The sequence below is a fragment of the Mirounga angustirostris genome, unplaced genomic scaffold (genome assembly GCF_029215605.1).
Source record: "Mirounga angustirostris isolate CCGP_5_RB_7025 unplaced genomic scaffold, mMirAng1.0.hap1 SCAF_10, whole genome shotgun sequence".
NCBI lineage: Eukaryota > Metazoa > Chordata > Mammalia > Carnivora > Phocidae > Mirounga > Mirounga angustirostris.
The window spans coordinates 122,692,801-123,122,080 of record NW_026991718.1 but is presented as its reverse complement, the minus strand read 5'-3'; the positions used below and the strand labels follow the sequence as shown (position 1 = coordinate 123,122,080).

General features: G+C 48.1%; 8 protein-coding genes and 3 long non-coding RNA genes across 44 annotated transcripts; 4 read left to right on the top strand and 7 right to left on the bottom strand.

The window, feature by feature from the left end:
* The first annotated feature begins 44,793 nt into the window (after positions 1-44,793).
* Positions 44,794-105,752, top strand: RIMS4 (regulating synaptic membrane exocytosis 4). 5 transcript variants are annotated; one of them, XM_064573221.1, is made up of 6 exons: positions 44,794-45,102; positions 84,025-84,166; positions 97,534-97,646; positions 97,932-98,033; positions 98,641-98,780; positions 101,819-105,752. In XM_064573221.1, exons 1-6 carry the CDS (start codon positions 45,006-45,008, stop codon positions 102,194-102,196), a joined length of 972 nt encoding a protein of 323 aa, XP_064429291.1. In that variant the 5' UTR covers positions 44,794-45,005; the 3' UTR covers positions 102,197-105,752. The 5 variants fall into 5 exon arrangements, with proteins under 5 accessions (XP_064429291.1, XP_054366098.2, XP_064429292.1 ...); XM_054510123.2 differs by having other exon boundaries at positions 44,795-45,102; positions 84,028-84,166; XM_064573222.1 differs by having other exon boundaries at positions 44,797-45,102; positions 101,251-101,959.
* Positions 105,753-106,528: 776 nt separating this feature from the next.
* On the bottom strand, positions 106,529-111,788 carry KCNK15 (potassium two pore domain channel subfamily K member 15). The gene is made up of 2 exons (XM_045885820.3): positions 111,404-111,788; positions 106,529-107,419 (listed from the first exon to the last, which is right to left on the bottom strand). The coding sequence occupies exons 1-2, from the start codon at positions 111,684-111,686 to the stop codon at positions 106,707-106,709; spliced, it is 996 nt and encodes a 331-aa protein (XP_045741776.1). The 5' UTR covers positions 111,687-111,788; the 3' UTR covers positions 106,529-106,706.
* Positions 111,494-187,641, top strand: LOC123851811 (uncharacterized). Of its 5 annotated transcripts, XR_010405862.1 has the most exons (11): positions 111,494-111,632; positions 149,504-149,696; positions 150,560-150,656; positions 150,770-151,043; positions 155,914-156,051; positions 157,538-157,742; positions 159,328-161,155; positions 161,535-161,608; positions 161,962-164,487; positions 171,937-172,187; positions 186,868-187,641. It is a non-coding gene; the product is annotated as an uncharacterized LOC123851811 (long non-coding RNA). The 5 variants fall into 5 exon arrangements; XR_010405861.1 differs by lacking the exon at positions 149,504-149,696 and having other exon boundaries at positions 111,504-111,632; positions 150,834-151,043; positions 159,328-164,487; XR_010405858.1 differs by lacking the exon at positions 149,504-149,696 and having other exon boundaries at positions 111,504-111,632; positions 159,328-164,487.
* On the bottom strand, positions 117,497-121,334 carry LOC135361813 (uncharacterized). Of its 2 annotated transcripts, none has more exons than XR_010405865.1 (3): positions 120,898-121,334; positions 118,197-118,307; positions 117,497-117,974 (listed from the first exon to the last, which is right to left on the bottom strand). It is a non-coding gene; the product is annotated as an uncharacterized LOC135361813 (long non-coding RNA). The 2 variants fall into 2 exon arrangements; XR_010405864.1 differs by lacking the exon at positions 120,898-121,334 and adding an exon at positions 119,327-119,443.
* CCN5 (cellular communication network factor 5) lies at positions 129,358-145,470 on the bottom strand. 7 transcript variants are annotated; one of them, XM_054510118.2, is made up of 6 exons: positions 145,195-145,470; positions 143,560-144,045; positions 141,824-141,930; positions 137,982-138,198; positions 132,367-132,621; positions 129,358-130,387 (listed from the first exon to the last, which is right to left on the bottom strand). In XM_054510118.2, exons 3-6 carry the CDS (start codon positions 141,881-141,883, stop codon positions 130,167-130,169), a joined length of 753 nt encoding a protein of 250 aa, XP_054366093.1. In that variant the 5' UTR covers positions 141,884-141,930; positions 143,560-144,045; positions 145,195-145,470; the 3' UTR covers positions 129,358-130,166. The 7 variants fall into 7 exon arrangements, with proteins under 7 accessions (XP_054366093.1, XP_054366092.1, XP_064429294.1 ...); XM_054510117.2 differs by having other exon boundaries at positions 143,663-144,045; XM_064573224.1 differs by having other exon boundaries at positions 145,204-145,470.
* A 149-nt stretch (positions 187,642-187,790) lies between the features above and the next one.
* On the bottom strand, positions 187,791-191,317 carry LOC135361812 (uncharacterized). The gene is made up of 2 exons (XR_010405863.1): positions 191,094-191,317; positions 187,791-189,525 (listed from the first exon to the last, which is right to left on the bottom strand). It is a non-coding gene; the product is annotated as an uncharacterized LOC135361812 (long non-coding RNA).
* Positions 191,318-191,406: 89 nt separating this feature from the next.
* Positions 191,407-218,387, top strand: ADA (adenosine deaminase). 4 transcript variants are annotated; one of them, XM_045885809.3, is made up of 12 exons: positions 191,407-191,544; positions 201,709-201,770; positions 207,289-207,411; positions 212,001-212,144; positions 212,879-212,994; positions 214,261-214,388; positions 215,104-215,175; positions 215,257-215,358; positions 215,512-215,576; positions 216,797-216,926; positions 217,563-217,665; positions 218,086-218,387. In XM_045885809.3, exons 1-12 carry the CDS (start codon positions 191,512-191,514, stop codon positions 218,097-218,099), a joined length of 1,092 nt encoding a protein of 363 aa, XP_045741765.1. In that variant the 5' UTR covers positions 191,407-191,511; the 3' UTR covers positions 218,100-218,387. The 4 variants fall into 4 exon arrangements, with proteins under 4 accessions (XP_045741765.1, XP_064429282.1, XP_064429283.1 ...); XM_064573212.1 differs by having other exon boundaries at positions 218,083-218,387; XM_064573214.1 differs by lacking the exon at positions 191,407-191,544 and adding an exon at positions 204,412-204,560 and having other exon boundaries at positions 218,083-218,387.
* Positions 218,388-218,863: 476 nt separating this feature from the next.
* PKIG (cAMP-dependent protein kinase inhibitor gamma) lies at positions 218,864-320,996 on the bottom strand. 14 transcript variants are annotated; one of them, XM_064573218.1, is made up of 10 exons: positions 315,948-316,161; positions 302,173-302,333; positions 253,314-253,414; positions 251,725-251,891; positions 241,063-241,132; positions 237,616-237,723; positions 237,298-237,379; positions 235,102-235,158; positions 223,404-223,577; positions 218,864-219,611 (listed from the first exon to the last, which is right to left on the bottom strand). In XM_064573218.1, exons 7-10 carry the CDS (start codon positions 237,353-237,355, stop codon positions 219,535-219,537), a joined length of 366 nt encoding a protein of 121 aa, XP_064429288.1. In that variant the 5' UTR covers positions 237,356-237,379; positions 237,616-237,723; positions 241,063-241,132; positions 251,725-251,891; positions 253,314-253,414; positions 302,173-302,333; positions 315,948-316,161; the 3' UTR covers positions 218,864-219,534. The 14 variants fall into 14 exon arrangements, with proteins under 14 accessions (XP_064429288.1, XP_064429286.1, XP_064429285.1 ...); XM_064573216.1 differs by lacking the exons at positions 251,725-251,891; positions 253,314-253,414; positions 302,173-302,333; positions 315,948-316,161 and adding an exon at positions 320,979-320,996 and having other exon boundaries at positions 218,864-219,614; XM_064573215.1 differs by lacking the exons at positions 251,725-251,891; positions 253,314-253,414; positions 302,173-302,333; positions 315,948-316,161 and adding an exon at positions 320,510-320,527 and having other exon boundaries at positions 218,864-219,614.
* A 301-nt stretch (positions 320,997-321,297) lies between these two features.
* SERINC3 (serine incorporator 3) lies at positions 321,298-341,296 on the top strand. The gene is made up of 10 exons (XM_045885805.3): positions 321,298-321,472; positions 326,418-326,579; positions 327,199-327,392; positions 328,498-328,577; positions 329,239-329,376; positions 331,852-332,021; positions 333,008-333,098; positions 333,947-334,127; positions 337,728-337,955; positions 338,600-341,296. The coding sequence occupies exons 1-10, from the start codon at positions 321,434-321,436 to the stop codon at positions 338,736-338,738; spliced, it is 1,422 nt and encodes a 473-aa protein (XP_045741761.1). The 5' UTR covers positions 321,298-321,433; the 3' UTR covers positions 338,739-341,296.
* Positions 341,297-343,963: 2,667 nt separating this feature from the next.
* Positions 343,964-359,346, bottom strand: TTPAL (alpha tocopherol transfer protein like). 2 transcript variants are annotated; one of them, XM_045885801.3, is made up of 6 exons: positions 359,215-359,338; positions 358,656-358,714; positions 355,369-355,828; positions 352,693-352,886; positions 350,489-350,599; positions 343,964-348,270 (listed from the first exon to the last, which is right to left on the bottom strand). In XM_045885801.3, the coding sequence occupies exons 3-6, from the start codon at positions 355,811-355,813 to the stop codon at positions 347,992-347,994; spliced, it is 1,029 nt and encodes a 342-aa protein (XP_045741757.2). In that variant the 5' UTR covers positions 355,814-355,828; positions 358,656-358,714; positions 359,215-359,338; the 3' UTR covers positions 343,964-347,991. The 2 variants fall into 2 exon arrangements, with proteins under 2 accessions (XP_045741757.2, XP_045741758.2); XM_045885802.3 differs by lacking the exon at positions 358,656-358,714 and having other exon boundaries at positions 359,215-359,346.
* A 33,250-nt stretch (positions 359,347-392,596) lies between these two features.
* HNF4A (hepatocyte nuclear factor 4 alpha) lies at positions 392,597-418,099 on the bottom strand. 2 transcript variants are annotated; one of them, XM_045883873.3, is made up of 10 exons: positions 417,985-418,099; positions 413,928-414,102; positions 412,708-412,802; positions 407,588-407,694; positions 406,720-406,875; positions 403,243-403,330; positions 402,197-402,352; positions 399,660-399,896; positions 396,738-396,890; positions 392,597-395,692 (listed from the first exon to the last, which is right to left on the bottom strand). In XM_045883873.3, exons 1-10 carry the CDS (start codon positions 418,097-418,099, stop codon positions 395,550-395,552), a joined length of 1,425 nt encoding a protein of 474 aa, XP_045739829.1. In that variant the 3' UTR covers positions 392,597-395,549. The 2 variants fall into 2 exon arrangements, with proteins under 2 accessions (XP_045739829.1, XP_045739830.1); XM_045883874.3 differs by having other exon boundaries at positions 396,768-396,890.
* Between the last annotated feature and the right edge of the window lie 11,181 nt (positions 418,100-429,280).

The following is a 429,280-nucleotide window of genomic DNA, read 5'->3' as shown; positions in this document are numbered from 1 at the left end:
AGTAAGAACCTAGTTTGTTTCTCTAAAAGTTTCTTTTTGTTCCTATTACTCTGAAATTTCATGGTTAATAGGCTTGAGACACCCAGTGGTCCTCCTTCCTTCCTTCTTTCCTTCCTCCCGCTTCACTTCCCCTCCCTTCCTTTTCTTTCCTTATTTCCTCCATCCCTTCCTTTTTCCTTTCTTTCACTTTTTATTATGACAACAATTTTCAAACACAAAAGTAGAACAGTAAAGTCCACGTACCCATCACCCAGCTTTATTTTAATATTTGATCTATCCTTCATACCATTTTTTTTTTTTTTGAGAGAGAGAGAGAGAGCACGTGCATAGGGAGAGAATTTAAAGCAGGCTCTATGCCCAGTGTGGGGCTTGATCTCATGACCTTGAGATCATGACCTGGGCGGAAATCAAGAGTCAGATTTTTTTTTTTTTTTTAAGATTTTATTTATTTATTTGGGAGAGAGAATGAGAGAGAGCACATGAGAGGGGGGAGGGTCAGAGGGAGAAGCAGACTTCCTGAGGAGCAGGGAGCCCGATGCAGGACTCGATCCTGAGACTCCAGGATCATGACCTGAGCCAAAGGCAGTTGCTTAACCAACTGAGCCACCCAGGCACCCAAGAGTCAGATTCTTAACCGACTGAGCCACCTAGGCGCCCCTATCCTTCATACCATTTTTGCAAGAGGATTTTACAGCAAATCCCAGATATTTTATCATTGTATTTGTAAATACCTTAGTATGTAGCTCTAACAGATCTCTCTATCAGATGAGAATTTAAAAACTAATAGTGACATAACTGCCATTCTGTGATCTCACTTAAGGAAATTAACATACTGTCTATGTTTGATTTTCCCTATTTGTCTCAAAAATGACTCTTTTAATATTGGCTTACTTAAGTCAGGATTCAAGGTCTACCAACTGTATTTAGTTGCTAATTCTCATTTAATCTGTAACAATTACTCCTCCTCTTTTCTTTTTTTTTTAATACAATTGATTTGGTTGGAAAACCTGGGTAAATTATCCCATAGAATTTCTCACAGTTTGAATTTGGCTGATTGGGCCCTTGCGGTGTTTTTTAAAATGTGACACCATGACTTGAATATCCTGTAGTAGATTCCAGTTCAGTTTTTGGCAAGAATATTTTACAGGTGAGATTGTGTATTTCCTATTGCATCATATCAGGAGGCACATAATGTCTAATTGTTTCTCGATGATCTCTTTCCATTTGAAAAACTTCAGCTCTGGGATATTTTTGGGAATTCTTTCTTTGAAGATGTCTTTCTTCCATCTCCTATTTTCTATGTCTTTACTTTCTGGAACTCCCAATTATTCACATATCTGAGCTCTTGGAATGATTTTCTAATCTTGTTTTTTCTCCTTTTCTTATGTTTCGTGTGTGTGTGTGTGTGTGTGTGTGTGTGTGTTTGGGTCTCCTTTCTTAATATCATCTTCCAACCTGTATTTAGTCAGAGTTCTGTGTAGGAGACAGAAGCAGAAACCACTCAAGATATTTTTTTTTTTTAAAGATTTTATTTATTTATTTGAGAGAGAGAATGAGAGACAGCACAAGAGGGAAGAGGGTCAGAGGGAGAAGCAGGCTCCCCGCCGAGCAGGGAGCCCGATGCGGGACTCGATCCCGGGACTCCAGGATCATGACCTGAGCCGAAGGCAGTCGCTTAACCAACTGAGCCACCCAGGCGCCCAAGATATTTTAAGCAGAAAGGAATTTAATATAGGAAATTAGGTGCTTGCAGACTCATTGAGAGAGTTGGCATTGCCAACTTGGGGAGGGCGGGAAGGGGGAGGGCAGGGAAGGGACAACTCTCGTTTTAAAGTCACCACAGCTGTGATTGAGAGGTAAGGGTTGTTAGGGCTACTCCTGCTGCCCGTGAAGCTGGGGACTGGGCACGTCTGGCCACTGACATTTGGGTCAAAAGTAGAGTTCAAAGACCAGAGAGTTGTTGTCTGGCTTGAATAAGAAGTTGAAATTGTGGGGTAGTCTACGACAGGTCAACTCAGTGAGGTCTTTGATATCCATCCAACCCATTTTGGCTTTTTGTTTTAATGGAACAAAGGCTGAAATCCTGATTTAGATCAATCTGTATGATCAGAAACAGAGCTCCCATGGCTCTCACTAACTTTGCCACAGAAGAGTAGACTGTGTCAGGAGACCAGAATTCTCCAAGATCGCTGAATTGAATTTTGGTCACATAATCACCTTTGCTCTCATATAAATGAGGTCATTGAGGAGGCAGGCATCATTAACCTAAAAAAAAAAAAAAGATTATGAGTCTGCATTTCAATTTCATGATAAATGAACCAGAGAGAAGTTTCACAGTGTGTCTAGGTTTTGCCTATTTCTACCTGCAGAGAAAGTGGCAAGGCCTTATCATGCTCCAGTACTTCCTCTAGCCCTGGAAAGTTCTCAGAGCTATCCGCCTCCAGTCTGTTTCTTCAGAGTACCAGCTGGGCAAAAAGAACCATTAATTTGTTGAGTGTTTGTGTGTGTATTTTAAGAATGATATTTTTTAGCATTTAATTTTAAGTAAGAAAATACCTGCTGTATTCATTTTTAAAAATGTATTTTTGTTACATGGTGATGCAAGGGTATACTTTCATTGTAAGAAAACTAAAATATTAAAGATTAAAAATTAAAGTCCCCTGTGATCCCTGCTCCCCAATGCCATCCCCCGTCCCCCCCCAAAGTAACGAAGTAGCAATTATAGAGCAGAGCTCATTAGTCATGGTAGGTCAGGTTATGCTGCAATAACAAACATCGTCAAAATCTCAGTGCCTTACAACAACAAAGATTTCTTTCTTTCTTTCTTTCTTTTTTTTTTTTAAGATTTTATTTATTTATTTGACAGAGAGAGACAGCCAGAGAGAGAACACAAGCAGGGTAAGTGGGAGAGAGAGAAGCAGGCTTCCCTCTGAGCAGGGAGCTCGATGCGGGGCTCAATCCCAGGACTCTGGGATCATGACCTGAGCCGAAGGCAGACGCTTAATCTTTGAGGCGCCCCTCAAAGATTTATTTCTTGATCCTTACATGTTTGTCATGGGTTGGCTGCAGCTGTTTCTCTGGACATAGGTTGAAGGAGCAGCCAGGATGTGCTAATCTCATGGCAGAGGGAAAAGAAAGAATGATGGAAGCTTTTAAAGCTTCTGCTTATGGGGCGCCTGGGTGGCTCAGTCATTAAGCAACTGCCTCCAACTTAGGTCATGATCCCAGGGTCCTGGGATGGAGCCCCGCATCGGGCTCCCTGCTCAGCGGGAGGCCTGCTTCTCCCTCTCCCACTCCCCCTACTTATGTTCCCTCTCTCGCTATCTCTCTCTGTCAAATAAATAAATAAAATCTTAAAAGAAAAAAAAAAGCTTCTGCTTAGAAGTATCACGTCATTTTCACTCACATTTCCTTGGTCAAAGCAAATCATATGGCCAAGCCCCACTTCAGTGGGGGCAGAGATGTATAATCCTTCCACAGGGAGGGGCAGTGAAAATTTCCCCATAGTTCTATAGAATTCATAAAACTATAGAAATAGGTATCATTTTAATATAATTTATGATGGTACTGAATCTTTCTTTTTTTTTTAAGATTTTATTTATTTATTTGAGACAGAGAGAGAGAGCAAGAGAGTGAGAGAGCACAAGCAGGGAGAAGGGCAGAGGGAGAGGGAGAAGCAGACTCTCTGCTGAGCAAGGAGCCCGATGCGGGACTCAACCCCAAGACCCTGAGACCATGATCCAAGCTGAAGGCAGACGCTCAACTGACTGAGCCACCCAGGCACTCCTGAATCTTACTTTCTGCATGCAAAAATATATCTTAGAAGTCTAAGTCTTTCCATGTTATGCAAATAGATCCATCTCCTTTTCAAACAGCTGCATAATATTCCATAATAGGGATGTACTATAGCTTATTTAGCTATTTCCCTATTTGAAGACGTTTAAATTGTTTCTAATTTTTTCTTATTGCAAACAAGGGTGTAGCACATACCCTTGCACTTGCCCCATGGGCATATGTGTAAGTGTTTCTCTAGGGTGGGTGAGGAGAAGTGGAATGACTGATGAATATCTCTGAATCTTAATATGGCACACTCACAAGAGAATTCCAAAGAGAGTTTAATAAAGACTGCTTACAAAGAATAGTGCAGCGCTCCAGGGCTGGTAACCGCGGAGCTATCACCAGCCCTGGGCCGAAGGAGCAAGATGAGAGAGCAGGGAGTAGAACAGGGAGGAGAGTCATGTGGAATGGGATGGGTGAAGCCAGCCCAATATGGTCCCACAAGGAAGGAGCCGAGGGAATAAATGGCTCAAATCACTCTTTTCCATCTGGTCTACTACTGGGAACTGAACCAGATGACTGAGGACCAGGGAATCTGTTGCTATAGCCCACACAGTCCTGCCCCCTACCCTAGGACACGGAGGAGGAGGCAGAATAAAGAGCCAATGTGGAGAACCAAATAGAAGATATCCCCCCAAGTCTCCTACCCACAGGACAAGAAATGACTTAACTGTTTGCCAATATCATAAGCAAAAAACCAATACTTAAAAGTGCATTTTGGGGGCACCTGGCTGGCTCAGTTGGTATAGCACGTGACTATTGATCTCAGGGTTATGAGTTCAAGCCCCACACTGAGTGTGGAGCCTACTTAATTAAAAAAAAAAAAAGTGCTCTAATTATTAGCAAGGACTTCTGTTGATAATTCAGGGACACAGGTTGTCTCTTCTTCCCTGGATACTGCTTCAGGAATTGTGTAATCATATTTGGGCCAGTGGGCAGGAAGAGCTGAGAAATGGGTCTGGTAGCATCTTTTGAGTCCTGGATCAAGCCTTACCCAAGGCTGCACATGACTATTTGGTAACATGAGCCAATGAATTCCCTTTTCTTTCAGAAAATTTTGTTGTGGGTGTGATATGTATGTGTGTTGGTCACTCATAACTGAAAGACCTCCAACTGATCTGGGATTTGAACCCCATTCTTTGTATACTGTATCATGTTTTATGTATGTTTTGTGCATATAAATTTAGGGCTGAATGAGACCTTAGATCATTCTATTCCAATTCTTTCATTTTCATGTATATATGCAAAGGTTTAAACATACAAAATCATAAGGCAGTAATGAGACAAATCTCTTGTCAATTTTGCTTCTAATTTTAAATAGTAAAAATACAGAACATTGTAAATAAAGTTAAAATCACTTTCATATCCTTCCTCAGTTCATCTCCCCAGGGGAAACCACTATCTGGAATTGGTTATATATTTTTTCCCACCGTATTTTAATAGTTTTACCACATACATATATATCTATGAACAATACGTAGAATTACTTTCTGGGCTTAAAGTTTTTTATATGAATGCCATCTTGTTAAATGTAACATTGTGTACTTTGCTTTTACCATTGAGCATTAGGGTTTCAAGACCTAAACATGCTCATACACACAGATATGGTTAATTTTCACTGTTATGGGGGCGCCAGGGTAGGTTAGATCGGTTAAGCATTTACCTCTGGCTCAGGTTATGATCCCAGCATCTTGGGATCAAACCCCACATCGGGCTCTTTGCTCAGTGGGGAGCCTACTTCTCCCTCCCCCTCTCCCTTTGCCTGCCACTCTGCCTGCTTCTGCTCTCTCTGTCAAATAAATAAAATCTTTAAAAAAATTAAAAAAATTTTTTTCACTGTGGTGACAGTCCTCCATTGCCTGAATATATCACAATGTATTTATCTAATCTATTTCCAACATTGAGATTATAGGTTGTTTCCACAAAGCTGCAATGAACATACTAGAACATCTCATGGGACACACTCGCAAGAATGTCTCTAGGGTATGTATTTAAAAGTTGAGCTGCTACATCATAATATATGCACATTCTCCAGCCTTACTACAAATCGTTAATTTACATTGATTGTACCAAGTTACAGTTCCACCAGCATTGTATGAAAATCCCTGTTTTCTCCATATCTACATCAACACCTGGAATTATTAGGCTTTTTGATTTTGCCAATTTGATTGGCCTGAAATTGTATCTGCTTGTCTTAATTTGCATTTCTCTTATTCCTAGTGAAGGTAAGCACCTTTTCCTATGTTTATTGATGATTCTGCTTCCTCTTCCAACCTTCTCACTGTACCAGTGGAAAAAATATGACAAAGATCACACAGTTTGGGGCGTCTGGGTGGCTCAGTTGGTTAAGCATCTGCCTTCGGCTCAGGTCATGATCCCAGGGTCCTGAGATCAAGCCCTGCGTTGGGCTCCCTGCTCATTGGGGAGCCTGCTTCTCCCTCTCTTTCTGTACCCCGCTCCCTGCTCATGCTCTCTCTCTCTCTCAAATAAATAAATAAAATCTTAAAAAAAAAAATCACACAGTTCATCAGCAATCGTGCTGGGTTTAAAACTTGGGTTTTCTAACTCCAATCGAGTCTTTTTTTCCAGCACATTGAACCGCTTCCAGATATAAATTTTTAAAATGCTATTGTTTCTACTAACAGTTACAACAAAGAAAAGATCTTTTTCCTTCTAGTTAGATGTTAGGACTATGAATTGTCAATAGTTGGATGCTGTATCAGTAAGGGTTAGGTTTGTCTGTGAATAAAAGAGATGACAAATATCAGTGACTTTAACAAGTTAGAAGTTGTTTTATTTCCCCTCTCTTGTAAAAGTGGGAGACAAGAAGTTTGGCATTGATATGTGCCATGAAGTCTTCTGGGACTTAGGTGCCTTTAATCTTGTTGCTTCATTCCACATAGCTGCTAGTTCCAAGTTCGCCTCAGGTTCCAAAAGAGCTGCTCCAACTCCTGCCATTACATCTGCATCCAAACCAGACAGAAAAGAGGAAGAGGCCAGGGGAAATGGTGGAGGTATTGGATGCAACACAGCTGTCTCTTAATGAAGGTTCTACAATCTGCTATGTGATTATCTGATTTACATCCTATTGGGCAAAACTCAGCTACATGGCCATACTTGACTATAAGGGTAGTTGGGAAGATGAGCATTCATTTGGGGCACCATGTACTTAGGCACAAGGGAGATGATCTCTACACACTATTCAGATTCCAGGAATTGTACACTCATCTTTCTATGGCAGGTGAGTTGGTCCTGCTTTCTAGGAGGAGTGTCCCTGTCCTCTGACCTCCATGACCCCTGGCTCTTCCCTCAGGGAAACTCTGCCTTGTCCAGAATCCTCATGGCCGTATCTAATAGACACCAGTGTCACATTTTGGGGGCCTGCACAGATTTTCATAGTCCTGTTTCCCAATGGTTTGGGAACCCTGGAACTGCTCATTGCCTTGTAGAAGAGAGGGAGACACTTACTGGTCTCTGCCACAGATGCTAAGAAAAATGTCTGGCCCATTTTTTTCCATGTTTGAGTGCACGAGTCTCATCCTACATGGAGATTAAGGTCTAAAGACAGTTCTTAAGGAAAGATCATACAGAGTTGAAATTATTCTTGACATATGCATGTGTAGTATCCTCTACGACTCTGGACATGTACCAATCAGTTACTGCTGCATTATGAGCCACCCCCAAACTCAGTGGTATAACACAACCATCATTTATTTTCATGTCTACTTCTGCAGGTTGACTGATCTAGGCTGGGTTCAGTGGGGCTTGCCTGGGCTTGGCCCCAAGCTGTAGACGAGGTCAAAATCGTTCTACGTGTCTCTCATCTTCTTTAGATTAGCAGGCCAGCTAGGCCATGTTCTCTGGGATTACAGAAGCTCAAGAGGGCAAGGTGAACCATGCAAACACATTGCGAGCCTCTGCTTGTGACAAAACTGCTATCATCCCGTTGGGAAAAGCAAGTCACACCGCCATGCCTAGTGTCAGTGGGTGCAGAAACAAGGAGTACAGGGCTTTGCCCCAAGCTAAAGCAGGAGCATAACCAAGCCCACCAGCCTCCAGCATCAAAAGTTCTCTCCTTCTATGGAGGTGGTGTAGGGGAAAGACAGAAATATTTTTAAACAATTTGTTTTACCACAAAGTGATTTTTTTTTATTTATTTATTTATTTATTTATTTATTTATTTATTTATTTATTTTTAAAGATTTTATGGATTTGAGAGAGAGCAGGAGCGGGGGGGGGGGGGGGGGCGCAGAGGGAGAGGGAGAAGCAAGCTCTCCACTGAGCAGGGAGCCTGATATGGGGCTGGATCCCAGGACTCCAGGATCGTGACCTGAGCTGAAGGCAGACGCTTAACCGCTTAACCAACTGAGCCACCCTGGCTCCCCAAAACAAAGTGAATTTTTAAAAATCAGTTACTCCAGGGGTGCCTGGGTGGCTCAGTTGTTAAGCATCTGCCTTCGGCTCAGGTCCCAGGGTCCTGGGATCGAGCCCCACATCGGGCTCCCTGCTCCATGGGAAGCCTGCTTCTCCCTCCCTCACTCCCCCTGCTTGTGTTTCCTCTCTCGGTCTGTCTCTCTCTCTCAAATAAATAACGAAAATCTTCAAAAAAAAATAAAAAAATAAAAATAAAAATCAGTTACTCCAATGCATTAGTCAAGTCTGTGGCCCTCAATCCCTCTGTTCCTTATTTGAGGATGTGAAGAATCACAATCACTTGCCCAGCTAGCCGAACATTGTATTTTACTTCTTTGTTAATGGCTTGGAACCCATGAAATAATCTATATATTATTTCTGTATGAATTGGTCAAAACACACTGATTTTTGCAGCTGGATGGCAGGCCTGGCCTGAGCCACAGGTTCATTGCGCCAATGGTGGGCAGAACCACTTTCGCGATTTCAGTCCCCCTCCCACTATGCATGCCACTGACATTGTCTACCTACCAACTGTTCCCCTTATTTGAGCGGCACTGCAGATAAGATACGTGACTGGCTTCATAGTGGAAACTGTGGCATGCTGCCCAGAAGCCCCACTCCCGGACCGAGGCACCTAATCCCCCAGCTGCCGGGAGCATTGGCGGCTGACGGTGCTCAACTGAGTCCCTCTTGGGGACTTGCCCTTGGCTGAAGAGCACAATCTAGCCCAAGTACTGCATCTAATGACTATGAAGTGGGAGTCGCAAGGTCCAGCCTCCTTGCCATCCCCGCTCCATACTCCTCCTCCCTCCCCCCAGGGTGGGCATCAGCTGAGGCCTCCCATAAGGCGGCATTGCAGTTTGACTTGTCCCTTGCATCTGTGCTCCTGAGAGCACTCTGCAGTAAGCTTTCTGCGTGCACACCTCCATGTTAGAGTCTGATTCCTGGGGAACCTCACCCTCAATAGGCTCTGAAGTCACACAGAGCTGGGTTTGAGTCTTATCTCAAATACCCACTATGAATCCACTGTAAGCCTCTGTAAGTCTCAGATTTTTAATCTCTAAAGACACAATAATAGTAGTATCTGCCTCTTCTAGTGACAGAAGAGGATGAAGAGAAATAATGCATGTAAAGCACTTAGCATGGTAGCCGGCGCATGTTAGATTTTGCTGAAATGTCCCCCCCACCCCACCCCCCACCGTTGACTCAGCTCCTTGCAGGCATTTCCAGAAGCCTGCGTCCCCACGCGCTACTAAAGCAGAAACAGACCTGTTGTGCTACCTTGTGTCCAGCAGATGGCGCCAGCGAACAAGACTGCAGTGCTGTCCCTCGCGGTTACAATTTCCACTACTCACAGATTATGCATCAGTTTCCCATGCATTAGCTCATTTGATTCTCCTTCATCAACCATTTACCAAGTGCTGACTATTCTATTGTTTATTCTTTCATCCCTTCCCCAACAAATGCTACTGAGCACTTCCTCCCGCCGACGGGCCGCTTTAAATCTCTTCCAAAACGTCATAGTGACTAAGAAACAACAACAACAAGAAATAAAATTCCCAGCCCCTCCTAGAAAGTTGGATTGTGAGATGAAAAGACAAGTTGTAGGCCCTGGTATTGCGCCGGTGCCAGATCGTTCAGGAAGGAGGCTGCTTTAATAAAGTTGTAAAGCTTAATTGAGGAAATGTATGTCAAGTGGTTACGCGGGAAGCTCTCACTAAATGATAAATATTTATTACTAGTAATACTACTACTACTACCAATCAATGGTTCTTATGATCTTCTCTGATGTAATTGCTAAGGGCAAGGTTTTATTAAAGGCAATCTACAGAGACATTTGATTAGTTGGGGGTTACAAGAGGATCCAGGACTCTGAAAGTAAAGAGAACACCAAGTCAGGGAAAGGGACACACAGATGAACTCAGTCAAATTTGTTGAATGGATGGCTGAGGGGGATTCTCTTCTAACAGCAAGAATTACATTCATGATTCCAGCAAGCATTTATGGAGACCAACTCTGAGTGCGGCACTGTGCTTGCTGTTCGAGCCACAGAGCTGAATAAGCATCCTGTGTGTTTTCAAGGCGCTCCTAGTGCAAGGGTGGAAAGCCAAGGTGCCTAAGGGTCTAGCCTGGTCATGGAAATGAGGGAAGGGGATGAAGTATGAAGAGGGAACATGGGTAAAATAAATATTTTACTTTCTTCCTTAATCCACTATAAAAAAAACCCCCCAGTATTGCAAGAGTTATGACAAATAGCTCTGATATGAGGCTTTAATGCAGAGACCATAGGGCATGGTGGGGACTGCAGAGAAATAGAGGAACCATGCTCAGTCCAAAGGGGCCTGCTATCTCAAGGGTGAAGGACTGTACCCATCTTACTGGATTTCCAATTTGTCAAGAGAAGCCAGAAGTTGGAATTTTTATGTGCAATCTCTTAATTTTTAATTTTTGGCAATGAATGCAAAAAAAAAAAAAAAGTAAAAACTCCATGTGGGCCCAAATAGTGCAGGCCAAATAAAATATAATTCTGTCTGAATGCCAGATCTAAGCCTTAGGGTCCAGTGTATGATCTCCAGTCCAATTGGAAAGACAGATGGGTGTATGGGCAATTTTGACACAGCTTGATAAGTTTAAAAATGGCAAGACGGGATGTGGTGGGTGCACAGAAGAGCTGGGCGCAGTGGGGGTGGGGGTGGGGCATTGTGATCTCTGAGGAGGAGAAGACACCTGATCTGAGTCCTAGAGGAAGGGCCCAACTGGCCCAGGAACTGAGGTCTGGCAATCCATTCAGAGGGAATGGCATAGGGGAGTTTAGGAGCCCCTGGACCGGCAAGGCTCAGGTGTCAGATGGGGCAGGGAGCAGGGGGAGATGAAGCTGGGGAGGTGGGCAGGACCAGATGGAGGGTGGCCTTAACCGCATCATCTGTGTTCAACGATTTCTTAGTTTCCCCTCCTTGTTATTTCTGCTGATTTTGATAGAAAACCAGAGGTTGCGTCTGTGCCCCCAAAACAGCCATTTCCTGTGATAAGAAGAAGCTCTTTCAGCTCTCAAAGTTGGCAACACCCCTCTTTCTCCTTTCCCCGCTTTGGCTCACCCTCATCTATGCCTCACTCTGATCCCCACAGTATTACAGAAAATAAATACTTTTGACCTTTGTCAGAACACCTTGGACTTGCCAGCACAAAAAGAAACAAATTTACACAGGAGGAAATGATTCCGTCCCTCCCAAATGAATGCTTCTCTATGTCCAGAGCCAAATTCGGTTCTGATTCAGAGACCGTAGGGCTGGCCAGCAGGGCCCTGGGCGGGAAGACAGGAGCCCATTCTAGTCCTGGTCCTGTGGATTGACTCCTTGTGTGGCTGTGGATAAGAGTTGGCCACTCGTGCCTAAGCAGGTGGGTTGGACGGTCTCCCAGAACCTTCTCTGTCGGGACCTGGGGCCCAGATCTCTGTGCACAGAGCCTCTCTGGACCTGAGGTGTGTGATGGGTCGCCAATCTAACCCGTGCATGCTGCATGTCAGGCGCTGTGCCAGGCTCTTGCCATACACGAAGATTTCACGTAATCCTCATAATAGTCTTGCCCCACTTTATAAAAAAAGAAGCCGAAGTCTGGGAAAGTGGCCCAACGTGGTGAATCTTGTATGTGCGACCTCAAAGACTATGTTACTTGAAACAAAATGGAGTTCATTGTGATGGTGAGTTCTCTGTGTCAACCTGACTGGGCTGAGGGATGGCCAGAGAGCTGGTAAAATGTTCTTCTTGGGTGTGTCTGCGAGAGTGTCTCTGGAAGTGATTAGCATTTGAATCCGGAGACTAAATAAAGAAGATCAACCTTGCCAATGGTGTTGGGGGGGGGGGGGGGATCACTCAATCTGTTGAGGGCCTAAATAGAATAAAAAGGCAGAGGGAGGGTGCATTTGCTCTCTCTTCCTGAGCTAGGCCATCTTTCTTCTCCCGCCCTTGGACACTGGCACTCCTGGTTCTTAGCTCTTTAGACTCAGACCAGGACTTACACCGTCTGCTCCCTGGGGTCCCAGGCCTTTGGTCTGTTACACCACTGGCTTTCCTGGTTTCCAGCCTGCAGACATCAGACTGTGTGTGTGTGAGCCAATTCCTGCAGTAAGTCTCTCTCTTGCTCTCTCATACACACGCAAGTACAGACACATGCATATCCCTATCTGTTCTCTGGAGAGCCCTGCGAAGACGTCCATACATGTGGTGATACATCAAACAGCACGGGACCGTTTACCATGAAAAGCAAACTCTCGTGCCCATATCCCAACTCCCTTGGGGCAACCTCTGGTAATCATTTTGATTTTCTAGTGATAATCTCCCTAAATATGAACAATAGCTAGGCAATATTTACTGTCTGTAAAGTTTACTTATACTCCCTGCTTTCTTCTACTGTTGATATTTATATACTTACTTGTAGTTCTTGTTTCTCCCCATAAGTTCAATAAACATAACCTCTATTTTCTTCTTCCCTCACGTGGACAATCCCTTTTGACGCCCTTTCCAAAGGGGAAGGCATGAGCAGTATTTTTTCTCTGTCTTTCCTCCCTGCTTCTATTTTCCACCTTTTGTCCTCTTTGCTGATTTCAGAAGCTCCCCACCCCCTTTTAGTTGTGTGTAACCATGTGACTAGTGCTGGCTGAGGGGTTGTGGGAGGGAGTGACCTTTGTCACCCTCGGCTGGAGCGTCTAATGGCTGTGGGAGTTCCATGCCCTGCACGAAGACACTCATGCTCTCCTGCCTTTTGCTACACCTAGCAACATTCCACATGGAAGAGTCTCCATTCGTCTGGGTCCCAGGAGAGCAGAGCACCCCCACCCGTAGACCGTCAACGTGTAGTCTGAGGGAGATGTAAATCTTTGTTGTCCTAAGCCTCTGAGATTTGGGGGGTTATTTGTTACTGCAGCATAACCAAGCATATCCTAACTGATGCAGTGAACATTATTATATTCTGTCCTGCAAACACAACCAAGACATCCATGTTTTGTCCATACCTTAAAAAAACAAGATTACAGGGGCGCCTGGGTGGCTCAGTCGTTAAGCGTCTGCCTTCGGCTCAGGTCATGGTCCCAGGGTCCTGGGATCAAGCCCTGCATCGGGCTCCCTGCTGAGCAGGGACCCTGCTTCTCCTTCTCCCTCTGTCTACCACTCTGCCTACTTGTGCTCTCTCTCTGTCAAATAAATAAATAAAATCTTTAAAAAAAAAAAACAACAAGATTACAAAAAAAGACAAACTTTTTCTTGTCCTGGCAAGTCTGAAAATGTCTTAAATTTACCCTCCTACTTGATTACATTTGGCCAGGAATAAAGTTCTAGGTTAAAACTCTCAGAACTTTTAATATACTACATTATGGGCATTTGGCTTTTCACTTCTGATGAGAAATCTTTCTTCTTCTTCTTTTTTTTTAAGTAGGCTCCATGCCCAGTGTGGAGTCCAACATGGGGCTCAAACTCATGACCCTGAGATCAAGACCTGAGCTGAGATCAAGAGTCAGCCACTTAACCAACTAGCCACCCAGGTGCCCCATTCTGATGGGAAATCTAATACCGGTCTGAGTCTTTTTTCTTCATAGATGAATATATATATATATATTTTTTTTTTTTAAAAGATTTTATTTATTTATTTGACAGAGAGAGAGAGAACAAGTAGGCAGAGAGGCAGGCAGAGGGAGAGGGAGAAGCAGGCTTCCCGCTGAGCAGGGAGCCCAATGCGGGACTTGATCCCAGGACTCCGAGATCACGACCCGAGCTGAAGGCAGCCGCTTAACCGACTGAGCTACCCAGGCGCCCCCATAGATGAATATATTTTTAATCCATGAAAAACTTTTAGAATCTTTAAAATGTGTTGTGTCTGACACAGTCTTTTAACCGAGCCACCCAGGTGCCTCTCTCTGTCTTTTCCATCTCCGTCTTTTTGTTCTATGTTGGGAGGACTTTCTTCAATTTCGATTTCAACCATCTATCAGTTTTCATTTTAGCAGTAATATATGAGACATTTTAATACATATTTATGTAAGTATATCAAACAAAAAAAGCATGAATCATAAGTGTACAAATGGATGAATTGTCACAGCCAGAGAACAAGACTGAGTCAAGAAATAGCTTCTTACCAGCAAGCAGTTGGCCCCCTGTGCTTTTCCCAGTCACTACCTATCCCTTTTCCCCAGAGATCACCCATTCTTCTATTCTAACAGTGTCAACTAATTCCTTTTGTTTTTGGAACTTTATATAAATGGAGCGAGTCATTCATCCTCTTGAGGGATAAATGTTTCCTCAGCTGTAAACTGGGAGTGAAGATACAACTGAAAGAATGTGCTAGATTACAGGTGCCTAGTATGTGTTAGTTAAATCTGTAAGACCCATTGTGCCACAAATCGTTCTCACATATTTATCTTACCTCTCGTGGACTTGGCATAAAAACAGATAATGTAGTCAATTAACCAGACAACTTATGGGTCTGGGATCTGATGTCAGGCAGACTGGGAGGTGGAAGGCCACTCAGTAGGAAGGGGGACATTTCTCCAGACACTGTACAATGAATTAGAATTGCTGTCATTCCACATCCTCACCAGCATCTAGTGTCGTCGATACTCTGTGGAGTTTGGCCCGCCTCATGGTCGTGTGGTAGTGTCTCATGGCATTGATTTTGCATTTCCCTAATGATGTACGATGTGGAACATATCTGCGTATGTTTATTTGCCATGTATGTATCATCTTTGGTGAGGTGGCTGGTAGGGTCTTTGACTTATTTTTTAATTGGATTGTTTGTTTTCTTATTGTTCCGTTTTAAGTGTTCTTTGCATATTTTGGATTGCAGTCCTTTATCGGATGTGTCTTTTGCAAGTATTTTCTCCCAACCTGTTGCTTGTCTTTGCGTTCTCTTCCGATTATCTTTTGCATAGCAAATGTGTTAAATTTTAATGAAGTCCAACTAATAATCAATGATTTCTTTTGTGGATCGTGGCTTTGGTGTTATATCTAAAAAAGCATCACCAGACTTAAGTTTTTCTGTTATCTTCTAGGAGCCTGGGATATGTATAATTTTATCTAACCTGTGGCTGTTGCCCCATCCAGTTGGTTTCCAACAATGTCCTGGGCATATAGTCCTCTTACGGCCTTGGCCGTGTTAACATTCTGCAACCTTCTCTCCCTTACCTTGTTGAGAAGGCATTTTCAGCCCTGCATTTAAAACCTACCAGTACTTATGTCTGCCAGATTACTTCCCCTCTCTTTACAAGTCTTCTTATCAAATTCAATTGAGACTTACACTTCTGTAACCAAGATTTGTTTGATTCTACATGGGCTTAGAAGCTGATGTCTTCTCTCCCAGGTGGGATTACATTTACCAAGCTCACGGGACTGATGTGGAAAATCAGAATGTCAGTGTATTCACTGATAACAGGAAATATAATTGCAGAGCAGACTGGAATATTCTCATCAGCATGACCAGCACATTCCTTTGTGAAGGCAGTGAAAAGCCAAATTATACAAATTATACAAAGAAGGTGGTTTGGTGAGCATTTGATCATTCAGCTCTACTGATGAAGAGCCCACCGCATGTCCAACATTATGCTGGACACTAGGTGGAGAATAGTAAATGAGATGAGACCAAACAGACAGGTGAACATCAGAATGAGAGAACTAGGGTTCTGTGCCCGTAGGTCCTAAGATGCTGGGAGAAGACAGGCCCTGAACAGAAATGAGATTTCTAGGTAAAAAAGACTATACACCTTAGCTACTGCTTTCTCCTTGAACCTACTAAAATAACTAAAATAACAGTTACAGGGATTTTTTTTTTTTTAAGGCAATACACAGAGAGGTCAGCGAGCTATGGTCCATTAACCAAATCTAGCCTGCTGCCCGGTGAGGTACAGCCCGAACTAAGAATAGTTTTATCTTTGCAAATGGTTAGGAAAAAAAGTCAAAACAAGAATAACATTTGGTGACACGTGGAAACGCTATGAAAGTCAGATTTCAGTGCTCATAAATAAAGTTTGGTGGGAACGTGGCCATGCGTTCCAATGTGTGTTCCATGTATTGTCTACAGCAGATCTCAGGCTACAATGACATAGTTAAGTAGGTGCGAAGGAGACCATATGGCGTGCAAAGCCAAAAATATTTACTATCTGGCCCTTAACAGGGGGAAAAAAAAATGCCCACCCCTGCTCTAGAGCAGTACCGTTCAATGGAACTTTCTGCAACGACAGAGATGTCAAGCACTGTTCAATACAGTAGCTGGCCACTGGCTCCGTGGGGCTACTGAGCCCGTGAAAGGTGGCTACTGCAACTAAGGACCTGAACGTTTCTTTCATTTATTTTAATGAATTTAGATCTAACTACCGGCACGTGGCAGAAGCGGCTGTCTTGGACGGCAGTGGGCTGTGACAGGGGGGCATCTGGGTCGGGAAACGCCACGTGTGGTGGAGGATGGGGCATCATCCTGAAAGCAGAGGGATTAAGCGACAGTTCACCTATGGAAGGTTGACGTGCCCCACCCAATCTTCTCCTTACAGGCTTCTTTCCTGACCTAGATTCCAGAACTCTGGCAGGGAGAATTATGGGCTCCGAAAAAGAAACTAGAAGAACCGTCTCTGGGGAATTTGACCAGCTCAGGAGGAAGAACCGAAAGATACGTTGGGGGCTTCCTAATAGTCTCAGGGAAGCTGGCAGTGAATAAGACCTCCTGCCAATCACATGGTGTCCAATAAATTTTGTGTGGGTCCCATGCTCCCATATGAGCAGACAGCCAAGGACCCTCGTACATTTGAGGAATAATGTAAATGAGAAAGAGATCAAACAGACAGATGAACAGATCTAAGCAAAGATCTCTGGGAACACATATTCTATTAAATTTGGAGGTCTATGATGCTGGAGGAGAAACACGGTCTTTATTTTCACAAAGCTCAATTTCAATGCAGCATTTGTTTCACTTACGTACATAAGGAACAAACGGGTAGTATCAGCACTTCCGGTGACTTCATCACCCATAGAAACCAGATATTTTTCTATCATAATGCTATTGTTGAAGTCATTTCAAAATACCGCTTATGCTCGTCACGACTTTGAAATGATTGCGGTTATTAGACACACTGCTAAATCTTCTAATACAGAAGCACATATGTTACTATATGACAGATTTGTTTTTTAAATATTTTGATAACTGCCTTTTGATATAAATGATTTCCTTTGTAATCTTATGCAGGGACGCTTATTCATTTAAAGATATGATGCTGAGAAAAGGTCCACAGGCTTCACCAGACTGCAGGGGGTCCAGGGCATAAGAAGGGTTAAGAATCCCCTCCTATTAATGTTCTCTTTAGGGCTGTAAGTGGATGGGGGATGGAGATGATAATCATCAAGCACTATGGGCCAGATTTTAAACCTCATAATTCTAAGAGTGATTATTACTATTATTTTGATAGCTTTCATTAGTCCTTTAATGCTCATTTTGTCATTTCAATGGGATATTTGGAGGGAGGAGAGATGAATAGAAGGACTTAATCAGCTCTCTTGACCCAAAAGCTCAGTTTTCTTTTGTAAGAATAGGTACACGCACATCATAAGCAAGTTAGGAAAGCACAAAAAGGAGAACAAAAATCACCTCCAATCCCACTACTTATTCGGTGAACATTGTTCTAGATGGCACTGTGTGCATACACATGTAAATATACATATACACGCACACAAACATATAAAGATCAAAATATATATAAAGAGACATACATAATTTTTTAACAAAAACAGGGTCAAAGTACACATTTATCATTATTTTATTCTTTACTACACATTTATTATGACCGTGTTTCTTCCCCTGCCTTTATCTTCTACAGCAATAACAAGATGTGAGATAGGTAATTATTTTCACCATCCACACAAGGAAACGGAGACTCAGATCATGGAAGCCTTGTCCGTGATCACACATGGTGAGAGAGGAGGGAATCTCTTGGTCATCCCGGAATGACTTACTACTCTTCAAGGACCTCATGTCTGTGAGGGGGCACACCCTGGAGTTCAGCTGGACTGAGAGATCTTTGTCCTCTTGGCTGCATTGAAAGCTTGAAAGCCTGAAAGCTTGTGACCTGAAATCTTAGTGATTTCCGGGGGATTTTAGCTCAGGTGGAGGTGACCCATATGCCAAGTCCCAACAGAGATCTGCTGACAAGCTTCAGTTGAACTGTCACACTTGGAGGCAGGAATCTGGCACATCCTGGGTTCCTTTCTTTATTTCCCTTCTGATTCCTTTGGGAAGCAAATGGGAACAAATCTTCGCACTAACCCCAAATGCAACAACTCACTCCGGGATATCTGCATGGGCACCCCGTGCTGCAGTGGGCAGATGGAAGGCCATGCACACAAAGGCCCACCTCTTCATCCTGTCTGGCTCCCAGGAACTAGAGGAAGGAGAGAGAAAATGAACTTCCTGAGGTCAGTCCCAGAGTTTATTTAATCTTCAGGATCCCAAAGCTTGGATGGGCTACATCAGGATCAGCTGAGGAACTTGTTGAAAGTAGTGATGCCAAGGATCCCAGAGTAGTGGATGTCAACCTTGGCGACACATTAGAGTCAGCAGGGAAGCCTTTAAAAAACAAAATGGTGGGGCACCTGGGTGGCTCAGTCGGTTAAGCATCTGCCTTCAGCTCAGGTCATGATCTCAGGGTCCTGGGATCAAGCCCCATGTTGGGCTCCCTGCTCAGTGGGGAGTCTGCTTGTTCCTTTTCCCCCCCGGCCCGTGCTCTCTCTCTCTCTTGCTCTCTCTCAAATAAAGAAATCAAATCTTTAAAAAAGAAATGGCAGAGTAGGCATGTTATGAACTGAATGTTCATGTCTTCCCAAAACTTGAGTGTTGAAACCTTACCCATCCCCTACCAGTGATGGTATTAGGAGGTGTAGCCTTTGGGAGGATGAGATGAGGTCATGAGGGTGGAGCCCTTTAATGGGATTAGTGACCGTGCGGGCACCTTGACCTTGGACTTCCAGCCCCCAGGACTGTAAGAAAGAAAGTCCTGTTGTTTAGAAGTCACCCAGTCTATGATGTTTCTGTGGGAGCAGTCCAAGCCACTGCTAAGACAAGGCGCTCTGAGCGCCTCCAGAAAAACATTGAAAGAACAAGCAGAAAACCGTCAGAACTAACTTTGTCAGAAAACTCTGGAAAACCGTCAAGGTTTAGAGCAACCAGGTGAATGCTGAATGAAGAAAAAAGCAACTTAAAAACGGCTTAGTGCAAACAGGGGTGCCGTCTGGGGCAGAGTTGTGAACGAGGAGCACCCCAGCACAGAGCCAGTCTGTACATACTGAGCGGGGTGTGTGCATGTGTGTGTGTGTATGTAATTGAAGTATAGTGGACACACAATGTGATATTAGCTTCAGGAGTACAACATAGAGATTCAGCCTGTGCTCACAAGGGTAGCCACCATCTGTCCCCATACACTATGACATTACCCTTGACTCTATTCCCTCTGCTGTGCCTTTCATCCCTGTGACTTATTCATTCCGTAACTGGAAGACTGTACCTCCAACCCCCCTTCACCCATTGTGCCCATCCCCCACCCCCCTCCTCTCTGGCAACCACCAGTTCTGAGAAGTGTGTCTTGTTTGTTCTGTTTTTAGTTCCTGGTGTTCGAGGAAATCTGTCAAAACACAGTGGGACGGGAGCAGCAGGAACAGAGACTTCAGCGATTAACTACGTGTGGGTTTGTGTTCATTTGTTACAGCAGTGATAGAAAGCTAACACACTGCCCGGTCAGTGTTAGCTCTGGCCGTTGGGGATGGACTTCGGCTTTGTGTCACACGTGGTTAGTGTGCTCAGTGCATATGAATCAAGATAAAAATAATGAAGACTAGGGCGCCTGGGTGGCTCAGTTGGTTAAGCGACTGCCTTCAGCTCAGGTCATGATCCCAGGGTCCTGGGATTGAGCCCCACATCAGGCTCCCTGCTCTGCAGGGAGCCTGCTTCTCCCTCTCCCACTCCCCCTGCTTGTGTTCCCTCTCTCGCTGTGTCTCTGTCTGTCAAATAAATAAATAAAAATCTTAAAAAAAAAATAAATAATGAAGACTAGAATTCACCAGAAGCTGTATATCAGGATGTCTTTTCCTTTTCTGCTTGACTTTTGGCATCTGAAGCGTCTGAAAGCACTTTGTTCAGTTTAAAAAAAAAAAAATAGAATTCTGAACCTGCTACTTTGTTCCACTACTCGGGCCTAATCCCAAACTTTGGTGAAAGTTAATAGTTTTCTTTAACAGGGAGAGTGGTGGTGAAATGGAACACAGCCCAGGCCGGAAGTCGGAAAGCTGGCCCTGGTCTCAGGTCTTCCTCTGTCTGGCTGTGTGACCTAGGTCATCTTGCTTCCCCTCTCTAGGGTTCATTTTCACCATTTAGAAAATGAGGGAGTTAGACCAATAATAACTCCCATTTGTCAGATGCCTACAATGTACAATTTATACATGGGGTCTTGCTTGGGCCACACAAAAACTGCAAGTTATCCCCCCCATTTTATAGTTGAGAAAATTGAGAGGCCCAGAAAGGTTAAGTGACTTGCCCAAGGTCACAGAGTTGGTATCCAGCAGGGCTGAGATTTAAAACCAGGACGTTTGGCTCTTTTTGATAAGCCCCTCTACCTTTCCCATGTTTTGGAACATGTCTTTACAGAACATATTTATGTGGTGCCTGGTTTTCTCTGTATGTCACAGTGAGGATGATGGCTCTCTATCTTGCCACTCAGAGGCTCCAGAACCTGGTCCATCTCTTGTGTTTCTGACTCAGCCCCTCAGAGACTTCCCTCACAAACATCCATTCTCCATCTCGCTTTCTGTGACAGACATTCCTAGTTGCTTAACCAATGTCTGGTCTCCCCTTTTTACTTAGTAACAGAATCCTAATTTTGTTTGAATAAAATGCACCCAGTTAAAAAAAAAAAAAAACCTGCCTGTACTCCCTTGCAGCTAAGGGTGGTCCCCTAACCCAGTTCTGACCAATGAGATGTAAGTGGACCTTTGGATGGGTCTTCTTGGGAATCTATCATCTTCTTCATACTAAGGGGTAGGGGAAGTCAGCAGGGACAAGCTTTTTCCTCATTGCCTTTGTTTTCATTCCTGCCTGGAATGTAGGTGAGGTTTCTGGAAGTATAGCAGCCATCTTGTGACTATGAGGGCGAGAGCCACCTGCTAAGGATACAGAGCAGGAAGACAGAAGAAGCTTCAGTCCTTAGTGATTTCTTTGTAATAAGTCCTCCGTACCAGCCTGGATTGCCTACCTCCAGGCTCCTTGTTACGAGAAAAATAAAGCTTTATTTGGTCAGATTTCTGTTCTGTCAACTTCATGCAATCCTAACTGACAGGTTCTCCAAGAAAAGTCTCTCCTCTGCCCTGTAGTCTTGACATGTGGCCTTCATAAGCACCTGTGGTGACTCAAAAATAGACTTGGGGGAGGAGAAATTGGCCATGGCTGTGATTCTGAACTTGCTGAGCCATCACCTGTTCAGTCCATGCTCTGAAGAAGAGTCTGTTAATTACACTCTCCTTGGCCAGCCAGAGAACAGGAGGCTGTGTCTGTGTATTCTCAGGGAAGCTCAAATATAGCTCAGGCTCCTTCACTGCTTCTGCTGAGTATGCAGCATCTGCATGTCTGGCAGCCCCAGCGAAGAATGGGGAAGCTTTTCCCAGGAGGTTAGAGTCTGAAGAAGGTGCTAGAAAACAGGGATGTTGACAAGAGCTTTCCTTCTGCTTCCTGCAAGGTGGATATTATGCCTCCTAGTTAGCAGATCACAAAACTTGCCTGAGGTCCAAACTGAGGCTCAGAGGGTGAAGTGGCCACATGTCAGTCTGATTATTTGATTGCATGCAACAGAAAAGGATTCTGTTGAGCTGGAGAAAAAAATAGTTTGGGGGAAGAATATCCGATGGCTCACAGAATTTCAGGCGAAGCTGGAGAACCAACTTGAACACAAAGGGAACCATAGTTCCAGGCCATCTGGATAGCAGAAACCAGCACTGGGATGATATAGCTTGAGTCATGAGCCCACTCCACAGTTAAGGAGGGCAGGGTGTCTTGACTGACCTTCTTTCTAGATGGTGTTGGAAAGAGTGGTTTTCTGGAAGCAATCTGAGGTTTCAAGTACCAGAAGAATGGCAAGAAGATGTTGGGTGCAAAACCAAAAAAAAAAAAAAAAAAAAAAAATAGTTCACTGCAGGTTAATATAGAATTGGTCAAGGGGGATGGGTTTTGAGAGCTGGCTGACCTTAGTTCAAATCTGAGCTCTGAACTTTGGTCAAACAAAAGCCTCAATTTCCTCCTCTGTGTGTGATAAGAACGGGACATATTTAATCTACTAGAACATAAGCTCTGTTGGGCGAGGACTTTTGTCCCCCATCCCCTTCCAAATGCTTGATCCCCAGCACCTAGCTGAGTGTCTGGCTTGTAGCTGAGGCTAAAAACATATTTATTGAATGAGTGAATGAATTCTACATTTGTCCCAGAATACCTCTCATGTAGGGAGCTACTTTGTTGAAGCTATAACGTGATAGGTGCTTGGAGTGGAATGCGAGCACCCCCTCCTGCCTCACTGCCTCCCTCCAGGGAGGGAGGAGAAGGAAGAGAAATCCAGGCAGACACTGAGGTAGATAAAAGGACGTCCACTCTGCAGACTCTTCCCCTGACACACTCCCCACCAGCACGCTGACCTGCTTACTCACATCAGTCACTCTGCCCTCGTCCTTACAAGCGAGGCTCTTTGGCTGAAAACACCCATCCCACGTTGAGTGCAGGATGGATTCATTCTAGCAATCTCCAGGACGTCCTGGTATAATGTTGGCGTGTTAAACTCTGCTGATAGGTTTGATGGGTTAGGAAGTCTGCAGTCACCACGCCCCTACATTTCACAGTGAACCAAGACATAGAGTGGCAAATGGAATAAATCACAGCCCTGGAGAATGTGTGCATTGTCAAAAAACAAAACAAAACAAAACAAAACACACACACGGCAGGACATCGCTGGTGAAATGAATGCATTTCAACTTTCTCGGTCATGTTTTCATTCACCGGTCTCGACAAGATGAAATCCTGAGTAGTTTTGTTCCCCAGGGCTGCTGTAGAAATACGAAGCATAGAAGAAAGAGACAGCCTTTGAAGAAATAGGGATTTTGGTATCCTTGGTCCCTCCCAGTAACCACCACCTTTGCCGTATTCATCATCACCCACAGGAGCTCGGCCATCAGCATGCCTCCAGTTACTGCCACCACCACCACCGCTATTCCCATCAAGCCACCAATTACCATCAACACCACCGTTTACCATTACTGGTTTTTTTTTTAAAGATTTTATTTATTTATTCATGAGAGAGAGAGAGAGAGGCAGAGGGAGGAGCAGGCTCCCAAGGAGCAGGGAGCCCGATGCGGGACTCGATCCCAGGACCCTGAGCCGAAGGCAGACGCTTAACCATCTGAGCCACCCAGGTGCCCACCATTACTGTTTTTTAAAAAATATTTATTTATTTATTTGAGAGAGAGAGAAAGAACAAGAGCGAGCAGGGGGCGGGGAGGGGCAGAGAGAGAGAGAGAGAGAGAGAGAGAAGCAGGGCTTGATCTCATGGCCCCGAGATCACGACCTGAGCCAAACCCAAGAGCCGGACGCCCAACCGACTAAGCACCCAGGCGCTCCTGTCATTACTGTTACACGACCATCATTACCGCCGTCACCGCCGTGCCACCAAGTGCTATCAATGCCACCAGCACCAACCCAACCAAGCCTAGTGTTGCCAGCAGGAGCAGCCTGCCGACCGCAGCTGCCACTTCTGATATTTCCATCTCCATCATCTTCATGGTAAAAATTATCAGCACGCTTATCACTACCTAGTAGATGACACCATGGTAGATGACACCCCACCCCGATGCCCTTTACCAGGCCGGCGCACTCATCTCCCAGCTGCTGTGAGGGTTGGTTGCTCACAGGTCATGGCTACTCCCCTCTGAGATGACCCCTCAGCCAATGAACTCCCTTGCCAGCAAAGGCCTGGAAAGTTGTGCCCCTGAAGGTAGCTGCCAGCCAACGACTTGACTAACTGGACGTGTGGGTCTCCCGCCCCCTTGCCGCAGGCTGGGATAACTCCCTGGCAGTGCTCACGCTCCTCTTCGAAATTAGACAGAGGCAAGGCTCCAGCTGAACCCACATTTTTTGGCTTATCTTTCTCCCCTGTCCTATTCTGCTTCCCTTAGCCCTTCAAAGGCTTCACCTGAGCGATCCCTCAATGAATCACTCGAACAAGAGTCCCATTTCAGACCTTGCTTCCAGAGAACCCAGGCTAAGACACACTACCACCGCTTTAATCACTATGCTAGGAGACAGCTTTTGGAATGCTTTCCCTGCCCATACCCCCTTCTGGGGAGAAATTCCACCTAGCATGGACACCGATGTGCAGGAGCTAGCCAGTTCTAGCTCGTGAGGGTCAGCTGCACACATTCTTCCCAACTCTGTGTTGAACGACATCGCGCTGATAGCTTGGAATCAGACATGGAAGGAGTATTTACACTATGGAAATCAGCAAAAGCATTTTTTGTTAACGTTTATTTTGGAGCACTAGTTGTGAAATATTTACTGACATAGCACCGGACATAGGTTGGCCATACAATTCCAAACCTTTGTTGGAATGCTGGCTCTGAGTTGTAACTTAAGGGGCAGAGGTAGACTCCTACCCCTGGGCGGACTTCTCCATAGGCTTCCAGTGGCATATGAATTATGTGGTGAGAAAAAATGGCTTAGGTCTGCAGGTGTCTCAGGGAATTGGGAAATCAACAAGTTGTGACCAGTTGGCAAGGAGAATTGAATAATGCTAATAATCATTAACTGCCATTTATTGAATGCTAAGCTCAATTTGTGTTGTGCTAAGCACTTTGCATACATTATCTTGTGTAAGTCTTATAATATCCCTTGCAGGAATACCATCACCCCATTTTATCAGATTGAACAAGCTCAGGGAGGTAATGTCCTTGTCTAAGGCCATATAGCTTTTTGGTGCAAGAACTGGGATTTGACCCCCAGTCTCTCTGACTCCAGAGCCTGTAGCCATAGCCACTCATGTAACAGATCTGGGGGCCCAGATAGGCAAAAGCCACACAGGTACAGTGATATTAAGAGTGAACAGAAACCAGAGTAAGGCAAATGTACTCGTCAGGACACTTTGGTTTCAAGTTGCAAAAAGTAAACTTGAATCAGCTTCAAAAAAAAAGGATTCTTCCTTGGCTCAAATCTATCCTTAGGAGGGACAAAACTAGGGCTGGTTTTGAGGCAGACTAGAAGAAGAGTCTGGAATCCCAAACCAAGCAATCAATTAATTCTCTCTCTCTCTCCCCTCTACCAACCCCCCCCCACCCGCCCTGCCCCTTTCTTTCCCTTTTCCCCTCTCCCCTTTGTTTCTCTTTGCATCCTGGCTGATGCATCCTAGGGAAAGGCTGTCCCAGTTACCCTGGGCCTTTGGTCCCATCTGATTGCAGAGGGTAGCTGTCCAAGGCATCCAAAGGGTAGGGGGGTCCTGAACCCAGAATTCATGTGAGGTGACTCTCTGATCAGTAAGGAGACAGAGAGATTATGAAGAAGATGAAAAATCTCATGGATAGTAGATAGTCTCCATAGCTCACCATCTTTCCCCATGATTGGAATTCCTGGACTTGATTACAGCTCTTCCCTGGCAGCAGGTGGTGCGAAGTGGAAGAGAGTGAGTGAAGTTTTGGTGTCCGGGAGATCTCGATTCAAACAGCAGCTTTCCCATACCCACCCAATACATTGCCTGGGAGATATTTAATGGTTAACTGGCAGTGTGGCTTTGGGCAAGTCGCTTCACTTCTCTGAATCTGAATTTGCCCATCTATGATGTGGAGATGATCATCATGCTTAGCATTGTGAGGATGAAATGAATAAGGTGAAGCACCTGGACCAGAGATGGGGCTTAGTCAGTGTGAGTTACCACATCCACTGTCTTTCCTAGCAGAATCAGCTCTCCTCTCTTAGGTCATTTCTGACTAGGCTAGTGGAGTGGTCTTCACTCTTACCCAGGGATACAAGGGAAAGGGAAGTATATTATATTAAAAATATCTGGATGAGGCCCTAATAATCTGTTCTGCTAGCAGTTACATAAATCCCAAAGTCATCTCTATCTTTCCCTGCCATCCTGGCTAGCCTCCAGACCAATTAAACATTGATGATGTAGCTATACTTATCTCCAATTCCCTCTTCCCACCAAGGCTTGGACATCAATTCTCTCTTTCAAATAAAAAATTTAACCCTCACATTTTTGGAGTTCTTCAGTTTATGAAGTACTTCCAGACTCACTGGTTTCACATCCTTATTATAGCAGGTAAAGCAATATGGAAAAGTACAAAAAAAAAAAGTAAGAAAGTCAAGTGATCAAGGTCAACATCATGAATGGTAAGTCATGTTGATATTATGTGCCCCTACTGTGATGTGGTAAGAAGAGTACATCACTCCCCCCCAAACCTACAACCTCAGTCTAATCATGAGAAAACATGAGGCTCGCCAAAATTGAGGATATTCTACAAAATATCTGACCACTCCTCTTTGAAAGTGTCAAGACTATGAAAGACAAAGAAAGATGGAGAAACTGTCAGAGGCCAGAGGAGCCTGAGGAGACATGACATCTGAATGCAAATGGTATCCTGGTTCAGAAACTGGAACAGAAAAAGGACATCAGTGGAAAAATTGGACAATCCTAATGAAGTCTGTAGTGTAGTTAATCACATCATACCTATCACCAAGTTAATTTCATTTTGATAAATGCACCATGCTTCTGTAAGGATGTTAATGTTAGAGCAAGTTGAGTGAAGAATAAATGAGATTGGACTTTCTGCACTGTCTTTGCAACTCTTTTGCAAATCTACAATCATTTCAAATTTAAAAGTCTAAAAATAAAAACAACCTAAAAAGCCTGAAATTTGCATAATTCAAATGAAATGAACGTCATGCCAAGCATCTTTCGATGCATGTACACAGATAATCAGAAATAATTTTATCAAAATTGTTTCATATTATAATACTCTTCTTCAATTTTGAAATACATTTCAAATATCTTTTATCATTTGCATCATTTATTTGACTGGGATTTAATAGAATTTTTGTAAATGAAAGTAAAGATGAAAGACTATCTGAACTTTAGATAGCTCTTTTTCCATCAAAAGCAGTATTAGCTCATCAAAGATCCCTCCGGAAAACATCAGGAGGTTGCAGTCATCATTGTTTTTAGCTAAATATTTCAATTTCAGGTGGTGACTACCTGTGAAACATTAGCATTGTTATGCTTTTTCCCATCTCTTCTCCCCAAACTTCCCATTTTGTATTAGCTATATTATTATGTTTACATTGTTGGGTGAAACAGTTAAAGATCACTTTTAGTCATGGGTTACAGAAAACCAAACAGTAGCTTAAACAAACAAGTAGTGAAGAGTTACACAGTTGCTGCCTCTGGTTCAGGGCCTCAAGGATGTCAGGACTGGGGTCTCTGCAAGTCTCCTGGGGTTTTCCTCATGATTACAAAACAGCTGCTGCAGCTCCAGCACCATGTCCTTATTTCACTAGAAGAAGGAGAAAATGATTCTATCAAGAAAACTTTTAGGGCACCTGGGTGGCTCAGATGGTTAAGTGTCTACCTTCGGCTCAGGTCATGATCCCAGGGTCCTGGGATCGAGCCCCACATCAGGCTCCTGGCTCAGCGGGGAGCCTGCTTCTCCCTCTCCCTCTGCCTCTCTCCCTGCTCATGCTCTCTCTCTCTCTGTGTGTGTCTCAAATGAATAAATAAAATCTTTTTTTTAAAAAAAGAAAACTTTCCACAAATTCCTAGTCTATATCTCATTGGCCATAACTGCATTATATGTCACCCCTGGCTGCATAAGAGGCTAGGAAATGTGGGGGTTTGTTTGTTTGTTTCTTTTGTTTTGTTTTCACTAAACACATTTGATGGACCTAATAAAATTGGTATTTCTTAGCAAGGAAGGGAGAACTGCTAATTCGCCCAGTTATTTTCTTCTTGTTCTATATTTAAGCATATTTAATATTTACAGGTAATCTTATATACCAAAGCTTCTTTATACCTAAATTTTATATTCTGATCCACTTCTTGGTTGGCAGGATTTCATTGTCAGGGATGAGCTGAGGCTTAGGAAGCAGCCATGAGAACCTGCCTTGCACCCCGTCTCATTTCTCCACTGCCCTGGAAATCAGACTCTAAATGGAAAGAGAGAGGCAAGGGGGCCCAAAGCCAGCTCCCTTATCCAGGCAGAAGCTGTCCTTTTAAGAGAGGAGGCAGAGACAGCTTCCTGCTGCCAGGAAAGGCTTCTGATTGACAGCCAGCGTGCTCCCCGGAGGTCTGATGTCATTGCCAGGGAGCAACACGGGTGTCTGACTGACAACAGAACGAGGAGCCGAGGAGCCAGGAGCCGTTGCCGTGAGTGGGACGGCTCTGTGTAGCACCCGCCCCGGCAGGCTTTTAAAGTTGCAGTAATTTGTCTTCAGGACGTTACTTCAAGTCCATCCCAGGCTCTTCAGAGCCTCTCTCTCAGCTTTACCTATCAAGCAGGGCCAGGCACCGGGCTTCTCTCCTTCATTCTCTCTATCCTTGGAACCGTGGTGTCCTGCCTGCAAGACCAGACTCCAGTTCACCCCCAGAGTGCCAGGTCTGGACCATAACTGGCTCTCAAGTGCGTGCTCTCCTTCCCACATCCCCTCCGATGACGAACTTGACATTATTTTTTTTTCTAACTACAAAACTAATACAGACATTGTAAAAAAAAAAAAAAAAGAAAGGAAAGGGGGCGCCTGAGTGGCTCAGTTGGCTGGGTGTCCAACTCTTGATTTCGGTTCAGGTCATGATCTCAGGGTCATGAGACGGAGCCTTGCCTTGAGCTCTGCACTCATCATGGAGTCTGCTAGAATTATCTCTCTCCCTCTGTCTCTGCCTCCTCTCCTGCTCGCGTGCTCTCTCTTGATCTCTCAAAATAAATAAATAAAATTTAAAAAAAAAGAAAGGAAAGAAAGTACCCATTGCTCTTGGACATTGATGACCCCTGAGCAGTTGAAAATCATATATAACTTTGGACTCCCCCAAAACTTAACTATGAAGAGCCTACTGTTGACCAGAAGCCTTATTGATAACATAAATGGTTAATTAACACGTATTTTGCATGTTATATGTATTATATACTGTATTCTTACAATAAAATGAGCTAGAGAAAAGAAAGTGTTAAGAAAATCATAAAAAAGAGAAAATATATTTACAGTACTAGACTATATTTATTGAAAAAAAAACTGTATAAGTGGACCCGTGCAGTTCAAACCCGTGTTGTTCAAGGGTCAACTGTAGAGAATAGTATAAAGAATAAAAAGAAAATTACATTTAGCAGCAATCACTATTAACATTCTTCTGTTCCTTTGCTTTAGGACTTTTTCTATTCATTTACGTATTTTTTTTCTTTTTTAGTGGAACATGGCTTATATAAACTTATATAAAGCACACAGATTTTTTTTAAAAGATTTTATTTATTTATTTGACAGAGAGAGACACAGCGAGAGAGGGAACACAAGCAGTGGGGAGTGGGAGAGGGAGAAGCAGACTCCCTGCTGAACAGGGACCCCGTTGCGGGACTGGATCCCAGGACCCCAGGATTATGACCTGAGCCGAAGGCAGCCGCTTAACGACTGAGCCACCCAGGCGCCCCTAAAGCACACAGATTTTAATTATACAACGGGATTGCTTTTTATGTGTGCACAGACCAATGTGACCCCAACCCAAATCAAGATCTAGAACATTTCCAGCACCCTAGCAGGCCTCCCAATTGACAACCCCCCAATCTTGATCACCACACTCTAGTCTTTCCTACTTTTGAACTTCATAAAAATGGCATATATGCATTTTAAAAGTTAAAATAGGACCTAGCTGTTTTACATATTTTTGGTTAGTATATCATGAATATTTCCGTCATAATTTTTTCAAAACTTCTTAATGTCTATGTATTTTATCATGATTCTACATGATTTATTTAATTATCCTTCAGTTTTTGCACAATTAAGTTTATTTCTGAATTTTTGCTATTCTAAACAGTACTATGTGGAACATGCACTCATCATGGAGGGTAGGATAGTGAGGTGGTTCAGAGCATGGGTTTGGGAGTTAGAGATCGGGGTTTGAGCCCCAGCCTATCACTTGCTTGACAGGCTTGAATTTGTGCAATTTACAACCCCTTGTTGAGCCTCAGTTTCCCCACCCGCAAATGGACATGGCAATACCCATCCCATTGGATGTGGCTGTGAGGCCTAATTGAGGTAAGCATAAAGAGCTTAGCATATTGCCTGGCACAGAGTGGACACTCAGTAAATGTTAAGCTGCTATTATTCATCTTTGTGTTCACTTCTAATTATTTCCTTAGGAAAAATTCCTAGAAGTAGAATTGCTGGATCAAAGAGTGCTTGTCTTTAGGGTTTTTAATACAGTCTGCCAAATTGCCCTCCAGATAAGCTGTGCCAATTCACAGAACTATCAGCTGTGTGTGAGCGCCCTTCCACCATTGTCTCTCAACAATCAGTATTGTCATAAAGAAGAGAGGGAGCGAGCAAGCAAGAACAAAGAGAAGGAAAAAGAAAAAAAAACCTTGCCAATCAGATGGGGCAGGGGGGAATCCCTTATTATTGTTTTGCTTTCTGGTGAGATTGACCATTTTCTTTTCTTATATTGGCCCTTTTTTTTTTTTTTTATTTGGAGATTTGCCCGGTCAGGTCTTTAGCTACTTTTTTTCTCTTGGGACATGTGCTGGTGTTTCAATAACTGGACTATTACTCGGTTCAAGAAGTCCTGTTCCACCCCTGTATGGGCTGCAGTTCCTGTGATGGGACTTTGGCCTTGGTCCTCATTCCCAAGTTCCTACCTTGGTGGTCTACTTGATTTCCTGGTCTCTTTAGGTTCGGGCTTCTGCTTCATTCTTGTCAGGACCCCCTTGCTCTCTCACCATCCCATACTTTGCCAGCCTGAGATGCATAGTGCCCAGAGCAGCTAATAATCCAGTGTCTCTTTTTCCCTTTAAATGCCTGTTCTAAGCATTTGCTTAGAAGGGAGGTTGGGAGGGCGCCTGGGTGGCTCAGTCGGTTAAACGACTGCCTTCGGCTCAGGTCATGATCCTGGAGTCCCGGGATCGAGTCCCGCATCGGGCTCCCTGCTCAGCGGGGAGTCTGCTTCTCCCTCTGACCCTCCTCCCTCTCGTGCTCTCTGTCTCTCATTCTCTCTCTCGCAAATAAATAAAAAAAAAAAAAGAAGAAGAAGAAGGGAGGTTGGGTGAGGCATAAGAAAAGAGCTGGGATGGGTGCCTGGGTGGCTCAGTTGGTTAATCGGCTGCCTTCGGCTCAGGTCATGATCCTGGGGTCCTGGGATCGAGTCCCGCATCGGGCTCCCTGCTCCGCGGGGAGCCTGCTTCTCCCTCTCCCTCTGCCTGCCTCTCTGTCTACTTGTGCTCTCTATCTCTCTATCAAATAAATAAATAAAATCTTAAAAAAAAAAAAAAGAAAGAAAAGAGCTGGGAAGGAAGAACCCTTGTGGCAACAAGCAATTCAGCTCTGGCCCCAAACTTGCGTAACTGGCTTAATGAGACTAGGGCCCTGCAGTTGAGCATAGCTGTCTTCCTTAGAAGGCAGTTCAACAGTGCAAATCATCTTTTCCCTCCCCCAATACCCAAGCAGTTTAAGTATCCCCTTCAAATGAGCCTAGTGGTACCCTCGAAAGGAATCCAGGTCAGCGTAATTCTTTCCATCTCATTTCATATGCAAAGTTGTTTTAGAGCCTCAGAGATGCACAGCACCTTTGACAGATTAGAACTCTTGACAACTTCCCATCTGATGATTGCTTTCCTGGATCTGCCTGGTCTTGGTAGGGGCCTGGGTTTCTGAGATCTTTGGGGTCATTCCTTGCCAAAGAGGTGATCCAGGAGACAGGGTCATGAAGGGAAGTTGTCTAAAAAACTTGGCTGTCCTGAAAGAAGATACCATTCCCATCGATTAAATTGGAGAATATTAAAAAAGAGAGCAAAAGAAGGAGAGAAAATGAATTATGTAGAAATTAACTTAACCAAGCATGTCAGAGAAAGCTCACAGAAGGAGAGGTTTAGTTCTTAGATAAATGGAGATATGTTTGTGAAAGGTAAGGCACAGCATTGTCATGGTGTCAGTTCATATAATTCTAACTAATATTTGGGGGAGAGAAATTGGATAAACTAATTCTAAAATTTGCATGGAAGAGTAAGTTTCCATGAGTAGCTAAGACAAGTAGTCTCAAAAAAAAAAAAAAAAAAAAAGCAAAGGTGGGGATCTCACCCTACCCGATATTATGACATACTATAAAGTCTAATTTTTTGAAGTGTAAGCACTACAGATCAATGGAACAGAAGAGAAGTATCCAGAAAGAGACCCATGCATGTGGATATTTGATATGTGATAGAGGGGGCAACACAGATTGGTGGGGAAAGGATGGATTATTTTAATGGTGTTGGGAAAGTGACTCCACTGTATGGAAAGAATAAAATAACATCTTATCTCATACCATGTAAAGACAAATTTCAGATGGACTAAGAAGCTATAAAAAATTGAAAGGCAAATCTTTATGATATTGAGTTAGGTAAGCATTTTTTAAATAAGATACAAAACCATAAAGGAAATAATTGATGGATTTCCGTTCAATAAATGACATCACAGACAAAGTAACAGTCCAGGAAAAGGTATTTGCAGCATATTGTACAAAAACAGATGATAAAGAATTAAAATCTCAATTATATAAGAAACTTAGTAGTAAATCAGCAAGAAAAAAATCTGGCAACCCAAGAGAAAAATAGGCAAACTCACTTTCTGAGGAACTCAAGTAGTGAATAAACATATGAAGAGAAACAACTTATTAGAAATCAGAGAAAGAAAAATAAAAACAGTGACATTCTGCTTTAGATTTATCAGACTGGCAAAAAAAAAAAAATCAAGTGCTGGCTAGGACATAGGGAGATGAGAACCTAATACCTTGTAAATTAGTGTAGCCATTCTGACGTGTAATTTCAAAGTATTTCATGAAACTGAATACATTTTAATCCATTATTTTTCAAATTGTGAGTCATGGGCCATTAACAGGTTATAAAATTAGACTAATAAGTTGTGATCAATGTTTAAAAAAGGAAATTGAGTTAAATGGAATAAAACGCACCAGAATGTTTTTCTTATGATAAGCATAAGCACTATTTCACAAAACTTTTGTTTCACTTGTGTTCGTGGAGGGAGCCTTACCAGATTCTGATATAAAAAATGTATTTCTAATGATGTGTCATAGTCAAAAGAGTTGGAAAGATACTGTTAACCCTGCCACCCAGCAATCCCACTTCTGCTTAGAAACTCTAGCAGAGATAGAGACAGGTATGAAGATGTTCATTGCTGCGTTGTTTATAACAGCAACATGATGGCAACAAGTTCCATTAGTCTGAAAATGAATCTCAAAAATGAAGACAAAAATTAGACAGTCGTTAAAACAAATGAATTTGAGTTACATAAGTTAGCACAGATCTCAGTAAAAAACAAAAACAAAAAACCAAAACACCCGTATTGATTGAACAAAAAGGGACAATAGAATGTAATACATAGCACAATAGCATTTACATGAGGTTTTATAAATGCCCTCCCAAAGCAGTATTATATATTGTTTGGGGATACACATGCAGATATATAAACAAAGGTTTCAGGGGTCGATTGTCGATGCTTACACATCTGACATGTGAGAGTGGGTGCCCGGTGGTGGTGGGGAGTGGGAGCTATGCAGTCATGGGATTGTGATGACAAACAACAAAATGAATCATAAAGAGAATAGCTAGTTCAAGAGAATGGGGAATAATGTCATATGCTTCTGGAGAGTGAGGAGTGGGCCAATATTGTTTGGGGAGATTTGTCAATACTTATTACAAGCTTCCAAAACATGCATCTTTTTGACCAGTGGTTCCACGTCCAGAGAGGCCATTAAATGTGTGTCCAACAACTGAACTGCAAAGAATATTTCTTTGAATTTTAACACGAAAGCAAAAACATTAAATCATGAGAAATGTTATTCAGTAATTTAAAAGAGTGACATAGAAGTATATTTATTGCTGTGGGAAAATGTTCATGATAGGAAGCTAAGTGGAAAAAAACAGATCATAGGCCATGAAACTGCTTACAGTATGAGACCATTAAAAAAGCACTTATATGAAACACGGTCAAGGGCGGAAAAGGGAGAAAGCACATCAGGTTAAAATGAATCTCAAGGGGCGCCTGGGTGGCTCAGTTGGTTAAGCGACTGCCTTCCGCCTAGGTCATGATCCTGGAGTCCCGGGATCAAGTCCTGCGTCGGGCTCCCTGCTCGGCAGGGAGTCTGCTTCTCCCTCTGACCCTCCTCCCTCTCATGCTCTGTGTCTCTCATTCTCTCTCTCTCAAATAAATAAATAAAATCTTTAAATAAAATAAAATAAAATAAAATGAATCTCAAAAATGAAGACAAAAATTAGTCTGTCTCTGGGTAGCATGATGGAGATGATTTTCAATTGTGCCTTTGTGCTTATTTTCTTCCCACAATTTCCTAAAATGTGCAAAAATTATTTTTGTAATAAAATTCATTTATTTTGATTTGCAAATTGAGCAGGCTACCCAGATGATTTGTCAAATGGAAGGAACTAGGTTGAGAAGAGAGAACGAGGCACGAAACTATCAGGATGGGACACTAGGAGATGGGCAAGAAGCTCAGAAGCAGGGAGGGCAAGGAGAAAGTCTAGAGAATAGAGGGTCTGGCGGTGTCTTACAGGGACTCTTCAGCCTAGGGGCTTGGCCAGGACAGAGTGTCAAGGTGCAGAGTCTCAGCCCTGACCCAGCCCTACCTCCTGCAGGCAGCTTGCCAGTCTTCAGATGCCCAGTGGCCTGGACTCCACCCCCTCCCAGCCTTGATCTTTTGTCACTGTCCTGTTTGTCAGGCTGGGAGTGAAGATCCCCCAAGTATGGAGCTCTGTTCACCACAGGGAACCTCAAGCCACGATCAGCCTCAGCTGGATGCAGCCAGAATGAGACAGGGAAGGGTTCCTTGAGGATCAGATATAATAGCATCAAGTCTAAAGGGTACATAAATGAGCCATCGAGATGGGCAGGACCTGGAGAAGCACTGGGACAGAAAGAATGTCTTAGTCATGTATTGCTGAGTATCAAATTACCATGTATGTACATAAGGGCTTAAACACACACACACATACACACACGTTTATTAGCTCACAGTTTCTGTGGGTCAGGAGTCTGGGCAAGGGTCTGCTGGGTTTTCTACTTCAGGGTCTCTTGGGAAGATGCAGTCTAGGTGTTGGCCTGGGCTGTTGTCTCATCTGCAGGCTCAACAAGAGAAGAATCTGCCTTCAAGCTCACATGGTTGTTGGCAACATTCGGTTCCTCTGAACTCTTGGATTGAGGGTGTTCATTCCTAGTGGGCTGTTGGCCAGAGGTTGCCCTTGGGCCTGCCTGATGTGACCTCTTGCTTCATCAAGCATGCAGAGAAGGGCAAGAGAGAGAGTATGTCAGCAATACAGATGTCACCATCGAATGTGATCTAATCATGGGCGTGGCATCCCATCACTTTGGTCTCCTATTACAGGTTAGAAGCAAGTCACAGGTTGCATCCACACTCAAGGGTATTCTTGGGTACCCGGTGCATGGGCATAGATCCAGGGGGTGAGGATCATCTTGGAGTCAGCCCATGAAAAGGGCAACCCAGAAAACAACAAGCTGAAACAAGAGGTTGTGAGACTAAGGAATGGGATAGGGACCCCTGGGGATAGGATGTCCAGAACCATCTCAGTTATAGCCCTGAGAGAACATCCTGGGCAACCCCTCAGTCCCAGGGAAACCAGAACAGTTGGAACACAGATGATGTGTCACACTACCCAAATAAGAGAGTCTCCGTTTCATGGACAAAGTCTTCACTGGGGACTGCTGTGTCTTACGGCTTCTCTAAGACTGTCAACCAGCTTGTTATCAAAGAGATCGCTGGCTTCAGACCCAAGCCTTCTGCAGGCTACAGTATCTCCCTATAACTCAGTGTTGTTTCAGTTTTGTCCTATTTACTTATCTGTTTACTTTTATTTATGGCAAGTAATACAGGGGTCTTCATTTAAAGTAGGGTTATAAAATTTTCATTTCAAATAAATGCATCTAAACAAAAAGTAAGTAATTTTAAAGAAGAGCAGCAAAATAATAATATTTGTGGCTGATGCTCATTGCACAAATCCAGAAGGCCCGGACCACCGGCCACTCCTGCCCGTTAGCACCTTTGTGACCGCATATTGTTCTACCTTCCTCTTCATTCATCCACACCGGCCACACTGGCCTCCTTGCCTCTTCCCAGCACAGCAGGCACACTCCCCACCTCAGAGCTTTTGCTCTGCCTAGAACATTCTTTCTCTAGTTGTCTGCATGAGTCACCCCTTCAGGCCTTTCCTCAAATGTCACCTTCCCATGCTGCCTTCCCTGGCCATCCTGCATGACATTATCAGTCCCACTCTGGACACTCCCGATTATCTTTCTCTATTTCATATACTTTTTTTCAACAGCACTTACTACCATCCAAACACTATAGTTTTTTTTTTTCTTGCTTATTTCTCTTCTCTATTCTCTGTTTCTCCCCATTAGCATATCAGTTTCACAAGGACAGAAAGTTTTGTCTGTTTGAGTATTGTTTTTTGCATTCCCCAGGACCTAGAATGGTGTCTGGCTCAAAGGAAGTGCTCAGTAAATACTTACTCTCCAACGGCTCTGTGATGTGTGCATGAGTCAGCAGGGTTCACAGGTACAAGGCTGGGGGAGATGGCTATCATTGCCTTACTCCTCTCCCACATGTTTCTCCCATGGTCCAGGACTGGCACTCACATTCCTCCTTCCTGTCTGCTCTCTTTACCCCCAAATCAGAAACAAAGACACTTGCCACGAAAATCAACATTTAGATGTGACTTGGAGAAGCTCTGGCTGAGTCTGGGCTTACTTGGTATCCAATAAAACATATCGAAGAGATGCCAGGGGAATGTCAAAGAGTCACTGATAGGAAATAGAGTCAGATAAGTATATCCATGGGATGCTTTTGGTGACAAAAAATAAAACACCCCAAAAAACAAAAAAACAAAAAAACAAAAACAAAAACCAAGAAGCCCAGAGCAAAATGTATTAAACAATAATGAGATGTATATGCTAACAATTACACCAACCCACAAAGTAGGACAGCTCCAAGGTTGGTTAATTCCGTGGCTCAATGACATCATTAAGGATCTGGGTTCTTTTTACCTGTTCTGCCATCCACTGTTGCAGTTTTGTCCTAATTTAGCTTCCCTCTTGGTTGCAATAAGAATATGTCCAGCCATGGAAAAAGTGATGTTTCTCTCTTGTGTCTGTTTTTCAAGAGTGAGGGCACATTTCCAAGTAGCTGCTGGCTCCCCAAATTTCACTCACTTCACCATGGTCAGAACTGGGTCCTATGCATACACCAAACACTGGCCAAGAGGAATGTGGGGCTTGTAGTGGAGGGTGAATTACTCAAATAAAAACAGAGGAAGGGGCAGGAAGAGGGATTTGGGTAGGCAACCTACCATGCAGGTTTCAGGTGACCTCATGAAGGAATGGAACTGGGAACTGAAGTATCAGGCATCAATCGAGGTCGCCTGCTCCCTATTCCCACGGCTTGATTTGCTCTGTTCATTTCCACAGACTTCTTTTTCGCTCTTCTGCTTCTCTGGGCAACCTGGCTTTCTTCACTCCCATGGCCCATGGCCCAGACAAAGCTCCATTACCCCAACTTCAATCTCCTCCCTGTTGAAGTACAAATACCCAGTAGTGAAGGCGTTAGCTAGGGAAGGTGAACCGCTGTAACAAACACCTTTGAAATCTCAACGACTTCAGACGATACAATTTTATTTCTTGCTTACATCCCAGCCCAATTTGGGTCAGTGTGTGTGTGTGTGTGTGTGCACGTGCTGATCAAGGATGATGCAAGAAAAGTAGCAGCATCTTGATCCTGGGGCTGCTACAGGTGAAGCCTTGCTTGGGGGCAGCCCAACCGGGTCTCATGATGATGCTGATGATGTTACTATAGTTCATATAATAAGCACCTACTATGTGCTCTGCAGTGTGCTAAGTGTTTTATATGCAATATGTCACTTAATTCACCCCACCCACCCCCAGCTCTTTCAGGTAGATATTTGTATCATCCCCATTTTATAGGTGAGAAAACAGAGATACACAGAAATTTAGAATTTGCCTCCGAGGAAAAACCCCATAACTAGTAAATGTCAGTGCAATTGAGATGAATAGGTGGGTGGTTGGATGGAGGGGTGGATGGATGGATGGAAGAATAAAATAATGGTTAGGTAGTTGGTTAGGGATTTGGAGTTAACAAAAGATTTGGACTTGGAGTTAACAAAAGATTTTAATACCTCTATCCCCCTCAGCTTAGTCATGTATTAGCCACTTAAGGCAAGGAGTAAGCCAAGGAAATACAAGAGTCCTCTCTCAAGCTACCAGTCTACATGGACAAGCTGCATTCAAGCTCAGTCAAGGATAAATTCATACCAACCAGGATGCAGAGAGGCAGATACACATGCACAAGGACAGAATCTTACAGTGATATACAAATATAACTCACACAACCCAGTTACACACATACACCAGGATGAATGTTGCATTTAAGGCCAGACTGGACTCATTTCACTCAAGAACACACACCTTGCAAGGACATGTTTAGAGACAAGGTCATTCACAGACAAGGACGCAGATATGCAGAAATGCCCATCTCTTCCAAGACAGGCACACATAAACAGAGATGTTTCACACATGCATACACACACACACGCACACACACACACACGCACACCCCTACTCTGGTAGGCAGAACACAGACAGGATGAGTCTCTCTCTGACAAAGCTGCAAACAGGGCCCTGTTGGATTTAGCTATATTCTAGCCTCTTCTCCCTTTCTGGAGAAAGGCACTCACCAGGGTCTTGCTAAATATGCAAAATTTAGGGGCCACTTCCCTCAATGCTTTGTCTTAGAGGAGAACTATTGAACAGGAGGTGCTCCATCCAAATACGGTGTTTTCTCTTGATGCTCTAAAGCTGGGCAGTACCTCTGTCTTTCCTTTTCCTTCCTGGTCTTTCTAGTCCAGTCCATCTCTGAATCTGGCTCAGGTCATCTCTGGAACTTCCTCAGGGTCAGCCCTTCTGGCTCCTCCTCAGCCTTGTCCTTTGTTGCATCCGGCCAAGGCCCAGAGACTTAGGACCCAGGGTCCCCCTCCCGCCTCTGCTTCACCTTTCCACAGGGCACTCCTGCTCAGCCTCCCCGGCCTTTCCCAGGGAGGAAACAGTCAGTGGTCTTTTGGTTCAAATTAGAATTTATCTGAAGAGAAGGAGGAAGGCAACCCTCTGAATTGACTCCAATCTATTCCTTCCAGAGAAGCCCCAGGGATTATTTAACATGCAAATGTAAGGGCAGTGACTTTATTTTATTTACTGTTGTACATATCCATCCTCAGGGCCAAGAACAGTGCCAGGCACATAATAGGTGCCATTTTCAGCTTAAACGCCACTCCCCAGGGAAGTCTTCCTAGATTCCCGCAGGCTGGATTAGATCCGCCCTACCCCCCCCCCCCCAACTTGCAGGTGCAGACAAGCACACACGTGCACTCTAAAGCACGTAAATATATATCTTGTATGACACTCATCACAATTGTAGTTAAAATTATTATAATAAATGATTACATCATGTTATAATTAAATAATTATTGGCATAATTATCTGTTTAATGTTGCCAGACTGTAAACTCCATGAATTTGGGGACCAGGTCTGTCTTACTCCTCTCTGTGTGTTTGGGGCTGAGTACAATGACTAGACTGGGTGGGCACTCCAAATTACTCAATGAATGTGTCTATTAAGTACCTACGATCTGCCAGGCATTATATTTACATCCCATCTTCACCATGACTTGGCAAAGTGAATGTGAATTATACTCATTTTTTGATGGGAACCCTGAGGGGACTTGCCCAAGGTCACACAGTTAAACTAAGGATAGGCAGTTCCTATCTCAAGGCAGGCAGTTCTTCCTCAATTCCAATCTACTGAGCTGTCTGGCCCTTGGCATCCTCCCTCTCCCCGGGCTGTGAAGCCCACGCCTCGAGTCTGTTCCTGATTCCCCACTGTCCCCTGTTCCAGACTCACCACTTCCCCCATCCACCATCTCGAGCATCTCCCACCATCAAACTTGTTCTTAGAACACATTATTCATACTCAGGTGCAAGTAGTGGACAACTTCGATTTCCCATGGGAAAATGATATATTTACAAGGGATCAAAGATTTAAGTATACAGGCCGAAACCCTACTGGGGGAATTTTAGGCATGAGCTAACCAAGAAAGGAGAAATCACACCAGGAGTCTGCTGCCTATATGGCTGGCCAGAGGCCAAGTCTGTTTCCGTTGGCTGCCTCTCTTCCTTAACACCACCAGCTTTGTCTGCATTCACCCCAGGGACCCCCTGCCTCTCTTGCCAGGTGAGCAGGCAACCTGGAGCACAGCAGGAAAAGCACTGGCCTAGGTCAGGAGGCTTCTGTCGTTGAAAACAGCTCTGCCCCCATGGCTATGCAGCTTTAGGCAGTCCCTTGCACTTTCTGGACCTCAGTTTCCCTCTCCCACAGCGGAGGGAGGCGTTGGATGACCTTTCCAATTCCTCCCAGCTCTGGACGTCTACCTCTGACAGATGTGGCTGTCCGGTCCTCCTGAGTCGTAGGAGCTCACACTTGCAGAGCACGTACTGTGTTTGGGCACTGTTCTAAGAACTCCACATTTATAACTCACTCCATGATGACACTCACACTGGGAGGCATTGTCCCCATTTTACAACTGAAGAAACAGGCCCGGAAGAAGTTCATTTGCTTGCTCAAGGTCACGATTCCATTGTGGCATACAATATTATCCCCAAACTTAGTGGTGTCAAACAACCACCATTTATTCTGTGGGCCAGGCATTTGGGAAGGGCTTCCCCTGAGCAGTTCTTGCTTGTGTGTCCCTCATGCAGCTGCCATCAGATGTCAGTTGGGGCTGCATCAAAGTTAGACACCTGAGATCACGCACTCACATGCCTGGTACTTGATGCTGGCTGTTGGCTGGGGGCTCCGCTGGGCCCGCTGTGGCCTCTCCAGCAAGCGTGGCTCAGGGTAGTCAGGGTCCTTATGTGGAGGCTGGCATCGCCCAGAGTGTGCAACCCAAGTGAGCCAGGAGGAAGCTGCCGGAAACTTTCTGACCGAGCTTCGGAAGTGACGCATGTCACTTCTGCATTCTACTGGCTACAAGCCAGTCACTAAGGTTGACCCAGACTTAAGGGGAGGGGACGTAGACCCTACTGCTCAATGGGAGGGCAGTCAGAATGTGCACACATGCTTTAAAACCGCCATCGTGGGGCGCCTGGGTGGCTCAGTTGGTTAAGTGACTGCCTTCGGCTCAGGTCATGATCCTGGAGTCCCGGGATCGAGTCCCGCATCCGGCTCCCTGCTCGGCAGGGAGTCTGCTTCTCCCTCTGACCCTCCCCCCTCTCATGTGCTCTCTCTCTCCTCTCATCCTCTCTCTCAAATAAATAAATAAAAAATCTTAAAAAAAAAAAAAAAAAAACCGCCATCGTGACTCAGATGGTAAGTGGAAAAGCTAGAATGCGGGCCTCCAAGCAGGGTCTGCATGCTGAACCGGCACACATGTCTACTTTTAACATTCAGGCGTGGTTCCTGGGAGCCTCACTGCTGGTCAATCAGACATGCCTCATGGGTCCCTGAGACTCCTTCCCCAGCTCTAGGCCAGCCTTCCCTGGCCTCCCTGTTGTCCTGTCCCTTTTCTAGGCCTCTGAGTGCTGATCTCCCTCTGGCCTGTCTTCCTTCTGCCATGGTCTTAGGCAGGCAGCAGGGCAGTGGACAGCGCACTGGCCTTCTCCACTCCCTGTGACCTTGAGTGTGTCATTTCCCCTGTGAAAGCCTCTGTTCTTCATCTGTCAGACTGGTGGGGAGGTATTTATCCAATCAAGTATCTACTGAGCACCTGCTTTTTGCTAGGCACTCTTCTAGACTCTGGGAAGGGGGAGAGAGAGACAAGAAGCAAATAAATAAGAAAAAATATGTATGGTGTCATATATATATGATATGTCAGATAGTGATAAGGGCTAGAGAGAAAAAATAAAGCAGAGTAAGGAGGATGTGGCATTTCAGGGAGGGGTGCTGCCACTTTACAAAGGGTGGTGAGGGAATACTTTACGAAGAAAGTGATGTTTGAGCACAGTGCTGTGAGAGTGAGCCACACAGCTATCTGGAGGGAAAAGTGTTTCAGTCAGAGGGAACAGCAAGGTCAGGACAGTGGATCTGGAGCGGAGTGAGCCAGTGGTGTGGTAAGAGGTAGGACAAAGAGGGAGCAGAGCCAAAGGACTTAGGACTGCGTCCAACTTGTAAAATGAGTCCAACAAGTGAGATGAGACCCCGGGAGGGTTTTTGGTAGAGGAGCGGCAACCTCTGACTTCTGTTTTTGACATCCTGATACTGACCTTGAAGATGGAGGAGGCCATGAGAAGAACCAGAGAGCCATTTCTAGGAGTTAAGAGCAACTCAAGAGCAACTCCCCAGCAAAAGGTCTGTGAGGAAACAGGGGCCTTGTCCCATAGCCACAAGAAACAGCAAACTGCTAACAGCCTGAAGGAGCTTACAAGCGGATTCTTCTGCAGAGCCTCCAGATAAGAGCCCCGTCTGGCTGATACGTTATGAGGCCCCAAGCAAAGAACACTGTTAAAACTGCTTAGATTTCTCACCTATGTGACTGTCCACTAATATGTGGATGTTGTCAAGCCTCTTAGTATGTTTTGCAGCAACAGAAAACTAATGTACACCCTATCTTAACTCTCACAGCCACCCAAGATAGAGGGCCTCCCCATTGTACAGACAAGGGAACAGGTCAGTGAGGTGACCCGCTTTGCCCTAGGCCACACAGAAGGGTAATGCCACGGCTGGGATCAAAACTCTGGGATCTTGCCCTCGCCCCAGGCTGCTCTGTAAAGAGTGTGACAGCAGTTGGCTGAGGTTAGACATCCGGGGCTTGGCTGGATGGGGACCTCAGGCCCTGGGTTAGAGAATGGAGTTCGGGTTTCTGGCTGTGATTGTGTTCATCCTGGGGGCTCCGAGTGTCTGAACCCACATGTGCATGAGTCTGAAGACTGTGGGTCCCTGGAGGCGTATATGTGCGTGTGTCTGTGTGAGCGTGTGATCCTGGTGGAGTGTGTCTCATTGTCTGTGCGCGCGTGTGAGGGAATGGATCCACCACCCGGAGTGACTGAGACTATAAGTCTGTGTCTGGGTGTGAGCACGTGTGTGCGCACTGAAGTGTGTTTGAGTGACTCTCTGGGTCGGGGTCTGAAGGTTACCGTGTATGAGTCGGCCAGTGTTTGCTAGCATCTGTGTGTATGAGTGAATCAGTGCTCAGGGAGTCAATGGTGGGGGGCGCTGCCTCTGTGTGCATATCTGAGAGTGTGCATCATCAGAATGTATGAGTGTCTCTGTGTGTGAATTTTAGGATGTCTGTGAGTAGTGTGGGTGCATGAGAGTGTGTGTGCCTGTCTGAACTTCTCTGTGGGTTTGTGTGGGATCCTAGGGTCTCCCTGTGTGGGCGGCGGGGGGGCGGGTGTCCCTGCTTTTCACTCTGAGTGCGTCTGCAGGTCTCCTTCTGAGTCAGGGTGTGTCTGTGGGTGTATCTACCTCTGTGGATCTTGTGTGAGAGTCTGAGGGTGTCCACAGGTGTATCTACCTGTGTGGGTCTCTGGAGACTGTCAGAAGGTGTCTGTGGATTGGATTCAGCAAGTGTCTCTATGAGTGAGTTTGTGGGTGCATCTCTCCGTGTGTGTGTGTGAGTCTGAGGGTGTCTTGCAGAGAGAATGCTAACGTGTGGGAGCCTGTTTGAGCTCCTCTGCGGGTTCATGTGTGAATCTGAGGGTCTCTGTGTGGGAGGCTGAGTGCGGTGCGCCGGTCGCTCTGAGCGTGTCCCTTCTGAGCTTGCCTTCGTCCCCGGGTGAGGCCTGCCTAGGTGGGTGACTGGACGCCTGCGTCCGGGGCGAATCTGAGGGCTGAGCGTGGGGTCGGGACAGAGCCGGGGGTGGGGGGGCAGAGCGAGGGGCACGGCCCCGGAACCAGGGCGCGACCGGCTCGGCCCGCTCCTCCCACGGGGCGCACACACCTGCCGGGCTGGGGGCGGCGAGGAGGGGCCCCGCCCGCGCCCTCCCGGCTCCCACGCCCCCGCGCGCGGCGCCCTCTCCCCCGGGCGGCGCCGATTGGCTGCGGCGGCTGCTCCGAGCCCGCCCCGCGCGGCCGGCTGGGGGCGCCGCGGGCCAGAGCGCTGCGCCGCCACCTCCGCCGCCGCCGCCGCCACCGCCACCGCCACCGCCGCCGCCGCCGCCGGGAGCACAGCGCGCCTGGGGCTCCGCGCGCCGCCAGCTCCCGGCCAGCCCGCCGGCCGTCGGCCCCGCCGCGCCCGCCAGCCCCGCCGCGGAGCCCCGGCCTAGCCCCGGGCCGCCGCCACCACGCCGCGCGCCGTACTCCGCGTCAAGAATGGGGCGGCCAAGCTGCCCAAGCCGCCCGCCGCCGCCGCGGCGGCCGAGGCGCCCGGGGCCGGCGCGGGCATGGAGCGCTCGCAGAGCCGCCTCAGCCTGTCCGCCTCCTTCGAGGCGCTCGCCATCTACTTCCCGTGCATGAACTCCTTCGACGACGAGGACGCGGGTAAGCGCGCGGCCCGCCCCCATCCCCGGGGTGGGGTCCCGTGAGTCAGGGCCGGAGGCCCCCTGCCCAACCCGGTGCGCCCTGAGAGGGGGCCACTCTCTCCTCCCTACCGCCAGCCCTGCTTGGGATACGCCCCCACCCACGGGGCCCCAAGGTCTAGAGCATGCGGCGCCTTGTAGCCTCCAGCCGCCCCCAGGGACCCGTGGCTCCTCTGCATTCACCCCTTTCCCGCAGGTGGGCCCTTAGGGTTGTCTGGACCAGCTCTGTTTACTCACCTGAGCCTATTGGATGCCCTCTGTCTTGTCCCTGGATCCGACCTGCCACCCTCCCTGAGCCTCCCTCCTGTTGTGCCCACACCTCGAGCCCCGGGGCTTTGGCTGCCTCACCCCTGGGGCTCCGACGCGCCCCCGGCCGTTGGAGGTGGAGCGCAGACCTTACCTCTCCATCTTTGTCTTGCCTGCATCCAGAGGCTCCCTGCCCAAGACCCCCGCCCTGCGCCCAAGGCCTTGAGCGTCCTCATTTGGCTCTCCTCCCCTTCCCCCCAGAGGCTGGGGCTCCAGACTCCTGGTTCCTATCAGACTGGGGCGGACCGCGGGGAAACTGGCCGGGTGCGGCCTTTCCTCCCCTCTCCTCTCCGCTGGTCCGGGAGGGAGGCGTGGGGCGGCGCCGCTCCCCCCTCCCCCCCCCGAAATGTGCCCGGACCTTGGGTGCTCTTGTCCCTGGAGTAGCCCTTCTGGGTGGGCTGAACCCGCCCACCATCTAGCGGCCCGAACCTCGCGCTCCCGGGCCTGCGCGCAGCCTCAGCCAGAGCCCGAGGGGCGGGGAAATGTAGGGAAACCTGCCCTTTGGGGCCCCGGGACCAGGCAGAGGGAACATGAGGGCTCCAGATATGTTTCTGCGGTGAGGAAGCCAATCCACCAACAGGTGGGGTAGCTAGAGGGTTTGGGTGAGAGTTCCCCAGAGAGTGCCAAATTGGGAGTCAGAATCAGGTTCCAGTCTTGCTTCTCTACTTATTAGCGGTGACCTTGGGCAAGTCATGTCACCGGTAGCCTCGAATCCTCATCTGTAAAATGGGATGACAGTGCCTCAGACACAGGATGCAGTTAAAAGTGTTTTCTGAAAATCTGATGTAACAGAAGGTGAACATCTGAGAGTATTTGAGTTCAGTGAGAGGACAAAAAGGAGAGGGGTGTTTGTGGTGGGGAGGAGCAAAATGGCTTCATGGACACTTTTGAGAACCCGATGAAAATATGGACTGTCTCTTAAAAAAATACACATATGAGCCATCCTCAAAATTTTGTCTGCAGTTTTAGGGAGTGTATGGGTCCTGCTTAAGACTCCCTGCCTGCAGGGACCCTCGTCTGGTCTCCAAGTTATCTGGTGAGACATGGGATGGAGCAGTGGGTAATGGGTGCTCACGTCTTGCAGGCAGGTGGGGAAAAGGTTCTCCAGAAGAATTTGTTAGCTAAGTGAATGAATGAGGGGGTGCATGAGGCAGACTCCTGACAGATCTAGAGTTGGGGGTGGGGTAAAGATGGTTATTGCAGAGCCATTTTACAGAATCACCATTTTATGGAAAAAGTAAGTGAGGCTCAGAGCATCAAGAGCTTCCCCCTTGATGTAGCTGAGGGAGGTCGTTATGCTGGACAGGGCAAGATGAGGAGGAATGGAGAGGCTGTCTAACACAGTGGCCTCCACTGGAGAAAATCAGGTTAGCAATGAGGGCTGGGAGAGGGACCCCCACCAGTGTAGGTGAGCTGACTCTTCCACTCTTCGCCTAATGGTCAGGGACTCCCTTGAAATTCAGCAGGCCACTTGGGTCTCAAGAGGTGGGTGGGGCAGGAGCATGGGTTTGTAGGAGCAGGGGCAGTTAGGTTTTTTTCTCCTAAGTCATGCTCCATGTCCTGGATCCGATGCCTTGGTTATCATTGCTGGTTGCAGGCAACTTGCTCTGATTTCACTGAAGTCAGAATAGAGAACTTCATGTAATAGTAGAGATTTTTTAAAAAGATCCACCTGATGTTTTTTCCAGCAAGTTTCTTCAAATTCTTGTTTTGCACTTGGGAGAGACCTAGAAATCATCCTGTCCAACCCCTTTTTGCCCTCAAATGGATGAGTGTGTGTGCATGTGTGTGTGTGTGTGTGTGTGTAACCCAAGGTCACCCAATGAGGTAGGCACAGAGCTGAGACTAAAATCAGTTTTCTGGTTCGTTTTCCAGTAAACTACTAGCCTTCTGTCTAAAAGAGGATTTTTTGGAAAGCCAAATCTGACTGTGTGGAAAATAGTTCCCAGGTGAGGGGGCCCCAGGGAACGGCTGACAGCCAAGAGTTTGGTTTGGGCATCTTGTGCTCATTGTCTGCTCATCTTAAGGGATGCTTCGAGTTTGGGAGGGGGAGGGAGATGGTCAAGTTTCATTTCCGGGAGACTAATGAGTGTCTGGTAAAAATCGGAAGTAGGAAACACTGTCTTGGTGCTTACTTTCTCTTGTTCTTCTCAAAGTCATTAATTTTCTCCTAAAAAAAAAAAAGCCTTTCGGATTTATTCTTTTAGAACAGCACCACAGCACCGTGCTGAACTAATTTCTAAAAGCAGTTTGAATGATCTGTCACATACTGGACAGAGACTGCATCTGTAGGAGGGCTGCTAGACCTGGCTTCGCTCCACCTTCCTCTTCCCTGATCCCTCCCCTGGCCCGTTAATGCCAGGCTGTCTGATGGCTCAGAGGTGTGTCCCCGACAGCTTCTGGCTCATCTAGGTGCCTCCTCTTTGATGCTGCTTCCAAAGCCTGTGGAATGCATCTTGTCCATCACCTGCCCTTTGGGGCCCCGGGAGAGAGCCAGAGCCCTGTGTGGGCTTTACCTGCCCCTTCAGCTGGTTTCCTGAGAAACTGTGTGAGGAGAAGCCTATCTCATTAGTTTTAACTGGGCCAGAGTACTTTCCTGTATCGGGCTTGGGAGCCTTGGACGTTTTGTGGGCATAAGAAGCTGCTCCATCCTCCCACCCTGTTCTAGCCACCCTGAGGCTCAGGATGCTGGTCATTGTAGGATCCTAGAATTCCTCCCAAGGAGCATCTTCCTTCTCTTTGCACTCTGGACTCATTTGTTATGCTGCTTTTGTCCCTTTTCCGAAGATGCTGGGGCTTTAGAGAGACAGGACCTGGGGGCATTATTGTGTAGGTGTCATCATTGCTCACTCTTGCTGGCACTGGGTTTGTAACTGGGGAGTTAGGTACATGACCTCAGCTTTTTCATGTGGATGAGGAAGAAAATAATAGCATGGACCGCATAGGGTCAACATTTTAAAAGTGATCACCTTTCGAAAGGCATCCTCCTAGGTACTTTAAATATTTTATTTTAATTCTTTCCTCATAGCAACCCTATAAAATTAGCATTTAACATCCCCATTTTCAGATAAGAAAATTGAGGCACAGAGAGTATTTGTTCAAGGTCACTCAGCCAGGAAGTGAGGGAATTAGGATTTGAACTTGAGCAATCTGACTGAAACGTACATGCTTTTGATTATTATATTGTTTGTGATCTGCAAAGGGCTTAGTACTGTATCTGGCACCAGGTAGGCTCTCAATACCTGTTAGCTATTATCTAATTATCAAATAAGACTTGTTTTTGAGCATGACTGTGAAAAAGAATCTGAGGGATTCTCAAAGTGTTAGCTTTTATAATTTTTATAAGCTAATTTTGTTGCATTGTTGTAGCTATTAAGGCACCGTTGGGCGCTCTTTTTTGGTGGTGGTTTAAAGATGGGGATTTGGGGGGCTTGCATGTGGAACAAGAGGGTGGAGAGCAGTCCAACTCTCTGTTTCCCTATTCTTCCTGAACAGTTAATTTTCATCACATCTATAGTCCTAGCCCTGCTACTGTGCACTGGGGCACGGATGGGGAGCAAGGGTGTCTCCACTTTCCAACAAATGCCAAAGGGGGTTGTTAGCATCAGGGTCTGGAATTGAGGATGGTGTCCCTGGTCTGACCAAGTGGTTTCAGCATCCAATTCTCCCTGGTCTGGGAGAAGGGCGGAAAGCTGGAGCAGCCAGCTCTGATTTGCCCATAGGATGCTTCGATCCCGCACAGGAGGAAGTTGCCATGGCAACACCAGGCTGGCTACCCGTCCCTCTCTTAGCGGTTAGGGCCACATCTCTGGGCTGCAGAGCCCTCGCTGCACCGCCCTCTTCTGCTCAGGCCAAATCTGGTGGGTGGGGCGGCATGGTGGATGGATCCCACAGACTAGTATCAAAGCCCACTCCCTCTGTTTTTGGACAGAGGGAAATGGAAGGGGTTGTCTGAGTTTCTTCTCCTGGATTGTGGGGTGGAGGTGCCTGTATCTTGCCAGACAGATCCCGGCAGGGGGAATTAGAGCTCTAATTCTTGCCCGCACCCGAGGCACCTGGAACGAGAGCACTGGACCTCCCTCCCCACCCCCAATTTACTCCATTTGGCAGAGTTTTCTTTCCCAGACCAAGTGCTAACTTTTGTCCTTGAAATTTGACCTGAGCTTTTTCTGAGAAACAAAATGTCATGCTGTCCCACCCCTTCCCGCTAAGAGGGTGGGTGGGAACGGAATACTTCAGCCCCAGAGGGGGGGCTAGGGCTGAGTGGATAAGGAGGAATGGTGAGGGAGAGGCCTTAAAGTATCCTTTGGGATCAGGTCCACTTGAAGTGTGTGGCTGAGGTTTTCCCATTCCCACCCTCTTTTCTAGGGCAGGCCACTTCCTGCGCCCCCCCCCCCCCCCCCCGGTCCGCTCCCCCAATTTACCGCCAAGTGCTGTCATCTCCTTTAGTTTTGGGAGTTAGGCAGAACTCTTCCAAATTTGGGTAGCTGAGGCATGGTAAAGAATTGCACCAGTGTTCCCCTGGTTCATGTTGCGGGGTGGGGTGAGAGTATGGACCCAAACTACTTTATCTGAATCAAATTATCCTGAAAGAAGCATCTCAGAAGAATCGGGTGCATGGGGATTCAGCCCTTCCTTCACTACCCAGAGCATTGCCCTGCAGATCTGCCTCGATGCCTTTAGAGTGCTTTCCTGAAATCCCTCTCCCTCTGGCACCCCCTCTTCCCTGTCCCCAGGCAGCCAGACTCCTGGCTCCAGCTTCCTGGAGTTTGCAGTGGCAGGAAGGCCGTCTGGTTCCGTTGGGTGGGAGGCGGGAAGGAGGGCTCCCTCGGAGGATGGTGCTCTGGCTCCCTCCCCACCCACCTGGGCCCCAAGGCTGAGCCAGTTCTCCAGGCAGGCTGAGTGAGGGCGGGGTGGAGGTGTGGAGGAGAGCTGGAGTGTGAGCGCGCCTCCGAGTCAGCTGACCTGCTCTCCAGGCTCTGGGCCTTTTACTTTGCCTCCTCTAACGTCTTTTCATTACGGCCTTAACAACCATTGTTCCAGCATTTCTTTTAAGAATTGTTGGAAAGGTGCCAGTTTTGGAGAATGTGTTCGCAAGGGTGCACACACGTCCTGCACTGTAATCTGTGCCCCCCATCCCCTCCAGGCCTACTCACAATCCCACCGTCTTACTGTCAGTGCTCCAGGTCCCCCCAGCTCCAGTCACCTGGAGTGACCGCATTGCATTCGCCTCTCTCCCCCACCAGTTTACTCCGTGGGGCTGGGATTGGACTCCACTGTGGCTCTGGGGCCTCAGGCAGGGCCTTTACCCTTCCCCGGCCTCAGTTTCCTCTTCTGGAAAAAAGGGTTAATTATCCTTGTCTGAGCATCTCTCAGGATGGTAAAAATAAAATGATTGAAAGTTTTGCTTGGCTGTGCTCTGTGCTTTCCATGATCTTACTGAATCCTGTAGCAACCAGAAGGGATAGCTACTGTTGCAGATGTACCCATTTTGCTGACGAGGAAGAGCCAGGCAGCTTGGAGTCATTTAGTGACTTGCTTGGGTTGCACAGTGGTGATTCAGACTGAGGTGTGTTTGGCTCCAGAGGCCACCCTCTGCCTCTTGGCATGAGACGAGATTGCAGGTGGGAGAGGGCTGTGTACGCCCTGGGGGCTGTGCTTGTGCTAACAAAACAGCAAGTGACAGAGGCTGGGGTGTGGAGTCCTGTTCAGATCCACACGTGCCCCTCCAGGGCCCACCATCCCACTACAGTCCTCCCCAGCCCGCTGGATTGCCTATCTGTCCATCATTTCCTGGATGATCCCCATCACGGGGCTGCCTGGCCTCCTTGAAGAATCCACTTGTCTGCCCTGGCCCTGGGGGCTGAGCCATCACCTGCCTCTCCAGACCGATGTAGGCCAGTGCTGGATTATATTTAACGCTGTGCTATTTCCACTTGACAGCTTCAGAGCGCCATCCCCCCTCCCATTTTCTCCTTCCTCCCTCCTCCCTTTCTGATTCACTCGGAAACTGACGTGGCTGATGTCAGCGCCTTATTCTTAGCCCCCGTAATTGTAACTGCATTTAGCAGTGCGCACTTCATTAACAGTTTCTGCCATGGGGGAGTGAGATGACTGCGTGCCTGGGCAGGGACACGGGTGGGGGTGAGGAGGGGGCAGCTGCAGCGGGGACCCTAGCCAGCCGCCTCTTCTGGACGGACTGACTGGGCGGGTTCCAGCCCTGGCTTCCCAAGACTGGCAGTCTTTGAAGGACCCTTGGAGAAGATCTAGTCCATTCCCCTCACTAGGCAAGGAGGGAAACTGAGGCTCAGAGAGGCAGAGTGGTTTGCCAAGGTCACATGTTAAGGATCCAGGGCTCTGGCCTCTGAGTCCAGGTTTTCTTCTTTGCTATTTACTTGCTCAACTAATATTTAATTGGCTGCTCAGGGCCAAACAGTATTCTAGGTGCTGAGGATGTATTGGGGAACAAGGCAGACATGGTCTCTGCGCTCATGGAGTTATGTTCTGTGGTGGGAGAGGCAGACAATAAACAGGGAAGCAATTAAAAAATAAATAATTTTCAGTAATTTCAGATGGTGTTAAGTGAAATGGAAATAAAACTGATGGGATAGCAGATAACAATAGGTAAAGTAGTCAGGGAAGGCTCACTGAGGAGGTGACATTTGAGTTGAGGCCTAAATGACAAAGAGCCAGCAGTGGGAATATGAGGGGTTAGAGTGATCTGGGCAGAGGCAACTGTTGGTGCAAAAGCCCTGAGGTCAGTGTGAGTTTGGGTGTTTATGGAACAGAATGCAGACCAGTGTGTTTAGAGAGAATGGGTGAGGGGAGACAAGGTCAGAGACGTAGGCAGGAGACAGATCACTCAACCTTGCAGACAATAAGGAGCATGAGATGGGGAAACCAAGGTCCAAACTGGGAAGAGAAAAGGCCCCCCCACCTGTGTGAAGTCAGAGAGAGGCTGAGAACTCATGCTTCCTGAAACCCTGTCTTTTTTGTTCCTTAGATATAGATGGTTGTGCCTTGTAAATGCATCATGTGGCTTCCTTTCACGTTGTAGCCTGGGCAGGGCTCTTTCTGCCCCGCCCCTCTGCCTGCCCACCTCCCCTCCTTTTTTTTTTTTTTTTTTAAGATTTTATTTATTTATTTGACAGAGAGATAGGGAGAGCAGGAACACAAGCAGGGGGAGTGGGAGAAGGAGAAGCAGGCTTCCCGCTGAGCAGGGAGCCTGATGTGGGGCTCGATCCCAGGATCATGACTTGAGTCAGAGGCAGCTGCTTAATGACTGAGCCACCCAGGCGCCCGCACCTCCCCTCCTTGAATCTCACCTGACCCAGCTTTATAGTTCCCTAGGCTGATGTAGCTGTGAAAGACCTCAGGGAGCTTCTGTTGTGGGACAGAAGAATCCGACAGACCTGAATTCTCATCCTGCTTCTGCCACTTCTGAGTTGTGTGACTTCGGGCAAGTGGCTTCAGCTCTCTGGGGCTCAGTTTCCTCATCTCTAAAATGGGGGAGGCACTCTTCAAAGGGTTATTTTGAGGAATACATGACGTGATGCACAGAACTCACTTAGTCCAGAGCAGGGCACGCGGGATGGAGATTTCCTTGGTTACGGGGATGAATGAGATTGTGTGTTCCATGCTGAGCACATAGTAGTTGCTCAGTTAGGGGTAGTTGCTGCTGTTGTGTTTGTTCCCGTCAGTTTCAGTGCGTCAGAATCACCTAAGGGGCTTGTGAAAAACATGGATTGCTGGGTGCCACCCCAGTGTGTCTCATTCAGTTTGGAGTAGAAGCTGAGCATCTTATTTCTAACAAGTCCCAGGTGGGGCTGATACCAATGCCGCTGGTCCAGCGACCCTACCTTGAGAACTGCTGGGTTAGAGAAGAAAGCTGGAGAGAAATGAAGGGTTCTTCTTGACTTAGGATGTCTCCTGGCTACCTGTGTCTTAGATGCTGGGACATTGGGTACCAAATTCAGGAGCTAGGAATAGTCTTCCGGTGTTCCTGTCTCCAGCACATGGTCTTAGATCAAATGAGCCTCCGATGCTTGCCCTGCTTTGTACTGGGTTTAATGTGTGGGACCCCATAAATCCTTTTGGAAGTCATCTATATAAATGATAAATGAGTCGACATGAATAACACATCAGGCCTTAATATCCTTTTGTGGGATAACAGACTCAGACAGTTCTGGGGAGTCTGAGGGGTTCAAGTCTAGCACCTTTACCAGAGGGAACAGGACACAGTCCCTTTCCTGAATTGGAGAAAGGCAGGGCTATGTCTTAAAACCAGGAGGTTCATTTGAGGACAAGCCTCTGCTGGGAAGAAGTAAATCAAAGGAATCATCGATGTAAAGGGGCAAAATGCTGGGAAATGCTACCAAGGGAATTTACTGAGTCAGTTAATTTAGATGTTTCTAAGAAAAGGGTCGCTGGTAATTTTCTAGGGAAGGTTTGAAATTTAGCTCAGGTTGGAGGCCGGTGGGGGACGGGGGGGGGGGGCAAACTTTATGATATGATAAGATTCCCACCCAGTCCCATGAAACTCTGAGTCTGAAGACAAAGGCATTTACAAATAGTTTCCAGGTGGGACTTGTCTTAAACTGATGGGAGACACTCCAAGAGGGGTGGCTCAGGGTCATAAAAGAACACAGGTTTTGGGTTTGAGTCTCTGCCATGTACTGGCTGAGGCTCTCTCTGTTTTTTTTTTTTTTTTTTAAGATTTTATTTATTTGACAGAGAGAAAGAGAGAGCAGGAGTGGGGGGAGGGAAAGGGCAGAGGGAGAGGGAGACTCCCTGCTGAGCAGGAAGCCCACCACGGAGCTCGATTCCAGGACCCTGAGATCATGACCTGAGCCGAAGGCAGACACTTAACCGCTTAACCGACTGAGCCACCCAGGCGCCCCTCCCCCGGCTGAGTCTCTTGACTGTGATATGTAACTGTTCTGCTCAGCCTCATCCTTTGCAAAATGGAGTGAGTAACTCCCACCTTGTGAGAATTAGAGATAATGTGTCTACTACCCATAGGGCATCCAGGAAAGGGAAGCTGCTAGAGTCAACTGCCCAGGTGCAGGACAGGCAGGATGGTGGGAATGCACACATGGGCTCGGGACTCGTGGCTCTGGTCTGGTTGGCTGTGTGCCGAGTGGAGGCCGAGAGGCTGCATGAGGAGTCAGAAGGGGTCTCCGTTCAGCCGCTGAATTTCAGGGTCTCCTCTGGCCACTTCCCTTTGTCCTTTGGGCCTCAGAATTCCCACCTGCAGAGAGAAGGTCTAGGGGGCTTGTTTATTACACACAACCAGAGTCTCCCAGAAAACAGAGGACACTTGTCCAGGTCCCCCATCTCTTCCTTTGGATACCTCCCCCACTCAGATACAGCTCTTCTCTGGTCATTTTTACCCCCAGAGCATCCCCTCCTGGTGCAGTTTCTCTCTGGCTGGTCCTTGGCTGACTGGCCATTGAATACTTCTGAAAAGATTAAGTGCTATTTGGAGTAGGTAATAAATGCAGATGGTGTAGCATTTTAAAAAAAGCATGAAAAATATCTAGTGAAAAGTGTCCCAGGCACCTCCGTCTTCTGACACCCCTGTCTGCTCCCCGGGACACACGCTGTTTCCACCTCTTCCTGTTGTTACTGATGAAATGTTACAGTAAACAGGCCAGATGGCACCTGTGGACACCCAAGGAAGCATCCGTCTCCCCCCACCTCAGTCACCCAGGCCCACTCCCAGCACCTTCGTGGTCTTTTAGGCTGCCAGCTTTCTCTTTACCACATTCTTATTAGACACTTACGGTGGTGTTTAGCTCTGTGCCAGGCACTGTGAAGGTTTGAGAGTAGTCAGATTAGACTAGGCAGTATAGCTTGGTGATGCTTATGGTACAGACTCTGCAGCCAGATGGCCTGCGTTTGAATACTGGCTTTGCTGCTTATTGGCTGTGTGTCCTTGAGCAAGTCAGTTAACCTCTCTGAGCCTCAGTTTCCATGATTATAAAAACGGGTTAATAATAACCCCTCCCTGCCCTGAAGGTATCATGAGGATTAAATGAGTAAATACTTGTAAAGTGCTTTATAGAGAGCCCACACACAGTGAAAGTCTGTCAAGAGTGTTAGCTGTCTTAGAGCCTCCAAGCTGGGAGTCTCTCCGAGGTCATCTGCTCATCTTCATTCGAGGCCCAGGGAGGGATCTCATGGCTTGCCCAAAGGCCCACAGCAGGTCTGTGGCAAAGCCAGGAATAGAACTGATGTTTCTGTATTTCCCAGCCAGGGCCTTTTCCTCTCCCATAAGGTATGCCAAGTGACCACCTTGGACCCTATCTGTGCCTGAAGCTTTAAGTCCTCACCCTGCATCTCTAGCACTTGGTGTCCCTGGGAAATGCTACCTGGAGTCACCTGGGGAGTGGGTGGGAGGATGTGTCACTAATTGGGGCCTGTAATGGAAATGAATTAGTTCCTTAGCAAATGTCTCAAGAAACATCTTTTCATCTGCCCGGGCCCAACACCAAGACTGGACCAGGTACCTCTGGGGCCCACCCAGGCCCAGGCCATCCCCAAGCCATCTTGTCGCTGCTGTCTTAGCCTGAGACATGGACTCTTGTGCAGGTGAGGTGCTATGCGGCGCTCTCGGCAGGGGCTATGAGAGGGATGCACGGCAGGCGGGAAAAGCAGCAGCTAAAGCTGGGTCCTCAGCCACAGGTTGGCCTCAGCCTGATTTGGGGGAAGCTCTGGGAAGCAGATGGCATTGCAGAGTTCACTGGCTGCCTGTATTCCCATATCCGTCATTGGCTGTGGGTGGTCCTGAAGGTCAGGACATAACTTTTTGGGCAAGTCAGCTCCCATCTAAGAGCAGTTCTCCCCAGAAGGGGCTGCTGTGAGCCAGGACCTGCAGCTACTCCCAGCAGCTATGGGATGGGTGTCCTGCTTGGCAAAGGGGATCTGGCTGGGCTGGAGACTCCCACCTCTAATTCAGGTCACCCTCTCCACAGTCCCACAGGGTGTGTGTGATCATTGTAGTAGGTGGGCTGGAAGAATCAAGTATCTGGATGGGCCCTTGACTTGGCCACAGTCACACAGCTAGTGATGGGTAACACAGGGCTTCACATATGGGTCTGCCTCCAACACTTGTGGTCTTTTCCAACGTTCTGTACTGCATTTCATTTCTTTCTTTTTTTTTTTTTTGTGAATGTGTTTGTGTATTTCATGTTTCTTAGTGGGCTTCTAAGTACCTCTTTGAAGGGTGTCTTTCTTGATGTTCAAGCCCTTTGGGTTTGACAGAACATTTTTGCCTGTTTGATCTCACCTGATCCTCATGGAAAATTGGCAAGGGCCCTCACAGCTTCCTGAAGGCAAAGTTTAAGGGGTAGCTGATTTGTCGTGGAATGAGCCCTGGCTTTGTCGTAGAAAACCTGGATTTGAGACTCCATATCTTCCAGGTTGCCAGTTGAGTGACCCTGGGTAAGTCGTTCTCCTCTTTGAGCCTTGCTTTCCTCTTTGGACGAACAAGTCCATGGCTGTAAGCCACAGGTAGCCCTGCAGGTGTTCTAATAATACTGCAAGGATTTGGCAAGGCTTTGACTGGGTTGGGGGTGGGGAGTCCAAAACCAGGGCTGACCTCTGCCATGTGTATACAGGGCCTGTCAAATGGGCACAGTGACACTTACCCTGCTGTCCAGTTTTGGGTTCCCCCAGAAGCAGGTCCCAAAACAAGGCTTTGAGTACAAGTATTAGGAGGGGCCACATGAAATTGCCATTTTTAAGGGTCAAAACAGTCACAGCAATTGTACATGGTTTGTGTTGTTCACAAAGGTGATGGATGAAACTGCAGGAGAGGCATTAGAGAAAGTGAGTCAGGGAATGGTGTGAGGAAACAGTGTGTTATCCTCCCAGTTGCCCCTAACTGAGGACAAGTGGAGTTGAGTCTTGCTGGGGGCTTCTGGGAAATTGTGTAAAGGGCCAGACAGTGGATATTTTAGTCTTTGTGGACCATAAGGTCTCTCTTACCACTGCTCAGTTACACAGTTGAAGCTCGAAAGCAGCCACAGAGAATATGTAAGTGGATGGGTGAGGCTGTGTTCTAATAAAACTTTATTTACAACAGTAAGCAGTGAGCTTATTTAATTCGTGGGTGGTAGTTTGCAGAACCCTGGAGTAGAACATGTACCTCGGTTGTCCCATCTAGGGGTGAGGGAGCTGGGGTATTTATACAGCAATTCCTATCAGTCATTGGTCGAGAGCCATGGGGGCTGGGCTGGGGAGTATTTATTGCAGTTGTTTGCAGCCTGCTACCAGGTGGTAGCCCTCAGGCCAGGAAGCACCAGGAGTTCGGACCAGTGGTCACTGACAGTAGTAAAGATGAGGGATACAGGACAGGGGACCACCAGCATCGCTCATGCCAGTTCAGGGGCATGGCTGTGTTTGGAGAGTGTACTGGAAAGAAGGTGGCAGGATGAACACATTTTTGGCTAGGGCCAGATTATTTCATTTCATATTTCCAGGCTTTCCAGCCATTTGTTACTTTCAGGCAAAAATTGGCTCCTCCATTCTTGGCAGTTTTGTTTGCATTGTCTACCTTCATGCCTCTACTTCAGGTCCCTTTTCTGGGATGCCTGCCCTCCCCCCCCCCCCCGCCCCCAGCCCTAGGAAGCACACCTGTCTTCTCTCACATGGAGAGTGAGAGAACATACAATGTGCGGCTTCTGTCATGTTTCCACTGCCACCCTGAGAGGCCCTCCAGGTCAAGGACTGTGTGATTCCCTGTCTGCATCCCACCTGGGGAGCATTGACTTGGGAAAGGTGGAGCTGAATCCCAAACCCCTCCCTCCCTCCTATTCTCCCTACCCCTCCACTTCTCCCTTTCTTCCACTAGTACTCGCTGAGGGCCAGGCCCTGTCCTAGGTGGTGATGACCCGGGAAATGCCCAGTCTTCACTAGTCTCATGGAGTTTACAGTCTGGTAGGGGGAGGAGTTAGGCATTAGATTACCCAAAGGAACAACTAATAATTCGATCACTACTGTGGTGAGTGCTACACAATTGGAGGGTGCCAGGAAAGGCTGGAGCTGGGAGAACTGACCTGTCCTGGTTGGGAGGAGAAGAGGGCAGGGACAGCTAAGCTGAGACCTAAGGGATGAATAGATGAGTTCGCCAAGCACAGGTGGGAGTGAGACAGGATGCCAAATGCTGAGAGGACAGATCTGGGAGTCAGTTGTGAGTCAGTTGTGAGGTCAAATCCTGGATTCTCTCAGTCTGTGTGTTTGTTTTCTACTTCGTGCTTTTTTTTTTTTTGTATTTTCCAAATTTTCTACAACGGATGTGCCATGGTGACAATTGAGAGCTTCAGAGTGTGGAGATCACACTCCCACTGGTAGTTATGTGACCTTGACCATGTGATTTAAGCACGTTCTGCTTCTCCTTCTCTCTCTGCAAAATGGGGATAATCTAGTGATGATTAACACACGCTACCCATCACGTTCTGACATTCACCTTCATTAACTTATTCAAGCCTCACAACCACTCTGTGAGGTAGGTACTATCACTGTGCCTGTTTTATAGATGAGGAAACAGGCACAGAGAGATTAAGTATGTTGCCCAAGATCACACAGCTGGTAAGAGTCAGAGGCAGGACTCAAACCCAGATGTGTGATTTCAGAATCTGAGCTTAGCCACTTGACTATACCACCTACTTCACAGGGTAGGAATGAAAATTAAAGAGAGGACACCTGTCAAGCCCTTAGCCTAGTGCCTGACACATAATTAGTGCTCTATAAATATTAGCTCATATTATTACTGGTAGCTTTGCAAAGGCCCTGTGGTGGGAAGGGGCACATGGTGTTTTGAAAGCCCAGGGAAGGGAGCATGTAGTTGGCAAAGTATCAGGACTGGATCATACTAGATCTTTAAGTCAAGAATCCTAGACTTGAGCTTATGGACAGTTGAGCCCCTGTTGGATTATTAACAGGGAAGCCACAGACTCAAAATCTGCAGTTTGCAAAGACTTCTCTGGCTGTAGGTGGGAAGAATGGAGCTAAGAGGCCCAGGGATGGCTCCTTTTGGTTATAGCAGCTCTCCCCAAATGGGTCTGACCATTCCAGCATTGAATCCTCAGACCGTGGCGATGATGATCTTCTGGTGTCTGGGCTGGCTGCGTGGGCTAGAGCGCAAGACACGAAAAAGTCAGGAGTGTGTCACCAGGCTGGTCTGGTGATGCTGGGGGGCTGGGAAGTGCCGGTTTGAAGGCAGGAACAAATTACTCTCCTGGAGGTGAGGCTGGGCCAATTCCTGCCGTGTTGCATTATTAAATTTGTAATTTCATTCTGATACTTCCCAGCAGTGAATAAGAACCAAATTTAAAATGCCGGCTTTACATTTCTGGAATGAAGCTCTTTGTCAAGAACTCTTGAAACCCATAATTTCTCTCCAGAGGTGAATGTCTATGTCTTAAAAAAAAATTAAATTAAAAAATAAAGGAAAGCCACTGTTTCAGGTAAAGGTTGGACTTGAAAGGTTGTCTGAAACCCCAGCCCCGACCAGGAATTGGGAGTAGGGTCTGTATGTCTCCAGGCCCAGAAAGGGTTCAGAGTAGGACTGGGCCTACAGATACCCGGGGCTGCCCCAGAAATTTAAGCCCCTAAATCTGGGCTTTGCCAGGGAAAAAAGGTGAGAAAAGCCTCATGTTCTCCTCACCCCCAAGTAGTTGGCAAATCTGCTGATTTTTGAAAGAGTTTGGTAAAAATCAGGCCACAGTCCCGGAAAGAATGGAGCCACGTCAGGCGTGGTAAGTTTTCTTGTACCTGTGTGGTGCGTGGTAGCCCTGGCTGCTGGTGGAGCTGTGGGCCATGTTACTGCCCTTACACCTGGCTGGAAGGGCCCTGATTTGGGGCCTGCAGCATTCCTGGGCGGCTCTCTGGCCCTCCTCACTGGGTGAGGAATCCATGGATGAAGGGGATATACCCACCTGGACCCCTCTCATCTTCGGGGTATGTGGGACCCTGGAGTTTTCTGTCCAGATGGCCCTGAGTCGTCTTCTTGGGTCTGTCCAGACCCCTTCCCTAGGTCCATCCTCCCGAGTAGAGTGCACTGTGCCCATCACTGGTGTCCCGATAAATGACTCCAAAGTGGCTGCTGTGGAAGTGAGGACAGAACACAGATGTGCGAAGTGGGCCCCTTTATATGAGGGGGTGGGAATGAAGGGGAGGGGCAGGCTGCAGCCAAGGACTGGCTCCCTTTTCACTCCATATTCAGCCATGGAACACTGTGGATTCTAAATTTGAACCTGTGCTGGCCTTCAAGGTCATTATGTAGGCCTATTTGTCAGAATAGAAGGATAGATCATATTTTATTCAGTAGCCTAATTTGTAACTTTTAAATATTTAGAATAAGTATGAGGGCCTCCATTGGACTCTTGCCCTGGGCCCCACAATATTAGGGGCAGGGTGGGGGGCAGCCTTTGTGTCCTTCTCTGAACTGAGAGTGAGAACAGCCCAGGAATGGCCCTTCTCATGGTCCCATTGGTGGTACACATGGCTTGCACGGACCTTTGTGCAGATGAGAGAACACTTCTCACACCCAGCCTGGGTGACTGAATAAAGAGATGGCACCTCCTGTAGAGGGATGAATCGGAGGAAGCCCCCCCCCCTTCTCCAGTGCCAGCTTGGGAAGACAGGCTGTATTTCTGCTCCGGGCCCACCTTCCGTCGGGTGCCTTTGTGCAGGTAGCAGCTTGCCCAGTAGTCCGCAGGGCCCCCTGAACCTGAACCAGAGAGGAGCCATGGGCAAGACCAGAGGGAAAGTGCTGACACTCTGGGATCCCAAGATAATCATTAAGTCATCTTAGTTTTTAATAATCATCCTCATGATAGCAAACGTTTATTCTTGTTTCATACATGCTAGGTACTCTGAGCACTTTTCCTGGACTATCCTATTGAAACATCAGCATATGAAGGTGGCAAAATTGTCCTATCCATTGTACTGATGAGGAAACTGAGGCTCAGAGAGGCTAGGCTCATCTTTGGCCCAAGGTCATTCAGCAGGAAGGTCAAACAGGCCTGCCTGGCATGTGAGTCTCAGCCTAACCACTGCTGTGCACAGCCCTTTATCATTTTTTAAAAGCATTGTTTATGCAGTCAACATACTTACTGACCCTGCTCCAGTGTGCTGGGTACTTGAAGGTAGGGTGGGGGCCTCCCTCAGCTGAGGAGGAAAGATGAGCAGAGCAGGTAACTGGGTGACCCCATCGAGCCGGGGGTGCTGAAAGTGTCCCCGAAGTGTGAGTAGCTGTTTATCAGGCTGTGTAGTCAGGGAGGAGCCCCCTATGGTTTATCGATGTCTTGTGAGGGCAAGGTAGGTGCATCAGGAGGAGGTAGGGCTAGGAAAGAGGTGGGTGGTGGGGAAAGGCTCTCGTGCCCCCACCCTTCTTGGACACTAGAACTCTCTTGTCCTCTTCAGGCTTCCTGGGCCGTGGCCTGGTCCCTTCACTGGGCTCTTGCTACGCTGGGAGTGGTCGAGTTCCTGCTTGTCGCTGTAACTTCTTAAAACAATATCGTGCTTTCCCTAGTCACAAACACTTGCACAGTTATACCAGCTGACGTTTCCCGAGCACACACCATGTGTCAGATGCTGTGCAAAGATTTCACGCAGGTTACCTTGTACAGTCCTCAGTCCTGTCCAGCCCTGTTGCTATTCCCGAATTCCCAAGGTCCCAACCCAGCAGACAGCAGAGCTGATTTCCTTGGGCCCAACGTTCTCAGTCTGTGCCATGTGTACCCATGGTGGAGATTTTGAGAAAATGCAGCGAAGGCACACAAAAAGAAAATAAAAAGGACTCGGATTCTATCATCCAAAAGCAGAATGTTTAACCACTAGGGCGGTTCTCTCCAGTTGTGCGTGTGTGTGTGTGTGTGTGTGCAGGAATGTGTGTTTAAACCAAGACATGGTCATGCTGTGATACTGTTTTGTAAACTGAAGCCACTACTTAAAAATCACCTTAAAAGGACCTTCACAGGCTGATCTCCACGGGGACACTCTGATTTCTAGGATTGGGTCTAGAACTGTGCGTGATCCGTCTGTAGACCACAGCCCGGCCGAGGCAGGCCCAGGGACAGGACAAGGCTGCTCACCCTAAGAGCCGTGGCTCGTTTTTTCTGCTTTTCACTCTTGTTCTTGTAAAAGATAAATAAATAATAAATTGAAAACTGACAGACTTACCCAGGATTTTATTCCATGCCCGGCCCCGCATTTAAATGCGAGAAGCAGAAGGCTTGTGAGCTATAAATAGCGCAGGCCGATTCTGAACAGTGGCAGAGAGAATTTGTAGGTTCTGTTTCCTCCCAACCTGGTGACCTGGATTACTTCCTTCCTGCAGCGATGGCTCTCCTCCCTGCCCCGTCTGCCCATCCTTCACGGAGCAGCACAAGTCCCTCTTGGCAGGTGTTCAGTGAGCGCCTACCCGGGGCCAGGCCCTGAGTGCTGGCCACACGGATCTGAGCGAGCCACCAGCCCCCTCACAGCCTGGGGTGGCAGGGCTAGATGTAGACACAGTTGTCCACAAATGGAAACCTTGTCATTGTGGAAGCCCAAAGAGGGGTCCCTAGCTCTGGGAGTGGGAAAAGGCATCCCCATCCTGAAGGACGGGATGCTGGAGGTGAAAGAGGGCAGGAGGAGACAGGAGCCCCAGAGAGGAGGGGTCTCTGGGGTGACGACGGGTGTGCTGCTTGGCACCGAGCAAGGTTTTGTTATTACTCAGCAATTGCATACTTCTTGAGGGCACATCCTAGCTTCCTTTGGTGGCTCCTATGGCTTCTGGAATCCCATCATCTTGGGTAAGGAGGGTGCACAACATTTCACTAGTCCAGTGATTCCCAGCCTGCTGTGCACATGCTTTTCTACCTGACACCAGGATCCTGAGCTCCAACCCAGATTATTCAACTAAAACTCTCAGGTGGGACCTGGGGATCTATTTCTTCACAAGCTCCCCAGGTGATTCTACTGTTTGACCACACTTAGAATTTGCCATACCAATCTAGTCTCCATCTGGGGACCTGCCTTGATCCCCTGTCCAGTCTCCCTTGGATGACAGTGAGGGACAGTCTTAACCGCTCAGGGCTGTTCCTTCCATTGACAGCTCGACTGCAGAAAGTCCTTCCTTTGTGCCCAGAGTCACCTTCACCATTAATCCTAATATAATAATGATGCTGAAAATCAAATTTGCACAGCCCTTTGTTGTCTACACAATTACTTATTTAATTTGAGAGGCAAAAACCACATAGATTTTAAATTCGGAGGAACCTGCATTAAAACCTTCCCTCTTTTCTTGTCGTACTCTATTGACTGCGTCCTTAAACCAGTGAACCTCTCTGTGTCTCAGTGTCCTCATCCCTTAAATGGACATAATAATAGTATCGGGGTCATTGGAAGGACTGAGTAGTAGGTGATATGGGCTCAGGATGGGAGTAAGGCACCGATTTCATAATCATAATAATATATTATTGCTACTACTATTACATGAGACATTTACATTCAGTATTTAGAGGTTTTTATTGAGCGCTTGATGTGTGCCCAGCACTACTCTAGGTGGTGAAAAAGCTCTCACTCACTGGCAGTCGTCATCAGTATTGTTAATATTATTTGAACCTTCAAAGTTGCTGGAGCAGGTGATAAAATCACGCACCTTTTACAGATAAGAAGATGAAGCTCAGAGGGTTGGGGGAGTTCCTCAGTTGATAAGAGATGGGAAGGGAATTGAATTGGTGTCTTCTGCTAATTCTCGTCTTTTCTCCCACCTTCAGCAGGCTTTTGCTTCAGTGCCTCTGGGAAGGAAGGAGGGAGGAGAGACCGTTATGCACAAGGTTAAGCTCCCCATCCCCGACACACACTTTAGCCCCCCTGATTTCCTCGGTGCTGGGCAGTTTAGGGACAGCTGTGTGGTCCTTTATTCTCTTCCTCCACGGCATTCCACTGGAAAAATCTAGTTCTGGTGCCTTTGAGCATCTTGCAGGCATAAAGGAGTCCTAGGGGAGAGGTGTAGGATCTGGCTGCTAGCTGGCTCTGCTGGGTTGGGTTTGCAGCCTGAGTGTGGTTAGGGTCTTCAGATCTGCTCTGGCAGCTGTGGGTGCAGCCCCCACTCCACCCTGAGTCACTACCCAGTGCCCACAGCATGACTTCCCTGAGTCCAGGTCTGACCGGATTGGTTGGGTCCAAGGCTGGCCCTGGCTTGCTGCAGAACCCCGCCTGCTCTCGGCCTCCTCGCTGTCCCTGGAAGGTGAGCAGGAGTTTCGGGCACTGAGTTCTCTCTCCCAGGGGGTTGCCATTCAGCCTGATCTCTCTCCACTGGGTGAAAGACCCCATCTCCTGGTAAGGAACCACAAACATCAACAAGGAAAGGAGAAGCCTTGTAGTTAGAAGAGGGTCCCTGTAATCAGACATACAGGTGTGTTTGCTGGCGAGGTGGGTTCCAAGCCAGTGACTCACGTGTCTTTTATCCTATGTTAGAGGTCGATCTTAGCTTCCCTCCTATGAGCTTTTGTCTGAGCTCACTTGCTTTCTTGTACAATTTCAGCTGCCCTGTTCCTACCTCCCCTTCTATCCACTTCATCAGGCAAATCTCATTTCTAGTAGCCTCTGACCGTCGGAAAGCCCTGGGTCAGGAGTCAAGAGACTGAGTCGTAGACCAGTGCTGTCTAACAGAAATTTCTGTGATGATGGAAATGTTCTGTATCTGTACTACCCCAAATGGGTAGGCACTAGCCACATACGGCTGTTTCAGCACTTGATGTGTGGTTAGTATAACTGAGGAGCCACATCCTTCATTATTAAAGATTGTGATTTAAGTGGTCACGTGTCGGTAGTGGTTACTATATTGGGAAGCACCGCCCTAGACCCAGTTCTGTATGTGCTGAGCTGTGAGACCTTGAGCAAGTTTCTTGCCTGCTCTGGGATTAGGAAGGGGTGCAGTTGGAGAAATCAGAAGGAGACTGGCATAGAGACTGAGGTCTGAGTCAGCTAGATCTGGGGTAGATTCCAGCTCTGTCAAAAACCAGCTGTGTGGTCTTGGGCAAGTCACTTAACCTCTCTGTGCTACAGTTTCCTCATTTGTAAAGGGCGCATAACAATCATCTCACAGGGTTTAAATGAGGTTTAAATGAGATAAAACAAATCTACAGTGACTCACTCCCAGTAGGCTCTTGACAAATAGTAGAAGTAGTTTTAGCTGATCTTATAGGAGCCCATGTTCTCCTCTTGCCTCTTTGGACAACTTTGACAATTCTTGCTTTTGCTACAGATGTGTAAAAAGTGCTTACTTTGAGAGCCAGAGGTTTATCACCTTGAACCTCTTGAAATTATGTGTAGGTTGTGTCATTGTGCATTTGTATTTTTTTTTCTGGAGAAAACCAGAATTTTTTAATAGAGATAAACAGCTTTCAGAAGATTTGCAAAGGAGACAAGAAATTTAAGAACTCTGGGAGGGAAAGAAGCACGGTACATGAGGGTTCTGGCCCAAGACTGCCAGCATTTTTGACCTAGCCTTGCCACCTCCAAGCTACATAAATCTTGTTGAACCTCAGCTTCCCCATCTGTAAAATGGGGATAAGATAGGGGCTCTTTCATGGGTTGTTGTAGGGATTAAATAAATGAATCCATGTTCATTGTGTAGCCCAGCACCTGGCATATGATCATTGTCCAGTGAATGCTGGCTGCTTCTAACATCCTCATTATCACCACCTCCACCACCACCACCACCACCCATTGTTTCTATCCACTGCATGCCTGGCCTGATGCAAGCTGTGTCTGTCTGCCAAAGTCTGCCCTTCTTCACCTGCTGCATCATCTCAGACTTCACCTTGTACCGCTCTCCCGTGCTCATTCCGCTCCAGCCGCTCTGGCCTCCTTGTTTGTCGGACGGATCTGACATATGTCTGCCTCAGGGTCTGTGTGCTTGGAGCTCTGTGCCTCCAGGTATCCATCTGGCTTGTTCCTTTCCCTCCTTCAGGTCTTTACCTGCATATTATAATGAGGTCTCCCTGACCACCCCTCCCTCCACTCATCACCTTCTAGCACCCTTTGGGTGGTTCAATGTTTCCTTCCCTCTCCCGGATTAGAGCTTCAGGAGGGCTATTTGTCCCTTATTTTATTCCCTGCGCTGTCTAGCTCCAGTGCCTAGGACAGACCCTGACATAGAGAAGGTGCTCAGAAAAATACTTGGTGAGTCAGCAAATGAATGATTGGATTTCATTCAGTCTGAGGTAGGCTCCTGTAGGATCCTCAAGCTCCAGAAAATATCTCCTATGTAATACTTTCAATCAACAAATATTCTCTGAACCCTCCTCTGTGCCAGGTTAGGTGTTCGGTTCCGGGGATAGAAAGATGAAAAACATCCCAGCTTTTGAGGAGCTCACAGATGTGGAGGTGACTGCAGTGTAGTCCCCTCAGTTGTAACTGCGGAATTGTGCTACGACACTGGGGTCTGTCTTCCACCCTGTCCTGGAAGGGCCTGGTGGACCAGGGCCCCCATCTGCCTTGCTCCATGCTGTGTCCTCAGCACTGGCCGAGGCTGGCTCACATATGTGTACAGGATGCATCAGTGAGCACATACAGGGTGTGGTGGGATAGGGACTGGCAGAGGGTCTGTGGCTGCGCTGAGGAGGAGCACAGCCTCACTCACACGGGAGGGGAGGAACGTTCTCCTGTCCCGTGGCAGACTGCTTTGACTCTCGCTTGGCCAACGATGCAGCAATTTGGGAACCATGGGAGGATGGTGGCTTCCCCTCCGTCAGGAGGCTGGGTAGCCCGCCGCAGCCCTTCTGTATTTCAGCTTCTGCCTGGGCCTCTGTCCTTGGAGTTAAAAATAGTCAAGGATGGGAGTGCAAGGACGTGCTGTCCTTCTCTGCCATGGAACGGGGATTCTGCTACTGTGTCTCAAAGGGGGCAGCAGGGCGGCAGGTTTGAGAAGCCAGAGGCTTAAGGAATTATCCCTTCCTGCCCCCTCGAGGACAAGCACGGACTTCTCTTTCCCCAGTCTGGGATGACTCTAAATGAGCTATGGAATGTCACAGCTGGAGGCACTCTAGGGAGTAGGCTGTTATGGGCATGAAGCCCATCTCCTCCAGGCATGAAGCCCATTGCCTCCAGGCCTGGGACCTTGGCAGACATCACCAATCAATTAAGGCCCCTTTTTCTTGGGCACATGGCAGGCATCACCAATCAATCTCAGCACCCTTTTCTGCCAAGTCCAGACACAGTCTAAGAATTTTTAACACAAGAGTATTTTAGGCAATAGCTATCAGAGTTGGCAAAAAAGAGAAAACCAATTTATCATTGTAATCTAGTCCAGCCCCCTCCTGGTGGGAAAACTGAGCTCAGAGAGGGGTAGAAACTTGTCTGATGTCACGCAGAAAGTCTGTAGTAGAGCTAGGACCAGACCCCAGGAGTCCTGACTCTGCTGGGGCTTTTTTTGTTCTCTGTCCCCTACTGCATCTGCTTTTTTATGAGAACTAAAGTGTGTCTGTCCAAAAGAAAGGCTTTTCACTGGACTGCAAACCTCAAAATTTTATGCACCGTACTGTGTATATGTGCTGACAGGTACTTTTTTCTAAGGAAAAGAGAATAGCTCTTGTCAGCTTCTCAAGAGGCTCCTTGCACAATCAAGAAAGGTGAAGAAATCCAAGAAGAGTGAGTAGAATGGGCCAAAGTGCTACTCAAAGTGTGGACCACATACCAGCAGCAGGGACCTCGCCTGGGAGATAGAAATGCAGACCCCACCCAGGAGCTACTGAATCCAATCTGCATTTTAACCAGATCCCTGGATGATTCATGTGCACATTAAAGTTTGGGAAGCTCAGGGCTAGAATTTAGAAGCTCCGCCTTTGGTTTCCTGAAGTGTATGGAGTGCCTGCTGAGGGCCAGGCACCTCTGTAGGGCAGACATGGTCCTTGCCCTCATTTGAAGGAGTGGAAGGAAACTGAGGCTCCTTGGCCAGGATGGGGCCCAGCTATGCTCAGTAGCTCTGCTAAGACCAAATCAAGGGAGGCGTTTGTTTAAACTGTTGGAAGATAAAGGGTAGCACTTCTATCTGAGGAGTCTGAGACGTGGTGTGGGGGGACGTTCTTGCCTGGAAAGCCCTAGTGGGCTCCTGGTTAGCTTCCCTTCTGCAGAGCAGTGCGGAGGGGGCCTGGATGCTAAGCAGCCATGATATTTGGATGAGCTGAGCCAGAGCTTGAGGCCAGGTTTACCAGCGGCCTCTGGTGCCGAGAACAGCTCATCGAAGGTGGGGTTTGTGGGGCTGGTGGTTCCAGATGGTTCTAACTGGTCTCAGCTGATCCTAGTTAATTCTTCTGAGTCCTTCTGAGGCTCTAAAGCAAGCTGACCATGTGTAGACTGAGGAAGGTGCCAGTGGGGAGGTGGAGGCACAAACAGGCTTGCCCTGGTAGGGCTGGGATTAGGAGATTCCTTCTCCTCTCTCCCATGTGCCCACTGCATGTCATCATCCGTGTGCCTTTGTAGGGTTATGAATGTATGGGTGTGCTTTGAAGATGGCACAGCTAGGGTCCAGAGGGCGCAGCCCAGGCCTCCCCTGGCCTTTGCAACAGGCTTCCCATGCTGTCCTCTTGCTCAGCTGAGGCCTTTGCTGCCCCTGTTGGAGGCCAGCGCTGACCTGAAGAAGCCTTACCCACCCCCATGCTACTGGCTCCGTGTGGGGGGGTCAGTGTAGAATAGGGGATAAGAGCAGGGCCTGGGAAAGGAAATGGGTACATATAGAAAGAGAAAGAGAGCTATAACTACAGACCATACAATTCACTGTGTAATGTGGACAGCTCAGTGGTTGTTAGCACACTCACCGTTGTACGGTCATCACCACAGCCGATTGTAGGACATTTCCATCACCCTGAAAGAAATCCCTGTACCCAGTAGTACTCACTTTCCTGTCTCCCCTTACCCCTAGAAACAACTAATCTTTCCATCTGTGGATTTGCCTATTCTGGACATTTCATATAAATAGTCATAGACTATGTGGTGTTTCATGTTTCATGTGGCTTCTTTGATTTTGCATGTTTTCAAGGTTCATCTGTGTTGTAGCATTCATCAGATCTCCATTCCTTGTTGTGGCAGAATAATATAACATTCTTCTAAATACATATATACATACACACACATATATATACACATATATATAAAATACATTTTGTTTAACTGTTCATCAGTTGATGGACATTTGGGCTGTTTCCACTTTTTTTTTTTTTTAAAGATTTTATTTATTTATTTGAGACAGAGAGAATGAGAGAGACAGCACATGAGAGGGGAGAGGGTCAGAGGGAGAAGCAGGCTCCCTGCCGAGCAGGGAGCCCGATGTGGGACTCGATCCTGGGACTCCAGGATCATGACCTGAGCCGAAGGCAGTCGTTTAACCAACTGAGCCACCCAGGCGCCCCTGGCTGTTTCCACTTTTTGACTATTATGAATAATGCTGCTGTGAACACTTGTGCTCAGCTCTTCGTGTGGTTGGGGCAGGTTTGTTTTGCATTCTGCCCCTTTACTAACTTGCTGTGGGACCTTGGGCAAACTGCTTCAGTTCTCAGAGTCTTGGTTTTCTGAGAGTTTCTGGGAATTGGGGACACTGGTATCCATCTCAGAATATTGTTGAGAATAGTGCCTATAATTTACCAAGTGCCTTTAACTTACCATGGCAGTCACTTTACATATGTTCTGTCATCGAGGTCAGCCCCGCACGGGGCATGAGAGGATTTATTTCACAATTAATGTGAATCAGTGCTAAAATAGGCTAACACACTGCCTTGTTATAACAAATCACTTGGTGGCTTGATGGGTTCTCTTTGCAGTGTGCATTCAGGGGGGAGAGTTCCCGCACCTCCTCTGTACCCTCCCCTTTTCACATTTTTTAGGGGATATATTTCTTATCTATCCTTTTATATATTCTTTTTTTTTTTTTTTTTAAGATTTTATATCTTTATTTGACAGAGAGACAGCACAAGTAGGCAGAGTGGCAGGAAGAGGGAAAGGGAGAAACAGGCTCTCCATTGAGCAGGGAGCCCGATGCAGGGCTCGATCCCAGGACCCTGAGATCATACCTGGGCCAAAGGCAGACGCTTCACCGACTGAGCCACCCAGGCGCCCCTCCTTTTGTATATTCTTAAAAATGCTTAAATATACATAGAGAAAAGCTTCTGGAAGAGCTGCCTCGTGGTTTCATCATTTCTGTTTTCTCTCTGCCATGAGATTAGCATGTCCCAGATAGGGTTTGCTCCTTCCTCCTGGATTCCAGAAGAATTCATGGGATAGAGCCCCAAGTAACTCAGAAGGGATGTTTCATGTGAGCAAACACTAAACCTTTAATCTGTGAGCCACTGAGATTTGGGCGTCGTTTGTTACTGTACCATAACCCAATGAGAGCTGATCAATATTACAACAGTGAGAAGTGGATTCTATTATTTCCATTTTCTGAAGGGACCGAGGCCCAGAGAGGTTCAGTAACTTTCTTTCGTTTCTTCAGAAAGTGGCAGGAGGATGCTGCAAGTCCTCCACCCAGTCATTCTGGCTCTCAAGCCTGTGCTCTTAAGAAGATGGCAGTACGAGGGCTGTGTTTGGTGAATGATGAGTAATCCAGTGTGGACAGAACACCTGGTGTGTTCATGATGTAAGACTAGTAGTGTAGGTTTGGGGCAGATTCTGGAAGCCTTGAATGCTGTGAGTTGTGAGGATTCCTAGTGCCAGATGGGATTGTAATCTCTACCTTTTTGCCCACAACCCAGCTTCTTCCAGAGCTTGCTCGGCTTGTCCCAAGAGCTATAGGGAACGGCTTCCTGGGGAAAGGCAGTCACTTGTGGGGACTGTAAATTGTCTTCCTTCCAATGATTGCTGAAATGCCTCTCCTCTAGAAAGTCTTCCACCTCTGGCAGGAGTAGAGTGAATGACTTTTCCCTGACCACCCTGATAAGTGTAGGAACCCCTCCTTCCCCAAATGCATTTACTCTGCATTCAGAGTTCTTTGTCCTCAGTTGACATTTTGGTTCTGCCTTTTTGCCTTCTCCCTGCGTATTTGTCAATATGGCTTTCGGTTATAAACTCCCGGAAGGTAGCACTTGCATCTATGATAAAATCTTGCTATGATTTTATTTGCAACCAAGTATAATTCAGTATTGAAATCGTTCTTCTTAAAACCCAAGCACTGCCTCTACTTCCAGTGCTGTATTAATTACTCCTCAGTTCCCATAGTACTGTGTGTATATCTCTGTCCTTGAACTATTGTATGTTGTAATTATAACAGCTTGTGTTATAATTGCCCATTTACTTGTCTGTCTCCCCATAGACTGGGAGTTTCAACAATGTCTGGGTTTAATTCATCTGTATTATGAGTCTCCTGCATAGGCCCTGGCACTGAATAGGCACTTGGTAAGAGTTTGTTGAATGAATGACAGTTACTTATCTGTTATCTCTCCCCTCCCCCTCCACCAACTGTAAGCTCCTTAAGGACAAGTCTTCTACTTTCCAAGGCCAGGAAAAGCATGGGATAGGAAATGAGCTCAGTAAATGCATATTTCATCGGACAAATGAGAATAGTATTTCCTTCCAGGGGCAGAACTCTTTAGAGTTAGAAAGCACATTCAGATACTTTACTCTCAATTCTCTCAAAATCTTTAGACTCTTCCTCTCCAGTGTTCTCAGATTGTTATCACGTGCCCTTTGCCTTCCTTGCTCCCATCAATTTCACTCTGTGTCTTTATGACCTCTCCCTCTTCACCCTTCGTATCCTCTTGGAAAAAGTTCTGAGGAATTCACACACAGCTCTCTCCTCTCATCCCTCCAATGTAAAGCAGCCTAAAGGGTAAATTCCACTCTGGTCTGCATTGAACTAAGATCATTCTCCCACTTAACAGCTTTGCTGTCTTGGGCAGGTTCATTAACCTCCCTGAGTCAACATCCATTTCTGAAAATCGAGACAATAGTGGTTGTGAGGATTAAATGAGGTAACGTAGGTTGAGCTCTGGGAGCTCAGTAAGTAGGAGTTCCTGTCTTTATGTGGAAGGGTGGAATTTGAGACATCATTAAGCCCGTGGAAAGGAATTGTGGCTTAAAAACAAACATGGGGTGGGGGTTACTTTGTTCTGAGATCTCCCTTCCCTGTGAGCTGCTACCTCTGCCCCAGGCAAGCCAAGGCCTCAGCACTTGGGTCAGCACCACGGACAGTTCCCAGCATGTAGGGCTATTCAGTTCCTGTTCTGTAATAGGTCTAAGAGCCTTTCAATTCCAAGTCACAACTTCATTTTATATACCATCAAGAGAGATAAAATATGTCAGAATTTAACTGACTTGCCATTGGTTGTTATTCGTATCTTAATTTCAGAGGTCTTGAAAATGTGTGTCTTAGAATCAAAGAAATAATGACAATATATGAAAGGTGGTATTAGTGAGCCATTGGCCAATGACCCTTGAGGAGGTTAATTTTAATAGCCAGCATTTATTGAATGCTTACTGAGTTCCAGGCCTTTTTCACCTCTCCCTCTTCTGTCTTGGGTGCTGTCTGCCCTTCATACATTTACTTAGCAAATGTTACATTTGGGGAATATAAATGTGAGCCAGATAGACAGTTAATCAGCAGTTTTCCCACCATCCTTCTTCCCAAAATATTTTAGTTCTGAGCCTCATTTTTTCAGGACGTTGCTTCCTGCTGAAGGATAATCTATGTTAACCTTTCCAGTCTACATCATTTTTAATCCATTTAAAAAGCATTTTAGGGGCACCTGGGTGGCTCAGTCGTTAAGCGTCTGCCTTCGACTCAGGTCATGATCCCAGCATCCTGGGATCGAGCCCTGCTTCGGGCTCCCCGCTCAGTGGGAAGCCTGCTTTTCCCTCTCCCACTCCCCCTGCTTGTGTTCCCTCTCTCGCTGTGTCTCTGTCAAATAAATAAATAAAATCTTAAAAAAAAAAAAGGACTTTAAATACATACCCTTAATGACCCAGCAATTTCACCCCCAGGTTTGTGCCCAGAAAAAAGTGCACAATGGTCAACAAAAGACACATACAAGAATGTCTTTGGCAGAGCTTTTTATAATATCCCCAAACTGGAAACTACCCAAATGCTCATCAGCAGTATAGTTTTGATATGTAAGACAATAAAGCTTTGAGAATGAATGAACTTCATTAAAACAATCAGTGTGAATGAGACTCAAAAACAGAATGTTGAGTTAAAGAAGTCGACATTGGAGAATATATAGTAGATGATTCTATGTATACAAAAGTGTGAAAGAGCCAAAACCAACCTGTGGTATTAGAAGTCAGGATGATGCTGGGGCACCTGGGTGGCTCAGTCGTTGAGGGGCTGCCTTCAGCTCAGATCATGATCCCAGGGTCCTGGGATCGAGCCCCGCATCAGGCTCCCTGCTTGGCGGGAAGCCTGCTTCTCCCTCTCCCGCTCCCTCTGCTTGTGTTCCCTCTCTTGCTGTGTCTCTCTCTGTCAAATAAATAAATAAAATCTTAAAAAAAAGGATGATGCTGCTCTTGGAGAAGTAACCATGGCTCGTGAGGGGCTTCTGGGGCATTGGCAATGTTCTGTTTCTTGATCTGGGTGCTGGTTCCATAGATGAGTGCACTTTGTAATATTTATCAAGTTATACACTTAAAATTGTACATCATGTAATTATACACTTTCCTGTATATATATATATATCACACTTCAGCAAACAGGTTTTTTTTAAGATTTATTTATTTACTTATTTAATGGGAAGGTCAGAGGGAGAGGGAGAGAGAGTCTTAAGCAGACTGTGTGCTGAGTGCAGAGCCCAATGTAGGGCTCAGTCTCATGACCCTGAGATCATGACCTGAGCCGAAACCAGGAGCTGGACGCTTAAGTGACTGCACCACCCAGGCGGCCCAAACAGTTGTTTTAAAAAGCATCTTTCTCCAGAAGAGAAGGGGATGGTGAGAATTTTATATGCAGGATGATTGGCAAGACATTTGGGGGTAGTTGGTCACATGGGATGTTTGGAATTACCTGAATTATTCAGTGTGAATGGAATGGAGAGCACATTGGAGAAAAGGGAAAAAATAGGCTGAGAATGTAGATTGGGACCAGATCCGAAAGGCAGTGTGTGTTAAGGTCTTTGGAATTTATTCTGCAAGCATTGAAGTATGATTGGAGGTTTTTAATCAAAGAGATGACATATTCAGGATTGAGTTTTAGAAAGTTCATGCAGGCTACAGAGTGGGGAACTGACAGAAGAGAATGCTCTGGTGCTGGGACACAGTAGGGCTGACCACCTGACCAAGCATTCGAGGCTCCTGGGGATCTTCTGAAATTACAGATTCACAGACCCCCACCCTAGGCCTACTGAACCAGAATCTCCAGGAGAGGGGACAGAGAAATCTGGGTTTTAGCCAAGTTCCCAGTGTATTCCAAACTGTCGGACCAGCACTGACCTCCAGGAGGGTGTTTGGGAGCCTCTAAGTTAGTTGACTCTTGCAGCAGTCCAGGCAAGAGAAGGCCTAGGGGGTGAGCTAAGGCTGTGACCCTGATGATGCAGAGTAGGACTGAATTTGAGTCCCCATAAGGAGGCATGGTGACACAGTTTACTTAATTAACAAATACTTATATGTCATTTATTAAATAGCACTTACTATGTGCCAGAGCCTGTTCTAAGTGTTTTTTTTTAATACCAAATATTAACTCATTTAATCCTTATAAAAATGTTACGAGGCACTTACTGTATTTTCTCCATTTCTTTGAAGAGGAGGCAACAGAGAGACAGAGAGGTTAAGTACCTTGCCCAAGATTCACATTACTAATAAAGTGACCAGGGTCAGCTCTACAGCTTAGACCATCAGGCGCCATTGTCCATGGTTTTAGTCACTAGGCTTTGCTGCTTCTTGAACATGCTCCAGAAATAGTGGCAAATGGCTGTTTAAGGTGAAAGGGGCTGAGAGGTTGGCAGTGAAGAGACCTGAATTCCAATTTCAACATAGTCGTTGACTCATGTCCCTCTGTAGACCTCAGTTGCCCCTTTACACAGGAAGGCATTAGTTTGGATGACCCCTAAGTTCCCTCCAAATGGAATCTTCTCTGATTTTAATGGAAGGCAGATTTTGACAGCTCTGGAGAGAAGAGGGGGAGGTAAAGGGCCCTCAATCAGGGTTTATGCTTCCTCGGCCTGTTTTTGGAGACCAGCCAGAGGCAACATCAGGGCTCAGGAGGTCTGAGTTCCTGCATGTCATCTCAGCCTTGATTTTCAGATGAGTCTTAAGACTTGGGCAAGGGAGACATGTGAGGCTGAAGTCACTTGGAATAGCTAGGCCAGGGAGAAGTTGACCATAGAGGAAGAAGAGGCAGCAGCTTCCAGGGTATTCATCTTGGAGGAACAAGAAGGGCGGTGCTAGTGGGCAGGGGAAGCAGTGAGTCCCAGGGACCGTGGTACTTCTCTGATCCTGGTTTAAAATAACAGACTGACCCAGAGCTCTTGTGTCCAGGGGACTTCACAGCCTGTGATGTGGATCTGTAGTGGGCCTTTCACAGAGACAAGATTACACTCTCGTCAGGGATGTGGTGAGGGGTTTTAGAGCCTGGGGACTTGGAGTAAGTCGTATGACCTCTATCAGCTTTGGGCTCCTCATCTGGAAAACAAAGCTGTGAAGACCCATCTTCGATAAAATGTCAAAGTGGAGAATAGTTGTATTCTCTCCTTCCTCTACCTCCCACCACCACATTCTTGGAATCTCTAGTGGTTAAGAGTATAGGATTTGTTTTCACACAAATCTGGGTTTAAAACCTAGCTCTGTCTTGTCTGGTGTAAACTTGGACAGGTTGCTGAACTGTTCTGAGCCTGGTTCCTTTTTGTAAAATGAGGATAACCAACACTTGACTCTCAGAGTTATGGTTAAATTATATCTATCTATCTAGAGCCTAGCACAGGGTAAGTGCTAAGAATAATGGTACTCTAATTTTAAATTTATCATTATGGTTATTTTATTATCCTGTTCCTTATGAATGCTTGTTTTTGGGAGAAGGTACATTAAACACATTCATATTAAGGTATAAACAACTGAGTGAAACTTATGTTTTCTTTATTGGAAAATCTGCCTTTTTACTGGGGGCCTATCCTAAATATAAAGCCAATTCAATTAAACACTATTCATGGGGCTGGGCAATGTTGGGCGCTGTCCTTGGTGCTGAAGGGGAGTAAGGGAGGAATGAACTTACACTGTAGACATAGGTACCGACTAGGTTGACTGCGGACTGTGTTTCAAGGTGCAGTGGAGGAGATACTTCAGGAGAGGTGAAGATGAAGTGCCCCTGGGACTCAGGGAGTCTGATCAGGGAAGTCTTTGTGGAAGAGATGGCATTTGAGTTCTGTGGTAGAGCTTAGTGAGTTTAGTGTAGTGGTTCATTAAAAACATGGTTATTGGAGTTAGAAAGACGGTTTGGGTTCCAGCTCTGCCATTAGTAGGTATGTGTCCTTAGGAAAGTTCCTTAACCTTCCGAATTCTTATTTTCTCCTCCTGTAAAAGGGGGCAGTAACTATTTTGCTCACAGTTTATTGTGACAATTAAATGATACGCTGCCTCTTAAAACACTGGGCACAACATCTGACACAGTGGTGATAATAATAATAATAATAGCCGTCTTTATCAAGTGCTCATGGTATGCCACCACTCACTTAGGACATCCTGAAGATTAAATGTTTGTATCATTATATTACCATATTGTTAGAGTTAATCTTCATAACAGCCCTAAGAGTTTGGTGAGTGCTGAATAAATTATAGGTGTTATTTAAAGCTTAGCTCTGGAGGACAGTTAGAATTTTGATAGAGAAGGTGAGGAAGGGAGGAAAGTCAAGGAGAGAAAACCATGATGAGGAGTTACTGAGGATGTACCCAGAGCGAGGTGCCTGGGGCTGGGGTGTGAAGACTATGGGGGAGACCAGTAGCAGATGGGCTGGGAATCAGATAATGGAGTCTTGCGTGCCTGGATGCAAAGGTTGAACCTAATTTGGCAGGCAACGGGGAGCCATTCTAAGGTTTTAAATAAGATCATGGCATGATTGAAGTGATTTACTTATAAATTTATATTTCACCTTCATTTACATTATAGAATTAATACACTTAACTATAAAAAATTCAGAAGTCATAGAAGCATACAAAAGAGAAATAAAACTTTCCTAATGTGCTGGTTGGAGTATAAATTGGTACAACTACTTTGGCAAGTCATTTTGCAGCTGAACAAATGCTTGCCCTATAACCCAGAAGTTCTGTTTCTAGGTATATTTCTGAGACATGCGTGTGAATCTTCCCTAAAGGCCAAGCATCGAAGTAATCATAGCAATATTATTCCTAATAGCCCCATACTGGGGGGGAAAAAAAAAACAACCCTAAGCAGTACAATGGATAAATAGGTTGTGGTATATTCACATAGTAGAATACTATATAGCAGTGATAATAAGCATCTACAACTACACACAACAACGTGAGTGGATCTTATACATTCAGCATAACACTTAGCAGAAGAAGCCAGCTCCCCCCTCCCCAAAGGGCCATTCTCTGTTTATAAAGTTCAAAAACAGGCAAAACTAGTATTTGGCATTAGAGATCAGGATAGTGGCTACCCTTGTGGAGTGAGAGAGACCCAGAGATGGGGCACAGTGGGCTTCAGGGGTCCTGGCAATGCTCTGTTTCTTCATTTGGGTGCTGGTTATACAGGTATGTCTGCTTTGTGAAAATTCATCAAGCTGTACGCTTTGGGTTTGTGCACTTTTCTGTATAGATCTTGTAGTACTTAGATTTGAAAGTTACAGAAACACATCTTTCATCCCCCTCTTCTGACAGTCTTTCTCCCTACAGCTATTCCCCATTAACAGTTTGGTTCATATCCTCCCAGATTTCCTCCCAAATATATATAAGCTATCTATAGCTTTACAAAAATGGTATTATGATTTACATAGTGTCCTGCAGTGTACTTTGTTAACAATATGTTGAGGCAGTCTTTCTGTGTCACTGTATGTGTGGATCTAGATGATTCTTTTTTTAAAAAAAGATTTTATTTTAAAATAATCTCTGCATCCATCGTGGGGCTCAAACTCACAACTCCGTGATCAAGAGCTGCATGCTCCACTGACTGAGCCAGCCTGGCCCCCCCAGATGATTCTTTTTAACTGTTGCACAGTATTTTATTGTGGGGATGTGTCATTTAGTAAACTGGTTCCCTGTTGATGGACAGTTAATTCCAGCATTTCATTGGTGTAAATGATACATGGGGAACCTCTTCATGCATATCTTTGTGTACTTTTGTGACTGTTTGTGTAGAATAAATTAGTAGGAGTGGAGTATCTTTGTCTCAAGTGATAATTTAAGATGGTTAGTCTCTTAATGACTTGTTGGGTGGGTGGGTTGGATCAGGGAGACCAGTTAGGAGTCTGTTGACATAGTTTAGACTTGAGGTGTAGGTGGTTGGCTGTGAAAATGGACAAGAAAGGGGAGAGATAAGAGCTATTACAGGCAAAGACCTTATAAGACCTGCCGTTTGATGAGAAAGGGGAAAAGTCAGAGAGGTCCTGAGGGGGTTCTCAGTCTGGGTGGCTGAGTTGATTGGGGGAAGTAGGGCCAGGGATGGGTTTAGTTTTGGCCAGGTTGCATTCAAGGATTCTGCTCATCATCCAGGTAGTGATGCTCAGAATGCAATTGGAAGTATTGCTCTGGCCAGAGTTAAGGGCTCCATGTTGGGGGTGAGATTCATTTGCATAGGGTGGTCCTTCGGTTGTGGGAGGGGAATGAAGTCACCAGGGGGTGAGGTCTAGAGAGAGGGAGAACCCAAGGACTGAATGGTGAGGCCCTCATGTATAGGGATGGAGGCAATGGTCAGAGGGACCAGAGGAGATTCATAAAATTTACTATCAAGGAAGCCAAAGGGGACATCTGAAATGACTGTTGTTCAAAGGATGAAGTAATCCGTAGCCTACGTTAGTCGCCCTCCCACTGGCCCCCCAATGGTGCTGTCATTACATTTTGTACTTGGTCTTCAAAGCACTTACCACACTTGTGATTAATCAATGTGATCATCTGTTCAGGGTCCACCTCCCCCTCTGAACTGTGAGCTCTGTGGAGGCAGGGACCATGCCACTCTCATACTCTTCTATCTCCAGCATCAGGCATGGTGTTTAGCACATAATGGTGTTGGTACCCCAAGTTGTTGTTGCTGTTTCCTGGCAGGATTCCAGCTGTTCACACTCTGCGCCCCGCCCCCGTGCAAATTGGGAGAAGAGGGACTTAGGACCCCGCGGGAGAGAATTCAAGCTGCTCAGTTCAAGTTTTGGGTGCAGCAAGTGTGAGTGGGTGGCCAAAAGTGGGTCATCCAAACTCCCATTTATTTGTACATTACAGTAGCCAGCTACAGTTGGTGCCCAAAGCTTATAGGACTCAGACTCCAAGCCTCTCCAATGGGGCATTGGTAGCTTCTCATTTGCTCCCCTTAACCATCCCTTTGGAGAGCATGCCCTTCCTCTTACCTGCACTCATTGTGCAGCAGCTCTTCTTATCACCACATTCATGAAGGGAATGGTGTTCCCATCATGATGCTGAAATCCACCTGTGCAAAGATTTTTGAACTTCGACTTCCTTAGGATGCCGGTCAAGGCAGTTGTCTTAAGTCACATTTCCCCAAAAAGTACCCTGAGATGAGATTCGTGTGCAGGTGACGGAAGTGCCCCCACAGGAGAGCGGGGAAGCAGGAAACATGCAGGGATGTGGGATCGAGGGCAGCTCCAGCCCCCCCACCTCAGAGGGTTCCTCTGGAGCGCATGTTATGCCTCAGAGTTGTTCTGACCTGAGGTAAAGGACCTGAGTTGAGGGTTCATTCTCCTGTTCCATTTAGGCTTTGATTAAGGGGATCATGGATCATAAACCCCTAGGCACTTCTGCCTCTCGCTGTGTGGGGGCAACGTGGGCTCAGTAGCCAAAGGAAGACTGAGAAACAAACAAAAAGTGGCGGTGGGGCTCACAGGAGTGGGAAGAAGGGAGATCTGTGAGGTGTGGGTGGAGTGTCAGCAATGTCTGCTACAGCAGGTCACGCCCGGGTCTTTTTCTGGGACCCGAAGGACCCAAAGCAGAGGCTGAAGCTCTCCTCTGTCTTCCATCCATGTGCGCTTTATCAGTGGAGACCAGCCCTTAGAAGCACATTTCACATCCTCAGGAAGGCTTCCCACTGGACCAGAAGGCACTCAGTAGATGTTCACTGAGTGAGTTGGAAGCACCACAGTTCAGGAGCTGGGGGCTGAGATGAGGCCGTTGTACTTGGTCACGAGCAGCCGTTGGAGACTGGTTTAGGAAGCTGTGCGAATGCAGTGGAAGCCAGACTGCGAGAAACGACAGCGTGTGGTTGTCTCTGTGCTCGGAAGGAGTTTGTTGGTTGAAGGCGGTGGGGGAAGAAGCGAGGCCTTGAGCAGACTTGCAGGAGGAGTGGAAAGAAGCAGAAGATGGAGAGGTGGCAGATTCAAGGCCCAGAGAGGACAAATGGGAGGAGGAGTTCCTGGTGCAAGTGGGAGGAGGTGGGATGAGGAGAACAGGTGGCAGATCAGCCTTGGCCAAGAGAAGGGTTACCCTCTTACTCTGAGAGAGCAGGAGAGGGTTGAGAGGCTTGTTGAAAGGTCTGAGGATGGTGCAAGTTGGAAGTAAGAAGGAGCAAGTCAAAGAGACACATCTTTTCAGCCAAGTGGGGGAAAGGTCATTGGTTGGGGTGACTGGGTGACGGGGTAGGGAGTGTGAAAGCGTTGGTACAGTCACTTTGGGGACCTTGACTGAGTCAGCAAGAGATGGCCAGTGGAGGATCGGATGGCCAAGGGGAGATGGTGGACCTTGTTGGTGTGGTTGGGCACCACACTGGGGACTCCCGTGGTGGGGAAGGTGGCATGTTGGGGAATATTTTGCAAGGTGGTTGGTGTGAGCAAATTTGGGGAGTGTTGAAAGGTCTTACTCTGCAGTCACTGTGGCTACTTCTGTTTGCATCTACTATGTGCCGGGCTCTGTGGCAGATGTCCAACAGCTCCATGGGGTCGTGCTACCCGACTTGCCCAAGGTCGGGCCGCCAGTGGTTGCAGAGCTGGAACTCTGTGCCTGCCCCGACTGATTGTGACACCAGCCTCACCTGAGGCCCATATAGGGATTTGGATGTGAAATGCTTTGGTGCTGCAGAATGCCACGCAGATGTGAAGCACACCTTTCCAAGCCTCCTCCTTAGCCCCCGTGGGGACTGAGTTGCGTCATGCTTTGGTTCTCCCTCTCCCAGGAGAAATGTGTCAGACCCTGGTGGGCGGGGACAAACCAGTGTGAGTCTCTAGAACAGGGCTCTGTGGGGAGGTAGAAAGCCCAGGCAGGTGTCTGCAGCCTGCCCGCAGGGTGCCAGGTTCTGGGTTTGTATCCCCAGTGTGGGGGAGTGGGGTTTGTCCCTGGACCTGTGTCTGCACTGTGTGTGTGGGAGTTGAGGGACATCTCTCTGTGCTTGTGAGTCTGTGCTTCTCAGTGAGCATGTGCATGGTTTTGAATCTTACTCTGTCTTAACACCTGCTACACACAGAGGCACATAGAAGTGGTTGGGTGGGTTGCAGATACAGCTTAGGGAAAGAACAAATGGTGGGATGAAGGGAAGCAGAGAGACGGGGACACACGTGTTCCCCCACGTGTTCAGAAACACCCAGGTGACACACACAGAGAAATGCACAGGGTCCGTTTCTCTGTGTGCTTTCTTGAGTGGGTTGGCATATACTTCTTATGGATGTGCATCTGTGTGTATGACTGGCACATAACCAGTTAGCCTCCGAAACACAGAATGATAGGTATATGGAGACTCGTGGAAACACACAAAAACGCTCAGACATACATTAGCGTACTCTGTGTCTTTGCATGTTTATTCCTGCGTGTTTCTGTGTTACCGTGTGTTTTTCTGAGTGTGAACATCTGTGTGCCTGAATAATGCAGATACACGTGGGAGACAAACGTGGGCACACACTCTGAGAAACACACACACAGTGTGCGTGTGTGTGTGTTTGTGTTTGTGTGTGTTTCAGAGTCAGGCAGGGAAGGAGGAGGGAGGCCAGGAGAAGGCCAGTGGGAGGGTCCTGGTCTTGCTCTGCTTCCTGGCATGCAGACCCAGGTCCCCTTACCTCTTGGGGAGCAGGATGATGGGGTTTGGGTGACACTGCTTTGCTCTGGTGGGTTGGCCAGCCAGCACTGAGGAAGCCCCTGAGGTATACGAGTTCATTCCAGACTTCGTAGAGAGAAGTAGATCTTCATGGGGAAGATCCCCCTAAAGATCTACCTCACCTCCAGTACACCCGCAGTCTGTGCAGGGGGGCAGGAGATGTAAAACTCACCCTGGTCACCAGACTGTGGAGCAAGGAGCAAAGAGACCCTCCTGGGGTCAATTCCTGGTGCCATCATTCCCCCCCCCCTTTCTGGCTCTGTGGGTGTGGACAAGTGGCTTAATCTCTGTGTCTTGTGACCACTCTCAGGGCAGACATCCGTTCATCCAGCAGTTATTAATTGAGTACCTACTGTGGCTGGACCCTCTTCTTGGCCCTGGGGCTTCAACAGTCAACAAAGCAAAGTACCGTGTGCTGAGTTCACCTGCTATGCGGAGGAAGCTGGTCAATAAACCAGTAATGCCACAAACATGTCTAGGGTGGTGTTGGGAAGAAAGCCAGAGCAGGGTGATAGGACAGAGAGGGGCAGGGGGCGGTGGGGGCCAGAGAATGGTCAAGGAAGGCCTTGGCTAAGATGACGTTTGATCACAGAGTGGAAGCAAAGGAGTGAGCTACTGGCAGAGGAGAGGGTGTTTGAGGGGAGGGAATAGCAAGGGCAGAGGGACATTTGTGATAAGTCTGTTGTTCTCCCCATTTTAGGGGAGGAAATGGAAGCACAGAGAGGCTGAGTGATTTGCCCAAAGTCTCACAGCCAGTGAGAAAGAGATCCACATTTGAACGTGGGCAGTCTGGTTTCAGAGCCACTGGTCGAATTGGTGGTCCTCAATCGGGGGTGACTTGCTCCCCCCACCCCAGGGGATATTTGGCAATGTCTGGAGACATTCTTGATTGCCCCACTGGACCGGAGGGTACTACTAGCATCGAATCGATGGAGGCCAGGGATACTGAGAGAACTTTCACGATGCACAGGGCGCCCTGACAACTCGGCGGGATCCCGTCTAAACCGCCAGTAGTTGCTAAGGTGGGGAAAACCTGGTCCGGATCCATGCAAAGCACTCAGCAGAGTATGACACATAGTAGGTGCTCAGTAAAGAGTAGCTGAAGAGGAGAAGTGATCTGTAGAGATTTGCAGGGGAGTGTTGAATTCAACGGGGAGAAAAGGGACCTGTAAGTGAATCGGTCCATTTATAGGACTCCAGTGATGCTTCTTGGTGGGTGGGTATGAAGGGCAGGGCCGCCCCAGGGAGGGGGTACAAGTGAGGCAGGTGGTAGGAGGAGTTTGGTGGACTGGAGGGGGTGGGGCGACACTGGGCAGCCACCAGCCACTGTACCACTAACCAGACGACTTGTCTCTCTGTCCCTTCCCGCCCTATGTCTCTCTCCCCATCTCTCTTGGCCTCTCTGCCCAGAAGGGGACAGCCGGAGGCTGAAGGGGGCCATCCAGAGGAGCACGGAGACCGGCCTGGCAGTGGAGATGCCCAGCCGGACCCTGCGCCAGGCCAGCCACGAGTCCATTGAGGACAGCATGAATAGCTACGGCTCAGAGGGCAAGTGAGTGTGGGGCCCAGCCCGCTGCCAGCCCTCCTGGCTCTCGCAGCCCCTGTGGTGTGGGGTGGGAGGGGCTGAGCAGCGCCAGCCAGGAGGCCTGGCTCAGCCTCAGGCCAGGCGGGGCATTGGCTCAGCACTGCGGTCATGCAGAAGGGAGGTGGTAGGGCAAGCAAGCTCCAAGGGTGCTGCAGAGCTGTGTGGGGCAGACTCCAGTGCCTGACGGCCCACGGGCTGCACCATCCTGGGCCCATCCCTTCTCAGCACCTCAGTTTTCCCATCTGTAAAACCGGGTAATAGGGGCAGCCTCAGAGGGGCGTTGTGAGGATTCGGTGGGTTTCTATTTACAGAAAGCAGAGGACAGTGTTGGCACGTGAGTGCCGTACGTCAGTGTTGGCAAAAATAAAGAAGGGGGTCGAGATGGGTTTGTTTTTTTTTTTAAAGATTTTATTTATTTGAGAGAGAGAATGAGAGAGAGAGAGAGAGCATGAGAGGGGGGAGGGTCAGAGGGAGAAGCAGACTCCCTGCCGAGCAGGGAGCCCGATGCGGGACTCCAGGATCATGACCTGGGCCGAAGGCAGTCGCTTAACCAACTGAGCCCCCCAGGCGCCCGAGATGGGTTTTATCATGATGTTACTCTTTCCTCTTTACTTTCTTAGTTTCTTAAATCATGATTGGTTTTTAAAAATACATAATTAATACTGCTTGATAAGGAGTTTCACACATGTCAAACCATAAAATATTAGGTCTGACCGCCTCCTCACCAGCGTTCTCTCTCCCTGACTATATGTCAGCACCACTGGGTTCTTGTTCCCGCTCCAGATTGCAGGCCCTGTGCCCTGAATCAGAGTGTCTGGGAGTGGAGCTCGGAACTCCATTTTTTAAAGGTTCCCTGAGGGAAGACTACTCCAGACTGGGGGGATCTCATCTTTGTAGCAATTATGGACCTCTTTGAGAATTTTGGGCAAGTTTTGGGCCTGCTTTCCCCTGAGAAATATGTGCACATACACCCTAACACACACACAGTCCCACACATTCTCACACACATACACAGTCGTACAAACATACTCTTTTCATAATTAGAGCGGGTTCCCAGATTCCCCTAGAGCCCATCCATGGATCCCTAGCAAAGAAACTTTGCTCCCAAGTGACTTTCTTATTGTACAGATGACCAGGGCACTCAGAGAGGTTGGGGAGCTTGTCCTGGATCACAGAGCATGTTAACGGGTCTGGAACTCAGGAGTCCTGACTCCCACTGGGGGCTCATTCCATGGCAACGCGTCGCTCCCTTGTCTTGGCCATCCTCAGCCAGGGGTATGGGGGTTCTTGTCACCCTCATGAGGACACTGGGGCTTGGGGAGGTTAAAGCAGTGCTGTCCAGTATGGTGGATGCTAGGCACATGGCTATTTAAATTAATTTAAGTGGAATAAAATGAAATATTCTGTTTTTCTGTCGCGCTGGCCATATTCCATGTGTCCAGTGACAACTCTTTGGGACAGTGCAGGTATAGAGCATCTCTGCCCTCGCAGACAGTTCTGTTGGGCAGCACTGGCTAAGTGGCTTGTCTGGGGGCAGACACCGGGGCGCGGCTGGGGCTCAGCCACCACCTTCTGCTCTTCTCCCGTTTCTGGCACTGCCTCCCAGCTGGGGGTTCCTGCTGGCTGGAAGCCTTCCCACCCCCAGCCCCTCCTAAACTGGGCATCTCCGGCCTCTGTGAATGGTCTTGCCTTGGCAGATGCTGCTGTCCCACCCACTGCCTCGGGAGGCTTTCCGGAGGGCGAGAAGAGGAGGAGGACAGGCAGAAGGGAGAGGAAGAGGAGGAGGAGGAAGGGAACAACTGTTTTCTTTAACCTGAGAAACTTGGCAAGGCAACAACACTTGGAGGAAGATATTGTAGGCATCGGGGTAGCAGTGGGTCTCTGCCGAGTTCCAGAGGGTCAGGAGGTTTGGGGCCTAGTCCTGGCTCTGCCACTGACCCCCGGATGGCCTTGGGCACATCCCTTGGCTTCTTAAGCTCCAGGAGGCTGGCCGACATCTTGTCTGTTGGTCTCGCAGGCAGCTCAGGGGGAGGGCAGCGTGGTGCAGGGAGCAAGAGCGGGGAGTCAAACCCAGAGCCCCATTTTACAGAAGGCTCAGAGACGCCACGTGACTTGTCCAGGGAGAGCAGCACAGGAGGGTGTCGTGCAGGAGAGATGAGCTGATGCCTGCATGTGACAGGTGCTTGGGAGGTGGCTCTTGTCATTTCTTGTAATGTGCTTTAAGGGACCAGAGAGTCTGAGATTCCAGGCCAGGACCCTGGAGTCAGACAGGCCTGGTTTGTGCCTCATTTCTGCTTCTTAGTAGCTGTGTGACTTTGGGGAACTTACTTTACCTCTGTAAGCCCAGTTTCCTCATCTATGGAAAGGGGACAGTAATAGCACACCAAGACTACTCTTAGAGTTGTATGGATAACATGAATTAATATATGTACGAGCGCTTAGGACTGTGGCTGGCACGTAGCATGCCCTATTATTCTGTTATTACTGGCTTTGATTATTGTTGTTTGTTGTTGATTCAGTCCATTAGTTGGGTATTTTGCTCCTTGTGGCCAGTTGCATCTTACTGGACACAGGGAGCCACCCCCAATGCAATTGTGTCTGTAAAGTACTTAGCACAGAGCAAGCACGGGATTGATGTTGGCAGTGACATTTGTGATCATCAAAAGGTTTGGGGTGCATATCTTGAGCCCAACTGAGGAAGGATCAGGTGGGTTGGAGGGTGCTGGTTCCAGCAGAGGGGAGAGTCTTGCCCTCCAGAGAGGATCTGAGTCTTGATGGAGCCCAGCCAGGTTCCTCCACTCCACATAACACCTGGGCAAGGAAGGGGCATAGAAAGGACGGGGCGGGGGGGGGGGGGGGGACGTGGAGCTGTGGTTGGCCTCCTCCTTGTTCTGGAGGTATTTTGGGCACTGGTAGGACCCAGATGCCAGGCTCTGAAATAGGAGGGGGTGTGACTGTCCTCCCCTTGGGCTCCTGCCAGCCCAGCTGAGCCTTACGAGGAGCCAGCATGCTCGAGCAGCCCCTGCGAGCCCACAGCCCCTGGCGCTGCTGGATCTGTATCTGTCTGCCAGTGCCCTGGATCACTGGCGTGTGTATTCCTGCAAGTGGGCACAGGGGTTTTTCTTTCAGCAAACATGATCGAGTACCTACAGTGTGCTAGACAATTGGGCTGGGCACCTGGGAGCCCCAGCCTTGCACTGACCGAGCAGCTCGCAGTGAGGTGAGAGCTGCCAAGGACAGGCGTAGAGAACTTTGGAAATACTGCATCCTCACCAGGTCTCTGGGCTGGGGAAGGGATGCGTATGGGCGGGGCCATTCTGTTAGTGAAGATCCTTGGGCTCCAGACTGCCTCATATTAGCTGACAGTGACATCAGCCCTTGCTGTTCCAAGTGTGGCCCCCAGTCCAGCAGCATCGGCATCCCCTGGGGGCTGGTTAGAAATGCAGTGTCGGCATCCCCTGGGGGCTTGTTAGAAATGCAGTGTCAGCATCCCCTGGGGGCTTGTTAGAAATGCAATGGCTCCACCCCAGACCTATTGCATCCGAATCTGAAGCTTTACAAGCTCTCCGGGTGGTCCGTGTGCACATGGAGGTTGAGAGGCCCTGGCCCAGTGGGAATAATGTTCTACAGCTAAGCCTCATAGAGCACTTGCTATGGGCAGGCACCGTGCAAAGCGCTTTTATATATATTGGCCCATTTAATCCTCACAGCAACCCGATGACGCTGAGCCTGTGAATGTCCCCATTTTACGGACGAGGACACAGAAGCCAAAAGAGGTTAATTAACTTGCCCAAGGTCACTCAGCCAGTAAGTAACTTCAAATGCCAGGCTTCAAATTTGGGCCTTGGAATCTGCCCTTCACCTTTACACTTGATTCTTTCCCTCATTTAATGGTTGTGTCCATCAAGATTTCGGGAGGTAGACGCTTCCAGCGTGGTGTGGTGGCTCAGTGAGTCCTTTCAGCTTTTCCCTCCCTAGATTTCAGCAGGTGGGACTGGTCCTGGTGTGTCTCCTGGGGCTGGGGAAGGGCTTTCCTTCCCTGAGCCCCTTTCTGCCTGGTTGAAAATTGGAGTTCTCTGTGTTAAGGATGGAAGGAAACAGCTGTGGGTTTGGCAGAGCCGAGCCACTCCTCACTCTTGCCTGGATGCACGCAAGCCTCCCTTTTGGTCGAAACTCCAGTCTGTCACTCAGCACGCACTTCCGCTGACCCCTGCCAACCTGCGCCAGGCCCTGGCCATGTGCCCCCAGCTCCAGCGCCCTGAGCCTCTCACGCTCCCCTCCGTCTCCCCTGCAGGTCTTCGCTTCCTCTACCTGGCACTGCCCTTCCCACCTCTCCTCCCTCTGACTCATTCCTCTTCCAGATCTCAGCTCAGAACTGGCACATAGGCTTCATCTCCTGTGCCAACTCCAGTTAATTGATAGTAGCTCCCTGGGCTGCTGTGTGGAAAAGGATTCTGGAGCCTCATCCAGCCTTGGCAGGGGTGTGGAGGTTGATTAGCAATGTCTGCCTGGGTGTGGGCAGACGAGGGGGAACGGTAAGGGCTGCGAATCCTCTGGCTGCATCAGCAGCTTCCGCGGCCTGTTCTGCCCTCCACAGCACCCACCCCTCGGTCGTGATGGTCACGGGTGTGTTTGTCTGTCCCACTAGGCACCGAGTTCATTGCCTGCCCAGCCTAGGACCTGGCCTACAGGTGACATTTTGCAAATTTTGGTGGATAATGGGTAGGTGCTATGAGCAGAAGCACCCCCACATCCACTCCTTCCAGCCCTTTCTCAGCCTCCATCACGCAGAATCAGGGCCCCAGCATCCTCTCTGGGTGCCAGAAGCTCTTGAAGTTGGCTCCCACAGCCCCTCCTGCTCCTTCCCTCTGTCCCTCATTGTCCTGAGGTGTCTGGGTCACCGACATCCAGTTCCCTGGGCGTCTGGGTCACTGTGCCCACAGCCCTGGAAAGCAGGGTGTGGGAGCTGGTGCGTGACCACCGTACCTGGGCTCGGGGTCACGTTTTTGCCAAGGCTGTTTCCCTAATCACCAAAGGCCCCAGAGGCCCGGTGGGTGGCTGGGACCCCCTTTCTCTTGCCCACCTCTGCTCTGTAATGGTCCATACCTGAAGGACAGCCTGTGACTACATGTGGCTCTGGGCTAGGAGACCCGGGGTGGGGGGGTGGGGGCGGTCCGTTTTGTAAGCACTCGTATTTATGGTACATTTGACTGTGCCAGAGTGAGTTCTCAGAAGTTCATCTCATTTAGTACTAACAACGGCACTGAGGGGTATCCTGTTTATTCCTGCCCCACCCAAATGGAAACCCAGATTCCAAGAGGTGAAGAATGTACCTCCACAGCTCCAAGCCGGGGGTGGGGCGGAGTGTGGTCAGGATTCAAATCTAGCCCCCAGAGCCCGGACAGTAACCCCTCCCCCGCCCCCGCCCCGTGCTGCTCTGGGCAAGGCGAAGTTCCCCCCAGGGCGCGTAGACACAGCAGAGCAGAGTGGTTAAGCAGATGCTCTCTGGAGCCAGACTGCCAGTTTCCAGCAGAGTGATCTTGGGGTTGTGTAACATTTCTGTGCCTTGGTTTCCCTTTCTGTTATTTATTGGATGGATAAAAAAGTAAATCAAATCCCCGGCATCATGCCCATGAGCCACACTCATGTGCTTGGGGGCAGGTTTGGAAACGTCTGGATGCTTGAGAAGCGGGAGTCGGGCTTGTGGATTCTGTGTCTCCTGGCATACAGTCAATTCTGCGACACCGCTTGTTTTGAAAATGTGAATTTGTTCCAACACAGTTGAAGTATTAGGGCATAGCTTGAGCACAATACAGATTTCGCCTTTGCTCAGGTGCGTTTCGTCCATGAGAAACACGAGGGGAACGCAGAAAACTGCACCCACATGGGAGTAAACCAGACTCCCGCAGCTCCTGCCCTGTGTCCCGTCCACACCGGGCCTTGCAACTTCCTACCCCGTTCCAGACAGCCCTCCTCCTCCACTTTGCAGCAACTCCTGGGCCGAAATCCTTCCAACACACATTTTCCACAAGCAAACTTTAGGACGTCGCCTACGTAAAGCACCGTATTTATTGTAGTCTGTCTTAACCGTTTAATGTGTATAAAGACTGTGCTCCCATTTTTACTACGTTCCTGTCTTTCTTGTGTGTCTGTGTATATGTGATACTGACAGAGTGTTTGGGTGTTGGGTCCCTAACCCTGTTTTCCCCGGAAGGTCTGTGATTTCTTCTGGAAGGATTTTGCCCTGCAGAGTGATTTTTAGGAATGTCTGTTTTGCATGATAGCAAACTATAGTGTAGTGGAGGCTCCGTAGGTCTGTGGGAGGGCAGATGGATGGGAGGAAACATGGGGGCAGACAGTGAATGGAAGAACAGAGAACCCATAAACTACTAAAACCTATCAGAGCCACATAACCTATAATCACCATGAGGGCTGTACAGCCTTTTAATTTCGGATGCAGTTGAGACAGGTGATCCATCCGGAAAAGAGAAGAGTCAACCCCCAAGTAACCCAGTTACTTCTTTTTTTTTTTTTCCCAGTTACTTCTTTAACTGTCGAGAGCACAGAAAATCCAGGGGCCAAACGGAGCACAAAGGTTAATACTAAAAGACAAATGAGTTTCAGCTCCACAAACAAAACTAACAAGATTTGAAATGCAGGAAATCTTATTTCACCATTAACACAAAATAAAAGGCCAGCGGCCCACGGGTTGTAATCCTGTTTCAGGCCGGTGCCTCTACCCGTGTGGCTGGCGTGTGTCCTCAAGAGGAACCACCTGCTGCAACCCTCCCCCTATGCTCCCCCATCCCACCTACCCCCCCATGGCCTGGGCTTGGTCTCAGGCATCCAGATGCTGCACTTCCAAACAGGTCTGGAGTCAGAAGTGCCATGAAAGTACCGTGGAGAGAGAGAAGAGGCTCTCCCAGGCCAGACAGCAGGCGCCAGCATCTATTCCTCAGCATATAATGTGTGCTGGGTCCCGTGCTGAGCACCCTGCCCACGCGATCTCACTGACTCTCCCCAGCAACTCAGTAAGGTGATTACAGTTTATCCCCATTTCATCCATGAGGAAACAGCAGCTCAGAGAGGTTACAAAACTTACCCCAGGTTGCACAGCACTGGAATCCAAGGTCTGTCTTAGGCCAAAGTCCAGTCTCAGCCACTGTATTTTCCCAGTTTGGGACCAGCGGAAGGGTTTGGCAGTGAACATTTATTGAGTTCCTACTGCATACAGGGCATGGTCTAAGTAGTAGTATGTGCACGGTATTTAATTCAGCAGGCTCTTTCCCACCCCTTTGCGAATGGACCCTGTGAGCAGAGATTTTTGAAACCTTTAAAGCTGGTAGAGGCTTTAAAGGCACCCACGGAACGAATGGCACACACTGTCCAAGAGGGAGGTAGGCGTGGTCTTGTGTGCAAATGAGAAGATTTAAGTGCAGAGACACCAGCAGCTTGCCAGAGATCACACAGCAAGCAGGTGACCAGTGACTAGAACCAGCTCGGACTTTGTGTCCTCTGCCTTTTGTGCTACTCCCAGGAAGACCCCGAGGTGGAGTGAGATCTCTGGTACAGTTGGTCCTCAGGCCGGCAGGAATCTGCCACCACTTTCTTCCTTCCTCCAGCCCCATGGAGGTTGTGATAACCCGTTCAGGGTTTCTGGGGCATCTGCCTGGTTCCTTGGCAGCTGGCGAGGCACCCTGGGATGGGAAATCAGGCAGCCTCCCAGATATTATAAACAATTACCGCTAATTACCAGGCCTGCCAGTTCCCCATTGTCTGCTCACAATCCCACCAGGAACTGAGGCGCAGACAATGATGATGTTGGAGGGAACTTTCAATTTCAGGCTGCAGAAGCCTCGCTCTGCCTGGGAAGCTGGACCCTTTAGTGACTTGGACCCCAAGAGGCACCACCGTTTCTTGGGCTTTTGGAGCCCAGACTCTCCTTACAAAGTGGAGCCTGGACCCCACAGATGGCCAGGAGCATAGGGTGGAAGAGAGACAGGGCCGAGGAGGAAGGCCCATGTCACCAGTCATGAGTCTAGGTCTTAGCCTTGGTGCTGTTAATTAAGGATTTTTGCAAGAATACACATTTCTGTCCCTAGATATTTAAGTTATTTCCCCCATACTTTCTCTGTGAGACTGTTGCATAATTGTTGAGATAATAGATTCAGAAGCCGGACTGCTTGGATTCAGTACTCCTCTGCCTGTCTTGGTTTGGCCCTCTCTCGGGTGCAGCAGGAACATATGCTTCTCTGGGGCTTGGAGGGACACACACAGCCTCAGAGATACAGGGTCACTTGCAAGATACCAGGCAGCCATTTCTGCAAAGCATCATGCCCTTTTCTTAGCTCCACCCAATAGGAAGGATGGGCACAGGTCCCCTCTGTTTTCAGATTCCCCAGGCCTGTGTGGGGGTTCCCCTTGGGTCTCAGCACCACCAACCCCATCCAGGGACCCAGACCTTCCCCGAGGACCCTCCAGCATCCCCGCTCTCCCCTCCTCCCTGACTTCCACTGCTCCCTCAGGCTGGGGAGTCGTCGTTGGTTTATTTGGGGACAGGACAGCCTGGTTTTTGCACATATCCCTCTAAGTCTGTTTCTTCTTGGATTTGCAACCCGAAGGCCAAGAATCTGACCGCCTTGTTTACTGCCTTCTACTGGGTTATTACTTGTCTGAGGCAGTGGAAGAGGGTGGCAGGGATGGTAGGAGATCGTGAAAAGGAAAAGCACTCAGGCTCCAGTGTCAAATTATCATTCTGCCATCAAGCCTGCCAGTAACTTAAGTAGAAACCGAATTTACTGGACACCGCTCAGGCACCTCACATGGGTGAGGGAAGAACTTGAGCAGCCAGGACTGGAGGACTAGTTCGGGGCTCTTGGTGAGGCCCACGCACAGGGCTCAGTCCTCATGACTTTCGGTCTCTGGGATTCTCCTTTTTTGTTTCCCAGAGAGAATTTTTGTTTGACCGAGCTTGGGCAGGTGTCTAAGCCATGGATCCATCAGCTCTGGCCAGGGGACAGGGGCACTGTATTTAAGTAAAGCCAGTTGCCATAACCGGCCTCTTTAATCAATGACTGAATGAAAACGTTCGTTTCTTGTTTATGCCAATTTCAGTGCAGGTGTTTCTGGTCGTTGGGCCCAGGCTCCCTTTTTCTTGTGGCTTCACCATCATTAGGGTCCCTGATGGGGGAAGAGAAGATCATATGTGAAGTTTTTTTATTTTCCCCTAATTGTGGTAAAATACACAGGATACCAGCTCACCATTGTAATAGTTTTTTGTTTTTTTTTTTTAAGATTTTATTTATTTGACAGAGAGAGACACAGAGAGGGAGCACAAGCAGGGGGAGTAGGAGAGGGAGAAGCAGGCTTCCCGCCGAGCAGGGAGCCCGATGTGGGGCTCAATCCCAGGACTCTGAGATCATGACCCGAGCTGAAGGCAGATGCCCAACGACTGAGCCACCCAGGCGCCCCCATCGTAACAGTTTTTTTAATTGAAGTAGAGTTGACACAGTGGTACATTGGTTTCAGGTGTACAGCATAGTGATGGGACAACGCTGTACATTATGCTGTGCTCGCCGCAGCTTCGGTACCATCTGTCCCCATACAGCCTATTACAGTGTCACTGATTATCTTCCCTATGCTGGGCCGTTCATCCCTGTGACTTATCATTGCATGCAATTTTTTCTTTTTTTTTTAAATAGAGGAGGTGGGGTTGGGGAGGGGCAGAGGGAGAGGATCTTAAGCAGGCTGCATGCCCAGCGCGGGGCTCACGGCCCTGAGATCATGACCTGAGCCGAAATCAAGAGTCAGATGCTTCACCGGCCGAGCCCCCTGGGTGCCGTCATAATTTTTAGGTGTGTCGGTTGGGTGGCATTAAGTACAGTCCCATCGTGCAACCATCACCACCATCCACCTCCAGAACTCTTCATCTTGTTAAAGTGAACTCTGTCCCCATAAAACATGAACTCTTCATTCTCCCTTCCCCCCCGGGCCCCGGGCAACCATCCTTCTGTCTGAATTTGACTGCTCGAATACCTCATGTCAGTGGAATCACCTAGTATTTATCCTTTTGTGACTGGCTTATTTTGTTTAGCATGACATCTTCAAGACTCATCCCCGTTTGTAAAATGTGTCACAACTTCTTTTCCTTGTTCAGGCTGAATAATACTCCATTTTATGTATAGACTGTTCATCCACTGGTGGGCACTTGGGGTTGTCTCCACCTCCTGGCTATTGCAAATGATACTTCTGTGAACATGGGTGTACAAATGTGTCTCAGACACCCTGCCTTCAATTTCCTTGGCATACTCCCAGAAGTGGAATTGCTGGATCATATGGTAATTCTATTTTTAATTTTTTGAGGAACTGCCATCCTGTTTTACATAGAGGCTGTACCATTTTACATTCCCACCAACAGTGCAAAGGATTCCAATTTCTCCACATCCTTGCCAACACTTGTTATTTTGTTTTCTTAATTTTATTTTGTTTTTGGTAGTAGCCATTTCAATGGGTATGAGGTGGTGTCTTGTGAGCCCTGGCAGGTTTTTTTTCTTTTCTTTTTCTGTAATGCCAGCGCCTGACTTCAACTTTGATTGCTTGAGGCATTCATTTCAAAGAGGCAAACAAATTTGTCAGCGACACAAAGAGCGGGGCCACCTCCTCCACAGTTGAGGCTCTTTTGTTTTAGAGATCTTGATTGATTTTCCGTAGCTGACCGTTTGGGCCACTTGTCTTTTCTCTTCCCGTGCTTTAAATTTCCGCTCTTATGTTTTAAATTCACCAATAAAGAGTGAGCCCTGAACCCCTAGGCCTCCACCCTTGACCCCAATAAAAGCAGAACCCCTGGTCTGTGCTCTCTCTCGTGCCCCCCTTCCCACGACCTCGCTGTGTAGCCCCAGGTGTGCTGTGCAATTTCCCAGGTCTTGTAGGTAATAAGCCTTTATTTCTTTAAAGTTTCCTGATGATTGTTGCTGAAGGGCATCTTGCAATCATAGTAAGAACCACAAGGGTTGGTCCAGTCCTGACATTGGTTTGGAGTGGGCAGATGTCTGTGGCAAGCGCACGGTGGCCCAGGTGAGTGCCCCAGGCATTTCTAGCCTTTGGCATTACTATCATTGGCTGAGGCTGGCACAAAACGGATGGCGTGGGGGTTAGGCCTGGAAGGGGCCTGTATCCCTTCAGCTCACGTCGGCCACACTTGCTTACAAGGCTAGGAGACAGATTAAGCTGTCTCTCCAGGAGGAAGAGATGAGCAGAGCATTCCCCACACTCAGAAAAGCATACCGGACTTCCAGGAGCCCACCTGCGTACTGGGACCAGTCCTGGACAAGGGGAGGGTGTTGTATGCCATGGCAGCCGCCTGAAAGGTGTCTTCCACAGGCAGACCTGGGTTCAAATCCTGCCTCTCCACCCGATCACTGTGTGACCATAGGCAAGTGGCTTTCCCCCGCTGAACCCCAGTGTCCTTGATGTTAGCTAAACAAAATCATGCCCATTTCCCTAGAGCTACTGCAGGAGTCACACCAGAGGGTATGGCTCATGAGGACAGCACTTGAATAAGCCCTGGAGCCCCGAGGGTGCTGGCACATTGTAAGCCCTTGGGACTGAGGTACCCAACCTGAAGTAGGTGGGCCGGGGACTGCGTGTGTCTTGTTATATTGTCCTCTTTGGTCATTTCTTCAGGAGCAACACGTTTCCCCAGCAAAATGGTCGGTTCTTGTGTACAGGGTTTTGTCCCTTGGGAAAGGCAGACCAGTGGTTCAGAGCAGGAGGGGACACACGTGTGGAGTGGATCCCCACACCCCACCTTCCTTGGAAGCTCTTCCTGCTCCTTCAAGGCTGAGATCCTAGCAGGTTTCCAAAGAGGGGGGCTTTGGTGGGGGGGATGCTCTCAGGCAGCAAACCAAGCATACTGTGCCCTCGAGGCCCCAAGGCGGTTTCCTCCTCCTGCTCAGAGACCTCCTTGGCTGCTGCCGGGCAACCTGGCACACAGTAGGCACTTGTTAAAACTCCAGTAGTGTTCTTGGGACCTGCCCAGGTGGAAAGTCACCAGGGATTGGCATTGGGAGTGTTGTATTCAAGTGCTGACTGCCCTGGTTGCTCTGTGGCTTTAGGTGGAGCAGGACCTGGGCCTCCTCATCTGAACGGTGGTGATAAATGTGAAGAACCAACCTCCTGGGATTGGAGCGAGGGTCAGATGAGGAAGTGGGCTGACGGTGCTTTGCTCCTAAAGATAACAGTACTCATCTCATTTAATACAACAGACCTAGGAAATGGGAACATTATTATTCCCATTTCAGAGATGAGAGACAAAAACTAACTCAAAATTGGCTGAAGCAAAATAATAATAATTTGTAATAATAATGGTTGTTATTGACTTATGGAACCAAAAAAAGAGATGATGTATCTTGGCTTCAGGTAGAACTTGATCCAGGATCTTATGCAAGGCCACCTGTCTGATGGCTTCCGGATGGCAGCGAGATGGCTCCAGTCTTCTGTCTGAGGTTCAAGTCTGGTGGGAAAAGAGAGCTTCTCATTCCCCACAGTTCACACGAAGCTTCTAACCAGATTCCTGTGGGCTGAATTGGGCCATGCGCAGATCTCTGAGCCAGCACTGGCCAAGGGGAGGAATGTGCTGATCGGCCAGGCTGAGCTCATACCCAGACCCTGGAGCCTGCTGTGCTCTGCTCCATGGGAATCAGTGCCTTGGGGAGGGGGCTCTTCAAAGCAGATTTGAGCTCTCATCCCAACGGAAAGGGCAGTGACCTTTGGGCAGCCCTGTAGCAGCAACAAATGCAGGCCTCTGAGGTCGAGCCACTGGTCCTATGCATCTCAAACGGTCAGGTGCAAACAAATCTGCGGGGGCTCTTGTTAAAAGGCAGACTCTGATTCAGCAGGTAGGGGTGGAGTGCGGTGCAGTTTTGTTCCTAATTAGCTCCTGGGAGATGCTGCTGGTCTCTGGACCACACAACCAGTGTCATGGCACTAAGCCACGGGAACCAGGCACTGACAAGCATCACCTCCCAGGCTTCTTACCACCACCCCAAGAGGCAGGTACCATCAGACCCATTTAGAGGTGGAACCTGAGGCTAGGTGAGGAGAGGCGAGGGGATGGTACAGGACACAAAAGCTAAGCCCTAGAATTTTAGAGTCGAAGTGGAGATGTTAGGGCCATGAACATAGAAGGAAGGAGGGAGAGACAGGACAGAGGTCTGCCTGAGGCTGGGTGATGGATGTGGACAGAATCCCCAGGGACTGAGGGGAGCTCTGCCTGAGTCATCAGAGTTCTCAGTCAGCGCCAGGGAACATTTGGTTTTGTCTCCTCTTTCTTGCAGCCTTAACTACGGGGGAGTTTGCCTGGCGTCAGATGCGCAGTTCAGCGACTTCCTCGGCAGCATGGGGCCAGCGCAGTTTGTGGGCCGCCAGACCCTGGCCACCACGCCGATGGGTGAGTGCCCCAAGACTTGTTCCGGGGGTGGGGTGCCACATGCCCTGTGTCTTTCTCCTTGCCCCTTCTACCTTGGCTGCATCCACTGAGCACCCAGCTTAGAGCCCTGTCCGCACCCGCCAAGCCCTCAGCAGAGCCCGGGCACTCATGGTGGAATTATTTCTGGTCTTGTGTTGGGCTGGGAGCAGGGGAAGGGGGTGTCATCTCTAAGTAGAGAGGAGGGGCTGAGCCCTTGGGCGAGCTTATGAGCCACTTCCCAGTCCCTTTGCTTGGGGTCTCTTGCAGGGGATGTGGAGATCGGCTTGCAGGAGCGGAATGGCCAGCTCGAAGTGGACATCATCCAGGCTCGGGGACTGACAGCCAAGCCAGGCTCCAAGACACTGCCAGGTGTGGGGACTGCCCTTCCTTCTGCAAGGCAAGGGTGGACGTCGGGGAGGAGGTCCTGAAGGGTATCTGGGTCTAGAAGAGAGAAAATCGGGCCCAACTACAGGGGGACCCCTTTGTCCCAACTCTAGTGACTCACATGGGACTAGTGGTTTAGGGTTTGTTCTGGGGACGCTCTTGAGATTGTCAGTTGACTTTATTGGTCTTCCCAACTGGTTTGAGCTTCTGGAGGACAGAAGCTTTCCTGTGTATGGCTATACCCCCATACGTGGGTGCTTGGCACACCCAGGCTGACCGAATGTGTCCGTGATGACTGTGGGAGCCGGGGAAGGGGTGAGCAAATCAGGGACTGAGAGAGGAAAGAGGTAAGAGCAGAGTGAGCAAAGGCAGGGAGGAGGCAGGCGGGCCCCCCCGAGGGGATGGAGTAGGCCCCACCCAATGCTGGCTGCACCCCATCATCCGTATCTACCACCCCTGCGGCTGCCCCCCCAAAACCCCAGAGGGGGGCAGTCTGACCCTCAGCAGGGGGTGGGCAACCTCGCTCTGCTGTGCCATGTGCCCACCATTTGAGGGCCCAGTTGGAAGTCACTCTGGTGGCCTCTGTCCTCAGCGGCCTACATCAAGGCCTACTTGCTGGAGAACGGCGTCTGCATTGCCAAGAAGAAGACCAAAGTCGCTCGCAAGTCGCTGGACCCACTGTATAACCAGGTGCTGCTGTTTCCTGAGAGTCCCCAGGGCAAAGTCCTGCAGGTGAGGGGCCCTGGCGGGGTGGGGTGTGTGTGTGTGTGCAGTTCCTGAGGGAGAGGGGAGCGCTCCTGGGAAGAGGGGAGGTCTCCGGAGGGCCTCCGCTGGAGGAAGTAGAGCACCGTGGTTGATCTGAGCTCTGCAGTACAACTTGGAACAGGTTCCTTTCTGAGCCTCAGCGGCTTCATCTGTAGGAAGGGGTTGCTCGTGTTACCTCCAGAGAAGGTCTGCAGTAGCTGCTGCCATTGTTCTTGTTGTTATCCACCGTCGACACAGCCATTCTGGAAGCCCGGGGCTTGGCCTGGAGCACAGAGATCATCGACTGGGAGGCGTTGAGGATCCAGAGAGGCGTGTGGTCCCCTGGCCCTTAGGAGGGTCCTCAGGGTGACTCAGACGTGGAGCTGGGAGTAGCCGCCCATTGTGGGCATCGGCAGGGCCAGGTCGGATGCCTGCAGGAGCTGCGTGCCCACCGTCTGAGAGCCGCCACTCGGGCACTCTAGCTGGTGCCTCCGGGTCTTGCTTCTAACCAGGGCAGGCAAAGCGAGTGAGCGCAGGCCCTGAGCATTGCAAGAGGTCAGCACAGTGGGACTTTCTCTAAACAGGGAAGCCCAGGCCTGTCCAGGGCAGACTTTTTCAACCTGAGGGTTAAGACCCATCCGTGTGCTGTGAAATCAGTTTAGCGATTCTCAACAAGTTGTTTGCTTGTTTAATGGAATGGAAAGAAAACATTTGTCATTCTTAGGCAAGTCGTAGTTGGTGAGGCACTTGCTTCAACTGGGAATCCCACGTACTCGCTGTGTAAGGCTGTAAAGGTCTTACTGTACATCCCTGTCCAAAAGCTTGGAAAAAGCCTTCCAGCCTAGAGGCATGCAGATACAGTGTAAAACCCCAGAAGGCCATCTAGGGGCCACATCTGGTCCACCAGAGGAAGGTTGTGCCTTCTGGCCTGAGCATCTTCGGAGAAGCTCCAGAGAACGGCCCTGTCTGGGATCTGGCGGGGGGGGCGACAGACATCTGAATGGGGTCCTGGCCGCTGAGCTCTCTGACGTCTGAGTGGGACAGACCCACCAGCACCATGCGTGAGACCCGAACACCAGCTGGAGTGTGTGTGACGGCTGCCGTACCCAAGCACCACCGATTGGGTAGCTTCCACAATAGAAATTTATTTCTCATGGTTGTGGAGCTAGAAGCCCAAGATCACGGTATTTAGTTTCTTTGAAGACCTCTCTCTTTGGCCTGCAAACGGCTACCTTCTCACTGTGGGTCCTCGCATGGTCTTTTTGTTCTGCCCACATGCATCCCTGTGGTCTCTCCGTGTGTCCTAATCTCTTACAACTCCAGTGGGATTAGATTAGGGTCACCCTAATGGCCTCATTTGAATCTAAGGCCCTGTCTCCAAATTACAGTCACATTCTGAGGGCTAGGGCTTCAACATGAGTTTTGGGGGAACACAGGTGAGCCCATAACCCCGGTTTAAAATGAATCCATCCATGCACTAGAGATGGACTTTGATCAGCTGCCCAGGGAGCCCTGAAGACTGGTCAGGTGAGCCACCTCGGGCGAATGATTTAACTTCTCCCAGACTCCGTTGAAACAACAGAAACGGGAGCATTTTGTAGCGTCGTTGGGAAGATCGACTCTAAGGCCAGCGTCGCCTTGGGGCAGTTTCTGACACACTTTGTGGTAGCGTGGGCTCACGCTATTCTCTCCCCCGTGTACTGGGGGAGCCCCGAGAGTTTACAGGGAGCTTTCACATCCACTCCTTTGATCCTTACCCGCGAGGTAAACTGGGGATAACTTCATTTAGAAACAAGAACTTGGAGACCCCAGGAGGTTAGATGCCTTGCCCACCCCACCAAGCCAGGACTGGGACTGGAACCCACGTGTGTCTGACCCCAGAAGCTGTGTGTGCACACCGACAGGCTCTACAGAATGACTGAGCCAGCCCACCTGCATAGAGGGGACGGAGTTAGAACCTGAGCCACAGGAGAGCACACGAGGGTCCTGCAGCTACGGGAACCCCCCAACTGGCCGCCCCAAGAGAGAGTGTTGGCCACACACCAGGGAAGGCACTGCAGAAAGGAGTCTATTGGAAACAGGGAAGGGCGTCTATCAGCCACTTTTAAAGCTTTGTTTCACGTGAGGGGTTTCCAAGGATCTGGAAGCAGAGGGCCTGGTGGGGGTGGGGCTGGGGGGACCAGGCAGGGGACTCACCATGGAGGGCCAGCCCGCAAGGCTTGGCGTCGGAGACAGAGGAGGGTGTGGAGGGAGGAACGGAGAGGGCTGGATGGGAGGCAGGAAGCCAGCGGGCTCGGCGAGCAAGAGCCAGGAAAATCGGGTCAGGCTGGAGCCATTCTAAGGCGGTGGCCGCCCCAGGACTCAGAAATGCAGCGGGAATGGGGGTGACTTGGGGTCTGGTTCTGGGCCTGTGAGCAGCACTGGCAGGCTCTGACCCGCAGTGTCTCTTGCCCCGCAGGTGATCGTGTGGGGGAACTATGGGCGGATGGAGCGGAAGCAGTTCATGGGTGTGGCCCGTGTGCTGCTGGAGGAGTTGGACTTGACCACCCTAGCCGTGGGCTGGTACAAGCTCTTCCCCACCTCCTCCATGGTGGACCCAGCTGCGGGCCCCCTGCTCCGGCAGGCGTCCCAGTTGTCCCTTGAGAGCACCGTGGGGCCCTGTGGTGAGCGATCTTAGGGCCGGGGTTGAGGGGGGCTCCCCGACAAGGCCTGGAGAACGCCCAGCCCCAACCTGGGACCCCAGGCCCAGGGGCACATTGAATACAGGAGGACGGGGTTCTCCCCCACAGCGGGGAAGCAGAACGGGGAAACCTGCCCCCCAGGGCCCCTCCTCACCCTCTCTTTGCCTCCTACCCCCTGAGACCTTCCCTCTCCCAACGGGATTGGCTGCACTTTTGACTTGGCCGGTTCTTGACCTGGTGGATGTGGCTGCAATCCGGAGAAAGGAAAGACTGAGGTGGCAGAGCAAACCATCCTCCTGTCCCAGACACTGTCCAACTGCTCCCCCTTTTTTGCCTCCTCGGAAGCTCGCTGCCCGGAGCCAAGTCCAGAACCCAGCGGCCATCTCCATGGTGCCAATTACCAGCAAGTGTCTTTCCTGCGGCACCGGGTTCAGGCAGCTACTCCTGCCCCAAAGCCGATGGGGCAGCTTTGCAAGGATCCGGAGCCAGCTCCGGGGGGCCCAGAGTCTCCCACTTGAAGAGGAGCTCGGCCTCCCTCCGCCTGCCCGTGGAAGGAGCTTTGCCGCAGCCTGTCTGAGTCCATCTGTCTGTCCCTTCCTGCCTGCCCCTCTTCCAGTGGCTCTAGGAATTGGGGTCCAGCAGGGACCAAAGGAAAGGAGGTGGTGCCCTGGGCCTGGCACAGACCCCCAGGGTGCCCTGCTCCGTAGGATTGCAACAAGCTAGTTTGGAAATGGTGGACTGGAAAGAACTGGGTCATCTGCGTTTTGGTGGAGGAGCTGCGGGACCCTGATTTTTGAGAACCCCAAGTCCAGAGAGCTCACCATCTCTGAATTTTGGGGACGCTGGATTAGAGAGGGAGTCTGAGTAAAGTTGGGATTGGGACTGGTGGTGCCAAGGCAAGGGTTTCTCAAATAGGAGAATCCCTCCTCGTTGGATGAGGTCAGAGGTCTTCTTGTCCACCCCTCTGCCTCCAGGCTAGGGGTCTGGGGAGGTAACAGAGCTTCCCTATTTTAGTCTTTTTAAACAAACCATCCTGTACTAAGGGCAGAACCCACTGCCCCGGCTTCAACTACCTTGGCTCATGAGTGTAAGAATCGGGAGATTCCTTCTCAAGCAGGCCTGGGTAGCTGCCTTCCTGGCCCGGCCCTCCCCGAGGCCTACGGAAGCCCTTTTGCATGCTGGGAGGACACAGGCTGGCCCCTCTTTGTAGAAGCACATTTCTGCCACCTCCCCCTGGGAGGCACCCAGCAGCCCACCACCCCTCATTACCCAGTCCCTGCTGTGTAGGGCGTAGTCCAGGTTAGCTGGGTAGAGTTAGTGTTCCAGGCCCTGGGGCCTGTTCTTAGCTTGCATATAGTCCTTACAGAGCTCCAGGACGGGGTGGAGAGGAGACAGCCGTCTCCCCACTGGTCTGGGTCTGGGCCTGGAGCCTGGGTCATGGGAGGCCAGCCCTTCTTCCTCTTCCCTCCCCCCACCCCCAGGGTTGGAGCTGGAGCTGCCCCTTATACTCAGATGTTCTGATGTATTATCCTTGGTTCCGGATTTATTTGTGAAGCACTCCTGAGGGTTGTGGGCCTCGGTGGAGAGGCCTGGGCTCCATCAGACGACGTCTTCCACCATGGGATGCCCAGCTGTGTTTAGTCCCGCCTCGTCCTTGGCCTCACTCTAGGCTGTTGACCAGGTGATTTCTTCCACCTGGAACCCCTTCCCTCCCCTCCCCTCTACCTGTTTAAGCCCTGGGGAGCCTTTAATGTTCTGGATGAGTTATATCGCCTCCAAGGAGCTTCCCATGCTGCACTGGGAAGGGGAGACCGAGATGCCCCTTTCTTTTATCGATGAGCTCTCCTGAGCTTCCTGGGATTGTGCTGGGTGGAATCCCAAGGCTGGGGCAGGAGGCAGCAGGGCTCTGGATGGCCTCCAATCTGAGGCCCAGAATCAGCCCCTCCCCTGTTTGTTTTTTTTAACCAGTGTGATTTCTCTGCTGTTTGTTTATTACTCACCATTTGGAATATTTTGAGCCAGGAGAGCGCCTTCTCTCTCCAGCCGTCACTGCTCCGGTTGTTCAGGGGTAGCTTTTCAAAGACGGGGCAGAGCCTGGCTGTCCCAAACGGAGGGAGAGAGGGCTCGGTGCAACCCCCCACACCTGGCCCGAGCCTACCCTCTGGCGTCTGCACAGCCTTTATAAAGAGAGAGAGCGCGCTCCAAAGCAATAACAACATCCTGGGGGTGGTCACCGAGGGCCCCCCTCAATGACTTTCTTGTTTGTTCTGTGAAATCTCAGTTCACCTCCTGGTGGGGTGGGGTGGGGGCTGGAGCCCTGTTTCTTTGTATAATTGTTGTGAGCACGTGCCCTGCTTCCAAGGGGCTCTGACCATTTGGTGCGGGAACCACTATCTGGCCTCACCAAGAGATGGGGGTTTGGGGAGGGGGTGACTGTTCTCAGTATTAGCTTTGGGGAACCTTCAAGCCCAGCCTGTCCCTACTGCTGCCTGATTGATCCTTTGCCCACTCACACTCCATCTGGAGAGGAGCAGAGACAGGGAATTGTAGAGATTTGGGAGCCGGGAGCTGGGGTCTATAGGGGCTGATTCTTTTTTCAATCACTGGGCCAAAAGTCACATGCAAGGGTACTGTGGGAGGAAGTCTCCATTTCCCTTCACCAGAATCCTCTTTTCATACAGATGGGAAAGGGCCTTTGGGACCATTAGTGAAGTCCATTTTACAGATGAGGACCGAGGCCTGGCAAGGCCTGCCTCTGGGATCACCTGTGAATTCAATGGCACCCCCAGCCTGGGCCTCCTCCCACCCAAGGCTGAGCTGGAGCCAGAGCAGGACCAGATGGGGCCACCATTTCCCACAATACTTCCTCCTCCGTTCTCTCTATAGAGCCTCCCAGTGGCCCAGAAAAGATGGGCAAATTGTAGCCCATCTGAGAGGTGAGGCAATTAAAGCCCATAATCAGGAAGTGACTTGCCCAAGACCCCTCAGCAAATGATCAATGAGGACAGAACAGGGGCTCTGTCCTGCTTCCCTCCTTCCTGGGACCGGAAGCCACTGCCCAGGCATGTCTGCCATGATAAATGTTTGTGGCCTCTAAGCCCTGAGCCACCCAGCCCTGCTTGGTTCCATCTCCGAGGGCCCGGGTTTGGGGGAGAGAATTGCCATAGAGACTAAGCTCTCCTGGGGTCTGGCCCAGCTGACTGAGGGTGCACAGGATTTGGTCTAGGCCTCAATGTCTGTTTGGGTAGGGGCTCCCGCTGAGGGAGAGGTCATAACCCCCTAGGACCAACTTGAGGGAGGTGAGAAGCACCACTTCCTGCCTGGGGCTGTGTGAGAGTGAGGTGGCCGTGGTACACCTCATCCTAAGCCTCACAAAACCTTCACATGTAACCACATCTGACCTTCCTGTAGTGCTTTTCAGACTTCTGCTTTCGAAGTGCTTTTACATCAAGTACACCCTCCCAAGAGCCCCTGGGCAGTAGAAGGGGCCAGCATTATCAGCCCCGCTTTAACGAGGAGGGAGCTGAGGCCCCGGGAGGGAAGGCACCTGCTAACGTCCCACTGTGGGGTCATGGCTGAGGCGGGACTAGAACTCAGTTCTCCAGCAGTTGAGAGCTGTATGAGGAGGTGAGGCAGATCGTTTAGGGGGTGGCTACACACTTTGCAAGCTGATTCACCATCTGGTTCCTTAAACCAGGAGCTCCTGGGCGCCTTCAGTGTTCAGAGGAGGCGCTGAGCCCCCCGCCCTTTGGAACACAGCTGTCGCGTCAGGCAAGGCCACCTGCATTTATTTATTGAGCAGCAGCTCTGTGCCAGGCCCAGGGGACCGAGCCCCCTCCCGTTCCCCGTAACGATCCCCTCGGCTCTCTGGGAGGGCCCCTTGTCTGCATAGCAGCACCTTAGAGTGGACGGAAAGCGGCCATGTCCACGAGCTCATCTGACTCACACCCTGGGTGGGGGGAGGCCGACTGTGCCCATCGTACCCCTAGCTTCTGTGAGGGCGAAGTGGAGACTCGAACCCGGGGCCTCAGGCATCACATCTGGACCCTTTCACTCTATGGCTGCCTCCTGAGGGGGTAGCAGGGAGGCCGGACCCCGGGTCCTCGGGCTGGGGGCCTTTCCATCCACCCACTTTTCCCTCACTCCCTCTCCGGGAGCAGGAGCTGCTCGGGACTTTGGGGAGGGAGGGTTTCCGGGGCCCCTGGGTTGGCGTGGGTCACGTTGCATTGTGTTCATGACCATGTAGCTCATGTTGAAAATTAAAGTTTTTGGCTTTTCTAACCTGGCTCGCTCTGCTTTGTGCTGAGAGTTCTGTCTGGGAAGCCAAGGGTAGGTGGGGTCTGAAGGAGCTGAGTGCTGCGTGATGCCAGTATGCCCACCACGGGCACCTTAGGGGGCAGGGCATGTAACCCTTCTAAAGATGCACGGGGGTGGGGGCGTGGGGGGCGTGATTCCAGGTGAACCCAGTCATATTACAGAGGTGGAAACTGAAGCCCAGGTAGGGATGACATTCCCCAAGGTCACATGATGGGCAGTTCCCAGACGAGGGCTCTTCCCACAGCACGCTCCTGCGTCCAGGTGCCCCAGTGACTCGGTGGCTGTCAGCAAGGCCCCCTCATCCTGCGGTGGCATGGCCAAGGACGAAGAGCTGCAGATTGGTGGGGGGGGAGGGTGTGCTTCATTCACACATGGGCCAATTTCACTCTACACCCAATTGAGCAAGAGAATGAATGATCATTTAAATAGTGCAGATTTGCCCACCCCGCCCCACTGCACAGGTGTTTCCCTGCCGTCCGTCAGTCCCACCGTGCTACTGCTGTGCGGGGCTGGCTTCACTGCTAGGATCCCAGTGTTGACAGCCGCCCATCTCCCCTGCAACACGGAAAGCCTGCCTCTTCTCGCGGCAGAAAGACGACCACCCGTTTCCACTCCAGGGGGCCAGCTGGTGACGCGGGCCTGGGAGAGCCTCTCCTGGGAGGCCGAGGTGGCCACGCCTTCCTGAAACAATTTGGACCACAAGGGATTTGCACCTACAGGGTGACTTGGGAGTCGCGCTTGTGCTTTGGTGCGGCTTTAATGTATTTTGGGAGAGGAGCGAGGGGCTGGCCACAGAGGGGAAGGACAGACTGCCCGTGGCTGAAGACGGCCTTGAGGCCACGGCCGCCCAGCCCTCTCCAGGCTCTGGGGAGGGTGCACTGACAGGTGACCCCGGGCCCCGCCCAGAGCTGGGCTGTCAGATGGACTTGCGCCGGGCCGGGGGCCTGCCCGCCCCGCAGCCGTCGGCCACAGCCCGAGGGCTCGAGGGGGGCGAGAAGCCCAGGTTGTCGCGGGCCCCCGTCTGCAGCTGGTGCACGCGGGAGGAGACGGAGGTGGAGCCCCGGGCGCGGGCCGGCCGGCGGGGCGGGGAGCGGCCGCGGCCCTCGGGCGCCCCCGGGCGGAGCGGGCTGGGACGGCGGGCGGCGCGCTCGGGCGCGTCGGTGCTGGCCGCCAGGAAGCGCAGGACCACGAGGTTGAGGAAGGCGCCGATGACCGTGAGCCCCAGGAGGATGTAGAGGAAGCTGAAGGCCACGTAGGGCGGCTTCCTCTGCAGTGCCTCGTCGCTCTGCAGCGCCACGAAGTCGCCGAAGCCGATGGTGGTGAGCGTGATGAAGCAGTAGTAATAGGCGTGGAAGAAGGTCCAGCCCTCGAAGTGCGCGAAGGCGGCGGCCCCGAGGGCCAGGGTGGCGGCGCACGCCAGCAGCCCGGCCACCACCATGTTCTCGGTGGACACGCGCGGCCGCCGCAGCCCCAGGCAGCGCTTGGCCGCCAGCAGGAGGCGCCGCACCAGCGCGTTCAGGCGCTCGCCCAGGCTCTGGAAGGTGACCAGCGTCAGGGGGATGCCCAGGAGCGCATAGAACATGCAGAAGACCTTGCCCGAGTCCGTGCCCGGCGCGGCGTGGCCGTACCCTGGAGGGAGAGTGGAGGGGAGGGGGTTGGTGAGCGCCGGCCGCGGCCGCCCTGCCCGGCCTCCCTCCCCAGCCCCGGAGCCAGCGCAGCATCTTGAAATGCTGCTTCTAACTAGGTCATCCCCTGCCTTTGAAACACGGCGTGGGTATCCCTAATCGCCCCAAATGGTAGACAGCCCACCGTCCCTCAGCCGGGGAAGGATAAACAACCGGCGGTACATCCGTACAATGCAGTTCTGTGCAGAACAGAAAGGCATGAACTAGGGTTACCTGCCGCCACAAAGGGTGGATCTAAGCTGCCTTATGCCGAGTGAAAGAAGCCAAGCTCAAAAGACTACATACTGCATGGTTCCATTGAAATGGCATTCTGCAAGCATTCTGGCAAAACTGTGGGGACAGAGAGCAGATCTGTGGTTGCCAGCCGTGGTGGCTGGAGGAGGGGGTAGGTAACCAGAAAGAGGCAAGACAAATTTGGGGGTGACGGAAGCCTACTCTGTCTTGGTGGCGGCTGCAGTTGCCTGACAGGCCTTCATTTGTCAAAGCTCCCAGAAGGCTGCTGCACTGGAAAATGGTGCATTTCACTGTGTGTAAATTATGCCTTGATTTAAAAATAAAGCAAAATCTTCCATGGTGCCCCAGTACCAGTTCTCACGTAGCATCCGAGCTCCTTGGTGATCTGACTCCGCTCCCCCGTCCAGCCTCGCCCCATGTTGCTTCCCCAACCCGCATGTCCCACCTCCCCATACCTCTTCTCAAGGTTTTTCCTCCCCTGGATCGCTCTCTCCCCCCATCCCGCTGGTCCACTTCTCCTTCCCACATCCTGCTCCAAGCCAGCCCCCACTCAGCACTTCTTCAGTCTGGTGTAGCAATTCTTTCCTGTTGTAGGGGACCTACACGTGAGTGGGCGTCCTTGAATCCTGGACCACTGTGCCATCGCCGGGGAATGAGCATTCCTGGAGAGAGGAGCGAAAACTTTCTTGGTATTCTTAAAGGGGCGCATAACCCAGGAAAAGTCAGGTGGACCTTCCCCCAAAAGAACACACCTCCTCTAGCAAATGGGCACCATCTGCCAAAATGTAAACACACAAACCCTTGAGCCGTGCAGTTCCACGGTGAGCAAGTTAGTCCTACAAAGCACACATGTGTGTGCAAAGTGAGGTATGCACGTGGGGCGTCCCCGAAGCATCGCTGCTCACGGAGAAAACTGGACAACGTACGTGTCCATCGAGAGGGGTCTGGTGAAATAAATCGTGGTGCCAACCAAATGACAGAACCCTACACAGCAGTGGCTCCAACCGGGGGTAATTTTGTCCCCAAGGGGAACATCTGCCAATGTCTAGAGACACTTCTGGTTGTCACATCTGGGAGGCGGTGGCTGTGCGCTACCAGCAACTACCGGCTGGAGGCCACGGCTGCTGCTAAACCGCCCGCCATGCTCAGGACAGCCCCTCAACGGAGTCATCCAGTCCAGCATGTCAATAGGGCCAAGGTCAAGAAACCCCACTCTACAGCCATGGAAAAGAATGACATGGCTTTTTTTTTTTTTTTTTCCCCAAGTAGCCCAACGCAGGGCTCAAACTCATGACCCTGAGATCAAGACCTGAGCTGAGATCAAGAGTCTGACACTTGACTGACTGAGCCACCCAGGTGCCCCAAGCTTTTTAGGGATTTTTTTTTTTAATCACCAAAAAATATGAGGTGAAAAAAAGCAAGAGACCAAATAGTGTATACAAGCTAAGGTCTCTATAATGGGTGTGTTTTAAAGGAACACATAGGCAGAGAATGTATCTGGAAGGATGCACAAAGAACTGGTAACTGTATTTAATCCAGGGAAAGGAATTTATGGGTTGAGAGACAGGGTAAGAGGGAGACTTCCTTTTCATTCTATACTCTTTTGTACCGTGAGGTGCGTGTGCTGTGCGCACATATAATTCATTCAGAATATCAACACAATACATGTTGTTAAAGCCCTATGGCTCCACGTCCACATTTCTGTTGGATGGCCCTATCACTTTGCCTCCATCTGCTATTGGGGGAGCTCCTTGCGGCCAGAGACCATGCCAATCACTTCTCTGTGTCCCTAGTCACCAGCGCCCTGCACAGAGCCTGACACAGACTAAGGGCTCAATGGATGTTTAATAATGATCATCATCAGTAATCAAATCAAATTGAAGGGGGTGCTGAGCGTGAGACAGAGGAGCCTCTTTGGCAGTAAGGGGCCCGGCAGTGCTGTGTCCAGCTGTTCGGGGGTATATCGGGCTTTGACAGAGTGAAGCGAACAATGATAATAACTAAGCATGCTAGGTACTCTGCATAGATTATTTTACCGTCCCAATAATTGTATGGGATGATACTATTACCCCCATTTTGCAAAGAAGGAAACTGAGGCTCAGAGAGAGGAAGCTGCCCAAAGGTCACAGGGCCTGAGCCATTAACCACTCTCCTCCGGCTTCTCAGTGCCTCTCCCATCCATACAGAGCTCTAACTCCTGGGTTCTGGCGCCAGGCCCTCTGCAAGGCTGGCTTATGCAGCTCGGATCACACGGCTCAAGCTGGCGCCCCCAGGTGGCCAGAAAAGGCAAAACTCTGGCTATTTCCACTTAGTAGGTCCCTTTCCCCAGGCTCCCAGATGCCAGCGAGGAACCACCGGCAGAGAAGACCAAACTGAGCTCCAGCTGTCTCCAGATAGCGTGAGGGTGGGCAGAAGAGGTGGATGGGGTCCCACCCACTGGGCACGGCAACAGGAAGTGTCTTGGGCTGAGCCCAGGTAGGGAAGCAGGGGTGCCCATGTTGACAGGAGAGGGCATAAAGGGCTGAATGGGAGCTGGGCCCACAGCTGGCAAACAGTGAATTGTTATTATTACTAATGAATAGTGCCCATTTAGCCTCAGGCACCGTGCCAAGCATTTTACACACTTGACCTCATTTAAACCTGGCAACCACCCAGTGAGGTAGCAAGAACTGCATTTGCAGTCGAGAAAACTAGGGCTCAGAGAGGTACATCCAATTGCCAGAGAAGACAGGAGGCAACAGAGATGAGAATGGAACTCTGGGCTAGGTAATTGCAGAACTCAGGCTTTTAACCCACAGCTCACATCCACTTGCAAGGGCATTATGAAAAAAACTTTCTCCAATGTTCAGACTTCCAGAGTGGTGATCCAAGCCGGGGGGAGGGGGGGAATGCCTAGACATCCACAGCTGGGACCTGGGAAGCAGCTGACACCCAGCCTGGAGCCCTGCAGAGCCAGCTTCTCTCCTTTCCTGCTTCTCTCCTTTCCTGCTTCTCTAGGCTTCTGCTCAGCAGGTACCAGCCAGACGGTAGCCATGGCAACGGCTCACGGTCCAGATGCTGCAGAGAAACTGCTCTGGATCCCTGAGGGTGAGGTCCAAAGCTTGTGGTAATCAGTCATTCCTTCAACAAATATTTATTGAGTGTCTACTATGCGCTAGGCTGGGTACACTGCAGTGACCAAGACAGACTAGATCCCGTTTCATGGAGTAACAGAATAATTATAATACAAAAATCAATCTTTCTTAGTGCTTTGTATGTGTCAGACCCTGCGCTAAAACTTTCTGCATACATTATCTCCTTGACAATAATTATCTCAGCCCAGCCCTGAGATAAGGCCTATTAGCAGCCCTACTTCACAGAGGGGAAAATCGAGGCTCAGAGAGGTTAAGCAACTTGTCTGAGGTCACACAGCTAGGGTGATGCAGCCAGGCAAGGAAGCCTCGGTCTCCAGACACTGGCGCTTCGCCCCGCTCCATCTGTCTCCCTGCCCCCGGAGGTTTCCTGAGCACTCCCGCGTGCCACCTCTGGGCGAACTTGAGCTCCCGACTCCTCCCAGCCCCGCCCGCGTGGGACGCCGGGCCCTTGGGCGGAGGGCGGCTGAAATGACTGGTCCGAAGCCACCCAGACGGGCAGGGGCAGAGGAGGGGTTCGAGCCCGGGGGGGGCGGGGGGCGAGGGCGTCGCGGGGCGCTCACCGATGGTGGTGATGACGGTGATGGCGAAGTAGAAGGAGCCGGCGAACTTCCACCGGCGGCCGGCGCGGTGCGGCTCGGCCTGCAGCGCCAGGCGCTCCAGCTCGCGGTAGTCCTCGGCCGAGAAGCCGTACTTCCTCCGGAACTCGCCGCGCTTCTGGGCCAGCAGCCGCTGGCGGCCGCGCTCCGCCTCGGACTCGAGCGCGTCGAAGACGGCGGCGCCCACCAGCAGGTAGGACAGGATGCACAGGACGAGCGCGGCCGTGCGCACGCTCTGCTTCCTCATGGCGGCGCCGCGGGCCCCGCGCCCCGGGCCCGTCCATGCGCCCCGACGGCCGCCCCGCGCTCCGCCCTCCGCCCCGCGCGGCGGGAGCGGGCTGCGGGCGGCCGGACGCGGGGCGGAGGGGAGTGTTGGGGCGGAGGCGGGGCCTCGGGGGGGGGCGTGGAGGGCCGAGAGGGCGCCTCCTGCCTCCCCGCCCCCTCGCAACACCTGCCTTTGTTTACCCGCCGGCGCCCCGGGCCGCAGGTGTCTCTAAACAGTGACAGCTGGAGCAGAGCGCCCAAAGGCCGGGTCTGCAGATGTCCGGTCTCCACCACCACGGTCCTGTGACCTTGGGCCAGTCATCCAACAAAACTGTACTGAGCACCTACTGGGACAGACAAGCGTCCTGGGGTACATAGAGCTGACATCCCAGAAAGGAGGGTTGGCTAACCGACAGACACACAAAGATCATTGAAGACAAGTGTGAGAAGGGAAACAGTTCGTGGGGGGAGGGGGGCACCGCCGGCTGAGGTGGTGGGAAAGGCCTCGCTGAGGCGTCACTGGGAGGGAGCGTCCAGGCAGCAAGTGCAAATCCTTTAGTCGGAGAACCGGCGTGGCTGGAAGCAGGGGAATGGAGGTGCTGGGGGTGGAGGAGCAGGGAGCAGAAGGAAGACAGAGAAGGGACTTCACACAGGGTCTTACAGGCCCTTAGCCGGGAAAGGCAGTAAGCAGGAAAACAAACACACACCAGTGATTTAATTGACATTTGTTCAAAAAGAGCATCCTGGCTGTCCCGTGGAAAAGGGGTGCTGGCTAAGAGTGAGGCCACTTAGGAAACTCTAGTCCCCGTGCGTGGTGGGCGGTGGCGCGGATCAGGGGCATGGCACAGGAGGTGCGGAGAAGCCCGGGGTCCGAGATAGGGTGGGGAGCTGGAGCTGGAGCTGGGCACACATAGCTAGCCACATTTCCCAGCCTCCTCTGCACTTAGAACTGTCGCCAATGCTCCCAGCCTGGCTGGTAAACCCCTCCCCATGCCGTGCTCCACCTCTCGTCCCCCACCCGCAGGCTGAATGCAGAGAGGTAAAGTCTTTAGGAGAAGGCACAGCCACAGGGTGGAAGGAGCCTGGGTGCCCAAATGACACCGCAAGGCCGCCCCCACGCCAGGTGCACCGATTCCGAACTTCTGTTGTGTTGAGCCCCTGAGCTATGGGCTCAGTCTGTTACCCCAGCTGGTGTAACCCTGATGTGCAGAGCAGGAACACCTGCTGATGGGCTGGATCTGGAGGGCAAAGGGGGACTCCAGATGACCCCGGGGTCTTTGGCCTGAACAGCTGGGTGCTTGGGGAGCCTTCCATTGACCTCACTCCCCAAGGAATCCAGTCCTGCCACCCAGCACCAGAGTCCGGGGTGGGTCTTTGGGGAGATTCTGGGCAAGCACCTGGCAGCCTCACCTGCAGGTGTCCAGAGCATCTGCGTGGCCTGGTCTCTGCGGCAGCCTTGGCACACATCCCCTGTCCCCCCATCTCTACTCCAACCTCTCGCCCCGCTGCCCTTTTGTGATTTTTGTTTGTTTGTTTCAGCCACACCGAACTATCAGCTCCTTGCCCAAACTCTTGCTTTGCTTAGAACAGTCCCCTTCCCATCACACTCCACAGCCCACATTCATCGAATGCCTGCCAGGGGCCAGACACCGGGTGAAGCACTTTGCCAGTATCATGCATTTTATCACGACAGTCTCCTTACGCCATAGCCATGGCTGGCTGATGCCCCGTTCATCCTTCAGCTCCCAGTTTACTGGACGTGGCCCTCCCCGGCCCCTCTGCAGATGGCCTCCCTCTGTGCTGCCAAAGGCCTCTGAGCTCCTGCCCTCTTGCCTTCGTCCCATGGCACTGTGATCCTCCCATTCCATATCTGTGTTCCTCCTGAGGACAGGGATCCTGTCTGGGTCACCTCTCTGTCCCCGGCACCCGGATCTGGCACAGCATACGCCCAGTGACTGGACAGAGGAGCAGCTGCAGCCTGTAGAAGTTAAGGGCATGGACTCTGCACCACGACTGCCTGGGTTCGTATCCCAGTCTGCTGCTTACCAGTGTGCAAACGTGGGATGACTCAGTGCCCCCCGCCCCGTAAAACAGGATAGAGAATTTCCTATCTCATAAGGTGCTGTGCCCCCCGCAAAGATGCCCACATTCTTTTCCTGGAACCTGTAAGTAGGTTAGGATGCACAGCAGAGAGGAGGGAGGGTTGCAGGTGGAAAGAAGGTTCGCTGACCTGGAGACGGGAGGTTATCCTGGACTCTCTGGGTGGGCCCGGTGTCATCACAAGGGTCCTTATACATGGACAGGGCAGGCAGAAGAGGGACAACCAAGGAGATACGAGAAGGAATTGGTCCGATGTTGCTGGCTTTGGAGATGGAGAAAGGGGCCACAAGCCAGGGAGAGCCGGTGACTTCTAGAATCTGGAAAAGGCAAGGAAATGCCTCCCTAGAGCCTCCAGAAGGGAATGCAGTCCTGCCAATCCGTCAGTTTCAGGCCAGCGGGACCTGTGTAGGCCTCCATGCTATGGAAGTGGGACATGGTGCATTGGTGTTGTTCAAGCCGCTACATTGGGATCATTTCTTTGAGCAGCAGGGGGGAATGACTTCAGTGATTGTGAGGAGGGAGGAGCGCAGAGGCAGGGAGCAGTAAGAGCAGCATCTGGCCCTGAGGACTCCTCTAGAAGTGTTAGCCACTGTTTCAGATATCACAAGTGAGCCAACGCCCGGGCCTGCAGGGACATTATAGCATGTGCTCTACTCGGTTCTGGGCCTGAATCGGGGGCCTTGCACCCCTGCTCCCCTGGGAAGCCAGACCGCAGCTCCGTGGCCCAGAAGCCTCATTTGCAGTAATGGCATCAGCTAGTTTGCTTTTCTGATTCCTGCCCAGCCTTCAGGGGAGCCGGAGGCCAGGTCACAGTCTTAGCGGCAGGGGTTGGAGCGCTGTGGATTTACTGCCCCAGAGGGGTCTGAAAAGAGCTTTCCGAAGACAGTTAATGAGTCCTGGTCACTGACACAGCTCCTCCACTTTCTGGGTGGGCGAATGTGGCTAGAACACTTCTCTGGCCTTGGTTTTCCCACCCGAGAAACGCAGGTGATCATGGCCACCTCATGGGACCATGCCGAGGATCATAACAGATCTTGTGCGTCGCTTTCCAGGAGCCCGGCCGCAGTAGCCGCGTTTCCTCCCTGTGTACAATTGACTGCCTGCAGATGTCAAGAATTCTTTTTCTGGAAGCGCGTGTCTGTGCTAGGCATATCACAGACCTTACTAAGGCAGCCCTCACTTCCCAGTGCGGGAAACCAAGGCACAGAGGGGAAGATGCCCCGCTTGCCAGGTCCTCCCGGCCAAGCGGGGGCTGAGCCAGGACTTGAGCTCAGGGCCGTGTGGTCCCCAAGGTCATGATCCTTCCAATACACCACATTGCTTTCTCAGGCCTCATGCCCCCGGCTTTATCCTCCTCCCATTGCCTCTCTGGCCTCCACCTTCCTCGTCTCTAAGCTGGAGCTGAGGAACCCTGGCTGGCTGCCCCCAGCACCGTGAGGCCCCCGTGACACACTGCTGAGCAGCGTCTTGTCGGGTGTGCCCGCTGGGGGTGGGTATTATTGGGGCCATGGGGGAGCTGTCGGGCCCTGCCAGGCAGGTGACTCTGCCCTGTGCTTGGCATTTTGGGTTCAGCAGCTCTATTTTAAGCCAGAAGAGGTTAGAGTTTGTGGATGTGTATTTCTCAGCTTGCAAAACTGTCAGCTGAGCAGTCATCAAGACCGGCAGCACTCCAAGGCACCCCCCTTCAGCTGCCCCTCCCACTGCCTCCCCCCCTCCTTCCTCCTCCGGGAACCTGAGGGGACCCAGTGATTTTTGTCTGTCCCTTTATGCCAGAGTCACATGCGTGGCCCCTCAGCGAGGCCTTGGATCTTCTTCCAGGGCCCCAGGTTGCCAGCTTTGAGGACAACGAGGAAGGTAATCCCAGTCCCCGGCTGGACCCTGGGCGCCTTCCAAAGCACTCTGCATCCCTTATGAGTCTAGAGCCTTCTGAAAGCATTGTGAGCCAGGCAGGCCTTGCTTTTCCCATGTCAGAGAGAAGACACAGACTCACAGAGCAGAAGTGGCTGCCACGTAGGGTGGATCAGGGCAGGACAGAAGAAAGAACAGGAGTTTCTGAGTGAGCCAGGCCTCAATTCCCTCTTGGACAAATGACTTCACCTTCGAGCCTCAGTTTCCTCATCTGTGGCATGGGTGTAAAGATATAGGCCTCCCAGTATTTCTGTGAGGATTAAATGAAAGCATGAAGGAGCGCTCAGCGCAGAGTAGGTGCCCAGCAAATGTTAGAACCCCTTATACCCAATTAATTTTTTCTTGTCCTTTTTCACACTGCTTATTCCACAGGCCTCCTGGGATCTTAAAGGATTGATTTTTATAGTTAGAATATAGTTCAGTAATTTTCCAGAAGCCCAGAGGGCCCAGGTGTTTTCCTTGATAAGATCTCTCTCTTGTCTCTGTCCTAAAAGAATGGATTGTTTTGGCCTCAGGTATCAGCTCCTTTGAGATGGCAGCAGGAACCTTTCTGCAGCCTGAGTATCACTTAGGGATCCAGGCTGCAAGAAATCAAAAGCTGCCCTTGCTAATTTAAAGAACATTGTAGGCAGGATCTGGGGTTCTTGCAGAATCTTCCAGGCACTAGAAGACAAACCATATGGTTTGAGGGAACCAGAGAGATAGAACCTACCACCAGGGAAACCCATAGCCATACCCAGTGTGGGGGGCACCATTGTTCCCAGGCTGATGCAGATACTACTGGGGGGACAAGTGGCAACTGTCTGAGCGTGACAGAGACCCTGTCTCTGAATGTTGGGACCCGCCAGAGCTGCTCAAAGGATTCCCAACATGAGTTTGTGGCCATTCAGTTGGAGCTTTTGGGATTTCTTCACTTTCCTGAGGATGGGTATCTTTAGGTTAATGGAGAAATTAAAACCTTTACCCTGATTAATAATTTTAAAAACGAACGATAGGAGTGTGGGGATTTATTAAACCATTCTGTGTCCTTTCATGTCCAATGGAGAATTTTCACAATAAGATTGTTTTTTAAAAGAACCTTTTCTCTCTCTCTCTCCATCCCCACCCCCTTTTGTTTCCGTTCTTCCTTTGGTCTGAGCTGGAGGGTTACTCTGCAGGTTGGAGTGAACTGGAAGGACATTTACTGAGCAGTTACTAGGATCCGGGCGGGGAGCTAGGCTCTCAGCAGGTGTCTCTTCATGTCATCCTCACATGCGGCACTTTTCATCCCACCTCCCAGGGGAGGAAGCCACTGTCAAGGCGGGGAAGGAGCCGTCCTGTCCTACTGGCAAGCTCTCGCTCCAAAGGGTGACACTTCCCCGCCCTGAGGAGCATAGCGGAATGCCAGCACAAGATGGCGGTCATGGCCACATGGCAGTTGGGGTTCAGATGTTGCTAACAGGCCTGTCCCTTCTCCTCCTGCTAATGCCCACCCCTTCCATTCCCCAATCAGCATAATGGATTGGAATCAAGGGACATGGGAATCAAAGGGGGCAGAGTTGGATTTCAGAAGGCATCATTGTCTGGAAAGGGTCAAGGCAAAGACATAAAAGATGCTCAGCAAGGCACGTGTTAAAGTTAGTGTAGCCCAGATCTGCTCTGTCCCCTGTGGTAGCCACTAGCCCTAGGTGGCCATGGATCTTTAAATTAACTAAAATTCAATTCAGCTTTGGAATTCAGTTCTTCAATCACACCAGACACATTTCATGTGCTCATTAGCCGCAAGTGCCAGTGGCTACGACGTTGGACAGAGCAGGTCAGAACATCTCCATCATCATGGAAACTTCCACTGCACATCACTAGTATAGGGAGTCAGCACAGACTTTGCAACCACACCGGCTGCTTTTGAATCTTGGCTCCACCATTTAGGTGTTGTTATCCTGGGCCTCAGTTTGTTCACCTGTAAAATGAGGCTAATAATCCTAGAGAAGCCTACATATCCAGCTCAGCTGGGACCAGGGTTAGTTCATGAAAGCATGGGATTATTTTAAATGATATGCACCTTGAACACTTGCCATTCTTCTCTTTCAGTGTGGAGCTGTTAATTGGCTTTTCACATTGCTCTCCTTACATAAGCTACAGAATCTATCTTCTGATTTCCGATTTGGGTTTATTTCAAGCGGAATAAGCATTTGAAGACGTTGTGCAGCAGTTTGAGCGCAGAATCCCTCTAGATTCTCGTGGCAACCTTTTCCTGGCTCTCTTGTCATTGTTTCTTCCGTGCCTAAATTGACAGTATTTTTTAGCAACTCGTCTCTACCGAATTTTCATAAAAACAAATCTCTTCCTTTTTGCACTCATATTTCATCCGCCTGTGGAATATCGTTACAATAACAAGTGTGGCCAGTGCAAACTGATTTGGGAACGAACCCAACAGATTCTTGGCAAACGTGCCATTTGTCTTAGCAGGCTGCTGTAACAGAATACCCTAGACTATGTGGCTTACTTCTTCATGGTGATGGAGGCTGGAAGTCGGAGATCAGGGTGCCAGCATGCCGGGTTCTTGGTGAAATCCCTCTTCGTGGTTTACAGACAGTGGTCTTCTCATTTTTGCTTCCTATGGCAGAGAACAGAGAGAGAAAGCAAGCCCTCGCATACCTCTTCCTATAAGGGCACTGATCCCATTCAGAATGGCTCCACCCTCTTGACCTTACCTCCTGATACTGTCATTGAGGATTAGGATTTCAACATATGAATTTGGGGGTGGGGAGTATACAAACTTGTGATCCATAACATCATTTGGGGGGGCGCACAGAAGGGGGCAAGAGTACCAGAGTGGCCCACCAGCCGTGAGCATTCATTATGCCTGGGGCAGGAGTGTTGTGTTCAGAAGGAACGAAGAGCTCAGGTTAGCCTGGTGAGCTGATTAAACAGACATTGGTAAAGAAAGCTTCTTTGTCACACTTACTAGTGTGACACACAAAGACTAGTGTGTTGTCTCTGGAAGACACCTGCCCAGACAGAGACTACACTTCCCAGCCTCCTTTGCGTCTTAGCACGATCACGTGACTAGTCCCCACCAATGGAATGGGAGTGGGAGTGGTGAGTGTCATCTCCAGGCTGGGCGCTTAGGGAGCAGGTGAGCTTCTCCATCCCTGCCTGCAAGGTAGCTGCAGAACATCCCCAGGCCCAGGAGTTTGGGGGAGCCACAACCTGTAAGCCACCTGACTCCTCACACGAAGGAACTCCAACCAGAAACTACCTGCCTTGGAATATCATGTGAGTAAGAAATAAACTTCTGTTGAGTGAAGCAGCTGAATTTTGGGGTTTGCTTGTTATAGCAACTACCATTACTCTAATTAATAAACTTACCGTATAGGGCTGTTGTGAGGATGAAATTTGATGACATACACATCACAATCTCTTAAATGGGACTTTTCCTGTTGCCTCATATTTCCAGTTAAAACCACAAGGTGCTAAATGCCCCCATATTCCAGAAAGCCACAAGACACATGTCTGTAGGGCCTTCTGAGGGATGTCATACCAGCTTTTCTCCTACCCTATCCCTGCCCCCTCAGCATAAGCAGAAGATTTGAATTTGAGAATGAATTTCTAGAGTAGGGAGAAACGACATACCTTTTCTGTTTCTAATTTCTTGGGGAAAGAAGAGAGAGGTACTCCCCTTGTCCTGACAGATTCTGCTGGGAGAGATTTGGGGTTCCTGCCAGAAGTGGTGAGTGGTATCTGATTCTCTGACTGCTTATCAGGCAGGCCTGCACATCTGCCTGTCGTATCTGTTGATCTGGGAGAAAGTGGTTCAAGAGAGATGTCAGGGTGGGGGGTGGGGCATCCTGCACACCCAACCATTTGGCCATGCAAGGATGGGCGAGCTTCCCATGAGTTGAGTAGGTGCTGGGCCATCTGCTCAGTATCCTGCCCAAAAGGGAGGATGGTTTTGCTTTCCAGGAAAGAGGACTCTGGCAGAAAGAGGCTGTGAAGTGTACTTCTGGGGACAGAATTTGAGAGAGGTCAGGGGGTCCTAGGTCTCCCCCAACAAACAGGAGACCACCACAGGGGCCCTGGATAAGCTCCTCACATGGCCCAGGGATACCAGCCTTTGGACACTTGCCACGCAGAAGGAATCCATCCCCCTGAGAGGACGTGAAGCAACACCAGCTAATTTTTGTCCCCTTTCCTCCACTGCAGGTCTCATAAACAGGAGAAGCTAGAACTTAGACGGGGTGGGGGTGAGAAAGGTGTGAAAGGGACTCTCACCCTGCTCTCGGGGCTGCAGAGAACTATAAGGCAGAGATTCAGGGCAAGATTCTGGAGCCAGACAGCCAGACAGGGTTTGAATCCTGTGTCTATAACTTACTAGCTGTGTGACCTGGGGCAAGTTACCTCACCTTTCTGGGCCTTAGTATCTGTAAAATGCCATTAATAATAGTACCTACCACATAGTGTTGCAAGGTGCACCTAGTTAGGCTACTTAACAGTTTAAGTTAAATAACAATGTGTTCTTGAGGTGAAGGGTCAGTCCTGATTTAGCAGAAGCGTTCAATAGGATATGATGAGATGTTCAAGCTAGATTGAAAGGCGCAGGCAAGGAGAGGTTTGACTGAATGTGTTCGAAGACAGTGGTTGAAGAAAAACTAAACCCATTTCTGTGTGTCCTTCACTAAGTTCAGATTACTCGAGAAACCAAGGACACAGGTCAAGTATTTAGATCAGTTTGGGACACATTGAAACACATGTTAAATATTATTGTCATTCAAACTTCTGCCAGGTCGGGGATCAAATCCTCCCTAAGCTTGATTAGTTTGGGGTGATAATATGAATGGCTATTTTTGTGGTCTCCTACTTTTTGGACTTCATAAACCACCAAATTTCATAAAATACGGGTGAATTCAAGTAAGACTCCCCACTCCATTTGCAAAGTAAGAACAATGGGGGAAAATCCACAAGTATTATTTAGAATCATCCTCAGCTTATACAAGAATGAATTTCATAACCCCTCTAATTAGGAAGGTCATCAGTTCATGGTAAAAGACTGCCCTGCAGATGGCGTCCATTTAACTTAATGAGATTTCACCGTGTTGTCCTTATTTTTAGTCCCAGCTCACGGGCTGGTGTCTGAAGACCTCAGATATCAATTACATAGAGTTTGCAAGCATCTAGAACTGATGTCTCCCATCCTCATGGCTGACCTATAAGACTGGGATCATGGTCTACGTTTTCTTTTGAGGATATTGAGGTTCAGAGAGGTTGGAACACTTGTTGAGGTTCACCCAGCTGGCCCCAGGGTCTTGATGTTCCTGGAAAACACTCATCTTTTCCTCTGGGTTGAATACGTGTTGCAGGGGCCTCTGCTCCATGTGGTCACCCAGGGACCCAGGCTCCTTCTTTCTTGTGGTTCCATCATGCCCTAATGCAGGGACTCTTAGCCCGGAGATGAGGGGCCTGTGGATGGAATTTAAAGTAATATTAGCTGTACCTACTTGTTGCCAGGAGAAATCACAGGTACTTTCATATCGCATTGCTGTTACTGCAGATGTCGCAAAGTACTCCTATCCTCCTTATCCGTCACGCTGAAATTACAGTAACTAGACTCAATCTTGTTTACTGTGTTAAAAAAGAAGCACATATGTAATTGTCTTGCATACTTTTTTGTTTTAGTGACCGTATTTCGATCCTTTGTTTCGCTTGTAACCATATATTTTATTTTATGCATTTAATATTACTAGTCTGAGAAGGAAATCATAGATTTTACCCGAGTAAGCTCACAACCCTCTCGGGAGCTTCCCCGGTGTAGACTGAAGCCGGCCCCCATATGCAGAGGGCAGGGAGAGACCGGAGGAAGAGGCGGGACACTCCAGGGTGGTAGGTGGCAGTTTTAATCATAGCCAAGGGAACTCACATACGAGGCTTGTCTTGGGCCGAAGCAAGACCAGTGGCTCCCTGCACCTGCCTGCCAAATCTTAAAAGCTTATAAAGAAGACCTACCTGGGCTCAGTCACATACACCCTGCCGTTGTTTTCAACGCCACATTACCATCTCAAGGCTATGTCCTTGGAATGGTCTCTGGGAGCAGGGAAAGCAAGTGGAACCCACATTCCAAGGACAAGGGAGGGGGTGGGGAGCCTCTGAGGGCCAGGTCCAGCTCAGGGGTCAATCTGCGGTCACGTCTTTTTGATCATGTTCCCCAACAACCTGTCTGAGGAGACCTAGGCTCATAAAGAACAGTTAAGAACTGTGTTCTAGAGCCTTGAAGTCCTCCACTGGGTCCCCTGCATGGGACCAGCGGACAAGGGGAGAGAGGAAGTGTGGTGGATTGTATGGGGGCGGGGGGCTTATGGTTCAGATCTGGAATCATAGCCCATGGCCAGACCTCAGTCACCTGGCCAGAAGATGTGGTCTCTCTCTGGGTGCCTGGGAGAAAAAGAGAAACAGTTTGGAGAACAAGCAACCAGGCTGTGCCCCATTACCATGTCACTTACAAGGACTTAAATTTAAGGAGACACTGGGACCCCTTGTCTCAGTGATTTCTGTGGGAGGCAGGTGCTGGGCACCAGGGGCCTGTCTTGCTGGTCTCATCTGCAGGTGCATCACGTCTGATGTTGCAGGGAGGTGGTGCTGGGGGCAGCTGAGGCTGCTCTTCTCAGATCTTCCTTCTGTTCTTCTAACATGCTGTCTGACTTGTCCCAAGAACCCACAGTCTGTTGGGGGCTGGTGAAATTAGGACAAAATGTACATCCTTGAAAATATAATTATGGCTCCCGTGTATGTAGAGCTTTAGTTTGCCAAGCCCTTTCATAAGCCTGGACTTATCTGGTCCTCACCACAGCCCTCGAGCAAGGCAGGGCAGAGATGACCATCTCTGCTGCAGTTGGAAACGGGGCTTGGAAAGGAGAATCAGGTGTTCAAGGTCAAACCAGAGGCAGAATTGGGACTGGAACCCAAGTGTCTGTCACCATTCAGCAGGCATGTGGTAAATACCTACCATGTGCCAGGTCCTGTGCTGGCTTCAGGGACACAAGGATGAATCAGAAATCTACTTGGCTTCTAGGGAGCAAAACCCAACAGAAAAGCCAAGAATAGACCGGTAATTACACTGCCATATACAATTATATTTGTCAAGACTCTTTTAGCTCAAGTGATAGAAACCCAACTCAGCCTCGTTTAAATATAAATGGAATTTACTGGTTCACATAACAGAAACCTTTAGGGATGTATAACGTCAGGCATGGCTGGATCCAGCAGCTCAAACCTATTGCCTGGCATCTGTTTCTCTTAATTACTTGGCTCTGTGTGATTTTATTTTTCAGGCAGTCTCTTCTCGGGGTGGCAGACATAGCCTCTGGCAATTGGAGGCTTATCCTATAACAGTTTGGCTACTTGAGTCAAAATGATGGTAACCGTATCCCAGTTGTTCCAGAAACAGTCTTAAGGCTTTGCATGGAATGGCCAAACCGCCTACCTGACCTGTTCATCCCATTCTGGATGCAGGTAAGGTGGGGATGGGGTGGGGCCATAAGATCGAAGGAGTCTGAGTCTCTCAATCATTTTGTGGAGGAGACTGCCTACCGGAAACACCTGCTAGGAATGCTATGTAACTGAGAAATAGACTTTGTGGTTTAGCTAGTAAGCCGAGGGGGGTCATGGTGATGGAGTGGTCTGCCCCCAGATGCAGGTGACAGTAGGGGGCCTTGTCTTTAAAGACTTTTAAAACTATAATAAAACTGGCTAAATTCGATCTGCTTTTTATTATCACCACATACCAGTAAATCTAAACATTGCCAGTGTTAAAATATTCCTTCCCCAGGAAGAACGCTCCCAATTTGGGGCCTGCTTACAACTGGAAACTGGTTTACCCTAGTTAATAAAGACCTGCATCAGGGTCTAAGCAGCAATATGATGAAGAGCCGTATGTACACCACAGCGATTAAGGAAACATTACAAATAGGACTGTTGACAAAATAAATGTAGGTTTCTTTTGGAGATCAAATTCAGATAGCTGAGAAATCTGCTGAGCGAAAGGCCCCAGGGAGACTCCCATCAGGGCCCTGGACTGGGCATCTGGAGAAAGCAGTGAGATGGTGCATTTGGTTCCAAAACCTTGGGCTTTGATGGGGGTGAAGGTGGGGCACAGAGCAGGGACCAGGAGAGGACAGGAGGGCCACGGGATGTGAGGGGGATGTCTCCGAGACTGGGGGATGCAGGAGGGTTATCAGGACATGGAGGTCCAGTCCTTGAGGGGAGAAGAGGGTGAAAGTCAAAGTCAGTCACCTGTGCTTGGCTCTGGCTGGCTTCAGGGCTGGGGAGCAGCAGCTCCTGTTAGTGTTGCCCATCCCACCCAGAGTGGATGAAAAGACCTAGCCCAGCAGTGTGATCCAGAATACTTTCATGAAAGCCAGTAGGGAGGGGCCAGGAGGCAGTGAATGGGCCGCCGAGAAGAACCAGATCAGTGTGATGGGGCCACTTACAACTGTGCTCATTGGCCAACCTCAGGGTGTCCAAGAGGACACCCTGCCCTTGGGTTCCCACCTGAAGTTGTAACTAATCATAGCAGAAGAGGAGAAAGTTCTTGAGAATCGGCTAAATCACGACCCTGTTGCTGAGAATGTGGCTGAGACCCTAGACCCCATTTTAGCCATCGAGAGGCAGGTGGATATTTTTATAGCACCTGACACCCCCAGTGAGGCTGCTGGAATTGCCCCTTGAAGAGGGCACCCTACCTCTTGTTAGCCGAGTAGCCAACATATGTGTGTGTTGATGGGAATGATCTGGAAGAGAGGGAGAAATGGAAGGCATGGGAGGGAAAGGGGGGCCTGGCAGGGCTGCATCACCTGGGAAGGCAAGAGGGGTGGGAGCCTGTGCACAAGGGGAGGGTTGGCCTCAGGTAGACATGGTAACTGGGACTAACGGAGAATAATGGGGGGGGGCGGTCATCCAGGCTAGACGTGGGGAAAAGAGTGCCCCCGGGGCTGGAGTGGGGAGCCCCAACCATCCAGTGTGCTGGGGGGCACAGAGGAGGCCGGTGGGTCATGGAAGGAGCCTGGACCCATCCCAGAAGGCAGCTCTGAGCCTCGGAGGGATTTGAGCAGAGTGACATAACCATGCTGCAGAGTCTGGCTGCGGGAGGAGGGAGCTGGGCTGTGCGTAGAGGGACGGGGCTGGGGGGGGTCATCTGGGGACAGATGAAGGGGCTCTGGCTCAGGGCAGTGCAGGAGTCCTCACAGGCATCTCTGTAGTATTTGAAGTGAAGGAAGCTGCGGCCCTGGCGCAAATAGGGAGGACTCCCAGGCCGAGTTCTGTCCCTGCCTCCCTCCACCGCCCTCGCTGGCTGAGACTCCCGGGGGCGGGCGCAGTGGGAGGGCTCCTCCCCGCTCGGGCAGCTGGTCCGTTCGGGCCCCGCAGTACCCCCGCAGTGCCACGAGGGGGCAGAAGCACACCGCCGTCTTCGCCCATTCTCCCCAGCCACACTCTAGAAATCTCAGACTTTAATGAGGTGGAGGACTTATTAAAACACAGACTTCCGGTCCCATCCCACGAGTTCCTGTGAGTCTGGAGTGGGACACAAGATACTTGCGTTTCTAACCAGTTCCCAGGTGATGCGGATGCTTCTGGTCTGGGGACCCCACTTTGAGACACACTGAGGTTGAATGTTGGGTGGGGATGGGGGGAGCTCTGACCCACCCAGACGTGGCCCCTGGGAAATCACTGTCAACTGGGCAGCCACTCCCATTTGACAACGACGTATTTACTTTTCTAAGCCCCATTAAATCCCTTTTCAAAAAGAAGCTATATTATTTCATTCATTCAATAAGGACCAAGCCTGGTTCTGTCCTGGGTACTGTTGTAGGTCCTGGGAACCCATCAGGGAACAAAGCAGAAAAAAGAAGTCCCAACCAGCGCTTGTGGCTCAGGCAACAAATAATAGATGTTGCAAACAAGTCAGGTGGTGTGTTAAAACATGATATGTGCTACATGCATTGGGGGGATGGAAGAGGGAGGCTGAGGTGGATGCTCCGGGAAGTGTCAACTTGTGAGTCCAACCTGAAAGAGAGCAAGGGGATTATCCATGGGGGTATCTGGTGAAGACAATGCCACGCAGAGGGAACAGCCAGTGCAAAGGTCCTGAGGTGGGAGCGTGCCGAGCATGTTCAAGAAACAGCCAGGAGGACCATGAGGCCAGAAAAGCATGAGCAAGGGGGTGAGGGCAGAGAGGTGACTGGGGCACAGAGCAGGGCCCTGTGGGTTGTGTGGCCTGGGCTGGCTTGGTGTTCACGGGATCCCTTTGGCACACACTGTAAGAAGCAGGGAGGAAGCCGGGAGAGCAAGAGGAGCCTGCAGGGGTCATCAGGGCAGAGATGGTGGCGGCCCCGGCTGGGGGACCAGTGGGAGGACAGGGGTGATAAGAGGTTATACACACCAGCATACACATGTACTTGTCTGTGTTTCCGTAACTCAATGGCCAGGGCCATCGGATGATCTACTCCTCTCTGTGCGAGCAACTCTAATTCCTGACCTGAACTCTTGTCTCTATGTCTGTCCATGTCTACCTGACCTATCTTTGATGTCCAGCGGCCTCCTGCCACACTGTCCTGGGTGACTACTTCCTCCTCAAACTCAAAACATTGAGGAAACCCCCCCCATCTGCCACCTGTAAGGGCTCCTCCACTCTCCCCGGTTTCTGCCGGTGTGGCCCCTCCATTCTGCCATATTCCAGCACAAAGCCCAGGGCTGTGTTGGGTATCTTAGCTTCCCTGTTGCTCACATCAATGTCAGGCCACAGTGATTCTCCCATCCGTTTCCTCTTTCCCACCCCCACCACCTGTCCAGGCTGGCGTGCCTTACCCATGAATGCTACAGTGACTCCCACAAGGGGAGCCTCGTGGCCAAGGGCATGGGCCCTCGAGCAGGACTCTCTGGGTTTAAATCCTGGTTCTGCCAACTGTGAACTCTGTGAACTTGGGCTATTTCCTTAATTTGCCATATCTCAGTTTCTCCATCTGTGAAATGGACATAATTATATTTCAGGTGGTTATTATGAGGGTCAAGTGGGTGATTGGAACAGAGTCTTGTATGTGGTTAGAACTCAATGAATGTTAACTTTTATTATTTATGCAATAAGTCCTTATTGAGCACTTATTTTAGAGAGACCTGCATTGTACTGAGAGATAGTCTGACCCAGGATAAAGAGCGCAGACCCTAGCAATTCCACTCCTGGATGTTTATCCAACAGAAATGTTCACCAATGTCCAGCAGAAGATGTGGGCTTGAATGTTCACAATACCCTCTTCATAATAGCCCTAGACTGGAAACTACCCATCAAGTATAGAATGGATAAATGAAATGTAGTAAATATTCATACAATAGAATACCATACAGTGTAGAGAACATGCAACAACATGGATATTACAAATACAAATATAACGGGGGGGAGGGGCAGTGCCTGGCTGGCTTAGTCGGTGGAGTGTGCGACTCTTGATCTTGGGGTTGTGAGTTCGAACCCCACATTGGGTGTAGAGATTACTTAAGAATAAAATCTTTAAAACATATATATAAAAAACAGGGAAAGGCTGGGCCCGGTACCTCTGGGCTATGAATTTCAGTGGGGTTTAGTCTGATTTTCACCTGTGACCTTTGCCCCCAACACCACCTCCTCTTCTTTTTTTTTTAAAGATTTTATTTATTTGACAGAGAGAGACAGAGCATGAGAGGGAACACAAGCAGGGGGAGTGGGAGAGAGAGAAGCAGACTTCCCGTGGAGCAGGGAGCCTGATGTGGGGCTCCATCCCAGGACTCTGGGATCATGACCTGAGCCGAAGCAGACACTTAACGACTGAGCCACCCAGGCGCCCGCCCACCTCCTCTTCTTTACAAACAAGAAAATTCCCAGCCTTTGCCTCATATCACTCTCTGACTTGCAAAGAATCCTGGAGGCAGGATAATAATAATAATAGATTATATTTCAAGTAAACACAGAGGAATTATTGACCTAATACTCACAACACCCCTATGTGTTGGGAACTCACTCGACACAGTGATCCTATAGGGTGGGCACTGCTATTTATGCCCATTTTACAGATGAAAAGACTTAAGCACTAAAAGGTCAAGAGTATGATAGCTAAAATTGTTATTTAAACCACATAATACTCAGCAACGCTCTGTGTAGAGTACTGGCATTATCCCCATTTTAGAGGAAAGGACACTGAGGCACAAAGAAGTTAGGTACCCTGCCTAAGATCACACTAGGAAACAGCAGAGCAAAGACGGGGCAGGTGGCTGAGCCCACTCTGTGTAGCTCTGTTCACAGCTGCTCGGTAGTGAAGTTGAGGGCCTTGCAGCCAGCTGGCCCGGGGTCCAGCACCACAATCCCAGGACAACTCATTCATTGCTCCAAGTCTCAGTTTACCCATCTCTAAAATGGGAATATCAGTAGCACTTTCCTTTAGGGGTGTCGCAAGAGCAACATGCAATTGTGGATAAAGCCCCTGGCAGCAAAGGCCCCACATGCAGGAATCATTCAATGCAGGTCTGTTGTCTTCATCCTGGCTGTTACTGTTTCTAGAGATATTACGTGAATTTTTCCCAGCAGTGTGTTCAGCGTTTACCCTTGCAGAGCCTGACCCACTGAAACTCTCAGCCTGTGAGAGACCATCAACCCAGGCTTGAGTCAGGTCACCTTGGCGTGGGCTAAATTCACTCCCCAGTTGCAGACCAGCTTTTGGACAGGTCACTTTCCCAAGCAGTCTCCTCCTCTGTGAACTGGTGTTAATTCTATTTTGTGAAGATTAGGTGGCTCGATGCTGCCTGTGATTCACAATCTGGGGTTTGGGGAGGAGGTGGTACCTGAGCAAAGGCAGCTGTTTCGAGGGGCGGGTCATGCCCATCCTGGGAGCTGGGGTCATCCTTTCCCTGCTCTGCTTTAGACCACACTCCCAGGCTCTCCTTTAGACCACACTCCCAGGCTCCCCTGCCTCTCCCCTTCCCAGTGGGGTTGACCAATGGGAGGCACTACCAGAACCTGGGGGTGGGAGAGAGCAGAAGCCAGGTCTGCCTCCCCAGCTCTATGGGCTTTTTGTTAGGTCTGTAAGGCTGCATCTGCTCCTGCTGGAGGGACCTGCTGTGATTCCATCTTCCGCTGGCTGGTCCCAGCTTCTGGGCTCTCCTTCAAACCCTCCATCCCAACAGCTGGTACCAAGTGAAAGAAGCCATTCATAGAAGAATACCTACTGCATGAGTCTATTGATGTGAGGTTCGAGAACTGGCTATCCATCCTCTTTGGTGGTAAAACTCAGAACAGGGGTTGCCTTCAGGGGCGGAGGGGGCGTCCGGGAAGGGGCCAATGGAAACTTCCTGAGATTCTGGAAATGTTTTGTATCTTGATGGATTACACAGGTGTTCACGTTTGCAGAGACTTGGTAAACCGTATGTTAAGACCTGTGTGCTTCACTGTGTGTAAACCGTGCCTCAATCAAATTAGTTTAATAAGAAGAAATCCCTGTTTAAATACTGAGAGTGTTCTCCAATTTCCTGGTTGGAGTCTGATGAAAACACAATTTTTATTTTTAAACATAACATGTAGATCACAGAGGAGGATGGAAAGTTTTTATGTGGGTTTAAAAAAAACAAAACAATAAGACATGAGACTCCAGACGGAATTTCACGCTTGGGTTGATTTATTTCAGGCCATGTTCCCCAGTCCCCAGGGGCTATCCTTCATTCTCCCCTACTTTTCTCTGGTCTTAAATGTTGCAAAGCACCAACCTATATATAAAGAGTCTAGCTCAGCGCCTGGCACATTGCAGGTGCCTGAGAAAGGTTCATTCTTAATAATACAAGTTAGGTTTAAGGGATCACTCTCAGGCCTGCTTTCTGACTTTCTTCAAGACAGTGTGATTTCACCTTGTGATTTTCACAAAGCACACAGCCTCTGAATTCTGCCCTGGATGGGGCAGGCTTTCTCAGACAGCATAAGCCGGACCTACAAGCTCTTGCACAGGCATGTATTTGGGGACGTTTTTATGTCACTCCAGGAAAGGAAGCAGGAAATTCAGAATATCTGCGTGCCCCTTTTCACCACACCCCTGGAAAAATAGCCAGTCCAGCCCAGCACCTGCCTCGACCTAATGATTAAGGGACAGCTGGTTGCCCTATCTGCTGGAAAGCTTGCCTATGCACATGTTTGATAAAGGCTGTGTGGAGGCTGGGAATGGACCAGAAGACTCTGGAAACCTTGGCCAGCCTAGGCTGTGAGGTAGAGGAAGGGGGACTGGGGCAGACATCCCGGCTCTATCTCAGGGTCCAGGTGGACCAGATGACTTGTGAACATTCTTGTCCTCCGGGGCCTGGATGTCGTTGCCCCAGCCAAGGGGGCGGGGAGGGGCCATCTGCCTTCTGCTCAGGGCCCAAGCACTGGCTTGCCTGCTGGGGAGGGCGGGCACGGAACCTCCAGATTCCCAGGCCTGCTCTAAAAGGCACTGTTCCATGGGCCGCGGCCCCTGGCAGGTGGACAGGGCCCAGGCAGGCACAGGCGGCGCTGGGTCTCCAGTCGGCAGAGGCGGTTCTGGTTGGACACCCGAGTGGCCACGCCCAGCCCACAGGTGGTTGAGCAGGGGCCCCAGGCCGTGCTCCACTCTGGGCAAGGGGCACCAGGGGGTGGGGGAGCGACAAGGCCAGAAAACCGGGGTCCTGGGGGGGGAGAAAGAGAGGTCAGCACTGTGAGATCAGGGCTTGGCAGCCAAGTCAACCCAGCTGCTGGCAGTGCCATCTTGGTCATGTTGCGTAACCTCTCTGGACCTCAGTTTCTTCCTATGTAAGCTTTCTAATGGGCGATTGTTAGGGCTGAATAAAATAATAGAGGGGGCATGCTTAGCACTGTGCTGTAAGCACCTCGTTTGTGTCGGTTACTAGGCAACTAGGATGGTGCTGGCCGTGATGGTCCCCCAGTAGGTGGCGGCTTTCTCATTGCTGCACCCCATGGCATCTTCCAGGAAGGAGGCTGTGGCCTGTGTATAGAGGTGCTGGCACCCGGTGGCAAAGCTGCCAGAGTTTCTGAGGCTGTACCTGGAACAAGATGGGGGGTTCAGCACCAGCTAGCTTCTCCTCCTCCTGACATCTCATTCTGCTCTGTTACTATTGTGGTGTCTTTTCTTCTGGTCCTTATTAACCAAATGGTTCTCAACTGGGGGCGACTTTGCCCTCCCGCAGGGACATTTGGTAATATCCAGAGACATCTTGGTGGTCACGACGGGGAGTGGGGCTACTGGAGTCCAGCAGGGATACTGCTCAACACCCTACAGTGCACAGGGCAGCTCCCATACGAGAGCATCACCCAGCCCGAGTGTCACTGGTGCCGAGGTTGAGAAAGCCTGCGTGATATGCTCCTGTGTGCAGGCTGTCTGCACACACACACGGACACACATGATGGAGATCAGACTCGCATCTACAGTGTCCTATCCCGCTTTTTTATACGTAAGATGAACTCACTGGCATTCTCCTATGTATTTAAGTGGATGTGTCCCATTCCATCGTAGGGATAATGACAGCCACCATGGATAGAGTGCTGAGTGCGAGGCACTGCCGTAACCGCTTTCCTTGGATTTACTCATCCAGTCCTCACAACAACTCTGCAAGGTGGACGCCCTTACTCTCATCTCACAGTTGGAGGAACTGAGGCACAGAGAAGTTAAGCAACTTTCTCAGAGTCACACAGCTAGGAAATAGCAAAGCTGGGCTTAGAACCCTGGGCAGACTCCATGCTGAACCCACCATGCTCTACTCTCAGGTGGCACTGTCATCCATGGCCCAATGCCTTCTTTTCAGATGCCTTTCTTTAAAAAGACCATGTTCCTATAATTATAATAACCAAGTGATATAACCATAACAAATTCTCTAAAACTAAAGAATTTATAGCAAGAGGTAACTATCTTTCCTCCACCTCTGCCCACCCCTAAACCCACATCTCAGAGGCAACCCCCTCGCCTGGTTCTTCTTTGGATAAGCCCAAATAACTACATATTAATAATATTATGTAATATTAAATGATATAAATGTATTACTAATACATATCAATATATTATAAATACAATAATAGTATATGTCATAATAGTATACCTCTGCTATGAAATGTGAGCATTTGATTCAAGTATCCTAGCCCTCCTTTCCCTTCCCCGCTCTGCTACCAATTTTTATTTTTATTTTTTTATTATTATTTTTTTAAAGATTTTATTTATTTGAGAGAGAGAGAGAATGAGAGACAGAGAGCATGAGAGGCAGGAGGGTCAGAGGGAGAAGCAGACTCCCGGCCGAGCAGGGAGCCCGATGCGGGACTCGATCCTGGGACTCCAGGATCATGACCTGGGCCGAAGGCAGTCGCTTAACCGACTGAGCCACCCAGGCGTCCCTCTGCTACCAATTTTTAGTTTCTATTTTTTATGATTTAAAAATATTTACTTGTTTTGTCAGTTTTAAAGAGGTCTTGTGACGCCCCACTCGGCTTTCCTAGTCTCCTCAGCCACCAGCCCCTCCCAGCTGCGGTCAGGGAAACCTGTGCTTTGACAGGTCCCCGGCTCCGGAGAAGCCCCGCCCCCGCCCCGCCCCCGCCCCAGGGGCTTTGACAGGTCCCGGCTCCTGAGAAGCCCCGCCCCTGCCCCGCCCCCTGCACGCACCTTGGGCTGGGAGGGGCTGGACCCCCAGCTCCCCTCGCTGGTCGCACAGCCACTCAGGGCAGCACTTGCCAGGGACCTCAACCCTCCTGGGGTGCGGGCAGTCCCAGCTGGGCAGCCGAACGTCCTCAGTGCACAGGGGCACACAGGTGAAGCCGCCGTCCTGACAGTGGCAGAGAATCCTGCAGTGGGGCTGGAAGGTCTCCCCATCCCGGTACAGGCGGCCGTTCACCTTGCAGCTCCCATCATCCTCTCCCCCTGCAGAGGAGAAACCGGACCCCCATCCTTGACCCCCAACTTTTCCCTGGGCAAGACCGTGTCAGCCACATCCTCCACCCGGTCTCCCTGCAGAGCTGGCCCTGATCCCGCTGGGGACTAGGGCCCCTAAGCGTCTGCGCACTGCCGGGGGGCTCCGGCCGGTCCCCACTGCCGACCTGCCTGGGCGCCCGCGGGAAGACAGCGTGGCATACCGCATCCTGGCACAGGGGCTGTGGGGACACGGGCCTACATGGAGCCCCCGCTCTGCTCTTTATTAGCTATGCAGTTTGGTCAAGCGACTTTACTTCTTCTTGCCTCAGTTTCCTTATCTGCAAAATAGGTTTTATAACGGGCACTTATTTCACAGGATTGTGGTAGAGACTAGATGAAATGATGTATGTAATGAATCCAACATAAAAGAGACCTTCAATAGATCCCAGCTGCTCTGTTGTTACTATTAATATAATTAATTACTATATATTAATTAACTTCTATACACACCGAAAGTTCATGCAACACACTTTCATTGTGCATCTGCTATGTTGTGGTCATCACTGTCAGGCCCGGGCTTAACTTGCTGGCTTTGTGACTTTGGATAAGTTGCTTAACTTCTCTGAGTTGCCTTAACAATAGCGTTGATGAGAACAGCTGGGTACCTTCAGGTACAGTTGATAAGTCCGTAACATTTAGCCCCGTGCTAGGCATAGAGTAGGTGCTCAAGAAACACTCTTCAAACGAAGCCCTTAAGATACGGGTGTTATTCCCACTTCCTCCACTGGACAAGCACTCCTTGAGGGCTGGGGCTGAGAGTGTTCAGGCTGGCACCCTCCCCCACTACGCTTCCCCTCCCCCTGTGCTGGCCCAGAGCATGGATGGACACACAGACCCTCAGGAAATACCCTTTGAAAGAATGCCTCGTGCAAGGCCCAGCACAGAAGAGACATTGATGAAAGAGGTTCTGATTTCTTATAGTTCCAGAGATACGTAGTGTGCCCCTCCAGGGTGCCGACCGCTCAGCTCCTAGACAGGACTAAGACACAGTCCTTGTCTTGAGAGACAGAGGGCCAGGCAGGGGACAGATGTGGAAGTCACCGTCTGCAACACAGAAATGAAAAGCCGTGGAGAGGCCCGGGTGAGTCGCCCGGGGAAGGGCAGAGCAAGGAGGACCTCTTTCGGAGGTCCTGGAGACGGGGAGGGGTGGGGGGCGGGCAGTTCAGTTGGGTCTGGAAAGATTTGCCTGAAGGCAGGTTTTCCCAGGTCTTCAGAGAAAAACCTCCAACAGGCCCATACCCGTGCAGAAATTTGGGACCCGCACAGATGTGGGCGCCAGCCCCTGTTCCCACTTGCTAACTGTGGGGCCTGGGGGCAGGTCACTGCACCTCTCTGAGCCACCGGACCTGGCTCCCAGGGCCACTGGGGGATTAAAGGAACTAGTGTTAAAGCATTTCTCTGCAAGCCTGGAGCACAGCAGATGCTCTGTGAGCTGGAGTGGGGGATGCTTGTTCCTCGGGGGAGGACAGAACCAGAGCCAGCCCTCTCCCTGCTCCTTCCAGGCCACAGCCCTCTGATGCCAAATCCCTGACCTTTGGCCTGGATCATGTGGCCCCTGGTTTCCTGGAAACTAGGGGCAGCTGCACCTTAATCCTGAGGGGTCTCCCAGCAGACTCCTGGGGCCACAGCCCTGGGGCTTCCTGGTCTCCGGGAGGGCCTGGTAAACAGAGGGATTGTTTCAGAGGAAAGTCCGCTGGAGGGGTGATAATTTTAGCAAGGTTTCCTGGCTCCTCTCCTGGTCCTCTAGCTCAGGGCTGGCTAGGGGTGGGGCTGATGATCCCTGGGCGGCCATCCCCACTCCTGCCCTGGGGTCTGTGTGCACCTTTGTGCTTGGTCCCAAACACCAGGAGGCGCCTCCAAACATACTCACTCTTCAATCCGCCACCCCCTCTCCCCCGCCAACCATATACACATATAGTTGCCAAAATCCTACTTCCTCTTCCATGTCCTTCCAATGCCCCCTTTCCAGCAACCTCCCTCAAATAACTTCAGAGCCCAGTCTAGTCATCTGGTGATCTCTGCGTCCCTCTTTCCCTCCGAGAGTCCCTTGTAGAAGGAACAACAGAGGATTTTTTTTTCCACCTTTAGCCACTTGCACACTGTGTGAACTTAGGCAGGTGATTTCACCCCTCTGAACCCCTGTTCCTGCATCTGCAAATCAGTTTAATAATAGGATCTACCTCATTATTAAGGGTAAAAAGAAATCACGTGTGTAAAGGGCGTGCCCACAGGACACGCTCCCTGAATGGTACCTGTTACTGCTAGGCTCTCCAGAGCTCTTACTATCATTCATTCAGTCAGTCTTTATTTATTGGGGGCCTACTATGTGCCAGGCACTGTTCTAGGGACTCATGATAGATACAGCAATGACTAAAACAGGCAAAAATCCTGCCCTCATTGGAACTTTCGCTCTAGTGGAAATAAACACTATAAACAAGTAAAATCTATGATGTCCGATGGTGATTAGAGCTAGAAAAATAATGGAGGGCAGGGCAGGGTTCAAGAGAGGGATGTTGAATATGGTGATCAGAGAAGGCCGCCCCGAGAAGGTGATTTTTGAGAAAGATGAGAAGGAGATGCAGAGCTTGCCATGCAGATATCTGGCGGGAAAGAACACTGGTAGAGCAAACAGCCAGAGCAAAGGCCCTGAGATGGGAGCCCCCTTGGGTATTTAAGGCACAAAATAGGCCAGCATGGCTGAAGCAGAGAGCAGGAGGGAGAGAGGGAGTTAAGCAGGGTCAGAGAGAAAACAGGAGCAGGACCCTGCAGGGCCTTGTAGCCATTGAGAGGACTGGCTTTTACTCGGAGGCGGTGGGAAGCTGCTGGAGGCCTTGAGGAGGAGGAGGGATGTGATCTGATGTATGTATTGAAAGGGCCCCTGTCGCTGCTGTGTTGGGAACAGAGCAGGGGGCAAAGGACAGAAGTGGGAAGACTGTTATGGGGCTGCTGCAACATCTAGTGTGTGATGAGAAGGCTCAGACCAGGCTGGTAGCAGCGGATGGACTGAGGAGGGACGAGAATTTCAGGTTCTAGAATATTGTGAAGACTTCGCTGGTGGGCAGTATTGGGCTATGCAAAACAAGAGATGTCAAGAATGACTGTGGTTTTGAACTCAAGCCACAGGGAGGGTGGAGATGCGCTTGGCTGAGCTGGGGAGGCTGCACGCTCGGGGTGTGGGGGTTCAGGAGCTTATGGAGGACACACACACAGCTTGGAGTGCACTTTCAGAGGTCCACCCAATTAGGAATTGAGAGGAGAGTTTTGGGCAGCATATTCCCTCCAGAGCTAAGACCTAGACTCCGCCTCTGTGAGGTCTCACCTGTGGGGTTCACCAGCCTCCAGATCTGGCTCGTGAGCACCCACCATGTTGCATGACCTGGGCTGGGAGTTGTAGGAAAAAGCAAAGACCAGGTACATTTTTGACCTCCAGCTGTCTGAAGTCTGAATCAAGATGGAATAAGAAAAGCCCCCTAATAAACTTAGTGACAGTAACAGCCAATATGAACTCATCATATGCTGAGTGTCAGGCAGTAGAGTGATGGAAATGAAGATTGTGGAGCCAGCTCCCTCAGTTCAAATCCCAGCTCAGCCACTTATGAGCTGTGTGACCTTGGGCAAATTGCCTAACCTCTCTGTGCCTCCTTTTTTTTTTTCCATTTATAAAATACGGATGACATTAGTACCAACCTCATATGGTTGTTGTGAGATTAAATGAGGTGATATTTGTGAGTGCCTGGCACATGGTTAAGTGCTATGCAAGTGTTCAATAAATAAAGTTCAGCCAAATGCTTTGTCTGTGTCCTGGCTCGTTGAAACAACAGCCTGGGAAGATAAGAGTTACTTATCTCATTTTTTCCCTAGATACTTTTTTTTTTTTTTTAGATTTTTATTTATTTATTTGACAGAGATAGAGAGCACAAGTAGGCAGAGAGGCAGGCAGAGGGAGAGGGAGAAGCAGACTCCACTGAGCAGGGAGCCTGACGCGGGGCTCGATCCCAGGACCCCGGGATCATGACCTGAGCCGAAGGCAGACGCTTAACCCACTGAGCCACCCAGGCGCCCCTCCCTAGATACATTTTTATTAGCAATCATCTATGAGTTTATAAAACAAATCACTATTTTCTCATGATTACACTCCCCTGATTTAAAAAAAAAAGCATTTAACAAGGATTTAGTATTGATAACTTTATGTCTATTAGTTTTGTTGGGTTTTTTTTAACCTTGTTTTTTGCTATAAGTGGACTCATTATCAGTGATTCATGAGCCCTTATCTCTCTTGTTCTTTTTTTAAAGTGATACATGCAAATAGATGAAAGACGTAGATTGCTCTACAAGACTTATTAAAAAAAAAAAAAAAAAAGAACACCCTCGCGTTTTTGTGTTTCTCTAAAGTAGTGGTTCTCTGTTGGAGATGATTTTGTTTCCCAGGGGACATTCGTCTAAGACAGATTGTCACGACTCGTGGGTGAGGGACATGCTAGTGCCATCCAGTGAGTAGAGGCCAGGGATGCTGCTGAAGGTCCTACCAAGTACAGGACAGTCCGCCCTCCCCAGTAAAGAATGATACCAAAGAATTATCTGGCCCAAAAAGCAGAGTTGAGAAACTCTGATCTAAAGCATCAGAGGGCACCAAGGCTTGGAATGGGGGGAGATGTAACACGATCAAGGTCACTAGTAAATGACAAACTCAGGATCCAAACTCTGGTCCAAGGGCTCCCAATCCAGGAGGAAGACAGAACGAAATGTTGCTTCAGAACCTGTGTGGCCTGGTCCCAAGCTGTGTAACAGTAATCATGCCAGTTAATATTACCGAGCCTCAGTTGGCTCATCTCTGAGTCTGAAAGGACTTAGAGGATCCTTGTGAGGATTATGTGATTTATGCAAGGATCATGTGGTAAGTTTCAGCATACTGCCTGAGACCGATTACTCTATGCCCTCCCTAAATAAACGGTTGCACTTCTATTTTCTCCGAAGTGTTGTGAAGGTCCTGAGAAAGGATAGTGATTCCTGGTTTGAGGAATCTGGGAGGTCTTCTCAGGGGAGAAGTGTTTGAGCTTGGCTTTGATAGTTGGTTGTAATTTGGAGTAGGAGTGGGGCGGTGCCGTTCAGGTGGGGGGCATAGTCGGAGCAAAGACAAGAGGGGAGGAGCAGAGGGAGGGCCTCGGGAAACGTGCGTCACCAGATTTGGCTGGAATGGATGGTGTACCTACAGTGAGGAGGTAGAGAGAGAAGAGCTTCTCTTTGACTCAGGACCCCTCAGCCTTGACCCTCGCAAACACACCCACCATCGGTCCCGCAAACCTGCTTACAGAGGCACACGGCCCCTCGGCCACCAGGGCCCGCCCTGGGCTGGCAGACCAGGCCCTGGCTGGGGTCGCAGACGTGGAGATGGTCGCAGGGCTCCCCCAGCTGCCGTGCGCACACCTGACAGCAGCTGCAGCCGTCCAACACCAGGGGCACCCCCAGTGGGCATCGGGGTGGTGGCCAGGGGCAGGCACACGGCGTCGGGCACAGCTGGGCACACACCTGCAGAGACAGAGCATGTCACTCGGTCATTCCAGGTGGGCAGTGAGGGGTCCATGCTTCGGCCCCCGGGTCACACAGATCTGGCCTTGGACCCTTGTGGTCATGAGCAAGGACTTTGGCCTACAGGTGCAGTCCTGACTCTGCTCCTTATTAGCTGAGTGACCTTGGGCAAGTTACTTAAGCTCTCCAAGCCTCAGTTTCTTCATCTGTGAAAAGGGGGCATTAGTAATATTTAACTCGGAGGATTGTTTTCAGGAGTACGTAAAATGATGCATGTTAAACCCTGAGCACACAGCCCGGCATGCAGTAGATGCTCTGTGCATTTAGCTGTGATGATCGCCATCGGGAATTACAAGGAATGACTTAGATCCTGCCCTCTAGAAGCTTACAGAAAGGCAAAAGCAACAAAACAAAGGATTACAATGGCAGGGTACTGTACATTTTCTAGAATGTAGACTGCGAATATTTATCTTGACAGCTGAATAAATCAAACAATATCATAGATGCTTTTGATCTTTGGAACAATACAGAATATGTTTCTGGATACGTATCAAATCAGCCTGGAAACTTGGTAAAATACTAATTCCCAGGCCTCCCCTGGGACTTACCAAATAGAACTTCCAGAGACAGGGCCCTGGAATCTTTTTTTTTATTGGGCTATCCAGGGGCTTCTGATGCATAGCTAGGATTTTGGCACCTCTGCTCCAGTTCTAACCCCCATGCCCCTGCCAGGGAGAGATGGGGGAAACTGAGCTCCAGAGAGAGAACGGGTCTTGCCAAAAGTCACAGCGTGTTAGCTGCAGAGCTGGGAGCCCGCTTCCTCCTCAAGGATCCTGTAATAGGGAAAAGCCTGAGCCAGGGACCCACCCCCCCAGCGACAGGGTCAAGGTATTGACCCAAGTGTCCTGGTTGTTCCTCCGCACTCAGGACAGAGAAACAAGCAAACCAGAAACCAGATGCCATGGTCTCCCCATATGTCCATCTGAAGGTGGGGACCCGGAGGCAGGCATAATTCAAGATAGCCCGGTAGCTTCCGGTAGGCCCCTTGGTGAGGGACCAATCTTCAGTTCAGTAGGGTCCTTGGAGGACCAGAGGGTTTTAGCTGGAGGATGGAAGACTTACAGTTTACAAAAATGGAATGAATCACCTCCTAACTTCTGTGTGGCCCCAAAGCAGGCAATGACCCCTTTGCCCTAGTGCCTACTTTGTCCCGCCCCGAGGACCCCCCAGTCCTGCAAATCTGCGTTCAGTGGCCTGCAGCTTGCACCCTGGCCACCAGAGGCCACCCCACACTGGTCAACCAGCCCTGGTTGGGGGGGAAGGGGGGCTCCAGGCTGGGAGGTAGTGAGGCAGGTGGGCAGCTCTGTGCCCAGGGCCTCACAGGGGAGCGAGTCGCCATCTCTGCAGGAATTCCAAGCCGGGGACTGGGTGATACCAAAGAGATTCTAGAGATAATGGCCTAGCCTTGCCCCTCAAAGCCTGGTCCAGACAGCAGCATCAGCCTCACCTGGAAGTCTGAAGCAGCATCCAGGGCCCCTCTTTATGAATCCAATGCTGCAGTGTGATACGTCTGGAAATGATTCTCATGGAATCGGCCTGAGGAGTAATCAGCTGGACTTTGGGGTTCCCTTGCAAATCAGAGGTTGGGCTCCCTTGGTTGGTGAGAAGTGGGGACCCTGACCAGAATTGGCTCTCGGGTCCCTTCCACCCGAAAGTAGGGGTGCCGGGCCACAGGCCTTCTGCTTTGTACCAGGTTTCCCACCCTGGGCTCTCTACGGGGTGAGCTCAGCTGGGGCCGGATGTGTGCATCCTGACACCTGGGAGGGGCCACTAATAATATCAATGATTGCAGCTAGCATTGGCCACGGGCCAGCCGTGAGCTGTAATGTGCTAATTCAACTCTGCAAGATGAGGTACCAGCTTTGTGCCCACTGGAAAGACCAGGAAACAGAAGCTCAAAACAGTGTGGGGACAAGGCTGGACTCCCTGGATCTCCAGGCCCTTCCTAACCCGCCCCGCCTCCCCGACACATGCGGTTTCCCCAGACCCTTGCTGCAGTCACCAGGGGGTCGAGTCCTGGATGTGGAATATTCTAGAGAAGAGTTGAAATCCAAGTTGTACCACTGATGGGCTGTGTGACCTTCAACATGCCATTCAACTACTTCATGGGGAGGGAGCTGTTTCCTTCTCAGTAAGAGGGGGTGGAGAGCACCTATCTTGAAATGGTGACAGGGATTAAATGAGGTCATGGCTAGCTCTTAGTCACAGTGACTTTTCTGTTTCCAGGTCTCTGCCACCTGGCCCTGTTCACAGGCCTGAGCCCAGGAGCCCACAGGCTGCTGGAAGACTTAGAATTCTCTCCCTGAGGATGGTTGTGGCTTTCCATGTTGGTGATGACTAAGTCCTTGACTCTGCATAGGATGCTGCCTGGCTCCCGGGGACAGGGAAGAAGGGAGGGGTGGACAGTGAGTCCCGGACGGCTTCCTTTTGGTCTTTCATTTAAGCCTGGGCCCAGAACCCCAAGTCCCCCATTCCAACTACCCAAGCCACCCACCCGGGCATCATGTTTTGCACAGCCCCTTCGGGAGAAGAAACAGTGGGATTGGGATGCCAGCAGGGTTCGCAGCCTTGCCCCCACTCCTGCTCAGGACCCAGGAGAGAAAGGCTCCTGCCGTGCTCCTCAAAGAAGCATGAACGTACAGTGAGATCATGGCTTGTGGTGGGGCTGATCTCCATGGCATCGGGAACTCAGCATTTGCTGACGGGGCTCAGCAGCTGTGGCCTTGGTCCAGGTAGGGGAAGAGGCACAGGGAGCAGGAGAAGCACAAATGGAAGTGCGCCTTCCCCACCCCACACACACCCAAGCCTATCCCTGGCTCCACCGCCTCTATTAGTCTGATGTTTCTTTGCTGTTTCTTTGCTGTGTGATTTTAGGCAAGTTGCTTGCCCTCTCTGAGCCTTGCTTGCCCGAAAACAGGGGATAATTCCTTATGAGGTTTTTGGATATGTTAGGCAAGGTAGGTATTTCACAAACCTTTTGAAAAATGTTCCATAAGAGGAGATCATTATTCCATGAGGTGTCTCCCCGTCCCCCTTCAGCCCGGGTCTGCAGGTCACTCACGGCCACCAGCATTAATGCCCTTGTGGTGAGAACTTTCCCATCAGTTAGACGCCAACATCCATTCAAATCCTGGCTCACAGTTAGGCAAAGCAGGTTTTATGTTGCGTCTCCCCCTTTATAATGAGGACACCCCCTTCAGCTCTGTAGAAGGGCTCTGGGGACCGCGAATAGTCACGGCCCTCTTCTTTGGAACACCTGCCACGTTCCAGGTCCTGTGCGGAGCACTTCTGATGAATTGCCATCAGTGATCTTCACCAAGGCCTCATGATCATTATGGTCGTTTAGCTGGGGAAGCAGCTGAGGCTCAGAGAGAAGGGACTCGCCTGAGGTAACACAGCCGAGCTGGCCAGAGGCGAATGTCTGGGCACCGGGGAGGGAAGCTGGGCTGTGCCCAACACCGGGGACCTGCAGGAGTTCTTCCAGGGGATCCTTGCAGTGATTTCACACCTCCCCCACCACACCGAGGAAGTCGGCCAGGCGTTTTGGGGCCCGGGGCCCCCTTACCTTTGAGAGGAGGCAGAGGAGGGAGAAGGCCAGAAGGTGGGTCTGTGGCACGTCTCTCATGTCCCTGTGTCCTCCACGGAGCCAGCTTTGAGCCTGGGAGGCAGGACCTGTAAGTGTTTATGTTCCGGCAGCTGTGAGGTCACTCTCAGGCACGCGCATGCACACACACACACACACACTCTGGTCTCTGCATTCCCCCTCGTCTCCCCATCCTCATGCTCCCACTGATGAGCCCATTTACCTGAAGATGAGACCGTGGAGGCCACCAAGGGGGGACCTGCCAGTGTGAGTGTGAGTTTGTGCGTGTGTGTGCGCGTGTGAAAGCCAGAGCCAGAGCCAGTGCCAAGAGCCTGTGACAGGCTGGCGGGGGCCTCTCTTGCTCCTCCCAGCTCCAGGGGGCCTTCCAAGCTGCGCCTGTGGCCGTTGCAGCCCTGCCCCAGACCCCCGCCCAAGGCCCGGGGCGCTGTGCCGCCAGCAAGAGCTCCGCAGGCACCCCCTTTGCAGCGCTGACCCAAGTCCTCCGAAGCCCCGTGGCCCGGACTCTGGGCAGTTTCGGCTGGGCCTGTGGTTTCTGGCAGCAAGATTGGCAGCCACCCAGAGGCGGGTGTGACCCACAGCAGAATTTCCCCGGGGCGGCCTGTTTGCTTTTGGCACCAAGGGGCCTCCCTCCGGCCTGCTTCCCTGGGCTCTGGAAGGTGGCCCACGGTGGATGAGCCCATGCAGGTTGGACCTACTATGTGCTGGCACTTGCCGGGCCCAGCCAGATGATCTGGAAGAACCAAATCCATTTCGTTTAATTTGGCCATCTCTGAGGCCCCCTCTGTAAGAGCTGGAGATACAACAGTGACCTTGGGACAAAGCCCAGAGTGGGAGATGGCAGTGGGGAAACAGGTGGAATTCCTGGGCATACTGGGGTGGGGTCCTTGTTCAGACGGAAGGTGAGGGACAGCTTTCTGGAGGAGGTGTCTTTACAGAGAGCCACAGACGGAGGGGGTAAGAGAAGGCAGGATGTTGCAGGCAGAGGGAACAGCACGTACGGTACGAAGGCAGAAGTGAGCATGATAACGTGCCTATTCTGGGAGCCAAGGTGTGACTGGAGCTGAGGGAGGTGGGGAGTGGTGTTGTACGTGGGGGAGCAGGACACCCAAATCCAAATCCCCCAGTTTCTGGGGGCATCTCCAATGCTCCAGCTGCTTTGGGTAAGGGGTGTGAGGACAAGGGCTTGGACTATAGAATTTGGTAAAGAAAATAACAGGGGTTGCCAAGCAGGGGCTGGGGAAGGCTTTGGCCCCCATAATCTCCACCAGTACCCCAAACCTCAAAGCGAGGGCATTGGGTTCCAGAATGGGCGGTGGGTGAGGAAGAAGAGTGACCTGATATAGGGTCAGACTGAGTGACTTGCTGAGGGGGGAGCCTCCCTCCCAGCTGCAGTCCTGGGGAAGGAGTCGATGATGGAGGATGAAGATGGAAATGCATGCTAGGTCTCAGTGGTTCTGGCTGGAGGAGGAGGGCAGGGCAGGGGAGGCAGTGTCCCCAGGCCTAGAGGGAAGCAGATACATTTGTTTGTCTATCCATGCTTATGCTTATGTTTTAGTCCGAGCCACGCCTAGGGCGCTCTACACCCAGAGTGGATCGTTGCTGAGCACCCCGCTCTTTTGCACAACAGGATTATTTTACAGTAATAATCATGAGATGAGACAAATAGTTTTCACGTATGAACTAAAGTTTGCACTTACCAAATAAAAACAGCCGCCCCCTTCATGGTCACACTGACTGTTTTCAATTTTAAGCACAAGCCCAAACTCCAAGGACTCACATAGAACGAGAGAATTGAAATACCTATATCTTCGTCTTCACCATCACTCTGTGACCTTGTTGCTTTGAATCTACTGTCGGGGTGCAGAACTGCACCCCCAGGATTGGAGACAGGGCTGAGCAAGATTCTGAACTGTCAGGAGCTTCTGCTCCCAGTGAATGCGTGCTCCTGAGTCTGTGTGCGCTGGGCAGCTGTCTTCCTAGAGATCTCCAAGTTCTCTTTCACGTAGGACAGGTTTCCTAAAGGGTAAGAAATTAGGGGGCACCTGGGTGGCTCAGTCGGTTAGGCGTCTGACTCTTGATTTCAGCTCACATCATGATCTCGGGGTTGTGAGATCGGGCCCCGCACGGAGTCTGCTCGAGCTTCTCTCTCCTCTGCCCCTCCCCTGTGCGCTCTCTCTCTCTCTCTAAAAGAAAAAAAAAGGATAAGAAGCTAAAATGTGCTAAATTTGAAGCTTAATTAAAATTCAACAGTTACTGCATCAATTGTTTAGAACTTGGACCAAGACAAGATGTTTTCAGGACAAAGTACTTTATGATTGACAGGAGTTACATTTCTATCCTGACATGGTTTATATTTATATACTGACTTCTCATCAGTTGCATTTTATCTTTAAATTCTCTACGGACCACGTGCCCCTCTTATTGCCTGTGCTCAGGGAAGACCACTCCCGGGCCCCGTCCTTGCTAGGACCACTGGTCTTAAGAACAACGAAAGTGATTACATAGGGCGCCTGGGTGGCTCAGTTGGTTAAGCGACTGCCTTCGGCTCGGGTCATGATCCTGGAGTCCCGGGATCGAGTCCCACATCGGGCTCCCTGCTCAGCGAGGAGTCTGCTTCTCCCTCTGACCCTCCCCCCCTCATGCTCTCTCTCTCTCTCTCTCTCAAATAAATAAATAAAATCTTTAAAAAAAAAAAAGAAAAGAAAAGAAAGTGATTACATAAAGGGCACGCAGAGGAAGCCAGCCCTGTGCTAAGTATTTTTTATAAAAAGTGGTGTTTCTAATCTTCACAGTCTATGCCTCAATAAGAAAGGGGAGGTTCAGAGAGGTTAAGTAACTCGCCTAAGGTTGCACAGCTAGAAAATAGAGCCAGGGGCGCCTGGGTGGCTCAGTTGGTTAAGCAACTGCCTTCGGCTCAGGTCATGATCCTGGAGTCCCGGGATCGAGTCCCATGTCGGGCTCCCTGCTCGGCGGGGGGTCTGCTTCTCCCTCTGGCCCTCCTCCCTCTCATGCTCTCTGTCTCTCATTCTCTCTCTCTCAAATAAATAAATAAATTTAAAAAAAAAAAAAAAAAAAAAAAAAAAGAAAATAGAGCCAGGTTTTCAGTGCAGGTCCACTGGGCTCCACAACCTTATGTTGTGGTTTTGATTGTTATTTCTTGTGACGACTGCTTGCAGAGCTCTCGGTGGCACATATTTTTTTAGATCGAGGGGAATGTGTTAGTGTGAAGTGTTCATCTCGGTAACTCTTCACATACGTGCACACCCATGTCACCACCACCCAGAGCAAGATACATTTCCAGAAGTTTCCTCATGCCCCTTCCAGGTACTCACTCTTCTGACCTCTATCACCATTGATCAGTTTCTCTTGGAACCGCTCCTCCGTCTGAGGCAAGAAGGAAGACAGGAGCATTTCGGGAGGGGGGGAACTGGCCAGAGACACACTGCCCAGGGCAGCCTCGGAGGGGACAGCCTCCACCGACAGCCGGGAGGTGAGGCTGCCGTGGGCTCCCGGGGGGGTGGTGAAGAAGTCACGGGCCAGCGCGGGCCAGGGAGGCGACAAGAGATGAGTGGAAGTGTTGCCGCCGCCACCCTTCCCCCCACCCCTGCCCCCAGGGGCCTCTCTGAGTCACAGTGTGGCTGTGTGCTCGGAACTGGTCCTTTCTCATAACTGAGGAGGGCAGTGAGCGGACAGTGGGAGGCCCTGGGGCCTGGCCAGCTCCGGGGGTGGGAGTGTCAGAGACGGGCCGGGCATACACAGTTCCCAGTGCTGAAAGACTGCGGCGGGAACCGCCCCTTTGCCGACTGCTTACACGTGGGGCAGGCCCCCCAAACCTGCCCAGTTCGGTGCTAGAGGGATGTGACAGTCCAGGGAACCCATGAGTCTCTTGGGGGCTGCTGTAGCTCCCCCAAATAGGACCCCAGAATGAGCCTGGCTGCTCTTTGTGTTACTGGAAGGAAACGCGGGCTCATAAGTCCAAAGATCCTCGCTTCAAATCCCGGCGCCACCATGACTGACAGTGCTGGGATTAGGAGGTGCTCCTAGATGCCCCGAGGGAGCAGCGTTGAAGGGGCTGTCCCTCTCTGGTGCCCCCCTCCTCGTGCACTGCACCACCCGAAGAGTGAGTGCCTCCTGAGGAGGCAGGTGCCTGGGGCACAAATGAGTTCATGGCAGCAACATAGAGCCACTGAGATTGGGGACTTGGGACACAAATGGGGATTTGCGACCTCAGCATGGCCTAATGTACCTCGATTAACAACTCGGGGAATATTGGTTGCCTGGCTAAATATGTTAATCGGGGCACATTAGGCTATGCTGAGGTCACAAATCCCCAAATCTCGTGGCTTGACCCAACGGAAGGTTAATCTTTGCTCCCGGAGAGTCCAGTGGAGTCAGGCAGGTCTCCCCCGTCTTGGAGCTGAGCCTCTGGCTCTTCCTCCCCACGTGTGCTGGGGTGTCGGCATCCTCCAGGGGCTCGAGTGAAATGTGGAATCCCAGGCCCCCCCCCCCCAGAAGCAGAATCTGCATTTTAATGAGGCCCACCGGTGTTCTGTATGCGTTTTTCAGTTTGGGAATCACCCAAGGTCACCTTGGAGAAGAGGGGTGGAGAAGGCACACTGGGCCTTCACGGCCTTGGACCAGAGGCGATGCTCCTGCTTCATGGGCCTAGTCTGTGTCATATTAATTTTATCCTAGGAGCAGCTTTGCGTTCTGTTGTTCTTCCACATTCTTCTTTGGTTCTCTAGTGCATTGATCTGTTCCCACAAGTTTTTCTGTTCTGTACAGCTGGACCTTAGTTGGGCCCTCAGATACCGAGCTGTTCCATGTCCTCGGCGGGGTCACCTCCATCAGGAAGGTCCACACGATGGGCCCAGCAGATGACCACGGCTTGCCCAGGTCTGGGCTCCTGCCCCGGAACATGAAGCTGCATCTCTCCAAGACTGGCTGCCCCCACACTGTCCTTGCTCACGGCCATGTTGGGAGAAGCTCATAGAGTTCCTGCGGGCTGCCTGTGGCCGCGGTCTGCAAATACCCAGCCCCCTGGCGCCTCTCCCTGGCCCCTTCTCCCACACGTTCCCCAGTCTGGGCAGGAGTTTAGAGGTCTGCTCCTGACCCTGAGATCCCAGGTGCCACGCTGAGTTCCTTCTCCCACCCCTAGGACAGCTGTGGAGCTTGGACAGTTTTAACACTTGGCTTCAGTCTGTGCTGGCCAGGTTCTGCGTGCAGGGACCAATGCGGTCCTCCCCCAAAGGGGGGCTGGAATGTGGAGCTCTCAGCACACGCATGTGATCACCTCTGCACATGGCTTCACATGGCACTGTGACCCGGGGGGCCTGGTAACAAACTGGTCCTCACTGGCTGAGTGAGGGGGTTGGCCCAGGGGCTGCGCCAAGGGTGCAGCTGGTGATGCATCGATAAGCCTGCTGGGGAGCTGGGGAGCTGGGAGGAAGCCATGCTGGGACATGGGGAGGGCTTTGGAAATTGGCACAAGGCTTTATTTACAGACTTAGTATGGCAAGGAGATGGCGCCGAACCTCGCACACATTAGGTGCCAGATATGTCTTTGGTGCATGCATGCATGAATGAATGAATGAACTGGGGGACCAAAGCTCTAAGCCGAGCTCTATAGCTGTACATTCCTGGGACAGTTCCTTGGCCTTGCTCGGCCTCAGCTTCCTCATCTGTTAAATGGGAGAGGGGCAAACTCCACATTTTTTAGGGCCTCTTGGCTCTAGGAATCTGTTTCTATGCCCAAAAGCATGGAGTGACAGCTCTGATCCAGAGGGAAGCATGGAGGGAGGGCCCTCAGGATTACAGAGTTCCAGAATGTCAGGAGGCCCAGGTGGTTCCTATAAACTCATTGATGCCGACTAATTACCAGAGTTCAGGAGACCCCATTGAGTTGGAACCAGTTGTTGCTCATGAGGGACTGGGTGTCAGGGCAGAGCTAGCTCTGCTCTTGGCCTGACATCTCTTGGAGGAGGCAGATAATGGGTTAGGTTATTCCCTCCCCATCAAAGAGCCCTTCCATCAGCGGGGATATCTAGTCTTCGGGGACTTACCTCTCACTGTCTGAGTCCCAGTGGTGCCATTACCTGTCCATATCCATACCTAATCCGTCCATCCATCTGTCCATCAATCCAACTATCTGTTCATCCATTGATCCATTTGTTTGTTTATTCATTCCTTCAGCCATTGATCCATCCATCCATCCATCCATCCATCCACCCATCCATCCATCCATCCATCCTTCTATCCATCCATCTGTATATCCATCTACCCATGCATTCATTCAACAAACACTGAATTCTTTATGCCCTACTAGTACATAAAGAATTAAAATAAGGTCTCTGCCCAATGAGCTCTCGGGTTAGAGGGGAGGAGAGAGACAAGTGGGGGTGATTACAGCACAGTCAGTGGGAAAGCAATGAGAGAAGAGGACCTAACCCGGTCTGGGAGGCAGGAGAGGTGGTTTTCGAAGTCTTACTTGAGGAGGTGACATCTGAGCTGAGTCTTGAAGCAAGAGTAGGAGTTGTCCAGGCAAAAGGCAATTAAAACAGAGGATAGTAGCATGAGAGCAAGAGCCATTTGGGGAGCTGTGAGCAACGGAGCCCATAGAGCCAAGCAGGAGGCAGACTGAGATGAAGCTGGAGAGGCCTGGTCACAGGGAGGGCCCTGTGTCAGCTGGGGAGGACAGTTGTGGCTGGGGGTAGGAATAGGGACAGAGGCCTTGGACATCCAGGGACAACCAGAGATGTAGAAAAGCTCTGGGTCAGGTATCAGAATGCCACCTTCCTTCCTCCTCTCTACCCCTGAGTGGCCTTAGGGAAGTCACCTGCCCTCTCAGGGCCTCAGTTCCCCCACTGTGACATGACAGCGTGGCCCTCTGTGGCCTCTTGGGAGCCTTCCAGCTCTGAGGGAGCCCTTGAGTCACATGTGGTTAGCAAAACCAATGCCCACATGAACATCTGGCCTGGCCTGAGGCACGAGTGAATTGCTCTCAGTTCCTGTGTGTGTTGGGGGCGGGGAGGGCATTGGTTAGGAGGACCCTGGTTAGGGGCCGCCCCTATAGGGCTCTCAGTCATGGGACAGAAGGATGTGCTAAGAAGGGAGTGAGTCACCAGCCAGTCATCAGTTTGGGCCCCAGGGTCCTCAGGTAGAGGAAGGGGAACCCCAATCCTAGCTCCTGGTCACCCCCGAGTCCCCTCCTCAAGACAGCAGACCCCTGTTCAGAACAAACTCCCATACAAAACTCTAATATTTAAAACAGGCCCAAGGAAAATGGTTTAAATGGTTTGGTAGGAAGCAAAGGGTAGGGGTTTTCAGCTGGGGCTTTGGGTCCTCTCGACCCCCCAGCAGCTCCTGGGGCCCTACCACTGTGCCACATTGCCTCTTAAAAGATGGCCTGAAGCACCTCGCAGTTCCTACTGTTTGCGATTCAGACAAAAAGACAGAAGTGATTCAGAAGGAAGGGAGAGACCCAGTCACATCCTGGCTCTGTCACTCGCTGTGTGACTTTGGGCGAGTCACTCCACCTCTCTGGGCCTCAGTTTCCAAGCCGAGTTGTCATGCGACTTAAAGGGCTGGGGCATAGCTGCACTCAGCGGATGGTAGCTCATCCCGACGGGTCCTTCCCCCCAGTTTGCAGCCCCTGGCTTTGGGTGGGGAGGAGGCTGGAGCCGCAGCTGAGACTCGTCCTTCCATCTCCAAGTTGCTTGGATCTGTCTCCAGGAGAAGCTGTTTCTCTAACCCACAACCCCTCAGAAACGACCAGCCACAGCCTCCCTCTGGCACAGCCCCTGCTCTAAGGATCCCAAGACCTGCCCCCTCAGAGGTAATGTCACCCTGGGACACCAGATGGGCCTACGGGCTGCCCAGGGCTGCAGTGAGGGGCATCCGGACCAGCTTCCAGGAGCCCAGTGCAGGAAGTGGGACAGGGAGGCTCCCCATGCCCCATCCCTCCAGCTCCACCAGCCCCACCAGCCCCACCAGCCCCAGAGAAAACACTTCATTACTGGAAACCCAGCCAGGCAGAGGGGGTGGAAGTGGCCGTGTGAGAGGAAACCTCACAGGGTCAGCCAAACCTCGGCCCCCGAGGCCAGCAGCCCACGGACTGGCCACGTGGGGCTGGCTCACTGAGCTGTTTACGGAAATACTGGCCCCGAGGCCTGCCCAGCTGCTGGGCTGGGTTCCCATGAGGTACCCCCAGGCCTCAAAGTGCCAGCCTGGCAGGGGACATCAAAGGCTGCAGCTGAGGCCTCGTTTTCCTCACTGCCCACCTGGGGAGTGGAAAACTGAGGAGCCTCCCACGGAACAGGGGGTGGTAGACACGGGTGAGGTCTTCAGGCTGGCCCTGGGTCCTCCTGGCCCAGCTTCCTGAGCTGGGTCAGGGGACCAGGCCCTTTCTGGATACCCCTGGAAAATGGCATCAACTTAAGAGAAGCTCATGGCCAGTGGACTCTGGAGCCAGGCTGCCTGGGTTCAAATCCTGATCTTGGCCCTCACTGGCTGTATCGCTCTGGAGAGTTTGGGCAACTTTTTTGTGCCTCAGTTTCCCCATCTGTAAAATGGGGGTGACGGTAATAGTACACACTTCATGGAGATGTTGATAGAATGAAATAATCTCATATGTGCCAAGTATGGCAGGCAGCCCCAATCACTCCCCAAGTGCCGTGTTTGTCATGGAAATCTTTTCAGCTTAAATATCTGCTGAGCGTCCACACCATGATTGAGGAGCTGAGGTTACAGAGATAAATCTGATTTAGTTCCTGCCCCAGGGAGCTTCAAGGTCAAGGTGAGCGTTTGGGGGATTAGGAGGTCGGGGGGGTGGGGTGGGGGGTGGGGGGTTTATATACCTAATTACCGTAGTCACAATGGAAATGAAGGGGTGAATATCTGCCTCTCCAGTGTCTCTGTTTGTGGGAGCAGGGGCCACATGAGCCCAGTCACACCGCTCTATCCCCGCACCCAGCACGGAGGCCGGCACCCACTCGGCTGCGGAACCAGTAGACAAACACCTGATCCTTCGAGCCTGGAAGGCGGCAGGCCCTGAGCCCAGAGCTCTGCGTGCATGACACCCTTCCAGCTCCTCAGCACCCGGATGGAGTCGGTCGTGTCAGTCTTTCTGCATTCGGAGAAGCAAACAGAGGCTCAGCGAGGCCAGCCCAAGGTCCCACAGCTGGTAAGTGGCAAAGCCAGGCCTGAACCCACACCGAAGTTCAGAGCCTGCATTTTTAACCACTAAGCTCCCCATCGTCAGTGTGGTATTAAATTGCACAGCAACCCTCAGGCCTGGGAGTTCTGAGCTGTGCCCAGCCCGGCCTGAGAAGATCCAGAAGGATCTTAGGGGAGGGAGGACACTCTAGGCAGAGAGACTCGCCTGTGGAGAAGCAAAGAGGCAGGCCCAGACCACTGTCATACTAGTCTCTGCAGCACAAGCTGCTTGTGGACTAGCGAAGACTGGGGCACAGGGCTGGGGTGTGGGAGTGATGTGAGCAACAGGGAAAGGACTGAGGGATGTCTGCAGACAGCCCAGAATGCCAGGAAAAGGTTCCGACTGACCCGTGGGGTGTGACTGGCCAGTCCGGAGCAGAGTTTGCATGTGACCAGATGGATGCCCACTCTGGTGGCCAGGACCGAAGATGAATTACCAAGGAAGGAGTTAGGACGCAGCAGGGGAAACCAATTGGTACAAAGGACAAAGCTCAGCATTGTTACTGGCGATGAGCTGTCTCCCCCAGATCAACCCTTACCTGCCCCGTGTTCTACTTCATCCAAAGCAATGTGTGTGTGCCTTTGGGGCCCAGGGCCTGGGCATGGAGTGGCCAGATTTGGAGTCCTTGCAGCCCAGAAACGTGCCTTCTTCCCCAGCCCAGCCTCAGTCCTAGCCCCAGCGATGACCTACTCTAGGGCTTAACACCACTTTGCCCACAGTGGCTGCCAGCAGTAGGAGGAGGCCCAGAAGGTGTGACCAGGGGCAGGTGCCCGCAAGGCTCTCAGCAGCCAAGCCTTCACCACCCAGCCCACCTGGCATTCAGCCACATGGGAGTTCAGCTCTCGGACCTGGCCAGGTGCCCGGAGGTCTCCCTCATTCATAACATAGACAGTCATGAATGAGAGGGATGTTGTGAGGATTGATCGGGGTCTTGGATGTGGGGCATGGAGCACAGCGCTGGCTCAGGGCCGATGCTCTGTAACTATGAGCTCAGTGTCATCACCACTGCAGCCTGAAAGCAGAAGCCACCGTCTGGTCTGGGAAGAACTCGGAAACTGCCCGCTGTGGCCTGGAAAAGCTCAGAGGGCATCTGGGCCATCCCCCTGTCCCCAGGTGCCTGGCGCCTGACTTAGCTCGGGGAGGTCGGTCTCCCCCAACGGGCATGGGGGCCCCAGCTTGAGTCATGCATCTGCACCTCGTAGGGCACAGGCTGGTGAAAAGTGAAAGGAGCCATGTCCGGGCTGCATCGTGCAGGCCGTGTGGTTAGACCACGCTGGCCTACCCCGAGCTCTGGCCCTCCGTCACAGTCCATCCCAGGACAAGTTACTTCGCATCCCAGTGCCTTGGCTCCTTCGTTTGCAAAATGGGCGTATTGTAGTTCCTGCCTCACTCACTGGGTCCCAGTAAAGATTAGGAGAGAGGAGCCGTATACACGCTTAGCACGGGGCCCAGCACGTGCGAAGCACATGGTACATATTAGCAGTCACCGTGGAGCAGGGCTGTAAGTCAGGAAATTCGCAGAGATTCAATACCGAGAGAAAGGGGGGTAAATGGGTAAATCATGAAAACGGTGCCGTACGCACAGGTGGATGAAGGTGCAGGCCGCCGAGAGAGCCGGGACACAGGGCGGTGGCTGGAAAGGGCCCAGCCTCCTTCTGGGGAACGGTCAGTAAGAATAACACACAAGCAGCAGCTTTTCCCAGAGTGAGCCCGAGGCATGTGCTAGGTACGGTGCTCATGTGCTCTGCACAGAAGAGCTCATTGCTGTCCCATGACAACCCTGGGAGGAAGGGCTGGGCCTAGGGTTGGCAGCGAGATGACAAGGGCACATAATTTAAGGGACATGGAGTCTCTCCTGCCTCAAGCCTGCACCTCCTTAAATGTCGTGTCCTAGGCACCCAGCTTGCCTCATCCTAGTCCCAGACCTGCTGTGAGTTGGGATAATAATTAGCCCCATTTGATAGATGTGAAAACCGAGGCTTTGCCAGGCTGGGCACCTGTCCAGTGTCACATGACTAAGAAGAGGCCAACTCCAGGATTCTTAGATTTTGAAGCCTGGACCTCTTTTTACCCTGAGGAGCGGCCTCCCAGCCTAGGAATACAGGGTCCCAATCCACCTCCCCAGAAGGCTGGGAGAACTGCCTGGAACCGCCCTCCTCTGGCTGGCCCAAGGCGGCCCAGAGAGCTGGCCTGTAGGGCAGAGGCCTGGAGATTCCACCCCACATTCCTGTGGGTTAAGTCTGGGGACCCAGGCTCCCAGGATCAGCCATCACGTTCCCCAGAAAGAATCTCTACTCATAACAAACCCCAAAGGTCACTCATCTGGGAAGGAGCATTCTGTCTCCACCCCTGGGCAAGAGAGAGGGCCCCAGCTTTTATGGAGACCACCCAGGTGCCTGGATGGGGGTGACCTGCTTCTGGCTGGTCTGTGCACCCCTCTCCCTCCTCTGGGTCTCCTCTGTGGAAGGTGGTTGGATGGGACAGGTGGACAGAGAGGACGAAGGAACATCCCAGTAGAGGAAGCCCCCTCAAGAGCTCTAGTGCAGGAAATGCCTGGGCTCTGGACTCAGCCTGCCTGAGCTCAAGTCCCCCTCTCACCGTCTCCTAGCTCTGTGGCCTTGGACGCGTTACTTTACCTCTCTGTGCCTGTTTCCTCTTCCAGAAATGGGGATGATAATAATATCTACTTGCATGAGGATTAATTAAATGAGATCCATTCATTCAACAGCTATTTACTGAAGGCCTACCAACTTCCAGGCAGTGAATAATAAAGCAATGAATAGAAGAGACAAAACTCTCTGCCTTTAAGATTTTTTTTTTTTTAAGATTTTATTTATTTATTTGACAGAGAGAGAGATAGCGAGAGCAGGAACACAAGCAGGGGGAGTGGGAGAGCGAGAAGCAGGCCGGCTTCCTGCCGAGTAGGGAGCCCGATGTGGGACTCGATCCCAGGACCCTGGGATCATGACCTGAGCCGAAGGCAGACGCTCAACGACTGAGCCACCCAGGTGCCCTGTCTCCAAGATTTTAAAGAGGAAATATCATGATGAATATTATTTACTTCAGAAAATGCTGGTACCAAAAATATATATATATGAAGCAAATATAGTAAAATGTTAACAGTAGTTAAATCTAGGGGATGGGCAAAGAGCAAATGGGTATTTTCTTTCTTTTTTTTTTTAAAGATTTTATTTTTATTTATTTGACAGAGAGAGAATGAGAGAGCACATGAGAGGGGGGAGGGTCAGAGGGAGAAGCAGACTCCCTGCCGAGCAGGGAGTCCGATGCGGGACTCGATCCAGGGACTCCAGGATCATGACCTGAGCCGAAGGCAGTCGCTTAACCAACTGAGCCACCCAGGCGCCCCGCAAATGGGTATTTTCTATGCTTTTCTGTATGTTTGAAATATTTTATAAATACAAAGTGAGAAAGAAAAAGAAGTGAGATAGAGAAAGGACAGAAGGAAGGGAGGAAGGGAGGAAAGGAGGAAAGGAGGAAGGAGGAGGGGAGGAAGGGAAGGGGGAAGGAGGAAGGAGGAAGGGAGGAAGGGGGAAGGAGGAAGGGAGGAAGGGAGAAAGGAGGAAAGGAGGAAGGGAAGGGGGAAGGAGGAAGGAGGAAGGGAGGAAGGGGGAAGGAGGAAGTGAGGAAGGGAGGAAGGGAGGAAGGGAGAAAGGAGGAAGGAGGAAGGGAGGAAAGGAAGGGAGAAGGGGAAAGGAGGAAAGGAGGAAGGGAGGAAGGGAAGGGGGGAAGGAGGAAGGGAGGAAGGGAAGGGGGAAGGAGGAAAGGAAAAAGGAGGAAGGGAAGAAGGGAAGGGGGAAGGAGGAAAGGAAGAGGAGGAAGGGAGGAAGGGAAGGGGGAAGGAGGAAAGGAGGAAGGAGGAAGGGAGGAAGGGAAGGGGGGAGGAGGAAAGGAGGAAGGAGGAAGGGTGGAAGGGAGGAAAGGAGGAAGGGAGGAAGGGAAGGGGGAAGGAGGAAAGGAGGAAGGGAGGAAGGGAAGGGGGGAAGGAGGAAAGGAGGAAGGAGGAAGGGAGGAAGGGAAGGGGGAAGGAGGAAAGGAGGAAGGAGGAAGGGAGGAAGGGAGGAAGGGAAGGGGGAAGGAGGAAAGGAGGAAGGGAGGAAGGGAAGGGGGAAGGAGGAAAGGAGGAAGGGAAGGGGAAGGAGGAAAGGAGGAAGGGAGGAAGGGAGGAAGGGAGGAAGGGAAGGTGTGCATTTTCCCTATGGCTGTGTCTCCATGCAAGGTGGCTTGGTCCCCCGTGGCTTAGACACACCGCATGACCATTTCATCTTTCGATGCCTTCCTCACTCTACTTGTGGATTCCTCAGAGCCGTCTGGGGTCATGTTGACCCACAAAATTCAAAAAATATTCACTCGTACCTTCTTCTCTGGCTCCCTGCCCAGCTTTCTTGTTTGGGAGGAGGAGAAGCGGGGTTGGGGGTGGGGGGGGGAGATGTGCACCCATCAGGTCGGCTAGGTCCCAGTACAGTGACAACCACCCCCAAAGCTTGTTTCTTAGTTATTCATACTGCGTGTCCGCTCAGGCCTCTGTGGCCCGGCTTCACGGCCCCTCACCCCAGGACCCAGGCCGATGGAACAGCCATCTTCCCAAAGGCTTTTGAAACCTAAAAAGTGATGCTCTGCTTTCAGTGAAAGATCCCTTCCCCGAGTCAGTAGGTGCCCCACAGTCCAATCATCTGATGGTGGAACAGAAAACACAGAGGGGGAAATGCATACAATCCTAGACTCCTATGTTTTGAGTATTGTGCAACTCTAAATCGGAGTCCAATCATAGTTTTTCAAAACTGAACGTTCTTTGAATCCAGTATCATTTTTCAAGCAGGAGTTACCTCTACAACCTTCTTCAAAGAAGACTGGCCACCAGTCTTTGCTTGTACTTTCCCAGGACCGGGGAACTCATCACCTCCCAGGACAGCCTACTCCGTTATGGATCAGTGCAAAAAAGTTTTGCTTTTATAAAGTGAGTCAAACTTTCCCTCTCGCGGGCTCTTCCACTCCAGATCCTGGTTACTTTCCTGGCAGAACAGAGGGGCAGCCATCACTAGGACAACCTTGGAGACAGGCTGAACTGACAGCCAGCTTTGGGGAATGAGTTCAGGAGACCCTGAACAGCCCTGGGGGCCAATTGTAATATTCCTCCGATGCCCGAGGCTCCACCTTCAGAGTCTGGGGTCCCCGTGAGGGAGGCTTATAAATAGCAGAAAGCATAAAGGCTTGGACTCAGGCCTAGGATCAAATGCTGACATCTTGACCCTGCTTGTAGGCAAGTTGCCCCACCTCCCGGAGCCATGGTTTCCCCCTGTATTCGGTAGGAATAGTCATAGGAACAAGAGCACCGTCTCCTACGCAGGACGGCCATGCACATCCAGTGGGCTAACGAAACTAAACACTTGCCGAAATGCCGGGTACATAGTAGGCGCTTAACTCAACCTGGGTTCAGATCCAGCTTCTGCCTCTTCCTATTTGTATGCCTTTGGGCTTCATCTCCTTGAACTTCAGATTCCCCATCTCTCCAATGGGGTTAATATTCCTCACGCCTCCCAGGGTCTGTCTGGTCAGGACTTTTTTTAGCTCATGTTCACTGATAACGTGCTAAACTCTTGACCGGAATTGGACATTTAATCCTCTACTGAGTAGGTGGAGGATTTATAAGCACCCCAATGTTAGTAATGGAGAAACTGTGGCACAGAGAGGTTGGGTTGAGTGACTTGTCCAAGGTCATGGGCTGGTGAGGTGATGGAGGCAGGATTGGAATCCAGGCAGTTTGGCCCCACACAGACACTGTGTATGTCAAGGGCCTGGCACATAGTAGTTGTTCATTTTGTGTTTGAACTGCTGTACCTTCTCCATCCCTTCCCCCAGATAAGCACAATACCATATGCAATGGCTTAGGTGTTTTCAGCATTCACTCCTGAGTATCGGTCAGTTAGGAGATTTTAGGCTGCAAGTGATAGAATACCCACCCTGATACCCCTGACTTCAACAGTAAGGACCTTTGGGGTCAAGACACCCGCAGGTTGGGTAGTTCCGGGATTGGTTAGTTCAGAGGCTCAGTGACGGCATGCAGGATGCATACCGCAGCTCCAGCATCCTCAGTGTGTTGGCTTTAGCGCTCAGACTTGGCGCCTCATGGTCTCAACACGGCTGCCAAAGTTTCAGACATCATATCCTCACACAACCACCTAAAGGGGAAGAATGGAGAGACTCCTCCCTACGCCGCCTCTTAAACTCAAAGCGAGCCCTCCTCAGAAGCCCCCAGCAGACTTTGTGTCTCCTTGGTAAGAACTGGGTCATTTCTGTGGAAGCCTGCTAGTGCTCACCAACAGCCATTTTCTCTCTGGGCGCACAGTGAGGCTATAGTTCCCAGTCTCCTTTGCAGTTAGGTGTGGCCATGTGATTGAGTCTGGCCAATGGGATATGAGCAAAAATAAATGCATCGTTTTCAGGTCTGGCGTACGATCCTTGCACTCTTGCCCCATCTGCCTGCTGAATGGAGAAGACTCCGGGGCTGAGGAAGGCAGAGTCACAAGACAGGAAGAGTCTCAATCCCTAAATGGCTGCAGAGAGCACAGTCCTCCTGCCAAGACTTCTCATACTGGCATGGGAGGAAAAATCAGACATTTGTGGTGGAAAGCTACTGAAATCTTGGAGGTATTTGTCACAGTGGCTAATAAGACTTAACCCAGCCAATACGCATGCCCATCCCTGAAAAGCAGCCAAGGGGACTGGAGAACCTTGAATGGCTTAGCCCCTGGGCTGGGGAAGAGATTTCTTGAACACCATGCCCATCCCATACTAGAAGAGAGGCAAGGCTCTAGAGAGAAGGTTGGAGGCAGGAGAGAAAGTGGGCAATGGATTCTGGACTGGAGCTGGATCAAAGGCCCCAGAAGGATGGGGCCTAGGAGACGCTGCCTTCCTCCCAGGCTGTTGCTAAGAGGAGCATGTACAGGGAGGGGGAGGCTTCTGTAGATAGCCACATTTGTCTGGGCTGACCTGCTGTCAGTGGGGTCACCGTCCCCTCTGTTGCCTCAGCCCTCTGGCCCACACCCTGTGGATCATCCTGTGGGCGGCAGAGAACCAGGGAGGCTGTTGAATCACAGCCCATGGGGCTCCACTTGAGGAATGTGGGTTTCTGAGAACCGTGTATTTGGGGACCCTTGGCAAATGGACTCTCCAGAGCCTTGGGCTAAGCGGGCTGAGTGGGGTTTGCTCAGGCTGCTTCTGTGGCCTCAGCATGGGGAGGGGCACTTGCAGGGTGGATGAAGAGGCCGGACGTTAGCATCTCGATTCCACAACTTTCTAGCCCGGTCCGCTGGACAAGTGAGCTCCCCTCCCTGAACCTAAATGCAGGGGAGGAAAGTGGATTCCTTCAACCTGGGTGAAGATGGAATAAAATAATCAAGGTGAGGTGTCCAGCCGAAGACCGTGAGCCCAGTTAGCACTCCGTATGTGCTGGCCGCCGTGGTAAGGCTGCTTGCTCCAAGCCTCCGTGTTCCCACTTGAACAATGGGCACAGTCAGGCCCCCCTGCCTCCACCTCACAGCTGTAACCGGCTTCAGCTGAAGTAGTCAATCATTGTGCTTCAGTGCACAGAGTCCACAGGCATCCTGCCCTGGGTTCAAAGCCAGCTCTGGCCTCTTCACATTTTATAACCTTGAGAATGCCGTTGAATTAAGGTTTGGGGGCATTCGAATCGTATAACGCTGGCTCCTAGCTCCTGGGGGGAGGGGTGCAAGGGGACCAGGTAGGTGACGTGCTCAGCTCTAAGCCTGGGACTTAGGAAGGGCTCAGATAATATTATATCACTAGTGGTCTCAGGATTTTGCAAAGTACAGAGAGGGCTGGCTGTAAGTTGAAAGGTTCTTAGGTCAATCTCCATGAGATACGAAAGAAGAAAGTTCCACCTTCCCCTTGAGGCCCTTTGGGTCCCCCTTCTTCCCCTGCCTCAACTGCTCTTCCAGAGCTCAGTTCCTATACCCTCTTCCTAGAACTGGAACCACATGGGAGGCAGTGTGGCCCAGGGCTGGGAGTCGGGATCTTCCAGTTCTAGTCCAGCTTCCACTGCTCTCTGGCTGTGTGGCCCTGGGCAAGTATATCACCCTTTCTGAGCCTCCTTAACAATCGTGTGAGGCAATGGGACCATGGGCTCTACCCAAAGGACCATATGATACGACATTCACGGCCGCCATGGTAAGGCTGCTCCTCACCTTGATTATTTTATTCCATCTTCACCCAGGTTGAAGGAATCCACTTTCCTCCCCCGCATTTAGGTTCAGGGAGGGGAGCTCACTTGTCCAGCGGACCGGGCTAGAAAGTTGTGGAATCGAGATGCTAACGTCGGGCCTCTTCATCCACCCTGCAAGTGCCCCTCCCCATGCTGAGGCCACAGAAGCAGCCTGAGCAAACCCCACTCAGCTCCTTCCTCACAACAGCCAGTGGCCAAGGAGCGAGGGTGTGGCTCCCTCGCAGGCTCGGGATCAGGGTCACTGCTCTGTGCGGAATCTGGTCTCTGCTGCCCAGAACTGCATCTCCTGATGCCTGGAATTCCACCATGAGTGACTCATGCCTTTGGGAAATCATTGCCCGCACCCCACTGAGTAACAGCAATAACAGCCCCTCGTGGCTTCCCTTCACAGAGAGCGTTCTCACTACACCGTCTCACTGGGTCTCAGCATGCTACTGTGAGGAAAGTTTGAATCAGATGCAGAAAGCAATGTGTCCAAAGCGACACAGCAAGTTAATGGTGGAGCCCGGGGTCCTCGAGTCTCCTGGCTTCTTGGTCAGTGCATGTATCCCCCCAACAACTTTGCTTAAAAATGCTGCTCTGGATATCCGTGCACCCATATTTATAGCATTACTCCCAACGGCCAAAAGGTGGAAGCAGCCCAAGTGTCCGTGGATGGATGAATGGAGAAGCAGAATGTGGTCTCTACGTGCAATGGAATAGTATTCAGCCTTAAAAAGGGAGGACATTCTGAGCCAGGCTACGACATGGACGAACCATGAGGACGTTCTGCTGAGTGAAGGACGCCAGCCACAAGAGGACCAATACTGTGTGATTCCACTTATGTGAGGTACTTAGAGCAGGCAGGTTCATAGAGACAGAAAGTAGAAGGGCGGTGGCCCGGGGCTGGGGGAGGGGAATGAGAAGTCCGTGTTTAATGGGAACAGAGTCTGAGCTTCTCAGGATGAAGAGAGCTCTTGGGATGGATGGTGGCAATGGTAGCATAACCTGGCAATGTGCTTAATGCCATGGGACTGGACATTTTAAAATGTTAAGGTGGAGGGTGCCTGGGTGGCTCAGACGGTTAAGCATCTGCCTTCGGCTCAGGTCATGATCCCAGGGTCCTGGGATCAAGTCCCACATCGGGCTCCCTGCTCCTTGGAAGCCTGCTTCTCCCTCTGCTTCTTTCTCTCTCTCTCTGTCCCTCATGAATAAATAAATATATAAAATCTTTAAAAAAATAAAATAAAATAAAATAAAATAATAAAATGTTAAGGTGGAAAATTTTATGTTTATGTATTTTGGCAAAATTTAAAAGTTACAGTTTTTAGGGGTGCCTGGGTGGCTCAGTCAGTTGAGTGTCTGACTCTTGATTTCAGCTCAGGTCATGATCTTGGGGTCATAGGATCGAGCCCCACGTCAGGCTCTGTGGTCTGTGGGGAGTCTGCTTGTCTTCCTCTGCCCCTGCCCCAACTCTCTCTCTCTCTCAAATGAATAAACAAATCTTTTTTTTAAATTTAAAAATCATAGTTTTTTAAAGAAGTGCTGCTTCTGAGAGGAATATGGGGAGGTCTTAACCTTTTTAGGACATGTAACTTAGTTTATCATGACTTATATCAGTCAAGATAGGCTAAGTCATGCTGCTGTAACAAACAGCCCCCAAATCTGACTTTTGAGTCAAACACTCACTGCACATTACTGCCTTACACACTATACCCTGTGCCTCCTGGAACACTCTTCCTCACTATTCTAAACATCTCCCTGTTCTGTCTGCAGCCCAGGCCCAAGATAAGGCAATGGAATCGGTCAGATTCACCCTTGGCTGGCTATGTGGCTGTGGGTAAGCCAGTTAACCTCTCAAAGCCTCAGTTTACTCATCTGGGAAATGGGGACAATAACAGAAGGTATCTTGAGGAGCATTTCACATGGCTTAAGGCATGTTGTCAGGCTGTGGGTATATTTAAGCCTTGTGCAGAGTTTGGCACCCAGGCACGAATGGGGTAGGCTTTAGTCTCCTGCCAGCCAGGCCCTCAGCTTGACCAATCCCAGGAGAAATACCTTCTTCCAGCCAGCCTTGCGTCAGGGCTGGGGAATGGGTGGGACGGGAGCCAGAGGCTGCAGAGACAGTTGTCTCGAGCCTGAAATACTTTTCTCCCCAATAATCTGTTTTCAATCTCTCATTCTTCTTCTGCCCTCTTTTTCAAACCCATCCTGCCAAGGAACAAGCATGTAAGTGTGCGTCAGTCCCGGGCCTGGCCAACATCCCACCCTTTGGGAATTTCTGCTTTAAAAGGTAGGGCATGGGACCGTTTAATACACCATGTGTGTTCCAGCCTCCACACCTTTGCATGTGTTGTTCCTCCGCCCTGCCGTGCCTTTCCCTGTCTCCTGGGTCTATTCCGACTCTGCTCATCAGCTGTCCTGCCACAGCTCCTTTGATGGCTCCCGCAGCCCCTGTTAACACATCTCCCCAGGTCTGCCCGCATGTGTTGATTTCTTGTAGCCTCTAGTTACCTAGTGCTTTTGAGGGCACAGAGAGTGTCGTCCAGTTCTTTGCAAAATCTGAGGCTTTCTTGGACGAAGAGTGCTTTCATCACCACCATGTCAAGGGGAGGCAATTATGATTGTCATATCTCCGTTTTACAGATGAGGAAATGGAGTTCCTGGGAGCAAAAGTGAGTGGTCGCGGGCGCCTGGGTGGCTCAGACGGTTAAGCGTCTGCCTTCGGCTCAGGTCATGATCCCAGGGTCCTGGGATCGAGGCCCGCCTCGGGCTCCCTGCTCCGCGGGGAGCCTGCTTCTCCCTCTCCCCCTGCCTGCTGCTTCCCCCGCTTGTACACTGTCTCTCTCTGTCAAAAATAAATAAAATCTTAAAAAAAAAAAGTGAGTGGTCGCACAGAGGGGGAGTCAGGACCTCTAACCCTGAGAAGAGAGGCTCTCGCTAAGCCCCCCCACTGGGCTGAGCGCACAGGAGGCGTGTGTCTCCATGTGCATCAGCAAGGAGGGGAGCAGGTGTGGCTGAGACAGGTAACCCTGCCTTACGCAGTGTTCTTTCTGGACACGCAGCTGGCCTACATTTCCCAGCCTCCCTTGCAAGGGAAGCAAGGCCTTTTTGGTAGACTGGTTATGGAAGTGGATCCAATTCTCCATTCCTGTTGTTCCCATGCCCCTTTGCAATGTGACTTTGACCTAGCTCCCCTATTCCCCTTTTTCCTTCAAATATGGGTTGGCCTTGGATCTCTCTTTGGTCAATAGAATGTGACAGAAGCAACCTTGTACTAGTTCTGAACGTGGCCTTAAGAGATTTTTCACCTTCTCTCTCTCTCTCTCTCTCTCTCTCTGCTTCCTCTGCTTCCTTCCTGGACAATAGGAGAACACATGGAATGGACCCGTGTTATCTTGACAGCTTTTAGGTAACGACAGTTCTACCATTTTCAGTCACAAACATCGTCTCCACTCAAATTTTCAATGTCCAGTCAAGATATTCAGGGGAACTGCCAATCTGATTTGGGTTTAGACCTTCTCCCCCTGCTTCTTCCCTGTAGTGGGGAAGGCAGAAGGTGGGAAGGGGGGCTCCTTCTCCATTCCTCCTCCCTGCCCCTGCACGTGGGGCCGAGGGGGCTAGGCGGAGGCTGTCAGGGGAGAAGAAAGATGTTACCAGAGCGACTGCCATCCTGGCTGGCTTCCAGTGCTCTAGCGGCAGATATTTCAAGCTGCCCCTTTTCCATCACGGGATGGTGTTGTGGGCTCCATGAATTTGGCCATTGCTGCAGGCTCCTCTCACCCTTGGTGGATGCACCTCTCCTCCTGGGGGTCACTTGCCACTCCTTGCTCAGCCCTAGGAATCCCACTTCCATCTCCAACTTCTTGGGGTAGGACCCAAGATGACCCCCTGCCAGGTCTCCCCACCCCAGCCCCATCTGTTCCAGAAACCCTCCCAGGTCCCCAGCCGAGCATCTGGATGTGCAGTCTCTGTTTGGCCTTCTCAGGTTGGGGGGTGGGGTCCCTCAAGCCTCTCTTTCTATGCAGTACCTCACCCTTTCTCTAAGTGATGAGGTGAATACTGGGGAGACGTGTCCCGTCCGCGTCCTTTGTGACTCCTTTGTACATGGTGACCTGGTCTAGAATGTCACTTCTGTCCTATCTCCACATCTTCTGTTTAACATGTTGATATATTTAAGCAAATGGAAACGCTCCTTACACTCTGTTCTCCCCTTGACTTTTATTACCCACTGTATCTCAAATACTTTTCTTACCTTTCCTTATAGACACCTCCCTTTTTAGAAGTTTTAATTGTGTGGCGCCTGGGTGGCTCAGTCGTTAAGCGTCTGCCTTCGGCTCAGGTCATGATCCCAGGGTCCTGGGATCGAGCCCCGCATCGGGCTCCCTGCTCTGCGGGGAGCCTGCTTCTCCCTCTCCCTCTGCCTGCCGCTCTGCCTACTTGTGCTCTCTCTCTCTTTAATTAAATAAATAAAATCTTTTTTAAAAAAGGAGTTTTAATTGTGGTAAAATATGCATGCATAATATAAAATTTGCCATTTTAACCATTTTTCAGTGTACGGTCAGTGGTACTAAGTACATTCACATTGCTGTGCCACCATCACCATCATCCGTCCCCAGAAGTCTTCTCATCTTGTAAAACTGAGACTGTAGGCTTTGAACAACTCGCCCTGTGCCTCCCCACCCCGGCCCTGGTGCCCACCCTTCTGCTTCCTGTGTCCGTGACATTCCTCGCCCTGGGTGTCCTATGACTGGCTTGTCTCACTGAGCACAATGAGCTCAAGCTTCATCCATGCTGTAGTCTGGGTCAGAATTGTCTTCCCTTGTACGGCCGAATAGTGTTGGGTGATTATATAAACATGCTGCTCGTTTATCCACGACCGGACACCTCAGGTTATGGCTCCTAGAATCACGCTGTTAAGAACATGGCTGTACAAATATCCGCTCTAGACCCCACTTCGGATTCTTTCAGGTATTCACCTCGAAGTGGAATTGTTGAATGATACAGGTGATTCTATTTTTAATTTTTTGAGGAGCTGCCATGCTGTTTTCCATAGCAGCGACTCCATTTTCTGTCCCACCAGCAGGGCACAAACGTTCCATTTCTCCCCATCCTCGCCAGCACTTGGTATTTTCCCTGTTTTGACTGGAGCCAGCCTCGTGGTGTGAGTCGGTATGTTTCTAAGGTTTTGGTATGATAAGAAACGGCAGTGGGTCATCTTGTACACGCTTTATTTCCCGCATGTGAAACTGTATCTGTAGTTTGATTCCCAAAACTAGAATCGCCGGATCAAAGGACTTGGGCACGTTTTGCAGGACTTCTTACGAAAGCCTAACCTATACACCAAACGGAGCAACAATCCTGAGTGTTTAGCTTGGTGAATTCTCACAAAGTGGTGGGGCTCCTGCAGCCAGGGCCTGATCAACAGAACCCTGTCAGTCCTGCAGAAGCCCCCTCGTGGCGCACAGAGAGGAGCTGACTTCTGACATCATGGGTTAGCTTTGCCTCGTTTGAACTTTGTGTACGTGGACACACACCATACGTCCGGTGTTGTGTGTCAGCTTCATCCACACGGCAGCAGGCACGTGGTCACACATTCTTACAGCACTGTTCTATGCAAATACACCAAAATTTGTTTATCCCTTCTACCGTTGATGGGCATTTGGGCAGTTCCAAGTTTGGGGACATTTCAAACAGTGCTGCTATGGAAATCACTAGTAAAGTGCTGTTCGGTAACATCTACTCCAGTATGTACTCGAGAACTGGAAGCAGGGACTCGAATAGGTACTCGTGCATAAACATTCATCTCAGCATTTTTGACAAGAGCCAAAAGGTGGAAAGCAACCCAAAGGTCCACCAGCTGATGAGTAGATAAAAGGTGGTACGTAAATATGGCGGAATATCTCGCAGCCTTCAAAAGGAAGGAAATTCTGACACGTGCTGTACTGTGAACCTTGAAGACATTATGCTGGGTGAAATGAGCCAGACTCAAAAGGGCGAATGTTGTATGACTGGCTTACCTAGAGCAGTCGGCTTTAAAGAGGCGGGGGCTGGAATGGTGGCTTCCAGGGCCTGGGAGGAGGGAGGAATGGGGAGCAGAGCTGCCGTGGAGGATGGTGGAAAAGCTCTGGACGTGGATGGTGGGGATGGTTGCACAACAGTGTGAATGTACTTGATGCCGCTCAGCTGACCGTTAGAAATGGTGAAAATGAGGGGCGCCTGGGGGGCTCAGTCGGTTAAGCGACTGCCTTCTTGGCTCAGGTCGTGATCCTCAAGTCCCGCGATCGAGTCCCGCGATCGAGTCCCGCGATCGAGTCCCGCGATCGAGTCCCGCGATCGAGTCCCGCATCGGGCTCCCTGCTCGGCGGGGAGTCTGCTTCTCCCTCTCCCACTCCCCCTGCAGTCCCTCTCCTGCAGTCTCTGTCAAATCAATAAATAAAATCTTAAAAAAAAAAATAAATAAAATCTTAAAAAAAAAAAAAAGAGGGCGCCTGGGTGGCTCAGTCGGTTAAGCGACTGCCTTCGGCTCAGGTCATGATCCTGGAGTCCCGGGATCGAGTCCCGCATCGGGCTCCCTGCTTGGCGGGGAGTCTGCTTCTCCCTCTGACCCTCCTCCCTCTCATGCTCTCTGTCTCTCATTCTCTCTGTCTCAAATAAATAAATAAAATCTTTAAAAAAAAAAAAGAAATGGTGAAAATGATACATCTGATGTTATGTGTATTTTACTACAAAAAAAATCGAAGCCACAAATTCAAAGCACCGACGTAACTTAAAATTTTCTAGCGGACACGTTTTAAGGGTAAACAGAAGCAAGTATAATTAACTTGGAAAGTTATTTAACCCGATCAAAAACATCATTTCAACACAGCATCGATATAAAAAAAAAAAAGCTATTACAGAGTTATTTCACGTTCTGTTTTCCACACTCACAAAATCTGGTGTGTATTTTGTACTTCCGGCGTGTCTCAACCCGGACGAGCCAGCTCTGAGTGCCCCAGAGCCACCCCGGACTGGCGGCCACCGTATTGAAGAACGCAGGCCTAGTGCAAGTTTTTATACTCATGTATTATGCATTCCTGTTGGATGCACGTGAACCTGCCGTTTTTTTTTTTTTTTTTTTTAAGATTTTATTTATTTACTTTGAGAGAGAGAGGGCACAAGCAGAATGAGCTGCAGGCAGAGGGAGAAGCAGGCTTCCTGCCGAGCAGGGAGCCCGATGCGGGGCTTGATCCCAGGACCCCGGGGATCACGACCCGAGCCGAAGGCAGACGCTTAACGACTGAGCCACCCAGGCGCCCTGAACTTGCAATTCTACCAGGTTGCCTTCTGCACGTGTTAAACCAAGTTTAATCCCCCCGCAATGTATGCGGGCGTGTTTCCCTGGCCTGCACAACTGCCAATCGGATAGATGCGCAAGGGCTTGCTTGTTGTGGCTTTAACTCAGGTTTCTCTGATCAGGAGCGAGCTAAACATCTTTTTATGTGTTAAAAGCCATTGTGTTTCCTTTTCTGTGAACCACGGGCTCGCCTCCTTTGAGGGCTGTTTTGTATTCCTCTGCACTCAGCTCTGGGCTCCCCAGGCCCCACCTGAACCTGGGACGCAGGGGGCGCCCGCGGCCAGGTGTTTCAGAAGCCCCAGAGCAGCTGCCGCGGGGCTGTTCCTGCAATTCCGGCCGGGAGTCTGGGAAGCAGGTCTTATCTTTGAGGGCACGTCTCCCTCTGCTGGCAACACTGAGTTTCGCCTCCTCTGGGCCGGGCCGCTGGAGCCTGGCTTGCTCGTCTGTCTACCGTTTAGGGCCCTGTGACCTGGGTAAGCAACCTCAGCTCTCTGCGAGCGCCACCTCCTACGTGTAAAATGGAAATCGTCAGCCATCCCTCTGATCTCAGGTTTGCTGGAGGAATACTCAAGCGATGGGACTGGAAGGAGCTTCCCAGGGGGTGTGGCACGCAAGTGCTAAATAAAAGGTAGCTGCGGGGGGGGGGGGGTTGGTTGTTTTTTACTCCTGGAGGAGTGAGGAAGGGTGGCGTGGAGCCTAGTAAAGCTGGATGTTCACGGGTCCACCGCTGCCCAGCCAGCTTCTATTTCCTGCTCTTCACAGCAAGGGGCTGGGACGAGTGCCTGGGACCGTCACACCCGTACTACCCCATGCCTCACCTGGACCCCCACCTTTCCCCACACAGGGCTGGGTGTTGAACAAATCCAGGCTGAACACCCACCGAGGCATTTGGACTCTCCTAGCCTGGACTCTCCCTCCCAGGGACCCTGGAGACAGGAGCACCCGAATGGAGGGGACTCCTATGATCCTATCACTTGAGCACCAGCTGTTTGGTGGTGCTGGGTGAGGGCGGTTTCACCTGAGCCAGTCGGGGCCCTGCCACCTCTCCCTAGGTCTCTGTCGTCCTACGTGACATTCAACTCTTGCTTAATTGACGATTACACTCAAATCCTCCCTCTGCTCTAAAACCATAGCGCCCCCACTGCCTAAGAAATCCAGATTGAATGTCACTCCGACATTCAAGGCCACCATGGCCTAAATTGGCTCTCTCTGTGCAGGAAGGCTTCCTTGACGATGCTCTCTCCTATGAGCGCCAAGGGTTTACCTCCCAGCTATGCCCCCGGCCAGTGATGTGCCCTTGGTAAGTCATTTTCCTAAGTCTCTGATTATTTTTATCAAGTGGTAATAATGATTCCCACCTTGAGGGAGTGACTGCAGGAATGATACGAGATTAGCTGTCAAAGTGCCTGCACATGGCAAGCACTGGCTTGGCGAGCACCATTAGTAGCAGCAGGAGCAGCTGACCTCCCCACGCAGTCTCCCCGGGGCCCTGGGGGACCCAGAGGTTTGTGCTCTTCGCCCACCATAGGGCACCAGAAATCACGAACTTGTCCAGTGTTCTGACCCTGGCTAAGCAGGCCCCCAAGCTCCCAAGGAGGTAAGAGTGAGGGGTTTCTGGGCTCAGAAGAGACCCCTAAGACCGTCTAAGAGCCTGGCAATTATCCTGTGCTCCTAGGCCTGGCGCACAAAGACTCCCCAAACCCCGAGCTTCACTAAATGAAAGGCAGGCCGGTCACCGTGCCCAAAGCCCTACCATCCATCCCTGGCTGCATCCCACAGCCCGAGACAGTGTGGGCAGAAGAACACTGGCTTCTGAAGCTGGCTCTTCACATTTCTGCTGTGTGACCTTTGGCAAGTGACTTGACCTCTCTGAGCCTCAGCTTTGTTTTCTACAAAATGGAAATGTTACAGCTCCCTAGAAGGGAAAGGCCTCTGTGTGCAGAGGGCTGGTCATGATTGCTTCTGTTTCTTTCCATCAGGTATGCTACAGGGTAATCAGCTGTTTTCTGCTGATTACAAATGCAATGCGTTGATTACTCCAAATGCTTTTTTTTTTTTTCAAAGATTTTATTTATTTATTTGGCAGAGAGAGACACAGCAAGAGAGGGAACACAAGCAGGGGGAGTGGGAGAGGGAGAAGCAGGCTTCCCGCCGAGCAGAGAGCCCGTTATGGGGCTCGATCCCAGGACCCTGGGATCATGACCCGAGCCGAAGGCAGATACTTAATGACTGAGCCACCCAGGCGCCCCACTCCAAATGCTTTTTAGAGCATCTCACCATGAGGCAAGCCCTGTACTGGCTTGATTAGCAAAAATGAAATGAGTAGTTTTGTTAGGGGTGGTGAGATTCTAGGTGATAGGTCTCCCCCACCTCAGCCCCTCTGTGTTCTCCAGACTCTTTTATACTGTTGATGCGCAATGGTAGACGAGGGAGAAAAGAAGGAACAATGGGCATCTACTATGCACCGGATGTTTTTACTTTATCCTCCCTCCAACTCCGTAGGCTCCATGCAGGCAGGGACTGTCTGCTTTGCTCACTGCTGTATTCTCTGTTCCTAGCACTGTGCGTGGCACATAGTAGGTCCTCAATAAATATTTGTTTAGTGACCAAGAATGATTTGTGCAAAGTTTACAAATGAGAAGCTAAGGTTCAGAGAGGTTGCGTGACTTGTCTGTGGTTACCCAGCTAGTGGGATGCAGGGCCCATATCCTCAGGAATTTCTTTCTACTCAGTGCCTGGCCTTCATCCCCAAACCCCCTTTGCCCGAAGCAGCTTATTTTGCAAATACGTACTCATGTAGTACTTGTTAAGCAATAATCCTAAGGGGTAGGTGTTAGAATTTTCCCCATTCTATAGATGGGAAAATCGAGGCACCCATCGGTTAACTAACTTGCTCAGATCACACAGCCAGTAAATGGTAGAACCAAGATTTTAAGCCAGGCAGTCTGTCACTAAAATGCTTGCCAGTGACCACTATGTGAAACCACCTCTAGGTGTGAATCTTGTCTTCCTGATCCCTTGGGGACCCCTGGAGGACCTGGATTGTGCCTTCTTTGGTGCGGCCCCTGGAGCTCCTGGCACAGGGTCAGACATGTTGTCTGTAGGCCCTCAGTTCAGGGCCTCCAGCCCCCAGCAGAGGAGGCCCTCTAGTTGCTGTAATTCCGTCTAGAAGTTAATGGGTGGCCCTTGGTTCCAAGTGCCAGGTCATCGCTGTCCTTTGAGCCTATAGACACACCTGTCTTCGCCTCAGCCAGGCCTGCACACATCTGCTAGCAGCAGCTGGTGCTTTGAGGGTGCAGGGAGGAGGCAAGAGTTGGACTTTGGCCCCTTTATCTGCACCCCTTTTCCTATTCTTAGATGTGAGTCCAAAAGTGAACGGACTCAGTGCACATGGATATGTACGCTTGGAGCTCACGTGGACATGCCTGCAGATATGAGCAGTCCTGCATGCGAGTGCACATGTGAATCTAGGTGTGGCACATATGCTCCCAGGTGTGTCCAAGGGTGCACACGTGGATCTGAGTGTGAACATGACTTTCTGTGCAGCTCTGCACACATGTGGGTAATGTAGAAAGACAGACCTCCAAAGCGGAAGGCTTCGTGTCTCGTGGCCCTGCCTCGGCTTCCTCCCGTGTAACCTGGGGACAATAGTGGCACCTCGCTGGTGGGACAGCCCCAGGCACCCAGTGAGTGTCATAGTAGTAGCTACGGTATTATCAACCTCCCACGTTGCGTGGAGATTCCATAAAATAATAGCTTTGAAGGATCTGGCTCAAGAAATATGACGCCCATCATCCTTAGATCAATCATTTTTTCTCCTTTCCCTCAGTCTTATTGCCAAGGGCACCATAACAACGGTCAAGAGAGTTTGGAAATAGAGGTGGGGAAGGCTGGGGCATCTATCACTCAGGGCCCCACCACCCCCACACCAGCGGTATCTGCATCGTTGCTTTTCCTTTCCAGACCTTGTCCATCCGTCAGCTAGCTCGGGGTTGGAGCCCAGCATGGTGGTCAAAACACATTTGGATGAATTAACAAACATACATTGTTCTCAGAGAGGATGACTAAACTGAGTATTGTTTTTAATCCTTTTGTTTACTTATTGTGAGCATTTCCCATGTGACAACTGGTCTTTATAATTATTGGTGATAATAGAAGAAAATTAGAAACTACCCAATGTCCCCAAACAGGGAAATATACAAATATGGAAGAGCCAGCTTAAGGAGTGTTATGAAGTAGTAATGTTCATCTTTTTCCGTGTTGGATTTTTTTCCTTTTTGAGGGACAGGTTAGTGTTTCCATATTGGGAAAGGGATGTTCCAGGTTTATCTGACCCTGGAAATGAAGCAGATTCTGTTGAAAAAGATGGAGACATTAACCATCAGGGAAATGCACACCAAAACCCCAATGAGATCCCACGACACACCCACTAGGAATAATCAAAAAGACAGACCATGGCAAGTGTTGGTAAGGATGTGGAGAAATTAGAACCAATTAGAACCTTCATACACTGCCGGTGGGGTTGTAAGGTGATACAGCTGCTTTGGGAAACAGTCTGGCAGTTCTTCAAAAGGTTAAACATAGAGTTACCTTATGACCCAGCAATTCCTCTCCTAGGTCTATGCCCAAGAGAAATGAAAACACGTTCATACATAAATGTTCATAACAGCATTATTCATAAGAGCCAAAAGGTGGAAACAATCCAAGTGTCCTTCAACTGATGAATGGATATATGAACCGTGGTCTAGCCACACAATGGAATATTGTCCAACAACACCAAGGAATGAAGTATGGATTCATGCTACAACAGGGATGAGCCATGAAAACATGATGTTAAGCATTATATTAAGTGAAAGGAGCCAGTCACAAAAGACTCTGTAAGATTTCCAATGTGTACGATTCCATTTATTTGAAATGTCTGGAATAGGCAAATACATAGAGACAGAAAGTAAACTGGGGTTGCCTAGGGCTGGAGGGGGAGGGAGATCAGCAGGGGATGACTACCAACAGTTACAGAGTTTCTCGGGGGGGGGATGATGAAAAGGTTCCAAAAGTGATTGTGATAAATATACTAAAAACCACTGAATTGCGCACAATAATGTCTACACCGTAAGCGTGTGAATTTTCTCTCTATAAAGCTGTTATAGGTTTTCCAAAAAGGCTGGAGACCTAAGACAACAATGGAAATCTACATCGTCATTTATGGCAAGTCTGGACTGTGGGCCAGGTACTTGTTAATGTCACTTCCACGATAACCCCACTAGGTTATTTTTCCTATTATACAGATGAGGACACGAGGTTCAGAGAGTTGGAGTAATTGGCCTAAGGTCACTCAGCTCTTTAGTGGTACGGCTGTGATGTGAACCCAGATCCATGCTCATGTGAAGCACTTTTGTCGTCGTTCTGGTTCAAGATGGCGACGTAGAAGGATTCTGAACTCTCATCCTCCCACGGACACAGGATCTACAGCTACATACAGAACAATTCGCTGAAGGACTCCTACACGTGGGGCAAAGGAGAACCCACATTGGAGCAGGTAGGAGAGGCTAAGACATAATTTCACCACAAACCTCACCCCTAGTGGGTAGACCCACAAATGAGAGGGATCTCAAGACCTCCGAGCTTTTTCTGAGGAGTGAAAGGGTGAACCCCACATCTGGTACCCCAACTTTTAAGACCTGCACCCATACCTCCTTGGGAGAGGCCGGGAGCTGGTACACCAGGCCAGCTGGACAGATAAACCTACATCAACAGGACATGTGGGGCCCAGGATTGGGGGCTCCTCCCTGCCCTTTATCTGGCCTGGGCAGCCAGAGGTCATTCATGGTCTGGGCTCTTTATTATTCCCTCAAGCCTTCTCGCAGCATCAACCTGTCCAGGGCCCCACAAGTGGACACCCATCACACCCATCAAAGTGCTGCCCGAGAGGCCCCGGGACTCGTTCGGCAAACAGATCCAGCTCAAACTGTCCACTGGGCAGCCCCCAAGGCTTCCCATCTTTACGGTATGGAGATGCTCATACATGTGCACAGAGATGTGTGGACAAGATGTTCGTCCCAGCATTTTTTTTTAAAGATTTATTTATTTGAGAGAGGGAGAGAGCACGCGTGCATGCATGCGAGCAGGGGGAGGAACAGAGTGGGGGAGAGAGAGAATCCTCAATACAGACTCTCCACTGAGCGTGGAGCCCGAAGCAGGGCTCCATCCCAGGACCCTGAGATCATGAGCCAAAACCAAGAGTTGGCCACCTAACCAACTGAGCCACCCAGGCGCCCCATCACAGCCTTGTTTGTAATAGGGAAAAACTAGAAAGAACCTACGTGCCCAGCACTGAGGGACTGGTCACTGTGCAATGGGACAGTAGAAAAACTGGAGGCAGCCCATAGAGCTCCTGCAGTAGGAGGCTTATGGACATAGAGAACGGCTCACAGTACATAGAGTGAGAGCTGCACACCCCCGCTAGCCGCCCCCACCGTCCCCTCTGCCCCCCAGACAGCCCCTGATTGCATCTTACCGCCCAGCCACACTTAACTCCTTAAGGTCCCAAATGCACCCCCAGCCCCCACCGCTTTCCCTCTTCTCAGGCACCATTGGCACTTCCTGTCCCTCCCTTTAATTCTCTTTCCAGCTGGCTCACTCTGGTTCAGTCCTGGGTCTCAGCAGAAACTCTCTTCTTCTTCTCCCCCCAACCCCCCCCCACCACCACCCCGAAGTACTCTCTGGCTCCCGGGCTGGGGCAGGGCCCCCTCTGTGCTCCCGCAGCCCCAGTGAGGCCCACATCAGAGTGGGGTCACACTCTCTGGGCCTGTCTGCCTCCAACACTGGAGGCCAGACACGAGACTATTGTCTTCTTAGTATCTACTCTCAGAGCAGGCACTTTCCAGTGAATTCTTCGGCAACTGGAATAAAAGCCAGACTTGTTTTCATGGTCTGCAAGGCCTCATGTGATCCGGTTAGGGCCCACTTTTTCAACTCGCCTGTAATTCTCACTACTCTGCTCACTGACCGAGAAGATTCTCCGGCATGCCAGGTGCGTTCCTGCCTCAGGACCTTGGCATCTGCTGTTTCCTCTGCCTGGGATGAATGACCTGATGATGGAGACCTAGTCCTTCACCTCAAATTGCTCTTGGGTGGCTGGAGGAGGCAGATACATGCACTGACTCCGCTCTGGGCCCCGTTCTCCTCAGACTGTAAAATGAAGGTGGCCATGCGCCAGTCTCTCTCCCCTCCACCTCCTCCCTTGTAGGGCATTAGAAGGTCCCATGGGGCCAGGGGTGGCACCTGTTTGGGGAAAGCATGTGGGCAGAGCAGGTGTGAATGGTTGTTGTTGTAATGGGCTGCGGGGCAGGGGCTCAGCTCCCCGAGGGATCAGGAGGGGTAGGGGCAGGGAGGAAGGAACACAAAGGCAGGCTGTTTCCCACTGCAGGCTGGCTAGGTTCAGCAGACCCTGCTCTGAGCTCATTGCCACCAGGTGCAGCCTGGCCTTTCGCAGGGCCTAGCTGAGGCTGGGAGGGGTGTCCATGGGGTCAGGTGTCTGGTGAATGGATCTTCCTCCCCTTCCTGAGCCAGGAGGCCCTGGGGAAGGCAGCAGGGCACCACCAGCCCTGGCACCTTTCCTATTGTGGGTCTCTTTGCCACAAACTTCTCTCCTCCCAGAAGGGACCCCGGGGAATAATAGGATGCCAGAGGCCCCAAATAATCAGATCTCAGGGGCTCCCCTCTGCTCTCTTGGCTCATTCCTGCACCCCTAACCCCCCACCTAGTGCTTAAGGGAATGGAGTGTATGTCCTTCAGCTAGACTCACTGGCTGCCCTACAGAAGAATCCTTTCATTCCCGTTTTCCTAGTGGAAAAGATGATTGTGAACCTTTGTCTTGCAGATAACTTTCAGTAAATTAAAGCAGTATGTGAAGTTACTAGGACTGTCCCCGGTAGGGTTCCTTATTCCCATTTGATATATGAAGACGTTGGAGCTTTGAAAGATTGTGACCACATGGATTCAGGGAGAAAGGACGCCTAGAAACTCTTCAGGTAGCTAAGATGTGATAGGCACTTTATAATCAGGATCTAATTTAATCCTCAGTCCTTCGAGGTAGGGACACTGGTCTTCGTTTAGCAGATGAGGACACAGGCTAAGAGAGGCGAAGTGAATTGCTCAAGGTGTCCTCACAGCCAAGGGCTGGTGGATCTCAGACTCAAAGTCTGGCCACCTGCTAGAGTCAGTGCCCTTAATCATGGTCTTTACCGCCTCTGGGCTGCATTTTAGCTGCACAGCAGGCTAAGAGGTAGGTCACCGGCTAGATCTCTCAAGGAGGAAAACCTGAGAGAAATTGACAGGCTGTCAGTATCCCACAGTGGCAAGACAGAGGCTCTGGGCCTGCGCACTGGTTGAGGATTAGAAGGAATAACAGGGTCTTTGAAGGTCACCTAACCCCACCCTCTCATTTTACGGAGGAGAAAACGGAGGCCGAGGAAAGGAAAGCGACTTACACAATATCACACGGTTAGTGGAATAATACTCCCATACCAGAGTAGTTTTGATGTGGGAAACAAAGGCCAAAGAAAAATTAAATTTCCTTACTATTTACAGCCCACCGACAAGTCCTTGAAACAGGCAGGATGACATTCCTCTAGGAACTCAGCTGCCTCGACGTTAATACTTTGTTAAGGCCAAAGGGCAATCTTAGCCCGACCCCCCAGGATTCTGGCAAGTCTACTTTAGCATATAAAAATTCCTTTGGAAACTTCCTTTATCTCTATCTCCAGGATGCATGTTGGCAGTCATCCCACAAGCATATGGTCACTGATATACATGTGAAGGGTCTCATGACTAAGGTTTTATTAGACAGTAATAAATGACCTTTTCCCAACAATAGCTAGCCCCCTCAAAGTCCTGGAAACCTTGTTTCCAAAATTCCTTAGAGACTTATGCTATCCCTAAGCCCTTCCCAACTTGAAAGTGTAATCGGCCCCTCCTCATGACCCCGGTGCAGCTCCTTCTGCCCACGGGTCCTGTCCCCATGCTGTAATAAAACCACCTTCTCACACAGAAGATGGCTCAAGGATTCTTTCTTGGCCATCAGCTCTGAACCCCAACATTTTTCCAAATCAGTTTGACATCACTGGCCGGGACAGCAGCTCACGCCTGCCTTCAGCAGGTCAGTCCTCCAGCTCCGCACGACCATCTCGCCACCCCACAAGGATCACATTGGTCCGGTTTATTGATGATATTATGCTGACAGGACTTGGTGATCTTAGATACCTCATTAAGACACCTGCAGGCGGGAGGTAGGGAGACAGGACCCTTGTCAGTCAGGGTTCTTCAGAAAAACAGAACCAATAGAAGATATGTGTGTATATATGTGGGTGCGTATATATAGAGTGGAGAGGAAAGTGGAGGAGAGAGATGGATTTTAAGGGTTGGCTCACGCAATTATAGGGCAAGTCCATCTACAATCCACTGGACAGGTCACCAGACTGGAAACTCAGGATGTCCATGTTATAGTCTTTTTAAAAAATATTTTGTTTATCTGAGGGGGGCTCACATGGGGGGAAGGGCAAAGGGAGAGGGAAAGAGGCAGACTCCCCATTGAGCACGGAGCCTGATGCCGGGCTCTGCTAGATCCCAGGACCCTGAGATCATGACCTGAGCTGAAGACAGATGCATAACCAACTGAGTCACCGAGGCGCCCCATGTTACAGTCTTGAAGCAGAATTATTCTCATCGGCACAGACTGGAGCCCCTAATTCTAGCCATTTAATGTGATTCACAGCATGAACTCTGAAGTCAAAGAGTCCGATTATACCACATGCGTGCTCTGTAACCTAAGCTGTTTAGTCTCTTTGCACCTTGGTTTCCTCGTATGTGGGATGCGCTTCATAACTGCACCTATTTTGTAGGACCGCCTTAATGATGAAGCATAAACAACATCCAGCACAGAGCTGGGTACATAGCTAGGCACTCAACTCGTGTTAGCTATCATCATCGTGTATGTATGACTGGTTAAGAAATCACTGAGCTAGGGGCGCCTGGGTGGCTCAGTCGTTAAGCGTCTGCCTTCGGCTCAGGTCATGATCCCAGGGTCCTGGGATCGAGCCCCGCATCGGGCTCCCTGCTCCGCGGGAGGCCTGCTTCTCCCTCTCTCACTCCCCCTGCTTGTGTTCCCTCTCTTGCTGTCTCTCTCTGTCACATAAATAAATAAAATCTTTAAAAAAAAAAATCACTGAGCTAATGTATAAGGAAGACTTTGGAAGTCAAGTTATAAGAGAAATCTTTGAAGGAAGCCAGGTTATTCTGGGCAAGAACAGAACTGCCCTCAAGTATCTGCAGAGCTGTAATGAAATGAGCAGAAGTAAGTAGCAACCAATTATTTCTGGGCCCAAGGGAAGATGAAGACCCAAGGGGGAACTGAAGACAGTTAGTGGTCAGCTTGACAGAAGAACTTCCCACAGTCAGGGTTTTGACTTATGATAGCATAGGATAGCTTGCTCCTCCCCGTCACTTGTGTGCTCTTGCTCTCTCTCAAATAAATCAGCAAAATATATTTTTTAAAGATTTTATTTATTTACTTATTTGACAGAGAGAGACACAGCTAGAGAGGGAACACAAACAGGGGGAGAGGGAGAGGGAGAAGCAGGCTTCCCGCAGAGCAGGGAGCCCGATGTGGGGCTTGATCCCAGGACCCTGGGATCATGACCTGAGCCGAAGGCAGACGCCCAACGACTGAGCCACCCAGGCGCCCCAAATCAATAAAATCTTAAAAAAAAAAAAAAAAAAAGAAAAGAAAAACACAAAACCAGGTAAAATGTCAATATTTTGAATGAGAAACAAAACCACAACATTTAAAAAGCTGACAAACACCATACAGTGTCCAGAAAAAAGCATATGATATGCTTCCATAATACTTTTATTCCTACCTTTTGGTTGTGTACTTTTGGGATAACCTCTTCACTTGACATTGATTTAGTACTGTCGTTTTCTTTAGCGAGAAGAAGAAGGTATCTTAATTTTCTCTAGCACAGTTGACCAAAAGCATCCCCCCCGCCGCCCATTGTTAATGGTTTCAAAAGGTTTCTTTCAACTTCACAACTCATTCTTGGTAGTCAAAAGTTTTAGGATTGTTGTCAAATTTAGAAAAACTTCGATCAAAATCAAGGATCTTACATAGAGGATCTCAGGACTTTTTTCACGTTTCCTTGATTACTAAACTTAAAAAGTATTTGAATGGATGCCATCTACCAACCAGCTTGTTGCCAACATCCTATTTGCATTCCGTCTTTTGAGTTTTGTTTTTGATTTTCATCAGTGTCCGTGTTTTGTGGACAACTTCCTCTTCGCTAGATGCCCCCCACCCCCAATACCACAGCAGTTCCAGCAACATCCTAAGGGAGGGGAAGTGTGACAGGAAGTCGGAGCGGGAGAGGCAGTAAAAACAGCTTACTTTGGCCAACTCTACCATAGCACGTGATCCCGAGTGTGTGCGGCTGGGGCCTCTCCCAGGTCACAGGAAGACACCCAGCAAGTGAGGGGCTCTAGAGCTTAAGCTTTGTGAGCGTCACAGCAAGCCTGGGAAATCCAGCGCCATCCCTCCCTGGCACGAAATGCCCACCCCGATGGACAAGTGCAGCTCGGCTTGTCCGCCTCCACTCAGGCATCCCTTCTCCTAGGAGGCTTCCAGGGCCAGTTGGCTGTCCCAGGAGGCTGGAGGCCAAGTCTGTCTAACTCACTTGGTGCCCTTAGTCTACTTTGAGCAGTGCCTGGTACACAGGAGAATCACAGGCTCAGAAGGCTGAAGTGTCCTGCCCGGGTCACACAGATAGTGACTGCCAGAGCTGGGAATCAGCCTGGAAGGAAGGGAGGGAGGGAGGGAGGGAAGGGAGGGAAAGGAGGGAGGAACCCCAGCTTCCCAGATGAACTGCAGGCCTCAGACAGAGAAATACACTTCTTGCCCGGATGGCTTCAGAGCCCCAGCGGGCCTGCTTCCCTTCCTCTTTCCTGCATAGCTGATCAGGAACCCAGAGAGGAGGTCCTCTGAGCCCCTCAACAGAAATCTCCCAGGCACTGTTGTGAGGCACAGATAAGTGTGTGGACCTGGGTTTGAACCTCCAGGCCACTCCTTAGCTGCCGTGTAGCCGGTCTGCACCTTGATGTCCTCATCTGTAAAATGGGTTTATGGCCGCACCTCCTCCCACAGGTTAGCAGAAGTGCTCTGGCCCTGGAGCAGCCATAGCAAGTGACAGCGTTAGCTTTGTGAGGTGGGGCCTAGGCAGGAGCCTGTTCCTCCTCCCTCCTGTCTTCCTCCCCCCCACCCCATCCCCAGCCCAGGGGTCCTCCCTAGGCTTCTGCTGAGGCTGCCTAGCTGAGGTCAACCAGGATGCCAACCTGCTTGTTACAGCCAAGTGACTCTGGTCCAGCGTGCATTCCTCCACTACCTCTTGCTCGGAAGTCCAGGGCGGGCTCACTTCCGTCAGGGGTCAGGGCAGGGCCAGGCTCCCACCCACGGAAGTCGGAGTGCCTCTCAGCGGGGCCAGATCTTCCTCACCGCATGTCCCCAGCACCCAGCCCAGGGCCTGGCCCAGGGTCACACCCCGTAAATGCTGGCTGGGAATTAAGTGCATGCTGACACACCGCCTGCCCCGAAGCAGTCACCCCTGACTCACCACAGTGGCCACTGGGGACCACAGAGCGTGCATCTACAGTGTTCCCTGTGCCTTGCTCAGCGGTTCGAAGGGCTTCTCTTGTTTCCCCATAGCCTTGTAAGACAGGTGCCATTACCCCCATTTCCCAGAAGTGAAGACTGAGGCTCAGCCAGGACAAAGCACCTGCCGGAGCATGCCCACAAACCTGGAGGGGACTCTCCCCACTGCTCTTCCGAGCGGTCCTCAGGCCCAGCACTTCCCCCGCAGGGAATCATTCTTCTCCATTAAGGAATGCTCCTCAGCCAAAATGTAACACTATGGCAAATCACTCTAACGTTTCGCTTTAAAAATCGAATGCTACTTTCTACCTGGAGATAAAAACAGCTGTGAGCTCCTCGAGGGAAGGCATGGTTTCTTCTGTCATTCTCGAGTCCTCCCTGCCTGTCGTGGGGCCCAGCGTGAGGCAGGAGCGCAGTGGACGCACAGCCAGACGGAGGCCGCTGTGTAGGATCACGGCCCAGGCTCGTAGGAGGCCGCCTCCGCCACAGGACACAGGCCCACGGCGGGCGGGCCCTCCGGCTCATACGCAGGGTTTCTTTATTCCACACAATACCTTTCTAAAGTTTGGGTGGTTCGCCAATATGTAAAGTTTAGAAGGTTTTACATAGGATCCGGGTTTCCAGCTTCTGGCAGAGACTGGCTAGCTTTCACCAAACCCATGTCCTTTTTTTCCAGGCGCATGGCCTCCCTTCCAGTTAGTTGGGGCCGTATGACAAGAGTCCGGCCAATGTAGGGTGGGTGTAAGTAATACGCACCACTTTCTGCCTGGTCCCCCAAACTTCCCTCCCAGTCCTGCACCCTCTCTTCCCTGTCTGCTGACCAGATACAGAAGGTCCGGGGGGAGGACGTGGGGAGGACTCCCAGGCCCGGGGAGGGGGCGGAGTGGGGCTCCTCTGGGCCTGGCCCACACTGGACTATGGTGGGAGCAGGATAAAAACCTTTGCGGTAGTAAAGCCCTGAGCTTTGGGGCTGCTTGTTACAGCAGCTTCTTCTGACTAATGCAGCTTCTTCTGGAAAGTCAGACATGGGGTAGCACTGGGCTCACTTTTCCTTTGGCAGTGATGAGCTGGAATTTTGTAGCTGTTGCCCCCTTCAGCCTGGCTGGAGTTTTTAGCTCCCCTAATCCCTGACCTCAATGTGCCCAACTCAGTATCCAAGGAAATTGAGGCACACGGGAAGACAAGGGACCAGCTCAAGGTCATGGTGTATTGGGGGGCAGAGCTGAACTTGGACTGAAGTCTCTTAGCTCTTACTCCAAGGTTCTTTCTTAAGATCTTTCTCACTTTTGAGCAGAGAGGAGGCTTGATTAGGAAGTGAGAAAAAGAGGGAGAGGTTCAGAGTCTAGGGCCCTTTTGGGGTGAAGGGAGAGCTAAATGGCCAAGAGTGGAAGGGACACTCCAGATGGTGGAGAGGGTGAAAAGATGGGGGGACCATGACTGCTCTATGATTCCAGTTTGCAGAAGGCTTGGAAATGCTCAGCAGGCAAAATCAGGCCCCCTCCCCAAGGGGCTACACCTGTGTCTGGTGGGGAAGCCTGACCCCAAGCCTTTCTTTCTCTCTCCCTCTTGGGAAAGGGCCCATGTCCTTGGTTGCCAAAGCTCCACTGGAAAGAAGCAGAAGCCAGTTTTCCTTTCCAGACAACCAAATCCAGAAAGAAATGATTTGCAAAACAATCCCGTGTCAAGGTAGTTGTGCCGGGAATGTGAATGTCAGGAGGGTGGGGGGGCGCTCTGTGAAGTGTGGAGAGATGGTCCAGGTGAGCCCTCTCCCAGCGGCTATGCAGGGGGGTTGGGGGGGTTCGCCTGCCCCCTGCAGCCACTGTAACTCCCTAGTACCTTGAGCATCTGCCAAGAATGCATTTCCTGGACTGCCCAAAATGTAGACCAACTGGGGAGCTCCCCGGAGTCCCCTCTGACTCTTGTCTGCCGTGAGGTGTTTGTGGATGCCCAGTGGCTGTTGAGGAGCCATGAATCCTTTGGCTTTACTATCTCACCTGCCCAGACCAGACCACTGCCTGGAACCCAGCTCTGCCTGAAGCTCAGCTTGCTCATCACTTCTCCACAGCTTATGACCGCCCCCACCCCCGCCCCCCCGTCGCCGGCCACTGGGGCTGAGAAAGGCACTTGGAGACTTGAATTTGCATCCTAACACCCCAACCGCCACCACCCACCACCAAACACCCCACCGCCAACCACCACCAACCACCGCCAATTGCCAAACACCCCACCGCCAATCACCACCCACCATCAGCATATTGACAGGAACAAAAAGAAATTACTATGTTGAGGGTCTGGGTAGAGAAAGAAGGAAAGAGAGTGTCCCCTCTCTGCTCGTGCAAAGGCTCTACTAGGAAGCTTCACGAACCCATGGAGACCTTAGGCACAAAAGCCTGAGTTATCCTTAAGAAGAGATTACGTGGCACTTACACCAGATGTGCATTAAACAATGACCCAGCCAACCCGTGCCCATGTCTACAATCCCTTCCCCGCACTTCTGAATCCAAGAAATTCTGAACAAAATAATTTAAGGTTGGTACCAAAACTGATTTGGTGAAAAAAAATCTAACCTGAACAGATATATAAATATTCATACATTATTTTCTGCAGGAATATCAATGTGTTTAAGTATGCGGTGTTAACAGAGACCCCACTGTTGTGTTATATGACATACGGTGTCTTTCTTTCTTTCTTTCTTTCTTTCTTTCTTTCTTTCTTTCTTTCTTTCTTTCTTTCTTTCTTTCTTTCTTTCTTTCTTTCTTTCTTCTTTCTTTCTTTTTTTTTTTTTTAAGATTTTATTGTTAATAATCTCTACCCCCAACATGGGGTTTGAACTTATAACACTGAGATCAAAGTTGAAGTCAGACGCTCCACTGACTGAGCCAGCCAGGCACCCCTGGTGTGTGCTTTCTAAAACTCCAAAATTCCAAAATCCCAAAGTGCATGAGGGGCTTAAGACATCAGGGGTTGAGATAAGAGACTGTGGCCTATGTATATTCTAAGTGCTTTATATCTATTAACTCAATCCTCACAATAACCCTATGGAGGAGAACTTGTTATTACTATTATTCCCATTTTAGAGATGAGGAATCCGAGGCAGGGGGAGGTGAAGTGCCTTGCTTCAAAGCTGGTGAGTGTTGGAGCTGGGGTTTGGACCCCAGCATCCTGGTTCCAGAGCCTACTCTCTGAACGGATCCACCCTCTGCCTGGGGTAGGGTGGTAAACAGCAGGGCATAAGCATTTTCAGCTCCATGTGCAACAAGTATACACCCAGGAGGCTGTGTGAGGAGAGAATCTCTATTATAGGTGTTCTCGAGGGGTGGCCAACCATCCAGTTTGCCCTGGAACCATCCTGTGTCCCAGGAAACCCTTCAGTCCCACCAAACTGGGATGGTTGTTCACCCTAGTTCTTGGGAACCAAGTGTCTTCTCTCTTATAAGTGTCCCAAGCATCCCAATCCACTGAGGGGGATCCGAGGGTCTGAAGATGCATATTGTTCACATAACATGGCTTCTCAACCCAAACCAGGACCTTAACCAAGACCCTGGGAGAAAACTCTGGAAGGGATGCGGGCTGTGTCAGATTCACCGAGAGGCAGGGTGTCTGTGTGCATGGCTGGCACCTGCCTCAGGGTTTATAAGGACAAGCGTGACTCTATCCGGCCTTCCCCTTGAGCATTGACTTTGGACTCCATTGTAAACACAGTAGGAATATTCCTTTGCAGGGAGATTTACTCTGATATTCCAATTCAGAAATGACTAGCTCTCATGCCTACCTTCTTTTTTTTTTTTTTTTTAAGATTTTATTTATTTATTTGAGAGAGAGAATGAGAGAGAGAGCATGAGAGGGGTGAGGGTCAGAGGGAGAAGCAGACTCCCTGCTGAGCAGGGAGCCCGATGCGGGACTCGATCCCGGGACTCCAGGATCATGACCTGAGCCGAAGGCAGTCGCTTAACCAACTGAGCCACCCAGGCGCCCTCATGCCTACCTTCTAATTTTAACTTGTTAAAGCCCACACCTGATTTCTTTTTTTTTTTTTTTTAAGATTTTATTTATTTATTTGAGACAGAATGAGAGAGAGAGAGCACATAAGAGGGGGGAGGGTCAGAGGGAGAAGCAGGCTCCCTGCTGAGCAGGGAGCCCGATGCGGGACTCGATCCCGGGACTCCAGGATCATGACCTGAGCCGAAGGCAGTCGCTTAACCAACTGAACCACCCAGGCGCCCCACACCTGACTTCTTAGGAATGAGCCACATCCAGGACTTTTATTCACCTGCCATAGGCCTGCCCAGTCCTGTCTAAGTGCAAAGTAGAGGGAGGCAAGCCGCCTGCCCTTGACAAGCAGGTCTGGTCTATGGAGGTGGGAGAGAAACATGCCTGGGCTGAGAGAGAGAGAGAGAGGGAGGAAGAGAGAGAGAGAGGGAGAGGGAGAGAGAGGGAGGGGGAGAGAGAGAGGGAGAGGGAGGGAGAGGGAGGGAGAGGGAGGGAGGGAGAGAAAGATCACCCCATGTGCTGAGGGTGCCCCTGGTTGAGAATGAAGGCTGGAGGCTGCTGCGGGCTAAACATGGCAGACTGAACACATGTATTTACCTCCCCTGTTCTCTGAAATTCTAACAAAATGGCATAAAAGCATTTTTTAAAATGCACACCTATCCATGAGGAATAAGAGACCATGTGAGGAGCTAACAGCAGATGAGAGGAGTCAACCAAATTCTAGAAGCTGGAACAGATGGTGAGTGGGGGCTGACTTAAGAAACACAGAAAGTTGAAACTTGACTGCTCAGGGAGCCATCAGGACACAAGACAATTGAAGATCGTCAGGGAGGCTCAGGGATGAGAGAGACCAGAACCTCCACAGATGGAGGGGAGGGGCAGAAAGGCGGGTGGTTGTCTGTCGGGCAGACAGCGGATTTCTAGGTCTCCCTGCCCTGCTGGCACAGACAGGACCCCCACAGCAGGAGGCTCGCCCACCAGAGAGCCCGAAGATGCTAATCTGAGGTAACGTTTGCATGGGGCCCCGCACAAGGCCTGGACTATAGCCGGTCCTTGGTGAGTTGTTGCTCTCATTGTTATATTCAGCTGGGCTCTTTTGTCTTGTTCTCTTATTTTCTTCTCTTGGTCAGACAGAGCCTCAAAGACGTAGGAGGCCGGAGAGGTGAAGTGGACAGCAGAGTCTGGCCGCCTGGCGACACCCCATCCACACGCCCTCCTCACACATCAGGCTCTTTGATGGGCCACAAATGGCTCGTTGCCTCCCAATATCTACTATCTTCTTCTTGAGTACCTAAACCTCGCTTTTTAGCTAGCTACCTTGCCTCCCAGCTACGGGCATTTCTCAGTCTCCTTTTCAATTAGATGTGACCATTTGACTAGAGGAGTGGAAGTGTTGTAAGGAAATCAGGAATTATCTTTAAAAGAGGAGAGCTCTGGGACGCCTGGGTGGCTCAGATGGTTAAGCATCTGCCTTCAGCTCAGGTCATGATCCCAGGGTCCTGGGATCGAGCCCCACATCGGGCTCTGTGCTCAGCGGGGAGCCTGCTTCTCCCTCTCCCTCTGCCTGCCTGTCTGCCTACTTGTGATCTCTCTCTCTGTCAAATAAATAAATAAAATCTTTAAAAAAAAATAAAGGAGGAGAACTCTTCCTCCACTCTGCTCTCTGGGTTGCAGATGTGATGGCCAGTGCTCCAGCAGCCATGCTGGGCAATGAGGATAAAGACCACCATGCTAGGGATGGCAGAGCAGAGAGATGAAAGCCATCATCTTCCCAGTTGCCACACCAGCCTGCATTGCCCACCTTTGGATTTCTTTTATATGACAGGGAAATAAACTTCTTTCTTGTATTGGCTACTGTTATTTTAGAACTTTCTGTTGTGTGCAACTGATCCTCATTCTGTCTGGTTAAATTTGAGTTGGAGACAGCACCTCCCTTGTCCTCTTTCCTATTCAGAGATCAGAATCAGCAGAGACTTTGGCTGTTATGAAGCCCACAGGGTCAGGGGCAAAATCTGGCCCACCGATGTTTTTCTTAGCTTGTACAAAGTTTTTAAAATTAGGAGGTATTTGAAGACATTTTTGGTTTTACCAGTGTTACTTTTTAAATTTTTGTTATTAATATTTTTAGAGCTATACCTCTTGGTTTTAATTCATTAATTAATTAGTTTTAAAATTTATTATTGGAGCATAATTATCACATAATGTTATATTGGTTTTAGGGATACAACATATTGATTTGACAATTCTATAAATCACTCAGTGCTCACCATGATAAGTATAATCACCATCTGTTTGAACACATTTTAAACATTAAAATTGTGGTTTCTGGATTTTCTTGAATAATTGGGGGATCTGGTACCACCGGATCCACATTCCAGCATGGCAGCCTTTATATGGGGGCATCTCCTATCTCGTTTCATGGTCCTTCCATTGCTCTCCCATGAGCTAGGTCTGTGTGTGTGTGTGTGTGTGTGTTAGCTCATGATAGATATATGTTAGCTCGTGAGCTAGGTATATATATATATAGGTTGTCCTATGAGCTACATTTGTATATGGCTTACCCTACAAGCTAGGTATTATATGGATTGTCCTAGGTGGTAGGTGTATATGTGGGTTATCCTATGAATTAGGGATGTCTATGTGTTATCCTCTGAGCTCAGAATGAATTATGTGCTCTCTCCACTCATCAGATGAGGAATTTGAGGTCGCAGAGCTGGAAGTGATAGAGTCAAGACTCCAGTCTGTCTGCATTCCACGCTTGCTCTGTCAGTTTTTGAGTTTGCAACCTTTGACTGTCCAACTTCTTGCTTGCCATCTCCCAGGAGACAGTAGAATCAAGTAGAACCATATCAAATGGATGGTGCTGGTTTGTCTGCTGCCCTGGGAGCAAACCACCTAGAGAATGGAGGTTTCCTGCATCGCCTCAGTGCCTGGCGCAGAGCCAGCTGAGGGAACTTGGCACTAAACAAAGGAGGTGACCCACCCTCAGTCACACAGAGCCGGGTGAGCACCCGGGCTCCCGCCTGTCTGCCCTGGGCTCTTGCTTGACTGCTGTCCAACCTACCCTGTTTCTCTTGGATATTGACAGAGGTCAGAGGTCAAGAGCACAGGCTCTGAGTCTAGCATATTCACACCCAAATTCCAGCTTCACCTCTTGCCACTTTGAGTCTTGATTTCTCCACCAGCGAATGGGGCTAATTATGGAACCTACATCATAGGGCCGCTGGGGGGTAGGGGTCTCCGGATGAAATCATCTGCATGTGAGTAAGTGATGGAGCACAAAATAAGTACTCAGTAAACATAGCTATTATTGTGACATGAGTTTTGTATGAGTGTGTGGGGGTAGGGAGGGACTCGTCTTGAAATTCTTTCCTTAGGCATCATCTTGCCCTGTCTTAGTCCAAGGCAGCCGGAGCCCTGCACCGGGCTGGACACAAGGTCATGCTCTGGCAAGGGCTTCCCATACATCTCAGAAGCTTGAGAACAATGACCTCGATTGCCCACTTACATTCTATCATTCCACCAACAGGTAGCGAGTTCCTACTTTCCACCAGGCCCTACATTAGGGCTGGGGATCCGGGATAAGTTGGCCCTGTCCTGCCTTTGTAGACTATCCACCTGGTTACGGGACTTCTCTGACACACAGCTGATGACAAGTCTTATGGGAGAGGAGCAGAAGGGCTGCCTCGAGGAAGATGCATTCCCGCTCCAGCAGAGACGGCTAATGCTCACCCATATCTGGAGCTCCTTGTCTTCCCAAGTGTGCTGCTGGACTACATTTCCCAGGCTCCCCCGCAGTTCAGCGTGGCACGTGACCCAGCTTGGTGACTGGATGTGGGCTGCAGTGATGGGTCCCACTTTGGAGCCCCCCAAACACTCCTTCATACTCTCTTTACCCTGTGAACGGCTAGAATAGAGATGACCCCCAGGGCCACCTTGAGACCCACATATTGAAGATTCCGCCTAGGTCCCAGAAGGACCAGGTAGAGTCGACACCCACTCAGAACTGTTACAGAAGTAAGAACTCTTTTTCTAGCATATTTGCTGGGTATTTGTAACATTCTATGTGTAACAGTAGCTAGGGTGACCCTAACTGATAATCTGCCCTGAAAGACTGATTTTCTTTATTATGTAACTTTTCCTCCTCACGACTCTAACAATTTCCTTTGGCTCTAAAGTACTAAGTTACTAATGCTATTGTCCCAGTTTAATTCTTTGTGTAACTGGAGATGATACTCCTGACCAGTGTTATTTCCAATTGAGGAATTCTTATTAATTCAGTCTCTGCTTTCATGCATTTGTTGTTGTCATTGTTGGCTGGAACTAGATCTTGAGCTAGATTTTTCTCTCTCCACCCCTGTTCCAAGTCTGTAGACATTGGCCCACCCTGGATTAATGTGGAGAAGTTCAAGACCCATCTGTCTGGCAGGAACCAGGCAAATACTCAGACTGAATAATTGAGGGGAGTTTAATAAAGGAATTATATTCATTCAGTTATAAGATGAATAAGGTCTGAGGATCTAATGTATAACAGGATGGTTATGGTTGATAACACTATTGCATAACTGAGATGTTGAAATGTGCTAAGAGAGTAAAACAAAAATGTCCTCACAAAAAAAAAAAAAAGAGGTAAATATGTGATGAGTGTGTAAATTAACTTGATGGGGGGAAATCATTTCACACGTATACGTCCATCAAATCATCACATTGTACACTTTCAGTATCTTACAATTTGTCAGTCATACCTCAATAAAGCTGACCAAAAAACCAAATGATTTATGAAGCCGCGGGTCGGTGAAGCCTTCAGTGCCCAGCCCACATGCCCTCAGCCTCACCTCTGCATGGTGCTTTCCTGCTAATACCGGAGTCAGGCTCCCGCTCTCTGCTGTAGGGGAGCAAGTCTGGCCAGGGTGTTGAGCCAGCCCAGAGTGCCAGGAAGTTGATGTCCTGGAAACAGCCCTCCAACAAAGTCAAAGGGCAGTTGGTAGATAAACCTCCCAGCTTCCTCACTCCTCAGCTGGGTTAACTCTGAGAGACATTCTACGCTGTCTCACAGAGCTCTGCTGAAGGACTGAGCTCTAGGTAGCCTGCTGGCATTGGCTCACTTCCTGTCTGACTCGGCACTGCCCTTCCAGTGTTTCCCGGGATCTCTTCCCAAATGAACTACTTGTACTCGAATCTTTGCCTCAGGCTCTACTTCTGGGAGAACCCTAATCCAGAGCAGAGTTTATGGAGAGCAATAAGGGGTGGTACAGTAGCCTGAGGCTAGTAACAAAAGGAATCCTTGCTTTTGAAGATGGGCAGGAGGGACTGGTAGGATATGGACAAGACCACCTGCCAGGAGCTGGGGCCTTGGTGGAGAGACACAGCTCACCTGGTGGCTGACTGTACAAGGCGGAAGGGGGAGAGGAGTAAACATCCTGACTTCCCCCTCCTCCCACTTTCTGATCTCCTGCTGGTGCCTCCTATTGGCCAAACCCAACCAGAAGCCAGAGGGCAAGAGAGCCTGCTGGTGTTTCCATAGTGGTCAGGCTGCCTGGCACACAGCAATGTGGAGAAGGGTAGGGGGTGCATTTGGAGGGGCAAACAGAAGATATGCAGCACACAGCCTGATTGTTTCTCTTTGTCTTTGAGTTGCTTGGAAGGCAGCATTTTGATAGTCCAGGATCTGGGAAAAGGCTTTTCCAGGTGTCAGGATGGAGTAAACTTAGGTGCAGAGACTGAGGGGTCTGGGGTGGGTAGGCACCAGCATTCCTGCTGCATTCTGCATAACGATCTGCTCCCAAGACCTAGTGGCTCCAGGTAACAATTTTATTAAATAACCCAATTCTGTAGGTCAGGAACTTGGGTTGGGGTCAGGTGGGTAGTTCTTCTGTTCCACATGGCATGACTGAAGTCCCATATTCAGTCGGCAACTGTTCTGATCTCGAGGGTCCAACATGGCTTCACAAATGTGTGGAATTTCTTGGTGGGAGGGGTGGAAAGGCTGGGCTCAGCAAGACTGGAGTGACTTTAAGAACTATGGGTTCTCAGGGCGCCTGGGTGGCTCAGTCAGTTGAGTGTCTGCCTTAAGCTTGGGTTGTGAACCCAGGGTCCTGGGATCGAGCCCCACACCAGGTTCTCTGCTGGGCAGGGAGCCTGCTTCTTCCTCTCCCTCTGCCTGTCACTCCCCCTGCTTGTGCTCTCTCTGTCAAATAAATAAATAAAATCATAAAAAAAAAAAAAAAGAACTATGGGTTCTCCAGCATGATGGTCTCATGGTAGTTGGACTTCCTACACAGCGACACAGGGTTCCCAGGGAGAATGTTCAAGAGGCCCCAGTGGACACTGCAAGGCTTTTTATGACCTAGGCTCAAAGTCCAGGAATATCATTTCCACTGCATTCTATCAAACAAGTCCTGCCAACCAGCCCAGATACAAAAGGAGGAAAATCTTGCAATGGGAAGAATAGCAAAGAACTTGTGGTCACCTTTATTGGACCAGCAAGTCATCCAGGTTGACTAGTGTTTGGGGAATGTGTTGGGAAGTCAAGGGCCACATGTTGGAGAGGGACTTGAAAGTCATGACAAGGGATAGGGAGACAGTAATAAGGCGGAGCGTTGAAGGTTCTAGAGTTGGATTTCAAATCCCATCTCTGCCCCTTACAACACGTGCTAAGCAGGCTCTTCCTTTGTCTGAGCCTCGGTGTCCTTATCTGTAAGGATGGGCTGGGATGTGGTCTGAGTCTGCAGTTGTAATCAGCCCCAGGTGATATCGATGCCAATGATTCCTGGACCATACTTTGAATAGCTGGAGACTTTTTTTTTTTTCCCCAAAAAAAGTTTGATCCCGTTTTGCCTCCATTGATACCCTCCACTGATTTTCCAGTGTCCTCAGGGGGAAAGACCAATCAATCCCTCACCGTGTCCCACACGCACCCCCTGAGTCCGTGACTATCTAGCCCCACACCCCCATCCTCTTTTCCCCTTATTTATTAATTTATTTATAATATTATGAAATGAAATAAAACCACTATGCTACCCAAGTACTGGAACATTACCAACACCCAGGATGTACCTGTAAGCTTCTCTTCTCCCCCTCCTCCCCCATTCCCCTGAGATAACCATTCTTCTCAAATACGTGTTTATCTTTCCCTTTAAAAGTGTTTTCTACCCATGCACGTATCTAAACATGCATATTTTTGTTTTGCTTTTATTATACATTCTAAAAATTGCACCATAGTCTATACAGTTTTCTGCAACTTATTTTTTCATTCAAAATTGTTGCCGAGATCTAGCCTCTCTGCCCGCGAAGTTCATTCAATTTCACGGTTGTGTAACAGTCTATGGTGTGGATATTCCAGCTCATTTGCTCACTCCCTGTGAATGGGCATTTGGGAGGTGTTTCCAATGTTTTTGTTGTAACGAACAGTGCTGGTGTGAACATCCTCGAAAATGTTCTCTGACGGCACCCAAGCAGGTTTCTCGAGGGTAAATGCCTAGGAGGATATTTGCTATGCCCCCCTCCTCGCCTTTCATTCCCCAGCTCCCTGGGGTCTAACAGAGAACGTCCTCTCCCCCTGGGCTGCCCTCTTCCATCCCACTCCCACCCACCCCAACCCCCTCACCTAGGAAACTCAGAGAACCCCTCCCGACCTGCAAACCACGGCTGGGCCGCATTAAAGCCCCCTAACCATACATTTATGTTGTGCGATTATGTGATGAACATGTGTCTCGCCCAGTAGAGTGAAAGCCCCACGAGGTCTGTGACGCTCACCGTTCCCGGCTTCCAGCTCGGCCCGGCACGCTGCAGGCGCCCAGGCGGTAGCTTGAATGCTGCTCGAGGGGCCAGGCGGGAGGCAGAGCCGGCCAGGCGGCTGGAGCCTGAGCCCACAGGTGGCTCCAGCCCTGCGTCCCCGGGCCGGCGATTTCGGGCAGGCCACGGCCCGGGGAAGTCGGGCTTGTCCCCAGGGCGGGCCAGGAATTCCAGGAAATGCACATCCCGGGTCTGCGGGGCGGGGCGGGGGCTTCGGCGAGGGGGCGGGGGCTTCGGCGAGGGGGCGGCCCCCGTGCGGGGCGGGGCTGGGGCGGGGCCGGGCCCCTTAAGAGGATCGTGGCGCGCAGCGGTCCCGGCAGGTCCCCGGGGTGAGCACCGGCCGGCGGAGGGAACCACGCAGGGGCGCACGCTTGGCACCATGACCCAGACGCCCGCCTTCGACAAGCCCAAAGTGAGCGCGGGCGGGACTCGGGGTCCGGGGGGGTCCGGCTCCTGGTCGGGCTGGAGGGCTTAGGGGCGTCCACAGCCCGGGAGAGAACCGGGGCCCCAGCAGCCGCTTCCTTCCCTCAGCTCAGGCCCTCGCTGCCTCCAGGCAGTTTAATGAGAGACAATGAAGCTGGGAGGGTCCTGAATCCCCAGGCGCTCCGGCTGGCTTCCGCGCTCTGCTTCTGCCGGTGATTTGGCCTCTCGGAGTCTCAGTTTCACTACCTGTGAAATGGGCCTCGGGGCACCGCCAGCGGCTGGGTAGCTGTGTGAGGCTAGGCAGGGGGCTTGACCCCTCGAACCTCGCCTGTAAAATGGGGCCCGGTGTCTACATCCATAGGCCCCTAAAGTGCTGTGGAAACAGCTTTATACTCCAGCACTGCGATGATTTTGTGAGCCAAGGAGCTCAGGTTGTGAATGTGCCAGTCAGGAGGACCAGGCCATAGAGCGGAGGGAGGGGGTCAGGGCGCCCCTCTCTCCCTGCTAGGGGCTGAGTGGGCCTTAGGCCTTGGGTTCATTTGGGGCGAGCCACAGCTACTGGCCTCAAGGGATAACTCTGTGGTCCCTCCTCCCACCAGCTGTGGCCTTTTGGGAAAGTCTGGGTCAGGGAGGGTCTGGGCCCACTTGACAGGCTTTGGAGCCCTGAGATTCAGTCCACGGAGGGAAGGGGTCCAGGGGGTCTGTCCAGCAGAGCGAGTCAGCTAGCAGGGTTTGAGACTGCTGGGGGATCACAGGAAGGAGTGAGCTGTAATCAGACTCAACTTACCTCTCGGAGAAATAGGTGTAAGTGATGATGGCAGATATCACAAAAGCGTTGGTGAGAATCCCATGTGTGTATGGGAATGTGGGGGGTGGGTGGGCGGGCAGCACTGGAGGAGGGAAGGCCTAGCCCCCACTGCTGCTGCCCCCACCCTAGGCTCAGCTACCCCCTGCCAGATGTTGTGAGCTGGGGAGCCCTCCTGCCGGACCCCACCCCATGCCTCTACAACTTGTCTGGATGCCGCATCACTGGTGCTTCTTTCCTTGTGAAGTCTCTTTTGTTTTCTTCTTCTTTTTTAAGTGCTTTTGGATTCCCTCTGTCCTTGGGAAGGTGGTTCCCCTGATATGAATCCTGAGGCAGTAGAAAAAGTCCCTAGACTGAGAGTGAACTTGGAGTTATGGAGATAAATGAGAGGCAACGCTTCTGTAGAATTTACTATATGCACCAAATCCACCCTTGCGATACTTGTAACAGCCCTGTGAGGGAGGGACTATTTTACTATTTTGGGGCCTCAGCCAGTCCTGTCTACTTAAGGCTGGCAGGTTATTTCCCCTCTGTGGGCCTCAGTTTCCACACCTGGTAAATGGGCCCCACCTGCTTGGCGGTGGGATGTCCAGAAGTTAGAAGGGGATGCTTGAGAGGGGAGGTAGAGTGTTCTCCACTGTGTAGATGAGATGTGATTAAATTTTATATTGCAAGGAGGGGACGTGGCTCAGCTGGCAGGAGAAGCAAAGAGGAGCGTGTCTCAGCCACTGCAATCAAAGCCAGCTCCCTGCCTTCCTGTGGGTGGGACAGATCCTAATGAGAACTAGTATTAGTAGCTGGAGCTAATTGTTATTGCTCTGTGCTGGGTGCTGTTCTGAACACGTTATTTTCATTAATTCATTTGATTCTAGCAATGACTCTGAGGTCGTTGGTATCATCCCATTATACAGATGAATAGAGGCACAGAGAGATTAATGAGGCCTGAGATCACACAATGAGGACGTAGCCAAGCTGGGGCTGAGCCCAGGCGGGCTGGCTTCAAACATCCCATAGCCAGTGTTCCTGAAACTGCCTTTGCAGAAGCCTTTGGGGTAGGGGTGCTGGGCCTCTCTGGGACAGGAGCCTCTGCTGGGCTGTTTGGCGTCTTATGCCAACCACTAGGTGAGGCCCAGCACCTGGCCAGCTTTAAGAAGGCAGAGCAAGGCTATGCTTTCTAAACTTTAATGTGTACTCAAGTCACCTTGTTAACACTGAGACACTGAACTGGGAGGCTGGGGGTGGGACTTGAGATGTTCCCTTCTAACAGGCTCACAGGTGACTCTGATACTCCTGGCCCACGGACCGCACTTTGAGTAGCAAGGCCCTAGGCGGCTGCCTCCCTGGGTTGATTGTGTTATTCCAACAAATGCTTTCTGAGCACCTGTTGGGCATTGGAGGAGGTACGGGGGAGGTGGAAGGGTGGCCCTTATCAGTCTATTTCTACACGAGGCAAGGCTGGAAATCCCGTGGTACTCAGAAGTTCTTTGTCATGGAGGACAATGCTGATCACATGCCTGTTTTTGTAATGACAGTGGGTACCAGGCACCTTCCGTGATTTACATCACAGTTCTCTGGACAACTGGACAAGGTAGATCGCTTCCTCCCCCTTTAACAGACTAGGAAAGAGACGTGAAGTGACTTCGTCCAAGGTCACACAAAATGAGCATCTCAAAGCTGTAGACCAGCAAGTGAGCTGGCCCAGGTTGGAAGAGCACAGTTTCTACACCGTCCCTCCCTGATGCAGAGAACTGGGGCTAAATCTCCCACTTAAATTTAAGTAGGCTCTGTGCTCAGCGTTTGGCTTGAACTCACAACTGAGATCAAGAGTTGGATGCTCTACCCACTGCACCAGCCAGGCGCCCCGCCCACATCATATTTACTTTCTCCTTTTTGAATGTTTACTCTGTACCAGGCACTGTTCTAACTGCTTTGCATATATTCATTTAATGCTCAGTATCGCTTTAAGATAGGTCCTCTTCATTTCTGTAGGAGGAAATGACTCAGGGAGGGGAGGGAACTTTCCAAAGGCACACAGCCAGAAAGCAGAGCTAGACTTGAACCCAGTTCTACCTAAAACTGAAAGAGATACTGTCAACTGCCTTGCCAATTTGCCCTTCCCACTTTTTGGGGAGGGAGTGGACTCAGTCATTTCGGGCCTCGGATAGACTGAGGGTGGGTCCCTGCCTCGCTGTTTGTCAGCCACAAGAGCTCAGGTGGACATTTCTCTGACTCTGTTTCCTTCTCTGTAAAATGGGTTGATTAAAACCAAGATCATGGGTTCTTGGGGAAATTGTGCTGAGTGGCACTTGTGAAGTCCCTGGCTGGCTGGCAGCAGGCCCTTAAGTGCTTTTCCTCCCCACTGGGGCTGTAATGCCAACTCCCAACCCCCCCACCGCCGCAGTGTCTTTCTTACCTCTTGACTTCCTGCCACAAAGCCACCGGAAAGCCCACTGGAAAAGCCTACTGTTAGCACGGTTTTGGGCTTTCCGTGCTTTTTGGTTATCAGAGAGCCAGCTGTTTTTGTTTTTATTTTTTATTTAAAGATTTTATTTTAGAGCAAGCGAGGGTGCATGAGTTGGGAGGGGCAGAGGGAGAAGCAGACTCCCCGCTGAGCAGGGAGCCCGTTGTAGGACTCCATCCCAGGACCCTGAGATCATGACCTGAGCCGAAGGCAGACACTTAACCAACTGAGCCACCCAGGCGCCCTGAGCCACCTGTTTTTTAAAAAGCCTCCTAAGGAGCTTGCCTTACCCATTAGAACTCATGGGCGTTTTGGAGGGAAGGGAATGAATGAGATTGGGTTTCAAGGAAGCCTTTTGTTTGACAGAGGAAGCAAGGACAAGAGAGGGGAGATGTGGTCACCCAGCGAGGTAGGGGAGGCTGACCACGTTCCTGATTCGGCATCCGACCTTGGGGTTGGCCTGGCCTAGATGGCGAGGGGCCCTGTGAGCTGGGAGGAATGTGTCTCCCTATCCAGTTGTCCTGGGGGGGTTCCCCCCCTGGGGCAGGGAAGGGAGCACTGTGTCTGGCTTTGGACAGGGGAGAAGAGTAGGCCGGGGGTGGGGGGGGGGCACAGTGAGTTCAAGCCTATATGTACTCAGTTTTGGGGGCAGGCTCCCTCTTACCCCTTAGGGTTCTGAGGCCCCAGAGCAGCAAGGTGAGGGAAGAAACAAGCTCTGGGGTCCTTGTGACCATGGGGGCAGAACAGTGAGTTTTCCTATCTGTACAATGGGAATCTGATTCATCCCCAGGCGTCAGTGGGGGGGGAGGGGGGGCACGCCCATGCTAGCTGCTGTGGATCCTTATCCTTGTCATGGTTCTCAATCCTGTTGAGATTTTACCAGCATTGACTCAGCTCTGATGCACGATGAAGGGAGTGGATTGTGGCAGTTACAACCTCTGGCTTTCACTCAGACAGCTTCCGGCTGTGGTACTTACTAGTCCAGACTGAGGCTGGTTCCTTAATCTCTCTGTGTCTCAGGCTCCTCACCTAGGAAATGGGGGAAGGACTGTGTTGCGTTCCTAGGCTGTTGCTCCACAGGATGTGTCCCTGGCTGAAGATCTGACTTCCCTTCTCTGAAACCTCTGGGGAAGCTCCCGCAGCAATTGAGAGCTCAGTCAGGCCCCAAGACAGCAGGAGGCACCATTACTGTACCTCTGAGCTGTAGGAGCTCAGATGGGGCTGAGCGCGGAGGACTTCCTGGAGGAGGTGTGACTGAAATAATATGTCAGCCCAGGGCTGCCCTGTCTCCTGGCTTTACCCCAAAAGTCCGCTGAGAGGCCATGGTGGGCACTGACCCCTGGCACTACGCAGCTCATTGCCAAGAGCCGGGCTAGGAAGTGAGAGGCTGGCTGGCAGGGGGCACCTGCCGCTCATCCGGGTTCTGGGGGCCGGTCAAGCAACGCTGGCTACTCTGCCCTGTCTGGGTTCTCTTCCAGGCCCGGGCTGAGCATCTCTCTGTGTCCCAGAGAGCGGACACAGCCCTGCTGACCTAGGACAGGGAGAGGAGAAAACCATCACTTGGTCATTTGATGTGTACTGAGCACTTTTTGCTGTGCTGGGCACGGTCCTAAACCCCGAAGACATGACATAATGACCGCACTTTGAGGGAACTAATAGGGAGACAGCTGTGGTAAGTGAATTTAAAAAGTCAGCAGTTTGAAAACCAAACCAGATGGTGTGTTTGGGGGCGCCTGGGGAGAAGTAGTTTGACTCTCAGGTGTGTCTCGAAGGCGCATGGCCTGCCAGTTAGGAGCGGGAGTTCGATCTGGGAGCGTCTGGCCCAGGAGTCCATGACCCGTGTCCTTGCTGGTTCTGCCACTGACCCCTCGGGTGAGTGAATTGTACCTCCCTGGGCCTCGGCTGGCTGGCTGGCCTCTCCTGAGAACAAGACGTAACATGTTCGCCCGTGCCCCGTGCCCCCACTGTGCCCAGCACCTAGTGGGGGCTTAGTAAATATTTGGCCACGGGGGATGCTTCCTACTCCTCTCTGGGATTTCCTGCAGCTCTGTCAGAGGCTTGCTGAGTCAGCCTCCTGGAGAGCAAGTGCGGGGGAGTAGGGGTGAGACTCCCCTCCAGAGAGGTCATGCGGCTAGGCACAGGGCAGGGGTGTGGGACCTGGGCTTAGAGGTAGAGAGACTGGGGTTCTAACCCAGCTCTGCGGCTATCGGCCTGGGCAGCATAGGGCCCGTGGCCGGGTTCCTGCGAGTTTACCATTTCCCCTGTCTGCCGCCCAGGGCTAATGTGCACCTTGCCTGGGGGTCAAGATTAATTGAGATAAAGGACCTGATAATAGGAGGTAGCTGCTGTTATTGCTGAATTGCTTACGACAGCCTCTCTGAGGCTAGGCCTGCAGGGAAAGGGTAGTAAAAGCTCTAGACTCAGACCCTGGTTCAAATCCTGACTCCATCCCTGCCTGCCTTTGTGTCCCTGGATGCTTCTTTGACCTTTCAGGTTTCTCCTCTGCAGAATGGTAGTGAAGTTCTTGCCTTACTGGTTGTGCAGATGAACTCAGTTCATGTGTGTACACGGGCCAGCCCATAGTAGGTACTCAGTAGTCCGAGGACGCTGCTATTCCTTTTCCCTGAATGGGGACAGCGGAGCAGGGTCCCCACCCAGTCTCTGAGCTTACACCCCATTGTCACCTGGGGTATGCGGACAGACGTCTTCATGGGTAGTGGCTATTTTCCAGAATGTTCCGTGGGAGGCCTGCCTGAGCTTGGGCTGCCTGAGGAGGTGGTTGCTGCCTCTGCTCCTCCCCTGAAAAGTGTCTAGGCAGCTTCCCAGGAAGCCCCGGCGTGGTGGAGCAGCAGGCTTTCGCTGTCCCTAGGGGTGCTCTTGCCTCCTGCGTCCTGGCTGGCTCTCTGAGCCCCTCTTCCCCTGCTCTGCTGCACTGGGGAGCACTTCCTGCGCTTGGAGCTGCGGGCAGGTACTCCCCGTGGGTGCTTACCTCTTATCCTGACTGCCAGGCGGCTCTGGCTTCCCTCTCCCCTGCTTTGCATATGGCAGCCGGAAAGAGCTTTTACACGGTGCCTCCTGATCCAGAACACGTCAGTGGATCCCCCCTCCGGCACCCCCTGACCTTCTGTGGTCTCCCCTCTCCCCCACAAACCTCATTCTCCATATCAAGCCAGTTCCCTCCCTGCTGCCTGACTCCGATTACTCTGCCCCGGCCCTTCTCTGTCCTTCCTCCTTTCCCCTGGACAGCTCTTCCTCCCGGCCCCTCCTCCATCATTGTCTCCAGCAACCCCTTTTCTCGGGCAGCCTTGCAACCTGCCCCCGTCACTCCCACCGCCCAGAGAAGCCATTGTCCTCACCCCCTCCAGCCCTTTCTTCCCCTTCAGGGGTGAAATTCTGGAAAGGCGAATCTACACTTCCTCCATTTTGTTGCCTTTACTTATTTCTTACCCCATTCCAGCATGGATTCGGGCCTCTGGAACATTTCCTGTAGGACAGTGGTTCTCAACCTTGGCTTCAGGTATTGAAAACCAGCAACAACCCCATGCTCAGGCCCAGGCCAAAGGACTGTGACTTTGCAGACCAGGGTGGGCCCAGGTGTAAGTGACTTTCCAAAGCTTCCCAGGTGCTCCTAACGGGCAGCCCGGGCTGAGCATCTCTCCTCCGGCCCCCGAGCCCCGTGGCCTTAGCGTGTTTCTGCTCTCCTCTTGCTTGACCCCTGGCGGGACCCGACCATATTCCTTTTGTGTAGCAGCTCTAACAAGTTACCACCACACCGGGTAGCTTAGAACAACAGGAATCTTCTCCCCATTCTGGAGGTCAGAAGTCCAGCGTCAAGGTGTCGTTGTTAGGGCCACACCCTCTGAGAGATCTGTTTGTTGCCTCCTCCAGCTTCAGGTGGCTCCGGGCCATGCTTGGCTCGCAACCACACAGCTCCCGTCTGCCTCAGTGGTCCCGTTGCTCCCGCCTCTTAGAAGAGTTTCGCTCAAAACTCTGCCTCCCTCATAAGGAGATAATCCAGGACAAACTCCTCAAGACTTTAAACCACCTTTTTTTTTTTTTTTTGCACCATGGGAAGTAATACAGGTTCTGGGGATTCAGATGTAGACCTATTTGGGGGGCTACCGTCCACTGACCCAGTGGGCCGCCACTCCTTGCAATCTGACCGTCCCTTGCCTTCTGCACCCTCCCCTTCCTGGCTTCCTTTCTGCCCCTCTGGCAACTCTTCTTCGGGGTCCCCCTCTCCTGCAGAGCCACTGGGTGCTGGTGCTTCCGGAGGCTTCCTCCCCTGCACCTTCCTTGACCCCACTCTCCCTGGGTGAGCTCGTTCAAGACCTCGGTTTCAGCTGTCCATATTCCTACTTGCACTGCCAGTCGGGGTCTCTGAGCGCGCTAGAACTTCCTATGCATTGGCTCTGTCCATTTACATTGGGATGGTTCAGAGGCATCCCAGCCGAGCATCCCTAAGATCAAACTGACCGTGTCCCTCTCCCCGCACCGCTGCCCCTCCTTCTCCCTTAACACTTGCGCTTCTTCCTGGATGGCGTCCAGAGTGTGGGAATCACGACCGACACCCACCCAGCCCTACACTGAGGCATCCTCCTTGACCCCTCTTTCTGCCCCCCCCCATCTGTCTTGCTTCCCTGGTCCAAAGCACCATCCTCTCTCATAAACTGGACCTCAGTAGCCTCCACCAGCCTTGCCTTCTAGCCGGCTTCAAACCCAGTCCTGGCTTCTCTGTGCTCTCCGTTAAAACGACTCCTTGTGGCCTGGGTGGCCCCGCAGCCTGTCCAGCCCCACGACCCCTCCCTTCTCAGAGCTGGGTTTCCGGCCCTCTCCTGCACCACCGGCTCGCCTACCACATGGCCTTTGCACGTGCTGTTGCCGATGCCTGGAGTGCTCTTCCTACCTTCCTCCTCAGCCTGCCTTTGCCTAGTTGGTCCCTCTTCATCTTTTGGATCTTGGCTCAAGCTCTGTTTTCTGCGGAAGCCGTGGCTGGCCCTTGAGCTGGGTCAGGTCTTTTGTTTGTCATTGCCTTTGTAGGATGGTGCCTCTCAAGGAGTTGACTTGGCTTGTGATTGTACATTTGTCACTGACCTTACTCACTGCCTCTTCCCTGGCTGGACCACAAGCATCACAGGAGCGGGACTCAATGCGTGGAGCTTTACCCTCCATCCCTAGCACCCGGCAGGGCCCCGACAGTTTGGTGAATGCAGGGCTCTTCACTGATGCCGTTTTAGCATTTGCTCCGTGCTAAGTGTGGGGCGAGCCCACTACACGCATGAACATGGTCAAGCCTCACATAAGCCCTAGGAGGAAGGCATCTTCTCCCTCTTGGACCGATGAGGATGCCAAGGCCCTGAAAGTGAAGTCGCTTTCTCCAGGCCTCCAGGGGGTGAGTGGAGGAGCCAGGATTCCAGATTGAACCACAGAGTATCCTCCCTCTCTGGCCAGATCCTCTGTCGCGTGCGGGTTAAGGATAAACAAACCCTGCAGGCTCAGAGAGGGGAGGGCCCCTGCCCAAGGTCTCACAACTCCTTGGCGGTTCCCTGGGCTGGAAGCTTCAGTGTTCCCGATGCTGAACATTTTTTGAGAATGGGATGAACATTTAGCTAAGTGGGCATTGAACTTGTTTTGTCAGGGAATCCAACAACTCCCTTGCCTCTGAGCCTGTGCGTGAGTGCCGCTGGGTCCTTTGCAGGCTGGGTGACTTCCAGAGAGGTCTGGTTGCTCGGACTTCCTGCTGGGAGGCAGGCTTGGTAGCTCTGGGCCTGCTGGCCTCCTTGGGCCTGTAGCTCCCTCCCTCGCCAGGGCAGATACTTTCTCGTCCAGGTCCCCAAATTCCAGGGAAGGCCCCAACCTGGCAGACATCAGTGGAGTTTTCTAGATCTCCCCCAGACCCAGGGAAAGTCCCTTTCCCCCTGTCTCCCAACACCTGTTGTGCTTAACAGCTCCTGGGAGATGCCCTGGCGGAGACGCTGGGCTGCTTCATATAAACCCACTTGTCCACCTACACTGTGGGTTGTTTGTTTGTTTGTTTAATCCTTACAGTTGTTCTCCGACAAGGAAGCAGAAATACGCTGTTTTGCAGTTGAGGAAACAGAGGGCCTGAGAGATCAAGTGTCTTGGCCGAGACCACACAGCCAGTGAAGCGGCGGAGCTGGGAATCCGGCTGATGGGCTGTCTCCAAAGCCCATGTCCTTAATCTCCTGGCTTTGAGTGCCAAGCGATGTTCGTGGGGCCGCGCGTGTGTAGGAGATGATCACCCAGATGACCGAGTACCCAGTACCCTTTCTGAAGTACTGGAAAGCTCTTGTGTCCCCTCCTATTGATTCCCGAGAACTGGGCTTAACTAACACCTGCTTTTGAAAATGGAGCCTGGGTTTTTGAAACCCAATGTGGCATAGTCACGGGCCCAGGAAGTCTGTAGTCAACACTTCTTGTTGGGTTTTGTTTAGTGAGTTGGCAGAGCGTGGGCTCTGCCAGCATGGTGGCGCCGTGGCTGGCCTGCGTTTAAGGCCACTGGCTTTGGGCTTGGGCTAGAATTCTCGTTCTGCCATTTACCAGCTGTGGTTCAGAGCCGAGGTACTGCGTTGGGTTCCTGCCTCTACGGCTTGCTGTGCGAACTCGGGCAACTTCTTTAACCTCCCTGAAACTCAAGTGTGGTTGAACCTCTGTGGTCTTAGCCGTGAAAGAGCTAGAGATGACTGTTAAATCCACCCCCCTCCCAGATGAGGAGGAAACAAGATGGTGTGCATAAAGAGCTTAGTGGAGCGTCTGTGGCAGGTGTCCAGTCAGTGGGACTAATGGTTATCACGGTCCTTCCAACATTCATGGGTGTTTGCTCTCTACCCCCCACCCCCCTGTTTCCTCTCTCTGCCCCCTTGCAGGTGGAATTGCACGTCCATCTAGATGGGGCCATCAAGCCTGAAACCATCTTATACTATGGCAGGTAAGTCCACAGAGAAGAGACCTTCCTCCCCAGCATTTGGGGACATGTGGGGGGTCCATGGCTCAACCCAGAGGCCTCTGGAGAATTCCAGGGTGGTTGTTCCTTCCTATATGCCCATGGAAGGAAGCCGGCCCCCTGGCCAGAAGAAGGTGGTCTGTGGAGAAATGGCAGCCCCTGCTTTCTGTGCTTCTGACTCTTGTCCTCCTGCTGCCAGGTGAGCCAGGAGGAACTTGCCCCACCTTATATGCAGGTGCATGAGCGCGCACACGCACACACACACACACACACGGGAGGAGGCAGTTCCCAGGGTGGAACCAGTCATCGTTTTGACTCCGCAGAGAGCCCTGTGGCAGAGGTGATGTCCCTGCATGGGATGCCGGCACCTTTTGCTGAGCATCTCTGGTGCTGGGCTGAGCCCTCTCCTGGAGTCAGCAAATCTAACCCCTGCGCAGAGGAGGAGGGCACGGCTAACCCCACCTCACTGAGGAGAGCCGGGGGGCGGGCGGGCTCAGGAAAACAAAGGCCGTTGCCTGAGGCCACACGACAATAAACAGGAGGTCTAGAGTTGACCGAGGGCCATCTCTCCAAGGCTTTCCCTGTGTCCCCAGGGCAATTGCCTACTGGGGAATGTGGACAGGGGGCCCCTCCTCTGGGGGCCCATCTTCATCTCCCAAGTAAGAATATGCCTCCTGCCTCGGCTCACGTGCATGCGGCTGGGTCCAAGGGTCCCAGTGAGGGATGCCTGCCCCTCCCTCCCCACCTCAGGGGCTCATGGTGGCCCCTCCCTTGGGTCCAGTGCTTAAGAGCAGGGACTTTAGAGGTCAGTGGGTCTGGATTCAAATATGGGCACACCGTTTCCTCGCTGCGACCTTGGCCTCTAGCTTGCGGGGGGAGAGCACGGCCTCCCTCCAGAGCTGACCTAGGAGATGGGGGCCCCTGCTGCCACCCACCTCTCCTTCCACAGACTGTGCTCGTCACGTGTTTGCTGGACACTCCTGTCATTCGGAGCTGGAAGGAGTCCGCCTCGCTCGTTGCCGGGAGCACTTCCGCTCCAGGCCCAAACGTGCGCACTCTGCTCCGTGAGCCCCAGTCCCCCGAGTTCTCCAGACGCTGCTGCTTCGGAGAACTGGTGAGGCTGGGGAGTCTGTCCCCAGTTCTCAGGAGCATCTCTTCCAGGAGAGCCAGAGCTCTGGCAAGAACACTTTTCTCCACTTTGTCCTACTTCCACGGACCTCCCTCTGCCCTAGGAAGTTGCCACTGATCTAATTCTCGACTCTCTGACGTCATTTGTTAGCATTTACTGGGCACCACGAGGCCCTGCATGGGGGCTGACGTACTGAATCCTCAGGACAACTTAAGGGGTGGTACTGTTGTGGCCGCATTTTATGGAGGAGGACACTGAGTCGTGATGGGTGAGGGGACTTAGGTAGTAAGCATGGCTGTGACCCCGAGTCCACACCCCTGACCATTACCTCTGCCAGCGAGGGGCTTGGACGGAGCCGTGCACGGAAACCACTTAGCTCAGGGCTAAGCACATTGTCCTCAAGGGCACTTAATGATGGTATTAATGATAAGCTCTGGCTGGGCGGGGTGAAGCTGCTTGGCTTATCTCTGCCTGTCCTTTGCCCGTGCTGAGTGCCAGTCATTGCCCCAGAGTCCCGAATGAGGCTGTTAGGCGGGTTATCGGGCACCATGACGGGATCTCCTCTTGGGTACTCGTTAAGGGGTCAGAGAGCACTTAGTAGTGGAGCAAGAAGGCGGGAGTCCAGGGCAGGGTGGAGAGAGGAGGGAGGGGAACCGCCTCTGGGGGGAGGCTGGTCGGATCTTCTGTTTCCCCATCACCTTGGCATCTCGGGAGCAGTTGAGGTGCCTCGGTGGGCCCATTGGGCAGGGGTGTTATGGGTGCCAGCTGAAGTCTGAGCTCGAGGTCAGCAGGCAGGGGACCTGGTCAGACTTGGCTATGGATGCCCATAAACACACTGGAGGACTTCCTGGTGGTGGTGGGCTGAGAGAAGGAAGGAAGCCCCTCTCTCCCTCTGGCCAAATCCAGTGGCCCCTCTTCTGCCTCTGTGATTTGGGCCTCCGCTGTGTTCTTACCCACTTCTTCCCTAAGCCTTTCCGGGGCTTCTCCTACCCCTCTCTCCATTTCCTTCATGAGCCTGTCTGCTTTTTTGCCACAGCACGTTCTGAACCTAACCCCGCTCTCCTCCCTTCACCAGCCTGTCCTGAGTCACCAGCATCCCTCATCTGGACTATGGCAATGGCTTCCTGACTGGTCTCCGGGTGGCCACTCTGGCCTCCCCCGTCTCCTGTCCCCACAGTACTGTAGTCAGAACACTGGTCTTTTTTTTAAAGATTTTATTTATTTATTAGAGATAGAGAGAGCATGAGTGGGGAGAAGAGGGAGAAGCAGGCTCCTGAGCAGGACCCTGGGATCACGACCCAGGCTGAAGGCAGTGGCTTAACCAACTGAGCCACCCAGGCGCCCCCAGAACACCGGTCTTAAAACCTAGTCTGACCAGTCCCTCCCCGGCTCAAATCCTCCCACACTCCCAGCTTGCTCAGTGTCAAAGCCAAAGTCCATTCATGGCCCTTAAGGACCTGCAAAGCCTGTGTTTCCTCTCTGACCTCTCCTCCTTAGTCCACGCTGGAGATTTCTCACACCTGCCAGACCTGGTAAACACAGAGAGGTTGAACAACTCTCCCAAGGTCACACAGCCTTTAAGGAACACAGCTGGGATTCAGAACCAGTCCATCAGGCTTTGGAGTTTGCTGTCTGACCCTGGACAGGTAAACCACCTCATTTCTTCTCTGTACCCAGCCACGAAAGTGCTATCTGTGTTACTGACAAGGGTGTGGAGGTCCTCAGATGGGACAGCTCCTCCCCTGAGTGTTCTGGCATGTACCGCAGGGGGATGGACTTTGAACTCCAGAGCCTGAGCTTTTCCTCCTCACTGGGCTCTCTGTGGCCAGGCTCCTTGTAGGCACGTCTCCCACCCTGGCAGGAAGAGGACTGGCCAAGGCCTGGCTGACAGGGGTGTTTAGGGAGCGTCTGAGGACCAAGCTCAGTCCCAGGGGGAGCCTCCTGTGTGGCAGGAGGACCCAGGGCCCTAGAAATAACTCCTCCTTGCCTCAGCTTGGTCGGAGCAGCTTCTGGAGGCCCAGTCCTATGTGAGATACCGAAGAGTGTCTCATGCTGTTTGTTTCCTGCTGGGACCCCTGCAGTAGCTCTCAGATCTGATAGCCAGGAGCTCTTAAATCTCTTCACGCCACTCCCCTGCTTGAAATCCTTCAGTGGTTTCCTGGAGCTTTGGGGATAAGGCCCCAACTTCTACGAAGCTTCCACTGGGCTCTGCCTGCCCTCTAGCTTATCACCTACCACTGACCCCACTCTGAACTCCAGCTGCCCTGCCCTCACCTTCTCTCCCGGCTTCTGCCTGAAGCCCCCTCTGTTCCTTCCTTCTCTCTCTTAATTCTAAGTGTCCCCTCTGACCAGCCTTCCCAGAGCACTCTGTGTGGCCAAGGATCTTTTGGTGGCTGACGAGGAGAGAGGCTGGAGAGGGTGGATCTAATGGGACAGACCGTTAGGAAGTAAAATAAGTGAGACTTGACTGGCTGGTGGGCAAGGCAGATGGAGCCCTGGGGAGGCCCCTGCACGGGTTGGGCAGCTGGGGGGCGGGGGCGTGGAGCTATATTTGGAAACATGGGGCATGGGGCAAGGAGGGGAGAGGTGGCAAGAGGTGGGGGGTCAGACGCCTGGGTCTGTCTTGGTCACTGCCATCTGTCCAGTGCCCGGGACATCGTAAGCCCTCAAGCAGTGGTGTGAGAGGTAGAGACCTCTGGATCTTGGGCTGAAAACCACGAGAGGGGAGGAGTTCATGTGGGCAGGGGTGTAAAAGGGAGGGTCTGCAAGAATGGTCAGGAGGAAGCGGTGGTCGAGGGAGCTGGAGGAAGACCGTCGGGAGCCTTGCACATAGCGGGTCCAGCAGGCCCAAGCACGCGTGGCCGCTGCGTCTGACCATGTGAGCACCAGAGCCTTCCTCTGCTTCCCCCACCGGCTCCCAGAAAGTTCTCCAAGACCCAGCACTTCACCGGTATGGGCTCTGCAGGGCCATGGTCACGGGGGACGTGGCCTCCTGAGGGGAAGGCTCCCGGGGCATGGAGCACTGCCCTCCGAGCAAGGACCACAGCAGGGGTGCCCTCTTCCCCACCATGTCCTGCAGGGATGGGGGCGCTGACTGCAGGCTAGGGGGGCACTGCGAGGGACTGGGGCCACCAGCAGGGAAGGAGGGCCTGTGTTGGGGGCTCCGGGGACAGGTGTTATGTTGGGAAACATCGTAGTATTTTAGGGACTGAGGTCCTTGACTTAACCACTGTTCAGTCAAACTTCCGTGTCTCTGGCAACCCCCCCGCTTCCATCTTCTGTTCTTGCTTTGCAGATAACCCAGTGCTTGAACCTAATTGCATCACCTCATTTCTGTCATCATTTGCTCCTTTTTTTTTTTTTTAATCTTCTTTTCTTCTACTTGCTGGAGTTGTTTCTCTGCTGTATTTTCCATTCACTTTATTACATCCTGATGATTGGCCCCGTATTCGTTTAGATTTGCAGGAGCCCTTTCTTACTCTCAGGGGCCCCTTTCTGAACGGGATATTCTGTTTCTTCTCCCGTCCTGGAGGCGCTCCACCGTAGGGATTTTGTTTTCTTCTGTTCTCTGCCTTATTTCCTCGGAGTCCCCTTTGTCTCCTGCTTTGTCCCTTCATGGTGGAAGCATTTCTTGGATGTCTGGTGCTTTTTGCCTGCCCCTTTTCTCTTCAGAGTGGGGAAACTGAGGCCGGGGTGACCTGGGGGTTTTGGCAGGGAGGAGGCGGCTCCAGCGGGGGGGGGGGGGGGTTCTGGGTCAGCCTCGCATGGGGGGGGTGGTGCTGTGGGGGACAGGGGAGATGGCCGGTGGCCGGCGCACGCCCTGCCCGCGAGGCCCCCCCCCCCCCCCCCCCCCCCCCCCCCGGCCTGACCCTCTCCCCGCGCGCGGGGCCCGCAGTCCTCTCTGCTGCGCCGGCCACATGGAGGGCGGAGGCCAGAAGTCCGGTGCCTGCCCCCGGCCATTGTGGTGCTGCCGTTAGGGCGCTGATAACCCCTGACCTGGCGGACGACCAGCTGGCTCTACCCGCTCCGGGGCTGAGGAGGAAACTGGGGGCTTGCCCCGGCACCTTCCCTGTCCCCCGGCGCTGGGGTGTGTGTGCGTGCATGGGTGTGTGTGCGTGTCCGTGTGTGTACAGACTCGAGCCCCACTTATCCGCCTTGAGGTCCCCTGGCAGGTCACGGCCTCGGGGACGGGGCGGGGGGGGTTGCTGGAAGGATTCCAGCCCGGGTTCTCTATGCCCCAGGCCTCCGTTTTCCCGTCTGTTCAGTGGGAGGAGTTGGAGGAAGAGGTCCCCGGGGTTCCCGCCCCGGCGCCTGGGAGGAGCTCCTTGGCGCCCGCGGGGAAGTAGCCCACCGGCCTCCCTGTTTGGTTCCCAGGAAGCGGGGGATTGCCCTCCCGGCTGAGACCCCAGGCGAGCTGCAGGACATCATCGGCATGGACAAGCCGCTCGGCCTCTCCGGCTTCCTGGCCAAGTTTGACTACTACATGCCCGCCATCGCGTGAGTCAGCCTCCCGGGCGGCCCCGTACCTGTGCCCGCCACCTGCCCTTCTGCGGCTCATATTGTGTGTACTTGTGTGACTCTCTCCACACCTCTTGGGCCTTGATTTTCCTGTCTGGAAAGTGGGTATAATGTCTAGAAATTTCTTCAACTTCTACAGGACAGTGAGAGTGTGAGGTCAAGAGCCCACATCCTAGTGCCCGATTCTTTCATGAAATAACTGTGACCTTGGGAAAATTTACCCTCTCTGGGCCTCTGTTCCCTCATCCAGACAATGGGGCTTGTGATCCTATCTACCTCCTGGGGCTGGAGTTTGGAATGGACACAGCACTGTCCTCAGCAAGCTGCCTCTTACAGTGAATGACAGTTGCTACCTTTCTGGATCACCAGGCACAGCTGTTTTTATATTTCTTTCCGTTCCTTCCATCTTTTCGTAGCAGAGTATCTTAGATCTGGAAGAGCGTGTGTGTAGCTCTCAGAACTATACTTTTTGTAGTTGCCGGCGGTCCTGCTAGGTAGATGCACTCCTCGTTTGCAGAGGACGAAACGAAGGCTCAGGGGAGTGTAGGAACTTGCCCAGGACCACAGAGCTGGCAGGGGTGAAGCCCAGATCCCACCCTGAGGCCACCTTGAGCTTCCTGGCATGAGGCAGGGTTCCCCAGGGCAGGTGAGAGGCAGGCCTCTGCAGTCTGCTGCCAGAGCTCAGGAAGGGGAAGAGGCAAATGGGCGGGGGGTAGTTAGGGAAAGCTGCCTGGAGGAGGAAGCAAGGTGCAGGCTTGGGGATAGAGAAGGTGTGAAGTCGTCCAGAGGGCTAGAGCGGAGGAAAGGTTTGGGCCATGTGCCAGTTATGGGTTGTTGGAGGACCAGTGAAGGTCTGGGAGGCACACGGAGGCCCTTGGCTGGACAAGCGGCAGGACAGTGTAGGAGGAGTTCTGGGGAAGGAAGATGTGTGCCAAGGCTGCTTGCTGGAAGCTTTTGGACTCAGCCTGGAAAACACCGACTGTCGCCATCCCTGGCCCTGGTAAGCAGAGGCACTGACACACCACGCCTCCCTGGAGGCACCTGTCCTATCTCCTGCAACACGCCCCCCACCAGAATAAACACACGGGTGGAGCTCCTGTACAGGCCGAGGCCCCTCTCCCCTGTCACCCCCAAGGCAGCTCCTGTCCCCCTGGCCACAAAACAAGATGCCCAGCTCCCTGAAGGCCCAAGATGACCAGGCTGTTCGGCATTGTCTCCTTCTGAGTGGCTTGGCCTTTGGGGCTATGGCCCATAAGACTAATGTCCATACTACGCCCTTGCCACTATCCACAGGTGTCAGGGGAGAGCCCTTGTCCTCTGCCCTTACCCTTCTGCTCATTTCTCTCCCAACACACGGGCCTCCTATGGCACCTGGGGCAACAAACACACTCCCAGTCTCAGGTCCTCCGTGCATGCTGTTCCCTCTGCCTGGAATGCTGTTCCCCGTAGATGCCCTGTAGCTAGCTTCCTCGCCTCCTTCTCAGGTGTGCTCAAGTGTTGCTTTTTCAGTGAGGCCTTCCCTGACTGTACCACGGAGAATTGTATTCCCCTTCCCTGTTTTATATGTATCCATAGGTCATTTCACCACGTAACCTACTGTAGATTGTATGTTTCACTTACTTGTCTATCCTGCTAAACTGTAGCCTCCGTGAGGACAAGGATTTTGTCTACCTTGTTTGCTATAATCCCAGTGCTGGTCACAGTGTGGAATGAATGCGTGCCACCGCTGTGGGGGAGATCGGGCACCCTCTTCCTGGGAGGCCAGCTCCCCTGCAGCAGGTCCGAGATCCCAGATCCAGGCCCTGCCCTTGCCGGCCAGGGAAGACCACAGCTGCCCATCCTTATCCTCAAAAGCGTGGTACGTCCAGTGACCCTTCTGGGCTTGGCCAGTTTCCCCAAGGCCCTTTGCTTGCACATCCTGCATTCTGGTGACCATTCTGTGTTCAGTCTTCGTGGTGGAAACTTCCAGCTAGGCTCAGCTCACTGTCCCTTGACCACCACTTAGTGTGGCCCTGGCAGGTTAATGTGTGCCTTGCTTCTGAAAGAGCCAACACTCAACAACTAAAAGACTTCACGGATCTGTCTGTCCTACTCAGCACTGGCCTCGGTGAGTTTTATGAAGTTTAACATCTTTGTCCTCACAGTAGTGTTGGATGTAGGTGTCAGGGTGACTAACCAGAGTCCTGCAACAGTTAAGTGTGGGAACCAGGATTTAGGAGTCCCGGGTTTCTCCCCCACCCCAGGATACCCTCTGGATTTGTCTGTCTGTGTTCTTTCCTCTCATTTTTAGTTTTATTGGGGTATAATTGATCAGTAAAAATTGTATGTGCCTAAGGTGTTTTGAACTGCATATATATTGTGAAATGATCACCACAGTCAAGTTAACATCCATCACTGCAGATAGTTACCTCTTGCTGTGTGTGTGTGTGTGTGTGTGTGTGTGTGTGTGTGGTGGGAACACTTACGATCTACCCTTCTAGCAAGTCTCAAGTATATGCTACAGTATTGTTAACTATGGTCGTCATGCCGAGCATTCGTTCTCCAGAACTGAGCTCTTACAGAGCTGAAACTCTGTACCGTTTGACCGACATCTCCCACTTCCCCCTTCCCCGCTCAACCTGCCCCTGACAACTATTGTTCTACTTTCTGCTTTTATGAATTTGACTATTTTAGATTCCACATGCAAGTGAGATTGTGCAGTATTTGTTTTCCTGCACCTGGCTTATTTCACCTAGCGTAACGTCCTCCAGGGTCATCCATGTTGCAAATGGCAGAATTACCTTAAGGCTGAATGATGTGTGTGTGTGTGTGTGTGTGACATTTTCTTAATCCATTCGTCCGTCATTGGACCTTTAGGCTGTCACCATGTCTTGGCTATTGTAAATAACATGCTGCAGTGAACGTCGTGGGGCAGATATCTGAGATACTGACTTCGTTGCCTTTGGATAAAGATCCGGAAGTGGGATTGCTGGATCATATGGTAACTTTTTAAAACCTTTCTTGAGGCACCTTCACACTGTTCTTCACGGTGGCTGCACCAATTTGCATTCCTACCAACAGCGCACGAGGGGCCCTGTTCTCGGTGTGCTTGCCAGCACTTGGTGATTGTAGCCACCTTGACAGGTGTGAGGTGATCTGTCCTCGTGGTTCCGATTTGCATTTCCCTGATGATTAGGGATGCTAATCGCCAAGGAAATGCACCATTCCATAAAACTTTGGCCATTTGTATGTCTTTTGAGAAATGTTTATTCGGGTCCTTTGCCCATTTTTTAATCCAATTATTTGGTGTTTTTGCTACTGAGGGGTAGAAGTTCCTCGTATGCTTTGATCTTAGCCCCTCATCAGATAGGATTTGCAGATATTTTCTCCCACTCTGTAGGTTGCCTTTTCACTCTGTTGAAGATTCCCCTTGCCGTATGTGCTTTTGTATCTGATGCGGTCCCACTTATCTTTGTTTTTTGTTTTTTTTTCCCCACTTATCTTTGTGTTTGTTGCCTGCGTTCTTTTTTTCTCTCCCCTGCTGACCTATGCCCATCACCCAACAAACATTTGAGTGGCTGCCACATCCCAGGCTCCGTCCTGGGCTGAGGGTCCTCCTAGCCATGACAAGACTGATGTCAGGGCCCTTGTCTCATGGAGACTACATTCTAGTAGGAGAGATGAAAATTGATAAGCCATGCGATAATAAGGCCAAGTGGGGGTATGCGCCACGGTGGTAAAGCCCAGGGGAACAGGTAGAGAATGACAGAGAAGCCCTTTTAAGGCAAGGTGGTCAGGGAAGTGCTCTCTGAGGAGGCCAGGCTGGAGCTGGATTTAAATGGAGAGAAGGAGCATAGGATGATCCAGGGGGAAGAGCCATGTGGGCTGGGGGAGCTGCGAACACAAAGGCCCTGACCTGGGAACAAACTTGACTGTTCCTTGGACAGAAAGAAGGCTCTGGTGGCCTCATGGAATGAGTGAGAAGGAAGGTCTGGGGAGAGTGACAGGGGCCAGTGTCTACAGGCCTTGTGGGCTGGGCCGTGGAATTGAGATTTCATTCTACGCGGTAGGAAGCCACGAGGGTTCAGGGTGGAAGAGCACTGTGGTTTGATTCACATTTTAAAAAGATTGCTTTAGGGGTGCCCAGGTGGCTCAGTCAGTTAAGCATCTGCCTTCGGCTCGGGTTGTGATCCCAGGGTCCTGGGATTGAGCCCCATGTCGGGCTCCCTGCTCGGCGGGGAACCTGCTTCTCCCTCTCCCTCTGCTGCTCCCCCTGCTTGTGCTCTTCTGCTCTGTCAAATAAATAAAATCTTAAAAAGATTGCTCTAGCCACTGGGTGGAAAACATGTAGACACGGAGGTCTGTTTAGGAGGTGGTTAGAACCTGGGTGGAGGGGGCAAGAATTGGTTTGGAGGTAGAGCTGACAGGACCTGCCGTGCTTCTAGGATCTTCTCCGCAGATACCCAGAACTTGCGGTTGGGGGCCAAAAGTGGGTTTGATCTGCCACGGGTTGGGAACAGCCTTGTTACTCCTGGAGCTCCGGAGAGACTTCAGGAAGGTTGTCCCCAACCCCTCTCTTCCTTTCCCAGGGGCTGCCGGGAGGCCATCAAAAGGATTGCCTATGAATTCGTCGAGATGAAGGCCAAGGAGGGTGTGGTGTATGTGGAGGTGCGTTACAGCCCGCACCTGCTGGCCAACTCCAAAGTGGAACCGATCCCCTGGAACCAGGCCGAGTGAGTGATGCCTGGTGGGGTGGCTGAACCTGGGACCCAAGGGGTAGACTGTTGGGAGCCCCTGACCTAATCTTGCTCCCTGGTCCTGTCCATGGCCTCAGAAAGGTGGGTTTAACTCTGTCACAAGAGACATGGTTCCCAGCCCTCACCTGGGCTTATTTTTTAATTTTTTTTTACCTTTGGTAAAAGTATCTGGTTATGTCTTACTCACACCTCCTCCCCACCCCCCGTCCTGGACACAGGCCCACAGTCTAGGAACATTAACCCCCTTGTCTAGGGACTTCTAGGTGTCCCATTCTAACCCTGTAACTGAAGTGAGTGTGGCCCATTCCTGCCCCTCTGCCTGGACCCCAGAGATCTCTAAGTGGTATCAGCCAACTCCCTTGCCCCCTTCCACTTAGGACTCTGATAGCTGTGGATGCAGGGGAATCAGACCAGGTGGGCTTAGCAGCGCCCTCCATCCGTGGGGGAGGGCTGTGTCTGAACTCCCCACCCCAACACACCTTACAGTCTGGAAGCGCCCAAGCAAGCTGGAAGGGGGGTGTGCCAGGGCTTGGGGCCATGTCTTTCCCCAGAGGCGGTGGGGTAGTAGGGGCTGGAGCTGCTGCTTGAAGATTCTTCTTTTTCTAACCCCCCCTGCCGCACCCCCCCCCCCCCGCCCATGTCCCAGTCCCGGGGCTGTCCTTTAGACCTTCCTTTGTCTCTGGCCCATCCCTCCTCCTCTCCCCACACAGAGGGGACCTCACCCCGGATGAGGTGGTAGCTCTGGTGAGCCAGAGCCTGCAGAAGGGAGAGCAAGACTTTGGGGTGAAGGTGCGGTCCATCCTGTGCTGCATGCGCCACCAGCCCAGTGAGTATGCCCTCAGCCCTGCCCCACGCTGCCCCTCTGACTCCGGCCCCTGCCTCCCAGCCCGGCACTGGAGCCGCATCTAGTCTCCCCCTGCCCCCAACACCATGGTATTGGTGGAACCCATCAGCAGGACCTTAGGGCTTCCTGAAGTCATTGGTGCCTACCCTGGGCAGGCTCAAAACTCCTGGCAGCAGAGAGACCCTTCTTCCCAGGGAGACCAGGCCTGACAGCCATGTGACCTGCATGCAGGAAGCATAAAACCAAAGGAACCTGAATAGAAAAAAAAAAAAACCATCTAAGCCAGGTTCTGATGAGCCCACAGTCCTCCCTTGAGACCCTGTGGGCCAGGCCTCTTCCTGTCTGCACCACAGGCCTTGGGAATAGGTCTGATTTCTGGGGCTTCCAAGGGTCTCCCTCGTGACTGATCAGATGTCCAGAGCTCGAGCTTCCAAGGTGTGCAGAGCCCCACTGTGTGACTTTGGACAAGTCCCTTCACCTCTTCAGACCGCAGGTACACATGGTCACAGGCGGTGATGGTACTTTGCTGTCTCTGCTCTAGGGGGCAGTGCGAACCAAAGGGTTCCCGCCCACCAAGGGGCCTGCCCGTGGACAGTGGCTTGCGTGGGTCTCCTCTGATCCTTGTGGCAGCCTCTGAGGCCCGGCTGCCATCCCTGAGCCTCCTCTGCCGGGTGGGGGAGCTGAGGCTGAGAGAGGTGCGGCCTCGTGCTCCTCAGGAAGGTGTAGAGCCCGCGTGAACACGCGGCCCTCTGGTTCCAAAGCCTGCGACTGTTCATTTTTAAACCCTTCATGATGACTTGGTTAGTTAAGAGGACAGAGTACGTTAGCAATAAGTTCAGTACCACTAGTGTGAGTGCTATTCTGGGCTTCAGTGTGAAACCTCGGGGGCCTCCATCTCTTCATCTGCTAAGTGGAGTTATGCCCCCCTTGAGGGCTGTCGTGGGGATCAAATGAGAACACAGCCATTTGTTGTTGACCCAGCCAGGCCCTGCCCTTGGTGCTTTCCATGCAGGGCCTTGCCACGGGCCTGTGCGGTGGCGGGTGGCATCCTCTCTGAGGGGAGAGGAAACTGAGGCCCTGGGTGGAGCAGTTTGCTGAAGGCCCTGTGCTTAGGCCATGGCAGCAAGGAGGTGAAGACAAGACCTGGGCCCTCCGCCTTGCGCTGGCCTCAGGTCGGGGGACAGTGAACAGGGGGGACCTCTCTCCTCGGTGCTGCCAACAGAGGCCGGGTGGGCATGTTGCCCACAGACTGGTCCCTGGAGGTGGTGGAGCTGTGTAAGAAGTACCAGCACCAGACTGTGGTGGCCGTGGACCTGGCTGGAGATGAGAACATCAAAGGGAGCAGCCTCTTCCCGGGACATGTGAAGGCCTTCGAGGTGGGTCCCCAGCGAAGGACGTGGGGAGGGGCTGGTGCGGGGTGGGCCGCAGGAGCTCGCTTCCACCCCGGAGGGAGTGGGCACAGGGACGGGAGACGGTGGGGCCGCCTCTGTCCTCAAGTGCGCCTTAGTTGGGTCTTGGGGTGCTAGAAATTGGGAATTTGGGATAAACAGAAGATCCCACTTGGTGTGGGGACTCGTGTGTGTGAGCCTGTTTCTGCCTGTAACTTGCTGTGTGACCTTGGGTGAGACTGTCCCTTCTCGGGGCTTCGGTTTCCTCTGTGGGGATGACAGAGCCTCACGATGCACTCACTCCCCGTGGCTGGAGCGTGGGCTTTAGGGCTGGGGCTCTGGTGTCTCATCGCCCTGATTCAGAGCTTGGCTCCCCTCTTCCTGTTTGATCATCGTCCTGTTACTTTCCTGGGCCTGTTTCTCCGATTGTAAAACAGGTATTAGAATATTTGTGGCTCTTAGGTAACATATACAAGCACTTTCATACGGTGACTGACACATAATAACTCTCTAATAAATGGTAGCTACCACTTAAACTAGGATTACACAAACAAAACCCCCAACTTCCCCATCTTGAAGCAGGGCAGCTGACTGAAGAAGGGCATGGTTCAAGCCTGCCAAAACTTGGACCCCAAGTGTGGTGAAGGCCGGGCCTGCTGGGGCCCTCCCCCAGGCCGCCCATGACCGACTCTCGCCCTTCCAGGAGGCTGTGAGGAGTGGCATTCACCGCACTGTCCACGCAGGGGAGGTGGGCTCCGCCGAGGTGGTGAGAGAGGTGAGGAGGCTGGGCTGGCGTGGGGCCCTTCTCCCCGCTTCCTCCCCACCTTGTATTGGGCTCCACTCCGCTTCTCCGCAGGCTGTGGACACGCTCAAGACAGAGAGGCTGGGACATGGCTACCACACGCTGGAGGACGAGACCCTTTACGCCAGGCTGCGGCAGGAAAACATGCACTTCGAGGCGAGTGGCCAGGGGGTGGGAGGGCAGAAGTGGAAAGCCAGGAGGGCCCCAGGAGCCGGGCCAGCGTGGCAGCTGGGAGGCCACTGTGGCTCCAGCCCGGGGCGTACAGGGAGGGGGGGTGCACGTGTGCCAACCACCCACCTGCTTTTCCAGGTCTGCCCCTGGTCCAGCTACCTCACAGGCGCCTGGAAGTGGGACACGGAGCACCCGATGGTTCGGTGAGGCCCGGTCCCTGGGGCCCATTCAGCTTTGTACCAGGAAGGCCAAGGGTGGGAGGGAAGTGGAGGGACTGGGCACTGGCCCGGGCGGGGCCTTCTTGCTAGGACATCTCTTCGAGTCCTTGGGAAGCAGTGCTGTGACATGACTGAGGTAGCTCAGGTCCTAAATAGCAGAACTGGGGGCCCTCTCACCCAAGCAGACATCGCAGAGTGCCCTGCTGCCCTGGGGGGGAGGGGGGCTCCCACACTCTAGACTCTGGACATCCGGAAGATGAGTCTCTCCAGCTCACGTGCTCCACCCTGCTCCCACCATCTAACTAGAGGCCTTGGCCCTTCTTCTGGTGGTCCTGTGACTGAGCCCTGGGAGCGGCGTCAGGCCTCAGGAGGGCAAAGCCACCTTTTCCTGACACAGGATAAGACAGCAAGAACGTGGGGCTACCACGGTCAGGCCAAGCTCAACGGCAGGAGCTTAGGCTCTGATGTTCTCATTACAAGGGGGTCCTGAGGGTTGCTTCGGGCCAGTGGAGTGTGTGGTACCTGCAGAGCGTCCCAGTGGAGGTTCTTGGAGGCACGTGGGTACACAGCCTGTGGGCTGGAGAAAGGCTCACGAATCAGCTACACAATAGATTCGGTGGCTGGAGAAGGGACAGCCTCAGGAGATGGTGGAGCGAGAGGGCCTAGGAGAGAACCCGGGACAGTGACACTGAAGGACAGACAGAAGGGACTGGTCTGAGAAATCAAGGGAAAGGGTTTTAAGAACAGTCAACAGTGTAAAACTGTACACACGTTGAGTAAAGAGCCAGGGAAGGCCCTCCTGGGTGTAAGGAGACCGTGACCTGGGACAGTGCCAGGAGCCCTTTCCATGGGCCGGTGGTTGAAGAGTCGATCCTAGTGGGATCGAGGTGAAAAGGGTATAGACGACTCTCCCAGAATGTTGGCTAGGAAGGTGAAGGCTAGAGAGGGTGGTGGCTGGAGGGGGTGCTGCTTGTTTGGCCTCCCCAGGCCCCCACTCTACCTGGTTCTCTTCTGCCTTTGCCTGGCTCTGGCCCACTCGGATGGGTGCGGGTCTGCAGAGGCTAGTTCCGTGGCATCGTGCAGGTCACCCGAGTTCTCTGAATTTCCTTCCCGTGTACGGTGAGCAGCTCTTCCAGGTTGAAGGGGACTATTCACATAAGAGTACAGGAAGCTCTTCCCTCCTCCCCACTCACCCCTCGATGCAGGTTCAAACATGACCAGGCTAACTACTCACTCAACACGGATGACCCACTCATCTTCAAGTCCACCCTGGAAACGGATTACCAGATGACCAAACAGGGCATGGACTTTACCGAAGAGGAGTTCAAGAGACTGGTGAGTGGGCGTAAGTCCTGGTGGCCTTGACTCTCGGCCTTGGGAGTGTGTGAGGCCTGCAGGTCTTGGCCAGGGCCCAGGACCTCTGGAGAGGAGGCGTTTGCCTCACCAGGCCAAGCGAGACCTAGAGGAGTTAGGTGCCTTCTATGGACAAGATCTCGAGCTGGCACACTGATCTACGACCAGGTTTTTCAGCCTTGGCTTGGGTCAAGTGCCTGCAAAGAATCCGTTAAAAGCTGTCAACTCTCTTCCCAGAAAGGTGTGCCGAGCTATACAATTCTGCACACACTTTTCAGGCCATTCGTAGATCCCAGGCCAAGCCCTTGATTTTAGGGGTTGTGATACCCCAAATGTGTCCCTGCAGGAGTATCTCTCCAGCCCCACATATCCCACCCGGTCTCCAATTTCTCCAGCTTCCTTCTGCCATCGCCGTGTCACTGAGTGACAATTTAAGAACACTGAACCTCATGGTCTCTGCTCGGGCATTTGCTGCCATGTGACATGGGACACGTCCTTCCCTACTGTGAGCTTAATCATTGCCGATGCTCATTGAAGAGGATGGCTCATCACTAGATTGCCAAGGGTTTCCTTCCATGCTCTCTGGTTTCATGTTATCTGCCATTCTGGCCCTTCTAGAATATCAATGCGGCAAAGTCCAGTTTCCTCCCGGAAGATGAGAAGCAGCAGCTTCTTGATCTGCTCTATAACGCCTATGGGATGCCATCTTTGGCCGCTGCAGGTATGTTCCTGGCTGAGCTTCTGGGCTCTTCATACAGCACTAAGGATGTATGAGGCCTCCCGGGCTACATGGCTGTAGCTGATGGCGCCTCTCACTAGGTTGGCTTACCTTCTGTATAATGCCATCCTCAGGCTGGTCTCGGGGGAGACTTTCTGAAGCCTAGTCCCAAAGGTCTTGGCAACATGGGCCATCTCCATGGTTGCCTAAAGCCAAGGGCAGGGGACCTGGGCCCAGGGCCCAGGTCCTAGCTCTGTTCCGCTCCTTCCTTCTGGTGTGACTTCGGCAAAGCATTCCCTTGCTCTAAGCCTTGGTCTCCCCCTCTGCAGAAAAGGGGTTCCCTGCTGGCTCTGATGTTGAGATTTTTTACATCCCAGGTACTAGCAGGTGCTAATCATTCTGTGTCTCTGACCTGGCAAGCAGGGCAGCATCCCTGAAGACGTCATGGCCACCTCTCCAAGCCCTCACCCTGTGGATGGAGCCTCCCCAGCGCTGTGGGGTTGAATGACACTTACCTTTACTCCTTCGAGGAAAATCGGCACAGTCAGCTACTGCTGCTCTTTGAAGCCTGTGTGCCTGTTTCTCCACACATGAATACCTCGGCACGCCGCATCTCTCCTCTGACTACGGGCCAGAGTCTGGTTGAATCTGAAACCTTCCTCCTATGGTGACTCATGCTGAAAATCTGGTGCTCAATAAACAAGCCAGTGGCTGGTACTATGCAGCACCATGGTCTTGGGCAGAGTGAGAACGGAAGGAGCCTCTGGGCTCCCAGACTTGGGCAGCCCGCTCAGCAGCAGGGTCCTGAGATCCTGGGTGGGGGCTGTGAGGAGGAAGCTAGAGCTTCTAACACTGGGGGCAAAGATGGGACCAGTCTGCTCTCCCTCCAGAAGAAACAAGGCTTCTCTTGAAGAGTGAATCTGCTTAAATGCTCCCTCTTAGCCCCCTCCCACTGTAGGTTTTAAGGGCTGGGCCTGCCCATCTGGCTGAGCTGTGGACTGGGGTGAGCAAGAGGGACAGATGGAAGACTCATCAGGCACCAGACCAAGGAGGGTGCCAGCCTCTGTGAAGACCGGCCTCTTCTCAGGTACTTCCTTGCTCTGAAGCCCAGGGCAGTGATGGGTCCCAGCTAACTGCGGACTTGGGGAAACCAGGCCCACCCCTGCTTTTGCTGTTTAAAGGAGAAATAATCGTAAACCAGTCACACAAATCATCAGCATTTATTTCCTGGGTCCTAGGTGTCACTTATCTTGGTAGAAAGGGCAAAGAGTTGATCAGACAGTTTTGAGCATAAAACCCCTTCCCTAGAAATGGATCTGTGGAGCTCCATGAGGGAACGCAGAGCTGCATAGATGGTCAATTTAACTTATAATGCCTTCCAAAAAAGACCCAAAAAACCAAAAAACAAAAACACAGCTCCCAACCTCTCTGCTGAAAAAAAGTTTAAAGTTTTTAAAAAGTTTAAAAGTGTTTTTAAAAAAAGGGATATGAAGATCTTGACCCAGAAGGTTGGGCTTGGAGAAGGGGGGTGCAGAGCTGGGCTGTGGTTGCTGCCCAGGCTACCTGTGGAGGGGCATTCTTGCGGGGGCTGCTCACTCAGGTGCCCGCTGAATAAATAATGCCCCACAGCTACAGGGTCTTGGAAGTGTACCTGGGCACAGTGAAGAGGTGGTGGGCAAGTGCAGCCTGAGGGTGCAGGTGGAGGGCTTTTCCAGGGTAGGGGCCACGGTGGCCTCTGGGGGTGCCTTTTCACTCGGGCCTGGCTTGTCTGGGACAGGGGCTCAGAGAAGGGGCTGCGAGGCCAGTGCCAGGGCTCCCTGTCCAGGCGAGGACAGCAGGTCTCTTTTCCATCCTCCATGGGCAAGGTCAGACTCAAGACGAGGTGGTCCCATCGCTGCTCTCAGGCTGGTTGCTAGCTTCCTTATCTGGGGTGCCCACCTCTGTCTGTCCTTCTGGAGAGAAGAGAAAAGGAGCACATACACAAACGTAAAGCACAGAAGGCTATCTGGCAGGGCCCAAAGTGGGAATAGTGGATGAGCCCTGGGGCGCAGGACACGAGCTGGATTAGGGGTGGCAGTGGCCAAAGGGACCTTTAACCCAGCCTCTAACATGTTAATATTTACAAAGAAAATGCATGCAGTGCTACTAGTATAATTAAGGTCGATGAAAGGCCAGGATCACAGAAGAGGACGGCTACAAGCCTCCGGTGAAGGGCTGTTGAGGGTCAGGAAGTTTGTGCAGGTTCTCCAAAAGGAGAGGGCAAACATGAAGTCCCAGCATGGAACAGGCACTCAGGAGAACCAGGGTGTGGCTGGGGCAGAGCCCACAGCTGTTTCACTCTGCTGAGTCCTTAACAGACTAGCCTCACCTGGATAGGGGCTCGGTCTTTGCATCTTTAGAGCCCTTCACTAAGGAGGATGATCCCACCCTGTTCGGAGCTCCATGAAATCCACACAGCCTGGAGTGACTAGGGTCATGACCCGGATGAAAACAGCAGGCTCAGAGATAGGCGGTGGACAGAGCCAATGTCTTTTCCACCGAATTTAACTTTTGCCACAAAGCACGCGCCAGGGTTTATAAAGGCCAGCTGTCCTTGACAGGGCCTCATTCTGCCCATGTAGCAATCTGAGGAGGGGGTGGTGGTGGTAGCAAGTGGTGTGGTCAGAACTTGGACATCTGGCGCTCTCCCCCACCACTACCCCCTATCACTGGGGTGGTACCTGTAGCAGAAGCTTGGGCCCAGAGGGTCCTTCTGGACCTCCAGAAGCCTGACAAACTAGTCTGCACTTGGAGCAAATTTCCCAGCTTGTGGTGTTCTATTTGACCCTGAGCTTCTTGCCCTGGCAAGCAGGAACATTCTCATCAGATTCCCTAGTAATTTCTGCTCTGCCTTGTTCTTGCTGTGGGACCTCAGGCAATTTATTTCATCTCTCTGAGCCTTTGCACACCTCCACCTGTATGTGACGGGAGTATAGGGCCCACAGGTGGTCATCTGGCCCATGGGAAGGTCTTTGCCAATGGTAACAATTCCTCTCTGCCAGTCCCAGCTCTCTCTTGGCTGGGGGAGAAGGTGGTTCTGCTTTGTTTTTGTTTTTTTAAGAGTGAGCATGAGAGTGAGCGGGAAAGGAGGAGGGGAGAGGGACAGAGAATCTTAAAAAAAAAAATTTTGACAGAGCGAGAGCAGGAACACAAGCAGGGGGAGAGGGAGAAGAAGCAGGCTTCCTGCCGAGCAGGGAGCCCAATGCAGGGCTTGATCCCAGGACCCTGGGATCATGACTTGAGCTGAAGGCAGACGCTTAATGACTGAGCCACCCAGGCACCCCAGGGACAGAGAATCTTAAGCAGACTCCACGCCCAGTGTGGAGCCTGATGTGAGATTCGATCTCACGACCCTGAGATCATGACCTGAGCTGAAATCAAGAGTTGAATACTTGACCGACTGAGCCACCCAGGTGCTCCAGGGGAGAAGGTTCTTAAGCACTTTGTTCACCAACCACTACCCTTGGGACCCCCTTGGGGCCAGTTTTTAGGGCACAACTTGAAATGCTTCCTGGGAACATACTGCTGGGCAGTGTACTCTCATTATTAGGCAAAGTAAGGAAACGTTTGCGCTCCCCACATATGGAGGTATCAGGAAAGGTAGGATATGCTAAGGGAGGCTTAAGAAGCACCAGCAGGCCACAGACTTGGGAAGGACGGACGGCCAGGCCTTCAGGACAGGCCAAGGCCCTGCCTCCCCATCTATCCGGCTAGGTCTCCATCTCCTGGGCTGTTTTAAGCAAACATTCTCAGCCGGGCCTGCTGGTCAGAATCTCTGTAGGCCCACTCCCTCAGTGAGTCTGGGAGACTGAGCACAGCCCCCAGGCCTGCCTGTGGAAACTGCTTATTGCAGGACCCACTGGAAGGTTCCCTGACCAGGCCGGCCTACAACTCTAGCATGAGTGCTTCACTTCCTTGCAATGAACACTGTTCCTTCCTCAGGTCCCCTTTTTAAATTCTGTCACCCCGGCAGGCCAATGTCCTAGACCCAGAGGACCCAGACACTTCAGGGATTCCAAATTGGAGAAAACAGGTATTCGAAGGGCCTGGGTCCACCGATGAGTGGCTACTACTGCTGAGGTAGAGGGGGACAGAAGTTTCCCAGAGCCGAGGATAAGGATGCAGAAGCTCTGAGCAAGCCCTCTGGCTGCATGCCCCATGTGGGAGTGAGGCATGCTGGTCAGTGAACAGCCCTGGACTAGGCAACCTTTCCCACCTGCCAAATGCCACGTATCACGTGCATAAGACAAAGACCCAGGTGGAGGAAGCCCACAGCCTAGAGGGGTGCTGGGCTAAGCGGGGTTGTGGAGGTGCCGCCTCCTGCTTGAGGGGCAGGTGGTCAGGGAAGGTTTCTCAGCAGAGAGCAGTCTGGGTCTCTAAGAATGAGAGAGGTGAGCCAGGTGAGGGGTGGGTAGGAAGAACCAGCGTGTTAAGGTCCATCAGGGCTTGTTGAGAAACAGATGTGCTTTCCCCTGGCTGGGTCAGAGGCAGCAGGCTGCGGTTAGCTGTGAGGAGTGTGGGCCACAGGACAGGGAGGGCTGACAGACCACTGGAGCAGGGAAGGGCTGTGGGGTGTGCTCTTCTATGTTAACTTGCTGGTGACCCTGAGCAGGCCACCCAGCTTCTTGGGCCTGTTGGTCCATCTGTAACAGGAGTGGGTTGAGTCCATGTTCGCACAGTCTGTACTCTGTGGTCACTTCTGGCTAACGAGCACCAAGGGTTCTAGACTGGAGACTACCTGGGGGAAAATAAGATGGCCCTCTGGGACAGCTCTGTGGGAGACCCATGGAGCCCTTAGTTGCAGTCTGCTGTGGGAGGGGATGTGACACAAACACTGCCTCCAAGGAGCTATGGGGACAGGGAGGAGAGGGCTCTGCCCACTGCAGGAGGGTGCGGGAAGGCTGCACAGAGCAAGGCCCCAGGGCTGACCAGTGGACTGAGCAGAGGCGAGTCCACTCGGACAGGAAGGGAAGGACGGATGTCCCAGGCACTGTGGGAGTGGGCGGTGGCTATTTCCCCCATCCATTCACTCATGCAGCCTGTGGGTTCCAAGCACTCGCTCTCCTAGAGCTCACATTCAAACACATGAAACCTTATTCAGTGCCCGGGCAGGCCCCTCTGAGCACCTGGTAGGAATTCAGCCATAGGACTGGGTGGGAAGGTTCTAGCAGAGGAAGCCGTGACAGGAGGCTCTGGACAGGGCAGGCCTGTACCTTGACAGAAACAGATCCATGGTGGGTGTGGCTGGAGGACAGCAGGTGAGGGCAGAGGGGCCCCTGCTGAGATCCAAGAGGCAGGGCCTGGTCACCTAGGAGGGTGCTGTGACAACTGCTTCACTGTGAGTGCGACAGGGGGCTTGAGGCCGAGACGTGCTGGGACGGGACACTTTGAGTGGGTCCTGCTGGCCGCTGGCTGGCAGGTGGGGACAGAGGGAAGTAGAGGGACCTGGGATGTGTCTGGGAAGAGGACAGGACTGACTGACCGGATGGAGGGGGCGATGAGGAAGGGAAGAGGCCAGGATGCCTGGCCAGGGAGTCCTCAGGGCCTGACACACTAGCGCCCTCCAGCCTAGAAACTGGCTTCTTGGCCATTGACCACGAGACGGGGGCCCGGTTTAAAGTGGGCAGTCTAGGACTTGGAGTGCGGCCCCGGAGCCCAGAAGAGGGACTCGTGTGCAGGAATGAAGACCCATGCGTTCTGACCTGTGCCCTCGAGCGTCAGCTCGCCCATGTCTCCAGCCAGCGTCCTCACGCTCACAGCCTCAGAGCCCCCCTGGATGTCCGGGACCGCGTTCCGACGGCCCGTCCTCTCACAGGAAATGAAGTCCGAGTAGGAGGACTCAACCTCCATCACGCCTGTCGCATCGCTCCTCAGGCCTGTGGGTACAGGGGTAGGAGGACTGGTGAGGCCAGGTGCATCCTGCAGGGAAGACCCCACTCTGGGCCCCAGCACAGATGTCTCTTGACAAAATACCAGTTTTTGCCTCGATCACTGAAGCCAAAACAGTAAAGAAAAGTACGAAGAACAAATCACCCATAATTTCACACCCAGGAAACCACTATCAACAGTTTAAAGAACCCCTTTTGTCTAAAGTTATTGATAAATATCTAGCACTGGCTAGGTGCTGTAGATGTAGCCGTGAACAAGTCAGCCACAGTCTCTGCCCCCAAGGAGCCAATAGTCTGCTGGGGGGCGCAGCAAACTGCCTACATGACCCAAGGAACTACAAGGGTGCTCAGGGCTCCCAGGAAGAAGGCAGGGTGCTGGAGTGACTTACCAGGGTCTGACCAAGACTGGGGATCAGGAAGCAACATTTTAGATGAACTCCAAGGAAGGAGAGGTATTATCTAGATGGGTTGAAGGGAAGAGTGTTTGTGAAGGCTCGGGGGAGGGAAGGGTATGGCGAGATGCAAGAACCAAAAGAGCCATAGACTGGAGTATGCTGGGCAGGGGCCAGATCACATCTGCAACTTGGTTGCAGGTCTTGAAAGATCAGATCTGCATTTTCAAAGAGGACTCTGTATCTGGGTTGAGCAGGGCCCAGAAGTGGGCAAGTTGTGAGGCTCCTGCCGGTCAGGTGTGAAAAGATGATCAGTGGAGGAAGGAGGCGGTGGTGCAGATTCTAGATGTTACTTGGAGGTTCAATCAACAGGACCTTGTATCTGACTGGTGGGGAAGTGAGCTGACATGACTAAGCGGAAGTATGGAGTACTGAGATGAACAGCAGAGGAATATTTGGGGGCACGATGTGGGGGGATGAAGATTCAGAGTTCTATCTGACCACACCAACTTGGAGACGCCTGTGAGCCCTATAAGGGGAGATGCCGAGTAGGTACATGGAGGTAGGGGGCTGGAATTCAGAGATGGGGGATGGTATGGGGAAGAAAGACGGGAAATTAGAAGTCACTGCTACAGAGATGCTTAAGAGCTCTACCAGTGGGTAATAAGGCTAGGGAGAAAAGAGAACTACACATATAAAGAAGAGCCACATACATTTGAAAGCATTAGGGGAATCAAAGTATACACTGCATTTTATAGCCCACTCTGTAGAACACTCTAGAACATGTCATTAAGGTTCCCTCTAGATGAGTTTTGTACACATGTACTTGGATGTACCAAGATCTGATCAGTCCCCTAGAAATGGACATGGAGATACTTCCAATTTTCTACCATTATAGACAGTATGAGGTCTTTATGTAAATCTCTGTGCCTCGCTCTAGTTATTAGAGTACATCTCTAGAATTGCTGGGCTAAAGGGAAGGATGAGGTGATTTTTTAAGCCACATTGTTTAGAGACGTTTCCAAGTTGCCTTCGTGAATACTATAGGTATTTATGACGACAAAAGATGAGGGGAAAAGCCCTTTTAAATTCTGTACTATTCCTATTTATATGCCCACTTGCAGCACATAAGATTGTCCATTTGTCTGCACCCTTGCTAACAATCAGTATTGCGATTATATAAAAAATGTTCACCTGCTAGGGGGACATGAACATTTCTGAGTACCTGGTTTTCTGAAGGCAGTCAAAGCACGCCAGATGGACCTGTACCGATTATAGCAAGGTTTCGGAGATAAACTGTTAAATGCAAAGCAACACCTAAGATAGAATTAGTTTCTGTGGGAAAGAGCAGATACAAGGAAAAAAACCTTGTCAAGTGTGGTTCTTTGTATCTAAGGGGAACTTTTACTTCTAAGACCATTTTTGTAACGGTGGAAGTTCTTATCAGCCCAAGTTACTGTGTGATGCTTTCATTAGGTGACTGACGTTGGCAGAAGATGCCTGGGGCGGGGGGAGCTCAGTAAGTGCTGAGGGGGCATGCACCGTGTGCATGTGTGTGTGTGTGAGTGACACAGAGCGAGAGGGAGGACAGGCTGCCAGTGTGGAGGGCTGGCCCCACATCTCCCCACACTACCTACCTCAGAAGAGACCAGAATACATCAGGGGCACTCCAAGAACGCTCTGCCCCTCCCCGGGCCTGTTACCCCATCTGTAAAATAAAGGCAGGGCCAGATCCTGCCTAAGGCAATCCCCCCAGGCTCCAACAGAGGGTGTGCTCTGACTACTTTTCTTGGCTGCTTTGAGAGAAACAAGTTGCCCTAGTGTTTTGTCTTCTCGGCAAAAAACACCACAACAAAAAACAAACTCGAGTCCCAGAAGGGGTTCCTTCTACAGGTCACAGAAGTTTTACTTCTGCACTCTCCCTCTTGGGAAATGGCTCAAAGCTTCAGAACAGGGGACTGACCTGCTGCAGTAACAGGAATAACATTTCTGACAATTCTAACAGTAATAATAAAGATGACAGTTACCAAGTCATTCCAGGCTTTCTGGTCCTCACTTACTACATTGCCACAGTAGACCTCTCAGGTCAGTGAGGTGAGTTTACAACCATGACTCAGAAAGGTCTTGGGTGGACCCATCTGGCTCCTAGGCCCAGGCTCATCCTCCGTGTTACCCTACTGCTGCCGAGGGCAGGGGACAGACCCTGGGCAGTCCACACCATCTCCCCCAGCCCTGTCTCAGCTCTCTTCCAACTAGAATGTCGGCTCCATGAGAAGAGGGATTTCACCATGCCAGACCAAAAGGCCTAATCCGGGCAGCTGAGCCAACATGCTCTGGCTGCTCCCAGTGCCTGGCAAAGACTATGTGATCAATAAATATTCCTCAAATTTCTGCCTACCTATCTTCCCTCCATCTCTCTTTCCCTATCTGTGGGGATGATAAAGTGACTCGTTAGGACTGCTGGGAAAGGACTCTGTCCGCTGTAGACTGCTGTGGCGTTCTTGTCTGGTATCTCTAGGATCTGACACTGTGGGATGGAGTTACAAGCCTCACCTAAAAGGCCAGCTTCCCGCTGGAATAGACACCCTGGGGCTTTGGCTCCTGCCCTTGCCTTACAAGCTGCCCTCTACAGGGAGCTGACCCTCCTGGCTCAGAGAGGGAAGCGTGCCAAGCGCAAAGCCCAAACCTGGAAAACACCAATGCAGCCAACGTGCTCCAGCTGCCCCTGCCCCATCCTCATCCTCTTGGGGAAGAGGCATTTCAAAGCGATTTTAGGGTGTAGCCAGGGGAGCCCCCTGAGCTGCAGCACAAGCACACAACTTCACTTTTCCTCGACATTTCAATTCTTGCTCTCTGTATTTTTTTTTAAGATTTTATTTTTTTATTTGAGAGAGAGAGAGAGAGCACACGAGAGGGAAGAGGGTCAGAGCGAGAAGCAGACTCCCTGCCGAGCAGGGAGCCCGATGCGGGACTCGATCCTGGCACTCCAGGATCATGACCTGAGCCGAAGGCAGTCACTTAACCAACTGAGCCACCCAGGCGCCCCTCTTGCTCTCTGTTCTTTAAAGTCAACAGCAACAGGGAAATGAATCTTTAGAGTTGAAAACTGCGTCAGAAAATGGTTATTATCAGACTGCTAATGAGAGTGTAAACTGCCAGAGCCTCTCTGGGGAGTGATCTGCTCAGATGCATCAAGAAGCCTCAACTTGGGGCGCCTGGGTGGCTCAGTTGGTTAAGCGACTGCCTTCGGCTCAGTTCATGATCCTGGAGTCCCTGAATCGAGTCCCGCATCGGGCTCCCTTCTCGGCAGGGAGCCTGCTTCTGCCTCTGACCCTCCCCCCTCTCATGTGCTCTCTCTTTCTCATTCTCTCTGTCTCAAATAAATAAATAAAATCTTTAAAAAAAAAAAAAAAAAAGAAGCCTCAACTTTTTTCATATCCTTGAGCAACTAAGCTCATAATTTTTTTTTTTAAGATTTTATTTGAGAGAGGGGGAGAAAGAGAGCACACGAGAGAGCACAAGCAGGGGGAGCAGCAGAGGGAGAGAGAGAGAGAGAGAGAGAGAAGCAGGCTCCCTGCTGAGCAGGCAGGGAGCCCGATTTGGGGCTCAATCCTAGAACCCTGGGATCATCAGTGACCTGAGCCAAAGGCAGATGCTTAACCGACTGAGCCACCCAAGGCACCCCTCATAATAACTGATTCTAAGAGAAGAGTCCAAGTTGTGCATGAAGATAAATGTACAAAGATATTATGGTATTATAATAGTCAAAAACTAAGACACCAAAATGAGCTTGTATATGGACAACAGAGAAATATATACATATTTCACCAATTTATAGCCAAATGAAATACACTTCAGGCCTTAAAATGTTTGTGTATTTTTGAGAGAGAGAACACAGGCAGGTGGAGGGGCTGAGGGAGAGGGAGAGGGATAATCTGAAGCAGGCTCCCCGATGCTGAGTGTGGAGCCTGACTTGGGGCTCGATCCTGAGAGATCATGAGCCAAAATCAAGAGTCAGACACTTGGGGCGCCTGGGTGGCTCAGTTGGTTAAGCGACTGCCTTCGGCTCAGGTCATGATCCTGGAGTCCCTGGATCGAGTCCCGCATCGGGCTCCCTGCTCGGCAGGGAGTCTGCTTCTCCCTCTGACCCTCCCCCCTCTCATGTGCTCCTCCTCATTCTCAAATAAATAAATTAAAAAAAAAAAAAAGTCAGACACTTAACTGACTGAGCCACCTGGGTGCCCCATGTTTGTGAATATTTTTAAAAGACACAGGAAAATGTTCACAATTGTTAAATGAAAAAAATCTCAATGATACCATCACATATTTAAATTACAATTTAAATTTTTTTTGTATTCTTCATAGTGAAAACATTCACTTTATTTTTAAATTATTTCATTTTTGAATATGTGTGCATGTATATAAAACTCAAAAAGGACATGCACCAAAAAGAATAAAATCCTTAGGAATAACCAAGGAAGTGAAAGACCTGTACTCTGAAAATTACAGAATGTTAATGAAAGAAACTGAAGATGACACAAACAAATGGAAAGATATTCCATGATCATGGATTGGAAGAATTAATATTATTAAAATGTCCACGCTACCAAAGCAATCTAGAGATTCAATGTAATGCCTATCAAAATACCAACAGCATTTTTCACAGAACTGTAAGAAATAATACTAAAATTTATATGGAACCAACAAAAGACCCCAAATAGCCAAAGCAATCTTGAGAAAGAAGAACAAAGTGGGAGGTATCACATTTCAAGACAGATGACAAAGCTGTCGTATCAGAACAGTGTGGTACTGGCACAAAACACACACACAGATCAACGGAACAGAACAGAGAGCCCAGAAATAAACCCATGCTTATACGGTCAATCTATGATAAAGGAGGCGAGAATATACAATGGGGAAAAGACAATCTCTTAATAAACTGTGCTGGGAAAACTGGGCTACTTTCTTACACAATATACCAAAATAAACTCAAGATGGATTAAAGACCTAAATGTGTTACCTAAAACCATGAGACTCCTAGAAGAAAGCAGGCAGTAATCTCTTTGACATTGGCCATAAGTGACATTTTTCTAGGCGTGTCTCTTAAGGCAAGTGAAACAAAAAAACTATTGGGACTACATCAAAATAAAAAGCTTTTGCACAGAGAAGGAAACCATCAACAAAATGAAAAGGTAAACCTACTGAATGGGAGAAGATATTTGCAAATGATGTATCTGATAAGGGATTAACATCCAAAATATATAAAGACTTTATACAGCCCAACATAAAAAAAAAAAAAAACCCCACAAATAATCTGATTAAAATGGACAGAGGACCTGAAAAGACATTTTTCCAAAAGACATACAGATGAAAAGATGCTGAAATACAAATCAAAACCACAATGAAATGTCACCTTACACCTGTCAGAAGGCTAGAATAAAAAATACAAGAAATAACAAGTATTGATGAGGATGTAGAGAAAAAGGAACCTTTATGCACTGTTGGTGGGTATATAAATTGGTACAGCCACTGTGGAAAACGGTTATGGGGGTTCCTCAAAAATTTAGAAATAGAATTACCATATGACCCAGCAATTCCACTACTACCCAAAGAAAATGAAAACACTAATTTGAAAAAATGTATGTACCCCTATGTTTATTGCAGCATTATTCCTTTTTAAAGATATTATTTATTCATTTGAGAGAGAGAGTGAGAGAGCGAGCATGAGCAGGTGGAAAGTGCGAGCGTGAGCAGGGGTAAGTGCAGAGGGAGAGAGAGAAGCAGACTCCCTACTGAGCAGGAATCCCAATGCAGGGCTCCATCCCAGGACCCAGGATCACGACCTGAGCTGAAGGTAGACACTTAACTGACTGAGCCACCTAGGCACCTTGTTTATTGCAGCATTATTTACAACAGCCAAGATATGGAAGCAACCCAAGTGTCCATGCATAGATGAATGGATAAAAATGTATATGTACACAATGGAATTACTTCATCATAAAAAAGGAGATCTTGGTATTTAAGACAACATGCATGGACCTAGAGTGTATCACACTAAGTGAAATAAGAGAGGAAAAGATAAATACCATATGATATCACTCATATGTAGAATCTGAAAAATAAGTGAATAAACAAACCAAAAGCAGAAACAGACCTGTAAATACCGAGGACAAACTGGTGGTTGCCAGAGGGGAGGGGGGAAGGGAGATGGGCACAATGGGTGAAGGGAGTGGGAGGTACGTGCTTCCAGCTACAGAATGAGTAAGTCATGGGTATAAAAGGCACAGTGTAGGGAACATAGTCAATGATACCGTAACAGCACTGCAGTGAACACAGTGTAAGGTATAAACTTGTCAAATCACTACCTCATACAGATGAAACTAAGGTAACATTGTATGTCAACTATACTTCAGAAAAGAGAGAGAGAGAATGAAGGAATGAGCCTACAAAAGGAAACAGAGCTAGAAAGAGGGGCTGCTACTAGTCCAGTGCTTTTGCATGCATTGCAACTATAGGTTCATTCCTCTCTCATTTGCCCGGACTTTTTTTTTTTTTTTTTACGATTTTATTTATTTATTTGACAGAGAGACAGAGAGCAGAAGTAGGCAGAGCGGCAGGCAAAGGGAGAGGGAGAAGGAGGCTCTCGCTGAGCAGAGAGCCTGACAAGGGGCTCGATCCCAGGACTTTGGGATCACGACCTGAGCCGAAGGCAGCCGCTCAACCAACTGAGCCACCCAGGCGCCCCTGCCCGGATTTTACTGTCCACAGAGGCAGTCACTTCAGAAAGAGGCTGGTAACAATGTAGAGGCAAGAAGTTCACTAGAAAAACTGGTATATAGGTGACTTTAAAGGTCCAGAGGTAGAGATCGAAATGAGACAAGCAAAACTTTATATTATATTGTTAAACAATTATTTCTGCCTCAAACATGTATAATATTTAAAGATACACACGTTAAATTCCACATCAAGAAAATAATAAGACCCAATACGCTGTCCTCCAAAATCATGTCTTACCGTGTGAAGACAAAGGCTTACTGGTTTCATCTTTCATTTAAATTTCTTGAATATAGTTTTAAATTCAAATTAACATTAAGTTCAGATTTCAGACTGAAAAATCAGTACCATGGAAAGAGATTTTTAAATGCAAGTAATACACATGTGAAAATACTTTGAAAAGTGTAACATGTAACATAAAGCTTAATAATTAAAAGAAACCTCAAACCTCAGAAGGTACAAAAGGAAAAGGCATAAGCACTCAGAGGCCTCCTTGGACTCAGACACCCTCCCCAGGGCAAGCACTTCCTCTGTCCTTCCAGAGAGACTGTATGCAATATATATATATATATGTATGTGTGTATTCCCTCCCCCACGCTTTCCTTTTTATTTCAAACAGAGAGTTGTTTTTGATCTTGCTTTTTTCGTTTAAGAATATATCCTGGAAGTAATTCCAGATCACCCTGACGCCACAGCACTGATTACATCAAAACCCAAGAAACAAACCCAAAATCCTTTATAGCTAAAACTTTTTTTTTCATTGACTGTATGGTATACTGTTGTCTCACTATTGTAGACTGATTATTTCCCTCTTTTTTTTTTTTAATATATTTTTTTCAGATTTTATTTATTTACTTGTCAGAGAGAGAATGCACAAGCAGAGGGAGTGGTTCTGGATCACACTCAGAAATATCTTCCCCACTCTGAGATTAGTAAAGAATTCTCCCTTATTTATTTCTTACACTTTCATGGCTTTATTTTTCACATTTAAGTCTTTGATTTATCTGGAATTTATTTACTATAAGGTATGAGCTAGACATCTACCTTATTTTTCTACTTACCTCAAAACCATTTATGGAATAATCAAACTGAAGGGGATCCCAGAGTTCATCTTGAGAAGCTTCTCATTAATAGCTGAGGAAACTGAGGCCCAGAAAGAAAAGGTGAGTTGCCCAAAGTTCTTGCATCTAGAGGTCCTAACTCTTGGTCCAGAGCTCTTTCTCCTACACTACTCTGCCCCCTTGGGAGCCCCAGTGACATTACAAATCTCCAAGGGGGGTGTGTGGTGTGGTAGGAGGCATCTAGTATAAACATGCCACCCAGCGCTCCTATTCACTAGCTTGGAGACCTTGGATGACTCCCCTCACCTCTCTGGACTCACTTCTTCCTCAGCAGTGTGGGGGTAACAGTAACACCCTGCTGGTCAGGGGGCTGTTGTGAAGACTGAAAGAGACGCTGGGTGTAAAGAGTCTGATAAGGTATGTGGAATGTAAGAGGCATGCAATTAAGAAGTCACTAGTATGGCCTGTTTTCATTGGGTATCTTATCAGCAGAACTGTCTTCTTGACATTTTAATTCAACTCCTTTGTTTTTACTCTATGTTTAATGGTGCATAGAAGGCCCACAACTTATACTTCCTTCTTTTGTTCTTTACAGTGCCGAAGGGAACGTGCGGCCCTGGTTGGTGTGTATCCTGCTACATCTGAAAGGCCTCGCACATGGCTGAAGCTCAGTGAATATTTGATGAATGAGTAAATAATAGAAGATGTTCCAGATTCCAGGGCAGAAAGAGCAAAGGATGTGCGGCCCTGCATCAAAACAGTGGCCAAAGTTCTAGCTCAGTCTCCATGCTGGAGGGTGATCCCCACCTCCCTTCCTCTCTCCCAGCTTCCTTTTCCTCCATCTGAACATAACAAAGGGTGAAATATGCTCTCTACAGCTCTTCTAGTCCTAACATTTTTCTTTCTTCCTTCCTTCCTCCCTCTCATTCATTCATTCATCGTTTACTGAGCTCCTTCTATATGCCAGGCACTGTGCCAGTCCCAGGAAGGGGTATGCACTGGAGACTAAAAAGACATTTACAATCTGGTAAGAGAAAAAGGCACTGAACAGGTAAATGATCATCACAGATAAGTGATAAGTGCAAAGGAAGAAGAGAACAGGTTCTCTCCCTTCAGTTTCTAACACCTCCCCCCAGCTCTGTAAACAGAAGAGGCCCTGGGCTCTGCCAAGAGCTACATGGTCTGTTCCAAGACTGCAGCTATTAGTCCTCATTGCTCAGGCAGATTCCAGTACAACTCTAAATTGTTTTCCAAATATACCAGAAAGGTCATTTCCTGTTTTTTTTTTTTTTTCTTTTTCAAAAATTAAATATTTGCAGAGACCATACAAAAAGAAAGCAAACCCTTTTGCAAAGGACACAGGGCACAGAGTGAGACTTGGTCCCGCGGGAGAGGCTTCCTCAGGGGTGGAGAAAATGCTCTCAAAGGCCTCTCTGAGGGAAGAAAGGGCTGTGGAAACCTGATGGAAATACAAGGGCCTACCTAGCTGGCATTCCTCAAATTCTAAGGGAAGTGGCTTTTCCCTCTGATGGGCAGCCAGAACCAGAGAGGCCCTGAGGCAAGCAGGAAAGTCAGGGCCCCAAACTGAGCACCTCCCAGAACCTGAGAAGGGGCAGGGCAGCTGATTCTAACCACATGAGGCCTGCACCAAGGGGCGGACTGGCACCAAGCTCTATCTAGTGCCTCAGGGGCATACCCAGAGTCGAGTCACCAGAGAGGAGTCTCCTGCCAGGGCAATGCCTGATGCCCAAAGAGTAGCCTCCAGGGAGGCTTCATTTGGAGGCAGTCAGGCAGGGCTTTGGCCTCTGCACCCGGAGGACCAAAGCCATGCGGCCCCAGGGGCAGATGGTGGAGACACAGGCTTCAGGAGGCCACCCCCCCCCCCCCCCCCCCGTGAGGAGGAAAGGGCAGGGTGATGAGTCACACAAAGTCCTCATCAACCTCCTGGTTGTCAGTCCTTATGGACATCCTTTTTCTCAGATGTCCACCACACCCCAGGGGCCTCCCCTAACATCTTGGGCCATGTCACAACCCCTTCCACACAGGTGCCTCCTCTGTTGGGGACTTTGGTGTTATAGGCCCCCTAGGCCCGGGATCAGGACCAGGCTTGGGTCCTTCTCTCTCTCTGTTTGTCCCTGGAAGTTCTTAACCCTTTCCCTTAATAGTATGTGTTGATGACTCCCCATATAGCCCGCGGCCTCTCTCCAGAGCTCTAGATTCGCCAACCTGACTGCCTCCTTCACATTTCAAACTTCACATGTCAAGTCACAAGCCTGCTCCCTTTAGCCTTCCCCAGCTCAGTGAAGGCACCATCTGTCCAGACTGCTCAAGCTGGAAACTTGAAATCATGCTGGACTCCTCCTCGTCCTCCACTCATATATGAATTCCTCACCAGGTCCCATCATTTCCACTTGCAAAGCTCAGCGTGGATCTGCCCTCCTTCCCCCTCCATGGTCACCACCTGGTCTCCGTCATGCCTCACCTGCACCCCTGGTGGAGCCTCCTCATTGCATCCCTGTTCTGCCCTTGCCCTTGGCCCAAGGTCTATCAATTTTCTGTATGAGCAGCCAGGGTGATATCGGACACTGCATATCAGACATTGGGTCATTCCCCTGCTTCATTCAACCTTTGATGCTTTTCTATTCTACATCTGGCAAAATCCAAACTCATCCCACCAGCCCCTGAAGTCCTGCATTGATCTAACCCTGCCTTCCTCTGTGACCTTTCTTCTCATTCCCGCTATCTTTTGGCCCATTTACTCGTTAACTCCTCAAACTAACTATATTCTTTCCAACCTCAGGGCCTTCACAAGACTGTTTTCTCTGCCTGGAACACTGTTACTCTCTTTACAGAGCCTTGTACCTGGATTCCTGGCCCTGCTTTTCAAATTTTCCTTATCTAGGACTCTGACCAGAGGGTCCTACAGGGCATGCAGCCTCCAGAGCCCCTCTGCCCACCACTTCTGCAGGTCGGGAAGGCCTGGGGCTGAGCCACCTGGAGTCTTGTGTAGTGTGGTGGACACGACAGGGGCTAAGGAGTCACCAGCTTCTTTTTTAAAGATTTTATTTATTTATTTTGAGAGAGAGAGTGAGTGAGAGAGAGAGAGCATGAGCAAAGGGGAGGGGCAGAGGGAAAGGGAGAAGCCGACTCCCCGCAGAGCAGGAAGCCTGATGCGGAATTCGATCCCAGGACCCTGGGATCATGACCAGAGCCGAAGGCAGACGCTTAACCAACTGAGCCGCCCTGGTGCCCCCCAGCTTCTGCCCCTATAGCTGAGCAACTCACCTGACCACAGATTCCTCTTCTGGAAGATGCGGATATGACAACTGCCTCGAAAGGTGGCTGTGGGGAATAGTCAGAGCCAGCATTTACAGAGTCCTTCCTGCATGCCAGACTGTGTGCATCTTACAGGCATTATCTCACTTAATTTTATAGCAGCTCTATCAGGTGGAAAGTGTTCTTAATCCTGTTCTGTGGAAGAGAAAGCTGAGGTGCAGAGAGGTTAAGGAGCTTCCCCAAAGTCATACTCCCCGAGTATGGGGTGGGATCGAGCCCGTGCTATTCAGCTAGGAAGCACAGAAATGAATCAGTACCTGCTGGCACGCAATAAGCGTTTGCTAAGCGTGGTCCATCCCCTTTCCTCCCCTGTCTCCAACCTCACAGTAAGGCATTTCTGAAGGAAGGGCAAGAAAGGCATGAAGTCCCAAGAAAATATTCTACAGTGCTGGCTGAAACATATACCCACACGTACTTTCCCCACACTTGAGCAAAATTCTATCTAGAATTTTCAGCTGGAGGTAAAAATCTTCAGAATCTTTTCAGTGATGCTAGGTTGATTCTCTGAATTCTGCCACCAAATTCTATCTTTTGCTATCTAACTTTACAGCAATGGAAAAATAATTACTTGGGGATACAAAGTTTAAAACTCTCACTCCCTCAGCAGCCACATCTCTCCCCGGGGCAGGGCAGTGTTAGTACTGCATGGAGGACTGGGGAGTGAGACAGTGATACAAACTCCTCAATGCGTGAACATCTGTGCTTCTGTAGAGGTCTCTGGAAAGAGGGAGAATAGTCTAGCTGCATTACCGCTTGGGGACCAGGCACACTGGGTGTCCCTGGGCCTTCTGCTCGTTACACACTATCTAAACTTGCTGAGGGCTTGGCTAAAGCGGTTCCCAGGGACTGGCAGTCCCCGGCATGCGGTGGAGGGAGGGCAGGAACGGAAAGTGCGATCACTTCCGTGCAGGCCAGCCAAAGGTCCAGAGGGTGGCCTGTACCCCAGCTCTGCTGGGCACCTCTGGGCAAGGTTCTTCCCCCTGAGACCCTGGGGGTCTCAAATGTGGAATGAAGTGAGTAAGCCGGGGTCTTTGTGGTGGTTTTGAAACATGTCTATAAATGCTTGGGCGTTGCTCCTATTAAGAGGGGGGCCTAATTTGCATCCTTTGAATGATGTGGCCTTAGTGACTTGCTCCTAACTAATGGGATGCAACAGGAACGATGCTGTGTGACTCCCAAGATGGGGTTAGGGGAGGAGACACAGCCTCCAGCAGGCTCTCTTGGGACACTCTTGTCTTCGGAGCTTTGAGCTGCATGTAAGGAATCTGAGGCTGCCACGCTTTGAGGAAGCCCAAACCAGCCCAATGAAGTGCCCACACGGAGAGGCCCTGCTAGGGTGTGGAGAGAGATGCAGCCAGCAGCCTCCGCCTGCGATGGCCCCTAGCTGTTCCAGCACCAGCCACCATCTGACTGCAAGTGCATGAGAGATCCAAGCCACAAGTGCCCAGCCAAGCTGTTCCCCAATTTCTGACCCACAGAAATCATGAGAGAGAAGAAATTGTTACTGTTACTTGAAACTACTAAGCCCTGGGGCTGCAGCGTTATCCAGCCATGCATAGCCAGAGTGCTCTCTACCATGCTACCTCTCCAGGCCTTCCACAAGCCTATAAAAGGCATTTCCTAAATCCACTGTGGAGAATGAAAAGCAGCGAGATATTATCTCTACAATACTTAGTATCTCTATAATTTATCCATCTATTCGTTCAACAAAATTTTACTCATCGCTCAGTCTATACCAGGCTTGGGACTAGATGCCACAGACGAAGGAACGGTTAAGACATCACTGTGTCCTTGAGGGAAGTCCATGGTCTAGTTGGGGAGATCGACTCACGCCCCGATATTTGTAACCAGTGTGGGGGGCATACACCAGAATTACCAGGATCGCTGGGAGACCATTTCAAGCTGTGGCCCTTGCCGCCCACAGGGATTCTAGTAACACCAGGTGGGGACACGGGGCGGGTGCCTCTGCTGCTGCCGGGAGGGTGTTGGAGCCCACACAGGTGAGGAGAGAGAAAAGAGTTTAGGGACCACTTCTGTATAGAAATCTTTAAAAACTTCAAGAATCTTTAAAGAGCTTGGTAGTTAAGAGCTGTAACGAAAGGATGTATAAGGCAGAGTGGGGGCTAATAAAATTAAAATGGTTACCATTTATGGGGTGAATACACTGTGCATCAGGACATGGTAACAGGTGCTTTCCATACATCCTCTGAGTTACTTCACAGTAGCCCTGTGTAATTAGATCCCTTTTACATATTGCTGGGATGTCCTGGAGATTCCCACCCAGGACCGGCTGGCTTCTAGGCCTCAAAGGCGGTACCTCTCTGGCTCAGGGAGGCAGAGGATATGAGAGCCCCCCTAGGAACAGGTGAGGTGAAGGGGCTGACGTGGCAGGAGCGGGCTGCCAAGGAGAGGAAAGGGAGGTTTCTCCTTTGTCTTCATTTACACTTACCTCTACCTACTCACCTGACCTGTTCGAGTTCTACTCTAGCACTGAGAATCACAGAATGCTCCCTCATTCCTTCAGTCATTCATTCAACACTTACTAAGTGCATACTCTTTCCAGCAATGGTCCTGAAAGCATTTTAGAGGCACAGCATTATCTAACCGTCACAATGGAGAGACCATGACTCACAGAGGTGGCATGAGTCACCTAAGACCCCCAACCAGTTAGTGAGTGAATCAGGACTTGAAACCGTAGTTCCTCATTCCCAATTCAGTGCACGTCCTTTAGGATGGTGCATTCTGGGGACGGCTTTGTCTTGATGTGGATGATACTGCATCTGTCTCATCCCCATCAGAGAACTCCCTGCCCCTCTGGCTTCTCTCAACACAAATGGCTATCCCTGCCTGGGTGAAACAAGGCCACACACTGTAATAATGGGGATGAGGAGCTTTCAGAGCACAGATTTACTGAGCACCTACCACCGCACCTGCTGCAGAGTGCCCAATAAATGTTTTCTAAAAGAAAGAGTGAATAAATGAATGAATCAGGAGACATAATACAATGGAGCTGCTAACATGAAAAAGCTCAAGAGAGCATGCAATTGGACATCCTCCGAGGGCCTGGCAAGATCCTGTGCATACTGTCTCCTGAATTTCAAAGAGTGACAGGCATCTACATGAGCAGCCTTCACACCGACAACTACAGCAAGGCAGAGAGAGAAACCACACCCGGGATTCAGATGACAGAAAAAAAGATCCTGTGCTGAGTTACCACTGGTTCTGACACCAGCGGAGAAGTGTGGCCCCACGAAGCCATTGTTTTAAGCTGCTAACCGAGAAGAGGCTACTTGACAGGCAGTGTTGACAAATGGAAAGGACTCAGAAAAAACTTGTTTCTTGGGACGCCTGGGTGGCTCAGTCGGTTAAGTGGCTGCCTTCGGCTCAGGTCATGATCCAGGGTCCTGGGATCGAGTCCCACATCGGGCTCCTTGCTCGGCGGGGAGCCTGCTTCTCCCTCTGCCTGCCTCTCCCCCTGCTTGTGTTCTGTCTCTCTGACAAATAAATAAATAAAATCTTTAAAAAAAAAAAAAAAACTTGTTTCTTGCTTATGTCAACCCCCAATTCGGGCATATCAAAGACACGCTTGTAGCTTCTTAGCCAATAAAGCCATTTATAAAATACGTTAGAGTCAGATTTCATTTGTCTAATTATCTTTCAGGGAATGACTCACTCCAGATCACCAAGATTCCCACACTGTTACTTTTGTAAGTATTAAAACCTCATCTGGAGACAGAAAGTAGATCAGTGGTTGCCTAGGACTGGGGAGGGATGGCGGGTTGGGAAGGTGATGGGTAATGAAAATGTTCTAAAATTAATTATGGTGAAAGACACACAACTCTATAAATATACTGAAGGTCACATGGAATTGTACACTTTAAATGGGTGAATTGTATGGTTATGAGTTACATCTCAATAAAGCTGTAAAAAAAAAAAACCTTTATCTGAATTTAATGGATAGAAATTCTTCTCATATAATCCACGCTCTCACTATTACAGTATACAGGGCAGTTTGCCCTACACTAAATGACCCCGTTTTTGCTGTTTACTTTAGTTTTTCTGTCGACGTCCTTTACTTTCACCATAAAGCTTGGTGATTAAGCTCATGGGCATGGGTCAGGTATCACTTACTGACTTACTGGCTCTGTGATCTCTGGTGAGTGACTAGATCTCTCTGTGCTTCTGTTTCTCCATTTGTAAAATAGCAGTAGCAACCTCACTGGAGGGCTGTGGGAGTTAGAGGAGATGATATGGATAAAGCATTGATTGCTGTTCCTGGCAGTGGGGAGCCAGACTGAATTTCAGCCATCAACACTATTCTCACTACTGTCAGTACAGCTGCCTGGAGGGACTAGGACTCAGAAATCAGAAAGCCCGCCCAGAGTGTTCAATATACCTGCTGTGTTCAATGAGATGAAACAGGGGCTGCAAGTGCAATTTCAGGATTGGACTTTGGGACATCCCATGGGAAGGCTCTCAGCGTCAGTGATACCAGGTAATTTGTCCCAGTTCACCCTCAAACAGAAAAACCCAGAGGCCTGGTGAGGTCTCTCAAGATCCTGGATCTGGGAGGCCAGTGCCCAGGGGGACACAGTGGTCTACAACATTTTAGGCTTTCTCTAGACCAATGGTTCTTAAAATTCAGAGGTCACAGATACCTTTGAGAATCTGAGCAAAGCGATGGACACTTGGCCCAGAAAAGTATATTTATATATACTGTACCCATAAGTACAGGGGAAATCCTGAATCCCAGAAGCTACCCATAACCCCCTGGCTAAAAACCCCAGCTCTAGACTTCCTATAACCCCAGCATCCTCAAGGTTCAGTGGCTGTGAGCCCCAGTACTCCCACAGCAGCTGGAACAGAGGTCTTCTGAAGGCTTGCCCTCCTAAACTGGCCGTAGCCAGATACTCAGTCTTGGGAGCTGACTGCCGCATCTTAGTCACTGCAAACAGCTGCATCCAGGGGGTTCCTAGGGGCACTGAATCAGAGCAGGACACAAGCCTGGTAGATCGGGAAGCTACTGTAGGGCAAGGCCCAGAAGCCCTGCTGATAAGCATCTGGGGAGTTCCAGCCCTAGGGCAGCGGCCAGATAGACTCTCCCTCTGCCAGCAACAGAGAAAAGGAATCTTAGGTGCTGGAGGCAAGCTAGGACATGAGAAGAAATTCAAAGGAGATGGAAATCCCCCAAGCTCCCGGGACTACTAGGCCTTGGACTAAGAAACAGAGGCTGGAGATTCTGCTCTAACTGAAGGGAGACAGAGCCGAAAGAGGGTGGGCAGGTTGTGGGGAGGGGAGGGGGCTGAACCATGGATCAGAGGCTGTTAAAAATGATTGACTGATGCCAGAAATGTTTAAATATGAACACTGACCCAGTGGCCATACTTCCAAGCAGGCAATTCATGTTTCATGAACTGCGATTTTCGTCCAACTGGAAGGGACCCGCACCATCTCTCCTCATCAGACCTGTGGGCTGTGCTTGCTTCTCCAGGCTGGGTTTTGCTTGCTTTTGCTCCTCTATCACAGTATTAAAATTCCCATAATGTGCCCTAGACTTTATGAAAATAGCTCTGCCACAACTGGTGGACAGGGAAGTTGGCATCATGCCTAAATTTGCTAATAACTTCTGTATACAATTCCATCAGCATAAGTGGATGGCTGAAGAAACCCATTCTCTTTGGAGCTGCTAGAAGTACATTGTTTTTCTGATGCTATAAAGAAACGGTCTGTAAAACTGCAGTGTGATATTGAATAGCTTCCGTAAAGGGCCATCCTGCTTTTTCTTCATGGGACCAAAATTCCTTTCTAATTTCACTCAGAACCTATTTCTTTTATTTGTTCAAACAGAAAGAAAGGTTACGAACACTTGGGTTGCTATGGTAGAGTGGTATGAGCATTGTGACTACCCACCTGGTTTAGTTTCTTTTTCCTACTTGCATCTCTTCAGATTTTCCACTGTTGACTAATCAGTGTGGAGATTCTAAGGGACCAGAAGAAAAACAAAAATTAGAGCCAGACACACTCTAGGGTTGTAAACTAAAACAATCTTTTGGGAAGACAAGCATATCTAGTAACATGTTAAATGTGCATATCCTTTGGGTCAGCCAAGTATCTAGGAATCTATGCTATAGGTATGTTCCAATAACTAAAAGGATGTTCAGTAAACATATTGTGTAATAGCCAAAAAAAAAAAAAAAAAAAAAAGGAAGAAACAAGTTAAATGTCTGAAATAGGAAGAGTTAAGTTACAGTGTACCAATACGGTGAGAAACTAGGCGGCTATTACAAAGAATGAGAAAGATTTTGTTGTACTGACAAGGAAAAATGTGAATGCTCTGTTGTTAAAAAGTGCATCATTTTTAATAAAAATATGAACATGACTGTTTATTCTTAGAAAAGTTCAGCATTTGTACACACATACACAGTTTTGGTATCTACACAGAACAAGGCCATCAGCAAACTATTAACACTCTCTCTGGGACTCGGAAACTGTGGGGAAAAGGAGTGAAAGATTTTTATTTTTTACATGAAAAATTTCTGTTTTGATTGAAAACTTTTATTTTTTTTTTAAAGATTTTATTTATTTGTTAGAGAGAGAGAGCGTGGGCGAGAGAGAGTGAGCGAGAGTACAAGCAGGGGGAGCTGCAGGCAGAGGGAGAAGCACGCTCCCTGCTGAGCAAGGAGCCTGATGCGGGACTCGATCCCAGGGCACTGGGATCATGACCTGAGCTGAAGGCAGCTGCTTAAACAACTGAGCCACCCAGGCGTCCCTTGATTGAAAACTTTTAGGGGTGCCTGGGTGGCTCAGTCGTTCAGCGTCTGCCTTCGGCTCAGGTCATGATCCTGGGGTCCTGGGATTGGGCCCTGCATCGGGCTCCCTGCTCGGTGGGAAGCCTGCTTCTCCCTCTCCTGCTCCCCCTGCTTGTGTTCCCTCTCTCGCTGTCTCTCTCACTGTCAAATAAATAAAAAAAGAAAAGAAAAGAAAACTTTTATTTATTTTATTTTTTTTTTTTAATATTTTATTTATTTATTTGACAGAGAGAGAATGAGAGAGCACATGAGAGGGGGGAGGATCAGAGGGAGAAGCAGACTCCCCGCCGAGCAGGGAGCCCGATGCGGGACTCGATCCCGGGACTCCAGGATCATGACCTGAGCCGAAGGCAGTCGCTTAACCAACTGAGCCACCCAGGCGCCCCAAAAGAAAACTTTTAAAGAGCACACATAACTTTCATAATCATTGTACATGCTGTCTATCTAGAATTCTAAAATATCAAGAGTGCAAAAGACATTTTCAGACAAAGACTGAGCAAGTTTGCCATTCTGACTCCAAGAACATTCTCCAACAGAAAGGAAACCAAACACAGAAAGTGAGTGAGATTTTGGAATCAACAGTGAGCACAATTAGTAAGTACAGTGTATTGGTAAATTTAAAACACTGATTGAGTGAAACAAAGCTAAGTGGGGAGATAAACACAAATTTGACAATATTACATACTTGACAGTAGGAGTGTCAAGGATGAAAGAGAGATCAGAACTAAAACTTTGCATGGTCCTTATTTATTCAGGATAAGCAGGAATACTGTTTAATTGAGACAATATATCCATGATGCCTATTTAAAACTTTTAAGGTAAAATGACGAAATATAGAAATAGAACACTTAAGTTTCAAACCAGTTAGCATGTTCCTGGGTAGAGAAGTCTAATTATCCAAAAACATTAATCCTCTCCAAATTACTACATAGTTTTAATTAAATTTCAATAAGAATACAAATAGCTTTTTGGGGACAGTGAAATGGCTAAAATTACTTTAAAGTTCACATGGAATGATAAATTCCCCAAAATTTAGCCAAGAAATAGGAAAGAAAATTATTTAAAAATGTAAACAGGGGATTTGTCTTAAGAGATAATAAAAATTTACTTTATAAAGACTTAAGAAAAAGATATGGTTGTAACATAAGAACAGACAAATAGGTCTGTGGACTAAAGCAGCGAGTTCAGAAATGGATACAAGAAAGGAACTTATTTATCACAAAGATGGAATTTTTTTTTTTTTTAAAGATTTTATTTGACAGAGAGAGACACAGCGAGAGACGGAACACAAGCAGGGGGAGTGGGAGAGGGAGAAACAGGCTTCCCGCTGAGAAGGGAGCCTGATGCGGGGCTCGATCCCAGAACTCTGGGATCATGACCTGAGCCGAAGGCAGACGCTTAACGACTGAGCCACGCAGGCGCCCCTTACAAAGATGGAATTTCAATGCAAAACAGAAAAGATGGCTTATTTAATAAATGGTGCTGGCATATCTAGAACAAAGCTTGACCACTACCTCTTTGCTACGGATAAATATAATTCCAAAGGGATTAAAGGTTCAGGATTAAATGATTAAAACCATAAAAGTATTGGAAGCATGTTTAGGAAAATATTTATATAACTTCGAGGTGGGGAAATTATTACTAAACGAGGCAAGAAATCCAGACACTGAAGAAAAAAACAGAAGAAATTTAATAAACAAATAATAAATTAGGAAAAATATTTGCAATACATATAGAATCTTTAATATATAAATATATAAAGAGCTCCTGTAACTTAAGAAAAAAAGCAAAAAATTCCTAAGGAAAAAGTGAAGGAAATTCAGAGAAGAGGAAAACAAAGTGGCCAATTAACATGAAACAATGTTCAATCTCACTAGTAGTAAAGAAAATACAAGGCAAGCACCGATGAGACACCATTTTCTGCCATCAGATTGGTCACAGAATAAAACAGGATAGAGGAAGGGATGGAACGAGGAGGGGAATGGAGAGTGGAGGGAGAGACAAAGGGTAGGGGGGGAAGAAGGGAAAGAACATCTAATATTGGTAAAGATTTAGGGAAATGGAAGTACTATATTTCTGGGAAGGATGTAAATTACTAGAACTCTTTATATAGTAGAATGATATTCTCTATTAAAATGTCAAATACATGTACAACATGTGCATTAATATACAGTATTATTTTTGAAAATGTAACTTACAGAAATAAAAGCACCAGTATAGTCAATGGTGTTACAATACTGTTGTATGGTGACAGATGGTGGCTACACTCGTAGTGAACACAGCATAATTTACAGACTTGTCTAATCACTATGTTATATATCTGAGACTAATGTAACATTATGTGTCCGCTATATGTCAAGTTAAATAAATAAATAAGTAAAAGCACCAGCAGAGAAGGATATGTACATAAAGATATTTAACACAACAATATTTTTAGTGAAAGCAAAACATAACTTGAATATCTGTCAAAGGAGAAATGGCTGAATATATTGTGGACCTCTAGGTCTACAGCCCTGAAGCTACTTAAGAGGGTGCATTAGATTTATACCTACCCAGGATGTATTATTTGGTGGGAAAAATAAAGTACAAAATAAAAGTATGATCCCACTTCCGACAAAACAAATAACCACACATCTACACAAACCCTACATCCATTTCATCCTGAACTTGGAGAAAAGATATATACCAAACTGATTTCAGAAAGATGGAAATGGGAAGTAAGGGGAAAGGAGAGATTGTAACTTCTTCTTTATAACTTCTTCAAATTGTTTAGTTACTATGAGCATATGTATTACTTTAGGGAAAATTAATGAAAACAAAAACAATGACAAGCAGAGAAAAACTCTGCTAAGCTATGTTATATACTACCCATTTATCTTTACATGGGATAGTCAACTCCACTTACTGTCACTTTCTTTTTTGGTCAAAATAGAACGTTTTAGTAGCTGGAAGACAAATTTTTTTAAAAAGCTTCATAGATGGGGAAAAGGGGTACTTTAATTCCTAAGTAACTTACGCTTTTTATTTAAGAAGGGGAAAAATATTACTTAGGAAAAAAAATCATTTCCCATGTTAAAATCCAAAAGCAAGCCTAAAACTTCGGCTTGAAACTGCCCTGTTGAGGTGGTGTGTGGGCTGATTCTGTGCTGTTGACTGTTTTCTATGGCTCGGTGCCCTTGATTGCTTTCCTCCCCACAAACCAATTAAATACACTCCTGGGAGTGAACTGGCTGCTGGGAACCAAAGGCCTACAAACCCCTCATCTCTGCTCACAGGCTCTCTTGGTCTCCAAGCAGATGCTTTGGCTTCTACATCAAATGGGTTCTGGAATCCAGAGAAGTGAAATGGCTTGCTTTTGCAAACCACTCTGACGGGAGGAGGAGAGGAAATGGTTTATCCCAGTGGATGAAATAAAAGAGAAGAGATGAAGAACAGCATTCCCAACAAGCTCTTGAAGGACAGCTACTACACCGAATCTGCCATTTCAGAGTTACGTGCAAGGTACACTCTGGCCTTCCCTGATGGAATGCTCTGCTTTTAACTGTTGTTATTTTATTTCATTGGTAATAAATACTGCATTGAAATAATAATGATACCTCACATTTCTACAGCACTTGATATTTTACAAAGCACTTTAAGATACCTTATCTCATTTCATCTTCACAATGACCCAGGTATCAGATCAGTATCATTCCCACTTACAGGTGAAAATGACTCAGAAAAGTTCAGAATCTTTTTAAGTCATGTGGCAAGTTGGTAACAGAGCTGCAACTCAAACTCTGGTCTCCAAACCCCAAGTCCAGCAGGAAGCTCAGGTATGAAATCACAGGGAGAAAGGGGAACTACAGACAAGCCAATGAATAAAAGTAGGCCCTTGGGAGGAACAGCTCTTCCTGCCCTTTAGGAAAATAACTCTAGTCTAGGAGCAATATTTTATGCCACCCTGGAGAGAAAATTTGCTCATTTACTGGAATAGAGCTGCTGACTATGGGAAGGAAATCCCATGCTCCTGGGTCTGCCCACCCACATCCTACCCAACCTGCAATGCCACTAGACCTCTAAAGCCCAGGAGACAGAGGATGTATCTCTTTTGTCTCTACGGCCTCACAGCCCAGCCCTGGGTCTGGTACAGACTAGAAGCCACTAAGTTTCTACCTCTAGTAGTTTCAAATCCATCTACCTCTTCCATCCACCCCCCCAGTGGTCCTACACAACACCAATCCTCTCTCCCCATGACTACTGCGACTGCCCCTCAATCCACCCCCCACACAGCAAATACCACCCACAAAGGCCTACTGACTAATCATCATCATCAGGCCCCAGACTAATTCTCTGAACCCTTACCTCCACCTCTTCCTCAGTTCCCTTCCCCTCTATGCTTCAGCCACGCTGGCTTCCCTTTAGTCTCTCCAACATTCCACATGCTTTCCCGCCTTGGGCCCTTGCACATGTGTACCTGTCCCTACCTGGATTATTCTTTCCTATAACGCCCTTCTTCCCCACCTCCTACCTTAGCTCTTGGCCTAATGGACACCTCATCTCATTTTAAACATTGCCTCTTTTATTTTATTTATTTTTTTTTTTTAAATTTTTTTTTTTTTTAAGATTTTATTTATTTGCGAGAGAGAGAATGAGAGACAGAGAGCATGAGAGGGAGGAGGGTCAGAGGGAGAAGCAGACTCCCTGCCGAGCAGGGAGCCCGATGTGGGACTCGATCCCGGGACTCCAGGATCATGACCTGAGCCGAAGGCAGTCGCTTAACCAACTGAGCCACCCAGGCGCCCTAAACATTGCCTCTTCAAACAAGCCTGCCCTGACCACATTCCTGTTTATTCACTTCATAACACCACCATACATCCTAGGCTGTGAACGACCATGAGAAGGATCATGCTTGTTTTATGAAATACTGTCCACCTATCACCTTGCTCAGTGCCTGGCAGATAATGAGGTGCTGAATGAATATTAGCTAAAACTATGTGGAAATGAAGGCTTGATTCAAATGCTACTGTCCCCCTTTCTCAGGCTTTCCATGGCACTGTCCCTCTCTTGGGGCACATAATGACCTGTGTGAGAGTTATCTGAGTCTTTTTTTCCTATCAGACTACAAGCTACTTAGAAGTCTAATTTACCTTGGTATTCCCCATAGCGCCTTGTGTAATGCCTAAACACAAGGGTTCTTCTGAACAGTGGATGAATTCTTGCTCACACACAGGAAAGTACAAAGGAAAGCTACAGCCTCTAACCGACCACAGACAATGGCTTCTCCTACCTAGGGGACTGCAGTACAAGGCATGAGCACCTTTGAGATAGGTAGACTCTGCCCAGAATATTAGAAGTGAAACCTGAAAAGCAGTGGTAGTGTGTGGGTGAGAGGATAGGGGGTGAGGACAGGACAACCATGTACTGCTAAAGGGGAGTTTCTTACACTGGCAGAAACTTTCTGGTGCCAAACTGGAATGTGTGTAAGAGATCTAACAAAGTTCACCTCTGACCTAGCCATGCCTTATTAAAAAATCAGAGACGTGAAACCACTGGGTGATGATTTAAGTGTTTTTCTGTACTGTCTAGTTTTCCTTCCATGAACATGTTCTAATTTCATAATCTGGGAAAAAAAACAAACCACCTCAATAAATGTTATAAAAACAAACCAGCAGAAAATCCAGTGGTGATCTTAGACTGCAGAATCACCCGTCCTTATGTCTCCTTACTAAACTTAGGATTGTAGACTCAGGGTCCTCCAGGGTGGGGCCCCTGCAATTTGTGAGGAACAGTTCCTGTCTTTCGTCAGAAGCCTTGGGCAGGAAGGTGCCAGGAGCGCAAGCTTCAGCAGGGTGTAGCTTTCATTTCTCCCTAATGCAGATGCTGGTAGAGCTCTGAGAATCAGGAAATGGAGGGGAAGTGTGGGGGTAATCAACCAGCTCAAGACCAGGACTCCCATCCACTAGATGCGGATCCATTGCAACTGTTCATTCACCTACCTGTCTTTCCTGATACACTGAGAACTTCACAAGGCCACAGGCTGTCTCCTCATAGCCCCGTTCTCCACCCTCGTGCTTTGTACTAGTCCGCCTTCAGTGTAATTTACTGAAAGGCAGAGACCACGCCTATAAAGTACTAAGCATAATGACTGACCTAGGTCCCTGGGACATAATAAGAACGCATCAGCTACCAATACTTCATTTCTAGAATGCCCTGAAGGTCCATTATTCATTTTGGAAAAGCCAAGTTGAAGAGTAGTAATTTCTTAGAAGATTAAAGAGACTTCTTTTAAATAAAGTTAGGAAATGCCGGCCTCCTCAAGTAAGAGCGAATGCATTTTAATCTGCAGTTCAGAATCCCTCAGCATTGCAGCTGATTGCAGCTTCCAAAGGAACCACTCTTTGAATGAGCGGTGCTCGAAGTTTTCATAAGGCCTTTCTGAAAGATTTCCAGGAGGTAGTGAGCTCAGCCTTGGGTCATGATTAATGACTTGTTTCCAAGAACTTTAGATTTTCCACATCTGTCTCTACTTAGGAATCACTTCTGGCCCCTTGTGAAAACACTCAGCAGTTAATTGGGTGAACTCAGCTTCTTGTCACACTCAGAAAATAACACCTGCCACCAGTTTCTTCCTTAAGTGGCTGGGCCAGCATCCTCCAGTCCCAGGAGAACAGCACCCACTTCTGTTTTTGGTCTGAGCGCCTGACTGAGTGATAAGAAACGGTGCTAAGGCTTGGCTGAAAGAGCCAGCATGGCAACTCCAAGGGGTTTCAACACTGATCAATTCAGAGATGACCCTACATCCCTCATACAAATGCCAACCTATGACTGAGGGGGCCAGGGCCTGTATACATTGGCTAACATTCTCTTTCTGGAAACCATAAAGTAGCCAATCCCAAGTATATATTTTTGTGCCAAGCAGGTGCACTACAAGCTTTATCCTGTCTCATCCTCGTGGTACCCCTGGAGGTAGGTATAATTGCGACCCCCACTTCACAGAAGAGAAGCAGCCTCTATGAGGTAATCTGTCCGAGACGTCTTCACTAGGAGGTGGTGAGGACAGAGCTCTTACTGCTACCCTCCCCAACTTCTCACTGAACTCTACATAGTCTGAAGCAACAGAGAGTGTGGACACCCACCAGCCCAGGGGTCACAAATGTAAACGTCCACAGGGGCCAAGGGGCAGGTATGAGACTAGAGATGGTGACAGATGGGCAAGCAAATGGCACAGACAGTAATAAACTGGAGAACACACCTGCTAAAGACATTCAAATTCAAACAAAAATAAAACCCCAAACCATGTATGTACCTTCCTTTCAGAATATCACCTCCTCACCACCATCTTAGGAAGAGGGACCACACATAGCATGTAGCCCAACACAGGGCTTGAACTCATGACCCTGAGATCAAGATCTGAGCTGAGATCAAGAGTTGGACGCTTGGGCGCCTGGGTGGCTCAGTCAGTTAACGACTGCCTTCGGCTCAGGTCATGATCCCAGGGTCCTGGGATCGAGTCCCACATCGGGCTCCCTGCTCTGTGGGGAGCCTGCTTCTCCCTCTCCCACTGCCCCCGCTTTGTTCCCTCTCTCACTGTGTCTCTCTGTCAAATAAATAATAAAAATAAAATTAAAAAAAAAAAAGAGTTGGACGCTCAACCAACTGAGCCAACCAGGCTGGGGCCATTTTTTTAATTAGCCGAAGTCTGGAGATCTTGAGGAGCTGGGCTGAGGTGGAGGCTGAAGGCCCACTGCCCATGGGTGGTTCCAGGGCAGCAATGGTCCACTTTCAAAGGGTTGAACTGCTGGAGAAGACCAAAACCCTTGGATACGCCAACGGGCTTTGAGAACCCTCCTGGTAACCATGATCTTCATTCAAGCGGTTTTTAAATACTGCATCTTCCTGAGGGCTGGAGTCTCTGACAGCCTTAAAGATAAAAATCCCTTAAACGGCCAACACCTGAAACCTTGGCAACTCAAAAATCCAAGACTTGACAACATCTTCTGCTTTTCTTTGCACTCTGGCTCCAGCCATGCTGTCCTGAAGCCGCAGAGGCCGTGTCTAGGTGAAATGGAGGAGGAAGGGCAGCAGGGATTTTCCCTTCCTTTCCTCTCTCTTTTTTTGCCAAGCTAGGGACTAGGATGGTGGGCTCTGTTAAAATTGAGTATGCTAGGTCTCCTCTGGACCTGCGTGCCAGGCTTTCTACCAGGTAATGGGGTTATGGTATGGATGAGACAAACTCACGAGAGGGGACACATGGTCTAGGGGAGACCCAGTGAATGAAGTTCTGCCAGTAATTACGTAAGCACAGTTCAGGTGAACACGACGAAGGCGTTCAGTATGATATGGGAACATACCGGAGATTAACCCTCAGTCAGTGGACTTAGGAACAATGACACTGACCACCTTAGGTTATGTAAAAGGCTGAGCATAACGTGGGGTTGAGCACTTTAGAGACACACAATAGTGTTAATTCTTAGTTCTCCTCCCTCCCTATTGTGCACACACACGCACACCACACTGACTTTCTTCAGGAACACCAAACCTTACAAAACTATAAAAACTCAGAAGTAACTTACTGTTGCCTGTTTTATGTCCTCTTTTAATTGTCCTTCTAGGTGCTGGTTTTTAGCCACTCTGGGATACTGAAAACCAAGAGTACTTTGCTCCTCAAGCCCTAAGGATTCTTCTCAAAAGCAAAAGAGATACGGACGGTTCATTTCAAGCTGAATTCTGAAATATAGCGATCATCTAGTTTTGTCCCCTTATTTAGGTACAAAAGAGGAAACTGAGTCCCAGCGAGTGTGGAACACTTGCTCAGGGCCACAAAGTTTCCGTGGGTGGCCCTTTGTTCCTTAAAGCTGAAATCTTTCCTCTTTAACCATGATTTCCCAACTATTTCCACCTGCTAGCAGGGGAGGTGGGTGGCACGCAGCAGCTGCGAGCCATGAGCCACGTACCTCAAACCACAGGAGAATGGTCAGCTCAGGAGCCCACTGGTGAGGGGCCTGGGGCAACAAGGCCTCTCCCTTCCCCTCTGCACAGAATGGCTCCCCTGGTTTAGAATCCTGAGCACAGACCCCAAGAAAGAAAATGCTGAAGTGCTTACTTACATGTTTGTTCTGTTTACTTTCTAGGCATCAGCAGCAAATTTTAAAAAGGAAGCAATAAAAAGACCATGAAGCCAAAGTTAAAGTCTTCGACACTTCTTTCCATCTCAGGAGTCTGCCCAGCTGCTGTGGCAGTGGGGTGCATGAGATAAACTAACTTCAGAAACCCGATCATTTCTGTATCTTACATTTATAATACCAATCTTGTATTTGTGAGGGGAAGATTACAAGGAATTGCCAATTCCAGAGACATTTCTCTCTAGGGTGTCTAAAATTGTTTGTACCTCCTTTGTAATCAGAGAAAAGACTAAAGGTTTTACAAACCTCAATGTCTAAGGAAGGACTTACTTCTTCACCTATCTTTAGGGCAAGGAGCTGCTTTTAAAGCTCTAGCCGATCTGTCAGCGTTCTTGGGGTAAAAAAGTCAAACAGCGTTTGAATGGAGCCCATCTGTGAAACTTGAGTTCAGACTCTAGCCCCAGGCAGTTTCAGACAAAGCCATAATTTTCAGAGCAATAATATATCATAATATAAAAATAGACACTTTGTGACCGACAGGCTGTAAAAAAAAAAAGCAATAAATAAATAAAGCCAGCCAAGCTCTCCAGACAGCTCTGCCTCCAAGCCCTGCTCTCCCCGGGGGTGGGGGTGGCGGTGGAGAATAAAGTTCTACTTACAAGAGCAAAGAGTTTCTCCAAAGTCCAGGGCTCCTCAGTCACAAGCGAAGGGAGAATTTAAGAAAGCAGGATTCAAAACGCCTCCCTTTTGAGGGTTGGCGAGATTAGCAGACCAGGCCCGCGGTGCAGTCTGGATTCTTTCTTGCCCTCTCTCCCTCTGTGTGTCTCTAAATGAAATGCACTTCGAGGTTTTAGTGGGTGTTTCCCATGTCTCGGGCCAAGTAAGTCCCCATTTGTTGTAACCCAATGCTCAGCCTGATGATGTCAACCACTCAGCTCCCTTGCTCAGTTTCCACCTCTCTGTCCACGGGGGATATCCATTTCCTCTGGACAATGAGCCGGGGGGCTGTAACTTCATCCCAGGCCGTCATATTTGCCTAACATCCTTCCTTCAATTTTCAACAGCGCAGCCTTAGTGACAAAAGGCTTCCTATCCACTCACTGGGCCAGGGCTCCTGGCATTACGTCCCTTTGCCTTGTAGTCACTGCTGACTGAGAGCAATCTAGTTTGCTTTGCTGTGTTTTAATTCACTTCTTTGGTGTGTAATACCCTCGTTAGGGTGGAGATCGTTAGCCTCGTTAGGCTCCTGCTCAATTTTCTAAGTCGTTCAATTTCTCCAAGTTTCCTAGGTGCATGCTGGGTACAGTGTATGTTTGTCCTTCACTTAGGGGAGATGACACGTGCCCAAGTGCAAGGCTCAGAAGGAGCACTGGTCTGCTGCCTGGAAAACTCGGTTCTGGTCTCAGTCACACTCCGAACTGAATGAATGGCCTCAAACAAGTCATCTCTCTCCCTCGACCTCGGTTTCCCCATCAATAAAATGATGGTTTTGGGGTCTTCCACTTCTGAAATTCAGTGACTGAGGAGCTTACCAACAAATGCAACATAAAAGTATTTTACTACAAGCTGGCTGACAACATGCTTGAGGGAGGAAGCACCTGACAGGTCAGAAGGCCAATGTCCACAATGCCAGGCTCAGCCTGGTTCCTTCGACTGCCATTGTGGTGGAGCTGAACTGTTTCTCTGGGAGAAAATCCCAAAGAATTCACTGAACAAGGCCTGGGGGACATGGAAAGAGGCAGCACTGCCTTAGGGATTAACGTGGAATAGCAGTGATCAGGAGAGACCATAATAACCTCTTGCATTTGTAGAGTGCTTGCAGGGGAAGACAAATGAAACTTCTGTACTTCTGTGTACAGAGGGAAGCAGTGTGACGTGTATATTGCTTATGAACATCAATTTGGGAACCAGAGATATGGATCTGAGTCCTGTGTGACTTCACTTCCCTGAACTTTTTAAAAAAGATTTTATTTATTTATTTGACAGAGAGACAGAGAGATGGAACACAAGCAGGGGGAGTGGGAGGGGGAGAAGCAGGCTTCCCGTGGAGCAGGGAGACCGATGCGGGGCTTGATCCCAAGACCCTGGGATCATGACCTGAGCCGAAGGCAGGCGCTTAAGGACTGAGCCACCCAGGTGCCCCTCTGAACTTTTTTTTTTAACTGTAAAATGGAGTAATAGGGCCTCCCTTTCAGGATTGTGAGAATTGAAGAACACATGCAAGGGAACTGAAAGTATCTGTACATACTTAGTGTTGATAGGTGGTAGCTTCATCGTCATACACAATCTCATCTGATTCTCATTGTAGGAGCATTAGTGCCCAGGGGCTGAATTATTAGTCTGCTGTTCCTGGGTAGGAAAATGAAACACAGAGAAGTGACATGCCCAAGGTCACACAGCTCAAGATTAAAGGGCCAGATTTGGAAACTGAGTCTTTAACTCCTACTTAGGCCAGCACACATACCACACACATGCCAATGCTATTTCTAAATGGGATCATTTCTACTTAGAAAAATGAGCTCAACTTATTGAAACAAATGGGGAAGGGGTAGGTTCAGCCAGGCCAGGGGAGAGGAGAGATAGTCAATCTATTGCCTAAAGGAAACACTACAGGCCACTAGGTAGAGGGGGTACTTACTTGCTTTGCTACCCAAATACCATGTGACCTGAAGGAAGTCTGGGCTTTAGTCACCCCTCCCTCCACAGAGGCAGATCTGATTTGTCTTAAACCTCTTAGATGGGAAGGTGGGATTGGAGTTCTTTTGGGAAAGAAGAAGCTATTTATAGGTGGGCGTGAGGCTGTGGGAGTTTGTGACTTAACAAAAACTTTAATTCTCAGAAATCTTTGATGCTATAATCAGGAAGGACCAAGCAAACAGACTATACATTAGGAGGGAGTTTGCCAATCTGAAGGCTTTCCCACAAACTGGTGTGGGGCTGTAGTGGAATGAAAAGAACTCCAGCCTGTTAACTCTGAGCCTGTTGTGAGCTCAGAGAGACCTGGGTTTCCTTCCCATCCCTGGACCTTCCAGCACTGGATGACCTTGGCCAAGTTAACTTCTGTGTAAAGTGAGAATAGTAATAGCGCTTACCCTACAAGGTTCTTTGTCTGGATTAAGTGCCTGGCACATACTACAAGTTCAAAAATATTTGAAAAAAAAAAACTTGCAAAAATAAGCGGCAACATCCTAAAGACAATATTTTCTAATTCTGACTCAGTGTCACCATCCTCTACTCTGATGATGTAACAGTGAATGAATAAAGTCAAGAATGTCAGGAAGCCAGAAGGACCTGTTATTTCTCGAGAATGTCAGGATGAACAAGGAACAAAAAAGCCCACCAAGAACTGTCAGGCGTGTTCTCAGCAGCAACACTCAGCTTGGAGGGACTGGAGGTGGTGGCTGGGGCCATTATCTACTGTGTCCTTTTCCCAGAAGCCCAAGTGGGCATCAGGAAATGAGCTGGGCCCTGGACAGGTCAGTTTGCCAAAATCACTCTTAGTGCTTTGAGATCATGTTTTGTTATTTGAACAAAAATAATAGTAAGGAGCCCATTCATAAAAACAAAGATATTGTTTTCTTCGACCACATATATTTTGTAACACTTGCCTGTAACACTGAGTAAGTGTACATCTGTGACAGAAGCCATGAAGAGAGGACAGCCAACGCCAGGCACTCATTTGGCCTTCTGACCGACGACAGCAGATAGACTCTGTGGCCTGGCGCCATGCTCTGTGCTGAGTACTCTAGACACCACCTTCTAGGACCCTTATAACCATCAGGTGCAGGAGGTTTAATATCCCCTCATATCACGGCAGTGCCGGCGAAGGGGGCTGCTGAGGCTGACCAACCTGCGCGAGGCTGAGCAGAATGAATGACAGAGCCTGGGCTCCTCGCCAGGGCTGCCTGGGGCCCAGCCTGGGTTCTGAATCCCTTCCTCTGCCGCCTTCGAAGGGGTTTCCCTGCAGGAAGGCCGGCAGTTCGTCACAGCCAGCAGCATTGGCTCCATCTGAGGGGAAAGACAGCTCCGGCTGCTTCTGAGTACAGAGCTGGTCTGAAGGGCCCAGACAGCCCCTCTGCCACAAAGCTGCCCTTCATTCCCACCCCTCACCCCAGTCTGGAAGGGGTCTCTCCCTCTGAAGTTCCTTAGGACTTTATCTGTTCCTCTCTCAAGAAACTTAGCCTTTTCTCCTCGCGGAGGCATATTTATTTCTGGGCAGCTCTTACTTATTCTGCTGCTAGAACTTGAGCTTCTTATGGAAAAGCTCTGTGTTTAATTTATGAGCATTTTGTACATGAGACACTTACTAAAATAAGGAAAGCTATAAATAACGAAAACTTCTAATGGATGTTTGTCATATGCCAGATAATATTCTAATTGCTCTATATAAATTATCTCATTTAACCCCCATGAGGGTCCTATGAGGTAGGTATTACTATCTCCACCTGACAAACGAGGACATTCTAGACATATCAATCACGGAACTTGTTCAGCTGGCAAATGACTGGTATCTGTTCAAAGAAGTATATGAGGAATAAATTCTGGGCACCACTACTGACCTTCTAGTCCAAATAGCTGCTGCAAAATGCAATTAGCTCTTCACCCTATCAAAGGCAAGTTTCAGTTGTCATGCCATTTCAAATTCACTTAATCACTCTGTCACACAACTAGAAGATCCCTATTTTTTTCTGGACATAATTGAGAAGCACACTGATTGAGACTTACAGTTGTAAATATAGATTTTCTTTCCAATTATAATTGGTTATTGTTAAAAAAAAAAAAGGAAATATAGAAGAGCAGGAAAAAGGAAGGAAAATCATCCATCATCCTACCACCCAGAAATAACCAATTAACTTCCTGGCATATGGGCCCAAAAGGAACCATACCTACACTGAAAACAATGTTTTGGGGTGCCAGGGTGGCTCAGTTGGCTAAGTGTCCAACTCTTGATTTCAGCTCAGGTCGCGATCTCGGGGTCATGACTTCAAGCCCCGCATTGGCTCCATGCTACACGTGGAGCCTACTTAGAAAAACAACAACAAAAACAATTTTTAAAAATCAGACACATTAAGTCATTTGGGGGCAGAGAGAAATCAATCCCACAAAAGATGCCAAAGAAATGTTTTTTTCTTTTTTTCTGGTTTTGGAATACACCTGGCTGCTTTCTCTACAGGGTTTGATGTTCTGAGGGTCCACCTCCTAGGCCCCCTTGGATGGCTGCTAATGTAGCCAGTGTGTCCAATGGAGAGATGGCAGGAGAAGGGAAGCCTGATCCCAGAGAGTATGTACCTAAAGAATGGGTAGGTTCACAGAATACCTCCCTTCTAGTATGAGACTGGGCGTCCTTATCCTGTCCTTTGAAGGACCCTCAGTCTAACTGAGGGTCAGATGCCCTAAAGCAAAGTGTACCCTTCAGTGTGGTACACAGAGATTCTAGCAGCTTTCCAGGGAGGGCTGAGGCCTATGTGGCAAACAGACAACATTTCCAGAGGAAACAAAGGCCTACCTCCTAAAAGGAGGCTTTTGTTATTGTTTACAATTGGGAAATAAAAAAAAGTATCACAGAGCATTTGAGGAAAACCAACAGCATGACAGAAACTAAAAAAAGAGAAAATGGACTCTTATGGGAAGGAAAATTCAGACAAGTGAAAACCTTTAGAAAGAAAATTCTTATGTCTTCAGAGAGATTCTGAAGATACCATGTCCACAAAACAAAAGAAGTTGACAAAACTGGACTCTTGGGAATTAATAATATGAATAACTGAAATGAACAATTCAGTAGAAAAACTGGAAAATAAAAAAAGGAAATCTTTCAAAATACAGTATAGGGAAAAAAATATTTACAGGATGAAAAAGAATTTTCATATAGAACAATAATCCAGGAAGTTCAACATCAGTCTGAAACTGAATTCCAGAGAAAGAATACAAAGAAAAGTACAACAGGAAATTATCTAAGAAACCATGAGGAAACTTTCCCAGAGTCGAAAGCTGCATCTTTTAAGATTTTATTTATTTATTTGAGAGAGAGAGCGAGCGAGCGAGCATGAGCGGGGGGAGGGGTAGAGGGAGAAGCAGACTCCCCACTGAGCAGGGAGCCCAATGCGGAACTTGGTCCCAGGACCCTGGGATCATGACCTGAGCCGAAGGCAGACACTTAACTGACTGAAACACCCAGGAGCCCGAAAAGTTGCATCTTTAAACTGAAAAGTTTATCAGGTGCTAAGGAGAAGGAAAGAGTCTTTCATGTCTACATATAATCTCCTAACCTTTCATAATTCAAAAGGAAAAAATCCTACATGTTTCTAGAGAAACAAAATGATTCAAAAGAAAAGAATCAGACTGGTATTGGACCTCTGAGCAATACTGGCTGCCTGAAGACAACAGAGCAATGCTTTCGAAAGAAAATGACTTGGAACCTAGAATTTATCCTCAGCTAGGCAAAATAAAGCCATTTTTGAGACATGCAAGGACTCTGAACGGTTTCTCTCTTGTGCACTGTTTTCTCAGTAAACTCCTGGAGAATATGCTTCACCTAAATGAGGGTTTAAACTATAAAGTAGAATTTGAAAACAAGGATCTAACAAGAGAGATGGAAGGAATGCAAGGATGAAGATGAGGGTTGCCCAGGACCTCAGCTGACCTGCAGACCTAGAGAGTGCCAGTCTCGCTAGAGTGGGAGGGTGAGAGACTCCAGGAAAACAGAGCTGAGGGACTCCCTGACAGGTCTGCCGAAAACTGTACTGAGAGTCCATGGGCAAGTATGGGAAGCCTTTGCAGCAAGAAACAAGGAAAACTGATTATATTAAAGAAGCTGTTATTCATCCAGGAAAAGTCATACAGAAAGGAAAAATAACCAGAAAGTTACTGGCTCAGTAGTAAACTATTTATGATGCCATAATGCTATAAAACACTGAATACTGATTTAACCAAAAAAACTGTGATATTTGGAGAAAAAGGTAAAGGAGAAGTGTGAAGGGGGCTCTGGTGCTTGTGAAAAAGCTAAAGCCTCATGAGCCATCCTAGGAGGTCAATAGGTAACACCTAAAATTGATAAACAAAGAAAAGGCAGTATGGTAGTGTGTGGTTCTTGTTTGCATCTGATTTGAATAAAAAAGTACTTAGAAGTTAATCAGCGATCTTTGTGAGTTATAAGGGATTGTTAATTATTTTATGTGTGACAAAGGTAGTGTAGTTATGTTTTTAAAAAAGTAGTCCTTGTTCTCTTAGAGATACCTGCTAAAGTAGCTATTAAAGAAACGACATGATGTTTAAAACTTATTCCAAAATTATCCAGTAGCAGGGGTAAAAGTGGCTGCAGGCACAGATGAAACAAGACAGGTCATGATTCTTGAAGCTGGGTATCGGGTGGTACATGACGACTCATTATATCATTCTAATACTGTACATGTTTGAAAATTTCCATAATAAGAAAATGTTCACAGAGATAGCTGTATAAGCGTATTATTTGGATATATGGAAATAACAGAACAAACAGCCAGCAGGATCAAAAGTGTATGCTCTTGGGACCAGGGCAGGAGGCAGGGGAGAAAGGGGTGGGGGAAGGAGATAGCTGTTTTTAGAGCAAGTTTATAATGAATGATATTTGATCTTAAAAAGAATAAAGCAAACCTATGTGCATGTGCCATTCTGAAAAAAAAATTTTTTTTTAATATTTATTTGAGAGAAAGAGTGTGGGGGAGGGGCAGAGGCGGAGGGAGAAAAAGAATCTCAAGCAGATTCCCTGCTGAGTGCAGAGCCTGATGCGCTTGAACCCATCTCTGAGATCATGACCTGAGATGAAATCAAGAGTCAGACACTTAACCCACTGAGCCACCCAGGTGCCCCAAAACCCAATTAATTTAATTTTACTTTTTTGAAAAGATTTGTGTGTGAGAGAGAGAGAGAAAGCACGAGCAGGGAGAGGGGCAGAGGGACAAGCAGAATTCCTGCTGAGTGCAGAGCCTGACAGGGGCTCAATCCCAGGACCCCGAGGTCACAACCTGAGCCAAAGTCAGACACTTGACTGACTTAGCCACCCAGATGCCCCAGCACAATTAATTTTAAAAAAGAAATGGGCAGGGGGGCGCCTGGCTAGCTCAGTCACTGCAGCATGCGGCTCTTGATTTTGGGATTGTGAGTTTGAGCTCCATGCTGGGCACAGAGATTACTTAAAAAAATAAATGGAGGGGGCGCCTGGGTGGCTCAGTCGGTTAAGTGTCTGCCTTCGGCTCAGGCCATGATCCCGGGGTCCTGGGACTGAGCCCCGCGTCGGGCTCCCTGATCAGCAGGAAGCCTGCGTCTCTCCCTCTCCCACTCCCCCTGCTTGTGTTCCCTCTCTCGCTCTCTGTCAAATAAATAAAATCTTTTAAAACAATAAATGGAGGGTTAAAAGCAGATGTTACCTCAGGTGAGGGGCTAAGCAGGAAACTGATGCCTTTCTGGACTTGCTGTTTTTTGTTTTTAATTGATGTTCATGTATTACTATGATTTTTAGAAAATGTAATCTACTTTTATTAGTTATTGCCATCAGCTTTTAGCTGGGCCTTTTGCTAATCTCGACACTTACAAACTGAATCCGTTTCTCCAGCTAAAGAATCCTGAATAACCCAGAGTATTTCCACATTAAATATAATAATTATTACTGGGGTCTAATAATTATCTACCATTTGTCAGTGCTTTATATATGTTATTTCTAATTTTTATAACACTTTTGCAAAGCTGATATCATATTCCCATTTTACAGATGGTAAGATTAAGGCTGAGAGACACATCAGCCATGTGCTTGAGGTTACAGAGCAGAAGGCCAAGCTTGTGCGACTCCTTCCACTACCCTACCTCTCCTTTACAGTCCACTAGTTTGGGATAGTCCAGAACGTACTTTGACATCTCTTTTGTCATTCAATCCATGAAGCGGGAGAGACAGAATTATCTATACTTGACAGATGAAGAATTAAAGCTAAAAAAAGGTTAGGTAACTTGCCGAAGTGTCCAGGTTTCCCGATCCTTAATTCATCATCCCTATCATCTGTCCCCTCTACAACAAAATGTTGTTTTCATAACCTCCCCAGAGGCATCTGACATAAGAGTCACTGTAAATGAATGCAGCTGAAGCAGGAATTTTAAAGAGACTTATTTTTTCCAAAGGAAATCTAGTAATAAACCATGGAATGTCCTTAGTTGCTCTAATGTCAGCATTTTACTCGAGTTCTCAAAGGGGTTCTGAAAATGTCAGCAGCCTGTCTTCCTGGCAGAGAGATATCAGCGGGTGGCAGGGGCAGCTTGCAGCACTTCTGACAACAGGTGCCACTCTTCTCGGCTCCAAAAGAAAGGAATGAGCCAGGCATGCTTCGGCCCTGAAAAAAAAAAATGTCTGTGTCTCCTAAGTCTACTTACGTCAGTGGCCATGTGGCCCCAGGGCTATTGATAGTTGCCAGGAACCCTAGATTGGTGCTACTCTAGAGCAGGACGAGTTCACGGAGTGACAGGCTGGGTTAGGAGGGGAGTCCAAAGTGGGAAACTGAAGGGCCTGAATGTCTGCCCTCTGCTCATCTCAAACCCTGGGCAGCTGATGGCCCTGCCTGGCGAGGAAGCAGACTAAGAGTTGGGCCCAAGTGCCATGAGCTTGGCTTGAGAGGCTGTTCTCTGGCTATTCTGGCATCTGAACAATGGCCAAGCAGCAGCTAGGGGGAAGAAACTGTTTACTCGAGTTCAAACTATTTATAGTACCAGCAATCTGCACATATTTGGATGACAAATCTCTGGGTTTCAAGTGAGCGGTGCTTTGCTCCTGGACAATTTTATCAGACGCACTCCCTCCCCACGCCGCCCCCGGACCCCTTAGCTCACACGTGTTGCCCTTAGGATGTTTTATTTGAGTTGCTGAGTTTAAAAAAATCAAGATCATAAAAAGAAATCACATTTTAAGAGCAAGTGACTTTTAATCCATTTGCCTACGAGCTTAAACTACATAGTATCATTTTCTTTAAGGCTTGAATCAGAGATTAAATTCTAATACATGTGTATTCTATAAAAAATATGACTGAAATTAAAACAGTATCTGAATAAGCTTTGTAATTTCACATGTACTCTATCATTGTAATGATGCCGAGCCCCACTCAAGACCTGCAAAAAGAATGTTTCTTATGACATTTCAGGATGATAGAAGGCTTTCCGGAACAGATCCACAAACAGTATGTAACCATCTACACATTACAGGCAAACAGAGGAGGTACTGCCCACCCCTCCGGGGCAGCTGCAGCTACAGGGACAGTGCTTGCAATGCCCCTGCCCCCAGCACACGCCACACACGGGAGCGGTTTGACTGGAACAAAAAGATGTGCAGAGCCTTCCGCACAATTTTAACTCACAGAAGGTTATTGTACCCTTGCCAACACATTTGTTTGGAAAAACCAGTCTACCTCTAAAAGCTGCCTTGGTTTTACAGCAAAGGCAATGCTGATCAGCCACCTCTCCTGAGCCAGGCATTGCCTAATTCCGAAGGGGAAACGTGATTGTTAATCAAATGTATGCCAGCTAATATACTGGGTCCTATCACACAATGCAGGCAGGAATTGGCATAGAGAGAAAGGGCACTGAGTGAGAAGAAAGATTTAGCGTATACGGCATGATGCTGGACAATTAAGGGATTCCTTCAAGGAACTAACTTGTTTTCTTACTTTTGCCCCCTGCTAACGAAGCGCTTTAGAAAGCAAACAGGAAGGTTCTCCAAGATAATCTTTAGATTAACCCCACTTTTTAAAATCAGGAGAGAAGTAAGAGTGGTTAAGGGTAAAGGAAAGAAGCATGTTTATATACAAAGGGAATGTAAATTATTTTAGAAATTTTTTGCTGGTCAGTTGGTAATATTTGGTCAATATATGACCAAAGACTTTAATGCATGTAATTTTGATCCTATGATTCTACTTCTAGGAATTTAAACAATATCCTCATCATTCAGACCTTAGCTAAAATGTCACCTCCTGGGTACTTCCCCAACCCACTCAACCTAAGGTAACCACCCTCTACATATCAGATCACTTTCTTTTTTTTCCTTAAGATTTTATTTATTTATTTGACAGAGAGAGAGCATGCAAGCGAGTGAGAGAGGGAGAGGGAGAAGCAGACTCCTTGCTGAGCGTGGACCCTGATGCGGGACTTGATTTCAGGACCCCAAGAGATCATGACCTGAGCTGAAGGCAGACACCCATCTGAGCCACCCAGGTGCCCCACATCACTTTCTTTTAATTGTCTGCACAACACCGCTCTTTTTCTTGTTCATTAATTTGTGTACTGTTCATCTTCACTGCTGCTCCCTACCACCCACATTAAAATGCTAGCTTTATATGAGCAGGGACCTGGTCTGTTGAATGCATTGCTTTCTTCCTGTGTGGTGGATACTAGCCAAGGATGTTACATACATCATCTCATTTAGTCCTCACAACCATATGAGGTTTGTTATTATCCCATTTTACAGATAAGCAAACTGAGGCACAGTTTAAGTCTAGTGAGTGGCCAGCAAGTGGCAGTAGGAATATGAACACTGCTATGTATGACCACAAAGCCTATGCTCTTAACTACCTCCCTCAAAATGAACCACAAGTTTCAAAGTGCACACTTTTTGACCAAGCGTAATTACAGTTCTGGAAATCTGTTATGTGGAGATAATCAGACAAGAACAATGGTGAGATACATTTTTATTTACTGCAGGCTGCTTACAGAAGCAAATACTGGAAATATGTTTAGGCAAATCATCAGTTAGCTATAAGCCCCAAGTTTACTTTTTGGTAAACAGGGGGCCCCATCTGAGAGACACCATGAAGATTTAATGAGACAAAGCACAGTACCTGGCTCATAGTCAGTGTTTTACTGTTTACTACATGCATTTACATCTCTAAAAGGATATACAATATACCAAATTGTTACCAGAGGTCATCTCTGGACAGCAGGATTATGGGGGGGAAGGGTTTCATTAATTAAATTGTGTATTTCCACGTTGTTCTAATTTTTATAAAATTCATACTGATGTCATAGTCATAATATATTTATTACTTTTTTTTTTTTTTAAAGAATATGAACGGGCGCCTGGGTGGCCCAGTCGGTTAAGCATCTGCCTTCTGGGGTCATGGCTGGGGTCATGATCCCAGGGTCCTGGGATGGAGCCCCATGTCTGGCTCTCTGCTCAGTGGGGAGCCTGCTTTTGCCTCTCCCTCTGCCTGCCATTCTGCCTGCTTGTGCTCCCTCTTTCTGAGTCAAATAAATAAAATCTTAAAAAAAAAAAAAGAATATGAAGAAAAAGTTAAAGAAACTTAGAGGAGGAAACTCAGTTTATGGGACAGTGAGGGAAACTAGTTTAGTAGACCTCCAATTAAAAATATTCCTCCTCTTTTGTTCTATGTAAGAACAAGATCTTCAATGGGTTTATAGGTCGTACCCCACTATGAAGGTCTACATTCGCAGTGAAGTCAGGGAGATTCTTAATAAGAACATAGACCTACAGAATTTATTCAGATGGATTCAAGATATTTGAAAAGATGCTAAAATATATATACAAAAAGGAAGAAAATCTTTATAGCCACATCTGCCTTCTAAAGAGAAAGACTTTCACACCCCAACATCTAATAGTAAAACTTATGAGTCTCATAGACAAAGAGAAAATCCTGAAAGCAGCTCGGGAGAAGAGATATGTAACCTACAATGGTAGAAACATTAGACTGGCAACAGACCTATCCACAGAGACCTGGCAGGCCAGAAAGGACTGGCAGGATATATTCAGAGCACTAAATGAGAAAAATATGCAGCCAAGAATACTCTATCCAGCTAGGCTGTCATTGAAAATTGAAGGAGAGATAAAAAGCTTCCAGGACAAACAAAAACTAAAGGAATTTGGAAACACAAAACCAGCCCTACAGGAAATCTTGAAAGGGGTCCTCTAAGCAAAGAGAGAGCCTAAAAGCAACATAGACCAGAAAGGACACAGACAATATACAGTAACAGTCACCTTACAGGCAATACAAAGGCACTAAATTCCTATCTTTCAATAGTTACCCTGAATGTAAATGGGCTCAATGCCCCAATCAAAAGACACAGGCTATCAGATTGGATTAAAAAACAAGACCCATCGATATGCTGTCTGCAAGAGACTCATTTTAGACCCAAAGACACCCCCAGATTGAAAGTGAGGGGGTGGAAAACCATTTACCATGCTAATGGACACCAAAAGAAAGCTGGGGTGGCAATCCTTATATCAGACAAATTAGATTTTAAACCAAAGACTGTAATAAGAGATGAAGAAGGACACTATATCCTACTTAAAAGGTCTATCCAACAAGAAGATCTAACAATTATAAATATCTATGCCCCTAACATGGAAGCAGCCAATTATATAAGGCAATTAATAACAAAAGCAAAGAAACATATCGACAACAATACAATAATAGTGGGGGACTTTAACACCCCCTCACTGAAATGGACAGATCGTCTAAGCAAAAGATCAACAAGGAAATAAAGACTTTAAATGACACACTGGACCAAATGGACTTCACAGACATATTCAGAACATTCCATCCCAAACAACGGAATACACATTCTTCTCTAGTGCCCATGGAACATTCTCCAGAATCGATCACATCCTAGGTCATAAATCAGGTCTCAACCGGTACCAAAAGACTGGGATCATTCCCTGCCTATTTTCAGACCACAATGCTTTGAAACTAGAACTCAATCACAAGAGGAAAGTCGGAAAGAACTCAAATACATGGAGGCTAAAGAGCATCCTACTGAAGAATGAATGGGTCAACCAGGAAATTAAAGAAGAATTAAAAAAATTCATGGAAACCAATGAAAATGAAAACACAACTGTTCAAAATCTTTGGGATGCAGCAAAGGCAGTCCTAAGAGGAAAGCATATAGCAATACAAGCCTTTCTCAAGAAACAAGAAAGGTCTCAAGTACACAACCTAACCCTACACCTAAAGGAGCTGGAGAAAGAACAGCAAATAAAGCCTAAACCCAGCAGGAGAAGAGAAATAATAAAGATCAGAGCAGAAATCAATGAAATAGAAACTAAAAGAACAGTAGAACAGATCAACGAAACTAGGAGCTGGTTCTTTGAAAGAATTAACAAGATTGATAAACCCCTGGCCAGACTTATCCAAAAGAAAAGAGAAAGGACCCAAATCAACAAAATCATGAATGAAAGAGGAGAGATCACAACCAACACCAAAGAAATACAAACAATTATAAGAACATATTATGAGCAACTCTATGCCAGCAAATTAGATAACCTGGAAGAAATGGATGCATTCCTAGAGATGTATCAACACCAAAACTGAACCAGGAAGAAATAGAAAACCTGAACAGACCTATAACCACTAAGGAAACTGAAGCAGTCATCAAAAATCTCCCAAAAAACAAAAGCCCAGGGCCAGATGGCTTCCCAGGGGAATTCTACCAAACATTTCAACAAGAATTAACACTTATTCTTCTGAAACTGTTCCAAAAAATAGAAATGGAAGGAAAACTTCCATTTTATGAGGCCAGCATTACCTTGATCCCAAAACCAGACAAAGACCCCATCAAAAAGGAGAATTACAGACCAATATCCCTGATGAACATGGATGCAAAAATTCTCACCAAAATACTAGCCAATAGGATCCAACAGTACATTAAAAGGATTCTTCACCACGACCAAGTGGGATTTATCCCTGGGCTACAAAGTTGGTTCAATATCCGCAAATCAATCAATGTGATACAATACATTAACAAAAGAAAGAACAAGAATCATATGATCCTCTCAATAGATGCAGAAAAAGCATTTCACAAAGTACAGCATCCTTTCTTGATCAAAACTCTTCAGAGTATAGGCATAGAGGGTACATACCTCAATATCATAAAAGCCATCTATGAAAAACCTACAGCAAATATCATTCTGAATGGGGAAAAACTGAGAGCTTTCCCCCTAAGGTCAGGAACGCGGCAGGGATGTCCACTATCACCACTGCTATTCAACATAGTATTGGAAGTCCTAGCCACAGCAATCAGACAACAAAAAGAAATAAAAGGCATCCAAATCGGCAAAGAAGAAGTCAAACTCTCACTCTTTGCAGATGATATGATACTTTATGTGGAAAACCCCAAAGACTCCACCCCAAAACTGCTAGAACTCATACAGGAATTCAGTCAAGTGGCAGGATATAAAATCAATGCACAGAAATCAGTGGCATTCCTATACACCAACAACAAGACAGAAGAAAGAGAAATTAAGGAGTCGATCCCATTTACAATTGCACCCAAAACCATAAGATAACCTAGGCATAAATCTAACCAAAGAGGCAAAGGATCTGTACTCAGAAAACTATAAAATACTCATGAAAGAATTTGAGGAAGACACAAAGAAATGGAAAAACGTTCCATGCTCATGGATTGGAAGAACAAATATTGTGAAGATGTCAATGCTACCTAGAGCAATCTACACATTCAATGCAATCCCCATCAAAATACCATCCACTTTTTTCAAAGAAATGGAACAAATCATCCTAAAATTCGTATGGAACCAGAAAAGACCCTGCATAGCCAGAGGAATGTTGATAAAGAAAAGCAAAGCTGGCGGCATCACAATTCCGGACTTCCAGCTCTATTACAAAGCTGTCATCATCAAGACAGTATGGTACTGGCACAAAAACAGGCACATAGATCAATGGAACAGAATAGAGAGCCCAGAAATGGACCCTCAACTCTACGGTCAACTAATCTTTGACAAAGCAGGAAAGAATGTCCAATTGAAAAAAGACAGTCTCTTCAACAAATGGTGTTGGGAAAATTGGATAGCCACATGCAGAAGAATGAAACTGGACCATTTCCTTACACCACACACAAAAATAGACTCCAAATGGTTGAAAGACCTCAATGTGAGACAGGAGTCCATCAAAATCCTAAAGGAGAACACAGGCAGCAACCTCTTCGACCTCAGCCGAAGCAACTTCTTCCTAGAAACATCGCCAAAGGCAAGGGAAGCAAGGGCAAAAATGAACTATTGGGACTTCATCAAGATAAAAAGCTTTTGCAAAGCAAAGGAAACAGTCAACAAAACCAAAAGACAACCGACAGAATGGGAGAAGATATTTGCAAATGACATATCAGATAAAGGGACAGTATCCAAAATCTATAAAGAACTTATCAAACTCAACACCCAAAGAACAAAGAATCCAATCAAGAAATGGGCAGAAGACATGAACAGACATTTTTCCAAAGAAGACATCCAAATGGCCAACAGACACATGAAAAAGTGCTCAATATCGCTTGGCATCAGGGAAATCCAAATCAAAACCTCAATGAGATACCACCTCACACCAGTCAGAATGGCTAAAATTAACAAGTCAGGAAACGACAGATGTTGGCGGGGATGCAGAGAAAGGGGAACCCTCCTACACTGTTGGTGGGAATGCAAGCTGGTGCAGCCACTCTGGAAAACAGGATGGAGGTTCCTCAAAAAGTTGAAAATAGAGCTACCGTATGATCCAGCAATTGCACTACTGGGTATTTACCCCAAAGATACAAAAGGAGGGATACGAAAGGGTACGTGCACCCCGATGTTTATAGCAGCAATGTCCACAATAGCCAAACTGTGGAAAGAGCGAAGATGTCCATCGACAGATGAATGGATACAGAAGATGTGGTATATAAATACAATGGAATATTATGCAGCCACCAAAAGGAATGAGATCTTGCCATTTGCAACGACGTGGATGGAACTGGAGGGTATTATGTTGAGCGAAATAAGTCAAACAGAGAAAGACATGTATCATATGACCTCACTGATACGAGGAATTCTTAATCGCAGGAAACAAACTGAGGGTTGCTGGAGTGGGGGGTGGGGTGGGAGGGAGGGGGTGACTGGGTAATAGACACTGGGGAGGGTATGTGCTCTGGTAAGCGCTGTGAATTGTGCAAGACTGTTGAATCTCAGATCTGTACCTCTGAAACAAATAATGCAATATACGTTAAGAAAAAAAAAAAGAAGAAGGTAGCAGGAGGGGAAGAATGAAGGGGGGGAAATTGGAGGGGTAGACGAACCATGAGAGATGATGGACTCTGAAAAACAAACTGAGGGTTCTAGAGGGGAGGGGGGTGGGAGGATGGGTTAGCCTGGTGATGGGTATTGAGGAGGGCACATTCTGCATGGAGCACTGGGTGTTATGCACAAACAATGAATCATGGAACACTACATCTAAAACTAATCATGTAATGTATGGGGATTAACATAAGAATAAAAAAATTTAAAAAAAAAATTTAAAAAACAAAAAAAACCCCCCCAAAAAAACACTTCCTCCCAAAAAAAAAAATAAAGAGAAAGACTTTGAAAGAAAGAAAGAAAGAAAGAAAGAAAGAAAGAAAGAAAGAAAGAAAGAAAGAAAGAAAGAAAGAGGAAGATTGTCAAACAGGAGGCCCTTTTACCTATCGGTCACCTTTTTGAGTTCAGCCATGCAAAAAATAACAAATAAAAGCTGAAGGTTCCCAAAGAGCTCTACACAATAAATAAAGAAGAACTGGATTCCAGGGGAAATCTGTGAGGAATAAAAGGGGAAGGAGCAAGAAGCCAGGGAGATGCCAGAGGTCTGGGGTTCCCAAATCACCAGCAAAGCTGATTACAACACTTACAAATGTGTTTTTTAAGTGTATTCTTTGCTCTTGATAGAAACCAGGAAGGGACTGAGTTTCAATTCTGAACTGATAGGTTGAGAGACAGAGGAAGAGGAGGCAGAGATGACCCAGAGAACACCTTCACCCCCAAGGAATCTGCAGAATCTTGGGGGAAACTTCAGACTTCTATGGCAAGAAACAAGGGGTCAAGCTGATCATATCTAGATCTTAAAGTGCTAACACATCAGAGTTATATACAATTCATTTATCAAGAGGGATATTTATTTATCAAGGAACAAATTGGTATGTGTGTGGGCACAAAAATAAATTAACTTGCTTACTCTTCCACACCACTGAAAAGCTTTTCACAATTTGTGTGGTGTTGCTAACTCATTTTAGGTCACATATTCCTTTGAGAATGTGATGAAAGCTAAGATCCTGCTCTTTAGAAAATGCATACCTTTGAATGTATATTATTTCAAGGGGTCTGTGGAACCTCTGGAGGCCATCTCTGGGACACTCACTGCAGGGAAACTGCATCAGCATTGATGGACATTGCTTGTCATTGACAGTGGGTACCCCAAGCCACCTTGCAGTTTATGCAGAAAGTATAAGAACACCACTGACATTCATTGATCTATAAACATTTGTTGGGAGACCTGGTACACATAATCCTGAAGGTATAAACATAAATGCAATGTGATCTCTGTACTCACTGAGTTGTAGTCAACTGAGGGAAGGAAAGACAACAGACTGCTACAATAGGGTGGGATAAGTCAGACTATACATTTCAGACTAACCTTGCCCCTCAACTTCCTTTTTGGCCCCAGGACTCACTAACTACAAATGGAACAACAGGTGGAAATGAGTGACATGAATACAGGGTACAAGCAGAGGAAAGCAACAAGAGGCCAAGACACTGGGGCCATATTAAATAGCCAGTCTGCTATTCTGTGGACTTTGATTTCCCTGTGTCTGCATAAAAATATCTCCAAAGACAAAAAACAAAACCAAAACAAAACAAAGGAGTTCTTTTCTTTAATGAACAGTAACCATGGATATTTTTTAAATGCCACTTTAAGAAAAAGGAATTGACAAACTAAGATTGTTCTGAAAAACTAATCTATGCTAAGAGAAGCCTACAATCCACATTGCTGGTTTGCATTGTTAGATCAGCAAATATTTATTGAGCTCTGAAATATCATGTCTGATGTTTGCATTACATAAGAACGTTCACACAAGACTGTCTCATTTCTTCTGCAAAACATCTTGTTGTAAATGCTTATATTCAAGGGCATAGTGACTTGGTAGTTTACAGCTTGTAAGCCCTGCAGCCAAAATCAAAATACAGACCTACCTACCTTTTCCTAAACTCCCAGGGAAAATGACAGCTGTGCCAGACACAGGAAGGGCAGGAGAGGTAACAGCTTGAGGGACAGAGTGGAGAGGATAAGTTCATGTGGCCCAGTATAAGCCTAGGTGTTGAAATCAGATGCACTTGGGAAAAATGTCTGGCTCCCTCCCCCACTTACGAACTATGTGATCTCAGGCAATCACTTGATCTCTGAATTCTGAGATCTCATTTGTAAAATGAAGAAAATAATAGCATCTATCTCATCTGAATGTAGGAAGGTAGAGGGAAGAAAGGAGGAAGAGTGTAGTGAAGGGGTGCTAATTTCTTCATCTTGTACAGAGGAGAGTCAAGAGACAGCGAAGGCCTCAGGACTGACTGCCATTTCAGCCAACATGATGGATTAAATATCCCAAAACCTTCCTGCCAAAACACCCCAAATGACAGGTGCCATCACCCTAGCAAATATGTTGAATGCATGCCTGAGCTTAAAAGCCAGCATGGGAAGTTTTCTGAGGTCAAATAAGCAGCACAAGTCCAGCAAGATGAGATAAGCACCTGAATGTTTAAAGACATCTGCCATTTAATGATACAAACCTACTTATAAAGTTAGCTGTCTAAAATCACAAATAAAGGGCGCCTGGGTGGCTCAGTCGTTAAGCGTCTGCCTTCGGCTCAGGTCATGGTTCCAGGGTCCTGGGATCGAGTCCCATATCGGGCTCCCTGCTCCGCAGGAAGCCTGCTTCTCCCTCTCCTACTCCCCCTGCTTGTGTTCCTGCTCTCACTGTGTTTCTCTCTGTCAAATAAATAAATAAAATCTTAAAAAAAAAAAATCACAAATAAAGAAAAAATATGTATGTGTGTGTATGAATCTTATTTACAGTTTTGGAGGTAACCACCACAATTACTAAAAACCATTAAAGGAAGAAAGAAGAGGCTTTCAGGAGAAAGCTGGGTAAGTGAGGAGGGAGATCCCCCCCCTTTTTTCCTTATATCTTTCTGTTCTGTTTGTTTTTATGTACAAGTATTACTTTTCTAATTTTTGTTAAATTGGCAAAAAAAGGAAGGTTGGTGGAACTCTGCCATCACCAATCATAAAAAATAGTAATGGGATGAATAACATAAATATGAATTTCAGAAGGAAAAAAATCAGTCTTAAGGTGCCTGGAGTAGGTATTCTGCTCTAGACGTACCTTATCAAAGATTTCTTTTGAATGATAACACCCAGTGCTGTGGAGATATGGGAAAATGGAGGTTAAGAATGAAAAATGGTACAACAGTCCTAAAAGGCAATTTGACAATATGTACTGAAATCCTTAAAACATGCACAGGGGTATATGGGAACTTTCTGTACTTTCTGCTCCATTTTACTTGAACCTAAAACTAGTCTAAAAAATAAAGTTTACTGATTAAAAAAATATATATATATACATGCCCTTTAACCAGGTCATTTGACCTCTAAGACTTTATCCTGGGAGAGATCATTATGGGTTGTGTGCAAAGACTGGACTCAGGTTGCTGACTTCAGCAGTGCTTAGAAGACTGAAAGACTGAAAACAATCCTAAAAGTGCACAATTAGGGAGTGGCAAAATACATTTTGGTACACCTACAGAATGGCATATTATGCAGTTACAATGCAATGCTATAGAAGAATATCTCATGGCATGAGAAAAATCATCTCATTTTAATGTTAAGATGTATATAATAGGGGCTCATGGTTGTAAAGGGGAAAATAGTATTTTGCATAAAAAAATAACTGATGAACCTAGTAGTAATACTGCAGGTAATTTTTATTTTCTTCTTTCAGTTTGGCATTTTATTTAGTTAAAAAAATTTTTTTTAAAGATTTTATTTACTTGAGAGAGAGTAAGAGTGAGAGAGAGCACAGAGGGAGAGGGAGAAGCAGACTCCCGGCTGAGTGCGGAGCTGGATGTGATGAGGGGCTCTATCCCAGGACCCTGAGATCATGACCTGAGCAGAAGGCAGATGCTTAACCAACTGAGCCACTGCAGGAACCCCAGTTTGTTGGCATTTTAAATGTTTTCTGCTAAGCACTCTTTTTTGTAATAAAAATATAGTATTCTATAAAAAGAAAAAATATAAAAAGCTATTTTTAAGTTCCTTTGGACAACACATACCAAGAAAAGAAAAGGAAAATAAAATAGGAAAGAAAAAGGAGGATCTTTGAAAAAGCAAGATGGAGAGGAGAGAAAAGGGGGCGGATCCAGTGAGATGGAAGTGCCCTGGGCAGCCTCTGAGCTCCTCAGCCAGAGCCCTTCTTCCAAAGCTTTGATGGGAAAACCCCAGAGCTTTCTTCTCTTTTCCCATGACTGATCGCATTGCTCCTGACAGGTCAATGGTAGTTACACATCCAGTGGATTTCAGTACAATGAAAGATGAGATCAAGAATAAGGCTATTAGTCCACAGAGCTAAAAGTAATTTCAAACTAATGTGCACCAATGCCATGATTTCTAACAAACAGAGACTATTTATTGAAGAGCTGCAAAGAAGCTATTGTGTCCACAGATGAAAATTCTTAGCCAGGAGAAGATTCCAGGCCCGAAGTAGAGCAGTCTTTAAAAGGGAACAGGCTTGCAGAAGATAAAAGGGATTCTTCCCTCCCCCTTGGAGAGGACTGAGGCTGTTGGCCCAGAGATAAGAAGACTCTGTACATACTTATGCCAAAGTTTTTTAAAAGTCCCAGTACGGAAAACAAAGAGAAAGATGATGTGCTTGAAGATTAATTTAAACAGCAACAAATTAGACAGAAACTAGAGGAAGTTGACTGAAAAGCTCATTAATAGTGTGAATCTGAAAGAAGAATATCAGATGGGACAGTAACACTGAAACTTCTCCATTCTGTGGATCCCATGACAGGAGAACCAGGCTACTGCCTTGTACGGTGGGGCATAAAAACAGAAGACTTCAGTGTGGACTAAATATATTACATGGGCTCAAGGAAGAGAACAAAGTTATACCTGAATTACGGTCCCTACAATTCTTCTGCACCCTAACTACTTCTGCACTACTAACTCCACATGTGCAAATGTCACAAAGGATAATTCTGATTTAATCTGCCTTACGTAGGGAAGACTGACCTTCCAAGCACTCGTCAGCGTCCATTAGTCTCTGGCCATATCCCCAAATTATCCATACGTTATCAGAGAGTTTACTGGAGGTCTAACAATAGAATCCTCTGTGAGCTGGAGATACCATCATCTGAAGCTAAGGGCTAGAAGGGGCACTTAACAGAGCAAAAGGCAAAAAAATAAAATAAAATAAAACTTACAGAAGTAGAGCCAATAGGCCCTTTGGACTCAAGCAACGAAGACAGGCTTGCAGCACCGAATGTTGCATTGATCAACGCCTGCGCACCAGCTGAGGCTTGTGACTGAAAGGGCTGGAATGTCTGAAAGGAACCTTGTGGAGAACATCATCTAACTCGGAGCTACAAGAGGCCCATTATGAACCGCTGGGCACTGACTGCCATCCCAGGCCCTCAGGACACTCTTACACAGAGAGTATCTTTCTGAACAAGGAACTGATAAGGAACTTGCCCAGCAAGTAAACCCTGTTGCAACTGCTCGACTCTTTAAGCAGCCACAGACAATGTGTAAACAGATGAATATAGTGTATTACAATAACACTGCATTTACCAAAACAAGTGGCAGGCTACAATTTGCCAATTCCTGCACTAGAGGATGGGATGCTGGTCGACGAAAACATGAAATGTTGAAAGAGTTTTTATTTTTTAAAGATTTTATTTATTTATTTGACAGAGAGAGAGAGACAGCGAGAGACGGAACACCAGCAGGGGGAGTGGGAGAGGGAGAAGCAGGCTTCCCGCGGAGCAGGGAGCCCAATGTGGGGCTCGATCCTAGGACCCTGGGATCATGACCTGAGCCAAAGGCAGACACTTAACGACTGAGCTACCCAGGCGCCCCTGAAAGAGTTTTTAAAATAATCACCTACAATCATCTGAATTGAAGTTCAAATTGAAGGCAAAGCTATTTCAACCTCAACAGTTACTCCTCTAGACTAATGAGGGGCTTGAGGAACATACAGATCATGAATTGGGCTAACTGAATCTAACTGCACTCAAGATCTTAAAGGCCATTTTAAGTTCATGTTCCAGGGCTGTTCTGGAGCATAGTTTCCAATGTCCAATATCTAATGGCATGTGTGCTGAAAAAGTGAGTCAAGACAGCAGTGGTGTTTTCCCTAAAACAATTCCCCTTAGTGTGGTTGGGCATTTCTTATGGAAACATCATCACTGATTGCTTTGTTTCCATCTGTGTAACATTCAAGCCCAGATCTATCAACTTCCTGGGGATTCTGTGAACTATCTTTCTGCTTAAACCAGCTGGAGTGGACTTCGTCCTTTGCTACAAAAACCCTGATCAATTATACATGCCCCCAATAAACATCTCTATTATAGAACCCAGCATAGTACATTACGATTACTTGTGATATTTCTGTCTCCCTTAGTTAATGGAGAAAGTATTTACTCATCTCTGTAGACTTACTACCCTAGCACAATGCCTGGCAAAACAGAAGGTACCTAATGAGTGTAGATGAACAGGAAAAAAACCCCCACAAAAACATGAAAACTGTGGCTTTAGAGTGGAGAGATGAGTCTTTTTTAAATGATGTTGTAATATATTTTCTTAAGTTGTCCATCAAGACCAAGTAGCACAGCAGCATTCATATCTAGGACCACAAGTCCTAATGGAGAAAAATGATTTCTAATTCTCTTTATTTCCACTGATAAGTTTGAAATAAATTTCAAAGGTTTGGAAGATTTTGTAAGATTTATGCTGGAACAATGTGATATCATGATCAAGAAGGTGTGTTTCCACCTGTGCTCACAACCTGTCTTATAAAGTGATAATGTGGATGGAGAGTTATAGAAAGATCACTGGATGAGATGGATTTGGGACCAAACACAATCACAAAAGAAAGCCCTTGGAAGCACTGATCATAAAAATAATGACTAGAATTCACTATAACTCATGCTACATCACAATTTAGAGAGAGCTTATAAATGAAATGAAGTTGTGCCCTTTCGTGACATCAGAAAATAGCCACTTTAAAATGAAACAAAAGCGAGATCAAAATTATAACATGTCATAAGGCCTAAGGGTACTGCAGTAATAGGAAGTTTTGAGAAATGGAATACTGGAAAAGAATTCAGTTTAAAACTATTTTTCCCACCTGCTGTGGAGAAGAGGGAGCTCTGACTTCAGATGCTCATTCCAGTTCCTCTGAGTGAAAGGAATTCCATACCCTAAAAGACGATCAAGACTCTATCAGACCCCTCTCCCCCAAAGTCAAAATTCATCTCTCCATCTGCCTGAGAAAGGTAAGGTTAATAAGCAGGGTCTTAGACGTCACACAAAAAATAACTCCCAGTGGATCTACAGATTTAAATGCAAAAATATCAAACCTCATACATATTAGATAAATAGACGGCACAACATTTTATAGCCTCACAATGGAGAAGACCATTCCAAGTATGAAATAAAACCCAGAAGTCATTAAAGAAAAGATCGATAAATTTTTACTGTATATAAATAAAATATTCTGTAAGGCAAAAATCATGATCAGCAAGGTAAAAATCCTAAGTCAAACTGGGAAAAATTATATTTCATAGCATGAATAGCCTATTTCCTTAATCTACAAAGAGTTTTTAGAAAATGATAAGACAAAGACCAACAACCTAACGGGGAAATAAGCTCAGAATATGAACAGGGAATTTAGAGAAATGTAAATACATATGGCTCTGAATATATGAAAAGTACTCCACCTTACTTGATATTCTATTTTTCATCTACCATTGGAGAGGATCAAAAAGTCTAACACACTGGTGTTCGAAAACAGGAATTCTCATTCATTGCTGATACAGTCATACATTGGTATAGTATCATTTGGCAATCAGTATAAAAAATTCACACATCCCTTGCCGTGGCAAATCCACTTTTAGGAATTTATTAGAAAAACATACTTCCAAAAATATGAAATATGTATTCATTGCAGCAAAAGATCAGAAATCATCTAAATATCCATCCATAAGAGATAGGTTAAATAAAATCAAGGTACTTCCAAATAGAAGCCTATAAAGCCATAATAATTTAGATACACAATGATATTTAGTGATACAAAAATATTTCCAAAAAATATATATATATTACAAAGCCTGATGCAGAAAAATATGAACAGTATACTATCTACTTTGTGATAAGGAAAGAAACAAATATGCATATTTACTTTTATACACATGGACTATTTCTAGGATGCATGAAAACTGGAAATGGTAGGTCTCTCCAGGGTGGCTGAAGGATAAGGATGACAGGAAGATTTTTCTTTTTAGGATTCAATCTAGAACCCCACTTTTTGAATCTGATTGTTTTATTTCTTAAATCCCTTCTAATCCAGAATAGCACCCCATGTCTTATGAAGAACCGGTATCTCTGTAACAGTGAGTTTTCTAAAATTTGCAACAAGATCTATTTCCTTTTATGTGGGTGTTCTTTAATGTCTCTCAATAAAATTTTATAATTTTCTCCATAGAGAGGCCTGTGATTTTTGATGTTGCTGTACAGAGTATCTTTTAAAATTTAATTTTCTATTTGCAGCTGGTATGTAGAAATATAATTGATTTTGTATATTGATTTAGTATCCAGCAAACTTGCAAAACTGTTATTAACTTTAATAATTTATTTGTAAAAATCTTTTATAATTTCTAAATAAATAGTCATGTCATCAGATAAACAGTAAGTTATTAATTCATACTTTCCAATACTTTTATTTTTCTTGCCTCACTGCAACTGCTAGAACTTCCAACAAATGTTGAATAGAAGTAATAATAATAGGGCAACTCTGATTCCTGACCACCAAGTGAAAAACTTCCTCAAACTGAAAATTCTCCATTAAGTATGATGTTTGCTATACATGTTTTATAGTTCTTTTTACCAGATTAAGGAAGCTCCCTTCCTATTTTCCACCTATCCCTAGGGGGCTGAAATTGTTGCTACTGTTTTAATCAGGAATGGATGCTGAATTTTATCACACGATCGTGATTCTCTTTTAATATTAGCAAATTACACTACTTGAGTCTATGGTGTTGAACCAACCTTGCATTTCGGGTATAAAATCAACTTGGTCATGATGTATTATCCTTTTCACATACTGCTAGATAGGGCAGACTATGTTTTCCAAAGATGGCCTCAACAATACTACTCCATCCTAAGTGCTTTTCTTACAATGTGACTTTGACACTCCTCCAGTTGGGCAGTGGGGTCTTTGACACACTCCCTGGAATCTGGACTGACCTCTGTAACTGTCTCATCTAAGAGAGCATTGTCAGGGTGGCAGTATGTGAATGTCAAGATTAGATCATAAAAGCGTTAAGCACTTCCAATTAACTGACTTAGGACCCCGCACTTAGAACCCAGCTGTCATGCTGTCAGGAAGCTCAAACTAGTCCATGCAGACAGAACACAGAAGAGATCCTTTGTAGGTGTTAAAACAGAGATGAGCTGAGGTTCTACACAACAGGCAGCTGACGGTCTACACGATGGTTGGTATTGACTATAGGACATGCAAGTAAAAACAGATCCAGATGATTTCAAGCTACTTTGAGTCTTCTCAGCTGGGGGCCCAAACAAAATGGAAACAAAAAGCCACCCTCATTGTGCCCTGATCAAATTCCTGACCCACAGAATCTCAGGTATAGAAAACAGCTGTTTTAAGCCATATTACAGTTAGTTTCCTACACAATAGTATGTGAAAAACTGGATTTTGCTTTGCTAATATTTAGTTTAGGATTTTCCATAACTGTGAGTAAAATAGCCTGTGAATTTTCCTTCCTCACAATGTTACTGTCAGGTTTTTTTTGTTTGTTTAGATAATCTCTTTTATTATTCTCAGGAAGAGTTTGAGTAATATTAATTCTTTCTCTCTTAAATGCTTGATATAACTTTCTAGTGAAGCCATCCAGACCTGCAGTTTTCTTTGTGGGAAGGTTTTTTAATTGCTAATTCAATTTTTATTAATAGTTATATTACTAATAAATTTGTCCATTCACCTAAGTTTCCAAAATCTTTAGCATAAAACTGTTCGATGTCTTATTATCTTGTTAATGACTATATGATCCCCCCTCTTTCCACTCTTTTTAAGATTTTATTTTTGTGAGAGACAGAGAGAGAGAGAGAGAGAGTGTGTACCAGTGGGAGCAGGGCGGGGGAGGGAGGAGCAGAGGGAGAAGCAAACTCTCTGCTGAGCAGGGAGCCCGAAGCAGGACTCAATCCCAGGATCCTGGGATAGTGAACTGAGCTGCAGGCGGACGCTTAACTGACTGAGCCACCCAGGTGCCACCCCCCCCACTCTTTTCACTCTTGATATTGGTTATCTGTGCCTTTCCTTCCTTCCTCCCTCTCTCTCTCCTTCCCTTCCTTTTCTTAATTAACCTCACCAGAGTATATCATTTTTATTAATCTTTTCCAAGATTATCAAGCTCTCGTTGATAGACTATATTATATATTTGCTTTATATTTCACTGATTTCTACTTTTCTTATTGTCTTTATTTTCTTCAGAATTATTTTGCTGTGCTCCTTCTGACTTCTTAAGATAGATGCTTGCTCACTATTTAGCCTAATACATGCATTCTGGGCTATATGTTTTTGAATCTCTGAATTCACATCTTTCAACAGTTCTGGGAAATGCTCAGCTATTAACTCTTCAAATACTGCCTCTGCACCATTCTTGCTCTTCTCTTTCTGGGATTCCAATTAAATGTATATTAGACCTTCTCACTGGATCCTCTTAATTCTCGTACCATCTCTTCATACTTTGCATATTTTTGTCTCTTGATGGTTCATTCTGGATCATTTTCTCCTAACCTATCTTCTAGTTCACTAATTCTCTCTTCAGTGATTTTAAATCTACTGTGTTCTTGTTTCTGGTTATTATATTTTTAGGTCTACAATGCATTTATTTTTCAAATCTGTTGTTTTTGACAGTGTCCCACTACTTACTGATATTTTCATTCTTGGCTTCTATTTCTTTTTACATAATAAATTAGTTGTTTTATAGTCCATGTCTTAAATTACAATATCTCATAGCTCTGAGGATGCTTTTGCTGTATGTTGTTTCTTCTAGTTCTTTCATGGGTGTCTTGTTTCCTTGTGAACCTGGTTTTCTTCTATTTGCTGATCATTATATACCAAATTATTTAGAGGACTATTTTGATATACAGGATAACATCTTCCTTTAGAGAGAATTTTCGCTTGCTTCTGCCAGTTGCCTGATGGCATTATTAGCTTAAGACCATCAAGAGTTTTCCCTGGAAGCTTTGGTTGCAAAACTGTACTAGGGCTGGTTTAGTTCAAGATCCCCCTTCATGACATTAGGGGTCCCATTCAAATTGGAAAGGTGGTTTATTTGAGTCCCTATCCTTGACAGGCAACAAGCTATGAATTCTGTCCTCACAGATGAGGCCACCAAAATTATCACTTAACTTCACAGATGCTTTCTCAGGATAAACAAATGCCTTCAGAACAAAAATGGCTTTGGTATCTAGGCTTACCTCTCTTAGCTTTTTACCTCTCTTAGTTACGCTTACCTCTCTTACAATCTTTCAATATCTTCTTAACTTTTTGGAGCTTTCGAGAAAATGTTTCTATATCTTGTACAGCTTTCTAAATTGTCATCAGCAGGTATGATTCAAATGACCTAGTCTGCCATTACTGGAAGTAGAATTCCCACCAGATACCTTTCAAGTAACTTGGGAATTCTGTACCATATAATGGTATTGCCTATTCAAATAAATAAATACAACAAACCTTGAAAAGATAAGTAAAATGATCAAAGAATCCAATATTGAGGAAAACAAACATGGAAAGGAAAAAAATAGGGGAAGTTGATTTACCTTTTAGTATTTCACAGAATGTCTGCAGGAATGTCTTGGGTATTGATGAATATGTTAGCTGCTTCATGGAAAAATATTATTAGCCTATCAAAAGCTTCTCTTAATACACTTACTGCTTGGTTAATGTTGAAATTCTATATTCCAGCCACTTGGATTTGGTTTTCCACTTGTTTTGACACTTGTGGTTTTTATGGAGTATTTAGCTATAAATAACATTGTACCTTATAAATTAAAAGAAAGCCAGTTATACCATTTGATATAGCACAGTCTTCCACTAGGAATTAATTCCACAGATACACTTAAACAAAAATTCACAAAGACATAAACTAATTTTCTTTGCAACAGTTTTTTTGCTAGTGAAAAACTGAACATGACAACTTGAATATCTACCAAGAGTAGTTAAATAAATTATGGCATATTTATACAACAGAATACCATTGCAATGGAAATTCATCATATTTTAAGCTGTCCAGCATCCAACTGCCTCCTCCTATTTGGACATACTCCCTGCCACTTAGACTCTGAATAAGCCAGTGACACAAAGACAAAGAGACAGTTGGAATTCATTTCTGACAGAGTCTCAGGGCAGTAATGTCAACATACTGGCCTGGTTGCTTCAGCTAAAAGAGGCTCATTGAGCCTATTACTACATGGTTCTCAGGCCTGCCTTGGTCCTGACCATTTTCCAAACTTTGTCCTACAACCCTCCAGTACATTCTTTGTTTTCTGTTATTTGAAGCCAAAAGGTTTGTAACTGATATAATCATGAAGTTGTTTAAAAGAATAAAATGGATCTATGTAAACACTAGTGGCAGAACAGTATGTATGATATGAGCTCATTTCTAGAATTTTAAAGCAACCAACAGATCTAATATTTCTGCTTGGAGATGCACAGTTTCTGGAAGGACTGTCCAGGCAATTTATAATGGTTATTTCTAGAAATGAACAACTTATTAATTTTTATATTAAGAAAGAGTTTATTTTAAAAAGGAAAACAGAAGCCAGAGGAGATGTATGTTCTGAAGTTGAGATACACTGAAAACTTTAGGAGCTTATTCTTATTGAGGACCATTCAAAGCCAAAGTTCATTATCATTCCTTAGGTGATAGGTGATAAAAAATGATTGAATTATTTTAAGTGGCAGAGTGACATATACAAAGTAGGATTTAGATATAACTTTGGAAGAAGGAGCCCCACTAGAAGAATGCATTAAAGAGAGGCTAGAAAAAGGCAAACTGATTAAACTGGAAGAAATATGAGCTCAGACTAGAGAGTTGGCATTAAGAATGAAATAGAAGGGAATTGTGCAAAAGACAAGATGGCTTTATATCTCACACAATTATTTATTACTCAAGAACTTATGGGGTGCCTGGGTGGCTCAGTCGTTAAGCGTCTGCCTTGGGCTCAGGTCATGATCCCAGGGTCCTGGGATCAAGTCCCACATCGGGCTCCCTGCTCGGCAGGAAGCCCGCTTCTCCCTCTCCCACTCCCCCTGCTTGTGTTCCTGCTCTCGCTATCTCTCTGTCAAATAAATAAATAAAATCTTAAAAAAAAAAAAAAAAAGAACTTAGGAACGCCTACTATTGAGTGCCTAACAGAGGGGAAAAAGAATCTGAACTTTACCAAAACCAACCAACCAACCAAATTATTCATAGTCTATTTAGGTCTCAGTTCTCTTGTAAAATGGATAGAAGACCTAATTTATTGGATTGTTATAAGGATTAAAGGAAACTATGCGTATAAAATATACTAAGTCTTCCATAAATGTTAATTACTACTAGCACTACTATTATTAGAACTAATACAATGGAGAGGATGATAATTTAAATAGCAAAAATAATACAAAGTGGTGCATCTTTCAGAAACATATCTGTATTATGGAATGAGGTCTCATATATTCATTCTGCTGTATTAAAATATTGTAGGTCATTTAAAGCCTGAAAGTTTTGTTTCTAATGACTCATGGCTTTACAGGGGTCTCTTGTAGAAAGCTGGTCAACTTTTAAAAAATTAGAGAAGTTTCTAGCCTCTCTGCTACACAAAGGCTCCTCCTCAGATCTCCAGTCTCCGAGATGGAAAGTCTTGGGAATCCAAAGCAGCACATCTCATGTTTGCATTCTATACTCTGCTACAGCTCTTTGAGACCAAGGTATAAGGGTGTAACCTCTTTTTAAACATTTACTGTTCAGGCAAGGCTGGGGAGTTGACTGGTAAAATAGTATAAAGAAATGGTCAGTTTCATTAGGTATAGATTACTCTAAATACACTGAAATTCCAATCAAATCATTTGTTTATATCTGATTCTTACAAAGATAGATAAGATTCATGACCCACTTCATTTTAATGAAGTAAGATATTGCAAGATATACACAACCCCTGAAGTTTACTTTGGAATTGCAAATAATCCTTGAAGGCTTGAGGATAAAGGACCTTGGCCAAGCTAGAGACATACCACACTATCATAAAAATAATGACTGGGACCTTTTGAATAATACAGCATATTCAGACTTGGGAGAAAGGAAACATACAGGAGACTTAAACCTGCCCTTCCATTATGATTTCACAACCTAACTTGAGACAATTAGTAAAAAAATAACTATCTCTCAAATCTATACTCTGCTATAAATGAAAATGTTATACTTGGAATCCTAATTCAGCACAGATCTTTACAAATGTAATACTATTATTAGCCAAAATGTATAATTATTACTAATACTTAACTTCTGATTGTCACATATGAGGAACAAGGTATTTATCAACTGATATATATGTGACAAACATTTTTTTAAAAAGCTTGGAGATTTAGCTAAATGAGGACAAAAAATAGAAGGATTATTTTAGGCAGTAAAGGATTTAGTTGTTAATAGTAATTAATCAAAATAAAATTTAAAACTAGTGGAAGTCTCTAATAGTCCTCCTAACTCTTGGGTTCTGTGAGATGAATTTCATCATGTAAAAAATATTTTTTTGTTAAAAAAACATATGGGAGTGACATTAGCAAAATAGCAGAAAGGAGTGTGGTACCATCTTTTCCCCCAACAACAATAATTTTGACAATGACCCATGGACAAGAGTATCTTTGTGGAAGTCCAGGAATCCAGCAGAAAATTTTCAGCACATTGTTACAGCAAAAAAAAAAAAAAAAAAAAAAAAAGTGAGAATGGACTCATTGAAGAGGGTAAGAGGAACAGTTTTGCTTTACCTGAATCATCCCTCCCCTACCACAGCACAGCTCAGAGCCCAGAGAGAACTTTTTGGCCCATGATTTCTCCCATGAGGAAAAGTGAGAGTGTGTGTGTGAGTGCCCAGCTTCCCCAGCTGTGTGAGATAGTGCCAAAAGGCCCACTTCTTTCTCACCCCATCCGGAAGACTAAGGTGGTTGTGTATGGGGAAGGGCTGAGAGAACAGCAGCGAAGGCTCTGGGAGGGCATCAAAGGATAAAGATCGATCACACTATCCCTTCTTGGACTCCATCAAGAAGCCTGTCCACAAGCCCCTGGCAACGCCTTACCTGAAGATACCCCCCCGCAACTGGCCCATGGGCACCCACAATGTCCCGTGAGCCTCACCCCCACACACACCATTCCATGGCTGGCTCTAAGTGCACACTCGGAGGGCAAGCCTTTGCAGACGGCTAGTGAGCATGTGCAGAAAACCTTGACAATATGGAATTGGGAAAAAGCACACAAACTTGAGTATTGAGAACCACCCAAAGGAAAGCAAACGAGAGGCTATCAGTACCCACCCTACCTAGTAGGGTGGACATTAGATGTTTCTTTCCTGAGGCCAGTCAGTAAACACTAGAGGAGGTGACTGTGGTCTGCCCAATAAAGACTTCAAAATAGTTGTTTTAAGGTGGCTCAATGAGCCACAAAAGAACACAGAAAGACAATTCAATGAAAATCAGAAAACAATACACGAACAAAATGAGAATTTTAACAGAGACAGAAATCATAAAAAAGAACCGAAGAGAAATTCTGCAGCTGAAGAGTATAATAAATCAAATACAAAATGCAATGGAGAGCATCATCAGCAGACTTAATTAAGCAAAAAAAAAAGAATCTGTGAAGTCGAAGATAATTTGAAACTATGTAGTCATTGGAGAACAAAGAAAAAAGAATTGGAAAGAGTAGAAACAGCCTTTGTGAATTATGAGATGTCATCAAGAGAAAAAAAAATCTGTGTATTATTGGAAGAGAAAAAGGAGAAAAGGGCAGAAAGCTTATTTGAGGAAATAATCTAGGGGGAGATTTGGATGTCCAAATTCATGAAGCTCATAGGCCCCCCAAAATGTTTCACTCAAAAGATCTTCTCCAAGATATGTTCTAAAACTGTTGAAAATCAAAGGCAAAGAAAGAATTTTAAAAGCAGCAAGAGGAAAAAAAATTCCTCACATACAAGGCAAATCTCCATAAGGCAGATTTCTCCACAGAAAACTTACAGGCTGGGCAAGGGTGGGATGATACAGTCAAAGCAATAAATGTGTACATTAAGAAAAAAAGAAAAATCTCAATTAAACAACCTATTTTTATACCTCGAGGAACTAGAAAAAGAAAAACAAAGTAAGCCCAAGGTTAACAGAAGGAAGGAAATAAAGATCAGAGCAGAAATAAATGAAAGAGAGACCAGGAAAACAACAGAAAAGATCAAGAAAATTAAGAGCTGATTTTTGAAAAGATAAACAAAACTTTAATTAGAAACCAAGAAAAGACTCAAATAAAGAGAAGATTCAAATAAAATAAGAAATGAAAGAGGAGCCAGTACAATTGATACCACAGAAATACAAAGGATCATAAGAGACTACTATGAACAACTGCACACCAACAATTTGGATAACACTGAAGAAATCATAGAAATATACCACTTACCAATACTGAATCATGAAGACATAGAAAATCTGAACAGACCAATAATTAGTAAGGAGATTAAATCAGTACCCTAAAAACCTCCTCACAAAGAAAAGCCCAGGACCTGACGGTTTTATTGGAGAATTCTACCACAAACTTTAAAGAAGAATTAATACAAATCCTTCTCAAACTCCTAAAAAAACTGAAGAGGAGGGAAGATTTCCAATTCATTTACAAGGCCAGCATATCAAAGCCATTCAAAGACACTATAAAAAAAGAAAATTACAGGCCAACATGCCTGATGAATATAGATGCAAAGATCTTCAACAAACTATCAGCAAACTGAATTCAACAACACAGTAAAAGATCATACTGTGATCAAGTTGAATTTATTTGTGGGATGCCAGAATGGTTCAGCATATGCAAATCAATAAATGTGATACACCACATTAATAAAAACGAAGGATAAAAATCATATGATCATCTCAGTAGATGCAGAAAAAGTATTTGACAAAATTCCTCCTTTTATGATAAAAGCTCTCAACAAATTCAGTATAGAAGAAATGGTGCCTCAACATAATAGAGGCCATATAAGACATGCCCAGAACTAACATCACACTCAACAGTGAAAATCTGAAAACTTTTCCTCTAAGATCAGGAATAAGACAAGGATGCTCCACTCTTGCCACTCCTATTCAACCATAGTATTGAAAGGCCCAATCACAGCAATTAGATAAGAAAGAAATGAAAAGTATCTAACTTGGAAAGGAGAAAGTAAAACTCTTTTTGCAGATGACATGATTTTATATAAAGAAAACTTTAAAGGGGGCACCAAAAAACTTAGAACTAACAAATTCAGTAAAGTTGTAGGATATAAAATCAATATACAAAAATCAGTAATTTTTATTTTTATGTTAACAACGAATTATCTGAAAGAGAAATTAAGAAAACAACTCCATTTATAATAGCATCAAAAATAATAAAATATTTAGTAATAAATTTAACTAAGGAAGTATAAGATCTACACATTGAAAACTGTAAGAAATTGATGAAATTGAGAAAGACACAAGTAAAAGGAAAGATATCCTGTGTTAATGGATTGGAAGAATTAATGTTATTAAAACGGCCATACTTGGGCGCCTGGGTGGCTCAGTCGTTAAGCATCTGCCTTCGGCTCAGGTCATGATCCCAGGGTCCTGGGATCGAGTCCCACATCGGGCTCCCTGCTCGGCAGGAAGCCTGCTTCTCCCTCTCCCACTCCCCCTGCTTGTGTTCCTGCTCTCGCTATCTCTCTCTCTGTCAAATAAATAAATAAAAATTAAAAAAAAAAACAAAAAACAAAAAACGGCCATACTACCTAAAGTGATCTACAGATTCAACACAATCCCTATCAAAATAAAATTCCATTGGTATTTTTCACAGAAATAGAAAAAACAATACTAAAATTCATATGAAACCACAAAAGATCCCAAATAGCCAACACAATCTTGAGAAAGAAGAACAAAGCTGAAGCATCACATTTTCTGATTTCAAACTATAATAGAGAGCTATAGTAGTCAAAATGGTATGGTACTTGTGTAAAAACAGACACATAATCCAATGGAACAGAATAGAGAGCCCAGACATACACTCAGGCATATACAGTCAACTAATCTTTGACAGAGCACCAAGAACATACAATGGGGAAAAGATAATTTCTTTAATAAATGGTATTGGGAAAACTGGATATCCATACGCAAAATAATGAGACTGGACCTACCTTATATCACTCATGAAAATGAACTCAAAATGGATTAAAGACTTAAATGCAAAACCTGAAACTATAAAACTCCTAGAAGAAAACACGGGAAAAAGCTCCTTGACATTGGTCTTGGCAATGTCCTTCTGGATATGATACCAAAAGCAAAAGCAAAACAAGTGACATTATATCAAACTAAAAAGCTTCTGCACAGCAAAGTACACTATCCACAGAGTGAAAAGGCAACTTACGAAATTGGAGAAAATATTTGTAAACCATATATCTGATAAGGGGCTAATATCCAAAATATATAAGGAACTCAACTCAATAGCAAAATAATAATAATCCAATCTAAAAATAGACAATGGACCTGAACAGACATTTTTCCAAAGAAGACAAAAAATGGACAACAGGTATAGGAGAAGGTACTCAATACCACTGATCATCAGAGAAATACAAATCAAAACCATACTAGATAAATAGTATGGAGATTCTTCAAAAAATTAAAAATAGAATTACCATATGATCCAACAATCCCACTTCTGGATATATATCCAAAGAAGAAGAAATCACTATCTCAAAGAGATTCTGCACTCCCATGTTCACTGCAGCATTATTCACAATAGCCAAGATATAGAAACAAACTAATGCCTTATCAATGGATGAATAGATAAAGATATGATATATACATACAATGGAATATTATTCAGCTATGAGAAAGAAGTAAAACGTGCCATCTGAAGCACCACGGATGAATCTAGAGGACATTAAGGTTGAATTCACAGAAACAAACAGTAGAAGGGTAGTTACCAGGGGCTGGAGATGGGGAGACAAGCCTTCAGTTGTAATATGATTAAGCTCTAGCGATCCAATGAATAGCACGATGACTAGAGTTAATAATACTCTGTTTGGGGCGCCTGGTGGCTCAGTCGTTAAGCGTCTGCCTTCGGCTCAGGTCATGGTCCCAGGGTCCTGGGATCGAGCCCCACATCGGGCTCCCTGCTCGGCGGGAAGCCTGCTTCTCCCTCTCCCGCTCCCCCTGCTTGTGTTCCTGCTCTCGCTGTCTCTCTCTCTGTCAAATAAATAAATAAAATCTTGAAAAAAATAAAATAAGATAATACTCTGTTTGAAATTTGCTAAGACCTTAAGCATTCTTACCACACACACACACACACACACACAAAGGTAACTATTTGAGGTGATGGATGTGTTAATTTACCAGATCGTGGTAATCACTAAGTACCCATATGTTAAATCATCACGTTGTGTATTTTATTTTTTTAAAGATTTTATTTATTTATTTATTTGAGAGAGAGAGAGAGAAAACAGCATGAGAGGGGATAGGGTCAGAGGGGGAGAAGCAGGCTCCCCGCCAAGCCGGGAGCCCGATGCGGGACTCGATCCCGGGACTCCAGGATCATGACCTGAGCCGAAGGCAGTTGCTTATCCAACTGAGCCACACAGGCGCCCACGTTGTGTATTTTAAATACATACAATTTGATTTGTCAATCATGCTGCAATAAAGCTGAAAAAAATAAAATAAAATTTTAAACACGAAGAACAATAACAAATATGAGGAATAAACAAAATAATCTATATACACACACAAAAAAAACAGGTGGACATATTAACACACAAATACTTTCCGAGTTAGAGCAGGATGCTTTTCAGAGGAAGTCCTCATATTACTAAAGAACTATGGGTGAGCTTAAACCCCATGGGCCTGAACTACTCTGTAATCTACCCCAAACCAACAAGATGGTATCTCTGAATTTAGACACAGAAAGATCCAACGCAGTATGGATACTTAGACAAATTTAGGTTAAGCCCAATACATACAAAAATATTTATAAACTGCTATAAAACCTATCGAGCTTGTCAAGCTTTGAAGAAACAAACAAAACCTGGTGAGGAACAAACTTCTTGAAAATATATTTCAGGGTGTTTCGGCAGTAAACTGTTGTTACACACTGTTCTTTACAGTTTTTTAAAAGGAAAAAAAAGGGAGGTAGAGAATACACCTGGATCTCTCAATACATTTTTATGTTTGCTTATTTGTTTTTAACAGAAAAAAAAAAATTTCCTGATCAGAAACTGAGGATAATTAGTTCTATACATAGTATCTTTTCTTTCTTTAAGAATAACAACAACAAAAACAGCACAATAACACATTAAATGATTTCTGGCACCATGTCAAAAATCCAGATACTGAAATAGAACACTTAAATGATATAAGCTTCAGTAAATCCCTAAAACCCAAAAATGTAATAATATTTTTAATACCCTACTCTTAGAAAAGGAAACTGTCAGGGCACCTGGGTGGCTCAGTCAGTTAAATGTCTGCCTTTGGCTCAGGTCATGATCTCAGGGTCCTGGGACCGAGTCCTGTGTCTGGCTCCCTTGCTCAGCAGGGAGTCTGCTTCTCCCTTTTCCTCTGCCCCTCACCCTGCTTGTGCTTCTCTCTCTCTCTCTCTGTCTCAAACAAATAAAATCTTAAAAAAAAAAAAAAAAGGAAAATGTCACATGTACTATAGGTAACAAAAGTACACCAATAATGTGATTATTTTCTTGTGTTTCATCAGTGGAGTCGGGAGAAACACTGCCTCTGTAGCTAGCGAGGCATGCTTTCAGGAGGCTTTCTCCAAACTGCAGGTGGCCTGGGAATCTTTCCAGGAAGACCTTGAAAAACAACAGTATTCCTTGCTCTGTGTAGATATTACGAATCCTACAAAGCACTTAGGGGTTTGTCCTCTGCTAAAAACAACTTAGGAGGGGCGCCTGGGTGGTTCAGTCAGTTAAGCGTCTGCCTTCGGCTCAGGTCATGGGTCCTGGGATTGAGCCCTGCATCAGGCTCCCTGCTCAGCAAGGAGTCTGCTTCTTCCTCCCCCCCTGCACTCCCCCTGCTCATTCTCTCTCTCTCTCCCTCAAATAAATAAATAAAATCTTAAAAAAAAAAAAATCTTAGGAGGGGTGGCCAGGTGGCTCTGTTGGTTAAGCATCTACCTTTGGCTCACATCATGATCCCAGGGTCCTGGGATGGAGCCCTACATCGGGCTCCCTGCTCAGCGGGGAGCCTGCTTCTCCCTCTGTCTGCCGCTCCCTGTGCTTGTGCTCTCTCCCTCTCTCTCTGACAAATAAATAAATACAATCTTAAAAAAAAAAAAAAAATCTTAGGAAATCTGAGATCCTGGTCCGTTCCCAAGCTGGGTTTCCCCACTCATCTGCAGACAACCACCTATTCTAGCCCTATCCTACTAGTGCCCTTGCCACCCAGAGGGTTCTAAGCTAGCAATCAAGTCTGGGCCCTGCTCAAAACCCATTCCTCTCACTGACTCGCTATCAAGCTATAGAAGTCCTTACTCATAATGGGGTATTGTTAACAAAAGTAAAAAAAGTAAGCTGATCCACAATGCTCTGTATGATTGGACCCTGCAGCTTCTCCAAATGTTTCTTTTTTTTTTTTTTTTAAAGATTTTATTTATTTATTCATGAGAGACAGAGAGAGAGAGGCAGAGGGAGAAGCAGGCTCCCAAGGAGCAGAGAGCCCGATGCGGGACTCGATCCCAGGACCCTGGGATCATGACCTGAGCCGAAGGCAGACGCTTAACCATCTGAGCCACCTAGGTGCCCTCTCCAAATGTTTCTTATGCCAAACTTCCCCCTCACTCAACTGTCCTTGGGTCACCCTGGAACTTATTTCAGTTACTCCATGAGCAAGCTCTTTCCCACTTCAAGGCCTTACACATGTAGCTCCTTCTGCCTGGAATCTCATCAGCTATCCCTGCCCCACCCTACCCCCTTTCTTCTAGTTAACACCTACTTCAGCCAGTCTCAGCTTGGGTACCTTTTCCTCCCTTCACCTTCAAGCACAAGCACATGCTCACATGTACAGGCCAAGGCACCTCTCTGCTCCCTTAGCATCCTCTACTTCCACCACCGTAGCATTCGTTACAAAAACGTTAGAATATAAGGCCCATGACAGCGGGCTCCATGCCTTTATTATTCACTGTTACAGCACTAGCACCTACCATATCACAGATGATCAGTAAATATTCACTTAATGAATATCAAATGAAGGCACAAGGGTATTAGTCATCCTGATCTATACCCTTCTTTCCCCGCTGTGCTGACTACTATGTGCTGCCTGAATTCTGTGTCTTTCATCTCAAAGCCAACTGTTAAGATATCATAGTTCTGGCTCTAATTCTGCTCAGGTTTCCTATCTCAGAAGAAGACATTTTCTAAGTTTAACAGAATGCAAGTTAAGGTGCCAACATGTGTTTAGTCAATTAACATGTACATTTCAGGCACTTGTCTAATCTCTCAGCCAACAGAATTGGTTTGTCTAGACAAGGTTTTATGTGAGATGTTCAGCTACATGGCCCTGGTCATTGTGGCCACTCCAGGGCAGTAGCCCTTCCTGAGATGGAATTAATGATGTGATACCTTCAAGCTTCCAACTTTAGAAAGTTAAAAGAAAAAAAAAAAAAAAGTAACCCAACTGATTTCCCTAAAAATTCTCTCCCTTGCAAGGTTGTTATGAGCGGTGGGAAGGAAAATGAGAAGGATGAGTCAGTGTGAGTCAGTGTTAAGAAAAAAGCTCTGCTTCTGGTAAACAGTTTGCTCTTTTACAGACAGGATTAGGATTACCCGACTCCCACTGCTAAAAATACACAAATAACAGGTGGTATACATTATATAAGTAGTTCCAAAACAGAGACTCAGATCACTGACTCTAAAAAGGGAACAGTTAATCAGCGATTGGTCAGACCTTCTCCAGGGCCTGTTTCTTCTTGGAGAAGCCCCAAGACTAAGTAAGCGTTTCCTTTAAGACAATTAAGATCCTAAATACTTCTACTGCTCACTCAACTGACCTAAAGGAATGACTGAGCCTCCCTTACAAGAATTACCACTGAATGAGCACCTATTTTGTGCTAACCTGTGCCTGGCACTTCAGATCATTCACCTTTAAACTTGCAACAATCCTGTAAGATGGCTATTATCAGCGTTTTATAGATACAAAAACCTGGAGTTCTCGGAAGTTAAGTGATTTACTCAGGTTGCACAGTGGCAGTGCCATGATTTTAACTCAGATCTGACTTGGAAGTGCTTGTTTCCCAGTATCCCAAACTCAATTCAGAAATACATATGCATCACCATGTGCAAAGCAGTGTACCATGTATCACAAGGGACTCAAGGGAATCAGAGGCTACTCCAATTATCAAGAAAGCAAAGAAGAAAATGGGATCATCTATGGGAGATTCATCTCTATTTCCAGAACCTTGAACAAGGCCTGCCACATACAAGTTGCCTGGGGCATTATTACTGAAATATATGTGGAGGGTAAGGGAAACACACAAATGTAACACAGGCAGTCTGTGGTTAGTGTCATGAGCAAGAAGGTACTATGAGGTTTAGATTATATCCTAATGCAGGGCTCCGAGGAAGATCCATGAATAAGATGGCATTTAAGATAAGCTTGACAAATGGGACTTTGACAGGCAACAGTGAAAAGTAAAGAGATGGTGGAGTCCAGGGAGTAATACAGTTGAGATAAATCCTTCAGCATCTCTAGCAAAACTGGGAAAATAAAGCTGGAAAAGCCAACTGAGTGGGCACTGAGTCTGCTTCAAGTCCTTTTATACAGAAAAGCACAAGAATTACAGATACTTCCTAGTTGATTTAGATCAATACATGAGGAGATACACTTACTGGTTAAATAAATCAAGAACTGTCATACAGCCTTTCCGGAACAAAGTGGTAAACGTGGTGGTAGGGGATATAACTGACTAAATGAATATATGTATACAAATCTAGAATACATGTGGTAATACAGCAAAAGAAACATTACAGATAAGTTCTACCACTTTCATTACTTCAACACTGAATCATGACAGTACGGGTTCTGGGAGTGTACATTTTCTTTTAAATTTAACCTACAGCCCCATCATTAGGAGACCAGTTAGGTCAATGCTCTCAGGCATAATCCCTAGAGGGCTTTCTGGAAATGGAAATCTTTGGTTTCACAGTATTTGATTACCCACTCACTCAAATGGGCATTTAGTAGGTGGGGACCAGGACATTAAATGTCCAGCAAACTGTGAGGCAGTCTTACAGAAACAAAATTGCCATTACCCTGCCTGACTTGGAAATACCAAGACATTCATGTAAGCAGAAAACCTATTTATAATGATGAGCCTAGAACTTAACTCCTTTTCACTTTTAACAGCGTACTTTCACATGGTTTTAGAGGCCCTGTATCTTCCAAGAATACATAGAAAAGGAAGGATATAAATACCATATAAAAAGGAAGATGATGCTGTTTTGTATTCAAGAGTGAATTATCATTCCTGTACCATACCTTCGAATAGTTCAGTAAAAAACTGAAACACACACATATATAATAGAGCATATGCACCAAAATGTTAGCACTGTTTCATCTACGTATTTGATGCAGATGCTCACTATACTTAAAAAAATTTTTTTTCCTATATGTCTGAAACGTTTCATAATACAAAGCTGGGGGGAAAAATCCACCTGGCCCCTATTAAGTAAAAGGTCATAATAGAGGCTAAGAGCACAGACTCTAGAGCTCTGTGACCTTAGGCAGGCTACTTTCCCTCCCCATGCCTCAGTTTCCCCATCTGTAACATGCGGATCATAATAGTAACTGCCTTCCAGAGCTGTTTTAAGGATAAAACAGATTAATAAGTGGAAGCTGCTTAGAACAGAGCCTGGCACAGAGTAGATGCTATTGAAGTGATAGCTATTCTAATCATACCTCAGTGAACAGTCACCCACCCACGCACCTGCCCGTCTCTCCATCCTGAGTTATCTGCACAAGCAGAAAAAGGTAGAAATTCTTGACCAAGAGTTACTGTCACACTGTTTCCTTCCAATGAGATCCTTTCCCTCTCTTTCCCTTCTTGAACCTGCTTCCGCCGGACGGATCCTCCTTAGCCTCTGCTACTCTAGTGCTCTTCTTTTCTCAGAATGCCTCATGACCTTGGTCTCTCTCATCCCAGCTAAACACCTCTCCTCCTTTCTCCCTCCTAATTCTTATTCATCCTTCAGGACGCTGGCCAAGCACCAGCTCCTCTCTGAGCCTTACCAGGCTCAGCCATATTTGGCTGACCTCTTCTGGAGTCCTTCTCCCAGGCAAGTAGAATAAGACCGCTTTGAAGTGTCAGCTACCTTTCAATTTGCAGGTGTCTCTACAAACAATTTTAAGCTCTTTGAACAAGGGCTACACCTTTCTTTGCTATGTATTTTCTTGGGCTTCTCATGGTCCCTTGCAGCAGATGCAGGAGGAAATCTTTTCTTCCATCTCAGCTGCTGCATTTGCTCTCTGAAGAACTGCCCTTGTTCTTAATGCTGTGTCAGATAAAAACTGGATCCAAAGGCTTCGCCCCATACAGAATACTTCAGTTGACAATATCTTCTGTGCTAACATAAAGCTGAGAGTGGTCCCAAAGAATTCCAAGCTGCATAAGCTGCACTTACAGAGGCCAGGGTACACTGATTGGGTGTCACGCTGTGCCTCCCCCTGAACATATCCAAAGGCTGGCATGAGCTGCATCCTCCTTTCCCTCCCAGCAAATCCATCATTCTGCCCAAACTCCTTATTGGGAGAACCAATGTGATTAATGGGTGATATTCTGAAGGTGACAGGACCAGAGTCCTTTTCCTGAAGTGGTCTCCAAGAGAAATATATACGCATGGGGGCAAAGCAAGGAACAGGAAAGCTTCATTCTAGACCAGGACTTTGGTCCCAGAACTCCCATGAGCTAAGCTGGACCATATTGTTCATAGCGTTGCCTTGTGAGAACCTTCCAGCACTGTACTCAGAATGAGATCCACTCTCCTCATTGCGGTATACAAAGCCTGAAGTGACTTGGGCCTGGACTATTTCTCTAGTCTGAAACTGCACCACTCTCCCTCTCCTTGCCTATCCTCCAGCATCACGGTCCTACCTATTCTTTGAATAGGACAAACTCAACTCTACTTTAGGGTCTTTGTGCCTGTAGCTTCAAGTCATGGTTCTACTATTTATTAGCTGCGTGACCACAGTTAAGTTACTCAATCACTTAGAAACTTAGTTACTGCCTCCATAAAGTTCCGTCATTCCGGAAATATTTATCAAGCGCCTATTATATGCATGTCCTTTTCTAGGCACTGGAGATAAAGCAATGAACAGAAATAACATTCCCATTCTCTTTAGCTCACATTCTACTGGACAGAAGGCAACTAAGCAAATAAATAAGATAATTTCAGACATTAGCAAATTCTATGAAAAAAATTAAGCAGAGTAATAGGACAGGTGAATGAAAGTGGGGAGAGCAGGCTATATAGGAGTGGTCAGGCAAGGATGCCTTGAGGAAGTGACATGTGAGTTAAGATCTATTACTAAGGGAAACGAGGTAAAGGGTACATGGGATCTCAGTATTGTTTCTTACAACTGCATATGAATCTGCAATTAGTTAAAAAAAAAATCACCCTGGCTGCCATGTGGAGATTTATATACATACATAATATTTAATATATGTATAAAATCATTTAAAATTTTAATCTGTTTTAGTTAACCCAGTATTTCCAAAACATTTATCGTTTCAACACATAATCAATATAAAATTATTAACAACATATTCTTTATCCTTCTGCTACGTCTTTGAAATCCATTGTATGCAACACATCTCAATTCAGACTAGCCACATCTCAGGTACCATACTGGACAGTACAACTATAGAGTTCTACCTAAAGCCTTGGATCATGGGCATTTAACGTCGACTCTCATCTCTCTCTATACTTACTCCCCCCTGCAGTCTTTTTTTAAAAAAATATTTTATTTATTCAACTGACAGATAAAGACATAGCGAGAGAGGGAACACAAGCAGGGGGAGTGGGAGAGGAAGAAGCAGGTCTCCCGCCAAGCAGGGAGCCTGATGTGGGGCTCGATCCCAGGACCCTGAGATCATGACCTGAGCCGAAGGCAGACGCTTAACGACTGAGCCACCCAGGTGCCCCTCCCCCTTGCAGTCTTATTGAGATATAATCGATGTACAACATTTTATTAGTTTTAGGTGTACAGCCATAAATCTTATATAAGGTCAAAATGGGAATCAGGGAAGTCCTAGCCTCAGCAATCAGACAACAAAAAGAAATAAAAGGCATCCAAATCGGCAAAGAAGTCAAACTCTCACTCTTCGCAGATGACATGATACTCTATGTGGAAAACCCAAAAGACTCCACCCCAAAATTGCCAGAACTCATACAGGAATTCAGCAAAGTGGTAGGATATGAAATCAATGCACAGAAATCAGTTTCATTTCTATACACTAACAATGAGACAAGAAAGAAATTAAGGAGTCAATCCCATTTATAATTGCACCAAAACCCATAAGATAACCTAGGCATAAATCTAACCAAAGAGGCAAAGGATCTGTACTCAGAATAACTACAGAACACTCATGAAAGAAACTGAGGAAGACACAAAGAAACGGAAAAATGTTCCATGCTCATGGACTGGAAGAACAAATATTGTTAAAATGTCTATGCTACCCAAAGCAATTTACACATTCAGTGCAATTCCTATCAAAATACCATCAGCATTTTTCAGAGCTGGAACAAATAACCCTAAAATTGTATGGAACCAGAAAAGACCTCGAATAGCCAGAGGAATGTTGAAAAAGAAAAGCAAAGCTGGTGGCATCATAATTCCCGACTTCAAACTCTATTACAAAGCTGTAATCATCAAGACAGTATGGTACTGGCACAGAAACAGACACATCGATCAATGGAACAGAATAGAAAACCCAGAAATGGACCCTCAACTCTATGGTCAACTAATCTTTAACAAAGCAGGAAAGAATATCCTATGGAAAAAAGACAGTCTCTTCAATAAATCATGTTGGGAAAATTGGACAGCCACATGCAGAAGAATGAAACTGGACCATTTCCTTACACCTACACAAAAATAGACTCAAAATGGATGAAAGACCTCAATGTGAGACAGGAATTCATCAAAATCCTAGAGGACAACACAGGCAGCAACCTCTTCGACATCGGCCACAGCAACTTCTTCCTAGAAACATCTCCAAAGGCAAGGGGAAAAAAGGCAAAAACGAACTATTGGGACTTCATCAGGATAAAAAGCTTTTGCACAGCAAAGGAAACAGTTGACAAAACCAAAAGACCAACAGAATGGGAGAAGATATTTGCAAATGTCTTATCAGATAAAGGGACAGTATCCAAAATCTATAAAGAACTTATCAAACTCAACATCCAACAAACAAAAAATCCAATCAAGAAATGGGCAGAAGACATGAACAGACATCTCTCCAAAGAAGACATACAAATGGCCAAAAGACACATGAAAAAAATGCTCAACATCACTGGGCATCAGGGAAATACAAATCAAAACCACAGTGAGATACCACCTCATACCAGTCAGAATGGCTAAAATTAACAAGTCAGGAAACGACAGTTGTTGGCAAGGATGTGGAGAAAGGGGAACCCTCCCACACTGTTGGTGGGAATGCAGGCTGGTGCAGCCACTCTGGAAAACAGGATGGAGGTTCCTCAAAAAGTTGAAAATAGAGCTACCCTACGACCCAGCAATTGCACTACTGGATATTTACCCCAAAGATACAAATGTAGTGATCTGAAGGGGCACCTGCATCCCAATGTTTATAGCAGCAATGCCCACAATAGCCAAACTATGGAAAGAGCCCAGATGTCCATCGACAGATGAATGCATAAAGAAGATGTGGTATATATATATATACACAATGGAATAGAACTCAGCCATCAAAAAAAAAATGAAATCTTGGGGCATGTGGGTGGCTCAGTCGTTAAGCGTCTACCTTCGGCCCAGGTCATGATCCCAGGGTCCTGGGATCGAGCCCCGCATCAGGCTCTCTGCTCAGCGAAAAGCCTGCTTCTCCCTCTCCCACTCCCCCTGCTTGTGTTCCCTCTCTCGCTGTGTCTCTGTCAAATACATAAATAAAATCTTTAAAAAAAAATGAAATCTTGCCATTTGCAATGACAAGGATGGAACTGGAGGATATTATGCTAAGCGAAATAAGTCAATCAGAGAAAGACAATTATCTTATGATCTCATTCATATGTGGAATTTAAGAAACAAAACAGAGGAGCATAGGGGAAGAGAGGAAAAAATAAAACAAGATGAAATCAGAGAGGGATACAAACAATAAGAGACTCTTAATCATAGGAAACAAACTGAGGGTTGCTGGGGGGGCAGGGGGGTCAGGGGATGGGATACCTGGGTGATGAACATTAAGGAGGGCACATAATGTAATGAGCACTGGGTGTTATATAAGACTGATGAATCACTGAACTCCACCTCTGAAACTAATAATACACTATATGTTAATTAATTGAATTTAAATTAAAAAAAAAAAGGGAATCAGGGAGACCTGTGAGGAGGCAACCAATGCTGCTGACAGCTCACAGGTTGCAGAAGGAGCAGTGTGTATTTTGCTATTACGGCAATGTAGCCAAATGGACTGGGGGTAGACAGGACAGTAAGAGGGTTCAAGGAAGAAGGTTTTCAGTTTAAGCACCTGGGTATTTAAATCCTATCTACCTACCCAGTGCTTCTCTGAGAATTAAATGAACTAATATATGTAAAACACCCAACACAATACTAAGCACATAGTAGGTGCTCAATATATGTTGAAATGAAAGAAAAAAATTGATCCTAAAGTTCTAGTATATAAAAAAGTGAAGGTACACCTCATAAACGGGATAAAAATCTTCTAATTTCTTCAGAAGTTAAAACTAGTTCCAAATTTCATTTTTCAATGATCAACAAGTTAGATCAAGGAGTACATTTCTAACTTCCTTTTCACTCAAGGAGATGTAAACATGTATCACAGAGAAGTAAGCATTCCCATGATTCTAAAAATCCAACATTTTTCCTGTCAACATCTCTAGAACCAATCTAGAAGGTTAAATTAGATTTAAATTAGAAGAAGCACTAAGGTGCCTGCGTGGCTCCGTTGGTTAAGCGTCTGCCTTTGGATCAGGTCATCATCCCAGGGTCCTGGATGCTGGGCTCCCTGCTCAGTGGGGAGCCTGCTTTTCCCTCTCCCTCTGCCCCTCCCTGCCCCGTGCTGGTTGTGTGCACGCACTCTCTCTCTCTCAAATAAATAAATGAAATCTTAATAATAAAATAAAATAAATTAGAAGAAGCCTATCTTCTAATACAACATTGGCTGGATGACTACTAGAGATGATTTGAGTTAGATCTTTTCGAAAGCAATATCAACAAAATATATTGGAAACCCAGGAAAAAGCATCAAGAAAAGAAACTGTGTAATAAAACATTTAAATAGAACAGTCTGTGAGAAATAAAGCTAAGAGAGGTCATATGTCACTGGGGCCAAATAGTAGCATTAGGATATTGCTCTTTTTGAGACAAAACCGCATTTTGTATTTATTTATGTTGTTATTTGTGGGTCCACAATGGGGGTTTAGTTTGTTTGAATGAAGTAGTTTATAAAAGTCCAAGATGCTATAAATCACAAATGGTAACAAGGCCAAATTTTACTAACTAAAACAAGAATCAAACTTTTAAAAAGTCAAACCTATGTCAAATAGTAGTTTGAGAAGAGAAAATCTTCCTGAGAATGTAAGTGTAGGACACCGACCTTCGGACTGGGATTTATGTAACTCTCATGCCCAGGAGACGTGACAGCTGATAGCCCCATCCAAACAAACACTGCAGAAATGTATTATAACCACCAGGGATATTCTATTTCTCTTCCCACAGTATTTACTAATTCTTATCTCAGACAGATATGTATGTGATTTGGATGAATGTTCTGCATAACTAGAATTCTTTGCAGTACTAAGGAGAAAGCAAAGTGTTTCAAACTTAGACTTCATTAAAAGAAAAACAAAACTGATTTTTTTAAGAGGAATCCTGGAGGAATTTGGGAAAGCTATTTTTAATTAGGAGTTGGGCAAAGTGTTATAAGAAAAATAAAGACAAATGAAAATCTGTTTATATTTCAAAGATGATGAAACAGATTCTGCCACAACATTTTTCCAACAGTAATTCCCAACAAACTGTTTCTTAGGAAAACTATTTTTATCCCTTTATTAACGTGGTTGATAAGTATTTCATTTCTAGTGCTTATATGGACAAGCTATGTAAAGCAAAATTGTTTTCATGCTTTAGAAACAAACATTTTGCAAATGGAAACAAAGCTTATTGTGTTATAATATTTACTTGCTAGGCTGTCAAATGACTCTGGGGCCTGTTAATATCGTGAAGTCTCAGAACAAGAATCCATACAAGTAATAGGCTTGATTCCCAAAAATTCCAGAAGCACGGTCCCTCCAGGCCAGAACATCATTCTGAAAAATTGTGACTAACATTAATTAATCCAGAACACATTTACATGCCTTATTGCACTGCCTTATGTGGTATATAAGATGTTACTATCATTCTCATTTTTCAGACGAAGAAACTGCAGCTCAGAAAGGCTGATGTCCAAGGTCACCAAGTTAGTAAGTGCCTCTGCCACCAAACTCCACTCCCTCAAGCCGTGCAGTGGTAACAATAATGATGCGGCAGCCGCTGCACTGAGCGGCACCCACCTTGTATGGGGGGGCCCTGTTCTTTGCACTGTTCATATGTGAACTCACGTAACCCTTGCAACAATTCTAGGAGGGAGGTGGGCAGGTTTGTCCTGGGCCATCACCTCCTTTTTCTCCACCCTGCCCATCATACTTGCCCTGCTTCTTTCCCCCACAAAATCAAAATGGGCCCTTCAGAGTCCTCATGTTCTCTCTGTCCAAATCAAAATTGATTCTAAAATGTTGATAACTACTGAAGCTAGATGAGGGTAATGGGGGTTTCTTTTTATACAATTCTACCCTTGTTCATGTTTTAAAATCACCTTACAAACATTTAACATGTTTTGCTCTAATGTGGAATCTAACCTATTAAAGAGTCTAGAAGACTAGCCTCCACTAACAAGGAATTCGAAGGCAGTGTTATGGAAGATGGCTATGTCATAATAGAAGAAAGCGACATTGATTCATCCATTCTTTCCATGAACACAAAGTGGGGGCCCACTATGTTAGGATATATAAAGGTCCAACAAAGGACTCCTGTCCTCAACAAGTTAAGAGTTTAATAGCAAATATAACACAAATGCAAAAATGATTACAGAGAAGGACTATTTATGAGAAATGCCATAAAAAGCAAAGTTCAAACAAAGTGCTATGTGAATTGGAAAAAGAAGTCACATCAGGACATATTCCATTATGCTGAAATTTCTGGGACAGTCCAAACTTTTTGGTGTATCAAACATTAAGCATTACCTAAAATCAGCAAGTGGCCCATGAGAAGAAATGGAGCTAAATCCAAAAGCAACATTAGGGCTGGAATGCCCACATGCCCTGTTTTATGGTATTCTAATCATTTCCAGATTAAAATCCGGGCCTCTCAATGAAAAGGGCAGGATTCCTCTGAACTGCTGGGACCAAAACATACTGATTAGAGAAGATTTATCTGTAAAGAAGTTGACCAGAGGACCAACTATAACACTAAAAACCAAGCAACAATGTAAATGTCCAACAGTAGGGTTTGGTCTCATTTCAACAGATGCACAGTAATCCCTACAAAACAACTTAAAAAAGAAAACACTCTTCCCTGATGGGATCAGGACTAATCATGGTAAAATTCATTAAAAAAACAAAAACCAGAAACAGCCAGTTAAAGAGAGGACTCATTAAAAATGTATGTTCATTTGCCTAATACTTGATAAGGGACCAAGGCCTTTTCTTTTCTTTTTTTTTTTTTTTTAAAGATTTTATTTATTTATTTGAGAGAGAGAATGAGAGAGAGAGAGCAGGAGAGGGGGGAGGGTCAGAGGGAGAAGCAGACTCCCTGCCGAGCAGGGAGCCCGATGCGGGATTCGATCCTGGGACTCCAGGATCATGACCTGAGCCGAAGGCAGTCGCTTAACCAACTGAGCCACCCAGGTGCCCATGGCCTTTTCTTTTCTTTTTCCTTTTTTAAGGCTTTTTCTTTGAAAATAAGTTCTAGTAATTAAAGTTCCTGCATGAACCACACCCATGTAAAGTAGTCTGACGGCAAAAACCTATCTTTTGATGAATTGTTTTCCTCAATTTCTTCAGAGGTCTCTTCTATCTCTAATTTCACAAGAACTTTCTTTTTGTCCTTTATCAGGTCTTTCAGACATACTAAACTTATTTTTCACAAAAACAATGTCTTTTTTTCCCTTTATGTTCTCAAATCTCATTAGCCAACATAACAGTTATTTTGCAATTAGAAGAGCAAGTAAAACTGGCACGAACAGGTTTGGGAACAAACCCAGCTGACTCTTGTTGTTCATCACCGTCATCCCCACCATCATCCTCACCATCCCCACCATTATCACATCATCACATCATCATGGTAGCAAATACTTATAGTTTACTATGTGCCGGGCACTGTTATTAGCACTCTACATACATTGAATCCTTTACTCCTCACAGTCTAGGTACCACCGTAACCATCACTTTACAAATAAGGAAACTGAGGCACAGTGAAGCTAAGGAACTTACCTGAAGTCACACAACTAGTAAATGGCAGAGTGAGAATTCAAATGCAGGCAGTCTGGTTCCAACTTGGTGACTTTAATCACTATACTCAAACTCCCGAAACCCACACAGGCGAGCACTGCAGTGTGCTGGTGCTGTGGAGCAGGGCTGTCCAACAGAAGTTTCTGCAATGATGGAAATGTTCTGTATCTGGGCTGTTCAACACAGTAATCACTAGTCACAGGTGACTCTTGAGATAGAGAAACTGAATTTTTAATGTAATTTAAATTAACTAAAAAAAATTTTTTTTTAGATTTTATTTATTTATTTGACAGAGACACAGTGAGAGAGGGAACACAAGCAAGGGGGAGTGGGAGAGGGAGAAGCAGGCTTCCTGCCAAGCAGGGAGCCCGATGCGGGACTCGATCCCAGGACCCTGGGACCATGACCTGAGCCGAAGGCAGACGCTTAACGACTGAGCCACCCAGGCGCCCCTAAATTAACTAAAATTTAAACAGCCACATGTGCCTAGTGGCTATTGTATTGGACAGCATAGTATAGAGTTGTTTACTGGCCAAGAACATTCAAAGGGCCATGGGAATTAAACACTAAATTTTATAGTGAAAATGAAGAGGATCTGTTAATCTAGCATCTGCAAGTGGAGATGAAGAAGCTTCTACTGTATATTAACTGACATGAAAAGATACTCAAGATGCTGTTAAATGGAAAATATGAATTATAACACATGTGAATATGATCTCATTATTTGATTAAAAATCATGAAGAGATAGTAAACGTATACAAAACTGTGGTTTCCAGGATGCCTGGGTGGCTCAGTGGTTAAGTGTCTGACTTCGGCTCAGGTCATGATCTCAGGATCCTGGGATGGAGTCCTGCATCAGGCTCCCTGCTCAGTGAGGAGTCTGCCTCTCCCTCTGCCCCTCCCCCTGCTCATGCACGCACTCTCTCTTGCTCTCACTCTCAAATAAATAAAATCTTAAAAAAAAAAAAAAATGACAACAACCGTGGTTTCCTCCAAATGAAAGGTATAGTGGAGATTGCTGGCCGCCTTCTGTGGTGGGTACTGCATGTTGCCAGGCCTACAGCCATTTCCCTTTCTTCCATAGCAACAAAATCCCTAGATGGCTGGAAACAGCAATGTGTCCAGCTGAGAAACTACATTCACCAGCATCCCTCACCTGTAAGAAAGGACAATTAAGATGTAAACTGAATGTGTTGGTTGGGACTTCCAGTACTTAAAAGCATGTCCTTTGCCCTTTCCTTTTCTACTTTTTCCTGCCTTGAGGAAGGACTATTTGGTTAGAACCAGAAGTTCACTGGTGACCACAAGGTGACCATGAGAGTGACAGCCATGTGATAAAGATGGTGAAGCAGAATGAGAGAGAGATGTAGATGGCCTGATGGCACTGTGGAACCGCCACGCCAGCAAGAGACCGCCTACTTTGGACTAATGTTTTTGAAAGAAAAATGATTTGTGTTATCTAAAGCACTGTTATCAGCAGCCAACAATAATTCCTAACTAACGAATCTACTCATTCCTCATGCTCACAGAAAAACATCTAATGGAAACACAATTCTGTTCTTGACTGGCCTAAAGATAATTTCATCCCCCTCATAAATAACTTGTTCAAGAACCAAGCCTAAGCCAAAAGGCATTGCATTGCCCTGGTGACAGGACTTGGTTCAAGAATGGGCACATGACCCAGTTCAGGCCAATGAGATTCTAGGATTAATATTCTGGGAACTTCTTCTTCTTCCTTTTTCTTTTTTTTTTAAAGATTTTATTTGTTTATTTGACAGAGAGAGAGAACGCGAGAGCAGGAACACAAGCAGGGGGAGTGGGAGAGGGAGAGGCAGGCTTCCTGCCAAGCAGGGAGCCCAATGCGGGGCTTGATCCCAGGACCCTGGGATCATGACCTGAGCTGAAGGCAGACACTTAACGACTGAGCCACCCAGGCATCTCTATTCTGGGAACTTCTGAGAAAAATTCTCACTTAGGAGGACACGGGAAGAAAGAATCTTTAATTCCTTTGATGGGTCCATACATGGATCTGGGGCCCAGAACTGCCACAGCTATTTTGCTGCTGGCCTGAGGATGAAGCCAACAACCTGAGGAGGGCACAATCAAGACAATCTTAGGGAAAGAAGCCTCGTAGTGGATTAAGTTAATGCTAAAGTCTGTCCTACTTCTGGAACAAATACAAGTTAATATGAACCAAAAAATATCCATACTCTGAAGAGATCATCTTAGAGGCAAGAGAATAGGTGCTTAGAGTTATTCAAATACTGTGAGAAAGTCAGGTCTTCCCCAGGGGCATGCCAAGTTGGGCACTGGGTCTTCAAAATATTTCTGTGCCTTTCCCATAGCAAGCCTAATAAAGAAGTTATTATGCAGTAATTTACGAAATACTGAGTTACTTTAGAAGTTTTTGTTCTTCTACAGGCTTTTGCAAAAAAGGTGCACCTGTTTCAAAGGCCTCATAATAATGACAACAGTTAACATTTATATGTCAAGTACTTACTACCTGCCAGGCCTTGTGCTGAGTCGTTTATCTCATGCAATCCTCATGAGACAAGGAACTCTGGTTATACCCATTTACAAATGAGGAAATGCTAAAGTTTAGAAAGAAAGGTTAAGGCTAAGTAACTTGTGCAGGAAAGTAGAAAGTGCCTAGGCCAAGATTTGAAGTCACGTCCAAAGGATTCCAAAGAATTCCAGTCCTCACCATGACTTTGTACTGCTTCCTCAGGATACATAAAAGCACATCTAGGATTTCCCCAAGACTGCACTATTTTAAAATATGCTGATCTTTAGGGGCATCTGGCTGGCTCAGTCGGTAGAGCATGCGACTCTTGATCTCGGGATTGTGAGTTCGAGCCCCATGATGGGTGTAAAGATTACTTAAAAAAAAAAAAAATCTTAAAAAAAAAGTATGCTGTTCTCTTGATCCTCTGAGTATACTATACTCATCAAACCAATTTTTTGGTTTGGAAAATATGGCCACATGGACCACATGTAACATGCAGAGATCATTAAGAACCACTGAATGTTAAACCCTGTACACACAAAAAAGCAATATAGTTATATATGTTTAACTGATGTTGAAAGTAGGATGAGACCACCAACTTTCTCTTTTTCAAGTTTCCTTTTAGTGATAAGCAGAAGCACACAGTAGGTAGGTTTGTAGAAATGGGAGTGGGAGAACAGAAGATAACTCATTAAGCCCCTTCTAAGTGGCCAGGTTTTATGTAATGGTTTACTTTCAAAGGATCTCATGAGACATTTCATTGATAAAGGAACCAAGACTCAAAGACTTTGCCCAAGTTTACCCTGATCTGCCTGAAACCCAAGTTCTTGTTCTTCCCACTATATAACTCTGCATTCCTATGAACGCTAGCATTTCCCAAATGTTGGCTAGAAGAGAACAGTGACTCTGAGGCCACAGGAAACCTATGCCATTTTATTGGCCTCTCCTTGGAAATATTATTTTAATTAAGTTTCAGTGACTTTCAATCATGGTGTCTTTAGCTTTACTAGATTATCCATGAGAAAATAACCTAAGTTGAAAAGATCTAATGCCTCCGGTTTTAAACAAGGAAACAGGTATTGGGTTTCAGATAAACAGACTTAAAATAATACATATAGTATTTATTTTATTAGGCAGTAAAATACAATCAGAAAACAGTAAAATGCTAAGCTTTGGTACAAAAATTCAAAAAGTACACTGGCCACAGACAATCCCTCAAAAAAACAAAAAACAAACAAAAACAACCCCACCTAAGGGGCACCTGGGTGGTGTAGTCAGTTAAGCGTCCAACTCTTGGTTTCAGCTCAGGTTGTGACCTCAGGGTTGTGAGATCAAGCCCTGCACTCAGTGCACAGTCTGCTTAAGATTCTCTCCATCTCCCCCATCTCCCTCCGTTCCCCCAACCCCACATGTGCTCTCCCTCTCTAAAAAATAAATAAATTTAAAAAAACCTACCCAAATCCACCTCATGTACAACTAATGTTATCATATTGTTTATGAAAACTTAGAAGTTATATTTTTAAATGACACATGTATGATACTCTCATTTTCCAAGCAGCTGGGATGCCTGGGTGGCTCAATTGGTTAAGCGTCTGCTTTCGGCTCAGGACATGATCCCAGGGTTCTGGGATTGAGCTCCGCATTGGGTTCCCTACTTGGTGGGGAGTCTGCTTCTCCCTTTCCCCCCTGGCTTGTACTCTCTCTCGCTCTCTCGCTCTCTCCCACAAATAAATAAAATCTTAAAAAAATATATCTTTTCCAAGCAGCTGAAATCCTCAAACAGAGAATGTTATAGCACAGAAGTCTTTATTACTACTTTGATAAAAATAAAAATTAAAAACATAAAAAGGCTTTAGGTGCAATACATTTTGCTCCATTTTTTGTTCAAAAGTTGTTGATCACCTGCGTACCTCCCCAAATCCTATACCTCCCCTGTACCTCCCCAAATCCTACCATTTTCAGAGCCATCCCACCTAGGTGCCAGTTTCTCTCTAATATCTTGTAGCTATAAGTTGTCTCAAACCACAGGAGAGTGCTAATCATTCTCTCAATAAGAAGGGCGTGTCAGCAGTCCATATAGAAGCAAAGGCAGCAGCTGAAAAAATGAAACCAAGCAGGCGGTAGCAAGAGGCTTATCCATTTTACATGGTGAGACATATTTCAGAAATAACAGACACACAGACCGACAGAAGAGAATAGAGAGCCCAGAAATAAACCCACACATATATGGTCAATTAATTTATGGCAAGGAGCTAAGAATACACAATGGGGAAAAGGATGGTTTCTTTAATAAATGGTGTTGGGAAAACTGGGCAGCTACATACAAAAGAATAAAACTGGGCCACTTATACCATACAGAAGAATCAACTCAAAATGGATTAAAGATTTGAACATAAGACCTAAAACCAGAAAACTCCTAGAACATAGGTGAGCTCCTTGACAATGGTTTTTGGTGATGATTTTTTTTAGATGTGACACCAAAAGTAAAGGGAACAAAAAGCAAAAATAAACATGTGGGACTATATCAAACTAAAAAGCTTCTACACAGCAAAGGAAACCATCAACAAAACTAAAAGGCAACCTACAGAATAGGAGAAAATATTTGCAAATCACATAACTGATAAAGGGTTAATACCCAAAATATACAAATAACTCACACAACTGAACAGGAAAAAACCAAACAATCCAATTAAAAAGTGGGCAAAGGATCTGAATAGACTTTTTTCCAAAGAAGACATACAAATGGCCAAAAGGTACTCAACATCACTCATCATCAGGGAAATGCAAATCAAAACCACAATGAGGTATCACATCATACCTGTTAGGATGGCTTTTCTCAAAAAGACAACAGATAATAAATAAGTCCTGGCAAAAATAAGGAGAAACGGAAACCCTTTATACTGTTGGTGGGAATGTAAATTGGTACAGCCACTATGGAAACACTATGGAGGTTTCTCAAAAAATTAAAAATAGAACCACCAGATGATCCAGGAATTCCACTTCTGAGTATTGATCTGAAGGAAATGAAATCTCTATTTTGAAAAGATATCTGCACCTTCCGTGTTCACTACAGCACTATTTACAATATCCAAGACATGGAAACAACCCAAGTGTCCACTGACAGAAGAATTGATAAAGAAGGGGCGCCTGAGTGGCTCAGCCGGTTAAGCGTCTGCCTTCAGTTCAAGTCATGATCTTGGAGTCCTGGGAGTCTGCTTCTCCCTCTCCCTCTGCTCCTCCCCCTGTTCGTGCTCTCTTGCTCACTCACTCTCTCAAATAAATAAAATCTTCCAAAAAAAAAAAAAGAATAAAGAAAATGTGGTATATACACACAATGCAGTATTATTCAGCCATAAAAAAGAAGGAAGTCCTGTCATTTGGAACAACATAGATGGACCTTGAGGGCATAATGCTAAGTGAAACAAGCCAGAGAAAAACAAATACTATATGATCTCATATCTGAAAGTTGCTAAGAGAGTAAATCTTAAAATTCTCATCACAAGAAAAACAAACAAAACAAAAATTTGTAACTGTGTGTGTTGATGGATGTTCATGAAATTTATTGTGGTAATTATTTCATGATATTAATCAAATCATTATGTTGCCTTCCTAAAACTAGTACAATGATGTATGTCAATTATATCGCAACAATAACAGAAAAGAATCCTTGTAATACAGCTTTAATCATTTCTGGAATAAGGAGAGGTTAAAAATAGACAAAGTAAAATGGGTTCATTATTTTAAAAAGGAAATAATAATAGCTAATATTTACTGAGTGGTTCTCATAGGAAGGCTGTGCTAAATGCTTTTACTACTTATTGTGCTCAGTGCTTTAACTACATATTCAATCCTTACAACAATTCCATGCAATAGGTACTATTATTAAGGAACTTACTCAGCATCAACATTTATTCAGACTATTTCCAGGATTTGGTAAACCCTTGAAATTTTGTTCCCCCACTTACTGGCTGATTCTGAGCAACTTAGTCTCTGAACCTCAGTCTCCACAGCTTTAAAAATGTTAACTGTATACTGTAGTCCAACATCTGCATTTCCTAATCCCTTATCACGTTGTCACTAAATATCCTATCTGCCCATGTCCTAAACCAATTCCAACCAAGGTCTGAATAGTATTAGGGCTATCTTTGTTACCATCATGGCTGCCTTACCCCATTTCCACGCCTCAGAGGCCAGGCTAAGGGCTGAGTCAGTTTCTCCACCTGCCCTGTCCTGAGGTCTTTCCCCTTTCCCAACCAACTCATGTTGCTGAGGCCTCAGCATGACTTTTTTTTTTTTTTTTTTAAAGATTTTAGTTTGAAGTGGTCTCTACCTCCAACATGGGGCTCGAATTTACAACCGGGAGATTAAGAGTTGCATACTCCACCTACTGAGCCAGCAGGCCCCCCTCCAGCATGACTTTTAATGATGCCAGCGCTGACTGGAATCATCTACATTACCCTCAAGGGTAAAAGAGAATCAAAAACAAATCCCTGAAGAGTTCACACTTCTTCAACTTGAATACAAGAGGATAGGTCACTGGGGTAATGTAATTTTGGTTAACTGGCAGTCACCCAAAAGAGCCTTCAAAGGAAATTCTAAAATCAATCAATATACTGTACTATTTCATAAGTAGTACGCTGGAACATAACTGAATCCTTGACTGAGAAACTTGCTATGTGTCAGGGTAGTCATCTGAACACTCGAACAATCTGGTTTTGACCAAGACCTCAATAAGAAATACATTCTATGAAGCGGGGGAAATCGGAGGGGGAGACGAACCATGAGAGACGATGGACTCTGAAAAACAAACAAGGTTCTAGAGGGGAGGGGGGTGGGAGGATGGGTTAGCCTGGTGGTGGGTATTGAGGAGGGCACATTCTGCATGGAGCACTGGGTGTTATGCACAAACAATGAATCATGGAACACTTCATCTAAAACTAATGATGTAATGTATGGGGATTAACATAAGAATAAAAAATTAAAAAAAAAAAAAGAAAGAAAAGAAATACATTCTATATCATAGCTCAGACATACCTAAAAAGAGTTGAAACAAAAATTTTACAAACCAAAGCTTATTCTTACTATATGAGATGCACTCTGATTTTTTTTTTTTAATATTTTATTTATTTATTTGACAGAGGGAGACACAGCGAGAGAAGGAACACAAGCAGGGGGAGTGGGAGAGGGAGAAGCAGGCTTCCCGCCGAGCAAGGCGCCCGATGTGGGGCTCGATCCCAGGGCCCTGGGATCATGACCTGAGCCGAAGGCAGACGCTTAACGACTGAGCCACCCAGGAGCCCCCTGCACTCTGATTTTTTGTTGTTGTTCTTTCTATTCTGGTTTTTCATTAAAAAAAAAAAAAATGCTGGAACTCCTCTCCCAAATAGTTCTTTAAAATACTAATGTATAACAACATTGATTCATTGTTTGTGCATAACACCCAGTGCTCCATGCAGTTTAAAAACCACTGATATAGGCAGCCTTTCCACCATGTGGTTTTGCCAATATGTAAGACCAACCTAGGAAAGCAATGTTGCGAGCAACCAGTACTGGACACAGCATATGGGCTCTATTTTTAAAAAAATATATTAAGCTGAATTATTAATTGAGGGATTTTTCTCCACCTACCAGAGCAGAGAATACAGGACAGTGTGCAAAACATTCCTTTAATAAGGAGACAGTGGGATTTAACAGAGTATATGACTTGGCATCAGAAAACCTAGATTCATTTTCCAACCCCTAAAGAAATAATAGATCTGGACAATGACCATTAATAGGAGCTAAACCCATTCTATGAAAGACTGATGAGACACTTATAATGGATGGGCCATGCTAACAACACCTGAGCCCCATGATCAATCTTAAAATTACATCCAGTGAGAAAACTAGACTTTACTGCCTGCTGATGAGATACACAGCACCACCCATTAAGTATAATGGCCACAAAAATAAAGGGAAGGGAGGGACACATTAAAGGGATGTGATCAGGCAAATCCAGAATGTGAGAAGTTGTATAGGACAAATGACCTACTTTTTCAACAAATAATAGGCAAAAAGGAAAAAAAAAAAAGAAGAGAAGAAATTGCTATAAATTAAAAGACTTAAGAGACAATTATCCAGGTGTAATAGGTGGACCTTGTTTGGATCCAAATTTAAACAAGCCAGTTGTCAAAAGACATTTAAGAGATAGCTGAGGAAATTGAATACCAAATAAATATTAGATTTTTTTAGGAATTACTAGTGTCCATTTTTCAGGTATGATAATGGTATTGTGATAATGGGGAGAAAAAGTCCTTTCTCGCTTAGATACATACTGAAGCATTTACAGATAAAATGATATATTGGTTAAGATTTGCCTTAAAATAATCCAAGGTGCAAAAAAAATCCAAGGGAGGGAGGGAGTGGGCATTATAGATGAAATAAAACTGACCATATGTTGATAACTACTGGGTATGGGTATACTGGTATTTATTAACTATTCTTTGTACTTTTGTATGTGTTTAAAATTTCCCATATTAAGAAACTATAATATAAAAAGAAAAGGAAACCTGGATTCAAACTCCAGAATTTAGGAGATGTAGGGCTTTGGAGGTCTTTTGAATCCTCTGATCTTCCATTTTCTCATCTGAAAATGGGAATGATAATCCCTGCTTCACACAATTGTTAGGAGGAATGAAATGAGATCATAGATTCACATCTTTTGAAAGCCCAGCCCTTATAATATAAACTGCAAAACTCTTACATATGTTAGCATGATATTTCCCTCTCTCTGTGATGCTCTAGAAGCAAACAGAGAGTACAGTTTTGTTGGAGTAGAAATAGGTAATGGGCTGAGTCTATTAGAACTTTCCAGAATCTTTATTTTGTACCATCTCCTTAATATGACAGTGTTTGCTAAACATTGGCCCTTTTCTCCCAAGAGGAGAGTGTCAAAATTTATTAGCAATATATTGAAGTTCTCTAACTTGAGTTGTTTATATTTCTTGTTTACTTCCCCAATTATTCATACTTCCTCTGCTCAAGGTCAAAAGTAAATTTACAGGAGACTGTGTTGTTGAGATAAATTGAACACAATTAGAAATCAATGTAATCTAAACAGCACTTTGTTTAAAATATTCCAGGTGCTTTTAGGAGAGTAGATATATATCTTTCAGCACTAATGCTTCATCTTAAATAAAAGGAAATTAGCAGAGGTCCAAGCCTAAGTAACACAAAGGGAAACTTGGCACTATCTGGCTTTAGCTTGTAGAATGGGTTGGAGGGAATCAGGGTGCTCTTTTTCTATAACGCAATTCTGATTTAGTCATTTCCCTTCCTTTCAATGGCTTCCCTCTGCTTTCAGGAAAATGTCCAAATTCCTGAACAAAGGCTCAGGTGGCTCTCCAGCCTGACATCCTCCCTTCTCCCCTAGTCTAAGCCCCTCCAGGACTGATGTCCCTTCTCACCACTGGCACGACCAGTCTTCCACTCTCCCCTCCCATACCTTCTAGTTAATTCTCCTGAAATGTCTCTCAAATCTGCCCTCTCCATTCCATTCCTACTGCCACTGCCCAAGATCAGGCCCCCCCCTTTTTTTTAACCTCTTACTCCCCCATCTCCCCAAACAGGACATATCCTTATTGCTTTTTTCTGATTATAAAAGCAATTCATGCTCATAAAAAAAAGGAAAATAAGGCAATAAGGAAAGGAATAAAAGTCTCCCCATAATCTCCTGACACAGACACACAGAACTCTTTCTAGTACACTCCTGTTCATAGCACCATTACTGACAACAGCCAAAAGGTGGAAAAAACCCAAGTGCCCATCTGTGGAATGGATAAACAAAATGTTTATACATACAATGTATATACAACATGTACGTATACCTACAATAAAATATTATTCAACCTTAAAAAGAGAGGAAATCTGACAGGCTACAACACAGATGAACTTTGAGGACATTACGCTAAGTGAAATAAGTCAGTCACAAAAAGACAAATATTATATGATTCCATTTATACAAAGTATCTAGAGTAGTCAAATTCATAGAAACAGAAAGTAGAAGGATGGTTGTCAGGGATTCGGGGGGAGAAATGAGGAAACTGTTCAGTGGGTAATATAGAGTTTCAGTTTTACAAGATGAAAGAATTCTGGAGATTTGTTGCACAACAATGTGAATATCCTTAACAGTACTGAACTGTACACTTAAAAATGTTTAAGTGGTAAATTTTATGTTATGGGCATTTTACCACAATTAAAAATTTAAAAAATTTTTTTAAAGAACTAATCTTTCTAGACATTTTTCCTGTAAATGTGTATGTATACATTTAAAAAAACAAAAATAAGAACACACTGTACTGTGATGAGCTTTTCACACTGAACCATATGATGTAAACATCTTTTTCATATATAGAGAGAGAGAGCTCCCACCTCATTCTTTTTTAATGGCTGATAGTATATATCATATGACTGCACCATAATTTAAGCAGTCTGTTTTCAGCTTTTCAGATAATAAAAACATCATAGTCAACATCTTGCGTATTTTCTCATTATGTCTTATGACAGACACCTGGTTTTTTTGTTTTGTTTTTGTTTTTTTTACGTGCCCTGTTTCTGGTATCAATACCCTGAGTTTCCCAAACAAAAATACCTCCTCCTTATCCAAACACCCATCTGTACCCAGCGTCCTCCCTTCCAGCCACTCTTGTTCTCTACGTAGCTAGTCTGGGCACATTTATTTGAAAGTTTGTTCCCAGGTATTTATTTTTCATGTTGTTATTCTCATGTCTCCTACAATTACATTTTGTGACTATTAGTGCTTATATAAAGCTACTGCTTTTTGTCTCCGTTCTACCTGCTTGTTCACTTAACCTGATTACATCTAATTATTTTTAACTTAATTCTCTTGAATCTTCTCAGCAGATCATCATACCATAGGTAGACAATCATATCGTCCACATAGTGATTAAGAGTAAAAGCTTTGGGCTCAGGCAGACCTGGATTCAAATCCTGTATGACCCAGGGTATGCATTTTACACCTCAATTTTCTCATCCATAGACTGGGAATCAGAAGCTATCTCACAGGGCTGTTGTCAAGATCACATTACTAATGGAGACTAGTACATGAAATGTGCTCAACACATATTAGTTCAATTGCTGACGATAATGAAAATATAACTTCCCCTCCACACTTACACCTCCTATATATTTTTTGTCGCTGCATTACACCGATGCACTCCTTGTGGGCAACTGCCTGGCTTCCGGAGAAGCTGTCAGACCCCTTGTGAAAGATCTGTGCTGTGGATGTCATCCACTCTTCCCTTCTCAGCAAAGTAGTGCCATTGATTTGCCCCTTTCATCTGGATTTTCTCAGCCTCTCCCCTCTCTATTGGCTCTTTGCCATCAGCCTTTCAATCTGCTCACGTCCCTCTCTCTCTCTCTCTCTCTCTCTCTCTCTCTCTCTCTCTCTCGTGCTTAAGACTTCACCTTATTCCCCAGTCGCTCTCCAGCCTTCTCTCTCTCTCCCTTCACAGCCAAACTCCTGTGAGCTGCCTACACTTTGTCTTTACTTTCTCACATCCCACTCTCTCCTCATCCCACTGATATATTACATTGAACTTTTGGAAGCTGCCGATATTCTAGATTCCGCCCCCACCATTTCACCAAATCTGCTCAATTAGGTCCCCAGTGACCTCCATATTTATTTACCCGAAGGACACATTTTAATGTTCAACTTCTTTTACTTGAAACCTAAGCAGCATCCAGCAAAATTAACCTCTTCCTTCGGCTTTCATCACTACATTCTCCTAGTTTTCCTCCTACTTCTCTGGTCATTCCTTCTTAGTATAGGCAAAGTGAATTCTTCATCCAGGAGTGTGCATCACAGTGGCCTTGAATGATCTAGGCCTTTCTTTTTTTCTTTTTCTTCTCGTTTTTTAAAATCTCTTCCAATATTAAGTTCCAGCTGTACCGGATTCATATCTGTACCCCACAAATGTACCTTGGAACATGTTTGGAATGCATGTCATGAGGGCAGGGATCTAAGTCCTTACTGCCCCCACAGTGCCTGGCACATAGCAGATGCTCAGTAAATAAATAAATGTTTTAAGCAATATTTCTTGAATCGCCATAAATGAACGGCTACAATGTGGAAAACAGATTGGAGGAATGAAGGCCAAGAGAGAACAAAAAAACCCCTCATCTTTCTGAAACCATACCTCTGATCAAACACATGAACATACACTCACTGCCTGCTTAAAATCCTTTGATGGCTCCCCAATGCCCCCAAGCTACAACTTACAAGGAGATACAAGGAAAGTCTTTCAGAAGGGGCACCTGCTTATCTCTCAAACATCGGCTAGCCCCAGACCACTTCAGCTTCTTGGAATGGGTCTCTACCTAGTCTATGAAATCCTTGCAGAGGCCCAATAAGCCGGCACTCTATCCCTTGGGCTTTGCACATGTGGCTCTCTCTGCCTAGAACACTGTGCACTTCACCAGCCTCTCATCTGGCCAATACACAGACAACCTTCATGTCTCATTTTGGAAGTCATCCTCTTCTAGAATCTCCCTTTGACCACCTTCCCTAGTTTCATTCCCTGAAATCTAGGTTAACTGCCTTCTTGATGCATTCACAGTCCCCTGTCTGTCCAAAACCATAGCTCGAATCGCAATGAATTCTTACTTATACTGTAAAACTGTGGAGTTCCCTGAGGACAAGATGTCTCATTCACTTTACCCCTGGCGATCTGCCCAGGCCCTGGCGTACAATACATGCTCAATCAAGGACTTTCTTGTAGTAGTAGTAATGATAAAAGCTCCAAGATACTGAGGACTTACCTGCAAGGGTTTTAAATATAGTTTGCCTTATAGGACCACTATTATTATGCCCATTTAGCAGATGGGAAAACTGATGCACAATGAAGTCAATCCTCTCTGGCCCCAGGAGAGCCGCCCAGACATACATTTTCTGCAGTTCTGAGTTATTCCCCAAACCCTAAACAAGAGGGGCTTTCTTTTTTTAAAGAAACTTTCAGGTCAGGCTATGCAATGGGCCCAAAATACAGAAAACAGCCTAAAGCGCACTCCAAGCCAGCGCCGAGCGGGCTTAAAAAGCAGGAGGGAGCGCCGCGCCGGCGCCGCGGAGGGGATAAAGGTCTGGCCCCAGCTTCCTTCCCGGGGGTGCCCCGCGCCCCAGCCCCCGGCCTGCTGCGACGAGTCGACGCCGGGGCGGCGCGTTTGGGTCACGACTGCCCGCCCGGCCCTGCTCACCTGCCGACCCGCCGCCTCGCCGAGCCCGGGCCGCTGGCCCGCTGCGCCTCCGCCGGGCTGCTGGGCGCCCGCAGCGCGCAGCGGAGCGCGTTGCCTTGGCGACCGGAGCTGCCGAACTCCCGCGGCGGGCGCTACGGCGGCTCGGAAGGGACCGGCAGTGTTCGCGTCCCCTTCCGCGGCCTCCGAGCGGCCGGAGGAAGGAAAAGGAGTGTGAGTTGGGCTCCTGAGCCGCGAGGGACCAAGGTGGGGTTTGGCAGCCTGGAACTTGGCCCCGGGAGAAGGGGAAAGGAGAGGAATGCTGAGGGGAAAGGAGACAGTAGGGCGGGGGAGGGGTGGGGACTTGTACCTCGGACCCTGCCTTTGCCTCAGCTTGTCTCTCTGCAACCAGATACGGGGACGGTTCGAGGGGAGAACAGGGCCACAGGCAGAAGCTTGCTAGACTGGGAACATTTAAAGTCGAGAAAACTGATGTGGGAGGAGTGGCAGATGCGTTTCCCTTTAATCTCAGACGGGGTCGTGTGGCAAAGAATGAATAAACTTGTTTCTTTGGGCTCAAGGTGAGAATTAGATCATCAGATTTCATTCCAATATGGCAAGTTTACTTTAGCTTCTGACCGGCAATTGTATTTCTTGAAATAATCCTGCAGATATACTGGAAGGTGAGCACAAAGGATATCCATTGCTCCCATAAAATGAATTACTACAGCAAGAATTAAGAGAGACCGAAGTAGACATAGATGTGAATATAGTTTCGTTAAAGACCTATCTTTAAGCTACCCTTATACCAGTGGTCTCCTAACTAGTCTGTCTTTGCTTCTACTCTTACTCCCAACCTTACCCAACCCTGCCGCCCCCAGTCTGTTCTCCACCCTGCAGCCAAAATGCCCTTTTCAAAATGTTGAGCATGATCACGTCCTTCCCCCTGCTCAAAACCTTTCAACAGTTATCCCATCACATTTAGAGTAAAATCCAGAGTTGTTACCATGTTCAGCTTCATCTCTCATCATTTTCCCTCTTGCTTATGCTCCAGCCACACTGGCCTTGTTTTTAGGTAGCCTGTGTTTAAAAAAAAAACAACAACACAGGCCCAAAATGGTGTCATTTAGAATTCCCAAATGGTGCTCAATACGAAATCTAATTGCAGTTTCAACCTCCCCCAGAAATAGAGTCTTAACCAGTCAGCCAGGAATTTTTCAATCCTCACCAAAGGGTCTGCCACCTGGGCCCTCTCCATGCCCCAAAGAAGGACAAGGTAATCTGCATGATAAGACAACTTGCTTTTCGCCTAGAAAGTGGCCTTGCCTAGAAAAATCCTTTCCTTTTGCTAATAACTTTCTTGTTCTCACTCTCCTATAAAAGCTTCCATTTTGTATAACTCCTTGGGAGTGCCTCTCTACTTACTAGATGGGAGCTACTGGATTGATGAATCACTTAATAAAGCCAATTAGATCTTCAAATTTACTTGGTTGAATTTTGTTAACACATGCTTCTGTTTCATGGCCTTTCCTCTTGCTGTTCCATGTTAGGACCACTCTTCCTCCAGATATCGCTGCAGCTTGCTTTCTCATTTCTTTAGTATCTCTGCTCAAATATCAGGTCTTCAAAAACACCTGCTCTGACTACTCTATTTAAAATAGCAGAGCCCCACCAACTCTGTGTTCTCCTCGCCTGTTTTATTATTTTTCTTCACAGCTCTTGTCAGTATCTGACATTTTATCTTTGTTTGTTATTTGTCTCTTTTCGCTACAGCAGAAGCTCTTTTAAGGGCAGGCATTTTGTTTTGTTCCCCGCTGCTTTCTCATCATTGGGAACTGCCTGGCACATAGTAAGGGCGTGGTAAATATTTATTGAATAAATGAAAAAAGTGAAAAAAGCAATCATGCACCACTATGTGGTTGGAATGCTACCACATGTAAAAAGGGAATGATATAATACATATAATGCTGACATACGCATATATGAACTTTGGAAAGAGATCTGGGAGATGAGGGGGTAAGATGATACATTTTCACTGTATGTTCTTCTATGCAGTATTTCTAAAATCCAAGTACCTGTATTATCTTTTCAAACAATATATATGAATGTAACAAATCAGAATATGCCACTTTGGCATAAGGATTATTTTGAGCTGAAAGTATTTGAGAAGAAGACACAGTAAAGTTCTCTGCTCTCACCCTTACAAATTTCTGTTGCCCCCCTCCTCTCCATCAGAAAGAGCAGAAGTTAATCATAGGAGATCACTAACTCCAGACTTTTATCAGTGAGAGAAGTCTACATAACACACCTTACTAAAACAATCCTTATCTTCCATTAGTTTCTCCCTTGTATTTACCTTCCCACAGTCTGCTTCCCTAATAGCCTAAACTCCTTTTCATTGTCTTATTCTTCTCTACAAATTTAAAATTTATCATCCTTTGTCAGAATGGTATAAAAGCCTCCAGGCCTCCCCAGCCCCATCTCTGAACCTAGAGGGTAGAGGAAAAATTTCCCCCCTTACAGCGGAAAAAACAACCTAGTTTTGACAATCAACATGTAAAGATAGGAGGGGCTGCCTTGGTTGGCAGTGAGCTCCCCACCCTAGAGGAGATGCTGCTGAGGGGTTCCTGCATGAGGTGGAAAACTGGAGCAAAGATCCACTTTCCCCACTTTTGCCACCTAGAAGAGGAACACTCAACCACTTAGGGTCAGAAACCCTGAGAGATGGGCAGTATCCCACAGATGAGAAAATGAAACTTTTTCAGCTTCCAGCTGGACCCAATATTCCTCACTGAGCTTAAACAGCGCTCACAGAATGTAAACAAGTATCAGACAAGGCCACTCTGTAGTTGGAACAAGGCAAGGACAAGGCCACTGTGGAACCACAAATAATGACAACATCCTCCTCTTCTAACATGAGTGTGTCCTGCTTCCTTCTCAGTCATAACTCTGGCCCCACTTCAATCCTCCCACTTCCTGGGTAAAACAGTAAGATAGCTAACCACTGAATTGCCCCTGCTTCTTGACTGTATCCAATTCAAAACCGTTCCCCACTTGCTTAAACCCTCCTTACAGATACCCAGCACAAACCCAAATCCTACAATAAGCTCTTCCCAATTCTCTGTTAGCAAGATACCTCATGTTTTCTCTGATGTGAATTCTCCCTTGCTGAACAAGCTAAATAAATCTGATTCTTTTTTGAGTACAGGTATGTTCCTGATGGGATTTGATTGTGGACTTTATCATAGTCTTAGCTTTCTTCAGCCCAGTCCAGCAGTACCCAAACAGAAAGACATAAGGATTTTAAGGGTTATCTGGAAGGGTTACTTTCAGTGATCGCAAAGCAACCTGGCTTGGGCAGGCATTTGGTGGTTGGGGTTGGGGGATGGTGGGGTGAAGGGCTCAGGTGGGAATTAGGAAAGCTTGAGTAATTCTCCTTCCTCTGCCATCAACCCTTTCTGTGGCCTGGGGTAAACCATTCCACTTTGAGCCTTTTTCCATTTCTGTAAAAAAACAGATTCAAATATATTTCTAAGGCTTCTTCCAATCTAAATATTCTAGGATTCCAAACTCTACAGGTTCTTATATTCCCAGGTAAATGTTCCCTTCTTAGTCATCTGTATAACAGTCTCATCATTGTTGCCATATCTGCATACCACCTGCACTTTTTTTTTTATTTTTTTTTTTAAGATTTTATTTATTTATTTGAGACAGAGAGAATGAGAGAGACAGAGAGCACATGAGAGGGGGGAGGGTCAGAGGGAGGAGCAGACTCCCCGCCAAGCAGGGAGCCCGATGTGGGACTCGATCCCGGGACTCCAGGATCATGACCTGAGCCGAAGGCAGTCGCTTAACCAACTGAGCCACCCAGGCGCCCACCACCTGCACTTTTATGTATATAAGTGAATCACTTCTCAAAACTTTTTCTTTAAATAGACCCTCAGTTTTTACTTAAATTTACAAAGTAAAATTCACATCACTTCTTAAATGGAAAACCAGCATTGCTGAAGCTGCCTTGGCCCCTCCGGCCAACCTAGTAATCTAATCTTCAGCAAACACCCTGAGCCTGAATGACTGATTAACTAACCCTTCTTTGTGTATCTATAGATCGTGCATTCTTTCCTAGAAAGAACAGAGCACTTCTGCACCTCACAAAACAGAAACCAGACCCTCTTGCACAAACCCTGGGGAACTAAGGAGCCAGACTGCCTTGCACAACCTCTGAGCACTGCAATAACGTTTGTAGCCGGCACCATCGAGTCTGCACGTAATCAAGAAATGTTGGGGCCACCCCACTCCCTCTACTGATTAACTGCCCTAAACCCCTTAATAAATCCCTGGGCCAGGCAGAAACCTCGGAGTTGGCCTTTGGACAAGAGTGTGCCTTCTCTCCAGGTGGCCAGCCTCCTGAACAAAGCTCCTATTCCTTTCCAAGCAATCATCTCTCGAGTGTCCACCTTTGGAGCGACGACGGGCAGCCCAGTTTGGGGTTCAATAACACTGCTTGGGAGAAATCAAAGAACTTCTGCAAGCACACACACAAACCCTAAAACAAAACCATGTTATTTAACTGCAGATGGGCTTACCTTTTGGAGAGATTTGGAAAATGAAGCCTTCGCTCTGTCAAAAATGGCGGTAAGCAAATGTTAGAAACACGTTAAGTACTAGTCTCAAACTCTCTTTGTTTTGAAACAGGGCTTTCTGACTCTGCCGTTCAGTGCTACCTAATGCGTTCATGCACCCCGAGGCCCTTTCGTGTACCCCGAATGGCGTGTATACCCCTCATTTTCAGAAACAACACCCATCCTTCCCCGATTCGCTTGGACTCGTCTTTCGGTTCTCAGATTAAATGTAAATTCCTCAGAACACCCCTCCGGGATTACTCCCCCAGCTACATTATTTTCCTCTCACATAGTAAGCATTAAATAAACTTTTATTGAAAGGATATTCCCTCATACTACTTCATGGTACTCATCACAACGGGTCGTGGTACATGTATGTTCAGTGTCAGACTCCTTTTTTAAGTAGGCCGTAAATTCCTGTGCACTTGTGTACCTCAGATGTCGACACATAACGGGCTCCCAAGTGAACACAAGTGAGGCGAAGGAATAAAGCCTTCACAGCTCCTGCAGCTGCGGGCCGCTTTAGCCGCATCTCCCACCTCCGCGCCGGGCCGGGTTAGTCCCGCCTCCTCCCTCCGCGCCGGGCTGGGTTAGCCCCGCCTCCTCCCTCCCCTCTGGGCCGGTTTAGCCCCGCCTCCCCCTTAGCGCCTCGTCGGTTTAGCTCCACCTTCTCCCTCAGCTCGATGCTGATTTAGCCCCGCCTTCTACCTTTGCCAATGACAGAGGCTCTCTCGGCAGCGGCGGCCGAGGGCGGTGGGCGGGGCCACGCAATGACGCCACCTGCGCGTTTCCGGCCTGAAAAAACGTCGCGTTTCTGAGACACCTCGACTGGCAGTTACCACCGCGCTAGAAGCCTCCGGACCCGCTGCCTGCATCACCAGCGTCACCATGGGGGCCGTGCTGGGCGTCTTCTCCCTCGCCAGCTGGGTGAGTTCGGGGTCTGGTGTCTCCGTCGGACGTGTCGTTTGGGGGAGGGCGATAGGGAGCCCCAAACGCAGACGCGATCGGGCCTTGGCCGGGAGCTTGGGGGGACGGGCCCTGGGCTGCAGAGAGTATCCGGGGGCGCAGACCACAATCAGTGATGCCACCCCCTCATCGGGATCAGGCGGCTCGCCTTCCGGGTTTGTGGGGGGCAACGTAGGAGGCCAGGCCGTCATTGTTTACAATTTCGATTGCCCCGCCCCCGCGAGGCTTCCGGCCTCTGGGTTCCTCTGGAGCTGGAACCTGGACCGCGGAATGAGAGTTCCGGGGCGAGCGCGCTCTGCTTCATTTCGAAGTACCTTCATTAAGGTGGCGTCATTTAATTTGGGGTGGCTTAAGTGATATTTTTATCCCATAGAATGGATTTCCCGATGCTACAGAGTATGTGGCAGAGCTGGGATTTTAACCGAGGCTTGTGTGCAGTTGTGCAAAGGAAAGAAGGCCTTGTGGATTATTATTCAAAATTGGAAGCCATGGTGTGAACATTTGGGGACCTTGTCCAAGACATTTATCTCTGGCTTCCCGTAACATGAGGCTAATCACCCCAGCATTCCTCACCTTGAGAGCTGCTGTGAGGATAAAGTGAATAAACGGGTTGAATCGCTTTGTAGGTTGTAAACGCCATTATTTTAAAAAGGAAATTTTAGGATCTATGGAAGAGAATAGGTGAGTTCCCTCATATACTTGCTCCTGAGGAGCATGATTCTTTAAAATCACTTCTTGTCTCATAACTTCCTGATTTAATTGACCAAGGACTCCATCTCAGCTTGTTCCACTACCATTTCTTAGGGACAGAGTACAAAGTGTATTTTCCATTCTTGAAGGTTGTTGATCCTAAATCAAAAGGGTGTTTGGTCATTTACAGGTTCCTTGAGAGCTGTGGCTTTCCAATTTTTTGACCTTGACCCAAAGTAAGAAATATATTTTACATGGTTGATTTAATATGCCCATTTAGACACAAGTGTTGTGAAGTAATTTTTACTTTTATCATCTGCTGTACAATTTTTCTGTCACATTAGAACAAATCCTGGTAAGCTGAATTTTACAATCCACAAGTGGGTCAGACTATTTGCAAAGTAGATTTAGAAAAAAATACATAGTTAAGAAGGTAATTAGTTAAGGAGTGAATTTGTAATTTGAAACAAAGATGTCTTTCTTATCCTAATAACCTGAAACACATTTTGCCTTTGATGTAAGGCTAATATTTGAATTGATGCCATCAAAGCATTTTTATCTGTAAATTGCTTTTCTATTTTATTAATCCGTTTTGTCAACAGGAATAGCAAGGAATGCAGTGTACCAGAGATGGGATGAGTGAGGGGAAGAATAATAGGAAATGAAGTCAGAAAGGTAGCAGGGAGCCAAATCATGTAGATACCCATTGTATGGTGTTGTAGGCCAATTTAAGGACTTTGGCTTTTACTCTTAAGTGATGTGGGGATCCAATATAGAAAAGAGTGATGTGATCTGACCTGTGTTTTAACAAGGTGGTTGTTGGAGAACAGATTGTAGAAAAGAAAGGGTAAAGCAGTGTAGAGGAGAAAAAACTTTGCTTGCATCCTCTGTGGGATTAGTGGTTAGGCCCCCTCTGTTGGGGGCCTACGAATTAAAGTGAAGAAAGATTAGCAAGAGAAAAAAGAACTGTGTACACATGCAGAACACATACTTGCAGGATGTTATTCATCATTTGGTGATGAATAACTCAAAGAGATGGTTAGAAAATAGGGCTTATTATATACCTTACTTAATAAGGGAAAAGAAAAGGGTTTCTAGTTAGGAAGAACAAACAGGAGATAAGAAAATTTGTGATAATCCTTGTTTATGTGGGTGCATAGGTCTTTTGTCTTCTTCATGTCCATAAAACTCTTTTGGAAAGAGAACTTACGGCAGCCTCACATCCCAGAAGTTGCTGCCTTTAGCCAGATGAGGAAAGCTCAAAAGAAGCCTTTTTTCCCTGTATCTGTTGAATCTCAAATGTCTTCATCTTAAAATAATCTTTATACCAACTCTGGGTTCCGATTGGGTGGCTACAACAGTGAGACAGGAGCCATTGTATTTAATCCAGGTGAAAGATGATAGTAGTGGCTTGGACCAACATGATAGCTAAGGATGCTAAGAAAGTGGTCAGATTCTGGATATGTTTTATTTTATTATTATATTATATTATATTATATTATATTAATTATATTATATTTATTTTCTTAAAAATTAAGTAGGCTCCATACCAGATATGGGCCTTGAATTCACCACCCTGAGATCAAGAGTCATGTGCCCTACCAACTGAGCCAGCAAGGTGCCCCAGATTCTGGATATATTTTGAGGATAAAGCTGATGTGCTGACAGACTGGATGAGAGTTTTGGAAAAGGAAAAAAACATCAAGGATGACCAAGGTTTTTGGCCTGAGTAAGAATAGAGTTGTTACTGAGATAGGGAAGGGACATAACATATAGTAGGACAGCTCTGTTCCACAGAGTAGCTGGTCCCTCCTAAGGGCACTTATATTTTCATGGTACTTATAAACAAGTAAGTGGGTATATTCGTTTGCTAGGGCTAGATTAAAAAAAAAAAAAATACCACAAACTGGGTGGCTCAAGCAACAGAAGTTTGTTGTCTCTCAGTTTCTGGAGGCTAGAAGTCCAAGGTTAAGGTGTCAGCAGGGTTGGCTCCTGAGGGTGATGAGGGAGAATCTGTTCCATGCTTCTTCCCTAGTTCCTGGTGGTTTGCTAGCAGTCTTTGATATTCCTTGCCTTTGTTTTCACTTGGTGTTCTCCCTGTGCTGCATGTCTATGCCCAAATTTCTCCTTTTTATGACACAAGTCATTTTTAATTAGCTGCCCACTCTTCTCCAGTATAACATCATTTTAGCTAATTACATCTGCAATGACCCTATTTCCAAATAAGGTCACACTCTCGGGTACTTGGGATCAGGACTTCAACATATGAGTTTGTGGGGTTTGGGGGGGGACACAGTTCAACCCATAACAAACAGTAGGCAGTTATTATGAGATTATTTAATAGGCCAGGAAGTAAATAGCTAAAGAGAGTTAGGAGTGTGAGAATGCAGACAAAATAAACATGAAGCAATTAGTGTCATTGTTTTTGGCTGTAAAACCTCTGTTTCTGTCTGCAGCCAGCTATAGACCTCTATTATGGTCTTTTGGCCCAGACTGTAGTTAAGAATTGGAGACTGAAACTGGGTGATCAATTTACCATGGCTGTTGCGGTTACAAATGTTAATGGCTACCATGATATATTGAGCCTCTGCTGTGCCAGGCATTATGCCAGGTGCTGTATATTCCTGCCGCTGGGTTGTTCTTCACACAATAACCGTTTAGGTGGTGTTAATGCCCATTTTTACAGATGAGAAAACTGGGCTTTTAAGAAGCTTAGCATCTTGCTCCAAATCACACAAAACCATGATAAAGTCCACCCAAGGTACCATCTATGAAAGTAAAGACTGGGACCATACTGTGAGGCCAGCATCCCCCATTATTTACATCTGCTGCTTCTGCTGATGATTCAGACTTAGCCTGCCTTTGTAATGTGACTTAATGTCATCTGTGAAAGCAATTCAAGTGCTTTCCTAATTAAGGTTACATAAAAACGACTCAGATTATGCCTTCATCTGAAATGCTCACCAGAGAGCCCGGTTACTCTCTTTTTTCAATTGAGGTAAAATTCACATAACATAAAATTAACCATTTCTAAGTGTACAATTCAGTGGCATTTAGTACATTTACAGTGTTACACTGTTGTTGCTGTCATCACATCTGTGTAGTTCCAGAACATTTTCATCTCCTTGAAAAGAAGCCTGGTTCCCATTAAGCAGTCACTCCTGATCCCATCTCCCTCCTCCTCCAACCTTTAATGCTTTCTGTTTTGGGATTTACTTATTTTGGATATTTCATATAAATGAAATACAATATGTGACCTTTTGGGTCTGGCTTCTTTCACTTAGCATGATGTTTTCTAGGTTCACCCATGTTCTACCATGTATCAGTACTTTGTTCATTCTGATGACTGAATAATATTCCATTGTGTGGCTATACCACATTTTATGTATCCATTCGTCAATTGATGGACATTTGGGTTGTTTCTATCTTTTGGCAACTATAAATAGTGCTGCTTTGAATGGTCATGTACAAGCTTTTGTTTGAATACCTGTTTCAATTCTTTTGGGTGTATGTTTAGGAGAGGAATTGCTGGGTCAACTGGGGATTTTAGTGTTTAACTTTTTTGAGGAATCTCCAGGTTACTCTTAAATTGAGCTAAACAGCTCTTTATCATCATTTGTAAGGGTTTCCATGTAATGTTGCTTGATGCTATAATACCAGATTTGGTAACTAGGATTCCTTATATAGCAAGTGGAGTTAGGTTTTTATATTGTTTTTAAATAAAATATGCTCTCTTTGTGAATATAAGTAACATTTATTGGGCTCTTAGTATGTTTTAGGCACTGTGTTGAGTACTCATTTAATACGGCAATGTCTGAGGGAGGAAGATTCCGTTATTCAGTCTATTTTGCAGATGGAGAAATAAGCTTAGCTTATGTAACTTGCTGAGTTAGAGTGACAAATAATATTGACTCCAGAACCCATGCTTTTTTTTTTTTTTTTAAGTAGGCTCCACACCCAGCACAGAGCCCACTGTGGGGCTTGAACTCATGACTGTGATATCAAGACCTGAGCCGAGATCAAGAGTCAGACACTCAATTGACTGAGCTACCCAGGCGCCCCCAGAACCCATGCTTTTAACTACTTCTTCCCAGCCATAACTCTCTCAGTTACAGCCGTCAAAGCCTGGTTTGCCTCATGTTCTACTCTGTGACCCTTATGACATGATGGAGTCCCCTGAAAGAGGTCTCAAATGGCTGTGGTGTGCTTATTACAGGTTCCCTGCCTTTGCAGCGGTGCATCGTGTCTGGTGTGTAGTTGCTGCCCCAATAGTAAGAATTCCACGGTGACTCGCCTCATCTATGCTTTTATTCTCTTCCTGGGCGCTGCTGTATCCTGTGTCATGCTGACAGAAGGGATGGAATCACAGCTGAAGAAGGTACGTAGAAGTAACAGTAGCCTTAATGTACTGGTTATTTGTATTATTTTTCTATTTTGCACAATTTTAGTTGTAATTAACACTCTTCTTTACCATTGTAAAACTCAGTCAAGTTCATTGTAATTGTTGGGTTTTTAAATTACTTTTGGGTACAGTCTAGACATAGAATATGAAAGTGTTAGTCCTTTTCTAGAAATCAAGGTACTCAGAATGAACATGTTCAGGCTCTACTCTAAGAACTGAGAGAAAGATATTAAAAGAGTGGCATGAAAACATTATCTTCCCACTTACGTTTCAGATTTAAACATTTGAGCTAGACTAGCCCTTCACCTGTGGAAGGAATCAGTTGTAGCATGAAAATTCATGGCAAAATGGGAGATAACCTCATCAGCAAGAAAAGCAAAGAAGAGAACACTTCACTTTTATTTGCAAAATGCAAATTGTTTATACTATTTGGTGACAAGATTGTAAGCGAATTGGAAGGCAAAGAGAAAAGTCCCTCAGGACAGTCTTGCAGTTGTTGAAGTAGTCAGTTGTATAAATTCAGGCTTTCTTACGATGGGATAGAATCTTTGTTTAAATGTGGATATTCCCATAACATTGAAATTGCTTTTTCCAGATTCCTGGATTCTGTGAAGGGGGATTTAAAATCAATGTGGCTGATAGAAAGGTGGATAAAGATTGTGATGTTCTGGTTGGTTACAAAGCTGTATATAGGATCAGCTTTGCCTTGGCCATCTTTTTCTTTGTCTTCTCTCTGCTCATGTTAAAAGTAAAAACGAGTAAAGATCCCAGAGCAGCAGTACACAATGGGTACGTAAATTTATTTTACTATTTACTTGTTATATTATGGTGTGGATCCTCCCCTTGAACAGTTAATGTTGCCATTCTGGTGGAAGCAGTAGAGTATTTGAATCAGTGGCCCACATGTATTTCTGACCTATTGTACTTGTGAAGTTGTTTCGATGTCATTTTCAGTTGGAGTTCTGTAGCACAGAGGGGGTGAGGAGGAATTTTTTTTTTAATACCTTTGTTTCAAGTTCCTAGATTTTTATCAGACACCTGTGAAACAGTTCAGGGATTGTGCTAGGCACTGCATACACACAAACATGTATACTTTTTATTGTTAGAAGATAAAAATGTACCTGATCTATTAAACAGTGTACTGAAAGATAAACTACATGTATTTGGGCCACTGATTTACAAATCTGTTGTTTCCCATTCCTGACTGCCCCCAGGTCCCCTTTGACATAATTCTTATTTGAAAACTGAAGGGAGTGTGTATACTTTATATGTATTATAATCCTCTTTTTATAGATGCAGTAACTGAATTTCAGAAAGGTTAAATAAAGTGCCTGAGATATCTGAGCCAGTGAGAGTTGGAGTTGGGATTGGAACTCAGGTTTGTCCAGCTCCAAAGCCTGATTCTTTCCCCACTGCCATACAAGGCAGTCTTTAAAGATCATGGGCTGAAAGTCAGGTTTGGTCTTAGCTTTGCCAGTGATGAACTGTGTGATTGTGGGCACAAGGCACTTATGTCTTATGTTATGAAAGAAGGATTAGGTGATAACTTTTCCCTAGATCCAATAGTTAATTGCTTTATATGTAGCTAACATTGTTAGTTTAGAATACTCCAGAATTGTAGAAAAATTCCTGTCTTTAATTGCTAAGTGTAGGGAAATTCTTGAGTTGTATGTTTTTCTCTTACTATGTCTATGAATTATTTGTTCTCCGGGCTAGTGTTTGTCCTTAAATTGTATGAAAGATGGAGTGAAGCAGCTTCATGTCAAATGAAATAAGCACAGACAATCATGTTGGGAATGCTACTGAGTCCTTATTTTTGCATTTCAGAAATTCACTTTTCTCAGTATAAGGGCAAAATTTAACATTTCATAAATGCACTTTTATATTTTAATAGGTTTTGGTTCTTCAAAATTGCTGCCATTGTTGGTATCATGGTTGGCTCTTTCTACATCCCTGGGGGCCATTTCACCACAGGTATGGCTCACTACTAAGAGGGTTAATTATAATACATACACACTCCACAAATGATGGTCTTGAAGCTACATACTCATTACTGGTTTTGCCAGAACTGGCAATTAAATGAGGTGGTATTCAGTTTTATGACTTTGTAGTAATATTAAGGTAGTAATTAATTGATTAAACCCAGGAAGCATTCAGCCCATTTTTCAGCTGTTCTGGAACCATATGTTGCCAATATTTTAATAGTTTACCTTCTCACTTGGGCAGTACTAAGTTAATCTGAGAGCTTGTCAACATAGGGACCTGTAACTCATATGTGTTCTATCCCTGTCTTAATGTGCTTTCTTACCATAACATCAAGTGACATCTGTGGATTTCCACTGTGATTTTTTTCCCTTATAAAGGAAAAGGCTTGTTGTACCATTTGGAAGGTCAGATCCCAGGCTCCCCTTGGCACAAGCTAGAACAAATTTTAAAAGGTCTGAAGCCCAACAAAACATATCTTAGAGAATGCCTTTGAGTTTAGAATTGGAATAATCTTCTGCTGTACTGCTGGAGACAGAATGTGTCTTTACCACCTCTCTCTTACTTGAATTGAAATTGTTTTAAAATTGGATAGTAACATTCTGAAATGTTACTCCTTTGGTAAGAATAACTTTGTTGTTTTGGTTTGTAGCCTGGTTTATTGTCGGCATGGTAGGGGCCTTTTTGTTCATCCTCATCCAGCTAGTGCTGTTGGTCGACTTTGCTCACTCTTGGAATGAATCATGGGTAAATCGAATGGAAGAAGAAAATCCAAGGTGCTGGTATGCTGGTAGGTATCTAAACTCACCTAAAAAAGCCATACTGCATTATGCTATATTAAACAGGATGTACAATAAAAATCTCCATTGATTTAAATGTGTAAACTTCCAAATTAGAGCTGAATTTTTAAAAACTATACTTTCCCAGTTGATTCAGTTCTGAATTATATGCATTACTGGAAGGGGGGAGCACAGGTAATAGAAATCATTGGCTTCTCTCAATTCATTTATTTTGAGATTTGTAATGTAACTAGATGTGTTTACATAAGAAAAAACTTGTGTTTCATGATGTAGTTCTGGTTTTGATTTCCTTGTTTCCACGGACGGGGGCTCAGGTGGATTATACGTATGGGTCATCTGCCCACATCCCTCAAGCAGATAAAAGTGAACAGTCCTTACTGCTTTATTCAGAGTATGGCCCACACCCCTTGTAAAAGCTTTCTGGTGGAAAAGGGGCACTTAACATTTCTAGGGTGGAAATAGGACTCATAGCTGGTAATAATGGGGAAGGACTTTGGAATCCTCTACTTATTAGGGGAAATGACCCAGCCGTATCTCATTTAAAAAAATAGTTGTTGAAATTCCTAGCCCCTGCACCCCACCCATTATAAAAGTAATAGCTACTCTTATGTCAAGAATTTGAACAACCAAAAATTACAGAAGAAAACAAATCCCCCATTATCCAACTCTTTAGTAATTAATACTCGCTGTTAACATATTAGTCTATATCTTTCCAGTCTTTTTTCTTGCATATGTATTTTCTATGTGTAGAAAAAGAGTCATTGAAAAAGATGTGTACTTGTATCTTACTAATTTTTTACATGTGTTATACGTTTGGATAGCTTATAGTTTGATTTTTTTTAAAACCTAGAAGTAGCCTGTGAATATGTGGCTACAATGCAGCAGTAAATACCTAATAATATATCTCTGAGCACATTTCTGCTTTTTTCCTTAGAATAAATTCCTAGAAGTAGAAGAGTGGAAGGGTATGGCTATTTTAAAGGCTTTTAGTACGCATTATCAAACTGTCCAGTTTTCTTTTCATGTTATTTATCTACCTTGCTTTTTAAATAATAACAAAAGCAAAACCAAAAAAAGACCCCAAAAATGAATACTATGTTCACCATAAACACAGTTGATGGAACTTAATAAAAAATAAACCTGCAAATCTCCACCCACTTGCAACCCACTTTCCTCTCCAGATATAACCACAATTACTGGATCTTTATGTCTTTGTACACATACACATGTTCTGTTATTTAAATGTAAATAGATTCATATTATGTATTGTTCCATGACTTGTTTTTCTCACCAACTATATAATGAGTATTTTCTAACATACATTTTATAGATACATCTTATTCACTTAATGGTGTACAGTTCCATGGTGTTCCATGGTGTGGTATACCATAAGTTGTTTAACCATTGCCCTGTTTTGTTGGCCACTTCAGTTGTGTGTAATGACTGTTTTAGCATGAGATTTAAGAAATTGTTTTATCATGATGGATTGGAAATCCTGAAACACCTCCCCATTTCTGACTGATAAAAATTTATTTTTATTTTATCCATTTACTTCCTTTTTATATAATTCATTTGAATCACTCAACTTTAGAAGAATTTAATAATGAGTTGCAGATTTGTTATTCTTTGGAGCAACTAAGAAGTAGAGAAATCTTGCATATTCATATGGAAAAACATTAAGAACTGTGCTAGTACTTTAACATACGTTATCATTTTATAGTGACATCATATACATCACTTAATTTTAAATATGCAAAACCCATGGAGATTATAAGTCGAAACCGGTTTTCTTAAATAAGTGTGCCGTGAATTAAGTACAAGTTAATTGAGCTCACCATTGCTACAGTTGGTCTGAGTATACTATTACTCTTTTATGTTTTCTAATTTTCAGGGTTACATAGCTAATTGTTGATTATCCATGTGAACAGAAAGGAGTATTATTTTAGGTTTTTGAAAATAGCAAATATGCCACTTTCCCACAGTGATGTGGTCTCATCAGACAGGAAGCGGGTTTATATAGCCAGTGGCTGCAGAGGACAGATGTCATAAAAGATGCCTGTCTGTCGTTTCTGCTGACACCATCCCTGGCATTTAGCTTGCTGACACTGGGCCAGTTGGAGGGCCCACTAGTTTTGCAAGTTCCTAAGAAAAGCTTATAATGCACATTATTTAGCATACAGTTAAGAGTTCACTGTAGCTGGAATGATCAAATGTCTGGTTTTTCAACCCATGGAATCAAGGTAGGTAATCTGGAAAGTGAGTCCGGTTGCTTGAATTTAACACCTAGCCATCTCTAAAGCTGTCTGAGACGTCAACCTTGGGTCTTCTGTAGTTTCCCTATAAAATGTTGAGCACCATGACAGTAAAATAATGTGTCTTTATTTTTATACGGAGTAGAAGAAAATTGGTCTTCGTTAGAAAAGTTTGTTACACTTGTGAGCATTCCTGTTGGTTTCCCTTTCTAGCTTTGCTCTCTGTCACCAGCGTCTGCTACATTCTGTCAGTTGTCTTTGTCGGCTTGCTCTACACATACTACACCAAACCGGACGGCTGCACAGAGAACAAGTTCTTCATCAGTATTAATTTGGTCCTTTGCTTTGTGGTTTCTATTCTATCCATCCATCCAAAAATTCAGGTATGGTTTGCTGCTTTTTCCTCCTGTGAAAAATTTGTAATTAATCCTCAACTGATGTAACTTTTTATATGAGTTTATGTTTATCTACTTAAACATTTTCCCATATTATGATAAATTCTTCATAATTCTAATTTAGTAACTGTAAAATGTGCCGTTGATTTCATAATTCAGTGGATAATTTCCCTATCGTTAAAAAAAAACCTAGGTAACCTGAGAACTTCATAGCTGTTATAAAATAGTTTATGAGAATGAGTCTTATGAATCATTAGCCAAGCTGTTTTAGGGGGATTAAACTAGAAAATCGTTGCTTTTAATATTTAAAAACAAAACTCATGCATGCGAGTTTCATCATTTAAATACAAAAATTAATGGAGGTTTTTGTGAGTTTTTAAAATTTTTTTTTAAGATTTTATTTATTTGAGAGCGAGAGTGGGCATGAGCTGGGGGAGGGGCAGAAAGAGAGGGAGAAGCAGGCTCCCCGCTGAGCAGCAAGTGATGCCGGGCTTGATCCCAGGACCCTGGAATCATGACCTGAGCCGAAGGCAGATGCTTAACTGACTGAACCACCCAGGCGCCCCAATTCATGAAGTTTTATGTGAGAAATATGAAAAGAATATGTAGATATTACCTCTCCTTTCAAAAATGAGAAAACTGAAGTTCCAGAGAGATGATGGGTCACCTAGCTAGTTAGTGCCGCCATTGAGCTTAGCTTCTATGACAGCAAGGGACTAGGAAATCAGCCTCTGCGGGATACACAGGATTCCAGGGCTGTCAAATGCCTCGAGAACCAGTAGTACACAGTCCTCTTTCTTGGTTCTTTCTCAGGCTAACTCAGACTGAAAGGTTACTTGTCCTCTTTCAGCTGTCAAATAGAACGAGAAGGTTCCCCATTAATAATATTTCAGGCGGACCCAGGGGAATCCGCTGGGTGTTAGAAAGTCAGCCCTTGCAGTTCCTGGGGCATTGTTTTCTGTTTGATTCCACAGGAACACCAGCCCCGGTCTGGTCTCCTGCAGTCCTCTCTCATCACCCTCTACACCATGTACCTCACCTGGTCAGCCATGTCCAATGAACCCGGTAAGAGGATTTCAAGAGCACATTCATTTGATGGAGAGAAAGTAGGCAATTACTCCTTTGGCAGGTGCAAACAGTAGAGGTAGAGCAAACGTCAAACAGGCAAACAAAAAGCCTCACTTAAATTTAAGTACAGTGCTCACCGTATGGTACAGATATTCACATTTCAAGTTTTATTCTCCATGTCTGTCCATAGCTATTCATAGCTGACAGCCTAAAGGACCACAGCCCTTAAACAGTCTAGGCTTTTCCCTGGACTAAGACTAGTTAAGAGTTGGACAAGGCAACATTGTTTTGGCCCTTTGTGGCATTGTTGTAATTGAATTTCACTTTGGTGTTACAGGCTCTAGACAAAAAAACCTAAAAAAAAAAACTCTGAAAGAAATTTCCTTTTATAATGACTGCATTGTGTCTCACTCAATAGGGTATTCTCTGGACTTGTTTCAAAGGAAAACGGTTATTGCAGACCCTCCACTGATGACTCACTTACTGTTAGTGTACTCCTATTTAACTGTACAAACAAAACGAGGGAAAAATTCCCTGTGCTTAAAGCCTTTGTACAACTACAGACCCAAAGACATCTGCCAGTTAAACTTCAAAATCAGTAAAGTCAAGATTGACATTTATGAATTTGACAGATACTTTGTTGTTGTGTCTTTCCTTTTTTTCTAAAACTAAGTCACTGATTGCCACACAAATATGTAACTAGTTGCTAAGCTTTCAGGTTCTTTTAAGTGTAACATTCCCATGTTTTACATCATGACTGAATGATGTGTGAGCACTTCCCTCACATCCTTTCTTGGAACAAGAGGAGTTTTAACTAAGGATAATAAAAAATTTTACACTTTCAGATCGTTCCTGCAACCCTGGCCTGTGGAGCATCGTTAAGCACATGACTGCACCAACCTTGGCTCCTGGAAATTCAACTGCTGTAGTCCCTACCCCTTCTCCACCCTCAAAGAGTGGGCATTTTTTAGATCTAGAGAATTTTATTGGGCTGACAGGCTTTGTTCTCTGCCTTTTGTATTCTAGGTAAGTTAAAAAGTACTTGGGACAAGATTCTCATGAAGGTTAGTCGTAGAGGAAAGAAGCTATTTTGCTTTCAAAAAGCAGTGTGAGGAATTAAGAAAAACAACTCTTTATTGAAAGTCCTCGACTTTCTTCAGTTCCCTAGCCATGTATATTTCTTAAAGCCTAGTAAATCCTCTTATCAAATAATTCCTTCCAAACTGACATAGAGATACCTTCTCCCTGGATAGGAGGATAAAGTCTTCACCTGACCCTAGATCAGCTAGAGTAGTGGCTCTTAAAATTGGTTAGTTTCTCTTTTTTTGTAAGAAAATCTGAATTTCCTGATCATTGTAAAAAATATTTAAAGAACTACAGAATTCTATACATCTAATTTTAAAATCACTAGTTAATCCAGGGGCTCAGATAGAACCTATGTTAGCACTTTGCATTCATCCTCCTACCTGTTTTTTATTGATATTTTCTATATAATAGCATATATTACTTTAATGTAAAAATATGAACTAAAAATGGGCAAGGATATATTTATATAAATTAATAATGTAAATGAGATAGTGTAAAGTGGGAAATGGAAGTATCCTCCCTCCAAATTTACCTCTTCCGTGATTAAACATTTTGGTACATATTATTTTATACTTTTTTCCTTTGCTTATACTTAACTGTCTTATCTACAGTCTATTTGTATCTATATAATTGTACATAATTTTATTTATGTCACTTGATAATTTTTTAAAATAAATTAGGAATGTACTCTGTAAATACACACAGTATTCTCAAATATGAATGTCATAATTTGAACAGTTTCCACAGTATGTGTAAATTTATCTTTTTTTTTTTTTTTTTTATGATTGTTTAAAATAAGGGTTGGCAAACTACAGCCCTTGGGCTGACTGCCTGTTTTTGTAAATAGAGCTGTATTGGAACACAGCTATGCTTATGTGTTTTATATTGTCTATGACTTTTTTTGTTTTGCTTTTGGCCTAATATGTTTTGTTTTGTTTTTGAGATACAATTTCCATACTATAAAATTCACCCTTTTAAAGTGTACAATTCAGGGGCGCCTGGATGGCTAAGTCATTAAACATCTGCCTTCAGCTCAGGTCATGATCCCAGGGTCCTGGGATCGAGCCCTGTATCCGGCTCAGTGGGAAGCCTGCTTTTCCCTCTCCCACTCCCCCTGCTTGTGTTCCCTCTCTCGCTATATCTCTCTCTGTCAAATAAAATCTTAAAAAAAAAATAAAGTGTACAATTCAGGAACGTGCAACCATCACCACAGTCCATTTTAGAAGATTTTATTTTGCCAAAAAGAAACCTCATGCTCATTAGCAGTCACCTCCCTATTCCTTCCTGCTCCAACCACTGGCAGAAACTTACTTCCTTTATCTCTATAAATTTGCTTATTCAGATGTTTCATACATGTGGAATCATAAAATATATGGTCTTTTGTGACTGGCTTCTTTCACTTAGTATGTTTTCAAGGTTCATCCATGTTATGACATTCCTTTTTATTGTTGGAAATGATACTCCGTTGTGTTTATATATACATTTTTTTATCCTTCATCAGTTGATGGACATTTGGGTTGATTCCACTGTGCAACTATCATGAATAATGCTGCTATGAATATTTGTGTACAGGTTTTTTTGTGTGGATGTACATTTTCAATTCTCTTGGATTTGTACCTAGTTGTAGAATTGCTAGGCTATGTGGTACCTCTTTGTTTACCTTTTTTGAGAACTGCAAAAATGTTTTCCGAAGTGGCTACATCATCTTACAATCCCATCAGCAATGTATGAAGCTTCCAGTTTCATTATCTCTTAATCATTACATCGTAATTGTCTTTTATTGTAGCCATTCTAGAGAATGTGAAGTGGCATTTCATTATGGTTTTGATTTGCACTTCCCTCATGACTGATGAAGTTGAGCATTCTTTTCATGTGCTTATTAGCCATTTGTATATCTTGAAGAAATGTCTCTTTGAATCTTTTGCCTATTTTAACTTGGGCTGTCTTACTGTTTTCGTATATGGCTTGAGGTAAGGGGTCCAGCTTAATTCCATTGTGTGTGGATATCTAGTTGTCTCAGCACTGTTTGTTAAAAAGACTATTCTTTCCCCCATTGAGTTGTCCTGGCATCCTTGTCAAAAATCAGTTGACCATAAATGTAATGGTTTATTTCTGGACTCATAACTCTATTTCATTGACCTGTATAGCTATCCTTATGCCAGTACCACACTGTTTTGATTACTGTAGCTTTGTAGTAAGTTTTGAAATCAGGAAGTATGAGTCATCTAAATTTGTTCTTTTTCAAGATTGTTTTGGTTATTTTGAGTCCCTCGCATTTCTGTGTAAATTTTGAGTTTTGCTTGTAAGTTTGAGATTTTGATAAGGATTGCATTGAATCTGTTCATCATCTTGGAGAGTATTACTATCTCAACACTATTAAGGCTACTAGTTCATAACATAGGATGTTTCATTTAGGTCTTCAGTTTCTTTCAGTGGTTTATAGTTATTGTACAAGTCTTAAACATGTTTTATTAAATTTTTAAGTGTTATTTTTGACAGTATTATAAGTGAGATTGTTTTCTTAATTTATCTTTTAGGTTTTTCATTGTTACTGTATAGACATAGAATTTTTGTATATTGATCTTGTATTCTGCAAGATCATTTATTGATTTTAATAGTGTGTATATTCCTTAAGATTTTCCATGTATAAGGTCAGGTTATCTGCAAATAGAGATCATTTTACTTCTTTTCCAATCTGGATGCCTTTTATCTTTTCTTTTCCTAATTGCTCTGGCTTGAACCTCCAGTACAATATTGAATAGAAATGGTGACAGTGGACTATTTGTCTTACGCTTGATCTCAGGGGGAAAGCTTTTAGTCTTTCACTATTAAGTATGATGTCAGCTCTGGGTTTTTCATAGATGCCCTTTATGTTTGAAGAAGTTCTCCATTCCTAGGTTGAGTGTTTTTATCAGGAAAAAGTATTAGATTTTGGTCAAGTGCTTTTTCTGTGTATGTTGAGATGATCATGTGGTTCTTGTCCTTTAGTTGTATGTACTTTTCTATTCAGTCATTTAACAAACTTGCAGTGAGCATCTGCTGTGTGCTAGAAATGCATAGAGGACTACGGTCATTGTTGAGGAGTTCTAGAACTAGCAAGAAAGACAGGAATGGTAAGTGCTATGGCAGAGGGAAGCAGGAGGAGCTGTGGGATTTTAAACCAGCCTAGTGATGACTTGATGTCAGAGAAGGCTTTCTAGAAGACATGGCACATAGAGAATTAAAGAATGAAGCCAGCTGGGAGAAGGCTGGTGGGTGGTCCATTCCAAGCGTGGAAGAAGCTCTTGTGAAGTCCTGGAAGCAGACACTGAGAACATGATGAAACTCAAACTCCTAAGCAGTTAACCACGTGGTAACTGATGAGCATGCTCTCTGTCTTGTGATGGCAGTCAGCAGTTGAGAACTTTAAGCAGAGCCCTTCAGAAGGCCTTTGTCCCCAAATAGGGGCAGTTCAGAAATAACTTGCATGTATACAGGCCAATGGCAGCAATTCATCCCATGGCCCCTTTCTGATTTGTCTTCTTTCGGATCACTTTCCAGCATCCGCACCTCCAACAATAGCCAAGTAAGTAAGCTGACCTTGTCCGGAAGTGACAGCGTGATCCTCCGTGATACAGCTGTCAACGGGGGCAGCGATGAAGAAGACGGACAGCCTCGGCGGGCTGTGGACAACGAGAAGGAAGGGGTGCAGTACAGCTACTTCTTGTTCCACTTCATGCTCTCCTTGGCTTCCTTGTACATCATGATGACCCTGACCAGCTGGTACAGGTAGGAGGCACAGACAAACCGGATGGAAGACCACGTGGCCCCCCTTGCTGCCTGTAAAATCTCCATCCATTGCTTAACCTCAGAATCCCCTTCCCTTACCCATATAATGAAGTTGTTGTGTTCAGTGCTGACTCTTTTCTGAAATACTTTTGACTTTTTTCTCCTCTTGGATTTAAAATCCAGCTGGAATTCTTAGAGTAAAAATCATGGAGAGTTCTTCCGGACTTGAGTTACTTAAGAGAGAAAATTGTAACATAAAGCAGTCGGACCCATCTCTGTTCACTAATTTTCCTCTGTGTCTAGAGATGGCCATTTAGAGTATTCTGATCAAAGTAATGGTGTGATAAAGAAGGAAAGTTTCAGGGACTCCATTTCAATCTGGACTTTTGCCAGTATCTAGAACAGCTAGGTGTTCCTGAAGAACTTTGCCCAGCAAATACAGTAGTCAGTGTTCTTCATGCTGACAAGAGAAAAGCTTTTTGAGAGGCAGAGTCCCCTGCACATAAAAACTAATAATAGCAGCTTTCACAAGTTCCTTCTAGAACCTTACTAAAGCGTAGTGTTAGCCAAGTTTCTTGTCTTTGGCTGGGGGTTGCTGCTGGATACTGGTGACAGGCTCTTTCACCTGTCTTCTGTTTTCTTAGCCCTGATGCAGAGTTCCAGAGCATGACCAGCAAGTGGCCAGCTGTGTGGGTCAAGATCAGCTCCAGCTGGGTCTGCCTCCTCCTCTATGTCTGGACCCTTGTGGCTCCACTCGTCCTCACCAGTCGTGACTTCAGCTGAACCTCTGAGAATTCATAAAGGTCTGCTTTGCCGAAAGCCCCTATCTATTTTACTTTTGCTTCAACTAAAATACTAAGTGAACACTTTGCAAATGTGACTATATCCAAGTTTATATCAGAGAGCAAGATTAAGTAATGCTTGATGCAGGATGTGAACTTTTCATTTATATGTATATTATGTTTATTTGTAAAGATATAGCGCGAAGGGAACATTTTGCGTTTTAAAGTGAACTACAGCTGTGCTGTGAAGAGAGTTCTTTATTAAGATCTGTAGGATCCTACAACTTTGATTTAAAATGTAAGAAAAATGTTGGATATTTGAGGCCAATCGTTAATATATTTCTATTGCAGTCTCCTTAAAAAGCAAAAAACAAAACCCACCATTTCTGTGACAGGTTTCCTCTGTGAAAGTCTTTATTTGTGTGATGCAAGCAAGCAGTGTGTTCAGCCCTTTATCCCCCACGAGGTGTGGCATTGGAGTTCTTGGGGGGAGGGGTGCGTGCCTCTGAGTCCTTCCGCAGACGAGCAGGGTGGCTCACCCGGCTAACCGCTCCTGCAGCTTGGGTTAGTTCATTCAGTCTTGGACGCCATAGCAGTGATGCCTAAAGCAGGTCCAGCTTTGCCAGAAGCGTTCGTCTCCATAAGCGCTTTGTAGTTTTGGCGAAAATGAAGTCACTTGGGAAAACAGTGCCACTTTAGTCTTTATGTCATTATCTTGTTATGAGTATGTAAAAGTAAAATGCATGTGAATTTATTATATTTGCACTATAAAAGTATTTGATTAAAATAGAGACTTAAGCTTTTAAGGCCCTTTCTTTTACAGCTTTTATGAGTTAGCAGCCATCCTATAATTTGTAGACATATGTGGGCAGTCAGGTTCATCAGGCATCGAGCAGAATGCGCCTGTCTCTTCTAAAACTTGAGGCCTGGCTAGTAAGTCAAGTCTTGAACTCATCCAAAAATTGTACTAATAATATCTTCCCTGGGTAAGACACTTGTGTAGATGAGACACAAGGCAGGCGCTGTTGGGAAACTTCTTCAGGAGAGGTAGCACACAGGGAGGTCGACTAGAACAGTTCGTTCTTTCACCACACATTTACTGAGTGTCTGTTCTGTACCAGGCCCTGTCACGTTCGGGGATCCAGCGTTAAACATGACAAGACACCAGCTCTGCCATCTTGGACTTAGAGTTTAGAGGAGGGTGAAAATGAGCTGACAGGTGTACAGCGCCTGGGATGAGTGCTTGTGATTGAGGAATTGCAGAGAACTCAGGAGAGTTGCCTGGGGTCAGGGTGGGGGGTAGTCCTGGTAGGCTTCCTGGAAAAAGTGGAGTTGGAAGCCAGGAATTGTTAGGAGTTAGCTGAGAGAGAAATGGGGTAGAGGGCCGGCATTGCTGCAGGGTAGACAAAACTTCACGTTAAAGGAAGGGAGATGCAGACTTGTTCAGGAAAGCTGGAATGGGAAGAAGAGGGCAGGGACTGGGTCACAAAGGGCTTTGCAAACCACACGGAAGAGTTCGAACCTTACGTTGAGAGCATATTCATAGTGACATGAACAAACGGTCTTCAGTCACTGCATCTGACGCGTAGAGAGGCATTTAGAGAAGACACCAGGGCAGGCCATACACCATTTCAAACAGAGAAGCGAAAGTGAGGATGGGGAGAAACTGACAGCTTAGTAATTAAAATTTAAAAACTGGCAATTGATTAGCTCTCGGGGAGAGGCCGATTCCTGAGTGCTGCTGGTTTCATCACCTGAGTTGATGGGGGTTCCATTTATATGGGGAGAGACAGGAAGAGGAACACATTGTACGGGAAGGATGGGGTTGGTCCCTTAAGAATGGCTAAGGACATTGGCTTGGAAGTCAAGACTGGGTTTGTATCCGCATTGCTTTTTTTGTCTGTCAAACTGGTCGGCTCATATTTATTGAGTACATGACCTTGGGCAGATGACTATCTGTGTGACCATCTGTCTGAGCCTCAATGTTTTCCTCGTTTGAATAAAAGATAGTACCTAGTACATATTATTGTTTAAAGTTACTTTGCAAAGTGCTTAACCCGTTTTAAGCACTCTGGTGGTAACTGCTAATCTCACTATGGGCTAAAATGAGATCAGACAGTATTCACAGGTCAGAGATGTTCAGCCACAGTCTGATGGAGGCTAGATTTGAGGTGTTCTTACAGAATTAAACAGGTGGGACACAGAGGGGACAATCTCAGTTGGGATGGAGGTTGGTGGGGATGGGATAAGGAAGCAGGGCTTGATAAGAATCGTTGGAACCACTGTGTTTTAAACCAGTGCTTTATGTCAGGGTACAGAGATAAAGTTACAAGGGAGGTGGGGGGGCAAATAGGGGAGGTTTAGCCCCTTACTTTGCCAGTGTAAAGCAGACACCCCACTTTCCTTAATAGCAGGGTAGCCAGATTAAGACCTTTAAAGGTCCTAAACTTCAGAAACAATGAAGGTGTGCCATCCCCCACCTTATGTAATGCAAAATAAAACAATACTAAATTGTAAAATAAGTGTAACAAAGTCCAATAAAGTTTTTATTTTTTCTCATGATAACTTTGATATTAATTTGAAATAACAAATTTTCTTTGAAAATTAGGGGGCAGTATCCCTGTTTGCTTGACCATACTCTAAGTTAAGTTGGCCTGTTGCTAGGAAACCCAGGATTACTCAAGACTCCAGTGAACCATACTGGTGAGTGCTGAATTACACAAGCATAAATAACATCAGCAGGTCGAATAAGCCCAGGATCACATTTGAAAGCAGGAGAGTATTTTGACTCATCAGATAAGTCATCTGGTGTTTCCTCCCCAGGAATGGGCCTGTCTGTCCCTCAGGATTGCAGATGGAAGGCCTGGCTTCGAGGCCAGCAGTATGGCCTAGGACTTCATCAGGGGCAGCAGCAGTGGCTCCACCGTTACCTGGTCGGAGCTAGCTGGGAGAAGGCTTGCAGGCCCGTGTGGCCCCTGCCAGATGTTTGCTCTCTAGACTGGTCTAGCAGGGTACTCGGTTGGGAAATAAAAGTCTCTTATCCGGCAAGGAGCCTGCCAAAGAATGGCCATGGACCTGGTTATCGCTGCTATTGATGTTCTGGACCAAGCCGTAAACCAGCACGTGTTTTTGTCCATTATAATTCCTTTTCCTTTTTATACATTCCAGCAAGAGCGTTCAGTAACATGAGTCATGCGTTTGAGCTCTGCAGATTGATGGTGGGTACTGGGCTTATCTTATCAACTAGAGCTGCTTGCTCGTGTCTTTTCTCCTCTCCTGTTGTTCTATCCATCCTGTACCTTGGAGCCCGAATCAGGCGGCCTGCTCAGTGGCGTCCTTACCACTGCCGAGTGACATGAGCTGCACACAAACCATCTCCTCAGGTGCAGAATAGTGACCATGAAACTGTGTGTGTGCCCAGCTGTGAATAGACGCTGTTCATGCACCTAGAAGGTGCGGATTCTCCCCCTTCCCCGCCGACAGATCAGACTGAGGCTTAGAGAAGTTAGGGACTTGCCTATAGTTAGTAAGAGGCGAAACAGAGAAATAAACCAGGCCTTGAGAGTTCTTTTTTCAATTAGGCCCCATTGTCTCTTGGCATAAGGTGACAGGCACCAAGATGACTGGAGACGGCTTAGGGACGTGCTGTCAAACTACCCATCAGCAGCGAAGGAAGATTAGGAATCCCCCGAAGACAGTAACTGACTACAGGGCACTGTATCTCTAATGGCTGGCACCTTACCAGGTAAGAGGGTGAACATTTGGTTAAAACAGTTTGCTTCCAGAAAAGTGGCAACCCTAAAGGATTTTCTTCCTCACCAGCTTTAATGCAGTAGCAGGACACATTTCTGCATCAGTTATAGGCGTGCCGGACCAGTGCTATGTGAGGAGGGGGCATCGTGGAAAACAGGTATTTCAGAAAACAAACCAGAAGCAACTCCCATGGCTTGTAAAAACTCTGCTGCCCTGGTTGGAGCCAATAGTCCATTCTTCCAGATGTGAGAAATGGACTGAGTTTTAGGGCTACAGCTTCCTGAAGAAGGCTGACCTCAAGAGCTGGCATGTTGCGGTGTTAAGAACTTAACCTGTTGCATCATCGAAAGTCAGCGGTAAGTATATGGACGTCCTGCATGAGACGGTTTCCCAGCTGACTTGTCACCAACACACCGGACCCACCGAGGCACCTAGCTTTTGTCTCCTGTGGGGCAGACCACACGCTCCTGTATAGAAACCAACAGGGAGCAGGTAGAGAAACAGCTAAGCATGCATGGGACCACAGTTGGGTCAAGCCACACCTAGTTATCCCTCAAGGAGTCTGGGTTTACTTGTGCTTCCAGAATGTTCAGTTACAGCCTGGGTCTCAGAGGTTAAGAAGCTCTGCTTTATATTTTACAAGAAGCCAGAAAACAACCTAATTTCTACACTGTTCCCCTATAAAAAAAATTCTTTCCTCCTTTCCTTCTGTGTTCTGTTGGAGGGTGGATGACAGTAAAAGGCAAACAGTGGCTGTAACCATCGGGAGAAAGTGGGCTAGAGTCTGACTACCTGGCTGTGAAGCCCAGCTCCACATTTGACTGTGTGTCCTTGGGCAAGCTGCTGAACTTCTCTGGGCCTCATTTCCCCCACAGGAGCAGACTACTTAAGTGGGTTATCTCTTTGAAGCACCTGACATAATGGATGCCTAGCCCATACAGGCCCTTGGGAACTGTTAGCTATGCGAAAGATTCAAGGCCAGTCTAGAAGGGACAGCTGGGCCTTAAGAACTGAAAAAATTTGCATATTGTCTATACCATTGTGTATATCAAGTGCCATTCTTTGTATACACTGGTATCTTTTTTTTTTTTTTTTTAAGATTTTATTTATTTATTTGACAGAGACCCACAGCGAGAGAGGGAACACAAGCAGGGGGAGTGGGAGAGGGAGAAGCAGGCTTCCCGCTGAGCAGGGAGCCCGATGCGGGGCTCGATCCCAGGACCCTGGGATCATGACCTGAGCCGAAGGCAGACGTTTAACGACTGAGCCACCCAGGTGCCCTACACTGGTATCTTCTAATTGTGCATGATCTTCGGAGGTGGCCAGCCCCAAATCTATAGGTGCAGTGTGTTGCCACAGGGCCTCTCCCTGCCTGACCTGGAGGGCGGCTCTACCCGGGCCGTCATGTACCATGAATAATAAAACTTTAGAACCTTTATCCAAACGGTCACTGTCACAAAAGAACTCCACACATACAGCCTTACAGGATTTTTATTAAGACCCAGTCATGCATACTAAAATTACATGTTTTCACCACTTTGACGTAGAAAATGCACTAGAAAAATAAACTTTTGGTCAAAACAAACACTGAAGTAGATGAATCCACCACCACGTGTCCATATACTCAAAGCTAAACTGAATTTCAGTTTGAAGCGAGGAATGTGATCAGTGGCTGAAATGGTGCCCCAGTCTGGTCAGAAAATCAGCCCGCCTCCCACCCTGTCAGCGTGGGATCAGAGGCTCCTGGCCCCTGAGAGGCCTCAGGCATCTCACCCGTGACAGGTTACCACCTGATGTGCCAAGAGGCGGACGCATAGCCCAAGAATCCCCAACAGCAGCTGACTTTCTGCCCAACTAAATGTGCTGCCTGGTGAGCCCAAAGGAGAAGCAGTGAATTGGCAAACGGCCAGTTCATCACTGGCACCTCCACGAGTCACACCGGGCCTTCCTGTGGAGCAAGCTCTGTTAGGAGGAATATTTGACCGATGATACCTGTCCCTTGCATTTCAAGCAAACCAGTTTTGAGTCGGGAAAGCAGAAAGGAATTTACTTTAGATTTACAAAATTAACAAGTCCCAATACCGAGAGACATCACCAGACGGACCTCTTTCCTGAACAGTTGAGATGTTTCTGTTTGGTGTCTCCGCACATCCACAGAACAGCCACACTGATGCAATCGTTACCTTGGCTAACACTTCACTTCCTCAATGGAAGAAGAGGCTTCAAAGGAAAACCTTAAAAGCTAAAGACTTTAAAATGAAGTAATATAATCCACAACAGTACCACAGCTTTTGCCTACCCAAGTGAAAAAGCAATCCCGTAACTGATTGTGGAGAATCCGGTGGCATTTAAAGAACCTGCCCACCGGGAGAATTCAGAAAGGCTCAGTAGCTCACAGGAATCCGGGGGGAAATACCTCTTCCTGTCCTCTGAGTCTGGCAGAAATGTAGTATCTTACAAGCTGAAGTGTTTGTAAACCTCTAAGGACAAGTGGCTCCTTGTGAAAACGAGATGAAGTATGGGGAAGCTAAAGCCACTTCTGCCCAAAGCAGGTAAGCTCGGGAGAGGAAGCCAGAGTTGCACAGTTGTTTCTGCACATTTCTTCCAGCCTCTCTCCGTGAAGGTAGAACAGGATTCCAGGAAGAGGCATAATTTTCCAGATTCTATAGAAGAGAAGAGGAAGAAAACCCCCATATTACCCTAAGCTTACAGATTCATTTGGGAGCTTCAGATGTCAGTTCATTCAGACCTACATTTCCTATAAAGTAATCCAGATGGGGGAAAAAAAGAAAAAGGCCTCTAAAAGGTAGACTACAATGTCCCTCTGGCAGTAAAGCCAAATGATGCCTAAAATAGAGGGTTCAGAGCTCAGAGTGGGGATCCCTTTTATCATGTGATTGAGGGGTGTTCAGTGGCTCATCCAAGGCCACAGCAGTGTAAAGCCAGAACTCAGGTCTCCTGGTACACTCCTCCTTTCCCTTTCCTATACCATAGTACCCTGAATTAAGGGAAAAGTTACTTTTCAGATGTTTGTGAAATAGGCCAGAACCTTTCCCTGAAGGAAAACACTCCCAGTTCTCCCTGTGCTCACTTGTTTGTCCCATCAGTGTACCCCGCTCCTGAATCAGGCTCCCTTGGTCCCTTCGTCATTCCCCCACCCCGCTGGGGCAGCTCTATACAGACGCCTGGTGAAGCTGCACAGAAACTGCCTTGATTTTCTCTCAGGGAGGTCCTGCTTTCACAGCTTGGTTCAAACCCCCTGAGGTGTCCAAACTATTTGATCTCTCTTTGGAACCAAAATAAAACACAGCAGCTGCAGAAGGCAGACAAATCTTGGCTCTGACTCCTTGGGCCAACTGGAAAGGTCTAGGAAATGGGCAACATCCCGGTCTTGGAGATACTTGTCTAGGTGAGCTTACACACACGCAAGCTTTTAAAGTCAAATGGACACGGGCAAAACTGGCCAGGAACGCAGTGCAACGTGTAAACTGGGAAACTCGGTGGGGCTGAACAGTTCATTTCTCCCTCTGTCTAGCTTGGGGGGGGTGGTGGTTTTGTTTTTTAATCTCTCTTTCCTCTCTGAGGTTGAAAATCACCTCTAACCAATTCCCACATCCAAGCAGTTGGGTTCTGAACCTTCTACTTTAGCCATCCTACTTGTGCTACTGAGATCTTTTCAGCAGTGCTGGTCACACTGTCCTTGGCAGATGGAACTGGAGGCTGCCAGGGGTCTGCATGCTGGCACTTCCAGCTCTGCCAGGTCCTAGAGGATCCAGGGTTAGTATCTACAGGGAAGAGCCTTCCCTGGAGTTGGCACTAATGAAGTGAATCATTTTCACCACCAACTTCTCCATGCATTTTAAACAGTGCTATGATTATGAAGAGCTTATTAACAATAGACTGGCCTCTGCCTTTCAGAGCACTGTCCTCTTCCTACCTGAGCTGTTGTCCCCTTGCCCGGTGGCCTCATAAATGCATGGAGAAGGTACTTAGACAACACATAGTACTTGTCGCTTTTTAATGCCATAATTTTCAAGGAATGAATACGAAAGGAAATCGGTCAAAAGCCACCAGCTGAACCACCTAGTTGGATGGCTGGGCTAAGGCTGAAGTTTTGACAGGAAGGGTCTAAAGTGCTGAAACGGAGAACTAACATTTGGTCTCGCTGGCTAGACTCAAGTCAGTCCGCCCACACCAGAGAGAGAAATGCAAGCGTATCTGGGAGGGCGGGGGCCCCAGTGATCCAGCGATTACCCGCTCGTGCATTCGTTTCCAGAGACCAAAATTTAAGAATCCCAAGTAATTTAGCCATTCCCTGCTCCCAGGTTTCCAGTGTACCGCCAGAGCCTTGGGGATAGAAGGAATTCACATGAACCCTGGTCATTTCACCTGCCCTTTTCCAGTTTAACCCTTCCTAAAAAAGGAAGTTGGCTGTTGCCAGGTCCCAGGAATACACATATTACTTTCCTTAATGGCAGGGCCAATTGGTAATACATGTCTCTTGGGAAGACCCTGGTGTACCACAAAAAAAGCAGGATCCAACCACTTGCCTCTAGAGAGCCATTTTTCTAGGCAGAAAACCATTGTCTAGCATTCAATAACTAAACCAAATCCCAGAATGTCAGCAGCCAAGGCCCTAGGCATCATTTCATCCTGCTTCATTTTATAGATGAGAAGGCTGAGGCCCACAGAGGCCCAGGTCTTGTCCAGGGTCGCACTTCTGGGGCTGAAGCCCTACTCTCTTCATTCTTGGGCCAGAATTCTTTTAGCTCCTCAGGCCTGGCATCTAGCGTTTTAGACTGAGTAAAATCACATACCGCTAGGATCCTGTATGATTCTATTGAGAACCAGGGCTAAGGCTTTATGGGTTTGGGGAAAACTTCAGTTTCCATTGCAAGAGTCAGTCAGTGAATCCCAGAGGTACTTTCAAGTCTCTGGCTCCCAAATTTGATCAGGAAGTGCTGCTTATGTCCTGATGCTCCCATGATGATTTGATTAAGGTGCTTTCCAAACCCAGTGTGGCAGCTGGGGCCTGGGCCTCAAACTAGAAATTTCCTGATGAGCAACACAAGTCTGTAGTTAGGGTTCAGGTGAAAGACACAAACTCCCAAAGTCTCCTGGTGTGGCCACCTTGTAGGCTCGGCCAGGTTCTTTCATAGGAGTGTGCTGATCAGGTGGTTTTCTCCTGGAATGTGGAACCAAAATGACTTTGGTCCTGATTTTTCTTGTTCCAAGATCTCTAAGAACCAGATACAGCTTCCAGATTATGGTTGCAAACTGGGATTCCAAACGTTTGGGAATCACTGGGGACATTTTCCATATCTTCCATGGATTAATTCAAGAGTCACCAAGGGCTTACCCCATGGCTTACCCTCAGAGCTCTACAGGCTGCAGTTTAATTACAAGGAGCAAGACAGACTCCATGGCACCTCAGACTCTCCTTGTGCCTCACCAAAGAAAAAGAAAAGGATTTAAAGATGGCGGCACTCACAGGGGACTGGCTAATAGCAGGAGTAGAGCTGTGATTTCACGGCCCGCAGAGAATCATCACACTGCGCATCTGGGGTCAGACCCTCAGGAGGCGGGGCCTGGCCCAGGATGCTGTCGCAGACAGGGACAGGTTGGCAGAACTCTCTCATGAAGTCCTCCTCCGAGGCCAGCAGCACTGCATTCCAGGCAGTGATGTCCAGCTCTCCAGCTGTGCCCCCATACTCCTTGGGGAGAATGCTTCTGGGAAGACTTGTGTGCAGAGAGTTCAGGTTGGACCCGTGGAGGAAGAACTAAAGGGGAAATGGAAACACATGTGCTCTCAGGTTAATCAGTATCAGTCACCTGAAGGCCAGGTAGGTGCTCAACCATCTGTTGAATGAATAAAGGAACAGCTGATGGCAACTGGACCCTTCCAGTTCCTCGAAAAGCTTGAGGATCCTTAATCCCCTTCCTACATCCCATGCTCTGTTGGCTGCTCCTTCAAAAGACATCCAGGATCCAACCACTCTGCGGCCCACCTCATGGAACCCTGTCACCCCCACTTCTCCCCTGGGTTCCCACGACAGCCTCAGCCTGGTCTCCCTACTCGCAGCCTGTTCTGCAGTCTCAGCTCTTTTCGGCGCCAGTCAGATCATGCCACTCCTTTCCGCGCAGCCTGCCAGTGCTCCCACCTCACGCGCGCCAGAGCGCGCCAGAGGCCGAAGTCCGCACGCCGCCCCTCCGCCCCTCCGCCCCTCCGTCCCCTTCCCTCTGCTGCTACTCCTGCACGCCGGATGTGCTCCCGCCCAATGTGCTCCCACCTGCGGGCGGTGCCGCTGCTGGTCCTCCGAGATCTGTAAGCGCTCTCCCTCACCTCTGCCAAGTCTGCTCAAAGGCCAGCTTCTCTGCAACGCCATCCCTAACCCCCCTACTGGATGCTACAACCCCTTGCCCCTGTCCTGTACTGGCCCCTTTCTCTGCTTATTTTTTCTCCACAGCACTTATCACATCTTAATACTAGATAATATACATCCACTGTCTGTGTCTCTAGCATGTAAGCTTCCCCGGGGAGGGGGGAGGGGCAGAGATTTTGGTCTATGTTGTTCATCTAGAACATACTTGTGCACAGTAGTTGATAAATATTTTTGAAAGAATGAATGAGCATATGAAGGATGAAATGAACAAGATTATGGACCACAAATAAGGTCATTTCATAGATAAAAAAGGCCTGTTCCAAAGACTGCTTTGGCTTTAAAAGCAGGTTCCAAACAGGATCTCCAGGTACTAGGATAGGTTCAAACCCAGGCAGGGATGCCACTAAATTAGCAGTTCTCCAACCTGACTGTGCATCAGAATCACGTAAGATTTTAAAAGCACAAACTCTTTGGCTCCACCCCTGAACTGGAGTTAAAATCTTCAGGGAGAGGTGCCTGGGTGGTTCAGTTGTTAAGTGTCTGCCTTCAGCTCAGGTCATGATCCCGAGGTCCTGGGATCGAGCCCTGCATCGGGCCCCCTGCTCAGCAGGGAGTCTGCTTCTCCCTCTCCCACTCCCCCTGCTTGTGTTCCCTCTCTCGCTCGCTCTCTCTGTCAAATAAATAAATAAAATCTTAAAAAAAAAAAAAAACGGTTTCAGTAGAGTGGAAGGTACAGATTCTTTAAAAAAAAAAACTTCAGGGAAAGGGCCTGGGAATCTGGATTTGATTTATTTTAGTAAAGATTTTCATTAATCTCTATACCCAACATGGGGCTTGGACTTAAAACCCTGAGATCAAGAGTAGCACATTCCACCAACTGAGCCAGCCAGATGCCCCCTGTCTGTATTTTAAATTCCTTCCCTTGCAACTTTGAGATTCTCTCTCTGTTTCCTCTTTGAAAAAGTACAAAATTCAAGACCCAGTCTCTGGAGGGACCACAATGTTCCTAGGCCTAGGGAAGAAGGAGAAAAATACCACTCATCACATGTGATCACAGTACTAGCAAAGGCTGAGAAGTGGCTCTTCTAGGTCAGAGAGGATCATCTTTCAAAGTGCCATCTATACTTTCTTAAACAACAGGTAAGCTGAAACTCACTTATCTCATAAACCATGAATTATTCCACAAACTTGATACAGCAAGACAACAAATCAGGTAAATAGAAGGGCGTAAAATAGCATTTTTAAACCCCAAGGAGCTGTAGTAAGAAATCACAACTTTTTAACTACCTGCCCAATACTACCCTTCTCCCTGTCCTCTCACACATGAAATACAATGTTGGTTCACTGTGCCCAGGCCAGGATATTAAAGAGTCTAAATGACTACACAGCATTTTAATTCTTTTGAGAGCTACTTCCTCTGCTCTCTCCTGTCAAATACTATGTCCTATTCATTTTATCTTCTTTTCACAGAAAGGATTGTTCACTTATTTTATCTGTAACTCTGTACTTTCCAAATTAATCATCCCAGGGTAAAAATAATAAACTAAGAGAAGTTTATTGATGTCACAAATAAGGGAGCAAAAAAAAAAAACAAGTCAATAGAATCATCACTTACTCTGTTTGCTATTTTCTCCTTCAGAAATGGTTTTATGATGGCAAAAATGCCTTTAAATATTCGAGGTTCATTCACTACATGCACTGCTTTTATCCGAATGGGGAAGCCATCCTGCGGGGGAGGGGAAGGAGAAGTTAGAACACGTGGGGCACCCACAGACTGTCCACAGCTGCCTTCCTCCTTTAAATCTTCTTCAGGCCCCCAAATCAGTTTGGCCTGACTCTCATGGCCTCCTCAAAGCCAGCCCACGTGGGAACTAACCAGGAAGACAAGCCTCAGAGAGAGAGAGAGTCTTTCTTGGGACCTAAACTTAGGCCAACAAGTGAAGAGCTGCTCCTCTTGTGGCAAAAAAAACCAAACCAAACCAAGACAAAAAACAAAAATGAGAGCCTGTGTGGATGGATCTAGCAAACATCAGACCTTCAGGATCGGTGTTGCCAAAGGGTATTTCTCAGGACGGTACTAGGTGTGATGCAAAAAAGGCTCCATGGTAGGTAAAGAAGTTTGAGAATAGCACGCTATGTAGTCACATAGGTTTCCTTCACTGCAGGACTGTCCTGTGCAAATGTTCACAGTCACTTTCTCAAGAAAGGGACGTGCTATACCACATTTCCCAGACTTATTTAACCCTGGAACTTTCTCCCCCCAGATCACCTTAGAAGACTAGAAAACACAGATCCAAACTCCTTCTCCTGATACTTGAATCTACACAGACAAATCCACGCAGGGGCATCGAAAGAAGAGTGGAAGCTAAGGGAAGTCAGAGTATTGGCTCCCCATTTCCAATAATGACCAAACGTGATGCTGATGTTTAAATGATCAGCCTGGCACCCAGTTGGGGGCTCACAGGCATTGTGGGATTCAGAGGAAACTGCTGTATCTCTGGTGCCCCACAGCTCACGAGACAGCACCCACGGGCTGGCCAGAGGGAATGAGGAGCCAAAACGGTTAGAGCCGTGAGACTCAGGCCAGGCTACCCCTGCAAGGGCTGTGTCCCCATCCATCAAAACGGAAAAGTAATTCGTGCTCACTTCAGCAGCACATGTACTAAAAAGAAAACGTAATCTTTGCCTTGTTTATCTCAGACGAATCCCTGCAGGACTTAATGAGTTATAATGACTATGAAAGCACTTTGCAAACTATTGAACATTGTCCACATACGGGAGGAACTTTCTGGTTCCCTGCACTTGGGTTCTTTTTTTTTTTTTTTTGGTGGGCAGCAAAGCAAGGTTTATTGAGCAATAGCAAAATGATAGTACAAAGCTCCTGAAGAGGGAGGGGACCTGAGAGGGTTGCCCCGCACCTGTGTTCTAAAACACAGAACACGGGGGTGCCTGGGTGGCTGAGTCAGTTGAGCATCCTCCGACTCGTGATGTCGGCTCAGGTCATGATCTCAGGGTCATGAGATCAAGCCCTGCCTTGGGACTCTGCACCGGGGATGGAGTCTGCCTGAGATTCTCTCCCTTTGCCCTACCCCGTGCACGTGCGTGGGCGCGCTTTCTCTAAAAAACAAAAAAACAAAACAAAAAAACACATAACACCTGAGATGTGAAAGCGTCTATCCACAACAGTACAGCAGGCTCCCCATCCCCAGGTCCCAGAGGGCAGGACCGGATCTAGCATATCAGCCAGAAACACAAATTCTCAGTTTCATTTGTTAGAATTGCTCCTCTAGGGGCGCCTGGGTGGCTCAGTCATTAAGCGTCTGCCTTCGGCTCAGGTCATGATCCCAGGGTCCTGGGATCGAGTCCCACATCGGGCTCCCTGCTCGGCGGGAAGCCTGCTTCTCCCTCTCCCATTCCCCCTGCTTGTGTTCCTGCTCTCGCTATCTCTCTCTCTGTCAAATAAATAAATAAAATCTTAAAAAAAAAAAAAAAAAAAAGAATTGCTCCTCTATCTTCTGGAGAAAGAAAAAAAAAAGAAAAAGAAAAAAAACATGCAGAAAGCATTTTTCTGGCTGTTTGGGCTCTTGCCCTAAAGCTGATCTTGCCCAGACTGAAGGGACCTCAGAAACTATGGGAGAACCTTATGAGAATAAGTGGTAAATAGGACATTTACATTTCTTCCCATAATGCTTTTGTATCTGTCGGATTGTAGGAGAAGTGGGGTTTGTGTATCATGTGGGACCGGCAGTGAACAAACAAGGCCCCCCGGGGAAAGCCCAAACCGCCACGGAACAGGCACACGACAAACAGGGGCCATACCTGAAGGATGCCAATCACCTTTTTGGCTATAAAAGGGCCAAAGTGAGATGCTTTTGATAAGCTCACTCCTTTGTAGTCTGCAAGAATTACAATTCCATTCACCTGGGTTTCTTCAGACTGAATGAGTTTTTCTAATGTCAAGTATATGGCTCGGATGTTTTCGGTAATTGGATAGTTGCTTGGTATCCATCTGTCTGAGGTCGTAAGAAACGGACAGAACGTTACAGAGGTGAATACAAACAAGTCTTCACAGGCTAAGATTTATCTCCTTGCTAGAACTCTTGTTTAAAAATGGAAAGAAAGATACTCTACTGGCATGACTCTATTTAGGTTAGTAAATGGGACACCTTAGCAGCAGCTGATGTTAATTCCAAAGGGAGCAAACAGCACATTCTGAAAAGGAAATGCAATTGAGTGCTGAAGTTAAAAGCCTGAGCTCTGAAGTCAGACACACGGGGACGGGGGAGGTTGGAATCTTACTAGCTGTGTGAGTTACCTCCTCACTCTGAGCCCGCATCTCCTCAGAAGTAGAATGGGATAGTAATACTAACCTTAATGGACATCTGTGCCGTCTGCCAACAGATACGTGCCCAGATTTTCATACCACTGCCCTGAGCCACCTCTTCCCACACTAACCTTGCGGTTTGGGTACCACTGACCTGCCTCCTGGCTGCAGGGGTGGGCGTGGTCAATCGGGTCTTACATCCTCCTGGCCACAGTGTGTGACCCAAGCCTGATCAAACAGAGCCAAGGGGACTCAGTTCTGTGACCACGGCCCTTTGGAAAGAAAAGATCCCTCTTCCCTCTTGTATTGGTGAGGCTGGGAGCTTGAGACTGAGGGGCCCCAGGAGGCAAGGGCTGGCCTGAGAATGAAGCATGTGCCAAGGAAGACAGAGATGGAGACAGTTTTCCAGTGCTGTGCTTTGTGCCACATCCCCTTTCTGGGCCAGATGCTCCCTTAGTATTCCCCATATATTTAAGGAATCCTTCCTTTCCCTGGGAAGAAGATGGAAATGACACTTTTGACTGTTAACTGCTATTCTCAAGAAAATCCCACCTGTGGGTCCTTTTCTTAGGAAGACAAAACTCCACATGACTGCCAACACCAAGGGGACATGTAATATGTGCAAAATTCCTATGAACAAAATCTTTGTCCAAAAGCTGTGCCAGCTTGCTGTTGAATGTTCCTGCCAACTAAACCTGCTTCTACATAACTGAATGTCATCCTTTTCAATAACATATGTCCCCAAAGAGGCAAAGCTAATACCCAGTTGAGAACAAAACCTTCTCAGTATGCCTCCTCCTAAAGAGTTGCGTTGGTGGGGAGGGGTCTAGTTCTGCTCCAGACATATGGGGGGAAAAGTCATCTCACAAGCAAAGGGTTGAAATCGTGCAAGCAAAGAGGTGAAACCAGTGTGCTAATCTGTTTTGTAATATCCTTATGAGTTGAGTACAGAGAAGTAGCAGAAAAAAACCTGCTGACTGGTTCCTAGGTCTCCTGGTGCTCTAAAATCTCCACTGCGTTGCTTATTTTAAAATAAAACAACCCTAATTTTGGAAAGGGCCTAAAACAGCAGTAAAGCAGTTAACACTGTGCCTGGTACACAGTAAAGGCTCAAGAGGATGGTTTAGTCTCCAAAAAGGGTTTGGTAAATGACCAAAGTGATGGCGATGTGGCTTTAAAGGCAGAGGAAAAGCGCAGGGAGGTCACCACTCCCCGTTAGGCGTCCCTCCAAGAGGACTAGGTACGAGTGAGCAGAAGAGGGCTGCCAGCAGGCATGTTCTCCTGATCCTGGCTTGGTTGGGAGAACACTGCAATTTTAGTTTCATATTTTGTCTCTGCTCTGGTCTGATGGAGAATGTTAAGGCTGTGGGGGTGGGAACCCGTGGACAACGCTCCTTCACTCCTGAGTTGATAGCGCATTCGGCGCCCCTAATTAAAGCTACTGCCAGGGAAATGTAAGATGTGCTGATTACCATCAGTAAGTGCTGAGATCGAAAAGTGAATCAATGGCTTAACCAAGTAGAGGAAAGGAGGGAGAGGAGAAGAGGCACACGGTGGACGGACACCCTTCCAGTTGTCCGCCCAGCCCCCATGGATGCCTGCTTCACCCACTAACAAAGGAGGGACGGGGCAGGCCTGCTTGTACCCTATGACCAGGGCAGATTCTCAAAGCTAGAACTCGGGAATTTGCACGGAGGAACTTGACTGGGTGGCCCAGGAAGCCTGGGCACTAATGGGTAGAAGATCTTGCCAGGGCCACAGAGGCAGCAAAAGCCAATCTACAGGAAGAAGAGCAAAGAAGATATGCACAGCACAGCACAAATGTGTGGCCCAGAGAAATACACAGATTGATAGAGGCAGAGACGGGGGGAATGGCTGGCTGAGTTCCTGATGGGGGAACGAACTGGATTCTGGTTCTGGGGCCTGGGGCCCCGGGAAAGCGGCTACACTTTCAGCTCCCTGGTTCTGCGGGATGCTCCTGTTTCATTAGACTAATTCCTCCCCTTTTTCCTAAGCTGGGTTGAGTAGCTTTTTGTCATTTGTCATCCAAAGAGCTTTGACTAAACAGGGGAGAAGGCAAACAGGAAAAGGTGAGGGAGAGAGGGTGCGGGGCACACGCATCCCACACAGAGCCGGGCATGCAGGCACCTGCCGACCGTCTCGGGCAATACCTGGGCGCATGCAGAGGATATGGCAGCCCCGGGGGTCGGTGTGGGGCAGCACGGTGAGGAATCCAGAAGCGAGGACATCCTTTAAGGCCGACGGCTTCAGGTTGTTGAAGACCTCGGGCCAGCTTCTCCTGCAGCTGTGGTAGTTGACCAGGAGCTGCAGGGCCCGGTCGTAATCGAACTTGCGGGCTCGGAGGAAGCGTAGCAGGAAGGCGTCGTCCAGGGAGGTGCTCAGGTTCGGGCACTCCTTCCGCACCATGTCACGGAGGGCCTGCACGTCTCGAAGTCTCCATTCGGGCTTCTCCTGCAGCTCCTCCCTGGCTTTGGTGACCAGGTCTTCCGTCAGCGAGCACACGTAGCCGGGAGGCTCGGCCGGTGGTGGCAGCTCATTTTCCGAGAGCGAGGCCACAGAGGGGCTGGTTCGCAGAGAGTCACTTTCTTCTGACATTAGCTACCAGGTTTCCTGCCAAAACACGAACCCCGAGCCCAGTGAATGAAGCCCAGCGCCGCTCATTTCAGGGCAGCACCATGTGGTGGGGGGTGCTTCTGTCAGCTGGGGGGTTCTCAGCTGGAATGAAGTGGCTCGGAAGCCCGTGCCCAGGTCCCACCCCAGACTGAATGGAGGACCCCACCGAGGCCCCCGAGCAGCCGTAGCAGGACACACACAGTCCTCACCCAACGCCACGGCCTTGCTTACAGATGTACGAATGCTTGTTCGACCTACTTGTAATTCGAGAAATGTGAACTAAAACAACTCTGAAAGTCAGATTGGCAAGAGTACAAAATTGGGCGCGGAGATGCTTGCTGTGCGTCAGAGAATAAATTGGCCTAGCCTCTTCAGGGGGCAGTTTGGCGATATCTACCAAAGTTTAAAACCACACACCCTTCGGCTCAGTATCCTGCTTCGAGGACATATACTTGTGTGTGTGCGCAAAATATACACACAAGGATGATCACTTCAAGTATTGATTATGATGGGAAAAGATAGGAAATACTTCAACTGCATACCAGTTGGAGACTGGTTAAATAATATGATCCTAAGTATGGGATACTATTCACTCATGAAAAGGAATTAGGCAGGCTTTTATGAACTGACACACTAAGGAAAAGAAAGCAAGTTGCAGAACAGTGTGCATAAAATAATCTCATATTTTTAAAAATATATACCTATATACTGAGTGCACCTAAAATTTCTGTAAGGAAATAAACTGTTATCAGTGGTTCCCTCTAGGGAAGAGTACTGGATAACAGGACATTTAAGGAGGGAGAGAGACTTTTTACTGTGCTGTTTGACTTTTTCACCATATACACACATGACTTATCATGATGGCTGTGAAACCGGGCTGATTGGCTCTTTCTCAGGGATGGAGCATAACTGATGCATGGCCCCAGTTGCTATCCCTCTGGATCCTCCATCCAGTGGATGCCACTTTCCAGACTGTCCCCAGCCAATGACTGAATGAAATGTGGGCCTCTTCTAACAGGCAACTTTGCCTTGAGGTTCAGCCTGAACCTTCCCAGGGAACTGCCCTGCAGTCCATGACTCCCTGCCCAAACCTCCTTCCCGGGGGGCTGGACTCCTCTATCCTTGTCTAAAGGCTCTGACTTCTGCAGCTCCCCTCCCTTTCCTGCTTCACAGGTGCTGCCTCCAATTAATTTCTTGCATGCCTAATCTCACCCCGGTGTCTGCTTCTTGAAAGATCTGAACACATTTATTGAATAAAAGACAAAAACAAAACAGCTGCTTTAGATATCCCAAGAATAAGGTCGCAGTAGCTGTCCAGTTCCAAAGCCCAAGCTCTTGTCCACAGACTACCATTGGTCCCTGACTCCGAGCTCAAGGAGAGCAGGGACCATCTCAGGGGTCTCTGCACGTAGCCAGTGCCCAGGTCACTCCCCCTAAATCTTAGTTCTGCCCACTCTGTTCCTTGCATTCTAACCTCCAGCCCCACCCAGCTGCTTTCACTTCCTCCCAAAGTTGTGTTTTCTTGTCTTGTTCACATCCTGTTTCCTCTGGCTAGCTTGTTCTTCCTCCAGTTCTTCACCTGATCAATACTGATTCATCCTTAAGTCCCAATTAGATGCCACTTCATGCATTCAACAAATACCTAGTACTTTACTATGTACCAGGCCCTCTTCCAGGCACTGAAGGTACATCAGTGAACAACTACAAAAAATAGTGCCTTTGTTGAACTTAGATTCTAGTGGGAGAGGGAGACTATAAGCAAGATAAACTGTATAATAACCAGATGAAAGTGCTATGGGGATGGGGTGCCTGGGTGGCTCAGTCGTTAAGCGTCTGCCTTTGGCTCAGGTCATGATCCCAGGGTCCTGGGATCGAGCCCTGCATCGGGCTCCTTGCTTGGCCGGGAGCCTGCTTCTCCCTCTCCCATTCTCCCTGCTTGTGTTCCCCCTGTGTCTCTCTCTCTCTGTCAAATAAATAAATAAAATCTTTTTTAAAAAAAAAGTGCTATGGGGAGAAATAAAGCAGGGAAAAGGGTTGGATGTACTTGGGAATAGGGACTGCAATTTTAAATAGGATGGTCAGGGATGATTTGTTCACGCAAATGAAATTTGAAGAAAGATGGAGATGAGGGAGCAAGCTATGCAGACATCTGGGAGAACAAGGGCAAAGCCAGAGGCAGAAACACACCTGGCTTTTTCAAAGAACAGCGAGGAGGCCAGTATGGCTAGAGCCAAATCAACAAGGTGGAGAATATTAGCAGATGAACTTATAGAGGTCCCGGGGGCCCCACTGGTACAGGGCTTTGAGAGCCAGTAAGAACTCTGACTTTTACTGAGTTTGGTGGGACCCATCTGAGTAGAGTGACACGATTTGATTTCTATTTTAAAGGACTGCTCGACTGTCTAGCAAATGGATTGTAAGGGGATAAGGACAGAAGTAAAGAGACCATTCAGAGGCTACTGCAGTAACCCAGGTAAGAGATGATGGTGCCTGAAGGAGGAAGCCTTCTCCAACCTCCAGACCAGGGTAGGAGCCTCCCTGCCAGGAGCTCTTTGGCATAGCACTCTCCCTCTGTTGTAATTGTCTGTAGGCAATTTGCGAGCAACATCCATATCTGTCTTGTTCATCACCTTAAACCCATCACCTAACAAAAGTGTCAGACGCATAGTCTGCACTCCATAAATATTTGCTGAATGAGCTGAATCCGCCTGGTGGAGGAATGCTAAGTGAGGAATTAAACAACAATCACGGTTCACAGGACCCACCCTGGGCTGTTTCCATGGGAGTCACCAACAGATGCCTGTAATCCCAATCCAGTGCTTACCTGGGAGACAGACTGTAGTGTCCACAGGCTACAGGCCTAGCCTGGCACATGACGGTGCTCTGTAAATATTAGCGGACGATAGGAGGTTAAGTGATGTGCCGGAGGGTACACACCCAGTCGAGGATGTGTCTAGCCCCACACCGGGCCCTACCCTCCACCTGGAGCTTCCTGATTAATCTCCAGGGCCTCGGCAGTGCCAGGCTCAGAGCAGGACTCGGTCTCGAGAATGAAATGATGGATGGGCGTATGGATGGGGGCAAATACCATTTGTTACCGTGAAGTCTGGAATCTTCCTCACCTGCAGCCCATCATGTTGTGACATCGCTTTCCTCCCCACCCCACCAAGAGGCCAGAAAGCCATCGCTCCCGGAGCCCCAGAGACCCCATGTCCCGTCGACAACCTTCTGAGGCCCCCCACTTCCGGCTGTCACCCCTTCCCCAGGTGTCCCCATTTCCTGGGGTCTCTCTCCTTGAGTCCCTTAACTTCCGGTTATTCCTCCCTCTCAGGGGTCCCTCTCCCCAACCCCCAAGACACACGGGAGGACTCGTGGGCACTCACCGGCCGGGCTACGGGGCGGAGCGCGGGTCTATCGGCAGCGGGAGCCTCGTCCAGCAGCGCGCACTGAACCGACCCGCACTCCCTGCCCGGCCGGCCCGGCCCCTCGCGCCGGAAGTGACGTCCGCGGGGCGTGGGAAGGCGAGGCACCGCCCGTGAGTGCGCATGTGCACATCTCGCCGCAGTGCCGGCGCTCTGTCCCCACCTAGCGGCCAAGTCTGCGCGCTGGGGGAGTCCGGCCGGCGGAGAGGCTGGTCGGGAGGGTCAGGGAGAATGAGGCCCCGGAGAAAGAAGGAAAGAAACTAGAACATGCCACCATGTACCTGGCGTTTTATATCCACTGTCTTACTGAATCCTCGTCTTTATGGAATCCCCCTCTTTCATGGAAGGAAATTGGCAGTCAATGAAGTGTAAAGGGTTTCCAACCTAGACCTCGGGATTGGCATTCCAGGATTCTTCCCACCGCAGCTGCCATCGGGACAGGGGGCTGCAAAGGGGGAGATGCCCATCCAGAGGACATCTGTCTGTCTGTAGCTGAGTGACCGCAGGCCTCAGTTTCCTCATATGTAACATGATTCTTGCTTTGAAAGCCCCATTGAGTAATTACTTGTGTCCTGCTTTGGGGCTCATAAAGTCCCCTTCAAAAAGTGGTAGCTTGAAAAAAGGTGTTCCTGCCCCACCCCCAGTTCATTAAACTCCAGCACCATCACCCCCACCCCCGCCCCAACATAGATTTCTTTCATGCAACTACGGCTTTGAGACAAAGCTCCTCGGTCTCTGTCTCGAGCAGAGTAAAGACACAAAACCATTTCTAGAGAGAAATTCTGTGGCCTGGGAGGACTGGGAGCTCAAAGGTGTATCCAAGAGATGTCCTTAAACAATCCCTTCCTTTCCCGACCCCAGAGGCAAGAGGAGCTCTGGGAGATTGCAACTGACCCATGAGGCCCGCGAGAACATGGCAATTTCTGCCAGATCCCAGATTGTTGAGGAAAGTAGGGGAGCCTGAGAGTTTTAAGTTTTGACTCCTGCTCTGGCTCCACCACTTCTAGGATAAAATACAGAGCACTCAGTTAAATTTAAATTTCAGATAAACAACAATTTCTTTTTAAGTGTAAGTATGGCTCATGCAACATTTGGGATATACTTATACTAAAAAATGTATTATCTATCAGCAATTCAAATTTAACTGGATACCCTGTGTTTTGTTTGTTTGGGGGTTTTTCCCCAAAATCTATGTATTAGTTTCCTATTGCTTCTGTAACAAATTGTTGCAAATGTGGTGACTTGAAACAACACAAATTTATTCTTGTATAGTTCTGCAGGTCGGAAGTCTAAAATCAAGGTGTTGACAGGGATGCATTGTCTCTGGGGACTTTAAGGGAAGAATCCTTTTTTTTTTACCTTTTTAAGGTGCAATCCACAGCTCATGCCTCAAATCACTTCAGCCTCTTACTTTTGTTGGCACATCTACTACTGACTTTGATCTTCCTGAGTTCCTCTTTTAAATTTTTAAAAATTTTTCTTGTGGCAAGAGCACTTACCATGAGATAGATCTACCCTCTTAACAAGTTTGTAAGTGTACAATACATATCATTGACTACAGATACAATGTGTCCTGCCTCCCTCTTATAAAGACTCTTGTGATTACATTGGGCCCGCCCAGATAATCTAGGATTATCTCCCATCTCGAGATCCTTAACTTAATCACATCTTCAAAGTTCCTTTTATCATATTCGATAAGATAATAACAGGCTCTGAAGATTAGGACAAGGATATCTTTGGGGTGCTATTATTCAGCCTACCACAATCTGGCAACCTTATGTCCAACTATGTGACCATAGCCAAGTCACTCAAATTTCCAAAGCCTCTAGTTCTTCATGGGCAAAAAAGCTGATTAAATAAGCTCATAAGGGGAAACACCTTGCTCCTTGCCAGGCAAACAGTGTTTTTACAAATGGCAGCTCTCATGGCAAAGGGCAAGGGATGATCCTGTCCAACCCTTGGTGTCCTAGTTATTGGAATAAACTCCTCTCCTCCGCCCAGACCCAGGGCCCATTGGTGGTACCGTCTAGGCTGCAATCCCAGATGCTGCCAGCAGGAGGAGAAGAATATAGGTCTAGAACCTGGTCTTAAGGGCAGGGGAAGGTTGGGAGGCGATTCAGAGATGCCCTAGAAGTCCCTGCCCCATCCCTCAATTGAGGGCCATTACTTTTGGTTCTTCCTGGTGTTACATATCATGGAACCAAGATATTTTAGAATTAGAAGAGTCTCAGATAATCAACAAAGAAAGTTTTCATTTTTTGAGGGATTATATACACTAGGTACTATGCTAAATTGTTTGTATGATTTCAATTATACCTTACTACAACCCTGTGAACAGGAAGCTAGTATTGTCCCATGTACAGATGGGGAAACTGAAACCCAGAAAGGGAAAGTCACTTGCCTGGGGGCTCAAGATAATCAGTGAAAGAGCTGGGTTTGAGCCCAAGTCTGTATGCCAACACAGCCCCAAATTTTACTTTGCCTTGGAGGTTATGTTGCCTCTTTGTTCTTACAGGTTGGGAAGCAGGCTCAGAAAAGGAGAAGAAATTGCCATGGTCACATAGTAACTCCAAGATTGAGCTGGGATTTGAACTTCTGTCTTTTACTTTTCTGCACTGGACACTCAGAAGCAACACACTTGGAACTGCCCCTTGAAAGATCCATTTCTTTGGGGGTAAAATGGGGTATGCGTCCCATTGTCTAGGGAGTCTTTAGAAGGATTCAGGAGAATGGCCTGTGCAGAGTCCTGGTACCTTGGACCATGACATGTCTGTTAACTCATGATAGCCACCCCACTTGAAAGCCGAAAGGTCACTGGAGGGAGGGCAGCTTGTCCTGCATCTTGGTTTGGAGGGCTTCACGCATGCAGCCCTCCTAGCTTCATCCAGTCTCTGAAGAAAGAAATCTGGCCATTGGGTATGTTCTAAAGGAGGCCAGAAATGCCTGACCTATCACTGTTTTCTATTTTTTTTTTTAAAGATTTTTATTTATTTATTTATTTAACAGAGATAGAGAGAGAGCACAAGTAGGCAGAGTGGCAGACAGAGGGAGAAGGAGAAGCAGGCTCTCCGCCGAGCAGGGAGCCCGATGCAGGGCTCGATCCCAGGACCCTGGGATCACGACCCGAGCCGAAGGCAGCCGCTTAACCGACTGAGCCACCCAGGCGCCCCTTTTCTATTTTTTTTTTAAGATTTTTTTTTTAAATTTATTTGAGACAGAGAGGGAGAGAGACAGAGCGTGAGTGGTGGGGAGGGACAGAGGGAGAGGGAGAAGTAGACTCCCTGCTGAACAAGGAGCTTGACGTGGGGCTCAATCTCAGGACCCCGAGATCATGAGCTGAGCTGAAGGTCCAACTGACTGAGCCACCCAGGCACCCCTCTATCACTGTTTTCAAAGCATGTGATTCTGACTTCAGACAATCTGCTAGAACCAGTTTTAGTATTGATTCTAAGGTAAGGCTTATTTAAGATAGCACCATGATATAGGGCATAGTTTCTCATCCACAACACTATTGACTTTGGGGGCTGTGCAAGTCTTTTTTGAGGGGTGGGGGGTTTATGCCAACCTGTACACTGTAGGATGTTTAATGGCATTCTTGGCCTCTACCCACTAAATGACAGTAGCACCCCACACTTACAGTGGTAAAAAGCAAAAATGCCTTCAGACATTGCCAAATACGCACTAGGGGAAAAAATTGCCCCAGTTGAGAACCACTGGTATAGAAGAAAGAAAGTTGGCTTCTGGTGGGACAGACATGAGTCAGCTGGGCAACCTTGGAACAATTACTTACCTTGGTTTCTGCAACCATAAATTCTCTACTAACAGCTACCACTGATTGAACACCTTTTTTTTTTTTTGGCAGTGCCATGAACTCTTTGCTGGAATAATCTCATTTAATTATCAATAACAGAATCCTGAAGGGACACTGGCTGGTGGAAGCAGGGAGGAAGAAGTAAGGGGGACAGAGAGAAAGTAGTCTGTATTTTTTTTTTAAAAGATTTTATTTATTTATTTGACAGAGAGAGACACAGCGAGAGAGGGAACACAAGCAGGGGGAGTGGGAGAGGGAGAAGCAGGCTTCCCGCGGAGCAGGGAGCCCGATGCGGGGCTCGATCCCAGGACCCTGGGATCATGACCCGAGCCGAAGGCAGTCGCTTAACCAACTGAGCCACCCAGGCGCCCGAAAGTAGTCTGTATTATGCATCATCTCTGTTCCATGCACGATGGCAGGTGCTCTCCCATTTCGTTTATCCCCTGTCATTAGCTGTGTGATTTTGAGCAAACCACCCTGGGGCTCAGTTTCCTCATCTGTAAAATGATAGCAGCTGGGGAGTTCTGATAAGATGATGGCAGTGATGCCCAGCCCAGATTTAAATCCTCCTAAGTCCCCACATACAAACAGAAACAAAATTCCATACCCACATTTGCAACAAAACTAGGTGACAAGGTATTTTCAGGAACTCCACGAACAAATGAGTGAGGACAAATCAGCAACAGCTACGAGGCCTGACTGCCACTAGGGCCTCTGTAGAGGAGGTATAAAAGGGAAGCAGCAAGGTGTCTAACAGACCTAAGAACAGGAGTCCCCAGATTGCAACATCTAGTTGTGGGAATGCCTGGCGGGCCAATTTGAAAATAGCAGCCAAAACTGGGAAGGGTTTTGCCAGCTCCAGCTGGGGGAGTGCAAAGGGTCTGCCACGAGGCTTAAGGGCTGATAGAGTTCAATGCCCATGAATTCCAGAAATGACCACCAAGCCTTCCTTCTAGGGCAGGTCCCATGCTGAGAAACACCTGGTAAGGAGATTGCAATGGAGCAGGGTAGGGAAAGTAGAAATCAAGGAAAGAACTGGGCTAGATGAAAGTGGGGGAGGAGAACAGAGCCAGAAAACCACAGAGGTAAAGCCAGATTTTTGTTAACAATATGCAGAAACAACAAAAGGGGGAGCTCTGTGAAAATACAAACGTTTTCTTAACCAAGCCTCCTCCTAAATGTTCAGAAAAACTAATTTCACATAAAATGAGCAATGGAAAAGTTTCGAACTCAAATCCTGGGAAAGCAAGATGGCTTAAAGAAGAAGAAGGAGGAAGAAGAGGAGAGAGAGAGATAGATTGAGACCGGGAGAGAGAAGAACAGTCCTACAGACAATGAAAGCCACCCAGAAAAACATTAAAAAAAAAAAAAAAGAGTAAAGCAAGTTAAAAACATGAACAAAATGATGTAAGACAAAAAAGAACAATGTAAATCAGAACTACAGAAATTCAGAAACGAGGGATGCCTGGGTGGCTCAGTCGGTTAAGCGTCCGCCTTCGGCTCAGGTTATGATCCCAGGGTCCTGGGATCCAGCCCCACCTCAAGACACGCATTGGGCTCCCTGCTCAGCAGGGAGCCTGCTTCTCCCTCTTCTTCTGCCTGCAGCTCCCCCTGCTTGTGCTTGCTCTCTCTCTCTGACAGATAAATAAATAAAGTCTTAAAAAATTAAAAAAAAAAAAAAAGAAAAGAAATTCAGAAGCCAGGTGCCAACTCATGAAAGAACCAGAGAGAAAGGATAAATTATCTTTAAAATGAAAAAATGAACTAAATGCAATATAAGAGCAAATGAAAAAATAAAATCAACAGTTGAGATAAATAGAAAGTGAAAGGGGGGCAATTTTTAAAAATTAAAGTTAAATGAGGATATAAAAGAATTTGAGGGAAAGGGACAAATATTGAAGTTCGGAAATGAAAATCTAACTTAGGAATAAGAGGAGTCATTGATGGGAAAAGTATGACAAAGAAACAACAAAAAACAAAAACAAAGCAAGGAATACTTCATCGACCCAGAACAACCAATACCAAGGCATACTTTTGTAAAATTACTGGTTTTTAAAGAGAAAGAAAAATTCTTTAGGCGCCCTAGGCATGTAGGCAAAAAAGAAATAAAATGAGATTCTCATCAGACTCTTCAACAGCAATGCTTTAAGGCAGAAGAAAATGGTATAATATAGGTATGATATTCAAAGAAAGTACAAACCAAGAATTTATATCCAGCAAAACTGACCTTCTATAAAGACCCATTATTACCTTGCAAACACTCAGTATTTTTTCCATGAGCCCTTCCTGAGGAGTCTACTGAGATCAAGCTCCAGCCCAACAACATGTCTGGAGAGACATTGCCATGAGGACTGGTGGTAAGCACTCGGTATGTATTTACGTGGAGAAGTAACACTAAAAGATAGTTAAAAGAGAAATGAAGTTTACAGTGCCTATATGCTCTAACATTGTAGCTATTGTACAGTCCCCCAAAGTGGTGGGGAAGAGGCACAGTGGATGCAAACATTTTTGTATCCATTTTCAGTATTCTAGTCAGTAGCGGCAATTTTACCATTGTTATTCTGAGACTGTTGCATGTATAAAGTGACAAATCAGTTATTGTAGAACCTTCCAAATTTTTCATCTCCTGTGTCCTTGAAACCAAAGTTATATGTGAGGTATACATATATATAATCTATAGTAATAAATATGTAATAAAATCTATGTATTTATATAAAATACCTAATTCTATTCACTAATAAGGCCTAGAAACAATGATCATCTAGTAGCAGTGAGCATACATAACACTCAGTTTATGAGTGTTGAAATGCCCTTTTCTTTTTTTTTTTAAACATTTTATTTATTTATTTGACAGAGAGAGAGAGACAGCGAGAGAGGGAACACAAGCAGGGGGAGTGGAAGAGGGAGAAGCATGCTTCCCGCCAAGCAGGGAGCCCAATGCGGGGCTCGATTCCAGGACCCCGGGATCATGACCTGAGCCGAAGGCAGACGCTTAACGACTGAGCCACCCAGGCGCCCCTGAAATGCCCTTTTCTATTTAAGAAAATAGAAGGACCTCTTGGAGAAATTGATGATTCTAGAGGTGTGACAGGAAATATACAAGATGAGCCTGGAATATCTTGTCATACCAGATAACAAGGAAGCCTGCGAGGCTATCCAATGGACTTAGAAACCAACCTAATGCTGGTACCATTTCAGCTGCAGCCAAGATTATACTTGCAATCGATTCAAATGCGTCAAATATGTTTCAGTACGTTCATAATGATATTCAGCAAAAATACTAACCGATCACCTTCTGAAGATAGTTTAGAAACTCTTACTCTTAAAAACTACATAAATAGGGCGCCTGGGTGGCTCAGTTGGTTAAGCGACTGCCTTCGGCTCAGGTCATGATCCTGGAGTCCCAGGATCGAGTCCCGCATCGGGCTCCCTGCTCGGCAGGGAGTCTGCTTCTCCCTCTGACCCTCCTCCCTCTCATGCTCTCTGTCTCTCATTCTCTCTGTCTCAAATAAATAAATAAAAAATCTTAAAAAAAAAAAAAAAAACTACATAAATAAAACAGAAGAATCAAATATTTGTTCCACCTTTCCTATATGAACTGTACCACTGGGTGACCAAATCATAGATTAAGAAAAACATCTTCTTATAAAATTATTACAACTGATACAGGAAAACAAAATGATATAATATTGCCATTTTGCAACCTGCTATGAATTAGTGTGTGTAACCATCATACACAATAGCAGATGATATCAAAGAAAAGCAAACTGTAGCCGTGTATGTGCTTCTTGATAAAAGAACACAGAACCACCTATAATCATGCCAGAGGGATGGAAACTGGGTGACTGAGCTGCTAATATGCAGGGAAATGCAGAGGGCAAGGGCCATGTTGAATTGGACTGTGAGGATGCAATAGACAAAATCCAGACTTTGAGAAACTCTATGGGTCAAACAGCGGAACAGATAAACTACAAGGCAAAGAAAGAGATTGGGGGTGGGGATATATGGCTTAAAACATATATTAAATTTTTTTTAAATGGGCAAAATGGAAATATAATGTCTAGGGATGCACATTTAAATGATTAAGCAAGGAAATAATTACTATAAAAGTCAGGTTAGTAATTACTTTTGGGGGGAGGGGCTATGATTGAGATGGGGTACATGGAGGGGCTCCTGGGGCCACTAGCAAAGTTTTATTTCTTGACCTGGGTGGTGGTTACCAGGATGTTTGCCCCCAAAATAATCACTAAGCTGCAAATTTAATTTGTATGATTTTCCACATCTGTGATTTGTTTTATAACATAAAGTTTTTAAAAGATGAAAACTACCTACTTCACAGTGTATGTGTGTGTGCATATACACATGTTTGAATATCTGGCTTCTGGCGCATAGTAGGTACTCAATAAATATGACTCCTCTTCCCCGTTAATCCTGTCCAACGGCCTTACCGATGTGATTTCAGCACCATTGCTAACATTACTAACTTGTGTGACTAATCAAAAATAGTTAATACTCGGGATGCTTGGATGGCTCAGTCAGTTGGGCGACTGCCTTCGGCTCAGGTCATGATCCTGGAGTCCCGGGATCGAGTCCCACGTCGGGCTCCCTGCTCGGCGGAGAGTCTGCTTCTCCCTCTGACCCACCCCCCTCTCATGCTCTCTGTCTCTCTCTCACTCTCTCTCTCTCTCAAAGAAATAAATAAAACCTTTAAACAAATAGTTAATACTCATTAAGTGATCATTATGTGCCAGGCACCGTTCCCAGTACATATGATCTAACAGCATCCTCATAATTCTGTTATTATTATTCCCATTTTACAGAGAAGAAAACTGAGAGTTGGAGAGGTCACCTGTGGCCACACAGCAGGTGGTAAAGCAGCCTGGTTTTGAACCCAGGCAGTCTGCCTCCACAGTCCATACTTGTGCCCACTGCATATATAACTTACTGGCGTTCGTTTGGTGTCCAGTGGCCTTGTGTGCAGGCATAACTTTCCCCTGATGTGGGCCTGCCAATGTGTGTGCCATCTCTTGACACTCATTACCTGAATCTCACAACAACCCTGGTGGGTGGAGGTGCTTGTTAGTTTGCATTTGACAGATGGGAAAACCGGAGGCAGAGAGGCAAAGGAACTTGCCCAAAGTAAATGGCAGTTGGTGTTGGGGGGGGGGGTGGTGAAGTGTGGATGGGAAGTGTTCATACTCTTTGGCCCTCGGGATTTGAAAGAACAAAATGTTCCATACTCTTAAACAGATGCTCATCTGATGGATATGACCCAGTCTGAGGTCATGAGTTGCCCAACCAGCCGTCCGGAGCCTGACTTGGCTTGAGAAGTGTCCAGACTAGGGCTGGGAGAAGTCAAGGGCTTGGCAAGCACCAGACATGCCTGACCCCAACCAGGGGATCATGCGAAGCTTGTGACCCATGGGCCTGGCGTGCCTCAAGGAGCCAGAGACTTCTGTTACTCTCTGTGCCAGCCTTTTTGCTCATAAGCCTTGTAGTCAGGGCCCAGAATCGGGCTGGCCACATCTCTGAGCTTGAGATAAAAGATGTGAGTGGGGCTGGCTGTGTGGATTTCCCACAAGAGGTGAGAGCCCTGCTGTGTTTTTCTGGTCACACATTGATTTTTAAATCTGAGTCAGCATGACTGTTTGGAGGTACAGTCTGTCCTCTCTGTTCCCAGGGGCCCTAGATCCCAGCTGGGCTGAAGCATTTCCAAAACAGGGCCTGGAATGGTAGGGGACCAAGAGGGGTGGAGGCTCCGCACTCCCTGCCCCACCAATACCAGCATAAAAGCCCACCCAGACCACCCTCCACCGTGTCAGTGGCATGTGGCAGTACTGAATCCTTACCAAATGCTGGGCACTGTGCTACACGCTTTATATAACTCACCCTACCAACCTTGTGGAGATGCTCTCAGGTAGGGGCTCTTACGAGTGCCATTGGACAGGTGTGGAAACTGAGATCAGCAGGGGAAAATCACCTGTCAGTGGTCACACAGAGATGGAATTGCAGGTCTGGGATTGTGGGGTCCTAGAGAGTCAGTATCTGGTAACACTCGATATACGTCACTCAGCCCTCACAGTGACCCCATGGTGGAGTAATGCCGCCTTCATGAAGATAGGGGAAAACGGAGGCTCGGGGAGGTGGGTGGGACCTGTACAACGTTGCTCTAAAGCTCTGCGGTGACAGCCAGCGAAAACTTTCCAAGAGCAGAGTCCAAAGCCCGCAAGTGCTAAAATTTGGCCATGGCCACTCAAAACCCCAATATGTATGATTACCCCTCCATTCACCCACAGTTCTCCTATGGGAGGGAGAGGGGGCAACAATCCTTCGGTGGCCATCTTCTTGGAAGAGTGGAATGGAATGGTGGGGGCTCTTGGGGGGGGACAATTTGAAGAGCTTAATGTGGGCAGAGGTGTCTGGAGGTTGGGAGAAATGGGCTGCCCGGCTGTGCTGGTGAAGGAGCTGGAGCGTGTGGGTGCGCTGAGGTCAGCCTACACTCCCACGTGCTCCCAGACAAAGGCTGCCGCGGTGTTTCCCAGGGACCAACATGAGCAGAGAGCACCTACAAGGGGTCCAAGCTTGCCCCTTGGTCACTTGGGACAGTGCAGGCGTGTCCCACAGGACCTTGTGGAGGGACAGAGGGGAGATAGCAGCAAAAAGCTGGAGTTGGATGTCAAATTCCTAGGGCTGAGAAAGGAGTTGCTAGAGACCCCTTGGAAGAGAGGTGCATCCATCAAGGTCAAGGGTGAGAAGGGCCTGTGGCACTGGCCATCTCCATGAGCCCACAACAGTGTCCCATGACAGAAAGGGGCAGCTTAAATTGTGTCCTAGAGAGCTCAAAACCAGCCAGGATGGTGGCAGTTCAAGTGAGACCCTTCCTCTCTCCTCTCCATCTCTACCCAGCCCCCTCGGCCCCACCTCTGGGGAAGGGGAGGAGAAAGAGAGGAGCCTCCGACACCACCTCCCCACCGCAGCAGGCTGCCAACCTGAAGCAGGACCAAGCTGGCCCGGGAGAGAAGCTTTAAACCCAAATCAAGCTGGGAGTTGTGATCAGTAGCTTTACTGGACATTCTAATTTCTAAATCGATACTGTGTGGTGTGTGACCTAGAGTGATTATAGAATTGTCTGTTTCTGGAGAATGAGCAGAAAAGTAACGGGGATGAGTTTTCACCTAGTGGTAGAGAAAATGTCTCTCCACTGAATAAATTTTAAAAGGGATGCTGGGAGACAAAAAGGTGTGTTTAGATTACGTCATGAGTTGGGTTTGTTCAACATGCTGGTTGCAGCAGGATGGATGGTTCTCTAAGACAAGCGTGGAAGTGAATGTTCCCGAATGCCCTAGAGCTTGCTTCCTGAGGCAGGCAAGAAGTGTGGGTGCCTTTGGGGACCTCTCAAGTCCTTCCTTTATGGGGCCAGCACCCCCTCCCGCCCCCCAGATGCTTCAGTGGCGGGCGTCTGATGTCTTATTGTGTCTCCTTCTCCTGAGCACTGTGACCTCCGAAGTCACCTCACCCAAAAGGGTTATCCTCCTCATCCACAGGTGGTTCACAGCCAAGGACCCGGAAGAGATACAAAAGGCCAGCACCCTTGCCGGACTTTACCTGAGAGCAAGTCTCTGCTTGGTTCTGTTCCATCCTGCTTTCCTCCCTCCCTATGGGTTCCACCCTTAATAAACCACATGTGCTCCATCCCTGCCTCAGGCTCTGTTTCCAGGGAACCCGACTGAAGACAGCCCTGAGCCCCAGGAGGCATTCTATCACTGGGCCATTTACTTCATTAGCAATTCTCCTGGATCCCAAATCAGACGGAGGGACTTAGCTTCAAATCCCAGTACAATCCCTTAACTGCTATGTGACCATGGCCAATGACTGCTTACCACACCTCGGTTTTCTCATGTGTAAAATAGAGGAAAAAAACCCCCAAAAACCAACCACTCCCCTCAAGGCTTTATAAGGATGAACCATTCACACTCCCTGAGCACAGTGCCTATAACAATCACTGCTTCTCTTATTCCTCTGGGCTAGGAGCGCTGACTTCACACGAAGGAGGCAGGTTTTACCATCTGGTTTGAAGGTGTGTCCTCGGGTAAGGCCCCAGACCACGGGATGGCAGGGGGTCAAGTGTAATAAAATAGCCATCTCTTAGAAACATCTACGATCTGCTCGTCCTGATACTCTATATAGTCTATGTGCTAGCTTGCTGTGTCTTCACTACCTCTCAAAGCTGTTACAGTTATTTCCACTCTACGCAGGAGAAAACTGGGCTCCAGAAGAGCTAAGGGACCACCGGTGGGGGCCACAGGTGAAGAGACGCTAGTGGATCTAGCTAGAATGGCTAAAATTAAAAAGACTCACCCTAGGGGACTGGGACTCTTGGTACACTGCTGGTGGGGACTCAAGATAGCACAACTAGTTTGGAGGATGGTTTGCAGTGGCTTTTGGAAAAAGTTAAACATACACTTACATGACTCAGCAAAGCCACTCCTCGGCACTTGCCCTCGGGTAACGAGAGTGTCCACTCGGAGACGTGTGCAAGAATGTTCTTAGCAGCTGTATTTATAATGATCCCAAACTGGGGAAAACAATGTCCATCCCCAGGGGAATGTGATAAATGAACTGATATACATATAATAGATAAAAGAGTAATAAAAAGGAACAAACTATTGGTAGGTGCAAAAACCTTGGTGAATCTCAATAATTATGCCCCATGAAAGAAGCCAAACAAAAAGGGTACATCTTGTACGATTCCATTTCTATAAAATTCCAGAAATGTTAAAGTAATCTATATTGAAAAGAAAGTACCTAAAGTGACCATGGTGGCGTGGGGATGGGAGTGGGTGTGATAAGGAGGAGATGGCTTCTACCGGGGTACCAGGAAACTTTTGGAGTGATGGAGACATTCATCATCTTGATTGTGGTGATGGGTTCATGGGTATGCACAAATGTCAAAACTCATCAAATTATGCAGTTTAAATAGGAATTGTTCATTGTACATCAATTATGTCTCAATAATGCTGTTTTTTGTTTGTTTTTAAACTGGAGAGTGGCACAATTAGTATTTGAAGTCATGTGAGTCTGATGTGCAACCACGTGGGAACTGGTGAGTTATTAAAAGACCCTCTTTCTTGGCTGGAGACATTAAGTCAGCCCAAATGGCATCACCTCCAGGAAGCCTTCCATCCCCTCCATGGTAAACTACGGTAAACAATTTCAGAAATTGCCTCTCCCATGGCCTGGGTCCACACTGCCCTTCTACCTGCCTTTGGGATTTTGTCAGTGGCTCCTTGCTCCACTTGGGGACCTTCCCTTGCATTCTCCCCCATATTGTCCTTCAAACGTGCTGGTGGAGAGCCCAGGACCAGAATCAGACCCACCTGGGTTTGAATCCCAGCTCTGCCATTTACACCAGCTGTCTGTCTGACCTTGGATGGCTCCTTTACTTCTTTGAGCTTCAGATTCTCTGAATAATAATAGAAGCTACCTCGAGATTGCCTCAAGGATCAAATGAGAGATAGTTCGAGTTAACCAATTAGCATAGGGCCTGGTGTGTAATAAAGCACTCAATAAATGTTAACTATTATTGATCTTCACCTGGGCAGTGGCTGCTGACTGTTTAAGTTTCTCAGCCTTTGAATCAAGTACTTACCGCCCCAGCTATATTTATTGACATGGAAGGATGCCCAAAGCGTACTCTTGGGGCTGGGGGTGAGAAGCAGGCTACAAACAATATATACCTCACAGGTCATTTTAAGGATTACAAGGGGGAAAAAAGGACATGTATCTCTTCGCCTGGTGTGTGACACACAGGAAGCACTCACTGAAAGCTAGCTGAGATTATTGTTGATGTGAAAGCATTTTGTAGCCTGTCCAATGCCACTTTCAAATACGATCATGTGAGTTCCTAGGAACAAGATGTTTGCGATTATGCTGGGACAGCGAAACACAGAGACCAGTGCGTCCCCTTCTGCCTGCCTTCTCACGAACTTCAGTGGGCTACTGTGGGCAGGGCCAGCATTGGACTTAGGACCCATTAGTCTGATGTGGATTTGGGTACTTTCTTCTGTGTCCTGGAGCAAAAGAAAAGCCCTTAGCATTGAGACTCCGAGCTTGGATAAAGGGTATTCTTTGCAGTAACTGAGGTGCTATGACAAAATGTAGACACTTGAGGGCACTCCAAGCAATCTGCAATAGAGAAAATGACAAAAGGGGGTGATAATAATAATAATATGAACGCTGTGGTTACATTTAACAGTGGCTTTCCTTTATTGAGTTCTTACTATGAGCTCCTCAAATGTGCTAAGAGACCCACAACCTTTATCTTATTTTATCCTTTTGAGCACCCTGTCAGATACTATTTTCTCAAGATTTTATAGAGTGGATTGCTCTTTAGAATTTTTAAACATTTTTTTAAGGAGTCACAATTCACAAATCTTGTAAAGTGGGCAAATATTAAGCGTACAGCTTGGAGAATTGTTACAAGTGTGTATACACACGTAACCCCGCATCCAGATCAAGATACGTGGCTTTTGTTGCAGCCTTTCCACCCCTCCCCCGCCGCCCCCAGGCAACTGCTGTCCTAACTTCTATCATCATTTATTCCTTTTGCTTGCTTTTGAACTTTGTATGAATGGAATCATACATATATAATACTTAGGGTTGCCAGCTTTAGCATATAATGAATTTGAATTTCATCTGGGAAATACTTATGCTAAAAAAAATTTCACTGTTTATCTGAAATTCAAATTCACCTGAACATCTTGTATTTTACCTGGCAACTCTAGTGTCTTTCGCACCTGGCTCCTTTCAACATAATTGTGAGAGCCACCCATGTCATTATAGTTATTGGTAATTTACTCTTTCTTCGTTACTGTTTGGTATTCCACTCTACAAATATACCTCAATATCTATACTACTTCTGCTGATGGGGAAGGGAAGGCTAGTCTTAGGGGTCTTGTTAAGCAGATACACTCTGCGGTGCATCAGAGGGCTGGAGGATTTGAATTCCAACCTCACGTCTTAACTAGTGAGACGTTAGCCGGGTGACAATCGCCCTGTGCCTCGGCTAGTTTAACCTTAACATGGGCTAATAATAGTACCTCAAAGGGCATTGTAAGGTTTAAAGGGGACATTACCGTTGGGAGATACAAACCACTTAGAATAGGGCCCAGCACACAGTTGGTGCTCAATCAATGTTGCCAGTGTCATTATATCCATTAGGCCCAGGAGAAAACTGAAGTTCAGAGACATAGAGACTTCCTCAAAGTCACACACCTAGGAACAGAGCCCTTTTGTCACTGATATCGGTGAAATTGGAGTCATTTATTCATGCAACAATTTTTGTTGAACATATACTATGCACCTGGCACCGTTTTAGACCTTGAAGTTACACAGTGAGCAAAACAACCAAAGCCCCCCCTTACGAAATATACATTCCAAATATAACATTGCTGTTTGCAATATTAGCTCTTTACCTGTGCTTATTAGTTAAATGAAATACTGTTTGGAAAGTACTTAACATGGAGCCCCACAAGCATTACTGTTCCAGAAACAGCAGCGATTAGCCGGATCGGAGCAATCTCTGTGGCAACGCTGTGTGATGGGTATCAGCAGTCCCGTTTTACAGACGAGAAAACTGATGCTTAGGGAGGTTCAGGCACTGGCCCAAGGTGACATAACTAGTATTAGCAGAAGGCGGATTCAAAGTCATGTCCACCTGACTCCGAACCCTCCTGAATTTCTCAGTGCTTGTTTCTCAGTCTTGAGCTCTGCCTCTGGAGTCCAGATGTTAGAGGCTCAAGTCGCAGCCTTGTGACCCCAGTTAAGTGGCTTGCTGTCTGTGGGCCCTAGTTTCAACGCTGCCGCACCGGATTGCCTTAGGGATCTGCGGAGAGCTCTCGGCGCATATAGAGGCAAAAAATCAACAGCCTCAAGAGGGTGCAAGTGTGGGGAGGGGGCTCCTGCCTGTGGGAGCTGCTCGGCCCTCAAATTAAGACCTTACTTACATAAACAAGCTTATAGACATGGAAAGGTGCCTAGCACATCTTGTTGGGTATTTTTAAAAAACCAGGTTCTAAAACTGCAAGCAGGTGTAGAGCTCATGTGCGGAACCGTGAGGGTGCTGTTCTAAGTGCTCTGTAAGTGGTTAACTCGGTTAGTGCTCCTCGCAGCCCTGGGGGCCAGGTGCTGCCATGGGACAGTTTTGCCGGTTGGAGAAACTGAGGCAGAGGAGAGTTGACAGCTAGCTCGTGACGTTTTGACTTCAGCGCTCGAGCGTTTACTAAGCTCCTTTACCTCTGCTAAGGGTGATTCTTCTCTGGGTGGTAAAATTTCAGTGTTTTGAACTTCGAATTTCTCTGTGTTGTTTGAGCTTTTGTGATATGTAGGTTTTGTTTTTATAAAAAACAACAATACACAGGGTCTTAAGGAGGGTTTTTGATGTCCTTAAGAATTAGCTGTGAACACGTACAGGGATAAGCCACTCCCAATCTTTTTTTGTGGTGGGGAGACCATAGTCCTTGGAGTTGGGGACCCAGGGTCCAGCTCTTACGTCCTCCTACCCCAGGGTGGGGGGTCCACCAGGGAAGCAAGGCCCCTGGCACGGGGTAGGCCCTCAGCACGTGTCCACTGGCTACAGGGGGATGAATCGCTGTGCCTGGATCTTACTCTCTACCTCCACCACCCAGATCTGCACCCTGCCTTCCCCTGGGGCCCTGAGAATTAATGAATGAACCAAATCACCATAACTTGCTAAATAGTTGACAGGTTTTTAGATGTGGCAAGAAACACAAGACCCAAGAGAGGGATGATGAATGGTGGCCCATTGGGCTGGGAGGGCATGGCCATCTGAGAACCCCGAAATCCCAGCCCAGGCTGGTAGGATAGGAAGGGGCCGCTGGGAGTTTTCTGCCTGTGACCCCACTCATGACCCTGGCTCCTATCACCCCAGCCTCTAAAAGACTGAACCCACAGGGCCATAAATTCCTGCTGTCGTTAGTCAGTATCTCTACAGCCCAGGCTGTTTGCCAGGAGCCCTACAATTATTTTTATCACTTACAAGTCCTGTAATTATTTTTTATCGCTTTTTTTCTCATAGCAGTCTTGCAAGTAGGGCTAGTTTTGCTCTCTTTTGGTCTGGAGTTAGGGGAACCCAAGTCCTGGAAGGTTTCAGAGAATTTTCTGGCTTTGCCCCAAACTCCAGAGAGGGTCAGTGTTTAAACCCACAGCCCCTCCATGTCCGGGCTGGAAATTTGTGTGAGGCCAGAGGCTGGGGGGGAACTGGGAGGTGGAAACTGGGAACCGTTCGGAGCCAGGGAAAGGCCTGAGGCTTGGCTACTTGCAAGCTGTTATGACCTAGGGCAAGTCATTCAACCTCTCTGTGCTTCAGTTTCTTCAACAGTCAGATAAAGATGTAATAATAGCACCCCTCTCATAAGTTAGTGCATATAGGTGCTCAGTAACTGTGAGGTTCTATTTAACCTTGAGTTGGGACCTGGATTCTAAACTCAAATCATTGCCTACCGGATGACTTGGGTAAGTCTCTTGCCCTTTCTGAGCCTCAGATTCCTCATCTGTAAAACGGGGGTAATCTCGCCTGCCTCACACCCTGGCTTTCTCGTCCCTGGTCCCATCGGCCTGGTCTTCTTGAAGCTCTCAAACTGTCCATTCTTCCCCCTGCTTGGAACTAAGCCCAACCCTCCCACCCCCAGCTTTGCGGGGTAACTCTCCGTTATCAACTCAGACGTCCTTCCACCCACCGCCCCCCATTTCTTTTCGTCACTGGGTCAATAAATATTTATTGAGCACCTACTATGTGCCAGGACTGTAGTAGGTGGTAGGTAAGACAGGGTAAAGTCCATGTCCTCATGAAGGGGAGATAGACAATGAACTAAAAAGAGATTAAAAACAAAACAAAACAAAAAAACCCAAGGCAATTACAGACTGTATTATATACTTCATAAGGGAAAATTATAAGAGGAAGTAAGCGGGGAAGGTTGCTTTCCAGAAAGGCCTCTCCAAGGAGACACTTGTGTTTGAACTAACAATTTATTTGAATAGGCACACGGTACAAAATTCAGGCAGTACACATCACCCAGCCAAAGAGGCCCCGGTGTTGCCAGTTTCCTGGGGGGGCGGGTGACGTTTGTGGCAACATCTGAATCATGAGAAACAGCAGCTGTTTGAATGTGCGGGAGAAGAGGAGTCAGGCAGAGGGAAGGGCTAGAGCAAAGGCCCTGAGGCAGGAGCCGCAAGACTGGAGAGAGGGAGAAAGGAGAGCCGAGGTGATCAGGGCCCATGTAGGGCCGGAGGGCCGTGGGATGTCACTCTGCAGCAAGGGTATAACTCTCGAGTTAGGGGTAAGGTAGGGGTGAGGTCTTCTGATTCGTATTTTATAAACACACCATGGAGAGTGGATTTAGGGGTCCGAGTGGGACAGGGAGACCGGCGAGGTGGTGACCGTGCAGCTGGGGATGGTGAAGAGCAGGCCAGGGTGGCCGAGGAGGGCCGTGAGAAGGGGCGGGTTTGGGTGGTTTGGGAGGCAGGGCGGAGACCAGTGAGGGTCCCGGCCCTGTGCCCCTGTGACTTGCCGCTGTTGGTAGTTCTGTCTTTGTGATTATTGGATGAACGTTACACCCTGTAACCTGGCACAGAGTGGGCGCCTGGACTTGTTTGCTGAAGAGGTGACTAAAGATGAAAAGGCCCTTTGTAAACGGAGACACGCCCTTCGAGAAGTGGCTGCCGTGGCTCCTGGGCCACCCCCTCCCGCCCCCAGGAGCCGTCACTCCCCTGCCACCCATCCCCGCGGTGAGTCACCCCCAAACCCACCCTGCCATGTGGGGCCTGCTTCTCAGAGGCAGAATTTTAGAACCTTAAAGTTCTCACATTCTAAATTTTAGCCACGAAACCCTTTTCCCATGAAAGCCTGATAGATAAAATGTATAGAAAGTTCTTTTTTTTATAACTTCAAATACCTGAGAACTTGGGTAAACGAGGTGAACAAAACAGACAGGCTTCTCAACATAGATATTCTTTTTTTTTTTAAAAGATTTTATTTATTTATTTGACAGAGAGAGACACAGCGAGAGAGGGAACACAAGCAGGGGGAGTGGGAGAGGGAGAAGCAGGCCTCCCGCGGAGCAGGGAGCCCGATGCGGGGCTTGATCCCAGGACCCTGGGATCATGACCTGAGCTGAAGGCAGACGCTTAACGACTGAGCCACCCAGGCGCCCCTCAACATAGATATTCTTATACGAAGAAATCATCGAGAAAAACAGAAGCTGTTTTATCAAACACCTCAGTTTCAGATCAGGGCACACCCAACAATTGCTTGATTTGCATCTATCCATCAAAGAGCCATCGGTCACCTCCTGCAGGGAAACCAGCCTCCAAAATCCAGTTATTTCAGTATCTGCTTTCCTTCACATCCAAACGTAATCCTGCTTCATCCAGAGAAATATTTCCAAATGGCAACAATCTGTGTGTCTGTGTGCTTCGAAGGTTTTATATAATTTTAAAAATATACACTTTAAAAATGCACAAAGCCTAAGTGGACAGCTCAATAATCAGCACAGAGAGAACACCGTCACCACCGTGTCAGGGGCACCCAGATGAAGAGCTAGCAGCCAGCCAGCCCCCCTAGAAACCCTGCTTGTGTAATACCTGTAAATATTTGAGTCTTCTACTCCGGCTATAATTCAGCAGAGGTGGCCCTTTATTCCGAGGTCTTCACACTAGGTAGATCTGGTAGCCCAGGTTAGAATATAAGCTGTCTCCACTGGGTTAAACTTTGGAATGAATATCTGAGTGCTCAAAAAACATATTATCATTATGACTATTTCAAAAAATGTTTTAAAAGTATATTTCCACCACCACCATCATCATCATTATTACTATTACTGTTACCATTATCATCTCAAAGTTTCTTTTAAAATATATTCATATGTATCATAGAGGTCATGGTTCAATATGGGTACTCTGGACCTTGACAACCTGGAATCAAATCGTGACTCTATTACTCGGGAGCTGTGTAGCCTCAGGCAATTATAGAACCTCTCTGTGCCACCATACAAAGAGGGATACTAATAATATTTATCTCACTGGGTTCTTATGAAGATTAAATAAGATAATACTTACAGGGTCATTAGAAAAGCACCTAGCACAGAGTAAGTAATATATGTTAGCTACTTATTATTTTAAAAATCACATAGGCAGACTGATCATCTGGCCTGCTAAGGTAACCCACCATCTCAGTCTGCCCAAGACCGAGGGGATTTTCAGAACACAGGACTTTCACTGCTAAAACTGGTAAAGTCCCAGGCAAAAACAGATGAATTGGTCACTTTAAGCCTGCCTGACAGTTATATCTCACTGTAACTTAACAGACTGGGCCTTTTATTTTTGTTGAATTATAGATTTGATTTTAAAATAGTATTTGAATCACATATTGTGGATATGTGATATCCCTTATGATATAGTTTCTGCAAACCACTAATCTTGCCTACATTTTGCCCATTTTACAGATGCCCAGAGAAGCAAAGGAGCCCCCTCTTCATGTCAGAGCTTCTCCCTAGCCCCCACCTTGATGATTCTCCTCCATCACTTCCTCCAGATAGCTGATGGATACTGTTTCTTTTGTGCTCACCAGGCACTGAGTAACATACTAAGTGCTTTCCCTTAATTTTATTCTGACAGTAATCCTAGGAGGTGGGTTCTATTATGATACCCATTTAAGAGATGAGACACCTTCTTGCCCTCTTGCTTTCTGTCCTACCTACCCACCCATATCTCCGGGACTATCATTCATTCATTCTTCATTCATTCTGTATGTATTTGCCTAACTGTGGTTTCCCTGAAATTTCTGTCACAGGGGGAAAACAAAAACAAAAACGAAAAACCCCACCCAGGTTCCCTGGGTCTTGTTTAGTCACTGAGTCTAGACCTTGTCTGCTGTAGCCTCTTTTAAGACATTGTGGAAGGATTATTTGATTCAATCAGCAAATGTCTCCTACCACGGGGGCTATGTGGTGAATGACACGGAGACCCTGCCCTCAAGGACTCGAGTCTGGTGAGGCACCAAGCTCCCCAGATTCTCTCCCCAATGTACAGGGGGTAGCTTGAAGGCAAAGATTGGGTCTCTTCCTCTCTTTGCCATTAAGAGCAGACCAACGGCCGGCCTGTCGAGTGGGTCACAGTGCAGCGAGGGCAGTGGGTGTCCAGAACCCCCAGCCGGGAACTCTCAGGCTCCAAGCAGGGAGCGGTTAACATCTCAGGGGTGTCTATCAGGGTTTCTCAACTTGGCACCATTAATATTGGGGGCCAAACAATTCTCTGTTTTGGGGGGCTGTCCTGTGCACTGTAGGATGTTTAGCAGCATCCCTGGTCTCCACCCACTAGAGGCCAATAGTAACACCCCCACACTAGCAATGACAGCCAAAGACGTCTCCAGACATTGCCAACTGTCCCCCGAGGGGTGAAATTAATCCAGATAGGAACCCCTGGCTTAACTGAAGCAAAGTTAGCGAAGAAAGTATTTACAGAGGTGTGGGCAGGCTAAGGAAAACTTTAAGGAATATCGAGGCACCCAGGGACTAGAAACAGCGGGGAGCTGTTATCACCCCAAAGGCTTGAAGGGGAGAGAGAGGGAACAGTGTTGGTGCTCCCGGGGAGAGCCAAAACTGTGGAAGCAAGGCCAAGACAAGAGTGCAGGTCTTGAAGAAATGTAACCCCCGTGAAGATGAAGGCAAAACCGGCAGGCGATGGGTCACATCAACACCCCCACTTCTTTCTCATCCTGCCCTTTCAGCTACCACCGACTCCTCCCTCTGCCGGGATCCAGTGAGAAGTCGGAAGGCGTGGGTGCTTCCCGGGGCACGGAGCGCAGCAGATGAGGGCATGCGGAGGTGGTGGGCAAATGGAAGATAACCATCGTGGGGAGGTGGCAGCAGGCCCAAGACACTGGGCATCTGAGCTCAGGCTTGTAACTTGTGCAGTTTTCCAGGTGGGGCAGACCGGGAAAGGGCATTTCCACCAGAGGGAACAGCACGTACAAAGGCACGGAGTTACAAAAGAGCCTGGCTCACTTAATTGTTTATTTAATTATGATTGTTTGTTTGATTGATTAACTCTGATCTATGAGCGCTGGGTGAAAATAAAACATTCAAATGGTACAAAAGGGCATAAAAGGAAAAGTAGGTCTTCCTTCCACCCCTGACCCCAGCTACCCAGCTCACTCCCCAGAGGCCACCTTTCTTTCTAGTCTCTTATCATCTTTGAGAAAGAGTCAAGGCAAATGCTAGCTGGGAAATGTATAAACTCCTAATTTGACCTAATTTCACTGTTTGTGGAACCCCTACTGTGTGCAAAGAAATGGACCAGGAGTTCGGGCTTTGGACTCTAAGCTCAACCCTTCCCCAAACACTGTGTGGTTTCCCATTCCCACTTCCTCGAAGCAAGGAGTGAGTCTCCAAGGATCCTGCCAGCCCTGTGGGGTTTGCCCACAGTTGTGTTGTTCAACTGATGTTTTGTGGATTAAACTGAATGAAAGCTGAACCACTGGCAAGAAGCACATTGTAACACAGGGGCCTAGGGTGTGGTTCCAGAGACCCCATGTGTTTGTTTTGGGGAGACAAGTGAGGTTTCTGTCACCAAAGACCTGCTGTTGTTTGTGTCAACAGAACAGTTGCCTAAGAAGGGAACACTGTAGTATGGCCTCGAGGTGGGCTGGGTTGGAAGCAGGTTGAGTGGTGCTTGGCCTGGCTCAGACCTGCCCAGGGAAGACCAGATCCTGCTTGGCTACCCCCCGCTGGTGTCTGCGGCCCTGGAGGTGGGGCAGGAGTTTAGGACCAGAAAGAGGCACTGGGAGGGCCAGCAGGCTACAGATATGGGGAGTCCCACAGCCAACTGGTACACCAGCAAATAACCAAATCTGGGAACCAGATGCCCAGCCAGATGCCCAACCAGAAGCCCAGAAGCCAGAGCAATGCAGGTGACCAGGAGCAGATGAAAACAGGGCTCTTCCTTACCTCTGTTCTTCCATTCTGATCTCTCTTGTTCTCTCCAGACCCACTTCTTTCCTGGCAATGCCTATATGTCAAGCACTTAGGGCAAGCATGCCTCCCACGGACCAAATGCCTGCTTCGTGCAGGTGCGGACCACACATTAGCTCTCACTCCCCTGGCTGCTCGGCAAGGAAGGTGTTGGTGATCCCCACTTTGCAAACAGGGAAAGCAGGCTCAAAAGGGGGGGGGGATGCGGGGCAGTGTGAGGTCAGGGATTATCAATGTATAGTGATATCAACAGGCATTTCAGGACAAATAATTATGGAGTGTTGAGCACAGAATCCAAGAATCAGAGAAATCATGAAGTCCAGGAGTCCCAGACTCCCATAATTCACCCCCCCCCCCCCAGCCATCCTTTCACCACATCATGGATAAAACAGCTCTCTCTGGCCCATCTCCCATCTGTTTAGTCCTCTTCTTCTCTCACCTGGGGTCTTGTTCCAGCCTTCTCTCTGGTCTCTCCTCTTTCCAAACTTGCACACAGCAGCCGAGGCAACTTTCCAAACTCTAGGCACACTATGCCACTCTTCCCCTTAAAACCCTTCACTGGCTCCCCTTTTGCCCTCAGGATAAAGTTCAAACTCTTTAACATGGTTTACTAGGTCCTCTGTCACCTGGCCATAGTCTCTTGCTATTCTGCTGCTCTCTAGCACCCCTCCACCGGCTCTACACCAACGCATACCGACCTCATCTTACCAGATATCCACTCTCTTTCCCTCTTCCTAACCCCTGGACCTTTGCACTTGCTGTTCCCGCCGCTTGGATCACAGTGTGCACCAGCGCCCCCTTCTCTGGTTAGAATCCTCCCTCTCTTCCTGTCTCCTCTGGGAAGGCATTTCTATTCACACCCCTCTCAAGCAGGCTGGGTTGGTGCCTCCTTCTCCACTTCTACCCCTGCCCCCAGTTCCTGTGCCTCCCCACATGACTGCTCACTATGCAATTATCACATTTGCCCATGGGCTTACCCCATCGGCCACATGAGCTACAGGAGGGCAGAAATAGGGGTCATCTTTTCTCTACTGAACCCTTAAGCTCCTGGCACTGTGCCTGCAGAGAAGAGTCGCTGAACGAAGATATGTATTGTTAAATAAATCATAATATATGAGAATCACAGAATCACAAAATCTGAGAATCATGGGATTTGGCGAAACAAAACCCTGAAATCTCAGAATCATATAATCATTAATTTAGAGAGTATTGGAAATACAAACTGAGAATCCCCAAAACAGGACCTCAAGGTTGGAAGAATTCTTATACAGGTAACTTGTCCAAGGAGTGTTAGTGGATTAGGAAAGTCTCAGTTGTGCTCTTCTATATATTTAATTTATGTTTTTACATATATTTATATAATATTACATTCGTGTCTTTCAAATGTTCACTTTTATAATGTATCCTTCTATAATATGTATTAAGCACTAAACTTACTGATTGGCCAATATTTGTTAAGCACATACTATGTACAGATACTGTGCTGGGAACTGTATCTTATCTATGGCGATACAACAAATTATCATGATTTAAAGAAAATGTATTATCGCACAGTTTTTGTATGGTAGGACTTCAGCAGTGGCTGGCTGGATAGTCTGGCTTAGAGTCTTTCATGAGGTTGCAGTCAGAGTGTCTGCCAGGGCCGTGGTCACCCGAAGGCTTGACTGTGGCTGGAAGATCCACTGTCAAGTTGGCTCATCCACATGACTAGCCGTTGACAGGAGGCCTCAGGCCCTCTCCGGGTGGACTTCACCACAAGGCTGCTTGATGTCCTTACAACACGGCCACCGGCTTTCTCAGAGCAAGTGATCCAAGAGGACAAAATGGAAGTCACAATGTCTTTTTTAACCAGGCCTTGAAAGTCACACTCCTGGAGCACCTGGGTGGCTCAGTCGTTGAGCGTCTGCATCCGGCTCGGGTCATGATCCCAGGGTCCTGGGATCGAGCCCTGCATCGGGCTCCTTGCTCAGTGGGAAGCCTACTTCTCCCTCTCCCACTCCCCCTGCTTGTGTTCCTGCTCTTGCTATCTCTCTCTGTGTCAAATAAATAAAATCTTAAATAAAAAAAAAAAGTCACATTCCTTCATTTCCACAGTATCCTGGGGATTACACAGGGCAGTCCTAGTCAGTTTGGGAGAGGACCTCACAATGTGTGAGTATCAGGAAGTGGGGCTCATTGAGGGCCATCTTGGAGGCTGGTTACCACAACAGTGTTGAATAAAACTGACAAAGTCTCTGCTCTTAGAGTTAACAGTCTAGGGGGAAAGGTAGAGGAAGATAATAAATCAATATATAAATAAATAGATACTTGCAGATAATTGTAAGCACAATGAAGGAAATCACACAAGACAATAAATTAAAGTAGGGGTCAACAAAGGATAGTCATTGGCCCAATCTGGCCTGCTGCCTGCTTTTGTAAATAAAGTTTTATTGGGACTTAGTCACGCCCATTCACTTAGGTATCATTTATGGCTGCTTTCATGCTGTAACAGAAGATTTAGGCAGTTGCAGCAGAGACCATATAGCCTGCAAAGCCTTGTATATTTATTTAGCTAAGTTAGTCAGGGAAGGTCCTTTCAAGAGGTGACATTTGAGCAGAGACCTGAATGGTTAGAAGGAAGCAGCCATGGGAAGAGCTGGGAAAAGAGTGAGTGTTCCGGAAAAGGGGGACATCAAGGTAAATCCTGTGAAATGAGAACAGGTTTGGTGTGTTGAGGAACAGGGAGGAGGCCAAGGGGGCTGCAATGGAATGACCGAGGGGCAGAGTGGTAGGAGATGATTTTGGAGAAGTGGTCAGAGCCATGTCATATAGAGTCTGGGGGCCCCAGTAAAGGGTTTGAATTTTGTTCTAGGGATGGTGGGAAGCCATTGAAGGGTTTTAAGAGGGAGAGGTAGGATCTGGTAGGGATGGGAGAGATGCCTGGTGTAGTTTGGCCCCATCCTCTGAGCAAGACAGTGCTTCTGCTGCCCCTCTAAGCACAGCTGTCCCAGAACTTGCTGGTATTAACAAGACCCAGGTAGAGACATTTTGCATTATTTTGCTATGTGTTCAGGACTCGGCAATCCTTCTTGTCATAATGTCCTTTCTTTTGACCCACTTTGAGTGCCTTACTCTCCCCTCTGCCTGCCTCTCCTGGATCTAGGAGATGTGAGAAGTTGGCAAGAACACTGGATTTTGGGGCGCCTGGGTGGCTCAGTCGTTAAGCGTCTGCCTTTGGCTCAGGTCATGGTCCCAGGGTCCTGGGATCGAGCCCCGCATCCGGCTCCCTGCTCAGCGGGAAGCCTGCTTCTCCCTCTCCCACTCCCCCTGCTGGTGTTCCTTCTCTCTCTCTCTGTCAAGTAAATAAATAAAATCTTAAAAAAAAAAAAGAAAGAAAGAAAGAAAAGAAAAGAACACTGGATTTTGAGCCCTGGATTCTAGACTCTTTCCTGACACGGACTTGTGTGTGACCTTGAGAGAGTCAGGTTTCCTCATCTGTAAAATGAGGTGAGAGCCCAGTCTGCTTGGAGCCAGACCCGGTGATTAGAAGTGGGGTTGTACTGGGAACGTATAGCACAGTCCTAGGGAAAGCCCGAAGGTGTGGGCCGTGGGCTCAGCCAGGCTGGCGTTGCTGACTTGGGTGATGGGTCACAGGGGTGATTGGTCCATTGGGCAGGGGGCTCCCTGAAAACTGTCTCCTGCTTGAATTTTGAACAACAGGGCAGCTTGCTGCCTCCAAGAGCCCCCTGGGATGGCAGGCTGGAGTTGTTTGACTGGGGAGAAGACCTTGGAGGGAGAAGGGAAAGTCAATGTCCATGTCCAAGGCAGCCTTGGGTATCAGAAAGAGCACACGATCTGTTGTCAGGATCCTGGCTCCAGCACTGAGTTGCCCTATGCCCTGTGTTCTCAGTTTTCTCATCTATGAAACGAGTAGAGTCTAACCTGAGATGCTTCAGCTGTAAGAAGCACTAGCATTGAGTGTAACCGCTAAGAAAGAGAACTGCCAGCCGATCTGACCACCGGTGATCGCAGGACGCCATTGACTCACAGATCCATCTTACCTTCAGAGATATAAGGTAAAAAAAAGGTGCTTCATAGAAATATATCACAATAACTGCTTTAAATTAATTAAACCGGGTTCAATGAACCTCCTGGGGTTTAGGTGAGGCCAGAACGTAGTAAGTGTGTGATGGGCCCCGACCACAGGCCCTGCGTGCCTGGCTCAGCAGTAGCTGTCCGTTGGCATTGCTCAACTGTCCCTTGACTCTCCAGGCCCAGGGCATCGCCCTCCCAGGGTTGCTCAGGTTTATGGCAACAACTGCCCCTACCAGACGTGATCTCAAGCTATAAAGGCTTTTATAGTCTCACTCTCCACCCCCCCACGATAAGCCTGGGAGCCCTTCCCAAGGCCGGGGAGCAATTTCAGAGCCATGGGGGTGGGGGCGGGGCCGGGCATTACACAAGTTGGGAAATGGAACAAGTTTTATGGCCCCAACTTCTCTAAAAATACCGTGTTCTCGTATCCTCAGTGCGAACCTGTGGGTGAAACCTCCAGCACCTGGAGCTCAGTGATACTGACTTGTTCGGTCATTCATTCAACAAACAGAGAATTGATTGTACAGCACACCAGTACAGATCTCCTGATTTTGCCACTATGACATGGTGATGTCACCTGCCTCGCAGCCTCACCGGGGTGGTTACACCAGACGAGCACGTCTGCGAGCACTTAGCACATAGTAGGCCTGCAACGGATGTGGCTAGAATCCCTTTCCCTCACCATCGACTTCCATCCCCTCTGTTCTTTGTGCCTCTTCTCCTTGCAGCCTGGACGATGGCGTGGTCCAGGGTGAGCTCCTCACCTGCCTCGCTGCTGGCTACGCTCCCTCTTTAAATGAGTTCCATCAACTACTTGGCTTTTCTTTTTTCATTTTTTATATTAAGGTATACATTTCCATATTCTAAAACTTAACTCCCTTTAATGTACGTACAGTTCTGCAAGTTTGGGCAAGTAATGGCCATGTAACCACCACCAGAGTCAAGATACAGAACGTTTCCGGGCGCCTGGGTGGCTCAGTTGGTTAAGCGACTGCCTTCGGCTCAGGTCATGATCCTGGAGTCCCTGGATCGAGTCCCGCATCGGGTTCCCTGCTCGGCGGGGAGTCTGCTTCTCCCTCTGACCCTCCCCCCTCTCATGCTCTCTCTCTCCCATTCTCTCTCTCAAATAAATCAATAAAATCTTTAAAAAAAAAAAAAAGATACAGAACGTTTCCATGACCCAAGCCCTGTCCGCTAGGCCCCTTTGTATTGAACCCTCCATCCCTGCCCCTGCCCCTGGCAACCACAGTACCTGACCCTAGAATTTTGTCTTTTCCAGAATATCATATAGATGGAGTCCTATTGCGTGTAGCTTTGGGGTCTAACATCTCACATTCAGAATGGTGCCTTTGAGATCCAGTTTGCTCAGATCGGCAGTTTGCTCCTTGTTCTTGCTGAGCGGTATTCCCACTTGGCTTTTAAATTATATCTATGCTTATGACTTGGACATCTTCTCTCCAGCCCAACTTTGCCCTGAGCTCTGGGCTTGTATAACCAATGATTTCTTGGATGTTTCATGGGCATCTCAAACCAAACATCCCCAACAGAACTCTGCTTTCAAACCCAGATCTACAGCCTCCAAATCTATGGTTTCCAAGATCTATAGCCCCCAAATCTATAGTTCCCCAAATCTACAGATGCTCAAATCTACAACTCCCTAAATCTATTATTCCCCCAAATCTACAGCCCCTGAAATGTATAGGCCTCAAATCTAGAGCTCCCCAAATCTACAGCCCCCTCAAATCTGTGGCTCCTCAAATCTACAACTCCCCAAATCTTAGACCCCCAAATCTGTAGCCCCCAACTCTACAGCTACCCAAATCGGCAGCTCCCCCAAATCTGTAGCCCCCCAGTCTCCCTCATTTCAATAACCAGGACCACAGGTCCCCCAGCTACCTCCCTTCTTTCCTTCACGCATCCCACCCCTTAGCAACCTCTTGGCAGCACCACTTCCCCGAATCCCAATCTGGCCATCTTGCCCCTTCCACCACCTGTATTCATCTTCAGTGCCCCATAACACGTTATTCCAGACTTAGTGGCTTGAAACAATAGTCATATCTCAGTGTCCAGTCAGAAGTCGGGGCATGGTGTGACGGGGTTCTCTGTCTGCGGTCTTACAAGATTGCGTCCCTACCTGGGCTGGGCTGCGTCCCTACCTGAAGGCTCCGGGGAAGAATCCACTTCCAGGCTCATTCAGGTTGTTGCCTGGATTTGGTTCCTCATGGCTGTAGGATTGAGATCACCGTTTCCCAGCTGGCTGTCAGCTGGGGGTTGCTCTCCGTCTCTAGAGTCTGCCTGAATTCCTTGCCATGGGGCCTCCTCCATCTTCAAAGCAGGCATGGAGACTCTCCCCTCCCTCGAATCCTCTCATGCTTCTCATTTCATTTGCCAGAAAGAGAGCAGCTCCTGTGAAGGGCTCGGCTGTTTAGGGCAGGCCCACCAAGGATGATCTTCCCATCACAAAATCACCTGGTTTGGGACCTTCATTACCTCTGCAGAACCCTTCACAGCAGCTCCCAGATTAGTGTCTGATTGAATAATTGAGAGATGGTGTGTATAGACCAGGGGGCAGGAGTCTTGGGGTCCCCTTCGAATGCTGCCTACCTGCCCCCCCTTGTCCCAGCTATCATCCTCTCTTCCCTGGACCACTGCACATGCCACCTCTGGGCTTTGCTGCTTCTACTCCTGTTCCATGTTGTCTGTTCTCCACCCAGCGGAGAGTGACCTTTTAAGAGCAGAGATTGCATCACCTCCCTATTTAAAAACTTCGAAGAGCTTCCCATTGTACCTAAAATAAAATCTGAGATCTTTCTCATGGCCTGGAAGGCCCCGCCTGGCCCTGCCCCTCCCCCATTCAGACTTCCTCTCCTCTCCAGCCACACTGACCTTCTTGCTCATCCTATAGTGCTCAGCTGCGTCCCACTTGAGTTTTATGCCCGCAGTCCCTCCACCTGGTGGGCCTCCCCCACCCGTCCTGAGCTCTGCGCGGCTGGCCCCTTCTCCTCCTCCAGATCTCGGTCCGGATCCCCCCTCAGCCTGATGCGATCCCATCCCCAGTCCTTTCAAATTACCCTGTTTTGTGATCTCTTTTATACTCACACTTTCATGTTACCTTGTTTTACTTTTAAAGAATTTGGCTCTTTCTCTGACAGTCTGACACCCAACTCTCCGAAATCACCTTCATCTATTTATTCACTGAAACACTGTCTGCCTGCTCCCGCCAGAAAGCTAACTTCACCTGCTCACCTGCGCACAGCACCCACTCACTGTGTGTTGAGTGAGGGAACGCGTGGATGTGCGATGTTTTGGACTGGTGCCCTCCCCTCCATCTCTGCCACCACCATCTGTCACCTGGGTATGCCCATCTTCACCTCTCTCCCTGCTCACATTTGCACCTCCTCCAGAGTGTCCTCCATGAAGCTGCCAGAATGATCCTTTAAAAATACACATCTTGGGGGTGCCTGGGTGGCTCAGTTGGTTAAGCGTCCAACTCTTGATTTCTGCTCCGGTCATGATCTCAGGGCTGTGGGACTGAGCCCCGCGTTGGGCTCCGCACCGGGGGTAGAGTCTGCTTGTCCCTCTCCCTCTGCTCCTCCTCTCCCGGCCCCCCCCAACCCCGCTCTCTCTCTCTCTCAAATATATAAATAAATAAAATCAAGGCCACAGCCTTGCCCTGATTGCAAATCTCCAGTGGTTTCCTGTTTCCCCAAAAGAAATTCCATTTGCCCAGCGTTTGAGGTCCTTACCACCTGGCGGGGATGAGTCACGATAGCACGCTTCCAGGTGTGGGATGAGGACCCCAGTGGCATGCTGAGTGATTTTAGGGATACACAGGGACAACATTAGGTGGCGTGTGCAATGATTGTGGGGTGGGACACTGGTCCCTGTCCTTCCTCCCACCCACAGGTTGCACTTCCTGCTGCTTGCCCTGACTTCTAGCTCCACTCTCTCTCCTCAAACTTGAGTGCGCTTCTGTCTTTTCTCTGCCTTCCTATCCCCTGAATCCTTCTCCTGCAAGAGCACGCCATCCCTTTCCTGACCACAGCAATCACTCCCTCAAACTACCATCTCACTGCCTGTCTCTTTCACTCCTTTGGCTCTTAATATTCGACTGCTTTGTTTTTTCCCACTACAAAGGAAAATCGTAAGGTCCAAGAAGGAGACACCTTGTGATACTGCTTCATCATAACCCCCAGGATTCTTTGGCATGAGGCTTTGCCCGTTGACTGTTTCTGTGCCCACCATCCAGTGACCCAGTTATCGACGTCCTCCTCGATCATGGCGGCTCCTGGTGTCAGACAACTGGCAGTTTGAATATCAGCTGTCACATCAGTTACGGACCTTGGGCAAGTCCCTTCCTCATTTATAAAATAGAACAACAAGGTGCCCAACTCAAGGGGGTTATCATGAGGATCAAATTCTGTCCAGCAAAGTCTGGCAAAGAGGAAGAAGTCAAATGTTGTCCTTGGAATCAGCAGTTGGTTCTTAGTTGCACTATCATCAAACAGCTGTTTGGGATCCTGGGATTCTGGTCTCTTAGATCACATCTTGGAATTTACATATGACATTCCAATTTGAGAAATGTAGATCAAAGGTGATCTGGGTTCTGTGAAAGAGGAAGTAGGGCATCCCCACCAATTTGGGGTGATGGGTCAATCACACTGCATGGAATTCTCTATGGATCCTCATGCAGCTTATCACCTCCACTTCTCATCCCCACTCTGAGCAATGGGGTGCCATTTAGAATAATGGGATAAAAAGCTTTGAGCATCATGGCTTTGGAAGCCACCTTTGTAGGTGGGGGAGGGCTAGTTCCCAGTTCTCAGTGAGGCTACAGGCGTTGGTAGAAGCAGCATGGATTCAAGTTCTGGCTCAATGGCTCCCTAGCTGTGCGCCTTAGGACAAGTTCCTTCACCTCTCTGAATCTTGGTTTCATCCACTCTAACCTGGGGATGATGGGATCTGCTCTTTGTCACCCAAGCTGATGTTGTTTTGCAACTGAAATGGAAATCAAACTGGAAGCTCTGGCCGCCCACGCTGAGATCTGAGATAAACTGGGGCAAAGGGCTGATGAGGTGGAAGAGCCAAGGCCAGAGGGATTTATGGCAGCCCAGGGTTTATGGTTTTGATATGGATTTATTAAGCCGGGTCTAGGACTGCAGTAGCTTCCTCTGGCCCCCAGCCCCCACGTCCATGCTGGTAGCCGCATGGACAAGGCTTGTGTTGCAACGCAAGGCAAAATATTTCCTGGAGCTCAGGAGGGGAGGGAAGGGACAGGGGGAAGCAGGAGTGGCCTCGGGGATCTGCAGGCAGTTAATGGGTGCCCATGAGGCTGGAGAACTTGATGATTAGCTTCTCATTAGAAAGGGTCTGGATGGAGGGTTCACACTGAGCCCCTGGTGGTGGGCACCTCATACCCAAAAGCTCTTACAGATACTCTGGTCTCATTCATTTTAATCCTGACAACACTCCCAGAGGGAGGCGCCATTCCCAGTTTACAGATGAGGCTCAGAGAAGTGGAGTTACACTGATCGGTGACTCCCAGGCCAGAACCGTTGTCACCTCCCTTGGGGAAGCTGCAAGGGTCGCCCTGGTGTTCCCACACCTGGGCATCCGGAGTCTAGCCTCCCAGCAAGCCCTCTCCCCCCATCACTGAATGCCGTGGTACGCCGGTGACATGTAGCAACTTGCTCCCCAGGGGCAAAGCCTTGGTCTGTAGCTCTTGCCCACTCTTGCCCCACTGTCACCATCAGTACCCCACTGCCAAGCATGAAGTTGGGAAGAGAAGCTAACAACTGGCTCTCTAGTGCATACCCCCGAGTGAATATGAGGTTGGGGTGCGTGGTGGCCACAGCACGAGCCCACCTACCTAGTTTATCAGGGGAAAGGACCAAGGTGGCAACAGACCTAGCTAGAAATTCTCGAGTGCGTCCTTGCCTTTATTCTTTTTTAAAACAACACTTGCCTTTATGAAATGTCCCCGTGCCTCCTCATCCCCTACGGCCGGCCGTTGGCCCAGGTCCCTGGCAATGACCCAAAATCGGGCTCCATCTTGGACCCTGTTGCCATCCTCCCAGATCTTTCCATCGCTCTCCCACCACATCCCTCCCCTTTCGAGAGGGAGGGTTGACTTTCATTCTCTCTACATAGTGAGCGCTTGGAATCAGGGGTCAGGGTTAGAGTCCCACTTCTGCCTCTACCCTGAGCCTTGGTTTTCTCAGCTCTAAAAGGTGAAGGGGGACAAGGATAATAATGTCTAACTTGCTTACCTCTTGATGCGAGATTAGAAAGCAATAGTGTATATAAAAGCATTTTGCAGAGCATAAAAGACTATCTGGCTATTCTCATTCTTGTTTCTAACACTTGACAAGGAAGAAAGGACACCCATCCAAGGACTTAGAAAACATATGTGCCATTTATTTTGCTTTATAAACTTTTGTTAAAACACACAAGAGTAAGAAATGGTTTTTTTGCTTCTTTGCCCCATTGGGCGGCAGTGACGGGCTCAGGGGTCCACACAGGAGCTGGTGGTAATCACACCCACAGGAAGCAGAATCGCTTGGTGTGAATTTCACAATTCATCCCAGTCAGGGAAAATCACAGAACAATTTGGCAAAAGTAATTGGCTTGGTCATCACACAAAGTCCAAGGGCATACACCTCCAACCCTCTCCTCTGTCCATGCTGCAGGGAGTCATGTGAATTCTGGAAGCTCCTGAGAGCTGCCCAGAGAAAAGGCTATCTCAGGGGAGGAACTGGAGGGTCCATGCTTGCCCTCCCAACCCTTGTTTAGTTCTCCAGATTTTATATTTTAGGACCAGAACTCAGGTGGCAAAGAGAGAGAGAGAGATTTTCCAATGCCATATCCTCAGAATCAGAAAAGTAAACTGCTCTGTTTTGGGCTTCCTGCATTACAATAAAATTATTAAAATGGAATGGATTTCTCCTCCTGGAAGGGTTAATTTGGGGCTGAGGACTGAGCCCCTGACCCAGAAGATTGCTACTGTTAAAAGCCACTGCTAGCTTACTCCATCCTGTGGAAAATTCTTATCTCAACTTCGCTCCCATGACCGAGGCCTGAGCAACACTGGGGGCTGGAGGAGCAAAGAGTGGGAATGACCACAATGACAGAAAGATTCTGGCTTCCCCACCTTACCCCAGACGAGCCTGGGTTCCCTGACTGGGATTTCTGGGGACTCAGAATGAGGGATGGCTGGGAAGGCTTGAGAGCTCTGAGCATGGGACAGTCTCTCCTGGGACTGGGGACTTAGCTTGGAGGCACAGGCAGGCTGCTCCTGGGACCGCTGGAGATGTAGAGGTTTCTCTTGGACATACTGCCCTCAAACCCCCCATGCCTCTGTCACAAAAAGCAATCACTAATGGTGGAATTTGGGGGCACTGCGGTCCTGCCTCCGTCCACTCAGAACAGTCAGCCTGGGGTGGGGATAGGTGGCCAGGCTAACTGTTCACTCTCCTACCTAAGCACAGCTCCAGCCCCACAACACATCTCTTTTGTTCCCAATGGCTAGTAGCACTTTCCAGAATTTTCCCAAAGCCACCAAAATTCCCAAGGATGATGTGCTGGCCGTTCCATTTTGGGGCTTAATGTTTCAGAGCAGTGCTCAAACCCAGGGCTTCTCATCTTTCCCTGGCCCACCCAAACTATCCAACTCTTGGACTGCCAGGCCACATTGGTCCATCTCCTAAGAACCAGACCCCTGACGCCCCTCCCCCGGACTTGGGGAGTGAGGAGAGGAAAGGGGTCCAAGAGTTATGAATTCTCCTGTTCTTTAGCAGACAGGATGCTGGACCCTACCCGGACATCAGTATAACTCCAAGCCAATCTTAGTCCTGGGTGTGGGCAGGGCCCCTGGGAAGAATAAGACTTTGGCTTCTGAGGCTGATGACAGGGGCAGGAAGTCCATCAACTGGCTCACAGTGAGGAGAGAGGGGCCCTTTCAGAGATGCTCAGCCACCCTGGTTAAGAACTCCTATTATGATCCAGGCAGACCTGGGATCCAATCCTGACTCAGCCACTTACTAGCTGTGTGAGTTCTAGGAAAATCACTTAACCACTTAGACCTCAATTTCATCTTCTGCAACAGTCTCTGGGTAATAGAGAAGATGCAATGAGATGATGCATGTCAAGTGCCTTAACACAGCGCCAGAAATGAGGCAGAGTTTGAGAGAGGCCCAGGACGGGGGTAATTCCTCCCTGACATCCTTCTGAGCTGAGCTCGCACCCATCCATCTTCATCTCCAGGTCTCCTCACTCTCACCTGGATCACATCACCAGCCCCCCATCTGATCTCCCTGCTCCCTCCCGGCTCACTGCGCATCCTCCCTAGCTACTCCCAAACCTCAGTGCCTCAGTCCTGGCATTCAAGGCTCCTCTGTTGCTCCAAACAGCCTGGTCTTTCCATCACCTCCCCCCTGTGCCCTTCTTCCAACCTGGGGCCTTGCCCAGACTGTTTGCCCCTCCTTGGAAAGGCCTTCTCACCTGCTCTGCTGGCTGGAATCCAGCCCTTCCTTAAAGGCCTAATGCAGAGTCTGCCCCTTTCCCCGAACTTTCTCTAACCACTTCAGCCCCTCCAAGTTCCTGTTGCAATTGTCCACCTTGGGTTGTCCTCTCGTTGTTGACAGTCTGTGGAGAGCATCACCCTGGGTACCCGCCCGATTCCCTAAGAAGGGAAGAGCCATGGGTCAGAGGTGGAATGGTGTCTTCCTTCTCAACAGTCCCGCACTGTGCCTAGCCCAGCTAGTCTTTTAAAATGCTCCTGGAATGACTGGGGGACTGTTTGCAAGTCTTCTTCAGCCCCTGGAGAGGTGGCTGTGGAGAAATTAGGATGGCTGAGGAAGGTGAGAGTGGCAGGTGGAGAGAAGCGTTGGAGATTGGGGCAGCAGAACAGGGAGGGGTCAGATGCCCCGATCTGACCCAGCCTTGGAGGGCTCAGTGTCTGGGGACTAGGACAGTACTTGGAGAAAGAAGTACCAGTCTGAAGGGGAAGGGAGCTATTAAGCAAGGTCCCATGTCGTCTCCAGACAGCTGTCCTTTGGGGCTGAAGAAGTTGGGGGAAGGTATGATGAAGGGGAAGGCAGTGGCTTCAGCAAGAGAAGAGTTGTCCAAGGCGGCAGAGGATTTTCCATCTGGGGTCTCCCCAAGTCAGAGCCCTGTCATCCCGAGCAGCGGGTGGAGGGTAGCGATGGGATGTGGCCCACAGCCCAAGTTCTTGGTCCCCTTGCCCTTTCCACTGCTGCCCTGAGACTGGCCTTGTTGTCACAGCTTCCTTCCCTGGGAACAAGAGACCACCGGGGCTCTCTGAGGGGGCTGGGAGGCCAGCAGAGCCCCCGACCCCCCGCGGCTTGCTAGATGACTTCCTGCTTGGTGATGGTCGGCTGGGGGATGGCAGAGGGGGGCTTGACAATGGTGGCAATTGCTCCCGGCAGGAGCTTGTAGGGCTCAGACCCCGAGCCACCTGGCGGTGAGGGCTGTGGAGTCTCAGGGGTAGCTGCAAGGACAGAGAGACAGACAGAGGCTGCTGAGAACTCCAACCTTTTGGGGAGTAACCAGAGTCTTGGGAAGGTTCTTCCCCCTCTCTGAATCAGTTCCCTCTTCTACAAAATGAAAGAATTAAACTACACAATGTCTAAGGTCTCCTACAGCTCAAACCTTCTGAGTCCCAGATCATGAAGTCTAAGTCTGGTGAGGTCGGGAAGGCTATGGCTGGGCCAGGTGTGGCCAGAGGCTTCTGCCCACGTCCTACCAACCTCCATCTCCTCCACCATTTAACATGGAGATCGAGGCTGCTTCTCCCAAACCAGGGCCTGATTCTGACTCTCTTCAAGGACAGTGGGACATGTGACAGCAATGTCCTTTCTTGGAGAGAAAGAGCAGCAATTGATGAGACCCAAGTGTCTGGCCAAAAATACCATTTCTCTGATATTTAGGTAGATGAATAATGGAAACTAATTGGCCTCACAGCATCATGTATTTGAAACTCAACTTTGACCATGGCCCACTTGGCCAACTTTATTCGATGGACAAGTATCCCAAAGAACAATCTCATGCTAATGGACCACCTCATCCCAATGACACTCTTACTTTTTGGAGAATTTCGTCCAATGACAAACTCACTCTTGGGAGATTTCACCTCAGAGGACCATCTAGACCGGTGGACATCCCCATCTCATGAGTAGTTTCACCCAATTGTGTAATGGATAGTCTTACCTAATTGGGCAGTCTTACTTCAAAGAACAGTTTCACCTAATAGGCAACATCACCTAATGGAATTCTTATCCCAATGGACATGTTCACCCAATGGATCCCTCATCCCAAGGATAGCTTCATTCCATAAAGGCTGTTAATTACCTCACTGAATGAATGGCCTCAGTGAAAAAAACAGCCTTAACAAATGGACAATCTCACTCCTCATTCCATACCCTGGAGCACAGAGAACTGTTATATCCCAGTTACCATCTTCTAGACCCACCCATCCTGGCTCCCCTCTTAGGTCCCAACCTCATCCCTTGCTGAGTAGAGCTCAAGTTGCCCACCTGCTTGCCCCCTGGGTCGGGGCCACTCACACATCTGTCCATTGCTGAGATGAGAGGGCATCGTGTTGGCAACAATGACATTCGTGCCCATGTGTTCCTGCATCAGATGTGGGTGCAGGGGATGATGGGCATGAGGTGCATCACTGGAGGACCCTGCAGGTACAGAGAGACTCAGTCAGGTTGGAGAGTCTGATAAAGACCATGGGCCTTGAGGTACCTCTTCCTCAAGTGTGGCCAGTCAACCTGTTTGTCCAATATTGACAGTGCCTGTTGGCTACCGATTTCTGGGTTAGTAAACTGGGGCTTAGCATTCCTATCCATAGGTTCCATGAGGGTCTTGAGAGGACCCAACAAACCAAGAGAACAAAAGTTAAAAGAAAGAAGGAGCGTGTAAGGAAGCTGTGAGATCTAAATATTCTAATGAGTAGTGTATTGGTTGAATATGAATGTAATGGATTTAATCAATGGCTCTCAAAGCTCCATGGCATGCAAGTCCTTCCATTTGGTGCCAACTCACCTTTAGCCTTGTTCCCCCCATGCCTCCGCTTCAGCCAAACTAACCTACTGATAGCACCTGAGGGTTCCCTGTACTTCCCTCTCTCTCCTTTTGCTCATGTTCCTTCCATGAAAGATGCTTCCTCCACACCCCCATGTCCACCAGTCCAAATTCCAGCTCAGATAATTCCACCTTTGGGAAGCCTTTCCTGATTCTCCATACTCCAGTAGGAAATAAACCTTTCCTTCCTTGGAATTCCCATAGTAATTTATCTGTAACCCATCTTTTGGGAACATCTACTTTTCTGTCCATGAGCATTACAATTACAGATATATTTTTCTTCTCTTTGAGGGCCTAGCAAAGTGTCTAGAACACAGTAACTGCTTTAAAAACTGTGTCAGAATAATACCATATAAGATATAGTTTGGTAATGGCTGTGGTCAGTGGTGTGCCATGATGGGATTTTTAGGGCTTGCAAGAGGCCTCTAAAGTTTCGATGATAGCTATCAATATTGAGCATCTATTATGTGCCAGATACTGTTTTACAGCACTTTTCATGTTTGAAATAACTGAATCCTCTCAACTTGAGGCCTATAAGGTGGCTATTATTATTGTCCCATTCTACAGATGAGATTATAGGGCCCAGAGAGGTTAATTATTTTACCCAAGTTTATCTGGCAACAGAGCACAAGCTCCATCCTGATCCTTTCTTTTTTTTTTTTTTAAGATTTTACTTCTAAGTAATCTCTACACCCAGAATGGGGCTCGAACTCACGACGCTGAGATCAAGATTTGCATGCTCTTCTGACTGAGCCAGCCAGACACCCCTGTCCTGATCTTGATCTCAATGACACTTGATTCATAATTCACAGGGCCCAAGTGAAAATGAGTTAGTAGTTCTCAACTGGGGGAGATTTGGGGCCCTCAGGGGACATTTGACAGTATCTGCAGAACTTTTTGGCTGTCACCCCTACAGGGGTGCTACTGGTATCTCATGGGTAGAGGCCAGGGATGTGGCTAAACAATATACACAACAGCCCCCACAAAAAAAGATTATCCAGTCCCAAATATCTGCTGAGGTGGCCGTTGGCCATACCATCTCCAGAGACCGCGTCACCTCCCAAGTCCTGAATTCACTTAGATCCTGACTCCTATCCTTCCAGCCCACTTCACTGAGTGCTACCACTGCAAAAATTCTCTCATCCCACCATGGCTGTCAATTCCCTGACCCCCACTTCTTAATATCTATCACCATGGCCCCTAATTGCTGGAGTACCACGGGGCTGCCTTCCATCCTGAGCTTTGAACTTGTCCTCCTGATAACTTCCCCCTGGATGTCTACAGTCCTCTCGAGGTTTGCCAAAGTCCAAATGGTCTCTTGGTTCATCTCCATGGCTACCAGCATCTCAGCCTCTACCTGTTTTCCCTCCATCTTCCTCAACTCAGTAAGTCCTGTCACTCAAAGGAAAAATGTAGGTTTCATCCTTGACCCTTCCCGTCCCCCCTCCCCCACATCCGATCAATCAGCAAATCCTGCGTGTTCTTCCTCCTCGCAGATGATCCAGTTTATCCCATCATGCCTTCGCTCCATCCTCCACCGTCCTACCCCCGCCTGGTGACAGTAACATTCTCAGGGGTCTGCCTCTCTGCACCCCTCTGAAACTCACTTTCTACCTAACATTCAGAGTAGTTTGTTAAAAACAGTAGTCTGATTTTCACTCTTTTTACAGAAGTAGCAATGAAAATAAAATCCAGATTTCTGACCGTGGCCTACATGACTGTACGCTCATGATTTGGTGTCTGCCCATAACCGTCTTCATCTCATGCAACACCCCCTCCCCCACCATCTCACGACCTTATTCTTTCTCGAACACACAAACCTCCCCTGCCTCAGGGCTTTTGCATGAGCTATTTCTGGCTGGAATGTTTTTCTCTTGGCTTTTAAATGTTCTATTTTCTTTCATCCGTTGGGTCTTAGCACAAAGGTCCCCACTTCAGAGAGGCTGTCTCTGTTGGCCAACCTATTAAAATAGGCCCCTTTTCAGTTACGCTCTATCGTAACACTTGCTGAGTTCAAAAATGTAGTTACCCCCTTTATTGTATACTTGGTTACTGTCAGTTCCCACATGCCCTTATGCACACGTGCATGCGCACTCCTACGAAACCTCTGGGAGGGCAGAGCTCTTGTTCTCTGCTGCATCCCCAGCACTTAGAACAGTGACTGGCACACACTAGGCTCTCAGTGCCCAAATAAATGGACCATAGTCCCCATTCTTGATGAAGAAACTGAGGCCCAGGTAGGTTAAGGGATCTGGGCAAAGCCACAGAAGGAGGTGGTGGAGCTGAGAGGTGAGCCTAGGTGTGAGGCTTATCTCTTGCCAGGGAGCCCCGCCCACCTCTCAGCCCCTCCTGGGCCTGGCACGGACCTCCCAGCAGCATCTCCTGCAGCAGGTTGTCGATCTTGGCCATGCCGAAGAGCTTGATAAACTGGATCTGCTCGATCATCTGCCAGGTGATGCTCTGCAGGGTGGGCAGCAGGAGCAGAAGCTCACCGAAGCGGCCGCGGGAGTCGTACTGGCGGTCATTGATGTAGTCCTCCAGGCTCACCTGCACCTGGGAGCGCAGCCGCTTGATCTTGCCCGGGTCGCTCAGCCCCTTGGCATCTGCAATGGGAGGGCATGGGCGAGGGCCCGGCTGGAGCATCTGGGGAGCCAGGACCCAGATCTCTCCTGACTCCTGAGGCCCTGACAGGGGACCTAGTGGCCCAAGGTTACTTGCGGAGTCCTTAGCAGTGCTGGGACCAGGATTCGGGGTCCTCAAGAACCAGGGTACACTAACACATTTATAGCTTCCTGGATGCAGGCAGAAGCATTTCTGTCATATTTCCTGAGATGCAGAACTGGGAGATGGGGGGTGGAAGGGGGTGGGTGGTCAGGACTTCAGGAACATACCCATGAGGGCACCTAGCAACCTCCTCATTACACATGGGGAAAATGAGGCAGGGAGCAGGGAAAGGACTTGGCCCAGGTCATGCATCTAGCGGTTGGCAGATCCATAATGGGGACTTGGGGCTCCTGATCACAGTTGAGGTCCCACTGACCAGACATCAGCATATGTTGCTTCTCTTAGAAGAGTCTCCCCGCTTCCCTCCTCCCTTGCCTGTGTCATCTTGGGGTCTCAGCTTAGGTTTCACCTCCTCCAGGAAGCCTTCTCTGTTCCACCCTCCCAAGCCTGCTTTATGAGTGTCCATCATGCCCTAGATTCCTGTGGTTCTTTTGTCACTACTGGCCACAGAGCACGTAACTGTCTCTTCCACTAGATTATGAGCTCTGGACGGGCAGGCATGTCTTGTTTGTCGTTTTAAACCCAGTACCTAGCATCATGCATGGTCAATATTTGTTGAATAGATAACTAGATGAAGGGATGGTTAGATGAATGGAAGAATGAATGAATGAAAAAAAAAATCAAGGAATAAATTCTAGATCCTTAACCTAGAAGGGGATTCAAGTGATTGTCCAATAGTTAAACTCAACCTTCATAGAGGTCACACATTATTTCCTCTTTCATGGACAAAGTAAGTGGCAGAAAGAGAATTTCACCCACACTTCCAGTCCAGGGCTTGCTCCACCAAGCCACATTTGTGCATGATTTCATTCAGTCAACAAACATTTATGGAGCATCACCTACATGTCAGGCCCTATACTAGCCCCTCCGAGCCAAGTTGCTGGTCCTGACTCAGCATCAATAATTCTCCCCATTTTATTGAGCAATTACTATCTGTCCAGCTCCATGCTGAGCACTGCAGGGGATACAGCCTGGGTCAGGCTCTCAAGGAAACTAGAACCAGAAATCTTACTCTTCGAGAAATGGGGTGTGTGGTAGGCAAGAATATAGGCTTGAGACCTAGAGAGTCTGTAGTTCAAATCCAGGCTCTGCCATTTCCTGGTTGTGTGACTAATCTCCCTGCGCCTCAGTTCTCCTATCTGCAAAATGGGGATAGTAACCACTCCTACCTCAAAGGTACCACGTTGTAAGTAGTAAGTGACATAATCCACATAAAGTATTTAGGATGGTGTCTTAGTGAGTGTTCCATAAACTATGGTCATCTCCCTCTTCATGACTGTCATTACCAGGGGTGATCTCCACGTAGGTGGAGCCTAGCACCAAGGGCAGTGCCTGGCACACAGTAGGTCCCCTCTAACGTGTAAGGTGGGAAGGAAGCAAGCAAGGCTCTGGAGTCCAGCATCTTGATATTGTGAAATGAAGTCAGGCTTTGCACAAAGACATAGCTACAAAGCCATTCTTTAACAATGCAGGTGGAAAGTCAGTAGATGGAATGGGGAGAGGAGAGGCGACAGCATATAAAGACAATCAGTAGAGACACTAAAATCGCAGTGAAAATTCAGGAAGAAGATGGGAGAGAAAAGACAGGAGTGGTGAGAGAGAAAAGTGAAACCCTTACCAAGGGCAGGAGGAAAAATGTGATCGAAAACAGCTAAATCAAGAAAGAGATGGCTTAGCATTTTATTTAGAGCCAGAAGAAACCGTTAAAAGACTCAGAAATGGCTCCCCTGGGGAAGTAGGCTTTAGCACGGAAAGTGGGGTACATTTTAAGTATGTGCAGACATTGTTTTGATAAAAAATTTTTGAGGGAAAGAAGAAAAGATGAAAGGAAAGAAAAGAAGGACGATAGGAGGTCAGGAGAGGAAGGAGGGAGGAGGGGACAGAAGGGAAAGGGGGAAAAGAACAGAACGAAGCCTCTGGAGTCTGTGGGCCTTGTCAAGTCACATCATCCCTCTGAACCTGGGTCTTCTTCATCTGTTAAATAGCTCATGCAAACAGCCTCAGCCAATTGTTGTACTGAAGAATGAGGCTGTCTGTGACTGCAGGGTACATAGCCCAGTAGGAGAGGTCTGACTGAGGGCCTGGAGCCTCAGGGGTGGGTGGGGGGTGTGGGCTGTACCTGGGTCGAAGAAGATGATGGCTTTGAGGCAGGCGTACTCGTTGTCATCTATCTGTAGCTCCTGGAAGGGCAGCACCAGCTCATCGAGGATGCGCATGGACACTCGACTCATCTCTGCCAGCTCTGGGCAGTGCCGAGGGACGATGTAGTCATTGCCTGGGTGGGTTGGGAAGGAAAGGGGATGAGGCCGCCACCTTGGGTGTACCCTTCTCCCCAGCTTTGGACAGCCCTTGCCCTTTGCAGTTGCAATGCCACCGGGACCCACAGGAGAGGGCGCATGGAGATTGTCATGCCCATTTTGCAGATGAGGAAGTGGAGGCCCAGATGAAAGGAATGAGTTGTTTGAAGTCATTGGAGTGGGTCTGGAGCCTGGCTTTCTAGGAGCCTTTCATATCACCCATGCTCCATTCTCCAGTATGACCCGTAAGACTAGTGACATTCAAAGGCCACTTGGGAGGCACCAGTGCATCAAGGTTAAGGGCCCAGATTCTAGAACTAGACTGCCTGGGGTTGAAATCCAGTTCTGCAACTAACTAACCATATATATTTGGATAAATTACTTTCTGTGCCTCCATTTTTTCATCTGTAAAATGGGGACAAATAATAGAGCTTACCTCATAGGGTTGTTGTATTAAAGGCGTAATGTTTGCAAAGTACTCAGACTAGTATCTGGCCTGCAGTGTGATCTACATAAGCACTTAAAGTAATACATAAACACGCCATGGAAGCATAAGTGACATAGACCGGGGGCTGTGCCCTTCCTGGCGGCCTCTTGCTCCCGATCCAGAAAGCACACCAGAGCGCACGAGCAATTCCACGGATAACCCCGACTGAGCTCTAACTTTAATGCTGGAGAACTTCCATTCCTTGCGTCCACATTTCCTTGCATCTGAGTGGAGGATCCAGCTGGGAACACTGGGAAAAGGATATTCTTGATCTTTCTCCCTTGCCCCTGCATGCCACCTTGGAACTCTCCTGTGCCTGGGTGCATTCCATCCCGGGCCTGCCCTCCGCGGAGCCCTGGCTGGGGCAGGCGGCCTCCTTACCTAGAAGCAGAACGTCCTTGAACACCATGGACCGCTTGGTGGCTCCGAGCAGCAGGTGTTCACCAGCATGGGCTCTGAGCAGGGCCACCTGGAAGAGAGAAGGGATGGTGTCTGGCAGCTGCCCCCCTGGGAAGGTGTCTGTACCCCCTGGGAAGGCGCTCTTAGCCAACTCAATGACCCTGGGCAAGTCAGCTTAATGCTTCCCTTGCCTTTACCTGCCTGAACTATAAAATGGGCATCAGAAAACTGCTGCTTCCTCCCATAACCGATAAAACCTGGAAAAGATTTAGCAGGAACCTGGAAGGGGAAAGAACGTGCACTCAGAGCTGGGAGGCCAAATGCTGACTTTATCGTTGAACCGCTGCGTCCTTGGGCAAGCTAAGCTGCCTCTTCCTTCTGGGCCTCATTTCTGTGCCTGATGAAACTTACCATTCTCAGTGTGTGTGTGTGTGTATGTGTGTGTGTGTGTGTTTTCAGCAGAGGTTCAGTGCCTTTCATCAGACTCTCAAGAGGGTCTATGAGCCAGAAAGTTCTAAAACTGTGGGTCCTGAATTCCAACCTAGAGGCCAGCTGCAGAAGATTATGAAGAGTACTTTATAAAATGCAGATTCTGAGGCCCTACTCCCAGAGACTCTGAGGCTGTATGTACGGGGTCGGGGGCGGGGGGGCCAAGGATCTGCATTTAACAAGCTCCCTAGCCGGTTCTGACGTGCAGTTGTGTTTGGGGAAATCACTGCTCTGGAAGATCTCCAGGACACCTGTTCACTCGACATTATGAGATTCTAGGGTTCTGAGAGTGAGTTCCAAGAGGTTGGACATGGATGTTGGTTCCCAAGGCCAAGTGTGAGTGCTGGCCTTGGCAGGGGATGAGTTGACATATTCCTTCCCTGCCGAGAGACAAAGCAGCTTTGGCAGCCTGAAGTCCGAGGCAGGGACCCAGCCAGAAGGACGTTGTCCGTCCTTTCCGAACCATCGACTTTGGGGCTTGCAGCAGGCCCAAAGGACGGCAACACAGCAGCTGGTGAAAGTAGGAGCTGGCTGGTAGGCTCAAGGGTCTTGTCCGCCAGGCTGGGTTGGGGAATTTGGGAGCTTTTTTAGCAGCTAAGCTAGGAAGTAAAAATGCTTTCGTTCATTCATTCATTGGATTGCTCATCCTTTCAGTCATCAAATGTTAAGTGCCTACTAAGCGACAGGCACTTCGTAGGAAGGAAGGATACGAGGGAGGGAGGGGGTGAGAGTCACATGATAAAGAGCGATGGGACAAGAGGGGCTACATTAGATGGGGAGGTCAGAGAAAGTCACTCTAAGGAGATGGCATTGTCTAGGGCATGGAAGGCACATAGTAAACATTCAATAAATACTCATTTGAATGAAGAAAGGAAGGAATGGGTGAATGAATGAATGAATGGGCAAACTCGGTAACTCCCTCTCCAGATCTGGCAGCCACCTGCCCTTCTTCCTCTGTCCTCCCAGGGTTACATCTTGTAAGTATGACAAGAAAGAGGAGAACGGCAAATCGCCTTGCAGGCGAGAGGCCACTCTCCATGACCAGGACAAGGGAGGCCAAGGATGCTTATTACTGAGCACTTCCCATTCACCAGGCACTGCGGAGGGCTTTTGTCACTGACCCCAGTGGCTCTCAAACCCAGGGGCAGAAGCCCTGGAAGCAAATCCCAGCCCTGTGGCTGTCTTGCTCTGCAACCTGGGGCAGATCCCTTTCCCTCTCTAGACCTCAGCCCCTTTATTCGATGCTATCCAGCCTCCTAGGTTTCAATGGATTGATGTCCAAAACAAATCAAGAAGTGAACAAACTTGGAAAGTGGTTCCTGGGGCAATACCGACAGATTTGGGGTGTTCTTTGGAGGACAGTGCCCCCCCCAGTTCTCCCAGGTGTGTCTCAACTCTCTTGGGCAAGATGGGCTCCTTATACACCATGAATGGGGAGCTGGGAACCCTCCTGACACGGAGGCTATTCCGGGGGTGGGCAGGCAGGGTGGGGGTGTTAATGATTGTCCCGTGTCGCTGGCCACCCGTCACTGCTCTCTAAGAATGCTCTGAGCCCCAGCCAGGGAGGTTTGGGTGGGAAATTGAGGTTAACAATTGCTCAGCTTGGGGGTATCTTATTGCCCTGCTGAGCCCCTGGGAAGGAACAGAAGGGATTAAACATTAATACAGACTCTCCAGCAGAGGGGACCAGGGCCAGCACAGAAGGAGCAGGGGAAAAGGCAGGGGCAGCTTGGCCGAGATCCCTGGCCTGTCGTCCCTGCCAAAGCAGGGAGGGATCCATGAGACAGAGCATCTGATCCAGGCCCCAGTGTGAGGGTGAGGACCAGCCAAACCAGTGTTTCCACAGTGTGTCCCACCATAGGATACTAACAGGTGTTCCAAGAGAGTCTGGGGCTTAAGGGAGTTTGAGAAGCCCTGGGTCCCACAAAGTTCAGTGCCTTCCTTGCTTGAAGGACTTCTCAGAAACCTTCACAGACTAACACATGTTGCCAGTGTGTTGTGCAAACGTGCAAAACAGAGAAGCAAATGCACCAGGAGCTGATGTCTGGGGCACTGTCCAAGCTTCTCTCCGAGCTGAGAAGGTGACCCAGTCCAACAACGCTTTCCCAGACAAGAGAGGCCTAGAGGTGCCTGGTCAGGAACGATCATTTGCAGTATCTCAGAAACTCATCTGTCCTCAGATGTGCGTGCCCCCCCACACACACACACCCTCATCTTGCTGCACCAGCCTCTTCCCTCCCCCAGCAGCCCCAGGACAGTTTTGGTATTCCAAAGAAGGTACTTTGGGAAATAAAACGCTGAGTTAAACCATCTTGGTGGGATACAAGAATGAAAGTGACATTTTGGGAAGCCAGCTGTGGCCTGGGCCATGATGTAGATGCCGCATTACATGATTTATGCATTTTAAATGGTAATGTCTTTATTTTCTTCTGAAACAGATATTATAATTCCCACTTTACAGATAAGAAAACTGAGACTCAGAGAGAGGAAGCAATTTGTCCAAGATCACACAGAGCACCAGTCTCAGAGCCAGGGCTTTAGCTCAACGCTCATAATCCCTGGCCCTGGGGCCCTGTCCACATGCCCACAGGAGAGCTGTCTGGTGCAGGAGTGTGGTGGCTAGGAGCCTGGACTTTGGAGCTTGCCTACCAAAGTACACTTGCATGCACAGTGTTCTAATCCCAGCTGTGCTGGATACTAGCTGTGTGACCTTGAGCAAGTTACTTAACCTCTCTGTGCCCCAATTGCATCACCTATAAAATGGGAATGATAATAGTACCTAACTCATAGGGCCACTGGATGGATTAGATGAGTTAAGATTTGTATGGTGATTTAAACAGCTCTGGGCACACATGAGCACCATGTGTGTTCTGTTAAACAGAATCAAACTAATCCGAGGCTATATCCCAGGTGGGCCAGCAGGACCCACCTGCCCAGCGTCCCCACTGCCCGCAGAGTGTCTGCTCTCACCTGGTCGTCCAGAGGGAGCTCGCAGAAAGCAGGAATGTACTTGGCCCACTCAACGAGCACCAGCAGCTGCTCCTTCATGGACTCGCACACGTCTGCGATGCTGGCGATCTTTTTCGCCCGAATGTCTCCGTTGATCCCGGAGACAGGGGAGGTGATCTGGCGGAAGTGAAGGACAATGTTGGGGATGGCCAGGCCCTCCCTACAGCCTCTGCCCCCTGCACAGAGCGCCGCCCCCCACCCCCACCCCACAGATAGTTTCCCTGTCGGGAAAAGGGGAGATGGACTGTGGACGCTCAGGAGGAAGCTCAGGGGCAAATGAAGAGAAGAAAAGATGCTGACGAAGGCAGATATGAGGAAGGAGGACTCCCCCTGGGCCTCTACCGGGTGCCTGCCCCCCACTTCCTCCTCTGCCAGCTCCTTGGAACCCCAAGGAAACCCTCAGCCCTATAAGAGAAGCAGGGGGAAAAAAATCATCATTCTCATCTGACAGGTGAAAAAACCACAACCCAGAGAGGTGCTGTGACTTGCCCAAGGTCACACAGCAAGGGACGGGCTGAGCCCGTTTGCCAAGCTGTCTACTTGTCCACTAATCTGTTCTCTTAGGGCTAAACTGATCTCAGGCCTTCAGTGAAAGCCAACTCTGCCTGGCCTGCAGAATGTGTGCAAAAGGATGAACTAGAAAGTGCCACGGAGTGCCAGGCCTGGGTTCGAGTTCTGTCTTTGCTACTAAACTGGCTCAGTTTCCCTTCTGGGATATCCCAGGGCCCTTCAGACGGTTGCTCCAGGGCCTGGCTGGGGAAGACAGAGGTGGAGGCGAGACTCCTCTTTGGTGTGTGGGACCACCAGGTTGTAGAGGGTCATCCGATACCTGCTGGGACAGGACCTCGGCCTGCAGCAATGCGCTGATGGAGGGCAGGCTGCTGTCCTCATAGCTTGACCGGCGAGTGCTGATCCGGTCCCGCTCATTTTGCACAGCTGTAAGGAGGCAGAGAGAGGTGAGGATGGGGGGACAGGGATGGGGCGGAGGGGAGGGTGGTCCCCTGACTGCTGAAGAGCAGATGAGGTATGAGGGGAGAGAGTCTGACCCGTAAGGAGATACTGCAGGGCTGACCTGGAGTAAAGGAAACACGGTTGGAGGTGGGAGGAGGGGCCATCCGGCGGGCAGAGCCTGGATCGGCATGCGGGAATGAGGGGAGACGGATTCCAAGCCAGCGTGTGGAAGAACCTTCGAAGCACCAGAACGGCCCCCCACCCAGTACAATGGGATGTGGTGGGAGTGATCCACTGGTCCCTGGAGGGATGCAACATAGTGACGCCTTGGCAGAGGGTTTAAGATGGGTCTTGAGTATTGAAGAGGAGATCTATCTAGATGACAGATTTTTAAGCTCTGTTTTGGAAAAGGGTCCCTTTTGTTCCAGATGAAAGTGTGTAAAACAAGGAAAATGAATGGCCCTGGGTGACATGGAGATGGCCCAGGCATTCCTGAATACCGAGACAGAAGACCCGGAAAAGAGGATCTGGAGGCCCCCCTGCCCCGACAGTCTCATCCATCAGCAGGAGGCTAACCCTCCCTCTCAGAGACAGCACGAAAGAGCCCCAGCTCCCTCCTGCCCCATCGCTGGGCTCTCCTCCAGGAACTCAGAGCCCCAGGCCTCCACTAGGGCCTCCCTACTAGGGCCCCACACCTCCCTGCGCCTCCCCATCCGTGTCAGCCCTGGCCTAAGATAGAAGACGGACCTTCTGCGGCCCTGGCCCCGTCCCCTGGAGTCCAAGAGGCCTCACTGTGGAGTGAGGCTTTGCTGAAGCTGGCAGGAGACCCGGTGCCTGTCTGGAACTTGCCACTCACTCTCTCTGTGCTGGTACGCATCACATCCTCTCTCGGGGCCTCAGTTTCCCATCTGTAAGCTTGTCCATCTCTCTTTCTCAGACCACCTCTGCTCATGCCCACATGCCGTCCGGAACCCCCGGCTCCGGGCTGGTCCCTGCTGCCTCTTCCCAGGAGCAGCTCAGGCTCTCCTCGCTGGTCTCTTTGCTTCTGGCCTCGCCCTGACTGTCCGGGCACCTCTCCGAAGACAAAGCCATCTGCTACAACCGAACCCGGTCACATCCCCCCACTGCTCAAAACCTGTGACTCCCCACCTCACGCGGAGCGAACACCTTCGTCTAGGATCCCACTCTGCCCGCCAAGCTGCCGCTGCCCCCCTGCCTGGAATCCTGCTTCCCCCACAGCTTAGCTGCTTCTTCGCTTGGCGCCTGGCTCCGTGCAAACGTCACCTTCTCGGAGACACCCACTCTGACCGCCCTGTCCAATGCGGCATTCCCTCCCTCAGGCTCTGCACTTTATGTCTCCTGCTTTCCTTCTCTTCGGGGGCCCTTATTATAGAATCTCTTGTTCATTCCTTTACTCTCTGTCTCTCGATGGGAGGGAAAGCTCCAGAAAGCTAGAACTCCGTTCCTATTCACTGCTGCAGCCCCAGCGACTAGCACAGAGCTTGGCGGACGGCAGGTGCTCAAGAAACGTCTGTTGAGTGAGCGAAAGAAGCTCTGATTCCTAGGTGGGCCCTATTTCTCAGTGGAATGTCCACTGCCGCCATTCAACTTTCTCTTGATTTCACACATCACTGAAATCAGAGAATGAAAGGCAGACGGCGTAAACCGGGCCCCAGCGTGAGTGGGCTAGGACAGCGGTCCCCAGGTCGGAAATCTCTCCTGACACCCACCGCCCCAGCCAGGGCCAGCCCCAGGGCCGCTCCCCTGCACACGTGGCAGCCCTGCTCGTGACACCCCTCCCAGCCACCAGCGCCCGCACCCACCAGGGCGCCGAGGGGAGGCGGGCCCAATAAAAGGGCTGCTGTCAGCAGCTGCGGATTGGGCTCCCCAAGGTTAGCCAGTGTTATCAGTGCCCAGCGCGAGCTCAGTCACGGAATGATGTTTTCCAAATGTTTGCTCAGTATTAGCAGGGTCGGGGACCTAATGTAACTTCTATTGAATATTAACCGACCCGGCCAGAGGAGGAGAGGAGGATGAGCCTGTCTTCCCCGAGAACCCCTGGACGGGGCCCATGGGGGGGCTGGGCCGGCGTTCTGAGGAAGGGCCCATCAGAGTGCCCCTGGCCCATGGCCAGCCTGTTCCTGCTGCACCCCAGCCCGGCTTCCTGGGTGGGCTTCCATCCAGGGGCTGAGCATTCGTCCTGGGTCTGCCAGCCGAGCCCCAGGTAGGTGCTGTCTCAGGTTATAGGACAGAATCGAGACCTGCTATTGGGCCCACTGACCCCCAGCTTTCTCCCCAGAGTCTTTGTCCCTTCAGGGAACCCACTTCTGGCCACTGTGGAATATCCTCTGGCCAAAGCTCACAGGCCTATGGGATTTGGAACCCTTCCCTGTGGTCAAGGGGAAGTCTCAGGAATCCAGACCAGAGACGATGCCCCCAGGCCGAGCCCTCCCAGTTTCAGTCCAGGGAGCTTGGTGCGTGCCCAGCTCAGGGGAGCCTGACTCCACCCGATCATGTCGCCTGTCTGGCTTGAATTTCCCCACCTGTAAAGTAGGGAGGGGGTGGATTTGGTGACCTTGCCTCCATCTGGCCAGTCCATAAATGCTGTTGGCAGCACAGGCCTTCCTGTGGTCAGGGACCACTTCTGGGTTTCAGTTTCTGAACCCTAAGCTATCAGAGAAGAGAAATGAAAACTTGTCCCAGCTCTCCTGACCACGGAGGCTTCCGCCGAGAATCTCTCTCGGCTTTGGGGACTTCCCACCAGGCTGACGAGGGGTGTTGGGACTACAAGACTTTGGTAGAACTGGTAATACTCTATCTTCCCAGAGCCTGACCACCGTGACGACCGAACACCATGCCCCCCAGACCTACTCTCGAAGCCATCACGCAACTGCAGGTGCCAGGATCTTCCGGTTGACTGAGGCATGCAAATCAGCACCAACACTAACCAGCTCACACTCACGTGCCATCAGCCAATGCTCCCATCCTCCTGGCCTAAAGCCTCCTTCCCTGAGCCAAGAAGCTTGGCCTATCTTCGAGGCTACTAAAGCAGAATGGCCTGGGGCTCTCCCTCCCCTTCCAGGAGCCAGGATACGGGGCTGCAGCCTCCTTGGCAGCTCAGGTGGAGGACCAGGGAACAAAGACACATGCCCCCAGGGGGACTGGTAGATCAGGGGGACTGGTAGATCAGTGAGTGGGTCGCTGGACTCCCAGAGCTGGAAGGCATCATTATCACCTCCTCATTTACAGACAGGAAAACCGGAGTCCAGAAGAAATGTCTCCAAAGGGACACCCGTGTCAACGACTCCGGATGTTTAGCAAGAGACATATATAAAGACTGACCACGTGTAGGCACCAGGCCCCGTACAAGCTAGGCAGGCTGCCAATCCTTTTCCCACCTGCCTGCCACAAGGCCTGAAATTTTACCTCGAGAGCTTCATGCTCTGGAACCTGACACCTTAGGCTGTGGGGGAACAAAACCACTGGCTGTGAGAACCACAGATCCTGAGGCCCCTACATTGTATGCTGTCTTTCCCTTGCCTCCTACTGCTCATGTGTGGGTTATAGTCCCAGTTCTCACATTCCTCATTCCACAAGGTGGTACCCAGCTTGAAGGAGAGGGTGTCAACCCCACTGAAAACTGGGGAGCCGGGAGGGGGGCACTGCCCTTTGAAAAAGCTCCCCCCCCCGACCTGAGACCCTGCGCCCCGCCCACCCAAGATCTGGGCGCTATCATCGTGGAGTTGGCAGCAGGAGGGGGCCTTGGAACCCCCCCGGGGCCTCATAGGGGTCAGCAGGCCCAAGTCCCCAACAGGACTCGTGAGCTCAAAGCAAGGCCCTGCAGGGACGACACACAGACCCACTTCCTAGGGAGAGGACAGGCGGAACAGGGGCTCCGAGGCAGAGATTGGGGGGAGTGCCCCTCCTTCACGGTTGGCTCGGGCAGCTGGTCCTGGTTCCTGTCCTTCGGTGGTGTGTGTGTACAGGACTAGACCAAGGGCTGGGCTGGTGGGCGAGGAGTGAGGGTCTGGTGCCAGAGCTGGGGAAGGTGAGCGGAGGGGAGAAGGAGACGGAGTAGTTAAAGGATTTCTGCTTCCTGAGCTCGGGCTGCAAAAGTTGTAAATGTCCCTGAGGTCTGGAGGTCATAAAGGAGGGAACGTCGAGGTATCGCCGGACAGCACCCAACTCTAGTCTGAAGCACCGGGGGCAAACCTCAGGGCTTGCACTGAGCAGCTGTGGGGCCTCAGGCAAGCTGCCGAACCATTCTGGGCCGCAGTCCCCTCATCCAGGAAAAGGGAGAATGACCATAGTGCCAGCCACATAGGGCGCCAGGTCACTCGTAGAGAAGCCCTGCCCAGTGGCTGGCGTCTGCTGCTTACCGGAGGCCTGGAGAGGACTCTAAATGTGCTCTGGTCTTCCCCTCCACCTCCACCCAGGGCAAGTCTGACGCCTGGTTCCCGCTCCGCAGAACGTGAAAACTTTGGGTCACCCGATACTCAAGAGTGAAGACTAAGGAACGGGGTGGGGGGGGCACTTGTCCCGGGGACAGGAAGCTCAGGAAGAGAGACCCCCCACCCCGTCCCCACGGCCCACATTTGCTGAGTCTAGGTGGCAGGCACACGGACATTTGCAATGTCACTCTCCGCTCTCTTCCTCTTTGCAACAGTACATTAAGAGAAAACGCCCAACTGGGCGCCCGTCGTCGCCGTGGCGCAGGTAGGGGTGGTGATGGCTGGGAACCTGAGCAGCCCAGAGTGAGCGCTTATCTCTTTCTCAAGACCAAGCCCAGCCCCGCCCTGTGGCCAGATTGCCAGGCCCTCCCTCCTCTCAGCCATTAGCCATTCACCCCGGGGCGTCACTGAGTCATAAAGCCTGGTCGCAGTTGTAAATGGCTGTGGCTGGGGGGGGGGGGGGGACGGCGGGGGGGGGGGACACGGCGGGGGGACCAGGGGTGCGGGGGGGAGGGCAGCGGGCGGAAGCTGGAGGACGGAGGCTCACCTTCCTTCTTCATGCCAGCCCGGAAGCACTTCTTGAGCCTGCAGTAGCGGCACTGATTCCTCTTGTCTTTGTCCACCACACACTGCCGACTAAACCTGGGGAGGGCTCGGATGGTGGGATGCAGAAGGCACAGCCCTCCCATCCCAGGGCTGAGCTAGAACGCTGGCCATCCCCGCCTTGACTCCCAGCCTCCCTGCCCCCATCACGAGAGTCATGCTAACCACGAGAAAGGCCTCTTTCGTGGACTCTCTAAGAATCCACCCCTGTCCTGCTGAGGCTTGGAGAGGTGGCACGTAGCCCGGGATCACTCAGCCTGATGGTAGAACTGAGTTGGGAACTCTAGCCCCTTGAGGACGGGGCACTGCTCTCCCTCCCACGTTCTAGGGAAGTCCAGAGCCCCTGGCAGGCTTCTTGTTATGGCTCAGAGCCAGTACGTGGTTGGCCTAAGTGACTCTCTTGTAGGCAGAAGCAGTGCCCCACGGGCGGGGAAGGGCAGACCCCTGAGTGTCAATGGGGGCTCTGCCATTGATTCAAGCTGGATGACCTTGGACAGATTCCTGGCCCTCTCCAAGCCACAGCTTCCTCATCTATAAAACAGGAAGATTCATAGCAACCGTGTCAGAGGCGTGTCGACAGGCGGGAATGAGAAAATATGTGGATGGGACTTGGCACAGCATCTGCGGATGGCAACTCCTCATAACTGAATGCTATTATTTTATTATTGTTGTTACTCAGAATGGGAGGTGCCTTCGAAGGAAGGATCCCCAAGGCCTTGGGAAGCCCTTGGGGTAGGCAGAAAGGCCTGAGGCCAATCCCCTATTTGCCCCAGGAAAAGCACCAGGCTGGGGGATGGGCCCCATCCTCTGAGGCTTCAGAGGAGGCTTGATGCCAAGCCTCGTGGATCCTCATTTGCTAAATCGGAAAAATAACGATGGGCTTGTAGGGCCAGTTAAATACATACAAAGACTCAGTATGTCTGACATACAGTAAGTGCTCAGTAAAGGGCAGCTGGTAGCTTTATGATCAGTGAATGAGGTTCCTAGAATGGATGTTTCCATCTGGATCCCCGAGGCCTCAGAAACCAGAGGAAGCTTTAAGGCCTCAGAAGGCAGATGCCTCTGGGACCTAGTGAGGGAGCAGACAGACTCTGGGGAATCATTAGCCCAAGCGTACCCATTTCCCAGCTAGAGAAATCAAGCCTCTAAGCAGGGGCTCCTCACCTGCAGGAGTACATGTGGTTCTTTCTCACGCTCCTCCGGAAGAAGCCCTTGCAACCGTCACAGCTCGAGGCACCGTAGTGTTTCCCAGTGGCCCGGTCCCCACAGATGGCACACAGGGCGCTGACACCCAGGCTGTTGGGTGCGTTGAGGTTGGCACCTTCTGATGGGGATGTGTCTGCACCAGAGGAGACAAGTGTGAGGACTCAGGAGGGGCCCTGCTCTCCTGGGGGCTTAGGTACAGAAACCAATATGAGCATTGTGGGGATCTCCCCCTCAGGGCTTCAGCCTTATCCAGACCCGGGTGCTGTTCCCACTCCCTCAATGACCTTGGGCAAGTCCCTTGGCATTTGGAACTCCTGTTTTGCACTTATTACTTAGGGATGGTTGTGACAATGACTTACCAGAGTCATTAGTGAGGGTCTGCTACTCCACGGTGGAGACTGCTAGGCCCAGTTTTTTCTGGGAAGTAATGAAAACTTGACCACCCCCTGGGATGCATCTGAACCTTAAAGACCCTGACTCACTGGGCACATAGACCCCCAGCATCTGCTCAGAACCTGCTCAGGTCGTATCCAGAGGCCTTGCAAACTCTCCCAGGGAATTGGAAGACATGCACCAAGGACAGTGGCCCATCTGGCCCCCTGGGAGGGTCATGGCAAGGTTCTGGGAATCTTCCAAGTACCACCTGCCTCAGACGCAAAACCATTGCATCTATATAAGTCTGAGAAGGGGGTAAGAGACAGGCGGCAAAGAGCTTGGATGGGGTGCTTGGGGTCCTTGGGTGCTAGTGCTCGTGCTGCCACTAACTCATCTGTGACCTTGGGCGAGTTCCTTTTCCTCTCTTCAAGTTCCCCCTGGGCCTCAGTCTCCCTAACTGTAAAAGGCAGCATGCTGTTCAACTGTTCCGGTTGTTTGCAATTTTTTTTTTAAATTTCAGTAGCCGAACCATCTTTGTGTAACCAGATCTTCCATCAAGGATAGACAGACCTCTTGGAGATGATAAACGCCGTGGACCATCTCTCCGGAAAAAATGCGCGCAAATGCACACTACACAGTCATACATACACGGGTTTCCATGGATCCCCCGAATCCGACCCTGAATTCCTAAGGAACACCCCACTGAGAACTGGAGAGGGGCATCGTGCTGCAGTTAAGGACATACATACATGCTATAGCCCTTCTGCCAAGCTTAAGTCTGAGTTTGCCTACTTCTTAGCCGGGTGACATGGGCTGCCTGAGTTTACTCCATGTCTTTGTTTCCTTGCGTGTGAAATAGGGAGCATAATAATCCCCTAAGACTGCGAGGAGGATTCAGTGAATCAGTGTAGGTGACATGCTCAGTACATAAAAAGCACTGTTATCAGCATTTGTGAAGGAGTATCTTTTCTGCAGAATCAAACTCCTGGAGCAGACGACATCCAGCCTTCAGGCGTAAGCGGACACCGCCGCATCTCATCTCTGCTGTCGCCTGGCTGACATCTCCTAGATTCCTGAGGGTGCCCAGAGCTCGGCCCCCTCCACTTGGTGAATTATTCCCGGAGATGGGGATAATTGTTAAGCCACGTTGGTGCCCTTTCTCCCTCAGCCTCACCTCCCTCAACCCCTGGGGAGATATGACCCCACAACTCCTGGCCGTTCAGGTGGAGGCTGGGGGCAGGGGTTCCTCCATCCTGCGCAGAAGGGGCCGGGTGCTGCTGAGTGTTTCACCTCACCACTGCATTTGGCAGGCAGACTCCATTCTCCGGGTGAGAACACCAAGGCTCAGAGAGGACCAGTGACTTGCCCAGGGTCACCCCACTCCTGCTAAGTGGAAGAGCCAGATTTACAGCCCAGGTGTGCTGGATGACTGTGGCCCGTGCTGGACGACTCTGGCCCACGCTGCCCTTGCTAGGGTGTCTGCTGGGGCCTCGGATGAACAAAGACCCTGCTGTTGTCGCTGCTTCCAAATCAGGGGTGGGAGACAGGTGGGGAGCTCTCCATGGAGAGCTGGAGCCACCAGCTCAGGAGGTATATAAAATGTAATCCCAACACTCACGCCCCTTCAAAGGCCAGTAGAGAATGCAGACCCTTCTTACGGATGCCCAGTGTCCTTGAGACGACCCATGTGGGGCGAGGACCAGCTACCAGTGCTGAGCACCAGGGGCCTCACCTTACTGAGTCTTCCCGTTAGCTCTGGGAGGCAGGCGCTGTTAGGTGTTCCCATTTGACAGACGAGGAAACAGAAGCTCAGAGAGCTTCCTCAGAGAGGAAGATGGCTTGTGGAGTTCACACAGGTAGGAAGGATCTATGCCCAACTTTTGAGCCCAGATCTTTCTGGCTCCTGAGCCAGAGGCCGTGCTATCCACGGGACACCAGTGGTGGCCTCTGCTTCTGGTGCATGCGACTCCTGGAAGGTGCAGGCTCTGAAGGGGTGATGGGGCTGGCCCCAGGGAATAGTCTGGGGCTGGGCAGTATCCAGGAGTGTGACAGCACACAATGTCCCCGGGGGTCACACGACACCCTGCCTAGTGCAGAAGCTTTTTGCTTACCATTTGCTGTGATTTTCCCCTCAATTCCCTTACATGGACACTCCTCAAAGCTGGCTGGCCAGCAGGCCTGCGGTGATTAAACCCATTTTGCAGCAGATAGAGAGGCCAAGCAAGGGGACAGGATGTGCCCGAGGTCGCACACTGGGTCCACGGCAGGAACAGGTGAGCAGCAGGTGAGGCTGACCATGGGCATGGCAGTCACATCTTTCTGACTAAGCCAATCTGACCACAAGCATCACAGACCTTGGCTGAAGCTGCAGAGCCATGGAAGGAAGGCAGGTGGCAGGCTGACCTTGGTCACCTGCCACACACCTTATTTGAGGCTGGCCTGGGGCCTTTCCCCTCTAGAAGCTTCTTAGCTTCCAGGCTTCCTCCCTTCCCCTACCTCCTTGGGGAGGAGAACCTCCCACCCCAGCTTCAGATGTGCTCTTGGTGGTGTGGGAACAAATATATAAACCTGGAGAGAGACAACGTGGGCAACAAAATCAGCTCAGAGAGAAATGGACGTGTGGCTCAGGTGAACCTCCTTTGGCAAACGGCAATTATCAACGCCCTGCATATCATGTCTGCATAATCGAGTTTAGCGGAGAGTACTGATCACCCCCCGGTCCAGGAACGCGCACCTGGACAGGAGCAGGTACAAACAGGGGCACGAGACAGAATGCGCATACAGGACATCCGTCCAGAAAGCACAGGGCACACTAACAGATCCGCATCCACAGCGCCTGTGTGCGAACATCCACAGATACGCAGACACACACTCACTGCTGCTTCCGTACACAAGCAAGACAAACACACGCACCTCTAGACACACCAGCGAACACAGGTGCAGTAATCAAATACAAACGGAAACGGACAGAACAAGCGCACACAGACAAATGAACACAAACATGCAAATGGATTCCCGGAGGCCCATACGTGCCAACACAGGACCCCCCCCGCCCACACAGGAGTGCACAGAAACTCGTGCACACACACCTAGACGAGGCCATGAGCACACCACAACATACATTGCTGATTGGCATCTCACTGAACAGAACTTCCCTAAGAACTCCATTTTCTAAGTGGGGCGTTCACCCCAGGAAAGTCCCAAAGACACCCAGTGATGCCTCCATCCAGAATCTCCAGGGACAGAACACACCTTTCTATCTCTCTGGACCTAAGCCCAAAGGGTTCAGGAAAGGGCATAGTCGGGCCCAATTATTGGAGCTAGACGCAAAGGGGGAGGTCACCATTATGTCGCCGCTCCCAGTGACGCACTGAGCAGAGATAGCCTTGAGGTACCAGGGACTGGCCGGGCCAGATAGGAATACCTGGGATCCACTTTTGCTGGAGAGTTGCCCACGCAGGTCTCCCCTCACCCAGAATGCCCCTGGTCGCTGTACCTGGGCACACCTGTTTCACCTGTACTGACCTCTAGACCCGACCTGCCCTTTTCTATCATTCTCCTCCCAGCCCAGCATTGAGTGCCACAGACCCGCTCCCCAGCGGCACACCTGGCACACCTGGGCGCACCTGCCCCCACCTACCATTGCCCATCGTCAACACCTGCACATTCTCGAACTCGAGGGTGGTGTAGGCTGGGTCCAGCGCGGCACTGTAGTCAGCCATGTCCATGTCGACGAGGGTTTTGGAGAGGCGCATCCTCCCCTCCCACACCTCGGCCGCTCGCCCTGCCCAGGATGCCCACCCCGAAGTCTCCGGGCAGAGCCCCGGCCCCCGCCCTCCACCCTCCCCACCGCCTCCTCCCAGGGGCCCTCTCTGCCTTCCTGCGTTTCAAACCGTCCTCTGGGAGGATCTGCCGGGAGTCTTGGCCTAGCCCCTGTGAAGGGGTGGAGGCTCTGCCGGGGAGGGGTGGGGGTTAATGGTTAATCGGCTCCCCCACTGGCGGAGAGGCTGGGCGGGGCTGCAGGGATTTGGCTATTTGTTGGTTTCTGGTGGACACCGGGGTGCTATTACAACAGTTGGGGCCCTACCTCCCCGATATTCAGTTATGGATTTCTGCAAGATGGGCACGCTAACTCGCCGGCACTCATTTGACCCCTGACTCAGCCACCCCCCCCCCCAGGTCATTGTTGCCCCAAGTGAGGCATTCTAACTGATATGCTGAGACACTGACAGCCCACCTCCAAGATGCCCTGATTCAGTAACTTCCCAAATCATTGACTTCTACCCTCAATGCTCTCGAGGAGATAAAGGTGCCTTGTGGCACGTGAATTAAAGGCCTAAATCCCAGGCCCCAGACACCAATCTTCTGGATCCTCCTTCTGGGAACTCCCTTCCAGTTGCCCACCTCCCTGGGGCATAGCATGGACTCACCCCGGGTTCTCCTCCCCTGCTCCCCATGACACCCCCTGTGGCCGCCACCAGCCCCCACAGCGGCCAGTTGTTCAAGCCCCGCCAGACGCCGTCCCCCAGTGCCCTCACCTCCTCCTGCTTCCTTCCCCCGCCCCCCTCAACGGCCGGAGACTTGCAGCCCCATAGACCTGGATTACACTCAGGTGCCTAGCCCCTACCAATCATGACTTAGGGCAAATGATTCTCCTCCTGCAGCCTCAGTTTCCTCCTCTGTAAAAGGCATCATCGACCTCAAACGGTGACTTGAGTATTAAACCAGATGGTACCAGGCAGCACCTATCAAGTGTACATCCCTCCTCCCCCCACCATCCCATTTCTATCTCCCTCTTCTCTCCACCCTTCGCCTCCTTCTGAGGGGCCTTCGTGGGCCTGTCGCCCCGGCAGTCGCACAGGGCTGTGCGCTTAGGTCCCTGTGTTTGCTTTAATGCTCTGCTGTGGCTGAGATTCTGAGTGATTTCTGAAGGCGGCGCCTTGCAAGTTTGGCAGCTGGTTGTGCCTGCCTTCTGCAGCGCTCACTCTGTTCTCGTCATGCCCTCCGGCCCCCTGGGCCCTCGGCACAGGCCCTGCCAGGAGCTCCCCATGTAGCCCGGGAGGTGAGGTCGCAGTGCAGGAGGTAGAAAGTGCAGGCAAGGGCAGAAGGGTCTAGACTTGGGAGGCTGGGAGCCCGTCCTCTTTGGCCAGCTGGAGCAAGAGAGGGTCAATTAGCGACAGCCGATGAGCGAGTAGCGAGGGGGTGTGTTAGTGATGGAGTGAATCAAGGAATGAGTGGGTGAATTAGTGAAAGAGTGAATGAGTCAGTGAATGGGTAAATAGGTGGCGGGGTTTCTGTGTGGGCAAATCAGTGGGAGAGGCGGTGTGTGTTTGAGGGTGGGCAGAGGCATCTCCCTCGTTCTTCCCGTTATTAGAAGCCCCTTCTCTGCCCTGTGTAGCCTTGTTCTGCCCCTCTCCATTGTCCCCCCGGAACTGAGATAGGGATGTGATTGTTCTGGAGGGGAAGAGAGGCTGGATTTGATGTCAGGAGACCCGGGTTTAGGAGCTAGCTCTGTCACTATTCGGATGACTTTGTTCAAATCACATCTCTCTTGGGGCCTCGATCTCCCCATCTGCAAAATGGGGAGATCTTGGCCCATTTGTCTGTTAGTCAGGACAAGACTCCCAGGGAGGGAGGAAGACAGACCCCCACCCCCACCCCACAGTCTGCACCTAGAGTTTTGATAAAGGCCTGAAGGAGACTTCAACCACTGGCAGGTTCCTCCCGTGCCCACCTGGGGACATCAGACCCCAGCTCCAGTAGCTGAGACAGAGCTCAGCTGGGCAGGAGACCTGATTGAGGGATAAACACAGAGGAGAAGGAGGGACAGCTCTGGGAGGGGCCCCTGAGGAGCTGACCCCAGGTCCTGCCACCTGTCTGGCACCTGGGATGGGCCACACACAGCTACTCCTCTCACAAGCCAGCCGTATGTGACCTCCACACACGGCGGCTCGTCAGTTCCAAGAGGCACACTCCCCCGTCACCAGAAGTGGGATGTGATTATTGGCCTGTAAGAGTTTCACTGGTAACAAAAATAACAATTTTTCAATCTCTATAGATTACATGTTAGATTGAATTAAATGAGGTCTATGGTCCACTGGGGTGAGCCATGACATGCCACATACATGACCCGTTACAGAGAAGACCCACCAGCTGGATAGTCCACATATGACAAGCTACCAAGTACACAGAGCGTGACATAAACACTTTACCAAACACACAACACGCATGACCCACTGCTTATGAGTCGCAGTCTGGAAACCTGTTTCATACCCCACTCACGTCCCACACATCACAACCTACTCAGCATGTAAATTTATCCACTCTTGAACTATAACTGCCCACATGTGAACTTGCATAATTGATTACAGACATGCTCTATTGCACCCTTAGCCGACCCCAAACATTATCTTCTAGAAACATGTCCCTCATATAAACGACACGCCGCCTATAAGATCTACTGGCTCTGTGATCTCAAGCAAGTTATTCTTTTGAAGCCTCAGTTTCTCCTTCTGTAAAATGGGCCTAACTTGTAGTTTGTTGTGAAGATTAAATAAAATAATATTATAGGGGTTCTTAGTCCTCCTTCCCTCTCCCCCACCCCAAACACCACTTTGAGGGTAAACCACAGGCCTTGAAATCAGACAGAGCTAGGTCAAAATCCAGGCACTGCCAACTTCCCGAAACTATGACATCAGGTCCCACCCCTCCCCGCCTTAGTTTTGGCATCAGATAAATGGGCTGGTACCTTTTTTGCAGGGATGGTGTGGGCATTAAATGACCAAGTGTAGGCATCTGGTCAACAGGGGCAATTATCACTGGTGGTTGATTCCTTGACCCACCAGCCACACAATTGGTGGCAATCAGGACCTCTGCTCAGGAGAGCTCCTGGGGATGGCCTGCCCAGCCATGGACAAACCCGGGCCTCTGCGCCATCAGCTCGGCAGCCTCTCTTGCTCTCTGCCCCGCCCCGTGGCCTGTCTGACCCCACTCGACATGCGGTGGCTCCCAGGGGATAACAGAGGGAGAGGTCCAACTCCTTCATGTTGTAGATGGAGAGATGGAGGCCTCTAGAAGGGCAGGAGGGCTCGCGTGGGGCAGCCAGGGGGGAGGGGCTGCCGCAGACCCAGCTGTGGGCAGAGCGCTCCAGCCTCCAGTGCAGACAGTGGTGAAGAGAGCTGCCACTCTGGACCACTTCATTTTCCTTTTAAACCACAATAATGGCTAATGTTTCTGGAGAGATTCTGTGCTAGGCCCACCCAGTGCTAAGACCCTTCCACTCTTCTTATTTTATCTGCTCTGCTTTACAGATGACAAAACTAAGACTCAGAGACAAGAAGTGACTTGCCTAAACCCACACAGGAGGGGCTGTAATTTGAGCCCAAGTCTGACTCCAGGGCTGAAGGGCTCCCCCCCATATACTGCCTCCCTCCAAGAATCCTAGACAGGACGTCGGAATTCGGGAGTGCTGGAGCTGGTGATTCCATCACATTACTGCCCGGAGCTCGGGGATCTGAGGAGCCAAGGAGCCTGTCTCTGGTCACATGCAAGTTCAGAGGCATCCTCCAGACACTGGCCACCCCAGGCTGCCTGGCATCTTAGCTTCCCCTGGGCACTTACCACCCCACTATCTCTGGTCTTTCCTCGCCCCACCCCCACCCCCCCGGGGAGTGGTGCAGGGAACCCGGACTTATCAAGACAAAGAACAAAAGTCGTGGGGGAAAGAAGCCAAGAGCCATCTCCACTCTGGGGTAGGGCCCTCCAGTTTCGCCCCTTTGAAATTTCAAATTCCAGTTTGTGGACAAAGTCCTAAACTTTCTCACAATATAGGTCCCCAACCACTGACCAAACTCCAGTCCAGGCAGCCAGCTGGTCAGGGGCTGGCCCGGCCCTACCGCGTCCCTTGGCAGCATTCAAGTCCAGGGGGAGGGGTCCTGGGCTGGCTGGGGTCTGCCAGGCCATCCCTGCAGACAGGGACCACCCCATGCGACAGGGACCCCCGCCTGCCATCTGAGAGGACAGCTCTTCCTGGAGCTGGGATCTGTCGCTTGCTGGTACCAACAGCAGATTATCAGGTAAGCCCCCTCCCTGTTCTGGGCACCTTCTCTCTCCCTTGAATTCCTAAAATGCTGCCCATACCACCCTCCTCACCTGGATAAGGCCACATTGGCTTAATCCAGCCATGACCTCAGAGAACTTCAAGACTGGAAAGGGTGTCTCAACCAACGCACCCATTTGGTGGATGGAGACACTGAGGCCTCCAGGGCAGTGGCTGCTGACGGCAGGTTGAACCATAGACCTCAGGCCCCTCCCTGAGCCCCAGAGGGTGGAGGGGACCTGCTCAGGGCCACACAGCGGTGGCGGGGGAGGCCTCAAAAGAAGACCCCGAGCTCGGTGAGGACCCCTGTCCTTCATCCCAGCCCTCAAGGGCCCTGGCAGTGCCTCCCGGGGACCCTGCACGGGACAGCGTTTGTTCCCTCAGTCGCTGATGGCCACGGGGTTGCCGTGGGAGTACTTCCGAGAGGAAGATGAGGGAGCTCGGGGCTGAAGGCCAGTGGCTTTGGAAGGAAACAACATTCAGGTGGTTAACTGATAACTGAGCCCCATCCTTGGGCCCCCAGAAGCCTCCTTCCTCCCTCTCCTCAGCGTGATTAAGACGAACTTACTTGCCTGCTAATCATTGCTGAGCCTGTTGATTTTGCCTTAAAAAATTAACTGGGCATGAGTTTGCGGTTTGCCTCACCCCTAACCCTGAAAAGGCCTGGGTGGGCAGGAGGCCACCCGGGTTATGCAAGAGGCTGCTGGCCTCCCCGCGCACCTCAGTGCCTCCTCTCCTGCTCTCTCCAAAGGGTAGGTTTTGCTCAAGAGTCAACAGTCTGCTTGTCGCCCCTGCTCTGGGTCCTGAGCAAATTTGCCTTGTTACCAAAGAGAGATAAAGGCAGCTGGGGGGAGAGTTTTACAAACAGGGATGCGGAGCGGCAGCTTTGAGCATGGGATTCTAGAATCCTGCAGTGTCAGAGCCTGGAGAGCGCTTAGGAGGATGTGGGCCCTGGGGGCCTTCCAAATGGGATCTGAGGCTCCCAGGAGCCAAGGAGGGTAGGCACGGGCCCTGCTTCACCCGGTGCCTGCCTCTCAGACTCTTAGATGCCCTCCCCTTAATATTTCCTTTGAAAGGTAGAGCCAGAGCCGATGGCGGCAACTGGAAAGATGCTGGGCCCGCCTCATCCCCTCACTCCTTTATGCAGATTGCACGGGGCGGGGGGTGGGGGTGTCATTGTCCAGGGACCGAAGGTGACCCCAGGTATTCTAAGTCTCCAGCTAGCCTGAGGAAGACAGGGGCTCTCTCTGGACTCAGTGACGTGTTCTGGACATTAGCAAACAAGATGCAGTGCGAATGCCCTGCTCTGCTGTTCACCCCGCTTCCTGTGGCTGGCTGGAGGCAGAGAGGTGCCTAGAGCCACCGAGAGTCTGGGCCCTGTGGGCCCTCTGAGGGACAGTCGTGAGCTGTAACCCAGAGGCTGCAACTTAGAACCCGCTCAGCCACGTCCTCCCTCTGGAGGCGTCAGGCCCCAGAGAAAGATGCAGGGCCCTTCCCTGACTCTGGACCTCCTGTGGATCTGTTTCCTCACCTGTGATTGCGAATAATCATACCTACCTCCCAGGCTTGGCAGGAGGAGGAAGCGGAGCGTGCATAGCCACGGCTGGTGTTAATGCAGCTGTTTGGGGGGCTTTGCGTGGGTTAACTCATTAATCCTTACAACCAGTCGATGAAGCGGGCAATCGTTTTATCACCATTTTGCAGACCTGAGGCACAGAGGGTTTGAGCCACGGGCCCGAGTCATACAACATGCAAGGAACAGGAGCTGGGATTCCAACCTGAGTGGTTTGGCTGCAGAGTCTGTGCTCTTAACCCCGGGGGCCACCCTGCCCTTCCAGGGCTGACACTCAGTGCCCCCAAGGCAAGCTGGCCAGTCCGATGACAGAATAAGCTCCATCCTGAGGCACATGCGGGCTGTGTGCATGGACTGTGAGGGCTGGAGGAGGCCTAAGAAGTCAGGCCTGCCTCTGGACTAGAGTGGTCAGGGATGGATTCCTGGAAGAGGTGGCATCCTGGGTCAGGGGAACATCCAGAAGCAGAGAACATGGTGGGTGATGGCGGAAGGACATGGACGGCACGCTGGCCAGAGAGCAGGGCATTGTGGGAGATGCTGACCATGAGGCTCAGGAGGTGGGTAGAGTGTAGGGGCTGGAGAATGATCAGGAAGGAAGCCAGGAGGACTTGGATCTGTGTGGGCGGGGCCTGCCTGAGGGCGGCCTCCTGCCAGGTGGCTTGTGACTTCTGGGCTGAGGCTGTTGTTGTCCCTCCTGTTTATATCCCTCCTCCCTCCTGGTTATGTTCCTGACTTTATCTGCAGAAGTGACCTTCGGAGTGAGATGGGGCCTGCTCAGCCCCTGTGGGGCCTGAAGGATGAGAGCAAGCCCCCGCCTGGCCCAGGCCCTGGTCATGGCGTAAGGCATGAAAGCCTTATCCCAGGAACCGCCCTGGGTCTCCCTGCACCCAGGTACTGAGGGGCCCCAGGGATTTGCCTGAAGGTCACTGAGGTGTGGTGTTTGGGAGTCCTGAGACTCAGGCCAGGGCTGCTGCATACCGTTGTACAGGTTGCTCACTGCACAAAGGTGCTCCGTGCAAGGAGGTGAGTTGGTGTGGAAATCTAGCTCCTCTTCCACTTAGCAAACCAAGTGCCCCTGGAGATTCATCTGCCCAGAGGAGAGCACCTCTTATTTATGTTCACAAAGTTTCCATGAGAGCCCTGCCTCAGCTCTGCTTTCAGCCACTCTGTGACCTTACGCAAGGTCATTTCCCTCCCTGGCCTTGGTTTCCTGTTTGAAAAGTTGGCTAGCATAAAGCAGAGACTCAACCCTGACAGTGAATTAGATTCATTTGGGAACCTTTAAAAAAATACTGATGCCCAGGTCCCATCACAGGCCAGTGATCAAATCTGGGGATTGCGGTGGGTGGGTGCTAGGCATCAGTATTTTTTAAAGTCCCTAGGTGATTCTGATGTGCAGCCAAGATTGAGACCCACGGTGGGAGCTAGAAAGGCCTAGATATGCATCCATGTTCTGCAACTCACTAGTTGCAACCTCAGTGAGGCTCAGTTTCCCCATCTATGAAATGGGAACGATGATAGCTTCCTGGTAGAGTCAGAATGCTGATTCAGTGGGATGATAATTCAGACAGTGCCTGGCACTGTGGTCGGCATGTAGGGAGCTCCTGATTCTTGGTACCAATGACGAGTATTTTGCTATTGGCAAAATAAGATTGGCTTGAAATAAAGGGCCTTTCCAGGTCAAAAATTCAGAGACTCGGAGGCAGGCTTTCTCTGTTCCTTATGTCAAGTCCTCATACTTTGGTCTCCGTCTTGGCTGCACGCCTTTCATATTATTGAGGCCTTTGTGATTATTATTATTACTTGATATTTTACTTAATTTATTTAAAATTTTAAATTAATTTTTTCAATTGTTATTACATTCACGTGGTTCAAAAATCAAAACAATAAAAAAGGTGCACTTTGAGAAGTCTTGCTCCCCTCCCCGGCTGCCCACCAGGCCAGGAAACCTGGCCCAGTGAGCTTTGGAGCCTGACCTAAATCTCTCCGGGCTGGCTTGGCAGGAGGGGGGGGGGGGGCTGTCAGGACTCCCACTGTGTCTGGACTCCCCGAAGACATGGAGAGGTTGAAGCGGGGAACAAAAAATGTCCACAGTCATCTAGATGGTGACATCTCCTGGCTGGGAGTAAGTTAGGGCCTGGTGGCCCTGTCCTCTGGCGGAGTGGAGCCTATCCGGAACTCTCTGCATTGTGCGGGAGGCAGGGAAGGTCAGGAGGAGAAGAGGTGGGGAGGGAAGGGAAGCATGGTCAATGGGACAGGCCCAGGGGACGGAGACCGAGGGGACTCCTTCCTGGAGGTCGGGGAGAAGCACTTGAAATTCAAGGCAGAGGGGGCAATGCCATCTAAACCAGGGTTTTCTGCCCAGGCGACCTCAGGGCGGCCTCGGGATTGTCCACCTGCTTCAGGCCACTAACTCATTGACTTTGGCCAGGCACTTTCCTTCTCTGCATGTTCCCCAAACTGCAAAACGAAGGAGGTGAGGTAGCTGGTCCTTAGCTAAAAGACTCTGTAAGGCTCCTCTCTCCTTGTGGAGGGAATCTGGATCCACCTTGATCAGAACGGCAGCCGCCCATCAAAAACCCTGGGCCTTTCTGGCTTGGGGGCTTGGGGTACAAGGCCTCTGCACTGCTCCCAAACCTGGACTCCTCCCCTGGGTCCTGTGTCTCTCTTCCACCACCCCGTCCTCCTGTCCAGGTAGATGTGGAGTCAGGACCATACCTGGGGGGTGCTGGGGGAAGCCCTGGCCCCAGTCTGACATCCTCCTCCGGGTGCTATGGGGTCCCGCACAGTGAGCCACCTCTTCATCCTTGAGGGGGCTCCTGCCGCCACCCGGGCACCCAATAGCCTGTGAGGGCCGCCAGGCAGTGTTAATCTCTTAATACTGGTCACAATGAGATTTCAGGGATGGTAGGTGGCGGTCTCCACGGAAACGGTGGACCCGCCCAGGACCCATGCAAGGAATTAGCCACAGGGCTCAGCAAGGGGGTCCTGGAGACCCAACCCAATCAGGAACAGGAAGCACAGCAGCCTCGACTCCTGGGTCCTGCCCCGGCCCTCCCGCCGTCTCAGAGGGCCGGAGACAAACCATACCCCTTGCACTGCCTCAGTCAGGAGGAGGACGACTTTGGCTGACCGAGGAGTGGGGCTCCTGTGAAACTGGAGGAGCCATGTTCACAGCGACAGCCCTGTCACCTTTCTGAGGCTCAGTTTCTTCATCCTCCAATCAGGGCTCCAGTCCTTAACCCAGGGGCTTTTCCAGAACAGTGCAGGCTTCAGAGTCTGTCAGACATGAGTTTGAAGCTCAGCTTTTCCCACTCAGACTGTAAACCCAGACCAGGCGTTTCATTGCTCTGAGCCTCAGTCTCCTCACCTGTGTAACGGGCACAGTAATAGCAACCTAGCATCGCCACTGTGCCTGACTGGTGGGCACAGATGCTCAGTGAACGAGTCTCGTCCCCAGCTGATTTCTGACTGCCCCACCTCACCGCACATCTGCCCCCCACTCCCAGCCGCTCGCAGCTTTCAGAATCCCACAGCTTCCCCTTGGCTCTGGCCTTTGCACACGCCAAGCCTTCTGCCCAGAGCAGCGGTCACACCTTTCTTTTCTCCCCTGCCCCCCTCCAAGTCCCATCTTCATCACCTTCCTCCGTAGCCCTGCTGGCCTCTCCTCTGTGCTCACACAGCCCCCAACACTTTCCACCATCACAGTGTAATCAGATGGTGGCTACTGCCTCCTCCATGGGACTGTCCCATTCGCTGTTCCATTCCCAGGACTCAGCTGGAACTTAACATAATGGGTTAGAGAGATGAGTGAAGGAAGGAAGGAAATTATCCACCCAATCATTTAACGGGTATTCACCACTTTCCATGTGCATTATTGTGGAGACCCAGCTGTGAGGCCCAAACAGCCATCCCCCACAGGGCTGCAGTTTCAGCAAATAAAAACACAGGATGCCCAGTGACTTTTGAATTTCAGATAAACAATGAAGTTTTTTTAGTATAAATATGCACCAAATAACGCATGAAGCACACTTATACTTAAAAAATAAGTTGTTTGTTTATCTCCAATTCAAATGTCACTGGACATTCTGTAGTGTACCCGTCCCTCCCTACTCCCTCCCTCGCAGAGCTTACATTTTGGTGCAGAGGTGTGGAGAGACAGTAAGCAAGGAAACATGTGTTTTTAAAAAGAGAATTTCAAATAGTGATGAATGCAGTGGCAAGACAATCAAACAGCAGGCATGACAAGGGCGTCTTTGGATAGGGTGATCTCCAGCTAGTGCCTTTGACCAGCGGGGCACAGTCCTAAGCTCCAATGAGATGCTCCTTTGGAAAAGTCCTTTAGGGATGTGAAAGGACGCGGAGGAGGTGTTCAGCTGGAGAGAAGGGCTCCGAGGCGGGCAGTGGAGGGAGGGGGCGCTGCTGTGTCTCCTTTGACACACTCCACAATTTTGCATTTTGATCCGGGCTTTCACAAACCTTCGCGAACTCGCTGCCCCAACCCCTCGGTCAGCCAAAGTCCTCTGCGAGGCTGGGAGCCAGAGGAAGGGGTCAAAGGGGCTGTGCAGAGAAGCGTGGCCACCCGGGCTGGAGCTGGGAGTTCTAACACCGTCCCCCACACCCCCACCCCTGTCCCGCGGTTGCCTGAGGGCACAGGGCAGAACTAGCGCCTGGGCAGAAGCGGAGGGCGTCAGAGAGGAAGCGGCCCAGACTCGCTGCAGCGCCTCGCTTTGCGCATCCCGGGCTCCACCTAGTGGCTAATGCTGGATTGGCGTTCAGAAACTTTTCAATAGCCTCACCGGTTTAACCAATCACAGAAGAAGTAGCATTCCAATCCCACCAATCACAGGCCAAGACGGACTACATCGCTCCAAACCCAGGCAGGTCGGCACGATGACCTATCACAATTCGCTGAGGTTAGTTACAGTGCAAACTAACATCCCTCCAATCACACACCGGCACTTGGCCCCTGCACCAATCGGAAAGCAAGATTTTAAAACTTGTTCCCCAAGGCTGGTATGGTGTCGCCCTTACATCATCTATGAAATGTATATTCCCAACACCTGGTCCCAACATGCCCGCATCTTTAAGTAGGGTCCCAAGCTTTGTGCTGGCTTCATTGGAAATCTACATTTGCATTCAGGGGCATCTATGTATTTTAACACTGAATGATAGTAAAAGCACTAAATATCCCCCATTATAAAAATTAATGTACTGGTCTGGGAGAGTGGGGAAAGTATGACCTTTGTTTGAGGTAGACACACC

What these genes read in the sequence shown, in the direction of transcription:
- RIMS4 (XM_064573221.1), top strand. Translation starts at nt 45,006, where the DNA reads ATGGAGCGCTCGCAGAGCCGCCTCAGCCTGTCCGCCTCCTTCGAGGCG. An exon ending in CTTCGACGACGAGGACGCGG is followed by an intron (nt 45,103 to 84,024) that starts GTAAGCGCGCGG and finishes CTCTCTGCCCAG; the next exon opens with AAGGGGACAGCCGGAGGCTG. An exon ending in CCTGGCCACCACGCCGATGG is followed by an intron (nt 97,647 to 97,931) that starts GTGAGTGCCCCA and finishes GGTCTCTTGCAG; the next exon opens with GGGATGTGGAGATCGGCTTG.
- KCNK15 (XM_045885820.3), bottom strand. Translation starts at nt 111,686, where the DNA reads ATGAGGAAGCAGAGCGTGCGCACGGCCGCGCTCGTCCTGTGCATCCTG. An exon ending in CACCGTCATCACCACCATCG is followed by an intron (nt 107,420 to 111,403) that starts GTGAGCGCCCCG and finishes CTCTCCCTCCAG; the next exon opens with GGTACGGCCACGCCGCGCCG.
- CCN5 (XM_054510118.2), bottom strand. Translation starts at nt 141,883, where the DNA reads ATGAGAGACGTGCCACAGACCCACCTTCTGGCCTTCTCCCTCCTCTGC. An exon ending in TCCTCTGCCTCCTCTCAAAG is followed by an intron (nt 138,199 to 141,823) that starts GTAAGGGGGCCC and finishes CTGTCTCTGCAG; the next exon opens with GTGTGTGCCCAGCTGTGCCC. An exon ending in CCGAGGGGCCGTGTGCCTCT is followed by an intron (nt 132,622 to 137,981) that starts GTAAGCAGGTTT and finishes TCTCCTCTGCAG; the next exon opens with GGGGAGAGGATGATGGGAGC.
- ADA (XM_064573212.1), top strand. Translation starts at nt 191,512, where the DNA reads ATGACCCAGACGCCCGCCTTCGACAAGCCCAAA. An exon ending in CCGCCGAGGTGGTGAGAGAG is followed by an intron (nt 215,176 to 215,256) that starts GTGAGGAGGCTG and finishes GCTTCTCCGCAG; the next exon opens with GCTGTGGACACGCTCAAGAC. An exon ending in AGGAAAACATGCACTTCGAG is followed by an intron (nt 215,359 to 215,511) that starts GCGAGTGGCCAG and finishes CTGCTTTTCCAG; the next exon opens with GTCTGCCCCTGGTCCAGCTA.
- PKIG (XM_064573216.1), bottom strand. Translation starts at nt 237,355, where the DNA reads ATGTATGGAAAGCACCTGTTACCATGTCCTGATGCACAGTGTATTCAC. An exon ending in GTGTATTCACCCCATAAATG is followed by an intron (nt 235,159 to 237,297) that starts GTAACCATTTTA and finishes TATTCCCCACAG; the next exon opens with CCACCTTTCGAGGCAGTTGT. An exon ending in GAAGAGGAATCTGTGGTCAG is followed by an intron (nt 223,578 to 235,101) that starts GTGAGTTGCTCA and finishes CTGTACCCACAG; the next exon opens with GCCTGAGGAGCGATGCGACA.
- SERINC3 (XM_045885805.3), top strand. Translation starts at nt 321,434, where the DNA reads ATGGGGGCCGTGCTGGGCGTCTTCTCCCTCGCCAGCTGG. An exon ending in TCCAAGGTGCTGGTATGCTG is followed by an intron (nt 329,377 to 331,851) that starts GTAGGTATCTAA and finishes TTCCCTTTCTAG; the next exon opens with CTTTGCTCTCTGTCACCAGC. An exon ending in ACCCTGACCAGCTGGTACAG is followed by an intron (nt 337,956 to 338,599) that starts GTAGGAGGCACA and finishes CTGTTTTCTTAG; the next exon opens with CCCTGATGCAGAGTTCCAGA.
- TTPAL (XM_045885802.3), bottom strand. Translation starts at nt 355,813, where the DNA reads ATGTCAGAAGAAAGTGACTCTCTGCGAACCAGCCCCTCTGTGGCCTCG. An exon ending in TATCCTCTGCATGCGCCCAG is followed by an intron (nt 352,887 to 355,368) that starts GTATTGCCCGAG and finishes TTACGACCTCAG; the next exon opens with ACAGATGGATACCAAGCAAC. An exon ending in AGGAGAAAATAGCAAACAGA is followed by an intron (nt 348,271 to 350,488) that starts GTAAGTGATGAT and finishes TTTCCCCTTTAG; the next exon opens with TTCTTCCTCCACGGGTCCAA.
- HNF4A (XM_045883873.3), bottom strand. Translation starts at nt 418,099, where the DNA reads ATGCGCCTCTCCAAAACCCTCGTCGACATGGACATGGCTGACTACAGT. An exon ending in AGCTCCCTCTGGACGACCAG is followed by an intron (nt 403,331 to 406,719) that starts GTGAGAGCAGAC and finishes TCTCTCTTCCAG; the next exon opens with GTGGCCCTGCTCAGAGCCCA. An exon ending in GCAGGAGATGCTGCTGGGAG is followed by an intron (nt 396,891 to 399,659) that starts GTCCGTGCCAGG and finishes CTGTACCTGCAG; the next exon opens with GGTCCTCCAGTGATGCACCT.